Here is a 529,293-nt window from a genome sequence, read left to right on the forward strand (position 1 = left end):
TGGGAACATGCATTCCATTCCTGCAACGTCACTTAGCATTGAGGGCCATTCCCTCAATCCCTATTTATGACAGCAATAGGCTTATAATGCTGTAGTTATGGATCTCAAAGAGCTCTCAGCATTTTCACTGTTGTTCTTCACGGGCATGATCTAGGCCACAAAGTTCCAGGCTGCAATTTTATAGATAAAGTCTCACTGTGGTAGTACCACGGTGCTAAACCATTTTGTCCAGTTGTAGTCCACATGATTACACTCCCTGGAATTTTGCTTTGAATATGGGGCTCCCATAGACTTCCAAAATAAACTCCAGGTGAAACCACTAATTTTCTCCAGACTTTGCCTCAAAATCATGGTGTGGTTTTCACACAAAACCCTATGCTGCTTTAGGGTCACATGAAATGTTTGTGGATCCCTTAGTGAATCTGAGCTAAGTTTTGCATTTGTAAAGCAAAATTGAAACCAATCAAATTCCATGTAATTTCAGATTTTGCAACAAACATGTACTACAGTTCTTTTCTTCTTTTCATACATTTTCATTGATTTTCCTAAAGACAATCCAGGTCTCAGAAAAAGGCTTTCAGATGCCATTAAACCTAATCTAAATATAAACAACTATTTTGAGCAAAAAGATCAGTCAGGCATTTTTATCCATAATACGATGTAATTAATATTGAAGAAAACATGTTTTTATATGTGAAACTACCAGTGTATTGAAAAAAATTCTCTGGACCATTTTAAGTCAAACTGGACTATTAATGTCATTTTCACAAAGCTTTGGTGTTTGCATAAAATGTCAATAAAAGCAATGTGCATTATACCAGGCTGCAGGAAGAGCCTGGAGGATCATTGGAAACCCACATACACTGTGACCAAAACAGTCACTGCAGTATTAATGATTTTAACTCTTACATTTTCAAAGCACTGGGTTTCAGTGACATTTTTCTCAATAAATTAATTGGAATAGTTTCCCAGAATATCCGTGGTAACTGGGCCGGTCATTAAATTAATCAGGATGGTCACTGGACTAGTATCCCTGGTTAATGGGATGGGAGGCTGGGGCCATCTGAAAGGAAGCAAACGTGACCCTGTTGAATATATCATACATGTCATATTATACATGTATTGTGCACCCACTGGTTATGTCTCTGCTTGGAGCTGGGGGGGCATGATTCCCAGCTCACACACACATTCTCACACTAGCTATCATCAAACTAGCATGCTAGCAATAGTAGCTTAGCCGTGGTTCCATGGATACTGATGGGCAGTGGCATGGGCTAGCTGTTCTTTATACAATCCTGCCCAGACTTGGGGCAGCTCGCCCGGGCCACATGGCTACACCACTATTTTTAGTGGTGCTAGCTCAACAAGAGCTAGCATGAGTAGGTCTCCTCAAGCTGGGAATGACACCCCCAACTCCAAGTGTAGACGTAGCCACTGCATGGACTGCCCCTGCAGAGCCCCCGCTGAGTGCTCTCAGTAATCTCAACAGCAATAATTGCATGGGAAGGAGCTGAGAGAAAGTGAGGGAGCTGGTGAAGAAGGCTGGGATGGTCTTATGCATAGATGAGACAGAGAAGAACCTGACAAGAGAAACAGCTCACCACTTCCACTCATGGCCCTGAGTGAGTGGTCTGGTTTTCAGCCTAAGCTGCCAGCTATGCTTGGGAGAACGTACATACCATGGAGTAGGGACAGCGAGTGAGGAAGGGGGAAGAGTAAAAAATGCAGCAGAAGAAAACAGGGGAGGCACCCAGAAAAGGGATGACAGCCATACTTGTAGGAGCCCTATTGGTTTCAATGGCTTCTGCAAAGGTACAGTTGTCCATGCTAAAAGAACTGGCTGCAGGACTGAGGCGTACAGAAGTGAATACAGTCTAAACAGAGTACTCTACAAACACTGCACACAACAAGGCCATGGGCTATCCCATACTGCCTTGGGTATTCCAGCAGCATTCAGGTGAACCAAAACCTAAGCAGAGAGGTGTCCCAGAAGATGGTACAGGGAAACACAAAAAGGAGTTCTTGGATACAAAAGACACTGACTAGGATCCTCTTGACCCAAAATTATTACAGCGATGGGAAAGAAGTATTACAAAGTTCACACAACTGGCCTTTCAAAAGCAGGCAGACAGAACTGATGTCACTCTGGAAAACCAATTTACCTCTAACTCTCCATCAGCCCCTATAAAGATGTACATAATTAGGTTTTAATACCTAATTTTCATTCTTGTTCTCAAACTGCTGCGATGACAATAAAAGCATAAAATACAGTACAACTGTTGGAGTTTTATCTTTTCCATTTGCACTGCTGTCTCTATCAAGAAATTAATCAGAGAAATATTACCTACACAGTAGGGAAAAGCGGGATCTTGCTTTCCATTGTATTGTTATATAATAAAGTGGAATAAACTCTATGGTATTAAAAATACTGTTTTTCCTTGCAGCTGTGACTCGAGCAGCTAGGGATTTATATAATACCAGTACCACCTCTTTCCTGTTTCTGGAAATATTTTTCAGTATCCCCAGGGAATTGGGCTTTTAATTTGGTAGCTAGCCTGTAACTTTAGTAACCTACAAAGATGCACTTATCTTAGAAACACTTACAAAATACATATAAATATACCTAATTATGCTCATGATGTAGTGAATATCATTTAAAACATAAAAATTGTGGCTGTAGAACATTAAATGTAGGGCCTGATTCAAAGCTCATTGAAATTAATGGAAAGATTCCCACTGAATTAAATAGGCTTGGATCAGACTCAGCGAAAACTAATGATTTAGGGCCAGATCCTTAGTTACTTAACTCCATTGACATCAACAGAGAAACGCTGATTATACCTGTCAAGGTTCCTCCCCCACTCTGAACTCTAGGGTACAGATGTGGGGACCTGCATGAAAAACCTCCTAAGCTTATCTTTACCAGCTTAGGTCAAAACTTCCCCAAGGTACAAAATATTACACCCATTATCCTTGGACTGGCCGCTACCACCACCAAACTAATACTGGTTACTGGGGAAGAGCTGTTTGGACGCGTCTTTCCCCCCAAAATACTTCCCAAAACCTTGCACCCCACTTCCTGGACAAGGTTTGGTAAAAAGCCTCACCAATTTGCCTAGGTGACTACAGACCCAGACCCTTGGATCTTAAGAACAATGAACAATCCTCCCAACACTTGCACCCCCCCTTTCCTGGGAAATGTTGGATAAAAAGCCTCACCAATTTGCATAGGTGACCACAGACCCAAACCCTTGGATCTGAGAACAATGAAAAAGCATTCAGTTTTCTTACAAGAAGACTTTTAATAAAAAATAGAAGTAAATAGAAATAAAGAAATCCCCCCTGTAAAATCGGGATGGTAGATATCTTACAGGGTAATTAGATTCAAAAACATAGAGAACCCCTCTAGGCAAAACCTTAAGTTACAAAAAAGATACACAGACAGAAATAGTTATTCTATTCAGCACAATTCTTTTCTCAGCCATTTAAAGAAATCATAATCTAACACATACCTAGCTAGATTACTTACTAAAAGTTCTAAGACTCCATTCCTGTTCTGTCCCTGGCAAGAGCAGCATACAGACAGACACAGACCCTTTGTTCCTCTCCCTCCTCCCAGCTTTTGAAAGTATCTTGTCTCCTCATTGGTCATTTTGGTCAGGTGCCAGCGAGGTTACCTTTAGCTTCTTAACCCTTTATAGGTGAGAGGAGCTTTCCCCTGGCCAGGAGGGATTTCAAAGGGGTTTACCCTTCCCTTTATATTTATGACAATACCAGTTAAGAATCTGGTCTTCAGGGCCAAACTGATCCCTGCTGTAACATCAGTTTCAGTCAATGTGTAGATTTAACTCCATATACATTAATGAACCACGTTTGTGCCTGTTATTCACACCAACAGTCCCAGTGAAGTGAAAGGATTACTCAAGTGAATGAGGCAAGCAGATTTTGACCTTTAGAAAGTGATAATATATTATAATTGCTAATTTTTCTGTTGTCTTATTTGCCAGCTTTTGTTTTAGGAATATATTTGTTTGAAGACTTGAAGTTCCATTGAATCATATACACAGTACAGCAAGATATCCTGTTGTGGTTTGACTTGGGGCAAAAAATAACTTGAAATAATGTTGGCTGCTTGAATGGTGCTCATAATCACTAGGTTGAACATCAACAGCTTAGGGGTGCACTGTAAATACCTGATATTCCCGTTTTGAAGCAAGAAAACAGCCCAAACTGGCAAATAAAATGCTTGCAGCTTGATCTCTGTGTAGAGACTATGATGCTGGCTTTTTACAAAACTTCCACAAGCAGACTTCTAATCATTGCAAATTATTTATTATCAGGCTGTGACGAGTCCCATTCTCCCAAATACTCTGAACTCTTATGGCTGTCATTTTCCTCAAGGCACATATCACATTCCTAGTGGGTGATCACATGACTGTTACGTGAACAGATTCATTGACGTCAAAGGGTTATTTTAGTGAGGAGGAGCCATAGAATTAGACACCTGGATAACAAGAAAGCAAGCGGAAGGGAGAAAATGACAACCTAAAAGTGAAATGAGATTTCTATAATTCTGCCTAGAAGCTATAGAAAGAGAAGGTAGGTAAGGTAATATCTTTCACTGGACTACCTTCTGTTTGTGAACGAAACACACTTTTGAGCTATGCAATAGAAATTGGTCCAATAAAAGAGATTACCTCACCCAACTTCTCTCTCTAATATCCTGGGACCAACCCGGCTACAACAACACTGCAAACAACAGTAGAAAGCTGTAGAATAAGACTTTGGGTATGTCTACATTTCAGTGTAAGCCTAGGGTTCAAACTCAGGCTCAACCCGAACCCACCACTTCTGTCTACACACAAATCAGGCTAACCCAAGGCTTGGATCCAGGGTCCCAGGTGGAGGGTCCAAGCCTAAGTCAAGCAGGGACCCAGGATTCAAACCCTATTGCTCTGCACTGTAGACACAGCCCCACTAGACTTGTGCTCTGGGAATCTGCCCAAAGTACCCTGTGGGCTGACTTTCTTTGTCCTCTGGACACCCAAATTTGATGGACAGTCAAGTTTTCCCACACTGCGCTACAAACAAGGGGCCAAAGCAGCCACATTTTGGGAGCGTACTACAAACTCTTGGATGTGGGTGGTTGGACTCGGGCCTGCATAGTGCAGTGCATATCCTGGAGCCCCACACTGGGACCCAGGGTTCAACAATTCCTAGCCGAGGGTTACAAAGGCTGCTCAAGCCCTAGGTTAACAAAGCCAGAGTCTGCTAAATTAAGTTCTACTAACCCTGAGCATATATTGCAGTGCAGACAGACCCACAATTACTCTACTCATTGCATTTCTCTTGAAGGGACAGCAGTGTTTTAATTGTATTTTTCTTACCTTTCCTGCCCCTTTCGAAAGCAGCATTGTTTCCTGTGTCAGGAGAACCATCCTCAGTGCCCGTTCCTTTTCCACTCCTGGAGGGCTGACTCTGAAAAGGGGAAGCACTGCCATTTATGATCTTTGTTATCATAAAGACTGATGTTTCTAGGTCTCTTCTGAGTCAGGCTTTAAAGGGTTTGAAGTTGGAGGCTAGGCTGGAGCTCAGGCTCGGACATCCACCCCCTCCACAGGCTTCAGAGACCATGCTCCAGCCCAAGCTGCAGCTTCAAAGTGCTGTCTATACAGCTGTTTTACACGACAGCTAACAGCAATGTCCCTTCAGGCCCTGATGCTGCACCCCTACTCAGGGAAAAACAGTAGTGGTTTTTATATTGATAATAAGGGAATCCTCTAAGGCCTAACCCAGCAGGATTTGCCTCTGCGGCTCTTGACTTATGGAAAGTTTATGGTCTCCTGGATTAATCCTTACTCTAAGGATGTGTGTTAATAGGGAACATCCTCTTGCAGCTGTGAAGTACCTTAATTCAGCCTTCCATCATGACTCTACATCCGACAGTCAGCTTTTCGGTAAGCCATAGGAAGATTCCACTGAGCGTAGTTAAAAGTCCTGCTGCACAATTCTTCCTCAATTGATCTCATGGGCAAGAACCTGGGGAAGAAATTTCCACTCTGATTCATCAAGGCACTTACATGTGAGTGTCGCCCCGCTGAAGCCAATTGGACTATTCACAGGCTTAAAGTTTGGCATGTGCTTATGTACCTGGCTGAACTGGGCTTTAAAGCGGCTGTTGAGCAAAACTACTGGTGTTTTCCTTGGTTGACAACTTCATTCTGGAAATATGAGCAAGAAAAGGGCTATGGACAGCCAGGTCTATGTGTACCCTTTAAAACTGGTCAGGAACGGAGCAGTTACTCCTGTCATTTCCATTTTAATTTAAGTGACACTGCTCCCCCTGCCACGACATGTCGTCTAGCAGCAGATGAACACAGGAGCTGCCATTCTGGATCAGACCTGTGGGTCATCTGCTCCAGAATCATCTCTCTAACAGTGGCCAGCACTGTCTTCTAGAGAGGAAAGGCCACGAAACTCTGCAGGAGCCAGCTGGGGAATAATCTGCACCCGTGAAAGTCTCATCTTAACTCTGTCTATACGTTCCCATAATGGCAGGCAGCCACACAGCGGCGCTTGACACAGAAATAGAAACTAACAACGGGAAAGGCCTAAGCCTAGAGTTGAAGCATTTTGCAGCAGCAGCAGTGAGGAGTTTAAAAGTCTGAAAATCAGGAGCAGCAGACCATGGGAGCCAGAGAACTAATATTTACGTGACCTCAAGGCAGCTGCACAACTGTCTTCTGTGTAGGTCGGTATTGGTTTGTTCTGTTTGGGGCTTTTGCTTTGTGCTGAGTAAATCATACTGCAGCAGGGCCAGAATCCACAGCCTTTCAGTGCCTGCTGAGATAAGAAGAAGCAGGATATTTTCTGCTCTTTCAGAAACAATATACATTTCACTGATCCAGCCAAGTTGCCTCTATGTTGTCCATTATCGCTTCCGTAGCTTTCTGAACCCACTCCCTCCCACTTTTTAATTTATACGGGGTTAAGAACATACATAAAAACGTAGCTTTATGGTCAGGTTAGATTCCAATTTCATGTACGCTGGTTTTACTCTGGTGTAACTCCAGTGACTTCCAGGGGTTTACTTTGGATTTACACCAGCGTGAATGAGAGATGAATGAGGCCATTAGTGGTTAGTCCTGCAGTTGTTTCCTGCGAGAAAGTCACCTCTTCAATATGGTCACTCCCTCCCTCTCGCTACTTTTTTCTTTTATCTATTGAACTTTGTTTTTGTCGATGGGAACACCTGCTCTCTTACCATCTACACCTGAGGCACACCCGCATTCCTTTTACCCCTTCTCCTCGTGCGACAGTGGTGATGAAGTTATTTTGCTACCCAGACAGACTTGGGTGAAAGGCTCTGGCCAGCTTAAGTAGCAACAACTCATCATCCTTCCCCACTTGTACTTAGATTTCCAAAACCCAGGGCGGGAAGCAACCAAACTCATTTACAAAGCTTGGATCTTCCATATTACAACTACCAGAGCTTCTGCCAAGCCACTGGGCTGGCCCTATTGTAATTTAAGTTGGATATAGTATTCTCCCCCTATAGATATTAAAATCCCATCACTGTCATTAAGTAGTAACTATTGCAGTCCGGATATTTCATGTAAATGTAGCGTGTTGTCCAAGTTCTCGCTTACTCTTCATTATGAGAAAGGAATACATCTGTCTGAATAACTAGTCATGTTCTTCCTTTGCAAACATGCGCACAACTCCCATTGAAATAAATGGAATCTTGGAATCTTTGTGCATGAACCCAAGGGAAAAATTTAGCTCTAATAATTTTTTTCCATATCCAAATTCTATCCAGTTTTGCCACCTGTTAGCTATTTCACGTCACATGCCACTTACAGGAGGCCAGATTCAACCTCACAGTACAGAACTGCAAGTTTCACCTCCCTTTACCAGCAGGTGCCACTGCTCACTGGGATGGGGGGATTCAAACTAGAGGATGACAAGGACAGTTCCACTGCACCCTTTTTCTCTCAAGAATTCACATTGGGAAGGGAAGCATTAAATTCCACTGGGTGCTACACTGCAGCCCCAGTGGCAGATACAGCCCTGGGAATGAGCTTGCTCTTTTGAGAGGAAGGATTGTATCGTGGTTAGGATATTAAGTTGTGAGATCTGGGTTCAAGTCCTTGCATTGCTCCACACTTCCTGAGTGACCTCGAACAAGCCACTCACTCTCTATGCATCAATTCCCAGTCTGTAAAATGGGAATAATCATACTGCTCTACCCTATTCATATGGGTGTTGTGAGGAGAAATACCTTAAAGATTGTGTGGCGCTCAGAAGGGCCATATAAATTGCCACACTTCCCTAGTTAATGGTACCTCTGACCAGGACCACCCCATCATCTCCTGGTGAGGTCCCCACTTACATCACTGTGATGGTTTCAGCAATTCTGACTTCAGTTTGGCACCTGCATTTCTGCTCGGTCAATGGCAATGGCCGGGTTAGTCAGTCACCAGCCAGCATAAAGCAAAGTTGCTATTACTTATCACTCCAGGTTTGAACAAACTGATGGTTTAATAATTGGTTTCAGTATTTTTCAAGGTATCGAAGATGGGCTGACTGGTCAATAATCTCCCAGGTCTTCCTTTCCCCGCTTTTTGACAAAAGTTACTATGTTTGCCCTTCTCCAGTTCTCTGGCACCTTGCCCATCCTCCATGATTCACAAAGATAATTGCTGATGGTTCAAAGATTGCTTCAGCTACTTCCTTAAGTACTCTCGGGCGAGTTTCATCCGGCCCAGCTAACTTGAATACATGTAATTTATCTGAAGTATTCTTTCATCTGTTCTTTCCCCACTCTGGCCTGAGACCCTTCCCCCTTGTTAATATTAATTCTGTTAAGCACCAGGTCACAATCCCCCTGCTTAGTGAAGACTGGCGTAAAAAAAGGCAGTAAATTCTTCACGCACTCACAGATTAGCAAGAAGTGGTCTGCCCAGTTCAGCCCCTTCAGCATCAAGGAGGCAAACAAAAAAACGAAGGGACTTCATTCAGTTACTGGAGTGCATACTCAGTAAAGTTTTAGGCAGCAGTGAAGGGAGAGTTGGGTCCTCTATATCCATCACCATAAAGCCAGTAATACAGACAGTGGGACAGATGGAGCTCCTTGTTCCTGTGTCATACTTGTCTTTAGAGACCAGTACATTCTGTGGAGCCCAATACAGTAAGTGAATATCAGCTGTCCGACAGCTCATCTGAAAGGATTTTGCTCTCACGTCTCTCCTCACTAACCAATCATTCAGACTCTGACTTGACTCCGTGTCTGATCCCTAAAAGCTCTCCTGCCACATCACTTATACTGCCTGAGTTTTACCCAAGAGGAGGCACATATACTTTCCTCTTTCCAAGACAGCGTCCTGTTTCCAGCAATCTGTTTCTATGGGTCACAAGGGATGCCCACTGATTTCTATGACAACCAGATGTAAAACTTAGATTTTCCAGGCAATATGCTGAATTACAGGGAAGAGAGCGTTTTCTTCTCTCTTTTTTTTTGTTTGTTTGTTTGAATTTGAAATCTCCTATATCTGGTTTCCAAAGCTGAATATCAGCGATGCTGGGTAGAGAGAGGCACTCACTCATACTACTTATTAACTGGCCTTGTATTCAAATATATCTCCTCTCTTTAAAACCCCTTTCATCCTTTCTGTCAAAAACCACACACACTCTGTGTATTGGCAGCCACCAGACTTCTCCTTGTCCCAGGCAAGGGCCTAATTCCGTTACTCCCACAGAATTTAGTGAAAGTTTAATGGCACAACTACTAATGTAGGGGCAGGGTTCCCAGTTTTTGCCCAACTTGACATAGGTGCTGACACGCACCAAATGTTCCTGTTAAAGAGCAGATTTCATGCTCTCCTCTTGAGTGTGCAGTTGCAGCCCTAAAGACTACAGGTCCCAGCATGCAGTAGTCTCTCTTGACCCAAATAGACTCTTGCTTAGATCAAGAACAAAGACTGTATGCCAAGACTTGTAAGTCACGCTTCATCGCTCAAGATGAGGTCAGCAATGGACAACATTTGGTCTTCAGGTTAAATTTTGGGCAAATGTGGGAAATACCATTCAAGGACACCTGCCCTATGTGTATGTGTCGGGAGATGTCTTCTTTGCTTGAACTTTCCATACTAATAATCTCCCTCCAAGGCCGTACCACTTTTGACTTGGCTGTACTATTGGACACCGAGGTTTGAAAAACCCGCACTCTAAATGGTATATCAGGATTTTTTGGTGTCACTGACATGGGGAGCCAGGGGGCATCAGAGACTTGCAACAATCTGGAAACACAACACGTGGCTTCCTCTCCCACAACATACGACTTTCCACAATTCTTTTAAAATTCTTTAAATAAGCTAAATATACAGTGCTAGTAACTCATTGCACTACTGTCAACTTCACAGGCTATTGTTCATATCTTAGAACAGATACTGATTGACCTAGAAACTAATCTTTCTGTTGGTTGGAAGATTGCACTGTTGATCCTGCCTTGAGGTGCAGTTGTTCTGATATTAGCTGACAGAAAATGAGAGATTTTGCTTGTTTATTCTTCTACTAGCACATGCCACTAAGCCTCTCTTCTGCTGGCTTTCAGCAATGGCAGCTTCTAATCACCTTGTTTTTATGACATCTGAATTTTTAAATCTTCCACTAATTAGAGCACTGGGCAAAGTTCATCACAATTTATTGCCCTGCCTTTACATTTCATCAGTAGGTCGACCGGCATTTCAATGTCCTGAGCAGTTTGCTCCTCTTGGTAAAGAGAATAAAAGTTTATGACATTAAGAGGCTTTTATGCAAAAGGAAATTGAATTTCATCCTTATTTCCAAACAGAAAACATTGGGAAATCAACGGGACTCCTTACAGAGTAGGAAGCGACTCTATGAGAAAGGGTGGCAGAATCAAGTCCTTTGTGAGTGGCATGATGGTTACCAAATGCTCTTATTTATTTATTTACGATACAACACATCTTTCTGTAACTTATACCCTACACTGTCTACTGTTTTGTACTGTAGAACTCTGAAGTATTTTTGGATACAAGCTTGAGCTTCTTCTTCCTTATCCTAGTATAAGTTGTGAGTCACTCCACTGAAGGTACATTGGTGTCAAACTAACGTGAGAGCAAAGCCCAGCCTACCGTGTGTAAGAAAGATGGAATATAAAACTTTGTTGGTAAATCTATTTGTGCCTTTTTAAAAAAAAAATGTACTGAATCTATTATACATGGAGAAATGAAAGACTAAATAGTGATGCGTAAAGGAAAATATGGTGGCCTTTACAGATGGGAGCACTGCAACATGATTTGCATGTTACGTAGAGCAGAACCGTGATTACCTCCCTGACTTGGCCAACATCAAATATGTTGAGATAATCAGGTGTCTGGATGATATGTAGCACATAAAACCCTGACAGTTTGTTGAACAGGGATGTTTAACTAGTGGAGATTTCGACGACTGAGATCAGATCATCAGTAAGCTGAATTTTTTTTTTAAACATAAAAAAATATTTTCAACAATGAAAAGGAACTTAACATTTTTGAAATTTTCCATTTTTACGTTTTACATTTATTATTTTTTGTCTCAATTTTTTATCAAAATCATGTTCAATAAAAGAAAAATATGCTGTTTTGGGTCAATGAAAATTTTTGTTAATGATTTAGACTGTGATTAAAACATTAAAAACAATTAAAAACATTAAAAGGTCTCAATCTCTCATTAAAAACAAAAAAAAAAAAAAAAGAAAAGAAAAGAACATGGGTTTATTCCAACCCCTGCAAAGCAGTTTCAAAATTTCCCCCAAATTTTGACCAGCTGAAACAATAGGATAATAATAATTTTACTATCCTTTAATACTGCAGTTTAATACATTATTTGGCTGATGTGAAAAAAGATACTTTCTGAGAACTTGGGTCCTTTCCTGCAAAGCTGTCCTTATACACATATAGTCCTTACTCCCATACATAAGTAATTACACATTTAGGCTCCCATTGTACACTGTGGGCGTGACTCTAATTTACACTAGCTGAGGATCTGGCCCTGTGGCTTTAATTTCACCAGTACCAACAGAGTTCTTGTGATCAGCACGCTTTGGATGGGCTAGCACCAGCAGGAGAGTGAATTTGTGTGGGGGGGTGGAGGGTGAGAAAACCTGGATTTGTGCTGGAAATGGCCCACCTGTTGATCACTTTAGATAAGCTATTACCAGCAGGACAGTGGGGTGGGAGGAGGTATTGTTTCATATTCTCTGTGTGTATATAAAGTCTGCTGCAGTTTCCACGGTACACATCTGATGAAGTGAGCTGTGGCTCACGAAAGCTCATGCTCAAATAAATTGGTTAGTCTCTAAGGTGCCACAAGTACTCCTTTTCTGATTGTGTAGCTGTGCTGCAGCTAGACAACTCAGTGCTTGGTCGATGGCTCTCAGCCTTACACTGCCACCTGGGCGCTGCACTAATTTAGTGCTATAAACCATGCAGAGTGCTGGCTGCCTCCACACTCATGAAAGGTCCCCGCCCCCTCGTTCCCCCCATTGCGCGTCTATGTGGCTTTATCGAGGGATGTTTCTCTCCAGCGGCGTTCATGACAAGTAGCAATATTTCCCCCTTGAACATGGGCTAAACAGGTTTATCAGCTAGTTCTGAACCTGCTTGGCTCTCATGCGCCAAACAAGTGCATTGGCACCATGTGACGGGGTCCAGCACAAGAGCAGGTGAAACAAATTGGGCAGAGAGGGTCCTTGCTTCACAGTGCAGCCATCCCACCGTGCACATCGGGCAGAGCTCGTTGCTTTATTTGCAGCGTTAGCGACGCTTTAGTCGGCACTTTTCCTCCCCACTTGGCGACCATAAAAAGGAAGACAAGTTAAATAGGGGTGGAGGAAGATAGCAGGACAAGGACGAAGGGTTTTGGCTCACTCTGGAGAAAGCTAGCCGGCACTGCCAAAAGGTCGACTGGTCTTTCTGCGCAATAGACTGGACACAAAGGACCAGTGGGGCTGATCCAGTACTGCTGGTCCCAGCCTGATTCTTCAGGCCTGCGTGCCACCCCCTTACAATGATGTAAATGGGGGTAATTTATATGCAGTAAACTAGAGAAGAGAGTCCAACAATGAGCCCGATTCGCCATTCCCACGCTTCTGTTTTATAGTGGTGTTGGTAATCCATTAAAGTTGGGGAGGAAACAGTCATAAGACTACATTATTATATAGACCAGCTATGAGCCCAACATGAAGGTAAGGAGTGCCATTATGCCTGATTTATGGCTGGGGAAAACTAAGGCCCAGAGAGGTTAAGTGACTTGCCCAAGGTCACATGGGAAGTCTGTGACAGAGCAAGGAATTAAACCCAGGTCTCCCAAATCTCCAGCTAGTACCCTAACCACTGGATCACCCTTCTGCTCTGATCTAACTTCAGTTCCAGGTGGTTTGAAAACTGGCTAGAATTTTTTAAATTGAGCAATTTTCTCTACTATAGATCAGGCTGACGTGTTTAAACTGCGTAGAAAAGCAGTATCTCCCTCCCTCCGGTAGGAGATCCACGGTTCTGGGATATTGCAACAGTCTATACGTCTTAATTAAACAAGAGTGTTCAGGAGTATCAAATAGCTGACTCTGTTTTCTCTTGGACAACCAGTACCAAAATAGATTTGCTTCACAGGTACTATTATGGGCCAGAATCTGTCTTGGTTACACCAGTGAAAATCTGGATTAATGCCAATGACTTTGCAAAAGGAAGGAGTACGGTAACAGTGATAAAACACACAATTCCACAGACTAGTTTGAGAACGTCCTGGTACTAAGACTCACAAAATCATGAATGGTCTGGAAAAAGGGACGAGAGAAATGTTATTGACCGTTTCCCACAATACAAAAACCAGGGGTCACCTGATAAAATTAATAGGCAGCAGGTTGAAGTACTTTTTCCCACAATGCACAGTCAGCCATGGAACTCAGAGCCATGGGACGTTGTGAAGGCCAAAAGTAGCACTGGGTTAAAAAAAGAACTAGCTAAGTCATGGAGCATAATGGCTACAAGAAAAGATAGTCAGGGATGCAACCCTAACCCTCTGACTGCAAGAAGCTGGGCGGGGAAGATGGGGTGGATTACGCCAGCTGCCTTGTTCTGTACACTCCCCCTGAAACTCTGGCATTGGCCATTGTCAGAGACAGGATACTGGCCTAGATGGACCATTGGTCTGACCCAGTAAGAAACTCTTATGTTCTTACATAAACAGGTAAATAAATAGCAATGCCCACTCATCCTCTGCTTCATGTCAGTACTGTGTAGAGGTTTGGGTACCACACTTTAAGAAAGATGTGGACAAACCAGAGAGAGTCAGAAAGCAACAAAAGCGATAAAAGATTTAGAACACCTGAACCGATGAAGTGAGCTCTAGCTCACGAAAGCTTATGCTTTAATAAATTCGTTAGTCTCTAAGGTGCCACAAGTACTCCTGTTCTTTTTGCGGATACAGACTAACACGGCTGCTACTCTAAAACCTGACGTATAATGAAAGATTTAAGAAACTGGTCATGTTTAGCCTGAGAAAAGAAGACTGGGGGTGGGGGGGCTAATAGTCTTTGAACATGTTAAGGGCTCTTATAAAGAGGACATGATCAATTGTTCTCCATGTCCTTTGGAGGTAGGATAAAAAATAATCAGCTTAATTTGCAGTAAGGGAGATTTAGGTTAGCTATTAGGAATAAACTTTCTAACTATAAGAATAGGTAAGATCTAGAATTGGCTTCCAAGGGCGATTGTGGAATCCCCATCATCATAGGTTAGACAGACACCTATCAGGGATGGTCTAGGGTTACTTGGTCGGGGGGGAGAGGGGGGGAACGCTGGACTAGATGACTTCTCGAGGTCCCTTCCAGCCCATACATTTCTATGATTCTATAATTGTCACAATTTCTGGCCTTCTGGTTCCCTTCCAGTTTTTGGATTCCGCCCAGAACGAAAACAGTAAAGGGAAGTTTGGAGCCAGGCACTTAGAGCCAATCCTGCCTCAGAATTCAGGGAGGTTCAGGTCTGGCCCTAGACTGTAGATATTTGTATTTGGCCTCTCTCCCTAACAACCATCTTCTCCTATTCCATCCCACAGTGAAGATAAAATGTTGAATTACTGATCTAACAATTATTTCCCCGGCAACAGACGGATATCGTAAGTGCCCTATTATGACTACACTGCAGAGTCAAGCAAGAGGAGAAACTGTGTCGTGAGCAAGAACAGGAAGACAACATTTACACACACACACAGAGCAGCAGGGGCAGTACTGAAAGTCACAGAGAAAGCACAGTGCTTTTAGGTTACTGTACAGGCTGGGCACTGTTTCGACATTCCTCTTCAAGGTGTTTTCAGTGTCAAGGGTTCCTGGTTCATCAGAGGATAGGTTTCCACCCAGGGAAAGATTGTGCCCTGGTCCAACATTGCGGTCGGTCCAGGGAGCACGAAGGAGGAACAACGGCCTCCTGAAGCTCCCTGATGCATACTGTGAGCCTGGCTATTGGTAACCCCCACTAGACAATATGGCATTTGTTCCTCTCCTTGGGCAGCCACAGCAGAGTGCAAGGAAATGCCTACCTCCACCAGCTGGAGTTGCCATTACCTGAATGATTAGATCCCGGGACTGGGACTCAGGAAACCTGGGTTCTATTGCCAGCTCTGACAATGGTTGCTAGTGGGGCCTTGAGCAAGTCCCTTCATTTCTCTCTGTTCCTCCATATGTAATCTGGGAATGACGATCCTTCCCTCCTTTTGTAAATCACTTTGAGATCTATGGATGAAAGTGCTGTCTAACAGCTATGTGGTATCATTATGATCACCTCAATATTATTATATCATAATAGCCTCTTGCAATCCTTGTGCACAACTGAGTTCAAGGACTATTGCGTCCAGCCTCTCCATAGCCATGCAAAGGGCGGAAGGAAAGATGCCTTGTACTTGCACTTCCTCCTTCCTTACGCACACGTGCAAAAGCTTGGCACAATATAGACCCAAAATTGTATCCGCATGTGAGCAGGTCCAGTTAGAGGGTGATTATCTCCTCTGGCAGAGCTCTTCCCAGTACTGGAAACAAGACTGTGAAACTAGACCTGAACTAGAGACAGCCCCAAGCACCCCCAGTTTGAAGGAAGTTTGGCAGGGGATCCAGACCTTGCACATCTGGTTAATGTTTTCCCTGTTGCATCTTTGTTCTCCTTCCCTTTCAGGAATGCTCTTGTTTTTCCTGGCACTGTATTTTTATTCTTCTGTGCAGTGCTGACATCTAGTGGGTGAGATGGTGAAGGCAACACCAGCCGCTTCAGAGATAGAAGGAGCCAATAGTTACTTAGTTCTCTGCTATACCCCTCAGTCACAAAAAGAGCAGTGTTTTTCAAAGTTTGGGTTGCGACCCAGTACTGCGTCGCAGCAAGTAAGGCACTGGGTCGCTCTGGTCAGCCCCACTGACCGGGACGTTAAAAGTCCTGTTGGCGGTGCTGCCTGGCTAAGGCAGGCTAGTGCCCACCTGTTCCGACACCGCGCTGTGTCCCGGAAGTGACCAGCAGCAGGTTCGCCTTCTAGGCAGGGGGGCCATGGGGCTCTGTGCACTGCCCCTGCCCCGAGCACCGGCTCCGCACTCTCATTGGCTGGGAACTGGTCAATGGGAGCTGGGGAAGCAGTGCCTGCGGGCAAGAGCCGCACAGAGCCACTTGCGCACCTCTGCCTAGGAGACGGACCTGCTGCTGGCCGCTTCCGGGGCACAGCACAGTCCATGGTGCCAGGACAGGCAGGAAGCCTGCCTCTGCAGCCCCACTGCACCGCTGACCAGGAGTCGCTGGAGGTAAGTCCATGCCCAAACCCCGCACCCCAATACCCTGCCCCAGCCCTGAGCCCCCCTAACCCGGAACCCTTTCCTGAACCCCGAACACCTCATCCCCGGCCCCACCCCAGAGCCTGCACCCCCAGCCCTGACCCCCTCCTGCACTCCAGCTCCCTGCCCCAGCCCTGAGCCCCACCCACACCCTAAACCCCTCATCCCCAGCTCCATTGGGTCGCAGGCATCAACAATTTTCTTCAACTAGGTCCCCAGAAAAAATGTTTGAAAACCACTGAAATAGAGGTTGCTTCCCAAATTTAAAGAATTAAAAAATGTGGCACATATCCCAGCAGAAGTGACATGTCTTGATCATTCTGAATGGTCAGTGTAGGTAGCAAAGGATGCATGACTTCATTCCCCTCTTTTCCTGGCGAAGGTGAAGATTGTGATGTGCAGATGGCATATACAGGACCTTTTGTTGGACCCCCTTCCCCGACCTACGCCTCTCAGTCTCTCTTCCTTCTTTAGGACAGGAGTTCCTCATGGCAGGGAACACCTCTTGTATGCCTGGAAATCACAGACAGCTCCTTGTGGCGGCAGCCACAAACACATCCTAGTCAATAATTAATAGAGTAATCACATGGGGATGCTTCTGAACTCTGCTTGCAAGAAGATGGCTTCTTTTGGTTTACCGTATTTAAGCTATACATGGGCTTGATTGTCCATTGCCTTATACCTTGCATAGCCATTTACACCTGTGTGATGTGGGCATCAAATGCCACTAAATCAAAACAGGAGCATTTTAAACCAAATTTTAAAACCAGGGTTACTGGCCTCAAAGCTGTAGATGTGATACATCTCGATTTTCGTAAGGCTTTTGACACAGTTCCACATGACATTCTGATAGGCAAACTAGGGAAATGTGGTCGAGGTGAAAGACTGCACTCAAAGAGTAGTTAATCAATGGTTCGCTGTCAGACTGGGAAGTGTATCTAATGGGGTCAGCCATGTGGTTCTGGTACTAGTCACTATTTCCCATTAACGACTTGGATAACTGAGTCGAGAGTATGTTTATAAAATTTGCCAATGACTAAGACGGGAGGGGTTGAAAGCACTTTGTAGGATAGGATTAGAATTCAAAAGGACCTTGACAAATTAGAGAATTGTTCTGAAATCAACAAGATGAAATCCAAGGAAAACAAGCACAAAGCGACACTTAGGAAGGAAAAATCAAATGTACCACTGCAATATAGGAAATAACTGGCTGGGAAGCAGTACTGCTGAGGAGGATCTGGAGGTTACAGTGGATCACAAGTTGAGTCAACGACGCGATGCAGTTCTGAAAAAGGCTAGTATCATTCTGGGGTGTATTAACGACAAGAGAGTGTCATGTGTAAGACAAGGGAGGTAATTGTCCCCCTTTACTCGGTACTGGTGAGGCCTCAGCTGGAATACTGCATCCAATTCCGAGAGCAACACATTTGGAAAGATGTCGATAAATTGGAGAGTGTGCAGAGGAGAGCAACAAAAATGACAAAAAGTTTAGAACACCTGACCTATAAGGAAAGATTTAAAAAGCTGGGCATGATTATTCTTGAGAAAAGAAGACTGATGGGGAACCTGGTAACAGTCTTCAAATATGATAAGGGGTGTCAAAGAGAACAGGGACCAACTGTTCTCTGTGTCCACGGAAGGAAGGACAAGTCCATCCTCAGCTTAATCTGCAGCAAGGGAGATTTAGGCTAGATCCTAGGAAAAACTTTCTAACTCTCAGGGTAGTTAAGCTCTTGAACAAGCTTCCAAGGGAGGTTGTGGAATTGGAGGTTTTTAAGAACAGGTTGGACGAACACCTGTCATGACCAGAGATGGTCATGGTTTACTTGTTCCTGCCTCAGTGTCACCTTACATTTCAATGAATAGGAGAAAATGATCACTCAAGGTGCAAGGCATGGAAGGATCAGACACTGTATCTGTGAACTCTGTCTGCCAAGTAAACACTTATCACACTTCCCCCTCCCCACCAATTGCTACTATAGTAGATTCTCTATATTGCCAAGAATAGGCTAGCTCAATCCTGCCTGGTGCAGAGAGATGCGTTTTGCTCCTCCCCATGACAGCGAGGATCAGTTTCCATGACCATCACTCATGGACAGCTTGAGTTCCTACAGAGAGCCTACAGGAGCCCGGTCAGGAGAAATCTCTAAAAGGATAGGAAGAGTTATGCAGCCTGATTTATGCCAACACAAGTCAATGTAAACCAGAGGTGAATCTGCCTACAAATACATAGGAAGCAGAGGAATTATGCATTCATGTTGAGTAGCGTAGATAAAATTACTAAAGATATTGACCTTAAAGCTCCCGCCTCCCTCACCCCCCACCCCCACCCCAAATGTTGAAAGCTGTTAGATACTTAGTAACAAGCAAAAAACAAGGTCATATAACTAAGTCAACCCTTTAGATCTTTCTAAGTTTAGTCCTGGTCTACACCTAAAATTCAGGTCAACCTAGCTACATCACTCAGGGGTGTGAATTCTTCTGTTGACCAATCTACTGCTTCCCAAGGAGGTGATTTACTACAGTGATGGGAAACCCCTTCCATCATTGTGGCAAGTGTCTACAGTGCTGTGCCTGCAGCTCTCAATGCAGCGCTTGTAACAGAGATATTCCCTTCGTTTTGCTGTTGTTGCCTCTATCCCTTTCTTTCTTACTTGCTTCATCTTGTTCCTCCTTTTAAACAACTTTCCTCCCTTCAGGAACAGGTTTAACATCCCATAAGGTTTGCATTGTTCCCAAACCCGGAGCATATCTGTAAAATTCCACCGCACCTTTATCCACCGTTAACATGTTTAAGGGTCTGTCTCATATAAAATTCCAGAACAAACAACTATCTCACTGATTGTTAGTTTTGAGCTATTTTTACTAAGTGGGATATCTAGTGACATAGCTGTGTGTGGTACTTTACAAGCAAGCAAGAAAACAAGATCCCCGACCAAAGGAGGTTGCCATTTAATCACATACCGACTGTGTGTGTATTAACACTGAGACTGTGTTTGCTAAAAGGAAGGGAGGGAAAAAAGTTGCAAAGAACAAGGGCAAAATACAAACTATGGTAGCATCTCATAACTAGGAAATAACTGGGGCAGATTCCATCAAAGTCTATGAGCAGAGATTAGTTCATTGAAGTCTCAATAATAAAATATTTTACTCTAAATATTTAGCCCTCAAAGATCTGAGCTATATAATGCTTCTGCAGCTTTCTGGTTATAATTTAGGATGGATGTCCTTTTTTAACATTTCTTTTTATTAAACACTCTCCCAGAACCCAAAATACAAAAGCTCAGCTAAGAAATATTTCATAATCAATTACTCCTTTGCAGAAGGCTCATAGACTTTAAGGTCAGAAGGGACCATCCTGATCATCTAGTCCAAGGGTGGGCAAACTTTTTGGCCTGAGGGCCACATCTGGGTATAGAAATTGTATGGCGGGCCATGACTGCTCATGAAATTGGGATTGGGGTGTGGGAGGGGTTGAGGGCTCTGGCTGGGGGTGCAGGCTTGGGGATGGGGCGAGAAATGAGGAGTTCAGGGTGTGGGAGGCTGCTCTGGGCTGGGGCAGGGGGGGTGGAGTGCGGGGGCGGGGACGGGAATGAGGGTTTTGGGATGCAGGAGGGTGCTCCGGGTTGGGACTGAAGGGTTCGGAGGGGGATCAGGGCTGTGGCAAGGGGTTGAGGCATGAGGGGGTGGCTCAGGGGTGCAGGCTCTGGGTGGCGCTTACCTCAAGTGGCTCCCGGAAGCAGTGGCCTGCCCCCCACCCTCCGGCAGCTGTGCTGCGCACTGCCCCATCTGCAGGCACTGCCCCTGCAGTGCCCATTGGCTGCGGTTTTTAGCCAATGGGAGCTGCGGGAGTGGTGGTTAGGGAGGGGGCAGTGTTTGGAGCCCCCTAGCTGCCCCTACATGTAGGAGCTGGGGGGGGATGACATGCCACTGCTTCCAGGCCCCCAACCCTGCTCCCTGGCTGAAGCCTGGCAAGCCCCAGACCCCACTCCTCAGCTGGAGCTCAAGGGCAGGATTAAAACAGCTGGTGGTCCGGATCCGGCCTGCAGGCCATACTTTGCCCAACCCTGATCTACTCTGACCTCCTTTCCATTGCAGGCTATTGAACTTCGTCCACGCACTCCGGTAATAGACCCATAACCTCTGGCTGAGTTACTGAAATCCTTCAATCATGATTTAAAGACTTCACTGTGTCTAAAACCTAGCAGTTCTTTCCAAGAGTTTTGTTTTCATGTTCGTCCTTTCAGCATTTAATTCCATAAATTCTATTTATTGGTGATTACATTTCAGTATTTTCAATCATTTTTTAAAGTATATTATGCACAGGCAGGGGAGCGAGATCAAAGCAGACACTGTTGATAGAAGGCCAACCCAGCAAAACAATTTTTTAAGAGCGAACTGACTATAAATTCTTAATTCCAGTCCATCCTCTTAATTTTGAAGGGGATCATCCCATTTCTCCATGAAGTTTCTGTTTGTTTTCAAAGATAACTAAGAGAATTTTGTAAATTAAACGTTTCAGAGATAGAAAATCTATGGAATTTTATTTTCTCAAATAGCTTCCTGAAAGATTATTTTGGCTTCACCCCCCTCCTCACCCGAACTAACATATATTTTATTTCTTAGATATATTATTTGTTAGTATTTAAGCCAAAGTTCTATGGCACCCAGACCAGTAGCTTGAAACAGAATAATATGAAGTCCACATTGATCTATTTACTGTAGATCCTTCAGATAGTCTCGGTTAAAATTATTATTTCAACAGTATTGGCAGCATGAAGTGACTAAGCAACATATGTTGGTCTAACCCAAAGATCAAAGACCTTTCAGATGGAGTACATGATCTATGTGCAGGGCGAATTGATTTTTGTGTGTTAGACTGGGCACGGTGCAGAGCATGGGGTGGTGCACAAACTGTATCATCCAAGGAGGCTTTCTGACCCAGACACTGCCCCGAGTGACAATTCCTTCCCTGCTTCTCTCCTTGCTCTGAGATGCTGCTGGGTATTCATTTGTTGTTCTTCTTAGATGAGCAGCAAATTACTGTGTTGAGCTGCACTAGCCAGAGAGTGGGGAAGCAAAGAGGGTCCTGTGATTAGGGTACCTGCCTGGAACTCGGGGGATCTAGGTTCAGTTTTCTGCTCTGGCACAGACTGCTTGTGTGAGTTTGGGTAAGTCACGTCATCTCTCTATGCCTCATTTCCTGTAAAATGGGCATAATGCCCATTTACCTTCATGTCTGTAAAATGGGCATAATGCCCCTACCTCACAGGAGGGCTGAGAGGATGAAGACATTCAAGATGGTGTTGTGCTCCAGTACCACACAAACAGGAGCCATATAAGAACTATAGACAGTAAGAGCCTTGCTCATTCGGTGACCTGACAGGAATAAGCAGTGAAGCAGGACCAGCTTATTCTTAGACACCTGAACCCCAATTCCAAGCCTGCACAGGGGCTTGGGGCAATCTTTACTCCCTGGCATAGCATGCAGTCTGTGTAGACACAATTTATCCCTTTACTATAAAGCTGAATCTAGGGCTATGCCATATCCAGAATTAAATGCTCTTTAAGGCCCAGTAGAGTCAAGGCTTCAAGGGTAAAATCCTGGCCCTACTGGAGTCACTGGGAGTTTTTCCATTGACTTCAATACACTAGGATTTCACCCCAAGACTCTGCATCTGGATTTTGGCTTCCCCTTCCACACCTTTCTTGGGGGAGGATGGGGGAAGGGTTGGTTGAAATTACGGAAATGGATGAAACCTGGGTCATTCCTCCAAGAATGAGAGAAGAAATTCCAATATCTTTATTCTTTTTCCTCCCAACAAACCAACATAATGCTTGCCTCAACCACACCCACCTTCTACACAAATTAAGGCAGGCAGACCTCAGAGACCCATTTTCTTCCTCCTCACCTCTACAAAACAAGTTCACCATGTACCTGCACAACTTCTCCTTTAGGAGGCTCTGTCTGAATGGCTGGTTAGCTGCATTTGGGCCTTCGTGTCCTTTTGGCCATGAGTCAACCCAGGATGGAGTTGTGAGCTGATAAAAGAGAACCCCTCCCAGCATCCATTAGGGAGGCCTTTCACCTTGATGCAGTCTCTCTATGATTGGCTTTCTTTATGGTCTTTAATACCTATTTGTGATACACAAACTCTTTCTCCAAGAAAAGTTACACATAAATGCCCATCTTGGGAACACATTAAACCATACAAATAATGCAAAACCAGTGTGTTCTGCTCAAACTTATACTGGGGTCTGTTCAAGCCTTTTGTAATTAAACTAGGCCCTTTGGGGGTTCACACACCCCCGGTGCAGATTTTAAAACCTTTTCCCCACCTGCATGCATGATGTTCCCCCACCATCACAGTTTTTTATTTAGTGTTTCTGAAAGCAGCTGGTTTGACAGTCCCGATTCTTTCTTTAGCCTCAGAAACAGAACACCGCGAGCTGCCCCCAGTATGCCTCAACCCTGACACAGAGCAACCAGTACTAAGGACCAGAGGATAGCTTTGCCTCGGTGTCCCTTAAATCCTTGCCTCCTTTGATGGTTAATATTATGGGACAGCAGCACCATCACCCATAATTAGACCATACTCTCTGCTGCACTGAGAGCAGCAGGGAGCAGGCTATAGCTCTCCGATTCTCAAGCTGGTTCTGCATCAATCCTGGCCCCAGTGTACTTTAGAGCAGACCCTGAGCTGCTCTAAACTCCACCAGTTGGTAATGGTCCCTAAAAATAGCCTGAGTATACCACGTGCTAGCCACACACTGTCTCCACATCTGACATGCCCCTTCTACTGGGGCTGAGTACACTGCCTCTGCACCAGCTGAAAAGCTCCTCATGCCAGGAGAATTCTCACCTGGCTGTTTTCCAGTTTCTTCACATGGCCAGAGTGGCCTAAACAGGCAGGAATGCACCAGAGCCCGACTTTGCCACTCCCCCTACCCACCACACTTCCCTCCCCTCCAAAATCCACAAGCAATGGAATTGGAGTGAGCGAATTGGCAAGCGTGAGTCTACGGCCCTTGGAGAATTGGCTCCATCAACACTGACATTTTAATAAGACAAGCAGATTGCAAATTATTACAAATGTAGAAAGTAGATATTTATAAGAGTTAGAAAACTCTTGTCGTTTTGGCTGCATCCTAACTGGAAAGCGGGAGAGAATTAAGCTGTGGTTTCTTGAATTCATCTAGTTGAGAAACAGTGCACAGGATCAAAAGTTTACAACTGCATTTTAGAGCTGATTAAACACTGCAGTTGGAAGTCAGTTGGCACAGAGTGACCTGAATTGTCTGGCCTTCTAATGTTTTTTGATAACCACAATTTTCTTGTTTCCCTGCCTTTACTGATACAGTGTCAACCTTAACTCCAGTTTAATGGAATGTCTGAGAATACAGTATAGTCACAAATACAGTCTCACTCCCTTCCCTTCCCTTGCCCCAAGTTACACCCCTTGGAACTCCATTGCCTCTCTGACTATGTACCCTGGTGATCGGAGTTAACTTCTGAAGTGTTCCACATCTTGTTATAACTAATGGAGAGCTCAATCTGTAAAATTCAGATCTGGATTTTTAGCTCCTATCTACTCTTACCACTGCAAGGGTGTTTGAATTCTGGGTTTGGCCCATCAAAGAGAGGGGCTAAGCTATGAAAAACATAATTCCAGATCTGGATTTGTATTCACATCCATCCTTCTTTTGCAAGTGATATTCTGTGCTAGTGTTTTAGCTTCAGCCCATCTGTAGATATAACCCATTTTCTTAACAGTTACTGTGAGACATTCACAATATGATATCTTGGGATCAGTCATGAGATAATTCAACAAACTTATACCACCTATGTATGTCATCGCAACAAGTTATGTTATTCTTCAGTACAAGAGTAATAATAGAGCACAGCAGTTCTATAACAGCTACTCTCTGCTCTCACTGTTACACAGATTAGCTTAGTGTCAGCTATTCTATATCCAGGCGAATACTGTGAGGTTCTGAATAGCTCTGCATTGATCGCTTGGGCCAGCGCCGTGAAGCAGATCTGAGCTGGGAGAAGTGGACAAAAGCTAAGGATGCAATAGAAGCTGTGGTCAGAGTTCCTTTCTCCATATCCTCACATATAGATTCGGAGCCATTAAAGTCAATGGGAGCTTTGCCGTTGACTCCAGTAAGCATAGGACCAAAGTCCACAGAGCTTGGTGTATTTCTGTGTGCGCAGTGGTGGAAAGGCGGAGAGGGATGGGGGGGAGACTGTTTATCTTCAGTATACGTTGGATAGGAGAAAATTGGGTGCAGATGTTGCACAGCTGTGTGGGATCCTGGTTTCATTTGAAGCTTGCTGTAAATCTGTTGTTTAAACATACCTGCTCCAATGACTTTTAATTTAGCGGACGTTGGGAACATCCCTGCCTAGGACCCTCATATATTACCGTAAAAGAGGTAGTTTGGTTTGGGTTTGAGGCCTGGCAGGCAATGCCATAGATTTATGGACGGGCTATGTTACTGCAGGCACTTTGGGGAGCTAGACAAAAAGAAAAAAAAGAAAAAAAACAACTTCTTTCACTGATTATCGAAGCTGTAAAAAAGAAATCAGTGAGAATGAGGGGGCCTTCAAATCTCTCTTCAGGGCCATAATAAAAATGCTAAATTAGATTTATTGTTTTATATATGTGTGTATATTCTCTGAGAGTATTCGTGGAAGTAGAACTTTAATTCCATGCAGTGGGAGATGAGCTTAACTCAAGCATGGAACAGTCCATCAGTCTAGGAAGTAGGGTTCAAGTGCCTCATTTTAACAGATTACCTACATTTGGTTTATCATTTTTATAATCACCACTGGCATAACAATAGAATGGACTGTGGAATGTATCAAAGGATAAGGTAGTCCAAGGCTACTAAGTAAAGGAAAGAGGCAACTCAGAGCCTCACAAATAGGATTCAACCAAGACAGGGAAGTACCTGCCTGCACAAGGGAATAACCTCCCGTTTCATCTCTGCATAGGATAATGGGACTTTTGGTCCAGGCACCCAGGAATAAGTGAGGTTGCTCCCTTGTTGACACCCTCTCCAGAACAAGGAGGTTGGGGTTATATAGGGAGGGGCAGGGAGAACCTTGGCTCCACCCCTCCGCTTCAAGAGATGGACAAGATTCAATGGGATTCAGGCACCCAACTCCCTAAGACACTTATGAAAGTCCCAGCCTAAAAAAATAAATGAAAGGCCCAAGTACAAAATCAATGGGGCTTGTTTTTAAATTCTTAAGAGCGGTAGTTCAGGCCTATTATGTTTAGGAAGCTAGTTGTTAATCTGTCTGTAATGTACCCATCCATCACTATGGTATCTGACAACAGGCTGGTATGGAATTTCATTATTCATTCAGAACTCTGCAGCACGAGTGCGAAACATGCCTCCTGAGCGGACATGAAGCTTCCCTTATGTTATTATTTGTCTATAACACATAACCTACACTGTGCTACAGTCCTTTAGCATAATTAAGGAACTATTGCTAGTATGCACAGAACAACAGAATAGAGCATGGAAGCCTGCAACTATGCCAGAGACCATGGTAGCCCAGTGCAGGTGGGTTGGCCCAGGGTTGTGGCGGTTCAATGACAAGACAGCACAGAGCTTTTAGCAAGCAAGCGGCTGGTCTGCTAACAGGCTTCTGCCTGTCAGCTTTCCACCTTCCCCCTTTATTCTTTCTCTCCCCGCGCATTACATTCTCCAACAGATAAAAGGAATACACTGGCTTTGTTTAACATTCTTATTTACCAGTTTCTATCTACCGCATTCCTTGCTCTCAGGCCTTGAGCCCAGTCCTGGGAGGCTTCCCACGGTTCATGTCATCTGGGCGAGATTCCAAGGTTGATGCCCTTGAAAGGAGCTGTGTGTGCACAGGTCCAGCACAACACTCCGGGTGTGCCCTGAATGTTGCCAAGCGCATAAACCTTGTATGAATCCTATATCCCCTCCTTTTTTGTTTATTTGTGCTCGGCCATCTCATGGTAGCCATCAATTTGCTTTTGCAAGCCAATTAACTCCCGGACAGACAAGGTCATAACTCGTGGAGCCTGCCAGGGCGGTTCTCGACAAAGCCTTAACAAAAAGGAAATACATTGCACACAGCAACAGCAAAAAATAAGCTCAAGAAGGTAAAGTGTAATTGGCCAGGCCCCAATTAGCCATGCTAGAGTACTGGGAAGAGAGGTTCGCGTAAGCAGCGAGCATCATCTCATTTCCAGTTTCCTCAGGGTGATGACATACTGGATTAAGGCACGTACCTAACAATTCTTCAGCTGCTACAAAATCAAATAAACAAAAGTGGGTAACATTTGCTATTGAAGCCAATCTTTCCCATAGGTTATATATCTTTCGGGCTCATAACGGAGAAAGCGCTCCCGAGGCAACCTCTACAGGAAATAGCAGACACAAAAGGCATACAATCAATACAGAATTAGCAGTAATTTGGGCAAGAATTGCCACAAACAAAGTCTCAGAAGTCTCTGGCTGTTGGTTTGCTGCCAGTCTTCGTTGAGCCGCGGCGACCAATGCTTTTACTGCTCCCCATGTCACGGGCTGGCTTGGGACGCTACGCCTCCTCCGTTTCCGTCCCGCCGTTGTCGACCCGGGAGGCACCGCATTCTCCTCCAAGGTCAGCTGAAACTCCGGTATGGGGTTTGACAGCCCCTGGTGCCATGCCATGCTGCTTCAGTGCCGGTCGCACACACTGGGCCGGAACCCACAACGGTCCTGCAGGGAGAGACACAGCAGCATATCCCCGACCCCAAGTAATTAGAGGCACTGGGCCCAACCATTGCGGATCGGGCAGCTGACGGTAATAGACACGCGGTCTTTCCAGTACCTCGGATTTGTGAAAATGCCGATCCGTGGGGGGCTGCTGATCTGCATTCAGCGTTAAATTATTTAAAGTGAACAAAAGGATATGCAATTGTTGCTGAATGTCTCCTAAGGTTCGGAGACGCAGCTCCCCTTGTTTTAATTGTTTGTCGAGCAAGGTTTTTAGTGTGCAATTTGCACGTTCAACAATAGCTTGGCCTGTGGAATTATAAGGGATCCTGTGTTTGAGACAGACGTCCCATTGGGCACAAAAGATGGAGAGGGCTGTGGAGCAATAGGCTGGGGCATTATCTATTTTTACTGGCTCGGGTGACCCATAACAGCAAAACAGGCTAGCAAATGGTGAACAACTTTGGGAGTGGCTTCCCCACACTGTGGGGTCGCCCAGAGGAATCCTGAATAGGTATCAATGGAAACATGTAAAAACAAATAGGGGCGGAATTGTGGCACATGAGTGACATCCATTTGCCACAGCTGATTCGCTGTGGTACTTCTGGGGTTAACGGCATAAGAAAAGGTAGAGGTAGCAGCGGCACGGTGGGGGCAGGAATGAACAATAGAATGTGCATGATCAGCAGGAATATGAAACTGTCGGGCCAAAACAGAGGCAGACTGATGAAAAAAGGCATGGCTTTCAATGGGGTTAGAAAAAAGGGAATTTACCTGACCACGCAACGCGCGATCGGCGCGCGCATTGCCTTCAGTAAGTAGCCCAGGCAGAGGGGTATGACTGCGAATATGAGCAACAAAATAAGGGAAATTACGAGTGGTGAGGAGATACTGTAAGGACAAAAACAGACGGAGGAGGACCGCATCGACCTGAGGGGTAATAAGGGCAAGGGGTAAATGATCAATTACCTGATAAACATAATGCGTGTCCATGATCAAACTAAAGGGACAATCAGCAAAAAGTTAAAAGGCCAAAATAACAGCAGCTAGTTCCAAGGACTAGTAAAGCTCTCCAAGCGCTGTGCATGCAAATATTATTGTACAAGTGAATGAAGCGCTTTCAGCTTTTCTAGGGGAAGGGGCCACTGGTCAATCCATACGGGCTCTAAGGATTGCCATACTAATGGTAATGCAGATGGCAAGGTGGGTGAGGGAGGATTTCGGGCCATTATATATTAGTATCGAGGGTGGTGTCCAGCTTTGTAAGTAAATCACGGCCCCAAATATTGAGGTGGACAGAGAGCACAAAAGGGTGGATTGTAGCAAGGGCACGGCCTCCTGGTTTAGAGACCGTGACCCAAGACAAACTTTGGTGCCCGGGTTTGCTACCCCCGATCCCCCACAACTCTTTAGAAGGAACTATTGGCCAACCGACCGGCCACTCCGGATCACGAATCACCGTAACGTCAGCTCCAGTGTCCACCAGCCCTGTAAAAGGAACATTATTTAAGAGAAGTGTTAACTGAGGTTTCAAGGGGCGGACTGACATTGTCAGAGCAACAAGTGGAGAGGACGTGCTGTGAGACGACGAGTGAGACAACGTTGATCCAAAGCTGCCTCCGCCCCGAGTTCAATCCTCGGCAGCTGGCACCTGATAGGGGACTAAAATCAATTGTGCAGTTGACCGTCCATGCGGGAGCAACTGTGGCAGATGAGTCCACACCTGAACCTTAATAATGCCGGTGTAATCGGCATCAATGACCCCTGGAATGACAAAAAAGCCCTGTTTCCCAGCATGTGAGCGAGGGAGAATGAGATCCACAAAGCCGGCAGGGAGAGGTCCCGTCACCTGCGTAGGTATGGCGCAGACCTCCCCTGGCAGCCGAAAGTCAGTGTCCTCCTGCACGATCAAATCAAGCCCTGCACTTCCAGCAGTCGCTGCCCTCATAGAGTCTATGGATTTTAAGACAGAGGAACGGTTGTTTGAGTGGGAAACACCCCCGTTTGGCCCTGGGTTCGGGGTGGACCCGTCGCGCGGTTTCCCGACCCCCTACGACACTGATTAGCCCAGTGATAACCCTTCCCACACTTGGGGCACTTCTTTGAGGGGCGGGCGCCGTCGATGAGCGGCACTCCCACTGAAAGTGACCCTCCTTTCCACAGTGGTAACAACGCTTCCCCTCCTTCCTGCTTTTCCGCAGGGCGGCAGCCAGAACTCCAGCTTTATGTGCTTGAGTTCCGATGTTTTGGCACGCCCGCAGCATGTCTGACAGCACTAGAATTCCAGAGGCTTGTGCAGCCTGGAGAGCACGGCAGCAATCCTCGTTCGCATTTTCAACCGCCATTTTTAACAGGATCTCCTGAGCTGCCGCAGGGTTATCCACCTGTCGGAGGATAGCCTCCTGCAATCTGTTGGTAAAATCCATAAAGGACTCTGATGCACCCTGACAGATACTGGCAAAGCTTTTGGTAGGCTTGCCTGGATCCGGGACCTTCCGGAAAGCATGCTGGGCGCAGGTGGAAATAATGGGGAAGACGGCCTGAAGGAGTTGAGACTGCATCTGAATGGTAGCAAATGGGCCCTCCCCTGCCAAGTGCTCATAAATGACACCTTGCTCTCTATATACCTGGGCTTGGCGTTCCGCCATCTGCCGATACTCACTAAGCCAAATAACATACTGACTGGGCGTCAGCATCATGCGCAACAGCGCCTTCCAATCTTCAGGGATCAGGGTGTACCCAGTACCTAGCCCTTCAATGAGACCACGTACATACGTGCTAGTGAGGCCGAACTCGCGAATCGCTTTCTTTACGTCTCTGATCACCGAGTAGGGCAAACTGACCCAGTTTGCAACCTGGTTGCCCTGGCCATCATCCTGCCAGGTCACCGGACAAACTGAGACCAGATCAGCCAGCTCCTCTGCTGTAAGATCTGAGCGAGTCTTCGCTGCGTGAACCATTTGTTGCACCAGCGAAAGCCGCTGAGCAGACGCAGACGACCCTCCGGGGGGCCCCGGAACATGGGGCACCACGGTGGGATGGTGATCACACACCGGCTCCGGTGGGGAAGGCCAGGGAGGCGGTGGTAATAGAGGCACTGGGGGCGAAGCAGGGGGAGGGATGGTTGCAGGAGCGGACGGGGGTGGTGGGATCGGCAGCCCCTCTGTTGGCGCGGGAGAGGGCCTTTCCGAGGCGACACGCTGTGTCGCATCGCCAGGAGGGGGGATGGCTACAGGAGCGGACGGGAGTGGCGAGATCACCAGCCTCGCGAGGGAGGGCCTGTCCGAGGCGACACGCTGTATTGCATCGCGGCAGAGGTGCCAGGCATGTAGAGCCTGCACAGGCGCCCGAGGCTCTTTGTGCAATGTCTGGCCCAACCGCTCCCAGTCCGCTAGCTTAAGGGTTCCAGCTTCAGGGTACCACGGGCATTGGGCACTCACCTCCTGTAGCAGGAGAGTGAGTTCTCGAGTGGGGCAGTCGTGCTGAGCCTTACGCAGCAAATACTGTAGCTCATTGTGGTGTTGCACTTGCAAAGCAGAGAGGGAGCTTCCCATACTTACCACAATGAAAAATACTCACCGGGATCCATGAAGCGGATGAGTGACGCGTCTGAAACCCTTGCCAGGCGAGGTGAGTGCTGAGGGCCCCACGTTTGGCGCCAGTTGTGGCGGTTCAATGACAAGACAGCACAGAGCTTTAAGCAAGCAAGCAGCTGGTCTGCTAACGGGCTTCTGCCTGTCAGCTTTCCACCTTCCCCCTTTATTCTTTCTCTCCCCCCGCGCATTACATTCTCCAACAGATAAAAGGAATACACTGGCTTTGTTTAACATTCTTATTACCAGTTTCTATCTACCGCATTCCTTGCTCTCGGGCCTTGAGCCCAGTCCTGGGAGGCTTCCCACGGTTCATGTCATCTGGGCGAGATTCCAAGGTTGATGCCCTTGAAAGGAGCTGTGTGTGCACAGGTCCAGCACAACACTCCGGGTGTGCCCTGAATGTTGCCAAGCGCATAAACCTTGTATGAATCCTACACAGGGTGACAAAAGAAGTCTGTGGCCTGGCCAGGAACAGAATCCAGATCTCCTGACTCCGGCCACATGGTTTAACCACAAGGCCTATCCCAGAGTTTCTGCCATGTGAGGGCACGGCTGTCAGCCCTGACGTGCCATTGTTCATCTGAGAAACCACAGCTGTAGGTGGTCTCTTCTGGAGGTGGGCAGATCTTCTTGTAGGAAATGTGTGTTGCCTGCTTGCACCTTTTGGAACCAGTGTATGCCTTGCATGCTGTGGTTGTTTTCATCAGTCATAGTTTCCCATGAAGTTTTAGGGATTATGGCGTGATGGGGTAATAAGACAAGCAGGCTGAATTTCAGAAGCCCTATTTTACATCCACCTGTTTGCAACTTGGGACACAGATCCTGGACTGGGCTTACCAGGCTGCTAACTGAAACAGCCGAAGCGGCTGCCACAATGCAGAAATTTGGCATAGTCCAACCTTCACGGTGTGACTGCAGGGCAGTGATGCAGACAGCCAAAACATGTGGAGGAGGAGGTACAATTAGAAGATTGGAGAATGGACTGCAAGCTCTAGCTACCCTTGACGAAGCAGCAGTTAGTGGGCTCAACAATCTAGATATTGATTGTGACACATACAAAAGATGACCCATGAGGCCCTCCTAATTATGCAACGTGCAGGTGCATAGGTGAGAAAGAATGAGCCTGATAATAGAAAAAAAACCTCTTTGGATCCTGAGTGGGTGAGAAGTCTACTATATGCAACATGGCAGATAAGACTCTTAAATATGGGCAGAGTAAAGCCTTGCAGAGGCACTCAGGGAGGTTCTACCAAGAATAGGGGCCCACACAGAAGAACATACAGAGGGAATGGGGCAAGACAAATACTAACACAAGACATCAAATACCTCCCATGCAAAGTTTTAGAGTCAGTCCAAACTTCTTAACCATTAAAAAAAAAAAAAAAAGACCCTGGGGCTTATTTTAAAGAGTCAGGGGACTAACATGCAAAAAACCTGCCAAGTCATGCTCACTTGGAGGGAGGCTCCCTCACTATTGTGGGACAGTTTTAAAATCTGTCTCCCAGGACTGCGTGGGCGCGCGCACAAACATTTCAGTGACAGTAAAAACCCAACTCATTCTGTCTTTTAAATGTCCATCAGCCAGACTGTAACAGTTTCACTACAACCTTTCACAGCAACTAGCTGCAGTGACAAATATCCAACCTGTGTCCCTGACAAGAGGCCCAAAGTTTCTTTCCGTAGGACATGATTGTGGCATGCACTCCTCTGTGTATTTGATGTGTTATATTTTGGAGTTGGGTTATAATTCAATTAGAACTGGATTAACAGTAATAAACCTTATTCAAGCCTATACATTCTTTGAGGTCAGGGACCATGTTCCTCTTCTGTGTGTGTGTAGTGTCTACCACTAATGGGACCCTGATCCCTGATGGTGGGAGACCTCCGGCAGCTACTGCATTACACATAAACAACAATAATGTACATTTTCACTCATAAAAATGCACAGTGCCAGTTCCTATAAATTGTGAAATCCTGCTTTGGGAAGTATTTGGATGCCTGAGAACTCCTATCAATTTTCATGAATCCTGAAAGTTTTATCCTTTTTAGCAGAAATGGCTTGTGAGAGAGAATTCCTCTGGGAAGTGTTCGGTTTGTTATTCATCACTGGATGAAGAAAACTTGTTAACGAGAGATTGACCAGCCAGGGAACAGAAACAATACCATGCGGCGAAGGTGATCACCCACATAGCAGGAATATGAAATGGCAAAGAGTCAAAGGGAATGGTTTTCAAACAATGCCAAAGCAAAGATCTATTCTGAAAACACTATTCAGTGATTTAGGGTCAGTTTGTGAAGGATTCATTCGTTCAAAAAGGGGTAACCGGTAACTAGCATTATCAGTACTGACAACTCTTAATACACCTGCTCCTGGAATTCTGTGATTACCTGAGAATCTGTGTTTTCATTTTAAAAGTACATTTTTAGACCTCATAGCTACAGAGAAAAATCTTGAAAACATGCCTCGACTGGCTCAAAAACCAGAAGGCAAGTAAAAACGACCCCAACTGTATTATTTTTTAAAATCTCATGTTTTTTTAAGCCAGTATCATGGGTTTTTGGGGGTGGGGGAGGGCTGACTAATGATTTTTGAATGCTTGTGTTTGGTAATACTGCATTATTCATAGTAAACAGCAGAACCCGCTCTATTATAGTTCGACCTCACTATGAAATGCTGCCTTTCACATGGGCCCACAGGCAGTCTGGGCCAGATTCTCAGCAGATATAAATTGGCATAGCTCCATTGACTTCAAAGAAGCTATGCTGATTTACACTAGCTGAGAAGCTTTCATCTGAGGATTAAAAAAAAAAAACAGTTTACAAACAGTAAAGAGAATTTCCCCCTCTTGACACACCTGTGAGGAAGATTGTTAGAGCAGATTTCAGTTAATTCTGTCTCATTTCTCTGCAACGTCTGAACAGCTTTGGACCAGGCATGTGCCATGTCTGTGCAGTCCTACATCTCCGTGATCTACGGATGCCTGCAGAATCCAGTGATCTTGTCACAGCTCGGTGGCCATATACTGCATTTTCCCCTTTAAACCAAGCCTGTGAGAGAAAACTCCGCAAGGCAAACTAGACTAGACAATGGATTTCAGGGGAAAAAAAAACAGAAAACCAGCAGCAGAAACGGAAAACCCACAGCAAGGTGAAGCCATAAAGGGTCTGTGCAGTTACACATATTTGATTATTCTCCTGCTGAGTGAACCAAAGGGTTAAAGGAGACCACCACCTCTATGCCGATCAGATTCAGTAGCTGGATTCCCCTTGCCACATTCTTGAAATTCATCATTACAAATTCTGATAATGGCCAGTAACACACTTCGCTAGTGATATAAAGCGGGACTAAAGCTCCTACAGCTGAGCAAATAATGGATTTTTTTCAGTTTAGTGGCAGAACTGAAACCATATATACGGGGCGGGGGGAGAGAATAGGCTTGTTTTGAATCTTTTCAGATTCTCCTGTCAAACAATAAACAGGAAACATTTTGTTTGAGTCAAACGAAACATTCTGAACACCTTTCCTCGAGGAAATGTTGATGGGAAACAACACTTTGTTTCGAACGTGTCATTTTGAAACAGAATATGTCAAAACATTGTTTCAAAAATGTGACACAAAACATTGACATTTCAGAATTTTTCCCCTCACCCTGCCCCCCAGCCAAAACGATTTGCTGAATAAGACCTGAACTCATGAGTTACTTTTGGTGCCTCAGGAAGAGTATTTTTTAGCGAAATTACTATTTGCTGAAAGTGTTTCCCTCTGCTCTAATCACCCCACAGAATAGAAAACTCTGGCTTTCCAATCTGATGGGTAATGAATACAGGAACGTTATTTAAAGATTGGGGTAATATTTTCAAAAGTGCTTACTACACTTAAAATGTTACCACAGCACAGTGCGCAGCTGTAGTGATTCAGTGTAGAGACTCCCTCCCGTCGGCATAGGTAATCTACCTCCCCGAGAGGCGGTAACTAGGTCAATGGAAGAATTCTTCTGTCGTCCTGGCACTGTCTACATGGGGACTTTGGATTTTTCACACCCCTAACTAATGTAGTTAAATTGACTTAATTTTCTAGTGGAGACCAGGCCTTAGAAGTAGAACCTAGAGCCAGGTATACAAAGGTGTGCAGGCACCTAAAGGTTCAGATAGTTGCCTCATGGGTTTTACAAGAGCAAAAGTGACTTGGGAGTTAGGCGCCTAACTTTATAAATCCATTCTAAACCCGACTGTAGGCTCTAAGACACTCAAGCACTTTTGAAAATGTTGCCCATGTTGAAGTCCCATCCTTGCCCACCTCCAGCCCCGTCATTGTTGGTATGCCTTCTGAAAGAAAGAAATGTTGGTATGCCTTCTCTGGTGTGCCTTCTGAAAGAAAGAAATGACGTGTGTGTGTCTGAGGGATTGTTTTGTTTTCCCATAGACGAAAGGGCAACTGGATCAGAAATTTGGAGAAAGAAAAAAGTGCACATTGCCCTTACCAGACACAGCCAGAAAGCGCTGCAAGGGGCTGAAGCTTTGCTCACTCTGGCTTTTTAACATTTGCTCTGAGTTTTGTATATTGATTACATTCGGGTTTTGTATTTTAGGTTATTTATTACATTTTGGTTTTGCAACACCAACCTGAGACCGAAGGTGCATTGCTCTAGGCATCGTACATACACATGGTAAAAGACAACCCCTGCCTTGGAGAGCAGAAATATTACTTGTAAAATGGAAATGAGTGACTGAAACACAGAGGAATTAAGTGACTTGCCCAAAGTCACACATGAAGTCTTACAGAATCATAAACTGACCTCCCGAGTCCCAGACCAGGGCTTTACCATCAGACCATCCGCCCTTTTAAATAAAATGGTTAATGATGATGAAACAATTTACAAATATAACCAAATCTCTGCTTCATAAAGCACTTAGGCCCAATACTCCAACCCCTTACTCAAGTGAGTAGCCCCACTGAAGTCATTGAGCCTATTCGTGTAATTAAGGGCTGCGGGAGAGGGCCAATATGGCATCTATGGAAACAGATGCCTTTCTGGATGTAGTTGAAATCAGCCAAGTTTCTTCTTGTTTCAGAAAATAATTTTAGGAACAAGAATGTACTGACAATTCTTTGGATCAAGCTCAAGAAGCTGTCACCCCTCTGATCCTGCTGTTTGCTACTATTTTCATTTGATAAGCAGAACCTTATATTCAGGTCTCGATTTGAGACGCAATCATCAGTGATTCATAGTTTTGAGGCGAGGGGCCCTCTTACCCAGGTTGGCTCACGCTAGCATCTCTTTGGCAGGAGTACTGTAGATGTTTTCAATTAGCTGAAAAACAAAACCTCCAGAGAGCATGGCTTGAACCCAAATAAAACCTCTCCTAAAGATCATTTTTTTTCTGCCAGGAAAGTGGCTGAGACAGCTGCATCACACAGGTGGTATTGCAAGCAGTAACTTATACTGCTTTTATAGATGGCTTGAGACACATGGTCTCTGAACAATTAATTTTACCACTGCAGCTTTGACCTGGGAGCATTTTTTTTTTATCACTGCAAGAATTTCTTATCAAATTCTCATTTGCAGGTGCAACATAAACACTTCGGGGAGAGCCCTGGCAGGTACGGTTGGGAAGGAACTACAGAGGGGACAGGGGAATGGAAGCAGAGGCAGGAGAAAGGCAAAGCTCACCTGAGGTTTCTTAAAAACAAAAACAAAAAAGAACACATCAGTCCCTTGCAAGGAGTTTATGCCCCTCCTCCCCCAAAATGCGCACTAGGAAAATATCAGGGCTTGCCTAATTGGTCACTAATGAGAAAAGCTTTAGAGATACGCCACTAATGCACTTACAAGTTAACGCAGCTGCTTTTAGAACTCAGATGCTCTCACCAAAGGGAGAACTGCACACCCAACCCGGTTGCCCAGCGTCCACGGTCAGACTCATCTAAAGAGCCAGATGGCAAAGGAGGAGAGCAGAGCAAAGAATAAACTGTTCCATCTAAGGCCCTGGTTCTGCAGCAAGCTCCAGGCAGGTGAGGCCCCACTGATTTCATTGAAGGTCTGTACAGGCACAGGGGTCTGCCTGCATTAAGCTCATTGCAAGATCAAGGCCACAATGAAGCACTAAAGAGTAAGGTGCCCTTTATAAGAGAGAGTGACCTCTTCTTCAACTTGCAAATTCCCAAATAATAAGCAGGTGTTATTGTGGGGTAGGCAGGAAGGTGTGTTCAGGATTCTATTCTGGAATAGAAACAGCAGAAACGGAAGAGTGATTTTTGTCTGTATGAGCCCATAAGGAGTTACTAAATTCAAAACACAGAAAAATATTACAAAGTAAAGGGCAGGAGTGGAGGCGGAAGTACTCAAGCCTCCTACCTCACAAACTTTTGGGAATTAAGTATCTTGGACTTCTCAATGCTCATTTAAGATTATTATTTGTATTAGTACCTTGAGTGCACGTAATATGATCATCTCAGTGTGTTTTACAATTAGTTACTTAAACCTCACCACCATCCCATGAGAAAAGTATTATTGTCCTCCACACACTCTTTTTAAAGATGGGGAAACTGAGGCACAGACCATGATCCTGCAATGACTCGTGGATATGTTTAGCTTTATGCACTTTTAGTAGCCCCACTGACATCAATGGGCATAAGCACACTGCATAAAGTTAAGCATGTGGGTAAGTCTTTGCAGGGTGGGATCCTAAGTGACTTACCGAAGGTCAAATAATAAATCACTTGCAGAGTCAGGAATCAGTGCTCTGGCCACTTGTCACTCTGCCCCTTTAAAACTCATGTTGTAAAGTTTGATTTAATTGATTTGACAAATCAGCTACCCCTTGTAAAGATATTGTGGTCGCCCTTTCTGTTAAAATTCCAGTTATAACAACATATTAACCATTTAATAAATGTCATAGGAATTTTACAGTCATGATTAGATCAGCATGTACTATCAATGGTCACAGGCACATCAGAAGAAGGTGTTACCTAGCTACCTTCCCCCAAACATGTGGGAAAATGCCATTTTCCCTGGGGCATTTCATCCTTTTTTAAAAAGACTAGAAACTACCTTTAATAATGTCCAACCAGTCATGAAATGTTACAAAAGACATTGTGTGCGTGTCCGATGTTGGGCTTTGTAATGAATCAACACTTTGGTAGTTCTGGCCATTCCCAATAAGTGACAACATTACATGCAGAAGTGTCATAAATACGGACATCTTTTAATCAATCTAATCTTGATCAAAGGCCAAAAGTGCTTGTGTGCCGATAAATATGAAGAAAACTGGCCAAAGATTTCAGACTCACAGATTTACAGTTAAACTCCACAGCTGTTAGAAGGAGAAATAAACCATTCTCTGATCAACCATGAAGTCATGTGAACACACTATAAAAAAAATCAAATCAAGAGATGACTATATTATAGGGCTCTTCAGAATTAACATGTGCAAAGCCAACCAAAACCACAGCCCCCTCAGCACCAGTGATGGACTTTAAACAGTTCCCAGATTCAGCTCAGCCCTCAGAAATTCAGATCCTAATCTGAATCTTTCTATTCAGCATCAGAAGCTGTTGGGTCTGCAAAATTGGACAAGGGGCCTCACAAAAACCCTTCAGGGGATTACAAGTGTTACCTGCTTCTGGTTGTGCTGTAAACACCACCAGAAAAGTTGTTCTTGTGGCATTTTGGCTCTTTGATTCTTTTTGGGACCAGCAAGTACAAGGAGTATGTTTTTAAGTTTACTCAAATTTTTGGACATCCAAGAAAAAAAATCAATTTCAGACTTTGGCTGTGGTTCTAAGTTGTTCTTATTTGATGCTAGAGATGGAGTCAAGCTCGAAAGTCTGGATTCAGACTCAGATTCAAATTTCCCCAAAGTCTGGGAGGTAGGAAGGTGAGGTGGAGGGAAACGTCATATTTGGATCCATAGTTCCAATTCAGAACCCTACCTAAATTTTCAAAACTTGTTCTATGCTTCTAAACTTTTACATCAGTAGAGGGAGTGAGACATTGGAGCTAATGAGGGTGGAGGAAAACAACTACTGGATATTCAGAGAAGCTCCGTTCAAAGGTTCAGAGCAAATAAGAGCTTTTTATAGCAAGCACAGCCTTGCCCCGCCTGCACCAGAAGTTTCTGTGACAGTTTCAAGTCTTATTGCAAAGAAATTCCATCCAGCATCTCAAGCTAATGTTATGGAGTCTGCATATTCATCCCTACTCTTCACTTCCACTCAGAGTGCAACAAATTTGGAGGATCCACTGAGATTACTCATTTTACAGGAGATTTGGGAGCTAGTCTCTTGTAAGAGTCGATGTGACTCAGCAAAAAGAATAATGGCAGATGAACACGAGATCTTGAGAGATCTTTTATCCACTCAGAACGAATGATCAGCATAAAGTAGTGAAACAGCTGGGACCAGCAGCAGGAGGAAAACAAAAGGAATCAGAGGGGAGGAAACTGATCGCAGAGAGAGTGCAGACATCACCGAACCGGACGGTAAAGAAGTAACCCTACACCTGAGTTTAGGTGACCAACTGCGAATCTGTATGACCAACCCAGAGCACAGTTGCCAGGATGGGTCCCTGTGACAACACTGCCACAACTCCAGGGCAATGCAGAGCTTGGAGATCCACCAGCAGTTCCTGCTCACGCAGCTGAAAATTAAAGTGAAGTGACAGGTACTGAGGTATCAGAAGCTAACATCTCCAGCCAACAAAGAGGGATTTCCCCTTCTGTCAATACACATATAGAGAGATCTGTCAGTTACGTTTTCTGCTTTTCACCTTTGCTTGCCCTGTTCCCATGTGGCCAATGCAACTTTTATATCTCCCTGACAGTTGGCTTCCTGTGCGTGTGTTCAGCCCGATGGCTCTGCAGGTCCTGTCTCATCAGCGAGTGAAAGTGTTACAAACAAGGACCAGCATTCCCTTGTCATCTCCTATTAACTCACAGCAGGTGTATGTAGAGCAGGAGCCGCTCCTGTGGTTTATAATACTCTATATAATTTGAAGTCTACACACAAGTCTATACCCATCCCCCACTGGTATCAAATAAATATATCTGCGTATATGCAGTGGATCCCTTGCACAGGAGAGCCTCTCTAGAACCATAATTGCAATTCACATCATTGCATCACTCTCCTCTTCCATTGCACTACTTTTCACAACTGCTTGCTCTCGTTTAACGTTTTCAGTGAAGACCCGGAGAACGGCCTTCTGATGCGTCATATTTCTCTTTGTCCTATTGTTAAATCAGGGCATACACCCCACTGCCATAGAGTCCAACGATTTCACTTTACACCTTCAGCCATCCAGTGGATTCAGCATGCAGCAATAATCTGTTTGCCATTATTTATTAACGAGCAATTCTCAAGTGGCGGGCTAGCGGTGTGGCTGTCAACCTCCAGTCGCTGAGGCAGCATGTTCTCATCTCACAGGCTCACAAAGAGTCCGAAAGATGTATTCCAGCCTTGCAGAGTTCTGCTTACCCCAGGCAAGAAATTCCAGTAACTAATGATGGTTACATTCATCAGAACAGCTAAATCAAGGGCTAGAATATGAGCCAGAACCCACACAAACCTGAAGGGTCATATAGTTTAGCTTGCTACCAGCACAAGTACAGATATAACCCATCTGTCTTCATAAGCCTCTCAGCTTTGCATGGGACAGTGGGGTCTGATTCTCCTCTCACACCAGCATAGCTATATGCTTTGACGGAGTTGCTCCTGGTTGACACCGGTGCCAGAGAGATCCAAGTCAGGCTGCAATAGGGTGTACTGGCCCTTGGGGGTTCAGGGCCAACGATGCCATTCTGACTAAATCTAGTCCCTGGGCAAAAATCTGCTATTCCAATCTCTATGGCACAGATCCATTCAAGAGTGGCAGGGGCTGAGCAAGTGAGCCTCACCACCCTGCTAATAAAGGACCTCCCCATACGCTGCTGACCTTCCCTGTGCGTGGTCTGGGAGCTCAGATCAATCAATGAGCATGCAGGAAGGACTTGTACCTAGCTAGATGGGAAGAGAGGCTGTTCTGATTTCACTGCTGTTTCTCTCTTCACAACACTGCTGCAATTAACGGCTGTGAGCTCAGGGCCTGAGACCGAGCAGCCTGTTCTGCTACATGGGCCCATGTCGCTTTGTTCTAAACGGCCACGTCTTGCCCTCTCCCTCCCTCCATGGTATTAATGTCTGGATTTCAAGCAATGCCTCACTCAGGCCCTCCAAGAGAGCCACATACAGGGCTAGCCACACGTGACTCAAGAGCCTCAGGTTTAGTACCCCAGGGTTAGGACATGAATGACCCTCAGCTTTGCCTTGTGTCACTCCAGTACTAGTTAGAGGAATTGCCGTACTGGATCTGACTGGTGGTACATCCAGCCGAGCAGCCTGCACCCAACAGCAGTTGGTACCAGATGCTTCAGAGGAAGGTGAAGAATCTGAATAGAAACACTGCAACAGTGGGATAACCTGCCTCTAGAGAATCTTTCTTCCTATAAACCTCCAAGAGATTGGAGGATGCAGTGTTTTACTGGGATTGTAGCCAACTGACACGTGGGGAACCGAGGCCGAGAGACACTAAGGGACCTGCCCGAGGCCAAACAGGAAGTCGTCGGCAGAGCAGGGAATTGAACCCAGATCTTGGCCAAGAAACCGCAGGAGTTTGAACCCTTGTCTACCAAACCTAGGCTGACACTCTAACCACTGGACCCAACTCCCTCTCTCAGACGCCTGAAGTGAGCATATAAAAAAAAAACTTGAAAGAGGGAGGAATGCCATAGCGTTCTACGATCTATTTGTGTTCTCCCAGCACCTCGGAGTGCCAGTCATACACCAGGACCCCATTGTGCCAGGCACTGCACAAACACCAAGCAGTCCCGACCTCCAGAAGCTTACCATCTAAGTTCTCCTCGGGGTTGCTTTGTGTTTAAAACAAGACAATAACAAGGCTTCGTTCTGCCCTGGAGCCCCCGTTGCGGCCTAGAAAGCAGTAGGCTCAGTACTGATGGCCTCTGCATGTCATCATCTTACAACAGCGTGGGGAGTCCAAAATTTCAGGGGCTGGTTTTCCAAAAGGTTAACAACTCTAGAGGGCAGGCATCTGTATTTCACCCACCCTCTCCTGACAGACCCCCGGGCTCGTTCTTCCAAGGTTTTGGCAGAGCGGCACTTCAAAAGAGAAGGGGGCACTGGAAGTCACCGCTTCCCCAAAATGCCTCTTCGGGGTTTCTCTTCCTCGCCTCCCACTCTCAAGTGGTGAGATCCAGAGCGCAGGTGAAAATCCCTCCACTTTACGTGCTGGTATTGACCGAAGCGCCAGTGACTGATGCCTGGGCTCTGGACACAAGAGACGGCCTATGGTCCAGTCGTGACGCAAGGAACAGTAAGGGCTCGAAGGGCTCGAAGAGCGAGCCGTGCCACTGAAAACAAGGAGACTTCTTGCACGAGTAAGAATTACCCACATGAGTAAGGCTTGCAGGATCGAGTCAATGGCCCAACGTGAAGATCTGCCAGCAGCAGTCAGCACTACCTCGACAGGTATCACCGTTACCTCTTCCCCTCCGAAAACAAACCTCACCAACGCGCTCGCACACACCACCAGCGCCAACTGACGCAGAGTCGAGCAGTGCAGCTTTCATCCTTGGGAGCTTTAGTTAACGTCCCTTACCATGTAGGTGCCGCAAACTTATACGTGAACGGAACAGCAGCATCCCCATTACAGGGACAGGGTGTCAGGGCTGCCCGTTTTGCAGAGCCCAAACCTGATCAGTCACGCTGCGTCCTGTTAAGGGAGGAAAGCTGTTTTCCGCAGACTGCAGGGAATCCACAGTCCCCACTACAGATCACACAGGCAGCAAAGCCTGTAACGTAAACTAATAACGGTAATTCCATGGCAAAATGGGGCTGCTTCTACTCACCCATTGGCAGATCTCATGTGCATATAAATAAGCAGTTGAGCTCGGCTCTCATTGGAGAAAGGAAAATAATCCAGCTTTCGAGGGATGGTTCAAATCACGCACACTGGGAGGGGTTATAGAAAAAATAGTGCACCCAGTTACATACCCAGCAAAATAGACAACGGACAAACAGATGCTCAGATATTTGGTTCCTATTTATTCACTACTCAGACGCAGTGCATTCACATGCCAAAAAAAGCAAGCCTATGCATTTCTGAAATACTAATGTTTGATGGACATGCCTGGGTACACATTGAACAGACCAGAGATTTCAATTTCAGAAAAGTCACTGAAAATGACATGTCATGGGTATTGCAATGATTCTCACCCTGCAACATGGTAACTCCCTCTTAAACAGAGAGCTCTGATGACTATATTCCCAGATAGCCTCTCTTTAAAGAGGCTTACTATTGTAATGATTATGGTTTTGTTTCTGGTGAGGATTTGTAAACCTGTTAATGCTTTCCAAATAAATAGTTCCCAAAAAACCGCACCTGAATACAACTGCTAACAGTAGGCATTTGAGAGAGAGAGAGAGACACCCCTAAATAGTCCTGATACATTGCTTGGTGCTTTTCAGTAGTCTTTTTTGCCGTCAGCCCAGTGCCAATTGAATATGATAGCACTCTCAGACCACATCGAGAGCCTAGCAGGGAGCCTACAGTTCATCATGACCAGCTAACTCATATTTAAGGTGACTTGCCATGTCCACACCAGGCACAAAGCCCTGTGAAATTATATTGGGTTACACAACAACTTATTTTCCTGTCCACAATAGCTAAAGTCCCACTAGCTCTCAGTCTAAGTCAACCGAGAAGTGGACTCTAGAAGAAAGACAGCATGTGCTCTCTGTGTAAATAAGAATTGTGGGCTGGAGGATATTCCCGTTAAAAGTTCCTCCATGTTCTCCTTTATGAGCTGTGTCACTATGCATCTTCGTTAGGACTGCTTTTCTGTTTTACTTCCATCTTTTCATTTGTTTCTCATTTTCAGCACAAGAGGGCACCATTGTCTGCATACACTAATATTCTCATCATCAGCTTCATGAGAAAAATTATGAGCTGGGAACACAAGTGAGAGAGAGCCCAAAAACCGGTACACGTAATTAAACTTGATTGAAGAGGTGGGTGGGGATAGAGAGGAACAGGTCCAATCTGGAAGAGCCAGACCGGAGGAGGATGAGGACTGATTTCCTTGTGTCTTTGGACATGTGACTGTTCCATGGTAGGTAGAACATAGGAAAGAATCATTGCAATTATAGCTGCAGAGCATTACACTACATTGCACTTGATCTCATCTTCCATTGATCTCAAAGATCTCTGGAAACATTTATGAAGTGATTACCCCTCTGAAGAAGGTAAGTAACAGAACCCAGGAGATCTGACTCCTGCTCCCCTGCTCCAACCATAGGTGACTCCCTCTCTTACAGTCACTACTCTATGTGCGAGATCATTTTCCATTCTGTACTATGTACAAAACAGCTAAGAATAACATATGCATTTCAACAAACTTATACTGGACCTCAAAATACCAAATTTGTGTTGTAGCTGAGTGAAACTTAATGTTTTATTTTTTAAACTCTTCAGATCTCCCAGAAACCCAATAGCACGGATAACTTAATAGCTACTTTTCCAGGAGTGCAGTTTTAATGCAGTACTAGTCTATTGAGCTTGGCAAAGGGTGCTGTTTTAGTACCAACTGTTTGACTTTCCCAAAAAAGATCTGAATCAGGGGTGGCCAACCTGGGGCCCCAGAGCCACAAGTGGCTGGCTCTTCAGAGGTTAATATGCAGCTCCTTGTCTAGGCACCGACTCCGGGGCTGGAGCTACAGGTGCCAACTTTCCAGTGTGCCGGGGGGTGCTCACTGCTCAACCCCCTGCTCTGCCCCCACTCCACCCCTTCCCATGAGCCTGCCGTGCCCTCACTCCTTCCCCTTCTCCCCCACCAGAGCCTCCTGCATGCCACGAAACAGCTGATCGAGAGGTGTGGGGAGGAATGAGGAGGCGCTGATTAGCGGGGCTGCCAGTGGGTGGGAGAAGCTGGGAGCGGGTGGGGGGAGCTGCTGACGTATTACTGCGGCTCTTTGGCAATGTACATTGGTAAATTCTGGCTCCTTCTCAGGCTCAGGTTGGCCGCACCCGATCTGAATCTTTAAGAACCTTCTTCCCTGAAGTATTCGCATATTCCAGCTCACAACCACCAGGTGGCTCTAATGACCCTTTGCAAGCAACACACTTGCTTTTGCTGTACTTCACAGACTTTCTCTCCTACTGCTGCAAAAGATAATATCTATGCTGCCTGATTTACAGGTCCCTGGGAACACGGGCAAATTGTTTTGTTTATGTTGTCACATCTGCTGAATCAGCCAAAGAAGAATGGTGCCGTAAATACAAAAATAAAAACAGCAATACAGTTGATAGCATTACCACAAGATCTTCTCCTTCCTCTCTGCTCTCTTTTAAATTGTTAAACTGCAAAGCTTGTTTTCTTTCCTTGCTGTCATTTAGGTAACTGTGCTATGTTGTTTCTCATGCACACAGACACAGGATTTCAAGACACAAATGTGTTAAGTGTTTTCATGGGATGGGAAACATCAAGAAAAAATAAGGACAAGAAACATTATATAAACTTCTGGAAAACTGCAGAAATGATTTCCCAAAACCAAGGCCAGTCAGAAAGAAACTTGTCTCCTTCTTGCCAATGGGCAAATTGCTGTTGAACATGGAAAACCCTATATAATACTTTCCACAAGTGCATAAAGTCCCTTTTATCGCAAAGTACACTACAAACTGTGGGCTGTGACCCACCTGCTTCTGTTGCCGGTTCCCAGCTGGGAAGAGCCAGCAAGTTCAGGCTTTTGGGACAGTAATCACTTCACCCACCAGTGAAATGCAGTCACCTCTGGGGTAGAATGCAGAAGCTGTTTAACATCACATAACACTACAAAACAATTTAAGAGAGGAAGTGTAGCAAGAAAGCAAAATACCCCATCCAGTTAAGTTGCAGAAGGAATATAAGAATTTAGTGAGGGCAATGGGGTTTGAAATGTAGTCAGAAATCCCTTCCATGACTGCTTATTTTAGTCCAGGACTTGGAGGAGCCTTGTGTGGTGATACACAGCAGCAGAGGCTGCGTTTAGCCAGCCTGAGAACTGGAATCAGAGAGAACTAGAGGGTCTGTGTCCAGTAACCTCACTACTGAGGCCTGCCTTTATCATGAAGAATTTTAGAGTATTAAATACCCTTTATCTTGCAAAGAACCCCAGAGTATTTCTTGTAATGGTTGGTCACGAATAGTCATTGACAGTCTCCTTTGAAACACAGTGACAACCCGCACCTGCAACGCCAGACTGGGCTATTAGATCCCTCACAGGAAATATTTTGTGCGTGATCAGAATATGCTTGTGCTAGTCATGCCAGGTCTGGGGGAGTGAATTCCAAGAGTGAATTCTGCTCCGCTCTTCAATCCTCCGGCCCGATTTCTAGGGTATGGGGCAGAGCAGAAGTGATCCCATTCAGAAACCCAGACTAAGACACCAGGGACCAGTTCCTCAGGTGCTATAAACTGTCACCCCTCCACTGACTTCCAAAGAATCTAGAACAATTGGCAGCAGGATCACTCGCGTAAACTGGAAGTGACAGGCAGCTAGAGCCTCTGCAGATTTCTCCTTCCACTGCAACTTGAACTTGAGGGATCTCATATAAGATTTCCCATTATGAAAGAGAGAGGGCGGGCCACAAATTTCAGCAGTGAAAGACGAGGAAAATCTTTTCCTTGGGGATGATTAAAAATAAAAATACAAAGCCAAGATATTCAAAACCAAGAGTCCCCTGAAGCCACCATTACTCACCCGCCCAATTGTGAAGTACTAAGCACCCAGCCGCTCCCACTCAAGACAATGACAATGTGAACTCAATGGGAGCTGTTGGGTGCCCAGACACCTGTCTGATTTTAAGCAGCGCTAAGTATGAATTTATGAGCCTTTCACTTTTCCAAGCCCTGACCCGCCGCAGCGAGCACACACTTAGAGATTCAAAGACACATTCCCTATTTATGAAGGGGAAACTACTCTTCACTGCTGCTCTTCCTTTACGAGGATTAAAAATGGACTTAAGGTCCAGACCCAGACATTATGTGAAAGTGTTTGGCTCTCTACTGACTCAGCCTTGTGGCCGGTCAGAGCTGTGAAGGGCTAGTCAGAACACACGTCGATCCCTCCTGCCCCCACATTTTTGATTAATACTAAGCTGCTTTCATTTTTTGTCAAGTTTTCCATAGAGAATATTATTAAAACCCAAAAGCTGCTTTTGCCCCAGTTTTTGGCAACTAAAGTCTGAATATTTTCAGATGTTTCCCACTTCCACCCCCCGCCACCCAGTTTTAATGGGAGGTTGTTTTCTGAGGTGGGAAAACCACATTTTTTTGAGAAAAGCAGATGCTTTCCACACAAAATAATTTGTTTAGCCAAAAACGCAATGTTTCATCAGAAAGAAGACACAGAAAATTTTCAAGTAACCCTACAGCTGGGTTTTGAATTCGATCCATCTACTCTTCAAGTCTGTATTTTCAAGATGGAGACACCATGGGTGGTATTATTACGATCCCTTTGCCTTCCCCCCACTATGTTCAATTATTGGTGAAGATTTTTTTATTGTTTTATGCAATTATGCAACAGCCCAACTGTATCATATTATCTCTTTGGTACAAACACTTGGTTTCAAGATGCAATAAAAAGAAAGGTTTCAGAGTAGCAACCATGTTAGTCTGTATTCGCAAAAAGAAAACGAGTACTTGTGGCACCTTAGAGACTAACCAATTTATTTGAGCATAAGCTTTCGTGAGCTACAGCTCACTTCATCGGATGCATTCAGTGGATGAAGTGAGCTGTAGCTCACGAAAGCTTATGCTCAAATAAATTTGTTAATCTCTAAGGTGCCACAAGTCCTCCTTTTCTTTTTTTAATAAAAAGAAAGAGTTACATATGGTAACATATGTATGGAAAGTGACTATTATTGTATCAGCTTCTTGGAAATTACCAAAACATTTGGTCAAAGCTGTGGGCAAAGTGCTGGAAATGGTCCTATTTCCTTCAAGCGGAGACCAGGGCTCAAACACATGTGAATATATTTATAATAAAGCCCGTGTAGCGTTCAGGAAAAGGGTTCCATGTGTCTAAGGTAATTCCATGGCCCCAGTATCTTTAATGTACTCACTACACCCTTGTGAGGCAGGGACGTGCTATTATCCACGTTTTAAAGATGGAGAACTGAGGCACAGAAAGCAAGCGATTTACCTGAAATCAAACAGGAAGGGTGATGGAGAAGGGTCTCGAATGCAGGTCTCCAAACTCCTCTTAGTGGCCTTGCCTCTGGGCCTTTCTTTCTCATACTCAGGTGGGTATCCTGAAGTCCTCAGTGTATCTACAGCGCCCAATTCCTCACACTGAGGCCTTTGGGTTTTGGGGTGCAGCACTGAAATAATCCTAATCAGATTTAGCTGACTAATTTTAAACAAACAGATGGCTGTGAGAGGATGGATCTCTGAGCTGCGATCCACTTCCTTGGCTGCAGAGCATGGCCATCAACAGTAAAGTCAGTTTTGTGCTGAGACAGTTCTCCAGACAAACAGCTAGGTTTCCATCTGCTGGAGCATGTGGTTGAATTTTAGGTTCCTTTCCATTTTTCTGCAGTTATTTATCAACAGACTCCAGACAGATCGCTCTAGCATGCTTTCTGGAGTCGATTGATCAATAACTGCAGAAAAAGGCTATCCATTCCTTGCCCCAAAGTGTGCAGGTACCAGATGTCTGCAAAGAAAGTGTCATCAAACAGAGACGCGTAAAGAACATTTGCTAACCTACAAGTCTCACTTTCCCTTATTCTATTTTTTTTAGCCCAGGCTTTCCCTCTCCTTTCAGTTCTAAATCATCATCCCCCGGCCATTTTCTTTTCCCGCCATTCTTCAGAGTGATTTTTTAAAATAATTATTCTCTTTTCAAAGAAAGAAAAGTAGAAGCACAGGAAGAAAAGCAGCAAGTCCCTTCCTCTTATGCTGGGTCTGAGATGTTTATCCCCTTTGTACTCTCCCCACATCGCATGGTCTCTTCCCCGCCCCCTGCACCTTCTTTGCTCTTTTCGACTTTGCTCTCTGTTTCCGGAATGTTTCTATCATCCCTTCCCTAGACTCCGTCTCAGTCTCTCCTGAATTCCCTCTTCCTCCTTGCTCTCATGATATATGGAATCCCAGACCCTTAAACAAGATGCATTTATTGCAGAAAAATGCAAGAACAGAGACAACAAGCTCCTTGCTTGCAACCAAACAGCAGAACTTTACTAGTACAATGTAAGATACTTCCATTTGTAAAACACCTTCTCTTGAAGGATCAAACATGCTTTCCAGACATCCAGTCTCATAATAGCTTTGTACGGGTAGAGAAATATTAACCCCATTTTATAGACTGGGAAAATAAGGTACAGCCAAGTTCAATGACCTGCCTGTAAGCACACAGGAAGCCTGCAGCAGGACAGAGGGAGAACACATATCCACTGATTTCCTACCAGTACTTTAAACACAAGATGATCTTTACTTCTATTCTTAAGTTATGCCTCATTGTTCTGAGCCCTTAACTCAGTGGTTCTCAAACTGTGGGTCAGGACCCCAAAGTGGGTCATGATCCCATTTTCATAGGGTCGCCAGGGCTGGTGTTAGACTTGCTGGGAGCCAAGGGCCAAAGCCCGAGCCCCACCACCCGGCGCCAAAACTGAAGCCCAAGTTACAGGCCCCCCCACCCGGGGCTGAAGCCCTTGGACTTTGCCCCCCACTTCCCCTGGGTGGCAGGGCTCGGGGGCAGGCTCAGGCTTCAGTCTCCCTTCCTGAGGTCATGTAGTAATTTTTGTTGTCAGAAGAGAGTCACTGTCCAATGAAGTTTGGGAACTCCAGCAACTTAACAGGGGCCCTTTTGTTTTAGGAGGCCTAAAAAGAACACAACCTTACCATAATTGCTTCTCCATCCACCTTACAGACAACAGGAAGAGGGAGGCAGGCAGCCAGCAGAGTGAAGAAAAGAAGGATACATCCACACCAGATAAACAGACCAGATTTCCTGTTATCAATCCAGAGTTACAGAAAAACAAGTTTCCTTAACAGACAACAACTCTTCCCCTTCCCTACTCAGGGGGGAGGTCTCATCTAACCCACCTGCTCCTTTTTCAGGGCTCCACAGGCAACACAAGGGCTTCCACAGCTGCAACCCTGTTAGTACTCAGGCTTGAAATTAACACCCACAGTCTAGACAGTCCTGTGCTCAGCACCTGCCTCTGGGGCCAGCTTTTCAAAAGAGCTCAGTGCATGATGGGTGCTGATTGCTTTTGAAAAATCTAGGGCTAAACATCCCTGGAAGTTAACTCTGATCCTGCCTTGCCAAGTAATAACTGGAGAAAGGAATGATAGTCCTGCCCAGCTCACTGCTGTTTGTGCTGCCCTGTCCCCTCTCCTTTTCTTCATCTTTTGTTCCTCCTTTTTTGCTAGCTTCTTCCAAGTTGGCCAGAGCTGTCAGAAAATTGCAGGGAAGGGAAGTTCTAAGGAAACCCTAATTCAGGCTGAAGAAACAAACCTGCCATCAGCTTTAATTCACATTTTCCACATTCCCCTGGCTCCTGTGGATCAGGTGACCAGATAGCAAGTGTGAAAAATCAGCACAGCGGGTGGAGGGGTAATAGGCAGCTAGAAGACAAAGCCCCAGATGTAGGGAACTGTCCCAATTTTATAGGGACATCTGGTCACCCTACCTGCTGAAGAAAAGTTTCAGTGTAAGCGTTGAAACAAACAGCACAGCCATCTTAATTTTTGTATGCAATAGGCTGCTGCATTCTGCCTTGCTTTATACCACATATAACTACCAATTGGGATGGCAGTCATTTCAGGATTTTGACTCCCTGTGAAGGAGACAGGCTAGCCTATTTTGAAGCACCCTTGAGAAATAGTAAACCCTCGTCCAGCAAAACAAAGCCCAACGAACCAGACTTTGGCCAGGTGTGCCTGTTTCACACACACACTCGTCCTGTGGTTCAATCCAGCAAGACAAAAAGAGTATGAAGGTAGTGAATGGAATGCCTCCCCCATATGCTTTTGCAAACCTCTCTGTGCATTTAGTGCAAGCTTTAGAAATAGCCTGGTCCCGTAGGTGTAGTGTGGCCCTACCTGTCTGGTTGAAGCAAGGCGTGTTTCTTTGAACTCCCTTTCCCACATGAGTCACCCAGTTCTGGCTCATTTCCCCCTCATTTAACAAAGGGAGGGGGAGGGTAAAGGGCTGGAGAGAAAGCTCATGCCATGAACTGCTGTGGTGGAGTGTTTGGAAAGCAACACAGCAGGCCCCACCCTAAATAAATAACACTAGTTGAAAATGAGCTTTGGCCAACCATTTTGATAAAAGCCAGATGCGCTGGGTGGTTGTTCACGGACACTTTCCAAGGGAGAGCAGTATCTTCACCTGGTTTTGCCCTAGAAATTAAGAGTGGGCTTTTCAACCGCACTCAGCCTTGGCCTAACTGAGCTCTGCTCCCACTTAAGTCAACAGGCATTTTAGCACTGACCTTGCGTGGGGCTCTGCTCCCTTTGTACAGCTGTGTCGCAACAGAGCAGCCGTGTAGCTCTTTTCATTCTCCACAGGCGGGCGTGTGCTTTACAACGGTCGCTAGCCTCTGGCTATGCTGTGTCAGAAGATAGCGGAAGGGGATGGGCGCTCTTCCCTGCCTCTCAGGGCTGTCGGGAGAATTGATAAATTAAAGCTTGTCAGGTGCTGAGAGACTACCGCAGGCTATACAAGTACCTAGGATAGGTAGATAGAAAGCAGCTGTCTGGCTTTGTTCTTGGTTAATGAACATTTCAGTTATATTCCATTTTGAAAATAGCCCATGAAAGGTGAGGGAGGAGTCAGGGATTCATCTCTGTGGTCCCATCTGGCCTCTTCATTGATTTTTTTTTTTTTTTTAAGGGAGATAAGTTCATTGAGTGCTTCATCCTGCATACATTGAAGTCAGTGGGAAAGCTTCCAGTGACTTCATGGTGCAGGTTCAGACACAAAGGCCCAGGTCCGCAGAGGTACGCCGCTGTTCAAGTCTTGGGCTTAGGGGCCTAAATCCCAGTTTTGGCTCCACAAAACTCCTGTTGCATCCTAGTTTTCAAACTAAAAGTTCCCTATACGCCCATGCTTCTGCCTCTGGGAGTGTGCACCACCACCTCCCTCTTGGCACCTAGCCACCTAAGCCCCACAGCCAGTCACAACCAGGAGAGATTGGCATTTGGCCACCTCAGGCCCCACATGTGACTTATCTGGTAGACATCGACAGGAGCTGCCTACCGGCAGCAGGAGAAGGTGGCGGTGGAACAGCTCGCCTATGGGACAGCTTCATAAGGAGAGGATAAGGGAGCCCCACCTCAGAATATCCCAGAGCTCAGCAGTAACAGCATGCTCCTGAGAGGTGAGAGACCCCTGTTCAAATCCTCTCGCCCCCTCAGGCAGAGAGGGGGAACCTGGGTCTCCAGGCAAGTGCTCTAGCCACTGGCTTTTAAAGGTATAAGGTGAATGCCGCCTCCTCCTCCAGCTAAGCTGCCTGACTCCAAGCACCCATCCCTGAGAGGAGACGGGGCTTAGCACTCACCTCTGTTCTGAGCATCTCCCATTGGCTGATTTAGGCCACTCCCTGCCTTGCCAGTTGGCTTTTGTGGGTTGCATACTTGAACACCTACCTCTCTCCATTCAGTGTATAGTAGTGAGTCTAGGCACCTAACTCAGGCTTGATGAAGGATCGCAGTGTCGGTCCTCTGCTTTTCTAAGTCCCTCAGGCCTTTGGGTGAAGCCCAGTGAACTCAATGGGCTTGCTTTCATTGACGTCAAAGGGCTTTGGATTAGGCTGCAAGGCCCTGATTCAGTCAGGTTTTGAAGCATTGCCCTCACTGTGCCCATGCCTACACTTAAAGATATGTGTGTCCTTAAGCACCTTGTTGAATCAGGGCCTAAACTGTTGACCAGCTTTGAAAATATTTACTGGTTTTTTAACCATGTTAATCAAGAGATTTGGAGTCTGCGGCTGCTCTCAATTAGAAACAAAGGTATTGATTTTAATGAGAGCTGAACTGAGCCTCTTACAGTCAAAATATGAAAAGGGGGTGAGATCCACATGGGTGTAAAAGGAAGCAATCCAGAGTCAATGAGCGAGTGCTGCTAGAAACAGGTCAGGTCTGGAATGAGCTCTTTGACAGCAGCCTAATCCAGTCTGACTCCCTTCCAGCCCCATTGCAAGGCCCTCTTGTCTGAGAAGACTTTCCCTCCATAATCAGGAAGAAGCGATGTGGGGAGGGGGGGTTTGAACGGGACTAAAAGGGCATGGTCTAACTGGTTCAACCCAAGGAATTTTCTTCTACATGGGAAAGGAAGAGAACAGACCTCTCAGTGAGGTACACTAGCAAGCTCACTCTGCATCACTAATTAATTTAGAAAGCATTTAGATGCTACAGTCCTAGGTGGTAGAGAAAACCCTACTGAGAATGTTCTTGCAAGGCTGATAACATTTTGACTCTTACCTAAAATGATGCATCTTTCAGTTCTCGGTGGAATCCTAGTTCAATCGTCATCAAGATTAGAGGTCTTGGGAGTCGCAGGAGAAGCAGTGGTGCATGGTGTTATCCCACATGCTGATCAAAGATATATTTTCTCTTGCTGGCTATAGCAACTATAAACACAGATAGCAACTATAAAACAAGCTTCTCGCTGTTTATTACACACAACAGGTGATGCCTACATTCATGTCAATGCGGAGTCTGCAGCCAAAGCAAGGGACTTAGCTTTACCTTTGTTTTTTTCCTGTCACCACGTGCTTCATCAGCCAAATGACAGGTTCCCTTTTGGAGAAACTGCTGTGTATGGATCCTGAAGGCCCTGGTAATCATCTTGTCCCCACTGGCACTACTGGAGAATGGATATCCAGGTTCCAGATAAATCACCTTTGTAATTTCACTGTAAGTTGTGTGCTGCTCTCACTCTCTTTCCGCATTGAACCTCTGCTCGTTTGAGCTGGTGGGCTGCTTGATGAACATAGTTCCTCTGGATTCAGTGGCTTTAAGTGAGAGTTTTGAGAACTATTCACCTTTCAGAGGTGTGTAGCATTTCATTTCAGGTGCTTGACTAGTCTGATGACTTGAAAACTTCTACCCTGCTAGCCAAGTGGCATAAGATCAGGATGATCCACCTGTTTCTGAAGTATCAGGGGTTGGCCATTGCCAGAGGAAGATTCTCCATCTTTCTCCTTCAGCCACTCACCAGTACACAGTAGCCAAGTGTGCAGTGCTTGACCAGAGGTTAGCATCCTTTTGAAAGAGCTCAATATTTTAAGGATGGGGCTAACCTTAGCTTGGTATGTCCAAGCTCTCCATACCTCATAGTCAATCCAATTGTGTTGGATTTGGTAACGTTAAAATGCCAGTGCTCGAAATTCAGCTGGGGCACGTGAGCACAACTCCTGTGAAAGCTGGTGAAGTTGTGTCCACAAAACTTAGGCTGTATTTGGAGCCCAGTTCCTCAGCTGCCTCCTTCTATTACCATGTTTAAAGAGTGGCATTCACCCCACCTCCCTTTTCTGTTGCATCCAGGGCATTCTCTGCCTTTCACATGGGAACAGCGGAGCTGCATGGGACGAGAAGGGGAAGTGATGAGACTTGCATCCCTATCATCAATAACTAAAGTTCATTAACATTCACATTAAGCAGCCTCCAGCTTGCCTGGGGCGGTGGAATTTGCATCCACTTTTTCATCGGCGCCCCAGGCCGCTACACCTGCGGCCCTGCCATCAGGGCAGTGAGGCCCAGACTCCTGGTTAATAGCATCTGCCTTTCTCAGTAGGAACACCACACATACACAACACGGAGCCCACGCTTCAGGCTGACGTTGCTTAATGTGATTTCTTCTTTTATTTACAAAGGCTTCATTCCAGCGACAGAAATTAGAAATGCATGTGTCACCCAGCCCGGCAGTCTAGTCGTGTTACACAACGCAGGAGGGTAACAGAGAAATTATTTTCACAATTAAGTTAGCCCCTCATTCCTCTCTCTGCCTTTCCCTGCAATCAACACCCAAAAAGAGGGTGGGTGTCTGGGGGCAGCAAGTGTTTCACCATGGAAATTTCCTTCAAGTATCTTATGATCACATCACTGGGTCACTGTATTTATAAAAGGATAGACTGTAACAGTGTTCCCAATGTTCTAACATAGAAATATAAAATGCCTTGGACATTTCAAGGTTCTTTAGAAGTCCTGACAAGACGTCAGCTGATGATGGCTGGAAGCTATGTTTGCTCGTCTCAGCAGAGACCACCTCTACTTGAAGGAATGACAAAAGAGACAGACTAATAGGAAAAGCTCCAATACCTCCCTCCCTCCTCCCACCAAAAAAACCCTCCCTTCACCACCTAATCTCCTTGCATTTTAATAGCTGGCTCCATTGAACGATATCAATCAGTCCTTTCCAACACCTTGTACCATTCAGCAGCCGGCAATTCAGGACAACTTCCCTATCCAGAAACGGTGCTTACTCATGCGCTTATCCTTGTGCGTGTGATCCATTGCTTGCCTGAATCAGGATGGACTGAAGCACATATTTCAACGTTGTCCCAAGCCAGCTCCTATATTGGTAGCTTAGACGGGACACACTGTAGACACATCTGAAAGTCTAGAGAGACGCAGTGCAACATAAATACATGGTTTTATTTTTTTCCATTTTTGAAATAGTGGCATGGTATTTACAAACATGTCCCTTTGTTTAGCATGTGACTTCCCATCCAGGGCAGACTAAATCTACAGTTTCTCTTTATTCCCCAGGATTTTTCCTAGGATAAATACAGTGGCTAAGTATTTGGAGCTACAACAGACATATTAGATGTGTAACAAAGTGAGCTATTTCACAGTCATAACAATGATAATCCAGGAAGCAAACACAAAGGAGACTGTTTGTGTTCACAGCTGTAGTCAAAGAGAAATCTTTGTTTGTTTCTTGGCATCTTACAATTTCAGTCAAACTGGATTACATACTCCAGTTGTTACCAAAAAAAAAAAAAAGCAATTGTAAAAATGATGACTTAAATAACATGGATTTTGATATTATTTGTAATGCAGCCTGTGCAGTGGTTTCACAAATAGAATTCAAGAAAACAAAAGCAGACAGATTGCTTAACTTAATACAGGAAGTGGTCATCAAGTATGGAAATTTAGAGTAACAAAAGGCAACAGTAAAAATATAAGAATGTCTAGCAAAAGGTGGAAAATAGTTGAAAGAAAAAAACAAAACACCCTACTAGAAGATGTAAAATAGTCCCAGCTACATAGTTACTGTATTTTTCTAGTGCCTGAATTTCCTACCACAGCACTGATTCTATTATTACTTTTTAAAAATATAACTTAGAATGACAATGAGTTTGCCAACCAGCAGCCAACTCAAAAACTTTATGGAAAAAACAAACAAAAAATAACTCTCATTAAAATGGGGGAGGGGGAGTCCCCACAGCAGCCAGTTTTTTGCCTTTTATTAATCCAGTCCTATCCCTTCTTGGCAATGCTGACTCAGGCTGAGCTCCTGGCTATATTCAGCATATTGGCAGTGCAAGTTCTTCTAATGCAGATTTGGGATTCAGCTGGAGGAGTGGAAAGCCCTATAATCCAGTACCAAATCATGGAAGTCTTAGTAGCAGCAAGCTCCAACAAAACAAAGAGAAATATTCCATCCAGGTGTTGTGAAATGATTCATACATGGAATTTGAGATCTTCAAAGGATTCTGTCATTCCCGTCCTCAATCAATAGCCAAGCGAGTTGTGATTTAACCTGATCTGTCCGATCTGAGAAGGTGCCTGTTTGTTCTTGAGTTAACCTGTCTTATCTTCATTGACATGTCATCTCAATTGGCTGCACAGTTCCCATCTCTTCAATGCCATTCAGTACACACACAAAAAGTAAACCAAAGTGGGGCCCTTCCTAGTCCACATCACACAGTAGCGGCAGGAGCAGCAGGCATCTCACACGTTAAACTCTGCCTAAAAGTGTTGACCTAGAGAGAGAGAGAAGTAAATAGCAGCATTCATTAGAATGATGCAACTATCCTCAGCTAGGCTCAGACTGCCTCCCATAATGCTGACCTCAGTTTTCTGCATTATCATCATGTGTTCTGGCAGGTTTTCAAGGCCAGACTCTCTCTCTGTTGGTTTGTCTGAGTATAATCAGCACTAGGTGTGTGCATCCCCAGTCATTCATTTGCAGAGTAAGAGCTTTCCCTCCCCAACGGACTGGCACTAGTCACACTGAACTGTTAAGTCTCCCACGATGCACAAGTGAGAAGAAAAAAGTGCCTACAGCAGAAGCCAGCTGAACAGCAACCATCTGCGTACGTCGGAAACCAAACCCTAAAGAACTCTACGCTGCAGAACACTCTCTAGTGCGCCCACCAGGCCCCTGAAGAGTGGACAGGAGCAGTAAATGTATTATACCAGAGATGGCCTTATGCTCTGTGAGACCTCAAGCGAGGAAGGCAGGTACTGCCAGGGGGCGTACTGGAGAAAATTGAGTCCTGGGTTCTTTCCTCACTGGAAAGAATTGGGGGTGGGGTGAGGGGACTAGAAACAGCTTAAAAAACAAACAAACAACCCTCCCCTCACCCCCCAACAGGCTTTGTGAGCTGTCACCTCTGCTTCTACCACCAGAGAAACTAACATGAGCTATGAGTTGCTGAGGCTGCCAAGGTTATGCTTAAAAGGTTGCCCCTGCGTCTAACATTACAATAAGGTTATTGCCTAGTTCAACGGTTCTCAAACCATTTTATTGGTGTCACTAGAGCTGGTGTTAGACTTGGTGGGGCCCAGGACCAAACCCCAAGCCTCACTGGGGCCGAAGCCTGAGATCTTCAGTCCTGGGCGGCTGGGCTCAGGTTACAGGCCCACCCCCTGCCCAGGGCTCAAGCCCTTGAGCTTCAGCTTTGGCTGGATCTCGGGCTCTGGCCCCCCCGCCAGCTTGGGTGGGCTCAGACTTCAGTCCCCCCACTCCTGGGGTCGTTTAGTAATTTTTGTTGTCAGAAGAGGGCTGCAGGGCAATGAAGTTTAAGAATTGTTGGCCTCGTTTAAAGCAGCTGCCAAAATGCTACAGCCCTGTCCATCCCTCGCTCCATGAATAAGGATACGAAAGGGAATGAACACATGACATTTGTTATATCAGCAGCAGAGGTGTCGCTATGTATAAGACACATCCCAAATTCTGTTTTCCTACCTGGATGCCAAAGTTAAGTCATCCATTTTCACATGGAGTTAGCCCAAAACTCTCTCTAAGTTTGAGAGCCTAGGTTCAGAATGGGACAGCTAACTGAGGCACCTCTATTTGAAAAACAGCTCACCGTTTCGGTGGGAAAAGTTGTCTAAAACTTCAGAGAGGTTTTTCTAAACTGAGTTCGGTAGGATATCCGAATTTAAAATTAAACTGCATTCCCAATCCCTTTGGGGCGAGATAAATAAGAAGTGGCTGTACTAATTCTTCCAGAAAATCCAGAAGCTGAGAGATGGTTTTAAGTTGATACTCTGTCCCATCTGTTGAAGCATATAATGTGTCATTTGGTTTTTAACTGTCTGATGCTAGAATTACATCTCCCTCTGTTGATTTATTAATGGCCATAACCTTTGACACAAACCTTAGAGTCTTCCATCTGTCCTTTTCAATGTGATTCTCAGGACCTTCGCTCTCATAGGAAGCCAAGTAAAGTGCTGCAATCAGAGGGAAGAACAACGTATTAGTGCTACTGGCATTTTAAAAATTCACTATTCTCCTACAAAAAGAAAAGGAGTACTTGTGGCAGCTTAGAGACTAACCAATTTATTTGAGCATGAGCTTTCGTGAGCTACAGCTCACTTCATCGGATGCATACCGTGGAAACTGCAGCAGACATTATATACACACAGAGATCATGAAACAATACCTCCTCCCACCCCACTGTCCTGCTGGTAATAGCTTATCTAAAGTGATCATCAAGTTGGGCCATTTCCAGCACAAATCCAGGTTTTCTCACCCTCCACCCCCCCCCACACAAACTCACTCTCCTGCTGGTAATAGCCCATCCAAAGTGACAACTCTCCCTACAATGTGCATGATAATCAAGGTGGGCCATTTCCAGCACAAATCCAGGTTCTCTCACCCCCTCATCCCCCTCCAAAAACCACACACACAAACTCACTCTCCTGCTGGTAATAGCTCATCCAAAGTGACCACTCTCCCTACAATGTGCATAGTAATCAAGGTGGGCCATTTCCAGCACAAATCCAGGCTTTTCCCCCCCCGGGGACACACACACACACACACACACACACAAACTCACTCTCCTGCTGGCAATAGCTCATCCAAACTGACCACTCTCCAAGTTTAAATCCAAGTTTAACCAGAACGTCTGGGGGGGCGGGGGGGGGGGAAACAAGGGGAAATAGGCTACCTTGCATAATGACTTAGCCACTCCCAGTCTCTATTTAAGCCTAAATTAATAGTATCCAATTTGCAAATGAATTCCAATTCAGCAGTTTCTCGCTGGAGTCTGGATTTGAAGTTTTTTTGTTTTAAGATAGCGACCTTCATGTCTGTGATTATTTTCTTTTTGCGAATACAGACTAACATGGCTGTTACTCTGAAACCTGTCATTATTCTCCTACAGTGTCCTGCAGCAAAATAAAATCTCTTCATATTAGCCAGCCATCAGATTATGGCTCCACAGTTCCATTACCAAGTACATCGTCACTCACAATTGCATTCAGCCAATACTAACAAAAAGTACATGAGAACGAAGACTATCCTCAGGGAAAAGAAGAAGAGCTGAGGAAACTTAAATCATAGGAGGGTAGAAGCGAACACTTGCGAAAGAAAGGTTTGAGCTCAGAGCAATATTGCTTTTTGAACTAAAGGCACAGTGCCAATTGCTTTTCTAGCAGCATCCCCCAGGTCAAAGCCGTCTTAAAGGCAAAGCAAATACATACACTTTTGATTATGTTTTTGTGGACTAGCTTCCCAATTCTTATTTGTTTTTCCATTCCTTATAAATATTCTTTTATTTTAAAGCAGGGAAAGGGCCAAAGCCACTTTTCAGAGAACAAACACACTTTCAAAAGGTAACTCTTATTCCCTGTGTTTCTGTGGATCCACTGCAACTTATAGATTCTGTTTAGATTTGTGTAAATATATTCCAGTACTAGGTGGTCCTTCATCAAAGGGATAATTTAACACAGGAAGAGAGGGAGCAATATTTGGCACATAATCATTTGAAAAGCAGAGCACAGTGTATTCCTTACCATCTTCACTGAAGACTGGGACAGTGAGCAAGTATTGCAGGATCTTCCGGTCCCTCTCAAATGGACACTCCACTTGCTTCCATGTCATAAACTCACTCACTTGTTTCGCTAACTCCCAAAATTTCTATAAATGGGGAATGGGGGGAAACAAAACCCCAAGACGTATGAATTTTAGCACTCTGCTTCATTGAACATAGGTCACAGAATCATAGAATACGAGGGTTGGAAGGGACCTCAGGAGGTCTACCCCCTGCTCAAAGCAGGACCAATCCCCAACTAAATAAATGAATCTGGGTTTAAATTAGGCTAATTTCCAGCCAGACTTTCAAGCAGAAACACAAGAGGAGTGGAAAAACTGAATTTCTGTCCCCCGGGAAATTCCAATATTTAGACATTTATTTTTTGTCCCAAATTGAGACCAAATCCCATATTAAAATATCAAAACTTTTTTCAGAATGAAGAGTTTAGAAAAAAAAGCCAATTTGGAAGCGTCTCTGTTTCATTTTGACATTTTTGATCCAAACTGAACATTTTGATGTTCCCAAATTCAAATGTTTCGTTTGTTAACCCAAAAAGTTCAGATTTTTCCATGATGAAAAGTTCTGCTAGAATAGATATTTCCACACGTAAAATTTCAGTTTTGACAAAAGGTCATTTTTCAACAGTAAAACGTTTAATTTAAAAAGTTTTTTGATCAACCTTAAACATAAGGGCATTCCAGATCATACGATTCGGTTTAAGAAAAGGTTACTGAAACTAATATGCATCTATATGCTTAGTATTTCCCTATAAGTAGACGGTATGTGTGCAGAACATTAATATACTGCGATCACGTATACACACTCATATCACACTGAGAATTTAAGAAGCAGAACCCCTGAAAGACCGACTTGTACCACGCAGCTAACACAACACCCCAGCAAGCAGTGGAATGTAGCAACTAAAGATGGTTAGGAACTAGAATTTCCATTTCATGGGAAATTCTGATGTTTCAAAAAGTTTGTTCCAATTTGGAAGGAAAGGCTGAAACATCAATATTTCCTGCAAAAAATAAAAGTTTTACTTCTAGTATAGTAAAAATATATAAATAGTAAAATTAACATAATATTTAAGTTTAGATAAAATGAATTGAAACAATCAAAACTGATAATTGTGACTTATCCACCATCCCTATCTAAAAATTGACAACATTGACACATTTCTACAAAATGTTTTGATTTTGACAAATCTATATTTTTATTTTTTTTTGGACAGAAAAGTATTGCATCAAGATTTTTGACCATCTCTAGTAGTAACTGGTAAATGTACTAAACTTGTGGCCTAATTTTGTTCCCAATGAAAGCAGGATCAAGAACTGGGTTATATTTTCTGATCAGGGAGTTAAAGGTATGGCAATTAACTAATATCAAGGTCTAAATGAAATGTTCTACTCACTTCAAAATTGACATGGCCGTTTGGAAGGCGATTGGCACAGCCCTCATTGAGAAAGTAAATATCTTTGATTAAGAGACTGAAGAAAGGTATCACGATCTACAGAAAGAACAAGATTCCACTTTCAGTATGACACAGAATCGAGAAACAACAGTGGTACCACATGTATGAAAAATTAAGTCACATTGTATAAAAACTAAACATCACACTGAAAAGTTAAAGTCTGCAAGTGTTCCTTTCATCTTGTGGGCATGCTGCATTTTATATACATGGAGTTATCACCCCACTCAGTCTAGTCTCTAGTTTCACCTCAGTTCCACCTCCTTTCTTTGTCCCAGACTCCTTCCATCCACTGTGTCTCTGGAAAGCCTCTAGCGCTCTCAGAATTGCAGTTAATTTATCTATCTTCCATTCTTGTCAACTGAGGACACAATGTACATTCGCTACTTCTGGAGTGACAGCTGTCTGCCTAACGTGCTCCGTTTCTCTTATAGTGGCCCTCATTGGTGTGACCTTTCCTCACCCATGCTTGCAGACTCCAGAATGTTTACATTCAGAGGTACCCCACTTGTTTGTGCATTATAAACAGGTATCTGGATGTTAATGCCCGTGTTAGAATGCTGTGGAGAGCTGAAAAAACACATCAACAGCGATAAAGCCCAAAGGGCTGGTGGTGGTAGTGTTGCCATATGGAGGTCGCTTCTGCAACCAAAGAGGAATAGTTTTTCCTATAGACTCTGCTCTGTGCCCCTCAATCACCTTTGAAGGTAAAATAAGAAGTAATGGATTTAATCTGCAGCAAGAGAGATTTAGATTAGTTATTAAGAAAAACTGCTTAACTAGAAGGATAGTTAAGCACTGGAATAGGCTTTCAAGGGACATTGTGGAATCCCTATCATGGGAGGTTTAAGAACAAGGTAAACACCTGTCAGGGATGATCTAGGTATAATTGGTCCTGTCTCACAACAGGTACCTTCCAGCTCTACATTTCCATCCTTCTATAAAGGCTCCTCTTTCCAACCCAGACAGGATCATATGACTGTTTCAGCCAATGGCTAATAAATGGAGCTAGTCAGGAATCTGTCGGAATGATTTCCTGACAGAAAATGCAGTTCCTGAAAAATCAAAACTTTTCCATGGGAAAATTGAAAGAAGTACTTTGTTGTGGGTCAGTTTGATTCAAATCAGAATATTTCATTTTGTTGAACTGACCCAAAAAGTTTAATTTTGAAACAATTCGGTAAAACAATTTTCCTATGGGGCTCTCTTTCTTTATATTGGGCTGGGCTCCCTGGAGGACTAAATCTCCCATAATACAATACAGATTTCCTTATGACCAAGCTTTCCGTGGCACATCATGGGAGTCACAAGACTAGATGCATCAAAGGAGATATAGGTTTGGCTAGGGAACATGGCGCATTTGAGAAAATGGTGGCACCAGGGTCCTGAACAACAGCTCCCATGAGGCAGTGCACCACAATGGGGGGGGGGGGAGATTCTGGGACAATTCAATAAACCAGAATGAAACATTTTGACTTTGGGAATGTCAAAATGTTTTCTTTTGATCAAACTTTGAAAAAATTTTGCTAACCAGAAATTCTGAACTTTTTTATCCCACTTTGAGACAAAAACAAATGTTGAAATTTGGAATTTCCAAATTTCACTCACCTCTACAACTAAATATATAGGAATAAACTCTCTGGACTCCTCAGTCTACATAATGCATGCAGGATTTTACACCTTGAGATCTCACACCTTGATTTGTATTCAAACAGGCTCTTAGCTCTCAAAACCCATATTTTATTTCTAAGTGCAAAACATGCGTCGGGAACAGAATGTATATGAAGTATCTTGCCTTAAAGTTAAATTTATTCTTTAAGCACAAAGATCAGGTTTATTAATCCTGACATGCAGAGCCAATATTATAAGAAGTTGATGAATTATTTAGTAACTTGCCTCTAAGTGGATGTAGGTTAGCAAGCTATTTGGCTCCTTTCCAAGAGAAATTCAAGGGATGCAACAAAGGTTCTGCATTAATGTATGTCCACATCCTGATTATTTCTCAAACACTGGTTTATTGCGAAGAGGTTGTATCTTTCTTTACCTCCATTTCTCAGAAATATTACTGCCACTCTGGTGTTTCAAGCGAGGACTCTTGGCCTAACCTGACTAGGTCAAGAATAACAAAGTATCCTTGTGGCTATTCAGACTAATGAACCCCAGCAAGGCACTTTTAAAGCTGAACTGGTAATGGCCATGCAGAGAATAGATATTCTTATAGAGTAAATGTCTCGAGTAGCACTTGTGTTCCCCATTTTGACTCGAGTGGACTAACAGCTTGAAATGCTAGTCTAGACAGTCCAGACACATTTGGGGTTTAGGACACAAGTGCTTGTGGTTTACTCTGGGCAGATTACACTGGCACAGGGTAATCTTTACACAATTTGCATCCCGCCTGCCCACATCCCCATTTCAAAACAAAATAAGAGGAAAGTAAAACCTCTTATACGCAATACAATGGGATCAATTTCTTCCTCGTCTCATTCATCTATAGCATTATTACTAAAATTAATCCTTCTGGATCTTATTATGCTACTGGTGACACTGATTCTGCAAGCTGATCCACATGGACAAATGTGGCCATGCAAAATCAGTGAGGGAACTGGGTTTCTGTGCACGTGTCCATCCATACAGATCATATCAGAGGACCTGGACCAGCATTAGTAGTCCCACTGAGATCAATGGGACTATTTGTGGAGTACAGAACTTCTTAATACGAATAAAATCCCATGGGATCTGAAACAAACAGTTTTTAGTTTTTACCAAAGCCCAAGGATACACAGCACTTTAAAACAGCTACAATGGTACTAAGCAGCAACCAAACTTTTAGTCTAATACATCTTTGACCCAGGGCAATATGTGAAAGATACACTGAGCTTTTCCCTCCAGTGTCTTTCATCCGAAAAGCCTCAATCCATCTAACGGTTTGCACTCTGATCCGCTTTTCTTGTTTGTTATTTTGCTGCAAAGAATCTCTCAAAAGTTGATCCTTTTGTAAAGCAGAATGAAGAGGAATTAAAAAAAAAAAACAAAACAGCAGCAGTGTAAAATGGATATTTGTGTCTGCCACTGCAGGCAAAACAGACGTGCAGACAGAAATCATTTTCTTCGTGGCGTTTTTAAGTTGTTAAAAAAATATTAAATATGCCACGTTTTAGAAGAATAAGAGTAGAGCCTGTTGTGCACCTACTAGACCAGTAGTTCTCAAACTGTGGGTCGGGACCTCAAAGTGGGTAGGGCTGGTTTAGACTTGCTGGGGGGCCCAGAGCTGAAGCCTGAGCCCCACCACCTGGGGCCAAAGCTGAAGCCTAAAGGCTGCAGCCCTGGGTGTCACGGCTCAGGTCACAGGACCCCTGCCTGGGGCTGAAGCCCTTGGGCTTTGGCTTTGATCTCCCTCCCCGCCACCGGGTGGCAGGACTCAGGCAGGCTCAGGCTTCGGTCCCCCCTCCTGGGGTCCTTTAGTAATGTTTGTTGTCAGAAGGGGGTCACGGTGCAATGAAGTTTGAGAACCCCTGCACTAGATTATTATTTTTATTCTTCTCGTGTTTACTAGTCCCTATGGAGCACTCATCAAAATTTCCACTTTCTTTCTCCCCATTCAAGACCTATATTAACATGAATCTGCCTCTCTCAGTGTATATCCCGCAGGCAAATAGCATCCTCTTTGGGAGGAATACAGAGCTAGGAATGCCTTCAAGAGAGCCTTCTGCCTCTAATACCGAAGACATTTCTCAGGGCTCTTCAGGTTGTTTTTTAAACAACTCTTTCATTGCCCGCAGATAGGCTAACTGGATTTCCTTGAAGGTTCCGGTACTGAAACGTACTCTCCCAGGTCTCCTTCCATTCCACAGAAACACTGGTGTCCGGAGGAAGGGGAGAATGGAAGAAAAATCACTGAGGGCAAGTATCGTGTGAGAAATGCTCATGAAAGGAGTCGGACTGAAACTCCTGGAGACTGAATTTCATCTTCAGGGTGGCACAGAGCACGAGTGCCACCAGTGCATGCTTCCTCACACTGCTCCACTATTGCTCCTCAGCTCAGACCTGGAAGGACCAACGAATAAAGACAACAGAGTAGTTCAGCCACTCTTCCTTCCAAACCGTGGCCTTTCCACCTAGACTGCTGACAACGGAACCAAGTGCCATCTGTGATGTTCTCTCTGCCCACTGGGACCTGAGCTGAGACCACTAATCCTACTTCACTTCGAACATGAAGACAGCAACCTTTCAGTCGGTACGAACCTGGACTCGGCTTCCAGTTGAAATCACGAGGCGAAAGGATCTTATCCCGAGCTCTCTAATCTCATAAGATTTCCCATTTCTTTCCCGTGTGTTCTCAGATACCATACCAGAGGATAAAGTCTTGTTCTTGGTGATCCCCTACACAAGCCTCATGGGTGGACAGAGACCCAATGTTGAGGCACATATTTGAAAGGAAGCTGACTGAGGTTAATGCCTTAGAATTTGAATCGCTCAAGAACAGCTCACCACACAGCTTAACAAGCACATTTCATTACTGTCCATTTGCTAAGCGATTCATGAACTACCTTCTCTCTGTTGCTATGAGCTGTCAAGGACCTCTGAGCTGCTCCACGCAGAGCGGTTCGGTAATTGTAAAAATTGCTAGAAGGGTCCATCTGATGCTATAAGTGGGAAGAAAAGTAAATAATGAGCTTCGGAGATTTAGTGCAGATACACGTACAGTGCTTTTCACTAGAGAGGCTAAATTTAGAACCCAAGAAGTCTATTGAATTGCATCACAAATGCCATCTTTAAAGTACAGCTAAAACAAATCTACTGCTCTAGTAGATCCTTACACATAGAAACTCACTTTTAAAGAATGCTCACTCAGAATATCCAATGAGCAAGTACAAATCAGGCTTTCGTAGAGGCAAGGCTGTGCATCAGCCAGACTTGCCACACTCCCTCCCCAAAAACTGTACTATCAACTCAAATTCCAAGGCTAAAATTCTGCTCTCAGAGCCATACAACGGGTCTCAATCATGAGACCAATATTCTGCTCTTCCAGTGTGTGTAACTTGCTGTGACATTAATAGGAGTTGCACACATGTACTGAGAGTCAAGTTTTCTACCATACAAATTGTTTGAAAAAATCTCAACTGGATTGCCAATTAATTCAAGACAGTTAACACATTTGTAAAAGCAAATCTGAATCCCTAGGGTAACACAAATTTGTAACCTTCACGTTGCCCTCTACAAATGTGTTAGCTACCTTGAGTTTGTTAGCAGTCAATGAACTTGAGATACAAAGCCCCTCCAACTCTAGTGTACACACACCCTTAAGGGTTAAATTCTACCATTCAGATTTGAAAGCAGAATTGTTCTTGATTTATTTACTAAGCTTCAAGAAGAATTACCCACAATTTCAAGTTCCAGTGGAAAAAATTTCAACTAGTTCCAGTTGGCTTTTGCAAGTAGGTTTTGCAATAAAACTGCAAGGTATATTGAGCTGCTGGCTCTTCCAAACCCAAAAGGGATGCAGCAGGAATTAACAGAGGCCAGAAGTCAGCTGAAGGACTCCAACAGAGTGCATGAATTTGCACTAGGGACATGCACACACAAAATTTCATTCAATATTCAATAGGACAGGACCCAGTAAGACTCGCATTCCAGAACAGTCAAACCTACACTCTGTTGACAGCAGTGTGACCCCGTATCAGTTAAACGTACCTCAAGAATGTCAAATTTGGCTGTCTTGACTTTTGCCCAGGTCTTCTTTAGCCGGGAGACCGGACTCATGTTCATACCAGCTTTATCAGAGAAAGACAATTTAAAAATTTAATAGAACAAAACTAGTCTAAGATAAACAAAGTAACTAAGATGCAGAGTAATTCTACAATGAAAGCGCTATTAACAAAAGAAGGCTTTTCATAGGAGATATAGCCATTTCTAGGTATTTTTACTACCAATATAGTTACAGTATAACAGAAACAGCAGTATCCATCAATTCTACATGTTATTGATAGATCTTGATTTTTCCCTGTCTGGCTAGGGATGGGTTCCATGTATTTTAGCCCCAGATTATGTCTAATAAAGCTAGGAGATTAATAAAAGGTATCCCATTATGATACTTTAGGATGAGAGTTAACAAAAAAAAGTGGGAGATGAGATCTGAAAAGTTACAGTGTAAAAATTGAGGGCAACCTCATTATTCTCCTTAAAGTGTGGTCAGTAAATTTTCTGAATACAAGTCTATGGGCTTCTATTACATTCAATGCAGTCATCAAGCCAAGCAACATCAGCTACGGCATACAGAACAGATAGACCTCTCACTGGAAATCTAGAAATAGAGGCTGCCCCTGCTACATCTCACCTCCCCTATGCAGATGCAATGAGGCTAAGTGAAGGGTCACCTTTACACTCTTTCACTATACAGACAAACATGGCTGCTACTCTGAAACCTTTCAGTATACAGTGTCTTTGACTATTATATATAATGGTCAGTGGAGCCTGAGACGACACCAACTCCTCCTGAAGTCAACAAGATTTGAGTTACTTCAAATAGGAGTAGGTTCAACCCCAATACTCCAAACACTTAAGCATGAAAATAATTTTACCCCTATAAGTAATACCATTGATCAGGAGGATCAGGGCCATTGCTGAGAAGCCAGTGTGCTCCAAGGAATGGGGTTGGAGGGTACTGAGCTTTTTGAAGCATATATCATCAAACGAGTCTTTTAAGCACAAAGTCATTTCCCTCGTCCTCTCTTTTTAAACGGTATAATTGAAGGTAGCTTTTCCAATCTTTTATAAATGTATAATATTACAAAGATATTTATCTACTCTCCATCATTTCCTTCCCTTCCCACCCTACTGGGTACTGTAACTAGAGAATTGGCTCCCATATTTAAGCATCAAAATGACTATTTTTAAAACTCTCCCCTAAATCCCCACACCTTATACTCACAAATAATCGCCATTAAGGAGTTAAAGTTGCCAATGTTAAAACACTCCCTGGCCACGTCAATGAAATATTCTATCATTCTTGCTCTGTGCTTCTTCTTCACAGGCTGCGAGAGACAAATAATACTGTGTTATTCTTTAGCAGGAAAGGGAGACCTCCACTGGACTCCAAAAAGGGATGACATTATGGCTGAATGTCTCTTCTGTAGGTGCTGCAACTTCACAGTGTGTTCCACAAACAGAGCAAGCGGCATTCCTTCCTCCAAATCACTTATGACAGGACAAAGACAAACCAAAGGAGTTAAGGAACTTCAGGACTGTGAGGGCCTAGGGAATTATTGGAGAGGGAACCTTACGAAAGATTTGTGGAAGGAGGTATCTGAACGAGAGAGAAGGTGGTTGATAAACAAGAAGGGACAGAGGCTCTAGGCATAAAGGAGAACATATGGTGGAGATGAGAGTGGGAAAAAGCCAAAGGGAGCGTAATGAAGCGAATGATGCTTCATAGTTTCAAAAACAGAAAACTGGAAAACTGTTGTGTGCCAAGGAAAAGGACATGCTCACCATGCAGATTTCTGTAGCAACTAAGTAGCTGAGTCTGTTAAACCATTCTACGTAGGCTTCCAGGTTACGGGTCTTCTTTCGATCAGCATAACAGCCCTGAAGAAAGAAAGGGAAAACACAACCTCCTTAACTTATTCTGCATTCTTCTCGGGGAGAGAAAGAGAGAGAGAGAGATTCCTAACCTGCAACCTGGCCACCTTAAGCTTTCACCCAGTCAGATATCATAAGGTAAAAAAGTAGGGTCAATCACCAAAGAAAACTCAAGGAGATGGTGTTGGTGATGCAGCAGGTGATATTTCTCTGAGGCCTTGATTCAGAAAAGCACATATGCAGGTGCTCAACATCAAGCACCTGCTTATGTCCCACTGAAGTGCTTTGCTGAATAATGACACTTAAGCATCTGCTTAAGCACTTTGCTGAATCAGGGCATGAATCAGTACTAAAGCGATGCTGAATCATAATGCAAGGGGACACTGTGGTGCTGGGTTTTGAATGAGATATAAAATTGAGTCCTGACCACTCATTTGGCATGGCAAGTCCAGTGTCTAGGCCCAACTGCCAGATCACATTCTGCCTTCTTAAAATTCTCCCAGTAATTTCAGCTGGAGTCTTATTCTTCCTTTCCTGTTCTGTGCTATTAGGTAGTGCACTGGAACAGTTCCCACAATTCATCCCAGGGGGTCTGAGTAGCAGTGAGTGGAGAGATTTTCCTTATCTATAGAAAAGCATTTCAGAATCCCAGCTGGATAAAAGCTATTATATTCGGTTTGCCACATTTGAGGAGAACAGGTAATTACAGTTCGAATTACATGGCGCAGTCAACATGCGGATCATAAGCATCTCCGGAACATGAGCGAAAGAGGTAATTGCTCCAGCACGGTTAGTTAAAAGCAGTTTGTCCTTGCCCTTCATTCTATAACTCAGAATTCTCTTCAATACATCTTGTTCTGTACCTGCAAAAAGGACTGCAATTTCACCGTCCTCGGTTTCTTTCAAATAGCTCAATTTCTTAAAAGGACAGGAGAGGAATAATGGATGGGGCAAGTGAGTGATGTCAAGGTTGAAATGCATCTCATCTTGGCTATAGACCACAGAACGGATGGTCAAGAGAAACCATTCCCATGGCTAGAGCCTCATCTGGTGTAAAAATCACTGAAATCAATTTAAGCGAATAGGAGTTTGTTTGCCAGAGCAAAGACAGAACATGAGCTTGATTTGCCCCCTAAATGGACAATGATTCACACAAAGTAAAATCAGAAAGGGGATATTTTTAAAAAATTCAGCTGTCAAGCATATTCATGCTGATATCTATCTAGAGTTAAGAGTATTCTAACTATCCTGTATCGTGCTTATAGGATACCATTCCAGTTCCACAACTGCTCTCGTTCCCCTCCATTCACCTTGTCATTGTCCAAAGGATCCTTTTGTACAAACGCCTGGACAAACTCTTCTGGTCCAATGTAATTGAGCCTCTCCTATATTTAAAAAAAAAAAATTAAACCAAGCAATCATTTCCTTTGCTGATTTGTATTTCAAAACAGAAGCAAAAAGTAGGAAACATAAAATTGTGGTTGGAAAATACATATATGAATGACCTGGCAACAACTTACCAGCTCTATGTGAGTCAGCTGCTGGGCTAACATGTAAGGGTCATTGCAGACAGTGATTATGTCCCTCTGTATGGACTGAGGTTTGGTCTTCAGGACTGTCAGTCGATCTGTGGACGTTGCATTGATTTTTGCAAGTACTTCTTCGTACTGGCTAAGAGAGGCAAGTTTTCGGATCAGGCTCTGGATGATTTGCTGTACGTTCTTCCGATACATCTGCCATGACACAAGACAAGCAAAGGATATTCCAAGAATATGAAAGGCTACTAAATTCCTGATGGCACTAAGATAGCTTCATTCTGATGGATATGCATTATTAGAAACTTAGAAACTCAAAGAACCAAATGTATTCTTAAAGCAACCATTGCTAAACCAGTACATTAAAGATCATGCATTTAACATGTAGTCTTTGGGAACATTTAATTTAAGGTTTGATTGCTTTAGGGATTCAGTGGTGTCCTCACCAGCCCAAGCCACAACTGAGAAGTAAAAGCACCTTTCACCTATAGTGTAAAATGAAGCATTGTCCACCTGGGTAAAATACCAATCTCCCACTATTCACGGCTGTAAGGAAAAAACCTAATCCATGAGTTTATAGTGTAGTCATTCTATGATGCTACGGGGGCCTAATTCTATTTTCACTGGTGTAAATCAAGACTAATCCCATGAAGTCTAGGTCTTCTCCTATTAATGTCAAGAGGAGTTTTGCCATTTACCTCAGTGGAAGCAGGGCCTTCAGCCTGTAGGTCTGCTCTAACAGAACCATTAGGTGGTTACTTTTCTATATTCAAGACACAATTGTAAAACGATTAATGAAATGCTTAAGTGCTTGAAAATTTGAAGTGCCCAAAATCTATCAAAGGCACAGTATAAGGTTATTGGTCTAGGAATGGATGAATGCTACCTGTTCCCTAATGTACTTGTCACTCACTCCAAAGATGTCACTTTTAAGGATTTCTGAGTTTGCCAGATCACAATCATGCTTTTTGTGGTTTTCAATATTAATTTTAAAGAACAGACCTTTTCCATACTAGAGTCAAACACTAGACATATTTGGGTCAAACTCAGTCTGGAAGTCAGTGGAATTAAACCAGGGATGAATTTGGCCCATCGTTTAGTAAGTAAGAATCATGCACATAGTGCCTAGATAAAATGTACTGTTTCTGTAAATGAAATCTTTTAAAGACAAAAAAAAAAAAAAAAAAAAGCTGCACTTTCCACTATGAGCCACAAAAAACATTAATAAAAATCTTCATTATCTGTATAATAGGGTGTATGGGGAGGTGCACATACACCTCCCATCTAAAAATAATGTGTGCGTGTATATATAACAGAGCTTTGTGAAAGATTTTGTGGCACACGATGCATACACACTGAAAGTCTGACAAAGCTTCTGACACACGCAGGCTGAGATCTGGGACAGAGTGGAAGCCATGTAATAGTCAGTGTCTTAACCCTCAAACTAGGTAAATGGTGGCTGAGTTTCTGGTTTGTACGAACCCAGATTTCACAGCTAAATTGGGAGGGGTGGGGAAGAAAGAGAAAAAAAACTAAATTACACCAATGTAAACCCAGAAGATTCTCTTTCAGTGAGACCTTACAAAACCAAATTTAAAATCTATCTACATACAGAGCTTTGCACAGCTCTCTAACATCAGTCAGGGAAATTAATCCACAGTTGAGCTAACAATAATTACAAAATGACAGTCATTTCTTCATTCACAGCTTAGGGAACATCTCTCCGCTAAAAGGCAGGGGGTGACACACCTGCTACATTACTCAGATATATGCAACAGTCTACAAAACACTGCCATGTCTGCAGCTTTCTTTTGGGACCTCTTCAGGAGCATGAACATGACAAAGGCAGGTTTGGCATGGGAGTGGCATGACTTTTGACCTGGGTGTGCATGACAATCATTTGGGGCAGGGCTGGGGTGGCGAAAAACACACGACAATGGGTCTAATCCATTATGAAACAATCTTATGATCCTATTTTCCAGCACAAACATACATGCTCCTAAGATAAATATAGTCAGTTAGGATGATAGGCTATGCAAATTAAAGAGTAAAAATATTTGAAGAGCCCAGGCTGTGTTTGGCAAATAGAACAAGGCATCATTAACCAACACAACTGTGACACTGATTGAACATTGACTGTGTGTACCTGAAAACCCTTCTCACAGCCAAATCTGTGTCACAAATAGAAAGATTTGGGAGCAATTTTCACTGCCATACCCACCTCCTTACACTCAAATTCAGGAACAGATAAAAATATTGTTTGAAACTTGTTTTCAATCTGCATTATTGTTGCAGCAATCAAAGCAGAACATAAATGAGGAGTATTCAAAGAAACATAGTCAGAGGTTCAGTGTACGAACTGGCACCATTCTGGTTAAAATGGCACAGAAGGAGTCTGTGGTTTTACCTCTCCCTCCGCTCTGGGGGTCATTCCCCCCAGTCAGTCAGGCCAGTTTGTTGCAGATGCTTGCAGTTTCAGCATCTTTTTAGATGCTTATGATGTACAGGGGACATTTTTATAAAAGACAGCCCTGAAAAATCCCTCAGCTGAGAGCAACTATCACAGAAACAGGCAGATAATGGGTTTCTATTTTAGAATTCAAGCTGCGGGACCTGATGGCACAACACACTTTTATATATGGCTGGTACAGCATCATTGCTTGCGACCTGAGATGAAACATATGGTGAACACATTACTATAGATGGATCTTCTGTCCCTAAGTAGTTTATCCCGCTGATTTTGATCACCCTAATCCTAAATGTCTTTAAAACAATAACATTCATAAGAATTATGCAACCGTATACTTGTCTCCCTCCCCTACCGGGCCATAGTTCAGCAAGGCACTCAGGGAGTTGCCTTGTTTTTTGTGCAAGAGCAATCCCATTGACCTCAGTGAGACTTTTGCACATGCTTAAGTACTTTGCTGAATTAGGACCACTATTTAGCATGTGAGATCTGTTGCTCAGTCTCTCACAGCTGCATGATACTTTATAGATTTACCCTAAACCACGGAATATACATGATTTAACTAGAAACCTAACTTTAAAAAAAACAAAAACAAAACACAGTCCATTTGTCAGTCTAAACACAGCTCAGTTTCCTCTCACCTAGTTGTGTGTAAGACAATTGATGAGTTTTTGTAGTGTAACTTGAGATTCTGCATTTAAAAAAGGCCTTATTGTGTCTAAGTTCTCTCACAACACAAATAAATAGCATGACCACATATGGAAGACTTACGTAAAACAGAAAGAGCTATACACATACTTTCTGTGCTACACAACAACAAGACAAACACTTTGCAACTCTCACCCACTAAGCATATTTGAACATTCCACATATATATCACCCCTTGGGCATTATTTCAATTCATCAACCACATTGCTGACTTGTCTCTCCACTCATAAGTTATGCAGCAACCCAAGTTGTGAAAAATAAGATCACTCCTATAACTCAAGTTATTCTGTGTCTCAGTTTTTCTGAAGGGCCCTTTTAAATATAATGGCACCATCACATTTTGGACCACTACTATTGAGTCTGTTATGGAACAATGAAGCCTAGAAATAAAGGGATAATGCTGATATTGATTTATTGATTTTTAGAAAGTTTTGAGGATTTGGGATTGTAATGGATATGGAGCCTTCCACCTTTAGGTCACCAGCTTATAGCTGGTTTACACTGATAGTGACTGAAAGTCATTACTATCTGACGGATGTTTGATGGTGTATGTAAAGTGAGTTTGTGTTGTCAATCTAGATAGGAGATATGGTAGAAAAAAAGGTCAATGCAACTCAGGGCTGCAAATGTAGAGGCATCACATCATGACACAGGGAGGTAACAGTCCCCTTGGCACGTGGCTCTCATGTGACTGCACATGTTCATGAAGTATTTTACCATAAAGAGACTGCAAACTGGACACAGACTAGGAAGAAATCTATTAGAAACTGGAGGAAATGACCTGTGAGAAGAGATTAAAAGAGCTAAAGGACACAGTTTTTCAAATGATGATGGGAGCATAACAGTCTAGAAATACTTGATGAGTGTATAATCTAAGGAAGGAGAGGGGTAGATGTAGGAACAATAGAATTAAATTATGAAAGACGAAATTGAGGCTCAATAGCATGACAAACCTAATGACAGGGAGCTCTAGTGGTCTGATGAATAATCTTGCAAAGGAAATGGAACAAACCTTACTCATTTGCACATTTGAAATGAGACTGGATGAAAACCAGTAGTAAATGAAGAACAGGGAACGATCCTATACCAGCAGGGATATGGCCCAAGCCGATTAAGTCCTGTTCATCTCTAGATCCTATAGTTCAGTCCCTACTTGATAAAAAACCACATGCCAAGGTCCACCACTGCAATCAGCATTCATTAGTATCTTCATCCATTGCCTCAGCAGGGAGGTCAAGCACTGAATAAGCCATGGAGTATGAACTCCTCTCTTGCTCACAAGGGTGGTTCCTTCTAGAAAAGTTTGGGGTATTGTGGGAAGCTTGCATGATTGCCTTCTGTGTGGGGAAGTTCTACAAAGAAGAAACTCTGAGAGAGGCCTTCAGTCTCCATTACTATTAAATCACCACATTTCAGGAGCACTAAAATTCATCTGTTTCAAAACAAGTCCATAGCTGTATTTACTAGCTTGCTCTAGCCTGCACTAGGCTCTTGATGGTAGGTTTTAATAGCAATGACACATGGGACTTTGAAAGAAAGAGCTAAATTGAGTGAGAACAGGAAACTTATTATTTCCCATCATTCAAGGCCCTGGCTTGCACACACAATCCGTGTGATACTGAACTAATCTGCGGTGCAGTTAGATAGAAGCAAGGTCAGAGTAAGCCTGCATTCATCCTTCCAAGCAATCCACTAGCCAATTTCGCTAATAATTTACTGCATGCAAAACTCCACTGTGACACTTGCTTTCCCCATCTTTTTAAGCTATTCTGAGAGGCAGAGATGGAAGAGACCTATTAGATCATCCAGTCCATCTCCCAGCCAGGACAGGATTGCTCCCTACAGCACATTTTGTAGCATTGTGTCCAGTCTAGTTGTAAATGTATTAAGTGATGGAGCTATTATCACTTCCTTGGAGAGATTATTCCACAGACTAACACATCTCACTGCCTGAAACCGTCTCTAATATTCCACCTTTCCCAGTCTTAATTTCACTCATCTTCAACTGGCACCAACCCCTTACATCACCCAAAATAATTCCTCTCCCTCCTTTTATTTTATGTGCTCCAAATGCTAACCAAAATTACACATATTTTGTTATTTATCAGTCTTTCACAAACCAATTCCTCTAGGCCCCAAATCTTTCTATTGCTCTTCTTTGGACTACCTCCAATTTGCCAGTATCTTTCTAGTAACATGGTACCCAGAACCAAAAGTAACATTCAGGGTGTAATTGCAACAGAGCAGTAGGCAAAAAAGTTTACTTTCTGCTCTATGACACGATGCCTTGTGAATGCAACCGATTTTGCAGACGCATCCCATTGCAAATGAGTGTCTGATTTGCTCTCCACAATCACCCCTGGATCTTCTTCAGCATTGCTACTTTCCACGTTTCTTCTACACATTAAATATCTGGGCTTTGAATTAGTTTCCTCTGGATATAGATACTTGTTCTTCCAGTTCCAAGTTAAGCCTAATTTTGTTCTCTTCTGCCCTTATTTCCAATCTCTCAAGGTCTTTTTGTGTCGTTAGCATTATCTACAATTCCTTCCAAGTTATTATAATCAGCAAAATTAATTAATTATGTAGAAGAGGGAGTAAACAGTTTGTTACGCAAGAGGTTACAAAAGACTGGAATGAACACCAGTCACTGGGAATGCCAATAAACATGCTGCCGTTTAGTCAGTACTTTCTGTTTACTGTTCTTCCAAATGCCACACTGGTGCATGTTATACTCTTTCCTGGGCAACCCTGTTGTGAGTTATGTTCTCTGATAACACCTGCTGTACATCATACACCCAAAAGCATGCATCATCCCTAAAGGGACAACATTAACCTAAGACTCATTAACAAAACCACCAATACCTTTCAGGTGTTACAACCATCACCACAGATTATTAAAATCTAATGTAGATTTTTAAAAAAAGACACTCTCTTCACTTTTCATACTGATTTTATTGTGTGTGTGTGTGTGTCTCACTTCTTTTAGATTTATCAGCTTTACAGGTATTTCTAGGTAGCCCTGTGAGATACAGAAAGTCAGAGCAGTCCCTCCTTTCTGGCCTTGGCATCTAGGAATTTATGAAAGGTTTTTTGTTGTTGTTTTTTTTTAAGACTCTTCTTTTCATTCAACTTTTTAGAGTTCACAGAAACACTGTTGTTCATAATTAAGGCTGCGAGTCTGTCACGGAGGTCACGGATTCCGTGATTTTCCGTGACCTCTGCAGCAGCTGGTGCTGGCCCAGGGGCCGCCCGAGCCAGGCAGCCCCTGGGCCAGCAGCAGCAGTTTGGGTGTGTGGGAGGGGGCTCAGGGCTAGGACAGGGGTTGGGGGGGGTGCTTACCTGGGGTAGGGAGCCCCCCTGTAGCTCCCAGGCGGCAGAAGGGCGAGGTCTCCATACCATGTGCTGCCAGTGCTCGCAGGCCCCGCCTCCACAACTCCTATTGGCTGCAGTTCCTCGCCAATGGGACCTGCAGCAGCCAGTGCTTAGGGAGGGAGCAGCGGAGGAGCTCCTGCCCTGGCCCCTGCCTCCATCGCCTAGGAGCTGCAGGGATGCGAAGTCGGGTAGGGAGCCCCGCCAACCCTCCCTTCACCAGCACCAGCAGGAGTCCCGGCCATCATTGCGGCCCGGCCCCTCCCACAGCAGGGGTCTGTGCTGCAGCCCCGCCAACCCCACCTTCCCCAGCACTAGAGGGGGTCCCGGGTCACCACAATCCCCTCCCCCAGCACCCGCGGCGCCCTGGACCACCTCCCACAGTGCACACACCCTGCCGCTCCCAAGATTTAGTCATGGTAGGTATTTTTAGGAAAAGTCACGGACAGTCACGGGCTGTGAATATTTGTTTACGGCCAGTTACCTGTCCATGACTTACTAAAAATACCCGTGACTAAAACGTAGCCTTATTCATAATGGATTTTTTTAAACTGGTTTATAATACCTAAACTTTTGGGCCTCTTTCTATCTGGGTACTTATATGGGCTTCCTCAGTTTAGCATCTCAACACCTCACAAGAATTATTGCCAGCTGCGAACCAGCACACAGAATGATTAAGTAACTTGCCCAAGGCCACAAAGGAAGTCTGTCAGACCCAGGAATGCAGCTCAGAACTTGAGTCCAAGGCCAATGCCTTAAGCCAAAGCCAATTTTTCCCATACTAGTTAATACTGTCCCTTTAGAAATGTTCCTCCTTAACGTTGCTATGCCTCTCCTGTGGGTTTTAAAGATCAAAGACCTGATCCCAGAAAGCCTCCTCACATGAATTCAATGTAATGATTCACATCAGGAAGGATTTCCAGGGTCACACCCAACTTCCTCCTAGACAAACCATTAAAATAAAATATGGAAGTAAAACGTACAAGCAGCGTCTGCTCACACAGACAATTATTCCATTTTGTAGCCAAAAATAAATATTTTCTCAAGAACTCAATATGGATACTGGAACTCAGCAAGGAGTTCTCAGCACAAAGGGCTGGTTAGGACTTATTTTTTTTAAGGGTTCATCTGCACCTTAGGCACTGGACAAAACATTACATTCACATTCGTAGAATTAGCTCCATAAACAACAATGCTAGCTACCCAGATCTGCTACATACTGTTAATAAATAACCAGCAGTATTTTACTCTAGCCAAGATATTAAACTAATGCCTCCTTTCCAATGCTCTTGCGCTCAAGGTAACTACCTCATCACCACTGGCTATTCGTTGTGCCAACTCCTTTAAGTTCCTCATCATTCTTTCATCTCGAAAATCATATGGAAACGTCTCTGTCCACTCAGTCAACAGCTGCAGGATTTTGGGTGCAATTTTTCGTATCCGGCTCTAGTTTAAAAAAAAAAAAAAAAAAAAGAAGTTACTTTATGGAACATCAATAAAACAAGTTTTGAAACCAATTGAATTACAATCTACTCATGTATGGATTACTACAACTGTGGACTACAAGGACATGGAAGTCAGTTAAAACTTCAAATGTAATTGAACTTGGCATTGGATTAAGTATGCCAAAGCACATTGACTTCATTGATTTTGGACCAGTCCATCAGTGAACTGGCCAATTTAAAAAGAGTAAAGTCTATTAGTATAAGAAATATCCTAGATGCTAGATATGGTAGTGTCTCCAAAAATATATAGCTATTATAAACGTTATCTAACAATTAGTTATAACATCTGCAGAAATGCCTAAGCCCTCAATTCTGCAAAGACTTATGCACATGCTTAATTAAGCACCAGTATGAACTCAGTGGGACTACTTACATATATTTAATGACTTAATTATTTACACTGTGGTAGCCTAAGAGCCTCGTTATGGATCAAGACCTCATTGTGCTAGTTGTTGTTCAGACCAAAAAGACAGTCCCTGTCCCAAAGAGCTTTACTATCTAAGTAATCCTGCAGAAACTCAGGCGTGTGCTTAACTTTTAAGCAGGCGAGTAGTCCCACTAAGTTCACACTCATGTGCTTAAAGTTAAATATGTGCTTAAGTCTTTGCAAGATTGCAGTCTAGTATGTCAAGATGTATATAGCACATCTTTAGTACCATATGCATTTTAAGGTACAGTATCATATATATTTTTAAATATATGCATTTCTTTTTCCTACTCTTTCTTTTATTAAAACATGTTAAAACTAAAAAAGTTACTTATAGTGCACTGGGATTTTGGAAATGAAACAAATGTCTCAGCAGAGACTGTTTTCATTTGATAGGGTTCTGATCTTGCACTGTTGAATTCAGTGGCAAAATCTCCCCTTGACTTCAGCGTGCGCAGGATCAAGCCACAAATCACAGTTGGTAATGACTGGTTTTCAGTATATCCAATCCTGTAGCAAACCCACTGATCAGAAGTGTTCTACTTTGGCATAGGGAAAAAGAGTTTTGAGTCAGGTTTACAAAATGAGACCTAACAGGTTTAGCAAGAGACCTAACCTTGTCAGTCCCAGGCTCGCTTAGTCTCTGATGCTCCATGCACAAATGGCAAACCTTGGCCATTAGCTCATATGGGTGCATGAACAGCCGCGAACTGAGCAGGAAGGTGAATATGTATGTTCTCTGTAGGCAAGAGAGACAGAAAGAGGCAAAATCATCATGCATTTCATACTCCCCACTACGACATTACTTTCAACTCAATTTTTCATGCTTTATCATTCAGAGCGCAACTTTGTGTATGGCTGGTGGTGAGAATGCCTGATACTACTGCAGAGTTAAGCACTTAATTGTAACGAATGTCAGCTCTCCAGAGCCACTACAGTATTATATAGCAATTACTTGAGCCTAGTTATGCAAGAGTAGACAAAAACAAGGCTGGCCCATGGCAGGGCAGGGCTTGCTTGATTATCCCTTTGTGATAACAGTATATAGAAGTCCAGCACCTGAAATTACTCAGAGCACAATTTCAGCTCTTCTTCCCTTGCTCTGCAGTAAACCTTTGTGACCTAAACTAACAGGTCACATAACTCATTCTAGCAGAGTGATGGAGTATAGCTCAAGAAACAAAATCCGAGCTAGATGCAATGCCACTGTTGGGCATAGCAATCAGTAAACAGGGATGTACAGCAAAAAATAAAATACATTTTGCAGACCAACTTTGTTACTATGGGCTCAATTGAGACTCGCAAAAGCAGAGCCATTTAGATAGTGGTTGGCATCATTCACCCCACCCCCATTACGGGGCCATTCCCAGTAACAAAAATTACATTTTGCTTTTCCCTCCAGATTCCACCCATTCAAAGGTGTGTCAAACACAGCTGATTTAATTTGCAGGGTGTATAGACTTACATCAGGATAGTAATCTACATTGGGTACTAAGTGCTGGATGAGGGCTTCCAGAGACCCTGATAGGAGATTGTTGTCATGGTAATAGAGTCCTCCACAGTTGTCCTCTTTTGACTGATACAGGTTTCTGTTGTAACCACTGCTGTCAAACATAGCTGCAAAGGGAGGCGTTTGTGGCATACTTTCCTGAAGGAAGGCACAAAAAAAGACACATGCAAGAGAGTCAGAACAGGCCTTTGACACCCATTTCAAAAGACCGTAGCACAACAGCACGCTAAGGAAAAAACCCTGACACAAAGTGATAAAAGCTAGATCATCTCTCTCACACAAATCCTACTACACCTGCCCTGCTTCCAAGGTAAAACCAATTGCGAGTGGTGCCCTTGCTTTATCAGTTACGATTATGAGGTTATTTTGCCATTTTTTTTTCTCATCTTACAGGGAGAAGGCAGATGTTAGAAATGGGATCGAGTGGGCAGGGGGTAGTTAGCAGCGGGGGCAGGAGGAGAAAGAGCTGTTGAATGTTTTATGAATTAGCTCTTTCTATAAAATCTATTTTCTATATAGTGGCAAAAATCCATGAGGGGCCAAATTCTGCCTGCAGCATACTTGGATGAGTATTCATTCACTTTGCCCAATAAGCCCCCTGCATATGTGGCCAAGGAGAAAATTTTGGACCATCAACATTTAGGAGAAAATTCCACTACAGTACTTTCATTCTTGTTCACTAGTAAGTTACTACACCAGTAATCCCAGTGAAGCCAGTGGAGCTACCTGTGGAATAGGGGTTCATCAACAAAAATAAGGGGTGCAAAAACTAGCCCCTGAACAGCAAAGGAACTGTATTGAACATTTTAAAATTTTTGGGTGTCCAAAGTCCAGATTTGAATTTGACAACTTGACCTTCTTTCTATAAGGTAGCATCTCAGCAACTGGAAAACCAAAGCCTCTTACCTAACAAAAGACAAAGATCCTCCCTACACCCTACCTTAATCAATCAGCACTATGACATCAAAGTTGACCAGGGAGGGCGGAGTGTATTGACCACCCAAAGCCTTCTCAGTTACACTGTATGTCGGAAAGCAGAAGATAAAGCTGATTATTTTAAATCTGAATTTCCCACCTCCTCCACACAATCATTCTTGGAATAGCTGCTCTCTGGCAGTTAGTGGAAATGTCTGGTTTTCATCCTTGATTGCAAGTTACTGACATACCCAAGTTTAACTATAATAATGTGCTTCTATTTACCTGGATAGTAATTAACACGCAATAAGATCTAGCAAGCACGTCACATTCTGAGATCAAACAAACAGAGCTGCAATGCAGTAAGGTATCACACAGCTTCCACTCCTCTCAGCAATTACAAGGTAGGGAGACCAAGTGGTATAGCTAATTTGCACCGGCTGCTGTGCATGTGGGTTGGCAGAACACGTGTGTGTGAGTCTATGAAAAGCTTTCATGCCCCTGAACCGTCATTGTAAGTGCAGATGCTGTTGCTTTTCTCTCCATTGTGTCAAATCCTATATGGAAAGAAACTCTCTTTCAAGCTGCACTCTTCAGTCTGTGAAGGCACCTGATTTCAAGAACAAGTAGTAATGTGACAGCCTGGAGATAAGTAGCTTCTCTCCATCTGTGTGCTCTGCAACTCATAACAAAGCACTTTTCAGAGTGAGCTCAGTAGAGACTAGAAGCTATTAAGTTATTAGCTAGATTCCTGGGGACATAATGCACTGCACACAGAGCCAAAGACACTCTGCTTCTGGCAGCATGTCCAGACAATGGAGGCATTCAAAGCAACAGAAGACTAAGAGATTCAGCAAGTAAACAATAAGAGAAAGCCAAACTCCGTTGCTTAGCAGAGAGGGACAGTGAACGGAGGCTCCTGGCCTACATGACCTGTACTAATCCCGCTTTTTCGAAATGCCAAAAGATATTAGCATCAAAACGGGCTGGGGGAGGAGGCTCCGGGTCTGAAAAGTCACTTTAGCTACTCCATGCAGCTGTTCAACCAGTGATCGGATTCTTTCCAGCACAGTGAATTGGGAGGAAAGAGGAAAACAAATAAAATAATGCACGTGCCACAGCAGAAGGTGGCAAGGTGCAGAACTTTTGCAAAACAAGATGCCTTTATTATGGATGCCCAGCAGGCGATACGCAGGCTGTCTCACAGCAGCCTTTCGAAGGATAAAGCATTCTGAAAGACTGTCTCTGAACCTGTCTGCCAGGCTAGCGTGGTCCCAGGAATAAGAGAAGTTTATGAGAGGAACTGGATGAAATGTGGCCATTTGAAGTGCAGATACTATGTAAACATATTCTGTGTTTTCACTTTTGTGTACACTCCGACCCAAAGTTTTATTCTGATTTTATTTACTTTACATCCAACAATAGTTTAGTTATATATTATAGACTTATAGAAAGAGACCTTCTAAAAACGTTAAAACGTATTACTGGCCCACGAAACCTTAAATTAGAATGAATAAATGAAGACTCGGCCCACCACTTCTGAAAGGTTGCCGACACCTGCCCTAGTTCTTAGCACGAGTGCCACCAGCATTGTTCAGGTCAGTTTGTTTCTAATGGGATCTAAATTTAAGACCTAGAAAAATTAATACAGTGACTATATGAAGAGGAAAAACCCCTTCAAATCATTAATAGCTGATTATTAACAATGTTATAAACCACTAGGTCAAAGGTGTATATGTGGGTGGAAAGGAATGTGATGTCATGTGTACTGACTGTCTCTAAACTACTTAGAGAAGTTTCCTGCCCCAGACAGCTCAGTTCTGTCTCAATAAAATGTCAAGCTGTACTGAGTACGAGATGCACTGTATACAGCATATCCAGACAGACAAGGATTTCGGTGTAAGTGAACGTGACACAGAACACGTTGTCCATGTGACAAAATGGAGGATATCAAAGCGTGATTGTGATAAATATGGTCTATCCAAGAGGATGACTCACATAACATATGCACTTTTCCAGCATGGTTTATTAACCTTGATCTGGTCTTTGCTGTATTTAGCAAGGAGGTACAGATAAAAGGCATTCTACTTTGTTCCAAGTTCCCCTGGATCTGTATAACTGGGACCAAATTCTGCCTACAGAATGACTTCAGCGGAGATTAATAGAAGTAAGAGAGCAGAGTTTGGTCCATGAAGTCTAGAAACAAGTAGGATGGGTGTCCTAGTATCTACAAATATTGGTCCACTCTAGCAAGTAGAATGGGATTTTAAAAGAAGAAGAAAGTATTAGAGCTGGGATTGAAGAAGTCATGCAGCCGAAAAAAATTCGCCCAAATTAAAACTGAACATTTTTACTAAAATTTGGAAAAGTTTGGTTAACTTTAAAAAACACTTCTTGTTGTTAGGATGAAGGACCGTCTTGTGAATAAGGCCCTGGACTGAGATATGGGTTCTTTTCTTGGCTTGGCAACACAGACCTCCTCTGTGACCTTGGGCCAGTCACTGAACCTCTATAACTTGGTTCATCACCTGTAAAAGGAGAATAATACTTCTTTTCTTCTACCGTTTGTCTCATCTACTTAGATTTGTAAACTCTTCCAGGAAGAGACTTGCTCTTGCTATGTGTCTGTAGAACATATAGCATAATGGGATCTCAAGCTTGATAAATAATAGGAACAGCTTTCATGTGAGTGTAATGTCAGAAGCAGGAAAACACATGAGCAAAACCAGCAATTCCTGCAGTACCCCAGCTCTAATTTGGCAAACCCAAAAGATTCAGATAAAGCGTCCACATTGTTGCCTAGGGCTGGCCAGAAAACAAGAATTCCATTTTGTAGGGGAAAAAAATTGAAGTTTTCAAAGTTTGGTTTTGTTCTACCCTGGACCTGAAAGAAACCTCTGAAAATTTTTCACACAAAACGTGGGAAAGAGACATACCCATACAGTACCATCCCCACCCCTCCCTCCCCAAAATAGGCAACAGCCCACTAGTTAGGGAGCTCACCTAGGATATGGGAGACCCACATTCAAGTCCTTATTCCAAATCAGGTAGAGCCGGGATCTGAAACTGGGTCTCCCACATCCCAAGTGCCCGAACTACTAAGGTGCTAGCTAATTAGCTGTGGGGTATCAGACTCTCTCTCTCTCAATTCAATCCTGAAAAACTTTCCTGATGAAAGTTTAATCAAAACAGATGTTTCCTTGAAAAGTTTCAGTTTCAATGAATCAGCATTTCCTGACAAAAAAAAAGTTTTGTCAAAAAATTCCCAGCCAGCTCTAATACTGAGTGAATCTGATCCAACCCTCAACCACTGAAGAGAATTAGCTTTTCACTGGCAACCACAGTGGACAGGATCTGTTTTCTTTGCTCTTTAAGAGGCCAGTTTGCACATCATATCTACAAAATAAAGTCAGCCTGTGTCTGAAGACTGACCAGAAGACAGTAAGACTGAACATAAGGAAGATCACAGAATCTTTACCTTCCTATACAGGAAGCAGATCTGCAATCATGCCTCCCTAAAACTACTTCAGGACTCAGGCCACAATCTCCTTTCAGAGCTTCGCTACCCAACATGCTGTAAAAATAGGCTTTCGGTAAGGGATAAAGGCTGCAATAAACTTTGGGGCTGGTAAAAGCAAAGGAGTACGAGGGCTGTATTAAAGAACATTAACATTATCTTTTCCAGCTGGGGAATGGTGTGGACAAGTTAAAATGAGCTTTAACTGTGACAGGAAGGAAGGATTAGAGATTTGACCGCAAAGTCTGCCCTTATCTTACTTCTTTGGTCCGTATTTGTGACAAGTGCAAACATTTCATACAAGGTTGCAGTGCCACCAAAAATGACAGTTTACCAGCCATAGAGAGCAACTTTTGAAAATTCGAGATGAAAGACTACCTGGACAAGCTTGAAATCCAATAGGTCATGCGACTTTCAGATGAGACTTAAACGATCATAGAACCACAGAACTGGAAGGGGCCTAAGGAGAGGTCATCTAGTCCAGTCCCCTGCACTCAAGGCAGGACTAAGTATCATCTAGACCAATGTTTCCCAAACTTGGGACACGGCTTGTGCAGCGAAAGCCCCTGGCGGGCCGAGCCGGTTTGTTTACCTGCCACGTCCACAGGTTCGGCCGATCGCGGCTCCCACGGGCCGCGGTTCGCTGTGCCCGGCCCATGGGGGCTGCGGGAAGTGGTGCGCGGGCCAAGGGCTTGGGGAAGCAGCACTTACTGATTCTAGCTAGGAGTGCTGTCAGACACACAAACTAAGCACACTGCAAGAAGGAGCGACCTCCGTCTCTGAAAGCTTAAAGTGACAGCCATCATAGGAATGAATGATAACAAGAATGGGTACTAAATTCTCAGCCAGAAACGTGACTTGATGGATGCAAAATGACTTTAAAGAGACACCAAGAGATATCCAAGGTTTCTTCTTCTGTATTACGCTACTGAGATATATTTAATATTATTCCTTAGAAAAGGGCACCAAATTGTAAATGGTGGCATTTCGCATTCATAATGAGAGATCACAATGCAATCACTGCTGAAGCCAGAATGGGGATCAGAGGTGAGAATTCCCTTGTCTGTTCTAAAAGATTAGCACAATAAAACTGTCTGTAACCTGGAAACACTCACGTTGCGTGGCAGTATTAGGGCTTGAACTCTGTGTAGGCAGTAGCTGCGGGACATAATCATGCACACACACGCCTAAGTATTCCATCCAACAGAGGGCACAGGTTTTCATAACTTTTGTCCTGCCACAATATTAACAAACATGTTGTAAAACTTAGTAACTGAGCCACTTGTTGATTTAAATAAAATTTGTAGAGGACTTGGACTCTTTCTTCATTCTTGGCGTAAACATGGAATGATTTAAAATCTAAAGGGGTTAGAGGTACAGTCACTCTAGCCATCAGAACTGAGATACAGTAATAAAGTAGGCTCCTTGATTAGTCCGGGCATCTTTTTTAAACAGGGTCATTGGAATGTCTTCCATTTCTTTTAGAAAAGTCCATACATTGCTACGTTGTGTGTAAATATGTCTGTCAGAGCAAACAAGTGACCTAATTTTCTCAGGTTTCAGAGTAACATCCGTGTTAGTCTGTATCCGCAAAAAGAACAGGAGTACTTGTGGCACCTTAGAGACTAACAAATTTATTTGAGCGTAAGCTTTCGTGAGCTACAGTTCCGATGAAGTGAGCTGTAGCTCTCGAAAGCTTACGCTCAAATAAATTTGTTAGTCTCTAAGGTGCCACAAGTCCTCTTGTTCTTTTTGCTAATTTTCTCAAGAGTCTGCCAGCCGAAGAGGAGAAAAGGAACAAAAAAAGGTTCCTGTCCTGTCAATACTGAAATGCTGCAACTACACGTAACAGACCCACGCTAAAAAAAAAAAAAAACCAAGCGATAATACTTTTTCTGCTCCATCCCACTTCCATATACCACTCCCCCCCCCCCCCGGCAAAAGCAGCTGACAAGGAGACAGAGAGAACAGAGTTTCCTGAATGTCAAAGAGAAGCACTGTTTTGAAGAAGCACAGTAGCACTGTACAAGCACTTGTGGGCAGGCCACACAAAGGTGTTGGGCTGGAATGATTAAAACCAGGACAAAAAAAAATAATCTAGATTTCAGGACAATCAGCCAGAATGCTACTACAGTGCCAGTAAAGCAGGATATCTGAGCCCTCTGATCAAAACAGTTTGAGCATTCCCTCTGTGCTGTTGGGAACAAACACCCCAGTATTGTACTACAGTGGATGAGAACAAGATTGTAGAAACAGCATCAGTTCCTGGTGGCCAGAAATGGAATAAATTACAAAAATAACCACATGGTGTAAGTCCCACCGTACTGTTGTACTTGGAGCGCTGTCCTCCGCACGCACACAAATACTGGACATATCAACTTTGTCAAAACAGATATGCCAATAAAAGCTACAGTCACTGAAATACAGGAAGTGAATATAAACAAAGTGAAACTATTCTCATCAGTTTCATCCTCCAAAAAGAGAAAGCTACAAAGAGTAAACTATCAATGAAAGGAAAGAGTATACAGTCTTTCAGTTATAAGCACAGGAAAGGGGATTATTTTTAAATGTGATTGTTTCATCTCAGCTGTCTCCCTTTAATATTGTATATTTTTGTGTTTGTTTGTTTTTCATTCACAAGTACAGCTGTTCTCCAAGCAGCTTGTTTGTTCATCTTGAAAACCTCTTTAAAACACCAACACCGCACTTATCGCAAGGTTCAATGAACTTCACTTAGATGCAACTATCTTAAAACTGAACCAAATCAAAGATGAAGGGTTCATATCATTGAGATTTGGCCAGCTGATGAAGCAGATCAGTGGCAGAGTTATTCTAGAGGTAACTATGCATCAGGAGCCTCCAAAGATCCTGGAGAAGTTCAGCCTGCTGCCCATTCTGTAGTGATTTGTAGGATGAATTTACTTGAAAAGCAAGCAGAGTGGCCTCAGCCTGGCTAAAGCATGCAATGAAATACTGTCTTTCCTGAACAGCACACTACATGGGAAGTAATAGCTGCTTTTTGATGTCATTATTTATGATCAGGCAGCTGGACTGGAAGAAAAGGACAATTGGTGTTTGGATGAGTAAAAGGTAGGGGCTATTTGGTAGCTCAAAATATATTTCCCCTCCATAAAGTTTCTCATATGGATTTTCTTCCTAACAGCTCTACCTTACAATCAAGTTAAGGCACACGCTGATAAACACCTCCCTAGTCTGGGTTATTTTTTATCCAAATAAAAAACAAGTATATTTTTGCCCTAAAACAATTTATCTGACTCAAAACATTTAGAATTCTGCAGGAATTTGCTGGACCCAGTGCCTAGAGCTTTGCACTCTAAGTACAAGCACATTAAATGCAAAGAAAGATAGACATAGTCTACTCAGACTGAGTTTTACTGAACTGATGGACTCAGGGGAGGATTTGCAGAAGTGCTTAGCATTCCACTAACGGTTCCTGCTGACGTCAATGACCGACTTCCGCCCCAAACACCAACCTTCCCTCACTTCCTAGAGGAAGGATGGGCTGTTCATTTCTCCTGTATGTTGTGAAGTTTTGTCTGCTCTCCTGTCTACATACCTTCAGAGACAGCCAACATCATGAAATTGCTTTTCACCATGACAAAGATATAAGAAGTTTGCCACAGGACACCCTCAGAGCCGTAAAAATAACCACAGGGTCATAACAACAGTAATTAATGTGACTAATACCATGAATACTGACCCAGTTTAATGTGACAGAGGCATTAACCTCTGTAACCGTGACCCAAATCAGTTGACTAGGGCCAAAAAGTAAAGTTCAGTTTCACCAGCACACGTTTATCATAGGAATGGATCTCCACTTGTTTGCAGTGACAGAGAGCTTTATAAAAAGCTGGATACAAATGTAGTCAATGGTCAACAGGGAAATAAAAATGAGGTTAGCTTAGGTTAAAGCCTAGCCCTAGTTCTGCCACTGACTTCCTGTGTGGCCTTGGCCAAGTCATTTAATTTCTCACTCTCTCTCTCATTTCTCCACGTATCAGTAAAATGGGGGTAATTATATTTTGTTATTTCACAGGGTTATGATGATTCTTTTCACAATAAGATCATTTTACAGAAGGTGCTCTACAATCATATATTATATTATTAATGCCAAGTACATGGTACTAACTTTGAACATCAAGCTCACCTGGGAGAAGTCCTTCCGTGACCTCACAAAAGCAAGATACTATTGAATTCGAGAGATGTTGCTCTTTATACTAAAATGCTGGTTCATGCTTTGTCTTCATTTTGTGAAAGCTACAATGAACTTCAGTATACCATTTCCCCCTTTATAATCACAACTGACAAGCAGGTTGTGATTTGCAACTACAACTTGTAACAGCATTTATAAAAGCTGCATTGAACTTGTCCTAACTAGGATTTTATGAGCAAACGTCTCCCTTCCTGATGCAGGAAAGTGCTATGTGCTGGTTTGAGAAATTAGCATCTTATTTCACCAGAAGTAAGGCAAAGGTTAATAATCCTTCCCCACGCTTGGGCAGATCTTACATTTTCATGACTGATAGAGACAATTACTGTAGCTTAAGGCAAGAGTGAGGAATTCGCTCACGAGACAAAACAAACAATATACATAGTACAAATTAGTATCTCCTCTAAGGGCTTATTTACATACAACAGCTGTACCACCTTAACTATACAGTACTGATGTAGTTAAAGCAATACAGCCCTTCTTGGTATGGATGCAGTTATACTGGTATAAAAGTGCTTATACTAGTTTGGCTTATTGCCATATGAGAAGGAGAATAAGTTACACGGCTGTAACTGCATCCACACTAAGGGATGTATTAATATCACTATTCAAGGTTTGGGGGTATTTTTTAAATCATGCCCATAATTCTATCAATGCAAAAACAGTGTTTAAACCAAAAGATAAGCAAAGATTGTTCAGATTCACCTGTGGGAAAAGTACAACGTCATCAGGATCTATAGTAATTATACTTGTTTATACCAGGGCTGAATTTTCTTCCAGTGATTTTTAGACTTTGTCTAGTTTAGGGAAAAAGGGTGCTTCCCCCCACTAGTTAGCTCTAATTAGCTACTTTAATTCAGCTGAAAACCTCATTAACACCAATGTGGACACAGTTCAAGATAGCTTGATTGAAAAAAGCACCTTTTCTTAGTCTTGACAAGGGCTTATTTGAAGAGAAACAAGCACATGCTGTCAGACTTCATCTGTTGGTTTATTTCAGCTGCTAGTAACTGGTAGCAGTTCCCATGCTCAACAGAAGGTGGATCCTGGCCCTCTGTTAAAAGAGACAAGGAGACTTTGATCCAGTGATTCACATTCACACCTACTAAGTCAACATTCATAAAGCATGGTTTTAACGAACACATAGAGACTCTGATTCTGAAAAGATCATCATCAACACCGGCTACTGGTCTATGAATATTTAAAAGTAAGGAACAACCTATTACAGGGTGTACAGGTATAGTGAAATAAGCACTTCTTGAGTGATGAAAGCATTTGACCTTTGGCCCCATGCTTTGCTACATACTGAAGGCATGTGATGATCTCACAACAACAAAACCACACACTTTGGAACATGTTCTCCCATTTAGAAAACAGATTATTAATTAACAAAAACAAGAAGGATAAGTATACCTGAGTCATGTAGTTGTTCTATAATGTCACAGGAAACCTTAGCTGGATTGCTCCCTTAATTGTGCCCATTTTCTAAGTAAATATATAGTCACACTGAGGCACCTCACTGCAGTGATTTAGTTTCTTTAATACTCCTCCTCACGGCTGTAATAATAAAGGAGAACATAACAATGCCTTTTGGCCAGAGGTGGATTATTTCCCTTCTGCTCACAATGTCCCCATTGTGACTATAAAATTTGTTAGAGAACTTTTGTTTGCAAGTTTGTTTTCCAGCACAGGCCGAGAAGATGATACAGAATTCCCTTGCACAGCCACACCACATGACAACAAGCATTTGCTAGTGCTTAAAAGAGACAACTCCAAAAGAGAAGCACACATGCACACACAAGTTTAGTTTCATCAGAACTTATTCAAATGCAGATAACTACTTCCCCACTCTGAATTTACAGATTTTCCTCTAAGTTGCATGGCTGAACATTAATATAATAATTGGGGTGAGGAAGCAGTGAGGGGAGGGAAATAGTACAGGGCTGAACCAAAGACAAAGCTAGAATTCAGTTAGGAACACAGTGTAAAAATGTAAAGTCCTTTCTATAAAGGGAACAATATTTTTTATCTCAGCTAAAGGGTTATTAGGCTTTTCTAGACAGTACACTTTAAGATAAGTTCTCTGAACCACTAAATGTGCTGTGGTTGTGCTTTGGTGCTTGTCCTCCCAAGTGGGAGAGAAGGAGCTACTGTTACCGTAAATAAATCTACAGAAGGGAGAACAGTAGTAAAGAATAACATGGCCAGAATAAAGATGTGCAAGAGTGAAACTGATTCCTATGGGCTGTTCCATTGCTAAACCATTTGATAAAATACTTGTAACGTTTTCTTCTTCTGCACTCACACTAACTAGCAGTCAGACTGAGTCAAGCACTGGCTGCAACATTGTTTTGGTTTCTCAGAGCATGCAGAATTTAAGCTTACATACAAAAGACAAGTTTCTAAGCTTCCTGGTAGTGAATAAAACCTTTGGAGCATGAACCAATGAAGTGCTGTCTTAGCATGTGTGCACACACACACACAGAGGTATCTGTGTACCTCTCCTGTTCTACTTCTCAATGGAGTGAAAAGTGACATTATTGCCTTATTTTTAGAAGTGCTGAGCAGACAGATGCCAGCGGAAGTCAATGGGAACTGCAAGTACTCAGCACCTTTGGAAGAAAAAATTCCAGCCCTTAATGACGACTTAAACATTACTGAGCTATTTCACCGCTGATCATTTTAAGCAGAAACACCTAGGATTGTGGAGAGTACCAGTCCTACACTAAACCGTTTTAAAAGTTTGGCTTTGTTACAGCTTATCACAGATGTAACTTGCATATTAAAATATCCAGTTATGCAAAGATAAACATAAAAAGTCCCATCTATCCTGTAGCTACCACCATATTGGGAGTTAGAGCATTAGATGCTTGCAGTGCTGTAGCATAGTTTGGCTACATGGTTAACACATGGGCTGTAGTACCTTCACTGCAAGACGATCCATGCGGAACACATAGTTTAGCCATCCCCCCCCCCCCATCATCAAAAGTTACAGTGTAGACCAGATCTGCCCCTTTCAGTAAGATCTTTCTGTATTTTATAATGACATCTCACTGTAAGTGCCACAGTAACAGGTGCAAATGTTGACTAAATTCTCAGTGGTGTAACTGCTGGAACATGGAAAGCCAGCCGCTACCGAAACAAGCTGGGGGTAGAGGTGCACTGTGACAGTCTGATACCATGTGCCTGGAATTCATATAACTGCTTCAAAAAGCTCAGTGGAAAGGGACTGCTAAAGCATGAAACTATACAGGCATTTATCATAACCAGAAAAAGCAACTGACAGGGAGCTAGTAATAAAATGTGCTAATAGATGCTCCCTAATAAACCAGCACTCCCTTCCATCTGTCACCAAGGGTTAAAAACCTACAACTGATTGTTTCAGCCATACTTATTTAAGAAGACATCCCCACCACCTCAACCATTAGTCCTAGTGCCAATGGAGCAAACTTGGCATCAAAGTCCAAAATTGTTCAGAGGCAGAAATAAGGGTTAGATCTTTCTTATGTGCATTAGGTATTAGTAAAGGTTTCCCAGCATGGGTTACTGGCCACTTGGATCTCCTATAAATTGTCCAATACACTTAGCCTGTTTATCTTATGCCAAGATTTTACGGGAGTCTCTTCAGGTGAGGTTTATGCAGCACAAGTCTGCACCTTATGCTATCATTCCTTTAAAATGACACAGATTTATTTACAACTGTACTTTTGAAACACAGCTCAAGTGAAATGAAACTATTGAGGATATGTTTATATTACAATCTCCTCCCATATTACTGAGAAAAGTATTCGCTGTTTGAGCAAGATACATATTCCACCCACTCAGGCCACCTCACCAGGCATCCAAAATATTGTTTAAAAGCCACAATCACTACACGCGGTCATATGCCCCTAGTTTTCTGTGGGATGAAATGAATCATTCATTCATACCCGAGGCTGACTTTTCAGATCCCCAAGATTCCTCACCCTTCCCCTTGTGAACTCTGCGGAGATATTGTCTCACCCTTAGCCCGGCAGACCCGCACCTCACCCGGCACTATATTTAGATATACACACACACACAATGCAGTCACGGCACGGTGCTGCTGACTCCTTGGATTCAAGGAGGGAACCAAAACAACGCCCGGGTAGACGAAACAGACAAGAAAAACACTCGAAGTTCAAGGCATTTAACAGCAATTACACCCTCCACTTAAGCTCGCCGGCGCGACCTCTAGGACATCGATCTGAGGTTTTGTCTCAGCATCGTCCCGCTGGAAAGAAAAACAGAAGCCCATAAACGCACATCTCACGCTCCCGCCCTCTTATTTTGCACGGTCCTACAATAACTATTGGCCGCCTCTGCTCTGGGTTCTGAAAAGGCATCCCCGGATCATGGGGGAAGGCACCACGGGGAAGGCATCTCAGTGTCACTATAAACAAGGGGAGGATGCGGATTGGGGGACCCGCAATCCGAGGGGCAGAGGAACCCCCCCCCTCCCTTCACAGCGAGCCAGCAACACTTGTCTCTCACCGGAGTCTCCCCAAACCCCCCGCCCCGGGCTTCTCACAGAGCGCGGCTGCCGCGAGCCCCTCGCCCCCGGGAGCGGCAGGAGCCGCCGGACGGTGGCTGGAAACTCCCCGCAAGCGGCCCGGCGTCGCCTCTTCCCAGAGCCGTGGGGCTGCCCCGGCCGGGCTCCCCCCGCGCTCGCTGCGCGCAGCCCCGCAGGTAACTCACCCACCCTCCGCTGCTGCCCCTGCCCCCTGGAGCCACCGCGCGGGACGGGCTCCCTGCCAGGCTTCAGGTCTCCGCAGCAGCCGCGGCGCGGTCTCGCTCCCTCCTCGCCTTCCTCCTTGTGCTGCCTCCGGAGCCGCTCCCGCTCCTCCCCTTCCCTCCGCCCCCGGCCGGCGCTGGGCCGGGCCCTGGGCCGGGCGGAGCGCCCCCTGCCCTCGCTGGGAAACGGTGCCTCTCCGGGAGCAAGGGGTGGGGTTTGCCCCGCTGCAGCTTTGGGCGCGTCTGGGCAGCCGGGGTGTAAGTGGGGGAGTGTCCGCCCCCCTGCAACTGCATCTCCCTGGCTCTGCTGTTTGTTCCCTGCCCCAGGCTTGTCTACACCCAGGTGCTGGAACGGGGCGGGCTGGGGAGAGGCACCCCTGGCTTGCAGTGGTTACCATCATGTACAGGGTTTACAGTTTGGTTCAAGAGCTCTGAGCAGCCCCTCCCCTGACAAATTGTTACAGCACCTGTGTGCACATGGGAAAATTATTTGGGGGGGGGGGGCCTGCGACATGACCTGATTTTAAACCAGTAGTGTTCTATAATATTATGCCCTCTGTAGTCATTCTTATTGGGGGAGGAGGGCCTTGATTAGGTGGCCTTTATCTCGCTTGGGAAGGGGACTAAAATCAACAACAAAGAAAGAGCCAGTGTCAGGCCAGAATAACTTCCCATACAGGTGGTTATACCAGTAACAATTCCCACTGTAGACAAGACCATGGCCTCCAATCCCACAAAGACTTAAGGTAACTTCAAGGTTAACTTTACACATGACTTCAATGGGACTAATCACAGTTCATAAAGGTAGGCATATGATTAAGTCTTTGCAGGATTAGGACCTTAATTTGAAGACCCTGGGGCAGGAGCACTGCTGGCCCAGATCCTGCAAACACTAAGGCTATGTCGACACCAGCACTTTTGTCGGTAAAACTTTTATTGGTCAGGGGTGTGAAAAAAACCAGCCCTCTGACCGACATACATTTCACTGACAAAAGTGCCGCTGTGGATAGTGCTACGTTGGCGGGAGGTGGTTTTATTACGTCGACGGGAGAGCTCTGCACGAGCGATCTTACAGCAGTGCAGCTGTACGCTCACTAGTGTAGACATCGGTACAGCTGTGCTGCTGTACGCTCACTAGTGTAGACATGATTCAGCAACGGGCTCCAAACATGCAGACCTTTCACCCGGCACAGCTCCCCTTTCAGAATCAGGACATTACTGAGTGACTGTGACCTTACTGATAATAAATGCACTGTGCATCCAGAAAATTGCTGTGGAAACTTTAACGTTGCCCTTTCGTGCAATCTTAACTCTGTGCAATATCATCTTTAATTACCTTACATATTTCTCAAATGATTTAATAAAAAATCCTATCAAAGTTCATAGAGTAAATACATGTCTTGGCCCTCTTTCCAATCTCACAACCATATGTAGAAACATGATGCTACACAACTTCCCCTGGCTACCAATGGATTTTGGCCCTGTCCACTGATGTTTGTAGGCAGGTCCCAGTTTTCCAAAAGATCCCATGTAGGCTACATAGGAACTAACTTTCCTTATTGAAGTTTCACACACGTTTTCTTTTACTCCTTTAACTCTTTCCATAAGTCCCGCTTTTGCTGTAACACCTATAGGAAATCTGCCAGCAAAAGGAGGAGGATTTGTATTTCTTTTTCTAGACTTAGGGGAATTTTTATATATATTTGTACAAAAAAAATTGTATACATTTTGCTGTTTCCTTCCTCTTTCCCCCTTATATCACTTGTTTTCTTAGACCATGGCTTTACTAGGAATACTGATATACTGTACCAGCAAAAGCACTCCTAGTGTGGAGGCAGGTATACTGGAAAAGCTACTTTTGTACTGGTATAGTAAAACTAGCCCTCACAAGCAAGAAGTTGCACGGGTAGTAGTGCTGCTTTGCCTGTATAGCTGCATCCATGCTAGGGATGTCTGTTGGCTCAGCTACATCAGTTAGGGAATCACATTTCTTCACACCGCTGACTGACATAGCTATGCCAGCAGTCTGCAGTATAGACTTTAGCCTCAGGCACAAGTCAACACTGCAGACATCTGCATGGAACCCTATTGACTTCAAAGGGGCTCCATGCAGGCACGGGGATCTGCCCACACAGAACTGCTTCATAAGACTGGGGCTTTAGATTTTAAGGTCTTCCAGGCAGGGAGTATGCCTACAACTGTGTTTAAAGAGCAGCTGGCATAACAGTTCCAATCCTAATCTGAGTGCTACTGTCACGTAAATAATAAATAATAACACATTGCAGACACCTTGGAGGATACACAGGTGACTTTCATAAATTAGAGAAAGGAACTGAAAGCCATAAAATGAAAATCAGGACTGAAGGAATAAACATCAAATGGTTTACACGAGGAAGAATAATCAAAAGCACAAAGTTAGAATGGAGTAATACTGGCAGAGAGCACTGCCACAAAAGAGGACCTGGAGATTATAGTGAATGATAGATTGTGTCTAACTCACCAGTGCAAAAGAGGCAAGCGTTACATCATACTGGGATGTATTAACTGGAATATCCCATGTTAAATAGGTGAGGTAATTCCTCTGCTCCGTATGGCATTGCTTAGGCCTCCTTTGGAGTAGTGCATTCAGTTTGTGACAATCTGACAAGAGTTCAGAGGAGAGCATATATGACAGGGAGGTTTGGGAAACAGTCAAGGTTTCAAAAGCAGGTCATGTCTGGGTTGCTCAGTCAATTTACTTATTTATTCTTCCCATTTATAAAACAATGGCAATCATGATAATAAAAATTGATTGAGGGGAGGCCTGATAAAGCTCTATAAATGCATAAAGGAATATTATACAACAGACTGGGATCAATTAAGCTGATTAGTTTGAGGTAGTTGCCACCATTTTCCTTCTGCTCCTCCACCATCCTTGTTCAAAACTGCATTTCATTAGTTGTCCCCCTGGTTGCTGTGCTACATCCCAAAGTTGGCTGCATTTTAAGGGTGAGGGGATTCTCGCACCTAGCAGTTTAAATGTTGACTTGGCTTTAGTGGTGTGATATTGCTAGTCCTCTCCCCTCCCCTTTATTTAGTAGAAAGCCTGTATATTTTATTCCTCTAACTCTCTCCACATAAACATGCACCAGCTCTGTACACATTCCCTGTGCCCTCCCTAGCCTTTATCCTGTTTTAGCACTGTACCCATCTAGTTAGCATTAGGCTTCGCAGCAGGAAGGAGGAGTAATCAAATACTCTGGCAGGGGCCCATATTTGGTTGAAAAGTCCCAAGTGATGTTATCCTTAATTAGGCTTTGAAGTTAGTGCTTCATTGAGGTGCCGTGTGGGGACTGATTTCCAATTTTACTCCTATTATTTGAAGACAATGTTCTGCCAGACAAAGTTATTAGGCTACACTGCTTAGTATAATGGTGTCCACACAAGAGAGATGAAACCGTTCAATTTAAATGCATTTTTAATCTGATCAAGTTAAATTGTTGCAAACTCCTATGTAGACACCCAAGTTTCAAGTTATGCATGGCCTATTTTGGTTTATCTTAAATCAATTTAAGCCTAATCAAAAGAACTGTAGAATCCACAATATCCCTGCTCAAACAAACAAGCAAACAAACAACAATATTTCTCTCTAGGTTAGTTATTATTTTTTGTAGTTTGGTTAATCTCAACAGTGGTGGTGATACATTTTTAGACCAAGATTTTACAAACCAAGTGCCTAAAGTTAAGCTCCTAAATCTATGTTTAGGTACTGAGACCCAGATTCCACAAAGTATTTAAGTACATGCAAGTTCCATTGAAATCTACGCATGGATTTAGCAGCTTAAATTTAGGTTCCCAGTTTTTAAAAATCTTAACCTCATGAAGACACATCCTTCTATTTCCATTCAAGAGTTGAGAGGATTGAGGGTTCTTTTTTTAGACTAATGTGAACTAATCCCTCTGCATGATCAGCTAGTACCCAAATGATGGATGCTATTCATCCAAAGGAACCACTGCAGATGGAAGGAAGGAAGGAATGGCTGAGAGGGAGCAGTTGATGCTGGTTAATATATTTTTTTCAGTCACAGTTGAACAAACACAAATCCCAACTCTGTGGTTTATAGCATTTCTCTATATAAAGGGGGAAGACATCAGGTTTCATTTAAGTCCTGTGTTTATTCAAACAGAATCTAACTAGGATCGCATTAAAAACAGACTATTGGTAATTTAAGAGCCGTTAAGGCTTGCCAAAATGAACCCATGGCTTCAAATAGGGATAGGTCAGAATAAATGAAAAGTAGCACCTAGCTCACCGTACAGATGGCATATTAACAATGCACAATATATATCTGGGATTTTAAAAGGCATTTGATAGAATCCCACATCCAAAGAAGAGTACAGCTCATAGGGATCGGGTGAAATACACAGGTTTAGAAAATAAATATGACCCAAAATCCAGACTAAGGCCCTGATCCTGCAAACACTTATATACATGCTTAGTTTACACACACACAAGTAAACCCATTGAATTCAGTGAGATATTCACATGAATGAAGTTAAGCATGACCGTGTTTCCAGGATCAGGGCCCCAAATTTTTTTCAGAGTTCAGAAATAGGTAGACTGCAGATTTTTAGAATATGGGCCCCAATGCAGCAAATCTTTAAACATGCTTAATTCCAAGCTTGAAATTAAGCCCATGATTAAATGCTTTGTTGAACAGGGATAGACTCAAGCATGTATTAAATGTTTTGCTGAATTGAAACAATAGTCTAGCTGCATATGTGCGTGGATATTAAGTATATGTGTGTACACCCCCACTTCCCCAGACCATATTATAGGCAGAGCTGGTGCGCTGTTGCCTAATGCTTCCCACTGTAAGACCCCATTTTAAGTTATTTATAACTTTGCCAAACTTTACCGTTTAGGGTGAAATTTTCTATACTGGGTTCAGAATAACAGCCGTGTTAGTCTGTATTCGCAAAAAGAAAAGGAGTACTTGTGGCACCTTAGAGACTAACCAATTTATTTGAGCATAAGCTTTCGTGAGCTATAGCTCACTTCATTGGATGCATACTGTGGAAAGTGTAGAAGATCTTTTTATACACACAAAGCATGAAAAAATACCTCCCCCCACCCCACTCTCCTGCTGGGAAAAATATGTTGTTTTGCCTATGTAAAAAAATTTCTTACAACCTTCTCGTTGAGAAGCTCTATCGCCACCATGGCTTGGGCAGAGACTTGAAATTTGGCACGGGAGGTGTGGCATGAGGAGGGAGGTCAGGGCTATGCTTTTTGCCATTCCCATGAAAAACTGTCCAAATTTGGCCAAGTATAAGGCTCTGAAAAATCTCAATTTGCACATGCTCAGGAGGGACTTGTTAGCAATTGGCAACTAAATTTGCTGAAGACTTTATAAAGAAGTAATAAAATAAAATATTATTAATAATAATAATATCTAGCTCTTCATCAGTAGATTTCAAAGCACTTTACAGAGGAAGTGAGCATCACTATGCCCATTTTATAGATGGGGAAACGGAGCAACAGAGCGGTGAAACGACTTCCCAAGGTCACCCAGCAGGCCAGTGGCAGAGCCAGAATAGAACCCAGGTGTCCCAGTCCAGTGTTCTATCCACTAGGCAATACTGCTGAGGTTATACAGAAGGTTGTGTCAAAGCAGCCCAGGCAATACTTTCAGGACCCAGGCCAGTTTGATTTTAGATCCGAACTCACTATAGTACTGCTGTGGTTTTGTTAGGTGGTGATGACCTTCTGGAGACAAATGAAGATTCTTCTTTTAGCTCTGTCGTCTTTGATAGCATTGACCACAAAGAAGTTGAAATGGCTAGGGATGTTGAGGGGATAGACAATATTCCTTGACTAGTTTCTTTCTTTCTTTCTCCAAGATGACTCAGAGAGTAGTTCTGGGTGGTTGCTCATGTGTTCTGAGTCTCGCTCATGTGAGGTATTACAGAGTTCCATTCTGTTGCCTCTCCTGTTATGTGTGTACATGAGGCTAGTAGTGGAGAACCATTAGGTGAAATGGGCTGTGGTGTCTTCAGTAGGAAGGTGACAACCAGTGCTTCATCAGACCTGGCTACTGATCATAGAATAGAGAAACGTAAGGCTGGAAGGGACTCTGAGAGGTGAACAAGTCCATCCCCTCCATGCTGAGACCAGACTAGGGTATGTCTACACTGGCAGAGGTACAGCACCGCTCAGAGAGCGCTGAAGGGAAACCGCTGTGGTGTGTTCACACTGTCAGCTGCCTGCGCAATAGTGTGTTCACCCTTGTGGCACTTGCAGAGGTATTCAGAGCGGTGCACTCTGGGCAGCTAGCCCATAGAGCACCTCTTCCTCTTCTGCTGCTAACAGTTGTGAGAAGGCGGAGGGGGTCGCAGGGCATCCTGGGTCCAGTCCCAATGCCCCATGATGCATTGCTTCACATCCCAGCAATCCCTGTGCTTCCATCTGCATTTGGCGCCATCTTTCAACAGTTTGTGTACTGCCTCTTCGTCTCCAGGAATGGATCCCGCACTGTTAACCTATATTCTGCTTGCTCTCACTAACACGTCATGAGTGGCAGCGGAGTTATTCCTTAAACTACTAAGGCAAGAGGAGTTCAACACTGATCTCACCATGCATAGTAGCTACGACATGAGATTGCTTGTGGCATTCACGGAGGTGCTGACCAAAGTAGAACACCGCTTTTGGCCTCGGGAAACAAGCACTGAGTGGTGGGATCACATCATCATGCACATCTGGGATGATGAGCAGTGGCTGCAGAACTTTCGGATGAGGAAAGCCACATTCATGGGACTGCGTGATGAGCTCGCCCCAGCCCTGCGGTGCAAGGATACAAGAATGAGAGCTGCCCTGATGTTGGAGAAGCGCATGGCAATTGCACTGTGGAAACTGGCTACTCCAGACTGCTACTGATCAGTCGCTAACCAATTTGGAGTGGGAACGGCGACATTTGGCCATTAATCGCATCCTGCTCCGAAAGACCGTGACTCTGGGCAACGTGAATGCATTGTGGATGGCTTTGAACAAATGGACTTCCCTAACTGCGGAGGGGCAACAGATGGTACTTTTATTCCAATTCTCGCACAAGATCACCCAGCCACCGAGTACATTAATCAGAAGGGATATTTCTCTATGGTTCTCCAGGTGCTTGTGGATCACCAGGAGCATTTCACGGACATTAACGCAGGCTGGTCCGGAAAGGGGCATGACGCATGCGTGTTTCGGAACACTGGCCTGTTCAGGAAGACACAAGCAGGGACTTCCTTCCCGGATGAGAAGACCACCATAGGGGAAGTTGAAATGCCCTTTGTGATCCTGGGAGACCCCACCTACCCCTTAATGCCATGACTTATGAAGCCATACATGGGGCCACTTGACAGCAGTAAGGAGCAGTTCAACAACAGGCTGAGCAAGTGCAGAATGACTCTTGAGTGTGCTTTTGGCTGTTTAAAGGCCCCCTGGCACTGCCATATGGGAGGCTGGACCTGGCCAATGACAATATTCCTATGCTTATAGCTGTGTGCTGTACACTCCACCATATTTGTGAAGGGAAGGGTGAAAGCTTCACTCAGGGCTGGCCCATTGAGGCTCAGCGCCTGGAGGCTGAATTTGAACAGCCAGAGACCAGGGCTATTAGAGGGGTGCAGCGCGGGACCATAAGGATCGGGGATGCCTTGAGGCAGCAATTTGAAGCTGAAAGCCACTAATATCTGTTGCTGTGCTTGGGAGTGCAGTGCTTGTAATGCTAGCAGGTGATGGTGATTAGTGCAGACGATGCACTGTGAAGGTTTAAGAAAATTGCCTGTTGCTTTGCAGGGCTCTGTTTGCTTTCAGTTGATAGATTAAAGAGTGCTTTCAAACCAACACAATTCTTTTATTAAAAAACAACCACCAGAGGAGAGAGACAAACAAAAAAACCACATCAGCAGGGGGGCAGAGGGGGATGGGGGAAGGGAAGTTCCCAGGGGGAGGTTAAAGATGTATATGTCCAGGGATCATATCCAACCTCCTCTTTTGGAGTGCAGTGCAGCGGGTACTGTACTTCAGCAAGGCTAAACTGCAGAGGGACGGGTGTTGAGTGCGGTGGGTACTGGGAGTCCGCAGTGCTGGGCTCTGACGGGGGCGGAGTGGAATGCAGTGGGTACAGACTGGAGCCAGGGGGTTGACAGGAGTGTGCCGGCAGTGTCTGGGGTCTGCAGGGGAGGGCGGGCACGAAGCTGCTCAGTTTGCAGTGCTAGTAGTGCCTGGAGCGTGTCCACTTGGAGCTCCAAAACATTTCAGAGCCGCTCGGTGGCTTCATTCTGGCGCGCCGCGTTCTCCTTGCGGTCCCTCTTCTCGCTGTCCCGCCACTCCTTCAATTCTTGTTTTTCAACCACTCAGTGCATCATGACATCATGCAGAAGGACCTCCTTAGTTCTTCGTGGCCACTTTCTAATTCTGCACAGCCATTCAGCTGGTGATAACGAAGAGGGAGGCTGGGCTCCCAAGGTCATCTCTGTGAAGCCAAAATGCAACATTTTACAGGAGCAGTATTGTTTGCAACACACAGACCACTGATTCAGTGCTTTAAAACACTGCCACTATTCACATACCTATCGCTAAGTGGCTGACCCCAGGCAAGCCCCCACGAGCCAAAAGACCCCCAAAATCATGAGTAATCACAGGGGCAGGTGAAATCACTGTTCCAGGACCATACTATACACTGGGCATGTGGCTCTTGGGGAGAGCCAGCACTGTAGGGGTGGGGTTATAATTATTAATGTCCCCACATTTTCCACAGGCTGTATTCATTATGGAAGATATCTCACTCTGAGGGTGAGCAAGGAATAGAGGGAGGGTCTTCCCCAAGATGGCAGCTTCTGCCCTGGCCCTATGTTCCCTCCCCTCCTCCCCCACCAACCCCATGACGGCAGAGTGGAATGGGAAAATTACCCTTAATGGGGCAAGAAACAAAGCAGCTCTGCCAAAGAACCTGCAGCAGCGGATTGCCCAGTATCTCCATGAGAGTTTTGTGGAGATCTCTGAGGCAGATTCCCATGAAGTGAGGGAGTCAATCAACCTGTTCTGCCACTCAGACAAGGTATGTGGTGGTATGCGCATCACACAGACTCAAGCCTGCTTTCTGCAACTCTCCTGTCTCCAACAAGTTGCTTCAGCGATTCCCAGAATCAGATCCACTTACCAGGGGCTTCCTCTCCTGTTTGCGCTTCGCCAAGCTCCGACTGCTGTGACTGGCTAGCCTCCTCTGGGGTAGAGAAGAGCTCCTGGCTGCATGCATCTCTGACCTCCGAGTTGTCCTCTGCCTTTAGGTCCCCCTCCCCTTCCTCATTCCTCCTCCTGGCTTGGTCCACTCTCAACTGGCACGCGAGCCACCAAAGTATCCACAGTGGCCTTTGCAGTGGAGGTGGGGTCGCCACCGAATATTGCATCCAGCTCTTTGTAGAACCGGCATCTCGTGGGCGCAGCACCAGAGCGGCACTTTGCCTCTCGTGCCTTGTGGTAGGCGTTCCGCAGCTCCTTCACTTTGAGCCTGCACCGCAGTGTGTCCCGGTCATGGCCTGTTTCTGTCATGCATCGTGAAATCTGTCCGTAGGTACCATAATTCCTAAGGCTGGAGCGCAGCTGGGACTGGACAGCCTCCTCTCCCCATATGCTGATGAGGTCCAGCAGCTCGGCATTGCTCCAAGCCAGGGATCGCCTGGTGCGTGAAGCAGGCATGGTCCCCTGGAAAGATGCGCTGAGACCACTGCATGCATCACCAAGCAAACAGGAAGGGGACTTTCAAAATTCCCAAGGAATTTAAGGGGTGGGGTTCACAGTTGGTCACCTGAAGGCAGGCCAGGAGAGTTCAAACCAATGGCCAGAGAGGTGAGAACAGGCATTGTGGGATACCTCCCGGAGGCCAATCGCAGCTCTGGAATCGACCAGGGTGTCTATACGGACACCGTGGCGCTGTAGAAAGCTCTACGCCTCTTGTCGGGGTGGTTTTTTTACAGTGCTGCAACTGTGCGGTTTCTGCATACTTAGTGGCTTGGCAGTGTGTACACCTCAGGAGTTACAATGCAGAAAGCTGCTTTACTACGCAGAAACTTGCCAGTGTAAACAAGGCCTATAGCTCCATCTACACTAGAAGCGATGCAGCTGCACTGCTGTAACACGTCTGGTGAACATGCACTAAACCAACAGGAAAGAGCTCTCCCGTCGGCTTAATTACTCCACCTTCCATGAGAGATGGTAGCTGAGTAGACTGGGACAGTTACCTCCGGCGTCTTACAAATGACACTCCTATTAATATACCACAGAATGATATTAGCCTTTTTTGCAACTGCATCACGTTGTTGGCTCAATTTGTGTTCCATTATAACCCCAGATCCTTTTCAGCACTACTATTGCCTAGGCAGTTATTTCCCATGTTTTAGCTGGGTATTTGATTTTTCCTTCCTAAGTATATTATTTTGCACTTGTGTTTGTTGAATTTCATCTTGGTGATTTCAGACCAGTTCTCCAGTTTGTCAAAGTTGTTATGAATTCTAATCCTGTCCTCCAAAGTGCTTACAATGCCTCCCAGCTTGGTGTCATCTGCAAATTTTAAAAGTATCCTCTCCTCTCCGTTATCCAATTAATTAATGAAAATATTGAATAGTACTAGACCCAGGACTGACCCCTGCAGGATCCTATTAGTTATGTTCTCCTGGTTTAATAATGAACCACTGATAACTACACTTTGAGGATGGTTTTTCAATCAGTTGTGCACCCACCTTATAGGAATTTAATCTAGATCAAGTGCCCTTAATTTGCTATGAGAATGTCATGTGGGACTGTGTCAAAAGCCTCACTAAAATTCAAGATATCTCACATCTATTATTTCCACCAGGCCAGTAACCCTGTCAAGAAGTAAATTATGTTGGTTTGCCATGATTTGTTCTTGACATATCCATGTTGGCTTTTACTTATCTCATTATTCTCTAGGTACTTACAAATAGTTTAATAATTGGTCCCAGTATCCTTCCAGGTATGTAAGACAGGCTGACTGGTGTATAATTCTCCAGGTCCTCTTTGTTCCTCTTTCTGAAGATAGGCAAACATAGTATCATTCTCCAGTCCTGTGGGACCTCACCCGTTCTCCATGAGTTCTCAAAGGTAATTGCTAATGGTTCCTAGATTGCTTCAGCTAGTTCCTGAAATACCCTAAGATGAATTTCATCAGGCCTGCTGATGCGAATATATCTTACTTATCTAAATATTCTTTAGATCAGAATTTGGCCCCTTTTTATGTGGTAAATTCCCCTCCGTCCCTTTCCATTTGGGGCATCCAGGACATAACTTTACTATGATCGAATTTTTCAGAAATATTTTGCAGGTTTGAGCCTATCAAAGCAAATACAGTGGAACGAATGCATTTTCACTAGATCTGGCATCTTTATGGGGAGAAAGGGCAGATAAAAGTATTGGACCGAGATAAACTGAAAAGGAGGAGCTGCCTAAGCAGCCTTTTCCTTGGCAGTTTTTTACATTCCTTATGTCCTTCCATTTGTCTGTGCCCTGAATATGAACAAACCTTCTTGAGTGAGATAAAAGACTGCACTTCATAGAGCCTTTCACATAAGTATCCCAAAAGAGCTGTATGAACACTAAGTAAGCCTCACAACACCTGTGAGCCAGCCACGTAAGTTTTCTGAAACCCATTTTATAGATGCAGAAATTAAGGTATACAGGGGTAACGTGATTTGCCTAAGGTCAAACACAAATGAGTGTTTAGAGTCAAGAGTAGAATCCAGGAGTCCTGCCTAGCAGTCCCCTGCTCTGGCCACTAGAACAGTGTGTACTAGGTCACGCGATTACAGACATGAAAGTTGCGATATTACAACAAAAAAACTTCAAATCCAGACTCCAGCGAGAGACTGCTGAATTGGAATTCATTTGCAAATTGGATACAATTAACTTAGGCTTGAATAGAGACTGGGAGTGGCTAAGTCATTATGTAAGGTAACCTATTTCCCCTTGTTTTTTCCTACCCCCTCCCCTCTCCCTCCTCAGACGTTCTTGTTAAACCCTGGATTTGTGCTGGAAATGGCCCAACTTGATTATCATACACATTGTAAGGAGAGTGGTCACTTTAGATAAGCTATTACCAGCAGAAGAGTGGGGTGGGGGGGAGGTATTTTTTCATGCTTTGTGTGTATAAAAAGATCTTCTACACTTTCCACAGTATGCATCCGATGAAGTGAGCTGTAGCTCACGAAAGCTTATGCTCAAATAAATTGGTTAGTCTCTAAGGTGCCACAAGTACTCCTTTTCTTTTTGCGAATACAGACTAACACAGCTGTTACTCTGAAACCTGTGTACTAGGTGTTATTCTTAGTTCCTATTGGGATCCAGGAACTGCTAAAGGATCCCCCCTTCAGCCTAAGAGGGGGATCCACAGGACCTGGAAACCAAGTAATTCCGGGGGACAACTAATGAAATAACAGGGACAGGAGCGTGGTCAAAGGGTCAAACGAAGGGAATCAGACGGGGACCAAGCAGAGAACCACGCACAGCACCCACTACAAGGCAGATCATCCAGCAGAAGAGAAACTTTGTGCAATTAAAATTATCTTTAAAAACATTCTATGAACAAAGCTTCCCATTTAGGATCTTTTCTGTTTTTTACATATAGGGGAAATTTGATGCCTGCTGGATGTGGAGTGGTTTTTGCACTAATGGTATTCCTGCTTCTGTGGATGCTGCAGATGGCTCACATGATGATTTCAATGCCATATGTCTTCAAAGAAAAAAGTCTTTAGCAAGGCTCCAAGGCTGGGCGTTGGGGTCCTTGTTTCTGTTTAGCTATTGATTTATGGTTGCCATTGCTGGAGGCTCTCCCCCAAAGATTAAAAAAGCAAAACAACATTTATAACCACTCTCTTCTTTTTTCCCCCCCTTTCAGCCTGACATCCTCTCAAATGCTACCTGACAGACTGCAGCAATCATCCTGTGAATGGTAAGTAATTTCCTTATTGACAGCCTCCCATTTACTCTGACATCTGCCAGCAGTCCCTGACACTTGAATAAGCATTAAGACATTAACAGTCTGGCACCGGTTTAAGGGCTGGAATAACAATGTTCTGTGAGCCCACTCCACAAAAAACACATCCAAAGGCCCTCTCTCACTCAACTTTGCCATCTTTCTGGTTGGCTCTGGGGGATATTGTAAATGCAGATTATTTACTTGGCTGCACTGCCATCTTTTGTTATCCCATACAATGGGGATCCACAGCCCACTGAAGTCAATGGGAGCTCTTTCCATTGACTTCAGTAGGATTGAAATCAGGCCTAAGGAAAGCACGCTGAATATTTATGGGAACATTGGGAGAGAGCAGAAGACAGCCTTTAGAAGAAAACCACTTTGCTGAAGCTAAATGTCATTCATAAAAATCTCCCTGATCTGCTGAATTGGAATTAGGAGAGCCTTTACGTTCCTTTTAAGTGCCTGACCTTCATGTGTTAGATGGAAAACGTGTTCTGGGAACCCCTGTGGATTTTGAAGGATTATCAAAATAAGAAAATGGTCCAAACATATTTGATTCAAATAATGCGTACTAGAGCATAGATTATTTATACATGTGTGTGTTTTGGGGGGAGCGGGGGAATCTGCTGCCATTCTGGGATCCACATAGAATGGATGATCAGACAGTTTAATACTCATTCAGCATCTCCTCTAGGAATGCCTCCCATATAAACCATTTCAGGCTACTTTACAGAGGAAATTTGCCATCATAACCTGCTGGGCTCCCATTCAAACCTTAAAGAACAGTTAGTAAGAGGTTTCTGTACTCGATTACTATCATGAAACCTTGTATGCCTCCCAGATGTTTAACAGTCAGTGCCCTTTAAAAGCCCTTGGACACACTTCAGTCATCTCTAACCTCAACCAGTGCACAAAGCGCTCAAAGGCTGCACAAAAACCACAACTTTTATTTTCATGCATGGCTAAAATATGCACAAGCGAATCTCTGCGCTCCCTATCTTCATGAGAGGAGCCTACATGTTTTCCACCATCCAGGACTACTGGACAAATCCAATGTATGTTTCAGCAGAGAAGATAAGGAAAGAAGAAATGTTGTCAAACATTAAAGCAATTTTGGAGTATTAGAACATAAAGTTGTTCATACCTCTAGGCCACTGGTTCAAATCCACCCTAGCTGGGTCAAGAAAAGAGGCTGATATTACTGGAAGATTGTTTAGTGGTGTATGTGAAAGGAAAGTTTGGTGTGCTCTGTCTACTTGCCAGGGAATATGGCCACCTCACAAAAACTGCCACCATAGTAACAAGCGGCTGAGTCTTAACAGAGAGGCCGGTCACTGAGGACTCAAAAAGGCACAGCAGCACAGCAGTGCCGGAGAGGTGGAATGCTCCTGGAGAGCCCCAGTGCACAGTGGGAGTTTGCCAGGTACTACACACCTATAAGGGGAGGAGCATACAGCTCCCTGCTTACAGCTCCTCCATGGGTGGCCCTGCCTCCTCCCCACCTCTTTTTAAGGACACTGAATACCCCCTAGGGAGCGTGCAGGGAGAAGTTCCTGAGCTCACAGACTGCAACTGTGACTGACCTTTGTGATTTGCACTCCTTGCACTGCTGCTTCCCTATAACATTAACTGCACCTGTGTAAGAGCCAGCTGTGCCTGGTCCTACGCAAGCACGGAAAGTAAACTCTGCTGTCCCTAACCGTGGAGCGTGCGGAATTGGTGCAGCAGCGTCGGTCCTGTGGGGCGGCAGACAACAGGGCTGTTGATCTAGACCGAGACTAAACCAATGCAAAAATACGTACTGTAAAATAAAACCACCCCTGGATAACAGCTGACACCGGCAACCTTCAGAGCTGTATTGTTTTATTCTATTAGGCAAATAATACTGTTTAAAAATAGTGTACATGCTGCTTACCCAACAGAAAGGACTCCACAAGAGCTATTATGATGGAATAAACAGCACACATTTAACTGATGGTCTAAATGTGCATTTTCAGGTATTTATTTACTCTCATGACACATTGTAACTATTATCCTGTCTTGCTGTGTTAATTCATGAGCATTTCAATGGCAGCTTGTTTGTTTCCACTGCTGGCTTCCGCCCCCACCCCTATACAGCAGACAAAAGGCCCAGATTCTGCTAACTGTTATGCACATGCTTAGCTTTTTAGAGAGTAGTTCCATGGGACATAGACTTAAAATCAAGCATGTGCATTTGTTTCTGCAGAACTGGAGCCAAAGAAGAGACATGGAGGCAGAAAAATATAATTTGTTTCTTACATTTATTATGGTGTTCAAGTATTATTGCCTAGGAGTTCTCATTTGTTTAGGGCAATTGTACTACTTCAGCAGAATATGACCTTGGCTGGATCAGCCATTTCTCATCCCCTCCCATTTCACGGTGGGAGTGCACACCATTGAATTGGAGGCAGTAGAAGAGATGCACTAGGGTCTAGTAAGCAGTCTCATTCTTAAGAAAGGGGGAGGAAATCTACAATTTGTTTTTTTTAATTAGCTCCTCTCATCCTTGCATCTCAGCAAAGACACCAGTATCACTGGCAGAATGCGAAAGCACCGCACTACTTGAGAACTGATGCCATGGAAGTCTCTGCAGATGAACAATGCTACAGCTTCCAGTTTGTTTTTCATACACCACTTTAACATCAGACCAGGAAGCAGAATTATCCTCTCATTTTTCAAAAAGTCAGTTGACTTGCCAACTTGTAGTTTTATCCTGAATCTCACAATATTTTGGTGTTTTTCTTTAAGACCCATCCACAGGAAGCACATGATTAGGTGAGAATCTCTGCTTTTTTCTTTTTAAGGAAAATTCTAGCTCCCATTGCTGTGGAGAAAAACTTGAAAGCAGACCCAAGTACACCCTGAAGGTTCAGAAACCAAAAGATATAAGAAGAATCCCTTTTATTTTTAATCTCCTGATCTTGGAGGTCAGATTTATGATTTTTGAATGCTTGGGGTTGACAAGATTGCAAGCAGCATTCTCAACCTACATGTTCCAGGCTTTCAGAGCCAAGTGAGTAAAGCTGACAGAGTGCACACACCCCACAGGAGGTTTAAACTAGAGCTTAAATAATTTCACCAAAAAAACCCAAAACAAACCCACACCTTTGTTTCCATGTTGCATATTTCAGAATGGAACAATTTGTTTTTCACAAAATATCTTCTCCTTCCATCCACATCACCCCTGCCCCAAAGAAAAAAAAATCCACTAAAACTTCATAAATTTAAACTTCCATGGCCAGATTTTCAGCTGGGGTAAATCAACATAACTCCATGTATTTCAATGGAGCTAAGTCATTTTACATTGGCTGAGAATCTGGCCCACAGTTTCCATTCCCCATTTGATACTTAGCCCAATTGGGCCCTAAATGTACTGACTGTCTGGGTTAATATACAGAAGTGATCAGTTCCTCCAACAACATTAATTATAATATGAGGAGAGACAGTTAAGTGACAAAAATCTTTGAAGCTGCTGCTATCTCTGTATTCCTAGGAGATGAGGAGTGTGCAAAGGAAAGAGTTTCATTAACAAACATTTAACAATAGGGTTAGATTCTGTTCTTTAGGCCAACGGGGCAGCTGGCATTGTACATAGTCATGCAGAAGCCTCCTCTTCTGTCACCAAACATGTACTCTGCCTGAACAGACAATATTAGGTCCCATTTCTAAGATCTCCTTTATTTTGCTTTCCTCCCTGTTTATTGGCATCATGCACGGGGCTCACTCTCTCATGTTACTTGCCCACAAATGTCTGCCTTGTAACCATGCTGACCTTCACAACACAAAGGGCTTGCACTTCATAAAGAACTCCTTTAGAAATTATGCACTGAGGTGTGACCAAATGCAGCACTGTATTCACACCCTGCACACTACTGTAATCATCTTTGTACCAAATGTGCCTGGTGAGGGATTTAAAAACTAATACCGCACTGTCAATAATTAAAATGTACGTAGCAACACTGTGTGTAAAGTTATGAAATCCCCCCTGTAAAATGCTTAAGGCACATGTTCAAACTCACCTAGCACATATTAAAGCACCACTGATCAAGCAGGTCTTAAACAAAGGGATGTGTGGTTACCAAATATAACCTGTAAACAGAGTCCTCAGACAGCGAGAGAGAAAAGAAACAAAATAAAGCAAATCTACATCTCAGCACATACAGGTGAAAGAAAACAGCATGATGCATCTTTCCTCTCCAGACTCCAGGTCTCCTTCTGCTCAGCTGGATGGAACTTTATGAGGAGGGCTGAACTATAAAAGTGAGGGGCAAACACCCCAAGGTATCTCTCGCCATGTCCATCTCCCTCTTTGCGTCTAAGAAGACGAAAGAAACAGCTGTTGGACTTTGTGGGAGGGGTCCTGACCCCGAAGGTTTTGGCCAGTTATGCTGCTGGAAGCTGTGGTAAGGACTCTACCTTGAATCAAATATAGTTTGTTAAGTTAGGCACGAGGAAGCATTTTATCTTTTTTTTCTTGTAACCATTTTTGACTTTTATGCTTCATTATTTGTAATCAGAATCTTATAATCTTTTGTTAATAAACTTGTTTTATTATTTAATCCAGTCCAGGGGGTTAAAGTTACATTGTCTGGGTAACTCCATTTAAGGTGACAAGTTTTCATGTATTGTTCTCTTAGAGGGACAATGGACTTAATATTTCTGGATGGTCCAGGAGAGGGCTGGACAGTACAGAACATACATTTCGGGGGGGGGGGGGGGGGGAGGAGGGGAGAATCCAAGACTGGGAGTGCCTTGGGGTCACCTTGCAGTAGTAACCCAGGCTGGCCAGAGCCAGAGTGAGACCAGAGTGTGGCTGGCAGCCTGCAGTTATACACAGACACTTGGGCATCTGCATACTATTGGCTGTTTGTGGGTGATTCAGGTTGGGAGTTACAGCAGCAAAGCATTGAAGGGCACCCCAGGTTATAGGGCAGGCGATGACACAGCCCCTCACTGCTCTGGATAACACCCTGAAATGTCAGAGGGGGACTTGTGGATAAGTAAGGGAAGACTTGGCAAAGAAACTCCAGGCCTGCAGGCAGGTAACTAAAAGAGATTTCAAAGCCTACAGGGAAATCAAGGACCATTATGTACAGTTTTCACTAACCCGCTTTTATTACATTTTAAGCTCTATACAGCTGCGCTGTAATTAAACAGGGGGAATGCCTAGCGAGTAGTGTGAAATCCATGTGCACTGAAGCTCATTAAAAGCCTTTTGGGGTCTCCCACAAGTAAAGTTTTCAAGCCTGCAGTGTATGGCTTCAAAAGTAGACAATCATACTGTATTTTGTCCGGCTAAGTGCTGAATCTGTGACTAGACAGCTAATAACACTATGTGCCTCCTCTATCCCTTCAAACCACACCAGTCGGAGGTGCTTAGACACCACAATGATGGGCCTGGCCTAAGGACATAGATGAACAGAGGAAACACTTTTCTACACCTTATCATGAGGCAGGGTGACCCTGTGGATATGGCACTGGGCTAGGAGTAAAGAGACCTGAGTTGCATTCTTGCTTCTGCCATTGGCCTGCTCTATGGCCTTAGACAAGTCACTTCCTGTCTCTGTGTCCCTTCCTGTCTTTTGTCTATAAGCCCTTCAATTCAATGTCTGTCCGTCTCTCATTGTGTGTTCATACAGCACCCAGCATAATGAGGTCCTACTCTCAGATGGAGACCTTGCTGTCATGCAAATAATAGTACTTAATAATCCACTCCTTAGGGCGCCTATTGTAAACATACACTAACAGACTCAGAGGAGATAAAATGCTCTATCAATATTACTGTCAAGGTTCCTTCCCCATTCTGAACTCTAGAGTACAGATGTGGGGACCTGCATGAAAACCCCCTAAGCTTATTTTTACCAGCTTAGGTTAAAACTTCCCCAAGGTACAAACTATTTTCCTTTTTCCCTTGGACTTTATTGCTGCCACCATCAAGCATCTAACAGATATATAACCCGGAAAGAGCCCGCTTGGAAACGTCTTTCCCCTCAAAAAATCCTCCCCAAACCCTACACCCCCTTTCCTGGGGAACGCTTGATAAAAATCCAATTTGCATAGGTGAACACAGACCCAAACCCTTGGATCTTAAGAATAATGAAAAAGCAATCAGGTTCTTAAAAGAAGAATTTTAATAGAAGAAAAAGTAAAAGAATCACCTCTGTAAAATCAGGATGGTAACTACCTATAGGGTAATCAGATTCAAAACATAGAGAATCCCTCTAGGCAAAACCTTAAGTTACAAAAAGACACAAAAACAGGAATCTACATTCCATTCAGCACAGCTTATTTTCTTAGCCATTTAAAGAAAACAGAATCTAACGCATATCTAGCTAGATTACTTACTAAGTTCTAAGACTCCATTCCTGTTCTGTCCCTGGCAAAAGCATCACACAGACAGAGAGAGCCTTTGTTTCTCCCCCCTCCAGCTTTTGAAAGTATCTTGTCTCCTCATTGGTCATTTTGGTCAGGTGCCAGCGAGGTTATCCTAGCTTCTTAACCCTTTACAGGTGAAAGGGTCTTTCCTTTGACCAGGAGGGATTTTAAAGGTGTTTACTCTTCCCTTTATATTTAGGACAATTACCATCCAAGATTTTTCCATCCCTTCGCTGAGAAAAGCAATCCTGACTTTTGTTCAGACTTACAGGTTTGTTTATACCAGTGGGTGGTAAATATTCCTGCCTATGAATATTTCAGAGGAAAGCTAAACCAGAGAGTGTCTGGCTTTTCTGATAGAGCTGATTGATACTGGGGGAATGGATCAGTGAATGTTTCTAGAGCAAACTGCAAGGTTATCTATGCATCCAAAGCAATTACATAATTATGTGCATGGAAAGCTTGATGTAAAAACAAACCCCTTCCATAACAGTTTTTGAAGGTTAGAAGAACATTTATATACAATCCGTGCTGCCAAATTTTGCAGCATCAAGCCCAGTAGTTAGGAATTGGCAGGAAACAGTACATTTTATTAACTATTATTTTGCTAGCTCCAGCTTCCCCTACAAACAAAAAACAGCAGGAGCATCAGTGGAGAGGAGCTTGTTTAAATGATCAGCGGATGATCAGGCCTCAGGCATTTTAATTAATCTGATCAGAGAAGGATTGTATTGTATTATGGATTGTTAAATTTTAGAGTGTAACGAAGTATGAGGGAGGAGCTGTAGCATTTGTATGCCAAGAAACATCCTGGAGCAAACTATTATCAATCTCATTTGTGAATTAGTCTAAATCACAGTTGTAACGATATGACTCTACTGCTCTCAACTGCATGAAATGACTTGTCATTGCATCAACAAATTCTCTCCACACGGGCTCTGTTCTCCCATTACTGACAGCCAAACATTTCAGCAACAAGGCACTTTGGGCCAATCTCTCTTTATCTATGCAGTACAGTAATTTGCACATCCTAGAACATCTGGTTGACAACAGATATTTGGAAGAAACAGTTTAATTCTCATTAATCTCTTTACATATGAACACAAGACTATTATGGCTATACACAAACTGATATTAATATTAATAACAAATAATCATTTATTTTTTCCCTAGCATCATGCATAAGTGTAGTAATTCCTCACTTCTGCAGTTTGGATGGAGAGAATTCAGTGGATTTTGATACAATATGGCTGGACAGGATTTAGTTTAGTTTAGTGATCATTACCTGTTAGACCTCTGGACCTTTGGTCTGACCCAGTATGGCCATTCTTATGTTCTTACGTTCTTATGTTTTATGAACGGAAAGCCAAACCTTACCTTTTGGGCCTTCTTATACCCTCTCGCATTCAGAGTGAGTGTTATTACTTATCCTGGGATTTCCCTGTCATTTAAGTGGCTAAACAACTCAAGTCCCCTCAGTCACCTAAGTGACAATGAATCTAAATTCTGCTACTGGCCTTATATACAGTCCATTGGGACATTTGAAAGTTGAGATGGGGACTGCTCCCACAACTCCTACCTCATAGTGCCTTTAATGGTGCAGGATCAAGCCCTAAATAAGCAGCTGGGGCAATGCAGTGATGATTGGGGGAGTGAAGCCACTGACACACAATGTGCTTCCTTTTCAGACTTTCCAGAGATGCCACGTTGGTGCGTGTTCCAGGGCAGGTTAAAAGCCAAAGCAGTTATTGGAGTAGCCTGTGAGGAAAAGGTAACTGGACACAGACAGCATCATGTTTTCCAAGGAGCCTCCAGACTGTGTGGGCAAAGTTATGTCCTTTTGTGTACACAAAAACACATTAGTGCATGCAAATAGGCATCTCATGGACAAAAACCAGGTAACTGCTTCAATACATGCCTATGCAAGCAGTAGCTTAATGAAAGGGGTGTGTAAGTGTTTTTGCAGGGGTACACGACCCACTTAAATTTTTCAACTGAGGATGACAGTATCATGTGTGGAGATAGCGTTTGATCTTTCCGAACAGCACTTACCTGAAATCCTAGTACTACTGCACAATTGTGAGTAATATACCTTTGACTAAGCTCTCGACGAAAGTTACTTGAAACACTGTATTATATAGTGACTTACTGCATTACAAATGCCGATCGTTTTATTTAGCACCTCAAATTCCATCCAATAATCTGCCACAGTAGGTCCTCTCTCTCTTTGTGTGGCTTAGCATGCCAGCACTTTTTGCCTAAGCTGATCTCAGCATAACTCATTTGCCTTGTTTAAGAGCTCTGAGAGTTCCAGGCCGTTGCAGCATAGGGGGCAATATTTTAAATTTATTTTATTAATTTCAATGTGTGCAAAAGTGTGCCCATACATTGGTCTTGTTAAAATTTTTACAAATTGTAGCACCTTTCTATGCCACTGCCAGCAGCAACAGAGAAGTAAGGGTGGCAATACCATACTATGCCACCTTCACTTCTGCGCTGCTGCTGGCAGCTGCTCTGCCTTCAGAGCTGGGCTCCCGGCCAGCAGCCGCTGCTCTCTGGCTGCCCAGCTGGCTCTCTGGCTGCCCTGCCGCTGCCGTCTCTGGCTGCCCACAAAAGAAAGGGTAGTAATATCATGACCCCCACACACATAATAGCCTTGCCACCCCCTTTTAGGTCGGGATCCCCAGTTTGAGAAATGCTGACTTAAGAGCTTTACATGTTTATATTTTTAAATCCGTAATCCTGATTTGTGACAACACCATAAAATTTAAGATTTAAATATCTGTAACTCTGAAATTCATGATTTTTAAAATGCTATGACAATGAAATTTACCGAAATGGACCATGAATTTGGTACAGCCCTGCTTATTCAGACTCTTCAACACTTTGGAATCCTGTGGCATTAGAGGCCAGATTTCCAAGACAGCTCAGCTCCTAGCTATATAAGGGTGATTTTCAGACAAACAATCTCAGCATCCAGCATGCTGATCGGGCTGAAAATCTGGTCCTGACTGTAGACCCTGAAATCCTGGCCCTATATAAATACATCAGCTGTGATATATGCCACGGTGCCCAACAGAGCAGAGACTTCAAGCTAGTCATTCAAATCCTGCCTGGAGGAGCTAAAACAAGGCAGAGGGCTTCCAGCATGAGTAAAAGCTTCAGTTCTTAGAATCAGCTCCATCCCTTTCTGCTCCTTGATCTCCCCATGACATCCCATCCCTTTTGGCACCTAGTCAATCTCTGTGGGCACGCCTATTAGTAAACAGATGCTGGGAGCGACTCTCGCAGCCTGAGGTTATGTTAGCAGGGCTTGGGCTAGCGTGCTAAAAATTGCAATGTGTATGTTCTGGCTCGGGCTCCGAGGACCACCCCCCAACTCTAGGCTTCAGAGCCTGAGCTCCAGCCTGAGCCCAAACATCAAAGCATGTCGACACGTTATTTTACAATACTAGGCCAAGCCCAGCTAGTGCGAGTCTGTCAATCCAGGCATGAGACTTGTGCCCAGCAGCTGTGTAGACATACCCTGTGATACTGACATACCCTTGGTGCTATCCCACCTGTGAAATCAGTGGGAAATAACAACAAAGCAAATACTTTAGTTTAAATGATTATTAGAATCGGTTTGGAGTTCTTCTTGGGGAAACTGGGGGAGAAAGGTGTGTGGAGGGAGGAGGAATATTTTCCCCTACAAAGCATCCTGTTAGATTTCCTTGGGGAAATATAAACAAGGAAGACATTAGGGGGAAATGGTTTCTTTCCAAACAAAAATTTTTAACCTCCCATCAGACTCCAACCCTTTGAAGTTTTTGCGGTCATTCCTAAGTACATTATTAATTTATTTGTACTAGAGTAGTGCCTGTAGATGCCAGCTAAGATCGGGGTCCTGTTGCGCTAGGTGCTGTGCATACACATAGTAAGGGACAGGCCCTGCCCTCAAGAGTCTTAAAAAACAATCAAGGCAAACAAAGGAAATATTACCCATATTTTACAGATAGGGAACTGAGGCCGAGAGAGCTTAAGTGACTTGTCCAAGGTAACACAAGAAGCTAGGAATTGAACCCAGATCTCTTAACATCAACCCTGTGCCTATATTAATAGGCTCTTTCTGGTCTCCACAAAGAAAGCTGCAAGACTTTAGAATCACTGCTCACTGTCCTGGCACAATGGGACGCAGACAGCAAAAGTTGCCCTTACCCTCACGTCTTATTATAGCCTTTTAAAGCAAAAACAAAACAAGAGGATCAACTTGTTCTTTTTGGAAAGCTGCTTTTGGGGGCACTGGGGCATATAAAGCATCAAGACTTTGAACGAAGCAAGGGTAGGTGCCTGCAGCAACCTAGCGCCTCTTTGCTGTCTAGGCACAGTACGCTGGGGAACGATATAGCTTTCACTGTATCACAAGCCTCCAGCACAACATGAGCATGGTGATTTTGCTACCCATACTCTTGATTGTGTGCTTTCTAATCCCTTATTCAGTCAACAGCCACAAGCTATCCAAGTTCAGTGCTACGTGTATGTATTGGTTTTCAGAAGGTAACAAAAAACCAGGATCACAGAAGAGAAAGTCCACTATGGATCCATTTATCCAATTCTTCATGCTGTTTCCCATCCCTCACTGCAGCATGTGAGTGCCTGACAAACCTTTAATTATGTACACAGACCTGATTTTCGGCTTTTTGTCTAAAGACAGGTAGGGTTGTTTAAAATTTCATTTTTCTCCTCAGACTCCACAGAGATTAGCTTCTAATACTCCTGCCCAGGGCAGCATCGCATGCTGCACACAAACAAAGTTGGCCCCAAAGCGTGAGGTTCAGATCTGATCCAAACTTCTCCACAGTCTGTGGAGGAGTTTGATCCGAAGCTTTGCTCCAGGCTCAGGTTAGCAGCAATAGAACACTTTCTGAAGAAAATCATATAAACTGAGAGAATTGTCCAGTTGCTTGTGTTTAGCTCCTGATATACACAGGATTGAGCTAGCCACAAAATGTGTTGAGGTATACATTGGAGGCCTGGGTTGTCTTCAGATTACTGACTAGAGGAAGTAGTTGAGGGAATTTACAGCATCTGGGAAAGGGAAATTAAATAATTTGGAACCTAAATGTGTGAGAAATTTGGGTTCTGAAACTGAGCACTGAATACCATGAAGACATTTTGTGCTATTTATTAAATAGGATGCATGCTGTCCAGTAACATGAAATATTGAATGTTGTAGCCTTGACATTTTCCAACCAGAAATCTGACAATAACTCAGAGTCAAAGAACGAATGTGATGGTAAACGAAAGACTCAGTAACTCTGTACAGGAGAGTATCACTAATTCTACTGTGAGACAGGAGGAAAGTCTGCTCAGAGTAATAGGGTACAAGCTTGGTGCAGTATTTCATGGTCAGTCCTGGAAGCACTAACAAGGCATCATGGACACTAATGTAGTGCCATGTACTGCAATTTCCTCCAGCCAACAATAAGCTCCTTCAGGTGTACTGAACAGCAAAATAAAGGACAATCAGGAAAACTAGATTCCAAAGTCACTCTGCAAACTCCAGACAATGTGAAACATTCTATTAGTTTGAGGTATAATGTCACTCTTACTTTAGCCAGAGATTGTGCCAAAAACACACGGTCAAATAGAAGCATTGCTCACCTCTACGAAACAGCACATACATCCTTGGTATATTTACAAGCAATTTGTATTTGGAAGAGGTGGTATTTGATGTAATATTTATGTATTGTTTAGAGAGGTTACTGGCTTCTTTAAAATGTCTACTAATATACAGTCAGCCCCGAAAGATTATATATTAAGGAATCTATCATCAGATAAATTAAAAGTGGGATAACAAATGTACTTCAGTGGGGTAGCATGCATGCAAATGAAAGCAGTCTGATCCATGGAACATAGTTAAAATTAAGAAATAGATATGGTGATCAATTGATTGCTAGATTAGATGTAATTAAGGAATGGTTATATGGGTCAGAATCCACTTTCATGCATGCAGCCACATGGAAATAAATATTAAAGCCCTCCCATGGGATACCTTGAGGTTGGGAGGGGAGGTTAAAGGTGTAAATGGGAGCAGAGTTTGGCCCCATGTATATTCTTGAATTATTTCATAATGGGCCATCTAGAAAACATAGCCCATCGGCATGATCATCCACTCAGGTATTAATCCCAGGAAGGAGGGAGAACACGTGGGGATATTAATTCTTAAAACAAGTTTATCATGAAGAGAGATAATATCAGCTCCTGAGGTCACAAACATTGAGAACTCTGGTGGCCAAGAGGGTGGGGCTAGAAGTGAGAGGGAAAGAGATTCAATTGATATCCTAGCTGAGTCCTGTAGAACCATCTGAATTTTCTTTCCAGTAATATTTCATCTAACTAACCCATATGTACTACCAGCATTCCTCAGGGTGAAAGAGAAGTGGTGAAATGTGAAAACACCACCAACCAGCATAGCCTTTTGCAGCAGGAGTGTCTAGCCCATAGCTTTAAATGGCAGCCATGCTGCAGCAAATCACTCATCCACACAGCTGGTAATATGAAAATTACTTTACAGAGCTGATATTTGGACTGATAGGAATATTTAATGTGTTTTCCAGAAAGCCCTCCACAAAATTCATGGCTCAAACAGCTGCTCCTAGTTACTATGTTCCTTCTTGTGTGTTCTTCCTCAAAAACACACTGCTCCCTCAAAGGAGTAAAGCATGATCTGAAGTAAGTTAAGCTAGGAAGGCCAATTTTCTCATCACTAATGGCTGGCCACAGGTCAAACAGTGGCGTACATGTCACCCACAGCACACTGGGCAACGTTCCCATCTGCCCTGCTCAGCTCTTGCAGACACAACGACATAATGAAAGAGCCAGCAATGGGCTTTAAACATTTTAACAAGAGCACAACAGGGATGGCCCAGGCAGCCATTCTGATGCTTTGCTTCATCCATCCAGACAAGTGAAGTCCCACTACAGAAAGCAAACAACCTGCCTAAAGCACCAATGCAAGCAGGAATTGTCACTTTGCTTCACATCCTTACCAGGACTTAAAGCTCTTTCTTTACTAGAAAGTCCAAATATTAAATGTGACAAATCAAGGCTGCATAACACTTACCCTATATAGGGCTTCATCCTCAGAGCACCTCACTAACATTAATCTTCACAGCACTGCCTAAGGGGGGCAAGTAGGTATTGTTAGTCCCATTTTACAGCAGACCAGTTGGAGGCAGGGAGCATATATGTGCTACCCAAGGTCACTGGTAGGCAAGGTTGGGATCTACTGGGCTCAGATCCACCAGTACATTAGCCATCCCTCTCCTCCAAACATATTTTAGCATCTCATCAGACAGTCCCTAATTCGTGCCACCAACTCTGTTGCAGATGAATTCCCATTGCTCCCACAATCCTGATTCTTTAAGGATGAAGAACCTGGCAGCAGGTGGCCACTGACAGCCTCTGATGAGTCACTGTGAAACTTGCTGCTTATTAGCCCACTGACGACTCAGGACCTGAGAATGGGGGGGGGGGGGGGGATCCTGCCTAATTTCTCTCTAAGTATCCAAGCTACTTATATAGCCCCCGTTACCAGATTATTTAAGCACCTCACAATCTTTAATGTATTTATCCTCACCATTCCCATGCAAGTTTCAGAGTAACAGCCGTGTTAGTCTGTATTCGCAAAAAGAAAAGGAGTACTTGTGGCACCTTAGAGACTAACCAATTTATTTGAGCATAAGCTTTCGTGAGCTACAGCTCACTTCATGCATCCGATGAAGTGAACTGTAGCTCACGAAAGCTTATGCTCAAATAAATTGGTTAGTCTCTAAGGTGCCACAAGTACTCCTTTTCTTATTCCCATGCAAGATCGGGCAGTGCTACTATACCCATTTTACAGATGGGGAACTGAGGCACAGTGACTTCACACAGAAAGTCTGTGGCAGAGCAAAGAGCTGCACCTGGGTCTCCCAGCTCTGAGGCTAGCTCTCTAGCCACTAACCTCCTGGTGACAGAGTCAGAAACAGAACTCAAACGTCCAAATCCAAAGCTCAGACCCCGCTGCCTCTAAAATAATCAAAGACCAGGGCAGTCAGCTTGCAAGACAAAGCTTTATACAAGGCAACAAGGGAATGTGTATATATATATATATATATATATATACACACACACACACATAGGAGTATGTCCAAACTATCTTGGTAATTATGTTTCACTCATTAGTTGGCAGCTTGAAAAGTTTGCATAGATCAGTAGGGGTTTCATAGTTGAGAACTGGCTTCTGATCTAGGAGCCATATTGTTAGTCTGGTAGGTCTGAAACTGCAGCATATTTGCTTATTGCCCTCCCCCACGTCTATTTTTCCCATGCGGCTCTCATGTGCCTTTTTAATAGGTGAGATTTGTAATCCATGGAGAGCAATTTACTCTCCTGTTTATGCCAGCATTAAAATTCAAATAGACAGACAGTTTCAGAAAAGACTTGGTATAATTATGAGATTTCTTCCCCCCTCTAGTTTGTGGCATTGCTATAACAATGCCTATTACTTTTAATAGTGAGCTATTGAACAATAATTGCGCAAGTTTCCCATTTCTAAAAGTGCTTTCGACTGACATAATGCATTAATTTAAAGATCTCACCATGCTGGGATTTAGAAAATAACAAGGGGGAAAGAAAACATTTTCTACAATGACATTTTACTCCTTGTTACTTCTAGCGAAGCAATGATGATGGGAGATTCTGGATAACATGAATGATTATTAGTATTTCACGTACAGCATAGTGTTTCCTATTTGCAGGACCTGAATGGTCACTCAGCAACTGCTTCAAAACAGGACATAGAAAATACTATGTTTTACTCACTGCAGAGAATACAATAAAGCTAATTGATTTTTTAAAAATAACAGGGGGGTTTTCCACTGAAAAATGGCCTTTCTTCAAAAACATTTTCTTTTGCGAAAGTCTGAGTTTTGAAATTTATTGAGACATTTTAATTGAAGGTTTTTATTAAACATTAAATGGTTATCAAAATCTTTACTGAAAATTGGGTTTTCAGGATACAAAAAATTTATAACAACTTGGATGTTTTCAATCAAACTGATTTAAAATGTCATGACATTTTTTTGGAAAAAAAATCAGTCCATTTTGAACCTGGCAGAATAAAAAGTTTCAAAATTTTTAAAAAAAGTGATAATTTTTTCCCCATCTTTCCACCAGCTCTACAAAAGGCCAACTGGTTTCCCACTGCATCTGTAATTGTGCAAAGAATACTGCAGTACAGCGTAAGAGGGAGGGTTTTTTTCCCCATTAAGACAAATGGACGTGTGAAGCCACACCTCTTTTGTCCATGATTTTGGACAAAGAGCATTGTCAGTACTTAGATGAAAAAAGAAAAGGAGTACTTGTGGCACCTTAGAGACTAACCAATTTATCTGAGCATAAGCTTTCGTGAGCTACAGCTCACTTCATCGGATGCATTCAGTGGATGAAGTGAGCTGTAGCTCACGAAAGCTTATGCTCAGATAAATTGGTTAGTCTCTAAGGTGCCACAAGTACTCCTTTTCTTTTTGCGAATACAGGCCAACACGGATGTTACTCTGAAACCAGTACTTAGATGAGAAACCTTGGTAGTAAAACTACGAGCCTGATTCCCCTCTGTCTTGCACCTAGCATAATCATTCACAGCAGTGCAAAGTGTAAGTAGAATGCATTCCTCACAAAGTGCTAGACAGTGGACCATCAAGCTCTTAAGACTGCTGTAGGAAGAGGTGTTGCCTTCTGAATCCATATTGAACTAACGCCTCAGGGGTGATGGAGGTGACATGATAAACACTAATGTGCTGGAAGGGGATCTCAGAGTCCTTTGTTAAAATTCCACCACCAAACTAACAGCATTGGGGATGATTTCTCTACCCCTGATAGAGCCAACCTCCTTGGAATTGCAAGCGAGAAAGGCAAGAAAACTAACATCAAAAAGCAGCTGAACACTTACTGAAAGAAAAGGAGTTATAAACTGCAGTACTCGGAGACCAAATGAACACTTTGGGGCTGTAGCTAGTTGCAGTGCTTAATGTGTAATGAAAGAGGTCCCGGGGGGCTCAAGCAAGTATTTTTACTTGTATAACTTATGCGGCAAGCCCAGAGGTGCTGGGACTGTGACCTGCCAAGCACCTAGAGGTGCCAGGGCTCAGCCTTGGAACAAATTAAGCACAGGCTAGTTGTCTCTCTCACATTTGCAAGGCCAGTTCCCAGAAGAGCAGATGGGGAAAGCCTATCTAAAGGATAAATTCAAAGCGAGGGGTACAATAGCAGTAAGAAAGCTGGGAGCTCTTGGGGGAAAAGTAGCTGAATGCCCATATTTCTGAGAGCCAAGTATTTGGGTGAAAGGCAGCCTGAGACTTTCAGAGCTGCAGCCTAGTGTGCTGTATATCTGACCTAGTTATATCTCTCTCTTGTGTTTCGTTCTGACACATGGACATAATCGGTACCATGATCCTTTTTTGGATATCAGTTGCTTCCTTTACTTGAGGTTTACCACCACATCATCACATTTCCTTTGAAAGATTCCCTTCCTTTCCACCACTGACTTCATGTGGTTTAATTGATGCCAAAATTCTGATTATGTACCACGCATAGAAAGTTTTACTTGCAACCCAGATATGGACTAGCCATGGCATAGCCCAGGGGTGGCCAACCTGAGCCTGAGAAGGAGCCAGAATTTGTAATATATCAGCAGCCCCCCATCAGCTGCCCCCCCACCAACCCCCAATGCCTCCCGTCTGCCAGCAGCCCCACCAATCAGCACCTCCCTCTCACTCGCCACGCCTCCCGCCCGCCGCAATCAGCTATTTCGCGTGCGCAGGCTCGGGGGAAAGGGAAGGGGCAGGGGCCTTGGGGGAAGGGGTGGAGTGGGGGCAGAGCAGGGGGTTGAGCAGTGAGCACCCCCTGGCCCATTGGAAACTTGGCATCTGTAGCTCCAGCCCCGGAGTCAGCACCTAGGCAAGGAGTCATATATTAACCTCTGAAGAGCCACAAGTTGGCCACCCCTGGCCTAGTCCCTTTCCCACAGATATGTAAACTCTCAGGATATGGACACAGCATCTTCATGGCTGGGAATTCTGCCCTTAAACCTGCAAGTTCACACAGCACTTTACAGGAGTATATATTTGACATCACTCATAGAAACACAAATACACTGCTCGGTTAATGGTCCTATTGTAGGTTTCAGAGGAACAGCCGTGTTAGTCTGTATTCGCAAAAAGAAAAGGAGGACTTGTGGCACCTTAGAGACTAACCAATTTATTTGAGCATGAGCTTTCGTGAGCTACAGCTCACTTCATCTATTGTAGAGGTACATTGGGGGAGTTTTGCAGCATGGGCAGTGTAAGGAGTAAAATAATACTTTAGAGTATATTGTCTGCTTGTAGCCATGCCTAGCAGTCAATAGGTTGTGTGACTCTCCCCATGCCACTGGTCCTTCCAGGCCTCTTGGAGAAGGACATTAAAAGTTGTTTTGTTTGTGACTATGTACATGACTCATTATTCCAGCTGATTCTGTCTTTCTGGTGGTATGAGCTCAATTTCTGTCCAAGGTGCCCACCAGTGATTGTCTCCGTAAAGGGGTTCAGTCACTGGCAGGAGTGCCTCCTCGTGGCCTGGTCTGGGAATTAATTTTTGTCCCACCTGGCGCCCCCTTCCATCGGTTACTCATGCTCTGACCTTCATCTCTCTTCATCACTCAGAGTCTTTGTGACTTGGCCCTCCAGCCAGGTTACTATGTAGTCCCCCTCTTCCAGATTAACAAAGTCCCACTTGACAAGCTATCTGGATGCCATCTCAGGCAGTCTTCTGTTCTAACATTTGGTCCTGTGCCACTTTGCCAGCAGCTGGTTGGAGAACCCAGGCCGTGCCTCTACACTGGAGTCCAGCCCAGGGATGCTATAACTAGCAGCCAAGGTCTGCACAGTCCCCCTTCTTAGTGCTGTTCCCCTAGATTTCTTCTCTCTCAGGCTGTCCTCCCCACAACTTCTCTGGGTTGACCCCTCTTTCAGGGCTAGGATCCCAGGGCTTATTCATCCCCCTAGGTTTCCTCCTCACCATCTCTCAGTTCCCAGAAGGCAACTGCAGACTCCTTCCCAGCGTTTAAATTCAGCCAGAGCTGGCTGGAGCGGAGCTTCAGTAAATATTTTCAACCATCTGGAGTTTTTATATCATGGGGCAGGGGGTGCGGAGGGGAGGGGAGGAAGCATGGGGAATTCTGGGAAATACTCTATAAGAATTTAAGCCCTGCTCCTTCCCTTCAGCCTTCATCTGCTCTCAACTTCCTGGCTTTATACTAACCACCCTGTTCCTGAAGGATTGTAAATAATGCAAAGTTTATTAGAAAAGAAAATTAAATCATAAGTAAATGGTATCAAATCAGAGCGAGTCTAAGTCTCTTACTGCTTGTAGTCTTGTGATCCAAAGAAACAAAGTTTACATCCTTAGGGCCTGAATACTTCAGTCTCTTAGGGTGGGATTCACAGAGGTATTTAGGCACTTCGCGCCCACTGATTTCAATGGGAGTTAGGTGCCTAGGTACCTTCATGAATCCCACCCCTACTGATCAGATGTATGTCCCACAGCTCACTCCCTTAGCATCATCTCATGATGTCTGTACAGGCCAGTGTCTGTACAGGCTTGCACTCTTTGTATTTCTCTGCTGGTTTATGCTGTCAGGTCACCATTGGGGTCAATGACTTCTGTCGGCTGGGATTTCACCTTTGTAGTTTCAGGTGTAAAAGCTTGTATTACTGTTCTCACCATGAAGTCATTCTTTGTTCTACACTGCCCTGGGATGTGCGAGGTACTTTACACAACCATGGAAAAAGGAAAAGTCAGGAGAGCTTAACTCTAACAGTCACTTAACCTCCCTATGGCTCAATTTACCTATCTGTAAACTGGGGACAATATGTATTTATCTTGCAGGGTTGGTGTGAGCATAAAATAAACTGCAAGGCCTTTTGAAATCCTTACATGAATGGCACTATAGTGGTGCAAGATATTATCCACAGGATTTTTTTTATAAAAAATATTTTTGAGATTTAATATGGTTTTACATCCCTGGCTTTAATTTAAGTGGAAAGAAGACAGAAATAAGCGAATTAGGCGGAGTTTTAAAAAACACTCTACATTGGCCTAACTTCACTCCCAGTGCAGACAACAGGAGTTTTGCTGCGGACTTCAATGATAGCAGAGTTAAGCCAACTATGAGTGCTTTTGAAAATCCTACCCATTACCTTTTATTAGTACTAGTTAAAAATATTTCAAGTGTTGAGCTTAAGCTGAGCATTGTTGAGCTCCCATGTGAATGAGTAGGGGTTTTCTCTTCCTCTTACAAATCCCTTCTAAAAATAATAATAAAGAACCTTAATGAAGAGATATCTGAATTGCATACCATGTCAAGTACTAACCCATGACAATGATTTAGAACTAATTAATCTTATTAGTTTTACTAAAATTTAATGGACTTTAACAATAAACAATAAACATATGCATAGTTCTGGCACATCTACTGGCAGATGTCCTCTTAAGGAGTTCTGGTCCATCACGTAGCTTTCAGATTTTAAAAGATAGATCATACACCTTATTCCATATGCTTATTAATATACATTCACACAAGATTATAGCAGTTTACCTGTTAAGAATGTGGGAGTGATCTGTGTTCATTTTATGAATGTTACATGTGTCTCTGTGGGTTTAGTGCAATATTACGAAACACTACGGATTAATTCCAGCTGGAGCTCTCCATACCTACCCAGGAACCAATGTGTCTCATTCAATTGCCAGCGCTCAGCTTGATACAGTAAATCCATGCTGGAAGCCTACCTCTGACCTACCAGCTGAGATGCACAAACCAGATTGTCCTGGAATCCCTGAACCTGGTCAAACAAAGGGACTATGAAATGGATAACAGACAGCCTGTGAACTAGGTGGAAGACACTGATTGGGGGTCAGACCATCAGAGGTAGAAGCTGCAGGGGTGCAGCCTGTCACACCCAGCCCCAGTGCTGGGGATGCCTGGGACAAGTGGGACCGACTTAAACTAGCAAGGAAAGGCTATGGTTTAGGTAAGATAACATGCGTTTTGTTGTTTTAACCCTTTCTCTCTGTGTTGTGTTCCTCGGGGTAAATAAATACTCGGTTTTCAACAAGTTGTTCCCTGTCGTTGCACTGTCACACTGGTCACAAAGTCCTGTAATCTATTGCAGGTGGCCCTGCTGAGGGCATGAATAAGGGTGCTGTGACCTGGGGGCCAAATCTAAACGTGGGATGAATCAAGGATTTCACCCTGAGACAAGGGGTGGAGCCTGTCACTTGCAAAGGGTGCCCATGGAGAGAGGGAGGTACCAACTTTGAACTGTAACACCGCCCCCTTGGGAAAACATTGCTGTCAGTGCCCGTGTCGATTGTGTGCAAGTCGACACAGGTCAGCTCCTACTTTTCAATGTTGTGACAATGTTTATTTTTAATTGCAGTGAGCAGCCTGTGATCATTTTCGGGAGGTTTTTATCTTCATCATCTATCCTTTATTAATAACTAAATATGCAGCTTTCCAGCCTCCTAACATTGTTTCACATTTTTTGGTGTACGGAAGGAGAAACAGAAACGAGTCCACTGCACACTAAAGCTGGCTACATGGGTTATATCACTATCCACAGAAAATACTGCTCTTTGTGCCTTGTTTAAAAGTTATGGGAATTCTATGCTAGCAGCCGGTGGGATGGGGTCTTCTTTCTTTCCGTGAACTAACTGCCCATGAACTGATACACTGTCGCTTAGGCAGCAGCAGGGACCACTGAAATCGCTGTAAAGGTTTATAATCATCTGCCCAATAAACACATGCATGACCTCAGATGACCCTTATTTTTTCAAAGTGGAGGCCTCAGACCCAGTAATGGCAGCAATTAACACGTTTGTAAGTCATTAGCCTAATATGTAAAGGTTCATGAATGGTTGAAATCCATCCAAATGACTGATGACCTGTGATTTAAAGATCACATTTCAAATACTGGTTTCAGAGTAGCAGCCCTGTTAGTCTGTATCCACAAAAAGAACAGGAGTACTTGTGGCACCTTAGAGACTGACAAATTTATTAGAGCATAAGCTTTCAAATACTGGATTTTTTTCAGAGACTCATAACGAACGAACATGCCAGATTTCAAGATTAGCTCAGTGGGGACATGGAAATTAGCTATACGTAGAATTCTTCCGTCGACCTAGCTAGCACCTCTCAGGAAAGTGAATTAACTTCAGTGACTAGAGAACCCTGCCTGTCACTGTAGTGCATGTCTGAGCTGCTGTAGCGGTTTACGTGTATAAACATAGCCTTAGCTCAAGTCATCTACACTAGAGTTAATGCCTCTCGAGTGAGAATAGTTATGCTGCAGATCACTTGAGCTGCACAGAACGACTGGATTAGCAGTACAAAATAGCTGCATCCCCACTGCATTACTAGGGTGGGCGTCAGTAGCACTTGGGCTTTAGTCCTTCCCTAGCCCCCTCCATGGGCCAGCTAGCAGGTTTAAAAACTCCACTTAACTTGAACCAGAGATTTTTGTGCACGAACAGAAGTCAGGTTATGGGCAACAGCTACAGTATATACAGCATGTTATGCCAGATGTCATCACTGAATGGAGATTTGGACTTCGAATTAATTTTACAGCAACCATCCTTTCTTTTATCCCTGCCGCATTTAGCTGCAGAACTGAGATAGTTGCGTATTTATTCTGGTGTCACTGAGGGCAGAATTTGGTTCTTTCTTTCTGTTCATGTAATGTAAACAGGATGCTGACCTGGGTGAGAGATGAGACAACTGGGAAAGTAGGGAAAACGAGAAGGTTTGAGGCTTACATTCCAAGAACTCACTGAAATGAATTAGTACATGATAAATACATACAGCATGTAACACCTTTCTCTTGACCTGTCTAGCTAAGGCTCTGTTTTAGGCTACATGCCCTCCACCTGAAGTCAGCTAATCTGATAGCCAATAGACTCCATCAGCTGGGATGGCTCAGCAGACTTGATTGTTAACTTAAGATCAAACTACTGGAGATATTTTGTCAAATTTTCACAATTCTGACATATACAGGTGTAAGCACGCATCAGACGGTTCAAGATGCTAGCCTACACATTTCTGAGTACTATCATGCTTATGATTCTATGCATGAGCTTATCAGATTGTCCATTATTATGTTTTTAAAATGTGCTTTAAAGATTTCAGATGTGCTTTAAGATGATCATTAGTCTACTAGCATTGGAGAAATTATCCAAGGTTGTGGCTAAACCGAGCGAGAGGATTTCAAATTTATCACTGTTTCTATATAAATTTGTCCCCCGTGCCTCTTGAATGGAAGTGTCCTCTTCCTGATGATTTTTGCAGGAATGCAACCATGATATGAACTTGTTCATTTCTCTTACAAAGAAAAGCTAAGTGTTATCATCTGTAGGTTCAAATATGTTTAAATCTGATACTATATAAATCCTTATTTCAACAAATGAAAAAATGCTATCAACAAATCTCAGGCCTTTTATATCCCATAAAGATTGTTTTGCTGCAAAGTCTCTCTACTAAGATTTTTGAGAGGAAAAAAACAGGGAGATAAGACATTCCTTTGACCTGCTCAGAGTAACATCTCTGAAACATAAATATACATGATTGGATTTTGGGCATGCGTGACATAGATAAAAGGGCCGTGCACAATCCTGAACATGCAATGATAGTTCCTGGATAGTGCTCTCACTGTTCTTCTGCCATAAAACTGGGTCACTGAGAAGCTTATATTGGGATATAAAACCTTTTAGCCTTTAGGCCATCAGTCTGCATCTAGCCTGCAAAGAGTGTTTTGTGACATTTTAGACAATGGCACCCATACAGCCCGTTTCCGTCCGGGGGTTTGCACAGTTGTGACTGGTTGGAACACAGAAAACCATTCTGACCAGCATAGCTCCTGCTCAGAAATAACAGTAGAGCACTCATTTTACATCATATTTAAAAGAAAAGAGCTTTGAAATCATGATCTTCTGGGACTTAAGATCTGAGATGGTAATGCTAAAATCTATAAGAAAACAGGAGCAGGTCGTATTACACAAACCCTGGACAAAACCAGAGAGGGGGGTAGCATCTTTTCTTATTTTGCTACTCTACAGATGCATTGGCCTCAGACAAGTCAGTGTGGAGATTGCATAGTTATGCTCTGAAGGCAACTACAACAAGCCTGAATGCTAACCTAGACACGTTCTCATTGAGGGTGATTAATACGAGTTCTACCATGATACATTTGGAAAATAAAATTGAGGGTCTCTCAGGGACTATAAAGCCTTTTTACAAACAGAGCATAGTTATGGACTCTGAAAGTGAAATGCTGAAAAATCAAAGTTGTGCCTAAATTAAGGCCTAGTGGAAGCTTATGCTCAAATAAATTGGTTAGTCTCTAAGGTGCCACCAGTCCTCCTTTTCTTTTTGGGTAGATGGGATTCCTGAAACTTTGCAGCTAAATGCTATCGACTAGTTTGGCACACAGCAACCTGCCCTGCATAAGGGGCACCACATAATTGCTCTGACCCAGGGCAGAACAGGAAGTCACAATTTAGCCCCTTGCTTCCTGAAGGAGGTAAGCTGTGACAGCCCTCTTCCTAGCGTCAGTTTAGCTGGGTTGGCCAGCGCAGTTTTTATTGCTTGTTTACTCCCATTAACCTTGCACGGCCAATGCAGGTCAGAGAGAGTGAACTCAATTTGATTCCTTCTTGTGCACTATCAACAGAATGGTTTTCTGTGTTCCAGCCAGTTACAACTGTGCAAACCCACAGGCAGAGAAGAGCTGTACAGGTGTCACTGGGAGCATTATTTGAAGGAAATGATGCTATGTAGGAATAACTGAGGACCCAATTTGGCCTGCAGAATCTTATTACCGGTGGCAATATGTGAGCAAGAAAGAGCCTCACTTGCCTTTCAAGAATTGCCCAGGTTGAATTTTCAGGTTTGGCAGTTTGAAATAAAATCCATTTTATCTGTAAACTGAGCATATATACTCTGTAAATCATTGAGATACGATGAACATGGAACCCCCCAATGTCATTTTTACAAAATCACTTTTCCGACTAGAGCTGCACTTGAAGTTTCTAAGTAAGGTATAAACTGTTGTGGCTTCATTTGTCATAGTTTATAGGCAAGAGGTAACTGCCTGCACCGCCAGGGAAAAGAACAGCTATAAAATCATGCCGAATGTTTATAGGGGCGAATTACATGTGACATTTGCATTCCTCCTTCTTTGGGTACGTCTACAGAGCAACAAAAGACCCACAGCAACGAGTCAAGTCTCAGAGTCCGGGTCAACTGACTCAAGGCTGGAGCTGTGGGGCTAAAAATAGCAGTGTAGGCACTGGGGTTGGGGCTGGAGCCTGGGCTCTGAAACCCAGCGAGAGGCGGGGGCTCGGAGCCTGAACGTTCACCTTGCTATCTTTAGGCAGTGGGAACCTGAGTCAGTTGACCCTGGCTCTGAGACTCACCACCACAGGACTTTTTGCGCTATATAGATGTACCCTTTGTGGTCCCAACCAGACTGAACTTCTGACTGAACACAAAAAGAAAAGGAGGACTTGTGGCACCTTAGAGACTAACAAATTTATTTGAGCACAGCTACAGCTCACGAAACCTTATGCTCAAACAAATTTGTTAGTCTCTACAGTGCCACAAGTACTCCTTTTTTATTTGCGAATACAGACTAACACAGCTGCTACTCTGAAACCTGACTGAACACAATCCTCCGTGGCTGGAGGAAGGGTTTGTTTGCTGGGCGTTTGGTCGAGATGTTTTGGGTCAGGTGAGCTTTTATGAAGGGAGGGCATGGAGTCATTTTGCTACTCAAACAGTTTTGCCCATTATCTGGTTACTTCTGTTAAGGATGATATATTTATATATTGAAGATCTATTTTCAAAAGCTAGCTTGTGCTCAAAGAGACAGGAGGGAAATGGCCTTACAGCCTGTTTAAACAGGCATTCCAGCCCTCCCCCACCTACTGAGTTGAGTCAAAGAAGATTCCAGACCACAGGAGAGCTGAAATACCGACACTAAACCTTTGATCCTATTTTCAGACAAGTCTTAATCTAAAAACTGCAGAGAAATCAATGCCGGTGTGCTATCTGCTATGTGTGCGACAACTGGTTTACAATATTAAAATTCAGATAAATAGTAAAACATTGCAATTATTTAGCTCTACCCCCAAAAAGGCCCAGTCTACCTTATAAAAAACTAAGGGCCCGATCCTGCCAGCCCTGACTTGTGTGAGGTGTCCTATGGAAGTCAATGGAACTCCTCATGTGACTAAAGACAACATGTGTGAATTAGAGTTGGAAAAATCTGGCCCAGGCATAGGTGTTGCGAGACCATGGATATGGATGCAGTAAAGGTACCTGAATAAAAAGAACAGAGGCTTTAGATGGCAGTAGTTTCACAGTGGGACTTCAAACAGGTAAGGCTGAAATATCACAAGTGATGTATTACTTACACCCGGCTTCGACTGACTGTATTTACTTGTTCATTGACAACATGAATCTTCTCTGCTCTGCCTCCCTGTCCTATGAATGAATGCCAGACTACAGGTGGTTGGAGCTATTCAGTCAGAATGCATATGTGGAGATAGGAAGCCGCACAAGTAATTCTCAAGGAGAGGGGGATATTTAATACTAATAACTATATGGCAGTTTCCATGTGCACAGTGCAGTACAAACATTCATTCTTACAACACTCCCAGGGAGGACGATAGAGAAGTAACAGTGGGCCTGCTCCCAAGTTCATTGAAGGCAATGCTGAGCCTCCCCATAGAATGCCAGTGCAGCCTTTATTTAGCCCAGCAACTAAATGCTACTAAAACCAATATGACCTAGAAACAACTAGGGAGTAGATGGCACTTATAATACAGCAATTTCACTCCCATAGCAAAGGCAGGTACAGTCTAAATTGTTTCCGTTGCCCTGTCATAATTTTGGTGGGTTTGTTTCACACTCTACTGCAGCAATACTCTACTGAAGTGAGGGGCATGAACTTTCGGACAATGTCCATCTATTTCTGCGATGGTATGGCTGTGATCTTGCCCTGCGATGGCCAAAGCACCATAAAAAGGTAATTTAACAACTGCTGAAATACCTGCACAGAACCCTGAAAATACGGTTCACTCTGTTGAAGAGCTGCTGCAATGGAGCAGAAGAGTCTACCATTGTGAATCTCCACAGTGGAACAAAATCCATCGCTTGTCTTATTGATTTTCTCATAGCGGTTTTAAAAAGAAATCCCCCAAATTAGACCTCCCTACACACATCCTCGGTTGTAATTACCTTCACAACAGGATGATTACAGTCTTGGTCTTTTCAGTCTCCTACATGGTGAGCCGTGTAAAGGAATAGTACAGAGGTAACAAAAAATCCTTGACAATCTCTTCCTTGCTAAACAACTGCCAGAGCCCCAGGAAAACAGTGAAGACTGTTCTCTGACCTACACATTTCGCTCTCCTTTTGGAACTTCATGGTATCTGAATATGAACCAGGAGTAACTTCAGTGGAGCAGATTTCCTCCCCCTGTGCTGGCCACTTTGTGCCCTAACTGGCCAGCTAACAATTTCCTCCATGTAGGGGTGCTTTGAGAGCGAGGAGATACACCCGAACTGGATGCAGAACAAGGCGGAAAACCAGTGCTGAGGGCCAAGTGGAGGAAGACCAAATGTTTGGGCAATGAGAAGATGCACAATAGGAGAGGCCCAAAATGGTCACGATTTTGAAATCTGTTTCTTTAAACATTCTTGTGGAGGAATAAATGAAATGAAAAAACCTCTAAGAAAAAGAATAGTAGGGTATGGCTGATGTCTGCCTAAATCTCAGACAGAATCAAGGCTTCTGTCCAAATCTGGTCACAGCATTGCCGTATCCCGCTGGTACTGCAGAGGGATTTTTATATAACAAACTCCCATAAAGGGCCCAAGGATACAACACAGTCATTAGCAAGAAGTGTCACGTATACTCACCTTAACGATTCACTCAGAGATGTCGGAAGGTGTTTTATAAAAGATCATCGATAATTTAACAGGAGAACTGGCAGTGCCACCCCAACAGTTGGGAATTAAGGGCGCTGTTGGGCTTGGCTGAAAGGAGAAAAGAGCAGCAGCACATATCATGTCATGGAAGATAGCAGTGGAATGGTAAAGAGAAGAAGGTGCCAAATAGCCACTGAATGAAACACAGTTAAAGCCCCTGAGAAAAGAGTAGACCAAATAAACTGACTGGTGCCTAGCAGAGTAAGGGGAAACGAGATCAGCAAGTGCTCAGACCACTGTTCTGAAAGGCTTTGTATAAAGATGGCCTTGGGGTCGGAAGCACAAGGCAAACATTCAGGAAAGCTGGGTTCAATCCCTACCTAACCTCTGCCACAGACTTCCAGTGTGACCTTGGGCAAGTCAATTTCTCTATGCCGTCGCTCCCCAACAAGAGCAATGGGGAGAAGAATCCTTCCTTTGTCTGCATAAGTTCTTCCGGGCAAGAGCGGTCTCTCACTGTGTGTTATATACAGAGACTTGCACAATGGGGCTCTGATCATAACTGGACCTGTAGGCACTAGTATAAAACAAATGACATATTTGGATGAATCACTGTGAAGCTAAAGCAGAAGCTAATGGGTGGCAGGCAGAGGAACTGAAAGGAAAACCACTTCTCCTAGAAATACATTGATAGCAGAGAACCTTAATGAAGTGAAACTTATGACAGACTGACTGAAGTTTCCTTCCCACAAACAGATGTGATTGCTTCTCTACTGTATGGAAAGGGGTTTTCTTAGAAATCCACGTACAGGAGGAACACCCTTGATTTCCAATATGACTGCTGCTGCAATAAGTACTTGCACATCCTGCCTCTGCACAGTATCTTCTGAACTGCTTTAGGGAGAGAGTGTTAAAAGGATCTAAAAATCAAGGGTTTCTAAAGGCAAGACACTGAGAGCATGGTAACGCACACAGTACAGCCAACCCCACACATTCAAAAGTCATGAGTTAGGCCCCCAAAATTCTCAAGGTCAATTTAAAAACCATGAGACTTTTTAAGGAATCGATTTGGGGTTCTCTGTATTTGCTTTCTTGTTTTTAAGCCCCTGCGCCTGTGGAGACCCCTGCCAGATCGGCATCCTGACCCCGGAGCCTTCAATCCAGGTCCTGGTTTTGACTTGCTGGGAATGTGACCTGCATGTCCCTGCTGAAGAAAGCCAGGCAGGGGAAACCACACAGTGTGAGAGGTGTCTTTTGGTGGAGCCCCCCATGAAGCAGGCAAGAAAGCTGCAGTAGGGGTGTCTTGTCTGCATAGCATGCAGGGGCACGAGGACTTCATCAATGAGATGCACACGGAGACATCCAGGATGGAGCATGTTAGCTGATTAAGATGACTACAAAGGCACTAGAGGAGAAAAGCACACCATACACTCTGCAGGGAGGAGACTGGCTGCTGGCCACCTTGGGCAGGAGACAATGTTTCACCCAGGTCCCCCACCCACCATGGTCAAGAACTGGTATGCTGTACTGGCAACAGGAGGAGATGAATAGACCACAATGGCTGAGAAGGAGAACCCTCCCAAGGCTGCCACCTGCCCCCAAACCCAAGAGGAAGCGGCATAGGGTGCTGACGGACGGAGGCATCAATCTGCTGACCTGACGTGCTGTCCCTGGAGGTATGTTGCCTGTTGCCCTGCCTAGGGCCTGCATCCAAAATGTTACAGAAAGCTCATCCCAAGGTTCATCTATCCCTCTGACCACTACCCCATGCTGCTCATCTACCTGGCACTAATAATACTGCAAGGTCTGACCTTGAGCAGATCAGCAGTGACTACAGAACTCTGGGAGTGAAGGCAAAGGAGTTGGTGCACAAATGGTGCTCTTGCCCATCCTCCCAGTTGAGGGTAAGGGCCCAGGCAGGGACATGCACATCCTAGAGATAGCTGCACAGATTGTGTTGAAAGGAGAGCTTTGGCTTCCTCAACCTTGGGATGCTGTTCTGTGAAGAAGGACTTCTGGGAAGAGATGGGGTCCACCTGACCACAAAGAAGAAGAGCATCTTCACGTACCTACTTGCCAACTTAGTGAGGAGGACTTTAAATTAGGTTCAAAGGGGGAAGGTGACAAAACCCCACAGGTAAGTATGAAAAAAGATGCCCTGAAAAGAGGGCTAGATGTTGGAGGAGAAATAGAAAATTAAAAGAGGGTCATCGGAGCAACAAGAGAGAAATCAGTGCGAGAATCTGTTCAATATCTTAGATGTCCATACAAAAATGTAAGGTGTATGGGGAATAAAAAAGGAAGAACGTGAAGTATTAGTACATAAACTAAATTCTGACATAACTGGCATCGAAGAGACAGTGGGATAAACCTCATGACTGGTGCATTGCTATAGAGGGGTATAGCTTGTTCAGGAAGTACAGGCAGGGAAAAAGGGAAGGAGGTGTTGCGTTATACATGAAGAATATATTAAGTCTAGAAAAGATGAGAGGAAGATCCGTTGTAAGTCTCTGGGGGAAGATCATGTTAAGGAGTTACTATAGACCACCAAAACAGGAAGTGGTGTTAGATGAGTTATTTCTAGAACAAGTAACAAATATCCAAAACACAAGACCTGGTAGTAATGGGGGACTTCATAGATATCTGTTGGACATTTTCTGTTTTGCCAAAAGGCAAAAGAGAGAATGTCCAATAAGTTATTGGAATGTATTTGGGACAACTTTTTGTTTCAGAAGGTAGAGGAAGTAACCCAGGGGACAGCCATTTTAGACTTTATTCTGACTTGGGTGAAAGTGATAATTCAATGATAGATTTAATGATCTAAAGAAATGAAGGAGTGAGAGCCACAGAATAAGGACATTGGACTTCAAAAAATCAGACAGACTCAGAGAACTGGTATGTAAGGTCCCATGTGAAGACAATCTAAGGGAAAAGAGAGTCAGGAGAACTAGCAGTTTCTCCAAAAGACAATATTAAAGGCTCAACAACAAACTATCTCCATGCAAAGGAAACATAGGTAGACTAGTAGGAGGCCAATATGTCTCCATTAGGAGCTCCTTAATGACCTGAAATTCAAAATGGAATCCTGCAAAAAGTCAAAACATGAAGAAATTTCTGAGGTTGAGTAGAAACAAATAGTGCACATATGTAGATACAAAATCAGAAAGACTAAGACACAAAATGAGTTATATCTAGCAAGGGACATAAAAGGCCATACTAAGATGTTGCATATATACATTCGGAGCAAGAGAAAGATGCAGGAAATTATAGGTCCTCTTACTTAGTTGGGAAGGAGAGCTTGTACTAGATGATATTGAGAAGGGAAAGGTATCTAATGCCTATTTTGCTCCAGTCTCCACTAAAGAGGTTAATTGGGACCAGAAACTTAACACAATTAATATTAACAACAAAAGGGAATGATCACAAGCCAAAATAGGGAAAGACCAGATTAAAGAATATGCAGAGAAGTTAGCTGTATTCTTGTCATCCAAGGGTACTTAAAGAACTAGCTGAAGCAATTTTGGAACCATTAGCAATTATCTTCAAGAACTTATGGAAGATAGGAGAAGTCCTAGAGGACTGGAGAAGGACAAACATAGTATCTATCTTTCAAAAGGGGATCCAGGGAATTAATACAACAGTGAGCCTAACCTTGCTACCTGGAAAGATACTGGAACAAATTATTAAACAATCAATATTTAAGCACTTAGAGGATAACAGGGTGATAAGTGATAGCTAACATGGATTTGTCAAGAACAAGCCATGCCAAATCAACATAATTTCCTTCTTGACAGGGTTACTGGCCTAGGGGATAGGGTGGAAACTGTAGACATGATGTATCATGATTCTAGCAAGGCTGTTGACACAGTCCTATATGACATTCTCTTAAGCAAACTAAGGAAATGTGGTGCATGAACAGCTGGTTGAAAAACCATCCTCAAAGAGTAGTTATCAATGGTTCACAGTCAAACTGGGAGGACATATCTAATGGACTCTGTACTTTATCTTTTTCTGTTGTGCAGCAATTCCCAAGCCTCTGGTTTTGGGCTTTCCCTCCTCCCATCACTCTTGGCACAAATGGACTCCCCCCTTTGGTTTGTTTGAATACCAATTCAGAAACTCAATGGGCTGCCTTCTCCTACCCCTTTTCTAAATCTCCCTTTCATCTGACAGCAGCTGAGCCTGCAGTTGAGTTAGGAATTACTCTCCACAGTCAATGGTATTACTGAATGTATCTGGAGAACCAGGTCCTACTGCAATACCCTTTCCTGATCTGATTAGCAGTGTTAAATCACATTCTGTGATGCAAACTCTTTCTCTTTCACCTTCTCAAGTGGCTGGGGCCCTCATTTTCACAATGCCAAGGACTCATTTCCCCTAGTCCACCAAGATGACACATTCAGGAGAGAATGCAGCTTGCCAGCCCGCAACCACCCTTCAAAGGCAGAGCTAGGAAATGCCCATTCTGTTCCTGCCATTACTGGATGACTGCCAGTCTCTCTCATTCTGGGGTTGGAATACAAGTGTGACATAAAAGAGTGCTGGTAAGATATTGTCCTTTATTGCCTAGCCCCAATCACATAACATAGGTCATGACTGCAAAGTTAATACCCATCACAAGACAGGAGTCAATATCCATTGGCTCCAGTTCATACCGTTACACAGATAACAGGGTATCAGCTAATCAGGTATTGATATAGAATCTGCCTATCCCCTAAACTCTAGGGGCCTTAATCTAAATTCTTTCACACTCTTTTGAGATGCCATTGTCAAGAAGATATAGATCAGAGATTCCCAAACTTTTCTTATTGCGTATCCCCTTCCAGATCTACCAGCTGCTCACATAACCACTACCCTTCTCATCACTGATACTCTGTGTGTTGTTCTTAACACTACCTGTCTTTAGCCATCTGTCCATATTTCACTGTTACGAACAGTTATAGTGCGATGTATACAACTGAAAAAAAACCACCCTTACATTCTGAGCTCAGTTAGAGTGGACAGTTGCTGAGCAACTGAACCTGCACTGTATGGTGATTGGGGGTGAGGGCTCTGAACATCAGTATCTCTGTGTATCTGTGTTCTCATTTGTGCATCTTGAAGTAAATTAACTACTGTATTTTAGATAACAAATTCCAACCGAGTTTTAAAGCTTTTTCTGAGTAGCCGATTATGAAAATACAATAAATAAAATAATAAATAAAATCCACCATTACATAATTTCACCTATGTACCCCTCAGAGATGTCTCGCATACCCCGAGGAGTATGCATACCACAGTTTGGGAACCCCTGGTAAAGACTGTATTATAGAGAAGTATTTAAGTAGCACAGCTCTTGTCCCAAAAAATACACTTTTATTGATAAGGAGAACCATTTGTCTGCTTTCTTCCTATTAATTGCACAAAGTTTTCAAAGAATAAAAAGTGCTCCTTATTCTTGGTAGGAACAATTGATTTCATTTTTAAAGCACCGGTAGGATTTCAAAGGAATTTTTTTAAAGCTTTTCTGAATAAAGCACAATATACAAGACAAACAAACAGATTAAGCAGGGAAAATAAAGGGCTCAATAGAGACCTTTCAAATGAACTATATGCTAAGGTTTCTTTTCTTTAAACAGGAAATTGGGTTTCACTTCTCATTTGCAAGAAAGTGTCGAAGGGCAGCTGATCAAACACAGTTTCATTACTAGCAAAAATTGTATTAGTTATAATCAAAAACATCTTTTAACCATTTAAATACTTTCTGACTGAAATGATTATAGCATTTGACAGTGATGCATCTGAAATGTTATCCCATGGTTAGGCTATATTATCAGAGTGAGATCCCTCACCCTCATATAATGAGTAAATCATGACAATTTACATCACATGGCCTTGGCACATAATGTAGTTTTATTGTGAAGTTAAAATAGAGAAGGCTTGGTTTTGCTCTGACCTACACCAGAGTAAATCAGGCACAATTCTAGTGAAGTCAGTGGCATTACATCAGTGTAAAAGTGGTGTAAATGATACACTAAGGAGGCTCATAGTTTGCACATTCAAAGCAGACACAGAAAAAAAAATACCTATCCAAATTCAATCCACGGATCATAAAGCTGAGTCTCGGTTATAGAGACGCTGAGGAAGTGGGGACAGGACAGTCTATAGTGAATTTGTAGCATTTGCTACCCAGTATATTGTGGTTCTCTATTCACATCACACTAATATCTTACTAGAAACGGAACAAAAACGAGCAGTTAGAGGCCTAGTGTCACTTGTGGTCATCAGTGGCTGAGTTAGAGTTGCTGAGCGCATTTCCACCAAGTAGCTGTTGTAATTTGAACCCAACTTTTCCCACCATGGGTTTATATGCTCAAAAATGGACAGGCAAGAAATCTCTCCAGACACCAGGTAGAGTTCAAATCCCATTGGACGTGTCCCCCAAATTAGACAGTGGATCCAGGCAGATGTCATTTATCATGCACCCACAACCACTATCATCAGACAAACATGCTTTGTTTATTTGCACCCATGAGACAAGTATAAATTCTGTGCTTTATTTTCAGAAGAAATATGCAGGCAGAAGTATGCATGCAACTCACAGTAAATGCAGGGAAATTTCTGGCCTGATGATTCTGAGCTGCACTGTGGGTGTGGAGAGAAGTGGCCAAACAGAGGGTCCCTGAGCCATGTTCGGTACAGTTCAGGGATGCCAGGGAATATTGTAGGAGCACTGAGTGACTCCCACTGGCAATCTATGGCAACGGGAGCAGTACGCAGTGAGCCAGTCCATGCCCCCAAGTCAATTTATCATGTGGACTGCCATAGAGTTTAATAGTCAAGCCCCCTGCTTCATTTTCAAGAAGTACTGGGGGCCACATTTTTAAAGGAGTTTAGATGCCTAAAGATGCAGGAATTTTCAAAAGTGCCGAGGCATCTAGCTCCCACTGGGAATTGAAAATCCCACTATCTGCATCTTTAGGTGCCTAAATATCTTTAAAAATCTGGCTGTAGGCCCTTACCCCATCCTGATCTTGACTCACTGTTGCTCCCTTACCCTCCTTTCCCCTAGTGCAGCAGTTCTCAAACTGAGTTGCGACCCCGTTTTGATGGGATCAACAGGGATGGCGTTAGACTAGCTGGGGCCCAAAGCTGAAGCCAAAGCTTGTTACAGGCCCCCTGCTCTGGGGTGGTGGGGCTCGGGCTTCCGTCCCCCTTCCTGGGGTCATGTAGTAATTTTTATTGTCAAAAGGGGGTTGCGGCACAATGAAGTTTGAAAACCACTGCCCTAGTGCATCACCTAAGACTGGAAGGCCAACGTTTTAGCCTATGAGAACCTACCTGCAAAGTACTAAGCATTGTGGTCTCAGTCCAGCAAAGCATGTATTGTACATCCTTAATTCTAAGGCTATTAGCATTCCCATTGACTTCAGTGAGACTACTCATGTGTTTAAAGCTAAATATGGGCTTAAGTGTTCTGCTGGATCAGGTTTAGAACACTCAGCAACTTACAGAATGGAGCCTGGAGTGTACTTTGCTTGGTTACAGCTCATTCCCCCATGGAGCTAGTTAAATGTAAACAACACATTACTATCATCACAGGAACACCGACCCCAGAAAAGGTTGCATTTCAGCCCCAGTTATAGCATCCATCACGCAGAGCTGGGAAATGTGCAATTCAAGACATCCCAAATACACAACAAAATTCAAACAAAAGCCTTGGAAACCTCTCCCAGTAGCTAGAGACAGCACGGCACCAGAGAAGAGAGAGAAGCATGAATGGCTAATTGCTCCAGGCTGATGGTCTACAACTCTTTGGGGTTTCCCTTGTCTCCCTCCTGAGCTTCACTGTTAATGATGCTTTTGTACTTTCAGTGGAACCCTTTGTTTTAAAAAAAAATAAAATCAGCCTGAAATACAGGGATTGCAGTGCGGGAGGTTTAGATTGGATATTAGGAAAAACTTTTTCACTAGGAGGGTGGTGAAACACTGGAATGCGTTACCTAGGGAGGTGGTGGAATCTCCTTCCTTAGAGGTTTTTAAGGTCAGGCTTGACAAAGCCCTGGCTGGGATGATTTAACTGGGAATTGGTCCTGCTTCGAGCAGGGGGTTGGACTAGATGACCTTCTGGGGTCCCTTCCAACCCTGATATTCTATGATTCTATGATGATTCTATGATTGTAATCACTGAGAGAGCAGTTTGACACCAGCACTCCCATGCAGTGAAAGAACACAGAGCTTAAAACAAAAAAACTTCAAATCCAGACTCCAGCGAGAAACTGCTGAATTGGAATTCATTTGCAAATTGGATACTATTAATTTAGGCTTAAATAGAGACTGGGAGTGGCTAAGTCATTATGCAAGGTAGCCTGTTTCCTCTTGTTTTTTCCTACCCCCCCCCCCAGATGTTCTGGTTTAACTTGGATTTAAACTTGGAGAGTGGTCAGTTTAGATGAGCTATTACCAGCAGGAGAGTGAGTTTGTGTGTGTATGGGGGTGGGGGGATGTGAGAAAACCTGGATCTATGCAGGAAATAGCCCGACTTGATTATGTAAAGAGTTGTCACTTTGGATGGGCTATCACCAGCAGGAGAGTGAATTTGTGTGGGGGGGTGGAGGGTGAGAAAACCTGGATTTGTGCTGGAAATGGCCCACCTGTTGATCACTTTAGATAAGCTATTACCAGCAGGACAGTGGGGTGGGAGGAGGTATTGTTTCATATTCTCTGTGTGTATATAAAGTCTGCTGCAGTTTCCACGGTATACATCTGATGAAGTGAGCTGTAGCTCACGAAAGCTCATGCTCAAATAAATTGGTTAGTCTCTAAGGTGCCACAAGTACTCCTTTTCTTAGAGCTGGGAAAGGTAGTTTAAACTAAACCTTGTAAGCAACTTCTAAAACAAAACCGAAAACTGTCACACAAAGGGCTTAATTCTAGCTTGTCCTATGCAAGTGTACTAGGGGAAAGGAGCAGGGAGGATCTTTCCCTGCCCCACTACACCCACATAGGAGCCAGGCAGAATGGTGATATGAGTCAGCAGTGTGCCCTTGTTGCCAAGAAGGCCAACGGCATATTGGGCTGTATGAGTAGAAGCATTGCCAGCAGATTGAGGGAAATGATTATTCCCCTCTATTCAGCACTGGTGAGGCCACACCTGGAGTACTGTGTCCAGTTTTGGTCCCCCCACTACAGAAGGGATGTGGACAAATTGGAGAGAGTCTAGCAGAGGGCAATGAAAATGATCAGGGGGCTGGGGCACATGACTTACGAGGTGAGGCTGAGAGAACTGGGGTTATTTAGTCTGCAGAAGAAGAGAGTGAGGGGGGGATTTGATACCGGCCTTCAACTACCTGAAGCGACATTCCAAAGAGGATGGAGCTCGGCGGTTCTCAGTGGTGGCAGATGACAAAACAAGGAGCAATGGTCTCAAGTTGCAGTGGGCGAGGTTTAGGTTGGATATTAGGAAAAACTTTTTTTCACTAGGAGGATGGTGAAGCACTGGAATGGGTTCCCTAGGGAGGTGGTGGAATCTCCATCCTTAGAGGTTTTTAAGGCCCGGCTTGACAAAGCCCTGGCTGGGATGACTTAGTTGGTGTTGGTTCTGCTTTGAGCAGGGGGTTGGACTAGATGACCTCCTGAGGTCTCTTCCAACTCTAATATTCTATGATTCTATGATTTAGGCCTGACTCAGCACAGCCCTTAAGCACATGCTTAAATGCTCTGCTGAATAGGAATAGGACTTAAGCATAACCTTAAAGTTAAGCATGTGCTTAAGTGCTTTGCTGAATTGGGGTCTTAATGCTCGACTGAGTGCTAGGTATAGTCCTGGCTAATGAAAGGAGGAGAGTATGGATCAGGGGCTTGGGGACATATCCAGGCTGATCCCCCTGCAGTACATTAGTGCCTGCAAATATGTGCTGAAGTATAACAAATGCTGCTGCTTCTTTGAGCCAGCAGTAAGGAATGCTACTGAGTGGGCTGCCCCTAGGCCTGGAGCCACCGTCTAGCCAGTTACTTATATGGCTCTCTTCACTCCTGGGTCTTCCCTGTTGAAACAGAACAGCACAGATAACCTGTGTTCAGCCATCACGGCTGCTCAGCACATCAGAGGCCACACAAAAGAATTCAGTTCAATAATCTTAAAAACTTGGACTCTATAGAGTTCAAATGATGCAGATATCCAAAGTCACTAAATCTCTCTGCACCTCAGTCCCTTCTCTACAAAATGGGAATAACAAACACTCCCTTTCTCCCATCTTTTGTATAGCTTGTCTATTTGGATGGTAAGCTCTGTGGGGCAGGGAATCTCTCTTACATGTATGTACAGCACCTCGCACAATAGGACCCCGATCTGGATAAATGTCTAGGTGCTACTAAAATGCAAATAAGAAATAATTATTGTGAATGTCTTGGTTTACACACACAAAAATGGAAAAATAAGCTTACAGGATAAATATTCAGTGTGAGATGGACAGGGAATTTAGCCATGGATATTTTCTAGAATAGTATCAAATTTACTTCACAAAATCTGAATCCAGGCAAAAACTCACTGGATTTGGGGTTTAATTACAAACCTGACACTGAGGCCAGGTTCAATGAAATGTTTGCAAAAACCTTCCCAGGGAACCTGAGCCAAGTTCCAAGGGGATGTTTACCAAGTTTCAAGTGAACCTTGGAAGATTGATCGTCTTGGCTGGAAACCATGAGAAATGTGATGGCCTCATATGGTTAGACCACAAAATGGGTGAAATTCAGCTGTTTCAATAAGGTTTGGCTTGCGGATTTGCAGTCCCTCAAAGGCAAAGCAAAATTCATGGGTTGTGAATGCACAGGAAGCAAAAATACAGACAAAAGGTTTGCATCCATCCCTGAGAAATGAAACCATTGAGTTTCACATGCAAGGCTGATATTTTCTTTAAGTACTCACAACTGGAAATTGCTCTTACTCTTGCACTTTGCTTTTCAAGATTCTTCTGCCCACTTTTGGTATGAACAATTTTTAAAGCACAAGTATACTATAAATACCGGTGCTTGCTGAAAAATTATGAGACTTGCTTGAATTTGTGCATGAAAATGGAAAAACAAACGTTCTCTGGCACATACTTGCGGGAAATGTGGGTTGAAAAGTTTAATGCCATGAACCCCCCCCAAATCATTTGATTGTAACCAGAATTAGTGACCATCTATTGGGGGGGGGGGGGGAATCCAATGGTATGGGATTTCTATTCATTGCAGGCTTGATTCAAGACACAGGCAAAATAAAGTGTCTAACAAAGGCTCTAGCTCTAGGAGGTGCACAATGACAGTGCCGAGGACTCCACATGGCTGGCTGAAATTTATTCCATCCATTGTAGTGCTGAAGACCTGGAGAGCAGGTTCTTTTAGTCAGACCGGGAAAAGCAGATATTTCCTCATCTAGGGAGCCAGTACATGGAGGGGTATTCCCGACTGACTGCAGCATTTCATGTTTCAGCAAGGTCATACTGTATCCTGTCTATTACAAAGATAGGTTTCAGAGTAGCAGCCGTGTTAGTCTGTAGTCGCAAAAAGAAAAGGAGTACTTGTGGCACCTTAGAGACTAAATAAATTGGTTAGGCTCTAAGGTGCCACAAGTACTCCTTTTCTTATTACAAAGATGGGCTTCAACCAAAACCCTGGATCCAAATACCACCACGTTTTGGGTATGTTTGAAATCTGGACCCAGATCCAAATTTGCCACCTTTATAATGGGACAAACCATAATCCCAAACCAGAACACTCCCAAACATGGGGCTATTCAAACTCCAGAGATAAATTTTATACCTTAAGTCTCTCTCTTATCCTTCCAGTGTTGAGGGTGCAGGTGTGTTCTGAAATCTTGTTATAAATGTGTTTTTAATGAAAGATCATTTAAACTGCACTGCAGTTACCTCTGCAATGCACTCCAATTGTCTTTTGCAATGTATTTTCTGTGCTGTGCATACAAGAAATGCCCAGTAATAACCTTTGGCTAATAATAAAACTAAATGATTGACAAAGTAAGCTAAAGTTTATTGAAGAGCCGTTGGAACACCTTGATATCGTGGAAAAATACTAACCACACATCAGCTGCTCCAGCACTTCCTGCTTTCTGTTTTAGAGTTGTGTGCTGCCCTAAATCGTCTTTCAGTCAACCACTATTGTGGATACAACAAACAACATTTATAGAAGAGTTTCCAGCTCCCCCATCCCTTAAATGACTATTAAAAAAACACATTATGTTTCAGCTCTCCAAGTCGGAATTACAGAGCTCTTTCAGACAGAATGACATGTGCTAGAAGTCATTTTAAAGGTTGTTACCCAAATCTAAGAGTTGAAAGCCCATTCTGACACTTCGTAACTTTTTAAAGCACTCCGGGGGCTGTGAAACTCATTTTGTCTGTTTCATTAAATGCCAGCATCTCTGGAGCTAGGAAGTGGTAGATGAGCACAGTCCTCCGGGGCTTTAGCTCTGGACAGGTTCTTGTTGCTTATTCAGTGTAAATCAGCTCTCCTTAGTGGAAAATCACTAGCCAGTTTAAGGTACACTCTCAAGGGAATACTTGTCCAAAGTAATAGCTCCAATGCCATCAAGGGTCGGACTGTGCCACTAGGTCCATATTTAGGGCTGTGCAAAGCTGTGTTGCACTGAGGGGGCAGCTCTGGGAGGGATTGTCCTTCCCAGGCATTCAGGGCAAGCATGCCCACACCTGGAGCTCCCAGCAATGCACCTGAAGCATGACTGCTGCATCAGTCATTGAAAAGGTGCTCTCCCCCTGGTACTTTTGGCCCTATGTGACAGTACACGGGTAGGGGGTGCAGAGGGCAGGTCTATGCCTCTCTTTTTTTTTTTCTTGTCCTTCACCTTTGTCAAATCTGATCCTGCTAAATTGTGCTGTTATCTTACTGCATATATTTACATCTAATTATTATAATTAATTTGTATAACAACAGCACCTAGAGGTTGAGGTCCCATTCTGCTAGGCGCTTGACAGACATGCAGTAAAAGGCAGTTCCTGCCCTGGACAGCTTGCAATCTTAACTCAAGGTAAACCAAATTTCGGGTGGAGGAAGAGGAGGAAAGGGTAGCAGTAAAATTAGCATGTTTTTGCATAAGCCAGCTGTGTGCACAGTTTGCAGCTGTATCGCGTAGGGCTTTATTCTCATTTACAGTACAGCCCCTCTATGCCAATCTGGCAGTGCAAAGGGGCCTTAAAGTGGGCATATGTTGCTAGAATGGTGCAAAAGGGCTTAATGTCAATGAGAATCAGGCCTGTACAGTTTTTTGTTTGTTAATGATTAGAATAATATGATCCATAACAGTAGGCACAGCTGGCCACCCGCCCAGCCATGATCTGTTGGCAATGCGTTTTCGGTTGTAGCACTGAGAGCCAACTTCTTTTCACTAACAATTCGTACTGAAAATCAAATTAAAAACAAAATGGTTCAAAGTGACATTTGGTGGGTTACGTTTTTGATTGACACCTGAATGTTTCAAGACTGGACTTTCAAAAAAATTTCTCTGTATCAGCTTAACTCTGCTCCCATCAAAGTCAGGAGTTTGACCACTGATTCCAAAGGAAGCAGAGTTACACCAATATTGAGCACTCTGGGAAACCCTACCATAAAGCAACAAAAGTAGGGCTTTCAAAAATTAGATGGGGGGAGGGGAATTCCACATAGGAAATAGGAAACGTCTGAGTGGATCAGATGCAACACCCATCTAAGATCAGTACCCTGTCTCCGACAGACATACAGAATACCGGGCCAACCACTTCAGTGCAAAGACGTCACACTGGTGATCCTTCCTCCTCAAGCAAAGTTCTATGAGCCTGTGGATTAAACCACAAGCTAGGAACAGGAGGACCCCAATTCTATCTTTGCCCTTGCCACACACACATTCTACACATATTCACACGTGATAAGCAACAGTAAGACTCCCATTGACTTTAATGGGAGCGGAGATAGGCCAACACTGAGTGCTTTTTGAAAATCCCACCTTATATACATTCCCAAAGGACTCATTTGTTTAGCTGTACCAGTGACTGCTTCATATATCAACGTCCCTTCATTTTGCTCCTAGTATGTAAGTGTCTTTCGACATTTACCTAGGGTCCTTTGAAAGAATAAGGTGAGATAACTATCTAAGGGTGAGTAATGCCATACGCTATTCACAAGGCAGTGCTGGGTGTGTCAGAGTGCAGAGGAAAGAAACACCATTTCTTAGAAAAGGAGGAATTTCCCATGTTGACCACCCTGAAGCTGGGGAATTCCAGCCCACCTTTGGCATTTAAAAATTACCAGCAGATGGCTTTTTCCAGGTAACTGCTAAGCAGCTCATGTGTGTATTTCTCACCCCGCTAGATTGTACACAATTGATAAGGAAAATTCCAGTAAGGCAAGCAGTTTTGCTTTGAATGGGACTTTATCTGCTCTACAAAGCATTCTGATGCTTTAGAGTTAGTCGGGGTGTGGAGGAAGGACTGTTTTCGTCTCATATAAAAAGATTTGATGTCCAGCTAGGGGAGTGAGTCGCAGCTTCTGTACACAGACCTGTGCTAGCTCTCATTGACCTAGCGTGAATATAAATAGTAGCGTAAACAGTATTGTAGCCATGGTAGCATAGGCAGCAGCAGCCATGCCAAGTACATAACCCCTGGTTTCGGGAGGGTTTGAACGAGGCACGGCTGAGCTGTGTGGCTGCGGCCGCTGCCCATGCAACGCTGGCTACAGTGCTATTTATACTCACACTACCTTGCTTAGACCTGGCACAAATATACGTACATGAGCTGGGAATCACACCCCGAGCTCGCAGTGTAGACCTGGCCAAAGATGACCTTTCTGAATAATACTAAATCCTACAACCCATAGACAGCACCCTGATTTAGCAGGAGAAATATATGGGAGAGGAAACTTATTTCATAATTCTTAACACAAGACAACAGGTTGATGAGAAAGACTGTAAGAATAATCATTTTCCTTTTACTCACCAGAGTCATCACCATCAATAGCAATCTCGGACACCCCGGCACTGAAGTAAGGCTTCTAGAAATCTTACCTACGCACTCTTAGTCACAATTTGAGGCACATGATCATCACATCAAATGTCATATGGGAGCTGCACATGAGCAACAGCCGGGATAAATGAGCCAGAGTTGTTTGCCTGTCTGCAGTGCATTCTGAGGAAAACAGAAATGTGGGGCTCAAAAGTAGCTATCTTACCATGATCCTTCTTGGGGTATCGCCTGCCAACAAGCCAATTTTCTCTGGAAGTGGTAGAGGAGGGGAGCTGTGGGAACCCCTCACTTTCTTCCCCATCCCAGCATGACAGAACTTCCCTGGGGTAAAGAGGAATGAATAGAACTCTTTGCAGAGTCTTCGGTTATTTTTAGGCTAAATGTTGACTACAATGGTTATGATCCCATCCCAGGCAGCAAGGATGGTCTTGTGGTCAACGTCCTGGCCTGGAACTCAGGAGATCTAGGCTCAATTCCTGGCTCTATCACAGACTCCCTGTGTCCTTGGGCAAGCCACTTAATCTCTCTGTAACTGAAAATGGGGCTAATGATACTTTGTCTCTACCATTCTTTGTCTGTCATCTATTGACAATGTAACCTCTTTGGGCAGGGACTCGCTTTCCTCCTTTGTGTTTGTACAACATGAGTCACAAAGTGGCCCAATCTTAGTTGGGACTTCTAGCCTCTACCATAATACGATAATGAGTATAGGAAGGATGTAAACACTAACATGGGAAGAGAGGAAGAAAGAGACGAAGGATGTTGAGGGTGGCCTGAGAGATATTATTGAGAGTAAGGAAGAATATTTAGCAGAAATGAAATTGAGAAAAAGGAAATAGAAGATAAATATCAGAAAATTCTGAGCAGCTATGAAATCTTATAGACTGTTGAATAGTCTTCTAAGGGAATTGGTGGATTTCATAACAAAACTAGCCTAAACAAACCACTTGACAGGGAACAATTATTGTTCCATGTCTAGAATGCTATGGTGTTATTTCCCAATTCAACTCTCCATTACTTTCTCCATTTTTCTATGGACAATAGCAAATTTCTCTTCAGTGAGGCACCTTTTCTCTAGCCATAGTGCGGTATCAACTGGTTGCAGAGTGCTTTTTTATTTTTAAGGAAAAAGTAAAATATATTCTTGAAGTTTCCTTTCCGGAATGGCTTTTTAGTTAACCCTCTGGGGGCAGAGATTGTTTTTCTGTTCTGTGTTTGTACAGCACCGACACAATGGGATCCTGGTCCAGGACTGGGGCTCCTAGGCACTGTGATCATATTATTTATTTATGTATAATAATAAAATAATAATAGTTCAGCAGATCATCTGAACAATCATCCAAGGCAGATGTGTATTGCTGTATGGACAGTCAGAGCCTGTCACAGGCAACCAATCCTGTCCCTGCAGACTTGTTGAGCAAGTTGAGTAGTATCTTCTGTTCTTTTCTCTACTCCTCCCTATAGCGATTCTTTCAGCCAGTGACTCCCTGGTCTGTCAGCTGATCTGCACTGATGAGAGCTCTCCGCTGTCCTCTCCAAACCATTCATGTTTCTTTTGCATCACCATTGCAACTCAAGGTCAACAGACATGGAAGCTTTGAAGCCATAGTGTTGTTTTAACTGGGCACAGCAGGGGACTTACAGTGAGACTCTCCTCGTTTTTATCTCTGTTCAGATTGTGACTCCATCCATTGTAGGGAGATATGAAGCTACTTGCCCAATGCTCCCTGCTGTAAACAGCTCAGTAAAAAGTGGGTGGGGGTGGGGGGTTGGCGGCAGGAGTCTTGGCTCCACCCCACTCGCCCCCTCACTTATTGTCCAGGATAGCTGTCTGGGTGCACAGACAGGGACAAATGAGTCTGTAAAAGGAGAAAAGTGAAGACACTTCTTCCAGAGTCAGAAAACGTGATTCTGAGTCACCGTTCCTTCTCTGCTCTGTTGTGGATGTAGCACAGCGACGTGCTGCCCTTTACTCAGGGGAGATTGTAATGTTACACTCGAGCCCTCTGTGTTAATCATGTGGTCAGGATTGTGCACTCATGTATTAGAGCAGGGGTGGGCAAACTTTTTGGCCCGAAGGCCACATCGCGGATGCGAAACTGTATGAAGGGCCAGGTAGGGAAGGCTGTGCCTCCCCAAACAGCCTGCCCCTCCATCCACCCTCTCCCACTTCTCACCCCCTGGCTGCCCCCCTCAGAACCTCCGTCCCATCCAAGCTCCCCAGCTGCTTGTCTCCTGGCCCCCCACCCCTAACCGCCCCCCCAGGACCCCACCCCATATCCAACCCCCCCCGCTCCCTGTCCCCTGACTTCCCCGACCCCTATCCACATCCCTGCCCCCTCACAGGCCCCCTGGGATGCCCACCCCTATCCAACCCCCCCCCTGTTCCCCATCCCCTGACTGCCCCTCCCAGAACCTCCACCCCATCCAACCGCCCCCTACTCCCTGTCCCCTGACTGCCCCCAAGGACCCTCTGCCCCTTATCCAACCCTTCCACTCCCCACCCCCTTACCATGCCGCTCAGAGCACCAGGAGCTCGCAGCCCCGCCGCCCGGGCAGAGCCAGCCACGCCGTCGCGTCACACTGAGGCTGCGGGGGAGGGAGGACAGCAGGGGAGGGGCCTGGGGGCTAGCCTCTCCAGCCGGGAGCTCAAGGGCTGGGCAGGACGGTCCGATGGGCCAGATGTGGCCCGTAAGCCGTAGTTTGCCCACCTCTGTATTAGAGAGATCTTGCTTCTTTCGCCTGTTTCCCAGGAGCATCCTTGCTCCTGCAGAGTTCATAACAAAAAGCTCTCTTACTGAATCAAAAGCTGTACTATTTCTCAATGACTGTCAGATGTAGAGTGGCGAGTTCCATTCATTCGTTTTCTGTCATGGTTAGGCTTGACAGCCTATTTGCTTGTTTGATTTAAATCCCACATTTGCAAGGAGTCAGCAGCTCAGGTACCTTTAGATTTTTGAAAAGCATATAGTCTGTAGACAGCAGGTTGATAGGTCTCTGTCTTCTCAGGTCAGCCTTTCTTGTGTAGAAGAACAGTAACAGTATTATTACAAATCTGATGGATAAAATATGGTTTGTCAGGCAGAATGAAATCAATCTTTTTGTTCATTTCCATTTAGACTTCCCCTTTATACCGCTAATTCCCCTTTATGTTCCTCCGTGCAGATGAAGTTCCTAATGTGCATTCTTTGAATGGCAACTTACTCTAACTTCTCCCTAAATACCTACATAGAAACTTAGCACTTCCCTTACTAGATCAGGCCCCTGGGCCATCAAGTTGGGGTTCCTGCCTCCCAGAAGTGGGCAATACCAGATGCTTTAAGGGCAGGGAGCCCCTTTCATGAGAATGGCCTGGCCAACTGTGCAATGCTGTGAATAAATTCCTTCCTGAGTCCTACTCCTTCTTATTTGCAGTTAAAACAAATGGAATCTGGCCCCACTGGAGCCAGGGGGATTTTTGACATATACTTCAGTGGGATCAGGATTTCACCCATGCTCTTTAAGTACTAAAGAGCAGGAAAGTGAAGCATTTAAGTTGCCTTTTGTCTAGTTGTGTGCTATGGAAAGCTGAGCTAGAATGAGTTATACAGACCCTGGGCTAGAGTCTCACAGGTCTGTAGTAGCTACATTGTGCCACTAAGGATATGTCTAGACAGCAAGCAACTCATGGCGGTGAGCTCAGCGCCTGGGTCAGCAGACTTGGGCTTGCAGGGTTTGCACTAGGGCGCTAAAAATAGCTGTGTAGACATTTGGGCTCAGACTCTGAAGCTCCCCCCCAGACTTCAGCTGCCAAGTTCCAGCCTGAGTCCTGAACATCTACACAGGTATTTTTACCACTATAGCATGAGCCCCACATGGTGGAGTCTGTTGACCCAGGCTCTGAGATCTCTCTGCACAGAAGTACCCGAAGGCACAATGCAGCCATAAAACAATTACCCTCTCAAAGGATTTCCATTGCCTCTGTGAATTTTTGGGTAAACACCTTTGTTAGACCAGGCCTCCTAGTACCCTAAAGATCTGGTCTACACACAGCTTTTTCACTGCTTTAACTCTTTTGGTTTGAAACATGCGTGGTTACAGCTGTACAGTCCCAAGTGTGGATGTAGTTATACCAACATAGCGTCTTCCTGTAATTTCAGGGGAATACGCTATACCCGTGTCAGGCACCTTTATGCCTATGTAGCAGAATCCACACTAGGGGTTGTGCCTGTATAACTATTTTGGCAAAAAAAAAAATCACACTTCTAACTGAAATAATTATACAGGTACAAAATCTGCGAGTCGATCAAGCCTGCTTAACTTTTCATACCCCAGATTCTTTCTGGAGAGGAAACTTGTAGTTTCTTTATTACGTGGCATTAGCATAGATGTCATCTGGATGACAACATACAGGTTATTTTAAGTCAGAAAATGAGTCCAGTTGTTTATCCCAGCATCACTTTGATGTTTTGAGTGAGGCACCTCCAGATGCAAAAGGGATCCTATGAGACAGAATAGCCTTCACCTCTCCCTTCCCCTCCTTCATCCGAAGGCCTCTGTTTTGCAGGGCATTCATCCAGGATGCCAGGGTAGTACTTAAGTTCAGGGCGGCTGCATGACTGCTAAACCACTAGCTCTGTTTTGTAACCATTCTGAAATATTACCGGTGACGTTACAAACAAGTTGCACGCAGCTAATAAGCCAGCGACCTTTTATCATTAATGTTACATAAGCTATTCTCCCTAGTCCATCTCTCACGGCTCCAACAATGATACCAACCTACAGCGAAACAGGGAGTCCACCTTGATAGTTTGTTTTTGTTACTAAAATAACTCAAATCTTTACAAGCTGTCCCTTTCCAGTAGGACATTCCCTTTAGGAAGAGAATTCACTGGATGTTCTGAGGAAGAGGAAATGTTTACTGTTAAACACCTTTCCTTTTTATCACAATGTAATTAGCAGCCACAGACCCAGATCTTTGTATCCAATACCCATTTCCTGTTTTCCCTACTGTAGTTTCTTGCTCCCATCTTTACCTCGCATTCCAAGGACAATCATCAGTGTAAAACAGGGTGGGGGCACTTCCTACTGAGAGCAGGGGGGAAGGGAAGGAAAATGAAACCAACAGCTGTAATAATAAAAGCAAGCATGGCTGTCTTCTTCTGCATCATTATGTTAGCTGATCCAGCATGTTGGCGGGGAAGAACGTCACAAGACTTTGGGCTGTACCACTGCTTGATTTACCCTGTGGATTATGAGAAACTTTGGCACAAACTCATCCAAAGCCAAATTCAGACCTTGTGTAAACAGATACAATTCAACTGACTTTTGTGGGAGTTTTGCATCCATTTACGTCAGGGCTGAATTTCATCAATATTTAACAGCTGTTCTGTATATCCTTGTGCAATATTACATTTACTTATGGGTCAGCCAGATAGATCGAGGCCAAGCAGCAAATGGGGCACAACATCCAGAGAGAGAGAAAGGTGATAACTGTGCATAAAAACTCTTCCGCCTGAATTACTATGTGCATGTTTACGTGGCCTACTCTGTGTTTCTCTTGCACACTGCCTGAAATGCAGGTGCCACGTGAAAAGCATAAATAAATAGATTCGATAGTCTCATGTACACTTGAAGTTTGGCCTATTTGATACCACGATCTTTCCTAGCCAGTCTGCAGGAGGTGGGGGCATGACCTTTTACTTCCAGTCCTTAGATAGAGATGGCCAAGGTCAACAGGATGGGGACAGTGATGGATTCATTCGAAGGCAGCATTAACCCAAACTTTTTAGATGGATGTGACGCACATGCAGGTTGAAAAGGAGGACTTGTGGCACCTTAGAGACTAGCAAATTTATTTGAGCATAAGCTTTCGTGAGCTACAGCTCACTTCATCGGACGCATGTTGATGCACAATTTCACACATGCAGGTTGATGCACAATTTCAAAAGCTGTCACTCTCCTATGCTGGCCCTCTCCCCACCCTCCGGGTGTCTGCTGGTCTTTGTTTCCCCATCACTGGGACCCCTCTCGATCTCCCTTCTTCCCCTTTGCTCTCCATTCTCACCTTTCTCCCAGGACTCTGCCCCCAAACTTTCCATCCTGCTTTTCTCCTCACTTACTTCTCCATCTCCCCTTCCTTTCTGCAACTCTCTGTGTTCTTCCTTCCTCACTGGTGCCTCCATGTGAACATCCCTACACGTCTTCCATTCTCATGTATTCACCCTCTTATCCTCTTACTCTGCATCTGTCCCTTTTCCCTCCTCAGTTTTCTAACCCACTTCCTCCTTCCTCCAAACAGTAAAATGGGCAAGAGGAGTAAAAATCACTTTTACCAGTGCACTTTAGCTCATTGTCATAAGCAAAACCCAGGTGTTGCCACATAAAGCCAAGCGCCAGATTTTCAACGTTCAGCAGTTCTCATATAGAAACCTAAATAAGTGATCAGTGTTTTTCACTTGTTAAGAGTGAAGGTGAATGCAAGCTAAGGTGAATAAGTGGAACTTTATTAAATCCTGTGCGCTGTTCTGTCCAGGTGGCTGAGTTGCTTCCAGACTAACAGCCCACATTCCCTGTTTCCCTCATGTCTTGTCCATAACATGGGTCCTCTGACTCCAGTTCAACAGGTGACCACACTGGGACTGACCTATCTCTGTCTCCCTGTCACCTGTCTGTAAGTCTAGCAAACTATCTCTCTATAAAAAGAAAAGGAGTATTTGTGGCACCTTAGAGACTAACCAATTTATTTGAGCATAAGCTTTCGTGAGCTACAGCATCCGATGAAGTGAGCTGTAGCTCACAAAAGCTCATGCTCAAATAAATTGGTTAGTCTCTAAGGTGCCACAAGTTCTCCTTTTTCTTTTTGCGAATACAGACTAACACGGCTGCTACTCTGAAACCTATCTCTCTATAGAGTCACCTCCCTCCCAGTGAGGTTGATCTCCGAATGGTTCTCTGTCTTTCCATTCTGTGGTGATCTCTGTAGCTCTACAGAAGAGAGGTGTTATGTCTTCTGACTCATAAGTGTCTCCTGTTCCTTCAGATCACTTGTCCCTCTTGAGCAGTCACTTCGTATGACCCTTCACAACTCATTTAGTTCACTCCTTCTGGTGTCTCTCTAATGGTTGGATCCTCACAGGAATGCCTGTCTCCAGGGCCAGTAGGTCCACGGCTGACCTGTCATACTCTAGTGCCTGCTTTCTCTGATTATTGGCCATCTCCTCTCAGTGGTAGCGGGGTTGTGGTCCTTTTTGTCCCATCAGTGCCTTGGCTGAGCTATTCTGGCATCCCTTTGATGAGGTATTCCTGTGCGCCAAAAATGCTAACAAGGAATCTGAACCAGAGGAAACAGCTGGGTATAACAGTCTCTTAGTTGTTTTCACAGCTGAGTCTACTTTAACATTACTCTTTGGCCATGATGGGGAGGTTTGGTAGTCAAGCTCCCATGTGTGTGCCTGAATTCTTCCATGGCAGATTAGAGTCAGTGAATACAGTGTCCAGAATACAGAATACAGTGTCCAGAATGCCATATTTCACAAGTGGGGCTTCAGTTTGCCAATCACTGACTTGCTTCTTGTATCAGGTAGGGCACTGACCTCCCAGAAATTGGAATAGTAGTCCACAGTGATCAAATGCTCTCCATTAAGGTAAGTAAGTCCACTCCCATCTTTTGCCATAGTTGGGCAGGCAGCTCATGTGGTAAGTCTCTTTCCGCTGGCAGTTATCACACGATTGACGGGTGTCACACCCTTCTATCAAGGAGTGGAGTTGTGTATTCATTCCTAGCCACTGAACACACTATTGAGCCCATCTCAGACAGCTGTCAATGCCCAGATGTGAGGCATGTATTTTTTTGCATGACATCCCTATGTAATGAGGAGGGGACAACAGCATTCTGTCCTCAACATGATTCCATCTTTTCAAATTAAAATGAGCTGAGTGTGTTTCTGTTCTTACCGGTACTTGGTTTTTTTCTTCTGGCACCCTACTACTATCAGTCTTGTCTGATGTCCCTTTCCATAACCTCTTCTGTTCCCCGAACTTTACTGTTGAAACTGGGAGAGAGTACAGCATGTTAATGGATTCAATGTCCTGATGCCCTTCCCCCAATTCGCTGATGCTGACTATCTTTCTGAGACCTTCCTCTGTGCTTGCACACACTGCTAAAATGGTTCAAATGGCAACATTCCTTGCAATGCTGTCCTAGTGCGGGAGGCTTCCCCTTTACTCATTCGTGCTGTCTCCCACAATAAATGCATCTCACTATGGGTATAGAGCCCTGGCAACCTGCTCTCCTTTGCTGGTTCTCGCTGCTTGACTTCTGAGGGTGTCGTGCCTCTTTGGGCTTTCAATCCTTTGTCTTGAGGTTTCTGCTACATGCCCATATCTAAGCATCTGTCTAATGGGAGATTACCTTCCTGGAGCAGCTGGTGATCCCAAGTGTTGCAGACGATGCTGTCCCAAATTAGGGAATCTGTCAAGTCACCAAAATTGCACATAGCAGTCCACATGCGCAAGGCCGTAACATAGGGGTCTATCCTCTCCCCTTCAGATTGGTCTCTAGTGAAAACCTGTGTCACTCTTCAGCTTCATTCTGCTTTGGAGAGCAATAGGCCCCCAGGGCTCCTAGAATTGCCGTGAGGCTTGAGGCAGTGGTGCAGCTCTCTCTGCTTTGTTCCCCAGTAAGGAAAAATAATAGTTTTACTTTCCTGCTGTTGAGTTCCTCCTGCCTGGCCAAGTTTGTGTACAGCTCCAATGCCTCCTTTCCCCAGGTTTATTGCTGGGCTAGGTTTGTGTCTGCAAAATCCAGGGCTCCCGGGAGTTTCACATTGCCAGCTTCTACACTTCAGAAAACTCACAGCTCTGATGCTGCTGCCATGTTTCCTTTGCAAAGAGTGAAGCTGAATGCAGGTTAAGTTGAACGAGAGGAACTCTACTAAACCCTATGCACTGCTCTGTCCATGTGGCTGAGCTGCTACCCCCCTTAACTGGCCGCAAGTGTCTTGTCCAATAATAGTCCCTCCAGGAAACATGGTCCCTCTGACTCCAGTTCCACTGACCATGATACAATCAGAATTTCTAAAGCGCTCGGCACCCTGGAGCTCCCATCAAGAACAAAAAATGTCTCACCCATCAAGAGAAAGAATGAGGAGTACTTGTGGCACTTAAGAGACTAACAAATTTATCTGAGCATAAGCTTTCGTGGGCTAAAGCCCACTTCCTCAGATGCATGCAGTGGAAAATACAGTAGGAAGAAACCGTGAAAAAATGGGGATTGCCATACCAACTCTTAACAGACCAATCGGTTAAGGTGGGCTATTATCATCAGGAGAAAAAAACTTTTGTAGTGATAATCAGGATGGCCCATTTCAAACAGTTGACAAGAAGGTGTGAGTAACAGTAGGGGGAAAATTAGCATGGGGAAATAGAGTAGCAGCCATGTTCGTCTGTATCCGCAAAAAGAAAAGGAGTACTTGTGGCACCGTAAAGACTAGCAAATTTATTTGAGCATAAGCTTTCATGAGCTACAGCTCACTTCATTGGATGCATGCAGTATTTTCCACTGCATGCATCCGATGAAGTGAGCTATAGCTCACGAAAGCTTATGCTCAGATAAATTTGTTAGTCTCTAAGGTGCCACAAGTACTCCTTTTCTTTTTTCATGGGGAAATAGTTTTTAGTTAGTGTAACGACTCATCCATTCTCAGTCTTTATTCAAGCCAAATTTAATGATGTCCAGTTTGCAAATTAATTCTTGACGTCTGATTTGTGTCCATTTATTCTTTTGCGTAGAGAGTTTCCGGTCTGGCCAATGTACATGGCAGAGGGGCATTGCTGGCACATGATGGCATATATCACATTGGTAGATGGCAGGTGAATGAGTCTCTGATAGTGTAACTAATGTGATTAGGTCCTATGTTGGTGTCCCTTGAATAGATATGTGGACAGTTGGCAACGGGCTTTGTTGCAAGGATAGGTTCCTGGGTTAGTGTTTTTGTTGTGTGGTGTGTGGTTGCTGGTGAGTATTTGCTTCAGGTTGGGGGCCCGTCTGTAAGTGAGGACTGGCCTGTCTTCCAAGATCTGTGAGAGTGAGGGATCGTCCTTCAGGATAGGTTGTAGATCCTTGATGATGCACTGGAGAGGTTTTAGTTGGGGGCTGAAGGTGACGGCTAGTGGCGTTCTGTTATTTTCTTTGTTGGGCCTGTCCTGTAGTAGGTGACTTCTGGGTACTCTTCTGGCTCTGTCAGTCTGTTTCTTCACTTCAGCAGGTGTGTATTGTAGTTGTAAGAATGCTTGATAGAAATCTTGTAGGTGTTTGTCTCTGTCTGAGGGGTTGGAACAAATGCGGTTGTATCTTAGAGCTTGGCTGTGGACAATGGATCATGTGGTGTGGTCTGGATGAAAGCTGGAGGCATGTAGGTAAGTATAGCGGTCAATAGGTTTCCGGTATAGGGTGGTGTTTATGTCTCCATTGCTTATTAACAACGTAGTGTCCAAGAAGTGGATCTCTTGAGTAAGGAATGGTGTCCCTAGCCTCTGTTTGTCAGAGGGTGGAGATGGATGGTGGGAGAGAGATCACTTGATGATTACCTCTTAGGTTCACTCCCTCTGGGGCACCTGGCATTGGCCACTGTCGGTAGACAGGATACTGGGCTGGATGGACCTTTGGTCTGACTCAGTATGGCCATTCTTATGTTCCTATGTTCTTATGTATGCCATCATGTGCCAGCAATGCCCCTCTGCCATGTACATTGGCCAAACCGGACAGTCTCTATGCAAAAGAATAAATGGAAACAAATCAGATGTCAAGAACTGTAACATTCAAAAACCTGTCGGAGAAAACTTCAACCTCCCAGGACTCAATTACAGACCTAAAAGTCGCAATGATTCAACAAAAAAACTTCAAAAACAGACTCCAACGAGAAACAGCAGAACTGGAATTAATCTGCAAACTGGACACCATTAAATTAGGCTTGAATAAAGACAGGGAGTGGATGAGTCATTACACTAACTAAAAACTATTTCCCCATGCTAATTTCCCCCTACTGTTACGCACACCTTCTTGTCAATTGTTTGAAATGGGCCATCCTGATTATCACTACAAAAGTTTTTTTCTCCTGCTGATAATAGCCCACCTTAACCAACTGATCTGTTAAGAGTTGGTATGACAACTCCCATTTTTTCATGTTCTCTGTGTATATATATATATATATATATATATATATCTTCCTATTGTATTTTCCACTGCATGCATCCGATGAAGTGGGCTTTAGCCAGTGATGAGCTGCCAAAATCTTAACAACCGGTTCCCTATAAAAAGTTCTGATTTAATGGACGTACCAAGAGGTGGAGGGGACGTGGGTGTAGTGGCAGGGAATAGATTGCACAGAGGCAAAAGGTGCTTGTTGCAGGGGGTGCAGGAGCAGGGAGGGAGTGGCACAAGGGAGAAGTGGGCAGGAGGGGGTTGTTGAAAGGGGCTGGCAGGTGGGGGGTGTATGTGTCCGGGGTTGTTGCAGGGGTTTGAAGGTGGCAGGGAGGGGTTTGCACAAGGGAGGAGTGGGCAGGAGGGATATGGCAGGCGGGGGAGGGGGGGTCCCGAGGTTGATGCAGGGGTGAAGGTGACCGTGGCTGGCTGGGGGGGGTTGCCGGGTGGAGGTTGCCCAGAGGCAAAAGTGGTAGGACAGGGTGGGTTGTTGGGGTGGGTGGTACACAGGGCTCCCCACCGCCCCCGGCGCTCTGAGCGGCGGTACAGGCAGCCAGCCCCCTCGCGCCCGAGCCGGGCTCCCCACTGCCGCCGCCACTGAGAACCCCTGGGGTGGCGGGGAGCTCGGCTCGGCCCGCAGGGCGGGGAAGAAGGCGCAGCTCCTAGTGCTAGACCCTCCCCTTCCCCGCTCCACTGCCGGCTGCTCCCCCAGGGGGAGGGACTGGCCGCACCGCAGGCAGCTCCTCTGGGAAGCAGCAGCAGCCTTGTGCTCTGCTGTTTAAAAAAATTGGGGGGGGGCACCGCTTTTTGGAGCCCCCAACCACTTGGCATCCTAGGCGGCCGCCTAATGGTTGCACTGGCCCTGCCCGACAGACCCCCCCCGGAACTCCCACACCTACCCAACCCCCCTGTTCCCCGTCCCCTGACCGCCCCCCAAGAACCTCCGCCCTCTCCAACTGCTCCCTGCCCCTTATCCAACCCCTCCTCCCAACCCCGGCCCCGGCCCCGCCCCCTCACCATGCTGCTCAGGACAGAGTGTGTGGATGCCGCGCGGCCCGCTGGAGCTCGCAGCCCCACCCCCGTACCATGCCGCTCCAAGTGGCAGGAGCTGCCGAGCTGCCTAGAAGCGGCCCAGAGCACTGGTGCCGGCAGCGCGGCACGCTGAGGCTCTGTGAGAGGCGGGAAGGTGGGGGAGGGGCCGGGAGCTCAGGGAGCCGTAACCGTTTTTAACAACCGGTTCTAAAACTGGATGAAAATTTAACAACCAGTTCACGCGAACCGTCTCCAGCTCACCACTGGCTTTAGCCCACGAAAGCTTATGCTCAAATAAATTGGTTAGTCTCTAAGGTGCCACAAGTCCTCCTCGTTCTTTCTGTTGATACAGACTAACACGGCTACCCCTCTGAAACCTGTCACCCCTCAAGTTCAGTGGAGAATGCCTTACCCACTGAGAACAATGGGGAAGGTTGGGTGCTGAGAACTTTTTAAAATCTGGTCCCAAATGTTTGTGTGTGCCTGAAGAATACAAAGTGTATCCTACTGGATAGCCATAATACTGAGAAGCTAAAATGTAGAGTAGAGGTTGTAAGACATACAGTAGGCTCCGCAAGTACCATATCTGTAAAACAAAATAAATAATACATGAGAGAAAGTGCTATTGTATTGTTGGGAAACTGGGACTCCTATACTCTATCCTGATTCTGCCACTGATTTGCTGGGTGCTTCTTACTTAAATCCCACACCACAAGAAGTCCATACCTCAGTTCCTCTCTCTGTAGAATAGGGATAATAGTTACCTCTCCTGCAGTAGTACTATGGAAAAATCCTAGGATGAAATGTGCTAAGTGATATTATTAAAAAAATATGGAAACACTATAAACAAGATATATATGATTGTGCACTTGGTTTAGAAAACACTCAACAAGGAACTGAAATGAGAAAGCAGATCCTTTCTAAAGAATTTGACCTGTGGATCCAAAACCTCGTATACACACTTCTGCAGAATCCAGAGACCACCCAGGACTCTCTGCTCAAGGACTCATTGGAAGGCCAGACCTTACCCAAAAGCAGTCTGTGCTCTAGTCTCAGCCAGGTTGGCTCTTAAGAAGTCTGAAACAATTCTCCTGGGGGAGAGGGGGGGGTCAATATTTTTTTCTTTAGCTGCAAGGTTATCAAATATCAGAAGATGCCATCCTAACGAATCCTAAAGAAGAATCAAAGGTTTAGTGTAGATAGCTAAGACATGTTTGACTAGTGTAATTAAGGAAACACTGAATTAGGAGTGTTGGACAATGTTGTTACAAGTTGCTTCAGTTATCAGTATTAGCTCTTTTAGTGACACCACAGAAAATAGCAAATGTAAAGATATGGAACAGCAATAAACAGAATACATTTAATTGGTTACTAGTTATTCCTCTACAAGAATAAATAACTGGTTGGGCACTATTAATGCTTTCTATTCTATTTACCGCATATTGACTCTTTTTGATCTCTCTGTTTGATGCAGCCTGAAGTCTCCCAGTATGCTTAACTGTAGGGTACTAAGATCAAAGGGCCTCTAATTATGTAGGATTTCTACTGAATCCAAGGTTTTTAACCATTTCTGATGAGCGAGATGAAAGCCATTTCGAAAAATAACTCAACACTAAACACAGTATAAGACCACTTGTGGAACAGAAGGTGGTTCAGGTTACAAGGAAAGTTTTTCCTTTTTCTTTATATTGTAAAGAAAAGAATTAAGCCAGTTGCATACTCTTTTCATTTCAGCTCAGTCTTTGATCAAAGGCCATCACAATGATGAAGATTCTTGTAATAAATATTACTGCTACTTTGCACTTCTGAAGCCTCTTTCATACGAGGATGTCAAAGGGTTTTGAAACCTCGTAAGAACCCATAAAGGTAGGCCCTTTTGTTTTTATCCCCATTTTATAGCTAAGGAAACCGAGGCACAAACTGGGTAGGTAACTTCTTCCAAAATACCAAAGGCCAAATCTTCAGGTGGTATAAATGGGTGTAATTCTACTGCAGTCATAGGAGCTTAATTCCATTTGCAACACTTATGGATTGGACCCATATTTTGCTCTTGCATAGCTCCAACGATCTGAAAGTGTTGCCCCAAGATTTTTTAAGCTTCAAGCACCTTGTGATGCTGGTGAATAGAATATGAATGTTCATATAGGAAATCTGCACCAGTTTTACTGTGCAACCCCCTAATATAGATGTATAGTGCTCGTTCAAAGGGAGATTCATTTTGACATTACTGGCTAAAGCTGCCCCGGTGTAAACCCTACTTTGTGCAGGTGCAGCACCTTTACGTTAGGAGTTTTCACTGGTGACACTGATGTAAATTTTCCTTAATCTAGATGAGTCTATGACACATAGAGTTAACTGACTTGAATGTGTATTTTATGTCAGACTTCCCAGTGCTTTGATTCCTGACTGAGCTCCAGTTTTACAAGCTGGGAAAGATTAAGTGTGGCCTAAATTCAGCAAAGCACTCTATTCAGGAAGGGCACTTAAGAACCGATTCACTTTTAGATTGGCATCTTGATGCTATGATGATTGGGGCTTTGGAAATGCATATTATCGCTGTTGATCAGAACTGCAGTAGGAGTTCTCATCCTGCTCTCCTAGCCTGAAAGACCATAGGCTGGTCTGCACTTGCAGTTAGGATGAATGGATCAGTTTATTCACTTCTGGGAATCCCAGTAAAATAATCAAGTTCATTTTGCCTTGCGGACAGATTTGCTTGGAATAATGGAAGATTCTTGCCTTTTACAGTTAATTCTATTTCTCCTTTTCCTCCTCTCCTAATTTGAAGTTGAATTCCAGCCAGCACCCTTTCCTAACTGGCCATCAGGAGGTACTGCTGCTGGCTGCATGTCAGGAAGGAGATACTTTTCTCTTGCCACCCCAGACGCTGGCTCAAGGCTTCTATACTCAGTCAGGCTCACTGGAAGGCACAGGCAATGTAGCGTTCAACAACAGATGGATTTTACATAAAACAAATGTGGTAACAAGCACCTATTACATTTCCCATTTATTTCAGGGCCCACACAGTGGACCACCAAGTGAGAACTGTAATGGTTTTGTCTCTTCTGACTAAGTGGCATCCCGCTACCTACTGTGCTGAAGTGTTCCCTTCCTCGTGATGCTATTTGAACTCAGCTTGATTTCATATTTATGAGACAAAGAGAGAAGGCAGTTTTCACACTTCCTCCACATAGCCAATGATTCCTCCCCTCGGCCCCCTCACTAAGCCACCACCTCCTGCTATGTGTGCAGGAGGCCTTCTTCCTTCAAGGCGTGCTAGAGAACAAAATGCTAGCAGGCAGGAGTCATGCTTAACAATCCCCTGGGCTGTATATCAGGAGTCTGTGTTGCCATGAAGAGTCCTTAACTTGCATCCTAACTGGGGCTCAGAGTCACAAAACGGATTAAGTTGTTCTTCTCCACCCCCACCCTATTTTGGCTCATCCGCTCAAAATCAAAAACAAAAAAATTCATGGGATTCTTGTCAACATTCCCCTTCCTCCCAGCCTACCCCCACCCCTAAATGACTCTCCTCTCAGTCCTAGGCAGGGACTGTTGTCTTCCTCTCTCTGCTCAGTCTTTGATTTTCCTCCCTAGTAAAGCAGCAGGTGGCCAACCAGCAGCCATCTGAGGCCTTGTCTTCACTGCTAAAAATGGTATGTTTTTTATCTCGGGGTAACTAACGTGCAGGAGCTATCCCTAGGTAAACACTGAGTGAAGATAAGACACTTTAGTTTTACCAGGAGGTAAGCTCACCAGGATCAATCTCTGGTGTAGGTATGGTGCTGACCTCAGTGAGTTTACCTCACAATAAAACTGAAGTGCCTTGCCTTCATTGTGTTTTTACCTCAGGAGAGCTCAAATGCGATAGTTACCCTGAGGTAAAACACACCTTTTGTAGGACCGAAGACAAGGCCTGTGGAGTACTGTAACGTTGACTCTGACTCACTGGTGAACTCAGGTCCATCCAGATCCCAAAGATCCATCCATCGGCCAACATGACCTCTGGGCTGGAGGCGTAAGCAGCCATCTACCTCAGCACAGTATTTGGAGAGTTAAGCTAACTGAGAGCAAGCAGGTGAAAATGTTTACACACAGTTGATGTCCAGTAATCCTCCATTGAAGCCCATGGTTCTGCTTCTTGTTTCTCAGATTGCTTCAGTATTGTTTCCCCACACTTCAAAGTTCTGAAGGGCCATCACAGAACAAAACAAAAACAACAGCTGTGAACTGTCACTGACGAACAAGATTTGTCTTGGTGCCTCATGCTGGGCCAGACACAAGAGGAGTGAAAAAAAACCCTGAACACGAGCCTGATTCTCCCTATTACTGAGGGCACTAGGCTGCAGGTAGCTTATTGCAGTTAGATCCCAAGTCAGCCACTGATTCAGAGGTGTCAGGTTCATCACATTGCCTCAGCACAGGCTGAGGTGTGATGTCATGCAGGACACAGATACTGGGTGTGGCTAATGGTTCCAGTTCTCTTCTTGCTCATTCAAAGCTCACCCCTGTGGGACAGCCCATTCATCTTCATTTCTGATAGAGAAATTCTGACAGTGTTCACCAATCCATTGGGCCTGTATTTCCCAACTGGAATCATGCCCAGACTAGCACAAAGTGTGTATTTTTTCCCAGCTTCCCCATGTGATTGTAAACCAGGCCCATGAAGACCTCACCCAGCCCATTGCTGTATGCTGTAGTGAGTAAGATGTCACAGAGAATCAACAGGTATGAGTGAATCTGTTGGCATGAAATAAGAATCAGAAGGAAATGTCATTCAAAACTCACTTTGGCTGAGACTCAGAAGAGCTCATATGACTTTTCTTCCTCTCTTATTTGCTGCCCTCCACCAAGAGTCAGTCTCTTGATGTATCGATGTACTAGGTAAAGACAGGTTTTGCCACAACCTTTCTTCATTGTTCCACCAACCCAGTTCAACAGCCCACCAGTGTGTAAACACACATCATTTCCTGAAAGGGTGCTCCTGTTTCTGCTTGGTTGCATGCAGTGATGCAAGGAGAAGCAGCTAGTTAGAAACTCTGCAGGTGGGGGAATTGGTTTAGAATTGGCTTATTAGTGAGAGATCTCAGAGTAACAGCCGTGTTACTCTGTATTCTCAAAAAGAAAAGGAGTACTTGTGGCACCTTGGAGACTAACCAATTTATTTGAGCGTAAGCTTTCGTGAGCTACAGCTCACTTCATCGGAGGCATCCGATGAAGTGAGCTGTAGCTCACGAAAGCTTACGCTCAAATAAATTGGTTAGTCTCCAAGGTGCCACAAGTACTCCTTTTCTTTTTAGTGAGAGATCGTGATTCATTACATAACCCTAAATGGCTAACTACGTAACTTATGCCCAAGGCCATCTCTGTCTCCTCTCATCCCCGCTCTTCCTGGTTTCAGCAACAGCTGGTTGAAATGTTTCAGATTTTGAAATGTTGACAAACTGTTTGCAATGCCTTCCTGCCATTCTCCTCTTTTTGGGGGGGGGGGGGATGGAGGGGCCTTTTTTACACCAACTCTGAAGCTGGTCAAAATCTGGAATTTTGGAGGGAGAGGGCGAGAGAACAATTCAAAAGAGTTTTCACAAACTTTTTCTCCAACCAGTTCCAGTTTCAGCTAAGATAGGAAACACTGAACATTCCACAAGAAACATTGACCTTGTGGTGTTTCTAACCTGATAAACTCCATATCTGAAACTGCAGAGGAAAGTCTCTTCTTGTGATATTTCAAGCCAGTTTCTGAACCAGATTCTGGTAAATTCAGATACATTTAAGATGAACCTACAAAGTGTTAGATGTGTTTTCAAATCTAACAGCCAAACCCATCAGGCTTCCTGTCCATCAGTACAGGTTTCAGAGTAGCAGCCGTGTTAGTCTGTATTCACAAAAAGAAAAGGAGTATTTTTGGCACCTTAGAGACTAACAAATTTATTTGATCATAAGCTTTCATGAGCTACAGCTCACTTCAGTAAAAAATGTACATTTCTAGCTCCTTTGTGTGTGAACTCTCCCTTAGAATTGTTTGATGGGCTTCGACAAAGCAGGAAACTAACCTTTAGAAAGCCTAATGACTGAAAGGGAATGTCCCTTGTGAAGGAAGAGGGTCTGAAGGCAGTGCCCAGGGAGCTACTTTTCAAAGCACTTGATCTTGCTCACATTCTAGTCAATAGAAAACTTCCATTGACATGAATAGCACAGGATCAAGCACATAGTGTGGTTGTACCCTTAAAAATGAGTTTGTAAAAACGACACTCTCAGGTCTCCATCTTTATTATGTCTCACTTATTTCCATACCAAATTTGTTTCCCCTGCAAATAAAAAGGTGCTTTTTTTCCTAATTGCCAGCTCTGGAAACACAGCCTGGGTTCTGCGGGGCAAGCTGCGTTCTTTCCACATCCTGCATCACCTGCTGTCCTACCAGTTCTGAAAGTCAAATTCTGCCCTCAGCTACACCTGTGCAAATCCATCGGTGGCCAATAAGTTTGTAAGGTTTAACTGAATACATAACTTTGCCTGCAGAATCTTTATAGCAATGTGCAAAATGAAAAGAACGCCAACTCAACAATCAGAGCCAGGAGCAGTCTGTAGGGCTGGCTCATAGGGAGAAAAAAATTCAATTCTTTATTTGCCAACTGAGCAAATCTAACATAGAAATCAGTGAGCACAGTAATACAGAATCCCACAATGCCATTTTTAAAGAGAATTTTTAGGGCAGAGCCATAGTTTAAACTCAATTCTCCATAATAATACCTTCACAGAAACTCCCTAACATACATTTGCCACAGTTTCATTTTCAATATGAAAAGCCCACACCATCTGCTCGCTTTGTAAAGGATGCCTTTGCCTCTCCCTGCAAGCAGATCAAGGCTTGCATAAACAACAAAAAGCCACAATTGTCCTTTTGAGGGAAACAGAGGAACTCAGCTATCGAGAGAAAATACAGCCTGCTCCTTCCTACTTCCTTAATAAAAACTGCTCACCCTGTAAAGTTTAACTATGCAGGAGCCTCTCTGTGAAAATTTGGTCTTTTATTATCCAGTGAATGTATTTTATGGCTATAGTGGTATGCATGAGTTGTTAAAAATCCTTTTATATCACTAAGATAAAATAAAACGCATCAAAGCTGTCCTGTAAAGAGACGAACATTCTTGCTGATTTTCAGTAAATGTGTCTTTGTTTCATATAACAAGCTAGTGTTGCATGGAAAACAGACAACACAATCAGAAGGGTAAGATGTTCCTGAAAATTTTTTTGTGATATTCCTCTAAGAGATTAAACAAGGTAACAGTCTTACAGTAAGATTGTCTCGAACAAAAAATGGTACACATTGATCCATCACCTGAAACATAATACACTGAAGGTAGGTTAATCACTTCTCTAGCCAAGAGGGAATAATTCTGTGATGCATCCAGATTACTATGTTTGTCATCCAAGAACATTTAGACACAAATTTACTGCTGGCAGAAGCAGGGACAGCACCAGCTGTTCCAGTGAGTTGCACCTATTTACACCAGCACTGAGGTTGGCCCATGACTAATCTTTTTTCTCAAATATATTTGACTAGTTAGATTTATTAAAGAAAGAAAAGAAAATGAAACAAAGGAAAGAAAATAACATATCCCGGCTTTTGGACATCATTCTAAAATAAGATGCCTTTGATATAATTCTAAAAATGCAATGGGAGGGAAACAAGGCAGTTTACACAAAACAAACAAAAAACAAAACAGATTAGAAGCTTGGTTTTGTGGCTAAAATGCTACAATCAGACTCAGCATATCTGGGTTCAATTCCTGGTGCTTCTATAGACTCTCCTCTGTGACGGTAGGCAAATCTTTCAGTCTCCCTGAGCCTTAGTTCCCCATCTATAAAATGGTAATACAGACCTTCCTCTATCTGTCTCATTTAAACTTTTCCAGGATAGGGACTGTTTTTTACTTTGGGTTTGTACTGTACCTAGTACAATGGGACCCTGATCTCATCTGGGACCTGTAGGCTCACTGTAATGCATAAAATAAATAATCAGAGTCACTATGCAGTGCATTTAGTTCTATGGACTGAGTTAAAATCTGATGTAACTGAGATCAAAACTACTGACTTCCGGGGAATCTCACCTATTTCACCAGGGATGAATCTGACCATAAAAACTTAAAAGGAGATTGTTAATAAACTACTTTTGCCTTGGTAAGGATAATATTTCCTTTATTCCATTCTTTCTCTTGTCTAGATTGCAAGCTCTTTAGGTCAGGGACTGCCACTGTGTCTTTGTATAGCACCTCGCACAATGGGCCTCAGCTACTGGAATACAAATAAATAGGAGATTTTAGAGTAAACATTGTAAACAAGTACCCCTCCTCACTCACAAACATTAACTGTAGGATTAATCACAACCAGATGACACTTTTTTAAGTGATAGTCTTTGTCTACACTATTTGCTAAGTTGTGTTCAGGAATGTGTGCATTAGTTAACATGTTTTAAGATACCACTCACTTCCTCAGTGCAGCCAAACCCACAGAGTGCACTGCAGGAGTATCATCTTGAGATGCCAAAAACCTGGATTACAGTAGTTAGGTTTGGCCAGATGAAGATTTTTGGGGGCAGGGGGAGCCTTCCTCAACACTGCTGTATATGATTATCCACCAGCAGCCAGAGGTCCAGCAGTAATGCCCAACTGTGAAGTCTAGAAACAAATGGCAGGCAGAATTCTAAGGGCTTGTCTTGAGGAGGAATAGCTACGTTGTACCCATGGGCTCTCCCAACATAACCAGTTAACATAATTGAAAGGAGCTGAACTGCCTATGCTAGGTGTTATGGGACGTTTCAAATCATATCAGCATCATTATAAATTATTTGTATTGCCCTACTGCCTAAGAGCCCCAGTGGATCAGGATGCCACTCTTCTAGGTGCTGTACAAACACGGACCAAAGGATGCTCATGTGAGCTATTTGGAATTATTTAACTCCGTTTTAAAAATGGAATCCCCAACTCTATCCCTCACTTAGACCCTAAGAATCAATGCCGGGTAGAGTAGTTTATAGTCTCTCATTTGGAGCACTCTGACCATTCCTCTCCTCTTTGGCATTTCATTTAGGTTTATTCTGGGTAAAGATGGATGTATTCAAACTCATTGTGAGCAGTAGTTTGTGTGTTAAACTCCTATATATTAATTAATCAGCACTATATAGTAATATGGCTCTAGCAAATGATAAGCAAAACACACACACACACATACACACCCCAAAAAAACCCATATAGAGGAAAAAAACAATTGTAAATCCTGGCTAGGAATTACTGCACTGGCAAAAAGGATTTCTTCTGGTAGGGAAAAAGAAAAAAGGATATTTTCTTGGTTTTCCTCTTCCCCCAAATACATTAGCAGCAATCTAGAAGAAACTGATGTCTGACACATATGTATTGCATGTAGCTCATGAAAGCTTATGCTCAAATAAATTTGTTAGTCTCTAAGGTGCCACAAGTCCTCCTTTTCTTTTTGTGAATACAGACTAACACGGCTGCTACTCTGAAAACACAAAGATGTGAACAGGCCAGGTTTAACTTAAGCTCACTTGAAAAACTGGAAACCGAGCTGGATTAATGCATTCTGGTGCCCTATGCATGTTACGATGCAGGTCCCCTACAACTCCATCTCCTATGTGCAGAGGCAGTGGCAGGGAACTCATCCTCTTTGGAGAGGCAGAAATGGCAGCAAGGGGGCCCCACAGTACTTACTCCATGAGCTAGGATGTAGCTGCTTGTCTGGGGAATGGGGGAAGAGGCCCATTTCACTCTTCTCCTGCCACAGACAGAGCTCTCTATTGGGCTGGTGTTGGTATAACCGCCAGAGGAATGGATCTTGGTATTAAAACCCTACTAAGATGAATGGGTCATTTCACAATCCCACAAGCCTCAGTACAATTGTTTCAGGCTCTCTGCAGGCTCAGGCAGACAGCACTGTCACTATCAGTTACATGTGGATCAAGTTTCTGAATGTTTTTATTTGCACAACCATAAGGGCCAGAAACTGAAATTCAGAAGTTCAGAAACAGATTCAGATGTAATCACACAACTCCAGCAACTGGGGTGCTAACCTTGGGTGTATAGCGGCTATGCTTTAATCTGCCCCTGACTGAAAATAGTTTGCTCTAATCCCTAGTTTTAATTCTTTATAATAATATTTCACACTTACTAGAAATGAATGGGCCTTAGCTGTACATTTTGTATCTGAATCAAATTTTCCTGCAGCTTGAGGGTGTTCAGGTTTTAGTCTGAGCTCCTCTCTAACATTTTGCACAGGGCTTTCCGCCTTCATATCACCTCAGAAATTTTAACTAATTCATCCTCATCACAGCCTTCTGAAGTAGGCAATTATTATTAAACCTGTATTACAGATGGGGAAACTGAGGCAGAGACACAATGACTTGTGCAAGACCATGGAAAGAGGCAGGATCTGATTTCCCTCTTTTTTACACTATTTTTATACCAGTATAGATCCATTGCCTTCAGCAGAGTGACTCCTGATTTACACTGATCTGATAGGAATATGAAGCCCATGGTGTTAGCGGCGGGGAGATAGCTCAGTGGTTTGAACATTAGCCTGCTAAACCCAGGATTGTGAGTTCAACCCTTAAGGGGGCCATTCTCAGATCTGGGCCAAAAATTAGGGATTGGCCCTACTTTGAGCAGGGGGTTGGACTAGATGACCTCCTGCAGTCCCTTCCAACCCTAAGATTCTATGATAGAATGTATGGCTCCCCGTTCTGTCTCTTTTTAGGTCTTCTGAAAGCTGCTTATCTGATTACAAAGGCTGAAATGCCATCCTTTGAGTTGCATTTCTCCTGCTTATGGGCCCGCTCTTGAGAGGGGCCAAGCACTGCCCACTGAAGTCTATGTAAGTAGAGGGCCCTCAGCACATCACAGGACTGGCTCCTACACTAAAACTTATCAGAACTGAGCACTGACTATTCATTTATATAAACTGGATTTCGTCCAATTACCAAACCTCAGCTACATACTTATCTGTCTTAATTATCTCCCCCATTATCAGTTAATAAGTAAGACCACACAAGAGCTAAGTGACCTGTCATCTTTCTGTTTGAGTGATAAAAACCTCACTTGTATTCAAAATCTGTTAACGCATAATCATAGGCATTAATCACTTAACGAAAAAGAGGGAGTTTTAATTTCCTTGTTAATGAAAATGAAACATCTTGGCTGCTCCTGGCAGTCAGTCAGTCCGCTACACATAGAAAGGGCTCTTCGTATCAAATGCACTTTTTATTGTCCATTTGTGGGTGGCAGATGCTGAAGGATGACCCAACACTCTCACAAATCTTGGGAGACAGGCCAGTCCTTGTCTACAGCCCCCCAACCTGAAGCAAATACTCACCAGCAACCACATACCACACAACAGAACCACTAACCCAGAAACCTATCCTTGCAACAAAGCCCGTTGCTAACTGTGCCCGCATATCTATTCAGGGGACACCATCACAGGGCCTAATAACATCAGCCACACTATCAGAGGCTCGTTCACCTGCACATCTACCAATGTGATATATGCCATCATGTGCCAGCAATGCCCCTCTGCCATGTACATTGGTCAAACTGGACAGTCTCTACATAAAAGAATAAATGGACACAAATCAGATGTCAAGAATTATAACATTCATAAACCAGTCGGAGAACACTTCAATCTCTCTGGTCACGCAATTACAGACATGAAAGTTGCGATATTACAACAGAAAAACTTCAAATTGGAATTCATTTGCAAATTGGATACAATTAACTTAGGCTTGAATAGAGACTGGGAGTGGCTACGTCATCATGCAAGGTAACCTATTTCCCCTTGTTCCCCCCCCCCCCCTTCCTCAGACGTTCTTGTTAAACCCTGGATTTGTGCTGGAAATGGCCCACCTTGATTATCATACACATTGTAAGGAGAGTGATCACTTTAGATAAGCTATTACCAACAGGAGAGTGGGTTTGTGTGTGTGGAAAGGGGGTGGGGGAGAAAACCTGGATTTGTGCTGGAAATGGCCCACCTTGATTATCATACACATTGTAAGGAGAGTGATCACTTTAGATAAGCTATTACCAACAGGAGAGTGGGTTTGTGTGTGTGGAAAGGGGTGGGGGGGAGAAAACCTGGATTTGTGCTGGAAATGGCCCACCTTGATTATCATACACATTGTAAGGAGAGTGATCACTTTAGATAAGCTATTACCAACAGGAGAGTGGGTTTGTGTGTGTGGAAAAGGGTGGGGGGGAGAAAACCTGGATTTGTGCTGGAAATGGCCCACCTTGATTATCATACACATTGTAAGGAGAGTGATCACTTTAGATAAGCTATTGCCAGCAGGAGAGTGGGGTGGGGGGAGGTATTTTTTCATGCTTTGTATGTATAAAAGATCTTCTACACTTTCCACAGTATGCATCCGATGAAGTGAGCTGTAGCTCACGAAAGCTTATGCTCAAATAAATTGGTTAGTCTCTAAGGTGCCACAAGTACTCCTTTTCTTTTTGCAAATACAGACTAACACGGCTGTACTCTGAAACCTGAAATAGCATCAGTCACACACAAATGCATCAGATGAAGTGAGCTGTAGCTCACAAAAGCTTATGCTCAAATAAATGTGTTCGTCTCTAAGGTGCTACAAGTCCTCCTTTTCTTTTTACACAAATCCTTGTCATCTTCTTGGAGACTAGCTCTCAAGAGAGGCCAAGAGATGTGAATGGGAGATTGGAATGAGGGCTGGGCAGCTGGGTGGCCTACGCAGCCCCCTCCCCCGGGGGGGGGGGCAGGGCTGGCTTGGGAGGCAGCGGGGAACCGCCCCCAGGCACTCACCGGTGGTGCAGCTGGGGTTGGGTCGCTGCACTTCCCGCCACTGGTGAGTGCAGGCCTGGCCCGGCTGCAGAGCTCAGGGGATTGAGGCGGAGCAGGGGCGGGACTGAGATGGAGCAGAGGCGGGGTGGGGGTGGAGCAGGGCAGGGGCTTTGGGGAAGGGGCAGAGTGGGGGCAGGGCTGGGGCACAGCAGGGGCGGGGGCCGTGGGGAAGAGACCGGGCAGGGGCTGGAGCAGCACACAGCTGCGCAGGGCACCAGGAAATTTTGCCCCAAATTTCCTGGTGCCCTACGCAGCTGCGTAGTTTGCGTATGGGTAGGGACGGCCCTGGCTGTTACCCACTGATTTATAGATGTTAGTGAAAGTTTGTGTCTTTTTAAGATATTTGGGAGGTGCAGGTGCTCAGGCACTGATGATGGGTGTCACTATTAGATAGACGCAGACAGACAGAAACTTTATTATCTCCCTTCTATGCTCTTAGAGTAACTTCCTTGCTATAGGTTTCAGAGGGGTAGTCGTGTTAGTCTGTATTAGCAAAAATAACGAGGAGTCCTTGTGGCACCTTATGGCACTCTAGCCCACGAAAGCTTATGCCCAAACAAATTTGTTAGTCTCTAAGGTGAAGTGGGTTCTAGCCCACGAAAGCTTATGGCCAAACAAATTTGTTAGTCTCTAAGGTGCCACAAGGACTCCTCGTTATTCCTTGCTATAGAGCCTTGGTGTTTTTTAAGCGTTGTTCAGTGGTCCACCCTTTCCTATAAGGTTGGCAGAGCCCATGGGGCTGCACATACTGAGTCCTTAGCTTACACACACTCTTGCTGAGTTACAGAGTGGTAGTTTAACATAGCTAGACTCAATCTGAAATAAGCATGAGAAGCATGCTGCAGATCTGTTATATTTGTTGTTTTCAGTGTAAATTGGAAGAGCGCAGGGAGCTCTCACAGCTGGAAGGATTCAGGAGGGAGCTGTGTCTCCTAAGTGAGCAAAGCAGCAAGAGATGACCAGACCTTGGGAAATCAGGAAATTCAGGAAGCTGAGAGGCAACTCCCTAACCTTCCACTGCTGACCTACAGATCCGGATACTCCATCCGCACCCAGAATTTGACGTAGGCAGAAGAAATATATCAAGCATGGGAGCCCATGTCCCACTGCTTCTCAGGCTTTCCTATTTACACAAACACAATCTGTCCTTTCTAGCTTTGACATGCTACAGACTTCGGCTCCGATCCTGCAAACAGCTACTGATGTGGGAACCAGGAATTCTGGAGTTGTAATCTTATTTCAAACACAGTGTCTCGAGCATGTAATTAACCTTTCCAGTGCTCAATTTCCGATCTGTAAAATGGGATACCACCACTTATCTACCTACCTCACAGGAGTGTTACAAGGATTAGTTAATGCTTGCAAAGTATTTTAAAGAACTCAGAGTCCTATAAAAGTGTTAAGTTTGAGGTTCTTTTTCCTTGTAAATTGCTATGTTCATTAACAGAGCTATATAAAAATAGTAATAAGCTGCTATAATTCAAAATCAGGAGAAGAGAAGATATTAATAGTCATGGATGCAATACTCCGCTCCCCGCCATACACACACATAGGATTTTATCAACATTTGGTTCAGTGTCTTCTGTAAAATTTAATAAAACTACGCTCTTGACATGGTTATCACGCCTCCGTTTTCAAATTCAATACCAAGGCTTTGCCTGTTGTCTTGACGGCTATGTTTTAAACACAACTACATGCAAAAAGATTCATTTTTAATACCATGTCAAAACAACTTGTCAAAATATTTCATCAAAATTTCAGCAAGCTGCAATATTCGTTCACGTCTTAAACACCCCCTCCCTTTCTCATTTAGCCTGCTTTTTTTCTTAAAAGTGTGTGTGTGTTATATAGGTGCATATATACACCACAGAGTATTATTCTCCTATCCCCCTCTACAGCCAAAAATAAAATCAAAATGGCCGTTGATGGTTTCTTCTGTCAGGAGTCTGTTTAATTTGGCACCAGACCCTTTTTCATTATGAACCTTCTCTGTGGAATTCCTCCTTTTTGGAAAAGCCCAGTTCATTCAAAGCCTTTTTTCTTAAGGCTTAGTTGCTGATACTTTTTCAGCTGGATTCCCTTTTATTTCGTTGCAAAGCACACAGAGAGATGCTTACATAAGGAGCTACTCCATAACCAAACAGCCCCCCGGCCAGTTTGGTATGTTTTAAAGGAACCTCCAGGAACAGCTTCCTCTACAACGTTTTCCCCCTCTTGTAGTCTCCTCTTCACCCCTGCATCCTCAGTAACACCCACTAGCAAGACACTGGCTTCCCCTGGATTCTGAAATACCTTCCTCTCTGGCTTTTCCAGCCTCTACTACAAAGGAATTTCTTCCAAAATCATGCCACTTCAAGGTGACAGCTGGGGGGATGGAATGAGTGGAGGTGAATGGGAAACAGAAAAGACTCAGATCTCTCAATAAAAATGACTAATAATCCTTGAAGGACCCTTATATCACCTCACACTCCAGCACCACATCCAATGCTCCTTCTATATAATCTTTTCTATTGCGATTGGGAGAGGGCTACCTAACTGTGGCACCCAATTCACAGTGTCCCTTACGAACTCTGGCCAAGATTTGCAGATGTGAATAGTGATTTTGGGTGCCCAACCTGGGACATATTAAAGGTGCTGCCTGATAGTCAGAAAGTGTTGAATAGTCACCCTCTGAAAAATCAGCCCCTTTCCAGGTGTCTCAAATTGGACACCAAAAACTTGGGGGATTCACTTTTGAAAATCTTGGCCATTTGTTTCTAGGGGTTTGTCTACACAATGCACACAATTGGGCTGTGATTTGCAATGCCTGCAGTGCACGTTGCTGCACCATGTAGACGTGCCCTAAGTCATTCTCGTTCGTCTCACAGTAGACCCTTAGTGTATAAGCGCCATCTTCTAGAGCAGGGGTTCTCAAACTGGGGGTCGGGAACCCGCAGGGGGTCACAAGGCTATTACCTGCAAGCTGACAGCCTCCACTCCAAACCCTGCCTTGCCTCCAGCATTTATAATGGTGTTAAATATATAAAAACGTGTTTTTAATTTATAAAGGGGTTGGGGGTCGCACTCAGAGGCTTGCTATGTGAAAGGGGACACCAGTAAAAAGTTTGGGAACCACTGTTCTGCCCTGAAAATGGTTGCGGTTGGATTCTCCTCTGCCTTGCACTTTGTGTAGTCATTTATACCTGTGCAAAATGGCTGTAAAATGCTACCAAATTGGAATGGCAGCATTACGTACCCACTTTGCATACTGTAAATGGATACATAAGGTGCAAAGGAAGTGGAGAATCAAGCCCTTGGCAAAAAGGTAGCAGGTTTTGAAAGTCTATTAGTTCCACTTTTCCTAGACTCAGGTAGTTCCTTTGCCACGATCCTGAACAGATAACCTGTTGATTTTTGACATCAGATAATATTGGCTCAAGCCTAAGAAAAAGATCCATAGTTATGGTTGGCAATAGGGACAAAAATATCCTGTTTAAAGCCTATGAGTAAGTGATCTCTCCTCAGAGGATAATGCATCGTGGTGATGAAGTACTATTAGCATGATAAATTAGTAATTGTTCAAGTAGGCAGCTTTTTTACAAACCAGTATTGCTATGTTTGCTACTTATTGGTATTGTGTATTTTAATTTATGCAGTGGGTGCCCAGAGCATAGAATAGGCCTGTAAATATCTGAAGTAAATAAATATTTGGACTGGACTTTCCAAGCAATCTCAGAGGATTTAGACACATCTAAATCTAAGGGGATTTAGATACATGTATTTTATTAATGGCCTCACTTCTTATTGACTTCAATGGGCACTGCAGTGTACAGCACCTCACATGGTGGGACCCATAAAGAGGAGAAATGGAAACACAAAGGATGCCATTTTCAGTTTTTGTATTCAGTAAGGCAGAGTTCAGAAGACCTAAAATGAGACAGGACTGAGAGCCAGGGACTCCTGGATCTGAATCCCATTGCTGACCCTGAAGGCCATTGCTGACCCTGATTCTGCAGTCGAATTGCACCAGTGTAAGAGGGGCTAATCTGCTGACGTCATTTGTTAAATAGAAGGCATATGTCCAACTCCCCTAAACCACTCTGCAAATTTCATCCCCGATGTTCACGCTATTTAGACCAAATGAGGGAAATGAAACTTCCCTGCCCGGTTTCTACCCCGTTCTAGTTAAAACATTTCTCTCCATTAAGGATAAACTGTCTTCTAATCTCCACTTCCCCATTTTTCTGAAGATTCTACAAGTTACCGGTTCACAGCTAACAATTTCCATTCTCTCTTTCTATCATTGTTTATCCAGTTATTTCCCCTCAACCTTTTGCAGCTTTCCTTGAGATAATCCCAGCATAGATATGGGAATCTCAACACTTTTGATTAGTTTTTCCATCTCCTTCCCATTCCCATCCCATTAATCCCTTCCCCGTCTTTGGAGGCAATGCAGATATATCCCATCTGCCCTGAAATTCAGCTGCCACCAAATACACATTGAATCCATTTTTCTTTGGGTGAAATTCATCCGTGTTGTAGGGGGCTGGCACAAGTCCTTGTGGATCACTTAAGCCTTACAACATGGGTGTGCGGGAGGGGCGCTCTGGCTGAAAAAGCTGTGCCTGAACACTCCCTGTGTGCTGCAGAGAAGGTCCCTCCGCACCAGCCTACATATGGCTTTGCACAAGATCACACCAGGAGTGAACCAAAGGAAGCACATGGAATTGTGTTCACACAGATCCAGCAACCTCAATTCCCCATGTGACTGTAAAGAAGCAGTCAGGCTGCTATTTCAGACCGGAGACTGGGCAGCTGCCACTCACCTTGATCCTGGTTTGGAGATGTGGATTTAATTTTCCAAACCCCTCTCAACCCACATGGAGCCTGAATACTTGGGCTTTATTTGGATGGAGTGTTTTCCACCCTTTGAGAAGGGCAACTCAGGCCACATCCCATCAGATCTGCAATTCAGAGCATGCAGGGCACTGGATTGACACACTTGAGACCATGTCCCAACAAATCTCCTCTGGCATAATTCCCAGTCAGGTCAATGGGAGTTGTGTGTGTGGATCAAGGCCAGCAACATGACCTCTCATACTATGGCAGCACCAGTCCTTCTACATGCATTGCCTGGGGGCCTGATCCAGTGCCGAATGGTGGGTCTTTCCATTGATTCCAATGGCTCTGGATCAGGCCCTGCCTTGGCACAGGTGGTTCTGAAGGCATGACAGTGATGGAGTTTGAAGTGAAAGCCAAAAGAGAAAATGAAAATTGGCGAAGACATAAACACACTGGACCACACGTCATCCTTGCTGTAATTCAAATCAAGTCACACCAGGGGACAGTGAACTGAGTCACATCAGGTTGGATTTGGCCAAAGTTGATGATGTCCCACTTGAAACTGGCACAGGCTTCTTCCCAGCTGGCCAAAGCACATGCTCCAGAGCGAGGAGATGGTTGTAGCCAGGAGCGTAACATATACAGAAACTCACAGTTGTCTGCAAGAAGAACAGGAGTACTTGTGGCACCTCAGAGACTAACAAATTTATTTGAGCATAAGCTTGAAGTGAGCTGTAGCTCACGAAAGCTTATGCTCAAATAAATTGGTTAGTCTCTAAGGTGCCACAAGTACTCCTGTTCTTTTTGCGAATACAGACTAACACGGCTGTTACTCTGAAACCTGTTTTTTGGTGCAGTTCCTCCTGGATGCTGAGTGGGGCTGAGGGAGAGGAACAAATTCTCCCAGCCCTACTCCTTTCTGCTGCACAGACTTCTGGACATGTGTAGGCAACTTTGCAGGTTCCAGGGGAACGGTGGAATACAGGTGAAACCTGGGTGCATGGATCTGGGGCAGGAGATGAACCACCCATTGCGGTTTGCACTGTCTGCAGTACAATGCTTCTCATTCTTTGTCGCATGTTCGTCTTTTGAATAATCATCACTCTTGAAAGCCATTGGTAATTCAGGACTACCGAAAACATCCATTGAAGAGTGTGTATTTCTTTGCTCGAACCTGTTTTCTAAATAGGCTTGTTAACAACTGCAAATTGTTAAGAGAGTCACACTGTGGAGTCTGGGAGCTGTAAATAAAGTTTGTCTTTAAAATAGTAAAATTTTTGTTTGGCAAAAGGGGCCGCAAAGAAATAATAACTACAGGAGGTAATATGCTGACAAACATTCCTAAAGCTAGCAAACTAAATATATATTATTTAGTCTCACCAAAACATCAGAACCAAAAAGAAAACAGAAATGCCTTAAACTGCTCCTGAAAGGATGCTGCAAAAATACTCTGGTCTAGATTAAAAAAGAAGAAATACAGCTAGGCCAATAATTTCAGACTTGGGTGTCTTAGTTAAGCACTTAAACAAAAGAGCTCAGGACCACATCTATTTAGGATACTAACTTTTGGCACCCAGTTTTAAACTATTTGACCCCAATCCATTAGGAAAGATCTGCAATATACAGTTCTGTAAATGGAGGAATTTAACACTTCCATATAACAGAAATATCTCCTCTTAAAACATACTGTTAGAGATTAATTCATAAAGCATAATATAAAGTAGATCACAGGATATTCTTATTTCAGATCTATAGTCTTAGGCTAATTGACATTTTCAGCTGTGTTTTTAGGGTTAAGTACTTCTCTGAGACATGCTGGTACAACTCTCGCTGACTACAGTAATTATGTTTCCAGTTTCTGAGGGCAGAAACTCTATCTGAAACAACAAAGCAAACACTAAGTATATCAGCAGGAATGTGACCACTACCTTACATGGTAAACACGTCCCCTTGGACAAAGGGCACCTAAATCAAGAAAAGAATGCATGCAGCTTCAAAGGGAGTGTATTCAGCACCTGGAGGGTAGGGATCCTGGAGAAGAAGCATGCTCAGACCTGGAGGGTAGCAGGAGAGATACAGAATACCCAGCAGTGACCCTAATGATTGTGTATAAAGTTGAACTGACAGGTTGTCAAGCATAACACAGAGCCTTGTGGAGGAGGGTTTTAAAGGAGGGTAATATGGAATTCTCTCTTAGAGGGAGTGAAAACACTGCCCTCCCCCCAACCTCCCCCCAAAAGTTGGTATCCTAGAAGTAAATGTAGTAGGGTATGATTTTGTGTGACATGATATGCTTTGAACTCAACTGCAGCCCAAATATTTACATTTGGAAGGAGATCTTCATTCAGAACAATTCATAACTGGGAACTAGAGCTGGGCAAAATGTTCACAGCAAAGTCTGAAACCAGGTGAAACTCACTTGGTTTAGAGTTTTATTGCAAACCCCAACTGGTGTCTAGTTCAGGAAGGTTCACAAGCCTTTCATCAAACTTGTTACTTGTATATTGAGACCACAAGTTCCTCAGGGCAGGGACAGTGTATTCCTTGGTGCTGTTTTTATAAAATAACAACAACAACTTGAGCTGAGTTTCAAGAACATCCTGGCTGATTTATGATTTCAGTTGTTACTAGAGTTGGACCTGAGCTAAGACCTGTATTCAGTTCTGGACCTGAACTCCATTTCCCAAGGAGACTGAACTAGCTACCCCACGACCTCACCCCATGCTCCCCACCACTCCTGTCCCCAAATACATCAGAATTGGTCATTAACTGGAATCTCCCAAATTTCAGGTTGTGGTCAAATTTGGCACATTACAGAAACAGGTTTGAACTTGGGTCTGAACCCGGTCCTGGCTGTGTGCTTTCCATTTGGGCCTATCTTTATTTCTGACCCCAAGCTGCAGAATAGTTGGTGATTTCAGCTGAGTTCTGGATTCATACAAACCAAAAGTCAACGTCAAACTAAGGGGGCCAAGTCCTCTGCTAGATAATGTAAACTAGTGTAGCTCCATTGAAGCTACACTGATTTCCATTACTTGTGGAGGTGCCCCAGGATGTGCAAAGCCATGTGAACAGAGACCAGAAAATAAGGTTCATCCAGACCCTGCAAAATGTAACTACTGAGTTTTGAACAGCCCTAGAAAATGACCCTTTATATTCTCCACCTTGGTTCTGCCCTCATTTATTATGGTAGCACAGGAAAGGATGTTCCAGGTCGCAGGCATAGGACTGGGATTTTTTACATGTCAGACACTGGCTGAAGGAATCATGAGTCACACAGAGCTTTTACACCCTGAGAATTGGAGAAGACTGCTGGCAGAATGGCTCAGACCCCCCAGACCAGCCTCACCTAAATCATACTAACCATGGACTCATGTGGAGCAGTGATTTTGTGAGGAAAGGGCTGCTGTTTCAGAGAGGCCAGCAAGCAGGGGAGCAGTAGCAGCAAGGGGCAATGACAAGGACAGGGGATGTTGTCCTGAGAAGATGCTGGCATGCCCAACTGTGATAAGCAGCTGTATCAATGCAGGTCACAGCAGAGGGAGGAGCTGCAGCTGCATGCCAGCCAGGCAGAGAGAAGCGGTGTATCAGCTTGGCTGGGAAAAGAAGAGTATGAAAAGGTGGGCTGGGGACTGGGAAACAGAGGGCAATCTCTGTGAAAAGGAAATGCTCCAGCAGAGTGGGACCGCCGCATCCCCTTGGTAGCACCACAGGGTGAAGGCTATGGAGAGAAGAGCCAAACATTTTAGGACCTTTAGATGCTCTGCAGGTTGAGCCAGAGCCAGCCCTGAACCTTGTGTTGGCATTTGTGACAATGGAGCAATGAATGCCTTCATCCCACCACCCTTTTCAGCTGGATTTAACAGTTCCATAGTGTCAGGCAAAGGGAAGGGAGAGGAGAAATGGGATTAGAAAGGGGGGGAAGAGCAGGGTGGAGGGTAGCTAAATGTTGAATCACTCAGTTGTTAGCAGGTTTCAGAGGAACAGCCGTGTTAGTCTGTGTTCGCAAAAAGAAAAGGAGTACTTGTGGCACCTTAGAGACTAACCAATTTATTTGAGCATGAGCTTTCGTGAGCTACAGCTCACTTCATCAGTTGTTAGCAGACACTCCATTCTTCATGCTGTTGTATGTAACAGTGCAAGTCACAGTTGTATGAACTGGGACATTTGCACTACTATGTAGCTCTATTTATTACCTCCTCACGCCTCCCAGGTTAATAATACACACTCCACTGGTTGCACAGTTGCATGACAATACAGGCCAATTATTTCTTGTTGGGTGTTTTTTTGTTTTGTTTTGTTTGTTTTTTTACAGAATGCAGAGCTTTGTGAAGGATGAGAAGTTTTTCCACATGTCACAAATCTGCTCTTTATAAACATGTGCTGCTGATCTTTGCTCTAAGGTTTGCTAAACCCTTTGGTGCTATTAACCCCACCTAAAATGCCTTTTCATTCTCTACTGAGAGTTTTCATTTATTTCACAGCTGCCTGGGTGTCTCTCAAGCTGGATTCTGGTGATTCCTGAATATTTTTGCTTTGCTTTCCCTAACCCTAGAGTCAGGCTCAGAACACCATAGTAACATTTTTATTGTGATGTGTGGTGTTCGGGGCCATTACAGAAGACTATGTGAATGCACAGATATAAAGATCAATATATATCTTAACATATACACAGTGTCCAGCCACACCCAGTTACAGGGCCAGCACTCACAACTGGGGCCAGAGTTTCAAAAAAGCTCAACACTCAATGTGCCAAAATTTCTCAGTGGGTACAGAGAGAAATGGCTTCTAATTTTCACTCTCAAATTCTTTGTTTCTTAGTGATTATAATTTTGAAATGGAATAACATAGTGGAATCTACTTGCAATGATCTCAGATCTAGAGAAACTCTGCCTACATTGATGATGAACATACACCCTCAATCTGTTTGTCTTTAAGGTGCCACCGGACCCCTTGTTGGATTTGTGGATACAGACTAACATGGCTACCCCCCGATACTTGACCTCAGATTGTTGCTGCTTTACCATATGCAAACTATAATTCCAGTTACAGAGAAAGTCTGGAGAGAGTGAAGTTAATCTGTGACAAATAATTCACGGTACGACTCACCATACTGTATCTACACTGGGTGAATATATTCATCTACAGTACTTGATTACTACTATGATTCTTTCCAGAAGCTGGCTTTGCATCGGTGAAGAGAATATTACCTTTCACAGATGAAAGGTTTTTACCAAGCCTCTCCTTGCAACCTCATGTGATTACTAGTGGATGAATTGTTCTCTCATTTTCTCTTGCATTGCGTATTATTATTCATGTGTTTTATTGTAGTTAATACATTAGCCGTGTTTCTTCTCTGTTGCATATACTGTTTGACATCTTAATCCAAACAAACAAACAAAAAAAGACAACCCATTATAGTTCAAAGGCACTGTTGAATTCTAGCTGATTTTCTGCGTACTATTATTCATAATTTAGCACCAAAGAACAAACATTTAATTATTATTTTTTATTTTGTTGTAATTAAATAGCAGTTATTTATTAAGTGAATTGTATTAGAATAGTGCCTAGACACGACTGAAACAGGAGTCCCATTGTGTTAGGCACTGTACAGTGAGAGGTAGTCCCTGTCCTAAGGAGCATAGCGAGGCAAGCCAGACAAGCTGAACTGTGCTCTGGTATGTCAGTACTAGAAGTCTAGCTGAATTAATTCTCCATAAAACACTAATATTTTCATGAAAATTGCTCTAAACTCTAGCAAGCTTTTTCGAAAAATGGTATTAGGTTAAAGAAACTAACCTGAAATAATGGATGGTCAGACTTCTAATTGAGGCATTCTGAAGACATTGCAGGAACTTAGAATAACGAATAATGGTAATAATATGGTGAGCAGTCAGATATGAACTCCTGCCAGATTGTTAAGTGCTGCAGGTCAGATCATAAGTCATTTGAATGGTCATCCCCTCTAGATTTGCAATACATTTTCTGATTTGACCAATCATCTCTTAGTAAAAGAAAAGGAGGACTTGCGGCACCTTAGAGCCTAACAAATGTATTTAGTCTCTAAGGTGCCAGTAGTACTCCTTTTCTTTTTGCAGATACAGACTAACACGGCTGCCACTCTGAAACCCATCTCTTAGTAATTAGCTATAAAATTAAGTAGAGTATGATACTGGCAAACAAGAGTTTGCAATTCAGATTGGGGCAGGGACTGGTCCCTGTAACTCTCTGATAGCTCTTGTGTTTGTAATTTGTATGTTTCCATGATCAGCATTAAGAATGTGATCTGAGACACACTGCAGTTCCCAGCACAGTAGAGTACTAGATCCAAAGACAAGGAGAAACAAAAGGAAGAAGGGCGATGCATGTGGCAGAACAAGCACCGATGCAGACAGATCCACCAGAGAACCACACCATGAAGAGGCACCAATAACACTTCCAACCCACTTATCTAAAGGGAAAGAAGATCATCCACATCCTCCTGGACCCTTGAGTTGATGGTGGCTGTGGCTGGACAGAGCAGGTGAGATTTTCAGAAGTGATCAGCATTGGCCTAACTGTATTCACTGGAGTCAGAGGAAGTTTTATCACTGACTTCAATGGGAGCAGCGTTAGGCCAATACTAAGCACTTTTGAAAATCCCAACCAGCATGAGTAACCACTAAACAGCCCACCCTTGGAGGCCCACCTCTTCCTTCCTTTCCCTGAAGGCTCTTGCTTCCCCACACAGATGCTGTATCATTCTAAATTAAATTCCATACTGGGGTTCAAATATTCTACAACAGTCGTCATTTTCCATTTCCCACAAAGGCATGTGCAGCACAGAGTGTGGCTATAACCACAAGAAAAGTAATCATGAGCCGCGGAAGTAATAATGCCCTATATCTAATCCCTTCAACATTGTGTTCCGATATGGCCAAAATGAGCAGTGGTAACTAACTGACACGGGTAACATTGCCCATGGCGTGGTTCCTTTTTAAAAGATTTTGCTCTCCTGTTACAAACCCATACTAGCTCCTCTGGTTCAAAGACATGAATCAGCAGCACTGAGCCAGTTAAGAGATGCTACTAGACAGCCTGGTATATGGAGCTCGGGTTGGATCCACTGTGCCTATGCCTGTGAGCCAATGGTGTGTGGGGTGGTTAGATGCGGAGGCTGTGAATGGCCGTGCCTCTTTTCATTATGTGTTGTGTGAGAAGTAACTCTAGTGCTCTCGTGTGTCTATGGTGCTGCCCCCATTGCCCTTGAACTGGTCTTGGGGTCCCTTCTTTGTAGGTGGGCCAAGAATGCTAGCAGTATAAATGGAGAATGCTTTGACTAGAAGAAGAGCACTGTGTGGCGCAAAAGCTTATCTCTCTCGCTCAACGGAAGTTGGTCCTATAAAAGATATTACACCTCACCCACGTTGTCTCTCTACTTGATCAAGTAACAGTCATCAAGGACACTTGTCAGAGCTCTTTCTAGTCTGTTCTTAAAGGCTCTTGGTACAAGAAGGTACTAGGTTTTGCCACAAGTACGTTTTCACATTACTCAATGGGTCATATCCTCAGCTGGTGCAAATCAGTGTAGCGCTATTGATTTCAATGCAAGTTCAGATTTACATCAGCCAAGGATCTCACCCACAGTGTTTTTTTTGTGCAAACACAAAATAATAAGAGTATCGGTGGAATGATGGATGCATATAATGTAACTGTGGCCCTGGTGAGGAGTTTATACTGATGTATTTGTATAAAGTCTGAGTAATAGATGGTGAATGAATGACGTTATATACTAGCCCTTACTTTTTAATTATACAGAGCATCAATCCCTGTTTCCCTGGAGCAGGGATTGTAGGAAAATTCTTTTCACTGTTGTTGTACAAAGCTTTTTAAAAGTAAAGACCAGCCCATGTTATGTCAATCACACCTGTCCCTGCTACTCTTTAAAGGCCAGATCCTGAGACCTGCTAAGCACCTGCAGCTTCCTTTGAGGTTGACAAGAGGTTCAAGATCTCAGAAGGTTTCAGGATTTAGCCGTAGGTGAGGAAACTTCTCATTTGAAGTCCCTATTAAAACAGGGGCCTTCCATCTTTATGCCTGATTTCCAGCCTGAATCTGTCTAACTGGAAGTTGAAGCTAGACAAATTCAGAATGGAAATATGGCATGCATTTTTAACAGTGAGAGCAATTAACAGTAACCAAAGGCCATGGTGGATTCTCCATCATTAACAATTTTAAAATCAAGATTAGATTTTTTTCTAAAAGATCTGATCTAGGAGTTACTTTGGGGAAGTTCTGTGACCTGTGTTACACAAGAAGTCAGGCCAGATGATCACAATGGTCCCTGCTGGCCTTGGAATCTATTAATATGAATATTTACTAACAGTAATATATATGTACAAATGGGCTGATCAAAAGCATCTAAAATTAAACATTTTCTTGCATCAAAATCAAAATTTTCCAAGGGAAAGGATCAATTTCAACAGAATTTTCCATCTGGAAAAATCAAAACAAAATGTTTCAGGTTGGGTCAAAACAACATGAATCTCCCAGTCTGCCTGAGCTGCTATGGTGCCTCATGGGAGTAGTAGTTCCAGGTCCTTCGTGCCCCCATTCTCCTGTATAGGCCCTGCTCAACTACATCTTCCACGATGCACCACAGCCTGTCCCGGCGGCTGAGCTGCCACAGGGCATCATGGAAGTCTACTGTCGGTGCTATTGTACATATCCAGTGCAGTTAGTACCTTATGGAAATGACTTTAGTTCATTAACATGAGAATTAGTATGTTCTGGCTGGCTCCTACACTAAAATGTAAGAGAGGAATGTAGATTAAATACATGTGTGCTGTGTAAATGCTCAACTCCCTCCTGCCCCAATAGGAGGGAAGCTGTAAATCAAAAGGTAGTAGTCTCTGTTTTTATGAAACAACATTTTACATTTAGAAATAACAGCCATGCTTCTAATGTATTGCAGACCCTATTTTTAGGGTATTTATGAATATTTTAGTTGAACTTTCCTGTAAAAACTGTATTAAACACACTTAGCCTGTTAAGTAGGCTACAGGAAAGGAGAGTTCGTTTTTTTAAAATATAGGGCTTGATTCAAAGCCCACTGCTGTCAGTGGGTGTCTTTCCACTCACTGCAGTGGGTTTTGGACAGGGCCCAGAGAAAGCCCACAAAAGGACCTGAATGGTGTGTGAGACCAATCATTAACAAGCAATTTAAAGGTCTTTTCCTGCAGTTTCATACTGCACAAGTGTTGCATTTTCTGCCATGGTTCATGGGCATGGTCTAAGTGTGCTGAACCAGGCATTCTGCTCTTTCAGCATTTAAAACGTGCATCTTTCTAAGCTTGATGAGAAGGGGATATTGTGAGGTTTGGGTTAAGTGTGACACATCGAGCTGAGGTTCAGGCTTGTACTTCTTTCCTTCTAAGCAGTTCATTTATGTTGTAGTTACACTTCTTAGTGCAATACTGCCTGTTTTTCACACTGTGGGCTTAATTCTATTCCCACTGAAGTAAAAAAGAAGCTTTGCCATTGAGTTCAACAGGAGCAGGATCTGACCCCCTATATCATATGACATAGGATGACCATCAAGCATTGACCAATGCCAGAAATACTTGCAATCAGAGGCCAGCTGTTGCCTGATGGGTGATTGCCTAATTTCCAGCAGAGGCATAAAATCTGTCTTGCAGAAAGTAAATCTGGGCTCCAAATCCAGATCTGAAGCTAGTTTTTAATGTTACTAGTATAGATGATGGGGTCTAGGTAATGTCATCAATATGTGTTGGGTGCCTCTAACAATGTGTATCAGCCTTTCAGAAAGTGTGACCTTAGATTTTGTATTTTGTAAATAATATTGTACTGAAAATGCTATGCATTTCAAACAATCTAATCTTCTATTGAAAAATAGTTATCCCCTTTTATTTAAAAAACAAACTTGAGCTCAAGCAAAAAACACAAGGTTTCATTACAAACCCAAAATACAGATGAGGTTTATAATGGTTCACAAACTCTTTTGGCAAATGTAGGCTGAGTTTTTAGTAAATCTCTGCCAAATTATGATTTAGGATGGAAACGATAAGACTTCAGTTTCAAATCAGGCAACATTTGGTGATTTTGACTGCTTCACTTTGACTTTTCCCATATGTTCGAACTCAAAACACAAAGCACTAGAACTGGTCAGATTGGTTGTGGGGTGTTTTTTGTTTTTGATGGAACAATTTTCTGTTGGAAAATGAAGCTTTGTCAAAATGGAAACATTTTGTGGGACTTTGTCAATTTTGAGGAAATTTTCTGGAGAAAAAAGTCAAAACATTTAGTTTTGATAATTCTGAAACATTTCGTTTCATAAAGTAAAGTCTTTATTGTTTCAATTCATTTTGTTTAGACCTTTATATTATATTGAAATATTATTTCATCGGAAATTTCTAAATTGGTTTTTTATTTTATTCAGAACAAAAATAAATTTTGAAATGTCAGAATTTCTTAAAGAATGGAGATTCTGGTTTCTGACTAGCTCTAGAAAAGACACAATCTCAGAGGTTTCTCCCCTTTAATAACTAGCTCGGGCTCTATTTTAACCTGTACACATAACACACCAGATTTCTGCATATTTTCGGAGGATGTTTGACAGGACAATCATACCTAGGAAAGTTTCTTTGTACAAGGCTGAGCACACCATCAGTGCTCACTCACCCAATTCACACACAAAACTCCCCACTCTGGTACTTTGCAAGCTTCCTGATTATTACTCTTTCTATTGCAAAAGCTGTGAAGGACCCTAATAAGATACAGTGTACAGAAATAACACAAGGACGGTCCCAGCTTCAGTGAAGATTAAGAACGTAAGAATGGCCATGCTGGGTCAGACCAATGATCCATCTAGCCCAGTGCCCTGTCTCTGACAGGTTTCAGAGTAACAGCCGTGTTAGTCTGTATTCACAAAAAGAAAAGGAGTACTTGTGGCACCTTAGAGACTAACCAATTTATTTGAGCATAAGCTTTCGTGAGCTCTGACAGTGGCTAGTACCAGACACTTCAGAGGCAATGAACAGAACAGGGCAATTTCAAGTAGAGATAAACATCCAAGTTAAACACAACAAACTTCTCCCTCCCCTCTTCCTGTCAGAAATGGAATATACTCTGAGATCCTGTTATTACATAAATCTCCCCTAGTGCCATCCCTCTTTCTAACTGCAGATGCACAAAAGGACTTGACCATTTTCCTCCCGGGACCCAGAGAACAGGAGAACAAGCCTAGGTATGATGCTTAAAAAAAACAGAGCAACTCCCCCTTTTTTATCTTATTACAAGGGAGGTCCCACTGAACCAACTCAATTACTGCCCTTAGCCATTCTCATCCTTGAGTGTACAGCTCACACGGTGCCATGTGCCCCATAAATCTGGGCGCTCCAGGTCATTTTATTTATTTAAGAAACTCAGCAAAAAACCACTGTTGCAGAAACAAACTGTGATATAGTGAAGCTGAGCTTCTTTCCAGATGACCCATCCCTCCTGCTCTCACTCACCTTCATTTCAAGAAGTGTCACATAAATTATAGTCTAAATTAGCCAGCAGGGTGGTTTAGCAGATTAAGTACTGAGAATGGAGTCTAGCCTTTAAAGCCTCGAGCGAGGAGGAAAATGAGCCTTGTGCACCGAGATCAGGCTCGGCCACTAACCCTCTTTCGTGACTGTGTGCCGTCTCTGTCCCCAGGAACTGCCAGGAGGCTAAACCCCACTGAGCTCACTGCAGCATTGCAGGCACCCTAGTGTTTGTGAGATGCTTGGATTATCTCAACAGAATTTCAGTTTTTCAGAGGAAAAAATTTACCAGCCCAAATTCTCTGTGTGTGTAAAATGAGCACAGACAGCTCCACAGACTTTTATAGCAGCTGAGAATTTGGCTTATGTCTGCAGTTTAAAATAGTTGTCTTCATTGTGGTTATCATACAATGAAACACTGTTACACTTTACTGTCCCTCTCTTATTTGTACTCATACTCTTATTCTCTAATGCTAATTTCTAGTCCTGTTTCTTTTTAAATAGTTTAAAAGAATCTGTTAAGATCTGATCTACATGCAAAGTTGCACTGGGTCAAACTACAGAGATGTGATTTTTTTAAAATTGATTTAGTTAAGGTATTGCAACTTGTGTGTGAACGTTCCTACCACTTTAAGCCTGGCTTAGATCATATATCTATAGAAATAACATTTCCATTGAGGAGCGTACACACAGGACTTTGTCCTCATTTAACTACGTTTCTATACCATGCTTCTTTACATAGGCAAGCTCTGAAAGTAAATATTTTCTTCAAATTTAATATTATGCTGCATATCAGACAGAGAGAGAGAGAGAGAGAGTGAATATGTGTGTGTGTGTAGAGGGGAAATGTATAGGGTCAAAAGATGGCAAAAATTACTGATGAAAAATCCCAGTTCCTTAAGAATTTAATTAATTTAATTTGACAGTAGCTTAAAGCAAAGTAGAAGCCGCAGTTAAACAAGGTTTCTTCAAACAGATTTTCTTTTTGTAATATAGGAGTTTCATTATGTGTTTTCCATAATACTCTTTGTGGCCCCAAAGTGACAGATAAGCTTCAGAACCTTAGATTTGCTGCATACCATCCTGATCCTGCAAAGACCTAAGTAAATTTACACATCTGCTTAAGAGTTTCCAGGTTCAGGGACCAAAAGTGGATAACAAACAGCGAGAGTGTGATGGGGACACCTGTGATTGTCCCTCCAAATGACTGGCACTTGGCAGGTATGGAGATAGAGACTCATCATTGAGTTTAGATCTAGACCTGAACTTCCTTTAAGTTCAGGGCCACTGGGCTAACAGATTCTGGTTCAGGCCAAGCAAGAGCAGCTGCCTGAAACAGGATGAAAGGTCATTTTTTTTAAAAAGCGGAGGGAAAATAAATTTTTTTGAGTGGTGGCAGTAGGAGGAGGGTCTATGAATGTATCAATCAGCGACATGGGTTACTTTCACTCCAATCATAGATTCAGGAAGCAGGAAAGATAATGCTTTAACATGGACAAGATAGGCCAAATATACAGGGCCTTACTCCTCACTGGAAAGTGTGAGGGCCTCTTTGGAAACACAGGGCTCAAACCCACGTGCTTTTTCCAGGGACAAAGGGTCTGTGTTGGGGGGAATAAGGATAAGTGCTCAAGGATGAAACTGAAAAATGTAGGAGCCATTAGGACTGCAAGACCATCTCATTTAATCCTGCTTGAATCTGCTGCTCTCTGGCATGTCTGAAAAAAATCAGGTAGGCATTGCTTGAGAGGCGCCTCTCTTTCCGCTGATCGCCAGCTGGGCAGCCTGCAGGAAGCTGTTTTGTGAGCCAGTAAATGGAGCTCACCATCAGGAGTTTGAAAGATCCATTCAGGTCAGAGCGCTCAGGGCTCTGAAGTGTATTTACGGGGCTTGACAGCATTCCTGTGGCAATTTTGCTTTATTTCATAATGTACGTTTTGACAAATATGCAGAAACATTGAGTTAACATGGGCTTTTTCGCAAGGTTCAGAATTATTTTGTTTGTCGTTTCCCCCCTAATAAAATCATTATGTTGTGTCTGGTATCTTGTGGTTACTCCAGCATGTATCATCAACTTGTGTGAGGTCATCAGCTGCATGCATGGCTGATCTTTCAGAATGCGTTCAGGCGTCTGGAATGCAGCAGGGAGATGACACAATGAGTAGTGGGGGGAGGGAAACTGGATTTTGGCCATGCCCTTTCCAACCAATTTAAAAGCTTAGCATCATCCCTAGAAAGCCAAAAAGTCAATGTAGCATGTGCACGTTTGGGGTGGGGAAACAGGGCTATAGAACAGAACGGAAAACTAGAGCCCAGGGAACAAAAAGAGGGAGAAAACATTATGAAAGTCCATTTTCAGTGACACACAGGGCCAGACTGTGATTCCCTTTGCCAAGTGCCATTGCAGTCGATAAGACCCCATAAGGAGTACGGTGCGAAGGGTATTGGAATCTGTCCCTTAAAAAACAGCTATGAGTTCAAGATAACAAAGTTCAGATCTGTATTTCAAACACCCTAAAAGTCTGGGAGCATTTGGCTCAGGTCCACGTCATCAGCCGATACGGAAATGACCAGAACAAGCGGTGCCTTAACCAAGCAAACATACTTTCACTGTCCCCCACACATCCCAAGAGAAATTTACAAACTGCTCCTCGACAACAGTTTCTAATATACATTTCTTCAGCTATGTCTAAATGTAGCCCTGCAGTGTCTGTTCTTCCAAATTATCTCCTCCATTTCTTGTGAGATCTCTTCTGCTTGCAATAGCAATCATTGGTGGTATCCAGATAACCCTTCCCGTGGAATGCTACCAACACAAATCACTGACTCATCAGATTGTGTGTGCATGCACATGTATATACTACATGATTATTCTGTTCTTAGAAATTTTTATTCTTCAAGGTAATATCACTAGTTAAACTCCTCTCCCACCTACTTTGATTTGATAACAGGACAGAATCCCACTAATGTCCATTCAGTGGCATGATTTAATCACTGACCATGCTGGGGATGAAAAATTCCAGCCTTCCTTCCATTACTCTCTTGAGCAAGGGGACTGGAGGCATCCAGTGATCTTCAGATGAGGTTTCAAGGCATAGGAGTCGGTGTTAAACTGGTAAATGCTATCCAGAAAATGAAGAGGCAAATATGATGTGGCATAGGGCAGCCATGCCTATCTCTGGGAGCTGTCAGGTTTACATTCCTTCAGGCCAAACGGTAAAAATGTGTATCTAAAGTTAAGCTCCTGAGTCCACATTTAAGTGCCCCGTTATTGGCCTGTTTTTTAAGAGTGCTGAGCACACAGCAGTTCCCACTGAAGTGAGTGACAGCTGCTGGATGCTCTACACTGTTAAAAAATGGGTCACTTGTGCAGGTTCCTAAACATGGACTCCGGAGCCTAAAGATCTTGGTCTTATTTTAAAGAAACTCTTTGCTCTGTCGGAAATCATTATGGCTAAATCAGGAAGCGATACTGTGGAATAACGGATAGAATTGCTGTTTTGGAAACCGTCATTGGTTTATCCTGGTTACATATGTTCTGGTTTGTATTATGTTTATTATAACAGAGCAGGGGACTAGCAACGTGGGCCCAAGAGTGATGGGGCTATAAACAGGTTATACATAGGTGCACCTGATATCGAACTTTTCCTTCCCTTCCCACTGGGAGCCAGGAGGGTTTTGTGGTTAAGGCACCAAACCATGATTCAGGTGATCTGGGTTCTGTGGGCCAAGTTATGCTCTCTCACTGGAGCTGCACACATGTCAGTGAAAGCAGAGTTCACACCTGTCCTTAGAACCTGATCCAGACCGCCAACGTCAATGGGAAGATGTGGGTTTGGAGCAGGCCGTTGATTAACAAGCGTAAGAAAAAATACAATCCAGCTCATGCTCTCAAAGCACTTCTGAACCCTCACAGCTCTCTGGAGAAAAAGGTAACACAGCTGAACAGACGCCACGAGCAGATCTGTGGAGCAAGGTGGCAATGGTTCTACACAGGCATTTTTCAGAATAGACCTGCATTTTAAGGAACAGTGTTATTAAGAGTCACTACCAATCTAACATTGCTACTACATGTTAAAGGTGGTGTTTTTAACTAGGACAAAATCTGAAGAACATCAATTATCAAGTAAAAAAAGAATTCACAAAGGACTAAATAAAGCAGAGTGTAGAAATCAGCAGCAAATTTAATCCTTGATCCTACAATCAGATCCACTCACGAGGACCCTTACACTAGCAGAGAGTCCCATCCAGGTCAATGGGGCATTGCACAAGTGCAAGAATTGTCTTGTGTGGACTCGTCTTCAGGATCAGGGCCTACCAGAGGATTTCACATAGCTGGAAAGATAAAGACAATTTTGAAGCAATTTGTTTTTTGCTTCTGGACCGTAACATGCATATGAAATGTGAATATGCATAGCATTCATTTGTTTATCACGGTTGGTATTGTTTGTATATTCCATTCTTTCTTATGCCTTCCTTCTCCTATACCTGATAAATATTTTTATAAAAATAAAAATATTTTAACAGGGAAAGGAAAACATTCTGAAGAACTCATAGAAGAAAAGGACTATTGCACAATGCTTCACACATCATCCTAGGCACCCTGCAGTGACTTTAAATAAAAGAGAAGGCAGATTTACATGTTGCAGAATAATGGGTTATTCAAACATAACAAAGCCAAACTTTGATGCATATTTTCCTTGTGCTCCTGACAGCAGAGAGCTGTTGACTTGAAAGGCGATTTTCATGGTTCATAAAATCCCTCGTGGGCTAGCCTTCAGCAGCCCAAGGATCAGGACAGCTGTTATTTCACTCACATGTAGAGCGCGTAGGTGTGCACTGGCTTCGCTACAAAAGCTGTTCAGAAAGAGGCTGGTGAAAAGGACAAGATTCACAAAGGATGCTTCTCTTCAGAAGCTGAAAACAGCATGAGAGTGAAGTAAACAGACCTTTTTGCCAGCAGACAAGAGTATAGCAGTCTTTGAAGCGTTCTGCTTTTAGTAAACTAGTGTAATAACATTTCCACTGTATCATAATTGGGTACGTTACACCAATTGACTAAATCACATGAACATATACAGAGACACAAACACACATATACATCCCCCCACCCCCATAACCTTGGGACACATAGTAAAAACGAAGAAAGTCATCATCAGAATCACTGATGAATGAAAAATCCACACACAAAAGAATGAAGAACCTTAAATCTTAATACCTAGGGCACACCAATCCTTCCCCTGAGAAGCTGACTGTTTTTACAAGGAACTAAGTTAATTGAACATTTCAAAATAAAAACTGAAGCATGGCTACAGCTATAAAAGGTGATGGACTGAGTTTTTAATCTTGAAATTACTACTCTCTCTCTACCTATATACTCACACTTTTGTAATAAAGGAAAACAGATAAAGAAGCAACCAAGGCTAAAATTCCATCAGATTCTGCTGACGTTGCTATTAATCAGAGGGAGACTGAAAGTTCATTGAGAACCCAAAGAGGACTTAATGGAAACACCTATTACATCATTGCACGTTTGTTTGCTTATTTTTAAACTGAATATTTCTCTTTGAAAGTTTGCTTATATTTCTCAATCCCAAACCAATCCGGTCATTAACTCATGTGTATATCAAGTAAGATCTGTGTGTGATATCATTATCAGTTGTGATTTGGGCTTCAGGTACAAATCTATGTTGGATGGCAAGTGCCAATTAAAATTAAAGTGGGGATTTAGTGTTAAAAAATACCAGATCCTTAGTTGGTATAAATCATGGTAGTTCCATTACTATACTGATTTTCACCAGCTGATGATCTGGCCCAATATCCTTTTTAGCTTGAAAAGCTAGACTTTTTTAAACACTAATCCTGTGTTCAGCTCCTTGTTGATTTCATGCTCACAAGCAATGCACTGGCAGCAGTCAGATACACTGTGAAATAACAACAGAGGACAAATGCCCCCAAACTGAGATTTTTGGCGAAACAATTATCACAAAACACCCCTATTATCAAGGGTAATAAAATATTAAATGTAACACACTTTTTAAAGGTTGTCTTGTGATGTATATGAATATTAAAGATTAGAAAGATAAACTACACAACATACACATGGTATGTTTCAGCATGCGTGTGTGTATATACATATGGATGCACTTATACACGCAAACATACCAGGCCAGGTTCTCAGCTGGTGTAAATAAGCATGTCTACTTTTATTTCAATATCAGCTGTATCAGTGTACACTGTATATCTGGACCCTCACCTTTGTGGTATGCATGTACACTGTATATATACTGTCAATATATCTTTGTATGGAAACAGTCATATGGAACGCATACATACATACATTTAAATGTACAATCTGTATGTTGTGTAGTAGGTCTGTAGTAGATACTCATACATACACACACCTTTATCTGGACCGAGATCTACATATCTGTGTATATATTACATTGAAATATACCATCTGTTTCTTGTGTAGAAGGTATTGTATGCACACATATACCTGCTGTACATGCTTTGTGCGCATATATTTTTGTAGGGATTTTTTTTGCCTTGTTTTGCCTTTTTCCTGTTATGAAAAATTCAACAGCAAAACAAAGTTCTTTATTTCGCATCCACAAAAACTGCCAGCACTTCACTGGCACACTGGAATTGATTCTTAACCCTCCAGATGGCAGCACAAGAAATGAGAACTCTTCCATCTCTCCTGCTCTGATTTTACATAAAAAGAACTCCTTAGTTTGATATTTTTCATCTCAAGGCCCCCTTTTCCTCCTTACATCGCACCAGGAGCACTGGGGCCATTTGCAGGTTAACCCAGAGTGGGGCTTTAGGAATCAGCAGCTGGTAAAAGGAAGCAGATCAGACACAATCAGAACACCGCAGACTGGGAAAGAGGATTCATAAGAACAGCCCTACTGGGTCAGACCAAAGGTCCATCTAGCCCAGTATCCTGTCTTCTGACAGTGGCCAGTGCCAGATGCGTCAGAGGGAATGAACAGAGCAGGTGATCATCAAGTGATTCTTCCCCCACCACCCATTCCCAAGAAAGTGAGGCCTGTTCTTTAATCAACCTACAGTCAGGGTGGGAAAGGCATAGCAGAGGAGAAACATATATCAGCAAACACCTGCCATCTAGTGTGAGGGACCAGAAAGCCTGCAATGGACATCAAAACTATTGGTCTCATTTGCTTTTAGCTAATTAGTAAAATGAAGAGACAAGCCAAAATCCAGGACTGTGCATGAGTTTGACTGACAATGCATTACTGGGAAATGCTAACCTGCCAGCCAAAAATAAGGGAGTTTTTCATATTTATGCCTTGTAACATTTTTTAACATATTGTCACATATGTTAACTGGCCAGTTCACTTTGAATGGTCCCTGGAAATATGTGTTAACTACTTATGCAAAACAGTCTGTTCCACCTTGTGTTTAGCTGTGACACTCAAGTACCTTTCCCTGAAGAAGATCTCTGTATAAGCTCAAACATGTGTCTATCTCTCACCAACACAAGTTGGTCCAATAAAAGATATTATCTCACCCACCTTGTCTCATATTTTGTCAGATTCATAACTGTGATGTGACAATTCCTAATTTCTACAAATCATTGGTTCCTCATATCTTGGATACACACTATGATTTGAGGATACCACCGGGAAGGGCTGTAGGTGCCAGGCAGCAGTGGAAGGAAGCAAGTGAGGAATGTATGTGGGGGAAGGGAGGCTATCTGGAGAGATATGTGGCAGGATGGCAGGGGTGGAGAACTTAAGCTGGGTCAGAAGTCTGCAGGAGTGAGCGTTAGTCAGAGTGGTTGGGTGAGCAACATGTGTTGAGGTCAGGGTCAGTGGCAGGAGGAAGCCACTGCGGAAGGGAGTGGGTGAAGGACATACACTGGGGGTCAGAGATGAGGGTGGGGCTGAGTTACAGGAGGAGACAGCTGATGGGGTGTGTGTCCTGTCGGGGTAGGGAGGTGCAATGGTTTGGGTCTGGGCTGTTTGAGGTGGAGAGCCATGGAAAGAAGCAGGGGAAGGGCGTCTGGATGATGGGTGCTATGGAGAGAGAGGGACTGGACTGGACCACCAACCCTGTAACTATCTGAAACCCAGGTTCCCTCCCCCCCCGCAATAAAGGAGCCAATCTGCATGAAGACGGATGCAGGAAAATCACCAGATTACTGTATAAATCCACACTAGGTTGAGCATTTGCCATGTTCCTAATTATTCCACTTCTTCGATTCCATGCATATTCTCGTGTATTTGTTTTCCTTTATCCTCCTCAGGCAGTTGCTTCTCTACGTCTCGGCGTCTCTCTCTTTTCCCTCCAGACACGCAGATAAACTAAAACAAAACAAACCCTTAAAAACAACAGTCAGAGAGAAGCTAGAATGCTAAGCTGCCAAACCCACACGAGGAGGAGGAGGAGGAGGATGGCTATTTATTCTTTGCGGCTGGGCAGTAATTTAACTATCTACAAAAACAGTAGTGCTGGGCAGTAAAAACAAACACAGTCATTGCAACCAACTGAAGCTTAGTCCTGCATTCCAGCTCTTTTCTCTGTAGCGTGCAGACAAGCTCAGGGACATCTCACACAAAGTGGCCGAGTTGCTTTCAAAGGTGAACGACAAAGTAGTTGTAAAAAAAAAAAAAAAAATTAATCTAAACCATTAAGAGAATGTGGGTGTGATCCAGCAGTCCATTAATCAGACAAATCTACCACTGAAGTCAATGAGTCAGGAGTGCAAATCAGACAGTGATATATGTGAATGGTACCCAGATTTAAAATGTATCCACTGGCTTGAAAGTATTTTATTTGGTTTAAAGGGTGGCAAATGAAGAACGCTGGCACAATCAGTGAAATCTTCGATTTTAACCACTCTGTAGCAGTAGAAGTTCCACATGTATCTGTATTTTCCTGAAAAAGGGCCCAATCCACAAAATAAGGACCACGATTTCAGGCACACTGCAACTTCAGAGCTGTTTCTCCCTCCCCTCCCCAAATGAGCTTTAGTCAGGTCCTTTATTTAGACTGTTAATTCTTGGGGCAGGGATGTTCATCTTCATACTTATCTGCAAGGACCCAGCATATTATTTATTTATTACTAAACAGGGATGGAACAAAGATTGGGGCCATTTGCCAAATTCTGGAGCCCATCGTCTCCGCCCTGACGTTCAACAAGCATTCAGATCCAGGGGTTTGGTTCAGGCTCACCTCTAATTTTAAAAGGAGTTTGTTGAGAATCAGTATCCTCTTCATTTGCCTAACAAAAGCTAAAATCAGAGTTATAAGTTCCTCCTGCAATAACCGAGGGCATCCTCATAACCAGCTAGAACAGTGCAGTTGGCTATTTTAGGTTGGAGAAGCACAACACAGGAACATAGGGTTTGCCATACTGGAACAGACCAGTGGTCCATTCAAACTGGTAACTGGTCTCCAACAGCAGCCGGTACCAGGTGTATCTGAAGACAAACCTGTCCACACTGGGAAGTTTCTTCTGGACCCCAATCATTTAGCGATTCTCCTGTGAAGCATGAGAACTTTTCACATTTGTATTGTCTTGAATGTAACTGTGAATGTTCTCATTATCCATGTAAACAGCCAAACCTTTTTGACCCCAGCTGTGCACTGAGCAGATGTTTTCACTGAGCTGTCTGCAGCAAAACGTAGGTCCTTTTCCCAGCCGGTTACAATAAAGCAGGAACATATCAAATGTTCAGATTATTCTGTCCAATGTGCATTACGTGTTATTTGTATGCATTGCACTATGTCTGCCATGATGCTGCCCATTCACCTAGCTTTGTTCCTCCCACTCTATCCTAGTGTGGACTAACTTATATAATTTAGTGTCACATGCAAATTTTGCTACCTCAAGACTTCACCCCTTTTCACTGGTTGGTTAAATAATACTTCTAGACAACACTGGGAGTAATTTTGCTTTTGTTTTGCACACCCTAATCAAGTGGATACTGGTTTTCCAAAATGAAAAAAAAAACAACAAAAAAACAGCCCAGGGTTGTTTCAGATCCTGAGCCCATTTTACCCAAACCCCACCAGTGAAGGCAGAGGGATTGTGTTTGAGGGTCATCTCTAGCTTTGCCATCATTTGCTGCAGCACTAACACAGAGCTCAAGTAGGCTGCTGAGAGCTGAAATTGGGTGGGCAAAGCTGATATGGAAAAGGGGGTCTCTCAGAGACAGAGGACCAGCACCAGGGAAGCCTCATGCCCCGTCTGACTCAAAGCAGGCAGCACCTGCCCTGAGGATCACCACCCCACAGAACCTGAGCATAGGACCCTGCCAGACACACAAGGGAAGAACTGATTATCACAAGTTTTGTTTTAAAATGTATTTTGTGTATTCTGTTGCTGATCTGGGACCTCAAACAGATTTAAAAAAAAAAAAAAACAAACTTACATTTGACCTTTTAGTGCCTGGGTTTGAGCAGCTTTCTAAAATCCTTACAGTCAAAGTAAAAATTAGATTTATTAACCCCAAGATTTTTGCCCTGTGAAAATTCCCCCTCTGTATTCAGATCTCATGAATTCACCATCTTTTTTGTGAAACTGGCAATCAAGTGAGATGTGGCCAAAAAATCCATATAAAGTATTAGCCAGAACTTGAGGATATCATCTGTGGGTGTATAGATATATAGTCACATGCACCAGGCTAGATGCTCAGTTGGTGTAAACTGGCATAGCACCATTGACTTCATTGGCGCTATGCCAACTGACACCAGCTGAGGATCTTTCCCATATATGTGTTAACCACAGGCAACAAGCTACCTTCACCAGCAAAAATAAAACACGTAGCTGAATGGCATAAGTTTATAACTGTCATATTCTTTTGCTAAAGACACAAGAAAAAATGTAAATATTTAATAATAATTAAAGATAGCCACCTAAACGTAACTGTTACATGGATAGACTGCTTCAGGAGTTACCCTAAACGTATTACTCATTTATTGTTATGCTGTACAATGGCAACACAGAGCATGGAAAGCAGATGTTTTTCCATGGTGACCCTTCCAGGCACAAAACTTTTCCAGTGAGTCACATTTCTTGTGTTATGATTGGAAATGAAGTGAACACTCTGATGACCCCGGACAGACGTTTGTATCCCTCCTTCAGTCTGAGGATATGGACCTAATCCAGGCTCTGTGTGGAGAATGAAAGAAATGTCTTCCGAGAGAAGAGCTGCTATTTATTTAGATGTGATGCAGCCATATTTCACACCACATCTTTCACTCACAGTATGAATCTTGTTCCTTTTCAATAGGTCAAGACTCCTCTCTTTCCTCCCCTATTCCTTCTCTATGAAGTCACCAAGATCATTCAAGCTGTTAGGACAAACTGTGTTAATTCAAAGGGAATCCAAGACTGTCTTGTTGTGGGCTGCTAGAAACTTACTGTCACTACTTTGATCTGATCTAGTTTGGTGACCACAAATTACAGCAACCAACAGCTTCTCTCATCCCTTTTCAAATCAGTGGGCCAAACCCTGGAGTTATTGCTCTTAGGAACATCAGAATTGCCACTTGATCATACCAGGCACCCAGTTTTTCCAGTATCTTGTTTCTGACAGTGGCCAGTCCCAGCTGATTCAGAGGAAGGCACAAGAAACTTTTCAGGAGCAAGTTATAGGATAACCGGGCCCCAGGGATGTTTCCTTCTAACCTCCAAAAGAGGGTGGCTTATGCCCTGAAGCCTGAGGGCTTGGATCCTTTCCAAAGCTCTTAATTTTTAATATTGACTATTATAATTCTGGATATTCTTGTTATCCAGACTAATAGCCAGTCCTTTTAGGATTCCTGCTAAACTCTTGTGGCAATGAGTTCCGCAAGCTAACTGCACAAAGAAGTATTTTCCTTTCTCAGTTTGGAATTAGCTACTTTTCAATTTCATTGACCATCTCAGCAAAAGTTCCACTGACTTCCAGGGAGCTTGCCCGAGTCAAAACTGGGCAAACACCTCAGGAGTTGATCCTGCAGTTTTTCCACTAGGAGAAAAACATTTTCTTTAAAACAGATTACACGCTGCATTAGAGTGCATATTCTGACACTCTTCTGTAATCGCAGCTGAAATAGAAGGTACAGTAATACTGCAGATCCTCAGAGCATGAGTTAATTGTCCACAGTTCCCATGTCTGCTAACATGGTGGGAGGGGGAAAAAATTACTGCTCTCACCAAGCTAAAATGTAATTCATCTGGCAAATTTACAGTGAGCGCCTCTTAAAAACACCTGCCAGAAAATCATGGCACTGGAAGATGCAAGAGCCTGTCCCTCTGCCCGTGTAAGATTGTTCCTTACAGTACGTTCTGGAGTGCTTTATCCAGTCCAGGTTTAAATGACTCAAGCAAAGGGGCTTCCACTGCTTCCCTTAAACTATTCCACACTCGTCGTTTTCTCCATTAATTTTTTCCTCATATTCAGATGAAATTTTCCTTCCCTTGCTCAATTTCATCTTCATTAACTCCTCGTGGTACCACTCTAAACAATTCTACTCCCTCCATGGTGTTTCCACTCTGATACTTGTAGGCACTTTTCACTTCTCTCCTGCCCCCCGCCATGCCCTTTAATTGTTCTTTTGTTTTTCTAATCCTTTCCCATAAATCATAAGGGAATCTCTCCTGCCTTTTTGTTGCTTATCTATGAATTCCTTCTACATTTGTTTATAAAAAGCTAAACACACCTGCAATAGCACGAAGAGCATCAGTTATGCTGCATACACCCCTGGGTACATTTAAAAACGGGGTTTTTCAGCTTCTCCTCACCATTTTAGGATCTGTTTTTTTTACTTCTATGTTGTCAAGCACAAATTCCTATTTGTCATGCAACTCTAGATCACAAAAGTCTGTATTTTTTCCAATGATTATTTCAGCCCCGTGTAATTTTTCTAACAAGCTAAAACATAGCATGGCAAATTAGTTATATTCAGTGCTCTGCAGGAAACAGTATGCTTTAAGGTAGATTTCCTCAGAGTGCATGTTGAGCACACATTGAATGTATCCTTTCAGTCACTTGCATGGGATAGAGGAGAACACTGGGGGCCTGGTGATCCATTGCAGAAATGTCAGCCAGTGCTGGAGCTGGTTTATCAGTCCCCTTATTGTAGGCCCTTCCACTTGAGAGACGCAGTCTCTCCTCATGACATACTGCTGGCACAGCATGCATTGTGCGGGTGCCTTTCCTTTGGAATGTACTTCCTATCCATCCATCCAGGTGTTCGTATGGCCCTCAAGACCACCAGATCTGTTTCTCCATTCCCTGATCCAAAATATTCTGAAGCTGTTGACCTTCATGGCTCACTGCAAGGCTCATCTTTTTAGGAGGACTGCTGACGAAACAAATGTTATTGGGGTGATGTATACAGAAAAGTGGGAAATTTGGTTTAATTTGGGGGGATTCCTGGTTCTTTCATATTAGTATATGCTATAGGGTTGTGGTTTGTTTTATTGTATATTTAAGCATTTATGACAGGTGTCACGGAGTCCCCGGGCGATGCTCTGGAACTGCTCCCTACGAAGCCAGGCAGGACTCTGGTGAAGTCTCCTTTCTGTGAGCAGGCTGTCTTCAGGGCAAGAAGATCACATGGCTTCCACCTTCCTGGGTCTGACCTCGGAGCATTCAGCATCCTCTGCCCTTCCGTGCGCTTCCCACAGCGAGTCCGCCCAGGTGGGGCTCCTGAGGAAGCCAGAGGGTCCTGCACCCCAACTTCGCAGTCAGACGTGACTCTCAGCCAGCCAGTACAACAGGAGGTTTATTAGATGACAGGAACATGGACTAAAACAGAGCTTGTAGGTACAGAGAACAGGACCCCTCAGCCGGGTCCATTTTGGGGTGCAGTGAGCCAGACCACCACATCTGCACTTCACTCCACGACCCCAGCCAGCCCCCAACTGAAACTCTCCCCAGCCCCTCCTCCACTGGGTTTTGTCCCTTTCCCGGGCCAGGTGGTCACCTGATTCCTTTGTTCTCCAACCCTTTAGCTATCACCTTGCAGGGGGGAAGGGCCCAGGCCATCAGTTGCCAGGAAACAGGGTGTTGGCCGTTCTCTGTGTCTAGACCCCTGCACACACCTGCCCTCTAGGGCTCTGCAACGATCATACACCCTAATCCCACCACCTAGATACTTAAGAACTGCATAGGGGAAACTGAGGCACCCCCACAATATTCAGAGGAAACATTAAGAACAGTCCCACTTCATCACAACAGGGACCTAGAATATCCAAATAGTATCTCTTGTTGCTTTATAAATCTAAATAAATAAATATGGCCTTCTCAGATTTCAGCCACCTAGGGAGACTCACCTACAAACGTCACTACTTTCCACATGACTGTTCACCAGTGATACTTCTGCTGTATATCTTGAACTCCACCCCAGAGGAGTGGATGAAGCTAAATGGCCAACAGAGGAGCTCCGCAGTTGTCACCCAAGGGATCCTGTCCCTTCAGGAAATCCACAGAGCTCTGTAGACATGGAGCCCTGAGAGGCTGTAGAGCTCTGGCCCAGCTCAGCGCCAGCGACAGGTGGCTAGGATTGGACCCTAACATTACAGCTGACTGGTCACCAGACACAGCGAGTTGGGCTCACTAAGGCTGACAAAAGTGCTCTGAAACCTTGAGAATTTTATGGGGTTTTCCGTTTGGTTTTCTTGGCTGAGTTTAATACCTAATAAAGTCAAACCCATTTTAAATGGTTATTTAAAATCAATCAATCACATCCCTGTTAATAAGCTGTGTGTTGATTTTCATCCCAATGGGGTATAGAAGATAGACATTTAGCCCCCAGAACACAAGGCTCAGTTAGAAACAGACACACCAGACAATTAACTATGGAAGGGCATCACTATAATTAGCAGAATCTGCCTCATTCATCCCGCCACTTGAATTATTCTGCCTCCTGGTAGGAATCTTCTTAGGTCTGTGTCAGCTTCCAAAAAGAAAAAGAATGCAATGGCTGTGGGCCAGCAATGCCGGGTCAAGGAGGTCGAGGGCTGTGCCTGTCAAACTCTGAAACTAGCCCCCATAAGCTGCGCGTTATGCACACCACCAGGCAGGGCCCTGTGCATAAATGGACCATGAATAACCATGAATGTCCTCTTTATTTTCGCATTCATAAAAGCTTCACAAGCAGATAGCCAATGAAAAGTCTGCCTTTTCCAGACGGTGATGGGGTGTCCTCCCCACACTCATGCAGAAAGGATTAAAAGCAGCCCTGAGGAGGCTGCACAGCAGACAGCCAGTCAGAGAGGGGCTTCAATGAGCAGCCAATCAGGGCAGAGCAGGCCCATGTATAAAGAGAGCTGCAGGGCAGAGGGGATCCTCTTGGGAGCCCAGGGAGAAAGGACTGGGTCCCTGAAGGGCTGAGGGAAACACCAGCACCCTGGACAGAGCAATGCTGACCGGGGTCAGGGGAGCAAGAGGGCGCTCCAGCCTGACTGGCTGAAAGACTGAAGGCCTGATATGGGGCAGAGAAGGTGCTCGGGCTACAGGGAAGTAGCCTAGGGAAATGGTGGGGGTTGATGGAGATGCAGCTCGTGGCTGCTGCCTAGAGGGTCCCTGGGTCGGGACCTGGAATAGTAGTCTCCCACCCTCGCCCCCACTTGCCACTGACGGGAGTGGCCAGTGAAGGGCTGCTGTTTGTCACTGAGGCAAGTGGCTAGTACCGTGGACTGCAGTCAGCCTGTTTCCCCCTGAATGGGGGAGAACAGAATGGGGCATGGCCAGACAGCTGTGTCCTAAAGAGGACGCTGCAATCCTTGAGGTGACGCGGGAACGGAGCAGAAGTGATGGCGGCAAGACACCACTGGAGGAGGGTGCCCTGCGAAAAGACTGAGTTAATTCCCAGAACGACCAGCAAGAGGCGCCATGGTGGTGAGTCCCACTCCATTACACAGACCCATCAGGACTGGGTGGCCACAAGATACAGGGCACCTGGATGAGCAAGGAACAAAGTGACTGGAAGTTAAGGTGCAAGATGATGATCTATGGGACACACATCCAGCTGGTAGGTTTTCTTTTTAATGCATAGCACATGAGGCAGGCACAGGGCCAGATTTTCCGAAGAAGCTCCACACTCAACCTTGGGGCTAGAGGCATCAAGGCAAGTGTCTGGATTCTCCCAAGAGCTCAGCATGTTGTGTGCTCTTTTGAAAACCTAACCGCAGCTGCGAGTGCGGAGCACACAAAGTCTCGTCCCAAGCTCTTTAGTTTAGACAATCTAGCCCATAGTGAATGGAGATGAAAAGGACTGTGGTTGAATGTCATTGCTTGGATTTGTAGGGTTGTTGTTTTGTTTTTGTTTTTTTTGTTTTTTGAAACACACCTTTCGAGTGATTTTAGTGTTGAGAGGTGCTAGGTTAACTGGCGTGAGACTGGAATCCTCTGCTTATTCCCAGAGCAGAACCAGTAGAGGCAATGGTGGTATAAGGTTCTTCACGTTGCCTGCCAACAAGCCCCAATCTTGACCTATAGGGAACATCTCTAGATGAGCAGTTATTTCATTATCCTCTTCCCTGGACCTACTGTACCGAGGAGAACGTCCAATTTCATGTTGGTTTAGACACTTATCCACTCGGAGGAACAGGTTTGGAAACAGCAAAACTCCTAAAGGCTGTCAGCAGGGACAATGACTCCTAGAGCGCAGAGTGGACCCATTTGCTGTAGCCCCTTTGACAAGGAACAGCATGTTCTCCCTGCTGTGCAAGGCCAGCTCTTCTGACCAGTGCGGGAGAAGGTGGATGTGGTTGTGGTCCTTCTTGTCCACTACTGCTGTGGGTGTTAAATTGCCAAGTCCTTGCACAGTGACTCGGATCGTGCCTGACCCTGCAGGATCTTGCATGTTCTCCTTCCAACCACACAGGGCTGGGCACAACGAAGCACAAGGTATCCAGCATAGCTACATCATCATTCTCAAAAACGGGGATGACATGGCTTGTATTTGGAAACCTAAAATCCACATCAGGCAGCCACGAGACAGTATGTATTATCAGGGGCCGCGTCAATTTGTTCAGCGAATGAATGTAAGTCATGTTACTTTTTGAAGCCAGGCATAAGTGTGGAAAAGTGGTAAGCAAGAAAAGAGGGGACACATGCAATTATTATTTCCCCCCATTACTGCACTTTAAAATAACAAATACCCACTTGATTTGAGCTATTTTCCATGTGTGACTTCATATTTACAGTGGAATTCTTACTCTGAAAAGTGGAAAATGATATACTGGAGATCCTTATTTATTGTCTCTGATTCCCACACCAATTTCACCCACTTTTACAAGTTAAAAGCTAGGTTTTCCAACTGCAGTTTCAACCTGGGCTCTGACCATCAGGCTGGGTTTGTTTTTTTCCTTCTCACTAACAGGTGGTAATGTGGAACAGTTTTTGCAGGCCATATTCTGTTCCCAGTTGCACCTGGGCAACCTCCCCACTCTGCTCCCACTCTTGCCTTGATAACACCTCTTTTAAAGTCATGCCATTTGTGAGGGGTTCGATCACAGAAACCCCCTTGGGACTGTCACCTGATGTGCTGAGACTACCTCTGAGCCCGTTTGCTCTGCCAGTTTGGGCATCCAAAACCCTGCCTTGTTGAGCCAGACACACCAGTCTGCTCCAATACAGATCCAGGGTCTGAACCAGGCACCCCAAAGTTGCAGACTTAACTGAAAACAGCTTAAGAAGTGCTCCTGTCTCCAGCACCCAGCTCCCAATGGGATCCAAACCCCAAATAAACCAGTTTTACTCTGTATAAAGCTTATAAAGGGTAAACTCATAAACTGTCTTCCCTCTGTAACATTGATAGAGAGATCTGCACAGCTGTTTGCTCCCCCAGGTATTAATTACTTACTCTGGGTTAATTAATAAGCAAAAGTGATTTTATTAAGTATAAAAAGTAGGATTTAAGTGGTTCCAAGGAATAATAGACAGAACAAGGTAAATTACCAAGCAAAATAAAACAAAACACGCAAGTCTAAGCCTAATATATTAAGAAACTGATTACAGATAAAATCTCACCCTCACAGACGTTCCAATAAGCTTCTTTCACAGACTGGACTCCTTCCTAGTCTGGGCCCAATCCTTTCCCCTGGTACAGTCCTTGTTAGCTCCAGCTCAGGTGGTAACTAGGGGATTTCTCATGACTGGAACCTCCTTTGTTCTGTTCCACCCCCTTATATAGCTTTGGCACAAGGCAGGAATCTTTTGTCTCTCTGGGTCCCCACCCCTTCTTCTAAATGGAAAAGCACCAGGTTTAAGATGACAGGTTTCAGAGGAACAGCCGTGTTAGTCTGTATTCGCAAAAAGAAAAGGAGTACTTGTGGCACCTTAGAGACTAATTCCAGTACCAGGTGACATGGTCACATGTTCTGTGAGATCCCAACCCTTCATTCTTCCTGGCCTGACTCACAGGAAGGCTTGCAAGTAAACAGAGCCATTTACAACCAATTGACCTAGTTGATTGGAGCCACCAAGATTCCAAACCACCATTAATGGCCCACACTTAGCATAATTACAACAGGACCTCAGAGTTGTATTTCACATTTCTAGTTTCAAATACACGAATGATACATTTATACAAATAAGATGCTCACACTCAGTAGATTATAAGCTTTGTAATAAGAAAAGGAGTACTTGTGGCACCTTAGAGACTAACCAATTTATTTGAGCATGAGCTTTCGTGAGCCACAGCTCACTTCATCAGCTTTGTAATGCTTTTTTTTTTGGCAAGCTTTGTAATGATACCTTACACAAGATCTTTTGTATGAAGCATATTCCAGTTACATTATATTCCCATTCATTAGCATATTTTCATAAAATCATATGGAGTGCAACATCACACCACTCAGAGCCAAAAACTTGCAAGTGATTCCTCCAGGTGGATCCCTACACTTGTGGAGTTCCAATAAAGCTAATGGGAGTCATTTTGCAGGATCGGGTCCTGGTTTGAAAATGTGCTTACATTGTTAAGATAAACCCCACAATCAATACATGCAAAAACATGGCCATAAATCAGACTCTTGGGAGAAAGGAAGGGGGAGGGAGGAGGTCAATAGGGGATTTCCTCCAACCCACAGTACCTCATTACTCTTCTTTGTCAGGTAGCAAAAACCAGCATTATGTATTAAACCATTTGTAGTTTGTTTTACAAAAGCCCTAATTCAGCACTGTGTTAATCCAGCTTCACACAGATGTAATGCTACTAATGTCAATGGAGTTATGACTCTAAAATTGGAGTAATCCAGTGGTGAATCGGTTCCAAAATATATTCCAGCAGAACCCTGATAAAACAGATAACCATATTACACCAAAATGTTGTTACAGTCAGAAAAAAATGGAGTTTCTGTTCTTTTAAAGAAATCAATTTTCTATTGTACTTTTACTGTTTAGAACACAGGAACTTTGTTATTTTAAAAAGTTTATCCCTCTCTCAGGCATTCTTTAATAAAACTGAATTGCACACTGAATAGGTTTGCTTTTTGTCCGCCGTACACAAAATGTGTTGTTTGGACAGGTCTATACCATTCTGTCTTCTGCATAATAAGCCTTTCACCTATGCTTCTTCCCCAGCACTTCCAAATAGCATTGAACATGGATAAACATTTGGTATCACAGATGTGGTGGTTTTGTAAATAGCACAGTAATCATTTCTTGTTAGCTTTGAAAACAAAAGGTAGCCTTGCTGGAATATACAAAACAGATTTAAGCCCACAGGTGCAAACAGCCATGACTGGGTTACGTGCTCTCTTTTGCTGATTTAGCTGAAAAAGGACAGGAAAGGATATCCTTTTCCCTTCCCATTTCTGTCAGGGGCAATGTCCTTTTCACTGCTGCTCTGATCACTGAATTGCTGAGTTTTTTTATGGCAGCATGTCATGCACAATATGCCTAAGACATCAAACACTAAATGCACCTGCTTGAGCCAGATGGACACCTAGTTATATGCCTCTTCCATCATTATTACACAATAAGCCACGTCCCTCTAAGACATTCAGTAACTCGTAAATTCAATGGGTCTGATTCTGATCTCACTTACACTGGTGTGAATCAGGAATAACTCCAGTGAAGTCAGCGGAATTATTGGCTTGAAACAGAAGTGAGAGAAGACTTAGCTCCAAATAGTCTATTCTCCTGCTCAGTGCACTTGCATGACACCTGCTAACATGGCCATGGAGTGATCATGAAAAAAAACAGCCCTCTACCTCCAGCCCATGAGGGGCCAAAGTCAATTGTAGTGGAGGGCCCTCAGTCCTTCCAGGAAGCACTCAGAAGCTCACAGGATCAAGCACTAAGTCAGTGCACTGGGGAGGAAAGCATGTATCATTCACTGGATCTGTGGAAGAGAGGGATGCCACCGAAATTAGCGATGTGCTCCAAAATCAAAACTAGAGCAAAGGCACCTCAGCAGTGTTAACTGCATTAATAAATAGGGGCTCTGGAGCCAGGGTTCCTCACATAAGAGCCTCTGCAACACGGACTTGAAACTGACAGGAGTGAATTAAGGCAGAAAAGACCAAAATTCTGCTTTCAGAAGCATGCAGCTGCCCCCTCCCAGCCCCCGGTGAGATTTGGCCTGAGGGCACAGCAGTAGAAAAGTGAGCTTAGAGCCTCTGCTCTTCAGTAAAATGGCGTAGAATGAGGAGTGTAGAATTTAGAATATAATCTGTGCGGGTGAGGCTCAGCTCGCAAATCCCTGCATTGTGCTGGCAATATCAATTGAGAACTGATCTGTAAGTGCCAATTTCTGTATTTCATTCTGATTTTAAAAGGGAATTGCTAACTACTTCTGGTGCACACAGTTCCAGATATGCTAAAAAATACAGCTACTTGCTATTAGTCTTCTTAGTAAATAGGTATATTTCCCCCCACACACACACATACCTCCATGCCCCCAATATAGGAAAGGCCAATATTTTAGCCATCTGGATTTCCTCCAAAATAAATATATTAAAAAGAGAAGGGCAATCAAATAGCCGATGGCCAAAGCTGTCAAAAGTGGATTCAAGAATTTAGCTCCCAAATCCACATATAGGCTACTAAACTAGTGCCTGATTCCACTACCCTTCTTCACTGATTTCAGTGGGACTACTCATGGAGTAATGTACTGCCCAGCAGAGTAAGAGTGGCAGAGTCTGGACCTCAATACTGAAATCAAGGGAACTGGGAAAAAAAAATAAAAATCAGACCATTTAATCAGATGCCTACCTATTCATTTAGTTGCCTAACAGTTTGTGAAAAATGTTAGTCTTGTTGTTTTTATATATGTAGCAACAATCCAAAGGATCTCTCCAGTGCTCAGGTCACAATTTTCTTCCATATAAAGTATTTTTGGGCATGCAGTTGCAATGCGAGACTGCTACACTCACAAGTTAGAGGAAACAGCTTTAAGGATATAGGTTTCAGAGTGGTAGCGGTGTTAGTCTGTATCAGCAAAAAGAACAAGGAGTCCTTGTGGCACCTTAGAGACTCACAAATTTATTTGGGCATAAGCTTTTGTGGGCTACAGCTCACTTCATCAGATGCATGCAGTGGAAAATACAGTAGGAATATATAAAGATATATATATATAGATATACACACACACACACACACACACACACAGAACATGAAAAAATGGGGGTTGCCATACCAACGCTAACAAGAGTAATCAATTAAGGTGGGTTATTATCAGCAGAGAAAAAAAACTTTTGTAGTGATAATCAGGATGGCCCATTTCAAACAGTTGATAAGAAGGTGTGAGTAAGAGTAGGGGAAAATTTAGCATGGCAAAATAGATTTTAGTTTGTGTAATGACTCATCCACTCCCAGTCTTTATTCAAGCCTAATATAATGGTGTCCAGTTTACAAATTAATTCCAGTTCTGCAGTTTCTTGTTCGAATCTGTTTTTGAAGTTTTTTTGTTGAAGAATTGCAACTTTTAGGTCTGAAATTGAGTGTCCAGGGAGGTTGAAGTGTTCTCCGACTGGTTTTTGAACGTTATAATTCTTGATGTCTGATTTGCGTCCATTTATTCTTTTGCGTAGAGTCTGTCCGGTTTGGCTAATGTACATGGCAGAGGGGCATTGCTGGCACATGATGGCATATATCACATTAATAGATGTGCAGGTCAATGAGCTCCTGATGGTGTGGCTGATGTGATTAGGTCCTATAGATTCAAGGGTTTAGCCCACGAAAAGGGGTTTAGCCCATGAAAGCTTATGCGCAATAGATTTGTTAGTCCCAAAGGCGCCTCAAGTATTCCTTGTTCTTTAAGGGTATGTCTGTCTTTCAATAAAAGACCCACGGCTGGCCCGGGTAAGCTGGCTCATGCTTGGGCTGCAGAGTTATAACATGGCAGTGTAGGTGATCAGGCTCGGGCTGGAGACCGGGCTCCGAGATCCAGCAAAGGGCGAGGGTCCAGCTCGAGCATGAACATCTACATTTCGATTTTATAGTCCTGCAGCTCACGACCTGTGAGCTGGAGTCAGCTGACCAGGGCCAGCTGTGACTGCCACGAGTCTTTACAGCAGTGTAGATGGTCCCTATGTTTCCTTTAGCAGCCACAAAGGAAACTTGTTGGAAGTCTTAACAAGCCCAGGATAAAATGGGCATGGAGGCCGAACTACCTTCTCACCTCTTGAGATGGTCCCCCCAGGCCAGGACTTGCAGAATGGTGGGGGAAAGCTTACACTTCTGCTACGCTGCTCTGTGGATAGAGGACTTCAGTGTTCCAGGCCTGATAATCTGATGTCTTTCATTAGTAATAAGCCAGCAAGGCCCTTATGCTTGATCTCAACTTTAAACACACAAGTTCCTCTGAAGTCAAAGGGGCTTGATATGATGTATGAGCTCAAGTGGTTTGCTGAAGCAGGGCCACAGTCTCCTAAACAATTTTGGACGGAAAAACAGCTTCAAATTCTTTTCGATAGCATTATACAAAGAGCCCCTTCCCATAACCACTCCTTCTGAAACAGACCCAGCAAATATCTAGTCTAGGAGCTGTGAAAGGCTTTCACTTATCTAAGGCTATTTTGCATCCACTGTCCTTTGTTTATGGTGGACAATGAAGCTCCAAGAGCAGCCCCACTTCCTTGAAGAATAAAGGAGGCTCACCACCAGCCTGTTGTTAGCAAGGGCAACACACTCCACAGACATGGATGTAGAACTAATTATAAACACTGTGTTAAAGGCACTAGCCTATGATGTCATCAAAGAGCGTAGGCGGAGTTGTTTTATGGGACAGTGTACTGTACATACTTAGTGTATAACTCACACCCTATTGATCAAACACTGAAATTTAAGGCATGCTAAATGCATCAGATGCTTGAGGCCACCTTGCCAACCCCAAGCTTTCAAAACTCATGAATCAGCCCCGCCACCCTGCCACCATAGGATTGGCTTAAAAATCAGGAGATTTCTAAAAACGGAAAGTGTGGTATCCTTTTTTTAAGTTGCCTTCTGGTGTCTGAGTCTGTATGGTTCGTGTTTTAAGGTCTCTGTGCAACCAGCAGGGTTGAAAATTTTCGCTCAAAAAATAGCTGAAATTCCCACACACCCATGAGTGCTGGAGCTTTAAGTAAAACACCAAATGTCGGGAGAGCTGAAATCAAATCAGACAATTGCCAAAACTGCTCAGGAGGCTGATAAAATGGATCCTTCCACCTCTAAGATACTAGTTAAAAAGCAGCCCAGGTCAGCAGATACCTAAGTTATTGTATTAGATAATCTGTTCAGTGGGAAATGTAGAATAAATTAATAGTCTGTCCAATTCCCAGTGGACAGGTAGGCATAAAACAAAAAACACTGCCAAAACGGGCATACTTGCCGGTAATCTCAGCAGTCTAGAGCAGTGGTTCCCAAACTTGTTCTGCTGCTTGTTCAGGGAAAGCCCCTGGCGGGCCGGGCTGGTTTGTTTACCTGCCGCGTCCGCAGGTTCGGCTGATCGTGGCTCCCAGTGGCAGCGGTTCGCTGCTCCAGGCCAATGGGGACCGCTGGAAGCAGCGGCCAGTACGTCCCTCAGCCCGCACCGCTTCCAGCGGCTCCCATTGGCCTGGAGCAGTGAACCGCTGCCACTGGGAGCCACGATCAGCCGAACCTGCGGACGCGGCAGGTAAACAAACCAGCCCGGCCCGCCAGGGGCTTTTCCTGAACAAGCGGTGGAACAAGTTTAGGAACCACTGGTCTAGAGAAACCAAAGACTGAATCGGTGTTGGAAATGAACACTTTGCTTACGAAGTCCTCCTCTGGAACGGAGTTGGGGCATTGGGCCAGAAGCTCTCTGTGACTTACTTGTTCTGTGACTAGGGGACTTGAGTTTCTAGAGATCTTAGGCCTTGTTTCAGTATATCACTTAAGCGTGTATTTGACTGTAAGCATAACTGTAGTCCCTTTGACTTCAGTACAACTACTCAGATGCTTGGAAGTTATTCATGTGCTTGAGTACTTTGCTGAATTGGAACTCTAATCTGATACTTTTTCCACTTAACCAAGGATAATATAAAAGACTGGCCTCCATTGCCAGGTTCTCACACAAACTCCAGTGACATTCCTAGTTTTACACTAGTGCAAGGTTTTACAAAATTGGAGAAATACCAGTTTTGGGAAATAACCCAACCCCCTCTCTACATACAAGGCTCCCCACCACTTCTCTCCCCCTTGTTGACTGAACATGAGAACGAATAGTGGTATTGATTGGGAGGCAGTGTGCCCTTGTGGATAACGCACTGCTCTGGGACTCAGGAGTCCTGGATTTGAATCCTGGCACTGGGTGACCTTGGGCAAGTCATTTCATCTCTCTGTTCCTCAGTTTCCCCATTTATAAAATGGGGATACTGGTCACCTTTGCACTGTTTTGAGCTCTAGCAATGGTAAGTACTATATCACTATATTATCATTTCTAATTGAGATAACGTACTCAGGACAAATAAGTTAACTGCTAAGTTTTATTTTTAAAGTTTTCTTCCTATAAAGACTTCAAATGCTTTAACTATTTGAGTAACTGGAAACCATGGGAAACTGATCGATGACAAGCTGCCAATATGGGCATATAAATTTCATCCCCCTGCAAGAGATTCTGGTATCCTTACTCAGGCAGAGTAGTACTTGGCGCCACAAACAATCCCCTTGACCTAAAGGACCAGTTGCAGTCTGGCCCCCTACAATGAGCCCCTAGTACCAGGGGTGTTGGTGTGCTTCCACAGAAGGCCTAGAGACAAGGGAATCTACTCATTTGTTTTCCTGTTTTAAAAATATCACCCTTTTCCCATAACCCTAACCAAAAAAGGTAAAAAAAAATTGACAAATCATGCCTTCCTGGAAATGTTTGTATTTGAATTCAGAAGATTATGCTGGATACAGTCATAATTTAGCATATTCATTTTGTATCCTTTGAAGTGGGGGGTTGGGATAAAGATTTTGGTAAGGCAGCTGCCACTTAGGGAAACTTGATCCATTCCAGTGGAAAAATATTCGCTGTTCAAAAGTAACTTTGCAAACCTAGGGATAAGTCCTCTCCAGTAGGGAAGATACAACAGCCTCTAGAGAAAATGGTGACAGTCAGACACAGAGATCATGCCAAGTTTCCTTCACTTTGGGTGGCAAAATTTTAAACAAAGAAGGCCTGCGAACCCCCAACTGATTCCTACAGCAAACCTCTGTAAGCTAATGATGACCTTAGGAGAGCTCTGCCTCATAATTTGAGGCACAGGTACAATAAAAGGTTCCACAAAAATGTAGACCCTACGTATTTCAGGATAACCACAAGTAAGGAGTTTCAGGTAATGAATGAGGGCTAGATAATGAACCTACTGATCAAAGGCTCAAATGCATCTCCAATGTCCTCAATGTAAATTAATTTATTAAGTGGCATGTACTGTATACATTTGTTTGCTTAAAGAGGAACTGGGGCAGTTTCAACTGGCTTAGTAATTAGCATTTGTACAGCTCTTTGGAAATGGAAACACTATATAAATGACTGCATAGAAAATGCATCCCTGGGACTTTAAAACGTGGCCTTATGTCTGCTAATGTGTGACGACTGACATTTATGTTTTAATTCCTGTGTTGATTTTTAAGTTGCTTACGAATTGCAAGCTGCTCAGATCATTCAACTAGCTGAACATTCCTAGGCAAATTTTATTAAAAGAGATATTACAGATCACTGCTCATTCCACTCTTATTGCAAAAAAGGAAGCATCTTTAATTATTTGGTAACACTTCAAGGCTTGTAACATGAACATGTAAGGCACTCATGGGTGCTTGTTAGCACCGGCACCCAGCAATAGCACTTGTGATATTATTTTGATTTTTACACATATAAACTACGTTAAAAGATGCTGAGGTTGCAAAGTCAAGAATTCAGCAGTTGGGAAATGCCAGAATTAAGGCTGCCTGTGCACCCAGTGTGGAAAATTTCAGCCTGAATGGTTAGAGTTTGGCAAAGATATAAGCAACTGGAAACAGTATCTTATAGTGCAGGGGTGGGCAAACTATGGGCCGTGGGCCGGCTCCAGCCCACCAGCCATTTTAATACTGCCCTCGAGCTTCCACTGCGGAACAGGGTCTTACTGGAGCTTTCCCCGCTCCAGCCGGGGAGCAGGGGCGGGGGACACTACACGGCTCCCGGAAGCAGCAGCATGGCCCCCTTCCAGCTCCTACGTTTAGGGGCAGCCAGGGGACTCCGCAGACTCCCAAGCGCCACCTACACAGCTCCCATTTGCCAGAAACAGCGGCCAATGGGAGCTGCAGGGGCGGCACCTGTGGAAAGGGCAGCATGCAGCAGAGCCACCGGAGGGGCAGGGGGAGGCCGCTGCTTCCAGGAGCCGCTTGAGGTAAGTGCCGCCCGGAATCTGCACCCCTGAGCCAACCTCCTCCCACCCGCCATGCCCCAGCTCTGATCCTCCTCCAAACCTCTGTCCCAGCCCAGAGCACCCTCCTGCATCCCAAGCCCCTCATCCCCAGCCCTACCCCGGAGCCTGCACCCCCCACCAGAGCCCCCACCCCCCCGCATGCCACCCACCCTACCCCACCCCAGAGCCCCCTCACACACCCTGAACTCCTCATTTCTGGCCCCACCCCGGAGCCTGCACCCCCAGCCACAGCCCTCAGCCCCACCCGCACCCCAACCCCAATTTCGTGAGCATTCATGGCCTGCCATACAATTTCTATACCCAGATGTGGCCTTTGGGCCAAAACATTTGCCCACCCCTGTTATAATGGGAAGCACTGGACAACTTTAATTGCAGGTGGTGCGAAGAGCTTCCCCTTTATTAAGCACTTTGGGGCAGGTACTACCTCTTACTAGGTGTCTAGACAGCACCTGGCACAAGAAGTTCTCAGCCAGGGCCTTGAGATGCTACTGCAATCAAAATAATAATAGTGATGTTACATAAACAATTTGGGCAACACCGCCTTGTTCTTTGGTCCACAGCCCCATATGGTAAAGGAGTACTTGTGGCACCTTAGAGACTAACCAATTTATTTGAGCATGAGCTTTCGTGAGCTACAGCTCACTTCATCAGATGTTTACCGTGGAAACTGCAGCAGACTCAGTTTCCACGGTAAACATCTGATGAAGTGAGCTGTAGCTCACGAAAGCTCATGCTCAAATAAATTGGTTAGTCTCTAAGGTGCCACAAGTACTCCTTTTCTTTTTGCGAATACAGACTAACACGGCTGTTCCTCTGAGCCCCATATGGTGTTACTTGAAAGGCTCATGAGGCCACAGGCTAAAACGAAAACACACAGTCCTGAGTGCACAGACTACACAGTAGTAGTAGGAAAAAAGGAAAATCAATGGTTCAAAATATTCCACCCCACTTTTAACAGGCTCTGCTAGGAAAAAAAAGAGTTATACAGTGAGGTACTTTCTACAAGGAAATGCGACACATACGCTTTAAAGATTCAACAATATTATCCACATAAGAGATGGGCCAGAGATGCAAACTGCAAATCTGGATCCAACTTTCCACAATGTTCAGGGTTGTTTCAATTCAGGGTTTTGATTTAGAGTCATCTGATTCCCTAAACATATTCTTCTAATCACTGCCTTTTGTAAACAGGTTTCAGAGGAACAGCCGTGTTAGTCTGTATTCGCAAAAAGAAACTGCTGCAGTTTCCACGGTAAACATCTGATGAAGTGAGCTGTAGCTCACAAAAGCTCATGCTCAAATAAATTGGTTAGTCTCTAAGGTGCCACAAGTACTCCTTTTCTTTTGTAAACAGTGTCCTCTAATACCTACTGCTCCAGTATCTGTGTTTAATCAAACAACAGATATCCACCAAAATAATGGTATGTGTCCAGGCATCACAGTTATTTGCAGATTAATGTTGGACTGTTGACACTATGCAGTAATATTGGTTATGCATTCTGAGACAATTTACTCCCCCTGCTGTAAGGAAACATTTTACATTCAAACTTTTCCACTCACTTCCAAACGCATTGGAACAGCTCGGAACACAAGACCTGCATTTTAATTTAAAGGCACGTGAATTTTCAAATCTAGCACAGGCAAGTGAGGAGAGGCAAAGGCCCCATGCAGGAAAAATGAAAGGAAAAAAAAAAAAAACAGTACAAGTGACTACAAGTTGAAACGCTTTCACCAGTTTAAACTTTGAGGTATGATGTTGGGACATTCCAAGTAGAAAATAAAAATACTAGTGTACAGAGTTTAAATACTTCTTAAAAGCCTATAAACTTGACAAAGCTTACAACAGAGCTTCTCAAACTCTGGTCCGTGAGCTCCATTCAGGCGGTCCGCAGATAGTTCCCTCTAAGGTACACACCTGGGCGTCCGCACATGAGAGAATGAAGGGCCACCCACCTAATTAGTGGAGCCGCACTGGCGTGGCTCCACTAATTAGATGCCTGGACCCTGGAGAAGACGCACATGTAAGGTGAGGTGGTGGCCTTGGGGAAATAAGGGGTAGATGGGAGGGGGCAGTGGAGTGAGAAGAGAGGGTGGGGGGAATTTGGGATGTGCAGGGCTGCAGCGGCCAGAGAAAGAGACAACTTTCTCCAACTGCAGAGCTGAGGCTGCCGGGGAGAGACCTCCCCCTCCTCCCCAGCCCCAGCTCGGGGGGGCTGCCACGGTGGAGGACAGAGGGAGAGACCCCCCGCCTCCCCAGCCCCAGCTCGGGGGGCTGCTGTGGCAGGGGAGAGAGCCCCCTCCTTCCCAGCCTCAGCTCTGTGGCTGCTGTGGTGGGGGAGAGACCCTCCTCCTCTCCAGCCCCAGCTCGGGGGCTGCCACGGCGGGGGAGAGAGGGCACATCCATCGCATTAGAAAGGTAAAACTACTGATCTGAAAATGAGTTGTGTGCTTTTATTTGTAGAACAAAAAAATTTAATTATTATTAAGGTTTTTTTTATGTAGTGCTTTTATCCAAAGCACTTTACAATAGTTAGTTAATGGTACAAACAACATTTGGAAAGATCATTAAGTAGTCCGCTGAGACCCTCAGCAATTTTCAAGTGGTCCGCAGGAAAAAAAAAAAAAAAGTTTGAGAGCCACTGGCTTACACTGTTTGTCAGGATGACTTTCCCAACTAGCAGAATATACTCTGAGCAGCTCATCTGGGAGTTGTTCATTAGACAAACATGTCTAAGAAAATCTCACCATGTGTATCGCTGAACGTCAGCTCCCAGGAACAGCCAGACAGTGCAACGAGCATCATTGCGGCAGCCACGCTGTGCAGCCTGACTAATGTGAGAAATGCATGGAAGCCAGACTGCGCCAGAGGAAAGAACACAAAGTGCTCACTGGTATCCCTCCCGTTCTGCTCTCCACACAGACCAAGCTGCTCAACTCCACCTGCTGTGACCAGGCAGTAGCATCACAGGCGGCACTTTGGAGAAGAGCCTCCCCTCTCCACTCCTCCAGACCCCAGAGAGAAAGGGGGAGGGGGCAGGATAGCCAGGAGGTGTTAGCCAATTGCCAGCTGAATCCACCAAACTTCAGTGCCTCCTCAGGGATCATCCCCCCTGGGCAGCCTGTGACAACACTGCCAAAGGTAACACACCTAGAACCTACCAAATGGCTTCCAACCTGCCCTCGCAGTGTGCGTATTTACTGGGATTGCCTTCAAATGGCCCAGCCAGTGCCAGAGCATTCTGACCACTGCCTTCCAAGTAGGCCTGAAGCCGTACCACCTTAGGCCATGATTATGACATCTAAGCAAGGGCAGGTGTGGTCAGCAACTGGATGGGAGACATACAAGGAAAACAACGCAGAGTACTGCAGAAAGCGGTGGTAATGGCTGAACGACAAGTTCTGCTCCAATTCACACCAGTGCAACCTGATTAACTTCACTGGAATTCTAGGAGTATAGCTTAGAGGGGAATTACTTGCACATATTGATCAGGTGCTACTCTTCCTTGCAAGTCAGGGCTAAACCAAGGCCGCAGGAGGGAGGGAGCACTGTGTTTTTAGAGGGGTCATTTCTCAGTAAGAGGCAACACTGAGATCCTGATGGCTTGTGGTCCTTACAGACCTCCTGATACATTATCACAAGAGTAAGGGTTAACTCTGGCATCCTAGCCAACAGCACCAAACCTACAGGTCAGAAGCGCTCTCCTATAGCCACAGCAGCAGAACCTGGGATGCCTCAAACCTCCCCTCCTACAGTTTAAAAAGAAATAAAGAGCTCGCCTTAGGAGCATCCCAATGACAACCTCTTGCTGTCAGGCAGCCATGAAAGGTGCATGCATACACAAAACACTCAACATCCTACATACACCACTGTCTCCGCATGCTACTACGCCAAAACTGCCCCTTCACAGACCACTCTGCCTACTGTTTGGCCAGGAATCCTGCGGAAAACAGTAGTCGGGGGTCATAAAATTATAGCTTGCATTATCATGCCTACATGCAAGGTGGCAGAATGAAGGTTGCATGGACATCTCAAATGCTAGCATTTCCTAACTGTTGCTGCCTTGATATGTTTTTCACATAGCTGTGTTTGTTTTTAGTATGAAATTTATATTGCTGTCCCATCCAGAATACGGGAGGTACTCTACAACCATACAAAGGCATTGTCCCCACCCCAAATGCTGCTGAAACCACCATGAATTCTTATCAGTAACAGTAAATCTTCCTAACCAGAATGAAGGCCACAGTGGAGAGCACAGCAGAGAGATGGTTCTACGCTTACGTTTTCTATTCATTTTCACAGTGAAATGTTTGGGATTTTAAATGCAATGCAAGAGAAAGAGAGAGAGAGACTAGTAATATTGCCGAGTGCAAAGCATGCTGCATGCAGGCACTATGAAAAATTATCTTCGCAGACCTCAGACCTAACACTGAAATATCTGCCACAGTTTCAGGACGTGGTGTAAAAAATAATCTAATCATATTCATTAATGAGACCATCACACTTATTGCCTTTCGTAGCTTGAAGCACAGTTTGAACCCAACAGTTTGAACCAAGAGGAAGGCTAATGCCTTAGTAACTGGATTTGCCTGAGCCTCCCTCCACTTTGATTCTTGACTTGGCAAGATGATCTTGGAACAGAATTACCCTGAAATATTCCTTGAACTTCTGCCCTGCAGGGATTAGCTTGAAGGAATAAAAGAGAGTGTTTTCCATATCATGTTAAGGAAACACACAGCACCAGATTCTCAGATGGTATAAGTTAGCGTGACTTCATTGGAATCAATGGTGTCACTCCAATTTACACTGGCTGAGAATAGGGCCCACAGTTAATTCTGTAATTACAAAGAACTTTAACTACTGAACAGTTCCAAAAGACTTTAAAATCTCTATTTTACAAATCCTTTTGCACTCACTGCATAGAATTCTGGGTTTTGTGGCCATCCACCTATTGTCATAGGACCATTGCAATTAAGCAGGCCCCCTAGCGCAACCAGTAGTGGCCTACTAATCAAAGGCTTCATGCTTCCTGCACTAGTGCAGCTTGGCAGAAGTTTTGTTTAAGGAAGAGCAGGTCCAAGTCATGAAAGTAGGCATGTTTTCTGCCAAGCATAGAATCATAGAATATCAGGGTTGGAAGGGACCTCAGGAGGTCATCTAATCCAACCCCCTGCTCAAAGCAGGACCAATCCCCAATTAAATCATCCCAGCCAGGGCTTTGTCAAGCCTGACCTTAAAAACTTCTAAGGAAGGAGATTCTACCACCTCCCTAGGTAACGCATTCCAGTGTTTCACCACCCTCCTAGTGAAAAAGTTTTTCCTGATATCCAACCTAAACCTCCCCCACTGCAACTTGAGACCATTACTCCTTGTCCTGTCCTCTTCTACCACTGAGAATAGTCTAGAACCATCCTCTCTGGAACCACCTCTCAGGTAGTTGAAAGCAGCTATCAAATCCCCTCTCATTCTTCTCTTCTGCAGACTAAACAATCCCAGTTCCCTCAGCCTCTCCTCATAAGTCATGTGTTCCAGACCCCTAATCATTTTTGTTGCCCTTTGCTGGACTCTCTCCAATTTATCCACATCCTTCTTGTAGTGTGGGGCCCAAAACTGGACACAGTACTCCAGATGAGGCCTCACCAATGTCGAATAGAGGGGGACGATCACGTCCCTCGATCTGCTCGCTATGCCCCTACTTATACATCCCAAAATGCCATTGGCCTTCTTGGCAACAAGGGCACACTGCTGACTCATATCCAGCTTCTCGTCCACTGTCACCCCTAGGTCCTTTTCTGCAGAACTGCTGCCTAGCCATTCGGTCCCTAGTCTGTAGCTGTGCATTGGGTTCTTCCGTCCTAAGTGCAGGACCCTGCACTTATCCTTATTGAACCTCATCAGATTTCTTTTGGCCCAATCCTCCAATTTGTCTAGGTCCCTCTGTATCCTATCCCTGCCCTCCAGCGTATCTACCACTCCTCCCAGTTTAGTATCATCCGCAAATTTGCTGAGAGTGCAATCCACACCATCCTCCAGATCATTTATGAAGATATTGAACAAAACCGGCCCCAGGACCAACCCCTGGGGCTCTCCACTTGACACCGGCTGCCAACTAGACATGGAGCCATTGATCACTACCCGTTGAGCCCGACAATCTAGCCAACTTTCTACCCACCTTATAGTGCATTCATCCAGCCCATACTTCTTTAACTTGCTGACAAGAATACTGTGGGAGACAGTGTCAGAAGCTTTGCTAAAGTCAAGAAACAATACATCCACTGCTTTCCCTTCATCCACAGAACCAGTAATCTCATCATAGAAGGCGATTAGATTAGTCAGGTATGACCTTCCCTTGGTGAATCCATGCTGACTGTTCCTGATCACTTTCCTCTCATGTAAGTGCTTCAGGATTGATTCCTTGAGGACCTGCTCCACAATTTTTCCACGGACTGAGGTAAGGCTGACTGGCCTGTAGTTCCCAGGATCCTCCTTCTTCCCTTTTTTAAAGATTGGCACTACATTAGCTTTTTTCCAGTCATCTGGAACTTCCCCTGTTCGCCACGAGTTTTCAAAGATAACGGCCAATGGCTCTGCAATCACAGCCGCCAATTCCTTTAACACTCTTGGATGCAACTCGTCCGGCCCCATGGACTTGTGCACGTCCAGCTTTTCTAAATAGTCCCTAACCACCTCTTTCTCCACAGAGGGCTGGCCATCTACTCCCCTTGTTGTGATGCCCAGCGCAGCAGTCTGAGAGCTGTCCTTGTTTGTGAAGACAGAGGCAAAAAAAGCATTGAGTACATTAGCTTTTTCCACATCCTCTGTCACTAGGTTGCCTCCCTCATTCAGTAAGGGGCCCACACTTTCCTTGGTTTTCTTCTTGTTGCCAACATACCAGAAGAAACCCTTCTTTTTACTCTTGACATCTCTTGCTAGCTGCAGCTCCAGGTGCGATTTGGCCCTCCTGATTTCATTCCTATATGCCCGAGCAATGCAGTGCTCAGAAATCCATTCTCTACACTACAGTACATACAGTTGGGACACCTTAATGGAGGGCCACTCCAGCAACTTGCCAGGAGCCTGAAGAAGACACCTAATTTGCAAAAAATGCAGCATATTGCTGCAACCACTCTCTTCAAATTGGCAGCCTGAAAGCCATAGAGCCAAGCATGCTATGATTTGCATTGAGCTGAGTGGCCATCTCTGGGATCAATATGTTCTTTGATCTGCAACCTCCATTGGTCAACCTCACGTCTCTATAATGAAGACAAGGATAGCCGTGTGCCACACAGTAGAATCCTGGGACCACAATTTGTCCACTCCTTAGATAAAAGTGTCCAACATAGCAAAGTTGCTATTACATCTCTTGATTAAATTATTAGATTGAATAATTAGTTTCTGCCCTCCAGGAGATACTGCAAGTGTTAAAAAGAGGCTGAGTTGACCCTTGTCTTTGAAGAAGCCATCTCTTCCTATCCTTGAGGAGCTCTCATTTTTCCACTTCATCTTCTGAGTCGGCAGATGCTGTGCTTGTCTGGGAGGATAATTAATCAACTTGAAACTATAATAGCCTCAAGTTGCTCAGAAGTGGCAAAACTGGTTTGGGACCTAGAATTATAGGGAGCTAGCTATCCCTGTAATTAGCTTTAGGTAAAGGTTCCCTCAATAGGAAAATAAATATCAGAACTGCTGAGTATTTACCAATAACTAGCACAGTGGTTATTGCCTTATCTGTTTCGCTTCTCAGACATGCTTTACGTCAGCAGTGCAAGCTCCTGGCCCGAGCAGGGTATGAGGCAGTACAAAGATGTGTTTTTGCAAAGAGACTCTCCTTTGTTCTCCTAAGGAAAGACCTGTAAGGTTTGCATGATGGATTAACTCAGAGTCAATTATTCCCAAGTGGAAAATTGCATTAATTCTCTGCAATCACAGTCAGGCACCAGAGACAGACATTAGCAACATAACTGTGCCAGAAAGCCTGGGGCATCTACAGACCCTACACAAAAATGATTTTCTTTGGAATCTGTGAAAGGGCCAGATGTGGCTCTTAGCTAAAAGCTGCCTCGAACTAGCATCTAGCGCTTGTGATTGCCTTATTGCCTTTTACATAGGATTGGATGGGGGGAGCAAAATATTAACATGGGCTAAATAGCAATATATATTGGAGGCGTAGGGATGGGTTCGATTTGCTTGGTCGGACTTGGATTGCTTGCTGTGGACTTTGCCATGGGCTGGGCCTCCGGATCTGGAAGGGCCATAGGTTTAACAGTTCCATTAAGCCACAAGCATGAGGGAGGGGGAGTCCAAAGCTCAGGAGGCTTGGGAGAACAGTTCTCCAGGGAGGATGACCTTGACCGCTGTAAGCAAAGACCAGGAGAACTGCAGACCCAGCTCAGACTGGGAGAATGTTGCTTGTGTTGCTCAACAGTGACTCCTCCAGCTAATTATGAAGCAGCAATCACCAAATTCAGCCAGCAAGAAGGTGGCCATTGTGTGAAACCTTAAATGTAAGGAAGTGTACAAGTTTTCTACTCATATTAAAATGCACTGGACAATCCTGATTTTAATGGTCCCATGTCATTCACTTATCTCTCTGCACCCACGAGGCCTCCTCTGCCATCAGGGTTTCTGCTAACGGTCTGAGAGTTTACTTTACAGGAGCCCTGCTAGTGGATGCTGCTATGGGGAAGTGGAATCAGTGCACTCCCTGGCCAGCCCCACGCATTTTCACCTCTCTGCTAAGAGCCTACACCGATGGATGAAGAGAGACTGTCATAACTCCAGCCCTTTGCTAAAAAACAAACTCAACTAAATGTTGTGCTACAACAGCAATAAAAGCATCCAATGGGTCTGGGGGGGGGGAAAAGATGTAAAAAGTATTTAGGTGATGTAATCTGATGGGCTTTTTCATCATCATGTTTCTCACACAATCAGAAATTCAAGAGTCAGCTTTTCATTTAGCTGTTTAAGATTTAAGAATTTCAACGCTAGAAAAAATGGTTTGTTGTTTGTCTGCTCCCTCCCATCAATTAAGGTTTGCAGTTGAGTAATTAAATGCCGAAACTTTATTTCTTTGTGTATTGAGATTTACAAGAACAGCTGTTCCATTTTTCCTGGAAGAAATTCTAGTTTTCATTAAAGCTTCCCTTAGGGACCAGGAATTTTCTTGAGCCATCACTGACTCACTGCCTGTAATAGCCACGTTATTCTGTCATAAAGCTGAACATTGAGAGAATGCTTCCAGTTGTCTAATCAAATGAAAAATAGATAAGTCAAATCATCCAATTTTATCTCCTTTTAAAGACACTTCAAAAATATTACCCAACCATGTCCTGAACATGACATTCTCAGCTAAAAAGACAGATGCTTGACATGAAATTGCTACATTATGAACATCCACTCAGAGTCATCTGCAAGCTATAGAGAGTTATCCAGTGCGAATATGAAAGCACAAGAAAAAGTAACAAGCAAAATTAAAATAGTTTACAAATTTGCAATGGTCCCTTTTGCTTTAATTGTCAATAAATCATTTAGTGCAACTCCCAAGTTCCTTGTCCTATGAAAATCAGTCAAATGAAACCAAATGACTACTGTTTCAGTGGTATGAGACGCAGAGGGGAGATGGGAGACACGCAGTGAGATTTAACCCTAGGAATACTATCATCTTCCAGCAGGCTGCAAGCAAGATGAATGTTCAGGAGGGAGAGTGTTTTCTCCTTCCCGTACCCCTCATATATACAAGTGTATAAACTATATTTTAAAACACAAACTGCACCATAGATTGTATACACCATCTAAAGGTCCAGGATGAAGATCATGGTTGACAGCTCTGCTTCTCTGGCACAATGGAACTCTCAACAATACGAGTAAAGCTTGTCTGTGCGAGAGAGAAAGAACTTCCCAAGGGAGCTGATCCAAGACTGTGGAATGGACTCCCCAGGAACTAAGGCCGATCACAACACTTACCATTTTATGCTCCGTGAGCAAGACACATTTTTTGACCTTGCCTTCTGTAAGATAAACACATAGCAACAGGTATATTTATAAAAAAACAAACCATACCAAAACAAGACAACTCCATTGTACATACTTTTCCCCCTGGGGAGAGAACAAGCAACACGGGACCAATGTTAGTCACATTGCTTAACTTGCTCCTGGAAGGTGCTTGGATGTTCTGGTGATGAGCACAGTATATGGACTAGGGATACACATATTGTACAGCACAGAGAGAGGAGCATGCTACATAGTACGAGTGGGAGGTGTAATCTACCCTTTATGTTCAGGAGCATGTGGCTCAGGAATCATAGTATTGTGAACTACATAATATGCACGTAACTTGGACTGGAGAACATGTGGCTTGCAAACAAATGACCACACCAGAGCTCTTGCCCTCATGAACATAAACGCTGGCTCACAAAGTAAACAGAAGAATCTCATTACTTTCCATAGACAGATGCATTGGGGAAAGGGGGTTAACTCAGGAGGGATACACAGTTTGAAGCCATTGTTATTTGCTGCATTGCCAGGTACAGCAAGCTTCATTCTGGCAGGCCACAGTCCCATGTGCACTCAAAATCACAACTCAGCAGATGCTGCTACAGCCACAGAGGAACCATTATATTTAATGACAACACTCTGGTGTGCGCCTGCTAAAAAATAAGCCTCTTTTCTGTTCCTCTTCCTTCTGATTTTCTTAAAGACCTTTTCTACTGCAGTTACTCTCATCCTTTGGTCTCCCTTCCTCTTTTTCTATCCCTTGATTGTTTTTGCCTCTTAGGAAAAAACTCAGGCACACAAAGCTGGAGTTCCCCTTTAAAAGGGAGTTATCTAAAAATAAGATTAAACAAGGCAAGTTTATGAGACTCCCAGTTTACTCATCAATGCACAGGAAAACATAGCATCGTGGGGTCCTGGTCCGTGACTAGGGCTCCTGAGTGCTACAGGAACAATCAATCAATCAATAATAATAAAAAAAACATGGCAGCCCTTTTGCCTCCTTTGATCCTACTCTTATAAACCAATCCCTTGCTGCTCTGCCTTTGCCACTCCCCCCCCCTCCTATTATTTCCTCCAAGTGCTTCAGCACTTTGCAGGGTCTGGGCCTACATGGCAAAATCCTGGAGGACTCAACCACTCCCCGTTACAAAAAGGGGGAAAGGAATCAGCAGGGGCTATAAAAATGTGCATTCTAAGTATTCATGAAAAAAAAAAAGCAGCAGGGAATGTTTGAAAACAGCAGATCTTCTCGAGACAAGCCTACTCCATGTGTTTTGAACCATAAATGTAAACACTCTACCCAGATGATGATTATTATTTAATCAAAAGCATGCTGTGGACATATGTTTGTTTTTAAGAAAAGCTATCGTTCTGCGGAAGAGCACCTCAACAGTCCAACACTGTGGCATTTAATTTCAGAGAAGGGAACTATGCAAAAATTAGGAGGTTAGTTAAAAAGAAATTAAAAGGTACAGTGACTAGAGCAAAATCCCTGCAAGCTGCATGGACGCTTTTCAAAGACACCACAATAGAGGTTCAACTTAAATGTATACTCCAAATTAAAAAACACAGTGAAAGAACTAAAAAAAGAGCCACTGTGGCTTAACCACCATGTAAAAGAAGCAGTGAGAGATAAAAAGGCATCTTTTAAAAAGTGGAAGTCAAATCCTAGTGAGGTAAATAGAAAGGAGCATAAACGCTGCCAAATTAAATGTAAAAATGTAATAAGAAAAGCCAAAAAGGAGTTTGAAGAACAGCTAGCCAAAAACTCAAAAGGTAATAACAAAATGTTTTTTTAAGTATACCAGAAGCAGGAAGCCTGCTAAACAACCAGTGGGGCCCCGGACGTTCGAGATACAAAAGGAGCACTTTAAGACGATAAAGTCATCGCAGAGAAACTAAATGAATTCTTTGCTTCAGTCTTTACGGATGAGGATGTTAGGGAGATTCTGAAACCTGAGCCGTCTTTTGTAGGTGACAAATCTGAGGAATTGTCACAGACTGAAGTGTAACTAGAGGAGGTTTTGGAATTCATTGAGAAACTTAACAGTAACAAGTCACAGAGACTAGATGGCATTAACCCAAGAGTTCTGAAAGAACTCAAATATGAAACTGCGGAACTATTAACTATGATTTGTAACCTGTCCTTTAAATCAGCTACTGTACCCAATGACTGGAAGATAGCCAATGTAATGCCAATATTTAAGAAGGGCTCTAGAGGTGATTCTGGCAATTACAGTCTAATGCCAGTACCGGGCAAATTAATTAAAACAATAGTAAAGAATAAAATTGTCAGACACACAGAAGAACATAAATTGTTGCGCGAAAGTCAGCATGGTTTCTGTAAAGGGAGATCATGTCTTACTCATCTATTAGAGTTCTTTGTGGGGGCCAACAAACATGTGGACAAGGCGGATCCAGTGGCCATAGTGTACTTAGGTTTCCAGGAAGCCTTTGACAAGGTCCCTCACTAAAGGCTCTTACGTAAATTAAGTTGTCATGGGATAAGAGGGAAATTCTTTTCATGGATTGAGAACTGGTTAAAAGACAGGGAACAAAGGGTAGGAATAAATGGTAAATTTTCAGAATGGAGAGGGGTAACCAGTGGTGTTCCCCCAGGGTCAGTCCTAGGACCAATCCTATTCAACTTATTCATAAATGATCTGGAGAAAGGGGTAAACAGTGAGGTGGCAAAATTTGCAGATGATACTAAACTGCTCAAGACAGTCAAGACCAAAGCAGACTGTGAAGAACTTCAAAAAGATCTCACAAAACTAAGCGATTGGGCAACAAAATGGCAAACGAAATTTAATGTGGATAAATGTAAAGTAATGCACATTGGAAAAAATAACCCCAACTATGCATACAATATGATGGAGGTGCTAATTTAGCTAATCAGGAGAAAGATCTTGGAGTCATCGTGGATAGTTCTCTGAAGACGTCCACGCAGTGTGCAGCGACAGTCAAAAAAGCAAACGGGATGTTAGGAATCATTAAAAAAGGGATAGAGAATAAGACGGAGAATATCTTATTGCCCTTATATAAATCCGTGGTACGTCCACATCTTGAATACTGCATACAGATGTGGTCCCCTCATCTCAAAAAAAGATATACTGGTGTTAGAAAAGGTTCAGAAAAGGGTGACTAAAATGAATAGGGGTTTGGAACGGGTCCCCTATGAGGAGAGATTAAAGAGGCTAGGACTTTTCAGTTTGGAAAAGAGGAGACTAAGGGGGGAATATGATAGAGAGATAAAATCATGAGTGGCGTGGAGAAAATGAATAAGGAAAAGTTATTTACTTGTTCCCATAATATAAGAACTGGGGGCCACAAAATGAAATTAATGGGCAGCAGGTTTAAAACAAATAAAAGGAAGTTCTTCTTCACACAACACATAGTCAACCTGTGGAACTCCTTGCCTGAGGAGATTGTGAAGGCTAGGACTATAACAGGGTTTAAAAGAGAACTGGATAAATTCATGGAGGTTAAGTCCATTAATGGTTATTAGCCAGGATGGGTAAGGAATGGTGTCCCTAGCCTCTGTTTGCCAGAGGATGGAGACGGATGGCAGGAGAGAGATCACTTGATCATTACCTGTTAGGTTCACTCCCTCTGGGGCACCTGGCATTGGCCACTGTCGGTAGACAGGATACTGGGCTGGATGGACCTTTGGTCTGACCCAGTATGGCCATTCTTATGTGGAGATTTTTGTGGCTGGTTGATAGTGGCCCAGGCTCTGCACAGGAACCTGCAGCATGTTTCCCCAACACAGCTGGTAATCAGAGTAAAATATCAACTCCACTTGCTGCTGATGGAAATAGCAATGGATTGCTCAGTGCTGGCATTGAAAAGACAGATATTTATCCTAAAACTGCCCTTTGGGCAGCAGAATTAGGGACCAGCAGTTAATGGATGCCCTATGGCTGCTGCCAACCTGCTAGGATGGGCATGTTCTGTCTGCCAGGGGAGTTATTCCACTGTTTGATTTAACCGTTGCCTTTACATATATATTTGTGAAGAGGGACCTTGCTGCTCTTTGGCGAACAGGGAGGAGGTATGGGGGAGGAGAGGGGACACTCCTCGGCAAATTGAAAATGGAAAGAAAAAATATCCATGCCGCCTAATGATCTGGTATTGCGGCCGGAGCCCAGCAACATGGGCTGCCAGGATCCAAGGATAGCAGCCTACCTACAAACAAATTCCAACGTGTAAATATAGCTTTAGTACAGCATGTTCTGTTCAGTGGGGACAGTCACATTGGGAGTGCTTCAAATCAGGATAGATTTGGGGTGGGTACAGAAACACACTCAGCCACCAAAAACTAGATAAAAATAAAAAGGTACCACATAAAGTTCCAAGCTTTATCTAAGGAAACGGAGCACTGATCTGGGGGGATAGGTACAAGCTTAAAAGAAGAACTTTGATAAAAGGAACCATGTTTGGAGATACCCCCATTTCTCATTTTTCTCTTAAGGAAAAGATTTCTGTTTGGCTGAAGCTCCTCTACACCCGCATTTTTCATGGTTATTATTTCTGATAGTTGGTTAATCAAAATAGGCTGCTCTTCTGTTGGCACAAAATGCTTCACACTCGAGCAGGCGGGCTTCTCCCTTTCAGCCCTGAAAAGAGAGATTCACAATTTTCTCAGCGCAACACTCAGAGTCAGAAAGAAAAATAAGGCATCAAATGCTGCCCAGGAAATCCCCATCTTTGGGGACAGATGGGTTGGCTCCCTTTCCTTATGCAATGTGTGGCTTCTGTTCGGTCACAGTGTTCCTACTTTCCAAAAAGCAGGACGCTGGGACAAAGTCATCGACGGCCCGGGGCGTTTCCCTGGTTCCAGCCACCGGAGTCCAGTGTAAATCCCTAGTATAGGCAAAGAAAGCCATGATTTGCTCTATAGGGTAAATAGCACAGGGCACATTGTGGTTGTGCCTGTCTGTCCTACAGCTCTGCGCTGGCATGACTATGCCAGGGTTGGACACCGATTGCTGAAATCAGTGTAAATCCCCAGTGAAGACGAGGCCTCAGAAACTAGAAATCACAGTAGGTTGAATTGCACTAAATTCTGAGACTAGTGCCCAGCTCCGGTAGCTACGCCAGGCATTGGGCAGAGGCATAAGTAGCAGGGGGAAGGAATCCTAATCTCCAGGCTCCAGATCAGTTCCACAGAAGGCATTGCAACCCAATGCCTGGATTAGTCTCTGTAGCTCCTTGCATGCTTCTCCCTGCCCTTATCTGCCCATGCTCTAACCTCATCTGCTCCATGTACTGGCTGAGAGTCACCGTGAAGCAGTACTCTGCCAACTTTTGACTGGCTTTCACAGTGGTAGCACATGGCCATGGAGGCTGTGGCAGGATTTGGGCCACCCTGCACATACAGTACAGACTGCATACGATACTGCTACAAAAGAAATTGGAAATCTCCATCTTGGAAATCCTATGTCGCCATTTGGCCTCTATGAAATTAATATAGTGCTCCTAATTCAGTTACCTATGGACAAGTGTCCTTAACATTAAAAAACACACACTACAATTGGTATTAACTGGCACCCCGAGGGAAGGCTCAACAGAGAATCTGAGGACTGAATGGATCTGGAGAGTGAACTCATCTTTTTCCTTCACAGAGGATTCCCTTCTAGGTCAAATTAGAAGCCTACTGATGGGATACAGCCTCCTGTTGTCAATGCTTTACTGTTATTGGGGACATTCATAGAGGAATTCAGCATGCAAGACTGTTGGTCTGACACCTTTGACAAGCATTGAAGATATACACATACCTCCCACGCCCCAGAAAAAAATTGTAAAAGGGCTATGTGGCCATGGTGTTATTCATCATTCCAGAGAGGTCCTCACACAGACATGGTATAGCAGTCTCTTAACAGCTGTTCCTTGCCTTCCAAGGGAAGACGGATCAATTGTAACCCCTTCAAAGGAACATTCAAAGCCAACCCATACCCCCTGCCTGTATGCTCAAGTGGCTCATGGGGGGATCCTGCGGCAGCCAGATGTTCCCCATGCTTGATTACAGAGAACAGAAATCAATTATTCAGTCAACAACTCTATTCATTCAAAAATATTTTGTTCAGTATCTTATCATCCCTCCACGCTCAATGCCCACGTGAACTTTGCTCAGTGAGTAGCAATCAGCCTTGCAAAGAAAAGAGAAAATAGTGTGGGAGTGGTTCTTTTACCTTTCACGATGATGCATATGACACCGCATTGTAAAGTTCCTTTTCGTCTCCCCCTGACCCCCATGAACCCTCACTCCCCCCATTTGCCAGACCAGTAGGAGAATCAATATCCAGTAGGGAGTCCTGAAAACATATATGATTTCATAGTTTCCACGCAAACAAAATAACCCCAAGGTACTAATTCACGCAGGAGCTCTGATTTAAAGTAATATTTTATATATCCTCTGTCGCTGCTGATTTAAGGCAACACCTGAAAGCCAGAGAGACAACCAACCAACCTGTCCAGATTTGTTACAACAGTACAATTTATTTCTTTGGTGCCCAATAACCACAGCTTTCTAGGTGTCCTAGAGAAACACTAAGTTAAAAATACCATTAAAAAATAATACATAAAATACAGAAGGGTCTGGGCCACAAAGTTCAGACCCAGGTCCACACTTCCCCAATCCTTGTGGGCATTCAGATTCAGGGGTGGGTCTGGGATCAGTCTCTAAACCAAATCAGGATGCTGTTCCCAAACCTTTTGTGTAAAAATAAATAACAAGATTGGAACTGATCAAGAAAAACCTGAAAAGTAACATTTCTTAATTACGTGACCACCTCCCCCACCTAAAATGATCACTAGGAAATCTCTGTGGAAACAGCGTATGATCATTTTCCAAACAGCATTGCAGTAAATTATAACATATAACATACAATAAGCCAACAAAGCACTACGAACCATACAAGGGATTCCAATAACATGTCTTGAAGCCTATGCAATTCCAGCCTTGATCCCATAGAAGCCATTGACAAAGCTCTCATTCACTTCTATCAGACCAGAATTTGGCACTATAGAAACTAGAAGACCAAAGGATCATGTGGAAGATCCTGATAAAGACTGTGACTTAATCACGATTTTGCAAAATATTAAAGCAATTTAAAAAAAAGAACCAAATTCCATTTTAAATTTCCCATCCCCATCCACAGTCCAGAAAGTAAAAATCAGCGAGCTAAACTCAGCCTTCTCTGTGATATACAAGACTAGTATTCGGACTCAAATTAAAGGCTTCGTTCTGTTATCACGTGATTGGCTCCCGCTACTACAGGGGCTTCTTTCAAAGCCCATGCTATCTCCAACAGCCATGATCCTGAAAAGCAACAGAACTGCTAACCACCTGGGTGAGACCTGTGAAACTTACAGGCAACTGGTCCATGACTATGGAATGCACTCCTTCAAGAAACTAAAATAACTGTAAGCTTCATCACCATCAGAGCGAAGCACACTACTCCGTCATAGCTTCCCCTCAGTAAAAACAAACAAACAAAACCAAAGAAACAAAAACACACACCTAACGAAAAGGGAGAGACAAGGAGAACCTTGTATTACTTTACAATTGTTAAGGTTCTCAAATATTATGTCAATTAACATTATTATTGTTTGTTTGTATTGTGGTCGTTTCTCCTAGGAGCCTCAATCCTGGACCAGGACCCAATTGTGGTAGGTGCTGTACAAACACAGACAGAAAAAAAGGACCTGCTCCAACCAACACCTAGATAGAGGAGAGATTTTTTTTGTGAGAGGTTCTGTTTTTCCTCCAAATTCTGGAGGATATTTTTTATAACACATAACCTTTTCGTCTGTCATAACAACAGGAACATTTTTATGAGCCACAGCTGCAGAATCATCGATTTCTATTTTGCCATAATTACTTTTTGTCCACCAGTAGAATCATTAACAATCACTGTTTTGTTTTTAACCAGGTGTATTTGTAGCCCTGTGGTGTCTCTTCAGATGACTACGTTTTATAGCAAGGATGTTAATATTAATGAAGATTGCTTTCCAATCTCCTTCACTAACCAGACATCTCCGAAACATTAAGGGTGATATTCTGGCCCCACCGAAGGCAATGGCATTGATTTCTATGGGGCCAGGATTTCATCCTAGAAGAAAACCCCCAGAATAGGTACCACACCATATCTGCAACATTTGCCTGAGTTAATGATGTTTTGCCTTTAATAACTCGCAAGGGGAAAAGTAATTTCTGATGATGATTATGAAGAACCACCCAAGTTCACCCAGCATGGCAGTGGCCGAGTGGCATGGAGCCCAGGGAGTCTGTGTGCTCACCACCTGATGACACTTTCCCCACACAAACAAACAAGAAATGTTCAAACAACAGAGGATGCAGTACAGTCCCCCCCACCCCAGTTTCACCATCTTATACATTTAAGACAATTAACTATGTAAATACTGGGCAAAGGCATAGCTAAAAAGGACTGCGGAGAAGATTTCCACTAACATTCTTCATCTGCTGCCAAGGCGACCCATCATCTGGCATTAGGCTCATCCGTCGGCACAAGAGAAGAAAGGGGCAGGCAATGCAGCTAAGGGATTCTTCTCCCTGACTGACAGCAGGTGCTGTCAGGATTCATTACTGCTGGGGGTGTGTGGACCTTCTGGCAGACCCAGCACAAACTGAGGAATTGCACTATCATTGCCCACCTGTCAGCTCTCATCCAGGGAGAGCAAAGAGACGCGGCTCCCTTTTCTTATTCTCTTTTCTCAGAATGGTTAAGATCTTCTCTTCTCAGTGGGGGATGATCCAGCCATTCTCCCTCCCACCACAGCTAGCTGGGAGTCAGGACACGCACACAAATACTTTTTGTACTTCACTTAGGAGGATACTCATCCCTGCACAAAGGACAGGTACAAGGCCTCTAAAATGTAACTCCCACGTAAGCTCTATTTTGAGGCATTTCAGTGGTACAAAGAGCGTTGTCCTGGCTCTCAGCAGGGGGGTAAATTTCATCCTAAAGGAGCAGAGGGATATTTACTCTCTGATCCAGCAAAGCATAACATTCAGTGTGAGAGTAGACCCACTGGAGCCAATTTCACCAAATTAATCTGAACCAGGATAGGAGCCATTTAAACTGATTTTAGAGTGTCTACATTAGAGGTATGCAATGGTGTAACAACCTTTTACAATGAGTCAGTCACATTACTACAAGTTTTCTAATATAGACCAGCCTGCAGCCTTATCACAAAGTGCTGAACTTATCCCTCACAATACTGCAGAGAGGATTTCAGTATCCTTGCGGAACCTTGGATCGTACCTGACACAGATCCTTCTTGATTTGACATTCACATGTGATATAAATCCAAACTTCTGGGTTTGTCAATGGCAGTCCAACCAAAAGGGATTCTTAAACAATTATTTAAATGTAATGAAATGTCAGTTAAACTCAAAATTGCCTTCCCAGGCAATGATTATTCAATCATTTTCCTTTTTTACACACACACACCCCACAACTGTTCACTTAACGATTGAAAGAAACTTCTGATTTATCTTAAAATTCAGTTGTAGTTGTAACTTAGCTTTTATGTTTCTTTACCAAAATGTAAAAAACTCTTTTGCTTATAACAAATAACTAGAGCTGGTCAAAAATCAAAAATCTCCACTTTCTGTAAGCACAGTTGTCTTCCCCCTCCCCCACAACTGCACCTAACTCCTGTAGAAGCAGTACCATGTGGAACGTTTCCACGCTTTGTTCCTGGAGCCCACTGTTTCGCTCTATGCAGTTCTATGCAAAGCCCATTTAATCCTTGGCCTATCTGACGAGATTGCCAACAGGGAGGTTTTTGTAACATGAATGCTTGTCAAGTGGGAACTGGACTGGGATATCTACTTTACATCATAACACTAAAGATCTCTTAGATAGTAACAATTTTTACTTAGTACAGATCTGAACTGGGTTCAAACATGCATGCTTAAAGCAAATGGCTGAGTATCCAGTAACTAATCCCGTGACCTATCCACTCCTACCTACAAATGGACTTTGGTTTTCTTCCTGCAGAACGCTGCTAAGATTTCAGACACTGACAGCATCTGCTAGCTGAAGTCACTGTATAACCTCCTCCTCTCCCATCCCATTGAGCTCTGAATTGTTGAGCCAACAAAAGCAGGCCCAGATTGGAAAAACAATCAGCATAGGAGCACCTCCCACGCCTTATATTTTATAAACACTCATCCCGTTGAGAGGGTAATCTACAATAAAATTTGTCTGATCTTTGTCATCCAAGCCATGGACTCCCGAGTTTGATAGTATCCTCACAGTACTTTGAGTCAGACTATTATAGTTAGTCCATCTGTGACAGCTGAGTTTGACTCTAACTGCAGAAGCTCACGGAGGTGACTCATATTGTTAGGTCTTCTCATAAATCCCCACTGAAGTACACAAGCGCAGGGGCCTTGGTATTTCCTTTCCCACCCCTGCCCTTCCCCCCACCACATGCTGCTTCCCTTCTTAAAGCTCCATCAACACAAGTGGTTATATTCAGTCAATTAGTCCTATTAGTCACAGCAGTGTAAAATTAGCCATGAAAGTTCTCCTGTGTCTGTTGTAGCCTTTCCACTAGAGAGCAATTACAGCTATGAGCTTATCTCTTTTTGATGCACTCTTCCAAAAACAAAACCACTTAGACCTCTTTGTGAAATGGAAGAGGCCTATGTTTGAAAAACAAGGGAAACCTATAATCAATCATTCTATATGACTATTTCTGTAGCCAGAGCTTTTCAGGATTCATACTAGGAGAATAACAGTATTTTTCCTTGAGCCTTTTATCACCATTACATATAAAAAAAAACAAATCTACAAATACTAATGAAAATTATAGCATGAAACAAACAAACAAACAAAAAAACATGGTCAAGAGTCAGTCATTCTGATACCTCTCTCTGACAGTAGGCCCATAAAATGCTCTTGAGAGCATCTGTAATTTGTATTGTAACTGAAACCTCTAGGAGAAAAATTAAACATGAGTATCAGGAAATGTTTACTGCCAATTAAATCGACTAAACCCTCCCAATGGAAAAGGTGAAAGTCCAATCGCTAGAGACCTGCAAAGGAAAGCAAATAGATCTGTGTCCTTTATTTACCTCTGGGGGATGTGTAAAGATTAGGGCTAGTTGAAAATTTTTCAGTTAAACTGTTTTTCAAAACTGAAAATTTGGTTTTAAATGAAAAAAAAATGGTCACAAAAAGTATGTTTTGTGCCAAAAACTGGAAATGTTTAGTTTTCAGCCCCCCCTCCCACCCCCAAAAATCAGTTTTCAATATTTTGCCAAAACATCAAACATTTCTGTGAAATTTTTTTAATTTCCCCCCTCATTTTCATCCAAACTGTCAGCAGGAAAAAAAAGCTGATTTTCTGACCAGCTTTTCCAACCAGCTTTCCGACCAGAAAAGGTGGTTAAGCTTTTTTATGCTTGGTTTTTTACTTGAGAAATATCAGGAATGTCATGTCAGATCATCCCAGGTGTTGAGGGAGAATTTCTTGGGGGGTCTCAGATGTCATTTAGAACCTTTTCACACCTTAATTGAACACAGGGAGATGTTGTATCTTTAACAAATATCTCCTTTCTGCCAAGTCTTTATTAGATATTGGACTAAAATATGTTTTTGCGAAAACCAAAGTTTTAAACAAAAGTAGTTTTTCCTCCAACTGCTCAACTTTGAGCCTCTTGTGATGTCATCCTTCCACTAGTTCTTCACTTATGCATCAATTATGTACCTGGATAGACAAGACCTGAATTTATAAGTAAGAAAAAAGAGCAGAGAAAAAAAATTGTTTGGAAAATAATCTTTCAGGCTTTCATATCTCGTAAAGAAACAAGAAGGTCCCACACCAACTTTTGTTTGGTGCCATCTACTGGAGGAGAGACCCAGACTGTACTTCCCATCTAACAATTTCACGGGGAATTGGTGACAGCATACTTTGAGAACACAATTCCAGTACAGGTGCGGGTCCCAGATACACAGCAAGACAGAATTCTATTTCTCATAACCTGGTCCTCCAGTATCGTTGATTTTACAGCAAAGAGGCTCCTAACCCTGGTTTAGCCAGACACCACCAACTTGTATTTGAACAGGGATTAAAAAACATTGCTCGTGTCTAGGCTCTTAACTATTCTTGATCATTTAATCCAGTCCACACTGCTGGCCTAATTGAGTTATAACAGTATTCATTGCAACTAACTTTAAACTCTATTCTAATAAGATTCTTAAACTCAGTAACAACGGCTATCTAAAAGGGCCATATACACCACGTAAGCAACTGCCAACCACTGCAATATGAAACACAAAGCAACGCAGACCGACCTGTACCAGGAAAAATCATTAAACAAAGAAAGGACAGGAAGTGACTAACTCTCTCAAATGTTAAGACATTGTTCCATAGCCTCTGTATATCTAATGTATCATAAGGAACATCTTTTGTAGGAGATACAAATAGATCTCTGCACATCCTAATCACAGCACTAAAACTGGCATCAGCAAGTTTTTAGCATTCATCTTCAATGGGCCACAGAACTTTCAATGGTTGCAAGTATTAGCTAATATTTATTAGACTGAGGCAGGCAAATGGAGCACTCTGTCTCATCGCAAGTGCAAGATTTTGAAGCTTAAAACACATCATTTCCTTTGATAATCACTGGTAATCTCACGCTACTTTTATGATTCATTTTAGCAATACCTTTGAATAAAGGATACAGTTATAGTTCAAGCCAGTCACTATTTTCCAAAACAAAAGAAAGTGTTTCAAAAACTAAAGCTATACAAGGACAGCAATATGGTTACCTCACTTACAAAACCCCAGCACTTTAAAGCAAGGAACTGAATCACTGAGGACAGAATAAATCTCACACTGACAACATAATAACCAAACACATTATTCTTCACAAATATAGTATAAAAATGCATATTTCATCGTAACACAACAACATTAACTCTATGACCCATGGGTTGTTGGTTTTCCTTGAGAAATTTTTTTATGGTACCTAAATATTTTCCTTTCAAGGATACTTTCAAATGGGAAATATTGTCAGTTTATCTGTCTCCTGGCAATAGATACTTTTTGATAAAGGGCTTATTGCTGTCTCTTAAGAATAATGTATATATGGTTTAATAGGAAAAGTGTATAAACATCAATTTACACTAAAATTATGTGACTCCCTGGCCTTTCATTGGAGTGTGATTAATAAAGGATGTATCATCAATATGTACATCATTATTCTGTTCCTTTTTCAAAAAGGTGTTTTGTTCTGCTTACATGGCGATTGACCAAAATAAACACGATCCTTCCATCAGCAGAGTTAAGATAGTTGTGTTTTGATAAAGCCGTCTGTATGAAAAACGCTGGAGCCTAACAGATCAGATAAACATCAACCACCTGAGTGATCAGGGTTCTGTTCCTGGCTTTGCACCAACTTCCTCTTTAACCAGGAGCAAGTCACAAACTCTCTTGGCCTGATTTTTAGTTGCCCTGCACAACGTGCACCCACATGTAAACCACAGTGAAGTGGCTGTAAAACACAACCAAATCAGAACAGTGGCACTTGGCTTTGGCATAAATGACTACACATTGTGCAGAGCATTAGAGAACCAGGCCCTCTGTTCTCCAGTTAGCCCAGCCCGGAAAATGGCCTTGCTAGCATTCTCCTAAGGAGCATTCTGATGGGAAAAGCAGAAGGAGGAATCATTTTACTAGATCTTGGAATTTTCTTTCACTCTTGAAAGTTACACTTGGCCAGCTCCTGAGAACAAAAACATTCTTCCACACCATGTTGCATGTAGGGACATTGTGTTGTTTTTCCTCCATAGCTTCATCAAGAGATCTTCGATACAATATCCTTCACAACCATCTGGCCATGACTCCTTGAATAATCTGACCTCCATCAGAGGGAACCCCACAGCCTGCTGCAAGTGAAACCCATATAAGAAGTCTGCAAATAACCTCCCAAATCTTAGGAAATCAGTCCCAGATTTCAGAGTAACAGCCGTGTTAGTCTGTATTCGCAAAAAAGAAAAGGAGTACTTGTGGCACCTTAGAGACTAACCAATTTATTTGAGCATGAGCTTTCGAAAGCTTATGTTCAAATAAATTGGTTAGTCTCTAAGGTGCCACAAGTAGTCCCAGATTTGTTTCCTTTCACTTTAAGAGTGAACTTTTATCACCAACTCGTAGACTGAGCTTCACTTTGTGAATAGAAGTAAACTCTACCAAAAAAATAAATAAATAAAAATCAGTATTCAATGTGATTAACAGCAAGATGCTTGCTGTATGTATTTTAAAATTTTAATTAGCGTCAGACTCAATGGTGTAAGTCACATCCAGATTTTGCACCTCCAAAAGGAGAGAGTTGTTTGGATCCAGAGTTTCCCCAATTATCATTATTCCCAGTGTTTGAATAATGGCAAAAATACTTGTACATTTTTAAATTTGTTAGTAATTCTTAGGGAGTCTCTTTTGGTTTAGAGGAGTAGAAAGGATGCAAACACAGAAGGCAGTCCTTAGGCAGGTGTGATGGATAAATAGCTCTGTTGAGAACATAACAAGCTCCAGAGCTTTTGCTCAGCAGAGCCAGCAAAGAAAGATCTATTTGTTTTTCAGATGTAATAAACACACTGAAACAAAAACTCATTACCACCTTCCAAAGAAGTTGCTGCAGTTTGTGACACAGCCAGTTTGTGATCATCATACAGAGCTTCTCATTTGTATTAATTACCTGCCTATTAGGTTCATTTAGCCAGTAGCTCCTGTCGGAAAAGACACAGCTTTCTGTGATAATTCCATGGAGAAATCTACTGATTGCTAATTAAATTGGAACAAATCATTACATTTGCACGAAAGGATTTCAGATGGTTTTTTAGGCATGGAGTCTAACTTTGCTCACCCCAGATCTTCCTGCAGCTTCTCCTCCCTCCCCCATCATCTGTGGATAAAGTGAAAGGTGTTGTAGTTTATTGCATCCAAAGCAACTTGGCAGGATTAATAAAGTAAAATAAAAAGCCAAACCTTGGAGTTCATTACATCTATTGCAGTCATATGCTTCTTTCTCACTTCCCAACACCAGAGAAGATGACTGAGCCCTGACAATGACTGACTGCTTCATATTGGGCAAGTCACAACCCCTCTGTACTTCAGTTTGGCCATCTGTAAAATGGGTCTATACAAACCTACTTCAGAATGATATTGCTTTAATGCTCAATTAATAATGCTTGCTGAACGCTCATAGATCCTCATATGAAAAATGCTATAGAAGCAGTATTATCATCATCCCTGCAATTTAAGTATCTTTCATGGCCCTTGAGATTAATGACTAGTTACGATGACTGTTGTTGTTTTTCTTGACCTCATTTGGGATTCTTTTCATTCTGCAGCTGAGAGAGGAAGGATAGTCTTGTGATTAAAGAACTAGACTGGAACTCAGGAGACCTGGGTTCCTTTCCTAACTCTGCCACAGACTTCTTGTGTGACCTTGAGCAAGTCACTGAATCTTGCTGAGCCTCTGATCCCATTGTATAATGGGGAAGATGATAATAGTATTTCCTCTTCCCTGTTTGCCCCTCTTGTTTATTTAGACAGAAGGCTCTTCTGGGGAGAAACTGAGCACTACCAAATGCTCTCTGACATCAAGGTTTTCAACAAGGATTCTTATGGAAGAGCCATTAAGGGTATGTCTACACTAGAAGATAAGACTGTGTTAAAGCATGTATTGACTTGCATGATGTTACATATGACATAGTACTAAGCACAGAGAAGGATGGGTGTGTTTTACATCATGCCAGTTGGTCATGGTTAATTTTAGGGCCCACTCTATGGTTAACCATGACCAGCTAGCTTGATGTTAAACACAGCGATCCTTGTTCGTGCATAAAGTTTAACATTATGTCTGTTCTACCACAATATATATTTCCTATGTGGACAAGTCACAATTATGAAATACAAACCTGTACACTCCAGCTGTACCCTATGATACAGCAGTGTGAATCTTGGGGAACTAAACCCAGAAACAGATGGTGAGAGTCTTTGTGTGTTGTCCACTAGAAAACAAATCCAGAAATCTATTTGATGGATTATTATATTACATTATATACACATTGCCGTAGCATCTGGGTACATCAGAGATTAAAAGCAACCTGACGTTAAATCGAGCTGTCCACAATAAACAATATAAACAGCCCACCTTACCACTTAGTGAGCCCACTAACGGCAGTCCATAGTCATGCGATTGTTGATGGAAAACAGTGCTCTGAAGGTCAATATATCCTAAACTGGGAGGACAAGCAGGATAGAATCCTCATTTGATATTGCCCCCTGCCTCCAGCACTCAAAAATGTATCTCTAGGGCTTGTCCGCCAAAACACCTCTAACACTGTATGCTGCCTAAGGAGAGAGGCACTCTCTAAGTTAACGAGATCCCAAACCAAACTGGGGCCTACACTTTGAATTGAACCTGGAAATAGCTTGGGACAGCATAATGTTCACAAAACAGAGATGTCACGGCCTCAGGGCAGCTCATGCTAAGGAGAGCTGCCCCATTCTACAAGACATGAAACTTAGCCATGGTCTTCTAGACCAGCTGACAGTACAGCACATTACAGTAATTCAATATAGGCCACAATAATTCTTTCATTGCCTCTTGCTTCCTGTGTCTGTAACCAGACCCAAGCTTCTTTAATATTTTCTCTCATTATCTTATAGATCAATTAATAACCCTCTTGTCCCTATCTCTCATATTCTTCCCTGAAAACAATATTGAAAACATGGCCTCTTAGTATGAATTTCTGGGCAATGGGCTAATGTTAACAGTCAAATCTAGCCTTACATCTGTATGAATAAACTAAAATACACAAGAAGAAAAAGCCTTATAAATTAGGAGGTGGAATGGGGAAGTTTCTGAATTAGATCAGTCAGCTGAAACTCTGCTCACATCTTGCTCTTGCAAGCAAACTCTCTTCAACTGGCATTCGCTTCAGAGCCTGTCTCCTCAGTAATACATCACACCATCAAGTGCATGCACGCCCTGAAGATTAATGAGAAACCACACGTTTGACCCTGCCACTCAGTCCAAGGTGGATCAACGTGTGCTGGCTCATAAATTTTACTGGGGAATATTCCAAGTTGAAAGAGAATAAGTCAAACAATGGTAAATTGGCGTCAGTGTCAGGCAGAGTTCAGATAAGCATCAATTACGGTTTAACTTACAGGCGGTTTGCAAAATGCACGAACAGAATGGTTAGCAATGTCTACTGTCACACAACGTTCTTTGAATTACCTTGAACACAAGCCCTGCAAAAGTGCTTCACATTTCAACTATCCTCTCTCAGAAATAACATTACAGCCCTCCGTCTGTCTAATGGAGCTGTTTGCTGTAGTCAATCAGGCTTCATAAATATGTTCATAAAACCCCATGTAATTGAACTAAAAATGTCCCATCATTTATAAGTAATATTAGCACTGAAATGCAGCTTTTCCATCTTCCAAAAGATAGAGCTGATAAGAGAAAATGGGATCAGAGGAACTGGTTATCACAAAGCACTCTCTTTCTGAGAACATTGGTAGCTATATGATGACTGCACTGTCCTGCAAAGCTTCTCTCCCATAAAGTGTTTATTAAAAAAGATGTCCACGTACAAACTAATCTGAGCACACAAAAAATGAAATCCAAGTTGAAGGCTACAGACATTCCTAGTCATCACTCAGCACAATAAACTAACAGAGGTGATACTTCAAGAAGCACTGATTCCACCCTTCTGAACAAAGGGCTATTTCAATGCTAAAAGGTCATTTTCATAAGTATTGAGGCCTGGTGATGGCACGTCATTGTATGATGATTCATCCTGGTCAGGTCAGTGTCTTATGTGGAGGTGACCAAGAAGTGGAAGAGGAAGGTACTCCACTCTCTGCACAAGTCAAGCGTACTACTGGATCATACTGGCAGATTATTGTATACTGGCGCTCACTTTAGAATCCAATGTATTTGCACCCTCCCCGTTCTCATCGGAGGAAGCTCACTTATTATAAGAGGTTGTGTGGTCTGGTGGATAAGGCACTGGAGTCAGGAGTAGACCTGAGCTAAACTTTTCAGAGGAATAATTTATTCTCCCAAAAATGTTTCAGGATGACTAGAACTATTTGAGAGTGTGATGTGATAATTCTGGCTGGTGAAAAGCTTCCCACCCCTTTATAATCTTTAGCCCAGCAGTTAAGGCACTTGCATGGGATGGGGGGAGACCCAGGTCTGAATCCTCACTGAGGACCCAGGGGCTTGAACTCACTTTATAGAAATACATAAATATTAATTGGGCCAAAGAGCAAAAGAGAGAGAACACTTTTGTGGCCTGGTAATTAAAGCCCTCACCTGGGAGGTAGGAGATGTGGTCTCAAATCTTCTCTCTGCCTGATTCAGTGAAGGGATTTGAGTCCATGTCTCCGACCTCCCAGGCTATAATCACCAGGCTATAGAGTCATTCACCCTTTGGCCCAATTAATATGTATGTGTTTCTACAAAGTGCAACAGTTTCAACAGGAGAGACTGAGAGCGATTCACTTATGGCCTGGTGGGTAGGACACTAAGCTGGGAAAGGAGAGATTTGAATTCAAGTGCCTGCTCCAGAGTGGAGATTCAAACCTGTCTCCCCCATCTCCAAGGCAAGTGCCCAAAGCACTAGGTTAAAATCAATAAGGAGGGGGAAATGAACACCGCCCCCCTTCGTCCCAACCAGACTTCCCAAATTCCAAACATTTTCAGACCCAAATTGAATATTTTTCCAGATTTAGGGGTTTGCTAGCCAAACAAACAATTATTCACCTCATCAGGAGACCTTAGCTTAATTCTAGACTCTACTGTTCTACCACCAGGCCTTCTGGGTTTCCTTGGACAAGTTACTGCACCTTTCTGTGCCTCAATTTCCCCACCTGTAACATATACACATAAATTAGAGTATATTACCAATAACACTTCCCTCCCTTGATAAAGCACTTTCAGATCTACAAACTGATAATAATAATTGGGCAGTGAGGTTCAAGTCAGTAGCAATATGTCCTTCATTTTAACAGACTATGGGGTAGATTTTCCAATGCAGCTTGTTACCTAGCTCCTGCTGAAAGTCAATAAGAGTTTGCAGCCTAATGCCATTTGAGCCTTTGGAAATCTCCCTCTACGTAATCTAAGGAATTCTCTACTTAAGGAAATTGTTCTAAATAGCTATTGCGGAATAAGTTATTTGACAATACCTATTGCGCAATAGCTATTCCAGTCAATTTCCCTGTATAGACAAGTTCTAAAGGGACACTCCTTTAGCTTGTAATTCACTCTTTGTTGTAATCTTGCTCTCAGCTCATTAACTGCAAAGGAATTTACTAAATATGAGTGTACCTGCATTTCTCTACATAGCTAGTGCTACTAATTATGTCCAGGGTTGTATTTTGAGGGGGGAAGAGGGAACGGTGAAGAAAGGGATGAGGCAATATGTTCCAACTCTGAAAAATACAAGTGCTAGGAGGGAATTATTATTCAGGAAATGTAGTCCAAGCCCTAGTGCCTAATCCAAACCACTTAGGTCAATGGAGAGACTCCCACTGACTTCAGTGAACTTTGGATCAGACCCTTTTCTCCTGCTTTCCTGTAGAACAACTGGCATTACTTGTGTAGGAATGTTTCAGAGGCAGGACTGTGGAAAGGGCAAGACTAGGGCTGTCAAGAATCCAGCTAATGTCAGCTCCGCTTCCAGTAAATAAAACGAGAACATAGATATACAAAAATGCCATCTTCCGAAGTACAATTTGGCAAATGCTACATGCTTTATAGTGTCCTTCAAGTACCACCACACAAATGAACTGGCCATCAACTAAGTATATTAACCAAATTCAGCTGAAATAGCTCCAGCCATTTCAGACACACCTTTGCAGAACGTGAACATAACATACAAAATGTGGCATTTTCTCTGCAGACTAAGATCTCCAGGCCAGCCTAATTTGTTCCAAATCATTTACCGCTGAAATTTATAAAATTATCAAAACCAAAAACTGCCCCATGAAACGTAATGCAAATGCTGCTTCTCTCTTTGTAAAGGCTCCAGGCTGATATTTTGACTCTATATGGAAAGTCTGCTTTATACATGGAGGCCTCTTTTTCTATGTCTGTTTACATGATGGTCACCAATCTGATGGCTGTATACACTATTTACTTGGCTAGATGGTTATGTGTGTCCAAAACCACTTGGATCTGTGTACATAGTCAAAAGAATTGTGCCCACAAAAAACACATATACACTGAACTTCCACTTTGGGGTAGAGGGGAGAAACTGCCCCTTGAAACTCTTCACCTATTTGGGTCTGAAAAGAAGGAGAGGCGCATAAGACTGCCCTAGAAACTGAACACAGAGGGAAAACTTGGGAAAGAATTAGGAAGGAGTCCATTGTGTCTAGACTACAGGGACTCAAGATTTCAATTCTCAGGCAGTTAATAGTCAGCAGCAGATGAGCCACAGAGAGTCTGTGGTGGAGTAATGAGAAAATGTGTGTGCGCCTCTAAGAACATCCCCAATGTAATCTGGAAAGACTAAACAGAACCACTTATAAAGACCTAGAGATGGCAGAATTTCGGTGGCAATTCCCTGGCTAATCGACAAACCGGGTCTCTCTGCCCCCTGGAACTTTGTTTTAACAATATCTACAAGAAATTGCACAAATGCATATATCTCATTTTAACAGATTTGGAGGAATTAAAAAAAAAAGTTCTGATAAGTAAGATAAATCCAATTGCATGTGTGAAAAGGTTAATGAAAGGCTCAGTGTGCCAACCAACTGTGGCTTAATACATTGCTGGGAATGTCTTGATGTTGCATTTTCATTAAAGGAATAATTATGTGTGCATCAGGACTCATTTGCAATTTAGTGGCACAGAGTCAGAATTCATTATTTAAGGCAGTAACCACAGCTGTGCAGCTCCACCTCAAGTTCCCAGGGATCTGACTGACATTACAGTTTGAGACACTGAGACTGTTCATACTGTTTGTAAGGAAAATCGCATTGAGCAGGTAGATCTAGTAACTGTTCACAAGTGATCTGTGTTGGGTGCCCTTGGCGGGGGCATTCCCCACAAATAAAAGAGAATTAACATTATTCAACAGAAATAGAAATGTGCTGTTTCCAGCTTTCCCTATCAAGGATCCAGATAGACTGAACCCCCATCCACACTGGAATTTTACCTGTTAGATATCAGTTTTCAAACACAAGTCTAGAAAGAGTTTATGCTGACATGTATTAAGTACAGTGGCGTGGTCACTGGGAAGCAGACAAAGCCATTTTAAAATGGTGTTGGGACTTTTTTTTTTAAACTAGGTCCCACACTGATTAAGTAAACTGTATTCAACCTGTATGAGTAGAAAGAATGGTTATATCCATGTTTGAAAACCATGTTCTAACATAGGCAAAATTCCACTATGGACAGGTCCTAAAGAATGGAGGGAAAAAAATAAGCTATTCCCCCAACCCACACCCACAGAGAGGAATGGGTACCGAGGGGTGGGGTGAGGGGAGGAGAGGGAGAGAGAGAGAGAGAGAGAGAGAAAGGAAAATATTAAAACATCGGGAAATCAAGTCCAGGAAGTGCCAGTCAAGCTAGGGTTGCCAACCCTCCAGGTTTGTCCAGGAGTCTCCAGGAATGAAAGATTAATTTTTAACCAAAGATTGTGTCATGTGATAAAACCTCCAGGAATTTGTCCAACCAAAATTGGCAACGTTAGGTCAAGCTGAAAAAATTAATGATAAGTATAAAGATCTCTCTGGAAGTAACAGTCTTCTGCCTCAAAACAGCATTGCTGGAAAGGCCCCATGAATGGTATTTTTGACCATTATTCAGTTATACCATACATGTCAAACCCAGGCTCTTCTATCTGTAAATGTATACATGAGGAAGTAGTATGTCTTTCAATTTGTTTTGAGATTATCCTGTGGTCCTTACTCAGGCAAAACTCCCACTGTGGCATACTGCCATCTTGTGGACCTTGCCAGTATACTACAGGAAGTAACCTACGAGGAGGCACGGAGAGGAAGAATGTAGGAGTTCTCTGAGTAAGATACAGAATCCTGTTTGTGGGTTTTGTTTATGTAACTGTTAAATTTTAACACCATTTCATGGAAACTTGAGACTCTCTTCTTACACATTGCAGGGTTTGGTCCTCTTTGCATCTAATATGCTGAAAAGTCAGGAAGTAAAGGAAAGTTATAATGCAGCTTTTGTTTATAGTAGTAGTGTCTGCTAAACTCCTCACCAAGAGTTAGAGATGAGCCTGAACTAAATCCCTAGATCTGAACACCCACAAGATCTGGGAAAACGTAAATCCTGATCTCTGTAATTCAGGCCCATGTCTACAAAAAATGCCTGAAAAACCAGTTACCACTCTGAAATCTTACTGATATAGAGGGCCAAATAGAATAATTTAATGCTCCACCACATTCTTCTGTTTGGGACGAAATCACTAGGGATTTTGCCTGAGCATTCTGCAGATTTGTAATTATTGGGGGTTTTGTTTGTTTAACATTTCACTTGTCACTCTATTGATCAAGTTTTTTCTTCTTTGTTATGATGTATAGAGAAAATCTGAAAGGTTGTTTTTCAAGTTTTCTTCTGCTTGTTTTTAATCTCAGAATATCAACATTGCTCTTCACTTGTTTGGCTAAAGGATCCTCTTGGAAGATACTCACTGTTATAGCTTAATTGAATAGCAGATGTGCTGAATCATTAACAAAGACCCCTTTTGTCCCAAATGCTCACTAGGCATTGAAGTTAAATAGGTTAACAAACAAAACAAACTCACTCAGACGTTTGAACGCTGACTAAAAACCCCTTCCAATCTGAGTTGTTCATTTTTTAGGTTGTCATCTCTTAGGTTGTCATCATTTCACTAGTACACCAGTCACTACAGAATGGGTGGACAAGGCCTGAATTTCTAACATACTAAAGCAGAAAAGAACTTCTTGACAGAAGCCTTTCATATATAAACAGCACAATCCCTTCCCCCTGCCTCTTTGCAGGTCATTGTAAAATGACTTTCCATGGCAAAACAACAAATTCTATATTAAAGGTTAGAATAAGTAGCCCAATCTACTGGGTTGGCACAGGACTAGCAGCCAGAAACTTCCTAGTCTTATTTCCAAGCCTGATGCCAACTTGCTCTGTTGACTCAGGCAGATCACAACCTCGCCAGCTCCAATGTCCCGTCTGTAAAATGGGGATACTTCTTTATAGGATTATGAGGACTGTTTGTACAGATGATATAAAGCACTTATAATAAGTGTTAATACTGAGCTAAATCCTTACTTAATTTTTACTCAGTTTTTACTCAGATAATGCATCCATTAAAATTACAGTAACTCCTTGCTTATCGTTGTAGTTATGTTCCTGAAAAATGCTACTTTAAGCGAAATGATGTTAAGTGAATCCAATTTCCTCATAAGAATTAATGTAAATGGGGGGGGCGCTAGGTTCCAGGGACATTTTTTCGCCAGACAAAAGACTATTTTATATATATATATATATATATATATATATATATGCACAGTATAAGTTTTAAATAAACAATTTAATACTGTACACAGCAATGACGATTGTAAAGCTTGGCTGAGGTGGTGAAGTCAGAGGGTGGGATATTTCCCAGGAAATGCCTTACTGCTAAATGATGAACTAGCAATCGGCTGAGCCCACAAGGGTTAACACATTGTTGTAAATGTAGCCTCACACTCTACAAGGCAGCACGAATGGAGGGAGGGGAGACAGCATGGCAAAGAGAGACAGAGACACACACAGTGTGTGAGAGAGAGACACACATTGCCCCTTTAAGTACGCTGACCCCACTGTAAGTACATTGCCTTTTAAAGTAGATCAGCAAGTTGAGATAGCAGCTGCTGCCAGCAAGGTCCCTCCATGCTGACCCCTGTCATGTCCCTCACCTGCTATATGGCGATGGGGTAAGCGGGGTGCAGGAGCAGGGGGTAGGGTGACACCCTGACATTAGCATCCCTCTTTCCCCCACTCTGCACAGCAAGCGGGAGGCTCCTGGGAGCAGCTCCAAGGTAGAGGGCAGGAGCAGCACATGGCAGTGGGGGGAGGGACAGCTGAACTGCAGGCAATTGTTAGCCTGCTGGGCAGCTGCCACACAGGGAACATAGGGGAGCTGTCGGTCCCCCCTGGTTCCAAGCCCCCACCAGCTAGTTCCAACGGGCTGCTCTTCCTGCAAGCAGTGGACAAAGCAGGCAGCTGCCAAAAAACATTATTAGGGAGCATTGTGCAACTTTAAATGAGCACGTTCTCTAATTGATCAGCAACATAACAACGTTAATCGGGATGACTTTAAGTGAGGAGTTCCTGTCATTGGACTGTGACTATTCGTATGTATCCACTTTGAATAGATCCAGATTTAGATTTAGCCCTTTTTTGGTTAGCAGATCATTTGTGAACTGATTCTGATTTTCTTAAAATGCACTCCATGCATCTGATGAAGTGGGTTCTAGCCCACAAAAGCTTATGCCCAAATAAATTTGTTAGTCTCTAAGGTGCCACAAGAACGTCTCATTTTTGCTGATATAGACTAACATGGCTACCCCTCTGAAACCTGTTAAAATGTAGTGTTGTCCTTTTACCGAATGGTAACGATGCTAGGGTCTTTTAGGTGAGCATCCCATTTTTGGAGGAGCAATAAGTGAGGCAGACTTAATTCTTAGTGCAACTTGTTTATTTTCATTATATACAACCAGTCCTAGAACAGAGGTGGTCACAAACAGCACGAAGACAATCCCCCAGTTCACTGATCTCAGCCCAACCCAATGCCTTGTTCACAGGGAGCAATTCTGCATCAAGGAGCGACACTGATTAAGATTAAGATTAAGGCAGGGAGCAAATCCTCCTGCTGCTCACCTCAGTTCCCCCACCCCACCCCACCCCAGCAAACAAACACTACAAGCTTTTCTTCAAAGACTGAGTGGTGCTCTCAATTTACTCAGTTCTTTTTCTTAGCATATGTGTAATGGCACTGTCTAGTCACTCCTGCCTTAACAGATTTTGTTATTTGGAAGTATTCGTTAAATACCTTAAACAATTTTTTTTAATATGGATTGTTTTCTTGCTGATCACTTTGAATATTCACTAAGTCATGTGGAGCCAGATCCTCAGCTTGTGTAAAACAGCCTAGCTCCATCCAAGTCAGTGGAGCTGCACTGATTTACACTTGCTGAGGTTCTGGCCCACTGTTTATAACACCTGTTTGAATAACTGAAACTTTGTAAACAGAGGAGTAATTAAGAGTGAATAATGCACTTCAGCTAAGAACATTTGGACAAACTATCATTGGTGTGAAAATCTGTGAAACTTTCAGAATTCGAGAACCATTTAATCAATACCCAGCAGTTATCTGAATAGCCACGACATAAATCACAGTGACTCAAACTTGGAGGTTTTATGAAAATAGTCACACACCAGTTGTTTTACTGTTCAACCAGCCTAAAACTGACCGAGTCCCTTAGGGTTTGGCTCGGTATTATGAGTTTAACCATCAGACTACAGAAGCAGTACAAGCCATACAAGCATCTCACCTCAGCAATGATAACACTATGACTGCCATGCATTTACTGTTGCTACGTGAGCAGTAGGCAAACATTTTATAAGAAAAAGTATTTAAGGAAGGAAAACTACAGTTACTTTATTATTTGCTTCAATAGAGACCAGGGACTGAAATGCAGGGAAGTAAGGTAAGCAGCAGGATACGGACCCTGGACTTCAGGAAAGCAGACTTCGACTCCCTCAGGGAACGGATGGGTAGGATCCCCTGGGGGACTAACATGAAGGGGAAAGGAGTCCAGGAGAGCTGGCTGTATTTCAAGGAATCCCTGTTGAGGTTACAGGGACAAACCATCCCGATGAGTCGAAAGAACAGTAAATATGGCAGGCGACCAGCTTGGCTTAACGGTGAAATCCTAGCGAATCTTAAACATAAAAAAGAAGCTTACAAGAAGTGGAAGTTTGGACATATGACCAGGGAAGAGTATAAAAATATTGCTCAGATATGTAGGAATGAAAACAGGAGGACCAAATCGCACCTGGAGCTGCAGCTAGCAAGAGATGTCAAGAGAAACAAGAAGGGTTTCTTCAGGTATGTTGGCAACAAGAAGAAAGCCAAGGAAAGTGTGGGCCCCTTACTGAATGAGGGAGGCAACCTAGTGACAGAGGATGTGGAAAAAGCTAATGTGCTCAATGCTTTTTTTGCCTCTGTCTTCACGAACAAGGTCAGCTCCCAGACTGCTGCGCTGGGCATCACAACATGGGGAGTAGATGGCCAGCCCTCTGTGGAGAAAGAGGTGGTTAGGGACTATTTAGAAAAGCTGGACGTGCACAAGTCCATGGGGCCGGACGAGTTGCATCCGAGAGTGCTAAAGGAATTGGCGGCTGTGATTGCAGAGCCATTGGCCATTATCTTTGAAAACTTGTGGCGAATGGGGGAAGTCCCAGATGACTGGAAAAAGGCTAATGTAGTGCCAATCTTTAAAAAAGGGAAGAAGGAGGATCCTGGGAACTACAGGCCAGTCAGCCTCACTTCAGTCCCCAGAAAAATCGTGGAGCAGGTCCTCAAAGAATCAATCCTGAAGCACTTACATGAGAGGAAAGTGATCAGGAACAGTCAGCATGGATTCACCAAGGGAAGGTCATACCTGACTAATCTAATCGCCTTCTATGATGAGATTACTGGTTCTGTGGATGAAGGGAAAGCAGTGGATGTATTGTTTCTTGACTTTAGCAAAGCTTTAGACACGGTCTCCCACAGTATTCTTGTCAGCAAGTTAAAGAAGTATGGGCTGGATGAATGCACTATAAGGTGGGTAGAAAGTTGGCTAGATTGTCGGGCTCAACGGGTAGTGATCAATGGCTCCATGTCTAGTTGGCAGCCGGTGTCAAGTGGAGTGCCCCAGGGGTTGGTCCTGGGGCCGGTTTTGTTCAATATCTTCATAAATGATCTGGAGGATGGTGTGGATTGCACTCTCAGCAAATTTGTGGATGATACTAAACTGGGAGGAGTGGTAGATATGCTGGAGGGCAGGGATAGGATACAGAGGGACCTAGACAAATTGGAGGATTGGGCCAAAAGAAATCTGATGAGGTTCAATAAGGATAAGTGCAGGGTCCTGCACTTAGGACGGAAGAACCCAATGCACAGCTACAGACTAGGGACCGAATGGCTAGGCAGCAGTTCTGCGGAAAAGGACCTAGGGGTGACAGTGGACGAGAAGCTGGATATGAGTCAGCAGTGTGCCCTTGTTGCCAAGAAGGCCAATGGCATTTTGGGATGTATAAGTAGGGGCATAGCGAGCAGATCGAGGGACGTGATCGTTCCCCTCTATTCGACATTGGTGAGGCCTCATCTGGAGTACTGTGTCCAGTTTTGGGCCCCACACTACAAGAAGGATGTGGATAAATTGGAAAGAGTCCAGCGAAGGGCAACAAAAATGATTAGGGGTCTGGAACATATGACTTATGAGGAGAGGCTGAGGGAACTGGGATTGTTTAGTCTGCAGAAGAGAAGAATGAGGGGGGATTTGATAGCTGCTTTCAACTACCTGAGAGGTGGTTCCAGAGAGGATGGTTCTAGATTATTCTCAGTGGTAGAAGAGGACAGGACAAGGAGTAATGGTCTCAAGTTGCAGTGGGGGAGGTTTAGGTTGGATATTAGGAAAAACTTTTTTACTAGGAGGGTGGTGAAACACTGGAATGCGTTACCTAGGGAGGTGGTAGAATCTCCTTCCTTAGAAGTTTTTAAGGTCAGGCTTGACAAAGCCCTGGCTGGGATGATTTAATTGGGGATTGGTCCTGCTTTGAGCAGGGGGTTGGACTAGATGACCTCCTGAGGTCCCTTCCAATCCTGATATTCTATGATCCTATGTCCTCTAACTGCATTTTTCTTTTTTCCTACTCACCCCCATCAGTCTTTAGTATTATCTCCAGAAACTGCTGAGGAACAAACTATCACAATAAAATAAGTCAGTCCAAACAATGTTTTTAAATGGAGGAGGCTCAGCCTAAAGATGCTGCTGTTACACTGAGAGGTGAGAGAGAGAGAGAGAGAGAGAGAGAGCGTGTGTAAAAATCTTTCATCAGGCTGGCTGAGGGCATGATTGTTTCCACCAATTAGCCAGATTCTCCGGTTAAGGGGATGACCAGAGTGCTTAGGCAGGATCCTGCTTGACAACCTCTCACTCTGCTACTTCAGTGGAAGCTACTCTGTGGCACACTCTGCTGCAGCCGTTCAAATGATCTCCCAACATCATCTGCATAATCAATGCAATAACAATTAGCCCTGTGTGTGGTAGATGAGGAGCACTCTGAGGTGTCCCTATTTTGTACCAGACCCTTTGCAGCTAATGACCAAAGCATAGCACAGACTGGGAGAGAACAAGTAACACTACATCGTATGGTTTTATCATTATTGTCTTGTACTGTATGATGACCTTCAGGCACAGATAGCTATTAGCATTTTTGTAACCAGGAGCTATAAAGTTATAGGGGAGAGAGGGATCAAACAGGAGGTCTGACTCAACCAAGATACTTCAGGTTTATTCCCAGCATATAATGACTATGATCTATATTTTGTTATTGAAGCATTACAGTGTTAAGATCTCAAAGCATCTAGCTTCTGGGTAGCCAGGAGCTGGCTCAGTGCAAGGGGAACCAGACAGAGAATATTAATGTGACCTTGCACAGTGTCATCGGCATGGCAGATGCCTCCAGTTTAATGGCCAACAGCAGCAGATTGTGCTGTGAGGAGAGCCTGTCATAGCTATCCAAGTATCTCCAAAGCCAGTCAGTGCTGCTGTAAATCCGAATGAAGCCGCTGGGCAAAGGTAATGGAGAGCCCAGGGAAAAAAGATGGAAGTTGGAGGGGAAAGAGGGAAACCGTCAACACTAATCACTTTGGAATGGTCCGAAGTTTGGAAGGTGGAATGTTCCCTGTATTATCCATTCAGAGAGTCTGCTGCAACTGTTTGTGTACACTAAAAAATGAAACTCTTCACTTAAAATAATAACCAGAGAAATCAGAGCCCTGCACACACAGATGGGATGATTCCAAGACCTGCTAGGCTTGAAACAATCTAAAAATCCCCTCTCTCTCAGGCCGTAATGCTCTCTCTGATAATACCAATCTTTAAAGCAACGTAATCACCTTGTTAAGATACACAATGACGAATTCTTCACAGCACTAGAAATGCAGTTGTGGATGGACTGTTTGGCTTAGGGAACAGGCTAGAGGGTACTGAGCCTTTCACTTTCAGGTCACTGGTTCAAATCTACAGTAGATCAGCAGAGATCAGAAATTACTACCAACTGTTGTCTCTCTGGCGCCCTGCATGGCAAGAGTTCTGTGATCTCAGTCCAATTCCCAGTGGCAGGGATCCCCAATACAAAAAGCACCCCCCACGATGGGGATTATTTAGCTAACATCACATAAACAGCTTTTAATACCGTTGCTGAGTCCCAGCTGAGCAGCTGCTGCAGGTAGCACTGACCATGGTCTACTCTCTTTCTCTCTCGAACCGAGCACGTGCCAAGCTGGCGGAGCAGAAGAAAACACAGACAGGACACACAGTCAGGTTTAGGTATCAGCATTAGATGTAGCATGTCCAGCAGGCTGAGGCACTGGACTAAACCTCGAAAGGCAGGGAGAGGAGGGGCGAAAGCCTGGTGTGTGGGGAGAGAAGGAAACACGAAACCCAGCTACGAGAGGGGACAAAGAGAAATTCCCAGGAGGCTCCTCTAGGTTTAGGGGCAACAAGGTAGAGAAGATAAATCCCTGCCCACACAAAGAGCAGAATCTGCCAAGAGTGACAGTGGGATGGTAGGAGAGCAAGTGATCGGAGGGTGGGACAGGGCAAGAAAGAGCCACCTGAAAGGCAGAGAGAGAGGCACATTAACAAGACAGTCTCGGGGAAGCCTGCCCTGCTACTGCCTGTGCCGGAGACAGACAGAGCTTCTCTCTCCAGGACTATCAGTCTTGCACCTTTCATCCGCATTAAATACAAGCACACAATCAATAAAAACAGCTGAGTCCCCACAGCAGTGCTGTCTTGTCTCGTTATTGTCAGGAAGGGGCTGAAGGAGAGTCTGAAAAATACAACCCCAAATCTAAATGCCACTGGATTTCCCTTGTTCTAAATCCGCCCGGTGTTATTTGCTAATCCATATACACAATGGCTACTGCAGACCCCTGGCACAGCCCAATAGTAGGATTTGCTGCAGGCCTAGCTGCCATATTTTGTGTAGCTCTATGTGCAACATTTAATAGAAATCATTTGAAAATATGCGAATTCGTTCATTGTATAATTTGAAAATTTCCCACATTTGTATACGACCCTAAACTTTAGTTCAAGGTTAATACGGTAGCCAAGCATGGCAGCGGTAGGACCTGAAGCTGCACAAAACTTGGCAGCTGTGGCCAGCAAATGGCTGCTGAAGGGCATCTGGGAAGGTAGGTTGGTTCCGGATGGGCACTGTCAGGGAGCAACTGAGTTTGGGGGTGTCTGGGCAGAAGATGGGATTAGCTGAGGGCTATCGGATGGGCTGACTGGGTGGAGATGGCTGGGGGCGGGGCGCAAGCGAAGCTGGTGTGTGTGGAGTTATGGGGGTGGGGGAGATGGAAGCCAGTTCAATGGCTGGGGGAAGCTGGGAGTAGACGGCTGAGGGGGAGGTGAGTGGTAGGGGAGCCAGATTTGTAAGAAGAGCAGGGTAGTTGGAGGAGAAGCTGGAAACACCTGGGAAGGTCTGGGGCACAAAGGAGTAGCTGGGAGAGATTTGTTGGAACTGGAGGAAAATGGAGGCAGGTGGGGGGCTTTGTGGGAAGATTGAAGTAACTGGGTGAGGTGACCATAGGCTGGGTGGAACTGGGACGCTGTTTGAGGTAGCTGTGTAGAGCAATCGGGGGCTGAATAGAAGCAGAGACCTGTCGGGGATAGGGGATAGGTGGATGGCAGTGTCTGGGCCGGAGAGGGGACGCTGGTCGGTTGATGGCCCCCCCGCCACACACATATATTTGTCCCTATTGCCACCTCTGTTTGCTGCAACTGCTGCTGCTCACCAACTCCTCCCAACTGCTCTTTCCCTGCTCAGAGCCAGCAGGGGGAGCAGACAGACAGAGGGGGAGCAGCAGGCGGTCACAGCGGCCTCTGGCAGCAGAGAGCCACAACTGTAGCCATTCCTGTGGCCCAGCTGAACGTGGGGCTACAGGAACGCAGAGGGGCAGCCGGGACGCATGAGTGACACTTGGGATGCCTGTGTGGGAATAAGAGGTAGCAACTGAGTTTTCAAAAGCTCCATTGCAGATCTAAGAGTACCTCTGTATTACAGTCTTTCCATTTCCCAGCTGCCCGCCAGAAACATCACGGGTTACTAAGAGCCAGATTTTCAGAAAGTTGGGCATGCAACTACATGCCTAATTTTTGCACACAATTACAATTGCAAGTGATTATTGGATATTTATATGCGTAAACACGCAGTTATCCATCTAACGGCCCATTTGAATGCACAAATGCCTAATAAGAACATGCAACTGTAAGTGTGTGCAAAAATTAGGCATTCAGTTGGATGAGCAAATTAGACACACAATTGCCTATCGTTTTGAAGAGCAGGCCCACATGAATTCATCTGTAGCTTCAGTAGTATTATAAAAAATTAAGAGTAAAAAGAAAAAATAGCCTTCCAGGAAAGTTAATCATCCAGTTTTTCTGATAAGACCTTCAAATATACTGGGATTTCACATTGACATTGACTCAAATGAATTAGAATGTGCTGCACAATTACACCCTCAGAAAAAATGTACTCAGCACAACCGTTTCCATTGCGGACTCTATTGCTGGTCTCTCTTGTCAGTTTCAGTGACACCTAATACTGAAGGATGCAGACATATTTTGTGCCTGATGACATCATTAGCAGAACATTGCCTTTGCTCATTTCCTTTGCTTCCACGCTGTAAGTAGCACAGGGACTATTATGCAGAAAAGAAAAAAATCATCCTTACCTATTCCTATTGCACAGTATTTTCACATCTACTTGCCATCTTCTCCCCAGTGGGGCATGATGTAAACAATGAATCATCCAGGCTGTATTTAGGACAGCATTTGTTTATCACCCTTGTTCATGTTCATTCGTTAATGTTGGTACAGTGCTTTAAAAAATGCAAACCACTAGACAAATGCCAAGTGTTATTCTTCTATCATTGCTTCAGGTATTAATAGGAGTTTATCAGAGATTTTTTAGAGTGGAAATAACTGTTTCTGGAGGGCAAGTGCCACAATGTTTGCAGCTATGTGGCTAACTCAATCAGCCTTGTAGCTAAAAAAGCACCAGTTGCCCTGCATATATAGGGTCAAATCCTAAAATGGTGTAACTTGGCACAGTTCCAGTGATGTCAATAGAGCTGCTTCAGTTTGCACCAGGTGAGGACCTGGCCTACAGTATCCACGTCTAATACCCACATACATAAAAAATCCTTCAACTGCGTTTGAAGAAATAGTTAATAAATCTAAGGGGTCCAACACCCTGAAATCCAGAACTCCCTCTACAGAAAATCTGAAGATGAATTATAAATATACCATAACAACTAAGCTCATTAAGAGCAATTAATTCAGTTGGTTCTGCCCATGCCTGAGTTCAACACCCTGGAAGGAGAGTAAACCCAGCCATATCTTGAACTTTTTTTGAACTGTCAGAGAAGATGATTCTGTAAGGTGGCACTCTTGGTGCAAAGAGCTAACCTCATCTCTGTGCGAAAGAGCAAAGGCCAAATTCAGCCCTGACATAATCAAGATCAGCTCCTAAGGATGTCAGTAGACACTGCCCCTGCTTAGATTAGGGCTCAATTTGGCTCTTGAGGGAAAATTTCAGCATGTTCATTCACCGTGATTCGCTATAAGTGGCGTGTAATAAAAAATTGAGATTAATATTTATGCTATAATGTTTACCAGCACATCATAAATCCATGGTACTCCTACACCTTCAATACTGTGTGCAGTTCTGGTCACCCCATCTCAAAAAATATATATTAGAATTGGACAAGAGAACACAGAAGGGCAACACAAATGATTAGAGGTATGGAACAGCTTCCATATGAGGAAAGGAGGGATTGCTCAGCTTAGAAGAGATGACAAAAGGGGGATATGATAGAGATGTGGAGAAAGTGAATATAAATTTATTATTTACCACTTCACATAACACAAGAACCAGGTGTCACCCAAATAAATTAACAGGCAACAGGTTCAAAATGAACAAAAAGATGTACACAAACACAGTCAAACCTGTGCAACTCAATGCCAGGGGATGCTGTGAAGGGCAAAAGTATAACTCGGTTCAACAAAGAATAAGATAAGTACATGGAGACTCGGTCGATCAGTGGCTATTAGCCAAGATAGTCAGGAATGCCACTGAATGCTCTGGGTGTCCCTAAACTTCTGACTGCCAGAAGCTCGGACTAGATGACGGGGTTGAACTACTCGATAAATTGTCCTATTCTGTTCGCTCCCTCTGAAGCATCTGGCAATGGCTACTCTCGGAAGACAGGATATGGACTAGATAGACAATTGGTCTGACCTAGAACAGTTATTCCTATATTTTTATCAGATAATTTTTGTTTAGGAAAAAAACCTGTGTTCACAACACCACTCTATTCTGTACCTGGAAACACAGAAGGTACACATTTATTTCATGAGATGGAAATTCCTCCCAGTTAAGTGTGCAACCTGATTATTATGCACCTTTGTAACAGTGCAAGAGTCCAAAGGTTAATAGGCAGCTTAATCAGCAAATTATGCAAATCAGCCCAAATCAAATACATTGTAGAGCTCCTATGATCAGCAAAATATGCAGTTCTCTCAACAAATTATATGAAATTTTCAACTAATTGATCAGTAAAGATAATGAAAACAACCTCCACTGGCAAAGGGTGCAGCTCAGCAACTCAGCTGTATTTCAGATAGATTGTATTATTCAGCAGAATGCCTGACAATTAAACAATACGATACCTAAAGGTGCAGCATCCTTGCTAACACACACAGATAAAGGAAAAAAGGGCAATGGTGCATCTCAATTACTTGAACAGCAATACAGATGATGATTTGCTTTGAAATATAAGTAATTGAATTCATGAAACATGCTGCTTTGGTGCTTAATGACGGAATCATGCAACTTTACCGCCAAGGCATATAAAAATGTAACAACCGAAGTGCACAGTTTGGCCATTATGGGGCCATTTTTGCCCAAAGAGAAACTGCATCCTTAAGTTAGCAGCTATTATTTCTGCATTTTACTTCTATCCACTTGGTTCTTTGTGTAAAAATATGAATATATAATAATTAATAATGATGTAATAAAAATAACGTATTTCTCTGAATCACGTCCTCTGGGTCCTGTATCAAATCGAATGAGGCAACAGCCACAGAACAGGAAAATAAGATAGCTTCTTTTGTTAGCTCTATCACCCAAACACCCAGAAACCATAAAGCATCAAAACAAAATCTCAGGGAAAGATGTAAACAAAACAGCCCTCAGTCCTGCCTTGAGGTATACCAGAGGCATGTAAGGGAAAGCAAAATACTCTTCCAAAATGCTATCTCCTATAGTAAGGAAAGAAACCTTGAATGAAAAAATGCTAACCACAGTGTTGAATTAATTTATGTGGGAAGCAAATTCCACCTGAAATAATCTCCCTTCCCCAAGCACTGCAAGCAAGCTGCATGGCACGCAATTCAGTGATAATGTTGGACGCACTCAATGAGTTTTCTCTTTGCTCTGGACTTTTCAAGCAGATGAATGAGCAAACTCCTCCTTTTTTAACCACAGAGAATAAAGAAGTGGACAGCCGTGCCCCAAGCCCCCCAATATATTCAATGCTGCTTATTGGCATGTGTAACAGAGGGACTTGCAGGAAAATGGTATGGATGGAAGTTAGAGGCCAAACATACCGTGTTCTGAGGTTCTCAGTGTTCTTTCCCACCTACACATCCATGCAGAAGCAAGTCATGACTCCTACCTAGTGGAGGCTGGCTGCTCCACGGCAGACCTATAGGGCCTGCTTTGCTGGCTCGGGCATATGGCCAGACCTACTGGTAGCCATTTACAAGTGAGCATTTACCCAGTGTTAGCACACAATCGTATCTGTACTGTGCAGTTCAGTACACTAGTTTTCCCTTATTCCAAGTATCAGGGAATGTGTGATATGACCTAGATTGTGAATGAGGGACTGGGGTTGTCTTTTTGTTCAGGGGTCATACAGCGTCTAGAGCAATAGGATTCTGGTCCATAACGGAGGTATCTGAGTGCTTCTGCAATGCAAATAATAAATCATCCTCTCAGATCCACTTTGTGGTAAGTGTAGGTAAGTACTGATTTTTTTAAATGAGACAAGGTGGGTGAGGTAATATATTTTATTGGACCAACTTCTGTTGGGTCAGAGAGAGAAGCTTTTGAGCTACAGAGAGCTCTTTTTTGTCTACACGCTGCAGCATATAGTGCATTCACCTCACCATGCCTTCTCTCCCCTCTGACATGAGCACCAGCTGTATAATTCAGGATATTCACCGCAGCTAACACCATTCTCCTCCAATTCCCCCTAGGCAGTTCCCACTCTGAAGAACAAGATTTCACACTATAATGGGACGATTTGGTTCAGAAAAACTAAGAGAAACTAAGAATCCCTCCTTGTCTTCATGAACATTTCCCTACATCTAGTATCAATGAAAAATCATCAAAATGTGCAATAAATATTTCCAGCCGATTAATCAATATGAAGGAACAGAGAAGCTTTAGAGAAGTATCCAAACTACTGTCACATTCTACCAAGCACTTAAACACTGGCATGGGGCAGATCTGCTAGGGCAGCAGAGATGCTAATGAGATTCATTACATTTTAAATAAAATTAAAGCCTTAAACAATTAAGAATGTCAGTGTTGAAAGAGGCAGGGCATCCAAACAGGATTGTCAGTATAGAAAGTACATGGTCTCATCTAAAAATGGGAGTCTAATATGGCCCCGTGAGGGTCTGTGATATCCTGTGATTTTTGCCACAATTTCATCACTCTGGACAGTTTAACACTGTAAAAATCCATGACTTTCCCAGCCTTTAACAAGCCTTTAACAGCATCCACTCCATTTCTGGAATCCACAAAGGCACAGTGCACTCCATGCAGATTCTTCTAGATTCCCCTATTCCACCCTTCCCCGGCAACCCCATCTACCCAGAGACTCTTCATTCCAGCTTCCTCCTTATATAAATTGTGGGTCACACATACACTCCCTGTGTAAGGTTTCTTTCCTCCTCCTCTGCTGTAGCCAATAAGTAACCAGAGCAGCACTATCCACAGCTCTATGTCCCATTTCCCTATGCAACCTGGTGTTAAGGATCAAGACTGTAGCAAGGGATTCAGGGATGTTCTTCTCCTTCTCTCTACCCAGTGGATCCCAATTTTGGTCCTTTAACAGGCAGCAGTAGCAATCAGCAGTGAGATGTATTGGCTGCTGCTGTTCTCTCTGGCCCACTACCAGCAGAGAATACTGGACCCAGATCCCCAGGATTCAGGGACCCACTACTATTCTGCCCCCAGAGGTGCAGAGTGAGACAAAAAACCCCAAAAACATGGGGTATGAAACTCCACAGCTGGTTCAACTAAAATGGCAGGGCCAGCAGGGAGAGGCATACCAACAGCTATTCTAGCATGCTGAAGCAACCCCATCAGCACAATAGTAGCAGTATTTCAGAAGCTTTTACCATACACAGAGCTGATGCTGGCTGATGTGCATGAAGTGGACCATTATAGTTGAATACAGCTCAATTCAGTGTCTGAGCAAAGCACTTACAGGAAAGTGTTACAATTTCATTTAATCCTATAGCACATATGCTGCAGATATTGCCAGTTAAAAATACCCATGTTTTTGAATTTAGACATAATTTGTCTTTGGGGCTTGCACAGGGTAGATTCCCAAGTGACTGGAGCACTTCTAATTTAAGAAGAAAGGCTTTAAAAAAATAAGCTTCCAAATGGAAGTGTCTTAGAATTCTTTTTAAGGAATTTCAATAATATTTCAACTGTTCTATGCTGCAGCAAGAAGCAAAAAATAAGTCTAGCCAACTCCTGGACTTTGGTCCCAGTTATTGTATCTCAATTCATTTTCTTTTCTCTCTCTCTCACACACACACACACCTTTTATCCTTTTTTGGTCTCCTCAGGAAAAGACAAAATACTATCTCTTGATGCCCCAAAACTTATACTCTCAGAAGGTCACATCGAGCATGCGTTTCCCATCAGCAGTAAAATCTGTGCTTTGGACTGAAGGCAGTACATGTGAAATAGTCCTACTTCAGGCCATCACATGGCATAACCCAATGATATGGTTCCATCACACTACTCCATTAATTGACTGACTGTGGAAAACTGCAGAAGGATACAGAGGGTTTGATTCTGTTTCCACTGAAATGAAGTTACTGGCAAAACTCTCATTGATTTCCAAGGGAGCAGGACTGGGTTCAGAAAGCATAAGAAAGGGCCACGCACTATAACTCAGCTGACCTAGAACAACAACGCTCCATTGACATCAATAAAGCTACATTGATTTACGCCATCCAAGGACCTGCCCCCAAATACTTCACCCAGCCTAAGTGACTATTAGACACACCTCTAATGAACAGAATTCCAGAAACGTAGGTATACAAATATTCTACACTCCACGTGGCCCTTAAAAGTGTATTTCTCGTATAATATTTGTTGTTTGAGTCAAAAAAATATGAAGACTAGAAATACTTTGGTCAATCCATTATGCAGAGGGGTTGCTTTTTGTTAAAAAGGATGAAATACAAAAAATCCCAGTGATCTATTGACTGCCCCATAATCTAGACATGGTAGCATCTTCTGTAGCCCACCCCCTGTCATGGCACACATCTTATTGCATTATGTGATCTACATGCTGCATTACTGAGCACATCATGCTGCATACGTGGAGTTCATGGACCAGATTTACCGGGATGACACTCCGGCTGCTTTCTGTGCTACTCCAGTGACACAAAAGAGCCATAAACCCTGCTTAACTGTCTGGTTAAGATGGGTTTACAATCTGCTTTGCATTGCTGGAGGGATGCAAGCAGCCAGAATGTGCCAATTAATCTGGCCTTCTATTTGTAGTCTATGCATATTTTATTTAGAATATTTTTTTCCTTGGTGAGTTACGTTCTTCTGTGTAAGAAGAATTTGTTTTTAATTTCCAGTTAATTTCAGTTTGAGTAGTTTGTAATTCTGCTTTGTGCTCACTGGTTTATCAGACCAGTTGGAGAGAGCATTTTATTCATATTTTATCTTGTCCTGGTACATTGTTTTCCCACAGAGTTTAAGGGTTGCCTTAGGGGTTTTCATTGAATTCCATTAATTTTCATCAAACTAGGGCAAAATTTCTATCCATGACACTCCCCCTCCACTCCCACCCCTATTCTATAGGTATTTAAATAAGTTGCTTTATTCTTTATTTTTGAAGATCTTTCCTTTCTAGTCATATCTTGATGGTTGGACCCTCCCTCCAACCATAGCACTCACCTCGATGGCTATTTGAAACGGAAATTCCATTGAAACCAGCCAACTTGCTGGACGCAGAGTATGTCTGACAGCTCTGAAGCGATAAATGACATTTTGAGATGGTTGAATCTAGATATAGGCCTGTGCTTTACAGGCTTTAATAATGTCAGATCATGGTGATCCTCAGAGTACAGCAGGTTAACTAGCTGTGTCTTTGTCAGCTCCTAAGACTTTAACTGCCTCTCTCTGCATATCTTTACCAGCTCACTTTTCCTGAGTTGCTCATCACTCATCTTTCTTTACTTTTCCTATTCTCTTCACCAAAACACTAGGAGACGCTTTTTCTCACAATGATACTTGCTTTTACTGCTGTTGGCACATATTGAAAATTCACCTCTGTCAGCCTCCCACAACTGCTGTCACCATACATGTGACTCTGGTCTCTCTAAAAGAAAAGGAGTACTTGTGGCACCTTAGAGACTAACCAATTTATTTGAGCATGAGCTTTCGTGAGCTACAGCTCACTTCATCGGATGCATACTGTGGAAACTGCAGAAGACATTATATACACAGAGACCATGAAACAATACCTCCTCCCACCCCACTCTCCTGCTGGTAATAGCTTATCTAAAGTGATCATCAAGTTGGGCCATTTCCAGCACAAATCCAGGTTTTCTCACCCCCCCACCCCCCTCCAAAAACCACACACACAAACTCAGTCTCCTGCTGGTAATAGCTTATCCAAAGTGACCACTCTCCTCACAATGTGAATGAAAATCAAGGTGGGCCATTTCCAGCACAAATACAGGTTTTCTCACCCCCCCACCCCCATACACACACAAACTCACTCTCCTGCTGGTAATAGCTCATCCAAAGTGACCACTCTCCTTACAGTGTGCATGATAATCAAGGTGGGCCATTTCCAGCATAAATCCAAGTTTAACCAGAACGTCGGGGGGGGGGGGGGGGGGAGGGTAGAAAAAAACAAGGGGAAATAGGCTACCTTGCATAATGACTTAGCCACTCCCAGTCTCTATTTAAGCCTAAATTAATAGTATCCAATTTGCAAATGAATTCCAATTCAGCAGTTTCTCGCTGGAGTCTGGATTTGAAGTTTTTTTGTTGTAAGATAGCGACCTTCATGTCTGTGATTGCGTGACCAGAGAGATTGAAGTGTTCTCCGATTGGTTTATGAATGTTATAATTCTTGACATCTGATTTGTGTCCATTTATTCTTTTACGTAGAGACTGTCCAGTTTGACCAATGTACATGGCAGAGGGGCATTGCTGGCACATGATGGCATATATCACATTGGTGGATGTGCAGGTGAACGAGCCTCTGATAGTGTGGCTGATGTTATTAGGCCCTTTGATGGTGTCCCCTGAATAGATATGTGGGCACAGTTGGCAACGGGCTTTGTTGCAAGGATAGGTTCCTGGGTTAGTGGTTCTGTTGTGTGGTATGTGGTTGTGCACTCCCTCTAGGTCTGAGGCCTCTGTCACCACTCTGAGTGCAGACTGGGCCCTGGGTTGCATTTCTCTGGTACTGACTGCGATTCTCTCCCCAGGTCTAGACCCAGACCTTGCCGTTCTGTTCCCTTTGGGGCAATAACAGTGGTAATCGGTGACCCAACAGCCTCCTTAAAGCAAAGTAACATTTATTAGAACAAATGCATTTCAGAGAAAACTTATCTTAAAAACAAACAATAAGACCATACACATGCCTGCTTACCAGGTATTTAACCATCTTCCACAGGAGGACCCTGGAAGGACTAATTTACCACAGGCTGTCTCTGTGTCAGCTTATCTCCCTGTCAGAGCTCACTGACAACACCCTGGACAGCCCGAGGCAACTCAATCCCCTTCCACAGGAATAACGTCACATTAACTGCTTATAGCCCTTTGAAATCGTAATTCCCAGCTCTGCCAAAACAAGGTTTACACCCAGCTGGAGACAGGATCCTAGAAACGAACAGCCTGACCCACTGTCTTTCAAGTGTGTTCTTGGGTCATCTCATTTGGCAAGCCATTGGGTTGCCTTCCTGCACAGTCACAGACCCCACTGAATTTGATCATTATAGAGTCATACCAGTAATTGTGATAACCCAATATATAACAGCTTCCTCTCACTGACCAGGTCACACACAACGTTCATAAAATGGTTATTCAATATTCATAACATAATTACATATCAGCTTCACTTCGGTCACAAACTACTATATAGTGGGGAATGTACACTATACAGAGAGCTTATGCTCAAATAAATTTGTTAGTCTCTAAGGTGCCACAAGTACTCCTTTTCTTTACACAGAGATAGTTATGTAAAAAAGTCAACCATCACCACATAGTGATACCTGAAATGCCAGCGATTTCCTTATCTTAGAATAGGAACTAAATATCTGATCAAAAGTTGTCAAGTTTCCTTCCCCACTCTGAACTCTAGGGTACAGATGTGGGGACCTGCATAAAAACCCCCTAAGCTTATTTTTACCAGCTTAGGTTAAAACTTCCCAAGGTACAAATTATTTTACCTTTTGCCCCTGGACTTTATTGCTGCCACCACCAAGCGTCTAACAAATATAAAACAGGGAAAGAGCCCGCTTGGAAACGTCTTTCACCCCAAAATCCTCCCAAACCCTTCACCCCCTTTCCTGGGGAAGGCTTGATAAACATCCTCACCAATTTGCATAGGTGAACACAGGCCCAAACCCTTGGATCTTAAGAACAAAGAAAAAAGCAATCAGGTTCTTAAAAGAAGAATTTTAATTGAAGAAAAAGTAAAAGAATCACCTCTGTAAAATCAGGATGGTAAATACCTTACAGGGTAATCAGATTCAAAACATAGAGAATCCCTCTAGGCAAAACCTTAAGTTACAAAAAGACACAAAAACAGGAATATACATTCCATTCAGCACAACTTATTTTATCAGCCATTTAAACAAAACAGAATCTAACCCATATCTAACTAGATTGCTTGTTAGCCCTTTACAGGAGTTCTGACCTGCATTCCTGCTCTGGTCCCAGCAAAAGCAACACACAGACCGAGAAAACCTTTGTTTGTCCCCCCCACCCTCCAGCTTTGAAAATATCTTGTCTCCTCATTGGTCATTTTGGTCAGGTGCCAGCGAGGTTACCTTAGCTTCTTAACCCTTTACAGGTGAAAGGGTTTTTCCTCTGGCCAGGAGGGATTTAAAGGTGTTTACCCTTCCCTTTATATTTATGACAAAAGCCCATCAAAGTCAATGGAAAGGCTCCTACTGACTTCAATAGGCTTTGGATCAGACCCTAACTGCGTATCTCAGATTGCACGGTACACATCAGAAAGAGATGACCTTTTAATGGCAACCACTATATACACAGTTAAAATGCAACACACACACACACACACACACACACACACACACACACACAGAATCCAAGACTGATTGGAGCTAACTGGAAGCTAAACTTGGAAACAGACAATTAAGAGGGTGCCAGCTGTAGCAAGCATGCCTCGCAATGCAGTCAGTAAAAGGCTCATCTATGATTTACATAGGCAGAGGCGAGAGGGATAGCTTCCTCAAGCTTCCATCACCGAGCAAACATTAATTAAGAATCACTTCCCAAGTTAGTTTGCCCCTTTTGCATTGTCACTGGTTGCCATGGGTTACCATCTCCCCAATTGCATTTGTATATCTGGAGAAATAGGATAAGATACAATGAAAAGGAACCACCATTGACTACAAAAGACTAATGAATGCAAACTGATTCCAATAAAAATGTCATTTTTAACCCTAATGAGGCTCTTAACTTCAGTTCCATTTCACCTTGAGGACACAGTTATTTTTGTTGTCATTATTCTTCCTGCATGTTTCTACAAGATACATTTTTCATTGACTGTGAGAATTATTGTAGTTTTCAGTTAAGTCATTACTGGCTCCCTCAAAGGGATAAGGAGGAGATAGGAGTCCTCTGAAGTGTGTCCACCACAGAGGTTACAGCAACTCTCTACACGCCATGATTAATCAGATTTCCGAGATGTTAGTTGGCTGCTTGGAAGTGAAAAGAAAGTTGAGGAATGGTGACAACAATAGTCAATCAATAATGGTAATAAAATACATTCTCAGAAATGGCTAGTGATTTATTCAAAATGCCTCAGTTGTTGGGCACTCAAAAAACGAGACACCCGTAATCACTAGTCATTTTTTGAAAATTTAGACCAATGATTTTAAAAAGTTATACTATGAACACAATGTAAGTGGAGGAGGAGGAGAATCAAACTATGGTTTGGAAGCATGCCCCAATCCTGAAAAAACGTACACATCTATAGCTTTACTCACATGTATATTGAACTCAGTGGAACAACGCCCGGTCCTGATTTAGCCAAGCACTTAAGCACATATTTAAACTTTAAGCACATGCTTAAGACAGCCCACATACATATCAAAGATGGGAAATATAAACGAAATAGTCATTGGAAATGAATTAACAGGGCTAAGCAAGTCCTCAGCCTCTGTTGAGCTACTTTTTCTGGCTAACCCTTTATTCTATTAGAAATTAATCCTATAGTTTTGTGCCTCCACATTCGTTAAGAAAACCACATCAAAGAAAGGACTTTTGATGCACAGTAAATGAAATCCTGTGTTAATATTACATCAATATTAATATTTATGGTCCTATATATTCCTTATATATTCTGTTTTATCTGCTTAACTTATAGGTCTAGGTCAGCTGACTCAAGTTCCTCTAACCCTGGGCTTACATTGCAGTGTAGACACACCCTTAGGGTTCCGGCTCCCCCGTTTTCACCTCTCTTGGGCATAGACTTGTGTCTTTCTCCCTCCTGACCGGGGTATTTCCTCACTGCACAGCTCCCTGCCTACATTGTGACATCCCCAGCAAATCAGACTGCCTCAGCAGGCCTGCTTTGCCTACTTTCCTTAGAGGCTATACAGTGTAATTGACCACGGTTAAGTTACCACACAGCCCTTTCTAAGCAAGCACATTTGTTCTTAAGGTGAAAGCATTACAGAGAAAACATATTAAAAACAACAAAAGAATGTACACACATGCTAATAAGCTCACCAGAGATCACTCCAACTCCAACAAGGGCTCTGGCAAGTAGTCAGCTCTTCAAACCCAGCAAGGGGGTTTTCTGTGGTTACAAGTTCATAACTGCCCTGGCTCAGAACAAGCATCCCTGCGAATCTGTGATTTTTCTCCTTCACATGGTCTGGGTCTTTGATCCTTAGAGGCCGGGAATAGGTAACCAGTCAAACAACGGGTTTCTTCACAAGGCGCAGCTTCAAAAGGTTGGGTCCAGAAGTGGGGAATTTGCACTCCCTTCCCCCAGGTATTTCCTAGGAAGGTAACTGTTTATCTCAGAAGTTCCTTCTTCTCTGGCCCATGGTTTTAAAACAGCCCTCTGAAGGTCATAACACTTCCCAGGGTCTTACATTAGTCATCTCTCCTCCCCAGGGGCATTAGTATAATCCCACAATAACACAAACATTTGCATTTTTAATACAATGAACTTCTAAGATATTTAAACTTAATTCAGTAAGGTTTGTCCAGGATCCTGCAGGAAATTGCCAATCACATTTTAGCTGTGTCTCTATCAGGTCTGGTATATTGCCGATTCATTTTTGGCATGGGATTCGGAAAGAAATGCGTAGAATTTCATGTGGTGGTCCCTTACAAGGGTTTAATAGCTACGAAAGATGGCCATTTATCCACCTTATGCTAGTTTGACATTTTGCTGATGTAAAGCTATAGCTATTGTAAAGAAAGCTTTTAATTGTTTCTGTGGGCATGTCAACCGGGCTCTCTCCTATTCAGAGCCTTGTTTGCGCATCACTATCATTGATTTTGTCAGCAGAGCTCTAGGAACAGGGTTTGCTACTCAACTTGTGTGTTCTCCACTAGCTGCTTGACTCTAGAGCATTAGAGCACAAAACATTATAGGACCTACATAAACAGTGAATGTGTTTATGGAAATATATTAAAAAACAAAGTAGGTCCAGGAGACACTATTCTTCAGACTTTAACAATGTTAAGTAGGTTAAATCCAGTCAGAATGGATTTAACCTAATGTACTAGAGGTTTGGGAAAGAAAACTATAAGATTAAAAATATACAAGGGAAAATGCTAATAATAATTAGATCAACTGATGTGAATTTGTAAATCCCACTACTGTAGTAATGCATTCATTGGAAATTCTATTATCTGTTTTCTTTGCATACAATACAGTATTTAATGCTCATCTGATCTGTGAAAGAGGATTATCTGGTCTGTCATGAATATGAAAGGTTTGTAAAGCAGCTTTTAAAGTTGCTTTGACAAGTCAACAGAGGCAATTGAGCCATGCTGTATCTGCCTGCCACTGCCTAACCACGAGTTACTCAAGCCCAGGAAGCAAAATAACATTTCTCCACTCCTCTAGGTTGGAGGTTTCTGCTCCCTGTGGTTGCTGCTCACACGAATTCATTCTGATCCACTATGGCACAAATAGACCGAAATTGAAAATGCAATAAATGTCAATAGACAGGCATCTCTTGGCCACACATAATTATTTTCAGTGTACAGGAGGAAACAGTTGCTGGATGTGTACAGTGAACGGTCATAAGGCCTTCTAGGTGTCTGTTTTGAAAGATGGAGGCTCCCTGTCCCTTTTAATTAAAGGATTATTGCCATTGGTATTGTCAGCTTTGACAACTTAACTCATGCTATGGGCTTGTGCAGTAACTCTGTGCCGCTGTGCCAGTTTCACCTCTCTCATTTCTGAGCTCTTCAGCGAGAGACAAATCATGTTTGCCCCGCTTGATGCAACTGGCTACTGTCAAATCCACTTGAAGCAATGACACCCAGGCCTTTGTTTTTTCAAGAAGTACTGTAACTGGCATAAGTGGGAGATGGCAGGGAGAAAGAGGTTGGAATCAGGTCCTGTCCGAGGCTGTCAGGTGGAGAATGGTATCAAACTGATCTTCAGAGCTTTTATGAAATAGCTCAGGCTCCAAGCCCGGAGGAGATATCAGCATCCGCAACCCAGGGATCCTTCAGAAAAAGAACAAGCACTTTTTCCAAGCCAAGCTACGTAGGTTCGTCAGGAACTTCCTCTCTGACACAGGAGAAGATCAGGGTCCACCAAATCCATACTGGGGTAGGATGAGTGGTGGGCAATCTGCTATTAGTGCACAGGAGTCTTTTTGCATTCACGTCTTGAAATGTTTGGCCCAAAATGTCGAAAGACACGTTATCACCAGAAGTTTGGGGATGGGGTATTTTTAACCTTGAATAATAAGGGAGAGACCAAGCTTTCAGAACAGGCTTTTTTCTTTCTAATCCAGCTGGCTTCTTCAGTTAAGCCACTGCAGTGATGGTAATGAGCAGCCAGTCTTGAACTGCTATGGAAGTTGACTCATAAAGAGAAGTCACGGAAGAATGAGAGAGCAAAATGGCAACCTTTTGAAAATCATTGTGGCCTTCCTGATCTGAAGACCCATGGCACCAATGTAAAACAGGGAGCAACACAATGGTGAATCAGGCCCACCATTCAGGAACATTTAGTTAAGATGATGTTGAAAAAGGGGCACTCCAAATATTTCACCCAGGTGACTCGAGTCTGGTATCTTGGGATGTACCAATTAGGAGATCCCAGCCAATTAGGACATCTCTGTTATCTTGGGATGTACCTGCACAGAGTAAAATATATCAGGCTCCTTCTTCATCTAGAAGTCAGAGGACTAAATCATCAGCTGGGGTCAAGTAGGGTAGACCCAAACAAGTCAATGAATGGACCGAGGTGGATTTATACCAGCTTGAGCATCTACTAGCCCTAAATAACAATCTTTGTGGCAAAACTAATATAGAAATGTAGTAAAATTGTATTAAGTGAAGCTCCCTGTCTGATCATATTCAAATGCTCAGCATTCCGCTGTTGTCAAACCTGTAAACTCAGACAGCCAAATGCAATGGGATTAGATGCAAAACAATCACGGCCTGATATTTGATTTTCTTTCATCTCAGACTAGACAATTATTTGTGCTTAGAGCCATTTCCAGCTCATTAGGCTCCGTTTTGTGGAAGAAAAATCGCCTGGGCTTTACTGCACCAGGGAGGCAAGACAGGATATCAAACTATTAGACAGAGTGGAGATGTGCTCTTTTCTTGTTGCCTAATTCATGAAAAAACATTGTCTGTATAGTTGAATGCGTCATCCCTCATTACATACCCAAAGTTCAGTAATTAAATAAGTCATTTGGTGACTGATAGGCCAGCGTTACTCCACAAACGAGGGCTCTGTCTTTACGTTTTCTAATTAGCTAAGCAACGAAACAAACCACAGCCATGCCGGAACTGTGCAACAGGGAAGAAATTACTCCTTACGTTAATTAAGTGCAACACTGAGCAGTACTCGAGACCCACATTGAAAAGACAGGCTACATTCCTTTAAAGGAAGGAAGCAAATCCATCATTGTATTAATACATTATGTGCATCTTCCATTGTTGTCCCAGCTCACGTCTCAGGACACACTTGTGATCCCAGCTACACATCTGCACAGGGGACTAAAGGGGCACACGTCATCCCGCTACTCTCCTGCGCAGGCAACTCATATTGCTTGTAGTAGTACGAGTGGAGAGTAGCTTCCATGCGGCCACTCTTCGCCATCCCATCAGGGTGAGCAAGGAAGACGCAGAGCCCCTCCCCCTCCCAGCAAAGCACCCTGCTGGCCTGGAAGGGGAGGAAGGAAAGCTGTGTCAGGGGAGCCAGGGTCTAGATCATGACTCTGAGCCACGCTGCAGTCCCTGTGCTGCTCCTGGGCTAGCACAACTATGCACTGGCCTTATGGCAAAGCCACAGCTGAAGCCTCCGTCTGCAATCCGTTTTAGTTACTATTCAGCAGCACTGAGACGGCAAGCTCTTTGGGGCACGGCATTAGGTTTTTTATTCATCTGTAAAGCATGATGTATATCCAAGCATTAGAGAAGTAATAAATAATCATTATTCCAAGAACTTTATGTAAATAAGATGATTGTGGAGGCATCATGTTAAATCACAGGCTTCAATTAGCTCAGCTGCAATTTAAAACAAGGGTCCAATGTGCACAGCGTAAACAAATAGGATAAACTTGAATGAAGGTGAATAGGACATTCATAAATCCAGGTTTCCTACCTGTGTCAGAAGGCACGGTTAAAATATTTCCTTTTGCTCATCACCGTACTACTAAAACCAACGCGAGTGGGCTCTAACTGAGCAAAGTTCAGATAAATACTTCAATGGTATTTAAGAATGTACACATTTTTATCACAAGTCTAAAGCAATGAAGAGAAATCAGGGAGGCCATAATATGAGGAAAAACTAGATGATGAAGACATCTCTCTGGAATGATGAACCACAGAGATGTTTCATTGATGAAATGCATATACAGCACCTGTCACTCAGAAGGATCCCAATGCACTTTACAAACTATATAGTGGAATCACTCCACCTACCACTAAAGTGAAGCCATTCCTGGTGAGGCACACTGCAGCTGATTAGCTGTGTGGACTAACACTACTCAAGTGTTTAGGACACTGAAAATGGCAGATCAATAACAGCACTAACAGATGGAGCCCTTAAATAACATACCATTCATTTTTAATATGCCATGGCTCAAAATGGATGGTAATATAAAAGGCCCAATAGCATTGTTATAATCAAGGAGCTGCAATTGGATCCACCTGGGCAGACCCCTGCACCCATTTGGACCCCTACTGGAGACTAAAAGGTTACACCCACACACATCTGACTAAAAACTGATGTAACTAACTTAATTTACAAGTGACTGGATTAAGCATAGTCAAGTCAGGAAGGCTTAAGCTCCCAACCCAACCCTGTAGGGTTCTCTCTGGGGACATCCTCCATTATTCTCAAATATCTAGGGAGCTTATTTTTCACAAATCACTCCGATAATAACTTTTGTGGATCCATTAAACAGTCATCAAAATCATAGTCATGTCTTGGTATGTGTTTGTTCAAGGTTAGCACAGTGAGGCTTAAATCCAGATGATAAATATTACATAACAATAATTCAGTATACACAGGGATAAAATGACAATAGAAGTTGAAACTCGGAAAGGAATTTTAAATAGTCTGGGGGAAATGATACTGATAAAGAACAGGCATTAAGGAAATCAAACGATTACAACAGGAAACAGTTTCCATTTGTGTATTCTCAGAATATACACATCAGAATTAAGCCGTAATTAAGACAGGCTGAAGGCAGGAGAGAATGAATCCCTTCCTGCAGAGAAGAATCAATGTGTCTCTGCACCATGTATAAGAGCTTTAGAAGGAGAAAGGCTAACACAAGAGTGCACTATATGCAGGGTTCATATTTTCATATATTCTGCAACTGTATGGCCTTGGAATTTGCTGCAGAATCACCCACCTCTTCCCACACATTTGTGCTTCAGAACCTAACATTTCTTTTAAAATAAATATACTTGTAACCCTCATAGTTGTGAAGAAAGCCTTAAAAAACATTAATTATGCCCAATTCAGAATGGTCTTCCGAAGCCTGCAGACAGCCTGAACCAATAGCTCTAAGAGATGCTAACTTCTCCATTTATCTCAATAGACTGTTAATCAGAAGCCTAAAGATGGTAATTTCAGTGCAAAAATATTAGTGGAAACACCTAGTTACTGAGTTCATAACACAATTTCAATCCATTTCCCACACCTGCCTAAGTACCACAAGCCCCATCTATACCTACCCAGCAACAAAACCTCCAGTTTCCTCTTCACAACTTTTAAATTGCAGTTATGTATTGTCAGTACAAAAAAACTGTATTGACAACTGAAATTATGGGGAAGTCAAATACATGACATTTAATAGGAAAATGGATATTAGCATCCGTACAGCAGTCCGAGTTATTTGTTTTAATATTTTATACATTAAAAACACACACTGGTTTCCTAATTTAAATGAGGCTGCCACCAAACTTTTCCAGTCTGCTGCACTGGAGTGCAGCAAAATCCAGGTACGCTGCTGTCGAATTTGCATCCTGCCTGGAACAGAGTACATGTGGCTTTGACTTTCCACAGTTCCACAAGCAGCTAGGGAAACAGGGAATTAACTATTGACCTCCTGCTCCTACCCTAAAACAGAATGCATGATGGGCAAGAAAGGCTCAGCCACCCAGAATGGTGTTGGTTTCAGTCACATTGGGCACAGAAAGGAAGACAGATCAAGTGGGCAAGGCCAGTTAAAATCTTTACAGACGCACATCTGGGGCTCGACCGTACACTGCCTGAAGTCAACGGGAGCATTTCCATTGACTTCAGTGAGTGCAGGATCAGGCCCTTAAGCAAACTTCTTTCAAAGAGAGAATGGAGCAGGTTTTATTTCCTGCCTCCACTCCTGACAATAAGCACAAAGACGAAGAAAAAAGCAGTCCATTGGAAATATTATAGTGTTTGCTAACCACTAAGCAGCAGCAGCAGCTAGCCTTACTGACATATTTAAGCTGAAGATCAAAGGGCATGAGCACTCTATATTCTTTCTCCCTGCAGAGCAACTGCAACAGTGGCAAAAAGAGCAATGGAAGGAAGGTGAAAAGTGAGCAACAGCTTTTCCAGAAGGAAGAAACCCGGACAAAATGTTCAAATTCTGCCCTCACTTACAAATATGCCAGCCCAGTGATTTCCACAGCCCATGCCCACGGAAGTTCCAACATGATTCTGTTCTTTCCCTTTCGTTTTTCCCTCGATTTTTTCTTATTAATACTATTATGCAGATGGGATACTCTGATTGTTTTTGTGCCAATCATCAAAAGGGTGAGAGGGTGCCAGACTTAGCTCTCTACTCAGTGTGTGTCTACACTGTACAAAAAGCGTGTTCTTAACTCAGGTGAGCTAACTTGGGTTAAAAATCACAGTGAAGATGGAGCAACTCAGCTTTTAATTCATGTCTTCACTGTGATTTTAACCAGAGTTAAACCCAGGTTCCGAACACACCTTTTTTTGCAGTTTGGATATATGTGCACTGACTGTTCAAACAAGGCCCCTCTCCCCCAAATAATATAAATATACACTCTTCTTCCTTTAGTTATGACCATACAATGCCATTGGATTTGGGCCAGTGACCTAAAACAACACTAGTCGATTGATGCCTTTCCATTTTCTCAGTGATCTTTGTCTAGAAGCCCTTCTATGTAATAATCTCCACATGCAAGAGGCGTAAATTACTCTCTCTAGGGACGAAAAGTCCATCCTGTTCGTGGCTTGTCTTCACAGCAAAGTTAACTCGAGCTAGAACCCGAATGATGCCCTGACTTGAGTCGGTCAAGTGTGGTGGTGCTTTTAATATCGCGAGCTGGCTGTCCTGTCGTGGGTTATAGGCTACAGATCGAGTTAACGTAACTCATCAGATGTAATAGAATTACTCTGTACAGTGTTATTTCGCAGCATGACCGCTCTCAGCTGAGCTAGGCTAACTCAAGAGAAGCTAACAGGCAGTAGATAAGTCAAGTTAACTCTTCAGTGAAGACGCACCTTTAGCTGTGAGAAGTGCTCAGCACTGGCCTAACACTGCTCTCACTGAAGTCAATTAGTTAGCTCAATGCTGAACACTTTTGAAAATCACACGCTAAAAGCAGTGGCTTGGCTGGAGTAGAATAGCTAACCAACCATTAAAGCATTTACACTTGAGAGAGAAAATGTGTAGATTATCACTGCTACGTTCCTGAACTACCCAGCATTTTACAGGCATAAACCAAGAATATTGTAGGTTTGCAGCCATTTTAGTGTTTTACACTGCAACAAATCCTCGGCTACTGAGGTGTTCATGAAATCTGGGCAAACAAACACAAAAACCCATTCCTCTTTCCAATATCTGCTCAATTTTTTAAATAAATTTCCTTCAGCTAACCTCCTCTCCCCCCAAGTGCCGTATGCATTGGTATTAATTCACATATACAAATATTTCAGCCACAAATGCCTGCACATCTGTCCAGTCAGGAAACTGCAACAATACTGAGCAATAAAGCTGATCTGTGACAAGTAAGCAACACAGCTTGTATATCACATATTATAGTGAGACGGTGGAGACTCTTATATTTAGATTACCTAACTCGTTCATTACAAAAGATTCTTGGGATCTTTTCTTTGAGAAGCTCTCATGCCTCTAACATTACCAGCAAGCCTTTGATATTTGTCTGGGGAAGGCCCTCAGGCTACAGAAGTGCCTTTTCCTAGTCCTGTGAAATTCTATTCTGGTTTTGCTCAGAGATAACTGCTCAGAACTGCCATTTCCCTAGCTCTGACTTTCCTCTTTCAGAAAATTCTGAAGGAATGAAAAAACAACAACTGACCATGAAAATTCTAAGGCCAAACTGATGCCATCACCCACTCCATGGGCACTTGGAACTTCACCGCAACATTAGGGATAGAACTCGGACCATCCTGTTCCAAAAGCACCCGCCTTTACCACTTGAACTAAAGGAGAATTGCCACGGAGCCCTGTATTTGTCCTCTGACATGCAGTTAAGCACTGCTGCTTGCATCCAGTAGAAGGCAGGAGTGAGCGCACACACTAGTCAACTCATTACAGCATCTTCCAGCACAGGTAGGCATTAGATTACACTACAGAATACAATACACTGGTGAACATTTCCCATGTGTTTTTGTTTCTAAAAGGGTTGGTTTTCACAGGACTGCCTGTTTATTTTGTTAGATTGTTTGTTTGTTTGTTTTTGTTTTTTTACAGTTACTGCTCAGAGTGAGCATTCTCCTCCAACACAAACAGGAGCTAAATTCCAACATTTCTCAAATATATAAGTCATAATATTGCAACTAAAGAACCAACTGCATGGAAAATTGAAATATAAGAAATAGTGAGAGAAAAATCTGAACGACAGACAAACAGCCATGAAGACCAAGCAAGGGACATAATTTGAGGGTCCATCTGGATTTGTTACATAGGGCTCCCTCTTGCCTCATCATATACCCCCAGGGCTTTTTCTTATGTAGAAAATATAGGGAGTGAATGAAGAGGGATTGTTAAGAGGAGAGGAGTGCCAAGTCTCAGCTCCTGCAGACTTTGAGAATTCATGCCAATGAGACTTGAGTGAGGACTGGCAGCATTCAGGCTCTGTGATGTGTATCTCTGAACAGAAGGCTTAACTGTTGGATATAATCGCGCTAATTATAATGGCACGATTTATCACAGACCGCATCCTGCACAGTTCCCTGTTTATGTTTACCAAACTCCATGACACTAGGAGGAACTCCTACAGGGTGGAATCATCAACACTGAAGTTCTCATGGCTATCGAATTATTTAACGTAACCAGGGGTCCAAGGAAGGGCTATATGTGGTGAAATCAAATCACTTTAAAAGGAAGTTTTACGAACTGAGTTTAACTATGTAAATTAACAAAATTTTAGCAAGACATGGTGGGTGAGATATATCATCTTTTATTGGACTAACGTCTGTTGGTGAGAAAAATGACTTTCAAGCTCTCACACCACCAGAAGTTGGTCCAATAAAAGATATTATCTCACCCACCTTGTCTCTCTAATATCCTGGGACCGACATGGCTACCACTACACTGCAGACAAAATTCTAGCAAGTCTAATATGCTGGTGTTACAGTTGGTACTGTGCTACTTTGGAAATATTCTAGGTCAAGAAAACAGGAAGAAAGTCAGATCATTGTTTTCTTTATGCGTTTTGTTTTGACCTTCTATACTTGCAAATCTAGAATAGAATAAACTTTCAAATGACATTCACAACCTTCAAATCCTAGGAGGAGTTCCCGTACAACCCTTCATTCAGAATGGCCAATTTACATACACATGCACAGAACTGCTCCTTTGGCTGTGTTGAACATCCTCTCACCTCTGTTACACCCATCCCCCCCAAATTTGTTTTCTTTCCACTAGTTTCACTCCTATAATCTCCATGTTGGTGCTGCCAGTTGGGTTGGCACCACACGCAAAATAACTAATCATTTGATGCAAGCATGCAAGGAAAAGTGTAGAAGAAAACCCATCACTCCTATGCGAAAGGAGTATTCCCCTCCGCTTTGTTTATAGCTGTCTCCAGCCCATTCCCTACCTCTGTACGTACCATGGTCGGATAAAACAAAAACGATGACTATTTATTTTAGGCCCTTATCTTTCAATGGGTCTCCCCATGGACACAAAGACCAATCTGGGTGGAGCAGCTTGCAGGATCATGGGCTTAGAATGGAAGTTTCTTATGCCAGGGCTAGCATCTTTATAGTTGCTCATCAACTAATATACCCCATTAGCCCTATATGCATTGTGTTTGGCTGATTCCCCCGCCCACATACACACACATACAGAGGAATATGATGCAGTGTAAGCCCATGTGATGCTCATTCCCAAGCATGCTTATCCTTTGGGGAGAAAACTATATCCTCGGGGTCATGGCTCTCTCTTCCCTTTCCACCTCTCCTCTCGTGCCATGAGGCTATAGCTGAGATCAGCCAAAGCATTGGAGCTGGAGTGCTGCTACTGGCATTACATTATCTATGGGGGACCCCTGACTTTAGCATCCACTCCCCACTTAGACTGAAATAGCCTGAATCTGACGACTTTCCAGACCAATCTTTTCCCTCAGGCATTTGAAGATGGGGGCAGGGGTGTAGGAGTAGGGAATTTGGGAGGAAAGTGGGGTATGTGGTGGGTTCTCAAATTGCTGCCCTTAGAATGCATTTTTAAAGAGTCTCTCTCAAAAGTGACAAGAGCATATGGCTGGCTGCCGCCTCCCCCCCCCATTTCTATACATCATAATAAACAAACCATTTATTTACAGTTTGCTCACTCTTGGATCACTACTGTGCACTCAGGGGAGATACTAATGTCTGGGCTGGGACTTGGAAGCACTGGCTGGGAACGAAGCCTGAACTAGTGGTAGACAGGAGATGCTTAAGAACTGCTACCTGAGACTGGTGAAGGTAAACCCTGATTGGGTTTTCTTTTCAAGCCTAAACAGACTTGTTACTCCCCGCCAGTTAAACCCTTTGTTACTTTTGGCACATGGCTGCACTTGGATTTTTCTGTCTTTTTACATATTGTTCCTTTGCCCTTCAAAGCCACTAAGGGTTATTTGATATAGACTATTTTTCCTTGTTGATCTTGCCACCTTTGTTCATTTCTCTGGGGGAGAACTGCATTATTTGATAGCTGGAGAGCCTAGTTTCCGTGTCCATTTGACCCAGCATAGCATCTTCTTATTTTCTCATAACACATTCTTCCCCTTTGGCCCCATGGACATGGCTTAGATTAAGTATTTCTATGGAATCATTTCACTTTGAGAGCTGAAAATTCAGACCTTCCAATTTTGGGTCACTTAGTTTCCTTTTCATTATATTTTCTTTGACCTCCTCCTCCCCACATTATTACATTGGAACCAGACAGGCAACTACAGTACCAGCCACTTGTTTCTCACTTGATTGTTCCACCCTGGGGAAGTGTCAGTTAGGCTTTGAGGTTGTATAATAAAAATGAATCAGGACTGCTAGCTCCTTAATTACTTTTAACTTAGAGTTGTTTTCACACTCAGGCAAGAGTCTTTCAAGGAAAAAAACTCACTCTCAGTGTCCTTAGCAGGTCAGCGGTATTGCCAAATCCAAGCGTTCAAAAATCACGAGTCAGGTCTCAATCAAGAAATTGGCTTAAGAAAAAAAAAATCACAATGTTAAAAAAATAATATGTATCTGTTTTATTTTATTCACCTTGTTTCTGAGCCTTTCAAGTGAATGTGGGTCACTTTTTAAGCTTTTCTCTGAGCCATGAGGGCTAAAATCTGGCATTTTGTAAAAAATGAAAGCTGAGATTCTCACCTAATCACATGACTCCAGGAGTTATTGCTTTAAGAAAAACATAAAATATCACGAGACCCACAATAACATTGTGAGAGTTGGCCATATTGGGTCAGCCCTTGATGTCTTTTGTTAGGCCTTTGGAACATTTTGCCACCAAGCCCCTCCCAAAGAAAAAGAATGACTCCTGCCTCACTTACCCAAAACAAAACAACTAATGTGTGTGCCATGGTGACATCCCACTCTGCATTAATGTGAATGACAACCACAATCTCAGCAGTTTATCCATAAGTAGGGTATCCATGTATCCGAGACTGGCAAGCATGTCCCTGATTTGGGTCCTATCCCTGTCAGTTTTATAGAGCACAGTGTTTACTCGTAGTTTTTGAAAAGCTCAGCAGATTGGTCAACCCAAGGAGCCACTGGACAGCTATGCTGGGTGACACTGACAACGAGCTAGGTGAGTGCATATGCAGAGATCATCTTCAGGCCTATCACATACAAAGTTGGCACCCTCCCTTCCATGAACAGCCCACTTTCCCTGAGCCAGCCATCACACACGAAGCATCAGATCCTGGTGAAGATGGAGACTCAGGTCCCCGTTGCTTAGTCCAATAGACCGTGTGGCCTTTCCTTATGGCCAGCAGTCATGCTAGTTGCTCAGTCAAGAAGTTGGCTTAGCTGCAGGCAGCCAGGAGGGAGGGAGCTTGCAGCAGTAGTCCCGCTGCCACCAGCAGTGGCCCGGATGGCACTGTCCCTTACAGCTGTGAACGGACTTTGGGTCTTCCGCAAAAACCAAGGGATCTTTGGTCACGGTCCTTACGAAACCCAGCCCTGGATGGTCATCAGGTCTAGGATTTTTTTGGAAAAAAAAAAATCATTGACAAGCTTTCAACCTTAGTGATCAGCATGCACTCGCAGTGTTGCCAATTCCTATTACTTTTTCGACAGTCTTGTAATATCTGATGATTTGATTTAAGAAGCTAAGCACAAGAGATTATGTGAGAATCTCTGCTTTTATTTAAGACTAAAGAAATTTCTAGACCTCCTCATTGAGACAAAAGCTGGAAAATTTGATTGGAACACATGATAATGGCTCAAAAAACAGAAGATAAATAAAATGAACCTAGAATCCTTTGTTTTTAAAAATCTGATTACTTTTAAAGTCACTCTCATTCTTTTGGGGGAGCAGACTGAACATTTGGGGTTGCAAGTACTGCAGCAGTTGCATTTTCAGGTTATAAGGGTTATAAGATCATTTGTCCAGTGGATGCTGCGTGCATGTCTTGAAAAGTGGCACCCACATGTGCAGACTTCTGATAGCTTAGAGGCCGGGTTCAGAGAGGCACCCAAAAGTTCTAATGCTCTTTAGACTGCAAAATTGGGGTGAAACTTATTCAGACTTCAATAATTTCAAATACCTTTGTGGATCTTGGCCTTAGTTTGTGCCTCAGTTCCCCATCTGTAAAATGGGGATAGTAACATTTCCTTATCTCACAGAAGTGTTGTAAAGATAAATACATTAAAGACTGGTTTCAGAGTAACAGCCGTGTTAGTCTGTATTCGCAAAAAGAAAAGGAGTACTTGTGGCACCTTAGAGACTAACCAATTTATTTGAGCATGAGCTTTCGTGAGCTACAGCTCACTTCATCAGATGCATACCGTGGAAACTGTAGCAGACTTTATATATACACAGAGAATATGAAACAATACCTCCTCCCACCCCACTGTCCTGCTGGTAATAGCTTATCTAAAGTGATCATCAGGTGGGCCATTTCCAGCACAAATCCAGGTTTTCTCACCCTCCACCCCCCACACAAATTCACTCTCCTGCTGGTGCTAGCCCATCCAAAGTGACAACTCTTTACATAATCAAGTCGGCCGCCGACGTGCACGGGCTGAAATTGTGGAAAAGCAGCATCACTTGCCCCATAACCTCAGCCATGCGGAATGCAATGCCATCCACAGCCTCAGAAACAACTCTGACATCATAATCAAAAAGGCTGACAAAGGAGGTGCTGTTGTCATCATGAATAGGTCGGAATATGAACAAGAGGCTGCTCGGCAGCTCTCCAACACCACTTTCTACAAGCCATTACCCTCTGATCCCACTGAGAGTTACCAAAAGCAACTACAGCATTTGCTCAAGAAACTTCCTGAAAAAGCACAAGATCAAATCCGCACAGACACACCCCTGGAACTCCGACCTGGGATATTCTATCTACTACCCAAGATCCATAAACCTGGAAATCCTGGGCGCCCCATCATCTCAGGCATTGGCACCCTGACAGCAGGATTGTCTGGCTATGTAGACTCCCTCCTCGGGCCCTACGCTACCAGCACTCCCAGCTACCTTCGAGACACCACTGACTTCCTGAGGAAACTTCAATCCATCGGTGATCTTCCTGATAACACCATCCTGGCTACTATGGATGTAGAAGCCCTCTACACCAACATTCCACACAAAGATGGACTACAAGCCGTCAAGAACACTATCCCCGATAATGTCACGGCTAACCTGGTGGCTGAACTTTGTGACTTTGTCCTTACCCATAACTATTTCACATTTGGGGACAATGTATACCTTCAGATCAGCGGCACTGCTATGGGTACCCGCATGGCCCCACAGTATGCCAACATTTTTATGGCTGATTTAGAACAACGCTTCCTCAGCTCTCGTCCCCTAAAGCCCCTACTCTACTTGCGCTATATTGATGACATCTTCATCATCTGGACCCATGGAAAAGAAGCCCTTGAGGAATTCCACCATGATTTCAACAATTTCCATCCCACCACCAACCTCAGCCTGGTCCAGTCCACACAAGAGATCCACTTCCTGGACACTACAGTGCTAATAAACAATGGCCACATAAACACCACCCTATACCGGAAACCTACTGACCGCTATTCCTACCTGCATGCCTCCAGCTTTCACCCTGACCACACCACACGATCCATCGTCTACAGCCAAGCTCTGCGATACAACCGCATTTGCTCCAACCTCTCAGACAGAGACAAACACCTACAAGATCTCTGTCAAGCTTTCTTACAACTACAATACCCACCTGCAGAAGTAAAGAAACAGATTGATAGAGCCAGAAGAGTTCCCAGAAGTTACCTACTACAGGACAGGCCTAACAAAGAAAATAACAGAACGCCACTAGCGGTCACCTTCAGCCCCCAACTAAAACCCCTCCAACGCATTATTAAGGATCTACAACCTATCCTAAAGGATGACCCAACACTCTCAAGTCTTGGGAGACAGGCCAGTCCTTGCCTACAGACAGCCCCGCAACCTGAAGCAAATACTCACCAACAACCACATACCACACAACAGAACCACTAACCCAGGAACTTATCCTTGCAACAAAGCCCGTTGCCAATTGTGCCCACATATCTATTCAGGGGACACCATCACAGGGCCTAATAACATCAGCCACACTATCAGAGGCTCATTCACCTGCACATCCACCAATGTGATATATGCCATCATGTGCCAGCAATGCCCCTCTGCCATGTACATTGGTCAAACTGGACAGTCTCTACGTAAAAGAATAAATGGACACAAATCAGATGTCAAGAATTATAACATTCATAAACCAGTCGGAGAACACTTCAATCTCTCTGGTCACGCAATCACAGACATGAAGGTTGCTATCTTAAAACAAAAAAACTTCAAATCCAGACTCCAGCAAGAAACTGCTGAATTGGAATTCATTTGCAAATTGGATACTATTAATTTAGGCTTAAATAGAGACTGGGAGTGGCTAAGTCATTATGCAAGGTAGCCTGTTTCCTCTTGTTTTTTTCTACCCCCCCCCCAGATGTTCTGGTTTAACTTGGATTTAAACTTGGAGAGTGGTCAGTTTAGATGAGCTATTACCAGCAGGAGAGTGAGTTTGTGTGTGTATGGGGGTGGGGGGGATGTGAGAAAACCTGGATTTGTGCAGGAAATAGCCCGACTTGATTATGTAAAGAGTTGTCACTTTGGATGGGCTAGCACCAGCAGGAGAGTGAATTTGTGGGGGGGGGGGGTGGAGGGTGAGAAAACCTGGATTTGTGCTGGAAATGGCCCACCTGATGATCACTTTAGATAAGCTATTACCAGCAGGACAGTGGGGTGGGAGGAGGTATTGTTTCATATTCTCTGTGTATATATAAAGTCTGCTACAGTTTCCACGGTATGCATCTGATGAAGTGAGCTGTAGCTCACGAAAGCTCATGCTCAAATAAATTGGTTAGTCTCTAAGGTGCCACAAGTACTCCTTTTCTTTTTACATTAAAGACTGTGAGGCATTCAACTGTGACGGTAATGTGGGTCATACAGGCAGAGGTGGGTGATTTTTCAGTTCACTGGCCAAACTGGGGGCGGGGGAATCATTTCAGCATGATTTCATGAAATGCCTCCGTTGCCTGAATTTTTCAGTGAAAAAAATGTTTTTCCAAAAAGCATCAGCCAGCTCTATATATAAGCTCTTGAGATAGCTATAGATAGACATAGATAGTTATATAGTACTTCTCTCAATTATCAGGTCTGTAAATCTGCCATCAGCTCTAAAATACTATCTAAATTAGATGCCACTTCACTTATTTCTTTGTTAACTTGATTGGTCACCAAATGATTTAGTGGAGTCATTTCACAAGACCCCCTATATTCCACTAAGTGAAAATAGCCTCCCTGACCTGCTTTGCAAGACTGCAATCTAAGCCAATATATATATATCATCATCTGCAGTTAGACAAATATTTCTAGAGGCCATTCCTGAAACATATCCTCTTGGAATTCAGAATTAACACTTGTACGATACCTCCTGTCAAATATCAAACCTATAGAATGTTAAGTAAATACCCATCCATTAACGTCATTGTTTGGAGACGTATTTAATCAGACAAGCAGTACTCCTCAGGAAACGATGAAACAGCTGATACTTCCATTGTTCCATTATACTGTGCATTTCCAATAATCTCTTTTCCCGAATGAAGGTAACCCCATCTCTGTGAGTGAAACATCCTCCTTGTAAATCTAAAATGCACAATACATGCAACAGGCTAACAGGGGATGTGGCACCGTCTTGTGCAAACGTGTCTGTCCTTGACATACCTGCTAGACAGGGGAGAGCCGGAGCCAAGGTTTAGATCAAATACATAAAATAGCCATGCAGATTTTACGGAAATTCTAGGAAAACATTTCATAAACAGCACTGTACAGATCACCCAACTTCATCAAACTGCTGGGTAGCCTAGACCAGAACACATTATTTCTCTTTACTCATCGCTATATGGTGCTTTTAGCACCACTCTGTCATATAGAATATCAAATACTGTACAAATTTTGTCTGGCCCTGGGAAAATACTGTAGGAGGTATGCATTTTCTCTCATATAATCTCGGAGTGGAAGGCTGATTGAGTGCTTTCTGTTTTACTATATTTAAATAAAATCTATACATTTTGGCACAGTGAACAAATTTCCAATTACTAAATAATAATTCCGTTTAACAGGGATGGGATTTGACCCTGATTCAGCAGAGTAATGAAGCAAGTGTTCAACTTAAAGCACCTGCTTACATTCATCATTACTGAAGCAAATGCTTAACTTCCAGCATGTCCTTAAGCTCCATTGACCTCAGTGGACCTTAACCACATTCAGTGGTTTGCTGAATCAGGGCCTTATTTAGGATGGTTCCATCCCATGCAGTTTGTTTTTCCCCAGCAACAGTGAACGGCAGGGACTGAAAAACAGTAAGACAGATGAGTGTAGAACAATTCATAATGGGAATTTATAAATAGCACTTTTGCGGTGTCCTTATGTTTTATAATAAAGCAGAAAAATGCAAATGTTCCCTGAAACAACAAAAATACCCATCAACTAAATTAATATGGTCTCCTCACTTATTGATTTCTCTGGCTGTCATTACTGTACGTTGTCTTTGAAATTCACTTAATAGGATGCTCTGTCACCAGGAAACGCAACAGAAGCCAGACAGGGAGATCTGATTATTTGAGGAATACTGAAGCACACTGAAAGTATGGGGATAATTTAGACTATAATTACTCATACTAGCATTTGCCCAGGACACCATAGCGGACAGTCACAATAGAGAGAAGAGCAATAACTGAATAGGCATCAAGGTCCAGATCCTCAGCTGGTGAAAACTGGGATAGGACCACTGATGTCAATGGAGCTACATGGATTTATACCAGATGTGGAGCTGGCCAAGATCCTGAACTATCCTCTCATAATTACAACTGGTCTCTCTGGGTCAATACTGGGGCATGCTGGCAGGGCAGTGTGGAGAAGCCTGTGCCTGAAGGTTGGATAAGCCGAGGAATTCAACATTTCACCTGCACTAAAATCCCCTTTTTTCCTTAAGATGACAGATCTTTTTATATGACTGAGGATTATAAACTAGAGTCTTTCAAACAGATGGCAAACATACCAACTGGACAGTCAAGTGAAGAGACGGGTATCCAGAAAGGGCTTGAGGAGCCATTTATACCCATTATTAATACTTCATTTGTATCTATATAAGTCGAATGAAAATTCCAGTAATGGTATTAGCAAGATTAGCTACTGTGAGAAGCATTCCTTGCTGCCAATTTTTCCCGTAATACCAGGAGTGACAGGACATCAGCAAGGCAGAGTTTTTACGAAGCTTTAAGAAGAAGCAGGCAGCTTTTACAAATGGGTGAGCTGCTTCCACACCTGGGTTTTCCTTATCAGTAGATATCAAAAATTTGTTCAAGTTATTGAGAGTGGCTAGTTAATAGCTAGTTAAACTTCAGATCAAATGGCAGATGAAAGAGATCATAGGACTCTGCAGCCCAAGAAGCTGTTAGACAGCATGGGTGTTCGGAAACTATATGAGGTATGTCTACAAGCCTCCCAGCCTGGGCCCACAGATTTGTGTTAGAGGGGCTCAAGCTAGCATGCGAACAATAGCTATGCAGATGTTGCAGCTCTGGCTGAAGCTTGGGCTCTCAGGCCTAGAACATCAAAGCAACATCTACACCAGCATGAGTCTGTAGACCTGGGCTGGGAGGCTCACTCCCAGATGCAGTGTAGACATATCTTATTGTTACTGGATCTTCTTCCAATAAATGCTAATTAATATACCAGGAACTCTTTAGCTAAGCAGGCAGAGTGCTTTAAAAAAATTACCGTGGTGAATCGCAAGCAGGTTTTGATGCAAAAAGATTGATTCGTGTCCACTACCCACCTCCAAAATCAACATTTTGTCATTGTGCTTTTAAAATAATAAATTCCAGATCACTTTACCAAAAACCTAATTGAGAGCAAATATTCAATTGCACAGAGACCTCCAAATTTTTTCTCATTGACATTTTCTCTAATCCTCTAAAATAGAAGCTGTGACACAATGAGAAATTTGGAAAGAGCCTTTCCACATACACTAAAGACAAAATGAAAGGGAGTTTACCTTTGTTTGAACCACAGCCTGTCAAGTTTCCACTGCTTTGTAATGTATTATTTAATTATAGCAGCTGCCTGCTCTCAATAAGACGGCCACGTCTTTTGCTAGATGCTCTGGAGCTTGGAAGCCCTGTAGCATCCTAAGGAGGAGCTGTAAAGCTGAATGGTTAGCTTACCCATTTGCGGTCAGATAAGGACTTCTCATTGGCCAAGGTGCTGAAAGTTGTGGTCTGAAAAACAGAGTGTGAAAAATCTGTTAACCCAGACTAAATAGTTAAGTGTCATATTCACTGCATGGCAAACACAGAGCTCTCCCCTCTACTGTGCTGACTGCTAATGCCTTGACCTGCCGAGGTTTAGATTAAGAATCTACCCTATCTAGTGCATGCAGACCCAAAATGCTTTTCGAGGGAGAAATGTAGTGGGAAACATCCCTGTAGCTCACTTTTGCTGACATATATACAAAGCTGTTTTTGATGGACACAATAAAAAACAGAACTGATGAGAAGCCCAAGCTTATTATTGCTTGTGCTAGTGTCCTGAGGCACTTAAAAACCCTAATTGCATATTTCACTAATCACTTATTATTTGTTTAATATTAACATCTAAAGGACTCTGTCAACAATTGTGCCCCATTGCGCTAGGCACGGAACAAATATACACAGAGTAAGAAACAATCCCTTCCCTGAAAAGCAACATTTTCTAGGGAAGACAGACAAAGGGTAGGAGAAATTGATAAAACATACAAACAGAAGGTGGGGAATTGAGGCACAGAACAATTAAGTGACTCGCTCAAGGTCACACAGGTAGTCTGTGATTGAGCTGGGAACTGAACGCAGATCTATTGATTCCCAGTCCACTGCCTTAATTACCCAGCAATCCTCCTTCTCACCACAGTCCCTAACACTCATATAATAAATTAAAGAGCGTTTCTAGGGAACCAGAACACTTTCAAACCGCTAGAGAATTTGTTCTTTTTGACGGCAAATACCATCCTGTAATTCCCAGATAAAAAATGTTAAAAAGCAGTTAGATGGAAACTACAAATCAGTGACTGCAGTACTTGTGCATACAAATCATTTTACATGCAGAACTGTAGAAATTTTAAAGTCACATTTAAGCCCAGTTATGAGTCTGAGGGTGCCTCTACCATGTGCTGGTTCTCTGCACGGGGGTTATTTTCACCCTCTGAGGTTAGTCTGCAATCAAGTTATAAAGTTTAAGGAATTCTGAATTTTAAAATGAAGCCCTACAACGGGTGTTATTGATGTTAGGGGTGATTGCAGCTCATATCCAAGTCTTCAGACAGATATACCATCAGATTGAGGAAGGGCTAAGAAGTTTTGATGAATGATAAAACCTCCCTGAAAGTTGAGGAGGGTTGAAAGTCTGGTCATCATTTCCCATGTCTTCGCTCTATGCCTGCAGTGCTTCTTAACATTATACCAATGCCAACAACTTCTTGTTCATTGGGGCACGATGGGACATGAACCAGGGACCTATTACAGAGCATAAAATTCTCTTGTGAAATAACTTGTAGTGGCAGGGTATGGCAACTCCACAAAGCAAGGGAGATCTAATGTGTCTCAGACTGTGTTTTGTCTCGATTCTGACCATCAGGGCCTTCCACAAAACGCACTAGAAACTTTTTGCGAGTGTTTAAATAATCATCTTTATTCCTACTCATACCAGGTCAAATTTCTTTACAGGCCAAATGGGAATAATTATCACTGTAGAATAATATACTCAAAAAACATTGTCTAAAATCATACTCCCTGTATAAATGATAAAATTCTAATGCTTTCCAGGGATTTGTGAATACTGGAGATTTCAATTAGTCAAGTGAAAAGCATTTAAATGTGCCAGCAGGATTTATATTCTAAACTAATGACCATCTTCTGCATCCTATTTAGTTAATGAAGATTTGGAGCACTCCGGTAATTAAAGGGAAAGCTCATGTGATAAAATGAAAACCATGGAAAAATCATATCTATTTATATCTTCACTGAATGCTAAACATATCTAATAGCTCACCTAATCAAGACATAATATTTGCTCAGTTGAGATGAGCTAGAAATTTATGAGTTTCAAGAGATAGGTTAGACCAGGGACAGTCAATAGGCAGGTCACAGGCCAAATCCAGACCACCAGATGCCATTGAATCTTTTTATTTACTTGTTATCAACATTATTGTTTATTTTTTATTATTATTTTCTCTGGAGTCTGGACCTCGAGTATACCTTGACCAAGAAATTTGGACCTTGACAAAAAAAAATGACTACCCCTGGTTTAGCCTATGGAACAGAAATCAACTGAAATTTAAAAATTATTTAAAAAAAAAAAATCTCCATAGTATTTGAACTGTTTGAAGAAACGTTTAGCTTAGAGGGGCTAGAAAATAACCACCTCCAACTCCTGAACTATCAGCTGAATGTTTCTCCCACTTTCAATGCTTCCTAATTGGTAATAGCACCTGGAAGAGCTCTTAATTTCTAATGGTTTGTCGATACCATAACTTTACCTTCAGTTAATAAATGGCTAACCAGTTACTTGGCAAACATTTTCCACATGCTAGTTGAGCATCACACAAACATTTGTACCAAAATATAAGAACCATCAACGTCTATGTCCTGTAACAAATATTTGTGACTTTTTGGGTAGCAATACAAATGCGTTAGCTAACTTGAGTTAATTGATAGAACTGGTTTAAAAAAATTTAAAAAAAGAGAGCGATTTTTCCCCCTGTGAAAAATTTTCCATTTTCAGTGGAAATTTGAATATCAAAAAATTCTGGCCAGATTTTGGAGGAGGGATGGGAGCGGGGAAGGAAAGCAAGGCCGGCTCTAGGGACCAGCAAAACAAGCAGGTGCTTGGGGTGGCATATTTCTAGGGGCAGCATTCCGGCGCCGGCCATGCTGCCCCTAAAAATGTGCCCCCGCCGCCCCTGTGACGCCCAAGTGTCGCCGAAACCTCTCATGGGGGCCCCTGAGGGGCCCAGGGCCTGGGGCAAATTGCCCCACTTGCCCCCCACCCCCTCCCCGGGCAGCCCGGCAGTGATGGAGCGGAGGTGAGCTGGGGCGGGGAGCGGTTCCTCTACCCCCCGCCCCATTACTTCCTGCGCTCCCCCCCTCAATCGCTCACCTCCGCTCCGCCTGCTCCCCTGAACACGCTGCCTCTCCCTTGCCTGAGAGGGATGGGGGAGAAGCAGAGCGGCGGCGTGTTCAGGGGAGCAGGCGGAGCGGAGGTGAGCTAGGGCGGGGGGTTGTGGGGAGGGGGGGAAGCTGCAGGAAGCAATGGAGGGGGGGGGAATGCGGCACGCCCGGGGGAGGAGGTGGGGCCAGGGATTTGGGGAAGGGGTTGGGAAGGGGCGGAGCTGGGGGGGGCACAAAAAAAAGCAGGGGCGACCAGAAATTGTTTTGCTTGGGGTGGCAAAAATCCTAGAGCCGGCCCTGAAAGAAAGGGCACCAAAAGTACACGTTTTCCCACAGAAGCAGACAACATTTCAGAAAAACACAGTTTTGATGGTAAATTTCAGCCAGTGATAGAAAATCTTCTGGTTAGCTGGCAATTAATTTCTAACAGGCTGATCCAAAGAGCAGTGAAGTCAGTGAAAAGATTCCCAGTGTGCTTTGGAACAGCACCCAGGTGATTAATTCAACACTGGCCAAGTTTGGGAACTGAATTTAAATCAGAATTTAAACATCTGACTGCTATTCAGAGGTCTACCCGGAGAAGTAACCATCTCTGAAAACCCACCTGTCTCAACCTGAAATTTAAAAGACAATATCATCCCTATCTTAACCCTGAATTTATTTTTAATTAATTTCTCTTCCACCTATCACCTTTCTCCACCTCTCCTGTCCTTCCAGGTCAGAAAGGCTTTCCTCCCCAGAAGAACTGCAGTCTGTTTGCACTGCATCAACTTGAATTCATTGGTGCAACCAGGCCATGTAGTCAAACTGAGTTCATCTGAGAGGATCCCTACTCTCTTTCCCTTCTGGTAAGAGGGATGGACAGTGAGATGGGAGGAAGGAGAGAAATTCATCTTTTATATTTATTTTCCACAGTTGGACACTCCTTTTCTGGGCTTTTGGCGTTCTCTCATTTCTTTTTTCTCTCCATTTTGGAGTTTTCTGCTTCAGCTGATGCTGAGGCAGCATCTTTCTACTCTTGAACAGTTTGATAGCCCTCAATAAAGGAGCTAAACAAAACAGAAGTGTTATAGAAGCCGGAGCACAGAGATCTGTATATTCACACAACAGTATTTCTCATTAACTATACAATAATTATGCAAATCCCTGAGATCCGATTGGTTAATGACGGTCAACCATTAAGGTACGGGAATATACACACTGTTCGGCTGAGTTCGTATAGTTATGAAAATCAGAGAGCCAGAACCCATCAGAGTTCAGGGAAGTGTGTAACTGCATAAGCACATAGCATTCTGGCAGCAGAATTATAAATTATGTACAGTAACTGGGAGGGAACTTCTGTTATGCATCAGTAACTAAACTGATTACCTGAGACAATCACATTTCAAAATAATATAATACTTGTAGCCTCTGTTGATAGCACCACTGTGAACACTACAATCAATACCCCACAGTCCAAGATGAGTGATAGATATTGCTGGCCAATCTATTTTCTGGCAAACTAACTCTCTTTTCACTTTATGATGGTCCCAACCTTGGAGACAACATAATGCTGGCATAATAAGGGAAGATTCCAAGATGCTTAAACTAGCCCATTAGCCGCTTGCTTAATCACTGATGAGGCGGACCATTTTTGTCCTCTGGGAAGTGAACCAAACATCATGGTTTGGGTTCTGAATTAATTTAAAATCAGTTCACTGGAGAAGACCCATCTTCCAGCATAATCTAACTGAATACTGCTGGTAACTTGCAACAAGGAAAGTGCACTGTAATACAAAACTGGATCAGCAGCACACATCTATACAGAAGTGAAAACAATATGCTGGATTATTACAAACCAAAATAGAAACTATCAGATGCCCCAGATCAAATCTCTGAGATCCCCCCATTTGAAATGTTCTTGGATCAGAGCTCACTTTGCTTTTGGAAAGCAGGTTATGATTTCTTAGGTTACTTCCAAACCATTATGGATGCACTATCCTTGAGTTTTGGAGGAGAAATATATGGCTGACTGAATCAAAGGCCTTCAGCAGATCAATAAAAGTTACCTGTACTATGGCCCTCACCCATTGCCTCAGAATTCCACTGGTGATTGAGCTTTGGTAGAATGAATAGTTCTGAAATCTGACTAGACTAAGAAGCTCTTGCTGCAGCAGAAGAGACTGAACACAGTGAATATTCAGTGAAAACAGTTGGCAGTCACCAGCCAACTGCAGTCACCTTTAGCCAGGAAAATCTTAGGCCCAAAATTTCAAACTCAGTTGTCTAAAATTAGGCTCATAATCCAAAATTAGACACCTTAAATACCTGATTTTGAGTAGTGCTGACTACCCGCAAATTCCACTGAAGTCAATAAGAAGTGGAGATACTCAGCACCTTTGAAAATCAGACCACTTTTATTTAGTTGCCTAACTTCAGGCAACCCAGCTTGAAAATTTTAGCCTCTGTCTCAGAAGAGTTCCTCCATATTAACCACACTGCACTATGCAGCTCACTCTTTTAGTGGCCGGAAAAAACAGCAGTTCATTAACGTATTTGTTTGTACACATTTTTCAAGTCATTTAGCCAATGAGGGTCAAAACGAGCGAGTTCAGTCAGACCACTTAGTGGAGTAAGGACTACCTCGCATCAATAAATGGCCTTTCAGAATGGAGACATAGGCACAACCAAAATAAATCCACATGACTCAGTTCTGTTTTACATTCTCCTTTATGCATGAGGACAGATGGTCCTCTGCTCAAGACTTTGGGGTGGGGGGAGGGCTCAGCAGATTTGAGTTCCATTCCTAACTCTGCTGTAGACTTCCTGTGGGACTTTGGGAAATCACTGGCTCTCTCTTTATCAGTTCCCCCTCTGTTTCTTTTCTTTAGCTCCCCCTTTGTCTGGCATGTCTATTTAGACTCTCAGCTCTTTGGGTCAGGGACTGTCTCAAACTATATGTTTGTACAGCGCCTAGCGCAATGGGCATGAATGTGATATTATAACAACTACCCAGAGACACTGCCAAAAAGACTAAGGGTATGTCTACACTACCCGCCGGACTGGCGGGCAGCAATCGATCCAGCGGGGGGACGGGGGGGGGTCAATTTATCACATCTATCTAGACGCGATAAATCGACGCCCGAGCACTCTCCCGTCGACTCCTGTACTCCACCGCTGCAAGAGGCGCAGGCAGAGTCGACAGGGGAGCGGCAGCAGTCGACTCACCCTCGTGAAGACACCACAGTGAGTAGGTCTAAGTACGTCAACTTCAGCTACGTTATTCATCTGCAGCTATAGCTCGAAAGGTAACTGTACAAAAATGGCACCTTCTTAGTCAATATAGGTCATTCCTGTGGGTCTGAGTCATGCCTGCTCACTTTACTGGCACAAACCATCTTTCCTTCCAATCCCTTTAGATCTATACAGCTGTGGGCATATGAGCTGGATTCTGCTCCACATCAGGCACCAACAGCACAATTGTCAGGCTCCATAATCTATTACTGGTGATCATGGAAGGTATGTAGAAAGATCTCAGACTGATTTTCTAGTCTCAGCTTGAGTTTTTGGTCATCAGTTAGAAAATTATCCCAACTGTAAACTGAAGGGGGCGGGGGAATGACCTAGAATCCATGAGAGGATAAAAATGGAGGCCCATCGTAACATTTTAGAGAACCAATTTTTGGCGAAAACATTGGGTGAAATCCTGTGCCCACTGAAGTCCATGTGAGTTTTGCTACTGACTTCAGTAGAGCCAGGATTTCACCCACAGTATGGAGTGAAAATGTAATGATAGGAAAGAGTAAGAGCATTAGATTCTCAGCTGGTATAAACTGACTTCACTGTAGTTATGCAAATTATATCAGCTGAGGCTCTGTTCCTCTTTCACTATAAGAAAAATAATGACCAGGAGAGAGGGGATTAGAACTTCTTTGCCATCGACAGCTTTGTATGAATTGCAATTGTGATGGATGTCTTTTTCAATTCACACTACTCACTTTCGCCAAGATGCTTTCAACATGTCACTCCCCCCATCTTTTCCTTTCATTAGTTAATTCTCTGTGACCAGTATGTACCTGTATATATTCATTGCAAACAAAGACTACATTAATACATAATACAGGCTGATGGAATGAACACAAGGGGCAAATTCAGAGATGATCAAAAGTCATTATCATAATCACTGGCTACTACAAATCGTTTAAACCCAAGCACAACGGTAATGATTGCCTCGAGTCCCTGTCTGATGTGTTCTTGTTTAAAAGCCCAGCACTGATGTTGGTGAATGAATGTTAATTTGCCATTATCTCAGCTGCCCTAACTGACAGTTTGACGGGAAATCAATAACTACACAATTCAACTGCTGGCTGGAAAGTAAAAAAACCTGGTTTGCCATAAGTGTGCCGAACACATTCCACAATTAGAACACTGATGGATAGGGGCCTCCTACTGCTTATCTCCACCTCCTTGAGCACATGGTTGCTGCATGTTCCATCTCACTAGGGATCTATTCTATCTCAGCTGTAAAGGTCTAACAAAGGAAAACACTTAAGGAGTGTGATTGAAAAAGGCATTCTTTTTGGTGGAAATCCCCCCAAAAATTCAGCATATCACTTGGGTTCTGTTCTTACACACCACACCTTGAATGCTTTTAGAGGTCCATGCAGAGATAACCTCTATTTGTTTCATGTTAGAATATGTAGATGTCTGGTAATCAAAGACTTACAACTGCTGCCTTGATGAATTCTCCCTCAGCAAACTGACCAGGCATTGTATCTTTCCATGCAAAGTAGATCAACCACCTTCTGCAGAACTAGATAGTTCACATACATAATGACAGGTTTCAGAGGAACAGCCGTGTTAGTCTGTATTTGCAAAAAGAAAAGGAGTACTTGTGGCACCTTAGAGACTAACCAATTTATTTGAGCATGAGCTTTCGTAGTCTCTAAGGTGCCACAAGTACTCCTTTTCTTTTCACATACATAGTAATTGAACAGCACTGCTTGAGAATGTCATTGTGTGTTTTAGAAGGTTAAATCTACAGGGCCAAATTCAGAAGCCCCTAATACACAAGTCCAAGTCTTGGGAGTTTCATAAGTACATTTCCTTTGTCAAGTCCCTTCTTAAAAGTCATCTGCCAGAACACATACAGGAACGATACCAAAAGTTAAGCAAATGCTGAGTTGTGATCACTGCTGATTTTGATAAGAATTGTGCACCCAACTAGTCTGTGCTAAAACATACTGACACTTTTGTTACCCAATTCATCACTTCTAGTTGTTTCTTTCATTCACCTGTCTTGCCTTTAAGGCTGTAAGTTCTTTTGGACAAGGATGGACATTTCTGATATGTTTGTAAGCACCCAGGCACAATGGAGTCCAGTTTGGTTGGCCTGTAAGTGCCGCTGCAATCTAAATGATTGTTAATAATATTTGACAGCAGAACTTGTCTCAGACTCAAACTATAATTTTTTAAACAGCTCCATTACATTTTTGTTACCAAGGATGACTAGTCCTCTGCACACTCCAGCAACTAAAAATATTCTGTGTACTCTGAGATATTAAGAGTATTGCGGACAACAACAAAAAACTTGTAGCCCTGAAAGCTTTTGAGCCAGATTTCTAAATCCATCTAAGTTTATAAAACCTCCAGTTCAACAGTTTACCCACCAGATGGGATTGTATATCAGGACTACATGACAATGTATTCTTAATCACAAAGCAATTATCATTAAATACCCATGTTCAAGGATATCACACAGGGAGGATATGGCTCTTCGTTCTGCCCAGTGGATCACACTCCAGCAAATTGTTTAAAACCTTTTAGGGTTGTGACTGTCCAGGAAAGTGGCTGGCAAGTAATGGTGCTAAATAACCGTAATGGTGCTAAATAACCTGAGTTTTGAGGCAAACGAGCATTTCACAGGTGTATATAAAGCATCTACTGAAACAGTCAACGCATTCCAACAGAGGGGGAAAAATTAAATAAGTAAATGACAACCCAAAAGAATATCTCCACTTATAGTGCGTCATTACACAATAAGACATCCCCAGGCTCTGAGTGTGTGTAATTAAAAAAAAAAAAAGAGTTCTGTCATACTTGGCAGTGCTACCTCTAGCATTTCATTTTCATAGTTTCTGATTCTAGACTCTCACTTCTGTGCCATCTCAGCTTTTTCTTCAATAGGAAAGGAAGCGTGTTCTTGAGTTAGTTAAGAGAAGGTAAAATCCTACTGAAGACAGGCTGTTTGTACATGAGTTAGCAGGTCCAGGTAAATCCCCAGCTCTCCCACAGTCTTACCGCACCTACCAATTCATGTGAAAACTACAAACAGGCTTATCTTTGCTATGATTTAACCTAGTCTTAGTTAGCTTGGGTTAAGAACGCATCTTTTTTCCTAGTAAAAGCACACTCTGATTGTCTGATTCCTTAGAAAAGGAGTACTTGTGGCACCTTAGAGACTAACCAATTTATTATGCTCAAATAATAATAATAAAAATTTCCTTTTCTTTTTGCAAATACAGACTAACACGGCTGTTACTCTGCAACCTGATTCCTTAGACTGACCTTTGGGTCACAAATGACCTCTCTATAGTAAAAAATTAAGAGCTGGTTGAAAACTTTTTCACAAAAAAAATTCACTGTAAAATGGGTTTTGATCAAAAGTACATTTTTTGTGGAAAAATATTGCTATTCAGATTTTTAAAAATTCATAGGAAATTTTGAAATTAATTTTTTTGTTCATACAAACTTGCATTTTGGGTTGAAAAACAAAGGAAAGGAAATTTTCCATTCAAATTAAAAAAAAGCAACAAAAATTTAAAGAAATATCCTCCCAAAATGTTCATTTGTCATGAAAAAAAGTTTTGGCCAATGTTTATTCTTCATAGACACTGTCCCCTAATCCAAAATAGCTGTCTTAGGGAAAGGTCACCAGCAGTCTGGACATGCTAATATTGTTCCATAATAAAAGCAAGCCAGGCAGCCATTTTAGTCATAATTTCCTGCATCTAAGTAGTACAGCAATATTGCAGCTGGAACTTCTTTCACAAACATATTTATATCCCACTGTACTCCTTGAAGTAAAAATAATTAAGGCTGCAGACGTATGTTAGAATAATAAATGAATTTAGTGACAGCTATATGGAAGTGCACAGGGTGGCAGGGAAAAGCTTGTGTGTTTCCACAGACTCTCTAGCAGGATATCAAGTGACCATATGCTAAACCAACAAAATACTAGAGCTGGTCAGGAATAGTTGTTCCCCCACCCCCACCCCGTGGAAAATATTGACTTTTTGACAAAATATCAAAAAAAGAAACATTTTGATTCAAAATGGACCCACATGGGAGTGGTAGTTGGGGTGTTCCCATTCTCCTCTGTAGACCAAGCTCTCTAGCCAGACTACAACTTCCATTTCCTTGATGTAACACTTTCTGCCCCCTTGGGGAGGGGATACATCACAGGAGTCCCTGGCTATGGTGCATTATGGGAGATATAATCTGGCCGTACAGCCCATCCTACAGAGGAGAATGGGAGCCATCAGGCATCTGAACTACAACTCCCAAGAGGCACGGTGGTGTTATTTCAATTTCAATATTTTAAGTGTTTGTTGAAATGTATCAGTTTTTGGCTGAAAACTGAATAATTTGCAGTTCTGGGATGTGGAAAGCAGACACTAAAAACTGAGGATGGAGTGGAGGTCAAGGATAATCTAGGCATGGCCCAATATCTAAACAAATACTTTGCCTCAGTCTTTAATAAGACTAAAGAGGATCTTAGGGATAATGGTAGCATGATAAATGGGAATGAGGATATGGAGGTAGACATCACCATATCTGAGGTAGAAGCGAAACTCAAACAGCTTAATGGGACTAAATCGGGGGGCCCAGATAATCTTCATCCAAGAATATTAAAAGAATTGGCACAAGAAATTGCAAGCCCATTAGCAAGAATTTTTAATGAATCTGTAAACTCAGGGGTTGTACCGTATGATTGGAGAATTGCTAACATAGTTCCTATTTTTAAGAAAGGGAAAAAAAGTGATCCAAGTAATTATAGGCCTGTTAGTTTGACATCTGTAGTATGCAAGGTCTTGGAAAAAATTTTGAAGGAGAAGGTAGTTAAGGACATTGAAGTCAATGGTAAATGGGACAAAATACAACATGGTTTTACAAAAGGTAGATCGTGCCAAACCAACCTGATCTCCTTCTTTGAGAGAGTAACAGATTTTTTAGATAAAGGAAACGCAGTGGATCTAATTTACTTAGATTTTAGTAAGGCGTTTGATACTGTGCCACATGGGGAATTATTAGTTAAATTGGATAAGATGGGCATCAATAGGAAAATTGAAAGGTGGATAGGGAATTGGTTAAAGGGGAGACTACAACGGGTCCTACTGAAAGGTGAACTGTCAAGTTGGAGGGAGGTTACCAGTGGAGTTCCTCAAGGATCAGTTTTGGGACCAATCTTATTTAATCTTTTTATTACTGACCTGGGCACAAAAAGTGGGAGTGTGCTAATAAAGTTTGCAGATGATACAAAGCTGGGAGGTATTGCTAATTTAGAGAAGGACAGGGATACCCTACAGGAGGATCTGGATGACCTTGTAAACTGGAGTAATAGGAATAGGATGAAATTTAATAGTGAGAAGTGTAAGGTCATGCATTTAGGGATTAATAACAAGAATTTTAGTTATAAGCTAGGGACGCATCAACTAGAAGTAACGGAGGAGGAAAAGGACCTTGGAGTATTGGTTGATCATAGGATGACTATGAGCTGCCAATGTGATATAGCTGTGAAAAAAGCTAATGTCATCTTGGGATGCATCAGGAGAGGTATTTCCAGTAGGGATAAGGAGGTTTTAGTACCATTATATAAGGCACTGGTGAGACCTCACCTGGAATACTGTGTGCAGTTCTGGTCTCCCATGTTTAAGAAGGATGAATTCAAACTGGAACAGGTACAAAGAAGGGCTACTGGGATGATCCGAGGAATGGAAAACTTGTCTTATGAAAGGAGACTCAGGGAGCTTGGCTTGTTTAGCCTAACTAAAAGAAGGTTGAGGGGAGATATGATTGCTCTCTATAAATATATCAGAGGGATAAATACCAGAGAGGGAGAGGAATTATTTAAACTCAGTACCAATGTGGACACAAGAACAAATGGATATAAACTGGCCACTAGTAAATTTAGATTAGAAATTAGACGAAGGTTTCTAACCATCAGAGGAGTGAAGTTTTGGAATAGCCTTCCGAGGGAAGTAGTGGGGGCAAAAGATCTATCTTGCTTTAAGATTAAACTCGATAAGTTTATGGAGGAGATGGTATGATGGGATAACATGGTTTTGGTAATTAAATATTCATGGTAAATAGGCCCAATGGCCTGTGATGGGTTTTTAGATGGGGTAAGATCCAAGTTACCCGGGAAAGAATTTTCTGTAGTATCTGGCTGATGAATCTTGCCCATATGCTCAGGGTTTAGCTGATCGCCATATTTGGGGTCGGGAAGGAATTTTCCTCCAGGGCAGATTGGAAGGCCCTGGAGGTTTTTCGCCTTCCTCTGTAGCATGGGGCACGGGTCACTTGCTGTAGGATTCTCTGCTCCTTGAGGTCTTCAAACTACAATTTGAGGACTTCAATAGCACAGATATAGGTGTGAGGTCTTTTTTAGGAGTGGTGGGTGAAATTCTGTGGCCTGCATTGTGCAGGAGGTCAGACTAGATGATCATAATGGTCCCTTCTGGCCTAAATATCTATGAATCTATGAATCTATAAGAGGCACGGTGGTGTTATTTCAATTTCAATATTTTAAGTGTTTGTTGAAATGTGTCAGTTTTTGGCTGAAAACTGAATAATTTGCAGTTCTGGGATGTGGAAAGCAGACACTTCATGACAAATTTTGTTCAGTTGAAAAGCCAAGTTTTTGTTGAAAAACAGTTTTTGTGGAAACTTTTCAACCAGACTTACAAATGACTGTGTTTTAAGCATGACATCAGAACAGAAGCATTGGCTGATTATACTCTGAGGCCATTTCTAGCACCTTCTGAAAGTTGCATTAGTTCCTAATCAACCATCTTTTTATGGGTGTCATGCACACAACATACCTTTCAGGTTGCCACCTCCGAGCACAGAAAAACTGGCTGGTCTCTGGGCAGGGCCAGGTCCCAGATCAGGAGGAACCATGGGGAGCGGATCAGCTCTCGGAAACTTACGCAAGACTTGGAGGTGGGGCAGGAGAACCAGCTCCCCTTTGGCTGGTGCCTTCCCCAATATGCCGCATGCTCATAGAGCAGGACCCAGGTGCCAGCTGGGTGGCCATGGTCAACTCTTAGCAGAGACATGTGTGGCCTATAGTAAAGATTGCTGAGTGCACAGACACATGCATGCAGCAAAAAGATTTTTAAAAATGAATTAAAAGCTCTGGAAGTTATTTCTTCTGACTGGCAACCAGCAAAGCACAAGAAAAACCAGCCAGATTAGTCAAAAATTGGCCAGGTAGCAACCCTACACACATAGTAAGTGATTTTCAGTTTTGAGCAAATGCTTATTTGCATGAAATATTAACTAAGCAGCATCTGAATACTTCACTCAGAAATAAACACTAGTTATTGCCAAGCTATCCCTACCTGTTACACACATACTTATGGGGAATGACCCAGCCCCTTAATGTGAGTGAGGGGAAGGATGCAGCTAGCAGCCCTTGAAGACACTGATGAGGAGCAGTGGGTAACAAGATCAGGCAGCTCTCAGAACTCAACTCCAAACAAGACATACCCCAAACACAATCCCAATAGTCCCACCCCACATGTCAATTTAGTCTATTCACCCAACCCTAATGTTTACACTATCACATTATCCTGTTATACTCTTCATGTTACAATTAGATTTCCACACACTAATGAGGTAACAGAAGAAAATCAGTAGAGAGAAAGAAAGACTTAACTATCTCTAACCCGGCAAAAAGAAACCTCCCTGTAGCGATTCCCAGATCCAAAATCCTTTCAAGTTTCCCAAGGTTCAGCAGGTTTTAGTTCAACTTGAGCTCTTTTCAGGGGGTTTTATAGGTTACTTGGGTACCAGAATTAGATATTTTAAATTAGCAACAGAAAAATCGAAAAGACCATTTCCAAGGCAGTAGCTATAGTAAACTACACTAAGTGCGCTAATTCACGCAGGCCTTTTAACAAGTCACTTTGTCAGGAGAGACTCGCCTTTTTTAACTGAAAATATTTCCAAAACCAACTGCTCATAAATTCAATTGACTCAGCTAATGCTTTAGTCAAAACACAACAAAAATTAACCTGTTAGACTTAGGCAGTGAAAGGTCTGGCTCCTGCAGCAATGATCTTGAGTAACACTCGAATTCACCCATTTCATTACATGTACCACCATTTTTTAAAAACAGGGTCAGCACAAGATTCCAGCCACAGAGATCCAGCACTCTTTGAAGTCAGTTTGATTTAGTGGGGGTGGATAGTTTTCCTGCGAAATGCTAATACTCCATCTTCATTTACATAATAATGACGAGCAAAGTGACCAGTACATGGCAGTTAATGTTCAGCTGGAGTAAGAGTGTGTTCTATAGGACTCAACCAGTACCACTTTACCAGCTGCCAGGAATTGGCCCTTGTGGTGGTCACTACTTTATATTGCACCTCAAATCAATACATCAAGAAAATATGAACTTGAAAAAAAATCAACCATGTTTAGTTTAATTTATTTTAAAGTCAATTAGTTAAAATTTGATGCAGATCTTGCCATAGAATATTTATTTATTTACAGTACCAGGCTTATTGTCGCAGTTGTATACATACTGGTATGATGACCAGTGGGGAAACAGGATTTCATACACACTGCTCTCAGTATCTTCAGTTGAATCTAATGTCTTAGAATTCCTGCTATCCATTGCCAGCTGTACACTTATACATGAGATTCTACACTCACAGCAGCGATTGCAGGGTTTCTATGCAGCCGTATCTCGATCAAGGCCAAAGGTTTGGAGTTTGGAGACAAAGGACAATTGGGGACTCTCATGTTTCCTTTCACATCTTTGACCTGCAGCAGTTTAGGCCTCACCAATTCATTTAATACACCAATTTTCCCAACTCAATGACTAGCAAGTGTTTTGGGCGTCATCTAACTGCCACAAGGTTTTAAATATCTTCAGAAAATTAAGCTAAGGCTTGAATAAATTAGAGTTGCCATGCTTTTGTTCTGAGTCAGGGAAAGGCATTCTCCTCTCCCCACCCCCTTTTTCATCATTCAGATCCTGGAAGAAAACTACAGAGTTGTCACCTTACACTAGCCATGTGCAGATCTGAAAGTAAACCATAAACTGCAGTTGTTAAACAAAAAAAGAGACGCTGCTGGATTGTGGACCACTTGATGCTATGTTCTCTTGAAGAAAAGTTCTTATAGTGGAGCAAGGCAGCTCCCTTCTCTAGAAGCATTTGGATCACAGGGAGTAGGCAGGCAGGCAACTGGCAACCTGTACTCTCTTCCAAAGACAGCAAGATTGCAGGGGGATGCTGCTAACAGACCAGTACTCTTCCCCTTACAGATTGCCTTATCCTTCCTGCTCAGCCTGGCTTTGTTCCATTACAGACCTTTTTATCACGGTGACCCTCATTTTCAACTGACATACAGTAGACTCAGAAGAGTGCTAGCTACAATTCATAAAAGGAAAACTTGGGTTCTATTTTCTGATTCAATGTTCGTGATTGAATAATGTTCAAAGACGCTGCTGCTTTTTTGAAGGTGGGATCCTTTCTCCTCCCCCCAACAACTGAAAAACCTGCACACAGGACAGATTCTTCAGAAGAGTCACTATTGTATAATAAACAGCAGTGCTGAGAATATATAGCAAAGGCTGTGTCATGCCATCACAAAGCAGAGCCAGGAATCTCAGCAAAGTGCTACAAATATTAATTATATTTTACTGTGTTGTATTAGGAATGAACGGTGCTAATCTTCCACTAAAATTGACCCTCATGTAAATATACAGAAGATGGTGAAGCAAAGAGGCCCTATCAATTGTGGCATTAGTCAGCCACCTGTTATTTCCTACAGACTCTAATTTAAGAGGTGGTCACATAATGCTTTTGCCATCGATTAACCCAGAGGCTTTTTCCTAAATAGATTTCTGCCTGAAGAGTTAATGCATAGCTTAGCATGCAAAGATCCACTCCAAGTGCAAACAGAACTTACCCTCCATTTCCAGATCAATAGGAGTTCAGATATTAGTGGCTTAAAAACTACACCCCTAGCATGTCATTTTAGTCAGGTCACCCTTAGACACACATGAAATAATTCTATGTAGATAATAGGCTATTCATCCATTGAAAATACTTACATGTTATTCACAAAGTGCCCCATTTCTACTGAAATCAAAATGAAAAATCCTGTTACATCACCATTTAACCAGATGCCTTAAGGGTCTCAGAGACTGGAATGAAAGGATTACATAAAGATTTTTTTTTTTTTTAAAGATTCACAGTAGAGGAAAATGCCTGGGAGATCATTTCGGTTTTCTTCCAGGTAGCATGCATGGAATCAAAAAGTTTGGTTTGTTTCATTATTATGGAAGCCTGCCTATTCTGACATACGAACTGGCTGGTACAAATGGGAATTAATGTTTTCTGCAGGCTCCCAGTCAAAATACACTATGACCTTTCAGAGTGTGCCCTGAACTCAGCTTTAACCTAGAGAAACCACTCTGAGTGGCTGTAAGATGCAATTCAGTATCTGTGCTGCTTCAGTGCAGAGACTCCTGGGCCAATTCACTCATTAAAGGTTACACATTTTTGCTTGCAAAATAAGATCAAAGCATCATGCTCATCTATTGAGTGATGGCAACAGCATGCAGCCTAAAGGGAGAAAAGTTATGGCTTTACTTGCTAAGCTGCAGAAGTTTCAGCATGCTAGATAGCAGCTTTGTACTTGTTAGCAGAGTTTGCTAGCGTATATAGACTGAAGGTGTGAGTTAAAAGTTTCACAGAGTGTCAAGATTGTTGCCTGTGAATTATAGCAGGTGGAGTGCAATGAATTAATAGATCTAAAGCCTTTACTCAGAATGGGAACGGAATCCAAATCCCTTTTGCAGGTTCAAATGAAATATGGTTAACTTTAGTTTCTTTTATTCTCTTTGTGACTCTGCATTCTTGATTTTACAAAAGGTCCGGGACAGATGCCAAAGTATTTAGTAAGATTAATTATTTGGGGCCTGATTTTGCCACCCTCTCTCATGTTCATGTTCAATAGCACCTCATGTCACAAGTTGCTGATTGAAATCCAGGCCCAGCTCAATCACAATGACCAAGTTCTGGAAATGTCATAAGATTTATTACAAGGTTCACAGATTCAAGTGGTAGCGTAACCATACTGAACGGAGACAATCTGCTGAATCAGTGATACCCACTCTGAGCCTCTATAGTCACGTTACCAATTGGGCGGCACTGCATGCCATTTGTTTAGTTCATAGGTCTCATCAGAGTTCCTCATATTATCTAAGGTCTTAAGCAGAAAACAGCACAGTTATCACAGGTGTGCTGCCTACAATACATAAGAACGGCCATACTGGGTCAGACCAGAGGTCCATCAAGCCCAGTATCCTGTCCTCTGACAGTGGCCAATGGCAGGTGCCCCAGAGGGAATGAACAGACAGGTTATCATCAAGTGATCCATGCCCTGTCACCCAGTCCCAGCTTCTGGCAAACAGAGGCTAGGGACACCATTCCTGCCCATCCTGGCTAATAGCCATTGATGGACCTATCCTCCATGAATCTATCTAGCTCCCTTTTGAACCCCATTATAGTACTGGCCTTCACAACACCCTCTGGCAAGGAGTTCCAGAGGTTGACAGTGATTTGCATGAAAAAATACTTTCTTGTGTTTGTTTTAAATCTGCTACCTATTAATTTCATTTGGTGGCCCCTTGTTCTTGTATTATGAGAAGGAGTAAATAACACTTCCTTATTTACTTTCTCTATACAGACGCCCCCCCGACTTACACAATCATTCTGTTCTGGAAAGCCTTACGTAACTCGAATTTCGCGTAAGTCAGAAACATATACCTGTACGTTACACAAAAATGTCCGCAACTCAAAAATCCTATTTCTGGCTTTTGGAACTTTTTCCGTAAGTGTGAATTTGTGTAAATCGGGTCTTGCGTAACCTGGGGAGCGTCTGTACCACTCATGATTTTATAGGCCTCTGTCATATCCCCCCTTAGTCACCTCTTTTCCAAGCTGAAAAGTCCCAGTCTTATTAATCTCTCCTCATATGGAAGCCGTTATATACCCCAATCATTTTTGTTGCCCTTTTCTGAACCTTTTCCAATTCCAATATATTTTTTTTGCAATGGGGTGACCACAACTGCACACAGTATTCAAGGTGTGGGTGTACCATGGATTTATATAGAGGCAATATGATATTTTCTGTCTTATTATATATCCTTTTCTTGATGATTCCCAACATTCTGTTCGCTTGTAAATCAGGATGGGTGGAGTGCTGAGAGTATGTCCTTTGTCCCCTGAGCAGCTGGAGGGCAGAGGAAAGGGAACAGAAGGAGGAGAACTTATTGTGTCAAATGAGGTCACAGAGATTCACAGATTAATCACAATATTTATGTCATGCTGTTGCTGCATTAGTATGAAGTGACATTCAGTCACAATTAAAACATAATACACCCATATTGAAAAGTCCTAGAGAATTTAATAGGGATGAAAGGGTTCTGTAGCAATACTGCAGATCCCAAGCATTCAAATATCAGGATTTTTCAGGGTCTGACTCACAAGATTTGCTTTTTTAAAATCTTGTGGTTTTTAAGCCAGACATTGTACATTCTTTTTTATTTGCCTTCTAGTTTTTAAGCCTTTAGGGTATGCTGTCGCTTTTCAGCTTTTCTCCACAACCAGGAGGATTAGAAACTTACTCTTTTTTTTTTTAAATAATGAAAGCAGAGCTTCTCATCCCAACAAGTGACTCCAGGAACTGGGGCTTTAAGGAGCACCAAATATCTCACAACTCACAATAAAATTACTATATTTTTATAAAATTTTATTTGTGTCTAAAGGAAAAACACTGCCATAGAAATTACTTAAAGACTTTTAGCTGTAAATAGACAATGAGATCCTTCTTTCAAGATTTTGTGGGGTTTTTTTAAAACCATTCCATAGAAGGGATACAATTTTCTATTAAAGTCTGTTGGAATTTTCCCTATGTCAGGACATCATACTATAATTAGCTCCTGGCACTCTGTCATGAAGTTGTTCTAGGTTTTGTAACATTGTTTATAACCTTTTAGGGTACACACATAGCTATTCCTGCTGTATCCAGGATGTACCTAGCATGCTGAAATAAGACAGGAAGAGTGGAAGTTTAGAGCAAGCTCCTCCTTTCTGTCTGCAAAACTATGGCGTTCTATAGATTGTCACACATTAAGAACTACAGGTGCATGTCATTGAATATCTTCCACATATACACACCTGTGGTTTGGACTGACTTTGCAAGCATATTTGCACAGGTGTGCGAAGCTTAAAGTGCTGCTACTCCCATATTCACAGATTCAGATGAACACCTGCAGCAATTTGAAGTGAAGGTTTACATTCATTTCAAATTGCTTCGAGGGCACATATTTGTATCATCATTGTAACCCTTCATGTTGACTTCTTGGTTTGGACCTTGGCATTCTACAAGCACCTCTGTTGATTTTGCTTTGTTCTCTGTGGAACTAGCTGGGAGGCCTACTAATACTTGTACAGCAAACCTGTTTGGAACATATGCATGCACTAAACTATTTTTCATCACAATCATGGGCAAAATCAACCTCCGTCCAGGAGGTGAAATTGCATAAGATGGACACAAAGCACATGGTTTTAAGGAGGTAGCATAGACACAGATGTTAAAATGACTCTGTGCGGATTTGCAGTTGCTTTGCTGAAAAAATAGATCTGTGGTGCCTTTTTTATATTCCTAAGTAATAAATAATGTATTTTATTCTAAAAATATTGATAAAAATGAGCCAGATGTCAGAGCATAAAACAAGTTATTAGAAAAAAAAGGAGGGAAGAAAAGTAGGGCAGAACACTTTAGCCTTATATAGAACAACTGGATGAAGAAAAACACAATCATGGAAACAAATGAGCTGCACAGACAGAGAAAGGAACAAGACAAATCTCAACCCAGGTTTCAGGAACCCTCTTTCTAACTAGATTTATGAAGATCGCTCCTTAAAATATCTCCCCTCTGCATTGCACCTGATTATCCTGAAACAAAGCAAAATAAAAGAGAAATCAAAAGTGCAGCAAATAATATCTTTTGCTCTCTGACTTTCTTTCCCCTCTCACTAAAAGATGGCCTGATCAAGCTGCATTCTCTGATGCTAGATACGTGTTATTTACAGAACATGCCGCTTCCTGCAGCCCCCATTGGCCTGGAACGGCGAATCACAGCCAGTGGGAGCTGCGATCAGCTGAACCTGCGGATGCGGCAGGTAAACAAACCGTCCCGGCCTGCCACTGGATTTCCCTGACAGGCCGCATGCCAAAGGTTGCCGATCCCTGCACGAGATCATCCTTCCCCCTCCTCCGCCAAGTTAAGATATTTTACTGCTTCTACAAGTATTCCCCATTTTACATAGAAAAGTATCTTTCTCAGGGAGCTAAAAACTTTCAAACTATTGGAAACTTTCTGTGCAACCACTATGTTTACACGATCTCTCTGTATTCTCTTCCTTCCTCTCACGCTTTTATAGGCAGTGCAGGTAGTAACATCTGTAGCTAAGGCTGACCAACATTTTCCTGACACTTTCCATTATAAGACACCACTTTCAGTTGCTTATAGCTTTGCAAAACTTTAACCATCTGGTCTGAAATTTTCCATGCTAGGCATCAGCCTCAGGCTGACATTTTCTGGAAAATTTCAGTAAAAATAGGTCAGAATGAGAGGAGGGGAAGTACATTGTTTTGCTCATTCTTACAACCCTTTTTTTTTAATCAAGTTCTATCACCCTCTATGCTTTGGAGCAGAGACTTGAAGTTTGACAGAAGTGAATCCTTGACGTCAGAAATGGGCCTTTTATTGTCCCCATAAAAATCCACCTAAATTTGACCAAGTTCTGAGCATCTGAAAAATTACAGTTTGCACATGCTCTGTGTAAACTTGTTGGCTGCTAAATTCTCCCAAGATGCACTGAGCGCACTCCAGCCCATGGCTCCAGGCACTGAGAAGGACTTTTCCTGCAGTTGCTCCTCCCAGCAGCCCGGGAACAATGTGGCGCCAGGCACCAAAAAGATGAGCAGGGAGACTGTTTTCCCTGCGCTATCAATGGTCTCCCTGATACTGCCCAGACAGTGTGGAGGAGGAACAGCCTGACTGTGCAGGTGTGAGGTGGAAAGACTGGGACATGGAGCCAAGGGGAGTGAGGGGCCAGGGGAATAAAGGTTTGTAACCAATGGAGCACACTCCCCTCCAAATCCAAAATAGAACCTACAATTTCTGAGTCTCAACATTCCTCTGTCATGAGCAAATACCTACAAAACCCACTGGCACAACATGTGCTTCATTTCTCTCTAATGGCTGACCCACACAGAGGATAGCAACCTACTACTGCAATCGGTTACTCTGCTAGCTCGGGTGGCAGAGCGCTGTGGATCTAAAAGGTTCCAACCCTAGTGAAGAACAACATGGGAGTAAATACGATACCATATGATAGAATTTGCATATGCAATATTATGCAGTGTTTACTTACATGATGATATACTTTTCCCCCCACAAGACCCCTGCCTCATTCCGTGCACAGAACAAATTTATTTTAAAAATTCAAACTTTGCTGACTGATAATCTAAGAACAGAAAAGGAGACTAAGTTAATGAATTAACTGTTCACTAAGAATACTTCACTCAGCTACAGATATGACTCAGGGCTTGTCTACACTTACCGGAGAATTGACATTGTGGCGACCGATGCATCAGTCGTCGATTTAGCGGGTCTACTGAAGACCCGCTAAAATTGACTGCCGATCACTCTTCTGTCGACTCCTGTACTCCCCCGATCGAGAAGAGTAGGGGGAGTCAATGGGAGAGCGTCTCCCGTTGACGTTGCGTAGCGTGGACCCCACGGTAAGTAGATGTAAGTTACATCGATTTGAGTTACGCTACTCATGTAACTCAAATTGCGTAGCTTAGATCGACTTTTCCCTTTAGTGTAGACAAGGCCTCAGCAATGTCTTCATTGCTCCTTTCTTCATCTCCTGCTGTTCTTCTCAAAACTAATTTTAGGACACCAGTTAGAATAGAATGCTGATGGGAACTTTAGCAAAGGAATCACGACCAAAGAAAAGCACAGTTTTGGCCTGAGCATAGGAGTGAACACCAGGAGCTGCCGAACTCCAATCCCAGTCACAACCCATCTGTAAAGTCAGGGCAAGAATACCTCACCAGCTGATGCTATAATTTTCAAGAAAGAGAGAGATGCTGAAAGGAATTTGCTTTGTAAAGTGCTCTGAAGATGAAAAGTTCGATGCAATATTGTCACCACCATGGCTGCATAACACTTATGCTTTTGGAAGCAGGTTCTATTACTGCTGGAAACATCACACCTATGTTGCACTGCTAATATCAGGACCGTGAATTACCGTAAATAACGAGAAACATAATAATGCATTGTGTTGACGCTTCCAAAAGTTTAAACTAATCCAGTGCATTAAGTAATACATGCATTAGTGAAATGTCAGGGGAGGTAGCCATTCATAAAGGACTCAAAATATATATTTATTCAGACAGTGCAAAGTCTGAACCTTATTGCTACTTCCTTCCACCTCTTTCTGAGAGGCTCTTAAATTTTAGGAAGGATGATAGTCTCTACATCAAAAACAAATAGTTTAGTGTAGAAAAAAAAATATTTGGGTAGGTTTTTGTGAGTGAAACAAAGCCATGTTATATAAATCACTCCCTCTCTCTGTGTACAGTGCTGCTCTTAAAGATAAAGTGTTACCACTGTAACATTCAGGGAAAGATAAATATTAAACCCTCAGTGGTGCTGGAACTAGGGTTGCTACCGCACCCCCAGGTTTGTAGTAGTAATAACAAACACCAAATATATGGTTTCCATTATCAGCCCCCCAACTATAAAAGTTGTTCCAGCACCCCATTAAACCCTTCTCCTTTAGCAGAACACTTCTGTGACCAAATAAGCTGCACTGGGCCCAAATCCTGGTACCCTCATGGCAATAGGAGTTTTGCTATTGCCTTAAATAGCATACAAGATTTGGCCCTGTATGAAATAATTCACCACCACCACCAGCTTCTTCAAAATTAATCAATCATTTGCTGTTACAATTTATTCTTTTCTGCTGAATTCTGATGTAGCTCTCCTACCAGATTATCCATTTACAATCAATTCAGAACACTGTTAATGCCGTTTGATGGGCAAAAGATCCATTTTCAGAGTGCTTATGAATAATGCATCCCCAAGGCATTACTAAAATCAACAGTAAAACGTGAATAACGGGCAAATTCTGCTCTTGACTCAGGCTGAAGTCAGGGGCATTGCTCTATTTACATTGGTGTCAATGGGAGCAGAACTGGGCCCATGGAGTTCACTCAGACTGTGTCACCTCTTTTGTTTTGAACAATCTCTACTTCCGTACACATTTTTTGCTGCATTGTGGCTTCATCCCAGGTTTAGCTTTCCTCTCCTATTCTGCCATCAGAACTAAGCAGGAGCAATTACTTGTGAACAAGAGAACAGATGAAGGTTTCCTTTGAAGTAGGGAATGGAGTCTACAAGGAGGTTAGACCACATGACCCTTACTTTTCATGTACAGCCCCTTCCATGTTTGCTAACAATGGTGGCTACTATCAATGGAGAACAGTGTTTCAACCTGGGGCACAACAATTTCTTAGCACAATCCCCTCCTTCTCTGCCAATCTACATCCACCACCCAAGAGTGCAGTTGAATGTGAGGCATACTCCCAGCCACCCCCACCAGCCATTACTATTGCACAGTAGCATTGGGCTGTATGCAAAATGACCACTAAGCTACAAGGTATACAGTTTAGCTCCCTGGAGACTGTAACAAGAATGTTAAAACAGAAACTTGCTAAAACCTCCCTGTGCAGAAAATGTAGACTGTTAACAGGTGTATTTGTTGGCTAGGTCACATTAATCCAGTGCTCACGTTATTGTGCAGAGATACATTCCTGTAGGGCTTAGCAGGCTGCTCTAGGAGGTACAGTCCTACATATTCCCCCTTCCACATGCAGACACATAAATCACACGCATATGGTAACCCTTAGCATAAGTTTCAACCCTGTGCAAGTTGGAGGCTAGTACAACTGAAGACAGGTAGATATTCTGGAACTCCCAAAAACTGGGTTTGTAATGGAAAGCTCAATCGTTTTTGCAGAGCTGGCTGGCATCAAAGAGAAGCTGCCCAACATGGTACACTTTATACAAAGACATCTCTTCATATTACCAAACTAATTCAGGTCAGTACTGGGAAACGAGTATTCATTTCAGCCTATGATTCAGCTGACATCTTGATCCACCTGTCTAGTTAAACTCAAAGTCTAAAACCATAATCCTAGTCTCTAGCAGAAGGGAAAGAAAAGATACAAAAGGGTCAGAACACATAGGAAAGATGCTGCTCCTCCAAATGTGGATAATATAAATCATTTGTGTTTGCACTGGAAGGGCTTATGACCCTGTTTGAAACAATACATGATGAGCTGCTCATAGAAATTTGCCCAGAGTCATAGAATTATACAGTCAAGGAAATTAGACTTTACAGAAAGCCTCTGTAGGGCATGTTTACCTATCTTCCAGCTAACAATCCCTATTCTACACGTCTACAGGGCTTTACCTGTCCCTTTACCTTTTGGCAACAGCACCAAGAAAGACAATGGAAAGGATGCAAAGCTGTGATGATATATTTTGGTTTAAGTGCTTTTACAGTGGCTTTTAAAATATTTAAACTTCTCAAGAAAATAAGAATCTGTGCTAGGATCATCAACCACAGGCACTGACTTTAAGGAGATATTTTTAGAACATCACACCAATATGTGTATGAATTTGCACATGCATATACACACACATCGTTGGGGTAACTGCATGCACACTTGGCTAGTTAGATGCACAAGTTCCCAATTAAGCATGCTACTGTTGGGGACACTGGGGCATGGCCACTAGGTAACTCGAGGGGATGGAAGACCACGAGTGTCGATGAAGCCCTCTCGCACTAGGCCCCGGTGTCCTTGGCCCCCCCTCCTGCCTGGAGGCACTCGCAGCAGCTCTGCGTACTAGGCCCAAGTGTCCTTGGCCCCCCCGCCTGGAGGCACACACAGCAGTTATGCTAAGAATCTGCAACAATATGTTGCAGAGTCAGACTGCCTGAAACTAAGCAAGGCCAAACAGGGGAGATATGGAAGAACAATGCTGAATAAAGCAGCTTTATGTATAGTTTAACAAATGATACAGAGAATCAGGGAACTAGCTGGGAACTGGATTGGCTGGCTATATGGATACTTGGAGCAGCTTGCTATTGGATAAGTATGCTGGGAAAAAGGATGTATAAAAGCCTGTGTAACTTCCTGCTCTGTTGTGCAGGATTTGAGATTTTATTCTCCCTGTACCTTTTTGCAGCTGCAAATAAACTTTTCTGCTTCTCCACCCTGTTGTGATTATTGGGTGCAGCACACCGGGTAACGAACCAACTCAAGCTGTTGTTCAGCCTCTCGGCACTGGGTGCCGGCAACAGCTTTTGGCGTCCCTGGGTGGGCGACGAGGCTGCAATTTAGCCTTGCCCGGACCCCTCCTGGAGATCGAGGATTGCGGCGAGAACTGACGCCCAGCGCGCACCGGTGAGTTCATCGGGGGCCTCGGAGGAGACGCAATTTGATCGACCCCAGAGGGCACAACGGTGCAACGCACTCATATAGTGGAGAAGCTGTTGTGGACGGCGGTGAAGAACCGGTCCCTTAGACATGGGGGAGGAGCAGCTGCAGGCCACGGTGAAGAACCGGTCCCTTGGATAAGGTAGGAACCTTTTAAAATCCGGATTATATGCTCTGTTGGAACCTGGGGACGCCCAGAGTTACCCTGTAGGTATGGGACAGGGACAGAGCTCAGAGGTTAGGGCACGGTGTACGCCCCTAGAGTGCATTCTAGCAAACTGGAAGGTATTTGGTGTGGATCCGATGACTAAGAGCCAATTAAAACGATTCTGTACAGTTGACTGGCCTCAATATCAACTAGAGGACCAGGAGTGGTGGCCACCAGGAGGGTCAATTAATTACAACACGATCCTCCAATTAGTTTTGTTTTGTCAGTGAATGGGTAAATGGAATGAACATATGTATGCGCATTTGTTTCTGACTTTATGTACTCGACCAGATATTTTACAGTGCTGTAATCTGACTCCGACTGGTTCGGTAGCAGCTAATGTTAGTCCCCAGACCCCCACCCCCACTGTAATGGCAGAGCCGGTGTCCCCTTCGGCCCCTACACCCACACCCACACCTTGTAAGTCCCCCATGGTTGGCCTATACCCCTTAATCACCGAAACTAAAGTCGCCCGGTCTGGATCAGACAGGTGTCCTGCCACAACTATGCAGGTTTATACTCATGTGCCCTTTAATCCTGTGAATTTGGCTGCTTTCAAAGCACAGGCAGGAGAGTTTTCCACCAACCCAAGCAGGTTTATATCAGTCTTTGAGGGGTGCCTCAGTAGTCACAAGCCGATTGAGATGACTGTAATATCCTCCTGAGAACCCTGTTGTCTGAGGTGGAGAGGGATCAGGTTACAGCTAAGGCAAGGGGAGCGTCAGCTTTCAAGCGAAAGAAAGGAAGCTATCTGTCAAGTTCCTACCCCAAGTAACCGTAAGCGGCTCAGGGCATTTCTGGGTATGGCAGGCTTTTGCAGGATATGGATCCCAGAGTTTGGACTGTGGGCTAAACCCCTGTATGACTGTGTAAAAGGAGCGGATCATGACCCCTTCTATTGGACCCCAGAGGCTGACAGGGCATTTAAAATCCTGAAAAGAAAATTGATGGAAGCCCCGGCTCTGGGCCTGCCAGATCTCTCTAAGCCATTTCAGTTGTATGTACATGAACGAAGGGGGGTGGCCCTAGGAGTGCTTACACAGCTGTTAGGAGCATGGAAGCGTCCTGTGGCTTATTTTTCTAAGCAATTGGATCAGGTTGCAAAGGGTTGGCCGGCATGTTTACGGGCGGTCGCAGCTACTGCCCTATTGCTTGAGGAAGCCAAGAAGCTAACATTGGGAGGGGTTATGCAAATCTATACTCCCCATATGGTCCGAGCCTTATTGGATGCAAAGGGAGGGCTTTGGCTCACCCAGGCTCGGATTGCTCGGTACCAGGCTAAGCTGTTAGAGAACTCTGAAGTCACCCTACAGCCTTGCCCCTCCCTTATCCCAGCCACTCTCTTGCCAGAAACAGAGGAACAGAAACATGACTGTTTAGAGATCATAGATGCCCAGTACTCCAGCCGTCCGGATTTAAAGGATGTACCCCTCCCAAATGCAGATTATGAGTGGTACACTGATGGTAGCAGTACTGTAATAGATGGACAAAGGAGGGCGGGTTATGCTGTTGTGACCCTCCATGACACTGTGGAAGCTGAAGGTTTGCCTGCTGGGACCTCTGCCCAGCTTGCCGAACTAATAGCCCTGACCCGTGCACTTGAACTGTCAAAAGGAAAGCGGGTCAACATTTTTACCGATTCAAAGTATGCTTTTGGTGTGCTGCATGCTCATGCTGGCCTATGGAAGCAAAGGGGAATGCTGACAGCCCAAGGCTCCCCAGTCAAGTATGGGCCCCAAATCCTCCGGCTCCTAGAAGCCGTACAACTTCCCTCGGAAGTGGCGGTGGTACACTGTAAAGCCCATCAAAGGGAGGATCAAGATGTGGCCAGAGGTAACGCCCGGGCAGATAGAGAGGCTAAGCATGCTGCCACCCTGCCATCCCCTCAGACTGAGAATGCCCATATGCATGCCCTTATCCCATCAGTAGGGGAGCTTCCAACCCCTCAGTACTCTGGGGAGGAGAAACAGCTAACTGACAAACTCGGTCTCCGGGAAAAGGAGGGATGGCTCCATTCCCCAGAAGGGAAGGTCCTCTTACCAAAGGGCCTAATCCGGCCAGTGCTGCAGAAACTACATCAAACCACTCATGCTGGCAGGGAAGCACTTATCCAGCTAATGGAAAAATACTTTATCACTTCCGGACTCCGACCCCTGGCTGCCCAGGTACAAGCGGACTGCTTAGTCTGCCAAAAGAATAACCCCCGACCGGGACATCCTGTGCCACCAGCTGCCCTAGAACCCACTCTGGGCCCCGGACAAGTGTGGCAAATAGACTTTACTGAGTTTCCCCGGACCCAAGGGTTCAAATATCTCCTTGTCATAGTGGATTGGTTCAGCGGACGGCCAGAAGCCTTCCCATGCCGTAACTGCACTGCCAGAACAGTGGCCCTCAAGTTTGTTAAGGAGATCATTCCTCGCTTTGGACTCCCCCTGTGGATGGAATCTGACAATGGGACACACTTGACGTCAAAAATCATTCAAAGCATCTCACATGCTTTACAGATCCCCTGGAAACTCCATACGCCCTGGAGACCGCAAGCCAGTGGTGTAGTGAAACGTACCAATCAAACCCTTAAATGGCATCTCTCAAAAGTGTGCCAAGAAGCCTCACTGCGATGGCCTAATGCTTTGCCCCTTGTCCTACTCCGTATCCGCGTTCTCCCTAAGGGTAGATTAGGGCTCAGTCCCTTTAAAATTATGTTTGGAAGGGCATGGCCTATGAATGGCACCCCGGTTCAGTCAGGGGAATGGGAGTTGGGTAATGTTTTTTTGTCACAGTATATGTGTTCCCTGTCTGCTGTTCTCTTGTCTCTTCACAGGTATACCAAGGATTCCCAGCCTCTCCCCTTGGACTCTCCCGTTCACTCCTTACAGCCCGGTGACTCTGTGCTTGTTCGCACCTGGAAAGATGAGCCTCTCCAGGAAAAGTGGAAAGGACCCTATACCGTCCTGCTGATCTCCCATACAGCGGCAAAGATCGAGGGACACAAGAACTGGATCCATCACTCTCGTCTAAAGGCAGTACCCGCCCCCTCGTCAGCAGAACAGTGGACCGTCCAACCTGCTGACTCCTCATCTAGTGACGATCTCGGGCTAAAGCTACTGTTTAAAAGACACAAATAGCGGGCACCTTAATGCTAAAATGGGCCCACCCAGGTATTGGAGACCCTGGGTTGGGAAGACTCTGGTCATAATTAATTGGGTAACATTGTTATTCTCTGTATTGGTATTTCCAAACTGTGCATATCGGGAGCATAACTCCTTTGTTTTGCTTGTGCACCATGTTGCTAATTTAACAAACCAGACTGATTGCTGAGTATGTGCTCCAACTCCACTATCCCCCAAGACGGGAATGCCCCTTGACATGCTGCCCCTGACCCTAGCAGAATTAGCCACCACCAAAGAGCAGGAAAGAACGAACTCACCGTTCTGGAACAAGACCTCTTTACAGCAAGCCACCTATCAGGACCAGAAGTATTCAGTTGCAGTACTCACTGAGGGAGTGTTATGTTTTACCCGAAACCAATCTGATCACTATGGGCATCCTGTGGAAAAGAGCTCCTGTGTTATTACACAGTGGGCTGATGGGTATTAAATAAAGACCAACAGGGGAGGCCAACAGTGTGGGTGTAATGGTTCCTCCCCTTTTAGGGAAACACTTACAAATACTCTTACCACAAAAAAGGGGTTTGGAAATGTAACTTGCCGTCCAGTTAATATCTCCAATGTAGCAAGCCAATGGTGGGTTTGTAGTGGTCCCTATGGCGAGTGTAATTTGAATGGCACAATTAGAAATGCCCCCACTTGTACCCAATCAGGAGGATGGGATGCCCCCCTAGGGGCATATGAACTGTTTAAAAAAGCAGCCTTAAATATCCCAGGAATCCCCTTAAGAAACAGTCCTTACTGGGCCCTACAGGGTCACTATTTTGTATGTGGCTGAAAGGCTTACAAGGTGCTGCCAGCCAACTGGACAGGTAGCTGTTATATAGCTCATGGAGTTCCTCATCTTTCCATAACTGCCACGCTGCCCAAAGAAAAGATTAGAAATGCCCGAAATACCTCTGTTGAGTCACGAGAAAAGACCCTGCGGCAACTGACTAAGGCATTGGAGGGCAATATAAAGAATGCCCTCACAACCGAGAAGCTGGTAGGGTGCTCTGTACTGGGAATAGCGCCACTGTTTACTGGGCCAGCCATGGCATGCATAGGCCGCTATACTGTAAGGCTGCAAATAGTACTTGAGAAAGTGGCCTTAGAGTTAGAGGACTCGGTTAGTAATTTAGGGTCAGCAGTAAAAACATTAAATAAAGAGGTACAGCAGCTCAGGACATTTTCCCTCCAAAACAGGCTGGCTTTGGACTATCTCTTGGCATCCCAAGGAGGGGTTTGTGCCCTCGTCGGGCCCCGATGTTGTGTATATGTAAATAATAGCAGTTATGAAATCTATGAAAAGGTGGTACAGGCTGAGGCCCATGCCCGAGCCGGAGCACAGGTTGCCTATACTGCTCCAGAGAACGATTGGTTGCAAACCTTGTTTTCAGGCTGGGGTTTGTCGTCTTGGCTTGGTGGTTTATTTAGCCTGCTATTGAAAATTCTCTTTCCTATATTGCTTATATTACTGGTATTGTGCTGTGCAGTATCATGTGTTAGGGCCCTTTTGCAAAAGTTAATAAGTCCTTCTCTTCAGGCTATCACAAAGTGCTTATGCAAAGTCATATTGTAAAAAATAAGTAGCCCAAGTGAGAAAACTCAGAGCCAAGGCTGATGAGTGTTCTCAAAGGGGGGAGTTGTTGGGGACACTGGGGCATGGCCACTAGGTAACTCGAGGGGATGGAAGACCACGAGTGTCGATGAAGCCCTCTCGCACTAGGCCCCGGTGTCCTTGGCCCCCCCTCCTGCCTGGAGGCACTCGCAGCAGCTCTGCGTACTAGGCCCAAGTGTCCTTGGCCCCCCCCGCCTGGAGGCACACACAGCAGTTATGCTAAGAATCTGCAACAATATGTTGCAGAGTCAGACTGCCTGAAACTAAGCAAGGCCAAACAGGGGAGATATGGAAGAACAATGCTGAATAAAGCAGCTTTATGTATAGTTTAACAAATGATACAGAGAATCAGGGAACTAGCTGGGAACTGGATTGGCTGGCTATATGGATACTTGGAGCAGCTTGCTATTGGATAAGTATGCTGGGAAAAAGAATGTATAAAAGCCTGTGTAACTTCCTGCTCTGTTGTGCAGGATTTGAGATTTTATTCTCCCTGTACCTTTTTGCAGCTGCAAATAAACTTTTCTGCTTCTCCACCCTGTTGTGATTATTGGGTGCAGCACACCGGGTAACGAACCAACTCAAGCTGTTGTTCAGCCTCTCGGCACTGGGTGCCGGCAACACTACCATGAATGTCCGTGCAACTGCAGTAACTGCAATTAGATATGTGAATGCATATGCATCTCTGAAAACCTTGTCCTATGTGCAGGTGGCTGGATTCTCATTGTTGGATGATCTAGTTGGTGCCTTCTTTAGATACCATATGGTATAGTTCAGGGAGGGTCAGTTATGACAGGTAGGATCGCAGGGGGCCCACAGTTGGGCGGAAGAGAATTAGAGCTCCGCACATGAAGAGCTACTCTCCTCCCACGCAGCACGTAAGGAACAAGCATGAGAAAGTTGTGCTGAGCCAGTGCCATGCCACACACACGGACTCTGACAAGACATCAGAATTGCCCAGCAATGAGAGAACCTCCCCACTTCCGGGAAGGCATGACAGAAAGCGGGGGGAGGGGGAGGATTTGATGTTTCAGGTGGGGGATCAGTGTCCTTCCATCCCAAACTAACAGATGTCCTTCATGCCCTTCCTCTGCAGGTCCTCTGCCTGCACCTGCTATTTCTTGGGGGCTCCCTTTGCCCCTCCCCCAACCCTTCCTGGCTGCTTCCTCCACTCCTGCAGGCTTCCTCCACACACCCCTTCCTGGCTAATTCATGTTGACTATAACTCGGGTACTTCTTCAGTGGTCCCCAGCCATTGTCACATCATGCTGCCAACTGCTTCCTTTCCCTACCCTTGCATCCCCCTCCCCTCTCCCAGCCAGTGCAACTTTGTCCTGTTCCCTTTCCTTCCCCTACAGCCAGCCTGTCCTGGACTCTCTCTCCCCTACCCCAATCCACCACTCCCGTCATTTAGAGAAGCTGTACAGATTTTTATAAAATAAAATAGCAGATACGAGTTATAGTTATACTGTGCGTGGGTAGAAGGCTGTCTACAAAGGGGAGTGTGGTCAGCCATCAAGTAAATTCTCGAGGGAGTGGGCGGATCGTGGCAGCAGATGGCCTAGATCCAGTATTTGCAAAATTACCAGCCTGCCTCATAGGTGAGCAGTAAATACAGCCTTGATACAGAGGCTACCATTAGAATGAAGTGAAGTACACGCCATAAAATGTCACCATCTCTTACTCCTTGTCAAACTGGCTTACGTCTCCCCTTAGCCCTTTCATTCTACCCCTACAGGCATGCTGGGCTTATGAGCAAATGATAAGCACTCGGAGATCTAGCAGTGGGAGTGCTCCAACACCCACGGGGCTTGTTACATTTTCCTGAAGCATCACAGAAGCAGAGTAGGGACCAGCAATTGCCTGGTTCTTGGGAGCATGGACGTTAGAGATATTGATATCGGGGAAAGGGAAAGCAGCAAAAGCAAAAATAAATGAGTGTGTAAAAAAAAACAACCTAGTGACAGAGAAAATCCATCCTCAACTCCAAGCTGCCAAGTTCACCTGCTCTTTAGGAGAAGAGGGAGGAAATGACAAGTCTCAGTAATAAGTGGAGGTCCAGCATCACTCCATCATCATCCTGATACACTGTTTGCAGCTTTGCACATCTCACTTAAACCACTGATCCGTTTCCCCCAGCATAGGGACACACCAGCACATTCTTCTTTTCAGCTGTGAATCCTTAAGATGCCTGGAGGAAACGCTTCAGGGGCAGCTGCAGCGTTTCAGCCTTGTGGATTGAGGCTTGGCAGCGAAAGCATTTGGTTTTGTACACTGGCTGGCATTCTTTGCAGCAGAGAGGAGTGTCCAAGGTGTGTCTGTTGGATCTGTGGTATTTTAGGCCAAGACTTTGCAGTACCAAGAGAACAGGGGAAATATTGCCAGCCCTACCAAATTTGGGCCTGCCTGATTATTTCTGAAATTCCCATGGCTAGTATCCACTCTTCCTGAAGACAGAGAGATAGATCAGTGGGGTGGATTTTCTGAGCTGAAGTAAAAATGACGTACGTTGAACAGGACAGGTTTACTATTCAGTTATAGCGATGTCATTTAGATGTAAGCATCTGCCCGATATAGACCATGACGTGTAAATTCTACACTTCCATCTGCGCATAGCGCAGCTTACACTGGCGGGCACGGACAGACATCAATGAGAAGGCACAGTACCTTAGATACAAAGGGACTTCCATTATCGCTGGCCTCACCTTGCTCAATTTACATTGGAGACACAGATAAACAACATGCCTTTGTCTAGGATAAATTTGTTTAACAGCTCCACTTGGATTGCTTGGTCTGAACATATTTTAGTAACATATTTACAGAACACCTACTCTTTACACACCACCCATACATACACCAGGCAATGACATTAATCACCAGTATGTCACCAGCTTTCATAAAAGACTTTACTCTATACACTTTCATAGTACAATAATATTGTATACAATCAGTTGATTCAATTGCTTATTCTTTGGGGTTCTGACCCCCTGTTTTTCCCCAGCAGTGTCTGGACCCTGATTGTCCCAATAGGGTCATATTATTCTTTATTCATAATTAATCAATTGATGATCAGATCTTCATGAATCCTAAAGGTTTCTCATATTTTATCACAAATATTTATTCTTTGTATTATTGACACTGTAAGTTCATTATTACTCTCCTGTTGGAAGAGTTTCAGTCACCAATCAGGAAGCAGGAAAAAAAATACTGCAAGATTCAGGCAACCACTCTCACGAGCTGAGCAATGATTACTGAATGGTCAGGAGCAACATGAACATAAAAACCACCCAGCAATTCCTCATGAATATCAAATACATTCTTGAAATCCTGAAAGACTGGCTAAAAGAGGGGCTAAATCTGTGATGAGTTGTATTCTAAACAAATAGCTTACTACCGTTACTGGCAGAAATACTGAGCAACGCATTTTCTGGGTAATGTGAGTAAAACGTGGAGGTGGCTTCTGAAGGACCATACTTGTTCCTAGAGACCATACTAATAAATGCAGAACATACAAAGCAGTATTATTAGGGATCGAAGTGTGTGTGTTAGTCCACTGAGCTGGGATTGAAATGTAATTTGGGAATCAAATCTTTTAGAGACTTCCACGTTTTATGACCAGGTTTTCTTTAAAGAGAACATTGTAAAACAATACTCAGAAGTCTCATAAATCAGATCTATGCTAATTCCCTTTCTAGGAATCAGAATGTACTGTGAGCAAACAGAATTACTGGGAAGACATACAGCAAGTGATGTCTTCAGAAAGAAGAGGTTGCAAACAAAAAAGACGTGAAAGAAGAAAGAAGTAGAGACACTGAAGACTTTGCGGGTAAAGGCAGCAAGAGACGGACAGAGAGATTTGGAAACACAAAGACATCTGTGAAACATGTACAGAGCTGAGCAAATCATTCATAGTGAATAACGGATTTGAGGAATTTGGCTTGTTTTTGTTCACAAATTATCTGTAAGCAGCTTATGTATCTGAATATATTCATCATCCAAAATTATTCACTGAATCATTTCTATTGTTTGTCTCGAAGCAGTTTGTTGTGGTTATGCAGTGTTCTAAACTGAAGACATCTTGGCTAGGTTTGATTGAGCACGAGTCACAGATGTAGGATTGGTGTGAGCAGCGGCGCCATGTCGGGACTAAAGTGGAGGAGTACATCTGACAGGACTGGAAGTGGACGCAGAGCCATGGGGGGAAAGGAGGAGAAGGCTAGAGCAGGGGTTCCCGACCTTTTTCCTTCTGAGGCCCCCACCCAGCATGCTAAAAAACTCCACAGCCCACCTGTGCCACAACCACTGTTTTTCTCCACATAAAAGCCAGGGCTGGGGTTAAGGGGCAGCAAGCAGGGCAATTGCCTTGGGCCCCACGCCACAGTGGGCACCACGAAGCTAAGTTGCTCAGGCTTCGGCTTCAGCCCCAGGTGCTGGGGCTTGGGGCCCGGACTGCACTCCTGTGCGGTGGGGCTTCAGCTTTCTGCCCTGGGCCCTAGCAAATCTAACGCTGGCCATGCTTGGCAGCCCCCCGGAAACCTGCTCATGGTTTCCCGGATCCCTGGTTGAGAACCACTGGACTAGAGGACTTGTGACAATGAGGGACTGAAGAGATGAAGCAGAAAACTGACCTCTAAAGGGTATAATTATATGATCCTTGCTATTGTCTCTGCTTCCCGACTGAATAAGCGTACCATAAAATCAGGTTTCCGGTGCAAATATTTGTCTTTGCAAATTCGAAGTGTTCAAACTACAAATTCAAATTTCTCAGTGAACAATGCTTCCCACTAACTCATTCACTGTGATATTCATGGAAAAGGAACACAAAAGGGGAACACACACACAGAACATTCCTTTCCTACCCAAGCAAGTGTTAGCGAAGAACTCTAACGTTGTTATGAGCTGGATAAAACCTTTTAATGGGGTGAATTAAAACCTTGTTAATAATTACATGAGACCATGTCTTTCCCTTAAGATATCTGTAAGCAACACTGAAGGGGCCACACCTAAAATAAGGCCGAAGAGAGTCTGCCCAGAAATGACCAGCGCAGGCAAAGGGTTCCACTCAGTATCATGCCCACGTCGGTGGGTGGGTGAGAGCGTGCATATAAAAAAGACAAACTGAGACAAACAGAAAATAAAGAGACTGAGGCAAAAAGCAAGCAAGCCATGCAGCAACCTGTGGATACAGTGTATGACCCTAGAAAAAAAAGCTACAAAGAGGTTTTTTTGGTCTGGTGTTAGCTAAAGAGGCTTGGGGCTGGAAGTTAAGAAACTATTCCTTTGCTTCCAGTTCCTCCGGCATTTGGAGAAGGAGACCCTGATACATTTCTTGTAAACAAACATTACATCAAGGAAAACACCAAATTATCAATTTCTGTCCCCATCAGGAACATTCGCAGGACCAGAAGCGTGCGTGGGGAGGTGGGGGGGGGGGAGCAGAAGCATAGCCCCAGTCAGCAGGGGCACAGAACGCCTCTGGGGCCGGAACAGGGAGAGCAAACTCCTCCTGTCTCAGGGCTGCCGAGGCAGGGAGGGAGAGCCACGGTGGCAAGGGACAGCTCCACTGGCCCTGGGGCGGGGGGGAGGGGGGAGAGGAGAGCCAGCTCCACCTGCCGTAGCGGGAAGTGCCAGTTCCTTGTTCTCGGGATGGGGCAGGAGATGACAGCTCTTCCAGCCCAGAGCCATGAGGGAGGAAGGAAGAGCCAGCTCTGTGTGCGCCAGGGCCGAAGCCAGGGGAGGCAGCTCCTCTGGCCGCGGGGGGTGGGGAAAGTGCCCCTCCAAAAATCGGCCAAATTTTTATTCCTCTGTACACCACTGCACAGAACACAAAACTTTGACTAGCCACTGGGACTGAAAAGGGGCAAAGGTATTAGCTTTTAATGAGAGACAGGATGGCATGGCCCTAGGGAACTGAGGGCCTAGTCTTGTAAGGTGCTGAGCTCCCTTAGCTCCCATTTCAGCCACCTCACAAGCCCAGGCCCTGAAAAAGCAGAACGGATCTTTGAACAAACAGTTGAAAGAAAGAAAGAAAGAAAGAAAGAAAGAAAGAAAGAAAGAAAGAAAGAAAGAAAGAAAGAACCCTATAAGCACAATGTACAAGAGAGGGAGAGTACAATTCAAGAGAGAATATGGGGATGCTGACCCTCAAGTTAAATGAAAGGACAAACCACTCTTACCTCTGGAAGAAGTCAGGAGAGTAAAAAGAAAGTCTCTGAAAGGGGAGAGAATATGCAAAAACAACCTTAACTCTGCCCCTGTACAGCCACTTACCACAGAAAGGCCATAGCTGTACAACCTTAGAAATGGTCATTGACTACAAATGAAGATATAAGACATTTCATAGACATGTTGACTCCCTTATTTATCATAGGGGAGACAAGAGTGTGAGACATGCACACAAACACCCTAGGAAGAGGCCGAAGATCATCACTGAGGGGATCTAACCACAGCTTTCCAGCTAAGGGGAAATGATGTAACTAGACCGTTTTTCCCCACGCCATAAAAACTGAACTGGTAAATGCTCCTTTGTAGCGTACCACAAGTTCCAAAACTCTCCAGAGGTTGAAGCAGCTGCAGGGCTTTATTTCTGAAATTCTAGAATGATTATTTTTATTTAACATTTGCAATTGTGCCTTGTGGCCCCCACAGTGCTGGGCACTGCACAAACCCATATAATAGAGGTGTCCTTTGCCAAAGCTCTCGGAACCTAAATAGATAAGGCAGGGTGGGAGAGGAAACTGAGGCAGAGAGGTGAAATGATTTTGCCCAACATCAAGATAGCACAGCGGTAGACCCAGGAGCAGAATCCATCTCTTCCAACACCCTGGCCAGCCCCCTATCCAGCAGACCGCATTTGGTCTTACTGTTTTCCCATGGGAAGAGATTTAACTCCCACTGCAGCCAATAGGAGTTACTTAATTCCCCCCACAGGAAAGGAAGATTTTTTAATTCATCCATCTCTCCATGCACTTCTTACACACCCCTTGTACCTCAGGTCCAGTCCTGCCCCAAGATCCTCAGTAGATCACGCAAGCGACGGACACATTATTATTTATTTATATCATCATAGTGCCTAGAAGCCCTATTTATGGACTGTTGTGGTAGGTGGTGTACTAACACAGAACAAAAAGATGGTTTGTACAAGCAGATCTTAAGCACAAACCAAACATGCTTCATAGTGCTTGCTTAAATTCTGAGACGCTAGCTATTCAAGCTCACACAACAAAACCCTTACTCTCTGGAGGTAGTGGCTAATGAACACCTCTCCTCTTTCTCCAAAGGAAGAGCCCTGCATTGCGTGCAGTACACTGCAAGGCTGCAGCACGGACCATCTTTCTGATAAATCAGTAATGTGTTCTCAAATGGTAGCCTTTCCTCCCGGTAGACACAGCTCCACCAGCGCCCTTAAAAGTCTGACTGTCATTCTGAGGCACTGGACTTAGCTCAGATCTGATCTTTCCTGAAGGCTGCAACAGCATGTTGCACGGATAACTGCATGGACTTTTGCGACTTGCACTGAAATAAATTAGATGCCCACTGTGACTGTGTTACATATTAAATAAGTAAGTCCAGACTGCTCAGCATATTTTCCTTTCCCAGAGAAACACAGGACCAGTTTAGAATAACCCACTTCTTGCCTTGGATCTCACCAGAGTTACAAGAGCACAACTCCCCTTTGTTGATGTTGTACTGGGTATAATCTACCTGAAAAAGGCTGTTTCCATAATTACTGAGCAGAACTGTGGAAGGAGGGGCAGGGAACACAACAGGAACCTAGTGTGGGACCTAGCCTAATTATGTATTCTTCTAGCTCCACTGAATTGCTTTTAGCATTAGAGAGCTCAGGATGGCAAAGAACCCTCTACTGGGTCAATGGGCTAATAGCAGAATGGATTCACTTTGACATGGAAACATGGGGTAGAACTGGGTCTGGGTAATGCAATTTGGAAATCTACTAAGTGCTATATGCTGGGAGAAGGTTGATCTAGTGATCCCAACACAGAAATAGCAACCAAGACCACAGTTCTCATCCATCTTCAGACAGACTCTCCACTGTAGCAAGTCCCTTAGGTCCAAAGTGGCCAGTGATCTGGGCTGCATTAATATTTGGGCAACCAACCTGAGACATTTAAGACCTAATTTTCTGAGGTGCTGAGAACTTCAGGGGCTCATTGACATCAGCTGCAGTTGAAAGTGTTTGGCAATTCTGAAGTAAGATTGAAAATGTCTGAAGTTGGGCGCCCAAAATCAGTGTCCATTGTGTAGAAAATGTACCTTAATTTTTTTACTTCAGTTTCATCTTTAAATGAGTGTTGGTCAGGCTTACTCTCCTCACCAGGGTGTGTAGGATTAATTAACTAGAGGCTTTACATTGCTTTGAAGAGAAGTGTTAAGAATTAACACCACTGAGAAGCAGTCTGAATTTTAGCTCATTTTTTTCTATTTTTAACCACACAAAAGTGGTACATTGCATGAGTCTCAAGAGTATCATTGCTCGTAATACAGAACTATGAAGAGACACATCTTTATTTCTTCCAAAGCCCAATTTTTAACCGTCATTTGACTTTGATTTGCAAAAGTGGTTTGACTTAAAAATTGTCAGGGTTACTCAAAAGTCAAAGAAGAAGAGTGCTACTAAGTGTGAAGAAAATTAATCAGCCTGCAAACTGTCTTTGAATTACAGGTCTAGGGCATCAGCTAAATTAAATATAAACTAATAATATTTGTGAGCTGGGTTGTTCAGAGCACCTGACTGAATTTCTGTGTCCTTCTTCAGGTATAGGCCCCACTCTTCCCAAGTAGGTTTTATTCCAATCAATTCTCCCTTTCATAGTTCAAGGTGGTGTTTTTTCAATCCAGTTTTTGATACAGATTAGGGTTAGGTTTTGTGGTCTGAAGCCAAACATGATCTTGAGTTTGGGTTCAGGTTTGGCAAGGCTAAAATCTTGCAAGATGAACTTCCAAGTTTATTTGCAGAAATCTTATTAGATCAGCTATTCTTGTGACATTATCCACACTCAGCAGACTTTGGTGAGGATATTTGGACAGAGCCTCAGCTCATGTATATTGGACTTCAGGGGTGTTATGCCATTTTACACCAAAAAAGGATCCAGCCCAGAGTTGCTAGATTATGGTTATAGCTGAAAAAGACCAGAAGACAGATTCCTACTCAGTCAGAACCAATACCACACTAGTGAGTTATGATACGAAATCAAATCCAGACCACAAATTCACATGGGTTCAGAGTGGAGGTTCTGTTTTTTAACCACATGTATCTGTTGTACACTTTACCCCCAACTCCCACCCCCACCCTCACCCTCCACCTCCACCCTGCCAAGACATCTAGTTTGGAAATAACAGAGCATCTAATAAAATTTGTTCGGAATAGATCTTTTCAAGCTTCCCAATATACAGCTGGAATACACTTGATAGGATTAAAGTAAAGCTGGAGGGAAGATCAGAGATCAAAACTTCTTAAAATCTTGGCCATCTTGTTCCTCTGCTTTTTCTATAACATGCCATGCTTAGATTAGCAGCTTTTGTAAAGCCTTGAACCACACATCAGTAAGCTTGTGCTTGAACCAAAATGAGTACAATTGCCCCCTACCTAAAATCTGATTTAAAAACAGAGCTCTGTTCACTGTGTGGGAATCAAGATTGAGACAAGGTCAGATTGGATCTGATTTTACAGAAGGAAAATGGAATGCAGAATCAATATCACAACAAATCAGTCAAGTTCCAGAGACAAATGTCTTAGCTAGTGACTTTCCAATACATGTATCTCTGAATATATTAAATCAATAAAACAAAACAATTCATATCCTGATGGTAACAATAAAACTTGGAAAAATAAATATGGTCCCAGCAATATTGCACATCAGTTTACTAGAGCAAAATGGCATTTGCAAATAGATGTTTCTTTCTATTGTCTTGATAGGGTACAGTGCACATTTTATTGGCATGTTACAGATTAAAAATTACTTTTTTAAAAAATGAAAATGGATCAGTATTGTGCAGAACATGCAGAAATGATTCTGGGCCTCAGTTCTCCATGTATAAAATGGGATAATGATACTTCTTTACTCCCACCCTTTGTCTTGCCTGTTTAAACAATCCCTGCTCCAAAGAGTTAAATCTCTTACTGTTTCAGAGGGGTAGCCATGTTAGTCTGTATCAGCAAAAACAATGAGGGGTCCTTGAGGCACCTGAGAGACTAACAAATTTATTTGGGCATAAGCTTTCGTGGGCTAAAACCCACTTCATCGGATGCATGGAGTGCAAAATACAGAAAGCAGTATAAATATCACAGCACATGAAAAGACAGGAGTTGCCTTACCGAGTGGGGGGGGGGGTGTCAGTGCTAAAGAGGCTAATTCAATTAAGGTGGAAGTGGCCGAGTCTCAAGAGTTGACAAGAAGGGGTGAATATCAAAGGAGGAAAATGACTTTTGTAGGGCTCACGAGGCCAATGCAATCAAGGTGGACATCACCCATTTCCAACAGTTGACAAGAAGGTGTGAGTATCAGCAAAGGGGAAAATTACTTTTTGGAGTGCTCTGATCTCATTTGGGGTCCTCAGGCACTACTGGAATACAAATAAATAACGACAAAAGATACCGTTAAGAGAGTCAGACCAACCCCCCCCCCAAAAAAAACCCAAAACTTATATTGGAAATACTATTTTTAATGTATATATTTAAAATGTATTTGGGACAAAATGAGGCAGGGCTTAATGGAGGAACAAGCCATGAACAGGAATGAATGGCAATGCTGTACTGCTCCCTGTGTGTTTAAAGATGCATCGGGGTGAGGAGAAGAAGAAGAAGATTTACAACACTGAACACCTGGGTCCAAGCAAAAGTTTTCCCACCCAGTTCTACCAGCCTACCAGGGAGTTGAACCACTCTGACCAGGGCTGGCTCTACCATTTTTGCCGCCCCAAGCAGGACGTCTGAAGACAGAAGCTGCCGCCGAATTGCCACCACAGCAGCCTGAGGAAAGAGGTTGCCACCTTGACGGCACATGGACTGCGGACCCTTTCACAGTGCCGCCCCAAGAACCTGCTTGGAACGCTGGTGCCTGGAGCCAGCCCTGACTCTGACTGCGTCCTGCACTCTTCCACCACATCTTCCAGGGAGCCTCAGAAGGTGGTGATCGGATCGAGCCCAGTTTTCAAAGAGAGCTGTTCCTGTCCGGTGTAACCCTAGGGACTGGGTCCTTGCTGCCTGGCTTCTCCCGTGGATACATGTTTCTCCAAGGGCAGGTGCTGCTGAAGGTGTAGGAGAGTGCTTTTTACACACACACACACACACACAGAGTGAATCTGGCTCCTGACCTCAGCAAACCTATCAGCTCCCCAAAGCAGAGGCTGGAACACTGATAAACCTGATCACCTAGGAAGGGCAACCCCTCTCCCCCTGCACACCACACTTTCTACCTGCCTCATCCACTTTGTGGAACAAGTAAACCCCCTTTTCATTCAGCCCTCTCAAGTATAGTCCTTCCTCTTTTTCCAACCATTCAGCATCCTACCTCCCACAACTCATTTTGCTCATTCTGTGGGGATCAAGATGTGATCAATAGGACACTCCTGTTAACTCTTAGTTACTGGTAACTGGTCAGGAGTGACAGGGCCACAAACTACATCTCAGCATCACAGCTGAACACTCAGTAAATCAAAGGCTCCAAGAGAATTCTTCCGGGCTCCGTTTTTCAGTGCGACTCCATGTGACCTATTGAGCTGCTGCACTAGGCAGTGTGAGGTAATCATTCTTCATTAATTTTTGCAGAAATGCTCTTGAGATTAAATGGTATAGCCATTAATCATGGGGAAACAGCGGGTGTGGGGGATCCTAAACCCCAGCAGCTTCTCCCCATAAAATCTACTTGGCTGAAAGAATTCTCCATTGTTTCCCCACGGATCTTTGTGCGGCATGGAACTGTAGCCATGAAAACCAGAAATTCTTTTCTCATGAAATCTATGCAGCCATTATAAACTAAGGAAGAAGACAGACATAGTACTGAGCAAAAGAATGAACATACCTTCTGCTTGGTGCTTTGCTTCAGGCCAATTCGGGACTGACTTCTGGACTACAAAACAAAAAGAAAGAGAGAGGGGCATCAAGACTAATGTAAAGGAGAGGGGAAAAGGAGGCCAACACATACCTGGTTCAGACATCATGGGCCCAATGATGAGAAGTGTTCAGAACCCAGCAGCTCTCACTGTTCTTAATAAAAGCGGCTAGATGCTAGCGCTTTGGAAAATCTGGCCAAAGACCTCATTCAGCCATCATTCACCTGATGGCCAAATCCAGAAATGCCTCACTGTGGGTGTATAAAACCCAAAGGCAGCTGGAAAGTGGTGTATGACTATGCACAACCAGCACAGTCCCCGTCCAGAGGAATTCTCTATCCACTGCTTCCATATCTCCATGGCAGGTGCCTGACACCGGAGGAAGACATGGGCAACCTGGGAAGAGGAAGGAGTGTAGCCAGTGGGTTCATGCACAACACAACTACTGGGGTAGGAGTGAGTCACTTCCTAAGTTCCTCTGTCTCCTCCCTTCAATGCCCCGTCATAGTGGCCATGTCCCTGCTGCCCGGACAGCCCGCCCAGCTGTAGTTGTGGATTCTATCCCATCCCATCTCTGACCCTCACCACCACTGCACAGATAAAAGCCCTTTCACATAATCTTTGTTCCACTCCCCAGGATTTCTCTCAGAGACATCAAGTAATGTTTTCCCTGCATAAGGGCTGCAGGATCAGCCCTTCTCGTGGATTAAAGTCTCTTGCCTAAATCTTCACTCCTACTGCCTGTACCACATTTAAACACAGAGGAAGCGTGGAGAGACCAGGGTCATCATCAATCCTCATGCTGTTGCAATGGGGTCAGATACTCAATATTTGCCCATCGTGACAGGCCCCACTTTGAAGCCCCAAATGATTTTTCAGGTGACTGACACTGTTCTCAGATTTCCTTTTAAGGAAACAAGTAGTAACAGAAAATCAGGATCTGGCAAGGCAGTGGAAACAATATCTGTACCCCTTTCACTGGTGCAAGGAAAAGCAACGTCAGGAGAGTGGAATCTCTGACGCATTGCATGCAACATCACTGCACATTCTCAAAAAAAACATACAAATCCACTTGAAAGATCAGGGTCTGGTTTTCAGCCTCTGAGCCTTGCAGAGCTATTTGCTACTCAGTGTGTGCCATCTTGTTCTCTCTATCTTTGTGGAATAATTTATGTGTATAAATACACCAGCCCCACATTCCCCAACACTCAGCTGGGCTTTTATACTTTAAAAAAAGAAAAAGAAAAAGAAAAAGATCCCACATTAATTGGAATAAATTTTAGAGTTGGTTGTAAAGTATTTATAGCCCTGGCAAATGCTGCTGTAACAAATGGTGCGCCAGTAAAGAAATAAGGAGTCTGTCTCCATGTTCTTCGTTTTTATTAAGATTAAGGTGTCTGAGCCTCATTTTCATTGTGCCTTCCTGCAGGAAGGAAGTACCTGGCATGACTGGCATGCTGAATATTAGTTCCTGTTCTAGGTGTATTGTTTACACTTCTTGCTACTCCTGGAGGACCTCCTGCAAAAACAAAGTCTCTTCAGACTTGATTGAACCAACCGGTAATAAAAGAAAATCTTTAATAAAAAAAATACAGCCACAGAAGGGCTCAGAGCATTGATGCTCTAATCCAGTGGCTCTCAACCAGGGGTACGCAGAGTTTTTCCAGGGGGTACATCAACTCATCTAGATATTTGCCTAGTTTTACAACAGACTACATACAAAACACTAGCGAAGTCAGTACAAACTAAAATTGCATACAGACAATGACTTGTTTATACTGCTCTATATACTAAACACTGACATGTAAGTGCAATATTTATATTCCAACTGATTTATAATTATATGGTAAAATGAGAACGTCAGCAATTTTTCAGTAATAGTTCACTGTGACACTTCTGTATTTTTGTGTCTGATTTTGTAAGCAAGTCATTACTAAGTGAGGTGAAACTTGGGGGTACGCAAGACAAATCTGACTCCTAAAAGGAGTATAGTCGTCTGGAAAGGTTGAGAACCACTGCTCTAATCTATAGTAACAATTTTAGACTGTTACTATCATAGGATCAAGCTCTGCCCAAGTACAAGCCTACAACGTCCACCGACTTCAATGGAGGTTACGTGCGTACCTCCCAAGACTGAATTTCACCTTTGTTGAGATTTTCTGCATTTGGAAAAAGATGTGACACTGTCCCCACAGAATTAGGCAAAAACTTTAAAAGTATGTGTGCGTGGTTGAGAGATGGCGTTTTCATAATTACTTTTTTTTTCCAAAACCAGTTGTCATTCTTTCCTTCAATACTATATAAATGTACATATAAGAACACCCTTTCCTTTCTCATTTTGGATTATGTAATGAGCTCACTGGTCATTTGTGCAAGAACTTGTAACAATTCCAAAGCTGCTAAGTATTTTTGGCCATCACCTATTTTCCAGATACACAAGACTTTGCATTTGACAGTGACAGCATCCAGGACCTGGCACTCCAAAAAACCCAGACCTCTACCACCTGTGTTACTTATATAGGCCCCAATCCTGCAAAAACTTCTGCAAGTGCTTAACTTTGCACACTGCAAGTAGCTCTATTTCAGTCCTCATTTAACCAGAAACAATGTAGTAATTAGAGAGGAAGGAAGCAGCAGGAACTGCCCTAACTAGATCTGGATGACATATTAATCACACACTTTTTTCCCCAGTGAAATGCCCCTGGTTTTTGAGTTAGTAAAAATTCCATAAAACCAGAGCAGTTTTGTAAACTGAAGGAAAATGAAAATTGATTTAATTTATGTACTAAATAGTCTTTATAAATTGCTACAGTGTGTACCTGTATAGTGTTGTCTATTTTCTGCCAAGCAGTAGCAGATGTCAGGCCACACAGATTGACTTTTCATGGATGGAGAAATAAATGGCTTGGAGTCTGGATATATTCTTAATGCATCTTTGTTTGATTACACTATATACACCAGTCTTGGAACAGACGTGGTCACAACAGCACATAGGCAATCCTTTTTTCCAGGAATATCATCAAACCAATGACCAGCTCCCAGGAATTAACTCTGCCCCAAGAATTGACTCTGGTTAAGGCAGACAGCAAAAATCCTGCATCATAAAACTAACACCACAGCATTTCTTCCAACAATGAACTGAGCTTGTCAATTAAGAAATATAACTCATAAGACTATATAACAGCTCCAGTGATTCCTGCCATAATAGTATTAAGGCCAGTCAGTGGAGGATCCCTTTGGCTCCATGCACTTAATTCACTGCACACAGGAGCAAATTTTCCATCAAGTGATTTACTAGGCCTGGGAGCTGTGGTCTGGTGGATTAGACATAGGATAATAAGTCAGGAGACCTGGATTTTAATCATGGTTAAAACGCTTGACTTGTGACAGAACCCTAGTGATATAACCTCTTAGCCTCCACTTCCTCACAGTGAAATAAGACTGATCATATTTACTTACTTCACAACTAAATAATGCTTGTAAAGTGCTATACACCATAGGCTTGCTAATATTAATTCCAACAAGGGACATAGGGGGGAATAGAACTCAAAATCTCCTGATTCCTCGCCTTATATTATATCCTAGACCAAGCAGCTTTCAGCCATCTCATGCTCTAAGAGCTTTTCCAAAATTCTCAAGTGCAAAAATGGCCTTACAGGTTTCCACATGCTTCCCTGCAAATACATTTTTCAATCCCCTGAAATTGTACATGAAAATTGAAATTTTTGGAGATGAGGGCAAATAATTCTCGCATACATTTTTGTAAAAAGATTCACAAATTTTAAGCAGCTGTAATGTATGGTACTGCTGCCACATTATTTCCTGAAGACTGGAAGTAACGTGTGCCATCACTGATTTACTCTTTGTGAAAGGGCTGCCCTTGAAGACATTTTGACAGCGTTCCACAGAGTTACCATTTATGGCTGTCCAACCTTCAAAATTAAGTAGAAAATTAACTGAAAGGAATGTTCAGTAAGCACAGTTATCATGAGTAAATAATATACTGATAATAGTCAAGATGTAGGTGTGTCGCTTATTATGCTGTATCCATTATACCAAATCTGATAATTCTGATTAAAAAAATCTGAATGTTCACCAACCAGAAATGTAGAGTTGCATGTGTCTAATTTTTAATAAAGATAACCTCAGTAACCTGTATTGGTTCACAGAGTAGCTCATCCTGAGAGATAGGACACCAAGGGCTGGAGGCATTTGAATAGTTTAGTTTCACTGGCATATAAATTACAAGTGAGTTGAACTGCCTGTATCGCTGCTAAACATCCCTCTCTGTAACATGCCACGTGCTGAAGCATGCAACCTCTTGTATCTATGAATAACTTGGGAGCAAAGGGTTGGGAGGCGCTGTTCGTGCAGCATTATTTAATGATGAATTCAGTGCATGTAAAAGTCTAAGGTAGGAGACTAATGTAGTCTGGATTCACACACATTTATGGATAATTAACGTCCTGGAGACTAATGCTTAGTATTCTCCAAAATCACAAAGTCTGCATGGAATATTACCTAGGAAGCCTCAAACACAGTTGCACAGGAAAGCGAACATTTGGAATTTGATGGAGAAGCCAGAAAGCGAGATAGAAGGGAACTGCAAGAGCAAAAAGCTAAGAGGGCTACGGGAAGTTGAATCAAATCAGTTTCCATGGATTCCTGTACAGAAATATTGGGAAGGAGGGAGCCACAGACCCCCAGCAGGTTTCAGAGCGCATCAGCTGAAAAACCCTAGGCTTCCTTACCCAGCTGTGCTGCAGTCAGAGTCATGGTACGGACAAGAAGCCAAGACTGAAAAGCAGCGGCATCTAAATCAGACCCTCCAGACTGTGCACCTGCATCAGAAATGGTGGACACATGCACCCTCTCCTCTGTAAGACAGGCAGAGGTCGTTGTCACCCATCACCCATCACTTCAGTCTTGATGGTCAGTCTGCTAGCCTTTGTCCACCCCCCTAATCTCTACCATACATGGCATAAAGAATTCAGCAACATCAGCTGGGCCAGTAGGAAGAGATTGGGGTCTACTGAATACTGGAAAAACCACGTTGCTCTGGCAACATAAAAGGGCCTTTAAGTAGGTGGAAATGACCCTCTGAAAACCCCTGCCCCGCACACACCCTCAGCTGCTGTGGAGCTGGTGTGAGGACCCTGCACCATCCCTGCTTGCAATCTCCAGCACACGAGCTAAGTTGGGAGCTTGACCAGAGTACCTTGCACTACAAGAGTCTCTGGTCAAGGGCCTACAGAGCACCATGGGAACAAAGTGTAAATTACAGTGTGTTCTAATTTACGCCAGGGGCTGGGCAGGCCTCTTCCTGGCACCAAAAAGCCACCTTTGCCTCCACCCCATCCCTGCCTCCAGCACCTATAGAATGATTCCCAGCATCTGAAGAAATCCTTTCCACAAAGTGAACAGTTTTTCCAAATGCGGCAGCAAAGTTGCCCTGTGCACTTACTACATGGCCTACGCAAACCCACGTGTTTCCAACAAGAGGCATGAGCGCCACTAGGGAAGCCTAGCGAGCAATCAAAATTTCTTTCCTAAGCAATGAAGAGCTTCCAAAGCCCAGAGAGAGTTTAATTAAAGTTCAAAACTCAACAAGAACAGTGAGGACCAAAACCATGCCTCCTCATTGAGCTGTGGGCTCTCTCTAATGGAACATTTTAATTCCCTACCCACACCCAGCTATTTAGGGTCAACTTTTGCACCAGATACGTGCATGAAATTCCTACCAACTTGAATGGAAATTACGCGTGCATCTCAGAAGGCAGAATTTGGGCTCAAAGCAAAGCAAAAGGCATGCTCTTGGAGATGTGTCTTCTGCAGCTGGATCCACAGAAGCCCATACACTATTGTCCTTCTCTAGTTAGCAGGTATTTTATTATGTACTTGCTAGTAAACCTAAAAGCAAATAGTGATGGAGAACAGGGGGAGTATCCAGTGGTATTGCCCATAGTGTGTTGTACAGCGGGGAAGAGAGAAAAACATTCTGGAATTAATCTTCCTTGCTACAGTCTCAGTTGTTCACCCAGCGCAAGGCATAGATCAAGGAATTTCCCACCAGCATCAGACATATAGAAAAGAGTAGGCTAGCAGAGTGAACACAGGCTAGGAGCTTCCAACTTCAAATCCCAGCTCTGCTGTTAGCTTGTTAGTTGGGGATTGGTCCTGCTCTGAGCAGGGGGTTGGACTAGATGACCTCCTGAGGTCCCTCCAACCCTGATATTCTATGATTCTAGGATTCCTCTGTGCCATTCCACAAGCTGTTTAACCCCTTGGCCTCAACTGTTCATCAGTAAATTGTGAAAAACAAAATACTTCTGCCTTCGCCAACCTCACGGGAGCATGGCAGCATCATTTAGTCATTAAAATGTCTGTGATATACTTGGAAGATAAAACTACTACATAAATGCTAGACATAAAGTGGAAGACTATAGTAAATTCAAGTGTGCTCTGGACTTGCAGGACTTCTGCATTTGTGAGATATGTGCCCATCAAGGAGGAAACTGTAAGCTCTTTGGGGCAGAAACCATCTTTTTGTTCTGTGTTTGTACAGCAGTGCCTTGCACATAAGAACAGCCATACTGGGTCAGACCAGAGGTCCATCTAGCCCAGTATCCTGTCTTCCAACACTGGCCAGGTGCTTCCGAGGAAATGAACAGAACAGGTAATCATCAAGTGATCCATCCCATTTTGTCCATTCCCAGCTTCTGGCAAATAGAAGTTAGGGACAACTTCAGAGCATGGCTCTGCATTCCCGCCCATCCTGGCGAATAGCTATTGATGGACCTATCCTCCATGAACGTACCTAGTTCTTTTTTGAACCCTCTTCCATTAACTTATCTAGTTCTAGTTCTAGTTCTTATCTAGCACAATTTGGTCCTGACCCAGGATGGGGGCTCTGAGGCACTGACACAATACACAAAAAAAAAAAAACACCACACAAGGAAGTGCTCCAGACGTATTCCCATTGTAGCAGGAATCCTCACTGCTGTTCTTTCTGCATTTTTGTGACCTCACCCTTCCCCCGCAGGACGGCTTGCACAGTGGGGATGCAGGCTAATGAGCATGACTGCACTTTTTGACGCTCTTTGAGGAAGTATTGCCTTTTCCTGAGCTATAACCATAAATAGCAATCCTGCTCCCTCTGCCCCCTTTCCCGTATTGTCGAACGTTTAATGTATTTTAAATTATTGAAATGTCAGCTGCAGAGTGTTCCTTCCTCAGCCTCAAGACAGCAGAGACGTCTCATTGAACAGGAAACGTTCAACACTTCAGATGGCTGCAATTCATTCAGATGAATCCCAATCCAATCAAATGCAGAGTATTTTTGCTTGATAAGAATAATTAAGTGGTGAGAATACAGTGATCTATTTGACTTCTGGCAGAATAAAAATCAGGAAGAATTTGTAATGAAAATATAATCCCCCTCCCCCCCATCACTGAATTTCAAGTCACAATTTTTGTGGTATAAGGCCCAGGTTTAATCCATTGGTCATTGGAGTCTGTGCATACCATCCACAGGAACGAATGGGTTTTAAATTGATTGCAAGGAAGGTCCAAAATTGTTCCCTGAATGTGAGACAGACACGTTATTGCTGTACGACAAAGCATTTTTAAAATGACACAAGGACTGCAGAGTTCAAACAAACAAACAATCTCCTTATTTGTGTTACACAGTTGCACCCAGAGCAGCATTTCTCCAATGCAGCCACCGCGGCTGATGTGGCCACCAGGAGCTTTTCTTGTGGGCATGACAGCCTCCTGGGCACCGGGAGGTCGGCGGCAAAGCAGTGGAGCCTCCCCCAGGGCCTCCAGCAGGGGTTGAGCTCTGCCCCCCTCTGGAGCTACAAATGCCAGAGGAACTGGCAGCCAGTGAGTTCCCCACCTTCCTGGGGGCAGTGAGGTTCAGGCTTCAGTCTGGGTAGCTGGGGGGCAGGATCCAGTCATGGGTCTTTGGGTTCTGGCTCTGGACCTTAGCCACTCTGCAGCAGGTGCCGGCCCTTGGCTCATGCCCCCCCCCCCCATCACCCCTGGCCCCAGCTGTTTCCCCAGCCACCCATCCATCCCTTCTGGCCCCTGCTGCCTCCCTACCGACCTCCCCATCCAGGGCTTAGTTTGTCCCCTGGTTTGCCAGGGCTGAGTAAGTTTGCTGTGAAAATTGATGTTTGTTAATATCACTTTTCACAGCAGACTTACTAGCTAGCTGGGAGGCTGTGAAAAGCGATATTAACAAACATACAAATATTACTTTTCGCAGCAGCAAACTTACTAGCTATCAAGTCTTTTTTTAAAAAGCAACCAACAAGCAAAAGAAACAACAAAAAGAGACAAGAATGTGCAAAGCACCTTATTTGTGTTTCTATTCTGTTTAGGTCCAATAAAGAATAGGGACAACTGTACATGACTGAGTCCGCAAAAAAACCACCCTACATGAATAAATGACAATGATTTGGACATGTATATGTGCATATTTATTTGTTTTTCCTAAAGTTAATTCAAGTGTTCTAGGAAAAATTGTCAGAGCGGCCACCAGCAAGAGTTGGTGGCCATACTCTGAGGCCACCAAAAATTTTGTTGTGAGAACCCCTGACTAGAGACCCCAAATGAGACCAGGACTCATTTTACTAGGGACTACATATGCATAATGTGAGACAACATCTGCCCTGAGATCTTATAATCTGAATAGTTAAGATAGCCAAAGGGTAAGATTCGTAGATTCATTCATTCCAAGGCCAGAAGGGACCACTGTAATCATCTATTTGGCCCTCCAGTACATCACAGGCCAAAGAACTTCCTCAACATAATTCCTGTTTGAAATAGAGCATATCTTTGAGAAAAAGCATCCAATCTTGATTTTAAAAATTGCCAGTGAGGAAGAATCCACCATTACCCTTGGTAAATTGTTCCAATGGTTAATTACCTTCACTGTTAAAAATGTATATCTTATTTCCAATCTGAATAAATCTAGCTTCAACTTTCAGACACTAAATCATATTACACCTTTGTCTGCTAGACCGAAGAGCCCATTATCCAATATTTATTCCCCATAGAGGTACTTACAGACTGTGATCAAGTCACCCATTAACTTTCTCTTTGTTAAACTACATAGATAGACTCAAAGAATTCAGTCATTTTAAGTCATGCTTTCCAATCCTTTAATCATGCTTGTGGCTCCTCTGTGAATCCTCTCCAATTTATCAACATCCTTCTTGAATCATGAGCACCAAAACTGAACACAATATTCCAACAGTGCTCACCCCTCTGCCAAACACAGAGATATACCAACTCTCTACTCCTATTCAAGATTCCTGTTCGTGCATCCAAGTTAGCCCTTTTGGCCAAAGTCTCACTCTTGGAGCCCGTGTTCAACTAACCAACCCTCACGACTGCCAAGTCTTTTTCAGAGTTACTGCTACCCGAGATAAAGTAACTATGGGCTACATTTTTTGTTCCTAGTTGGATCCATTTACACGTATCCATATTAGAATACATTGCTTGTTTGTGCCTCATTTACCAATCGATCCACATTGCTTTGTATCAATGACCTGGCCTCTCCATTATTTAGCACTCCCCCAATTTGTGTGTCATATGCAGACTTTATCAGTAATGATCTTATGTTTTCTTCCAGGTCATTGATAAAGAGGTTAAAAATAATCTAGGGCAAGAACCAATCTCCATGGAACCCCACAAAAAAAACACCGGCTCAGTGACTATTCCCCATTTACAATTACATTTTGAGACCTGCTATCCAGTTTTTAATCCCTTTCAAGTGTGCTTGTTGATTTTGTATTGTTCTCGGTTTTTTAATCAAAATATTGGGTCATACCAAGTCAAATGCCTTAGAGAAGTCTGAGTATATTACTTCAGCATTATTACCTTTATCAACCAAATTTCTAGCCTCCTCAAAAACAGTATCAAGTTAGTTTGAGACACACACACACAAACACACTTTGCTGGAGGGTTTCACAGTTATCTACTGACAGCAAGACGATTGGTGAGACTGAGGAATTTTGAGCTTCATTCCAGGACCTCGAGGGGAGTGTGTTCTAGTGGGAACAGACTTCTGTCATTTCCCCCCATGCTTAACCCCTTCTGCCCTATCCACTCCAACTTGCTCATGTCCCACTCCTGTCACTTCCCCACCACTGGCTCCTTGGCCAGTCCTATTCTTCTCACCTACCAGTCTCAGTCTCCATCTGTCAGGCTTCTCATCCCAGTCCCTGTTTCTTTGCCCCACCAGACTTCATCTCCCTCCCTGGGCTCTCTCTCTAAATCCCAATCCCCACCCATCCCAGTCTCTCCCCATCCCTACATCCAGTCCCAGTCCCCCCATTTCTGTCCCAACTCACTGGCCCCAGTCTCCTCGCCCAGCCAATGCCAGCTCCCCACATCCAATCTGTCTCTCCCCTCCCCGTGTCCCACTGGCTCCCAGTTCCAATCTCCCTCCCAGGGCTGCTCACTCAGTCTCAGACTCTGTCCCATCACCTCCCCAGCTCCTTGCCCTACTCTCTTTGTCCAGCCAGTCCTAGTATTCTCCCTGAACCCCAATTCCTTGTCAGAGGTCTTTCCGCTGCCCCATTCCTCCCACATGAACTCCTAGTCCCAGTCTCCTTGTTCAGCCAATCTCAGTCCTTCCCCTCCCCCTGCTCCTCCACTGATCTCAGCGTCCACCATCCTGCAGCCCAACTATGCCCCCCCATTTCCCTCTCTGGCTCCTGGTCTCCTTGCCCATCAGGCCCAGGCTCTCCACCTCAGTTCACAGTTCAGATGATTTAACTTAAGGAATAAGTAGAAGTTAGATTTGGGGTCTAAATGTAGGGGAGTATGGGAAATTCAAGTTGCTAGTGTGAGAAAAATCCAAGATAAGGTGGAGACAGAGTGTTATGGTTGACTCTCACTTTCTCATGACACGAGCCAGGGTTATGTTGCCATTAGGTTTTGGTTATAAGCAGTTTGAACAAGGATTTTAAGGAGTGTTTTTGAGAATTGTGAATGTTGTATTAAAATGCTGTCCATATTGATAGTATGGGAAGGACATTGGTGCAGATATTAATTGAAATAATACATAATGTAAAGAGCCAAATAAAGCCATGGAAATATAATTATGGTAAATGACAGTTTAATGTTAATTAGTATATTTAGGGCCCTACCAAATTCATGGTCCATTTTGGTCAATTTCAGAGTCATAGGATTTTTTAAATCGTAAATTACATGATTTCAGCTATTGAAATCTGAAATTTCATGGTGTTGCAATTGTAGTGGTCCTGACCCATAAAGGAGTTGTGGGCGGGCGGGGGCGGGGAGGTCCTCAAGGTTATTGTAGGGGGGGTTGCGGTGCTGCTACCCCTACTTCTGTGCTGCTGCTGGCAGCGCACTGCCTTCTGAGCTGGGCAGCTGGAGAGCAGCGGCTGCTGCCAGGAGCCCCACTCTGAAAACAGAGACACTGCCAGCAGCAACGCAGAAGTAAGGATGGCATGGTACCATGGTAACAACTGCCGCTCTTTAGCCGCCCAGATCTGAAGGCAGTGCAAAAGTAAGGGTGGAAATACTGCGACACCCCTAAAATAATCTTGTGACCCCCCCCTCCCGCAACTCCCTTTTGGGTCAGAGCCCCCAATTTGAGAAATGCTGGTCTCCCTCTGGTGAAATCTGTATGAATAGGGGTAAAAGCACACAAAAGACCAGATTTCACAGGGGGAGATCAGATTTCATGGTCCGTGATGCGTTTTTCATGGTGTGAATTTGGTAGGGCCCTAAGTATATTATAACAGAGTATTAAAAAGGAATAATTTTGCTAACTTGGAGGAGCACTGCAATTAATATCGAAAGAGTACCATTAGGATCCACAATTATAAGGCTCTGTTGTCAGCAGACTGATCACTCATCAAAATACTATTTCATCTTTAAGTGAAAGTATAATTGTAGTATTGTGTAAGTGGCAATTGCATGCCTCTTTGCTTAACTAATTATCTTTTCTTTTAATGAAGTTTGGTTGTATCATTCAAAGTGTTGCCTAGTGGTCCTCTACTAAAGTTTTCTGTAACCAGCCTAGAGGCTTGAACTTGAAATCTAAGTTGAGTTTTATTGCACCTTTAACAACTTAACATTAATTGGTTACAAAAGATTACACTTCCCCCATACCATGCTTGGTCAGAATGGAATCTTCTGAGATTTTAAGGCTATAGTCAAAGTCTCTAATGAGCAAGGACAAACTGCAGTTTATCAAAGGCTTATAATTTTCACAGGGAAAGCAAAAGGCATATCCCTGGAACAAAGGCCATCTCCCTGCCAAATTTTAAGTCTCCACTCCAGAGCATGAGGGCACTAGAGCTGTTCAAATAAAAAAAGTTTGCCATAATTTTTTAACATAGGCCAAACAATGTATTTTTCTCTAGCCCTGTTCTTGAGAACGGACAAACAATTTTGGCTGAAACTTTGCAAAAAACTTCAGCTCAACACAGACACCCAGTAGTCAGCCCAATTGATTAAAGCTTTGTAAAGTTATACGCAATGGAAAACAGAGTTTTATAATGAGGAGTGTCTGGCAACAATATTTATAAGGGGTGCTACCAACCTAGTCTATAATCTTTCTAATACATATCTAAATACACACACACACACACACACACTGAAGTCAACGGACCACTCCTGTGCAAAGTTACTCCCATAAATATTTGCACGCTGGAGGCCATAGTAATAAAATGATTTCTAGCCTTGGGATATTTTTTCTAGAGGGCCCCCAGGATCACCAGTTATGTTTTCCCTTCCCAATCACAGCCACACTCAAATGACCCTTCCGCTTGTAGAACCTAGTTAATTAGTTCTCATTAAAGCAGAAAAGACTTTTCTATTGTGTCACGACTAAAACAGCTACTGGATTGTCCAGGGGTAAAGCCACAGGAATACCATTATTAGCCTGTCAATCTCTCTTTTGACAATATGCTCTCACATCTTCTCTACAGATTATTTTGCCTTATCAGCTTCAGAACCACTGAGTCCTTTTACAGCAAAGTCTGTGCACTTACAGAGAAAAGCTTAGTCCCCCGTTCTCCTTTCTCTAGTAACAAATGATGGTTATTAGCAGGGAACTGAAACTTTCTGTCAAGGAAACACTTAAGATATTGCCAAGTAAAGCACATGAAACAAGACATCTCAGAAATCTTGGAAATAAAATTGGCTTCAGCCTTCAGCAAATCAATACACTAAAGTGATTTTGTGACAAAAATAAACCTGAACAATGGCTAAGTGCTCCCTGGGGCCGCCATTTCCAAAAGTTCTTAGGGTTTCACTGGTTGCGTACAAGTTTTATCAATGAAAAATAATGACCACTGGTCATCCCATAGCTACCAGAACATTTATCACGTTACTGAAGCCTGCGGCACCTTCAAAATTCACATCCCAAGGTATGAGATCTTAACGTGTACCAATAGCACTTTAACTAGTTCCCCAATAAAGTCCACACTCTCCTGTCGCTTAAAATATATAGACTAGCTCTTGAACATTGTGGCACAACAATGAAAAATTCTGAATACAAAGTGGGTGGAAAGTAGCACAGAAAACAAGCTTCAAATTCCTCTTCATGGGTCTAGGTTTTCATTCTAATCTCTACTGGGTGTTTCTTTGGATCCCAAATGTGCCAGAACGTTTGATAAAGTTCTGCATGATAGGAAACAGCTGATTAAGAGAGACACCAGAGCATGAGAGAGCAGGGGTGTTGCACATTTAACATGGCATAAAGCATGGCTCTGCCATTTACCTTTAATCCTATCAGGGCCAGATCTTCAGATGGTAGAAACGGTCACAGCTCCACTGACCCTTTGCAAAGGATGGCCCCATCACACCACTCGTAGCATGTAAATATCAGAGTGGTGTAGAAGACCGCAAGTGTAACTGAGAATTGAAGTCAATGATGGTCTCAGATGCAAAGACAGAAAGGTAAAATGAGCAGTTACATCAGAAGGATGCCTTAGAAATAGGGATTGGCAAAGAGGATTAATGAGACGTTGAACAAACTTGAGTTCCGTGGCTAGAAAAACCATGGAAAAGGCTAAATTAAAATCTGTGCACATGATTTCAATATCATGGATTTTAAAGAGTACAAGACCCATGTCTTAATGCAATGTAAAATTATTTAATCAAGTGCATTCATGCATTGAAAATAAGGCATTTTAATAATTTGTAATTGGAGTAATGTATCCATAATGTTTCAGCAGAACTTAATCCAATTGGTTCCATGGATCACTAGTTTCCAGTTTAGCAGTAATGCTGCACATTGGAAACATTTCCTACTGAAAGCATGTCTTGGTTGCTGACGTTTAGCTGATGTGTTTGGGAATATTCTAATTCAATTGGATTTTCACAGTTAAATAGCTTTACAAACATTGTGGATATATTCAGGGCTGGCACCACTAAACTCAAATCCAAGAAATTTGAATTTGATTCTTATCTGCCTGTACACACAGCATAGGCAGTGCCAGATCTAAAACATTTTTCCTTAGAGCTCTAGAAACACTGATGCTTCCTTGTGCCCATTTAATCTTATATTAGGAAGCAACGAAATCTTGTATGTTTGTAGCGCATACTTGTACTCACAAAAAGAAGAGCAAATAGTCAACCTGGTGCTGGAGGCCTTTTACACACTTCTTTATATGGCTCTTCCAGTGCACCATCAATCCTATAAAGCCAGATCTTCATCTGGTGAAAAGTGGTGTAGTTCCATTGACCAGTGGAGCTGTAACATTGGCAGCACCGCTGGGCAGCTCTGGCTAAACAGCTTCGCACAGAAAAGCCAGCAGGAGCAGAGAACTAACACTGGCAGGTTTGCGTAGAACATCCTACATACACTTTCCGTACCCCCAGCCTCCCCTTCCTGAGGCAAGGCAGAGCCAATTGGGAGATGCTCTAGGCAAGAGTTCCAATATGGCCCTCTATCCCACAGAGACAAAGTTTCTCTCTCCTCCTGCCACAACTACGGGCAACACACAACCAGCCCTTAAGAACTGGCCAACCTTTAATCATTAAAGCACAAACCACAAAGTTCAGACCTGAATTTCCCAAAGTTCCCAGATCTGCAGACCTGGGGTGTCTGTTAGGCAAAACAGTGGAACTGAGCCAAACTTCCCCAAAATTCATGAGTATTTGGAGCCACAGTTTTGGCTCAGACCCACTAACAACAATATAGAACTGGCTAATATCCTAAGATGTCATAGTGTGTCCCAAACAGCTATCTTTAGCTGTATGTAGCATACTTAGGGTTATTTAGCTTATAAAAGTCAACTAAGCTCTGAACAACTCTATAAACCACTAGAGAAAGGAAGTTTAGACCAATGGTAATGGCTACCAAGCACATGCCAGGGCTGAGAAGACATGTATCGACACTGACCAATATAAAGCTTTGGAGAATCTCTGAGAAACTCAGCACCTGGGAAGTGTTTGTTTGCTACTTATAACAGGGGGTGCAAACTTGCACAAGCAGATGCAAAGATCTTCAAACATCATTTCATAACTGTTACATACTTTCTCTGCAAGATAATGCAGGTTTTGAACTTGCAGCTAGCAACACTTCGCACCTTTCATGTGAGGAGTGCACAATACTTCACAGACACTAATTATCGATCTCATAAAACTACTGGGAGGTAGGCAAGCATCATCTCAGATTTAGTATCCATGTTACTTCCTGGGAGGAAACTGAGGCCTTGAGATTCAATAACTTACACAAGGTCATTTAAGCCTTGCTTTGGAGAGCACTTCAGCCCATGCTTAATTAAAGCATGAGCATGCGTGTTTTGCCAAACTGAAGCTCTAGTTAGCTAATGGCAGAGCTGGGAATAAAACCCAGAAACATCAACTGAGCCTCGTGCTCTGACCACTCTAACACTCTTCCTTTCCGGCATCAGCCACCCAGAAGCATTTGTCGGAGATTTGTTTACTTTGCTACACAAACGACCTTTCTACCAATAACCGGATGTGTTTCTTTCTATTACAGTTTTAGTGTTACATTCAATTCGCATCTGCACATCTAGGGATTTCTCCAAGATGACAGACCGTGACTGAGAAAACGAACATTTCACTTTGTGTCTAGGCACACACTCATAACACATCTGTGCAATGCAACAGGATTGAAGTCTTGCCATGGATTGTCTAACATGACAAGGATGAGCCTCACATCTGTGACAATGTATTGTGCACTAGAATGAAAGCTTGTGCATCCTGGAGGTGCCTCCTTATCACTGGAGCATTTCTAAATAAAGAACCCCATAGGATGTGTTTCTCTGCTGGGTGAGGGGAAAGGGAAATTTGGTCAGTTTTCATGTAACCACGTGCACGTGTTTGTATTTTTGTCACTAGGTCACTTGTAGCAGGAAAGAAGAACAGAGGAGCAGCTGATTGATTTAGCACTTCTGGAGTCAGCAGATCTGGCTGTTGAGTAATAACAGATGAAGAGGAAGCGGAAGAGTAACTGATTTGCGGAGAAACTGCATCCACAGTAAATGCAACATACTCCTCAAGCCAGAGATATTTGCTTACCTATTGAAGACTAACTAAACGATGGTGCAGGCCATGACAGATTGCTGTTGCTACAACAAAGGCTCTGCATACTTTGTAGGAGCCAACACACAGAATATGTAAATGCAACTAGGATACCCTCACGTCCCTACACAAACCCCAAAGCTCTCTGCAGGGAAGGCTGTGGGTAGAGATGCAAGCCCTCCCACAATACATAGCTGGGATATTGACTGCAGGTCCTCTGGCATCTTCTATACATGGGTGTGGGGCTCAACTGAGCCATGTAAGTGAAGATCTAGTAGCCCCTCCCCCAGTATGTCCCTACCATGCCCCAGTGATCTTCTCTATTCTGATTTGTTCAGGGTCAGTGCATAGCCCCCTCTCCACTTCCACGATACACAAGTGATGCAAAGGCACCTTTGAGTACCCACTCCATCCCTGCTATCCCACACACATTTAGATAAATATGAGAGAGAGAGCACTCAGTCAAACCTACGCCCATAGCCACTGGCCTGAGGAGTTCACAGTACCATTATCTGAAAGGGGTGGGTTGCTAAGATTCAGTTTGTATGATTCTGAGGAATTGTGGATGGTTGTTATGGTCAGATTTTGCAAATTTTCTGTACAACTTTAGATTCTACAGCAAGAACTCCAGCAAGGTATATAATTTTGGCCCATTGCTGTCCAACTGTCTGCATGCAGGATGAAAGTCACCCAGTTTTGGTGCAAGGCTCTATGTATCTCTTGAACCCTCCAGTGCCCCCTCCAATGGGCAGGTGCGCACACACATGAAGGAAGAGACTATATACTGAAAATATACACATTAGTTATGGCATGCTGCTCATGATCCTTGCCTTCCTTTGGAGGGTGCTTTGAGATCAACACTGCATGATAAAAACCACTGTACGTGCCGGATCCAAAGCCCATTGAATTCTGCAGAAAGACTCCCCTTGACTTCAGCGAGCTTTGGATCAGACCCTATAATAGTAAACATTATTATTACTCCAGTATATGGCAATATGCAGACACAGAAGCCCTGCTATTCTCTAATCTAAATAGAGACCGCTACTAACATTCCTCAGAACCTCCAGCTGCACTATATCTCATGGTTGCACACAAGCAATTAAAAACAACAATGGCTAAAACAGATATATGAAACATCTGGGAGTTAGTTCTTGAAAGACATTCTGAAGATGAGACTACAGTGTAAGTGTTTACTAACATTATAACAGATTTTCTCATTGCATATGAAAACCTTTTATATATTCTTATGACACAGACATTATATTACAAAAGACAACAGAGTGACTGCTAGGATAGATTTGACACACACTTGTAGGTAAGGGACATTCTTTGTACAATTCATTCTCCCTCAACTTGTGACATCTATAGAAGAGGTGTAATATGCATCAGGAAATCATCTTCACAATGATTTCGTAACTTTTTAAATTATTTTGAACTGATGTGGTGGGTTTCACAAAATTAAATGTTCGTACTGACTGTTTAATACATTGGATCTCAAAGTTTATAGATACTATGGAGAAAACAGCATTAGCGATTAATAGCCAGCAGCAGCCGTTAGAAAAACTTCAGGGCTGTCAAGTGACAACTGCAAGCTCTATTAGCAAAGTGCCCACAGACTATACAAATTCCTGGAGTCTCTACTGAACAGACTTTCAAAAATACAGTTTTTAATACTTTTTTAAAAAAATATCAAATTCTCACTTCTGCTTCCCCATAGCCATTACTTGTGTCCGACCCAAAGCCAGCAGAAGAGAGCACATAAAAACTGGCTCTCCCCAACTCTGATTGTCATGGCAGCACCTGCTGTTGTCACTCCAGATACCTGCAGTCCCCCAACCGCCTGATGTCAGTATGTCCAGTGGCTAGGGAGTGAGCCAAGGGCTTAGGAGACTTGGGTTTGAATCCCTCCTTCGTTACAGATGTCTTGCGTAACTTTGGACAAGTCATGGAGTCTTTCTACACATCACTTATTCATCTGTAAAATGGGAGTAATAGTTCTTCCCTATCTCACAGGGGTGTTGAGAGGATAAATACCTTACAGATTTTGAGATGCTCAGGTACTATAATAAAGGAGCTATAGAAGTACCTGAGAGAGAGGGAAAGGATAAGCATACCAAACTCTGGCTCTCAGACAGTTAACAAGGGGATGGGGCAGGAGAACCAGTAGTGGAATATTTCTGTTCAGACTGTATTAGAACTCTCTGGAAAGTACTGTGGCCTGAGTTTTCAACAGTGAGTAGTGATTTGGGGTGCCTCCATTCTGGGGTGCCCAACTTGAGGCACATTGAAATGGCTGATTTTCAGAGGGTGGGTACTCAGCACCAAAAATCAGGCCTCTTTTAATATGTGCCAAATTTGAGGCACTCAAAATCACCAGTCACTTTGGAAACTTGAAGCCACTTAAGGTATGTCTACACTGAAAATAAAAGACCTATGGCAGCAAATCTCAGAGCCCAGATCAACGGAGCTAAAAATAGTAGTGTAGACGTTCCCACTCAGGCTGCTGATCAGGCTCCGAGACCCACCCCACTCATCAGGTTTCAGAACCCAGGCTCCAGTCCAAGTGGGAATGTCTACACTGCTACTTTTAGTCCCATATCATGAGCCCCAGTAAGTTAATCCAGGCCCTGAGACTTGGTGCCACAAGTTTTTTTGCAGTGTAGGCGCAGCCAGTGTGTGCTGTGCCCTCATTTTGTTGATGCTCATAAAATGTTGTCCAGAACAGGAATCTTCTTGGACTACAGCTGTTATTACTGGTGCAGGGCTGTTCTGAGACAGTGGCTACTCCGCATGAGCAAGGGCAGCAGAACCTGGCCCTTTTCCATTGATTGTTTTTTAATGGGGTGCCGATTTTGGAATAGATTTGGAAGAATTGCTGGTTTTAAACATACACTGCATGTTGCTGTTTGGTTATTAGGGACTGTTCTTGTGTGGGTATTAAAGCTTGATCCGAAGCCCATTTCAGAAAATAGAAAGATTCGCATTGATGTCCAAAAGCTTCAGATCAGGTTTTTAGGGAGCTGATGGTCATATTATTGATATAAACTAATTATAGCTCCAAACAATAGGAATAAATATAAGAAAAACACTTCCTGAGAAATCAAAGAAGACATTTGACTATTATTCATAGTCAGGACAAGCTGTGGGGGATCGTACGAGTAAGTTCTGAGCTGGCAAAAGATCCCCTCCAATGTATGATGCTACCAAAGGAGGGAAACCCAGGCCTACTGAGATATCTGGTTCAGACATTTCTCATAAAGACTGGTTTTGCAGCCATAATATAGGTAATCAGACAGAGCAAAACTGAGGGTTTTCTTTCTCAAATTTCATCTTCTAGAAATGTAAAGTGGTAAGATAGAACAGAACATACAACCTCCGTGCAACTCTGACAGTAGTTCTCATCAGCGAAGTATTGACAGGAACTATTCTCCTGTCCACTGTTTCCAAAGACTGATTTGAGATGTCCCAGCTTGATAGGATTCCGGGCAAGATTCTGGTTTAATTGAGAAGCCGAAGGATGCAATGCTGCTCTAGCTCACAAAAGGAGAAGGAAATGTGCAGCATGCCACTTCACTGCACATTAAAAATAAAAGCAGTGACTTCAATTCTCCCTCTGCATAATGTGGGCTGAATGTCCCATTAAACATTCAGGATTTAGGCAGGGGTGCAGGCTGCCGCAAAGTTCGCTTTCAGGTCAGTACGCACATGCCATCAAAGATAAACTGCAGTTAAAAAAAAGAAAAAAATCCCTAATATATGTACACTCTGTGCAGCATCAAGAGAGTCATTAAGTACTCAGATTCATACAGTAGGAGCTGGCTGCTCTATATAGCCAATAGACACAGGCTATGCTGGGGGAACGAAAGCCTATCTAAAAAAGTAAAAAAAAACAAAAAACCCTATCTCACCATTCTCTTATGCCTTACAAATACATTTTGTTGTCCAGAACTGGATAATTACCCAGAGCTTGGTTTACCATCAGAAAATTATATCTCCCATAGACAGATTAATAGAAATCATTTATCTAGTCTCCCATGGAGATAGATCGGCTTGTAGCTTTGAAAATAAAATAAGAGCAGTGAATGTGAACTGTGTACACCTTCCCACAAAACACGCCTTACTCACCATCCTTTGCGTACCCAAGGTTTCCTCTGCAGCCCAAGGAGACTGGGTGCACCAGGAATGCAGAAATGGGTAGCAAAGTGGAGGTAAGGTGAATTATTTCCAGCAAGTAGCTTAATTACTGATTTTTGTCCCTCTTTCCCATTCATATTTTGTTTATCAAACAATAAAAAAATGTGTAGAAGTCAACCTGTTTGTAAACACTTGGAGTAAGATTCTCATTTAGACTGAAGCCCCTTTATACGGTTTCAATGGAGCCAACTCTGGTGATTATGTTGCAAGTCTTGCAATCGTTGATTTTTTTAAATCCCCTGCTCCTGGATTCATGTGATCGTGTGAAAATCTCAGCTTTCATTAAAAAATCCTTCTAACTGTCATGGTTATTGAGAAAAAACTTGAAAACATGAACACTAGAGACCATTCAAGGTAGAGTGGCCCATTAATACCTCTGCTGTCATAGAACAAAAAGAAGGGGATTAGTGGATTACAGATTGTTATAATAAACTATCAATCCAGCCTCTCTGTTCAGTCCATGATTTTTAGTGTCTAGCAAATGTAAGCGGGGGAATAGTCCCACTATTGTGGGGAACTTTCCTGGCTTCTGCACTACCCCGATGAAGTGGGCTAGCGAAAGGATCTGAGTCCTCACTCCCACTTCCTTTACCCAGTGGCCTCCCTGCCCTTGAGGGCTCCCCTTCCACTCTTCTGTATGGCAGAGTCCTCGTAACCCCAACAAGGCTGGGCCCAGGATTCCTGGGGGGCTCGACCCCCAACCCTGCTGTGGTCACCTAGGACAGGGGCTAGGGTGTCCCCACTCCAGGGTTCTCTCTCTGTACTGGGCACTTCTCTGACCCACTGACCATTACATACAAGCTAAAGCAAATGCAAGTTATTTAATCAACAATTAATTTTAAAAAGAATAAGGAATAATGGGAAAGGTTAAAGGAAACACATCAACCCGCTCTGTGGCAGGGAACATCACAAACAGTGTCTCTGGAACGTCAAGGCAGTTCAGTCTGTTCCTTGTAAGTCCCAGGTTTCAGAATAAGAGCCGTGTTAGTCTGTATTCACAAAAAGAAAAGGAGTACTTGTGGCACCTTAGAGACTAACCAATTTATTTGAGCATAAATAAATTGGTTAATCTCTAAGGTGCCACAAGTACTCCTTTTCTTTTTGTAAGTCCCAGGCCTTCTTCTCAGGCCCTGGCTGTGCTGCAGGGATGCTGTGGGTTGGACACTCGCTCTGGTGGTGGCCACACGCTCTCAGGCTCTAAGTGGTAGGACCCTTCTTCCCAGTGTCGCCCCCGCCCTGTCAGGGTTACGATCCAAGCCTGCCCTGCAGAGCCTCTTGGCTGCGGTGTCCCCCACTGTGCTGGACCTGCTGCCCAGGGTCCCCCTCGCTCTCCCCAGCTGCTCACCGCACGCAGCTCCGGACTGCTCCAGCCCCAGCTCCACCACTCTGTCTCAGCACTGCTGCTGCTGCTCTGCTTCCAGCTCCCTGGGCTGCTTCGTGGATTGTGTTTCTGGCCCCTCTGGCTCTGGCTGCTGCAGCTCTGCTCCCAGGGCAAGTCTGCTCTCTCTGGCTGTGCCTCTGGCTTTGGGGCTGCAGCTCTGCTCCCAGGACAGGGTCTGCTCTCTCTGGGATGCTTTTCTGGTCCTTCTGGATCTGGCACAGCTCTGCTCCCTAGCTTAGCTTGGGCCCCTGCTTCCTCCTTAGCTCAGCCCCACTCTGTCTGACCCAGGCAAATCCAGTTCACACGGAGAACGGGACCTCCCTGGCCTCCTTACTCCCTGATTAGCCTGCTCTCCCTGTCATTCAGGCTGACCTGGAGCATTGGCCTCTCCCTATTGTTCCTGGGGGCTGTCAGTCTCAGGGTCCTGATTCCCCATCGACCCTTCCCCCTTTTTAGTACTGGGAGCTAGCAACTAAAACACCCCCACTGAAAGTTAGTAAGGGGGCAACAGTCCCCTTACACAAAGTTATGAACTTAAGCTCCCAGGCTTATCTTCTGAAAGTATTGTGCAGGTTTCCTTAGAGGATGAGAACTGAGAGGTCAGAAAAAGAGTGATCGCTTTGTGAATAGTGCTCTCCCACAGCTAACAGGGTGTTTTTGTCTTTTATCATTTTCCTGTGTGAGGTTCATTTGAGAGCGTAACGATTGTCTGGTTTCACCTACATAGTTGTTACTGGGGCATTTAGTGCACTGGAAGAGGCATACCACATGTTGTGATACACATGTGTAGGCTCCATGGATCTTGAAAGGTGTGTTGTGGGGGGTGTTGATCATCGTAGTAGTGGAGATATGTCTACAGGTTTTGTATCTGTTGCTCTGGCAGGGTCTGGTGCCACTTTGAGCCATGTGTCCTGGTCTGTGGGGAGCTTGCTTGTGATGATGAGGTTAGAGGTTATTTGAAGGCTGGAAGTGGGGTTCAGGAAATATTTCTTTCAGGATGGGGTCCGCATCGAGTATGGATTGTAGGTGTTTGATGATAACTCACGCGGGTTCCATACAACAGGAAACCTGCTACAAAATTTTCTATATAGTTCAAAATAAATAATCCCAACAGGCCATATACCCATCAAACTAAAAGGTTCTCAGGTTGGGGATATTCAGCAGTTACATTTATTCAGACTTTTCAGTGCTCCCCATTACAAGGCTAGGAAAATACCACAGCACATAGGAACACTGCAGTGAATGTGGAGGTTTTCATTCTGTAATCAATTTAAGCCAGTTCCTCATATTGTCATTGCTACCAGTTCAAGAGGGGGGAAAAGGCTGAGAAAAAGCTGGAGACAACTATCACCTCACCCTGCCCCTATTCAAGGTAGCAAGATAAATTGCTGTTCTCAAGGCCATCCGTGCCAATACCCAACAGCACCTTACTGTACAAATCTCATGTCATAAAGCCCCTCTGCCAAGAAGCTCCAAACATGTATTGTCCACTTTTTGGATAATTCCTTGGGAAAGAAAAATGAGCTTCTCTTGCCAGAAGTGGATAACCAATTAGCACCACAGGAGTAAAGGTGCTCTTTGCTAAAGATGGGTTAGAAAGAAAATCTGTTCAAAGCAGTATAGACATACTATCATTCAGAAAAGTCCCTGATTATCCAGTATCTGTCAATCCAATCCTGCTGTCTGAAGGGATTTAGCTACTGGATTGTAGCTCTAACTCTCTCCTGCCTTGCTACTATTAGTCTTCTCCATGTAATGCTGACAACTCTGAGGACAGAATGGTCCTGTCTCCAGATGCCATTCATAGATTGGGGGTGGGGATGGTGTTTTTTTTTTTAATAAAATCTGAAATATTAAAGAAGAGAAATACCTACACCTGTGGATTAGGTAGCCCAACTCCTGCCAGCACAGCATTGCTCCCTACAGTGTATTTCTCTGTGCACTGTCCTTGACTAGTCCAGTTCTAGCAATGGGACTTCCACCTCTCCCATGAGAGACAAATTCAGAGCTCACACTGTTAGGTTTTTCCCTCCTTCCTCATAAAGACTTCTCCTCCCTCAGCACAGGCACAATCATCTGGGCAACAGTCCTGCAGCCTTAAGATATGGGTCTCCTGGTACCTTCTGAGGGGCTCCCCAGGAGAAGTCTGACACCAGGTTAAAGAATGTGCTGTGCCGGAACTGGAGAAACTCTTCCCACCCCGAGCACTGACTTTACTATGTAAATCGCCTGAAGAAACTAAACAACATGGATTGCTTTATGAAGTTAAAATCTACAGTCTTAATTCTCCTCAGTGCTCGGTTGCTTTGTGCCACTCTCCCTGCACAAAACAGCCCTCAATTCAGCAGATCTGGCTTTTCGGGTATATCCCTGTATAGAGGAATCCTCAGGTGACATAGAGCTCGCATTATAGCTCCTATGCCACGGCCCCTTCTTGACTGCTGAGGCAGCAGGTGTGGCCACAGAAAGAAGAACAAAGGCAAGGGCATCCTTTCACCCCAGTGATCTCCCCTGCTGCAATGGACCTGGCTGAGAGTCTGACAGTCACCCCATAATGGGATTATCAGGAAAGGCAGGATCTATTGGGTGTGTGGGAGAATAGATAGAATCATAGGACTGGAAGGCACCTTGAGAGGTCATAGAGTCCAGTCCCCTGCAGATTTGGAGAAAGGAAAGAAAAAGCACTGAGGACAGTGTAGTAGGAAGGGGAAAGAAAGTTTCTAGGAGCATATTAAGTAGCAGTATTTTTGGGGTTCCCTGCTGACAATCAAATACACCTAAATTCAGTTTCCATATATGAACGAATTTTCATTTGATTATGCTTCATTTTCAAGTTACTCTGTGTAAGCCCTTGAGGATTACTCATTATTTCAACATAACACGCTGTTTTGTCAAAGCCAAAACGTTTTGTGGAGACGTATGAGTTTCAACGAAGCGTTCAGAGGGAAGGTTTCCGAGGTCCAGAGCATGCTCCAGACGCTTCCAGAGACAGTGCTGAATGGAAAACCTAACATTTTGAATCAGAAAAGGGATGATTCAATACAATTCCATTTGCAAACAACGTTCTAAGGGTTTTGTTTTCACTACATTGTGGAACAAAAAAAAAACAAAACTTTCAAGCCTCAGAGTTGTCGTGAAAGGGAATTAGCATTGTCAGGCCAGCTCTAATTCAGACCCAAACTGCTCAGTTGCCCCATCTCGGTAGTGAGCCAAACCAAAGTCCCAGATCTCAACCACTGGGAAAGTTTGAATCCAGAGCAGAGCTTTGCAGCTCAGTCCCATCTCTACTTCAGATGCTTATCAAAACCACTTACTGAGCCTGGAAAGACTTCTCCCAAGCGCAAGCTCACTGTGAGGTTCCCAGCACTTGAGCCGAAAACAGCTGCAACGTTGTGTACACCGACCAATTTTTTTTTTAAGAAAGAGTGTTTAGAAACAGAAGACTTGGAGGGATTATTTTACAACAAAACAAAACAAAACTGAAGCGTAGATGTTGCTTGTGGGTGTGGCTGTATCTTTAGGCTATTAATACAACTCACCTGGCCAAATTCTGGTCTCCAATAGTTCTTCTGTTGAAGTCAGTGGAGTTAGACTGGATTCACACAGGTATAACAGAATTTGGCCTCCTCACTCTAGTACAAAAGTGGCTACGTTTAGCGTTTAATTAGAAGCCTAATACAAATTCTTTCATTCTCACAAAATGTTTTTCTAATATTCCAAATGCCAGTTGCCCAAAAAGCTGAGAATTTTTATAGCATGCAGTGTGGAAATTGAGGCTGTGACAATGGCTTAGTCAGTCAAAGCAATTCCATCAGCAACATAACCCTTCATTTCAATAAAATCTGCTCCCGTGGATCCAATATTGAGAAGCCCAGAGAATAAATCTGAATCATTTATGCTTAAGGAATTATTCTGGCCAGGCTCCCCTAAAAAATAAAATTCACTTAGGTAAATCTTTTACAGTTTAGGACCTGAATTCCCTTGTGTGCTCCAAATGATAACAGAGTTATGAATATTTATTGTTCCTTTAGCTTTTCTGAACTTGTTTTTCAATTTGGTGGAGTGACAAACGCAGAATCTACTCAGGAGATCAGTTATTCTTCTCACACAGGAATTTCACCAAGATGGACACAACTTACACTCAGTGCAAATCAGTAACAACTGTGGTGCAAATCAACAACAGCTTCTTTTATATTCAATAAAATATAGAGCTGCTTAGAAAATACAATTTCTGTTCCATAGGAAATTCTGCTATTTTGACATTTGTTTTCATACTGAACGAGGACTGACAGTTGACATATCAAACATCTTCCTCATACTAAAGACTCCAACAAAAATTCAATTCAGAAATATCAAATGAAAAATGTCTTGATTTTCAATCAAAACAACATGCCAGTTTGAAATAAAACATTTCAGTTCATTGCTTGTAAGTTGTCACAAAGCAGAATGGTCATCATCTGGTCAGTTCCAATATTAAACCTCTGGCCTGTTCTGATTTATGCTTTGATCATTTTTTGGTGACTTAACAATGGCCACATATTACCACTGATGCTGAACCCTACAGCATGATCCCTGTGAGAGCCTATCCTGTGTGCATATGGTAATACCACGGATACTTCATTGCTAAGAAAAACAACTATGTCCCCAGCGGAGACTAGAATTTCCTAAAACTGTTTGATCTCTTTTGCAGAACTTAGGGGAGGGTATTTAACCCTTTGGATTAATCATGCACTGAAAATCAAAAATCAAGGGAGATGGTTTATAAACAACTACCCTGGTGTGCCAAACAACGCTGCAGCAACCACCCCATGAGCCCAGATTAAAGTCAGAGGCTCCCACCTTCCAGGTCAGTTGGCCCTAAAGGAATCTTCTCTGAGCAAAATCCAGGCAGAGTATATTCCTCACAGGATCCAAGGAGCTTCCCTTTTAAACGGCTGCTTTCTTAAGGAGGCTCAGCACTCAAACCATCCCTCCAAGACTGAGAACAAGCACATACCATTGAATAGGGGCAGGTATTTTCCCTTCCCTCCGTAGGGACTCAATAGTCCCTTCCTTAAGGAGAGGACATACACCAAACTCACTCGCTCCCTTTCATGGAAGGCAAATTTTGGTCATTTGCATAAGCAGCTGACAGACCCTGACCTCATCAGATGCAGCCTCCAGATAAAATTTTCAGCGTTCCTAACTGATTTGGGAGCATACACCTCATTTCAAAAGGCAACGCAGGCACTTAGGAGTCTAATCCCATTGACTTTCCGTGGGACGTAAGCTCCTAAGTCACTCAGACACTACTGAAAATTTTACCTACTGTGCCTCAGTTTTATAGAGGGATAGTTTCAAAATGTCTAAAGGATTTAGGAGCAAAAGTCCTACTGCAAGTCAGTGGAACTTGTGCCCCTGAATCTTTAGGTGCTTTGAAAAAGCCCTCCTTTACAATTGCAGCTATTACTTAAGCAGTAGGTAGAAGGATATTCCTTAGAGCCCATTTGCTACAATGTAAATGAGACTGCTCCTTTGGGATGCAGCATCCACAGGAATCCCTGCTCCAACGAAGCAAGGAGTTTGCAGTCCCAGCAAGTCTAGTTTTTCAATTTTTATGAGGGTTAGTGGAGTATGGAATACAGTCCCATCTAGTGTGAAACTCAGCTCTGAGCTGCGTTGAATGGCTACCACACAGCAGTTCACATGGTACTCACAGTGCACTCCTTTGATTTTACTACAAAAGCTACGTGTTCACGCTCTTTTCGAATACTAGAGCCTGTGCAGTAGGATACTAAAGTGATCGAGGCTACTGTGGCATTGTGGGACAAATAGAAGGGATGGCGTATTGGGTACCTCCAAAGTGAAATAGCAGCATCACTGAGACTAGATTCATTGGAATAATAGGGAACCATTGGAGCAACAACTGGTCAATATCCCCAACACTTACAGCACCCGTCAAGAACAGCAATAAGCTATGTCACACACTGCACACACCGAATGTTGCTGCCCTGTATTATTTGGGGTACCACTCTCCTTTGCAAAATTTGTTCAGAATGGGAAAGCTAAACAACTGCCAGGAAAACCAATTTTCCTAACCTTTTCTATATTCCCCCCCTCCGGGCAAATGCCTCAGGTGTGACCAACATTACAGGTTAGCAAATAAAAGACAGATGGCAATTAATTAGTTTTAACATTTCTTCACGGCAGTACATTCATTATAGGCGTCTCTGCATCACTCACTTTTGCAAAACAAAGAGTAACATTTCTACTACCTAGGCTTTATCTACTCTAGGTTTTTGGCTACTGCCACAGCTCCTCTGGGGCCGATCTACCCTCACCTCTCCTCCTTCCCCCTCCAAAACAGTCTGAAGGTTAGGAGTGGATGTGAAGCATTATTGACTCCCACCCTCTGTGGAAAGGTGTGGGGAATACCCAATCATCTCCCCTAATATTACACCTGTCATGCTGCTCTTTAATTATACTGCCATGTCGTTATTTTATAGAAAGTAGAAATGGGCCCCACGCTGCTGAATTCAGACATAATTGTAAAATCCCAGTGATGGGAGTGTTTAGATGCAGGTTTTTGTTTCTGGCCCTTCTTGAATATGTAGGACTCCAACATAACCTCCAGATCAAAGATAACAAGAAGAGACTCTGGGTCCCAGGAGATACAAGTCCAGAACCTTGCCTACAAATCTCTCTGCAACAGAGCCAGATTCCTGGTGTGGGGTTTTCAAAAGCACCCAGCACTGGCCTTTGTTCTCATCGCAGTCTCTTAACTCTGCTCTGACTGGAGGCAGTCAACTGAGTACTTTTGAAAATCCCACTAAGTATTTTGATCTTGCCATAATCTTTACATGCACCCCTGCCTTGTCCCCCAGATATATCCTATTTCCTCCCAAATTACTCTGAGATGGGTTCAAGACCATAGGAGTTGCTGTCTGGAAATTCTGATTTTAATAGTTTAAATCAGGGGTCTCAAACATGCGGACCACAGAGTTATTTCCTGTGGCCCGCCATAGGCCCCAACTTCACCAGCAGCCAAGCTCCCCTCACCCCCCAACCCCCATCCCTGAGCTCACCGCATCCCCGCTCATCCGCCTACCTCCCAGCGCTTCCCACCGCCAAACACCTGTTTGGCGGTGCTTAGGACTTTCCAGGGGGAAGGGGGGAGGACCGGGGATGCGGTGCACTCAGGGGAGGAGGCGGAGAAGAGGCAGAGCTGGGGCGGGGATCTGGGGAAGGGGTTGGATGGGGCAGGAAGGGGGCAGAGTTGGGGCAGGGCCTCATGAAAGGGGTGGAGTGGGGGCGGGGGCAGAGGGTGGAGTGGGGGAAAGGCAGAGGGTGGGGGCTTTAACGGAAGTAATTCTAAAAGTAAATGCGTGTTTTGTTGTTTGAGCGAGGTGCATTACTGAGTGTTTATATTTTATTAAAGCCAGTCTTTGCATTACAATTTTAAAAAGAAGTTAATACATTGACTCTTAATAGCATACTAGATTACTCTTCATTGTTTTCCTTATTTATTATACTTTTGTATCGTTGTATGAAAAGGTTTCAGTGATGCGGCCCTTGGGCCAATGTACGAGTCCTCATGTGGCCCTGGTGGTGATTTGAGTTTGAGATCCCTGATTTAAATATTGCTCCCCCTAATAATGTGGCATTACAAAACATAAGGTACTTCTGCCGCACCGTAAGGGTGGTGGTGGGTTTTTCAGTTTGATGTTGGTGAGAAGACAGTCCATTTTCAAAACTAAAATCAAAGTGAACATTCAGCACCACTCCAAACACATGCAGGATTAAGCAAATTACTGATCCCCCTCCAGCTAAATCAGGTCGAGTGTGGACTGTGCTAGAAATAGCTAGCGTTACTGACGAGGAGGGACCAGCATTTTCAGCTGAAATTTTCCAAGCAGCCTAAAGTAGTGTGGTGCCCAGCTCCTATTAAAATTCAATCCAAGTTGGGTGCGAACTCTCTTAAGCCCCTTTGAAAAGCCCTGCATTGTTTCTTGTTATTGCTTGAAAGCATTGTCTACATCAATCTGCCCCCACATCATCCTGCCAAAGTGTTTCAACCCTGATCAAAGTGGACTGGCCCTTGGGGTGAGAGAGTACTTTAGACCCCATGTCTCTTGACTCTTCGGGCTCTCTGCTGTGCCTGCCAGTCAGGGTACCAATTAGCGCTGGTTGTGACAGTGGGTCTCAAGGCTGAAGGTCACTCTACCACTCAGATCTGTTTGAGCCTCAGACAAATTATAAGAGCTCCTTCCCTGGTTTCTAATGGCAATGTGCATAAATTAGCATCTCATTTATCCAAAGTCACTTGTAATGGCTTGGCATGGTTAATCTAACATTTGGCTTCTCCGCAAGGGACGCGTTAATGCTGGCTTCCTGAAACAGCATCACACCAGTTTTTATACCAGTATTTTTAACACAACAGGACTATACAGGCTTGGTCTGGATCCTGGCATCCTCTCTCTTATATGCACCCCACACCATCCAACTGCTTAGACAGTGTTAAATGAGTCCTCCTACTCCTTTACCAAGCCCTCGTTGGCATTTCATAATTTATTTAGCAGCCCCACAGATTTGCAAAAGCCCCTTTAGTACAGGCACGTTTTAATGTAATAGGTTTCTTAACTCCAAAATCTGAGCAAAGGAAGAGACTGGCTTTTTTCCTCTTGTCATAGCCTGCGGCAGAATTATTGGGCCATAGGTGGAAACATTTGTTTGGTTAGGGGCAACACAACACACGCACATTGGGCCCTTTACGCAGCAAAAGTGGTGTGGTCCCACCACACAGGGAGAGCAGGACTGATGGGGCAGCTGCCTCCTCCATTGACCAGCCTAGAGAAAATGATGGAACATGGTAGAGCTGAGCTCCACTATGCCTGATCCTCTGCTGGATCTTATGCTAGCAGCAACAGTCAGAATAACAGGGGTCCTACTTTAACTTCCACCAGGGTCAGGCAGCCAAGGTTTAGAGAGGTGGCACTGGCTCCCTGCAGTCTCTGTCGAATGTTGGCACTGAGAATTGGGCCCTCCATATCACCAAGGGCGGACAATGCCGTTTGCTAAAGGAATCATTTTTTGAATGAACATTCCAGTTATTCAACTCTCCCTGCGTTCCTTGGAAGTGCACCAGTGCAAAGCAAAGGCCTAGTACAGACTCAGCAGCCTCCGGTTTGGCACCTGTTTGGGAATAGCCTACAGCTTCAGAACATAAGAAAAAAAAAGCTCACACCATACACAAAATACCGATCTGTTTGCTGGACATTCTGCCCTGACATATAGCCAATGCAGCCCTACACCAGAAATCTAAACAGTTGTGCTTCTCCATGTCAGAACAACATTTGGGCCTCAGTACAGAGAATTCCTGCGACGGATGGGACACTTTGGCACTGCATCACCACACCCACTGGTTGTAGTTTTCCTATCACTTACTGATGAAGTGAGCTGTAGCTCACGAAAGCTCATGCTCAAATAAATTGGTTAGTCTCTAAGGTGCCACAAGTACTCCTTTTCTTTTTGATTTTCCTTAAGACACCTGGTATTTGATAATACTGACAAAATGGTAGATAAAGGAAGAGGAGTGTGGACATCTACTGTGGTTAGGCAGAAACATGAGCGAGGCAGGGCAGCTGACAAGCCCGACATCTGCTTCAGAAAAGCCAAAGTGAGAGCAGAGAGGCAGGAGACTGTGGGGTGGGGAGCCTTTCCCCAAGCTGGCCGTGGATCACCACCAAGAGCTGTCTCCTTTCCCTGGTAGTGGCAGCTGCAGCAGGCAACTGCAGCAGGCAGCCCTCACCCACTCTTCTCCCTTCTTCACACGTCTCTCATGAAAAGAGGGGAGTAGGTGTGAGCTTCATGCTGCTGCCACGTCTGCCAGGAAAAGATGCAAGCTTCTGGCAGCCATCCACAACTAAGTCAGGAGAAGGGGCTTCCTTCAACACACAGCTTTCTCCATCTGCTGCTATGCCTTGCTACCTGATCTGGACTCTTAGAGGAGGAGGGGGGGGATTTAAATACTTGACACACAAAGGTGGATAAATCACCATCATCCCCCGTATTTTCACAGGAAGAACCTGAGCCACTGAGCTGTCAAGTGACGTGCCCAAGGTCACACAGCAAGTCGGTGGCGGGAAAAGGAGATGGATTCTATTCCTATTCCCTGCCTCCCCTAGTGAGGGCAGAATCCTAGCAGGACTTTTGGCTGGAATGCTCCTTGTGTATGGCCAGCTCTGCTTTGGCCTAGCACTACTCATAAGCATATAACTCCCAGCATGCTACCAGAAAGCAAAGGCAGAGTTTGGGGAAATACAAAGCCATTTTGAATGTACAATGGGGATACAAATGGTGACACAGACCCTTTAATGAACTGAGTTTAGTTGTATTGGTATAGATATATTCAAGTATCTTCTGTTATGACAACTGTATTTGTACACATTTGCTACATTTCCCTTTCCTTGATTCAAAAGAAACTCTAGGCCAAATTCAGCCTTATAGTGTCGGCGGGTATAAATCCACTGAAGTTAATGGAGTTTCACCCATTGACACCACGTCTGAATTTGGGCCTGAATATCAAATTTGAATACCAGTTTTGCTCCCATTGACTTCACGAAGAGGAGGAGCAGGCCCTTAATGAGCGTGACTTGATTTTTATTCCCCAGAGATGTGTCTCTTAACACATCAAAACTGGTATTTTGGGATTCCCCAAGCAAACCAAACAAATAATCAGTTTCCCATCCTCTCCCTGCATCCCCACCCCACCCCCTTCTTCCACACAACCCTTCCCCCCCACATACCCTCTTTTAACATCCAGCTTCCCCCTTCCCAGTCTGAATTCAGAGTCTCTGGTTCGATCAGCGTTTCTATTCCAAGGTTGCTTTGGGAGTATTTATTAATGCTGCCTCTATTTGTCAGGCACCGCTGTAACGTGCCAAGCTATCAGTTTGTCCAAATTGACAAATAAAATAGCTCAAGCAACAACTCAGATTCGATAGTAGGCAGTTTCCAAGTCTGTAATTAATTTATATTCTGCACAGATGTCATGAGCAGATTTGACTGCACTGTATTTTATTTCCCTCCTCACCCCCAGAGAGCACCCCAAGGCAGTAGAGTATTGCTTTTCTAATCATTGTTGAAAAAACAAAGTTTACTGTCTAGAGTTTTGCCTTTCACATCTCCCTCTCTCTCTCTCCAAGAGTCTCTTGGGTTAAGTTGTCAAAATTGCTCAGGGACAGATTTACAGAAAAGCAGACTGTTTCTCCCATTACGAAATTAACTCTGATCAACCTGGGTCCAGACATGGTGCCCATGGAAAGTGTGATGTTTTTACTGTTCACTGTGCCCCTAAATTAATGGGAATTGGGTATCTATATCCCTAAGGCAGCTTTAAAAGTCCTAAATTGCTTTCATGTAAAGGTGCCTTGTATGCAAAGAGTCTGTCACCATGCACTGCAAGCCAGGCTTTGGAACAGATGCATGGTTCAAAAATTATTTTGAATGAGCCAAAAATGTACCCTCCCATGGAGATACCAAGACTTGCTAGAGCCAAGGATTTCTGATGACGACCTCATGGAGTCTCCTTCAAAGTGTCCCTCTGGAGGGGAGGAGTCAGGAGATAGCCTCAGGATTTCCCCCACCCCTCAGATCCACAGGAAAAGGAATCTCCTCCCCACTTCCTCACAGGGCTGGCCCCTCTACACTACCCTCTGCCCCCGGCCCCTCCTCCTGCAGCTGGGGAGACTGGGAGGAGGGATGGCAGAGCACAGCTCTGGAGCCCAGCGTAGATATTCAATGTATATCCGTAGATGCAGATACCCACAGATATCAAGCGGATATTCGCGGAGCTGCAGGGCTCTATTAGGAACCGCAGCAGCGAAAGCAGCAGCATGTCAGGCCGCTGCTCACAGGAACCTGTGCCCAGCCCGGGCAGCTCCTCTGGCGTGGCTGTTCTGCCCCCAGCCCTGCCACTGGGGTGGGCACCGGCCCCACGGTAGCTGTACCTGGTCACAATAGTGTGTGCAGGTGGCTTGCACGCTCCTGGACAGGAGTCCCTTCCGCACAACAGACTGCATCTCCTGTCTGGGGAGCAGGCAGCCCTGCCAAACAGCTGATTGGGCAGCCTGCTGAACAGCTGTGGCTGGTGGGCACTGAGCTCCCCCTATTCTTTTTTCCTGTGGGTGCTTGAGCCCCTGAGAACCCACAGAGTCAGCCCCTCTGGCTGCTACCACTGATGGGGAAGCAGTACATCTAGCCTCCCTGAGAGCAGCACTTAACAGGAAGGCTTGCAATTTAGGGAAAGGGCTATTTGAGAATGGGAGGATGAGGTCAGGAACCGGAGAAGAATGGGTTTGATTGGAACTCAGGGAGAGAGAGCAGTGAGAGGTTCTGTGGAGGAGAGAACGGAGAGGAGAAAAAGTCAAGAAATCTTAAAAGGCTCAGAAAAGTTTCAAACAAGCACCCAAACTTTTCAATGCTAATCCCCAAGCGAACCTAACCGCTGAACCCTTCTTGCTGAAAAAACATCCAGCACAGAACTGTTGCTGATGCAGCGAAGGAAAAATTCTGGCTAGTTCCTAATGCTGTCAGACTATTTCAAAGCAAGGGATAAATTAATGATGGAGTTTCACAACTATAAAAACCAAGGGGGAAATCAAGATATACCACATGGGAACAGGTTCAATTTTCAGCTGGTGTAAAATTCAAACCAAAGCCCTGGAGAGATCGTGTAATAACTTTTAAAAAAAATGTGTAAATGCACTCATACATTGCTACATGCCTTCACAGAACTAACATGTATTAAACAACAACTAGCTCACAAACTGAGATAAAGTTAATTAAAGGACTCCATCAAAAATATAATTAGGGAAGTCAATAAAATCTCCACCCTGAAAAGAACTCCACCCTCAAGCAGTCTATGCAAATAGAGAAGCCTGGAAGCAGGTCTTGAAGGTCCATAGACTCAGGGCCTGATTCTGATATCATTTACAGTGTGATCCTGCTTCACTGAAGCTGCACTATCTCCTGGGATCCTATTATTAGGAGAGAATCTCCACTTCCATTTCTAAAAAAGTAGGCTTCTAGCTGTGTTGGTCACACAGCATATCTTGAAAATGTGTCCTGACTGCACCCTGAGCCTCAAAAACCAAAAGTCAAATAAAAAACTTGAAATGTACTACTTTTTAAACCTCAATTTTTAAGACAAACTCATAGTTTGGGGGGCCCGACTCCTGATTTGACCATTTAGGATCGGTAACACTTGAACATTTTAAAAAATAGATCCGATATAGGGTGATGACCCAGGATGTTGGAAGTGCGATACTGGAACTTTCCAAATCATATTAAATAAAGCTCAGGCTGACAGTTATCAAATGCCAACTGAACAGTGACCTATGTGAAAAGAGCCTCGTTTTGATTCTTCACAGACAGATCATCCCCCCCAAAATTGCCATCCCTACAGCTATTAAACTGGAACTCTATTTAGTACCCTTGTTGTTAGACTCATAAACGAGAACTAGCATGGAGATTAACCTCCTCCTGACCTTATAAACGTTCCTTGCTAACTGGACTGTAGCATGTATGGTGGACCAAACAAGGTAATTCACAAAAGTCACAGGACCTACACTGCATTTTCAGTGTGAAGAGTAATCTCAAGTAAAAGCTAACAGAAGACTGCTGTGAGATTTTTTTCCATGTTGGAAAGTGAAAATAATACTGTTCCTAACAATAGTCTAGTAGGCAGGTACATTGGTTTATATTCAATACCACGGATAAACAATATTGTTTTAAAAATAGGATACTTATCAAGGTTTTCCATGAAACTCAGTGAAGAGTAAAGCTCTTTAAGCATCTTCGACTCCCACTCCATCTTTACATAAAGATTCACCCTTGTTACAGAAGACCTATTTGTCCTAAGGAGATAGTCAACTTGCTGAACAGAAGAAATAGATTAAATATTGACCATGAATGTCTTCTTACTTGAGAGAAATGTTTGTAAGAGGTGGAGGTCACATGGCCAATATTCACTATGCACAGGTGTCTCTTGAATGCAATATGCGAGTCCTGCTTTTGCCTTAAACCACCGATTTTCTGTTCTTCGTCAACAAAATACAGAATTAGACAACAGGAAGGATAGCACTCCATCAGTGACTTCCTGCTTCAACTAATGGAAACTGATAGCAGGGAATGCAACCTGATCCTAACGGATGATCCTTGCTCAGGCCTCAACTTTGGAAAGCATTTAAGAATATGATTAAGTCTATCTCTAGTCAGGAATGTATTTCAGCACCATAAGCGCAGGAAGTAGGGGAGCGGGGGGTGCTGCACACCCCCAGGTTTTGCACCTGGCATCCTGGCTGCCAGCCCCACACTCGTGCTGCCCAGGTCCCGGCCGCCGGCCCCGCTGCTTCCCAGGGGGCTCCGCAACCGCCTCTAGCGGTGACCCTAGCCTCTGCCACCTTACCCTGTCCACATCCCCCGCTCCCGGAGCCACGGCCCTGCTCCTGGTCCCAGCTCTCGGGTGCGGTGAAGGGGTGCAGACAGGGGTAAGAGGGGTGCAGCTCAGCAACCCCACTCCAAAAACTGTCCCAGCACCACTGTTAAGCACACACTCAAGTTTAAGTCCCCCTGACTTCATTAAATTGTCCCACTGAGTTAAAGCTAAGCACTTGCTTAAGTGCTTTCCTGAAATCAGAGCCTCACAACTTTGGAGGAAAGTGTGGAGATCAGTTCAACCCCATGTAAGTGCACAGGCAGCTCCACAGTTACACATCTAGGGCCCTATTCTGTTCCCACCATGGACTGCAATTGACTCCAAGGGGAACAGCATTGGGTCACTAATCCCGGTTACACCATGGGCAGCCAACCCATGCATTACAGAGGCCGTAGCTTCTCCACGGTTAAGGGGTGTTTCCCTCATCCAAAATATGGCTCATGGGGTATATTTTCAAAGTCACAAATGACAGTTAGACATCCAGTTCCCACTGGAAGCCAATAGGAATTAGGTATTTGTCATTTGTGCCTTTGAAAGTCTCCTTCCAACATGTTTGTTCTGTATGAAGAATCCACTGTATCCTCCCACAATTCACACTACTAAAAAAAGTTTTATTTTCTGAGGATTTATAAATAAATTTGTTGTTTGTTTTGAGTTAGTTTTTTCCAAACAATCTCTTGAAGAACTTTTTTGTGAATCTCATTTTTTGTACCTCTAGCAAATAAATCCCCCCCCCCTTTTTTTTGAGATTTGAGCCTTGAAACTCATTTTAGCAAAAGAAACACAGGTTTCTATTTAAAAAACAATGTGCTTATAAAACAATTTATATTGCTCATTATAAACAATTCTCTCTCTGTTACCATGATCACGGCTTCTTTTTATGTCAACAAATATTCACGTAATCTAATACGTCTATCATTTGGTCCAGAATTGAAGGCTGTGGGCCAAGCTCCTCAAAGTTAGGCTCCTAACTCCCGATTTATGCACCTGAATGATTTTCAGAGGTGCTCATCCCCCTGCTGTATCCATTGAAGACAGTGGGAGCTGCAGAGCATGCAGACACTCTGAAAATCAGGCCACTTACCTGGATGTTTAAATGTGGACTTAGGAACCACTGTTTAAATGCCTAATTTTGAAAAATCTGAACCAAAGCATTTTTTAAAATCCTGTTTCTAGCCTTCCCGGGTACAGTGGTGTCATTTTTTTAAAATGTTACTCCTTTACTGCAAGTGTCATGATATTGGAGTTTTTTCTGAAAGTCCCAGATGCTGGAATCATGAGAATGCACGAAAATCTCAGTTTTAATTTTCTTTTTTTAAAAAATAGCAAGTTTCTAACCCTCATGGTTGCAAAGAAAGAGTAGAAAATGTGAAAAATAATCCCTAGAGACTCAGGAACCAGAGAGCAAATTTTAAAAAAATATATATTTTTGGTGGTGGGTTTTTTGTTTTGTTTTGTTTTTTTAAGAAGTCCCATCATGATTTATAAACCGATCTTGTGATTCGGGGGGCCTGCTGCCTAAGTTTTGAAGGTTTGGGTTTAGCAATACTGTGGTTATGAAAATAACCTTGCAAATGTGAAAAAAAAGGAAATTGATGCAATTGTGGGTCTGGAAACAATAGCTGAGATGTATGTAAACAGCCTCATTCATCACATCCAGATACCTAAAAATAGCAGTTTCAAATGTGCACATCAGTGAGTATTTCACTGCTGATTATTTCAGTGGAAACATCCAACAAATGGATTGGATGCCCAAAACATTGGCTGACCATAACAGATGAACCTTTGGTGTGCATTTGACAGAAAGCCATGACTGATAGAAGTAATGAGCCTGAATCTCTACTGTCCTGCATCATGTGAGCCCAACTTCCCAAGTGCAAAGCGAGTGGAAAGTGAGTGTTAAACACTACTACCAAAGCAGAATTGTTACATTTTACACCCACTTTGCATTTACTTGGCACTGGTGTAAATGGGTAGACAACATACAGGGCAATCAAGAGCTAGGTCCCACACCTTTAAATAATGCTGGCTACAAAGCTTCCCATATGTCACATTCCCTGTCAATCCCTATAGTTCTTTTAGGTACTGTTGATGATCTTCTCTTTTGCATTCCTCTAAGAGAGGTGAGAGCTTGTATTTTAATAGCCTGCCCCCCGTATTAAAATGACTTGAGTTCCCATGCTATTCTCTTATGTGGTCTCTTCCACCTGCTTTCCACTTGGCACGTGCCTTCTGCTTGGATGCTAGTCATATTGGCGCCTGCTTGTCTGACAAGCAATTAAGATCATAACTGTCTACTAATTCAGGGACTACTATAGCTCTTCCATTCTGACTTGAAGACTGCTATTTACCTCTCCTGTCAGAAAAGCAATGAGTAGATCCCGACAATCACAAATTAATCAAATGACTCATTCATTCAATTTGTCCAAGCAGTCCAAGCAGGTGTTTCCCCTCTAAATCTGTTTTTCTTTTTTTAGTTTCAGTTTAGTTGGAGCACAGACATAGTTTCCCAAACTGTACAGAATCTGCTTTTTAATTTCCAACTTCATGCCTGATACTTCTGTCAGTTTGGCCATTGACTTTCATGGAGGCAGGATCAGATTAAATAGATTTTAAGGACAGTAGGGTCTAGTCTGACCTGCATAACACAAACCATCTGGTAATTCCTGCATCAAACCCATATCTTGTGGTTGAGCTCAAACTATTGATTCGAAAGACATCAAATCTTGGGTTAGAAAGACTTCAAGTGACAGACAACCTACTACATCTCTACAGAAGTTGTTCCAAGGATTAATTACCTTCACTGTGGAAAAAACAATTGTGCCTTGTTTGTAGTCTGAATTTTCATCTTCCAGCCTTTGGATCTTGTCTGATCTTTCTCTGCTAGATTAAAGTGTCCTCCACTATCTGAAATTTTCTATTTAAATACTTACAGGTTGTGATCAAGTCACTTCTAAAGAAAGTTAAGTATCATGGTAAAATCTGGTCTACACTAACTTTGTCAACCTAACTATGGAAGTGTCTACACTTAATTTCGCTCTCATCGACATAACTCCCGGCTATGCCGACTTAATAACTCCACTCCATGAGCGGCATAGAGTCACGGTCGATGTAGTTAGATCCATGCAGTGTCAGCATAGACATTGTGTTGCTTATGCTGACTGTTACTGGCTTTCAGGAGCCTTCCCACAATGCCCCAGACTGACAGTACAATCAATACAAGTGCTCCTGGTGAGGACACGCACCGCCGACAAAGGAGCAAAGCATAGACACGCACAAGTGATGCAATTATCATGGCGGCTGGATGACGATGTAAGCTAGGTCGACTTAATTTTGTAGTGTAGACATGGCCTAAGGCAGGTATCAATACATATGGATATCTATTTGAAACCATTTTGAATGCCTATTGTTACAAGACTATTTCAATTATATAGGTCTTAATAAAATGTTTCTTTCCTTTTATATTACTACTACTACAGGGAAAAAATATTACTTTAATAGAATTTATTTTGACCTGCTATTAGTGTTTCCTTTTTAGTGCCAAATGAATATTACCATGCAGCTTTAATCTCAGTGACTACCATGTTACCAAATGCAAAGATTTCAGGTTTCAGAGTAACAGCCGTGTTAGTCTGTATTCGCAAAAAGAAAAGAAGTACTTGTGGCACCTTAGAGACTAACCAATTTATTTGAGCATAAGCTTTCGTGAGCTACAGCTCACTTCATCGGATGCATACTGTGGAAAGTGTAGAAGATCTTTGTATACACACAAAGCATGAAAAAATACCTCCTCCCACCCCACTCTCCTGCTGGTAATAGCTTATCTAAAGTGATCACTCTCCTTACAATGTGTATGATAATCAAGGTGGGCCATTTCAAGCACAAATCCAGGGTTTAACAAGAACATCTGGGGGGGGGGTAGGAAAAAACAAGGGGAAATAGGTTACCTTGCATAATGACTTAGCCACTCCCAGTCTTTATTCAAGCCTAAGTTAATTGTATCCAATTTGCAAATGAATTCCAATTCAGAAGTCTCTCGCTGGAGTCTGGATTTGAAGTTTTTTTGTTGTAATACCGCAACTTTCATGTCTGTAATTGCGTGACCAGAGAGATTGAAGTGTTCTCCAACTGGTTTATGAATGTTATAATTCTTGACATCTGATTTGTGTCCATTTATTCTTTTATGTAGAGACTGTCCAGTTTGACCAATGTACATGGCAGAGGGGCATTGCTGGCACATGATGGCATATATCACATTGGTAGATGTGCAGGTGAACGAGCCTCTGATAGTGTGGCTGATGTTATCAGGCCCTGTGATGGTGTCCCCTGAATAGATATGTGGACACAGTTGGCAACGGGCTTTGTTGCAAGGATAGGTTCCTGGGTTAGTGGTTCTGTTGTGTGGTATGTGGTTGCTGGTGAGTATTTGCTTCAGGTTGGGGGGCTGTCTGTTGGCAAGGACTGGCCTGTCTCCCAAGATTTGTGAGAGTGTTGGGTCATCCCTCAGGATAGGTTGTAGATCCTTAATAATGCGTTGGAGGGGTTTTAGTTGGGGGCTGAAGGTGACGGCTAGTGGCGTTCTGTTATTTTCTTTGTTAGGCCTGTCCTGTAGTAGGTGACTTCTAGGAACTCTTCCGGCTCTATCAATCTGTTTCTTCACTTCCGCAGGTGGGTATTGTAGTTGTAAGAATGCTTGATAGAGATCTTGTAGGTGTTTGTCTCTGTCTGAGGGGTTGGAACAAATGCGGTTGTATCGCAGAGCTTGGCTGTAGACAATGGATCGTGTGGTGTGGTCAGGGTGAAAGCTGGAGGCATGTAGGTAGGAATAGCGTTCAGTAGGTTTCCGGTATAGGGTGGTGTTTATGTGACCATCATTTATTAGCACTGTAGTGTCCAGCAAGTGGATCTCTTGTGTGGACTGGACCAGGCTGAGGTAGATGGTGGGATGGAAATTGTTGAAATCATGGTGGAATTCCTCAAGGGCTTCTTTTCCGTGGGTCCAGATGATGAAGATGTCATCAATATAGTGCAAGTAGAGTAGGGGCGTTAGGGGACGAGAGCTGAGGAAGCGTTGTTCTAACTCAGCCATAAAAAATGTTGGCATATTGTGGGGCCATGCGGGTACCCATAGCAGTGCCGCTGATCTGAAGGTATACATTGTCCCCAAATGTAAAATAGTTATGGGTAAGGACAAAGTCACAAAGTTCAGCCACCAGGTTAGCCGTGACATTATCAGGGATAGTGTTCTTGACGGCTTGTAGTCCATCTTTGTGTGGAATGTTGGTGTAGAGGGCTTCTACATCCATAGTGGCCAGGATGGTGTTATCAGGAAGATCACCGATGGATTGTAGTTTCCTCAGGAAGTCAGTGGTGTCTCGAAGGTAGCTGGGAGTGCTGGTAGCATAGGGCCTGACGAAGGAGTCTACATAGCCAGACAATTCTGTTGTCAGGGTGCCAATGCCTGAGATGATGGGGCGCCCAGGATTTCCAGGTTTATGGATCTTGGGTAGTAGTTAGAATATCCCAGGTCGGGGTTCCAGGGGTGTGTCTGTGCGGATTTGATCTTGTGCTTTTTCAGGGAGTTTCTTGAGCAAATGCTGTAGTTTCTTTTGGTACTCTCAGTGGGATCAGAGGGTAATGGCTTGTAGAAAGTGGTGTTGGAGAGCTGCCGAGCAGCCTCTTGTTCATATTCCGACCTATTCATGATGACAACAGCACCTCCTTTGTCAGCCTTTTTGATTATGATGTCAGAGTTGTTTCTGAGGCTGTGGATAGCATTGTGTTCCGCACGGCTGAGGTTATGGGGCAAGTGATGCTGCTTTTCCACAATTTCAGCCCGTGCACGTCGGTGGAAGCACTCTATGTAGAAGTCCAGTCTGCTGTCTCGACCTTCAGGAGGAGTCCACCTAGAATCCTTCTTTTTGTCGTGTTGGTAGGGAGGTCTCTGTGGATTAGTATGTTGTTCAGAGGTATGTTGAAATATTCCTTGCATTGGAGACGTCGAAAATAGGATTCTAGGTCACCACAGAACTGTATCATGTTCGTGGGGGTGGAGGGGCAGAAGGAGAGGCCCCGAGATAGAACAGCTGCTTCTGCTGGGCTGAGAGTATAGTTGGATAGGTTAACAATATTGCTGGGTGGGTTGAGGGAACCATTGCTGTGGCCCCTTGTGGCATGTAATAGTTTAGAAAGTTTAGTGTCCTTTTTCTTTTGTAGAGAAGCAAAGTGTGTGTTGTAAATGGCTTGTCTAGTTTTAGTAAAGTCCAGCCATGAGGAAGTTTGTGTGGAAGGTTGGTTTTTTTATGAGAGTATCCATTTTTGAGAGCTCATTCTTTATCTTGCCCTGTTTGCTGTAGAGGATGTTGATCAGGTGGTTCCGCAGTTTCTTTGAGAGCCTGTGGCACAAGCTGTCAGCGTAGTCTGTGTGGTATGTAGATTGTAATGGATCTTTTACCTTCAGTCCTTTTGGTACGATGTCCATCTGTTTGCATTTGGAAAGGAAGATGTCTGTCTGTATCTGTACAAGTTTTTTCATGCAGTTGATAGATTTCCACTCCATACGGCTAAATGCAGTGCCTTGCATAATGACAGGTTTCAGAGTAACAGCCGTGTTAGTCTGTATTCGCAAAAAGAAAAGGAGTACTTGTGGCACCTTAGAGACTTACCAATTTATTTGAACATAAGCTTTCGTGAGCTACAGCTCACTTCATCGGATGCATACTGTGGAAAGTGTAGAAATGTAAAGAGTCACACAACCGGTTGTTTTTTGGGAAGAAATAATGCACCACTCAGGCCTGGGGTTTTGACTAGTTTAGTGTGTAGGGTGACCAGACGTCCCGATAAAATCGGGACTGTCCCGATATTTAATCTTTTGTCCCATGTCCCAACCGATGTACGATCGGGACCCCATTTGTCCCAATATTCGGGTAAGGAGGCGAGTGGGAGGGGTGAGTAGTCAAGTGGCAGGCAGGGGGGTGAAGAGGCGAGCGGCAAGCCAGCGGTGGGCCGCGGAGAAGGAGGCGAGCAGCGAGCCAGCAGAGAGCGGGGGTTCTCAGTGCAGGCATGGGAGTTTCTGGCAGGGGAGTGAGGAGGTGAGTGGCAGATTGGGGCGTGAGAGGAGGCAAGCGGTGGGTGCGGGACTGAGGAGGGACGCAGCAAGCCAGTGGCAGGCCAGGGAGGACTGCATGAGCTCGGAAAACATGTCATCGCGAGTGCGTTTTTTTCGCCTTCTAATCTGCAATAACCTCAGGGATGAAGATGATAGGGGGGAGCGTAGAAACATTCTGGGGGGACTGCATGGTCACCTGTACTGCTGAGTTCGCCATGCTGATCAAACAGGAAATGAAATTCAAAGTTCCTGGGGCTTTTCCTGTGTACCTGGCTAGTGCATCGGAGTTCAAAGTGCTGTCCAGAGCGGTCACAATGGAGCACTCTGGGATAGCTCCTGGAGGCCAATACCATCGATTTGTGTCTGCACGACCTCAAATTTGACGCAACAAGGTCGATTTTAGAGCTACTCCCCTCGTCGGGGAGGAGTACAGAAATAGATTTTAAGAGCCCTTTAGGTCGACGGAATGGGGTTGGTTGTGAGGACGCACTCATTTTTAAATTGACCTAATGCGGCTAAATTCGACCTAACCCTGTAGTATAGATCAGGTCGCAATTTGATAAGACTGTGTGTCTCTCCATCAGGTCTATTAATCAAGATTTTTATTCTCTGAACTACCCTTGAAATACAGTGAATGGATTTTTATGTAATTGATTCTACTACTCCCCCTTTTTTCTCCCACCACCCACTTCCCTCCCCTTTTTTTTTCCAGTTGAATACAGACATTGACAAAATTCCATAAGTTTCCAGTAACTCAAAACCCATTTACTTGTTACAGTTAATATGATACAGGACCTAAACAAATTCTGAAGCTATGGTCTGCACTTATGGAAAAGTGCTACAGAGATTAATAGGAATGAAAGCCAAGAAAAATGACTAAGGAGGAAGGCAATTACTGGTGGAGAAAAGTATTAGTCTAGGTGAGTAACTGTGACAGACTGACTCAAAAGGACTTTATCTGGCCAGTGCCCTTCCTCCTCCACACAAACTTACACCTTATGCCTCAGATGGTGCAGGGAGGCAGCCAACCCTGTGTGCACGGATGCAGACTAATTATATCTTGCTGCAGTGTAGGGGCACAAGTGAGGACTCCTTGTGTGTCCATGGGGAAGCTGTGCTCCAAGGAAGCAATGACTTACATTACAAACATTAGAAGTGACTGCCTCCCTCAGTGTTCTACAGAATGTATTTTCTTTAGTTTTGTTCATAATATGAACGTAAAGAATAAAAACTTGAAAAGAATGGATGAAGTTCTCTCCTGCGCTAAGTCACTTGGTGTTGTGCATGTGGAGGAGTCAACAGGCTCATCTGTGCTAACCCTGGTGTGAGATAGAGCAGCCTAGCAGCTGCTGTAACATAGGCCAATCATAGAGTTTAAGGCCAGAAAAGACTGCTAGATCATCTAATCTGACCTACTATATATCACGGACCATCAACACCACCTAGCACCCACATGCTAAACCTAACAACTGACAGACCAAAGGACTACAGCCCACAGGAGGCTTGACTATTATATGCCACAGGCAGAGAATAGGAGGGAGAGAGATGCACTAATGTGACATATACTCAGCTAATCCTGGCAAATGATCTGCCAATATAACCTGGAGGGCGGGGGGAGATTCCTTCCTGATCCTATATATGGTGAGCAAGAAACAGCCAGCCAGCCAGCCACCAGAAAGAAAGAAAGCTCTGTGCCACCTGAGAGCCTTACCCTAGGCTCCATCTCCAGCCATGGGCATCCCTGATGCTTCAGAGGAAAAAGAGAAAATGAAAACAAAATACATTGGGAGAGGGGAAAATCCCTTCCTGACCTTTACATGTGGCCAGCTGAAACTGTAAAGCACGAGCTTTTAGGAATACGAAGATATAAACCATCACAAGCAACCCTGTCATATGATTGCACTCAATTAGTTTTTGAGAGAGCTGGACAAATTAATGAGTTGTTTGCCCCCACAACCCCTATTGGGAGGCTGTTCCAGAACCTCACCCCTTGACGGTTAGAAAGCTTCTTCTAATTTCCAGTCTGAATTTGTTCCTGGCCAACTTATACCCATTTGTTCTCTTACCAACACTGACCTTTAGCTTAAATATAATTTCACCCTCCCTGTCATTTACCCCCTGATGTATTTATAGAGTGAAATCATATCCCCTCTCAGGCTTCTTCTTGCTGGACTAACCGAGCCAAGTCCTTCCAGTCTTCTCTCATAAGCTAGGCCCTCCATTCCACTGAGCATCCTACTAGCTCTTCTCTTCACCGGTTTTATTTTGAACACGGGTGACCAGAAGCGTACGCACAGTATTCCAAATGAGGCCTTACCAGTGCCTTGTACAATGGCATGAATATTTGTCTGTCTCTCTACTGGAAATGCCTCATCTGATACATCCTAGGATTGCATTTGCCTCTTCAACAGTCGTGTCACACTGGTGGCTCATTCATTCAGTGACTGACCTACACCTCCCAGGTCTCTCTCCTCCTCTGTTTCCAACTGACAAGACCCCAGCTTGTAGAAGAAATTCTTATTACTAAACCTTAAGTGCATGACCTTGCACTTTGCACTATTGAATTTCATCCCATTTCTGTCACTCCAGTTTTCAAGGTCATCTGGATCTTCCTGTGTAATATTCCGATCCTCCTCTGAACTGAGAATGCCTCCCAACTTTTTAGTCAGCAAATTTCATTAACACACTCCTACTTTTTGTGCCAATATCATTGATTTAAAAAAAAAAAGACTAAGGTTGGTTGTAAGACCAATCCTTGAGGAACTTAACTACTAACCTACCTGCAGTCTACTGATAATTCACCTTTTCAACAGAATCCATTGCTTTCTCCCTTTTAGCCAGTTCCTTATCCATCTTACAATTCTTGTACTGATTCCCATCTTCTTTCATTTAACTAATAACTTCCCATGTTCCAAAGGAAACATATACCTGCTGTGAATCGGTAGAGTGGAGTTGAACTCTCCTGTCATCATGCCCTCTACACTGGCAAAGAGAGGCAGTCAGTGGGAAAGGTTGGTTCAGGGCACAAAACTTAAACAAGCCAGACTAAGCAAGCAGCCTACATGGCATGGGATGAAACAAACAAGAATATTTAGTTTGACAGTAAATATAAATCACAACCAGTTCAACTGTGGGGGTGGGGGAAGACCATCAGCTACTGTGGTCTTAAGATTTCCTTGTTCAAGGACACGTCAGGTTTCATCTCAGAGTCTTTGCACAGGGTTTGCTGTTATTCTCTTAGGTGACCTCTCTCAATTTTCATATTCTTGTCTCATTTAATTACAGTTTTCTGCCCCTCTGCCTAAACTAACATTGAATGTAATCAGCAAGGCCCAAGTTATGGAGAGAATTATTCACATTAGGCAGCTAAACATCCCAAAGCCAAGCTTAAAGAAAGATTCTTTAATTAAGTGGAAATAAGATATTCTTTAAAACAACTGAATAAAAATAATTCAGTAAAGCATTCAGGGTGTTTAGTATGGAGGCTGTTCTGTAGCATCAGTTCATCCACCATGGGATAATGACAGCTAAATCCACTGGTTCATGGAAAATTACAATTCACTAATTTATTATTACTATTATACACATAGCTTTCAGCTTCTGTTCTGTCTTGCAGACTTAAAAGAATAGTTCATACCTTTCCGTGGGCTCCCAATCACAGTGCTGTCAGCACCAAGGACAGCAACCCGCAGCAAGCAAACACCTCTATGCTAGATTCAAAGGGAGAACAATATGTAGCTTTTTTCTTTTCTTTTTTTAAAACTTACATGGGTAATGAACAACAAGAGTAATTAACATACCAAGGGATGAAGCAACACACCAAGGAATTTTCCATCACTTGAAATCTTTACATCAAGACTTAATGTTTTTCTGAAAGATACGTTCCATCTACACCATAAGATATGGGCTTAACTCAGTCATTCTGGGGTGAAATTCTGTTTTATCCTATTCTAATTTTATGCAGAAAGTCAGACAAGATTTTCACAATGTTCCCTTTTGGCCTTGAAATTTATTCATAAAAAGGAGTTCTTCCTCACTGCAGTAATAAATGATACCAAGTGTCTATATTTATAGAAAACAAGCACATATTTGAAAGACAGCACAATTCACACATAATGAATTACTGTATAAATTATATAATTTGGTAATTTTTACTAGAAGATTTATCTTTAATTTGTAACTAATGCAAATGTTATTTATTTAAGATTAAAAAAACAATGGCTGCACATTATTCATTTGATTATAACTAATAATTAGATAAACTGTTGCTATTCATTATAAATAGCCCTTTTGGGGGTTGTTGGATCATTCCTAAACTCATTTTCAATTAATGAGAATTTGCCACATAGTTTGAACTACTACTTTTCAGAACTACTATCTAGTCCAGGACTGCGTAACAGTGTTTTGCAGCAGCAGCTAATAAATACTCACATTAATAACACTGTGGTATGCAAACATTTTCTGTAATTGTACAGCCCTAACTCTAACTAAACCCATTAAAATATTAGAACAATTAATAAAGTCAAACAATCATAGCGTTTCAGCAAGTGGATGGCGCTTTCTGCTGGATGTGACTTGCTGGCTCAGCAGAAATGCTTAGCCAAGGACATTTAGGGGAGAGAATTCACCAGTAGCCTAGTAATTAGAATGTACAGTAGCTTTCAGGACCTGACATTGCTTTCCTTCACCTTTTTATAGAACAGATCCTCCACAGATTCAACTGGGATGCACAGTCAAACACAGATACAGATTTTTACTTAAAACTTCTTTAATGGTGTTATGAGCAAAGATTGCTTGTTCAATGAGCTCTTGTAATACATTGAATTCTTTCCAGTTCCCAGCAAATGGTATTTAATGTTCAAATAATCTTTATTCTGACATCAAGAAATCATTAAAAATCTTTTAAAATTTCTCCCTTTGGACAACTGTTAGATCACAAAAAGGCTATCTTTTATACAGAAAAATACTCACACACGCAAAAATTAACTCAGCAGGCTGCAAAGAATGTCTCAATGTGGAGGTTTATCTAACACACATGGTCAGAGCCAGTGGGATGGTACTTGGTCTGCATTTACTCAAACACAAATGATGCTTGCTCTGGTATCACATGCCTCTTGGGAGAGACAATAAGAACATACATATCTTCTTGCTTTTAGCCCTTTCACCTGTGTGCAGTAAACAGAAGGGATAAGTGTTTGTATGTGCTTAGAATAAGTCTCTCATTTCAATATTTAAACAAAGTGGCACATCACAACTGGCACCCTGGACAATAACTTCAACAAAGAGGCCAGATTGAATCCACATTGGTCCTTAAACTGCCCCAAAGGAACAAACAGGAATATCTATTAAGGTGTGTGATATTTACAAGACAAATATAAGTACAGTACTCTTTGAGAACCATTACAGTCAAGTGTGACAGTTCATATGGCACTTATGCACGTACTCAAGTCAAAATCATTTTGGAATGTAGTCCTAACACTTACCTGTTTCTAAGCGACCAGTTACTTATCCATTCATAGCCCACACAAATATATAAGAGTTCATGCCTAATGCTTCATCAGCGGACAGACGTGCACATTTAGTGAAAAGAACACACACTCTTGCGCAAACCTAAAACTAATGCTCATGAGCTACTCCCCCTGATTTGCACATGCTCATATCTATCCATGCGCGCTAATGTAGTAGATTCTGATCCACTGCAGACCAGCTGCGAGAGGAGTTTCTGCATGTACAAGTGGGGCCCGTGCAGAGCTGTGTGCATCCACTTTTGAAAATCTGGCCCTTAAGTCTACGTGGATGCTGCTGAGTTTCTCCAACAGAATGTCATCCAGATGAAACAGATGTACAAGAGGATGCATTATCACCTAACAGAAAGCAGATAAAACAGTCTTGGTGCCTACAGACATAACGCCTCGGGGGGGGGGGGGTTAAATCTTACCAGTCAAGCTTAGCCAGTAGACGGAAACGAGAACTTACCAAAGAGCTCCAGACAACAGTGGTGGGGAATCATTAAGTGGCATGCTTCTCTTGGAGTCAAAAGAGAATCATGCTCCCCTACAGTGTGAGAGGGCACTGTGCCGCAGAAGGGGTTCTCTTTAAGATGAGACATTAAACAAACTAAGCCAGTCTCTTAGCCAAATTCCAAATATGGGTAATTATGCTCTACCTACCCAAAACTGCTGCTAGTTTGAGCTGCCCATAGACAAAAGGGAAATATCAAATTTACAGAACTATCAATATGCTTATAAAACAAACCAATCACAAGCTCTTTTGTATCTCTTGTCCTCCACTTTCACAAAGTCACTCCTGTTGCTGAACATTTGTCTAAACATAGAGATAGTAAATGCTTCAGGCCAGGGATTGTATTTCATTGGTCCCTAAAGTGCCAGGCACTGTTATGGCATTACGGCCCAGATTTTTAAAGGTATTGAGATGTTGCAATGCTCAGCACCTAACTGATTTAGGAGCCTAATTCTCCTTTTCAAGAGTGATGTAGGCACTTAGGATGAATCTTTCAATGAGATTCAATAACTTCCAGTGAGACTTAGACTCTTAAGTGCTTAAGTCGCTTCTGAGAAGGAGGCTCAGGCTCCCAAGCCAAGTTAGGTGTTGCTATACTAAGAGAGCAATGACTAAATACCTTTAAAATCTGAGCCCTGATCAATAAATTAAATAAGAAGGCATTCTTCATTTCCTGCCCTAAACAATTGTTTAGTTTTGCTCCACACTGTTAAAGAGCTGGTGCACTCCACCCCAGACATGGCATCACTTCAGTGGTAAGTGAAATGATCCATATATGTGTTGTATATACTTGTTCATTCTTAACAAGCTTAGAGGTCTGCAAAAGGTGCTATGCATTTTTATTAATAGTGATTATATTTCAGCTCAGAGGCACTGAGAATTCAGGGGGGGAAGGAATCAGATCAATCACTGAGATATAGTGGAGTAAAATCACTTCTTTGGACCAACTTCAGACCTGGTGTTAGTGGGTCAATGAATTCAGAGAGAAAGGTTAAGCTATCCCCAACTAGAGCACATGCTGATTAAAAACCTATAGTGAAGTTCTCAGCATGACAGATGGCAGGAGTAAGACATCTCACACAGAAAATGAAGATAATCATTTATGATTTTCTTTGCTTTCTCTAAAAGGTTACCAAAAAATCTCTTCATCCCACTCAGTTTTAGTTTCATTTTTTGCTATGAGTAGAAGACGGTTTGTGTGAAAACAAAACACACGTGTCACAGTGAATTGGGAAGGCTGAAGGTTAAAAGAAGTGAGAGCACTTGCTGGTCACATGTTTAACAGATGGCTCTTTGGCCCTGGATCCAGCAAAGCACTGAAGCAAATGCTTTGTTTTACGCATTAGAGTAGGCCCATTGAAGTCAGCCACTGTACAGTGAATCCATCGGACTACTCACATGCTTAAATATAAGCATGTGCTTAAGTGCTTTGCTGGATCAGGGCCTTAGATACCACATTGACAGGTGATTTAGAAAAGCACAGATTAGTCCGACAAATTTAGAGGAGAACAAATCCATTCCAATTGTAACTATTCAGATTAGTCAATTCCTGATCTTCCCTCACAAATATAATCATAAATAAGATTTAGTGGGGGTGTATGAATATGGGAATTTCCAATATGCTTATTGCCACGTCAACCCACCTTTTATATACACATTAGGAAATGTCAATTCTGTCACTAAAGGACCTGAAAGTTTTCTCCCCCTTCCTCCATTTTAGGCTATTTCCTGAATCGGCCGTCATTCCATGAGGAATGATTCCATGAGCCTCATCTGAATTTGGCCCTAATGCTATCATTGTGGGAAAGCTGGTGTAGAGAAAAAGGGCCCTGCATGAGGTTCTCAAAAGGGCTAGATGCAAGCTTGTCCTGATCACTGATGGGTGCACATTCCACACTCAAGGACATCAATAAGCCCTATGACCAGCACCCCTGAATTGTATCTTAAACAGCTACCTCTAGAATACCTCTCTACAAAACAAAAAGACCCTTATGGAGAAATTCGATATAATTTAATATAAAATGATACTCTTCTGATTTTTTTTTTGACTATGCCATAGTATTTACTGGAGAATTACATCCCTGCTCTAAAGTTTGACAGGATGCTGCAAAAACATTGAGAAAGGAGATTTATTAAATTCTATATTTTAGAGTAATTTCTGTTTTTCAGTGGGACTTTTCCGGAAGGCTAGTATCATATAGGCAAAATTTTAATGTATATACACAATTTTAAAAATTTTCACTTGGATCCATTGCTGTGTTCTCAATCTGCTACCAGGAAGATACAAAATTAGAGACAACAATAAACAGGCTCAATTAATGTTTGAAAGGAGGTATGTTTTGCTGCTTTCAGACATGGAAAGCTTTCTGTAATTTCAATCTGGCATTTCAGCATGTCTGACGTCGATAGCGTCCAGTGACACTGCTTGGTTTACATGGGACTGAAATAAATCTGACTTTAAAGAAGAGTGATACATTTTCTAATCTAACAGTTGAGAGGTGCCATATATTATGTAATACATAAAAGTATTTCCATTCCCGTATAACGCATCCCTTTCTCCTCTTTGTAATAATGTTCATTACTTAATGATGTCACAAAAACTGTTGGTCTAGAGATGCCAGGCTTCAGGGATATTTATTTTTTAAACTAATTTTGAGAGCTTAGTATGGATCGAGGTGACCTTTGTTACCCTGACAAAGATTCACTAAAGCACCAGTCAATACTGACAAGAGAAAGTGTAATGCCAACAGACCCCGGTCCGTTGGCAGGCGGGATCAAATCTGGCACCTCTGGAGCTTAGTGCATGAGCCTCTACCACATGAACTAAAAGCCAACTTCTCTACAATCTTAGCCAGCAGCCAGACTCATTTTCTCTCTCTCTTTAAGTGGTCTTGGTGCCACTAGATGGGACAGAACACCACACCCAGAAGGTGTGTGGCTTACAAAAGCACCTGTGTTCTAAGGCAGAAAACACCGGTATTCCTCTATCAAACACTAAAGCAGTTGGTTGTGATTATGTGTGTGTACAAAGAAAGGAACTGCCTTATTGAACAATTTAATATGGGCTCGATCCAAAACTCAGTGAAGTCAATGGGAGCCCTTCAATTGATTTCAGTGGACTTTGGATCAGACCTTGAAACGTTTGGGACTGAGCCTGTACTGTGCTGAGCATCATGGCTTCACCCAGCCAAGCAAGTATGCACATGTTGAACTTTAAGCATACTAGCAGTCCCATTGACTTCCGTAGGGTTATGACTGGAAACCAATAGGGGGCATTCTACTACAACAGTATGCTTATGTATAAGGTAGTAATGGAGAGGACATATCTAGTGGGGTCTCACAGCGGGGTTCTGTCCAGGGTCCAGTACTATTCAACTGTCAGATGCCCAAATACAAAATGCAGAATAACTGGCTGGGCACTAGTACTATCTTCACTCTGCTTTCAGGAAGTGCTGGATGAGAGAGGACAGTATGTGAAGGAAGGAATAAAGCCTTGCAATGTCTCAGCTCTCCTCCCTCTTTTTATGTTGAGCAAATAGAGTGTGATTAAAGTTCAGCATGTGCTTAAGTGTCTGCCTAGAGCTGTCCAGCATGCTTAGCACTTTGCAGGAACCAGCCCTTGTAAGAAGACACCTCAACTCCTAATTATGTCACACACAAAAATCAGTAATAGAATGAAAAGCATTTTACATCCGTGTGGAGAGGGAAATCTTTATTACCTCTGCCTTTTAAGTGCTAATATTCATGACAGTAGACATGCTAAAACCGCCTACATAGAATAGGGCCTTAGAATTTTATAGCATTTGTAAAAAAAATAATAATAATAATAATAATTCCAGTATCAATTTTTAAAGCAGGACACACAAAAGTGGTTCAGCTTTTGTTGGCTGAATGCCTGCTTTCTTGGGCAATCATTTAAAACCCAAACAAGCCAAGATTCACTGAAGCTGGTGCAGGGAAATGAAATTTAAGTCCCCACACACACACTCACACCCCCGCCACTCTGCCCCACAATCTGTTTGTAAATGTCAGAGTTCCATTTTCTCTTCACACTCGCCCTACATTGTACAATTTATCAGCGTAGTCAGCAAAGAAAACCACCGTTTCTGAAGGAAAGTGTTTTAGAGTAGTGCATGTTAGAGCTCTTCTTCATTTCTGTCTTTGCCTCCACGCGCACAGGGAGTAGCAATTCTACCCCATCTCTAGATTTAGGGCCAAAACCCTGTGACATACAGCTGCACCCCATGCTGACACACCGTGGCTCCGTCCCCCTCTCACGGCAACATCACTTAGAGATTTAAGACTCTGCTGCAGCCTCCAAGATATCAGATGTGGTCCTTTACTTCAAGCAAGAGTGGTGCCAGCTTTTAGAACCAGGGATTCCACGTTCCACCCCCAATGAGGTGCGCCGTTACTCTGATGCTTGGATGAGCTCTCCTGGTTTGCATAACCCACACCCTGGGTAGGTCAGGGAGAGATCATATCCCAGCCAGCCAAGTGTATATCTGGGACAGCCTGCCCACACTGCAGGCTGCAGCTGAGGGTGCCATGGTCCTTGCCTCCTCCTCACCCCTTTAAGGTGTCAGGTACCAGCAGGGGGTCAAATGGTATGCATAGTTGCAGCCCCATTGAAGTAGATAGAGCTATCATATTTTACACCAGCTGAGGATCTGACCTCAAAGGAGCAGTCCCCAAATACCTCCCACCTCCCTTGTACAACTTCATAAGGGTCTGTGACCATCTTGTCCTTCGGATTTCTCTCTGACCGACGTAACCTGCTCTGGTGCTTGTCATTTAAATCCTCTTATTTGCACTGCAGCCCACTAGAATGAGAGAAAAGGAGCATTTCTACACCACCTCTTCTCCCGGGAATTTACAGCGCTAAGCCGCAACTTAAGACCACCAGCAAACAATCTTCTCAAGCGCCTCATACTCCGCCTACAAAAGGCACCGTTAAGAAAGCACAGGAAGGGAAAGGGTCCAACTTTCAATGCAAAACACTCTTCACAGTATATAAAGAGAACGATCGTTCAGCAGCACACACCAAACCTCCTTTTGCTGCAGACACAGCAGAGGTGCAGTAACTCACGCACGCTTAGGGTATGCCTGCACTCCAGGGAACACGGCTGCAGTGCTGTAGCATTGTAGTATCACTTGCTCCTGGAAAAACCCCTTCCATTCCTATCGCTGTCGTAAACCCACCCCGAGAGCTGTTGGCTAGTGGCATCTATACTGGGGCTTCGGTCGACTTAAGTACATCTCTGAGGAGCATGAATTTTTCACAGCCCTAGATTGACCTAGATTTTAAATGTAGACGAGGCCTCAGCCTTAAGGAGGCTTCCAATAGGGATAGGAACAACCCCTTGGAACCAATATTAAATTTGGTACAGTGGGATAATTTTTAGAAGGAGTCATCAGTAGAGAGATGGGCCTAAGTCATAGAGTTTAAATCTGAATCCAGATCTGAACTTTTTCCAGCTTCAGGAGTATTTGGATGGGGGTTTCTAGCCCATTATAGCAATAGGTTGTGAATCATAGGTACTCCTAGCCCAGAGGTGGGCAAACTATGGCCTGCGGGCCACATCCAGCCTGCAGGACCCTCCTGCCCGGCCCCTGAGCTCCTGGCCCGGGAGGCTCGCCCCCAGCCCCTCCCCCGCTGTTCGCCCTCCCCCGCAGTCTCAGCTCACTGTGCCGCCGGTGACATGCTCTGGGCGGGGGGGTGTGGGGGGGTGCGAGCTCCTGGGGCAGCGCAGCTGCAGAGCCTGGCCTGACCCGGTGCTCTGTGCTGTGTGGCCAGCTCCAGCCGGGCGGCACGGCTGCCTGTCCTGGTGCTCTGGGTGGCGCGACTGTAGCCCCGCCAGCCACCGGTGCTCCAGGCAGCGCAGTAAGGGGGCAGGGAGCGAGGGGCGGAAGGGAGAGTTGGATGGGGCAGGAGTCCTGGGGGGGGCCGTCGGGGGGAAGAAGCTGGGGGGGGGCGGATAGGGGGCGGGAGCTGGGCCGCGCCTGGCTGTTTGAGGAGGCACAGCCTCCCCTAAGCAGCCCTCCATACAATTTCCAAAACCCGATGCAGCCCTCAGGCCAAAAAGTTTGCCTGCTCTTGCCACCACTATCGTAGCCATGCACCTCGCAGCCTTCAATATGTTTATCTTAAAACACCCCTGTGACAAAGTAGTAGTTAGTATCCCTTATTTACAGATAGGGAACCGAGTCAGAGAGGCTAAGTGGCTTGCCCCAGGTCACACAGGAAGCCCGTGGTGAAGCAGGGAACTGAATCCAAGTCTCACAAGTCCCAGGCTAGTGTCCTAACCACTGGTGTTGGACTGAAACTGCAATTCCTGTGCAGGAAGTATTGGCTCTGAGGGGTATGGGGGGGAGGGGAGTGGAAACGGGAACGGTGTTTTAGGCCCATCTTAAAATGATCACAAATAAATCAGTCCATTTAATAAACTAAATTATGCCTTTAACAAAAAAATCAGCTTTTTCCATCATGAGCCCAAGGGCGTCCTGTCAATTCCAAAGCAAGCGGGAAATGCCACTGCTCAGTTGTCAGAAAGCTTTAGTTTGAAGAACCTCATCTTGCTCCCACGGAAGTCAATGGGAATTTTGCCACTCACTTATGTGGGAACAGGGTCACGCGCCTCTTGCATATTTTGCTATGCAAGTGGCAGGATATATATACACAAACACACACACCAGGATTAATAACCCTTCCATTAGATCTCAAATGATTGAGACAACATTAATTAAAGGGCTTCTGAGTGGTGTAATGTTATCCTTAGTTTTAATTAGGCAGATTTCCTCAGAGGCCTTTAGCTTCAGGTTATGGAAGAAAGATAGTGTCAATAAGCTATAACTGTTGTTACATGACTGACTTATTAAAAGCAAGAACAGCCTGCTTGTTATTTGCAGCAAAGATTCTGCACACCAAACCAGCACAGCCAACCCCAAATGTTAAAGTCAGACCCTGGACCCCCCAAAATCACCAGATTAGCTTAGAAATCTTGAGGTTTTTAAAAAACAACAGCTTTGGGTTATTTGCCTTCTGAACTATTTGGGTTTATATTTTCACGTTCTTCCCTGCAACCAGAAGAAGAGAAGCTGGCTTTTTGGTGTTCTTAGATTCTCAGATAATCACAGGACTGTAGAAGCTGGGGTTTTAAGAAAAAACAAACACCAAAGATCAAGACGCTTATGATAAAAAAAAAATCACAAGAGGTAGCAACACCACCAAACCCTGGTTAATGGAAAGTAAGTATTGCCTTAACAAACAAACAAACGTAGGTAGCTATAAACCAAAGGCAAACAAACTTTGTTTGGACAATACACAAACTGTCCCTTCCACCCTTGTGCCAAAACATCATTCAGAACTGGAACCAAACCCAGCCTTCACGTTCCTTGAAGAATAAAAAAAAGATTAGAATAACGGACATAAATTACTTTTTTTGCCCCTCTAAACTTCTAGGTTCTGCCCAGGCCTCCTGCTCTTGTCAGACAATGTGTCCCAGTGGTGTTTGTAGACAGTACAGGAGCAAGAAGTTTCACCAGAAGCGTGTTCATGTAAGTTTTCCAGCCAAATTTGACAGACACAGGAAGTCACACATACCTTTGTCTGCCACTGGCCTGCCTCCCCCCCACAACCCTGCATGCTATGTCCTGCTCGATCTGGCTTGCTACACTCATTGCAAACTCGCCCACTTGGTCCAGCCAGTTCCTGATGAAACCAATCTCTCCCATCTTCCCCATGCAGGGACGCCAGAGGCAGATCACACCTACGGACAGCAGCTGCGCATTTCCAAGAGTACATTGCAAACCAGTACGTTAGCACTATCCCTGTTCCTTGTGTTCTCGCTCGGCCTGCTAGCACCAGAGTTTCTACAAAACTGGGACACAGGAGTCAGGACTCCTGGGTTCTATTCCTAACCATCAGCAACTGGCTGTGGGATCCTGAAAAAGTCATTTCACTTCCCTATGAGTTGGCTCCTCCAGCAGGCAAGGGCACATAGTGATCGAGCTTGTCACAGGGCTGGGGGAGGGAGTGAGAATTCATTTACTGCTCTTGGTTATATCTGAGCATGAAAAAGTGCTAGAAGGATTATTTATGTAATAAGGTGTTTGAAAGACATCTCAGTGGTGACCAGGCCATTTTTAAAAATGTTCTGCCCTCTAAAGTGGCTGCATGGGATCACCCCGCTCTGAGGCCCCACTGGGCTCTGAATAGGGAAGAGCTCTGGTTTTTTCCAGTATAAATTTTGTTTTTTGGTTTTTTTTTTGCAGAAAAAACTAAATTTAGACATTTTCAACCCATTCCAGAGTTCACATGCGGGAAGAGAAACTTCAGATCTCTCTATCATCAATGACAGTGCAGCTCAGGCCTGTTGCAACTTTGTCAAGGGTCCAGGTAGATACATTTCTTTGCAAGGGTGCATATAAAGGTCAGCTCCAGTCTCATTGATCCTGTTTCCATGGGGTGTCCATTTAAATGGCTGTTTCAAAGGATCCCAGAGGGCCCCGCTAGCAATGGGGGAGGGGAGAAGGGGGGTTGAGTTCAAATAACGGTCACTCCCTAGTTCCCATCAAAGTCTTAGTGTAACGCCGACAGACCCCGGTCGTCGGCATTGACCTAGGGCCCTCTGGAGCTGAGTGCATGAGCCTCTACACAATGAGCTAAAAGCCAACTAGCTGTTAGCGAAGGCTGTAGAGCAGACTCATTAATTGCTCTCTTAGTGGTCTCAGTGCCATAAGATGGGACAGAACACCACACCCAGAAGGTGTGTGGCTTACACTACCACTTTGGGGCCCTGTCATCATGCACTGATGGGCACAAGGACTCTCCCACATACACCACAGACATGGAGAAAGGAAACCGCACCCGGAGGGAATGTGAAAACCAAACAAGGCTTCTTGGCACTTCTTCTGCTCAGGAAGGGGGTGCAGTTGGACAGCACAGTGTATGTGGATTGGGTTTTAGAGCCTGTTGGGGAAGGCACATACTTCTAGAAAGATAGTTATGAGGGGAGAACTTAGGCCACACGGCTATAGTGAGCTCTGCAAGGGCAGACTTCTGAGCCCGCTTGGAGCTCTTTGCAGAATCAGGGCCTTAGTCATCCACAGGCCCCTGAGGAAAAATATCCCCTTGCCTCCCTCAGCAAGACATTAACTTGCAGCCTGTTAGAAGAGAGACTTGCATTTTAGCAGCAGTTCTCTGAAGTCTTTGGATATAGTTCAAGTAAAGACCAACAAGAAATTGAAGTGATCAGTCTGGGCTAAGTGTCGGCTACTCCACTATGGGCATGCTGAAGAGGAATAAGCAGGGTGAGCCTTTCTCCAGGACCTCTGTGCATCAACCGATCATTAGGCTGAAGGCCTGGAGAGCACTGGCCAGCTATGTCAGCAGCATGAGTTGCCCCAAGTGGGGAGGTGCCTGAGTGACACTTAAGCACTAGGCTGGCTATGCCGATAACAAACGGTCTCTCTCGCTGTACTCCACTTTGCACCCATGCAGGAATTATGCTCAAGTCCAACTCTCAGCTGAAGAGAAGGTGCATGGAAAGGCATGAAAATAATTGTGCTCAAAAATATAAATTGGTTAAATTAGCATGAAGAAGCTTTGGCAGAGCTCCAAGGTGCTGCAACCAAAGGTCTGTTACTATCAAAGCTTGCTCACAATCATACCATAACTTTTAATTCCATTCAATTTGTCACTGACTATGGTGTTCCTACCACATACATTATGTTGGAGGGTTTCCTCTCTTTGAACCTATAGGGTAGAAAGCAGGCTCTGCAAATTGTGATTAATTTTGTTGTACGCTGCTTGAAAGCAATACAAAAAAATAAGCCCCAATAATTATTCAAGGCTGGAAAAATAGGACCCTGGTTAATTGGAAAAAATGGATTCATTTTGAAGGTTGGAGCGGTTTGTTTAAATGGTGAAAAATTTCTAAGCATAAAACAGTGTGTGACACTCCAAACAAACCCCATCCCCCATTTCCTACATGCTTGACAGCGCCTTAAAGGCACATCCCATAGTAAGGTGGTGGTGTGGCCCCACAATGGCCCCGGGTGGGCAGACTGCGTCCCAGAGCTCCCTGGCTGGGTAGGGTGGAGCCCAATCTGACAACCCTTTTCAACAGGGAGTAGTATACCTTGCACTGCATCACTGGCCAGATTCCTGGTTGTGCTGCCCCCTCTTGGAAGGGTAGCCACTGGCTACCATATTCCCAATGCCAGACATGAAGGTGTTCACGGCTGTCGCATCCTATAGAATCGCAGGGCCAGATCCTGACAGTCTGGTTTGCAGCAAGTAGTCCCTTACTCCTAGAGAAGTCCCATACATTTCAAGAGGGATAGCTTGGGGAACAAGGTACAACATGGAAAGAACAAGGCTGCTGGAGTCTGGCCTACAGACTTAAGGATAGAAAAGACCTATTAGGTGATCTACTCCAGACTTCTGCCAGGGCAAGACTGTCCTCTATGGTATGCTCTTAAATCCAGATGGAAACGATTCAACCAATTGAGGGACTTCCATCATTCCCCCTCCCCCAAGAAACTTATTCAATAATCTGTAGTCAGCCTCACTCACTAGGCTGCACTGCTGCGGTCGGACTTCCTAACAAGGATAAGAAAAAGGGGTCATCACTTGACTATCAACACTTGGGGAAAAAAAGAAAGTGGAGAAAGATTTGGACCAACCGTAACGTAAGGAGGCCTGAAAAGCTTTTGTTCATCATGGTCTTGAACGTCAGAACGTGCATATAAAGGCCTTGCACCTGAGCCTTCTCCCAGAGACTTCAGGGTCCTGAACCTGCACCACTAAAGAGCATCATTGCTGTTCTATTTCAGTCATTCTCCCATTATTTTATTTGGTATTTTTTTGGCATTGTACATATAGAGGGTGATGTTCTGTCCTTCATTAGTCATTGTAATTAGTACCTTACTTAGGGCTAGATTCTGACTTGGACACCCGTAAGAGGGAGTAAAAACCTCCTGTGCATCCTTACTCAGGCCTCCTGGGTCCAAGCACATAGGAGTAAGCGAGGTTATTCACCCACTTCTTCCTAAAGCAGGTGGGCAGGGAGGGGTGCAGAACGAGAGGGACTTTGGCTTTACTATCCCTACTCACTAAGTGAGCACAAGGGAGATGTGATCTACTGCTAGTACGGGTCAGCAAGAGGTAGCTACTCTCCAGGAAGGAGGAGGAAGCAGGGGAGGAACAGTGACTCAGAGGTGGACAGGGAGTAGGTGGAGCTTTGGTTCCAAGTCCTTACTCACTGAACAGCACAGCTGGACCAGGGTAGAAGTTTACTGGTGGTATAGAAGGTTAATTCCCGATTAGGGAAGGGGGAACCACAAAGGGAACTGTAACCGATCCCTGGCGTACACTACAAACGTATATCAGTATAACTACATAAGCCACACCCACTGACACAGATATACTGACCCAACTCCTGGTGTATACGCCCTATGTCAATCGGAAGGCTTCTCCTGTCAACATAGCTACTGCCTCTCATGGGGGAGCTACACCTACAGGAGAAGCTCATCATATAGATGTTACCCTAGGGGGAAAACGTAAGCAGATGCTGTCAGCATGGGGAGCAGGAAACTCAGCATCTTTCCCCTGCAAGGATCCCATTGAAATCAATTGCATACCTACAAGCGTGACACAGGACATGGCCCTAACTGATACATCCTTAGATCACTCCTGTGGAGTAAATTTTAATAGCCACATAATAGGGATGGGAAGAACTGAGGCTCAGAGACATTAAGAGTGACCCAAAGACACTCAAACTAGTGTCAGAACCAGGTTTTCTGATCTCACTGCCCCTCCTTCCCCCTCACTCCCTTTATTGCTCTGCTGTTACCACAAGACCACACTCCCTCTTACGCCCCATAAGATAGGGCTGCTTACTCCCTTGAAAGATACCATTCCAAACCATGCTTCTACCATACTTCCAGGCAGGAACTATGATTGCTCTAAAATTTGCACCCATAGGGAGACTCTTCTTCACACTCTCACTCGGTTCCTAGGCTGCCCCTGAATCCCTTTTAAAGCACAGGGTAAAAATGCTCCCAAATCCAACAGCAATTAGAACAAGTACCAAAAGTGTTGGAACCCTCAGCTCCATGAGAAGCAGAGCGAGGAATTGACAATCCACAGTCCTTTTCTCCAGTTCCTGAGACTAACAAGCTCAAGGGACGGCTCTAAGATAAACTAACAGATGCTGCAACATGCAGCTATGATAAGTCAAAGACAAAACTAACATGACTTGAATAGCAAGTGCACAAAGTTAACCTTATAAAACACTTTATTCACTGTGCACGCACGCACATGAGTGAGAGAAAGAAAATGTATGCAGTATGAAACTTTTTATCAGGATGAGTGTGGGGTAGACACTTAACCCACAGCTTTGCCACTTGTAAGTAGAGGGCACTCAAACTCATGCTGGTAAAACCTTTCTGACAAACCATGTATTCTCCACTGTGTGACAGGTTACAGTATAGCTACTTCAGAAGCGATGTAGAGCGGTGTTTCTCAATGATGGTCCATTGACCAGCTCTGGTCCCCGAGATCTCTTACAGTTTAGGAAGGCAGCAAGCCAGTCCTTGGTATCAAATAGGCTGAGAAACACAGATTTAGAGAGAGTTTTACATTTTTTAAACTTTGGAACTACATTCTTTTTATTCCTTCACCTATAGATCCAGGTGCCTTATTTACTTGGTGTCCCAGCATGCAAAGCTCAGTGGAAGCCAGGAAAACCACCTAAAATAGCTTTTTTAGGCTTAAAAACAGCATTGCTTTAAAATCCATTTTCTTGGGCTCTTCCAGGGCTAAAAGCACATACTGGGACTTGTTGGAAAGCTGGAAATCTCCCATCTAAATGGTGATATGAAACACCCCTTTCTAGTCATGACATTTTAATGTCTGGAAAGGTTGTGATTGACCCAGGACTGGATCTTGCTTGCCCTTGGCCTCAAGTAGAAATAACTGTGGCAGGGGAAGACAGTGAATGTCATTTGTGGAAAGGAGGAAAAAGTTTTGATGCAAATTGACTTTTTTTAATGCCAGATGTTCAAAGGTGCTCAAGTATTTGGAGTATTGGAACATGCCTCAGGGAAGATGGATTAGTGGGCAGAGTGCAGGTGAGAAAGTCAGAGGTTTACATGTAGATACACACACACGCAAAGCCAGAGCTTGATGCTCTTGAAGCCTGCACCCAAAAGGTTCCCCATTGCCCAGTTGGGTGGGACAGAATGATCAGGGCTAATCTCAATTTTCAATTAAAGTAACTTTCTAGCCCTTTTGGAAGATGTAAATTGACCAGTAGGGCTGAAAGTTTATCACTGACCTCACCCTCCCCATGACCAGGGGTGGCCTCTGGAGTGTATAAAACCACACAGGTTCCTTCATTTTTGAAAGATACTGGATCCATTGCTGCTGGTGGTACTAGGGACACTGCGAGCTCCTTCCCAGCTGACTACTTGCAGCTAAGCCAGCTATTCTGCTAAACAGCCAATGTTTCCTCAGGCCACAAAGGTGGTCAGCATGGGAAGCAGCATGGTCAGAGGATGAAGCACTGCACTGAGACCAAAGAACTCTTGCATTCTCATCCAGCTCTGATACTAACTCCCTCTGTAGACTTGGTCAGAGTCACTTAACCTTTCTGCCTTACTTTCCTAATAGGGACAATAATGCCTACAGCTATTAGGTTTACATAATGCTCCCAAAGGTGGAGCAGATCCCAAGTGGGGCCTGGGAAGCAGAGTACACATTACACAAGCCTTTATAAAGCAAAATGGGCAGGCCCCAACATGAGTCTGGAATACAGGGAATGCAAAGGTGCCTTAAAGTCATTTTTGTCCCCTCCCATCCACCCATTCCCAAGCATAGAAACAGACTCAGAATTAAACCTCTTCCCGCTGCTGAATTCCTGTTTAACCTTTGGCAAGGCACTTAATCTGAGCCTCAGCTCCCCATGAGGACAACAGCACTTCCCTAGTTCACAGAAGTGTTGCAAGAATAAATATCTTGAGATTTGTTTCAGAGTAACAGCCGTGTTAGTCTGTATTCGCAAAAAGAAAAGGAGGACTTGTGGCACCTTAGAGACTAGCCAGTTTATTTGAGCATGAGCTTTCGTGAGCTACAGCTCACTTCATCGGATGCATGTAGCTCACGAAAGCTCATGCTCAAATAAACTGGCTAGTCTCTAAGGTGCCACAAGTCCTCCTTTTCTTATCTTGAGATTGTGAGGCACTGAGACACGATGGTAATGGTGGGCTATAGATGTACCTAAGATGGATAGATAACATAGTTCTGCAAAGCACCTAGTGCATGCTGTTTCACTATACACGCAATAATATGTTAATCCCTAAAGCTCCATATTTGTTATGCTAGATAGACTGAGCAGGGGGGAAGCATTTTGTACATGGAAGAAAAACAGGAGAATAAATGTTTGCCAGACAGAAGAGGGCACAACTGTTTTGAGAAACTTAAAGCAAACAATGATGTGGACAGAAATGTTACAATTTTTAAATACACTATTTGGCAAAATGTCTTATTTAAAAATAAAACCAAAATGAAAACTTACATGAAATAAGAAAGCTTTTCTAAAAAGAACTCTCACCAAATGCTTCAAGATATTTGCGTGGTGTTACAATCTCCAGGCTGTAGGAAGCAGACTCCTCTCCAGGGGAGCTGGCTAATTTTAGCTCCAGCTGGGAACCCATCTGCTATGACTGTGTTTTAATGGCACTTTTTAACTGCAGAGTTTACAGGGCCTTGTAATGTCAGGGCAGCTTCTTGGGCTCTGTTAATTTCTCCCAACAGTCTATGGGTGGGAGTTTTACCTTTGATTTCAATAGGAGAAAAGTTAAGCTAGCAGTGAGCAGTTTTGAAAATTCCACATTGTTTGTCCTAGTTTAGGATCAGGGATTCCCACAGTGAGCAGTCTGGATGCAGAAGGGTGCTAAGTGCAAAGGCAGGGTATGAATACCAGCTGGGGGCAGATTCTCATCTTGCCTAGGATAACTACATATCCTCAGGAACAAATCCAGAGCATCTGCAGCATCCACTGTGAAGTGAATGGGAGGGGAAAAGTGCAGTTTCCCCTCATGGAAGAGCAAACAGGACTCATTTGTAATTTGTTGTTAATATAAAAGGGATACTTTACCGGGGCTGATGGACACAGACAGGCCCTGGGCTAAGCACTGGCAGGCCCTAAACCCTGCAATGAGATCCACTTGGGCAGACCCTTATGCCTATTCAGCATCCTGTTGACTTCAGTGGAACTCCATGTGGGTGTAAACGTTCACCGAAGAGGATCCCTTTGCAGAATGAGAGCCAGAGAAGACAATTCTGACTCTATTACAGAGGATGCTGAGCATTTCTCAGGATTGGACCCACAGTAACCCCACCTATACATTCAGTGAATAAGTGTCTCTCATGTGATTACACAGTTTGTGGAAAGTACAGAGCACAATTATTTGCTGAATTAACACGTGTTAATGTAATGAGCCAAATCCTGAAGTCCTTCCTCAAAGATGCCATTGCCCAGAGGGGGAATTCTATTCCCAAGCACGGCTTCCAGTGCTGCAGCTGCCCTTAGAAGAGAAACCACCACACGGTCCCTAACAAATACAGCTCTAAGACTCTGCCTGAGGGAAGGCGGCCGGGCCTATACTACACGGCACAGTCGGTGACCTAGGGCTGGGTGAACAGCTGAAATTCTCTCCTGTAAACATTCCTTCTAGTTCAAAAAATAAAACAGATTGGACTTGCTTATTTCACATTCCCTTGCTGCAAGCACTCAAGTGGCCGAGTCTACTAGCACGGATACTTGCAAAGAGCTGGTTTTGTGTTTGCATATCCGCTGAAAGTGAACTGCAGATTGCATATTTGAAATTTGCACTGTGGTGGTTAGTTACCTCAGTCACCCAGTCACCTGACTGAAAGTGCTATTTATGTACAGTAACACCAACACAGTTTGAATGTTGAAATCCACATATTAAATGTTTGGGGCTGCAGAGGGGGAGACTGCTAAGAAATTCATATATAATTGCAAGATTCTCAGTGTATTTTGCCTGAAGTCTGCTTGGGTGCATTCATTAAACTGAGCAAGATTAAGTTTGACAAATAAATTATTATTTGCTAAGCCCTATTTACTCCTCTGCCTGTTCCAATTTACCCTGATGGCTGTTACATAATGATTTGAAAATAATAAATGGAAGAGATCCTTTTGGAAAAAACCCTGGGACAATGTCTGTACTGGGATGGAGGACAGCTACACCTGAAGGATCGCTTTAGGTTAAATATAGCACTTCTATAATAAGTAAACAGTTAAAAATCTCCCAGCTAATCACATGTACATGAGACACCTACAGTTACTTCTGCCCTGTGCACTGTTCATTAAGAGCCTGATCCAAGGCCCATTGAAGTCACTGGAGAGTCCCATTGACTACAGTGGGCTTTGGACAGGGCCCTAACTTATAAGAATCCTACTTCACAGAGCAAAGGCTTACTTAGATAAAACTGCAGCTGAAAACACTGGGAGTTTGGCTGTGTAGGGAGTGCAGAAGAGGAATCTCTCTCATGTTCCAGTTCTGCTGAAATTGATGAAGCTTCATGTTCAGAACCTTATTCTTTCCATTCCATGTTCAGATTATTGTGACCTTTAGTTATTGTTATTTTTCCTTGCAAGAATGAAAATGGGTTCACTTCAAAGTACTTGCCACTTCTCAGACCACAACCAGGTAAAATTGTTTGGTCTCCTTTTGTTAGGGGATACAGCTAACTAGAGAAGCCGGGGGAGGGATATTCATTTTAGAAACCAGTCACTTCTTGGGCAAGTGGGAAATAGCAATAGCGTGCAATCAAACTGCAACTCCTTGACAGCTAACACACTCATCGGTCAGCTGGAAAGCTACCCTACTGAGGGTTACCCCAACACAGAAAGGCAAATGCAAACACCAGTTTCCTGCCCTCCTCCCCTCACTTCAAAGGGGGGGCAATGAACATTAGCCAAGCTCATACCTGCAACATCTTTGAGACATCTCAAAAAGAAACACAATCAGAGCAAGAGGTCAAACGGCACCATTGCGCACACAAGCACCTACCTCAAACATGGGAGAGGTGCCCTTGTCCGGCAACGTGCAGCCCAGGAGCTCTGCAAGAAACTTTGCCATATACAAGCAGGGAGGAAGGGGTCTTTCTAACAGATCTTGTCAGGGTGCCAGGTAAATATCCTTTGGCAATAGGAGCTCAGCAGAGAAATTCTTCCTCACAGCAAAGCCTTTGCCATTCTTTCAAGTGTTATCCAAGCTGCCTACTTGCATCTTCCTGGTCTAGCATTTTGAAGGTGCTGTATAGATTTGCCAGGCTGCAGCCTATATGGTGTAAAAAACAAACAAACACACAAATGGAATAAATAAACAGTACCGTGCCTGGGCTTTTTGATGTTTGCTTCTAGCCTTTCCCGCTGAATGTCACTATTCCATAGTAAAGGAAAGGGGCCCCACCAAGGGGGTGACAAGAGGGACAACGCTGCCGAAGTGCAGGCAGGCAGCTGGAGAAAGGCGCTGAGAAATAGTCTGTGTTCTCCTGTGGCAGAGGATTTATCTGGCTCAGAGTGACACATGCACAGACAGCTAGGAGCACAGCATCCCAGCTAGGACAAATTCTTGCTCCTGCTACACCTGGGGATTTTCATCGTATTTTCCCTTTTCTGTCACAGACCTTGAATAAAATCCCCATTCCCTCTTCCCCCCCGCCTGCCCACCCCCCATAAAGAGCATCCCCTGGACAGTGCCTCTGGCCAAGCTGAGCTCAACGTCACCAGCTTGGGGGGCTCTGATTAGGGAAACAGATTGCCCTCAGTGCCAGTGGGCTGCATGCTACTCCAGGGAGTGTTTCTGAAAGGGTGGGGCTCGGGTGTTGCAGAGGGCACCTCTGAATTTAACAGATTTCCTGCAATAGACCAGGCAGCTTCTGATCAGCTCGGACAACCCAGGTCTGAATGTGCATAAGTACATTGAATTCAACGAGTGTCCCACTAATGAAACGAAAGCTGCCCAGCCTTGCACAATCACCCTGACCCCACAGCAGCATCAGCAGTTATAACAATGGCTGCTTTTCCTTTAGAGAGGCTATTAGATTACAAATTATCCTACAAGCCTTCTCTTTCCAGAGAAACTTACATGCCATATAAAGTTACAGCTAACAGTTCACTTGTATCAGATTTTCCATACGTTCCCTGTTTTTGATGCACCAAATGGCTCGACCCAAGGGGGCTCGATCTTACTTCCACTGAAGTCAATGACAAAGCTTCCACCAATTTCAGCAGGTGCTGAGTAGTTATTATGCTAACAGCAAACACTCACACACCAGAATAAGAAGTTTGCAATTAACTTAGTATTTCAAAATAGTAATGCCAGATTTTTTTAATAGAGTAGGAAAGATTTCTGTTCAGTTTGTACAGCGCCTACCACAATGGGGTCCTGCTCCATGACTAGGGCTCCTAGGAACTACCACAATACAAATAAACAAAATAGTACTTTCATAAGTAGTGAGGTTCCAGTTGCATGGCTAAGATTTTCATAGCTGCCTAAAGGTATTAAAATTACTATGAATTGGGCATGCACCTCTCTCAGACTAAGATTCCCCCCAAGCTGAATATTGATTGAATTCCACTGATTGGTCAAGATAGTTCACTGCACTACTCGCCTGAAGGAAACAGTAGCATCCATTATGCACCAGACCTCTGATAAACTCCGTTACTAGCAGACAGCTAAGGCTATGATCTTGCAATTGGATCCAGGTGGACTCTTGCACCCATGCATTCCCCCCCCCCACACACACACACACACTGATTTCAAGGCTCTTTCTGTACACATCCAATTGTAATAACTGGACTGTAGTTATGGTTCTGTTTACTGTTGAAAATGTTTAAAGTCCTTTCCCTAATACTATACATCTTGGCACATGTCAGCAGTTACAAAATCAGTGCATTTTGGGGGTATTTAAATCCTGATAGATGCAAGTGTCAAAGATAACCCAGGTAGGATTAGAATAGACAAAAGTTGCTTTTTAAGAAATAAATCCTTAACAAAATCCAATATACTCTGGCCTCAAACTGAAAATATACCAATGCTGTGCTAAAGAGACCCAGATCGATGCAGACTGACCTAATGCAATAACAATGTGAATGAATAAAATAATGTCCAGGGCACCCAGAATTTTATAAGTAACTTTGCTTCTCCCTCTTCAGAGCAAGTTGAAGGGACAGGCAAGCAGGGTTGTTAACCTGGGCACCTTTTTCCAGGGGTGCCACTCCGATCGGTCAGCTGTTTTAACTTCACTGATTGCAATGGGGTTTTTTTGCACTCCACTGATTGGCCAGCTGTGAGATTTAGTTTTTTGGTGGGGAGGACATCAAAAACGTTTTCTGACCTGACTGGCCAAGGTTCATTGTTATCAGTGAAGTTACATCAATTTACACCAGCTGGTCCCACACCTTTAAAAGAGTTTCACAGTATCCCAAGAAAAACTATAATTGTCCAAGAGTATTTTCTAAGCTGTCCCCATAGAAAAATCAGTTTAGACTCTCAGAGTAGTGGCTGAAATGGTGTATTCAGTGCCATTGCACAAGTTCCAGTCTTGTGGATATTCAGAAGCTCTGTATCACAGCAATTATAGCTCCCTCCTCCCTATCAATCTTCTAATTGAATCTGTATTTTCATGCAGTCTCCCATCTTGGCTGGGTTATCTAATCTGCTTTTACTGGTGAAGACACTGTCACCACACAAAATGAAGTATTGTGCTATTGTCATGAACCTCAAATGGATTAAAAGGAGGAGGGATGAGGGAAGAGTCAAATAATCACGTTAATAAAATCACTTTATGTGTAAACAGAATTGTTTTTCTGCCCAATGCAAATTTGTTTTGCAATTAAATCAAGAATAAAGTTTCACTTTATGCCTATTCGTTTTGATAACAGTGACAATGAACACTGCAGTTCTTCGAACTCCAGCAGGAAATGGCATACATTGCAAATATTGGACGTATTCGTATCAGTGTCTATGCAAACAACCGTACTATCAATAAAGTCATTTAAAATGATAAATAAAAATCCTCTCTTAATATCCCCTAACTTTATAATACTTAATATCTGTAGAGTGTTATATAACTAATTAATCCACTCTATACACCTGTGGAAGGAAAATTGGGTTTATCTTGACACACTGATGGGTTTAAATTAATAACTACTTGGGAAAGAGACCTAGGCATCATTGTGAACAGCTCAATGGAAAATTTATGCTTAAAATCCAGCAGTGAATGAAGAGGGAAAACAAAACACTGGGTGGTGTTAAGGAAGAGAATCTAACACTGAAAATGTTAGAGTGCTACTATATAAATCAATGGTACCGTCTCCGCTCCAATGCTATGTTCAGTTCTGCTCATCTCATTTCAAAAGAGTACAGCAGAAACAGAAGGCCTGGAAAGTACAGGCATGGAAAGACTTCCACAGAAGGAGAGATTAAAGAGATAAGGAAAAGACAGGAGAGAACAAGAGGCAACATGGTAGAGAGGCATCAAATAATGAATGGTACAGAGAAGGTCGGTCAGGTGCTTCTATGTATGCTTTTTCAGAATAGAAGAACAAGGGGATGCCCTATACAACTCAAAGGCAATTCATTTAAAACTGATAAAAAGTGACCTTTTTTTTTTTTTTTTAAACAGTGCCTAATTATACCTGTGGAAATCCCTGCTACAAAGCATCAGGGAGGCAAAGAGCTTGGCTGGATACAAAAATTCAAGACAAGATAAATGACAGACTGTCTGCAGTTGTCTTAGATAAACATTTATAAAGGATGCAAACCCTCATGCTTCAAGACATAAGCCAAACATACTGCCTGAGGGTAGGAAGAATCTTCTGCTATGGATGGGCATGTTATTTTATCACTCCCCAATCTAGGAGAAGAGGGTTACACCTTGTGAAGCTACCTAGTACCGTAACTGTCAGAGACAAGACACAGGATCAGATGGACCATGGGCCTCATTCAGTATGACAGTTCCACAGGCAGATCCGATTTTGAAAACAGCTGTGCCGCATGAGAATCTGGGCTTCATGGGCCAAATTTGAAGTTGTTTGAGCAATAGACCCCTGAGCAATGCAGGCCTTCCTGTTTGCACACATTCCTGACCCTCCCCAAACTGATATCTGGGGGAAGTTCTACGCCCTGTGTTATACATGAGGTCAAACTAGATAATCACAGTAGTTCCTTCTGACCTTGGACTCTGAGTCTCAGTTAGTGTCTTGCATCCAGTGCCCCCTTGGGGAAGCAATGTTTTATAAATTATTCAGGGTAAAAGTTGGATCTACAAACATGGCTTAAGCCAAATTAACATTAAACTTCACGGTATCCCTTTGAAGTAGTACTATTACATCCACTTCACAGGTGAGTGAGTAAGCTGAAACATCAAGGATAGATGACTTTTCCAAAGTTACACAGCAAGTCCATCAGAGAGCTGGGAACAAAATCCAGGAGCCTGGTTTCCTAATTCCATTCTCCAAACCCTAGATTAGATACTTCCCTGCTGTAATTCCACTGAAGTCCTGTACTGAAGCCTAGTTTTGAACCCCACACTTTATGGTGGACAGAATCCAGAAGAGGGCAGCAAAAGTGATAAGAGGTTGAAAAAACTGGGCACCTTTAGTCTACAGAAGAGAAGACTGGGGGGAGAGGGGGGCATGGTAACAGTCTTCAAATATACAAGAAGGAGGACAGTGATCAATTGTTCTCCACATCCACCAAGGGGAGGACAAGTAGTAATTGGCTTAGTTTGCATCAAGGGAGATTTAGTTTAGATATTAGGAAAATATCGGAGATTTCACCTTGTGTAAATGGCAAAACGGGACAAAATAATTCCTTCCCAGAGCTTCTGGAACTCTCCCTGGGGTAGTGTGGCTCTGCATTCCCCCGCATTACAAGCTGCACCTAAATGGCACAGCCTAGCTCACAGAGCAAAATGGTCAACTGTCTAATGTTTTCCTTGACTCTAGTAAAGTTGCTTGCTCAGCATTAGAAGAAAGTGACTCTCACTGTGATTCTTTATCATCATCAGATGACAAGGTGTCAGAAGCCAGCTCATTTTGAAATGCTATAGTACCTCAACAAGCTTTCAGTTTCACAAGTCCAGAGAACAGCCCGAGTGGAACGAGAAATGCAACAAGAACAGCAGAACACAGGTCAACTAGTTAAGGGGCAGATCCATCTCTTGCTGAAGTCAAGGGAAAGATTCCCTCAGTGGCAGTTGAATCAGGCCCTAGTGTTTTCAGTGGGGAAAGAAACTGAATGGGTTTATAAATAATTTGGTTTTGCTGAGGAAGGAGATTAGGGTCATTATAACATTAAGAAGTTTGATGGGATTTAAACCTCCTGCAGAATTAGGGTTGTCACCTTCCTAATAGCTGGTAACTGGACCCCCAAAGCCCTGCCCCCTTCTCTGCCTCTTCCCCCAGAGTCCCACCCCTGGGTCAAAAAATCAGTCACCTGTCAAATGGCACCTGAACACATAAGCCGAAACCAGGACTGTTCAGGTGAAAACTGGGTGGGTGGCAACGCAATGCAGAATATTAACCGGGGAAGTTCCCGGTGGTGACTGACACTTGACTGAGGAGCCCGACTGACCACCCACATTCCCCAGTGGGTGCTGTTCTTAGTGGCTTATCATCCTCACCACAGAAATAGAGCTGACTAAAAGCAACTGCTAGGGCTGATACAGCTGCAAACTGTAAGTGTGACAGGGTGTACAAACCCCACACCAGGCAAGCAGCCCCACCCCACAGTACCTGTGAGGCATGCCAGGCTTGGAGAAAGAGAAGGAGCCTTAAGGGAGCAGCTCTGTTCCCAGGGTCCCAGACAGGAGCACCACAGAGACCCAAGCTACTTTCACTGGAGTCTGAGCACATAGCAGTTGGACAGACCGCTGAAGCCACTCTATTTCCACTCATTTAGTTTGTTTTCATTTGTTACCTTAAGGGCTGAGACAAGGGCTGACTTCTACTCTAATATGAGCCCCCAGACAAGTTGGATGCATTGTAGGAAGAAGCCCAGGAACTAAGCAAGAGGTCTGACCAGACAGAACTTAACCACTTGCTACAGGGTTGCTGCACTGGAACCCAGGACAGAGAGGTGGACTAGATTCCCCTACAGCCTCACCAGGAGGATGAGATAGAAGACCTCAGAAAGACTATTGAGCCTGGGAAATACTGGGCATAAACGCTAGTTTATCCCCAAAGGGTGACCTCGCCAGAGATCAAAATTGTTTTCTGGTACAGAGCTACTGCTAAGGCAGAGGATTAGCTGCCCTAGTTCAAGCAACATTGTGACGTTCCCCTGGTGTTATCTGGACCAGTGATCTGCTAGGTCCAATCCTCGACTCTGGGAGCCAGCCTTACCCTGCTCTGCTGTGAGAACCCCCACTCCTGGGCTATTCACACACAGCCTCTGACATGTAAGCTGCTCCCAGCTACGTGAGTGAGCACTTTTGGCCAGCCACTGCTTGGATTGTGCAACTGAATGACACTAGCCAATATCTCTAGTCCCAGACACAACCCTAGGAACCTCTGTCTTGCAGTGTCCAGTTATGCCTGCTGGATGCTGCAAGCTCATATGAGTTCATCAATTTAACAAAGAAATTGATATGTACCAGGCTTGTTGTCCCAAGGGGAGTCTCTGACACACTGCAAACCAAAAGCACTGCTTCATGTAAAACAAACACACACATTTATTAACTACAAAGACAGATTTTAAGTGATTATAAGTCAAAGCACAACAAGTCAGATTTGGTCAAAGGAAATAAAAGCAAAATGCATTCTAAGCCGATCTGAACACTGTCAGTGCCCTTACAAATTTAGATGCTTCTCACCACAGGCTGGCTGGTTGCTCTTCAGTCAGGCTCTCCCCTTTGATCAGCGCTTTAGTCGCTTGGACGTGGGGTTTGTAGATGGAGGTGGAAGAGAGAGGAAGAGCATGGCAAATGTCTCTCCCTTTTATTGTGTTCTTTCTTCCCTCTTGGCTTTGCCCCCCCCCCCCTTCAGGGTCAGGTGAGCATTACCTCATTGTAGTCCCTGACTGACCAAGGGAAGGAAGGGTGACTCACTCGGGAGTCCAACAGATCCTTTTTTGCTGCCAGTGTCCTTTGTTCCTGTGAGGCTGGGCTGGGTTTGTCCCCTACATGTCTTGATGAGGGGTGAACTACCCCTCTGTTCCTGGAGTTTTGCCTGGGCTTGTTTTAAGCCATGACAACACATTTTCAGCCTCATAATTATATACATGAAATTACAACCTATAACAACAATGCTCAGTGCAGCATGAGCCTTCCAAAGACACCCAACATGACAAACTTTGCATTGGATACCACACAATCATATTACAAGGATGAAGATAGGGGCGCTGGGTGTTCCCCTGAGATACAGACTATAACAAACATACAAGAAAAAAATTAGTGTTACTGACCTGTAACTGGGGTTATTAGAGAGGAGCTCTGCACATTCACACTGCTGGGATCAAGGCACCAACACACCGGCTTCCAGAACACGGTATCTATGGGAGCCTGGACCAGGGTCACTGCCTAAAGAGTGCCCCCTCATGTCATAGGGCAGCCTTTCAGCACCCCTGTTTCCATTTACCCCTTCTTCAGGGCTCCTCAGAAACCACAGAGCCTGGCTTGGCTGCTGCAGGGACTCAGCCCTCCAGCTAAGTAAGTCCACCCCTTCCCCAGGGTAGCAGAGTCTTTTAGTCCAAGTTCAAAACACAAAGTCTTTGCCCCAGTCTCAGACTGAGCCCAGGCCCTCCTTCCCCAGGGGCCTGTCTTCTAATTCCTCTGCCCCACCCCTCCAGTTTCAGCTTTTACCCTTTCCAGGCTCCTTTTCCTCTCTCCCCTCAGCTGCTCTGGGGTGCTCCCTGCTCCTTCCCAAGAAGGCACTCCTAGTGGCTAGAATCTTCCAGAGACCTCTAGCTCCTCAGAGCCTTCAGCTCTCTTCTCCAGGTAGCCACCTGCTACCCCCTTTCCTTTTTCCTCCCCAGGCCTCTTCTTAGCCCAGAGGCCTGATTAGGTCACATGGTCGTCGTTTTCCCCACGTGGGAAGGAGAGTTGCCTGTGGCACAGGTGAGGCTGAGACCTTTTTGTCACCCTGTGACACAGCCGCCCACCCCTCCTTCCCCTTCCCATCCTGGAGGATTCTGAAGTACAGAAGCGGGAGCAGCTCCAGCCACCCTCAGTTCCTTCCATTAATTTGGAAAGTCCTAGCCTCAGACTCTGAAGATGCTAGAAAGGCGGGTGGGGAGTGTGAATATGCAGAGGGTCATCTCAAAGAACAACCTTTATTTCTTCAAGTAACCTCCCCTAGTCCCACTTGCGGGAGTTTAGCAAGCAGTACAACCCCAGAAAGTGCTAGGTGAACACGGACAGCAGAACGGCCAACACAAGCCTCAGCCCTAGATGCCTGCTCATGAGTGAATAGAGGTGACTGTGCACTTCTTGCTCTCCCAAACAAGTCTTACTGGGGGAGCGGGGAGAACTTTGCTAAAAACCACAAAGATAGCTGCAGTAGCAGTTGTGCAACTTGGCGTGACGAAGACAGCCTGAAGGCAAGCCGCAGAAGCAGCCTGCGTCCTGCATGAGGGCTCGGACAATCCCACAGAGGGTTGGAAGCTAAAAGGCAGTCCTTTCTGGAGCACCAGATGGCTCCTCTGACACCACAGCCAGTTTCTCCTACAGAGGTTGAGAGTACTGTGGTTTTCAACGTGTGGTCCGCAGACCTTTGGGGGTCTGCAGACTATGTGTAAGTTTTCCAAAGGGGCCTGCATCTCCATTTGAAAATGTTTAAGGGTCCGCAAATGAAAAAAGGTTGAAAACCACTGGTGTAGTAGAGACATGGGTTTTCTGGATCATGGGAAATGACAATTTCATGCAGCAGCTGCCAGGGGCTCCTAGATGTGTGGCTCTGGTGTAGCTCCATCACCTGGAGTACCCCAGACCAGGAACCCCAGGGCTTCCAAATTCCTAAGCCAGTGGCCAACCCAAAAAGCCATGTGGCCCAGGAGTCTGGAGGCTCAGGTATCCCCAGTCCAGAGCAGCCTGCTCCAAAGCCACAGACCCTGGGACTGGGGAGCCCATCCTAGGACTTCTTGATCTACAATAGGATGTTTGGAAACGGTAAGCAGCTCAAACCCGGGTTCTCACAGCTTCCAGGCTCCCTGCTATGGAGCTGGGAGCCAAACCCTGGTCAGAGCCAGGGCTCCCAGGTTCTCAGCAGAGACCCTGGAAGCCCAAGCATAGCAGGACTGTCCCAAAGCCATGGACCCTAGAACACCAGGGTCCCCAACCTGGGGGCAGTCCACGTGGCAGGGTTGTCTCAGAGTCATTTTCTCTCTCTCTCTCTCTCTCTCTCTCTCTTGCCCTCAGAGACTGTTTCACTGAGGATAAATACTTAAACAGTCATTGGACCAGAGAGAGGGGGGAATGACACCATACCCCAGTGGTTAGGGCATGGAGATGAGAGACCCTGGGTCCAGTCCCCCTGCTCCAAACCAGTCTTTCATTATTTATTCACAGAAGAACAGCTTCAACAGGAGAAGCTGAGAGAGCCCTAAATCAGACTACCCCATAGCTCAGTAGTTCAAGCACCCGCCTGAAAAGTAGGAGAGAGAGGGAATTGAACCCAGGTCTCCCACATCCCAGGTGAATGCCCTAAACCCTGGTCTAAAAGCAACAACATAGGCACCACTACCTCTTCCAGAGGCCAGATTTTGAATGGGGCCTGATCCATGAGCATGCTCAAAGGCCACTTACCAGATTGGGTCCCACTCACGACTTAGGGGGACGAATGCCTTCTCCAGGCTTGTGAAATCACACTGGGGCTTAGGCACCTGGGCGCCTAGTGGGAGGCAGCAGTGCACATGCCCCAGAGTCTAAAAACGTAGGCAGTGCCTAGAGAACTTTTACAGCAAAACGTTTAGTTCCTAGTGTATTTAGGTGCCTATAGGGCTAGGCAGCAGCCAAGCAGGAGTTTTGTGCATTTCAGTGGTGCTGTGCAGGGAACGGAGGTTCCTACTTCTAGAGATTAAGTTATCCAAGTTAAGTTGCTTTGTGGAGCATACCCTCATACTCTAAAAGACATACAGAAGTAGTAGAGACTAAGTGAAATTCTAACCCCATTGACTTCATTGAGGCCAGGGTTTCACCCAAATGCTGTTGTTTTTACTATTAAAGACCATTGATGTTAATAATGGCAATTGTTGGCATGGATATTGGTCAACATATGGCCCTACTTTGAGGAACTTTAGCATCAAGGCACTTTGTACACTCCGATTACAGTGCTAACACAAAAAGAAAAGGAGTACTTGTGGCACCTTAGAGACTAACCAATTTATTTGAGCATAAGCTTTCGTGGGCTAAGCCCACTTCATCAGATGCATTCAGTGGAAAATACAGTGGGGAGATATATATACACAGACAACATGAAACAATGGGTGTTACCATACACACTGTAAGAAGAGTGATCAGGCAAGGTGAGCCACCATCAGCAGGAGGGCGGGGCAGGAGGGGGTAGGAGGGGGTAGGATTTTGTAGTGACAATCAAGGTGGGCCACCCCCAGCAATCGACAGGAACATCCGAGGAAGAGTGTGTGTGTGTGTGGGGGGGGAATAAACATGGGGAAATAGTTCCACCCTGTGCAATGACCCATCCACTCCCAGTCCCCATTCAAGCCCACATCAATTGCATCCAGTTTGCAAACCAATTCCAACCCAGCAGTCTCCCCTCGGAGTCCGCCTTTGAAGCCTCCCTGCTGAAGAACTGCCACCCCCTGGATGCAATTGATGTGGGCTGGAATGGGGACTGGGAGTGGATGGGTCATTGCACAGGGTGGAACTATTTCCCAATGTTTATTCCCCCCCACACACACACACACACTCTTCCTCGGATGTTCTTGTCGACTGCTGGGGGTGGCCCACCTTGATTGTCACTACAAAGACCTCCTCCTTCCTTGCCCCCCCTCCTGCTGATGGTGGCTCACCTTGCCTGATCACTCTTCTTACAGTGTGTATGGTAACACCCATTGTTTCATGTTCTCTGTGTATATAAATCTCCCCACTGTATTTTCCACTGAATGCATCTGATGAAGTGGGCTTGTAGCCCACGAAAGCTTATGCTCAAATAAATTGGTTAGTCTCTAAGATGCCACAAGTACTCCTTTTCTTTTTGCGAATACAGACTAACACGGCTGTTACTCTGAAACCTGTCATAATGCTAACACACCTTTACAACTTGGATGTCATAAAACAAGGAAGCCATCTCAGAAAGACTGCCCTGAAATAGCAAAGAAAAGTTAGCAATTTTTCTTTATGAGCTAACTTGAAGGTAAACTTTTCTAATTAGCATGCAAGATAAGAACATGTGCTCTGTCCAAAAGGCAGTCAGAATGAGAAATTTGACATCTTAACATTTCACAAGATAATGAAAGCAAAGCTCTTCCCTTTTTCTTTTTCCTTCACCAACCCTCCAACACACTGCAGGCTGTTTGAAAGCGAGCCTGTCCTAATATTGGAGAAATTAGTAATAGCCCCTGGGAACCACAGAAAGCTTAAAAAAAAAAAAAAAGAAGAGTAGAGAGAAAACTAACTGGAATGTTTGTAGACTTAATTTATTGATAATATTTCAGAGGGGAAATCAACCTGTTTGGATGAATTACAACAAGAAGTGTTGCAGAAAACAAACAAAAAAAAATAGATGATGCAGTTATTCAGTCCAATTTTCTTTGAAACCCCTTCAATAACGTAGCAGGAGACGGGGGGATTTGGTTTATAATCAAGTACGGGTAGTCTAACAAAGAAACCTTGACAGGCAGGCACAAAATAAATAATAATCAGATTGCCTTCCCAAATGATAAGAGCACTCCAGCAGAACACGTGGTCCAAAGAAAGTGACCTTCCTGGACACTCAGAGGAACCGACCAATAGTATTTGCCTATAGTGGTGAAACTATCAGACATATCATCTTTGATATGAAGGTGTAATAATACCCAAGTGAGCATTTGATGCAAAATTGGTGGGTATCACTCACCTGATCTAAAATTCTTTCAGATCTGATCCTTCTACATTTCTATGTAGCTCAGATGTAGGATTGCTGCATTTTTTCATGAGACACAGATATTAAAGAAATGCTAAGATGAAAAATATTGACCAGGAAAAGAGGTGAGGGAAAAGAATACACCAAAAATATACAATGTAAGCTTTTAAAAATAAGATCAGAGATTCTTCCCTAAGCCCACTGGAATATAAACAGCTAGTATCGAGAACCTCTTGAGGGAGATTTATGATTTATGGCAAGAGCTGTTAGATGCTGTGTCATCTTTAGGAGATCAAAGCATCACCTTCAGGAACCGCGCTGTTGACTGTATTCGTTCACTTGGGGAAAAAACATACAAGTCTAAATAGTTGCCTCCCCTACCCTGTAGTCTCTCTGCATTTTATGCAGAGGGTATCTAGTCATAGGCACTTCAATTTCATGCCATACAAACTGCCATTTTAGGAGGGGAAACAGCTAGGAGTCTTGCAACAAGTTCCTTCCCAGATGAAACTAGCAGAAACAGATCCCTGCCATGTACACAACAGAAGGAGGCTATGAATGTAAACTGTGCAATCGATTGTTGCCTACAATAGCGTATAGGAGGGAGTAAAGTTGGGGGGGGGGAGCAGGAGGGAGGGTAAAGGAGGGTCTTAAAAAAAGAAAAAAAAAAAGAAAGAAATGCCCATCTGATTACAAGCTGTTTCTAGTGTTTGGGTCTGATGGAGACACTGAGTGTATTTGGACTTTTCTGGATGGATATAGTTGTCAATGTAAAGCTCTTATAGCTGAATCAATTATCTTAAACCAGGGTGTAGGATTATTAGGCAAAATCTCCAGGGCCAAATTCAGGCTTAGATGTCAGGGGATGCTTGACCCAATGGTGCCAGGGCTAAATCTGGTCCGCCTGTTCCAATTAGACAATGCCTTTTCCCTCTCATTGCTTCCAATACTGTCAATCATGAACTGGGAACAACCCAGAACCATCTGTGTTGGGAAAACCTTATGCACAGTGGTTCAGATCTTCAGCTGGCATAAACTGGTGTAGCTCTATTAACTTCAGTGGAACTAAACTGATTTATTCCATCTGAGAATCTGGTCCACAAAAATGTAGGAAGTATCGATCAGTTGCCACTGTGGTTTCACTTCATCAATTATGTAGAAAACAACATTCTGGCTCAACAAACTGCTTCCCTCACAAACTTTTCACCTGACTGATAAAGTCTTTCTGTGGGAATATCCATCATTTTTCATTCATTTGGCTTTTATATTTTCCTAATACTCTATAATCTAGATTCAGTCCTCTCCATCGCATCTTCTGCTATGAATATTTTTCCTTGGTATTATTTTCTGAAGATACTGAAAAAGTAAAAATAATTATCCTATATTGTAACTTCGAATAGATTATGATTCTTGTCACTTGCATGGGGGAGGTTTCCAGATTCCATAAACAGCTCATTCTTTCATTGATCCATGTCAGTGCTGCATAGATGGAGGTAGCATTTAATTAGCTGTTTCCAACTAAAATCTGACACACCAGCATAAATCTGGAATCCCTCCACGGAAGACCTAAAACCAGCTACCTGATCCATTTATCTAGCTATCTGTCCAGCTCCCATTGCCATAGTATCTTAACACCTGTCTGTGTAAGGTCTAAGCCCTTATACAGAAGTGTGTCCCACAGCTGCCACTTGAAATATATGAGAAAACCTGAAAGGAGAAATAAAGGCTTCCTGCCAAAGAAGGCAATAGTGTTTCTGGCAATGTGATGTCTAATGATAGGTAAAGATTTGGTTCCAGGGAAAGGTGTTATTTTTGATCACTCCTTCCTAGAAGTAGAATCCTGGGGTCAAGTGAAATGCTGATGTGGAGAGTGTTTCAGACCTAAGGCTTGAATTGTATGGTTATTATATTTTTTACAAGCTGTAAAAGGCAGGAGAAATCACCCATACCACTCTAACTGCCAGCCAGAGAGCAGAATGCTGCTAATAAAAGCATTCATTCTCAGTGCTTCCTGGTTAGGCTCATTTTAGCAGCATGATCTAGGACGTCACCCCCTTATTCATTTTTCATGAAATGAGCCACTCATTCCTGGTTGCTGTAAGCAGGATGCTGGAATTTGTCACCATGCCACTGACCCTGACTACACAACACTGTCTCGTCTTTGGGTACCAAGCACTGAAAGGGGGAGCAGGGAGCAACTATCAAACATTTCTAAAGCCCAGATGTACAGAGAAAATTACACAGCATGCACACACAGATGCCTTGGGTGCTCACTGGATGGTACATATGGGATGACTCGGTCCTTGAGCCTGATGCAGTGCTTCCAATGACTTCAGTGAGTCTTTCCCTTCACTTTAATGGGCATTGATTCTGGCCCAGAAAGAATGGCTATTTTTGTCAAGGTGGGGCCCAGCAAACCTCCCCTTTCTTTTTCCCCAACAACATCCTTAAGGACCCTGGGTACCATTCAAAAAGTCTCCCTTTACCATTTTACTAGGAGGTGAGATATTCCCTATACTTCTAGATGCTTTAAGCATATGGTGATGTCCTATTGACTTCGCTGTCCATAGGCATGGGCTTAAGTGCTGTGCTGAACCAGGGACATAACAGAGAATAATTGTTAGAATCTCAAAGTATTCTATCTATTGTAAAAAGGTGCAAGGGAAAAAGAAGTTTGAACTATGTCTGTTGTATAAGCCTGTCACCATATAGATACAAAGTCAGATTGCCTTTTGTTTAAATCATTCTACCTTAACTCTGAGCTGGTGACAGAAGGGTCAAGCTATCCCCATGCTCAATTGCACTCAGAAATGGTGCACTGACATTTCTTTGCTTCTGCTGATGCTGGTTGAATTACAATAGCTGCTACTGTCTCCTCGGTCCCTTTTGAACTCCGCAGTGTTCCAGGGATTGCAAGATGTTTTCAGTTCTGCCCTTGAAACATGCACTCCCATCAATATTTCCTGATGGTATTTACTTAGGAGCCAGGCAGGGCAGAAATGTCAGACAGAAAGATTACTCACTGTGATGTGGCAAACATATAGTGCTAGTCATTTGACCATTGCCTCACACTATCTGTGATGGTGTTAGTCCACAATACAGATTTTTTTCCTTCCTATGGTGCCTCCTAAGGCACTTTGCAGGTTATTATAATGCAAAATTATACAGTTTAGAAACGCAAATTATTATTAACAGGAAAAGCTTTGACCCTCAGTTTAATAATAAAGGGAGAGACTTTCAGAAGCACTTAACCCTCTGTTACAAAAGTCAGTGGTAAAAGTCTCCTTTGACTTCAGTGGGAGCAGAGTCAGTACATCCCTTTGCATTCTGAAAAGCCTAGCTGGTCCCTAAAGCTATGTCTATGTCTGCACTGCCCCACAATTTGGACTGCAAGGGTGTGAAAAGCAGGGTGTGATCTGTGGGGCCAGTGTAAACAAGCCTTAAGATCGAATCATACAAAGCAATGAGCACTTTACACTGTCACTAGGTCTGACCCAAAGACACTCTGTAATGGAGGTAGGAGACTCCTCACCCTACTCCTCCACAAGGTGAGAACCGCTGAAGCTTCCATCGAGTGCAGAAGGCCAGGGGCATAGAGCTGGGCTGGTTTTGGCAAACCGCTCTTCCCTCCAAAAATGCAGATATTTTTAAATTGACAAAACTTTCTTCAGGAAAGAGTCTCAGGTCCAGGATGGAAGTTCTGGTCAGAGAAAGACCTCAGACTAGTTTATAGCCTATGGCTTAGGAATGGACATTCATCAGTCATGTAGGAAATCAAAGTCCAAGTCCTTGCTCTACCTGACTCAGAGCAAGGACTTGGACTGGGTATGCCCCATCCCAGGTAAGCATCCTCATCACTGGGCTATTGGCTATTCTGCAGTGGTGAACTCATTTTTTCCCCCCCCATGAAGAGTCTCGAGAGGTCTTGGTTTTGTTTGTAAAGGGAATGAAAACAAAATTTTAACACTTGAAGTTATTCACACAACAGAATTCTTAGTTTTCCAGCCAGCCCTACTGGAGAGCAGCCCTTTAGGCACCTTCAGTACCTCGCTCAGGCACCATTTGACGACCTGCTCTTTTCTCCCTGGCCTTCCAGCTGAAGTTCAATCTATTTCTGTCATGGAGCTGAGGTGAAAGCATGGCACGTTCAGTCAGCAAGGGTGGAGCATGGTGACTGGGACGCGTGGACAGAGGATAGCTTGGACAGTTGGGAGTATGGTTTGAGAAGTATCACAGGACCCCAGTCCTAAACTAGCCAGGGCCCTGATCCTGCTTCAGACACAAGTAGGCAACCCCCCTGTTCCCATATGGAGCCCCACTGAGGTCAGTGCAACTCCATGTGGGCAAAGGAGTCATGTGAATTTCATTGCGGTATCAGGGCTAAAATATTTTTTTCCCATGTTGCTGGTCTATCACCATTTGTAATTCCTGCCTAAATAGTTAGGGCATGAAAAAAACTGCTCCATGAGTCATTAAAGCTAATGGGGCTACTCACAAGCATAAAAATTAAAAACATGCATCAGTGTTTGCAAGATCAGGTCCTTTCACTCTCAGCTCTTTAGGGCAGGGACCATGGCTTCCTATAGGTTTGCACAGTTCCTAACACAATGGGGTCCCAAACCCAACTGGGGCTTTTAGGAGCCATCCTACATTTAAATATGAAATCTTAAAATAATGTTGTTGGCTTTTCTACTGAATTATCTGATGAATACAAATGGCAGTTTAGTCTTAGCTCAGTGCTGATACTTAAATTAAACACTATGGTCTGGAGAGCAGTGTACTTGTATTCACTTATCTTACTAATGGGGGAGGCGGGGCTCAGTTCTAATTTTATTCAATTTCCATATGGAAAAATAGATCTCGTTTAATCGTGGTGTGCTTGATAAGAATGTGTTAAATTCTTCTAGGACAAAATGAAGCGTCCAGTACTATTAGCCTTTCTAGCTAACTGATCCTTTTTACTCAGGGCAATTTGAGAACACGGCAATGAGCTTATTTTTATTATTGCTCATAATTGCCTTGGCAATTCGTTAAGGGTGCTGGTCAAGTTTGTCAGTCATTGCTTTTACTGAGTTAAAATCTTGACACACATTTTTAAGAAGTTTAAAATCTCTTCTCTATCAATATATTTCTAAGAGTGATTATAGAATTGTTTGCAGTGGTGGTGTAGCCATGTTGGTCCCAGGATAGGCGATATCTTTTACTGGACCAATTTCTGTTAGCTAAAGAGAAGCTTCGGAGCTACAAGAAGAGCTCTGTGTAGCTCAAACTTGTCTTTTACCAACAGAAGTTGGTCCAGTAAAAGATATCGCCTGTCGGACCTTGCCTCCCTTATAGAATGATTCAACGTTGATAAAGCTCAGTTCTGCAAGATGCTAGCACTCTGGCCCCACTCCAGCAAAGCACTTCAGCACCTGCTTAAACTTGAAGTCAGTTGGAACTACTCCCCTGCTTAAATTGGACTACCCTCGTGCTTAAATTTAGGCCTGCACTTAGGAGGCTTGCTGGATGAGGGCCAGAAAACTCAGCACTTTGCAGGTTGGAGCCCAGACTGCAGTAGTATCTAAAGGCCCAGTCACCTCTTGAAACCAAGCGTCTAGCATGCTTCCAATTATGGAAGCAGAAGATATTTGGGCCCTGTCTACAACTAGAGTTGCCAACTTTCTAATCGCAGAAAACCGGCTCTCCTCTACACTTGCTCATTTTCACCAGGTTGGGGCGCGGAAGTGGGTGAACGCGCCGGCTGGGGCTGGGGGTGAGGGTTTTAGGGTGCAGGAGGGGGCTCCGGGCTGGGGCCAAGGGGTTTAGAGTGTGGGAGGGGGTTCCAGGCTGAGGTAGGGGGCTGGGGTGGGGGAGGGGTATGGGTTCAGGGGTGGGGGTGCGGGCTCAGGTTCCAGGCTGGGGTAGGGGGTTGGGATGTGGAAGGGGGTACAGGCTCTGCGGTGGGGCCAGGGATGAGGGGTTTTGGATGCAGGAGGGGGCTCCAGACTAGATCCAAGGGGTTCAAAGTGGATTCAGGAGGGGGCTCCAAGCTAGGGCAGGTTGGGATGCGGGAGGCGGTGTGGGGGGCAGGCTCCAGGAGCGAGTTTGGGTGCGAGAGGAGGTTCAGAGCTGGGGCAGGTGGTTGGGGCGTGGGAGGGGGTTTGGGGTGCGGGCTCCAGGCAGCACTGACCTCAGGTGGCTCCTGGAAGTTGCAACGTGTCCTTCTGGCTCCTAGGTGGAAAGGCGGCCAGGGGGCTCCACATGCTACCCCCGCCTTCAGGCACTGCCCCCGCAACTCCCATGGGGTGTGGTTCCTGACCAATGGGAGCTGAAGAGCCAGCGCTCAGGGCAGGGGCAGCATGCGGAGCCCCAGTGGCCACCCCATGCCTAGGATCCAGAGGGACATGCCAGACTTTTCCCAGGAGCCATGCGGAGCCATGCAGGGAGCCTGCCAGCTCCACTGCGCTGCCAACTGGACTTTTAATGGCCTGGTCATCAGTGCTGACCAAGGCCGCCATGGTCCCTTTTCAAGTGGGTGTTCTGGTTGAAAACCGGATTCCTGGCACCTCTAGTCTATACTAGCAACGTAACAGCTTTCAAGCCTGGTGGAGAGTAGGCCAAAGAACCCACCACTGACATCAGCTGCCAACAAAAGATCTTTGTCCTAGTGTAGGCAGGATTTTATTGTTCTGAACAGCAGCCTAGCCAATTGCAGCAGCAGTGGAGGGAAGGCAGAACCACGGCCGAACACCCACTGGCTGGGGTCATTTCTACAGCATGGATGTATCCTTATCTCCACTTGGAAGCAAAACATGCTCCTGGGTTGTTTCCAGGCTGTTCTTACGTTGGAAAGTACCTGATAGATTAGAGCAGGATGGGTGGGAGCCATAGGGATACAGTACCGCAAGGGGTAGAAAAATTATTGGGGGGTTAGGCCTTCCTCCAAAACCACTGTTGTTGGCAGGTTATTGTACTAGATGAATGATTGGTCTGAACTAGTTTGGCAAGTCTATGCTCCTGTTTTATTGTCATGACTGACTATTATCCTGAAGGATTAGCTAAGGGCTTTGATTTTTAACAGTGTTGTTAAATACATAATTCAGCAGTATTAAATAATTAAATGAGGTCTCTATTTGCACACATCTCTCTCTGTTCTTAGACCAACTAGCCATCATCACTGTCTGCACTGCAAGTTTGTCCTTTTTGAAGTCACCCTTGCATTCTGATCTTCCATTTTCTTTTGAACCTGTGCACCTCCTGTTCCAAGAGACAAATGGCCGATGGAGCATATTCAGTAAACATCTGGCTCCCCCTTAAACTTCTTTGCCTCCCCACTAGGTTCACAACATTGATTTAAAATGTTTGCAATTAATGTTTTTTAAATACTGAGACAGAGTATATTAATTTCAAAGGCGTCCCTATGGAGTAGGAATGAATTAGACTTTACAAAACACTCAAAGATTTTGCACAAGTCATATATTAGACAGGTGTTCCTGGAATCAATTTGACAGGGATTAGACATCTTTAGGGACCCTCTAGGGAATTATAAAATTTGACTTTTTCTGTTTGCATAAAAATTAGTACAATCCAAACATGAAATAGCAAGTAGGTGTTTAATCTTTCAACAGTAGCCCCCAGACTCCCAAACAAAGTCCAGCTGGTAAGAAGAACATACAGAGATTGCAAGAGACATTGCATGTTTGTATGTCAGAGCATGTTTAAGGCCTGAGATGAAGAGGCGAGGTAAATGAATTGAATTGTGTATAGTAATTCTTGGCATATTACATCCTCAGTGTGCAAACACTGGCCAATCAATCATGCCAACACTAGTAGGAGGTTCTTCAGTAAGTATATCCATTTCACATAGGGAAATGGAGACAGATAAGTTAAGTGACTTACCAGGATTTTATAACTCAGGAGTTCCTAGCTCCCACTCTCGTGTCCAATTCATTAGTTCATGCACTTTGTGAAAATATAGAAAATCTCAGGGTTGGTTGACATCACCAAGGATGGACGTTTGGCATGACTAAGGCCTGAAATGCTTAGATAGCCTGGGAAAAATCTCATGAGAACAGGGTTTCAGTCAATATTTCCAGGCTTTTCTAGTTTCAAATGAATCAGAAATACAAGAATAGCCCCTATATTGTTATTTCAACTTCCAGACCTAGTCAAACTTAAGAGAATTTTTCTTTGCTTGTTTGTTTGTTTTGTTAAACTTAAATGAAAACATTTTGATCAACAAATGTTTGGAATCAGCAATGGTTTGAATTGGTTCTTGTTTCATTTAAACCAGTTCATCCATCTTTAACAATGACCAGCTGTAGTAGAAGTCACATTTGAAGAGAAATATTTCCAAACATTCCAAGCCTTCTGAAAGTTTACCTGCAAGGTTTGGAATGCACCTATTTGCACATGGAAAGACTTGTCTTTGCAAACACAAAACAGGCAAATGGCCTCAATTACCAATTGTACACATACAATCCATGTTTTTATAGATGCAAATATTGTGCTTTTTCAGAGACTCTTTTTGGGCCCTGAGTCAGCAAGATACTTTAGCATGTGCATTACTTTAAGCACCTAAACAATTCCAGTGAAGTGAAAGAGACTACTTGGATGCTTAAAGTTATACACACCCCTATCCAACTACCTTAGGTATTTATCCTCCATTAGTTTAGTATCACAAACTAAATGGATTTATCCTCACAACATAGCTGTGAAGTAGGGAAGTAATCCCCAAGGGGTCTATAGTAGAGCAGGGACTTGAACCCAGTTCTCCACTGCATGAGGGTAGTACCCTAGCCACTGGACCAGACTTCCTCTCTCTGCTTAAGTATCTTGCTGAGTCAAGGCCTTAAAGTTTAGTCCTATAATTATGTGTGTATTGGAGTAACAGCAAGTGATTTGTCTTTTAAGATTATTCAAGCCAAGCATTGACTATGAATATCTATAGCTTGTTGAACAGATTAAGGCATTCTGGGAACGTTCTATGATGAGGATTAAAGACCCAGATAAGTATTTAATTCTGTCTAGAAAGCACAAACTCAGTATGTCGGAGACAGAGACCAAAGTGTCTGAAATGAAACAATACAGAACAATCACTGCAGAACAGATCACAAGAATGCAGCAAAACTCAAAAGGCTGTTTTCTTTTCTTTTTTTTTTAAGAAACTGAATTTGCATTATCATGGTGCCATATGTTCAGGTAGCTTTCAGTTGTACCCCATGTGGCTGTGTCATTGAATTCCCAAACATTAATGAATAAACTAATTACAGTCAGAGCTGAACTCTTCTAAACTAGCTACCTCCTACTGTAGACCACACAGTGAGCTTTATTCCTACAACTGTTTGCTAATTTATGTTAGCCATAGGGTGGGAAAAAACACTCTAGCAGAACTCTCAGACTGTACAGCAGTTGTTACACGCTTAGTGTAAAGCACTAGTAGTGTCTATGCAGCCACTATTAGTAACTTGCCATTAGAGTTAGTTAAATTTAAACTGTAGCAAATGTCATGGCCACAATAAGGGAAAGATCTTCAATGTGGCTGGCCTTGTAGGAGGGGGTCCACCAACTGACCACTCAGACAGAGAATTAGGTACAAGTGGCCCAAACCAATGGCTGCTGAGCCCTAGAATGGGTCAGCTGCCACCATTAATGACAGGGAAGGTGAGAATCAGACTCCTTGCACCTACATGTCAGATGCAACTCAATATGGTTGTATTTGGCGTTTCATCACTGGTAAATTGCACCTGTATTCCTACTCCATGACCCGTTTCAGGAGTGCCCCATCCAGTCTCCGGACTCCAGCTGTCACCTGTCTCTGGGCCCTGTCCCACTCCTTTCTGACCAGGGATTTTAAGGCTGCACAGTCCCCTACCTAACACTGCAATATCCCCAGCAAACCAGTCAGCCTAAAGGATAATGTCCATGCTTTGCTTTCTCTCACAGGGCTATGAATAATGTCGTGCCAGCAGTTACAAGTTACCACCCCGCTCTTTCTAACCAAGCACCTGTATTCTTAAGGTAGAGGCATTAGAGAGAAACCCAATCGAACAATAAGCAGATTTAAACACACACTAAACATACCAGGAGTCTCCCATCAGTTCTATGGGGCCCTAGGAGGCCAAAGTCTTTCCAACATTTCCACTAATATTGTGCTCCCTGCCCCCACCCTTGGCCCTGTCTTTTGGCTGCATCAAAAGGATGATCCTCTGTCAGTTTCAGCACAGCCTCTTTATATCAAAATGCCAAGTTTGAATCAGTCTGTGCAAACCTCTTCATGGACTGGTACCTGTCTAGAGTAGGTTAGCCTCAGTGACGTGCCTTAATCACCCCTCCACTGTTTTTTGTCCCTAGAGGAGGAGAAGTAACCCCTCCCCTCCCGTGGAGTAGAACACAATCATCCATAAACCATACATAAATTTAATACAATGCTCCCTAAAAATACTGCACGGGTTGCAATATCTGTCATAGTATCTATCTGAAGTATTTCTATGGCAGCTGACACTTTGGTATCTAAATGCCCTGTGTTCTTTCTCAATAATTTACTTCTGGTCTGAAGTGTGAATTTAACAGACTGACAAACTTACTATTTTTTCTGCAGACCTCGCTCTTAAAGATAGCACTAAAGAGCTCACTAAAACATGTTATAGGCTTTAAAAAATAACCTCACTTGAATGCCCGTCTACTCTGTCACTCTTATTAATCTTGCTTTCCAGAGTTATGGTTAAAAAGTCAAACCCATCAAACAGATTCCCCCCAGTCCAAGATAAAGATATAGCTATTTGTATCTCTTCTAGGGATACATAGTATAGGGCCACACACATGATTTGAGTTAAATTATTTTTCTGAGCACAAGTAAAACCCATATGATCAAAATCAGCACTACTTTCCTTTATGAATAATTAAGCGTAAAGTAACAGGGAACTGATTCAAAGCCCACTGAAGAGGAGTCTTACCATTAACTTCAGTGTGCTTTGGACCACCACAACAAGTGAACAGAGATCTTCACAGCTACAATTTAAAATTATTTTGGCCCTTCAGCATTGGAAGGACTCCCCTAAATATATCACTGCATTCTGAAAGCATATTGCATGATGTTGGGTATGTTTCTTCTATATCCACAAAAAAAAATAAATAAAAAGAATCAAATAACTGTATTTGAGCACAAGTCATTGGTTTCTTTTGGGGTGTGGGGGGAGGATTGTCTCTGTTTCCTGCTGATGAAAGTTCAACTGGGCCACATCCCAAAGCATACGATGAATTATTTGCATTCCAGTCATGCCTAGAGGCTCCAAACAAGATCCATTGTGCTGGGCACTGTACAAACACCTAGCAAGAGACCGTCCCCACCCTAAAGTGATCACAGTCTAAATAAGCAAGTCAGGCAAAGGGTGGGAGGGGATACAGAGAGGTGAACTGACACAGCATGGCAGTGGTCCTCTTGGGATCCAGGATGTGGGCGGGCACAAGCCCACCCACTGCTAAAGGGCCTCCCTGCGGCCTAAGGGGAGGATCCACAGGACCAGGATTCCAAATGATTGCAGGGGACAACTAAAGATATAACAGGAACAGGAGTGAGGTCACAGGGCTAAACGAAGGGAACCTGATGAGGACACTGAGCAGAGAACCCCGGACAGCGCCCACTGTTCCTCAAAGGTGTCAAAGGAGCCAGCGGACGCCACCCAGAGGAACTCTGCCCGGATGCGTGAATGGACTGAGGAGCAGAAATAGGCCCCCACAGTCAGACCCAGGTCTCCTGACTCCTAGTCCAGTGCCCTGTCCACTAGACCATTCTGCCTTCCCTGTGCAGAGTAGCTCTCTGCTGTGCCACTTATGTCCTTTAACCACATCTAAGCAGAATACTACTGTATCGGCCATGAGAGGACGTTTCACATCCTGCGACCAACACAGTAAACTGTATAGGACAGTCACTTCTCCTTGCAGACAGAAGCCTTTACCAGGGGGGTGGGAAGTTATGGTGAGGAGCCTGTAACCACTGTGTCCTGGATTGAACTGAGATCACCAAAGTAACATCTCCTGCTTTTCCCCTTCCAGAATACAGCATATTACACTAAAGGAAACCGACTCACTTCCCTTAGGAACCATTCAGAAAAGAAGAAAAAAAAATAACCCACTCACCCTATACAAGTATACAAGGAACTTCTTGAGCCTGATTCTCTTCTCCATTACACTGCTGTAAATCAAGAGTAATCCCACTGGAGTCAAGGAATTTCATAGAATCATAGAATCATAGAATATCAGGGTTGGAAGGGACCCCAGAAGGTCATCTAGTCCAACCCCCTGCTCAAAGCAGGACCAATTCCCAGTTAAATCATCCCCTGGAGTTCTCAAACCTTGCCACAGCATGGGCCACAAATGAATAGCGGAAATGTCTTGGACTCCTCTCCTCCCATTTATGACTGTGTAACAGCTTTGTGGCAACTACAGGAATTGCTGACAAGGGAAAGTAAAGTATGTGTGTGTTTTCAGATTGTTGTAATGTTATTTAGCATCTACAAGCAAGAGGAGACACCCAACATGTGACCAGTCAGTTCTCTACCAGCCACAGTTTGAGAATGACTGAATAACACCTTTGTAAATGAGATCCGAAGCAGGCCAGTAGATTTTCCACCGTTACTACAACTTTGTGAATGATTTCCTGAAGCAAAAATCCAGAAGCCCAAATCTGGATTACTTGAGAAATAATCACCACCCTATTTTAATGATGTGAGCCGTGGCAGAGGCAGTGTGTAAAATCCATCACACAGTGAAAGACAGAACCAGACAAGCCTCCGTGGTTAGCTGTGCTAATGTGTCTTTAACAGCACAGAGTACTAAGGGATGTCTTTCACAAGGAAGGGGAAATATGCAGACATACTTCTGAGTGGCAGAAAACCTTTCAGGATTCTGTGTGTGCTCGACTGTGGCTCTACAATCCTTTGTGAGGACAGCAATAGACAAGGTTTAAAAACAAAAATATATTTAAGTCGATAACAGGATAATTTCCTGAGCCTAAATCTTACAATGTAACAGTTTTACTGGCTGACCTTCAAAGGCTGATGAAAATCTAATTAGACCATGCTGATGTGAAGATGCTAAATTATTATCAGTGGGCAGGTATCATAAAATTCCCTCATCACTGCAGTTAAACATTTTGGAACAATAGTACCAATTAAAGGATGGAATTAAAAGTGACAGTAAAAAAAAAAGCCATTCAGCTCAATTTTAGTCAATGTTGTTGTTTTTCTCTAAATGATCTTTTGTGTTTTCTCACAGTGCAGGTTCCAACCCATTTGTTCTTTCTCATGTGCTTATGCCCACACACAGAGGTAGGCTCTCCTTAAAAGGACAGGGAAGGAAATATTGGAGTGAAAACAAGTTAAGTACGTTGCTGCATGTGGATGGATTTAGGCATGTGCTTAATGTTAAGTACATGTTTACAGCCGGGATTTTCAAACTAGCCCAAACAAGATGGTTCCCAAATTCCATTGAAGTTGGGCATCTAACTCCTTTAGAAATCCCAGCCAAAAGTCTTGATTCAGGACAGCACCTCTGTTCTGCGCAGCACTTAAGCATATGCTTAGCTTTGAGCATGTGCTGAAGTCCCACTGCAGTCCATGCTTCATCCCTCAGTGGGATGAATTGAATCATGTGCTCAATTGCTTTGCTGAATTAAGAATTAAGAAAACGGCTGCACACGTCACAAGAGAAATAAAAAACACGCTTTACAGGTGCTTCCACATAGCTTTTTCCCATTTGAAATATCTATTGGGAGTGTGCAGGCTCTAGAGGCCAGTGCATATAAAATAGTATACCTCTCTCGCCCACACACGCAATAGGGTTTAACCGACATCAGTGATGGGCCCAAACTCAGTTCTGGATCCAAATTCAAACTCAGATCTGGTTCTCACTTCTCAGTTATAGTGGAGAAGAGCATTTCCTACATTGTTGCTAGGGAAGGGAAAGTTAGCAGTTCTACTGCCAAACTCATGACAGTGGGGTTTCCACACTGGAGTTTACATTGTCTAGGTAAAATTTGCATAGGGTTAGTGAGGATCCAACTTATTAAGCAGTAAATGGTATTTAAGTGTTTGGAAAACAAGATTTCGAATCATTTCCCGTGACCTAAGCAAGCAATGTACGGGGGGATTTGCAGACGCTCTCAGCACTGGCCTGTCTCTCCTCCTACTGAGGCCAACGGGAGTTTTACCACGGACACTTCAGCGCCTTGGAAATCAATTAACACACTGCACTGCAACCTAATCAACTCGGCTTTCATATCTTTGCACACTGAGGGCCAGATTGTGCCTGGGCCTTACACGCACACGCGAGTGTATGTAGTGGTGAAACAGAGTGGAAGGTGCCTTTACCTTCTGTGGGGCCTGTTTGAGGGCCAGGCCCAATTGCTCATTGAAGTGCAGGGACCACTCCCTCTGTAGTGCCCTGAGGGCATACAGTGCCCCCCAAGGTGCAGAAAAGAGGCAGGGCCATAGACCCACTGAGTGGGACCAGCACAAAAGGGAACTGGGTTGGCAGGGAGCGTGATGCACCCCATTAAGTACGCTACTCCCACTGCACACCAGAGCACTTCAGGAGATATTCTGCCTCCTGGTGCTGATCGAAGCAGTGATACTCAGAGCATTCCCAAGACTGTACCTTAAGGCACAGCTGCACTCGGATAAAGCCACAGTTTGCTACACACTGATGGGCAGATCACATAGATTTAAAGTGTAGTTTGGAAAACATTGTAGGATTCACTTTTTAGTTTCTGTATAAACTAGAGAAATGTCGTAGTGTTGCCCTTGGCTTGCATGCATAATGTAATCTTCACGTTTAATGCAGTAAAACATTCAGTGATTCCTTTGTGGGGAGTATGAATAGGTAACACCCTTTAACTCTACAGTTGTTATTTTTCTTTCTCCTTATAAAACAATCATTGTTGCGCCACAAATCACAAATGATCTATTGGGGGGTTATAAAGTTCTAATTTCATGGAAAAAATTGTATGTGTGTGTGGGCGCACACCAAGAGTTCATTTACTCTCCCTCTCTTGGGCTGCAGCTCTTAATCAAACGTGGGGAACGTACAGAATAAAGGCTGCATGTGCAGAAAGCTCTGAGGGATGCTGAAGGGAGCAGATCCAGCCACAGTTTGGTTCTCAGATCTGTTATATGTTCATTATTTGCTTCAAGACAATATCAGGTTCCAGTCACACCAAGGTTTGCACCTTTCCATTTAGGAGCAAGGATCAGTTGAGCAAACCAGGACGCATGCAAGGAGGAACCATTCCTTGCACAAAAGGAATATCTATCACTCTCTCCATTTAAGGGTTGTGTTCTACCTGTAGAAGTGGTAGAAATTTTTGGTGCTGAGGGGGGGGAAAAAAGTTTTCCTTACTGAAAAACACAGTTTCTTCAAAACTGAAGGGGTTGTTGGATTATTTTGCAGGAAATTGTCAATGCCACAAAAAGTTTTGATTTTCCATCAAGAAAGGCAACGTGAAAGCTTTCATGTAGGTTTGAACTATCATTTTGTTTTTCATTTTTTTCAATTTAAAAACTAAACAGTGAAATTATATCAAAACAGCAATTTTAAACAATTTTCATTTTGATCTAAAATGTTGTTTTTTTCATTTAATTAGAAGCTTTTCATAATTTTTCATTCCATCAAATTTTTGATATTTCAATTTTTTGTTCTGATTTGGAAAAGAGGCTAATTTTCAAAATGTTGATATTTCCCACAGAAGGAAAATTCTATTTTCCAAACAGCTCTAAACTGCTGCCTACCACCCTATGAGAAAGCTACATTTCGACTGGACTTCATGGAGTACCTGGTTCTTCTCCCAGTGAGATGTGACTCTGAAACAATTGTTTACACTCTTCCATTAAAATGATATGTGAACTCATCCGTGCAGCAGTAAACTCTGGAAATGTAAGTGTCAGGTCTCACTCTCAAATCAAACAAACAATGGGAACATGTATTCAGAAATTATTCAATGAAAAAATTGCACACATTCCCCCCCAAAATTATTGACAAACTACTCTGCAAGATCTTTTCCTTGTAAGTGTTGAAAGTATATCCAAATAACATGGGACTGTTACCTACTCCATTCTGAACTGCAATTAACCTATTTCATTTTGTTTGGCATTTGCATCTGTAAATATGCAAATCCTTTTTAGGTATAAATTTGAGTCCCTGTTAATCTTCCTGCAGACTCTGGATAAAAGAACTCTCCTGTTTATTATTATCCTTGCAACATGAAGAAATAAAGTGAGTGGACTCAAAAACCATGGGCATTTGGAATTCCTAATGCTCAGTAATGTTTGGAGTGAATTAAAACTGTCTGGTTTAATGTTTTCTGACTTTCCTTTTTACAGATATTTCAGAGGAGACTGGAAAATGGATACACCAATTCGATGGCAGTGCCCTAGGTGGAGTCCTATCCTGTTTTATCTCTTAACACATAAGAGAGCATCTGGCTGCTTTTAAAAATATGGAGTCCGATCCTCATCTGGTGTAAGTAAGCATAGCTCCACTGACTTAGAGCTATAACATCTGGCCTGTGATGCTTCCGATTACACACTTAGCTTTCTGCTTATTTAGTTACATGAGAATTTCCACACTGTCTTTTTCCTCACATACATGATCAGAGATCAGGTTTCTGAAGAGAAATCCTATTTTTAGTATTTGTTTTATCTTAGTCAAACTTTCCCGGGCCTCCATTCCTTGAGACTATTCCTTATCACCACATATCCATTGTGCACATCTTCCCTTCCCGCAGAGGATGGATCAGATTGAATGATTTGGAAGTTGGTGATTTAAGAGCATGATCCTCCCATGTGCTACTAGGAATATTTTCCAGATATGGAAAAAAAGATCATAGGTGGTTATTCCTTGGTGGTAGATTTATTAAATCATTCAGCCTTTTGTGTCACATGTGATGAAGGACCTATGTGACTAAATTAAAAAGTGCAGTAGGTATCTTTAGAACGTCTGACAGATCCATCAAAAAACTATCTTTCACACTATGCAAATGTCAAAGAGAACATACAGCCACCAAGGAAAAAATGGAAAAACCTCATAGCTCATTCAGCATGTGGTGAAGATAGGAAATGATTTATCTATCCCCAGCCTCCCTTAAAAATAAAAGGTTCGGTCAATGAGGAAGTTAGGCTGCTGACCAGAAGGCTCAGCAGGAGATGAGATTTAAGCACTAGCCAAAAGAAATTGTTTACTTCTGGCCTCTTTAGAAAGCTCTCCGTATTAAGCACTATTCAGGATTAGAGAAAAACCCCTGGCAACGTCAGATCCAAGTCCTTTGATATCAAACTGTCTCAGCTCCTTAAAGATGAATGTGATAAACACTGGGCAACTGGGATAAGACCATGTTTTGCATGTTTAAAAAAAATACAAATGTGCCAAGATTTTTATAGTAAGGGCTTCAAAATGGAAGCCTGCTTACCGATGGGGCTCATGCCATCATTTAATCTAATTTATTCTTAATCAATGATTGATTATTATTAAATTAGGGAATAGATGGACGGAATACCCCAGTGGAAACCTTGGTGATCTGAAATATAAACATAGCAAAATGCAGTGGGAATGCTTAGGATCTTCAGTATCATTCATTTGGCTGCAAGTGATATTTCCATTTTTATAGTTAGATGTAAATACATTTTAAAAACAGGTACAAAATCTCTGCCACTTAAAGGGATTTATTAAAATAATCTCCAGTGCGTTGCTGCATCTGGATATGGAGATCGATTTAGAAAATGCAACTTCTGCTTCATAATTTAAATTGCCAGTTAGTAGGGGAATTACTAAAACATGTTAGCACAATAATTTCTAATTGGCTATTTCCCCCGCCCCCTATAAATACACAGAGCCAAATTCTGCCTCTAGTCATACCCAATGCAATCCCAAGCAATTTTCCACTGAATGATTTTTTTTCTTTTTGAAAATCATTGACTCTTCCACAAAAAGCAACTCCGTATGCTTTCAGTGTGAGTAGACTTAGGATTTAGTGATTTTAGACTTAGGAAAACAACAAACAATGAACTCAAATAGAGTCTCTATAAGAAAGCACAATGTGCATCTCTTCTGTAACAGGCTGCAGCAACTCAGAACAAGATGGCTGCCACCCCCATACACAGCATTTTAAGAAATGAGAAGGTGCAAAGAAACAGAGACATTGCAGTTTCATTATCACACTCACACCATCCATTCAAGAGAATGAAAAGAATCAATATTTAGACCATCCTCACAGCTAAGTAAAGTTGAACCCTGGATTGAGTTTAGCTTGCATTTCAAATATTTGCCTCCAAAAACACTTGACAAGAGAGCACTATTGGTGTTAGTCACCAATTCTACCACAGCTCCATAAGCATCACCTAAGATCTGGCCTTGCAGAGTTGCTTCAAGCAGCCACACACATTTGGGCAAGTTAAGCATCATACAGAATCATGTGCATGCAATGTGCTATACTGGTGTTACTGTGTTCTAGCACGCCTTTTTTTTTTTATGACTGCATACTTGACCAGTCATTCCCAAAGTTACAGAAGTGCATGTATAACACTGCAATACTTAATGGATCAGAAGCAGAGGGGACTGGACTGTTACTCTCTTGATTTTCAAGCATGAGCTCTACTGCCCGAGTTAAAGACCTTGCTCCCATGGCCATAGCAGGCTCACCCTGTCTACATGTGGCCCAGCCACCACTAGAGGGGGGACAGAGAGCAACACTAAGCGGATGTGAATTACACATGCTATATATTGGGACGCTAGCCTTCCCAATAGATAGTTAAGAGTAAAAAGAAAACAGACAGAAGTCACACAACTTATTTAGCTCCTAAGACACCTGGAAGCCATTAAAAGTCCATCACATACTGAGTTAACAGCAAATGCTGTCTGTGTCTCCAATGAGCACGTGCAAGTAGTCAGTGATAACAGGTGAGCCTTCTTGCATTGATGCACAGAGAGAACTTGCTGGGAATCCATATAAATAAGATTCCAGAATTGTCACGGTCTCTCTCTCTGAAGCCTTGCATGTCTGTTGAGTCAGCGTGAGGTGACGGAAGCAGCTACAAGCATGGCTGACCGCTCTTTTTATTCAGAACTTCAGCAGGTTCCGCCAGGGGGCCCTGTGAGAACCAGATGGAATGCTGGCGTCCTAAGGTTCCGTGGCAGTTGGAACGTGACCGTTGATCAGGGAAGGTGGGAGTAACAGCTACATGGGGTAACAGAGGCGGTTGTGCCTGCAGCCAGGGGGCAGCACTGTGCACAGATTTTAGGGAAGACGGACAAACAGCAACATCGCTCACTGCAATGTAGCGCATGGAAACAGCAGCTCCCGTTTGGGGCTTTTTAAAAAAAACATGACTTTATGAATTGCATCCATGCAACAGCGCAGGATTTCAGTTACTAGTTTAATAATATGAAAATTATATGTAAATTAAAATTGGTGATGGGCATATTAGCTTACATCACCATCACACAGTGGTGATGGGGCATTTGGATGACCCAGGAGAAACACCCAAAAAAAGTTGTTTAGAGACAACATATCTCAAAGTATTTTGTGTTGAGGGTAAAGTAAATAAAACTGTAAAGTCTCAAGGAGTAAGAAGATTCCAATCAGAGGGTTGAAAGTTTGGGGTTCCTTTGTTTTCTACACCCAGTGTTTGTACTACTTGTGGTATATAAATGGCCAGACATGCAAAACACACATTGTACTACTGGTTTGTGTGCTTATCCAGCTGCACTGAAGTGTTTTGATTAAAAGAGGCAATTTTTAAATTTGCAGCAAGATAGCATATTTCCAGGGCTATAGGTTCCTGTGAGTGTGTTTTTCTGAAGGGGAACACACACTGGCAGTATCACCTAGAGGTCAGACCAAGGTGTGGTAGGTTGTCTTCTTCCCAGACATGCCTCTTTTTTATCCATCGTGTGGGCGGTCTTTCCTTTTAGCAACTCAGCCCTCTGGCTGGGTCACACATTCAAGGCCACTCTTTTCAGGGTGCACATAAAGAGTCCAATGACATGAAAATCTTCAGATGTCAGCAAGGGGCTTCATGGCTTCCTACCCTTGCGTTGGGGGTCTTAGGAGCCTTGTACCTACAGGATCTTTCCTTATTAGCTTCCCTGCCAAGTGATAGCTTGTGATGCGGTATAATTGAATATCACCATTTATATCATTGATCTTGCCACTGTTCTACAACTACAACAAATCTTGTTCAAAGTATATCACGTAAAGTGTCAATGGAAAAGTTATGATTTACTAAGTATGATTATCCTGTTTATGTGCATGTATCATCTTTGTATCTGAAGTTATGAATATTGACCATGGATTTGTATCTTATACATGTGATTGTATTCCTGGGTAACACCCACCAGGTAAAATTTACATTGAGGTCAGACATCTATGTATTGATGGCCCATCAAGGACACTTGGCTCTCACAATGGGCCGTCAAAGAAACTCATTTCACCCAGATAGCTCTTCCTGCTGACACTTCAAGCTCGAAGGGGCCAATGGCTACCCCCTGTGAGTCATCAAGCCATGTAAGGACATGTGATATGCTCATGTGACTCTGGACTCCATCTTGGGCCAGTAACTTTCCACAAACTGGGCCAAGAGCTTGGTTTGAGACAGTAAATTTCCAGGTACATGGGCAAGGATATAAAAGACCCCTGAGAGGTCTACATTTTGCCTCTTTCCTGCCCTGATTCTCTGGACTGTGGATTTACAACTAAAAGGAGCATATTGAACTAGGGACTGAGGACCTTGCAATCTTTTAGAAGTTACCCGAGACTCTACAAGCCATCAGTCTGTACCATCACTGCTACAAACCTGATATAAGGACTTCGCAATTATTTGAAAGTATATGATCTATTAACCATTATTAACTCATTCTTTTATTATTAAACCTTTAGCTTTTAGTTATTAAAGGATTGGCACCAGTGTGATTACTGGGTAAGATCTGAGTTATATATTAACCTGGCTAAGTGGCTGATCTCTTGGGATCACAAGAATCCTTAGTTTGATTAAACTGGTTTTCAGTAACCACTCATCACAGAGTCCAGTGTCTGACTAGAGAAACAAGGGCTGGAATACCTAAGGAGACTGCATTTTTGACTTCTTGTTAACCAGTGTGGTGAGACAGAAATTTACTTCGATAAACTGGCTTGGTATAATCTAATGCTAGAATAACCAACCAGTTTGGGGGTGAATCTTCCCTATTTCTCAACAGTTTGCCCTGAATCTGGCACTCAGCTGTGCCCCACTGAGGCACAGTGACAATCTTCTGTTGTTGTTCCCTCCCTCACTCACCCACCCACCCCAAGGGACTGGTGGAGACTCCAGGCCCACCCCCTCCACCAGGTTCCATTCCAGGGAGATGCTACATAGCTGCCTCCCTGGCTCACTTCCTACCAGCGTCCCATCTTTCCCCGGGGAAAAATACAGAACTGAACACAAAATTAATGTTCCTGACCTTCAAAAGTTTCCAAGTCTCTCCTTTGCAGGCTTGGTCAGGTCAGTATCTCCAAGCCTCAGGCAGTCAGCTCTCCTGGGGTGCTCCTTCCCAAGAGCACAGGCCCTCTCCCTTCCCCTGCCTGCCCTACCTTCCTCTAAACTGCTCCGCTTCCCTTTTTAAGCTCTGCCTCCAGCATGTGCAGGCTTTGTAGGTGCAGCTGGGTGAGGCCAGCTGTGCCCAGAGCTGCTCCTTAACCCATTCTTCTCCACTGTGGAGTTTGTGCACCCCATCACAGTATTCAAACCAGCTCTGTGGTTTTCAGCCTGGGTGATTTAGACTTGAACTGGTTTGTAGATTTTAAGGCCAGAAGGGACCATTATGATCATCTAGCCTGACCACCTGTATTACACAGGGCATAGCATTTCACTGAATTAATTCCTGATTGAACTAGAGCATATTTTTAGTAAAACAGCCAATCGTAATTTAAGCATATCCTGTGATGGAGAATTCTCCACAACCTTTAGCCAGTTGTTCAAATGGTTAATTACCTTCAGAGTTAAAAACTTGCACCTTATTTCCAGACCTCTCTCCTGCAAACACCAACTGTGATGGAGGTAAACTGTGATGGTATTAGGATAACCGTCCATACTTGTGGTCAAGTTATTATGTTACAATGGCAGGAACTCACAACTTGTTTCTATTGGCATCCTTGAAATTCTAGGATTAGAATTATGCTATTATGTTGACTGACATCAGAGAATACACCACACTGGGGCGATGCTCCCCTAGCTGGCTACATTAACCGTAAGTTGTCTGAGTGGCAGCAGAACAATGCAGAAGGCCCCCTATGCAAGAGAGAATAGAAACACTACATTCTGGCCATGAACCTAGCTTTGCCAGTTTAAAGCATGTCTAAACTGGACAGTAAAAGCTGGAACAAAGAGAACCTGTGATGGGTTGGATCACAGAAACCCCCTTGGGAACTGACAACTGATGTGCTGAGACTACCCCTGAGCCAGCTTGGGGGTTCAGTGCCCTGCCTAGTTTGAGCCAGACCCGCTAGCCTGCTGCAAACCGAGATCCAGGTCTTAACCATGTCCCCCAACAGCTGCAGGCTTAACTGAAAACAGCTTAAGAAGTGTTCCTGTCTCCAACACTCAGATGCCCAACTCCCAATGGGGTCCAAACCCCCAAATAAATCCATTCATGTCCTAAGCTTCATGTCATTCTAGACCTCATTAAACCTGCCATGTTCTATATTTGATTCATTATGACGCTCTTCACTGCACCAGCTGGCAAATGTGTTAAATGTTTATGGAAATCTGCATTGAACAAGAGCATTTATTTAAGTAATCATGGCTTCCCCAGAGTTATGAAAGGCTGCTGATGCTGAAATAATTGCATTACCTACAACCATGATTGAAGACTGCCTTAATATACCTGCAGAACAAAAAGCCCTCTTTCCTAAGGGATATCATCTTTCTCAAATGGCAACACGATAAAGAGCAATACATATTTATAGAGCAACGTTCATGACAGGAGTTCTCATTGCACTCTGCAGAAAAGTCAGTAACTGAGATCCATTACATTGGTTTAAAAGATGTGGAGGGCCACAGAAAACCTCCATCCTTCTTTATAAATACAGTCAGGGGCTTATTATTCTAAAGTCAGTACGCTGAGATTGCCAAAAAGTTTAACATACAATGTAACCGCTTTAGCTCCAGTTGTAAATTTAGATAGAGGCAATAGACTGAGAGTGCAGAGTTCAAGTGGAAAACATAGGGGGACAAACAATAAGCTTAAAAATAGAAAGCTAAAGATGCAGAACTACTTCATATGATCATAACATTTAGCCCTATTGATACTCTTTAGAAACCATGCTGGAATACCCAATAAGATCATGTGAGAGTCTCCTATGGAGGTGTTAAGCTTCTTCACAACACCCACTGGTGGTGTTATGGGCTTTCAGTCCTATGCAGAATCGAGACCTAAAGAATTATAGCAAGCAGAAAATTAGGTAAGGAAAGCATGAGTGTATATTGCTAGTGAGGGTTTCACTATCACATTTGGTTTTGTGTTGCTTAGATGACACGGAAACCCTTTTGGGTCTCAATTAAGAGAGTCCCTCCTTTGTTTCCGAGTTCATACCACAGTGGGTTAATGCTTTACAGCAGGTCACATTCAACAGCCAAAAAAAAGTCAAGTAATTGAATACCACATCCAGGCAAGTTCTGATGAGCACAAAAAGCCATTCCATGAATGAATCATAGAATACCAAGTTTGGAAGGGACCAGGAGGTCATCTAGTCCAATCCCCTGCTCAAAGCAGGACCAATCCCCAACTAAATCATCCCAGCCAGGGCTTTGTCAAGCCTGACCTTAAAAACCTCAAAGGAAGGAGATTCCACCACCTCCCCAGGTAACCCATTTCAGTGCTTCACCACCCTCCTAGTAAAAAAGTTTTTCCTAATATCCAACCTAAACCTCCCCCACTGCAACTTGAGACCATTATTCCTTGTTCTATCATCTGGTACCACTGTGAACAGTCTAGATCCATCCTCTTTGGAACCCCCTTTCAGGTAGTTGAAAGCAGCTATCAAATGCCCCATCAGTCTTCTCTTCCGCAGACTAAATAAGCCCAGTTCCCTCAGCCTCTCCTCATAAGTCATGTGCTCCAGCCCCCTAATCATTTTTGTTGCCCTCCGCTGGACTCTTTCCAATTTTTCCACATCCTTCTTGTAGTGTGGGGCCCAGAACTGAACACAGTACTCCAGATGAGGCCTCACCAATGCCGAAGAGAGGGGAACGATCACATCCCTCAGTCTGCTGGCAATGCTCCTACTTATACATCCCAAAATGCCATTGGCCTTCTTGGCAACAAGGGCACACTGTTCACTCATATCCAGCTTCTCGTCCACTGTAACCCCTAGGTCCTTTTCTGCAGAACTTCTGCCTAGCCATTCGGTCCCTAGTCTGTAGCGGTGCATTGGATTCTTCCGTCCTAAGTGCAGGACTCTGCACTTGTCCTTGTTGAACCTCATCAGATTTCTTTTGGCCCAATCCTCTAATTTGTCTAGGTCTCTCTGTATCCTATCCCTACCCTCCAACATATCTACCTCTCCTCCCAGTTTAGTGTCATCTGCAAACTTGCTGAGGGTTCAATCCACGCCATCCTCCAGATCATTAATGAAGATATTGAACAAAACCGGCTGCAGAATCAACCCTCGGGGCACTCTGTGTGATACCGGTTGCCAACTAGACATGGAGCCATTGGTCACTACCCGCTGAGCCAGGCGATCTAGCCAGCTTTCTATCCACCTTATAGTCCATTCATCCAGCCCATACTTCTTTAACTTGCTGGCAGGAATACTGTGGGAGACCGTATCAAAAGCTTTGCTAAAGTCAAGGAATAACATGCTCACTGCTTTCCCCTCATTCACAGAGCCACTTATCTCATCATAGATGGCAATTAGATTAGTCAGGCGTGACTTTCCCTTGGTGAATCCATGCTGACTGTTCCTGATCACTTTAGTCTTCTCAAAGTGCTTCAAAATTGATTCCTTGAGGACCTGCTCCATGATTTTTCCAGGGACTGAGGTGAGACTGACTGGCCTGTAGTTCCCCGGATCCTCCTCCTTCCCTTTTTTAAAGATGGGCACTACATTAGCCTTTTTCCAGTCATCCAGGACCTCCCCCGATCGCCATGAATTTTCAAAGATAATGGCCAATGGCTCTGCAATCACATCCGCCAACTCCTTTAGCACCCTCGGATGCAGTGCATCCGGCCTCATGGACTTGTGCTCGTCCAACTTTTCTAAATAGTCCTGAACCACTTCTTTCTCCACAGAGGGCTGGTCAGCTGAGTTTGGTTAATAATAGATCTGACCTCTGTGGAGGCCAGGATGTGAAGGAGAACTGAGCTTTGCATTGGCTCTGGGCCCTAAGACTGTGAGGTGTGGGTTTGTTTTTTTTCTTTTAAACAATCATTTAGATCATGGCTTCCCAATCCCAGCCAGGTGCTGCAGATGCAAATCACCCTCAGAGGCACTTGGGAACAGATACTGGGGAGTCATGGTGCCACAAACAATCATCTTCATTATTAGTTATATATCTGTGACCTCTGCACAAAACAAAAGCACAGTTCCTGTAAGATCTCCTGGGAAACCTAGACATTAGAATTCTCAAGTTGTTGGATTGTGATTATAAAGGCTAAAGACTTGCAGCAGCAGGCAGAGAGTAGTGTTTGATACTTCAAGTCCTCAGCTAAAATATTCGCCAGGCCTAGGGAAAGGATTTTCATAAATGCCTAAATAAATTGGATACCCAATTCCCTTAGGTCCCTTTAGAGGGGCTGCCATGGATGTCACAGATAGCAAGGAAATGTAGATTTCACTGTGCAATAAAGTGACTTATTTTGTTGCTAGTCATCTACATACAAAGTGAAATAAGAATGTGATATATTGCACTCGCTCAGCATAACACATCACCTTAGAAATGCGTGCAAAAACAAGAGAGGAGGAAAGTAGAGCTCTTTGATGTGGGTTCTAGGTATCCACTGGCGTCTTCACACCACACTGAAATCACAGCAGTTAATAATTATTTGTATTACTGTAGTGCCTAGGAGCCCCAGTCCCTGCCCCAAAGAGTTTACAATCTAATATGGTATCTGAGCACCTCCAATCTTTAATGGATTTTATCCTCACAATGCTACTGCCAGGTACGGAAGGACTAGTCTCATTTTACAGATGGGGAACTGAGACAGGGTATATTAAGATGTGCCCAAGGTGTACAAGAAATCTGTGGCTCAGCTGGGAATTGAATCCAGGCCTCCTGAATCGTATGGGCTTGTCTACATTACCCGCTGGATCGAGGGGCAGTGATTGATCCAGCAGGTGTCGATTTATCGCGTCTAGTCTAGACGCGATAAATCGACGGCTGAGTGCTCTCCTATCGACTCCGGTACTCCACCAGGGCAAGAGGCGCAGGCAGAGTCAATGGAAGAGCGTCAGCCATCGAGTTACCGCAGTGAGTAGATCTAAGTACGTTGACTTCAGCTACATTATTCACATAGCTCAGGAGTGGCCAACCTGTGGCTCCGGAGCCGCATGCGGCTCTTCATAAATTAATACGTAGCTCCTTGTGTAGGCACCAACTCCGGGGCTGGAGCTACAGGCACCAACTTTCCAATGTGCCAGGGGGTGCTCACTGTTCAACCCCTGGCTCTGCCCTAGGCCCTGCCCCCACTCCACCCTTTCCCTCGAGCCTGCCATTCCCTCCCTCTCCCACCCTCCCCACCAGAGCCTCCTGCGCACCGTGTAACACCTGATTGCGGTGGTCGGGAGGCGTGGGGAGGGAGCAGGAGGCACTGATTGGTGGTGCTGCTGGCGAGCAGGAGGCTCTGCAGGTCAGAGTGGGGGGAGATGATGGGAGGCTGCTGACATATTACCGTGGCTCTTTGGCAGTGTACATTGATAAATTCTGGCTCCTTCTGAGGCTCATGTTGGCCGCCCCTGACATAGCTGAAATTGCATAACTTAGATCGATTCCCCACAAGTGTAGACCAGGCTGTAGTCCACTACACCAGGCTCCTTCCCCTGCAACTGTCTCCAGACAATTCAGCCCCTTAATTCAGAATTTATGACCTAATAATCTACAGTTGCAGTGGGAAAATGTTTCCTTGAACAAATGAGAGAAAAAGGAAAAAATTGTTTTATTGTCCATAAAAGGAAAATAAATCACAGTAAATATAATCTTTTGGACATCCAATGGAATAAAAAAAGAAAAAGAAAAAGACACAAAGATAAATCAGCACAACTCAGTCCTTCAGAAGGCTTTGTATCCCATCTGCTGATCGGGGAAGCTGCTGACATTTCTCTTATCTGTGTGCCCTTTCCCCAGATATTTACATACTAAGGCAATGATATTCAACGCTTCCTCTCCCTCCATTCTGATCAGTATGTGGGCAGCCTCAGCATTTCTGTTGTTGCCTTTTTGTTTTGTTGAAAGGTCTGTTTACTGTCTCCTGCTCAGCCCTGCCAGGAGAAAGGAAGATAATTAGCTCACAGAATGCTGGGAGGCTGCCTCCCCCCACAGCAATCACCATATCAATCTGCAGATGTCACAGATGCGCAGTAATGACCATCAGCGAGTCAACAGAAGTCAGGGGAGAAATTAATAAGCAGGCAACACAGGGAATCACAGTTTGTTTGCTGTTTCTTTCTCCCCATGAACTAGAGTACCAACATTATGGGAAACAGTCAAACCAAATTTATAATCTTTAAAGCTACATCTGTTAATGTAAATTTTAATTAAGTTTCCTAAGAGCAGAAGAGAACCTACAGTAGGCACAAACACATTTGTGTAGGACAGGCAGATATAGTTACAGTGGATCAAAGGAGAATAAACGCAAGTGGTTGATTGGTGGTCTGCATATGCACTTGTGTCAGCTTCGGCTTACATTATTCATCCTTTCCCTACCTCCATAAAAATATTACAATTCTGCTTTCGTACATAAGGAAGCTATATGGTTATTGTTCCTTTAAAAGATTACAAGGGTTAAAGTACATAAAACAAGTGGCATGCCCCAGTTTGGGGCACAACATTGTTGCCAAATCTCACAATACAAATACATTGAGGAGTCAGTATTATGCAAATGGATGGATGTATCAAATAAGCTGCTAGTTCAATGCCTGAATGAATATCAAATTCCAAATTCACTACTGGCATAAGAAGCACAACGCAAGTGCAGTCAGTGAAGTTATGCCCACCTATACTGAATTGAATTTGGCCCCAAATCTTGGGGCCAGATTTAATCCCCAATGCCACCTACAATCAAGATGCAGAGGCATAAGCTACCTGCAACCCATGCTCTTCCAAGAGTTCAAAATCAGCCAGCACAATCTAAAAGTGGGCAGAGACAGAGAAAGGGTACCCAAGAGATGTACTGATTCTGTGCATCTCCCCAAAAAATTGTCTCCTATGGAGCCCCAGAGTTTAAATCTGCCCTCCCTACACTCCCCAGGAGTTGGTACAGCTATGCACCACCGTCTTCCCTCCTTACTGGAAAATATGCCAACATACTGCTTGAGATGTAAAATACTAAATACACAGGATGGTAACACAGCCAAGTTAACAGTTTTGCTGACCTTTAACTACTACATTTCCTAACTATGCAACTTTAACCCTGATTTTATACTTTGCATTACTCACTCTGATTTATATATGCAAACTGTCAGGGAATTCAAACTATTAGTCTCAAAGCATTGCATGAAGAAATTTAGCTGCAAGTCTCTTTGATACTAAGGGTTCAATTTACAAAGGGATTTGGCCCATTTATTTTGGTCTATCTGTAAACTTGCTAAAGAAGCAAATCCCCCCATTAATGTTCACCTTTATAGCAAGTCTGCCAAACAATTTTCTATAGTGAGCCAGGGTTACTCTTCATCAACACTATCTTCTGATAAAAGAACAAGGATCTCTAGGGAACAGTGATCGCTAACTCATGACCTACGTCAGCTGTTCCTGCATCGCACCCCAAAAGAGCATCAGGATACTCTGACTCCAATCATACTGCCGTCTATCATCATACCTACCCCTTGCCCTTTTAAAATCAGGCTGTCTGCAGCGTGAGTGTTGCCTTCACTGCCCAGAGGCACTTGGCACTTGGCAGAAGTCTCTTGCTGGTTGACAGCGCCCAGTGCCGAGTCACTGACCTTGGGAGTCTGTGCACAAGGCAAAACGGACAAGTTTTGGGCATAGCAATCTCTGTATTTACTAGTCCGTTTAAGCAGAACAGCAGGCAGGAGTGGAATCTGCAATTTGGTTGAGATACTCCTGGCAGGAGGGTGAAAGAGAAATAGATTTTCAAGTACATTTGATGCAATCTTGTTTGTTTTCTAAAAAGAATATACAAAGTCCTGTTTCCCTGAACACAAGAGGAACCAAACAGGAGCTAGTTTCCTTGCTCACTGCCCCAAGTCTCTTTTAGTCCATACCATACCATGCTTGTCCAGGCTGTATTTATAACTTCCCCCTGTCTGTTCCTGTCTGCTTATACTCCACACATACATACCCTTACCCAAAATACCCCCCAGCAAAGCCCTCTGCCCACATAGTTCTAATTCCTGGATGGAATTAGGGAGGGATAGCTCAGTGGTTTGAGCATTGGCCTGCTAAACTCAGGGTTGTGAGTTCAATCCTTGAGGGGATTGGGGATCTGGGGCAAAAATTGGGGATTGGTCCTGCTTTGAGCAAGGGGTTGGACTAGATGACCTCCTGAGGTCCCTTCCAACCCTGATATTCTATGACTCGGATAGGCCTTTGATCTGCGTGGAGGCTGCTATGAAGGAGCTTGACTGTGTCTTACAGCAGTCTTAAATGAAGGGCAGCAGTTACAGCCATCAGCTTCACTGACATTTTGCCCAACCCAAAAACATTAGAGATTTGCCACCGACTTCAGTGCGGCCAGGATTTCCCCCAGAAAGTGCACTGGTGAGCAAAACCACATGAGAGGACAAATTAAGATACTTTTACTAAAATTCAGGGGGCCAGTATGCTGGCTTCAGCTCTTATTCTATTGGAACTGGAAGACCCATCTCACTTCACAACAACATTAATCACAATCCCCCTTTAAAACAGATCCCATGCAGTGAAGAGCCAGAGACTCCAGAAATTTCAGTAGGGCCTATGACAGTTACCAAGCTAGTAATCTGGGAGGTTCACACATACTATGGGGAGGGATGGGATTTCTTGAGAAGTGAACTGACACTTCACTGGTGCGGTCAGAGGGGGCTTCTGCATAGTCAGAGGTATCTGCAGTGTGATTAAGTGCTATCTGCCTGAGCTTGCCATGCGTTGAAGCTCATGGCTGTGTCATATACAAGTAGCAGACATAGTAATTTTCCAGATAAATAACATCAAGACAGTTCAATTAAAGAGAACTTTTCCAGTGACATTTTTTAAACCACTTAGCCAACATCTATAATACATTTGAAATGATATTACTAAGCTGCAGTTCACTTATTAAATGGAATAGTGACCGCTAACCTAGAGAGAAACATTAATTTGATAGCTGCTTGCTGCATGTTTTCATGTAGAACACATACAGTCTTATGGGACTATAAATTTAAATAAATCTGCATTTTCGTATCTTTCACTTTACACAATCAGTTCCAACTGGATGCACTGGAACCGAGAGAAAAGGAGGCATGCACTGAAGAGGTTTGAATTGGAGGCTTTATCAAGGATTGATCAGGAAAGTCAACACACTAGAAAAGGAATATTTCCCTCAATACCTACTGGTGTATCTCAGGTTTATTTAAAGAGGAACAAGCTATAAAAACAAAATTAAAATGCTACTTAATATTCCGAGGTCTCAGCCACATAGGCAGCTGGTTTGATGTCTTATTGGATTATTTAATTTGTATACTGTGCTGGTGCAAAGAGGACATCTGGATCAGTAGCACCTTGTGCTAGGTGCCAAGGTACATTCAGTGTAAACCACCATCCTTTCCCCAAGGAGCTTACAATCTAAAAGACAAGATAAAAAAGGGTGGATGAGACAAGCAAGCTTGGGTGGGAGGCTGGGTGTATGGGGGTAACACACACAACAAGATATAAGCAATTCTTTTCTAATCAGGAGCCACCAGGAAATTGCCACATTCTTAACCATTGTCAGACCACAAGCTCCTGCAGGCATGAAGACAGAGGTGAGTTCTGAGAAGTGACTGGGAAGAGGATAAAGTCATGGCCTTATGGATTTTGACTGGAGTTCCCTCCTGCACCCCATGCCCAAGGGACAGCATGGGAGAGCACAAAGTGCTGGTGGAGGAGCAGAGTAGCATATAACTGTGGTTAGCATCACTGGCAGAGCATTAGAGACTCATTTAGGAAAGGAACGGTTTTGGCAAAGGTTGCATGGGCAACCTTCATTCCAGACTCTCTTAACTTTGCAAGCTTCATGTTCTTTTAATAGAGTGAGTGAATAAGTGTGTGTGTGTGTGTGTGTGTGTGTGTGTGTGTAGAATACTGTATCTACAAATGCGTCAAACCTCAAAGGGAATCTCAAAATGAGCCTATAAAATTTGTAGGTGCGTGCATTTGCGTCTGGGGAACGGGAGGAATTTCATTTGCACACAGAAATTCTCATCTGCATAGGTAAGGCTCATATGCTCACAAGGATATTGTTCTGGCGGATTTTTTGTATGCATTTAGAGCTCAATCAATGAGTCAGGTTGGCTGTTGGGTTGTCAGCCCAGGAGCAGTGAGTGAGAGAAAGAAATCTTCCACCCCAGGCCACATTGGAAACACTCAGCGGAGCTTATTTTAACCCAGTGAGTGCAGTCACCTTCATTTGCTCTCTGGCAGTCCTCAGTGATGGAAAAAAATGGAGGGGCCGCCTCCATCACTGCCACAGCATCACCTGACTTGTCTGTGCTCTATCAATCACCTCAGGGAAGTTAAATGCATAGCAGGCTACAAGGCACATAGCAGACTGGGACTCAGACTACCTTACCCTCCATGGTCCACCAAGACAACTAGCCTACATAAGGACGATGTATGTGACTAAGACCAGCTTCAAACTACTAGGTGGTGGGAGCACAGTTGTGGAATTCCTAAGGCCAAATCTCATGGTGCTCAGATCAAGGTTGTTTTAAAATTTTTAAAAAATCCTATACACTCAAGTCACCATACTCTGCCTGAGGGAAATGGGAAGTGGAAAAATACCTTTTCAATCTCGGCTTTTGTATCACTAATTTTGTGCACTGCTCAGATAGCATGGATTAGACAGACATCGCTAGGTGGCTTGCAGCTTTGGCCAAAATGCCCTCGGTTTTCCATCTGTTGGAACACAGTGGTGTGAGACCCGTCTGTGTGATGAAGCTAACTTTGAAAGACAGCACGGTATGTTATAAGTGGAGGCTATGACTACCTCCTCCAAAGCAGAGATTATTCCACTTTTTGATGCTAACCCTGCAGGGAGCGGAGACCAGAATCAAGCCCTTTGTTCTTGTGGTAAATTCCTATCAAGGAGAAATAATATTTCATTACTACTGACCAACAAATGCAGCCCAGATGGAAATGGAGCAACGAGTGTTGAGAACGTGAGGGTTTTTTAAATACAATTGGTTTCTCCTCTGAGTGGAAAAAGAAGGATTTTACGGACTTCACTGGAAGGAAGGCAAAAGCTTCTGCCTCACACTATTGTTCAGCTGGCAGATTTATTGTCTGGTCTGAAAGCACCAGAGAAAGAGTGTTACATGGTTTCCAAAGCTTGTTGACAAGCCTCTGTAACCAGATTTGATAACATGGAGTATTACAGTTCAAAGGTGTTGTGTGTGCCTATGCAGGAGCTTTTTGTTCCTATCATATGCAAACTACACAACGCTTCTGGCGCGGAGGTCACTAAATGATAAATGACAGGACAGCTGCTGTGTACCCAATCCTCTTCAGATTGTAGCGGCTACATTTTATTGTACGTACACAATGGTTGGGGAAAGTGTCCCACGGAAGAGGATCTGCTGCTCTGTTTGTCTAAGGAACTGGTATAGCAAGGGCAGGACCACTACCGGCTTCCTCTGACCACACTAGCTGGCCAATGTCCTACCCTGGAGGGGCCACCTCTGTGCTTGGAAGGGTAGTTTAGGGCTCAGTCATGAGCCCAGAGTGAGAGGGAAGCATGTAGTTGTGCTGCCCCAGGAGAATCCTAGGAGGGAGTGTGAAAGCGTCATAACTTCCCTCCTGGTTCTCTTGCTGCTCCACAACTGCACCAGATCTGTACCTAGGGCAGCATACGTTTCCCCAGCACAGCTATGCTGACCAGTGGAGCCAGGCTCTGCCACTGTTGCTCCTTCTCCCATCACTTGAGCAAGGCAGGGACTTGGTAGCTCTGGTGCCTTTTGCTGGTACCCATGCAGATAGCAAGCACAGGGGCGTAAACCATGCACAGCCATGCTAGCCAGGTCAAAACTGCATCCTCTTTCTCCATGTCCATTCAGGATTCTTTAGGCCATCTTTATATTTTGCTCTCTCTTTCTATCCTATGTCACCCCCAAAGCCTGCTGTAAAATATGTGCATTAACATATGCATTTAACTGCTCATCTTTGTGGGCTTTTATGTAACTAGGTTTATCTGCTTGACTTCTGTGGCCCATAACCTCCTCTTATTCTCAGCTTCCAAGTGTGAAGTGGCCTCATGGTCCTATAAATACTGGGATGTCTGTGTTAAAAACAAACTCCTGTCTTGCAAAGGATCAGCCCCTCCACATGACAGGCTGCAGATAAAGACAGGTGTGTCACTGGCATGGACTCCACATGCTATTTATCTCCTGCTTGCAGTCACTGAATGCTTGGCACAATGTCAGCCTTACTATGTTTATCAAGGTGTCTTTTAATTGGTTTGACTGTGTCAGTAATTGCGAAGGCGGATACAAGAGATGCAAATTGTCACGTTTACCAGTCCCAGCTATCACAGCAGTAACAAAAACAAGACCTATTTCTTCATCAGGGAACTGAGTTCATTGATATGTGTATCATTAGAAACAACATTTCTTGGAGCCATCAGACAATTATAAGGTTTCTAATTTATTTTTTTGTGGGTATTGCAGCCCCATAAGGGTTGCCACATCATGCACTAATCAGACTGGATTTGCCAGGGAACCAGTTAACTGGATTCATCTGCATTGTTTTACATAAACAGGGCAAGATATTGGAAAATTTTAAAGTCTAGAGCCATTCACTTATCTCAGTGCTCAGAGATTCGGCTTTAGTGCAGACTTTCATAGATAGTAAGGTCAGAAGGGACAATTATGATCATCTAGTCTGACCTCCTGCACAATGCAGGCCTCCAAATCTTACCCACGCACTCCTGCAATAAACCTCTCACCTGTGTCTGAGCTATTGAAATCCTCAAATCATAGTTTAAAGACTTCAAGGTGCAGAGAATCCTCCAGCAAGTGACCCAGGCCCCATGCTGCAGAGAAAGGCGAAAAACCCCCAGGGCCTCTTCCAATCTGCCCTGGAGGAAAATTCCTTCCCGATCCCAAATATGGCGATCAGCTGAACTCTGAGCATGTGGGCAAGATTCACCAGCCAGATACCCAGGAAAGAAATCTCTGTAGTAACTCGGATCCCAACCCATCTAACATTCCATCACAGGCCATTGGGCCTATTCACCATTGGGCCTATTTACTATGAATAATTAAAGATCAATTAATTGCCAAAATCATGTTATCCCATCATACCTTCTCCTCCATAAACTTATCGAGTTTAACTTGAAGCCAGATAGGTCTTTTGCCCCCACTACTTCCCTTAGAAGGCTGTTCCAGAACTTCACTCCTCTGATGGTTAGAAACCTTCATCTAATTTCAAGTCGAAACTTCCTGATGGCCAGTTTCTATCCATTTGTTCTTGTGTCCACATTGGTACTGAGCTTTAATAATTCCTCTCCCTCTCCAGTATTTATCCCTCTGATATATTTATAGAGAGCAATCATATCTCCCCTCAGCCTTCTTTTGGTTAGGCTAAACAAGCCAAACTCCTTGAGTCTCCTTTCATAAGACTGGTTTCATTCCTCAGATCATCCTACTAGCTTTAAAGATGGACTTTTCTGGAATAGCACAGAATCAGAAGCTCTTGTCAGCCACAAGGAAAAAAACTATTTTTAGGGGAATAAGTGTTTACTTTTTACAACAAAATTTCATTCCTGTAGATTTTTTGGTTTTAAATTAGTTCAACATTTACAGCAGCTTTTTTACAGTAAACAAAGCCTAAGTCAGAGTTGAAACTCTAATGAATTAAGACTCACTTAATAGCAACGGGGGGGAGAAGGTAATTAACAAGTAGAATACGCTGCCCAAAACAGCAGCAAAAGCTGCCACAGCGGGAAACTAGGGTGCTCAGGAGATTTGTAACGGACTAGAGAGCTTTCAACTTTCGCCTGCCAGCTGAAATCCAGCCCAGATAAGTTGTAACCAAGATTTGTGACCATATCCTGACTGTTTAATGGCATAAATGAAATAACACTGATGGTTTTAATCCAGTTCCCAAGACAGGCATCCCCAGCAAAAAACTGGTAGTCTCTGCAGAGAGGCCATGGGCTCAGTCGGCCAAGAAGAGTGAACTACCCTCTCAGACTGAAGAGGTGGTCTTTCCAAAACAAGGTGAAGCATGCTGGTGTTCAGTGCAGGGCAATTTACCCTGCTTCTGCGCCTCTCATGCCGTGTCTGTGGCTAAAGACGACTGTAGTATCTAGGGCTGTCACTCAAAAAAAAATCCAGAGAAAATGAAAGTGTTCCTAAAGAGTTAGAGTTACCACTAGAGAAATATCAGGGATCATATGCTTTTCAAGGCAGGGACCATGTCTTTGTATATGTTTGTACAGCACTTAGGACAATAGGACTCCAATCCTGGGTGCTACTTAGTGCTTAATTTGAAAGATGTGCCAAGGCTTAAGCAATTTTTTTTTTTTTACTTTCATAACTGATGCAGCAAACCCAGAGATGCCGGGTCTATGAACTGCTAAGCCTAGAGGTGACTGATGCTACTCTAGGATGTAAATAAAAGGTACCAAGTACTAGTTAAAAGAATGGAGAACCCTACGTGTTTGCAGGGCTCCCCTCCATTCACAAATGTTGCCATGGTAAGGGGCATGTAAAGGAGTAAATAGCACAAAACTCTTTCTAAGTTTTGTCCCTCTTTCAAAACTGCATTTTTAACAAATTCTAGAAGTGTTCCATTTCCTTTCCTTCTGTAAAAATTTGGCAGTATTCTTTCAGAATGTGCTTAGCTTTATTAGCTACATGAAAGTAGAAGATATAAAGGAGTATGATGGTATAACCAGTAATTAAATCAAATATTTTAGCATTATTGCAACAATAAAGCAATAAGTTTGGAGCGAAAGATAGTTACCTGATGGAAACAAACCATCTAACTCTAATGGGATAAATCACCATGATACCATAAAGGAGGAAACAAAGTAGGTGTGAAGAAAAGTATGTGTCACGGTATAAAAGAACCAAATAAATTGCAGTAGGTGATAAATCATCACCTAATAAATCTCACCTGCTTTTTAGCATTTTCAATTAAATAGAAAGAGGTCAAAAATGTAAATCAAATATCAGAATGAATTATGAATATGAATATTGTAAATCATTTAACTCACCACACTTTAGTACAGGGGTGGGCAAACTACAGCCCGGGGGCCGCTTCCTGCCCTTCAGACGTTTTAATCCAGCCCTTGAGCTCCGGCCGGGGAGTAGTATCCAGGGCTTGCCCTGCTCTGGCACTCCAGCCAGGGAGCCGGGTCAGGGCCTTGCCCTGCTCCGCACGTGCCGTGAAGCTGTGCAGCTCCCAGAAGCAGCGGCATGTCCCTCCTCCAGCTCCTACGCCAGGGCAGCCAGGGGGCTCTGCACGCTGCCACAGCCCCAAGCGCCGCCCCTGCAGCTCCCATTGGCCTGGAACCACAACAAATGGGAGCTACAGGGGCAGCACCTGCGGACAGGGCGGTGCACAGAGCCACCTCTGCATAGGAGCTGGAGAAGGACATGCCGCTGCTTTCAGGAGCTGCTTGAGGGAAGTGCCGCCCGGAGCTTGCACTCCTGACCCCCTCCTGTGCCCCAACCCCCTGCCCCAGCCCTGATCCCCCTCCCACCCTCTGAACCCCTCAGTCCCAGCCCAGAGCACCCTCCTCCACCCCAACCCCCCAGCCCCACCCCCCCAGCCAGACCCCCCCTTCCTGCACCCCAACCCAGAACCCTCTCCCATACCCCGAACTCCTCATTTTTGGCCCTACCCCAGAGCCTGCACCTCCTCCCGGAGCCCTCACCCTCACCCTCTCCCGCACCCCAACCCCAATTCTGTGAGCATTCATGGACCATCAGACAATTTCCATAACCAGATGTGGCCCAAGGGCCAAAAAGTTTGCCCACCCCTGCTTTAGTATGTTAAAAGAGTCTTAAAACTCCTCTCCCATAATAAAGCTTGAGACAACTTGTAGTTACATCTGGCCTGCTGGCTGTTTCCTTTAAAAAGTACAAGCAGTATGTCATCTGCTCCATCAGAGTGTTTTGTTATCTTGAATGGCAGACACAGGCAAACACAAGTTAAAGGACTATCACATAACAAAACTCAGAAATAGATCCTTCCCTTAGATACTCAGTGCATGTTACTTGTATCTATGGCTTTCAGCCAAAGTTTTCAAAGATAGATGCAAACGGATAGGTTTTCATAAGTGATTTAGGTACATGTGTTCACTGAAGTCAATGGGAATTGTGGTCCTAAACACTTTTGAAAATCCCATCCTTGGTCAACTAAACATGGATTTAGGAGCCTAAAGCCAGGCTCCTATTTTTGAAAATTTTGGCCTTCATCTGTATTTTGTAGATCATGCAGTGGCAGAGAAAGTGGCATGGATGAGATTTCTAATTGGTCTTTTCTCCTTTTTAGTTCATATGAGCCTGAAAGAAAATATTAAACACATGGTGACTGAGCACCAACGGGGGAGGGGCATGGCCCAATCCCTGCTAGCAGCTTTAATGGCTATGGACTTTGATTGGGTTTGGGAGTGGAGGGCAAGGACCAGCTTGTGGAAAGTGAGCAGCACTTCTGGCAGTCAGGATTATGGTCAGCAGTGGAGGGGTGGCAGAAAGAAGCTGATGACAATACAGCTACTTGGTGAAATTATCTAATTGTTGTTTAAAATTAGATTACAATTTTTAATCTTGTTTTTTTAAAGCCAAACAGAGGGGAATCCAGTATGCAACTAGAGACTAAACAAAAGAAACTAACGTAGACAGCCCAGAAATAGTGATATGATCAGCAGAACTTTCCACTACATCAATCATGAACACGTGCAGCAAGTAGTCACTGAAGCAAGTAAAGTGACCTTAAATGCCCCTCCACTGTGCCCTTGTTAGCTTCTCCTGATTGATGTCATGCAGAAGACATGATCCATCATTGTTCATAGGAGAAGTTCTTGGTTCTATCCTCTCTTGAAGGTTACTATAGGAGTACTATAATTTTAAAAAATTATAAAGTGTTAAAGTAAACTCAGGGGAAAGGTATGACTGTCACAGCGTACACCACTCCCTGCTGTCTGGCACCTCCTTCTCATCACTTTGGAGGATTAGCTCGAGTTCAAGGCCCTCCTTCCATGGTTGCTTTCCCCCCTCGACTCAATTTGCTGCTCTGCTCACTCTCAGATTTGTAGCTCTCTCCTCGTGGCTTGACCCTCCAGCCAGGTCACTTAAGTCCTCCCCTTCCAGTGAATCACAGTCTTTCCAGCCCCTGCTGTCTGGTTGGCATCTCCTACACTCTTAGCCACTACCCAGTGGCTGGTGGCAGAGGGGGACCTGCGCTCACCCACTGCTCTGGGTCCTGGCTAGGGCGACCAGATAGCAACTGTGAAAAAACAGGACAGGGGGTGGGGGGTAATAGGTGCCTATATAAGAAAAAGTCCCAAAAAACAGGACTGTCCGTATAAAAACGGGACATCTGGTCACCCTAGTCCTGGCCCAGGGACCCTGTGGATAGCAGCCTCCTACTGCACCTCTAATTTTTCTCACCACTGCTACGATCCCCTGGACCAATTCCCCATGGCCCCAGCACTTTTTTTGCCCTTATGTCAGGACACAGCTGCTCAGTCCCTATAGCCAGCCAGCAGCTCTCTCTTGCTCCCACATAGGATGACCAAACAGCAAGTGTGAAAAATTTGGACAGGAGGTGGGGGGTAATAAGTGCCTATACAAGAAAAAGCCCCAAAATTAGGGACTGTCCCTATAAAATTGGGACATCTGGTCACCCTACTCCCACAGTCCCTTTCAGCAACTGACTCGTCCGTGGTGCTAGCTTTCTTTCAGCCTGCTAGGGACACAGCCCTCACCCCTTGGACTCTCAGCAGCAGCTGATCCTGCTCTGCTCTGCAGCTCCCCTTATGTAAGCCTGCAGGGCCCTGATAGGGTGAAGCTAACAGGAGAGAGGCTGCAAGGAGCAGCCAAAGCAGCCTCTTTAGACCTCTTTTAACTCTTTACATGCCAGTGTGGGGTAGACGCCCTATCACACCACAAGAGACAGTTACAAAGCTTTTCCCTTCCAGCTGCCAGGGATGGGTGAAAGAACTCAAATGCTGTAAGGTTGTAACTCAACTTTAAATATTTAATCAAAATGTTTCACGAGACACTTCAGAACTTTGCCAATAAAATATTATTTCCTCCAAGGCAAATGACTAAGGCCCCAATCCTGCCAAGAGCTAGCTATATGCTTGATTTTACACACTGCTAAGAGTCACACAATGATATCTTTGTAGGATCAACGTGAAAGAACGCAACCAGAGGACTGGATAACACATTTGGTAATAGAAAAAGAAGCCTTTCGCCCAAGTTGGTACAGACCATCAGTTGATACCATCTTAGCAGCCTGCATGAAACAAGTATCATAGCATCAATCAGTTATTTGGACAGGTCACAAAAACCCATGACCGTAATTGTCCTCTTTTTTATCCCAATAGCCTCAGCAAAGAGGTAAGGCTGGACTATACGTGTAGACTGAAATACTCTATTCCTACTGGTGATCCTTCTATATCAAGTTGGAGGCACACTGTTGGAGTGTGTGAGGGAAATTTGCTCTGACTTTGTATTTATTTTCTTAAAATCATTAGAAATTGGATTGGATTGTTATGGATTTTTTTTTAAAAACCATGTTGACAGCATTATATTCTGCAGCTGTAGCCTCTGTATAATAAAACTGGTGATCTGAAACACAGGAACATTTCACACTAAAGAAGGTAACATGCAACTACTAATTTATCACAAATGAAAGTTCACTGTTTTACTTGAGAAAGTAAAACCATTACTAAACACCAAGGGACCTATTCAGAAACAAAGCATGCTCAGTTCACTCTAATTTTGCCACAAGGTTCCTGCATAGGCAGCACATTTTAGTTTTCTTTGAGGGCTGAACTGGGGCACCTCCAACATCCCTGAATTTAGGAAAATTCCTTACCACAGGCTCCCTTCCTCCACTCACTGCCTTGACATATGGAGTTATTGGTAAGGAAGCAACTTCTTGGGATGCAAAAGGTAATGTTAATAGAGGAGTACAAGGAAGTTTTAACTTTTTCTCCCCCCACAAGACTGTTCTAGTTCTGTGGCTCAGCACAAGGACCTAAATTTTCAAAGTGACTAATAATTTTAGGTGCCCACTTTGAAACACTTCTTTAAAGGGCCTGATTTTCAGAAAGCAGGTGCTGAGCATTTTCAGAAAACCAGGTTCCTTTGAAGTATCTCAAGTTGGGCACCTAAAAAAAAAAAAAAAAAAAAAATCATCACCGGTCACTTTTCAAAAATTAGGCCAGGATTTCAGCCTCAGAATCTGTTGCTCTAGCAGTTTCCACTAGCACTAAAAGAAAAAAAAAAAAAGGGAAAGTAAAAGTATGTTTTGTTTAAGAAATAAAATGTGTGTGTTGTACCAAGAGCTTGCCTACAATACATTACAGAGAGCTTTATAGAAGTTGGTGACACTGGAAATTAAAAGGAGTACTTGTGGCACCTTAGAGGCTAACATTTATTTGAGCATAAGCTTTCATGAGCTACAGCTCACTTCATCGGATGCATTCATCGGTAGCTTATGAAAGCTCATGCTCAAATAAATTGGTTAGTCTCTAAGGTGCCACAAGTACTCCTTTTCTTTTTGCGAATACAGACTAACACGGCTGCTACTCTGAAAACTGGAAATTAACTGACCTGAATACTTGAATTCTGACAGAGGACAATTTTGATGGTACTCCAGCAGCAGCCTGCTACAGTGTGGTGATAACTTTATGCCACCTTGTCCTGGCCATTTAACCTTCCATTCATGCAGTCCAAAGTGACGAATAAATGCGAAAGCGGTCATTTTTTTTTGAGGAGCAAATAATAAAAAGTTCCAACCTTCATAATCCCCCAAACAAGTAAAACTGATTGGGATCAGAACTACTCTATGACAACTGAAGGTTTTGGGAACATTATTCGGTTTCAGTACCCAACAACGCACTATGTTTCTCCCTCTGACATTAATATAGGTTCTTTAGCCTTGTGGGAGATGGATTCCGTATATTGGATGCTGTCTAAGATACAGATTTGCTTTTGGATTCACCCTTGTCTGAAAGTACATGCTGCTATCCCACAGTAATTCAGTGGAGTTTAATTTGGGACAATCACAGTGCTGGGAGGGCAGCCTGCTAATCATTCTTCACCACAGGAAGCCTCCTATAATCTGGGGAAAAAGTAGCTCTTCCAAGGAGCAGGCCCAAAAAGCCTAAGTGGGAGGGGAGTGACAGCCATTCCCAGAAAAAGTCCGAGGTACAGCAGTGGCCATTAAAATGGCAGCTTTAGCCAAGCGATGCTAAACTGTTGATGCAAATGGCCCCAAACACAAGGGAAAACCGTCCTAATTTACAGGGGAGTTGCAGAGGCTGTGTGCTAACTATTGGCAAATGGTGCCATTTTGTTAGCAACGTTCATAAGTAGAGCTGCACTGGGCGGCATGAGAAAACACAAGGAGAGTAATTCTTGCAGCATCTTCTCCCAAGTCCAAGCCTGAGATTTTGAGCCCTTCTTACCTTTTGGGTTCTGGCTCAACCCCAAAATTTTCAGACTCTATTTTCAATTCAGGACCTCAAATCTGTCCCCTGCTGCCAAAATTTGAGGACAAGGAATAAATCCCTGTGGAAGGAAGACTGAGTTTTGGGGGTTACTTTTAAGTACGAATGATGAATTGACTGTCTTCCTAGACTATCTCCCGGTTTTACATATAGGACTTTGACATCCCACTCAGTTCTGGCACAAAACATGGATCTTGTCCTAAGCAAGCAGCAGCACCGATGATGTCAAGGAAAGATTAATCCTGTTATACTTGAAGACTGCTGGAAACCTCTCTCTCAAAGAGCTGCAGAGAGCAGATGCAGCAAAGACTCAAATTCCCACTAATGCCTCTCTGTGGACTCAAGAGCTAAAAACCCAGCTACCAGAACTATTTATTTAAAGGGCTGATCACTGCAGTAGCCTTATGAAAAACTGCAACTCCTTTTTGTAGGGGGCACAACCTGTGATACAATCTTCCATCACCACACCTCCATACTGTACTTACAGGCCTGTACAGCACGCTGGAAGCCAGATTCCCCTTTCTTACAGTGATGTAATCCAGGAGCCACCTCACCTAAATCAATCAAGCTACACCCGTATGGAAGTGGTGAAAGCAAGAGGAGAATCAGTCCTCCAGTCACAACTGCAAACACTCCCCTTTGTTATTTCTAATCTGTCAAGGCTTGTTCAGAAGAGATTGAACCAAGTTTTAATAGAAGAAGCATGGTCAATTACTGCAGTTGTTTGGTGGTCAGCCTCCCAAAGCCTGGCTCCCACAGTGCCTTTGGTCTTTAGGTATCTTAAAACCACTATCAGGCCATGCTTCTGTGCAGATATGGTGCCACATTCAGGCTGCCCTGAAAACAAGTCTTGTTTTTTGTTGTTGTTGTTTTTTGTTGTTGTTGGGGTCTTTTTTTGGGTGGGGGGGGTAGGGTGGAGGGGAAGAAGTTTTCAAATTTGGTTTTGTTCCAATGCAGAACAAGAACAAAGACAGACAGACAGACACTCACCCCAGAATAGTCAGTCTCTGGGACATTTTGCTCCCCTTTGCCCTGTTTAGTGGTGGACACATGCAGCCTTGATCTGGTTAGGAAATTGTTGACACTTTTGGGGGGAAGGTTTCTTAACCTCCGGACAGAATTGTGGGGAGTGAGTGGGAGGGAAGAAAGAAACAACTATTGGCTATTTTGGAAGGGGGAGGTCTCTCTCTCTCTCCCTCCCTCTCAGGACCTGAGAAACCTTCCTGATGGGAATTTATTGAAACTTTTCCAACCAGCTCTAGGCTATACATTTCCACTAGTAGACAGTGCAAAAAGGAACAAAATGTCCCAGAGAAGACTCCGAACAAGTGCTACTCCAAGAGCTTGGAGAGTGGTGGGGGGCAGGGGAGTAGACACAGAGAACAGCAAGTTTCTCTATCATGCCTCCTTCAGACCCAGGTGGATTTCTTCTCAGGAGTTACTGAAGATGGATCCAATAAGTTAAATTTCACTCCCTGCATCTGGCAGAGACCCCATAGCAGCGGGAGTCCAAAGGGAGCAATGCTGTCCTGTGGGAACCCAGAGATCAAGTTGTAAATATTACTTCTCCCATGTAAATTCCCTTGCCGCCTGGAGGCATCCCGTGATCCACAGAGGTCTTAGAACACCATAGGTGTAAGGGTCAAACATGTTGCCCCTTTGACAAAAACCCCAGTGGAATGATTAGGGGAAACTCAGCAAGTCAGAGTTCACCGTTTCCTTGCTTCTGTCTGGGTTTTTCCCCTACATAGAGGGAGATGTGGTACATGGTCTCCGAGAGCAAACAAAGCACTACAAACATTAAATAAAAATGGTTATTTTCTCAGTGTTCACTTATTTTCAGGCTAGTAAAGGCATCTTCACATTTTAGTTAATAGCTTGCTATCTGCTTCTGCCCAATGTGTCTGATATTGATAAACTCGGAATTAAAAATAAGAAGAATGACTGAGTAGAGATGGGAGGTAGGGAGGAGGCAAAGCCTTATATATACATACATACATACATACATACATACACACACACACACACACTTCAACCTGTCTTCCATAGCAATAAAATTAAGTCCTAAGTGCTCCTTCTTCACAGCTCAAGAAATCAAATCAATCCATTCTTCACTAGCTTCATGCATCATCATCCTCATAGTGGTAACAGAAAACATATTTGGCAATTTATCAAATCTTATCGATAGTGAGGAATAAAAGCAAAGAAGTTAGCCAGACTGATTTTCATAAACCAGGCAGAGCTGAGAGAACACTAATATTTGTTTTGTCCAGGGAATGAAGAAAACACAACACAAACTCTGTATTTCTGTAACACAGAGATGTCATTTTCACAAGAGGGCTTTTTAATTACTTATTTTTATCTGCAGGAGGCTCTCATCTTAAACTTCACTACATTGAATACAGAAATCACTAGGCACTGTAGTGAGAATATACCCCCTTAGCAAGAAGGGTGATCACAAGGCACACAAGGCAGAGTAATGCAAACAACTTCGGAAACAATCGGCATATTATTGACTTTCAACGCTCTGTAAAAGGGTTTCCAATGCCTTTTACATAAGTTGGTGTTTACACAAACAGCACTAAAGAGATATAATGTTCAAGTGTCTCCATAATAATGTATAAATGTATTATTTCTCCCTTCTTTCCTTCCTGGAATATCCAATCAAATAAATGCTATTACCAGAGTAAATTAATATGTACATTTTTCTCCTTTGTAAACTGGATACCATAGTCAGAGTTGGGAAGACACAAAAGGCCAAGTTGCGTTTGCCTCTTTCACGTAAGTGACCCCATTGATTTCAAAATCACCACAATTTGGCACAGAAAAGCTTTACTTTAGAATGTTTCAGGAACAGCTCTGGATGCATGTTTAGAACACTTTAATAGGAGGAACTGTTTTTTTTAAATACTAAATTCAGATGTGGCTAGGAAACATTTAATTAAAATAGAATCCCAGCCAAGGATCACAGACTCAAGACATCATCTTTCTCCACTGTTGTTGTGCTATTCCCCACAATCTTATGGGAAATTTATTGACAGCCAAGAATCAGAAGGAAATAAACGTGTCCTCCTAACTAGAAGGATGAGTTTAGATCACACACTGGTCTCCTTTTTGCTAAATAGATCGCCTATGGCATGGATCCAAGCAATTTACTCTTTTGCCCTGATTCCTTTTCCTCGGGGCCTGAAGTTTGTTTGCTGATCAAAGTCACATGGCCAAAAGTTGGACTCTGTTCGGTCTGTTCTTTGACATATGTAACATGTGAGAAGTGAAAATGTGTCGTAAGAGGTGGTGTCTTCCACCAATCACCCTGTATTGCAGGATTTAGAAATCAGATCTCACACAAGAAGAACTCAAAGATCTCGCAAGTTAACAACAGTGACAAAGCTTAAAAAGTGATTTAGCTGCCCTACTTATGGGACCACTGTCTGCTAGCACATTATAAATCAACATTGCTCTAAAAGAGGAGCCAGCGGAAAAGTCTTCTCCCATGAAAGCAGAACAGATCTATGCCAGTGATTCATGAATTTTCTGCTCCATTTTCTCCAACAAGCAATCTCTGTTCCATTTTTATCATTAGTGAGGGGACAAACTAATCGAGGAAATTCCTCTCGAGGCTTAGTGGTAGATTGTGCTGCATGATAGATACATAGAAAGCTAGGATGCTGTAAGATCGAGCAGTTCACCTACGCAGCCTAGGTAGTTCATTGGAACTGGGTACTCTGCCTTGAGCTATGACCATCGTCCTCCTATTGTGTTTTCTCCAAACTAGGACCTATGCATTGAGCTGAACTGCCATCCACAGTCTAAGGTGCCACAAGTACTCCTTTTCTTTTTGCAAATACAGACTAACACGGCTGCTACTCTGAAACCAGTCTCAGCTCACTAGCACTCCATGCAAATGAGCTCACTTTACACGTCTTCTCAGAAAGACCTGGGGTTTTGCTTAAATTTAACACCAGATCTGAGACTACCTTTAGCACACTAATTCTGGGACCCAAACTTGAAACACCAAGGGCCTGATCCAAACCCCACTGAAGTCACTGGAAAGACTCCCATTAACTTCAAAGAGCTTTGCATACAGCCCCTAGAGATGTGCCCAAAGTCACTCAGCAAGTCAATGGTAGAACTAGGACCAGAGTCCAGATCTTTTCAGAATGGGTACAGTCTGAAGTTCCCACACACTATAGTGCCGGCTCAGCTCTGACCTGTCTGGGGAGGTGAGTGCTGCGGCTGACGATATGGGGAGCAGTTACTTCCCTCCACATCCTAGTTGTAATTGGCTCAAGGGTAGGACAAGGTTCCCATGTAGGACCAGTCACAGTCTGACCCAGAGAACACTTGAATGAGGCTATTCAGATGACAGATTCAACCTCACCCCAAATTCTACAAGGTTCAGAATGTCAAAGAGAGCCGAGGGTGCTCAGCATCTCACAGTACCATGCCCTAAGAGAACGCAAATTTACTCGAACAGCAGTGGAGACCGATGCAAGAGTCGGATCCATCTTCCCACTGAAGTCAATGGAAGTGTTGCCATTGAACTCAATGAAAAACAGGATCGGGACTGTTATGAAACATCTTAAAGGCTGTTTGTTTGTTTTGAAATCTGAGTTCCCATTTCAAAATTAACAATGTTCCTTTAAAAAAGGAAAGTTAGGAAAAGAAGTCTCTGAAATGGCAACAATAGTAATCCCCATGCTCTAATGTCCAGTATGGGAACTAACTTCTCTTCTCCCAGAAGAGCTCTGATCAGTTACTCATCATCGGGGAACTCTTGGTTCTTCTCCACGGCATGTTTCATAAACTCTCCAGAGTTTATCAGAAGCAAAAACATTTCTGTTTTCCTAAACTCAACCTCTCCTGTTAGCCAGGGGATACAAAGAAACAGAAAAGCCCAGGCTGATGGAAAGCTTTAATTAGCCTGGCCCATCATATTCAGTCTCTGCATGCAGTCTATATAAGCCAAAACCTTATTCATGAGCATGTAGATTATTCATATAATTAGAGGACAATGAAACAAACTGTCCTATACAAAGAGGGTGCTCTTTAAATCTACTGTGGTGTGAAATAAACATGAAGCTGTCAAAGAAAATAAGCAGAGACAGCCTCACCTAATTTGCCGATGAGGATAGGGGTTATAAAAAGGCTCAGTGCTGTTCCACCTCAGTGGGATTTAAATAGTCTGGTGCTGTGCCGTCACATGAGGACGGGGAAAAGGAGTAGAACCCAGGCCCCGGAACAGGAAAGCAGCTACTTCCAATAACGAAACAGAAGGCGCCTGCATGACACCGAATTATAAATACCTTGTACCTGTGCTCCGAGATCTGTACCAGCTACCAGCTGAATTCTAGGTGCAGCTTATGTTATTGGTATTATTTAATATTTACAATAGGGCCTAGCAGCCCTAGTCAACACCACCGCCCCCTTGTGCTTTGCACAGCATACACTACACTCCCCACTCTGAAGAGTTTACAACCTAAGAAGTGGTGCTAGACTGGTTTGGAGTCTGGCTAACTTAGGGCCTGATCCAGTGCCCACTGACTACACCGGGCATTGGATCAGGTCTTAGAGACAGTCTCTTTCCTTGTGTGATGCTGCTGTAGGTTAGGCATCTCAGCTAACAGCCTCTGGCTTAAATGGACGGAGATGGCGGCAGGGAGTATTTGGTGAGGGTTCTTTGGCTCTGGAATTTCCTCCCTGGCCTGGTTCACCAGAATCTGGTTTCATGCCCTAGAATAAAAGCTGTAAAATTCCCCAGTTCACCCAGCCTTATCCCCAGGGGATGGGGAAGAAGATAAAGGATAAGGGTACAGTGGCAATGGGAGCCATGCTAATGGGCAAGTATGAGGTGTGGTTTTACTATTTATCAGGTGTGGTTTGTATTCTGATGGAGTCAGTATTTATAATATAGATGATATGCCTGGAGCTGGAGATAGGTACAGATGGAAAATCTAAATAAAACAATGGAAATGAAAATAGGAGGAAGTCAGGAGGAGAGGCACTCACATAAGAATGGCCATACTGGGTCAGACCAAAGGTCCATCTTGCCCAGTATCCGGTCTTCCGACAGTGGCCAATGCCAGGTACCGCAGAGGAAATGAACAGAACAGGTCATCATCAGTGATCCATCCCCTGTCGCCCATTCCCAGCTTCTGGCATACAAAGACCCGGGATGCCATTTCTGCCCATCCTGGCTAATACCCATTGATGGACCTACCCTCCATGAATTTATCTAGTTCTTTTTTTGAACCCTGTTATAGTCTTGGCCTTCACAACATCCTCCGGCAAAGAGTTGCACAGGTTGACTGTGCGTTGCATAAAGAAATACTTCCGTTTGTTTTAAACCTGCAGCCTATTAATTTCATTTGGTGACCCCTAGTTCTTGTATTATGAGAAGGAGTAAGTAACACTTCTTTACTTACTTTCTCTACACCAGTCATGATTTTAATAGACCTCTATTATATCTCCCCCCTTAGTCATCTCTGTTCCAAGATGAAAAGTACCAATCTTATTAATCTCTCCTCATATTGTAGCTGTTTCATATCCCTAATCTTTGTTGTTGCCCTTTTCTGAACCTTTTCCAATTCCAGTACATCTTTTTTGAGAGAGGGTGACCACATCTGCACGCAGTATTCAAGATGTGAGCGTACCATGGATTTGTATAGAGGCAACATGAGATTTTCTGTCTTATTATCGATCCCTTTTTTAATGATTACCAACATCCTGTGTGCTTTTTTGACTGCTGCTGCACATTGAGTGGATGTTTTCAGAGAACTATCCACAATGACTCCAAGATCTCTCTCTTGAATGGTAACAGCTAATTTAGACCCCATCATTTTATATGTATAGTGGGATTATGTTTTCCAATGTGCATTACTTTGCATTTATTAATATTGAATTTCATCTGCCATTTTGTTGCCCAGTCACCCAGTTTTAGGAGATCCCTTTGTGAAGAAACCAATATTTAAAGACTCTATATCAGGTTAGGGCATTAAAATATAGCTCTCTCTTACATAGCCAAAACTCAGGATCCAAACACCTCTGTCTGTGGAGTCTGCAGTCTCTCTAGTCCCTCCCCTTCTTAGGCTGGAGAAATAGAAGACACGTTGCTCTGTTTGATCATTCCCCTGATCTCAGTGCTTCTACCTTTCCCCTTCGGTGGAAGATAACTGGAGCTTGCCGGGGTGCCTGGCAATTTTTCTGCTGATGATCTTCCTAACTGCTGCCTGCTTCAGTGCTCTACATATGTGGTATAAGGCCAGCACTCAGGCAGAGCAGTGGTGCTAAGGTTCAGCCAAAGCAAGGACAACTAGCTAGCTGAAAAGCACTGGAAGAAGTATAGCAGTTTGGAGGAGCGCATGTGAGAGGGAGAGGGGTGGAGGGCATATGGAACTATTTATAAAAACCACACATCTAGTGCTCAAGGCTATATACAGTCATTAACTGTCATAGAGCTGAATAAATTTAAAAAACCTGCCACCCAAAAACACCTCTATTCACTTCTCCAAAACCTTTGTCATCCCCAAGTGACAGACCTCCCCCAGAAGAAGCTTCAGAAAACATTATATCTTTGCAGCATACCTTGATCATCATCAATTCTCAAAGACCAAGTAGAGGAAAGAGAATTGGAGCATTCAGGATCCTTTAGCCATTTTCCCCTGCCCAGAGCCTCCTCTAGTTCAGCGCAAGGAGCAGTAAACTTGAGTGCCTAGGCTGATCAGGACTGCCTTGGTTACACATGAGGCGAAAGGCAAGCTGTACAGGATCCAGGACCCTCATCATTTAAGGCTTTGTAGATCAAAAGCCAAAAAGGTCTTAAGTGCCATTTGAAAATCAACCAGCCACTAGAGCAGATCATAGAGTGTAGGTATAAATATTCTCCTGGAGGGAAATAACAGAATACAGCTGCCTGCTCAATAGCTGGAAGTTCCCAGTAAGCCCATGTAGACTGAACTGCAGTCATTCATCCTTAAGGTTGGAAAGGAATGGAAGACTGGGATCAGTTGCAAGAAAAGGATGCAGCCTTCTTGCTGAGCACAAATGAAAGAGTACGCTTATATAAAGAGACTCAACATCTCAAAGTATTGCAGCTCTCTGCCTCAGCTTCCACCTAACAATGTTCAGCCTAATCTAGCCATAGAGAAGACTTGTCCCTCTGGTTAAGCCACTTTAAAGCATTCAACCCCTTCTGGGGGTAATATAGTCCCTTAGTCCAAAGTCCAAAACAAAACTAGAGTCTTCGGCACCACTAGGGTCAGCCTTCAGCCCCCTTCCTTACTGGCAAGCTCCCAGCGGCAACAGCCTGTCTCACCTTAAGCTCCTGGGCTCCAAAGCTCCCAACCATCCAGGTCATGTCTACCTTCCTACCAACAGCTTTTGGCAGGGACAGGTGGCAGACAAGCTCCCTCCCATCTGTGCTTCAGGCCATTCAGTGGAGCACGGATCCAGTGATCTCTCTCGGCATATACCTTTCCGCCACGCATCCTTCTCTGCTGGAGAACTGGCAAGGCTTGGAGAGCTGGGTGACTGAGCAGCTGCAGAGATGGACAGGACTTCTCCTGTCCCTTTCCCTGCAGGGGAGGGCACTGGTGCTTAACCAGCTAGTCCTGTTCCATGGTCTGGCACTGGCTCAACACCCTGAGCCTGACTCCAGGTTTCCTGGCCAATCTCCAGAAGTTAGCTCTGGAGTTTTTGGCCAGGACTGCACTGGGTCTCTACAGGGGTCTTGAGCTTCTCCCTGGAGGAAAGAGGACAGGTCCTGATTTGCCTTCGCACTCAGGTCCATGTCTTCTGCCTCCAGGCCCTGCAGAGACTTCTTTACAGTGCAGGGAGTGGAGTAGGTTGGCACATGCCTTTCTCTGCCACCTCCAAGGGTTCCAATATGATCAGCAGAACTTTTATCTCTATCTGAGGTAGACCTCTCTGTGCTGCCGGTTTTCTACCAGGACCTCCTCTGAACCTGGAAGCTGGTTTTGGCAACCAGGTCCGTGGCGGCCGCCAAAGGGGTAGATCTCCTCACGGAGCCCCTGATACACAATCCCCAACTCAGTGTGCAGGCGGAGGAGTCCCGCTCGGTGCACCAGAAGTTGATCCTGGCAGGAGTCACCAGAATCAGAGACTTTCTGGACTATGATCGGGGAGACTGGGTGGATCCCCTGGTGCTCGGTCAGTGCTCTCCACACTTTGAACTCCCCAGCGCTTACTTCAGGAAGTGCAGGCAGCTTTATTGCCAATCTCTTGGGTTTATCTTGAGTGGGTCTTGCGGGAGGGTGCTCCCCGCCCACCCCTCACCCCAGGCCCTCCAGATCTTTTCATCGGGCCCCTGCGGCCAGTTTGCTTTCAACCCACACCAAGGGAACATCTGTACATGCTGGCGCTCCGTACCGTCCATTTCCTCACCTTCATGTACTGCCCCAGTACTAAGTGATGGGACCTATTGCCACCTGTTGAGGGTGAGGAGCGCCAGTGGGCCAGCCTCTATTCCACCTTGGTCCCATGACCCACCGGAGATATGAGTTGGCGGCTCCTTCATGGAACTGTGAGCACGTGTGTGTGTACCTGGCGCGGTTCACATCCGTCCCTGATGCCTGTCCCTTTTATGGTGTGAGGGAGATCCTGGCGCATGCCTACCTTGAGGGTGCCAGCTTGAAGCCCCTTTTCCAGCTTCTCCTGGACCTACTGTTGCATTTTTGGCTGCACTTCTCTCCCCTTCTCATTTGACCTCCTCGTCAAGCTCCCTCCTAGCGATGGCCAAAGTGGCCATCTATAACACCAAGGAGAGGATGTTGGCTGAGGGGGTACTCTGCGACTGTGGGGCCTATTTCCGTTCCACTCTGGGTTCACATATCTGGGCAGAGTTCCTTTGGGCGGCATCCGCTGGCTCCCTTGTCACCTTTGAGGAGCAGTATGCACTGTCCAGGGTTCTCCACTCGGTGTCCCCTTCCAGTTCCCTATTTTTGACCTTCACACCTCTCCCTGTTTTTTTCTTTGTTGTCCCCCACATTTGAGTCCCAGGCTCAGTCGCTCCTCTCCATGGGCTTGGGGAGGAGCCTTTAGCCATGGGCAGGCTCATGCCCACCCACTTCCCAGAACCCTGTACGACAGGGAACTCCTCCTCTCAAAATTCAACATCCCCTGCAGGTGCAGGAAGGCAGAGCTGACTAGCCCCAGGCTTGCTGAGCCACCTCATTACATCTCTCTTGCCAACTGCTGATATTTGGAGATCCATAAGCAGCTGATGATTCAACAAGACCCACAGGCTGAGAAACTGGCGGCCCTATACCCTTGAAGGAACCAATCACCACTTTAGCCTCTGACTGCCTTCCCAGCTCACTTGTAGCTGAGTTGCCTGACAGTGGAGCAAGGACTTGGCAGTGGGAGAGGAGACCAACATGAGTGAACCTGACCAGAGTTGCTTTGCCAGCTGAAGAGAAAAGTATGTTCTAAGCACAGGAATGGCAGCCAAGAGCTTCTGAGTTCTCATTTCAGCTCCATTTCAGACACTCTGTAGCCTTAGGAAAGTCGTGTTCTGGGCCTCAGTTGCTGCAACTTTCAAGTGGGGGCGGCAATACTTACTTGCCTCACAGCACCGAGGTGAGGATTAAGCTACATTTGTAGGGGGCTTAAAATGGGAAGGATTAGGCACAAGCATTTAGTACTTGTGCAGGAGTGCTCATGGCTGGGCTGGAAGTGTCTGACAGCTGGGAAAGAGGAATAATGGGGCTAGTTTGGGGCAGGCACACAGGTCAGGTGATGTAAGGGGCTGGCTTCCTGAGATTGAGAGTTCAGGTTCAGCCAAGCACAAAGCATGTTTTCAGTTTGGCAAACATGAATGTAGGGATGAAAATCTGAGCCTGCTGAAATATCCAGCTGCTCATCCCAACATGGCTAATCACCCCTACATGGCTAATTCATTCTGCTCCACCATATTTGGGGACTTCTCAGCATGAGACAGCTACAGTTACCACAGGTTTACAAGACTTCTTTCTAATAGCCATCTCAGTGGGATTCAGTCAGACTCTTCCCCAGACAACCTTTCAGTCTTCCTTGAGCAACAGGATTCTAGCATGAGAATGTCATCTTGGTGGAAGTCCTTAATCACTGGACACTATGCCTTCAGACAATCACAACTGCATCCAGCAATGATAACAGCAGTTATCTGCTTCTCCTTTCCTCACCCTCACCCCCTCATCCATAAACGCCAAAGTTATCTGCATGGGGTTCCATGATTGTGTTGAAAATGATTGAGATACTGTTCATTTCATATGCTACTGTAGGGGCAAGGTTGCAGAAGATTGGCGAGGAGCTAAGTGGTGGACTGAGTATGTGACTGGATGTAAGCAGAGGATGCAGGCAGTTTCAATTAACTTTGTCCGACAGACCCTGCCAAAAGACAGTGTAGCCTAGCTCAGCATATTTTCGCCTGTAAACGAGTCAGTTTATGTAATAAGCATAAATTGTACATATAAGAATGTAACCCCAAGATAAGCATGGAGAATATAGCGCCGCAGAGGACTCCCCCACGGGTGGAGTCCTGCCTGGTCAGCTGTCCCGAATAGCCAGAGTCCCCTGCAGCCCCTCCGCACGTCCTTGGGGCTCCCCACACAGATTGGAGCGTAAGTTCTTCCTTCCTTCAATAAAGCATAGTTTACTATTCTTAGGCCTGAGTGTCCTCCTTTCGCTGGTATCTTCCCCCAGCCCTTGCGGGCACACCTACCACTGGTGATATTGTTACAGTAAATTCATCATCCTGACACATTCATAATACTTAGACATGCTGCTGTGGTTATTACACTCAGTGCTGCTGAATTGTTGGATAAGTTATAAAGCTTGATATGACATATTGCCTAGAGAAAAAACAAACAGTCTTACCTCTTACATCTCTCACAACTGCCTTCTCTAACTCCAATGTGTTAGAGTGTGTCAAACATGGTGGGCAAGGAGGTGTTGATACTGTATTTGAATTCAGATTACATTTCCCAGCGTGGAGAAGGCATCTAGGGATGTATATCCACATGGACTAGAGCCTGCATATGCTTTTAGCTAATTGGCTCTTCGATAGATGCCCTCATCAAAAGATCCATAAATGACTTTGTGAATCTCCTTCCCACGTATTAGGATACAAAAGTAAAAGCAACTAAGCAGGGATTTCCAAGTTGGTAAGTTTCATGTCCTTAATCCCATACTGAAAATATACAGTTATTCACTGCATTAAGAGCTAAACAATATTCAAGGGAAAGGAATGGTTCCAGACATAGGCTGTGCATCTGTGTCCCTTAATCACACTGTAAAACTATCTCACATAAATCCCGTCCAAGCAAGAAGTGTGGACACAGTGAGCACCTCCCACTTCTCCCCCACCCATGCATCTTCACCATCCAAGTCTTGTCAGCAGCAGCAGGTCATTTGAAGCAAGGACACCTGAAGCAGCTGGAAATGTTGGCATCTGGTATTAAAATCCTGTTTAAATGTATGGCGCCTTTGTAATTTGTCCTGTGTTCCTGCAACTCTGTGTGTGCGCATTTTCAAGCCTTTTATTTCACATCTGTGACTCATTGCTCTTTATCTTAGGCATTAGGATGCTCTAACATCTGCCCTGAGTCTGCCCAGCAGAACTTGGTTTCAAACATCTACATCTTGCTGTGAGGCCAGTGAATAATCAATTTTGTTGAAAACATTCGGAGAGGAAATGAAAAGCTTTTAAAACATTTTAAGCACAGGCTTTTGGCTGGCAGCCCGGAGTCAATGCCTTTTGCCCTGGGAGACCAAGCTTCCAATTGAAGAAGTGTAAAATAAATTGGTTAGTTTCTGTTTAATCCTAAAGAAGAGGGCATTTAGCCTCTTCACAAAACACAACACGATTGGTCAGGCTGTACTTTTGATGTTGCCATCATCGAAGAGTCATGGATCCCAAGGCTTTTCAATTAGCTTTTTTTTTTTTTTTTTTTTAAAAAAGGAGTCCTTCTTGCTTTTGCCTTGCTGTCTCAGCATAACAAAGACTGTACCAAGTGGAAGGAACTGCAACCATAATAATTCTTGTACCCAAAATGGCAAGACTGCGCGAAGGGACAGACAGGTGGACAGTACTAGACAAATAGCAATGCAGGGTAGATAGTAGAAAGAAACAAAGTCCATGAGATTCCATGGGCTAGATTGCTTATTAGGCACTTTGAGATCTTCTGACAGAAGGTGCGACAGGAGTACTAGAGCGGTCAAAAAGATACGTTCAGTTGAGTAACATCAACATCAGAGAAGTAGTGAAGACATAAGAGGACTAAGATGGAGAAAGTAGGTAGAAAAAAGCAGAGCATCAAAGAACTAACCTATTTAATGTCTTAGAATGGGGATCTTGGCACAAAGTTAGAGGCACCAGCAACAGAGAAAGATCAGTTCAATAGGTAGTAATGAGAGAAACAGATGCATATGTTGCTATTTTGCTGATTCAGGAGGATGGAATAGTCAAGTGTGATAAAGCTGCACTGGTGTCAGGAAGAATAATGGACAGAGAGAAAGATTGTTTGCTGTGTTGTTGTAGCCATGTCAGCAGAAGCAGAAAGAAGGTTGTTAATGACAACGTAGCAGGATACTACAATGAACACCATAGAAATAACTAAAAATAAATGCGGAGGAGAGCACTCTGTTGTGGCCAGGCTGACATCTAGATCAAAATCAGTACAGATACTGCTTTGTGAAAGGAGATCCAAGAGATGGCAGATTTCAAAGTATTTGTGTCTCTCCCTTAAGCAAGGGTACCACTTGGGCTCAAGCATTAGATGTCTGGACTTTTGGTGCTGGAGGTCCCAAATTCAATCCCCTTCAGAATCAGTCAGTGCCACTGTAGGTGAGCACAGTTCTGTTGAACATGCAGTAAAAGGACCAACCTCTACAAGCAACTGTGCCTAGAAGCAGCCATTTGAGAGTTCTGAACCCTACACACACTCACCAGCCAGGAGGACACATTTTGACATGACACCCACTGTGCCTGGAGAGCCTTCGGTGACTCCAGCCAGGGGAGAATAAGCAGTAAAGGCCCCTCATTATGGGAAGCCGGTAAAGGGCACCACTTCCCCCACCAGGACTTCCAGGAAATAACATATTTCTTACCTCCTTCTGGAAGGGGGGCTCAGGTACTGACCTCTCCCCAGGGATGCAGCCAGCAGCACCCTCCCCTGTCTCTCTATGTAGCTGCCTCCTCCTCACCATTTTGCTGCAGAGGGGACAGTGGAAGAGGAAGCACTCTCTCCCCCATCACAAGGCATATCAGGATACTACGCTGTGAGTGGGTGAGGAAGGAAGACACTCAGCATACAAGATAGACTGGGGGTGGGGGCTGAAAGTGATAGTCAAGTTCAAACAATGGTACATATAAGCATAAGGCTTGAAAGCAGCAGGGATATGCCCCTCTCCCACAGCTCCTGCATTGCCCATACTCTCATACTTCTTCCTGGCTGTCTCAAGACTCCTCCCTTTGTCATGGGACATGCTGTCCCCTTCCCATCCTGATGTACTGCTGCATCATCACATGGACTTGAGACCCACCACACTTGGTGAGCTTCCACCCTTCTAACTGGACCTACTTTAACCATCGCTCTCTGTGGACATCAGCAGTTTCCCTGTGGGAGGGAAGCACCAGTCATTCACATGCAGAGGTGACACCAGCCACCCTATGCAACACAGAACAAGACCCTCTGGGTTCGGGACATGCTCATCTTCTCAGCAAAGACCTTCCCCTAAGCCATGCCCTAAGGCTAGGCCAGCTTTACCATTGTGCTAGTGTACAGATCAGCTTTCTTATGGTTGGTCTTATTTTTTGCCATAAGCCAATCCAAACCAACGGCTCATCCTCAGGATCTTGGGATGCTGAGGCTTGTTCCAATCAGAGTTACGCCACTCGGCCAACTGTCTTTCATCTTACCAGGAGAGACACGTTTGTTATGGTGCTGGGATTCCCCCATATGGCTCCTAGCCAGCCTCAGCAGCGAAGGAATGCCTCTATAGGTCTAGGGCAGGGGTGGCCAACCTGAGCCTGAGAAGCAGCCAGAATTTACCAATGTACATTGCCAAAGAGCCGCAGTAATAAGTCAGCAGCCCCCCCGCCCATCAACTCCCCACCCCGTGCCTCCCACCCACCATGATCAGCACTTCCTCCTCCCCCCAATCAGCTGTCTCGTGGCATGCAGGAGGTTCTGGGAGGGTGGGGGAATGGATAGGAGCAAGGGCATGGCAGGCTGAGGGGAGGGGGTGGGAAGGGTGGAGTGGCGGAAGGGCCTGTGGCAGAGCCAGGGGTCGAGCAGTGAACTGAATATGCAGGAAGCTCTTTGAGGACAGAAAGTCATTTTGTTTTGCGCTGGTTCAGCATCTAGTGAAATGGGGTACGGATCCATGACCGGGGCTGCTAGAGGCTCCTACAATACAAATAATACAATAATCTTTCCAAGTTGCCAGCTCCCAAATCTAACTCCCCATCCATTCAGCTCCACATGATGCTGAACCACCACGCCTGGACTCTGTGTTCAGCAGCATACTACCAGAAAAATCCCAGAAATACTTCAAAGGACTGAGCGTTGTTCAGAGCCACTCCTCGGTGATAGCTTCTGAAGCTCATGGCCATACTTGAAGGTTCATGAAGCCATGTTGTAGGTCTTGGTTTTGCTGACAAGGCGCCTTTCAGCACTGCTCATCATAGGCTGGGGTATCACATGGCACACTGCACTATGATGACTCTTGAGTGGCAGGTGGCAATGCCCTTTCCAACATCTTATGACTGGGACATGACAATACAAGACCTATGAGGATGAAGCACGGAAAAAGATAGATTAGATACAACATAACAGCTGCAAGGCTGAGATAAAGGAAGAGCAGCTTTCATAACGAAGACAGTGTCAAATATCACCAGGTAATAAATAAGAATTACAGTCTTAATGTATTTTTCTGACATAGCACAAGCTTACAGCCAGCTTGAGAGTGAAGAACTGAATATCTACATAGCTGCTAAAAAAATCAAGTAAAACAGAGACAGGGCTAAAAAGTTCCTAATGGATAAAATGAAGGAATAAAGCAAAGTAAACTTAAGATTGCCAGGATGTAGATTTATATTCTGGCAGTCTGTAGCTTTGGAAATAAGAGAGCAGGATCATATTAATAAGCACTTAATTGAGTGCCAGTTTTATAATTCTCTTGGTTCATTACCTTGTTCCAGGCTGATTAGGAAAAATATTTTTCTTACTCATACAACCATAGTAATTTGATTGCAGTTTTAGAAATTAAGCTACTACATTGCCTCTAGTTTTCCCCAAAAAACAATTTAATGCTGGAGAAGGGTTGGATCATCAGCTGCAATGGAACAGTCTCTCTAAGCAGTCCAAGGATTTCAATACCCTGCTAATAACAAACAGCCAGCTCTGACATAGCACTTTTCATCAGTAGTTCTCCAAGTGCTTTATAAAGGAGGTCAGTATTATTATCCCCATTTTACAGATGGCAAAACAGACACGTGGAGGGGAAGTGACTTGAGCAGAGTCATGCAGCTGGCCAGCACTAGATTCTTCTGAGCCCCTGTCTGGTGCTCTGTTCACTAGGCCAAGTTGCCTCAACCCATAATTAGATGCATTACCTCCAAGAATGAGGGAACTTCACTCTCCATCCCCAAACTGGGCTCTGTCTGAGCCAGTGGGGCACAATTACAATTATATAGCGGGGGGTTTTCTAACAGTAAGATTCCTGCAGTACATTGGGGACAGTTGCTCCCTTTCCAGCCAGCTTGCCTGGACTTTGCTATAACGTCCATCTCCAGAAACCCACCATCCATTCCAAGGTGGAAGGGCTAGAAAACAGATCTTTCTGCCTGTTTGTACTTGCTTGACATACATGGGACCCAAAGGGTTCAAATAGTATGTGCTCTGCATATGTGCATGAGGGCAGTAGAATAGTTACATCCTTATCTAGCTCTTCCAGGTATTTAGTGTTTCTGGAAGTTGATGAGGATTAATCCATTTTCTTCCACCCTGAGCCCTGGAGAGCATGTTGCAAAGGGAAAAAAGAGCATCTTGCCATCTTCCCCAAGTACTTGCTGCAGAAAGAAACTGGCTAATACTGGCCTGGGTTGAACCCCCAAAGTGGCACAGTATGCCGAAGAGAAAGGAAGAAAATATCCTCCGGTCAACATAGCAGTGTCTATGAATGTCAGGTGGCTGTAGGGATGTTTTGTTTTGTTTTTTTTAATAGTTTTGTGTTGTGGTACTGATTAGTTCAGGGCCTCATCAAAGTGTGATCTATTATAGGCGACTTACTTGCTCATTATTGCAACTGCACCTGGTGGGAGATCATATTCTTTGCACTATAAACTCATATATTGTCAGTAACATAGCATCAGTTATTACTGGCATGTCACAGGAATGACACCGCAGACATGCAGCCTTTGCTGTCTTTTAAAGATGAGACTCTCTCATTAGGGACACAAAAGGTCAGGAGAGATCTAGTCCTTGGCAATTAATCAGGCCAAATTTATATTAATGTGCCTTGGAGAGGATGTTCCCCTCTAATCTGTCACTGTTCCTCTATACTGTCTGCAGTACAGCAGACAGCTGTGGGGAGCAACACTTATTTCAACAGGCTTTAATTATCAAACACACATACGGAAGTGGGGTGAGCAGGAGAGAGGTGCTGGAAAGAAGCAAAATCCACAGAGATTAGTGAATGGCTTTAAATTCACAGCTCTTCAAAGTTAGACAAATTCAAGGATAACATCCTATTGGGCTGGGGGAGGGAGGGGGCGGTAGGAGGAGAAGGGGCATGCGCATTGCTGGGGCCTCATTGCTTGGCTACTCTAGCTGGGACATCTGCACTAAACCAGAATATGCCAGCAGATAGTGCATACTGAATACTAGTTATTGAAAGAAGAACATCAGGACAAAGCCACAAAGGCCGAATACTCAGTGCCAGGAAGCAGATATTAACTCAAAGTCCAAGATTCCATGTACGCTTCATAGACTTGGAACACTGGCATTTGCAGAATGCTGCAGGGTGCCTCCTTATCAACGCAGGTTACTCAGAGCACCACAGCTCACTCCATTGGCTCCCGTTTGAACATCAAGGGCCAGATTTTTAAAGGTACTTAGGTGCCTAAAGGCACAGACAGGCACCTAGTGGGATTTTTAAAAGCACCTAGGCCTCAAACTCACATTGGTTTCAATGGAAGTTAGGTCGTAGGAGCTTCCAAAAAAATCCCAGTAGGCATCTAAATACCTTTGAAAATCTGATCCCAAGTCAATGTCAAGGTCCCAGTCTTAATTTTCAAGCCCCTCAATGATCAGAGCACTTGAAGGGCCACCTCACCTTCCCAGGTACTTGACCTCTTTTGATAGCAGCACTGTTCCTGAAGAGCTGAGCTACTCCTACTAGGACGGAGAGCATCTGTACAGGAAGCAGAATGTTTGCAGCAAGAGGCCCAAGACTTTGGAAATCACTCCCAAAAGATCTAAAGGGGGGACTAGGAACTTCAGGGCCAAATGCAAATCCCTCTTGGACCTTGCCTTCTCAGACAGCAACTCACAACCTAGTGGCATCTCTGAAAGCACATGAATAAATCTCACATAGCTGACCCACCCCCCCAGCAGGTGCAGCGGAGAAGGTACTCTATTGATATAAAGTCACCTTGTATTAGTTTTTAATTCCAGGATGCAGTCAGATTCCAGAGCAAAAGGTGAAGCATAAGAACCTTCATAGAACAGAATAGAAAAATACCTCTTTTTTTCCATCACGTATCTCCAACTTTTGTGCCACCTCACAGCACAAGCCATCCAAATGAAATTGTTTCTCCTTATTGATAACCGCTCCATCTTTGATAGCAGTTCTGAGGATTTCCAGTGTATAATTCAGAGACATCCATTACTGATTACATCTAACTAAAGGAAGATGAACTTATTGCCCCAACCCCATATCCTTCTGCCATTCTAGTCTCTAGGTTCCCTCTCTCCCCAACCCGCCCCCCACAGCCCCATATGCCTTATTCCTCCCCTGAGCTATATCATCCTGCTTTGTCACCTAAAAATGTACCTCTTACAAAAGGCCCATAATAAAACAGTTACACAATGCTTTTCACCCAGAGACCTTTTAGTGCTTTACAAAAATACTGTTGTCACCATTTTATAGATAGGGAAAGTGAAGTACAGAAAGATGAAATCAGGCCCGCCAGCAGGGGGACCCAAAGGGGGCAATTGCCCTGCGGCCAGGGAGATTTAAAAGGGCTCAGGGGCCCCAGCCACCGCCACCCAGGTGGGCTGCAGGGCTCCTGGATCTAGGTGCACAAGACCACTCCTGGCCCCGTGCTTTGGGGAGCCCCACGCTTTGGGGGGCCCCGCAGGCTGGCACGATTGGCCAGCGCAGACAGTCCTGAAAGTGACGGATTAGTCACTCCCCCCAGCCCCCAAGGACAGTCCTGGCCCCTGGAATGTCTGTCAGTGGGCCTGGATGAAATTATGTGACTTGCTTGAGGTCACAGATCAACTGGAAATGAAACCCAGACCTTTTCAGTCCCATGGTGTAAGGCCTAGAGTACCAATTGATCTGGAATAAGTGACTGGTCTCTTGGGAGAAACCTGAATGTGCTGTGATTTTTGCTGTAAGTGACCCTTAATCACAAAGTCCAGTTTGTCTGGGTGGCAAGACCGACTGGAGAGTCTAAGGAGACTGTCTGTGACTCTATGGTAAGACCGGAATAGTGATCCCGGATTTCACATTTGTTACTGGCTTGGTGAAATCAAATTCTATACCACACCACCAGTTTGGGGTGTCTGCCCTTGTGACGGGGTTGGGACTCACCACCACTGCACCTCCTGTTCAGTCCGGGAATTAGCTCTGCCAGTGGTGTCCCATCCGTCTCTTGCCTTCGATTGGCCTCTCGACCCGTGTTGCTCCCAGCGTCCTCTTCAGGACACTGCCCTCCGGCAGTGCCCCCAAGTCCACACTTGCCCCCTTCTGGCAACAGCAACTGTTAACAGCAGTCTTTCCAGTTCACTTCTGCCGCAGTGGCCAACCACAACCCCTCGAGTCTAGCCCCTCTGTTTAAGGGCCGGTTGCCGTCTGTCACGGCCACCCTTCCATGGCCAGGTGCTGTACAAGGAGGAAATGGGGGGGGGGCCCAGGCCCGCCCACTACTCTGGATCCTGACCCAGGTACCCTCTGGGGCAGCCTCCCTGCCCTCCTTCTCTCCCCTTGTCTAACTGTCCCTGGGCCACTTCCCCTCTGGCCCTTCGCACCCTCTAGGCCCTTTCTATCAGGGCCCGCAGTCTGGCAGGTATTGGGCCAGAGTCCCGCCCACTACTCTGGATCCTGACCCAGGTACCCTCTGGGGCACCCTCCCTGCCCAGCACTGCTCTGTCTGATGTGCCTGTCTCCTGCTCAGGAGACACACCTTCCCTCTTGAAGGTCTGGGACAGACTACCAGCTCCCTTCCTGGGCAGCCTTTATATAGGGCCTAGCCTAGCCCTGATTGGCTGTCTGTAATACTGGCCCTGATTGGCTCCCAGTAGGCCTTTTCTGATTGGCTGGCTGTCCGCACAGCTGCTCTGGCCTGCTGTAGCCCAATCTGGCCTGGGGGTGCGGCACTGCCCCACCCCAGCCCTGTTTTCTGACTGTCTGTCCTGAGGTAGACACTCAGTTGGGAGCCACTCCAGACAGCATGACACTTATCACAAGACTTTTTTAAAAAAAAGTTGTACGAGAATTATGGACCTGACCACATATGCAGTCATTTCTAAGTTCAGGCATCTTGCTCGTCATTGTATCCCACCTCCCATCCTACATTTGTATCATGTCTACTTAGTTTGAAGTGTCTTTGGGGCAAAGACCCTATCTTTGGATGTGTTGGTTAAGCTCCTAGCACACACAAGGTACTATAGAATCATGGTAAACTGGTAATCAGAGTCATTCATTTCAGGGGACTTTTTGCCTAATTTTTCCCCAGACAATTCTGTCACCCAGTAATGTGACAGATTTTTGTTACCAATCAGGCTGGGGCCACAGGATTTTTTGGGGGAGGAGATGACGAGACACACCCAGTGTTTAAATTTTAAAGCTTTATTGATAAAATAGTAAAACAACAGCAGAGAGTGTTGGGAATGCTTCCACATCACTCAGGGGAAGAAAGAAAGCGTTAATGCCCCAAGCCCTAACCCACTTTTATACTCACAGACGCACGACCCAGGCTGGCCAAGTCTGGGTGTAACATTAGAAGAAGTGCGTGGGGGAAGGTAGATGGGAATGCTGTCCTGGGCCCAGGCTGTCCAAGTTTGCTCTTGCTCTCCAAGTTGCTCCAGCTCTCAGGAGGGTTTTAAGTCCTGAGCTCCTTGGGGGGCGGGGGTATTTCACTCAGGGACCTCTGCTTCTGGTGCTCTTTGTGCCAGTCCAAACTGGCTTGCTGTGGCCTCCTTGGTTTCCCAAAACATCCCGGCTTCAGAGACTTTGTTTTCCCTTCTATTGGCCTTTGCTGTCACCGTCTCATTAGCTTTTACTGTTTTCACTGCTATCTCTGTAGCTCTGCTCAACTTAGTTCTCCTCTTCTCATGGCTGGGCAGCTGCTAATTTCTTGTCAAGCCCATAACCTTGGTCTGGGGCCAGCGTTTTATTTTCACATAAAGCTAGCTAAAGTGTTAAGTTAACCTGTTCTCTGCTTTTTTTTTTTCCCCTTTCTCCCCCCAGGTCTCTCGTATTCTGCCAAAATCCTTCCACTCTCCACTCACACATCTTTAACCCTCCCCAAAATGCTTTGCAATGCCTGCAACAGTATTAACCACATACAATGCTAATTTGCCTTCCCTAAAAACTCCCTAAAAAAGGGTGGGGGTGCCATTGGGGTGTAACGGTAACTCCAGAAATGGGTCTAGCACTATCTCTGTTAAAAACATATTCTGATATTCCTTTGACTTTATTGTAATCCCGCAGTATATGCTGCCAGATATCCACATTACATCTAGAATATTTAAGACCTGAGGTGAGGGAAACTTGACACAAGCAAAGAACAGACATTAGGGACAATATACAGTTTTTGACTGTATATTGACAATATACAGTTTTGACGGCATTCAAGGAACCCTGGCCATATAAGAAATCTGTGGCAGGATGTGCCCCATATAATATATCCTACTAGACTAGCACGTCTGGAAAGAGATACCCGATTAGCTAATAGAGATTCCAGTGTGTAATTGTGATAATGGGGCCTCATCCACCTATTTACCTCCCTCCTATCTACATAGAAAGAAAAGGAAGATTTAGTGAGGAAAAAAATACCAAGAAAATATTTTTGCTCTCTTTGTGACAGAGGGGCAGCTAACCCAGGATGACAAATGAAATCCCACCCGGAGTGGTGATAGAAATGTATCTTATTACCTATAGTTAATCTTAATATGATTTACTTGCTGCATGTTTAATTTTAAAGCTATTATTATTGTCAGATTTAATTCAGCAGCCAATTATACAGAACACAGTCTCACAAGTCCTCTCCTTATACCAATAAAGCAAAGAAATTAGATGTTCATCTATGATCACATACACTGTAGCATTATGACAATTGTCACTCAACAGCAAAGCATGATCAAGAAGGTTAGTAGCAGCTCAAAAAAGGTCAAGATATCAATATTTTCATTTAAATTGCCCCAACACCATATGGTAAAAAGGGAGGAAAAAAATGACAATGGTTTGTTCTGATACGTAAAGTGCTTGTAACTTTCCCGAATGCAGCAAGTCTTCATAAATCAGCATTCCCACCTGTGTCCCAATGACAACATTTTCTGGTTGAAATAATTTGCAACTATATCTGCAACTTTTGGCTCCAGCAACTAACAGGTACTCTAGGCTGTACTGGACCAAATAGTAAAGTTACGGCTGCTGCTACTCTTGAACTAGTTCAATATACAGACTGCAGCACAACTGGCTCAATCTGCATTAGTTTTTTCTGTGCCTGTCCTCGCCTCCTCTGTGAGAGATGCAGAGTCCTCCTCAGAGGTTAGTTCCTCCTTGTCTTTCCTACTCCCAGTCAAGGTTTGCACTCTTCTGCCCCTTCATTCTGACACTACGAAGGAGTAAGACAACAGCCAGGAGCTACAAAGTCCAGAACTCCCCTCCAGATACAGGACTCAGGGATACTTTGTCTTCCTGGCAAAGAGGGAAATCAGCAGCTGCATTTCTGAGGGCATAAAAGATGGCCCCAAAAAAGAGGAGACATCCCAGTTTTCCAAGGGTCTCAAGGGATGGGCTAGGTTCTCTATCCTAAACTCATACTTCAGTAGAGCGAGTGGCTTGACTCTGGATTAGGAAAAATAACCAAAGAAACCTAGGTAGGGAAGAAGCTGTAAGACTCCCATTGATCTCTTCAATCAGAATCGAGAAAGGAGTCTGGACTTTAGGTCCTGGCTGCAGGAAACTCCTATTCCCAAAACACCAGCAGAACACCACATATCAGACTTAGCAACTCTGATGTCATCATGTTACACACACCAACCATTTCGGAGGGTCCAGCTCCTTCCCTCTTTGTACTTTGTATGGTCAGATCAGGCCTGAGCATGCTTGACGGTTATTCTCTCTGCTAGTGCACACCTCAGACACCCTTCCGTCAGGCACCCACTGACTGTGTGTGAGGTCACTTCAGCAGGTGAGCTGGTCAGCTGAGCTAACTGCTTTATTAAGAACAAAAATGTGTCCCCATATATAGCCAGGCAACTCCTGTTACTTCGGTGGGAAGTGTGCTTTCCCAAGGTAGAAACTTGGGCTAGATATGATCTTTGCTGTTTAACTCAGCGTTTAAAACGTTAATCATCTGAGTCCATTGCGCATGTGCTAATTAGAGCACCAGATGCCTGCTGGCTATGTTCTTAGTAGCTAGAAATGACCAGGCACAAACCAGACACCTTGCACCTGTGTAATGAATTCTGGACAGCTGTCCAGACCAGCTTAGCAGCTGTGCTCGAGAGTGCAGCCTCTGAAAGCTGGTTAGATTACTGTTCTGATTGGCATTCTTCAAAATGCAGGCAACTTTGTCAGTAGGAGGCAGACCTGAGAGAGGTGGGAGAGACACACACTTCAGTTTGTCCTACCTAATTCCTGGTTGCAGGAAGTGAAAGCCCTAGCAGAAGAGTTCACTGCTGGTTGTTCAAGAGGAGTGTGTAACAAATGTGACACATAAGAGCGCTGGGAAGACTGAAGTTTGTCTCCTAATCCCAGCCCTGATTTGGGTCACATTCACAAATATCCTTATCACATGTGGGAATCCGGATCTGCAAGCAGTGCTGCCAACTCTCGCAAGTCTCATGATATTTGGGGGTTTTCTTAAAGCCCCAGCTCTTGGAGTCAGGTGATTACAAGAGACTCTCAGCTTTCGTTTAAAACAACAAACAAGTTTCCAGCCCTTGGGCTTGCAGAGAAAAGCCTGAAGACATGAAACAAGTGCAACCTAAAGGCTCAGAAAGCAGAAGGCAAATAAAGTATTATTTTAAAAATCTCAATTTTGGGACCTGAGTTACGATTTTTGAATGCTCAGAGTTGGGAAAACTGTTACTGTTATCTGTCGCCTCATACACACAGCCCTTTTTAAAAATCAAATGTAAACGAATTTTAATATTGATCAAACACAACTAATATAGTCAATTAGTTATATGTATAATGAAGATGTCAAGGACAGCACCAGATTAACCCATCACTGGGCCCTAGCCAAACAGACTTCTGGCCTCTCTATTGCCAGCTAAAGTAGATGCTCCCACAGAATGGATGCATTGATATTAACCGCTGTCCAAGATGTAAATTTATAGTGTAGACTTGGCCTTGGAAATCTGGCCCTTGGAAGCACAGCTGGGTTTAGGAATCAGTCATGGTACAGGACATGAATCAGGCCTAATTCCCATTCATTTCAACGGGAAGTAATTCTGAAAATCCTGCTAGGCATCTAAATAACTAACAATCTGGCCTCAAGCCTCTCTGTCACTTTGCCCTGGGTAATAATCACTTTATCTCAATATCCCCATTTTTCAGATAGGGAAACAATACTACCACGACCTAAAATTACCTATTTCACAGGGATGTTGTGCAGGCTGATTAGTTACATTTTGCAAAGAATTATTTATAAATCTTTTAAGTGTCTCCACCTACAAAATATCACCTCTCTCTCAGTTTCAGTCACTCCTAACATGAGTCTTCATCATTTTTGGGGGGGAGGAGGGGGAAGAATACTTGCTCAATGGAAAAAGCATTCCTTTCTCCATTTTGCTTAGCAATAGCTGGTATGGTGCAAATCAACAAGCTCTGAAAACATTTTAAAGCTGAGACTTAGAGTTAGTTATATATTATTAAGTTTATCAATTCCCACCCACACACCCCTTTTGTTACATTTCTATACGTCATGCTAAAATGTTAAATAATGCAGAAAACGCATACAGTGCCAGGTATCTTCAGTGACTGTTTCTCCAAAAGCAACTTGTACTGCAATTAACATAATGAGGAAGATCTGGAGTCCAATTCGTACACTATGTACATGGTCTCCCCTCCACTTCTTCTTACAGAGGACTATACTGCTGTTGATGCTTATTCATTGCTGGCTCTTAATCCCTTATCTGACAAGAGTGAATGCTGTAATTCTGGTAATAAGGCCTCTCTGTCTATTTTGGTTGCAAGATCATCAAGTTTTAATTTGTAACTGTTAGCGACTGAAACTGGCTATAACTGCTTCAAGTTATGTCACTGCACTTACATAAAGGAAACGTGTATTGCGCTTATAAAATGCTACAAAATCATAAAAAAAAAACACAAAAAGTTGAGGTGCAGAAAAATTATCACTGTTGGTGGGTTTGTTTGTTTTTAAAAATGTTCTTCATTTCAGTCACACAGACCATATAAAAGCATTTGGGTAACACTGATGAGAGAAACTTCTCTCGCTGAACTAACTAGTATTGACTTTTAAAAAAAACTCATTTTTTTTACATGAAATTTCCATACTTAGCAATCTTAGAAAGCTATAAAAAGAGGAGCAATGAAGAGAAAAATAAAGGACTCACTTTCTGAGTTCATTGAAATAGATTGGACTAGGATAGGAGACATTTTGGGGAGGGACAGAATGGAAAGATAATAGATCTTTCATTTACAGAATATAAGCGGCATGTACAGATTGCATGATAGGGCTCTCCTGTGGAGCCTGGGTTATTAATGACTCTTCCTATTCACTTTACTTATATGTAGTCTACACAGCACTTAATGGTCCTGCTAAGTGACATTCAGCCATCCACCTACAAACTGTGCCCAGGGAGCACCTTTATGCACTCGTGCTTTTTAGCTAGGATGTTTTGATTTTGCATAGCTCGTTTTCCCTTTCCTGTTGCAGCATACTCTGGGTTTAATTTGCAATAAGCAGGGCTCTGCTATTTGTCTCCCTGCCACGCCCAGAAGCTTGTCCCCCTCTAGTCTCACACCAACATATGCACCTCCTGAAACCTGATCCTCTTTGCCTCCAACTGATTATAGTGTGAGCGTTGGAGCAGGAGCCAGGAACTCTCAACTTCTTATCCTGGCTCTACAGCTCTTTGGCCTTGGTCAAATCACTTAGCTTTTCAGCCTCAGTTTCCCTGCATGAAAAACAAGTTACGGATCTTACAATTTGTCCCAAGCTGACCGAGCTCCATGATTTGTTGGGTGAACGTTCTCTAGAACATGCTTGAACTTTTGCGAGCACAAGTGATGAGAGTATGCATATAAATAGGGGAAATATGAAAACTGTGATCCAGCCATGAATTGCATAAGCAAACGAACTGCATGCTCACTTTGCTGGCACATTATCGTTTCGGGGCAGGATGGGTGGTCATGAGAAGGCATCATGCACATGCATTTCATATGGCCAAGATGTGCTCAGTTTAAAATCCCTCTCCTGAAAGGGCACCCCCATGCAGACCAGCTGAGCCAGGTTGTCTCATCCCTTCCCCAGCCATGTGGTTACATAGGAAGTCCCTGTTGTGCTAGGTGCTGTACAAGCAGACCCCCCCCCCCCAAAAAAGACAGTCCCTGCTCCAGGAGGTTTACAATGGCTACCATGGATTAGTTATCGCGCTGTAAAAACATGTCATCTTTTGGCAGTGAAGGCAAAGCCAGAGACTGACACCTGCAGACATTGACAGCTACGGCAAGTGGGAGAAAGGGTGAAGCTCATCCAGGCACCTTTCCTGCCACATACTTCTGGACAGTAGCAATTTCTAGAAAATCAAACTAGAAAAGCAAAGTTTGGTGGAGATGTCCAAGGTGAACAAGGTCTCCCCTTTGGGGTGGGAGAGGGCACCTCACTTGTCTATGTCATTCTCTAGGCAGCTGCAAACCTCTGGTCTGGTTCTGGGGTAAGGAGCACAGCCCTGCAGCTGGGCCTTTTAGTGGGTGCACCCCCTTTGTGGGGGATATAAAGCAGTCCAAACGATAGGAGTATACTCCCCCAACTTCTTTCTTTGTGCAATTCTCAATTCCCACACCACAGTGCAAGTAAAGGTCAGGGTTTAATCCAGGGGGGATTTCAACAAAGAAAACCAGCCAAGCACACCTTCTTCCTCAGAGGGCTTGGGCAGGCAGCATTTGAAAGCCATAGGATAGTTAATGCCACAAGGTCCCCAGTCCAGGAGCTCTAAGCCCTGGTTCTGCTTGCTTCTGAGTGCCACCCTTACTGTGCTGAGTTCTTCCCAGCTCCAGCTGCACCTCCTGCTCTAGACCCATGCCTTGAGTCTCCTCCCCGCTACCATGTCCTGCAGGCCATGCACCCTTTGGACAATACCAGAGTTGGGCGTTCTATGTCACAAGCAATCAGCAGCAGTTAGAATGGCCAAGTATACCCCCTGAAATCCTGCACTCCAATAGCAACCATTACACACTAGAAGGACCAAAAAGAACAGAGACACAGTGGACACCCAGACAGTTACAATTAGCATGTGGCACAGAGCTTGAGTGTTTTGCACACTTGTGCATTGCATTTGCTCACAACCACCATTCACTGGGGTTTGCAACTGTTTTTGTTTGTTGTGTTGTAAGTCCTGCTGGCAGTTTGTCTGCGTGTCAGGTTTTTAACATTGTGAGTTTCAGTAACAATGACTGTTTACAACTAAAGTGTTCCAAGGTGTCTTTATCATAATTTAGGTTTCAGAGTAACAGCCGTGTTAGTCTGTATTCGCAAAAAGAAAAGGAGTACTTGTGGCACCTTAGAGACTAACTAATTTATTTGAGCATGAGCTTTCGTGAGCTACAAGTGAGCTGTAGCTCACGAAAGCTCATGCTCAAATAAATTAGTCAGTCTCTAAGGTGCCACAAGTACTCCTTTTCTTTTTATCATAATTTAATTACTTTTACTTTGGAGAACCCTCATCACAATACTCCAGAAGCTGTGCTTTGCAGTACAGGACACATTTACAATAAAATGCTTAAAAGGCCCATTCATTCCCAAACAAACATCACACGATTAAGCTGTGTGTTTAAGTACATGGCCAGTTTTTATAAACTGCCTAAAAGTTTTGCTCTGCCTGACCCCTGAAATAGGATCGAAAGCAAGAGCTGCACAAGTTCTTCCACAGGTGCTGTATCCACTGTCTGGTAGTGTGCAGACCCAGAAAGGGCCGGCCTGCATGTGTTGATGGGCTAGGACAACTTCCGTTCAAGTGTCACGGGACAGACAGGCACGTTTTCCCACAATACACCCTGAACAAAGGCCTAGAGCAGCTACAGCCAGTGAGGGTGCTAGGCAACCTGGGATATGCCCCCAGAAGCAGAAGGTCTGCCTGGAGTCTGCATAGTGCAGTATGGACCCATCAGTGTGGCCGTGAGACCTGGGTCCAGCAGTTGCAAACCCAGGTTTGCAATGCACTGTGGATGCTCAAGCACAGGCTTGCAGACACCGGCTCCACAGGTGCAGCGTAGACATACCCCAAGGGCCTGCCTCCAGGCTTGACAAACTTCAGAGATGTGATGGGTTGGGGCTGATTGTGACAAGAGTTCTTTAACCCTTGCCTGGCTGGTGAGGAGATCATCTGCCCCACCACAGGGGAGAGGGTCAGTTTTTCCCCAGTGAAAACCCCCAAATTTTCTACAAACATGAGGATTAAAAATCACAACATTTTTGATTTTTTTTTTCACCAGGAAGTTCATTTTGGACTTTGGTGAATTTTTGATTTGCCCTAGTAATTCCATCAGATTCCTCCCTGCTTCTGTTTTTACTGTTGATCTTTGTTTTCTAGTGATTGGGTGCTTGCCTCAGTCCCCTCCCATCCCTCCATAACCGACCTCTCATTCCCTCTTGCATTTTCCTTGCCCTCCTTATTCTGTGCTCTCTCGTCCTCTGTATTTCCTATTTGCTAATCCCCACTCATGCTCTATTCTACAGTTGATGTGTGGGTGTGTACATATGCACACACCCAAAACAAATTCTCTTCTTCCCTCCCACCCACCCCAAAAGAAACAGCAGAACGTGGTGTTTAGCAGGCATCACTCTGACTATTTTGCTTCATAATGCATCCTTTTCCCCTCATACCTTGGGTACAGCTACACTTTGAGAAAGAGGAGATATATCTGCTCTAGCATTGATCAAGCTAGCATGCTAAAAACAGAGTGTAGCCGTGGCATGCGTGATGGGAGCGGTTAGCCATCTTCAAGTAGGTACCTAGCATCGTGGACAGGTATATTCTGGCAGGGCTAGTCCGTTCCACCACTCACATTGCCGTATTTACACTATTTTTAGGGCACAGATATTGCCACCAGCTGGAAATGACACTTTCCATACTATCTAAATGGACCAGACATACAAAAGGTAAGCTTTTGGGGGCAGGAACTAACACAGTGGGGCCTCACTCCTGAGCTGGGCCTGTAGGTTTTACCGGACACAAATGGACCGTAATTACATACCAAACAAACCTATGTTAAAAAGAACAGCCAGGTTGCAAGGTCAAGCACTCAGAAGTTCAGAAATGCTCAGGCAACCTGAATTCAGCCCCCTTGTGCATAGGCAGTCTGATACAGCCCTTGATTACATATTATTTCCGCCCAGAACAATGTTACAGTTGGGGAACTGAGGCACAGAGAGATTAAGTGATTTGTCCAAGGTCACACAGGAAGTTTGTGGCAGAGCTGGGAACTGAAGTCAGGTCTCCCAAGTCCCAGACCAGTGCCTTTCCCACAAGGAGGCAGATCCAAAGGAGCTACAGCAGTTTACACCAGCTGAGATCTACCCCAAGCCCTTCCTTCCTGAAATCCTCTATCTACATACTGAACATATCCAGCTTGAGAAGAGGCAGTTGAAGCTTCTTATCACTACTCCTTCAGTTTTCATTGACACTACCTGGAGGGATCCCCTTTACGGGCAAGAGGGGATTCAGTCTCAGTGGACCACTCAGTCCATGGCCTTTATGCGAAGACCACCATGAAAGTTGCCAGTTGCCATGGCAACAGTTGCGACATGGACTCCTGTATACAGAGAACTGGACGGAAACATATATAAGCCACTAAAGAGCTACCAGATGGCAATGGCTTTGAGTAGCTACCAACCAGGGCCAGATCGGTTACCATTGACTTAGAGGTGACAGAATCTATAACGCATTTCCAGTTCTCTGAGTCATTCATATTCCCCTCACATTCATTTTCTGAAAAGAGAGCTTTGTGGAAAAAAGGCATTTAAAACAACATGACTGATCAGCTAGGAAAAGTGAAGCACATGCCAGTGGTTCATAAGCTTCCCCTGTCATTCAAGGAACAACATGCACAAACAGCAAAGGCAACCATGTTAAAAGATGCTTAAAACAGAGACAGAAGAATCTGGACTTGCAAAACTGAGATGGCATCTGTCAGAATTTCCACACTTCAAAGACTGAACAAAAGGAATCCATGGTAGAACTCCACAATGCTAGATTAATGAGATATTCATTACAAAACAAATAGTTCGGTAATAGTGCATGAAACACTAATGAGAACTATATTAGACATGATGCTTTGGCAGCATTTGACTGATGAGATCAAACAGACATCAGTAGTTTCACTAAAGACTATTCTGAGCCAAAACACTTGGCTTGTGAAATAAGGGAGGGATACAGCACTTTTTGTGGTTTGGGTCTTGGTTAAAATCTGGCCCAGTTTGGTAACAAAGAAGAGCCTATCATGCTGTCCAACAGGTTTTCAAGGGCCAGTTTTCAATGTTTTTGGAGGACAAATGAAAAAATTTAGTGTGGGCGAGGCTGTCTCTCCCCTTTGATTCGTGCATGAATCCCCCCCAGACCCCTGCACCCCTCACCCCCCTCCACACACACACAGTTCACCCTTTCTGTTCAAGCAGGTCTAGCAGCCTCCACAGTGGCATTCCCCCAATCCTGCAGAGACCTTCCTTACTTATTACTTGAATTACAGTCGCATTTAGAAACCCCAAGATATATCAGGGCCCCAGTATACTGTACAAACACATGGTAAGAGACAGTCCCTGCCCCAGAGAATTTATCATCTAATTTAAGCCAAAATACAACAAATTGGAGTGATGCGCAAGCAGAAGTGTGGTGAGGAAGGATGTTGGTAACCGTGACAAGGGGCTGGGGCATTCGCCGGTTCCAATCTGTTGCAGAGATGAATATTCTAGCCAGCTGAGTGACATTCAGCCAGTCCACCTCTGAACTGTGCCTAGGGGACACCTCTGAGCACTCATGCTCCACACTCTGCACTTCCTCATCCTCATGCCCTGCCTTGACACAAAGTGGCAGGACCTACTGCCATCCTGCATGGATGAGGATCCCCCCGGGGGGAGGGGGCGGAGCGGGGGCAGTTTCTATTCCACTTTAGTCCGGAAGGAGGAAGATTAACAGAGGTTCTCTGTGATTGTAGGGCCTTTTTCCAGTGCTTTGTTCATACATGCAGGCCAGATAGCAAATATGCCAGCACTTTCCACCTGCATTAAATTATCTGGTTGCGTAACAATTAAATCAGAAGTTCTAGATCTGTCAATATTTTAAACACATTTTTTACTTTGTTTTCTCCATACAATTCACTTTTTAAAAACTTTGAAAGTGCTTTAAAGAATTAAAGCAATCTGGTCTGGTCTTTAATAAATCCAACAAAAACAGAATGTTTATCTTGATACAAGCTGATAATACCCAGCTCCAACTTTCTGGTTGGAGATTACCCAATTGAACCTCAAAATTATCAGCATGGTTGTCTTTCTTGGCCAGTAATTTTAAGCAGTGCATTTGCATTTGTTGAAATATATCTAGCAACGGTACCACAATTTCACATGTGGATCTTAACACATTGTACAGGAGGCCAGCATGGGATTTTATAGAGTGGAATGAATAAATAAATTAGCTGTATGTTTTGTTGGTACCCAGTGTACATAATGTGCAGCTGTGTTTTGATCCTGAGATTCCAGTCACATATAGAAACAACTCCATTTTCCCCTAGGGTGAAATTCTGCTCATGCCGAATAATAGCCTACTCCATGAATAATAATAGTACCTAGGATTTATATACTGTTTTTCCATCAATAGATCTCTAAGTGCTTTATAAAAAAGAGGTCAGTATCATTAGCCACATTTAACCGACGGCCAAACGGAGGCACAGAGGGGTGAAGTCCCTTGCCCAGGTCATCCAGCAGGCCAATGGCTGAGGTGGGAATAAAACCCAGGACACCTGAGTCTCAGTCCAGTGTTCGCTTCATTTGGCCCATTGATTTCAATAGGACTACATGTGTAGTGAGGTGCTACTCAACATGAGTACAGGTGGCAGAAACTGGCCTTCTGAAAATAGTCCCATTGATTGTGATCAGCCTATTCTAAATTATTACTCATTATAACTGGCCTAGAATGATTTATAAAGTCACCCATCAGAAATCCCTGATGAACATACCACTTTACATTGTATAATTTACAATATATATGCCTGAAAATATAGTGTATGCACTTATATATAGCTGTAGGGCAAGAACAACATTGCTGAAACAATACCTGGAATCAAATATTTGATTCAACTGCACTACATAAGCTGTACCTTGAACAGCAGCACCCTCTGTAGACCAATTCTGGAGGACCAAGAGCTATGGTCTCAAACAGAGAAGACAAAGACTGATTAGAAGTAGTAAAGATGTTTTATTTCCAAACCGAGGATAATATAGAATTGGAGGAGCTACAGCTTCAGCTTCCATGCAACAAACTGTTGCCAATTACTGTCAATGTCTAATGATGATTATTAGTGATTTGCTTTTGGGTATTACTGCCCTTTCTGAAAATAGTCTGAACACTGAAAATTAAGGACTTGGACAGCTCCTGAATGAGGGACTTCAATGCATTTTCGAGACCAATTTACAATATTGCCTTCTCACGATTCAAAAATCCTTTGTGGCAATAAGAAAGAATTTCCTTTAGCATTTTTTGTTTCTTCGTTGATCTAAGGTTTAAGATATTTTTAGCTCTTGTAGATGCACTATATTTCAACATTTCAAGATAAATGCCCCTTTTTTGGCAGAACTACACTTTTCTCTCGGTCAGAATCTTATTTACATTAGCAATTAATATTGGCTAGTCATAATTAGATACGGATAAAATAATAAAATTCTTACTGTGTAAAGATTGCTGGAGGAGCCCACTACTGTACATTCATTAATCTCAGTGTATCTAGCATACGAAAGAACAAGTATTATCTATAGTCTGCAAAAGTGATCATCAGTCTACCTCTGACTCAAGAGCTTAAAGCGCAGCTTTACTTTGAAAGGTGCCTTCTTACGCAACAGATCTGCTCAATGGGCCAGGACTTAAGCTGGTATAAATACGTGTAGCTACATTGGAGCTGGGACAGTTTACACCAGCTGAGAATCGGGGCTTCTGTATGTGGTTTTGTTTTTTACACTAATGTTTTCACTCCTTTTCCTTCCTGTTAGGATTCTGCTCACATTTCTTTGGCTATGGTGGTCCTGCAGGGCTATTTTTTGTTGGACGCATCCAGAGTAGTTTTTTAAGTTCTAACAATCGGGGTTGCCCAAGTGTCCTAAAGGGCTGACTTGGGATGCAGGACCTATTACAGGTGATGAGGATTTAAAAAGACAAGGAGAGTGCCCAGCTAGGATCTCAGGTCCATGACTGAATTTGCAGAAATGGCAATTAAAATCTTTTCTCATAAACTGAATACATTTTGTATGTCAATCCTTAACAAATATATCACTCCCATGGTGCCACTTTATACAGTTATTTTCAGAGCTGACCAACATTTTAGCTACTCCAACCCAGTGGCTTGCCTGCAAGGAGGATGGACGAATTCCCTGTCATTGGTCATAAAACAAGTATTTATTGATGAGAGAAACCAGCCACAAGCTAACATACAAATTAAAAAAAAGCTGCCTGAACAACTGTTGTGTCACTTTTAAAACATCGCAGAGACATCTCGTGGTTGAACATCTTATCTGCAAGTAAATATCACGGCAGCATTTGAGGAAGAAGAATCCAAAGTTGCTCTGAGAAAGATCACATCTGAGATCCCAGGCACATATGTGAAGGACTATTGAATTGCCACTGTGAATAACAATGGATGATCATTGGGCTGGAGAAAGAGTGAAAGTGACTCCATAGCCTGGTAATTAGGGCACTCCCCCAGGACGGGGAGACCCAAGATCACATCCCTGTTCCAATTACTATTTAAACACAAATACTTTAACCCACCTATTTAAACCAAGTGGAACAGCTTCAGGAGGGGAGACTGAGAAAGTCCCATACCAGACTATCCCATAGCCCAGTGGCGAAGGCACTTGCCTGGAATGGGGAGACCCAAGTCCAGATCCCTTCTCCACATCAAGCAGAGGGGGGAATTAAAGCTCCATCTCCTACATCCCAGGTGAAAGCTCTCACCACTGGGCTAAAGTTTATAAGACCATGGGGGTGCCACTGCCACATCCTCTTTGGAGAATCTTTTGCTTGCTTTTGTCAACATGCTTGAAAGTCAAAACATTTTCTTTCTGCGTTACCTAAGTCTGTAGAGTCAATTTTGCTTATTTGGGTAATGTAGAAATCTTTCACCCTGTTTTGACACAGGGTTGGGTTTTTTCCTTCTTTTTTTCCCCTCTTTTTTTTTTTTTTTTTGGCAAATTGAAATCTCAGAATTATCATTTTCAGTTTGACCCAAAACGAGTTTTTTTAATTTTTCAACCTACCAGCAAACCAACAAAATCCCTTATTTTCCCAGCTCTAATCCTGAGTGAAGTAATGAATTGGATGGGCTCAGACTGAGCCCAGGGGACGTTTGTCCAACAACCGAAGCACCACAACACAGGACAGCCTAGCATAGTCACAAGTTCCAGCTCATGAGCTCATGTCTGAATAGTAACCATTAGGAACAGTAACTCTCTTACTGTTCCAACTCCTCTTTAAGGCCCATCTGGGAAGTCGCTTGCCACGTGGCCTGACAAGCGGCCCTGTGATTGTTCAGACCATCGTCTCACTCACTCGCTCCGTGGCCTCTCTCAAGCTCCCAGAGCTGCAGCACTTTCCTCTTCATGGCTCAGCCTTCTGTCTAAGCCACATTAAAGCCCCCTCCCCTGTCCAGGGTGTTATCAAAGTCTCCTTCGAAACCGCCCTCAGATAGGCCACCACTAGCATGTCACTCCCTCAGCAGGTGGTAGGCCCACTCTCTATGCTGGGTTCTAATTCAGGGACCCTTGACCCATCAGTTCAGGCCTTTACTCTCCCAGCCCTTACTGCTCCTTCCCTGGACTGCTCCCTACACTCTCCAGTACAGGCTCCTAGTCCCCCTTGTGTCAGGGACCGTGACTCCAAGTTTCCTCACTGCAGGTCCTCCTTCACTGCTTCCAGATCCCTGGCTTTATCAAATCCCCACATGTTTCTGCCCAGGTGAGCTTCATCCCTGCTCCCCTCCAGGTGCAGCCTATGGCTAATTGGCCCTTCTTGCCTAAATTAATCCCCCAGGGCTAGTGTGGGGTGAATGCCTCATCATTGTCATATCAAACCTGAAGTGCATTATTCAATAGTTCAGCTATAAGAATGATCCCTTCAGCTTCTACCAATAAGCTTATAAACAAAAAAAATAAACTTATTTACCATTGATGGGTATCATTCAATATTTCTAGCAATAACAAGACAAATGTATTGAAATGCCTCGGACATACCAAATAGTGTGGCCACAGAATAGTGGGGTGAAATCTTGACCTATTTAAATCAATAGGGCTAAGATTTCACCCTCAGTTATTAATACACCCTGAAGCCTGAATTTCGGCACACCATGCCCTGTGTTGACAACTTGCCCCGACATTAAAGAGGTGTATTTATCTTTGCCGTAGCTGGAAATGGATGGATGGAAAGGGCAACAAGGAGGGTAAAACATGTTCAGACACTAGGCAATGGAAGCTTAAGGGAAAGCCATTAAATGTGACTGCAGCAGTTACAATGATATATTCCAAAGCCATAAAACATGGTTCCCGTCATTCAGAAATAGTTAACCCGACTAATGGAATTTCTAGGAGCAGGGACAGGGATGAGTTATACCAAACTTAAGAAAAGTTTAATTTTTTTTAAAAATCCTTCAGGATTTCCTTGGGAGGATTTTGCTTTCAGTCTTTTTGTTTTAATTATTACAAGGCTTGGCAGAAAATAAGTGCAACTGGAAGATAAACAAAAAAAACCTCAAGATGTAAGACATACTAAAGGTTTGGCTTCAGGACATGAGTAGAGCAAAAATAATATGCAACAAATGAAGTTTGCTATTCATGAGTAATACAGTCAGACAAAGGCTCAATCTTGTAAACCCTTATTCACACAAGTATTCTCTATCTATAGGCAGTTCCACTGAAGTCAATGGAGATAATCACATAATGCTTTGTGGTATCAGGCCCAAATGGGCCCAATATCTATAACCCTTTCTTTTTATTAAAAGGTTATTCTACCTGTTCCGTGTCTCTGCCAGACTGAAATTCTGAGATACAGAACTAATGACCTATAAACTTCATAACAAAGAATATGATATTCTGCTGCAGTTTTCTTGGTGGACTTAAATTATACAATTATTGCATTTTACACTCAATTTCACGTAAGTGTAGATGATGCTATTGAGGGTGATTTACCTTTATACATTGTTGTTAGCTTTTCATCATTGCAAAATCAACACATCAAAAAGAAAGCAGTACATCAACCAAATACATGATTTCATAACATAACAAAAATAGATTAAATTCAGCAAAGTACTCTAGCTTCAGGAACTTCACTTTAAAATGAATAAAATGCCCATCAAATTATTGTATGGGATAATTAAGGAAGCATCTGCTACAATGTGTTAACTATGAAAACTAAGTAATTATCATTTGTAAAATGCCCTTCATCCCAAAGGACCCTAAAGTGTTTTACAAATTATATAGGTTTCAGAGTAACAGCCGTGTTAGTCTGTATTCGCAAAAAGAAAAGGAGTACTTGTGGCACCTTAGAGACTAACCAATTTATTTGAGCATGAGCTTTCGTGAGCTACAGCTCACTTGAGCTGTAGCTCACGAAAGCTCATGCTCAAATAAATTGGTTAGTCTCTAAGGTGCCACAAGTACTCCTTTTCTTTTTACAAATTATATAATACATAGCCATCACTTCATCCGCTACCTCTGTGGATCTCTGCTGAGGAAGACATGGCCAGCTCTGCAGTATACACCTCCCTTTCCGTCAGGCTTGTGGAAGTCCTTCCATGCAGATCAACATCTAGGGTGGGGTAAAGGGGGGCCTGCCATGCACAGCAGATTTTCCCCTTCCTCATCACAAACCTCTCTGTAGACACGTAGTGGGGGAATCAGCACAAGTTACTGCACACGCAATCTCTAGTAACTTGGTCTACTTCTCCCTCTGCATTGCAGAACCCATAACTGAAGGAGATTTCTAGACTGCTAATGGGGCTTTTGCAGCACCCACGCTGTCAAGCAGTGGACAGAGGGCTGGGTGCCAGCATGGAGGCAAGAGACCAGCTCAAGAATTATCTGTGGAATTAGGGGGCTGAACCCAGGGTCTTATGCTGGGAGATGGAAAACCTCATCCATTCACAATACAAGAATGAAAAACAAAAAAAATCCATGAATGGAAACTGGGGCTGAAACCCTGGCCCCATTGAAGTCACTGAGGATTTCCTTTCCACCAACCAGATACCACCAAAGACCAAGCACCCTCAGCTTCCACTGATATCAATGGAATTGAAGGTACTCAGCACTTTGTAGGATCAGGCATATTGGTTTAAATGGGAGCAAAAGCAATTGCTTATGTCTGGTCTGCAACAGACATTCCCCCCCCACACACACACACCTACACCTGTACTCCCAGCTGGGAGCTCTGGGGTAGCCAAGATGCTAACAGCCACTGGCTTTTTACCACCATACAATCCAGCCCTCCTCTAAGAAGAGTGGAGCTGCACAGACAGTAGTAACAGAAGGAAATTTTAAGAAAAAAGATTAATGTAAATACAGCCTCAGTGAGGTGACAGCTGGAAAAGGAAAGGTTATATTCCTGTGACAATTATAATGCTAGCACTTTTTTAACTTGGAATGGTTAAAGTATAGATGTCAGGGGCAGATTTTCTACCTAAATATGCACATGATGTTCACTGCTTTACAAATTCACAGAGAAACATGATTTTAAAAGGAACCCCCAGTTCTTATATCCTCCTGCATAACTTCTGTACTGGGAGCAATGTCAGTATGTAATTACTATAATCAGCTTCCACGTAAGTTTTGTTTTGTTGAGTGTCATTCTAGAACAAACTTTTGATGTGCAAAAATTCTATCACCCAAGAAATTAAAAGAATAAACAGCTTCTATTTTTGTGGGGTTTGCAAAAGCAAAGCTGTCTGCACCCTCTGCTGGCATTGTGGCAGCAGCTATAAAATAAAGAAAAGAGTTAGGCTCCCTGAGTGAAATACTAAAAAAAATTCAGTTCAATTTGAAATTAAACTAATTTTTAAAAATAATTTCATCCAATTAAAAAAATCATTTTGAATAACAGAACCATTTGGGGTCAACTCAATTTTTTTTTTCAGTCACCTCAGAAAAAAATTTTTTTAGTGTTTTTGGGTGTTTGTTACCGTTTTATATTGCAGGGGGGAGCAAATTCGAAAATGAAATGCTGTTTTATTGATCGAAGCAAAATATTTTTAATTTTTGGGGGGCGATGGGGAAGGGATTTTTTTCAGCCAGAACTATTTGTTAAATTTGACCCAAATTCGTGAATAGTTTCAAGGACCCAAAAAATGCATTTTTCAGCAAAATTTCTGTTTGCTGAAAAAAAATTGCCCAGCTCTGTCCTGACAAACGCCCATTGGCAGAAGGATTTGAGCTAACATTACTCCCATTTATGGGATGATATGCGAAGATATTCTGGCATGTTAAGGCCCCTACATAAACAACATATTGCTAAACAAAAAAACAAGTTAATTTCAGTTCCATTCAAAGTGCGGAGGAGAAAAATAAATCAGTTTTTGCAAAATGGAAAAGGGCAAAATCATTAATTGGAAAAAATTGTATTTGCATTTTTATGACTGTTACAAAACAATGGAAAACAAGAAAAAATAATAGCAACATTTACGTGTGTGTTCTTTTCATTAAGGTGAAGACATTAGCCATCTAAAGCAAGGATATTCCAAATTTTGTTTGAGGCCTACCCTTTGTAAGTAGTTCTTTATTGAGTACTGAAAGGATGCTTGGTGCTGTAACACCATATGGTCACTGAACTAAAGAACTTAAAATCTGGTTATAATCTTCTGAAGCAAAGTGCTTATGATGAAAACTGGGGAGGAGCTCTGTAGGCCATGGAGGCTGCTAAACTTTTATCCTTCTACAAATATGCATCCAGCTGCAAAGGAGGTTTTCAGTTCTTCACTTTACAGCAGAGACAGACCCAATCTGAAACTCAAGATCCAAATATTCCTGGACATTTAGGAACATTCAGATCAAGACACAAACTGAAGCTAAGGCCCAGCTCTGCTTCAGAAACAGGTGCTCAGTGTTCTGTTAATAGCCAATCCTGTGTGTAGGGCCAGATTTAAATCTTTTTTGCTAATTCTTGGTCCATCATTCTAGGCTCAAAGCAAAAGACCAAAAAGTTTCCTTCGTAGTTTTCTCACCTGAAAGCACATTGATCATATTCCTTCCTAACAGGAAACAGCTAAAGAATATATTTGTGCTAAAAGTCCAGAGACCATAGCACTAAACTCAGAGGAGAGTGACGAACGAGATGGTGTAACACACTGCTGTTTACTCACTTCTAAAGATTATTTTACAAGGGATTATCCCCAATCATATTTAGCAAATATGCTAACCGAAATATGGATTAATACACCATGGGAAGGCTTCCTAGAGTAATGCCGTGTTAGAGACATCACAATATTGTATACGTTAGGCTGTAGGAGACTTGGCAGACTGCCACCACAGCAATCAAACACCCCAATATTGTTTGGTACCCGATAGTAAACATTCTTCCAAACATTGAATTTTATAGCCCAGTAATATATGGTACCTAATTTAAGCAGTGGATCATTATGATATAGGGACTGCAGTATTTTGTGGCCTGTGTGTCAGTTAAGTGCTTGTCAGTTAAGCACTGTTTTTTTTTGGCTATTAAATCACCATGACACTCCCAGTTTATAGTAAAGCACAGCCTAGGCATTGTACCATTATCAAAAAACAGCATTTTGTGTAACATGCCATAAGCCACAAGATACTAACTCCCTCTTTGATTTTTGCACACATTTTTATTTGTACGTTTGCTCACACATGCTGTCAAACAATTAAAGTAACTGCATCTATTTTTCTCATCCCAGAAATATGAAGCTTTAAAAACCTGTACTGTACTCTAAAAACCTCTGTGATTATTCATTCTTAGAAGTGCTTCTTTTCTTTCAAACTCTCCGAGTGCTGGGATTGTTATGAATTAGTCACAATTCTCTTTATATGTCATTAAAGCAATATATGTGTCAAGTTTTGTTTCTAAACATACTAAAGTTGTGTTTCATTTAATCCACTAATTGGTTTATGATCAAAAAGTCCTCCAGGTTGTATCATAAATCACACATGTTCATGAGTGCTATATTCTGTATTTGAACCTCTACTTTAGTTGACAGATCTGAAAAATGACACAGTACATGACTGCCCAGTGACTGTCCATGTTTGGATGGTGAAATGATCAAATTATTCCAGCTAATAAACCCTTTCTGATCTATTCTGATGGTATTATGCATCATAATATGTCTGTTCATCTCAAGTGAATGGTATTAGATTATGTCTCCTTTTAGGAGCTCTTCTAACAATCATACAGAAAAGGTGAATGTAGGAAGCTGCTCTTTCACAACAAAGCCCCATACCAACAGAGCTGAAGTTCATCTTCTTGTACATATGCACTACCCATATCTGCTTAATCCATCTGTGACCAGAATTATGAGGGAATGGTAGCACCAAGCATCCCCATAAGCCCTTCATCTTCCAGTAGCTTCCTTAAGTCTTCCTCCCAGTGGCTTTCCATATATCTAATTGCTTTGATGGACTAGACTACTATCATTATTGTTTATGGTGGCTACCCCAATGAATTTGTTGCAACACCAGCATAATGCATAGTGGGATGCGCACCATGATGTTGGAGGGCCTCTGGAGTGGTCTCATCATTTTCAACGTCCGATTCTCCACTTCTTTTCTTCTTATGGAACTATTTACAGCTGAGCAAAGTGAGTGTAAAAATGTGAAATGCTACACTCACTTTACATCGGTGTAAATGACTCCACAATGGTCTTGTCTTCACTAGGAAAGAGACATTTTAACACATGTTAACTAACACATTAAACTCCTAGTGAAGACAAGGTGATCATAATTTCACCTGGACCAGTTAAATGGGTTAAAACTACCACAGCCTGAACAGATTTTCAGGGAGTGTTTAGACTGTAACCACCTGGAGTTACAGTACAATCAATTAGCCCAAGATAAAAATTCTAAGATAGACGTAGCCACAGCCTGTGTGTGCACATGTGAGGAGCTGAGCTAGAGCCAGCCATCAGTTAGATACCTATTCTGTTTCTGAGTAGCAGCTGTGTTAGTCTGCATCCGCAAAAAGAAAAGGAGTACTTGTGGCACCTTAGAGACTGTTAGTCTCTAAGGTGCCACAAGTACTCCTTTTGTTTATTCTGTTTCTATCTGACTAGCTGGGTTTGGCAAGGGCCCAACGGATGTGCCTCAAACATCACAGGATAGAGAGCGCCCACGGGAGAGGGAGAAATGACAAATTCTGAGGGTGGGGGCCACGGCTGACCGTCTCCGCTGCATTGCCAGGGTTACAACATCCATGCAGCTGTAAGGCAGGTCAGAGCCCTGTGTGGGCAACAGAGGAGCCTGCTGAGAGAATAAAGGTGGGAGCCAAGAGCAATGACATAGAGTGACCTCCCTGAGCCCAAGGCCTGGAGGGAGTGGGGGGCAGCCTGGAAAGAGACAGCAGGCAGCAGGAGCTCACCGAACACTCCTTCCCCATCGCCTCCCTACATGCCCTGGGCCAACAGGCCCCTCCCTCTTCCTACTTAATATCCCCCTACCAACCCAGCCCCTCCCACACATCCCTCCCCTCCTGCTCCCCAGGATTCCCTGCACATCCCTCCCCGCACATCCCTCCCCTCCTGCCCCGCCCACCCACATCCCTCCCCACCAGTGATTTCCCTACACCACCCCTGAATTTTCCCAACACCCCCTCCAGTTTTGTGAACTAGTCACATGCAGTGTTGCCACTTTAGTGATTGTTTGGAAATTTGAATTGAAATTGAAACATTAATACACACTTTAAAAGCCTATAAAGTATATGATAAAATACATGTATCTGAAAAAGTATAATAGATTTGAAAAGTATGAACACAGACTAGCTTCCTTATACAACTTTTGGGTTTTTTTTGTCTGTCAGTGCATTAATTTCAGTGATGTTGGCAAACCTAATAATTTCAAATTATGATTTGTAAGCAAAGTCTAAAGGAGCTCTCCCTGACAGCTAGTGATGAGCTGGGGACTGCGGGGAAAGGCTTCAGGACCAGATTGCATTTACATTCACACCTCATCTACCTAGGTATCCAGCAAACAGAGCTGTGTTGCCCAAGTGATAGATTTTGGCTGGGGTTAGGTTACAAATCACTTGAATGCGGGGGGTAATGAAATGTTGTTGTTTTTAATTGTATGAGTAAAGGGCAGCAGAACTGTCCTTAGCCTGTACTGATTGAGGGCATCAAAAGAGAGGGTGGGGACAAGTGTTTTGCTTGATGCTCTGCCTGAGTCACACATGCTATTTGACCTGCCCCTCTCCACTGTTTAAAGACAGAGCTGATTAGGCTTCATAGAGTATCTTTTGGTTTGTTAAGTGACCACTAGAGCTGAAATCTCTGATATTCAGGTCTAAGTGCTTAGACCTGCTGTGGAACAGTGTTTCTGTGGAAGAGATGGCCCAGTCTGCACTAGCACCGCGATTTCCCCCACCCCGAAGAGCTGAAATCACTGAGAGGGGGTAGAACCGCGAGAGACCAACTCACAGAAGTCACAGTGGCAGGTGGCAGCAGGTGACAGTGCAGGGCTATTGGGGCAGAGCAATGGAGTGAACGGTGGCATGACAAACAACAGCGGCCAGAGCATTGGACTTAGGGTGACCAGATGTCCTGATTTTATAGGGACAGTCCTGATTTTTGGGTCTTTTTCTTATATAGGCTCCTATTACCCCCCAGCCCCGTCCCAATTTTTCACACTTGCTTTCTGGTCACCCTAATTGGACTATGTTTTAGTGACCTTTCTCCAGAAGCTATATTTGTGACTGGGAAACTTATATAAATATATGTTTCCAAGTAGGCCAAGATTTTAAAAATGCATCATTTGCCAAGATCATTATCTCACATCATCGCTATCTCAAGAGGTCATCATCTTGGGGAGTTTCTGTACTAAACTTTTTTATTATTATAATTATTTTTTATGTAAGAATGGCTATATTGGGTCAGATCAATGGTCCATCTATCCCTGTATCCTATCTTCTGATAGTGACTGTTCCAGGTGCTTCAGAGGGAATGAACAGAACAAGGAATCATCAATTGATCCATCCCCTGTCGTTCACTCCCAGCTTCTGGCGAACATAAGCTAGGGACATTCAGATCGTGATGCTGCATCCCTTATCTTATCGAGTTCTTTTTTGAACCCTGGGGTTCAAATTTTGGCCTTCACAAACATCCCTGGCAAAAAGTTCCACAGGTGACTGTGCGTTGTGTGAAGAAATACTTCCTTTTGTTAGTTTTAAACTTACTGCCTATTAATTTCATTAGGTGACCCTTGGTTCTTGTGTTAAGTGAAGGGGTAAATAACACTTCTTTATTCATTTTCTCCTCACCAATCAAGATTTTATAAGACTCTATCATATCCACTCTTAGTTGTCTCTTTTCCAAGCTGAAAAGGCCCAGTCTTCTCTCCACATATAGAATCTGTTCCATACCTCTAATCATTTTTGTTGCCCTTCTCTGTACCTTTTTCAATTCCAACAGATTTTTTTGAGATGGGGTGACCATAACTACACGCAGTATTTAAGATGTGGGCATGTCATGGATTTATATAGTAAAAAGTGGAGGAGCTTGGTTTGCCAGACTGATCAACTAAGCCGATACTGATAATCTATATGAAAAGGCTGCAAAACACCATGCCTCTGGACTGCGTCGACATGCAGAAAGCCTTATAAGCCGGTCCCTGTCAAAGCCAATTTTAGAAGAACTTAAGGAGGCTGTTAAGAATGCTGGAGACACAACTCAGTTTATGTGAGCCAACATGGCTGTGGCCTCCTACTCTCTATTTAAGCAAGAGATACCGCACACTGCAAACTAGAGTCCCATGTTAAGCGCATTGTCACTTGTTCATCCTGAAGTTGGACACTGGTTCAGAACAAGACTGGCAAACGCTCACTATCTTTCTGAAAAAAACTCAGCTGACTCTTTTGAAACATATGGCGCAACAGTGAAAGACTCAGGAGTTGAAAAAGTGAAGAATTCTCTCACTATATTCAAAATATGTGCATACATGGCTGACAAATACACCAATGCAAATAGGCATCAAGTATTAAGTCGTTACGTATGTTATCTTGATGTCCATGGTAGGCCAGTAGATGCATTCTAGATATTCAGGTTATAGAAGACACATCAGCTGCATCTGTGACATCTTAGAAGAGTTAAATGCTTGTAAATTGAACCCCAAACAGATGGCTGCTTGTGCATTTGATGCTACAAACTTCTCTGGAAGACATAGTGGAGTACAAAAGAAAAGTTTCAGAGGAACAGCCGTGTTAGTCTGTATTCGCAAAAAGAAAAGGAGTACTTGTGGCACCTTAGAGACTAACCAATTTATTTGAGCATGAGCTTTCGTGAGCCACAGCTCACTTCATCAGATGTGTACCGTGGAAACTGCAGCAGACTTTATATACACACAGAGAATATGAAACAATACCTCCTCCCACCCCACTGTCCTGCTGGTAATAGCTTATCTAAAGTGATCAGCAGGTGGGCCATTTCCAGCACAAATCCAGGTTTTCTCACCCTCCACCCCCCCACACAAATTCACTCTCCTGCTGGTGCTAGCCCATCCAAAGTGACAACTCTTTACATAATCAAGTCGGGCTATTTCCTGCATAGATCCAGGTTCTCTCACTTCCCCCCCACCCCCATACACACACAAACTCACTCTCCTGCTGGTCTAAACTGACCACTCTCCAAGTTTAAATCCAAGTTAAACCAGAATATCTGGGGGGGGGGGGGGCAGGAAAAAACAAGAGGAAACAGGCTACCTTGCATAATGACTTAGCCACTCCCAGTCTCTATTTAAGCCTAAATTAATAGTATCCAATTTGCAAATGAATTCCAATTCAGCAGTTTCTCGCTGGAGTCTGGATTTGAACTTTTTTTGTTTTAAGATAGCGACCTTCATGTCTGTGATTGCGTGACCAGAGAGATTGAAGTGTTCTCCGACTGGTTTATGAATGTTATAATTCTTGACATCTGATTTGTGTCCATTTATTCTTTTACGTAGAGACTGTCCAGTTTGACCAATGTACATGGATGTAGAAGCCCTCTACACCAACATTCCACACAAAGATGGACTACAGGCCGTCAGGAACACTATCCCCGATAATGTCACGGCTAACCTGGTGGCTGAACTTTGTGACTTTGTCCTTACCCATAACTATTTCACATTTGGGGACAATGTATACCTTCAGATCAGCGGCACTGCTATGGGTACCCGCATGGCCCCACAGTATGCCAACATTTTTATGGCTGATTTAGAACAACGCTTCCTCAGCTCTCGTCCCCTAAAGCCCCTACTCTACTTGCGCTATATTGATGACATCTTCATCATCTGGACCCATGGAAAAGAAGCCCTTGAGGAATTCCACCATGATTTCAACAATTTCCATCCCACCACCAACCTCAGCCTGGTCCAGTCCACACAAGAGATCCACTTCCTGGACACTACAGTGCTAATAAACAATGGCCACATAAACACCACCCTATACCGGAAACCTACTGACCGCTATTCCTACCTGCATGCCTCCAGCTTTCACCCTGACCACACCACACGATCCATCGTCTACAGCCAAGCTCTGCGATACAACCGCATTTGCTCCAACCCCTCAGACAGAGACAAACATCTACAAGATCTCTGTCAAGCTTTCTTACAACTACAATACCCACCTGCAGAAGTAAAGAAACAGATTGATAGAGCCAGAAGAGTTCCCAGAAGTTACCTACTACAGGACAGGCCTAACAAAGAAAATAACAGAACGCCACTAGCGGTCACCTTCAGCCCCCAACTAAAACCCCTCCAACGCATTATTAAGGATCTACAACCTATCCTAAAGGATGACCCAACACTCTCACAAGTCTTGGGAGACAGGCCAGTCCTTGCCTACAGACAGCCCCGCAACCTGAAGCAAATACTCACCAACAACCACATACCACACAACAGAACCACTAACCCAGGAACTTATCCTTGCAACAAAGCCCGTTGCCAATTGTGCCCACATATCTATTCAGGGGACACCATCACAGGGCCTAATAACATCAGCCACACTATCAGAGGCTCGTTCACCTGCACATCCACCAATGTGATATATGCCATCATGTGCCAGCAATGCCCCTCTGCCATGTACATTGGTCAAACTGGACAGTCTCTACGTAAAAGAATAAATGGACACAAATCAGATGTCAAGAATTATAACATTCATAAACCAGTCGGAGAACACTTCAATCTCTCTGGTCACGCAATCACAGACATGAAGGTCGCTATCTTAAAACAAAAAAAGTTCAAATCCAGACTCCAGCGAGAAACTGCTGAATTGGAATTCATTTGCAAATTGGATACTATTAATTTAGGCTTAAATAGAGACTGGGAGTGGCTAAGTCATTATGCAAGGTAGCCTGTTTCCTCTTGTTTTTTCCTGCCCCCCCCCCCCCAGATATTCTGGTTTAACTTGGATTTAAACTTGGAGAGTGGTCAGTTTAGACCAGCAGGAGAGTGAGTTTGTGTGTGTATGGGGGTGGGGGGGAAGTGAGAGAACCTGGATCTATGCAGGAAATAGCCCGACTTGATTATGTAAAGAGTTGTCACTTTGGATGGGCTAGCACCAGCAGGAGAGTGAATTTGTGTGGGGGGGTGGAGGGTGAGAAAACCTGGATTTGTGCTGGAAATGGCCCACCTGCTGATCACTTTAGATAAGCTATTACCAGCAGGACAGTGGGGTGGGAGGAGGTATTGTTTCATATTCTCTGTGTGTATATAAAGTCTGCTGCAGTTTCCACGGTACACATCTGATGAAGTGAGCTGTGGCTCACGAAAGCTCATGCTCAAATAAATTGGTTAGTCTCTAAGGTGCCACAAGTACTCCTTTTCTTCAAGAGAAAAGTGTAACCCTAATCTTTCCTATACACACTGTTGAGGCCATCTACTCCACTAGCAGTAGTACAAGCTGCAGAATCTTCAAAAGACATTAAAAAGCCACAAATTTAATGGCTTTTTATACTCTTTTTTCAGCAAGTGTCCAAAAGGACTGAACATTTTGGAAACAAATAGAAGATACACTGGGACTGAAGTTCAAACGAGTCCAACCTGGGAAAACCTGCTGGCTTTCTCATGAGTGATTTTTGGCAGTTGTCTTAAAATTACTGCAACCGTTATTACTGGCTTTAGAAAGTATCCACCAAGATAGGACAGATCTAAGTAGTGAGGCTGGTGGACTACTTTTGTTACTAAGTTCAGAGAAGACTATTGCCATTCTCCCTCTTGTAAGTCTACTGCTGAAACCGCTTAGGTCATTAAATGTTGTAATCCAGGCATCTGCTACAACAGTAGTAGACTTTGTCCAGAAATAGAAGCTATCCTTGGATCAATCAGAGATATCCATTGAAAATGTACTGGAAGAAGCAAAGACTTCAGTCCAGAAGCTGACTAATGAACATACTTATATTGACTCCATAAGTGAAGAGGATAAGAAGTGTTTGTTAAGCCAGCTGAAAAAGTACAAAGACTTGATTCTTACAAATCTACAATAGAGATTTCTGGATTCTATTCAACCTCCATGTAGCTTTTACAGATGCCTGTCTCATAAAACACCTACAGTTGAGTGGAGTGAGGCACTACCAGCAATGGGGCTCCCATTTGATCAGGGCAGAATAGAGAATTTTGAACACACAATGGAATACCATACAATGAATGAATGAAGATTTAACTTCAACTTCTTTATCATTACTAGTGGTTCGACTCAATCTTTGTGCTATGTTTCCTGGGATGAAAGTAGGAATTCATCTCTTGCTAATCCCAGTCACAACAGCTACAGCTGAGCATATTTTTTCCTCATTTAATAGAATTTTGTGTTCTGAAACAAGTCACTTTCTACCTGGTCATGAGCATATCATGAAGGACTGGAAGTAAAGGACACACAAGAAGACACCAAAGAGTGCAAAATTACAACAAGAAACCAAGACTGATGTAGATGTAGTGCTTCATAGTAGGCTTGAGTAGCCAACTTTAATTTTTGTGATGGTTTTAAAACAGGAGTTAAATCTAATAAAATGGTGTGGAACATTTTTCAGTTTTTACTATAGTGCCATACAGCCCACCTTTGCCCTCACGGTCTCAGCCCTCATCAGCCCTCACCCGCTCCCCCCGAATATTCCAACACCCCCCCCTAATTTCAATTCCTGGGGAAAACACTGCTCCCCTGCACATCCCTTCCCTCCTTCCCCCCATCCCTCCCTGAGCATCCCTTCCCTCCTCCCCACGACCACTCCCTGCACATCCCTCCCCTTCTGCTCCCCACAACCCTCCCCCCACATCCCTTCCCTCCTGCTCCCCCACCACATCCCTCCCTGCACATCCCTTCCCTCCTGCCCCCCACAACCCTCCCCCCACATCCCTTCTCTCCTGCTCCCCCACCCACATCCCTCCCTGCACATCCCTTCCCTCCTGCCCCCTCACCCACAACCCTCCCCCCACATCCCTCCCCTCCTGCCCCCCACATCCCCTCTCCAGCAGGTCAGGGACATTCTATTCCCCCCCCTCCCCCCACGTTCTAAACGGCCAGACCCGGCGCGCGGAGGGAGAGCGGGGCGGGCCCGGCGCTATGACGAGCCTCAGCTACAGCTGCATTGCCAACGGGCGCACCCTGCTCGCCGAGCTCAGCCTGCGGGGGGGCTGCTTCCGGGTACAGACCGCCCCGCGGGAACAGCGCGCCAGCCGCTCTGGGGACCGCGCTGACCCGGGGCGTGGCCCCCGCGCGGCTGCTCTGTAGCTTGGCTTCTGTAAGGGACCAAATCCCTGTCAGTGCGGAGGACAGCGAGCGATCAGCTGGGCCCCGGGGTATTTGTAATGGTGGGTGAGGGGGACAGTGCCCCCCTCACACACAATCTCTCTCACACGTACATACACAGAGAAATCCCTCACGCAGACCCACCTCACACACGCACACAAATCTCTCTCACACGTACAGACACAGAGAAATCTCTCACACAGACCCACCTCACACACGCACACAGTCTCTCTCACATACATACACAGAGAAATCCCTCACAGACCCACCTAACACATGCACACAAATCTCTCTCAAACGTACATACACAGAGAAATCCCTCACGCAGACCCACCTCACACAAATCTCTCTCACACGTACATACACAGAGAAATCCCTCCGCAGACCCACCTCACACAAATCTCTCTCACATGTACATACACAGAGAAATCTCTCACGCAGACCCACCTCACACAAATCTCTCTCACACGTACATACACAGAGAAATCTCTCACGCAGACCCACCTCACACAAATCTCTCTCACACGTACATACACAGAGAAATCTCTCACGCAGACCCACCTCACACAAATCTCTCTCACACGTACATACACAGAGAAATCTCTCACGCAGACCCACCTCACACACGCACACAAATCTCTCTCACACGTACAGACACAGAGAAATCTCTCACACAGACCCACCTCACACACGCACACAGTCTCTCTCACATACATACACAGAGAAATCCCTCACAGACCCACCTAACACATGCACACAAATCTCTCTCAAACGTACATACACAGAGAAATCCCTCACGCAGACCCACCTCACACAAATCTCTCTCACACGTACATACACAGAGAAATCCCTCCGCAGACCCACCTCACACAAATCTCTCTCACATGTACATACACAGAGAAATCTCTCACGCAGACCCACCTCACACAAATCTCTCTCACACGTACATACACAGAGAAATCTCTCACGCAGACCCACCTCACACAAATCTCTCTCACACGTACATACACAGAGAAATCTCTCACGCAGACCCACCTCACACAAATCTCTCTCACACGTACATACACAGAGAAATCTCTCACGCAGACCCACCTCACACAAATCTCTCTCACACGTACATACACAGAGAAATCTCTCACGCAGACCCACCTCACACACGCACACAAATCTCTCTCACACGTACAGACACAGAGAAATCTCTCACACAGACCCACCTCACACACGCACACAGTCTCTCTCACATACATACACAGAGAAATCCCTCACAGACCCACCTAACACATGCACACAAATCTCTCTCAAACGTACATACACAGAGAAATCCCTCACGCAGACCCACCTCACACAAATCTCTCTCACACGTACATACACAGAGAAATCCCTCCGCAGACCCACCTCACACAAATCTCTCTCACACGTACATACACAGAGAAATCTCTCACGCAGACCCACCTCACACAAATCTCTCTCACACGTACATACACAGAGAAATCTCTCACGCAGACCCACCTCACACAAATCTCTCTCACACGTACATACACAGAGAAATCTCTCACGCAGACCCACCTCACACACGCACACAAATCTCTCTCACACGTACAGACACAGAGAAATCTCTCACACAGACCCACCTCACACACGCACACAGTCTCTCTCACATACATACACAGAGAAATCCCTCACAGACCCACCTAACACATGCACACAAATCTCTCTCAAACGTACATACACAGAGAAATCCCTCACGCAGACCCACCTCACACAAATCTCTCTCACACGTACATACACAGAGAAATCCCTCCGCAGACCCACCTCACACAAATCTCTCTCACACGTACATACACAGAGAAATCTCTCACGCAGACCCACCTCACACAAATCTCTCTCACACGTACATACACAGAGAAATCTCTCACGCAGACCCACCTCACACAAATCTCTCTCACACGTACATACACAGAGAAATCTCTCACGCAGACCCACCTCACACAAATCTCTCTCACACGTACATACACAGAGAAATCTCTCACGCAGACCCACCTCACACAAATCTCTCTCACACGTACATACACAGAAATCTCTCACATGTACATACACAGAGAAATCCCTCTCGCAGACCCACCTCACACACGCACACAAATCTCTCTCACACGTACAGACACAGAGAAATCTCTCACACAGACCCACCTCACGCACACAAATCTCTCTCACACGTACAGACACAGAGAAATCTCTCACACAGACCCACCTCACACATGCACACAAATCTCTCTCACACGTACAGACACAGAGAAATCTCTCACACAGACCCACCTCACACACGCACACAGTCTCTCTCACACGTACATACACAGAGAAATCCCTCACACAGACCCACCTCACACACGCACACAAATCTCTCTCACATACATACACAGAGAAATCCCTCACAGACCCACCTCACACATGCACACAAATCTCTCTCACACGTACATACACAGGGAAATCCCTCACACAGACCCACCTCACATACGCACACAAATCTCTCTCACATGTACATACATGGAGAAATCCCTCACGCAGACCCACCTCACAAACGCACACAAATCTCTCTCACACGTACATACACAGAGAAATCCCTCACGCAGACCCACCTCACACAAATCTCTCTCACACGTACATACACAGAGAAATCCCTCCGCAGACCCACCTCACACAAATCTCTCTCACATGTACATACACAGAGAAATCTCTCACGCAGACCCACCTCACACAAATCTCTCTCACACGTACATACACAGAGAAATCTCTCACGCAGACCCACCTCACACAAATCTCTCTCACACGTACATACACAGAGAAATCTCTCACGCAGACCCACCTCACACAAATCTCTCTCACACGTACATACACAGAGAAATCTCTCACGCAGACCCACCTCACACAAATCTCTCTCACACGTACATACACAGAAATCTCTCACATGTACATACACAGAGAAATCCCTCTCGCAGACCCACCTCACACACGCACACAAATCTCTCTCACACGTACAGACACAGAGAAATCTCTCACACAGACCCACCTCACACACGCACACAAATCTCTCTCACACGTACAGACACAGAGAAATCTCTCACACAGACCCACCTCACACATGCACACAAATCTCTCTCACACGTACAGACACAGAGAAATCTCTCACACAGACCCACCTCACACACGCACACAGTCTCTCTCACACGTACATACACAGAGAAATCCCTCACACAGACCCACCTCACACACGCACACAAATCTCTCTCACATACATACACAGAGAAATCCCTCACAGACCCACCTCACACATGCACACAAATCTCTCTCACACGTACATACACAGGGAAATCCCTCACACAGACCCACCTCACATACGCACACAAATCTCTCTCACATGTACATACATGGAGAAATCCCTCACGCAGACCCACCTCACAAACGCACACAAATCTCTCTCACACGTACATACACAGAGAAATCCCTCACGCAGACCCACCTCACACAAATCTCTCTCACACGTACATACACAGAGAAATCTCTCACGCAGACCCACCTCACACAAATCTCTCTCACACGTACATACACAGAAATCTCTCACATGCACACAAATCTCTCTCACATGTACATACACAGAGAAATCCCTCTCGCAGACCCACCTCACACAAATCTCTCTCACACGTACATACACAGAAATCCCTCACACAGACCCACCTCACACACAAAGGGACTCCGTGACACCACCTTATACAGGATCAATGCAACGGGCTTTGCCAGCACCTTGCAGAATCGTGCCATGTCTAGGACTTGGTGTTTGCTTTGCAACGTGAAAATATTTGTCTGGCTTCCCTCCTTGCAAATAGTTCATGTCATCAGACTGGTATTATGTAAAGTGCCCATTGCACCAGATCCAGAAGCAGAAGGGAATGTCAGAAAACTTGAAATGAAAAAAATATTACTTGTATCAGAGTTTAATGTTTGACAGAGGGTACAAGCAAGTGTTGCTTTATTCAAATAGCAATGTTGCATCAGGCAGTTAACTAAGCCCTGGGTTGAGATTTACAAATGCTCAGCAAGCACAATTAGGACCAGATTTAAAAACAAAAAACAAACAAACAAAAAAAACAGCACCAGCAGCTCCCACTGGCACACTTGTTGTACCTTTTTTTTTTTAATCTGGCCCATAAATGTTATTTAAATGGTGAACAAAAAACAGAGCTAACATTACTCATATAAACCATTAATCAGGAGCAGAACAATTTGAAAGAAAAATATTAGTTGCAGTGTTTCCTCGAAGTGCTGTTTTATTTGTGATCACCATGCAGCTATGGTTTTTCAGTTTATAATCTTTATGACCGAACCAGTTACAGTTTATGGCACTGTAAAAAGAAGTGGATCTTAAAGAAACAAAAAAACAAAAAAAAACTTTCTGCTGCAAACTTCAGTTACCTTGTATATTTCATTTACAAAGATTAGGTAAATAGGAATCACACTGCTAATTGTGCTGTCAGTTTGGGATACCCAGTTGTCTCTTTTTTCCACTATAGCCCCTGTGCTAGAAATGCCAGATCATATGAAATCTTGATTTTAGAATATCAAGCTGATTCCTCCCACATCCTAAAACATGATGCTTTAAAACCCAATCATTGTTATTGGAGTCCAGTTGTTTCATTCAGCAGTTCTGATAACAATATTCAGCAAATATATACATATACATATATCAACTGCATTTTCTTTTTGCGAATACAGACTAACACGGCTGTTCCTCTGAAACCTATCAATTTTAGAGAGGTTTCTGCTATGTATAAGCTTGATGCCTTTGTGACAATATAGATATGGAGCTATAGCGATATCCATCCAGTTTATACTATACATTTTGGGGTAGTTTTGTGATATGTACAACCTCCTTTCATAGTAGTCACAAAGGCATCAAGCTTATTCGCTGCAGAAACAAAGTTTAGGGAGTACTCCACTTTTTTGTTCTTTTATTGAAACAGCTCTTTGTTTCGAAGCAATAAACTTGCTTAATTAAACTTCATTCAGCTATAATACATTTTAAGTATAAACCCTCATTCAGAAATGTGCTGTTTCAACCTGCTGCTAAATATTGCTGATATTTATAAACATTACATTCATTTCTCCTAAACAAAAGACTAATTCTCAGTAGTTTAATTTTAGGACGCTGCTTCATCAGTGGTAAATTTAGTTCTTCACAAAGGCTTGAAAAAAACCACAGCTCACATTGGAAGGTAAAGCCTTGGTTGCAACTTGGGTTTTTAAAAACAGGTCAAATTCTTTGCTGTAGAACTGACTGCTGCAGAGTGAGGATTTTAGATAATAGAGGTTCAAGTATCTTCCAACATAAGTTAAAAAAAAAAAAGATACTGGTCTTATTTCATGCGACTCATTTTATATTTACCCTGATGGGGTCATTACAAAGACACATACACTTGATGTGATTAGCAGTCTCTGCTCAAGAGGGAGCTAGATGTGAAATGAAAGTTTTTGTAATCTACAGGGAAATGCACTGAGTGAGCTTGTTCAACACCTATGTCATACTATGCTGCCTCTAGCAGTAACTATTAGCTCTTCACTTTCCTCTGCACTAAATTTACACAAATCCACTTAAAATTTGGTTTTCTTTGATATGTAATTATTAAAACTTCATCTCAAGTGGGATATAAAGGAGTTTCTACTGTATGTAAAATACCAAGTCATCCAGAAGCACTTTTGTAATATTGTAGAGTTTATTCAAGTCTTAATGGTTTTGCTTTGGAGGAGCATATTGTTTTATTGTTCAGTTCAGCGATGCTGATTGTAAATACTTAATTACATTCCTTTTCTTTCACTGATTTTGGCTCATTAGTATATGACACAAGTTAGAAGTTTAAATAATAATACCCATTCTATTAATATATCTTTTCTAAGCTTTGTGTACCATGCCCTGCTCGTTAATGGAATTACATACGTATGTGCTACAAACAACACCATAGACAGCACAGGACCATTTGCCTTTCTTATAGAGGTAAGAAAAATTTCTTTTCAGAATATGTTGATGCAAGTTTAATCAAAACCATTGACTTACTAATGTTTTGCAATGTTCTACTCTTGCCCTTTGGTCTACATTGGTTATTACATGCTCTGTAAGATCAATGCTTGTCAGTCTTCTTCAGCTTTATAAAATAGAAGTATTGCTTCATGTAATTCATTTGTTTAACATCCCTGCCCCTGTGCTTCAAAGGCCTTGCTTGTGTTATAGAAATACTATTAGGTGCCCTACAGTACCAGCTTTAGGTTTAAAAGAGTCTTTTTTCCTCTCGTGATACCATCATCATAGTAAATGTGTGTCCGTACCTTCTAATTAAAAAAGGGAATGGGCAATGCTGGTGTGCTAGGTATAAAGGGAGATTTAGCCCTTATGGCACTATGGCAGCACAAGAAATGTACCAGTGCATTTGTAACACTGAAAGGCACCCTAGTATGTATTCAATTGGTCCAATGTACCGTATGTTGTATTTTGCCTTATTAAAATTTCACTGTTTTCAGCTTGCCAGCATGCACTGGCAGGCCTAGAATTAAAATAAAGTAATGTTCTTTTCAAAAAAGTAAAGCTTGTTTGGTCTCTTCTCCTACAATTCTGCTTTCCTCTATGACGGTCAACTCTTTTTTCTCTCTCCTCTCCACCCTGCCTTGCTATCTTCGGGTATGAAGGATAAGGACAAATTTCAGTCTGCTTTCCTGCTCCTTCTCATACCTATGTTACTGTGTTCTGTTTAGGTTTCTACACCTTGCCTGTCACCATGGCATGACATGGCTACTCTTCCCTTATCTTCAGCTTTGTATTTTTAAGTGCAGCAAATGGATTCACTGTAGCAATGCATCCACATTAGTGACAGTTGTATAGCCTGTAATGACTGCCAGTTGTATTGTAGATACAAAATATTAGGTTTCAGAGTAACAGCCGTGTTGGTCTGTATTCGCAAATTATATTTTCTACACACTGATGTCTTTAAGCTTCTGCAGAAATATTGTGGCTATACACATCCATGCATTCGTGTAGCCTAATGTTCTTTAGCTATGCAAGTTTGCATATAGGGGTCATGCTGGCTATTTATGTTTTTAGGGCATCTAACAGATTTTAGCCTGAATTTAAGAAGTTAATGTGACATTTTATTTTAGCTATGTCAAGATACTTCCTTCATTAATTTCTCCAGATTTGCAAGGCTTTCATTGGTAGCCCCTTGATATCGCAAGTGACGTTTGCTCATCCTTTTGAATTCAATGCAGATTTTCAACAAGTGCTGGGGAAATATATGGTAGGTAATTCTCAAAACTATAAAATCAAGTTTACGCCCATGGCTGCTACACAATGTTAGAGAAAGGACCTTGTGTAGTCTACCTTGGCAGAGCACATGCAAGGGAAAAAAGAAATTCACAAATTTATTTAGGGATCTGCTCTCAATAAAAGAATTATTGTCTTTCTTTTCCAGAACAGTAAGTTATTGTGTTTTTATATATATATTTCTTGTCTAGAAAATCTAGTTAATATTTAACTAGAACTTTAAACAGTCCTTTTATACTGCGTCATCTGATCACACACACACATCTTACAAAGAGCAGAGGAAGAGAGAGAGAGGGAGAGATGTGTGCATGGTAAGTATTTAAAATGTAATCTTTGATCTTTTAGGTGTGTTTTGAGTAAAACAGAATTACCCTATGATCAATGTAGTAAAAAGTTTAAGTTATTGGGACAAGAAACTATTAGAAGGTTTTTAAATCAGCATTGCACTGCAGTCAAGAGGGGGGTTTGATCAGTAACACCTTAGTGAAAGAATCAGTCACCGCAACTGAGAATCTGTTATTACTTTCAAGGGAGATTAATTGTACCCAGCATGCTTAGAAATAGATTCCCTCCTACTGTATTGTTCAGGTAGCATTTTGGAAATTGCACTCTTCCCCTTGCCCATAAAGAAACTCCTATTAATTTGTTAGGTTTCAGAGTAGCAGCCGTGTCAGTCTGTATCTGCAAAAAGAACAGGAGTACTTGTGGCACCTTAGAGACTAACAAATTTATTAGAGCATAAGCTTTCGTGGGCTACAGCGCACTTCATTGGATGCATAGAATGGAACATATAGTAAGAAGATAGATTGTGTGTGTATATATACACACATACACACACAGAAAGAAATTGGAAGTTTCCATACAAACTGTCAGGTTTCAGAGGAACAGCCGTGTTAGTCTGTATTCGCAAAAAGAAAAGGAGTACTTGTGGCACCTTAGAGACTAACCAATTTATTTGAGCATGAGCTTTCGTGAGCTACAGCTCACTTCATCAGATGTTTACCGTGGAAACTGCAGCAGACTTTATATACACACAGAGAATATGAAACAATACCTCCTCCCACCCCACTGTCCTGCTGGTAATAGCTTATCTAAAGTGATCAACAGGTGGGCCATTTCCAGCACAAATCCAGGTTTTCTCACCCTCCACCCCCCACACAAATTCACTCTCCTGCTGGTGCTAGCCCATCCAAAGTGACAACTCTTTACATAATCAAGTAGGGCTATTTCCTGCATAGATCAAGGTTCTCTCACATCCCCCCCACCCCCATACACACACAAACTCACTCTCCTGCTGGTAATAGCTCATCTAAACTGACCACTCTCCAAGTTTAAATCCAAGTTAAACCAGAACATCGGGGGGGGGGGGGTAGGAAAAAACAAGAAGAAACAGGCTACCTTGCATAATGACTTAGCCACTCCCAGTCTCTATTTAAGCCTAAATTAATAGTATCCAATTTGCAAATGAATTCCAATTCAGCAGTTTCTCGCTGGAGTCTGGATTTGAAGTTTTTTTGTTTTAAGATAGCGACCTTCATGTCTGTGATTGCGTGACCAGAGAGATTGAAGTGTTCTCCGACTGGTTTATGAATGTTATAATTCTTGACATCTGATTTGTGTCCATTTATTCTTTTACGTAGAGACTGTCCAGTTTGACCAATGTACATGGCAGAGGGGCATTGCTGGCACATGATGGCATATATCACATTGGTGGATGTGCAGGTGAACGAGCCTCTGATAGTGTGGCTGATGTTATTAGGCCCTGTGATGGTGTCCCCTGAATAGATATGTGGGCACAATTGGCAACGGGCTTTGTTGCAAGGATAAGTTCCTGGGTTAGTGGTTCTGTTGTGTGGTATGTGGTTGTTGGTGAGTATTTGCTTCAGGTTGCGGGGCTGTCTGTAGGCAAGGACTGGCCTGTCTCCCAAGACTTGTGAGAGTGTTGGGTCATCCTTTAGGATAGGTTGTAGATCCTTAATAATGCGTTGGAGGGGTTTTAGTTGGGGGCTGAAGGTGACCGCTAGTGGCGTTCTGTTGTTTTCTTTGTTAGGCCTGTCCTGTAGTAGGTAACTTCTGGGAACTCTTCTGGCTCTATCAATCTGTTTCTTTACTTCTGCAGGTGGGTATTGTAGTTGTAAGAAAGCTTGACAGAGATCTTGTAGGTGTTTGTCTCTGTCTGAGGGGTTGGAGCAAATGCGGTTGTATCGCAGAGCTTGGCTGTAGACGATGGATCGTGTGGTGTGGTCAGGGTGAAAGCTGGAGGCATGCAGGTAGGAATAGCGGTCAGTAGGTTTCCGGTATAGGGTGGTGTTTATGTGGCCATTGTTTATTAGCACTGTAGTGTCCAGGAAGTGGATCTCTTGTGTGGACTGGACCAGGCTGAGGTTGGTGGTGGGATGGAAATTGTTGAAATCGTGGTGGAATTCCTCAAGGGCTTCTTTTCCATGGGTCCAGATGATGAAGATGTCATCAATATAGCGCAAGTAGAGTAGGGGCTTTAGGGGACGAGAGCTGAGGAAGCGTTGTTCTAAATCAGCCATAAAAATGTTGGCATACTGTGGGGCCATGCGGGTACCCATAGCAGTGCCGCTGATCTGAAGGTATACATTGTCCCCAAATGTGAAATAGTTATGGGTAAGGACAAAGTCACAAAGTTCAGCCACCAGGTTAGCCGTGACATTATCGGGGATAGTGTTTTTGACGGCTTGTAGTCCATCTTTGTGTGGAATGTTGGTGTAGAGGGCTTCTACATCCATAGTAGCCAGGATGGTGTTATCAGGAAGATCACCGATGGATTGAAGTTTCCTCAGGAAGTCAGTGGTGTCTCGAAGGTAGCTGGGAGTGCTGGTAGCGTAGGGCCTGAGGAGGGAGTCTACATAGCCAGACAATCCTGCTGTCAGGGTGCCAATGCCTGAGATGATGGGGCGCCCAGGATTTCCAGGTTTATGGATCTTGGGTAGTAGATAGAATATCCCAGGTCGGGGTTCCAGGGGTGTGTCTGTGCGGATTTGATCTTGTGCTTTTTCAGGAAGTTTCTTGAGCAAATGCTGTAGTTGCTTTTGGTAACTCTCAGTGGGATCATAGGGTAATGGCTTGTAGAAACTCGTGTTGGAGAGCTGCCGAGCAGCCTCTTGTTCATATTCCGACCTATTCATGATGACAACAGCACCTCCTTTGTCAGCCTTTTTGATTATGATGTCAGAGTTGTTTCAGAGGCTAATTAGTTAAGATGAGCTATTATCATCAGGAGAAAAAAAACTTTTGTAGTGATAATCAAGATGGGCCATTTAGACAATTGACAAAAGGTGTGAGGATACTTAAGGAAATAGATTCAATATGTGTAATGACCCAGCCACTCCCAGTCTCTGTTCAAACCCAAGTTAATGGTATCTAGTTCGCATATTAATTCAAGCTCAGCAGTTTCTTGTTGGAATCTGTTTTTGAAGCTTTTCTGTTGCAAATTTGCCACCCTTAAATCTTTTACTGAGTTTGTTAGAGTTTTCTAAATATAGAGAGTTTATCATGTACTGTACAGTTCCTAAATGTACTTGATGAAATATTTTTTTAGTACCTGAATGCATGAAGATACAGTGTGGAGTTTATATTGTTATTACAAAGTCTCATATTTTATTTGGTGTCAAATTTATCAAATTTTCAACACTGTGGGCCAGATTGTCATCTCTGCAGGTAAAAACTAGCAGAGGACTTGAAATTCTGGAATTCCCACTCAGAGTTTCCTCATTAGCATTCCATTACTGGGGGGCCCTTCAAACCTTTGGATTCCCTGTGTTCTTTACAGAGGTCCTTAAGGTATGTGTATTGCTTCTCAGCCTTGGCCCCTAGATTCCATGGCAGGAAGGCTTCCTACCTGCCTCCACCCCCAAAAGCACTTTGAAATCCTCAGATAGACTGCACTGTTATAGATGGTATCTTACTGCCTCATAACCTTCCCATAAGCCCATTGAGTGATTGCCACACAGATAGAGGAGAAAGTGCATTCCAACCCCTCTTCCATATGCAACATGCACTGGACTTTGGTCCCCTTCATTCTAGGAAGCAGACAGGACAATCTAGCCTATTATTTTCATCATTCAAAAACCCTGCTGATTAACAACAGGATTTACATTTTTTCATTCAAAACTAATAGTGACTGCAAGCATTCAGAAAAGGTTTACATTCTGAGAACTTAGGCATGCAAATATAGGTTGGTATGAAGTAGGAAACAGGTTATATTGCCAACTATCAGTATGTTTATTGCATTACTCCAAAAAGCATTGGGAGCCCTCTGGTGGCCAAAGTTAAAGTGTCACAGTCCTGCAGATATTCACATGCCTAATTTTAAAAGCATCAGTAGCCCTGTTGATTTAAATGCAACTTCTCACATGCGTAAAGTTAAGCACATGCCCAAGGTCCCAATCCTGCAATTAACGCTATGCAATCAAACTCCTGTTCCTCCACAAATTCCCTAGGAAATCAGTGGGGTTCCACTAGGGTTGCCAGTTTTGGTTGGACATATTCCTGGAGGTTTCATCACATTACAATCTTTAATTAAAGATTAATCTTTAATTCCTGGAGACTCCAGGACAATCCTGGAGGGTTGGCAACCTTTGGCTTTACACAGGTACAAGGATCTACCCATAAAGAGTGTTTTGCAGGCTTTGGGCCTAAATTTCCTTTCTGCTTAAAATAACCATCAAGCCAGAGCCAAAAAGACACACGGTAGAAATCAAAAGCTTTCATGCTGTTCATAATGATCATTCAAATATCACCCCAAAAGAAAAAGCAACCATTTTATGCATGGAATATTTTGAATCAGAAGAATCTCTCTCTGAACTCTCTGAAGAGGTCCATTCTAAAACTTGTTGGATGAAAAAAGCTAAATCTTGTAGTACAGTCATATTAATGGCTTACTTCTTCCATGTGATTACAATTAAATTAATATAGGAATCAAACTAAAATCCATTAAATATCAGAATATATGGCTTCTCAAATGTCTCCTATAACAACAAGATAGGGTGGCTCCCTGCCTGAACATTGCTCTCTGGCAGACTGTTTGGAGCACTGTTCACTACTACAAGCTTTTCTTACGGAGATGAACTGGCACACAAAATCCTCCTACCTTACTGCAGAGAGAGGAAAAAAGTCCTATTCTTTCAACAAGACCTGGAGAAACAACCAAGCCCTGTGGTCAGGGTGTAGTTGGTACTGGAATTCTGGGTAAGCCTTCCCTCAGGGACAAGGGCTTGTTGACCCATCTTTTTATACGGGGAGGTGTCTAAAGTAAAACTAAAAGCAATGCTTTGCCAAACATGTATTTGAACCTCCTTATTCTCTGGAGAAGAGGGAAATATTAAAGGTTTAGCATTGGAAAACATTGATGTCTTATTCCTTTGGTGCAAGTAGTAGATGTAACTGGTAATATAGTCACATGGAGTGCAGAAATTGTCAGAAGGTTTCATTTTTTGTTTACCTTTGATCAAAAGGAAATTATGCAGCTGCAATTGTTGTTCTCAGAAAGTAGCACATAATTCCTTCTCCTCCCCTCATCTTTCCTGTAGTGTTGGGATTATGATGGTTTTTCCTTACTTTATATTTTTTAAAATAATGTCCAATGGTTGAGTCAGTTACTGGCAAGGATTAATGGCCAGTAAGTAGGGGTATGACCCCTGCTGGTGAGGTTCTTTAGCAGTTCATCATTTGGAGCTGCTAAAATTCTGCAAGTAGTCATTTATATAAAGCTTGGAGCCCTGGGTGGGGATCTTTTAGAACTACTGTATTCCAGTTACAGGGAAATTACTTTGTTTTCTAGATCTTTTATTGTGTAAAGACAATGTGTGTATTATCTAAAAAGGACAGTTTTCAGAGTAACAGCCGTGTTAGTCTGTATTCGCAAAAAGAAAAGGAGTACTTGTGGCACCGTAGAGACTAACCAATTTATTTGAGCATAAGCTTTCGTGAGCTACAGCTGACTTCATCGGATGCATACTGTGGAAAGTGTAGAAGATCTTTTTATACACACAAAGCATGAAAAAATATCTTCTCCCACCCCACTCTCCTGCTGGTAATAGCTTATCTAAAGTGATCACTCTCCTTACAATGTGTATGATAATCAAGGTGGGCCATTTCCAGCACAAATCCAGGGTTTAACAAGAACAACTCTGACATCATAATCAAAAAGGCTGACAAAGGAGGTGCTGTTGTCATCATGAATAGGTCGGAATATGAACAAGAGGCTGCTCGGCAGCTCTCCAACACCACTTTCTACAAGCCATTACCCTCTGATCCCACTGAGGGTTACCAAAAGAAACTACAGCATTTGCTCAAGAAACTTCCTGAAAAAGCACAAGATCAAATCCGCACAGACACACCCCTGGAACCTCGACCTGGGATATTCTGTCTACTACCCAAGATCCATAAACCTGGAAATCCTGGGCGCCCCATCATCTCAGGCATTGGCACCCTGACAGCAGGATTGTCTGGCTATGTAGACTCCCTCCTCAGGCCTTACGCTACCAGCACTCCCAGCTACCTTCGAGACACCACTGACTTCCTGAGGAAACTACAATCCATCAGTGATCTTCCTGATAACACCATCCTGGCCACTATGGATGTAGAAGCCCTCTACACCAACATTCCACACAAAGATGGACTACAAGCCGTCAAGAACACTATCCCCGATAATGTCACGGCTAACCTGGTGGCTGAACTTTGTGACTTTGTCCTTACCCATAACTATTTTACATTTGGGGACAATGTATACCTTCAGATCAGCGGCACTGCTATGGGTAGCCGCATGGCCCCACAGTATGCCAACATTTTTATGGCTGACTTAGAACAACGCTTCCTCAGCTCTCGTCCCCTAACGCCCCTATTCTACTTGCGCTATATTGATGACATCTTCATCATCTGGACTCATGGAAAAGAAGCCCTTGAGGAATTCCACCATGATTTCAACAATTTCCATCCCACCATCAACCTCAGCCTGGTCCAGTACACACAAGAGATCCACTTGCTGGACACTACAGTGCTAATAAACGATGGACACATAAACACCACCCTATACCAGAAACCTACTGATCGCTATTCCTACCTACATGCCTCCAGCTTTCACCCTGACCACACCACACGATCCATCGTCTACAGCCAAGCTCTGCGATACAACCGCATTTGCTCCAACCCCTCAGACAGAGACAAACACCTACAAGATCTCTATCAAGCATTCTTACAACTACAATACCCACCTGCGGAAGTGAAGAAACAGATTGATAGAGCCAGAAGTCACCTACTACAGGACAGGCCTAACAAAGAAAATAACAGAACGCCACTAGCCGTCACCTTCAGGCCCAACTAAAACCCCTCCAACGCATTATTAAGGATCTACAACCTATCCTGAAGGATGAACCAACACTCTCACAAATCTTGGGAGACAGGCCAGTCCTTGCCAACAGACAGCCCCCCAACCTGAAGCAAATACTCACCAGCAACCACATACCACACAACAGAACCACTAACCCAGGAACCTATCCTTGCAACAAAGCCTGTTGCCAACTGTGCCCGCATATCTATTCAGGGGACACCATCACAGGGCCTAATAACATCAGCCACACTATCAGAGGCTCGTTCAGCTGCACATCCACCAATGTGATATATGCCATCATGTGCCAGCAATGCCCCTCTGCCATGTACATTGGTCAAACTGGACAGTCTCTACGTAAAAGAATAAATGGACACAAATCAGATGTCAAGAATTATAACATTCATAAACCAGTCAGAGAACACTTCAATCTCTCTGGTCACGCAATTACAGACATGAAAGTTGCGATATTACAACAAAAAAACTTCAAATCCAGACTCCAGCGAGAAACTGTTGAATTGGAATTCATTTGCAAATTGGATACAATTAACTTAGGCTTGAATAGAGACTGGGAGTGGCTAAGTCATTATGCAAGGTAACCTATTTCCCCTTGTTTTTTCCTCCCCCCCACCCCCACTTCCTCAGACGTTCTTGTTAAACCCTGGATTTGTGCTGGAAATGGCCCACCTTGATTATCATACACATTGTAAGGAGAGTGATCACTTTAGATAAGCTATTACCAGCAGGAGAGTGGGGTGGGAGAAGGTATTTTTTCATGCTTTGTGTGTATAAAAAGATCTTCTACACTTTCCACAATATGCATCCGATGAAGTGAGCTGTAGCTCACGAAGCTTATGCTCAGATAAATTGGTTAGTCTCTAAGGTGCCACAAGTACTCCTTATCTAAAAAGGAGTTCATCATTTAGTTGCTCTCTTAATAAGGGCTATTATTCAACTAGCCTGCTGTGAATAGGAGTCATCAGTACATCAATATCTGATTGAGGGCTATGTTATCCCATTTTCTGAGGGTGGGGGAATATCACATAAAATCAATAGCAATAGGAATCCCTAGTGGACTTCATGGAGTGGGGTGTTTTCTTAAATCATTAACCCCTGGGTTTCTGCAATCCAGAAGAATTCCGATATACTAGACATTTTATTAAACTAGTAAGAAAACTTACAGGGCAAAGAAGACTGAAGAGTTCTCTGAAAGTATTACCAGCCCCTCCTCTTGAAGGTGACCTGCACAGGATATTTAAACATTGTGGTTGTCTCCTTTTTTCTTCTGACAAATAAAAAGGGCCTGAAGGCTTTTTTTGTTGTTATTAATTTAAAAAAGGAAAGGGCCATGGAATGGTGTTCTGCTTATTTCTTACTCTTAAAAACATCAGGAATGTCGTCTCTAGTCTTGCTGGAAGATTTAGAGGAGGTATATTGTGAACTTAATACAGTACCTTGAATCAAAGGGGCTTGCCAGTTGAACATTTAGGATATCTTTCCCTGGTTGAGCTGCCACCCCTTCCCCACCAATAACTTAAAAAAAGAGAGGGTGGTGGGGAGAGGGGCAGAATGTATCATAAAAAAGCAAAAACGGGCATGAGCACAATATCCTTTTTTCCATGACAGGAATCCTGGATAATTGTATAAGGGGACAGGTGAGGGTGTAATTGACTAGATTTGGAAGCTCCACCCTACTTCAGTTTTTCAAAACTGGAGGATAAATCTTCACAAGTACTGTTAATTGGAGTTATATGGCTAACAGCCTGCTCTGAGAGAGTAGGGCTCCAAAACTGGAGATTGTGTTTTGTGTTTCTAGCTGTTTTAATTACTGAAAGTTGGTAAAGTGGCATCTGTAACAAAAATCCTTACTCTCTTCTGTGCAGATGGAGTACAATAGGAAGTCAGGTGATATTACAATTTCTACACTGCAAATTCAAGTTGATGATGTCAAAAATGTTATGACCGAAAATATTGATAAGGTTTTGCAAAGAGAAGAAAACCTGAGTGAGCTTGTTGACAGAACAGATGATCTCCAAATAGCGGTAAATTACATGACTTCTCATTCCACTTATGTATTTAGCCCACTCCTTTATTTCTCTGCATTTGTTCTACAGCTTCCTATCAGTCTTTGTATTAGAATAATTGTGTGGCATTTTCAAAAGTGTTCCACAAGTGCTTGGGCTTTTGAAAATTCTACTCATAGATCCTCGGCCTAGGTTCTGATCTCAGCTGTATGCATGTATCATCCTAATATCCATACCTTTTAGGCACACTGCCGCCAAGTAGAATCCACAGCCATGTTAGGTGAAAAGGCTACCTGCACCATGCATGGGGAGAATTAGGCAAGTCTGAATGGGATTCACACAAGCCAGCACAGCACTGGTGACGGAGCAGGGAGCCAACTAAACTAACAAACAGGAAATGCTGAGGAGCAAGGTGGGACTTCTGAGCACATCAGTAGATTGGGCCCAGCAGGTGGATAGGTGGGGCAAGTCTAGTTTGAGGATCATGCTAGTGCTTAGGCAGCTTGGTGGATGCCCAGTGGCAGAAATTTAGGTGCCTACCAAGTTAGTCGGCAGCTGATCAGGGGTGTTAAGGATCTAAATTTTGCACTTAGGTGCCTAAATCCCTCTAGCCCTTAGTAGCTATAGGCCCAATTCTGCAACTGGATCAATGCAGGTCGACCCCTGTGCCACACACAACAGAGGGCCACCTGCATAGAGTCTGGTGCAGGAATTGCGCTAGACCAAAAATTGATCTCTACTGCTAATGGAGAACTATAGAGGGGAAAGAACATGTTACAAATATCAACTGCACTGATACACCTCTATCGGAGTAGAGTGGTTACACTGAAGTATTAGCAGCTATTATGTGAAACAACTACTGCATCTTTCTAGTCAGGTTGAATATGTACTAAATATGTACTCAACTAAATAGTTGAGGTTTTAAAAACTCTAATATGTAAATACTGTCTAAATAGGCCCACATCGGAAGAGGTAAAAATTTGGAAGCCAGGAGCAAATTAGAGAACAACATAATAAAAGCTTAACTGAACTGTGTGCAGTAGGAGCTTCTGAAGTTCTGTAGAACTCTACCCCTAAAATCCTCAAGTAGATTATCAAGTGTTCCCCTGCTTGGCTGTTAACAGTTTATAAACATCACATCATAACAGCACTATCAGTCATGGCCCGAGACCAGGAACCTGTTTCTATCAGCATCTACAACTGTCATTTTTAAATTAATCCTTTTTATTGATGCTGTACAAGGCCTACTTCTTTTTCACCACCCCCAAGAGTCTTCTTGGGATGAAACTCCACCGGTCATAAAAATAACATTTACTTTGCATCATAAGTATAAATCATCTTCTACCTTCTTGAAGACATTTAACATGTGGTTTAATCTTGTGTGATGATGCTCAATAAGTCCAGTTCCTGAAACATGAATTTCATATTTGTCATTTTGTTTTCAGGCTGATACTTTCCAAAAAAACACCACAAAGATTTCCAGGAAGATGTGGTGGAAAAACGCCAAAATGATGATAATTATTGGAGTTGTTCTCCTTATTATTTTAACATTTATCATTCTCCTAGCGACAGGTGTTATTCCAACATAAACTTTTGAATATTTTTTTGCCCAACATGAAAATTTTATAAATTTTATTTAAAAATTATTCTAGAGCACAAATATTTGTTATTTTGTATATTGTTCAAGAACTACTGAACCATTAACACCTGGTTGCTTGCATTCTTTAAAGTAATAAAGTAAACTACAGTATTTTCATCCAAAGGGAGTGTGTGTGGTATCGTTTTCTCCACTCTTGATGTAGTGAAACGGATGCAGAGAGGTTAAGTGATGTTTAAACCACATGCTGTAATAATGGATTGCTTAACTATTAGCTCATATACATACATGAGTAATTGAGAATTTTGAATGAGTGTCATAACTCTTCCCTGGCTATATTTTCTGGTGTTAAAGGAACATGCATATTAAAAAAGGAATTGCAGTAACTATTTTTCTTCCCCTGTCCCCACTTATGGTTTAGCACCCAAAGTGTAGAGTTGAACATAAAGGTCATGTATACGGTTCTCTTCTTACTTAAACAAAATATAGAGGGTGCGACAGGTGAGATTCGTCATTGTACAGCTGGGGAAATAATGGTCACACATCAAGTCAATGTTAGAAGCAGGATTGGACTCACCGCTCCTTAATCCCAGTCCACAGTCTTGACCTCTGTGCAAAACACTTCAACCTCTCCAGCTCTCAGATTTTTTGCCTCTCTCATTAAAATGTAGTTTGTGAAACTGCAGGTTGTTGTCGGTAGCTACTGGTGTGGTGCTCCGCTCTTGTTCGATGATGATAACAGTTGGCTGCGTGCGTGTTCCCTCTGTGTGCTGCCCCAGCTCTGCGCAGATAGCTAACACAGCAGACCCTGAGAGAACCCCCAAAAACCACAGACTCTAGTAAGGTACGAAGGAACCCAAGCCAGGTTTCTTGTCAAACAAAGCACAGTAATATTTCCCTATGGACTCTACAGGGTATACTATGAATTTGTGCTCCTTGGCAATGGACACAGCTCAGTCAGTGGCAGGATACTCCACTGCCCCCTAGGCTGGGCAGTGATGTGCGCTCCGGGAGCTACTTTTATACCGTTGCGGGACAGATTTCTCATCATAGTTCAAACAAATCTATCCATCATGTTGTCCTTTTGACCCTGTCTAAGATACACCTGCCTGTTCCTTGTTATGTCTACGGAGTGTCTTGCCGCCATCTTGGCACAAGTTCCTCTCATTAGCGCTTATGCGTGTGTGTGCACGTGCCTCTAACAACCTTTTCTTGCCAACTTCTGTGAGTGGGACCTGCCTCTGGCTCACAACCCAGCTCTGCTTATCACTACCTGGAAGTACTTTGGTTCAGGCTTCAGACTGGGCCTCTAATACAAGAATTTATGTTTCAGGGCCTCCTCTTACTACATTCCCCCACTTTTTAAGGGGAGGATGTTTACCCATTGTCCCAGAAAAGCATAGTGCCTGGATCGAAGATAACGCAGTGGGCTAAACAGTTATGTGGCTACCTCCTTTTACCATCCATACACTCATGCCCCACCTGTCGTTCAGTCTGCACATTCCCTTGTACAACTGACAAGACACAGGTGACTAATCTAAACTTTGGAGGAACTGAAGTCCTGCATGACAAATTGGAAAAACGTCACATGATCTTTTGATTGCACCTAGCCCTACTACAGCTCTAGTTCATTTACCTGCCTGAATCTGTGCATTTCTGTGGGTCAAGAAGTGTGGGGAGGGGGTTAGGGGGGGTTTGGTGGAAGCCATAGGTGATTTGCTGGAGAATGCAGTCATGTCCAGGTGACCCCACCCTGCCTTCTGTACTTCCCACCTCCTGTCCACTGCAATTGGGGATTTCAAAGCTGTCTGCAGGATGAGAGCACCAGCCATAGGATGGCTGCCTGGACCCCGACCCTCACGCTTCTTGGATTAGGCCCCATTCTCACTGGTCCCTCTCCCATTAACAGAGGATGGTGATGGGTGTTTGCTAACACTTCACCCCTCTAGGGCAGCTGCTGGGCTGGATTCTGCTCCTTGCTGATGCAATCAGGAAGACTCTAGCTTACCTACAGCTTCCTAAACTGTGGGTGATAGCACTTGCTGGTGATTACAGAGCCAACAGACCCAAGGTAAAAGCTCTCCTCCTCCTTTCCAGCTGCAGCCCTGAGATGAATGAAAGCTAGATACATTTCCACCTAATCAACCGTAGTCATAGGCACAAGGATGTTGTGTGAGCATGAATACAACAGAAGTGTACATGAGCCACTGTTAAGATGGTAGTCAACACTGTGTAAGGCTCCCTCTGAGATACAGAGGAAAGAGAATGCCTGATTTGGACGGGGCCTCCTATGACAGCCTCTCTCCCCTCATCTCCACAAACCTGATATTATGACTGGACAGTTGTTGATAATCACCCCCCTTTAAAAAGAAAAGAAAAATAGAGCAACTACCATTTAAGGGTCTGTCCTCAGATGTAGATTGTTTAAATCCTTAATATGGGTATGTTTGAATTATATATAGCTTCCAAGCTTGAATGCTTACCCATAATGGAACATCCACTCACTGGAGTAGGAGCATAGCTAGGATGTCCAGTACTTCCATTTTAGATCACCATCTGATCTTCATCGTGCATGAGGCCTCACTGCTTTACATAAATTTGCTTTAGTTTCCTATTCATGGAGGTAATTTGCATGCCTAGTGAAGGACTGAAGAGAAAAATTACTAGCTCTTAGCTCAGCACCATGAGGGAAATGATGCTTGTGAGAAGTATTCTTTTTCTCCCCCACCACTATTCAACACCTGCACCTGATGGAAGTACCCACAGCTACACTAATTTAATCTACCACTAGCTCCCCCCCTCATGCTGTCATCCACAATGCGCCATCTCTAGCTTGCAGGTGGTGGTGGTGGTAGTGGTGGAGTTGTGTTGATCCCAGATATGAGACAAGGTGGGTGAGTTAATATCTTTATTAGACCAGCTTCTGTTGGTGAGAGAAACTTTCAAGCTTACAAAGAACTCTTCTTCAGATCTAGGAAACATAATCTGAGTGTCACAGCTAACTACAAGGTGGAACAGATTGCTTAGCATAAGTAGTTAATGGATTTCAATGGAGCATTCAAGGTCAAGTAGCCAGTTAACACCCATCCAGTCACAGGAGGTAAAAAGGAAGGGGGGAAAAACGGTGTGGCAGTTTAGTGGATTACAGATTGTTGTACTAAGTCATAAATCCAAGAAGCTGGTTGACTATACCAACTTTATAGGCCACCTTCAGGAAGAATTTCTGGACAAATACACCACAAAATCAGTAATATACCTGATGTGAATTGATATTTTCATCCTCTCAACAGTGACAAACTCCCTCAGAGATTTCCACCTCAACTTCAACCACTATCACTCACCCACCAAACTCTCTCTAGAACACGCCTCCAATAGTATCAACTTCCTGGACATCATGATCAGCTTCATCAATGGAACCCTACAGACAACTATATACCAGAAATCCACAGATCACCCTTTCTTTTCAGAGATCCAGTAACCACCCCAAACAAACCCAGAAATCTGTTATCTATAGCCAGATACCACAGAATATGTTCTGAACACTTTCACAAAGTGATCACTCACGGACCTCTCAGTTCTCATCCTCAAAGGAAACCTGTACAACACCTTCAAAAGACAAGCCTGGTGGCTTTAATTAATCTTTGCTAGACACTGAAAATCGACTGAATAAAGAAATTGTATTTATGGCTTATTACAACAATCTATAACTCACTAAGCACTCCCCCTCCCCCTTCACATGACTGGAGCGGTATTAAACTGACCACTTCACCTACAATGGTCCCTTGAAATGTGTTAATTACTTATGCTAAACAATCTGTTCCACCCTGTATTTAGCTGCAAGTTTCCCAGACCTGAAGAGCAGCTCTGAGTAAGCTCGAAAGTGTGCCTCTCACCAATGGAAGTTGGTCCAATAAAAGATATTACCTCACCTATTGTCCCTCTCTATATTGAGGTTGTTCTGTTTTGTTTTTTAAATGATATGCTCAACTGAACGAACTCTATATTATCTGTAAGGGCATAGTCTGTTTTGCTCCAGCTAGCATACCACAGCTACTGCCGGACACTCCCCAATCCCCTCCACTGGATTGCATTTAATGAGGAGCTGTATAAATAGAACGATACTGTTTTCTGGCACTTACAGCCACACCAGTGTTCATAGTGCAGTGAATGTTCCTTGACTAAACAACTTAGCACATAAAACACCCAATACAGCCCTCACTACAGCCTTTACTCTAAGTGGGGGGTCTGTTACCTCATACCAACCAACAACTCTATTTACAAGAAGATTGCAACGTGCCAGATCTGATCGTAAATACTGGGCTGGCCTTTTTCAAGTGCTTATTGTTGCGGATATACCTGTTCTGTTTATGACTAGGTGAGGCCTCACCTACTTCTCCTGAATTAAATGTTAGTAATATGTATATCGGACATACAAATAGCAAGAGGACAATGTAGCTGTTCCCTTTAAGAGTTATGCTTTACCCTAGCTTTTCCCTTAAATGGAAACAAATAAAACATTTATTAGAAATAATAAAGCTAACAGATTCGGGGAAAATAGATAAAAAGGTAGAGCGTCCCTATTAACAATATCTAAAGAGTCACCACATCAAAAATTCATCATTCATTGTTAAATAGAAAATTGGTTAAAACAAAACGTTATACAACCTCCAGCTATGCTACTGCAAGGAGTTTCTGGGCAACTGAACTGTGCAGGCTTGTCTTGTTCATGAAAGAAAGGTCCCGCTGACTTGTCAAATTTTGGTTGGAAACTTTATTTGAAAATGCCAGGCTTTCCCAAAACTCCTGGAAATAACAGAAGCATCTTGTAAACAGACTGTGCTTACAGCTACATTGGGGAAAAAATAGGCTCAAGATTTGTATCCAACTCAAGAGTCCTAGGAGGAAAACCTTTATTTTTGGAAGAACTATGCACATAAAACCACATTTAATGTACAGTCAGAAAAATTACCAACAAATCTCAGACTTCAAACAGAAAGTAAAAGAATAATTAATTGAACCACTTAAACACTTCAAATTGAAACTAATCCTCTATCTCTGAAATGCATTTTAAAATAATTACAAGTAACATTTAAAAACCAACTACTGCTGTTGGCAGCCACGTTACTAAAAGCAAATGGCATGATACCAATAGTGATATCTTTAGCAAGAAGGCTACCAGGAGTAGGCTAAGTAATTGCCAACTGTAAATATACCTTGTCACAAAAATGTTGAGAAAGTGATTCTTTAAATTGCTAGAGCCCAAGCAGGTAGTCTTAAAATGAACACACAGGGAGACGAAATACTTAAAGAGGTATTTTTCCAAGTTCAAAAAGCTCAGCTACAAAAAGATTTGTGTTCTTATAAAGCCAGAAAGCAAGGCTATGTAACAATCCAAATCCAGGATAGTTAAGAGGTTTCCAGAGACACTACAGAAAAGTCAACATTAAGCTTCTGCCATAGAAACTAACAAATTAAAGTGTCTGCTTTAAACAAGTTAAATCACCTCGAGTACTTCCTGAATTACTGGTATTCTTTCAGGACCAGCAAACTACACAAGGTAACAAGAGAGGAAATCCCGAGGCACTCAGTCCTCCTCTGATTAAATTTCTGAGACAGTCCTGGCTTCTTGGTGCTTCCCTTCAAGAAACAGAAGGAACTATCAAACACAATCCTTGGCTCCTATGAGATCATCATCAAGGCACTTGTTGCCTCAGTGGAATAGCTTAGCCTCATTCTTATAGCAAGGTTCTTCCTCCCATGTCACAGTCTGAAACTCCCAGGACACAGCAAGATAAAAATGGGAGAAGCAGCAAGGGTATCGACACAATGCTGATGCCATTTGAACCTACCCTCAATGAGTTGTCACTGTACGCAGGGGAAGAAGTGCTTATGGTGAGGAAGAAAAGCTGAGTGAATGACCAATATAACTGTGTGCAATTTGATGGGCAAGTGAATACAAGGCACTAGGTAAGGGACAAAAGTTCCATATGAGTATTGGAATGTATTTGGGAAATAGATGAAAACCAAAGATGTAATGAGACGCGAAAGTAAACCAAAC

The 529,293-nt window shown here is 43.6% G+C and overlaps 2 protein-coding genes and 2 long non-coding RNA genes across 9 annotated transcripts; 2 read left to right on the forward strand and 2 right to left on the reverse strand.

Moving 5' to 3' along the window:
• Nucleotides 1–26,498: 26,498 nt before the first annotated feature.
• Nucleotides 26,499–401,423, reverse strand: RASGEF1B (RasGEF domain family member 1B). 5 transcript variants are annotated; one of them, XM_048847458.2, is made up of 20 exons: nucleotides 400,974–401,423; nucleotides 334,115–334,162; nucleotides 291,252–291,305; nucleotides 81,053–81,235; nucleotides 80,204–80,326; nucleotides 78,964–79,101; nucleotides 71,094–71,306; nucleotides 70,884–70,958; nucleotides 69,484–69,579; nucleotides 68,924–69,026; nucleotides 67,687–67,766; nucleotides 66,543–66,638; nucleotides 61,939–62,034; nucleotides 60,505–60,628; nucleotides 58,866–58,938; nucleotides 55,737–57,242; nucleotides 53,734–54,832; nucleotides 51,744–51,912; nucleotides 43,114–43,216; nucleotides 26,499–27,619 (listed from the first exon to the last, which is right to left on the reverse strand). In XM_048847458.2, the coding sequence occupies exons 1-16, from the start codon at nucleotides 401,040–401,042 to the stop codon at nucleotides 57,218–57,220; spliced, it is 1,596 nt and encodes a 531-aa protein (XP_048703415.1). In that variant the 5' UTR covers nucleotides 401,043–401,423; the 3' UTR covers nucleotides 26,499–27,619; nucleotides 43,114–43,216; nucleotides 51,744–51,912; nucleotides 53,734–54,832; nucleotides 55,737–57,217. The 5 variants fall into 5 exon arrangements, with proteins under 5 accessions (XP_048703415.1, XP_048703418.1, XP_048703419.1 ...); XM_048847461.2 differs by lacking the exons at nucleotides 291,252–291,305; nucleotides 334,115–334,162; nucleotides 400,974–401,423 and adding exons at nucleotides 90,682–90,814; nucleotides 94,477–94,617; XM_048847462.2 differs by lacking the exons at nucleotides 291,252–291,305; nucleotides 334,115–334,162; nucleotides 400,974–401,423 and adding exons at nucleotides 90,682–90,814; nucleotides 91,174–91,317.
• Nucleotides 316,372–322,609, forward strand: LOC142071835 (uncharacterized). Its single transcript, XR_012668020.1, has 2 exons — nucleotides 316,372–317,240; nucleotides 320,128–322,609. It is a non-coding gene; the product is annotated as an uncharacterized LOC142071835 (long non-coding RNA).
• A 38,772-nt stretch (nucleotides 401,424–440,195) lies between the features above and the next one.
• LOC142071836 (uncharacterized) lies at nucleotides 440,196–525,882 on the reverse strand. 2 transcript variants are annotated; one of them, XR_012668021.1, is made up of 3 exons: nucleotides 525,719–525,882; nucleotides 523,813–524,043; nucleotides 440,196–440,474 (listed from the first exon to the last, which is right to left on the reverse strand). It is a non-coding gene; the product is annotated as an uncharacterized LOC142071836 (long non-coding RNA). The 2 variants fall into 2 exon arrangements; XR_012668022.1 differs by lacking the exon at nucleotides 440,196–440,474 and adding an exon at nucleotides 522,845–523,045.
• On the forward strand, nucleotides 510,637–523,504 carry LOC125635774 (vesicle-associated membrane protein 8-like). Its single transcript, XM_048847864.2, has 4 exons — nucleotides 510,637–510,943; nucleotides 512,133–512,234; nucleotides 521,498–521,656; nucleotides 523,084–523,504. Exons 1-4 carry the CDS (start codon nucleotides 510,788–510,790, stop codon nucleotides 523,225–523,227), a joined length of 561 nt encoding a protein of 186 aa, XP_048703821.1. The 5' UTR covers nucleotides 510,637–510,787; the 3' UTR covers nucleotides 523,228–523,504.
• Nucleotides 525,883–529,293: the final 3,411 nt, after the last annotated feature.

Source organism: Caretta caretta, chromosome 4 (genome assembly GCF_965140235.1).
Source record: "Caretta caretta isolate rCarCar2 chromosome 4, rCarCar1.hap1, whole genome shotgun sequence".
NCBI classification, from domain to species: Eukaryota; Metazoa; Chordata; order Testudines; family Cheloniidae; genus Caretta; species Caretta caretta.

Bases quoted from the DNA above. Each gene is read 5' to 3' on its own strand.
- LOC125635774 (XM_048847864.2), top strand. From the start codon at position 510,788: ATGACACAAGTTAGAAGTTTAAATAATAATACCCATTCTATTAATATA. The intron at 510,944-512,132 runs GTAAGAAAAATT...TAATTTCTCCAG, and splicing joins CATTTGCCTTTCTTATAGAG to ATTTGCAAGGCTTTCATTGG. The intron at 521,657-523,083 runs GTAAATTACATG...TTTTGTTTTCAG, and splicing joins CAGATGATCTCCAAATAGCG to GCTGATACTTTCCAAAAAAA.
- RASGEF1B (XM_048847458.2), bottom strand. From the start codon at position 401,042: ATGGCAAAGTTTCTTGCAGAGCTCCTGGGCTGCACGTTGCCGGACAAG. The intron at 69,027-69,483 runs GTGAGCATGTCC...TGTCTCTCGCAG, and splicing joins TTGCTACAGAAATCTGCATG to CCTGTGAAGAAGAAGCACAG. The intron at 66,639-67,686 runs GTACGTTTAACT...TCCCACTTATAG, and splicing joins CCAAATTTGACATTCTTGAG to CATCAGATGGACCCTTCTAG.